General features: G+C 41.2%; 2 protein-coding genes across 2 annotated transcripts in view; one reads left to right on the forward strand and one right to left on the reverse strand.

Moving 5' to 3' along the window:
• FEZF2 (FEZ family zinc finger 2) overlaps window positions 1–1,737 on the forward strand; it is a gene marked incomplete at its 3' end in the record, with an annotated part of 4,086 nt that extends 2,349 nt beyond the window's left edge. Inside the window, 10 exon segments of the mRNA XM_082004842.1 lie at window positions 1–219; window positions 222–589; window positions 681–729; window positions 732–806; window positions 809–813; window positions 911–1,043; window positions 1,482–1,506; window positions 1,508–1,637; window positions 1,643–1,703; window positions 1,706–1,737. The exon segment at window positions 1–219 is cut by the window's left edge and continues 2,349 nt beyond it. Of these exon segments, the coding sequence (XP_081860968.1) occupies window positions 1–219; window positions 222–589; window positions 681–729; window positions 732–806; window positions 809–813; window positions 911–1,043; window positions 1,482–1,506; window positions 1,508–1,637; window positions 1,643–1,703; window positions 1,706–1,737 (1,097 nt within the window).
• A 48,895-nt stretch (window positions 1,738–50,632) lies between these two features.
• On the reverse strand, window positions 50,633–461,568 carry PTPRG (protein tyrosine phosphatase receptor type G; the record flags this gene model as incomplete). The annotated part of the gene is made up of 29 exons (XM_082004630.1): window positions 50,633–50,779; window positions 51,502–51,637; window positions 54,732–54,874; window positions 55,683–55,829; window positions 58,156–58,284; window positions 58,712–58,788; window positions 60,061–60,154; window positions 62,012–62,158; window positions 62,504–62,639; window positions 63,678–63,850; window positions 64,259–64,393; window positions 64,627–64,761; window positions 64,989–65,071; window positions 66,753–66,849; window positions 77,171–77,262; window positions 88,905–88,996; window positions 116,314–116,446; window positions 124,155–124,953; window positions 127,355–127,404; window positions 129,131–129,239; window positions 131,257–131,441; window positions 145,136–145,328; window positions 150,084–150,241; window positions 161,750–161,816; window positions 187,899–187,994; window positions 233,135–233,283; window positions 238,340–238,519; window positions 369,108–369,212; window positions 461,484–461,568. The coding sequence occupies 29 exons, from the start codon at window positions 461,566–461,568 to the stop codon at window positions 50,633–50,635; spliced, it is 4,272 nt and encodes a 1,423-aa protein (XP_081860756.1).
• Window positions 461,569–576,716: the final 115,148 nt, after the last annotated feature.

A 576,716-nucleotide genomic window follows, 5' to 3' on the forward strand; every position in this document is an offset into this window, starting at 1 on the left:
TGAGCCTGTGCTCGCCCCTGCCCTGCGTCATCCCCATCCCGCCGCTGGGCTACGAGGTGCCCTCCAAGACTCTCCTCAACTACTCGGAGCTGTGGAAGAGCAGCCTGCGGGGCAGCGCGGGCCTCTGCAAGGCCAACTGCGGCGTCTGCTGCAAGGCAGAGCTCGCCCTGGGCCAGTCCAGCGGCCGGCTCATCAAGCCGCAGGTCATCCACCAAGCGGGGCCGTGCCGGCCGCCCCCCGCTCCCTCTACTACTTCAACTACCTGGACGCCGCGTACCACCCGGCCGACATCCTGCACGGCCAGCTCTTCCCCTCCGGCCTGCTGGGGGCCCCGCCGCCGGGGGGGCTCTCGGCCCACCAGAAGCTCTTTCTGCTGGAGAACGCCAAGTTGGCGGGGCTGGCGGCCGAGAAGCTGCCGCCGCCGCCGCCCTTCGCCCACAAGGAGCGGCTGCCCGGACACCTGGACCAGGTGATGAAGGAGGCGGCGGCGGCCGAGCGCGGCGGCCCCCCCAAGGGCCACGCCAAGCTGGGGGGCGGCGGCGCGGCGGAGGGCAAGCCCAAAAACTTCACCTGCGAGGTCTGCGGCAAGGTAAGGGGGCGCCTGCAAGGGGGGGTAGGGGGGTGCGGGCCGGAGGCGGCCCCGCCGTGCCTGACCTCGCCTTCCCGGCACCTCCCCGCAGGTGTTCAACGCGCACTACAATCTCACCCGCCACATGCCGGTGCACACGGGGCCCGGCCGTTCGTGTGCAAGGTCTGCGGGAAGGGCTTCCGCCAGGCCAGCACCCTGTGCCGGCACAAAATCATCCACACCAGGTAGGTGGGGGGCAGGCGGGGTGCGGGGGCGGCTGCACCCCCCCCCCGCAGCCCCTCCTGACGGGCCTCTCGCCCCCCGCCTCCCTCCCCGGTGCAGGAGAAACCCCACAAGTGCAACCAGTGCGGGAAGGCGTTCAACAGGAGCTCCACGCTCAACACCCACATCCGCATCCACGCCGGCTACAAGCCCTTCGTCTGCGAGTTCTGCGGCAAGGGCTTCCACCAGAAAGGTGAGCCGGGCCGGGCCGGGGCCCCACGGGGCCCTCGCCCATCATTAGCGGGGATTAGAGGCGGCGAGCGCTGCCCGGCCGGGCGAAGAGAGAGGCGCGGGCAGAGCTGCCGCCGCTCCCAATTACTTTCCCTCTAAGCCGGGCCGCATCGCCGGGGACTGCTGACGGTTCTCCCTAAATGCTTTTTAAATGAGACGTGCCGGGCCTTGGTCCTAATCCAGAGCCCTCTATTTGCCGCGGTCACCGGGCTGACCCTGCCTCTCATTTGTGCCGTGCCAGTTGCGCGCTGCTCAGCGCTGACGCGGACCGAGTTTGACAAGTCGGACAGGGGTGCGGGGGAGACACTTCCTAATGTCCCCCCCAGTCCTGCCCTGCCTTACCTGTGCGGCCCGGGCACCCTCGGGTAACCCCTTCTTCCACCCTCTTCCTCTCTCGCAGGCAACTACAAGAACCACAAGCTGACCACAGTGGGAAAAGCAGTACAAGTGCACCATTTGCAACAAAGCCTTCCACCAGATCTATAACTTGACTTTCCACATGCACACCCACAACGACAAGAAGCCCTTTACGTGCGTCACTTGCGGGAAAGGATTTTGCAGAACTTTGATTTAAAGAAGCACGTCCGAAAGTTGCACGACAGCGTCTCCAGCGCTCCGCCCGCCACCGGGACCCCGGGCGCGGTGGGCAGAGCTAAGGGCCCGGTCCCACTCAGACTTGCTCCACCGGCCAGCACTATTGATCCAGACCAGCCTTCGCTTCTCTTGTCTCTTCCCCAGCGAGCTCAGCCGCCGGTAGCAAGCGATCCCGAGCCGCAGTTGTATATAAGAGGATCTTATTTAACGCCGCGTTGCGCCGCCGGAGCGGGCCGGGGGGGCCGGGCTGGCCGCCCCCCGCCCGGCGCCAGGACAACGCTCTTTATACGTGTCTGTAAATCTCCATTTTAAATGTACGCCCGAATAAGTGAGGAATATATATCTCTCTCTATCATGGGACAATAAACCGGCCCTTCGCAGGTGTCTCATTTCCCACCTCGGCCCCGGTCGTGGGGACCAGGCTGCACGGCGCTCCCCCCCGCCCCCGGTGTAAAGGGGAGCTCCGGGAGCCGGGCCCTGCCGCTCGGCCCTGCGCTCCAGAGCCCGCCGAGCGCCCCGCAGACATCGAAAGGAGGGGCGGGAGGGAACCGGGCGGCTTCAGAGGGCCACTGCCCCCCAGGAAAGGGGTAACGCCTGTGCAGGACCCCTGGGCTGCAGCGCGAAGGGCAGTTCGGAGTTTCCCAGCGCCGCTTACCCGGGGCCGGTTCATTACGGCATGTTTAAGCCGCTCCTGAATGACTATCTTTCCCTGCATGCAGATGAAATGATCTCACGCTTGCTTTTTCCGAGTAATGACCCAAATTAAGAGAGAAAACACAGACCCTTCAAACCGCATTACATTAATCTAATCACTCTCAGCAGGCCTCAGAAACTCTTTTTGATCAGAATATGGATAATCAAGCACTTGGATTACACTAAATATTCCCTTCGCATCTCCTCCCCTCCCTCACTTTTAATATGCGAGTGTCTATTCCGGCCACGTCGTTAGGAACAATATTATTCTAGCGGAGAAAGGGGACGGAGCCGGCCGTGTGCGTGATGCTCGGGCCGGGCATGTGATGAGGAGGGGAACGAGCGAGGCACCAGAAGGCCTAGGGACGGCGTGGCGGGGAGCTCACCCTTCCCCGCTTAACGGAGCAGTGAACTGGGAGAGGCGAGGACGGGCACGGCTCGCCGCCCGGCGCAGAAACGGGAGACGACCCTTGCTCCGGCTTCTGGCTGCATTTTCAGCAGCGATGCCCGGCGCTCCTCGGGGAGCGGCCCGAGGGGCTGAGGGGCCCGCTGCTCCCGCTGAGGGGACGGGGCAATTTCCGAGTTTCTCGGGTTTTGCATTTTTAAGTGCCAAAAGTAGCATTGCGATGCTTTGGGTCGGGTGAGGAGCGGGAAAGGATGTCCAGCGATCTCGGAAGCGGGAAAGATCGTGCGAGAATTTGTTAAAAGATTTTGGGAGAGTTTCAGGTTAAAAGGAAATTAAAAAAAAAAGAAAAATAAATGCAACAGCCGTCGCCGTAAGTCGCCATTCTGGAAACCCCCGGGGGGGACAAACCGCCCCCCAAGCGAAGGGGCTGCAGATCAGCCCCGTGCCGGCGGGCCGCGGCGGCAAACCGCCAGCTGAGACCGGCTTCCCCCGCCGCCGCCGAGACGGGACCCTCGTCCCCGTGAGGGCACTGCGCGGGGGGAGCCCACGGCAGGACACGGCTCGGGGACGCAAGCGGCGTGTCCGGCGCGGCGGCGGGGCCGGTCCCGCTAACGGGCCCAGGGGAAGCGACGGCTGCTCCGCGCCTTGGCCGTGAGGAGGGGTCGGGGCTGCCGCCGGGAGCGGGAGCCGGGCGGCGCAGGCAGGGCGCTAAGGAAGCGCGGTCTTTTTCGCGTTTTTATAAAAAGCAACGTTGTTTGCAGAGCCGCCTGTGAGAGGGGGAGCGGCATCCCCGACGCGCCTAAGGGCATCCTCGGGGCACCCCGCAGGGCCGCGCGGGAAGAGCTCACCCCTCCGAGGGAACGGCGGGCAGCCCCCGGCCCTGCTGCGACTCCGGCTCCCCCCGGCCGCGGAGGCTCCGGGACGGGGCCGCTCGCCGCCGGCCGGGCTCGGCCCCCCCGATCCCGGCACAGACAAGCCGCAGATCGCGGGGGAGGGGCGGCTCTGTCAGACACACACACGCCAGAGACTCCAATTATCTTCTCCCTCACAAGATGTTTCTGCTGTCCACGACTGCTCACACTTCGGCACTCTTGCCAGCAAGCCTCAATAATAACACCAAACCCGCACAAAACCCCCTCTCCCGGCGCCGCAGCCGCGCACACAACAGATTGAGCGGTGCCGGTGCCTCGGGGGGGTTAGAGGTGCCTCCGCGCAGGGAACGACGTGCCAGCGCCGCCGGGAGCCCCCCCGGGCCCAGCCGCCGCCTCTCCGGGCCCGGGCGGTGCCCGGTGCGTCCCGCCGGGCACCGGGAAGAGAAGGGCCCGGCGGCAGCTGCGTTGCCCTTTTCCCTGCACTCCGCTCTCCAAACGTCTGAGCAACCGGTTTGCTGCTAGAAACATGTTAATTGCCAACGGAGCTCATTAAGGCATGCACATGCAAAACACAGCGAGGGAGATTAAATGGACAAAAGCGCAATAATGAACTGTCAACAATCGGACCCATCTACACGACCAGGAGCACTCAAGAATGAGGCATTTAGAGGCAACAAAGGATTGTCTGGGACAGGAAGAAAGGACGACCTAGACTTTTGTTTAGTCAACACAATTGATTACAAATGAGAGATTAACAGGATAGCTTCAGAGTTTTTTTGAAGGAGGCAGAAGAGAAAAGTCCAATTAAGTGCACCGAATGTTAACTACATTGATTTCCACGGCCAGCCCTAGAGAAATTCTCATTAAACCATCCCTGGCGATCCCTTTTGGAAAGTAATTTGTCTCCCTGATGGAGCAGAGAAAGGGAGTCGTGTAAAGAGAAAGAAGCGCTAGTTCTTGGCACAATGAGCTTAGGAGACACACTGGAAAGAGCCAAAGGGGGAGTTAATGAGCATCTGACAAGCCGCTTGGACCCGGGCCTGGAGAGCAGCGATGAAAAGATGGAATTGGCCAACAACTATTCTTTATATCAAACATAAAAAGGCCAATCTGAAACAGGGCTGCTCAAAGCTGGTGAGGAAGAAAAGAAAGGCCCCCACTGGGGGGTGGAGTGGAGGGCTCAACTGCCCCATTGGGACGGGGTAGGGGGGGACGGGGAAGAAATAGCTAAAAAAATGCACTGGCACGTCCTTCTCCCGAGCAAGCGGAGCTGCTGGCCCTCGGCACCCGCCGGACGCGGCCGGGGGGCCCGGCAGCCCCGTGTAGCCACCCCCAGCCCGGAGGCGTTTGCACAGCCTGGCCTCGCCCCACACCTCTCCCCGGAAAGGGGACCCCACGCCAGCCGAGAGGATTTTAGGAAGTTATCCCGCAGAGGCAAAGCAGCGGCCAGCCCAAGTCGCAGCGGCCTGTCTCTTCCCAGGAGGTAGCACCACCTCGAAACCCGCCTCCCTCCTCCCGGGGCTGCGGTCTCCGGGACCGGGCACCCAACAGAGCAAGGCTGCGCGCCTCCTGCCCGCTCGTGTAGACACGGCTCTCTCGCAGGCTCTCAAATCAGATTAGAGCTCGTTAATAACAATTTTGGCTTAAGTCTGTATTGACTTAGGTTTAGAAATGGCTTAACGCTTTCGCTTAAGTCAACACTACGGCTAAACCGATACACGCCTTTCCCAACGCGCCGGGTCCCCGCCGTGTGCTCGCGGGACTTCTTCTCCCGCTTTAAACCGTTTTATGAAGCCATTTGCATGATTTTCCAGCGAGCCCGCCGAGCTTCGAGCGTGCCTGCCCGCCCCCCGCGTGTCGTCCACGGGGGTCTCCCCCCCACGGAGGGACCTGGCGGGCCCCGTCACCTCTGGTCGGAGCATCGCTATCGTTCATTTCACGGCCCAGCGCCCGACGGCGCGACCCGTACTCACTCCCCAACGCCCCCCGCCGCTCTCCTCAGGCCCCCTCTACCCCTTCAGATTTGGGCCCCGGCCACCCCCGGGAGAGCGCCAGCTCCGCGGAGGGAGCTTGGAAGGGGCCAGGACAGCTGCCCCAGAGCCGCGGGAAGGCGGCGCGGCGGGTCCCGGCGCGGGCAACGGCCCCCGGCCGACACCGACAGTGCCGGGCCGAGGGCCACCGGCTCTCCAGCCGCATCTGGCGGCGGCAGCGGCCGCCTGTGAAGGGTAGAATGGGGGGCAGGCGAGCGCTGGGGCGGGGCAGGGGCTGCCTGGCCACACGCTCCCCCCACATCCTTCCTCGCCCACGGCCAGCCTTGCCCCAAGCCTCTCGCCTTCCCCCCCACCACTCTTCCCACCCTCTCCTGAGCCCCCAGCCCCGCCACTCCCCGGAGCAACGCCGGCGTTGGAGCCCACGCCCTCCAGGACTCCGCACCGCCACGGGCACTTTGGTAAAAACGCATCAAGAGAAGAAAGAAAGAAAGAAAAAAAAAAAAATCTTACCATCGTCGCCTCTGACCATCTCCCCGACACTCCAGGCGACCCTTCCCCACCTACCTGACACTCCTCCTAGTCCTCTCTCACCACTAACGCTCCCTGGGCCAAAGGCGTAGGCTTGCCTTATTCGTATTTATCTAATTTATCTCTTGTAATTGCTTAATTGATTGAATCGCGGAAAGGTAAGCTCAACACGTGCCCTCAATTAAAAAAAAGGGAGGGGCAGATGCACTGGGATTTCTGTGCTCTCCGTTTTGGGGCAGGCTACCTTTCCCCATCAGGTGTTAGGGCTGGGTCGCGCGGCTCGGGGCACCAGGCAGTGCCCGCCCGCCTCTCGGCTGAGGGAGCACCAAGAGTCCGGCGGCGCGGGTGCTGAAAGTCACTGGTGCTCTTTAAAATCCGTAAAAATCTGCTTCAGAGTGACTCCGGGAAGAGCGTGTTTAGTCATGGAAAGGCCTTGTTGTTCCGAGAGGGGACGGGAACAAAATGCTATCAGACACAGAGCGCAGAAAAACGGTCTCCTCCCGGGGTCCTGAGTTTAATGAGCCCGAAACGACACAAAACTTGACTTTTCCTACAAGTATTTGTACTTTTGCCGTTTTCTGCGAACGCAGAAGACGCAGGCTGACAAGTGACTTTATAAGCGATCTGGTACGGCGGCAGAACTACTTCCAGCCATGGGGCAGGGAGTGCAGCTTCGCCTCCCCCGGCTCCTCGCCGAGGCTTTCAGAGTAACCCCGGGCCCTCTGTGCCACCCCAGCCCGCGGGCTAGAAGAATCGCAGCAGTGGTTATGGGGCGGCAGCTCCAGCCCCCTGCTCTGCCAACGGCGCCCGGGACCAAAACCCTGGCCCAAACCCGGCGGGGCCGGGCAGTTCAACCAGGCGGACGAGTGAAGCCAAATATTTCCCCAAATCAGCGCGGCAATGGGCACGATCGTCCTTCGGAGGGCGTTTAAGTGGCACAGAGAGCCCCTGCGACCTCCCCACTCCCGCTGACGGCCTGATGCTCCTTCCACCGTCGTCCTCGCTTGCTGCCAGTTGCCAAGATATTTCACATAAATAGAAGCTTTCTGATTTATAATCAGCCTCTTCCTTCTGATTCATTATGTTAATGAATTGAGATATTACCAACATTGGATTATCGCATCACTGAATGAATCCAGCAAATAAAGCTGATTATAGAGGAAAAAGCCAAGTGTACCCGGAAACTTAGTAGAAAGAAATGTCTGAGAAATGGCGTAAAGCGGCTGCAGTTGTTCAAGCTCACTCCAAACACCACTCCCAGATGACGGAGGGATGCGACAATTTCGTTCACATATACAAACCTTTCCCCTATGGATTTACGGATACGTTTTCCACCATATTACGAGCGTTTCCAAGGAATCAAACCCTGAGCGTCCCTGGGAATCCGGGCGCCCCGAAGGGCTGAGAGGACACACACGGGGCGCCTCTTGTTCACTGTCCCGCCGCACCGCTCCTGGCGATGCGCAGCCCCAGTGCCCCGAAACGCCCACCCCCCCTCGCCCCCCCCGCGCGCTTGTTCCACACGGGGAAACGGCAGAGAAAGGGACTTTTTCTTTTTTTTTTTTCCTTTCTCCTCCCCTCCCTGCCTTCTCCCTCTCGCACGGCCGCCGGGATGGGTCTTTCTCGGGCGGCCTCAGCGGAGGCGAGCGTGGCCGCGGAAGTGCGCAGGTTAGATCGCGCTTAACAAAGCTGCGGGCATGTGGTTCACTTAAGCAAATTATCGTCCGGAAGCTTTTATTGAGCAACAGTTAGAGCACCGTGAATGAAGCCATTGGGAGCACTTACAAACTAAACGGGTAAAGAAATGCAAGTCTGGAAAACAAAAACAAAATTACATTTCCCAACACCGCTGTGAGGCAGGTACTAATTTACAGCGGCTCCAAGCTGTGTAATTAGGCAAGGAGTCTGTAATTTACTTAAAGGACGGCAAAATTTTCCTTTTATTAATTTGCAATATATTTGTAAAATAATCTTACGGCAGCTGGCTCTGCTTGAATCTGTTTCAAACGTGTGATGTAAATACCGTCTCACACTGTTCTCTTTCTTGCCTATTAGGGCTTTCTGGTAGGTGATATGACATAGAGTAAGGAAGAAGAGCACCACACATTTATTTTTAAGATCAATCATCACCAGTGATAAAACTCAGGGGAAGAAGCGAGCATACTCCCTGTCTGTATGCATTAAAAACAAACGTATGTGAAGTAACTCAAATGAGAAAGATACAACTGGAATACTACACAGGCAACGGGGACAGTTTGGGGTATTTTCAAGAGCTGTTTCAGCTGTATTTAGAAACGAATTCCCAAATTAAATCATCCTATTTACGGCAAAGACAAAGAGCTTCACACAGCAGGAAGATGCACGAAGGAATTGTTTTTTGGTTTTTTTTTTTCCACCTGTTTCCTTTGCAAGGGTTTAAGTATCTCTATCCACACCTTGCTAGTAGTCACATATCTTAAGTAATTTAGGACACAGTTACCATGAAACAATAGGAAGAGTGCAAATCACCGATCTGTGATCCATTACATTTGGCTTTTTCAGCAGTAAACTTCTCAGATTCTAACCTTCACTCAGCAGATTAATATTTCAGATCAGTGTCAGAGGAAAATAAACACCAGACCTAAGCAAAGTATTTACCACTGGTGCACTCACTGTCCACACCCTTGGCTACAGCAGGCACCAATTCACATCCAACTCGTACACACATATTATAACACTAAAATCCAAGAGGCAGTGACTGCAGGATCAAAGCTTTATTTCAACTGTAACACATTATATCCATGGATTATAATCCTTGAGCAAACAGAATATTACAGCAATGAAGACCTTCGCATCACAAATGTGTTAAAACAGCTTGGATTCGGGGTGATATTTAAGGTCAAGTTGTATCTGAACACAACTATTAAACTATTATGAAAATTACCATTACGGAGTAAATAATGTTTTCTTTCAGATGTAACCTCTAAAAGTATATTTTATTTCAGATTTGGTTTTCCTATTTTTCTGTACCAACAAGCTCAAACTGAGCATCTACATCCCTGACCTGCTCTATAGGAATGAAAAAGACAGGAATGAAGAACTATAAGCTCAGCCTAAAATCTAGCTCCCAACTTCTATGAAAACATGACCCTGAATAAATACAATCAAGAAGACACCATAGTAAGTGTCAAATATCACGCATCTAAACCCCTCTTATTATTTCATATGAAGTCTCAAATGAAATTAATAGGCTTGAGAAAGATTCTGTGGAGTAAGAAATTCTTTATCCTGGGGTAAACTAACATGCCTTCTGCTACTGCCCCCACAGCCAGAATAACTGAGAAAGTACAAAGCTAGTGAATGTGATGGTAGAGGTGACAAGATGGGGTGAACAGGCTGTGCTCTTGGGCTGGTACTGTGGTACTCATCTGTGCATAAACCTAAAAAATGATGATTAATTATTTCTTCGTGTAAGATACTCAAAGATTAAGTTATAAACAGGCAAAACCTTTGGTTTTCCTCACTGCTCTTCTCTCACTTGCTTTCCTGCACCCACCAGAAAAGCACAGGAAGCAACAGGCTCTTAGGACCATTGCAGTTTATGTACACGTCTATTTTAGCACAAAAGGGCTATTGCAGCAAGTCAAGAATGCAGCATAGTGGCTTATGTTCTGAGGGAAAAAACACATTTACCCAAGACAGGTAGGAAATTACATAAGAGATATATATAATGTCATATATATATGATATATATATATAATTTTTATATATATATATATTAAAAAAAGCTTGGGATGAGATGGGGGATAATTACAGAGAATCAATATGTTTGAAGTAACAGCTTTGGCCTGGTGAAGAATACGCATGCAAAATCTCATTTAAAGCCGATATTAAACCCCATTGGTATCAATCAGTTTTGGGGGTTTAAAATAATTTTTTTTTAAGGCACACTTAAGTTTAACTACGATTTGCTTTCTCAAATTTGTATCTATAGAAAGGCAAGTGGCAAGCTAGCTCAGCCATCGTAAAAACTGTACACTCAAGAAATCTAACAGGAGATACCATATAATTCTGTTCCCAGGCACTGCTTGCCCCTAGGTCTGTGCCAAACCAGGAAACAGTTGCTCTTGTACTGTAATGGCCCTGCTGCGTGCCTCCCTGCCCTGCTGCTGTGCTGTTTCACAGTCATAAGCAATTGCATTTATTTATATCAGACCACAGGCCAACATCAAGGCTCTTGTCTCTGAGAGCTCCTTGTCTCTGTATATTCCTTTACACATCCCTGCTTTAAATGTCTCCCCTCTCCCCCCCCCCCCCTTTTCTGGACCTGTTCCTATATAATTTTCCATGCACTAGCTACACTATTGCTTCTAAACCTATGCTGCAGGAAAAAAAAAAAGTAATCTCCTTCTTCAAAAAGAAGATAATTTATTTTAATCTTAATCTCTTTGCCCAATAACAACAAAAATAATCAGAAACACAGTATCTGAGCAGTTGACTGTGGCACAGAAACTGCACTAACGCTGCTCGCAGGTGCCTTTCACCGCACACTCCCAAATCCTCACCCACCCAGCTGCCATGCCCTCCTAGTCCACACACTTGGCTTTCCTTCCAAGGGAAATCAAAAGGTGCAAGGAGACAGTGAGCATCCGCATTGTGTCCCAGTGTTTAGGCGGAGTCCGAAGAGATAAAGACCCAGATTATTCACATGTATAAAGTACTTAAGGGCCCAGATTTTCGTTTAAGTGATTTCCCTGCGGATGCAAAGACCAGGATGAATCCTAGTCTTTGTTAGCAACTAACTGCTCACCCATCCCTTCATTTTGGGCATCATGTGTAATAGCTTTTCCCTTCTTGTCTGCTCAACTGGTTCCAATTATTTGCTTTTGAAATTTAAGCTCTACAATTCTAAGATCCATACACATTCCCGCTGAATCAGATTGAGAACCACATCATGATCTTACACAAGAAAATATTACCAAGTTGTCTTTGTGACAGAACTGAGTAGGTATAAAACTGCAATGGTCTCTATGCCAGGTTTTTTTTAAGCTCTCTGCTTGTAAGATGAAAGTCTAATTTGATATTTTTGTAGTTATATAACAGTTCTAATATTTTGTGACATTTTGTATTGTGACACTATAGATGAAATTGTCATCGGACTGACACCCTTTACTGTTTATTCCTTAATTACAACTGTTAACAACACTGCGGAGAAGTGTGCTAATCTGCCATCACATATTATGAAAACAACGTTATTGTTACAAACACCAACACCCACTCAACAGGATATTTCTAAGATGGCAGTTTCTGTAAAAACTTATCAGTTTAATGGACACTTCAATAGAAAAAGTTTTAAATGAACTCCTAATATTCCCGTTGAAAACATACAATTTTATATCACAGCTGAAGTTTTGATTTTATTGTGTCAGTGATTCTTCATCTAATTTAAATTCAGACAAAACCGAGTGCCTAATTTCAAGGAGAACAGCATCTGCAGATGTTGGTCTTAAGAGATTACCCAGACTTCCTACAGTTTTCAGCTAGAAGGTAGTTCTCTAGTTCTGACTGGACCATAAACTCCCCACCAACAGCTAATCAGTGAATAACTGAACTATGTTCAATTAACTAAATGAACACAAGCTTTTAGTACACAGATCCAAAGCAGTTAGGACATTTCTGAGAAATGTTGCTAAAAAGTACCTCAGTTTCAAAGAAAGTCATTAAAACACCCCTACTATTAAAAAAAAAAATTATATCTCTATGTAGCATGGAGATGCATAGATCAGTTCATTGGCAGCCTAGCAAAATTTGTAATAATTACATTTTCATATCCTCAAGCACTGGCAGAGGTAAATTTTTTTTCTCCTACTTCCAGGTTGGGGGTGGAAGTATGTTGTTGCATATGAGATAAAATTGTAACAATATATTGACTCAAGTCTAGGTTCTAAAATTAAAAAAAAGATTTTTTTTCTAGGCTTCTTTTGCTTAGGAAAGATGAAATTTCTGCAGGCCAAGTCAGACACCTGGAAGGATCTTCCACTGAACTGATACTTTAAAAAGCACTTCACTAGAGCAGTGAAATTTTCATACCAAGTTAGCCCACTGATGGGGTGGGCTGCATTGATGCTGCATCTCTGTAGGAGGAAGCTAAGGAGCTGCTCAATGGCTGAAAATGAAAATATTATCTCCTCAACTTTTATATATGCTTGGTTATGGATAGCCACTGCCAGCTACCTTTCAGTTTGTCTTTCAAACTTCTCATGCTTAAACAGAAGTTCTCACTTGTAGATAATGTCTATGTAAAGAAATGAACATTAAGAGCGGCCTAGAAGTAGCAAAAAACCCTAGAGAATTGTTTAGTTTTTCTCGTCCTTACCCACCCATTAGACAGGAAATACTAAGTTTGCAGCAGGAGGTTGGGAAAAGCAGCAGTGGTTACTGGAGTGAGGTGTAGAAGCAATGAAAATGGCAATGACAAAAATCAGAGAAAGCAAGATATGGAAATTCAAGGTGTTACTTCTACAACTGCTCTCACGAAGGTTTTTACAGAGATTCCGGGGGCTAAACCAAGGCTACTCTGTCTGATGCAAGCAGCCTGCCTTTCCTGTTAACGGTAAATTCCTCCCTTCTCCCTCATCCACAAAGAGGCATACAGCACAGATGACTGCAGCAAAAAAAGATAATGCATGAATCTGTCTTTACTTATTGCACTTATATGTAGAAGCAGCGGATTAAAAATAACCTAAAACTCTTCTCATACCCAAAACACAATTGTCTTGGTGGGTTTCTATACAGCAGTGTTTCTCACTTTTGATCCTAAAAGCCCGTTTGAGGACTGCTTCTCTAATACAGAATAAAAATAAAGAATTGTACACAATGCAACAAGGGAAGCAAATTATCCAATATAGTTAATTTTAATTTAAATTATTTACATTACAATTTAATGGCATGATATTCTGTTGCCTGATCTGGATGATCTTGTCTGCTTAAGCCATCAATTACAAAACAAAATGAAACTAGAATGTTTATTTGTGTGAATGTTCTTCTGGGTAGCTTATGTTCTGTTTTGTAGTTTTCATTTTCTTAAAACCAATAGGAACTTCTGCTCTTCCTAAAAGAAACTGTTCCCACTTGGGAAGAGATTCTTTTATTGATGCCCAATAGAGAGTCTGAGAAAGATATAAGAAAAAATTAAACTTTATTTCAAAACTTGTGTCAGCCTCTTTAAGAACAATATAGATGTGTAATGCATTACTAAATCTTGCCTCATGGGTGAAGAAATTCAGAAAAGAACAACATACTTACACATGAAATTTCAAATCTCTCATATGATACAAAATACAAGCCTAGAAAGATTCATTTTGCAGCACCAACTGTGAAGTGACTGAATGTGCCCTCTTGTGGTAAGCAACAAATTAGTTTAGACCCTCACAGCACCTTTAATGTTTTCCATGATAATAAACTTTTCCAAAAGCAGCTTTTATATTTAAGTACGTATGTTAGTGGAATTTAATTTTGAAAAAAAAAAGAAAAAAAGAAAAAAGTGTTTAATTTTATAAATAAAAAGTGCTATGTAAATTGGTTATCCTAGAAAAGTTTGCAGAAATGTAGTTCAAAATACCTCAGTAAAACTTTAGACGTGATAAATCACTGACAAAGGAATTGGTTCCAGTATTTGTATCACAAATAAAAAAGAAATAAAAAGGAAAAGCTTTATACTTATCCTGTGTTCTAGGAATATCACTGTGTATTATCTAACCCTTTCTCTGTATTACCCTGTGCCTCTGAGTAATAAATTTAACTTCTTTTTTATCTGTGGAATGGACATACCATTCATCATTTTTATGTTGGTAGTCTAAGGATATCTTTGTTGTTTGTGGGATTTTGAAGAAAATTTTATGTGCTGTGCATAATTTTTTCCACAAAATAAAGCGACCAAAGAGCTGTATAAAGCCAACACTTTAATCCATCTACCAGTGTAAGTGTTTTTAGACATTGATGTCCATTCAGAAAAAAAGTAATTTTGTAGCAGAAAACATTTATGGTACATATGTATCGAGCCTTTCTTTTCTTTGCTTGTTTAAGTATATAATGTAGAAGAAGCGTACCACAAAACTGAACATCTCCCTGCAGAGTATTAGATTCCTGGCTAATCATTTTGATCCTTACATATAACTCAGATATAACTATGGTTCTTGCAGATTTACAAAAATATTTTCTTCAACAGATTTACTCAAAGAATCTTTTTTGACAAGCATATGTGCTGTCACACAAAACTACTCCGACTTAGCAAGCTGGGGATCCATTATAGCCATAACTTTCAAAGTATATTAATACAGACACATATATGGCTGAGTGAAATATGCTCAAAAGTGTTTTGGAACAAAGCACACACAAGAATTTTGTACCATGAAAGAAAGTTCTCTTTTCCCACTATTTATAGCACTCTTCTATAGAAGTATACAAAAGGCTGAAATAGGATCTTCTCCTTCAAATAGTAATTCTGTTCTCTCTAAAATTCAACCTCTGTTGCTGAGCGTAGACATCTCTGCAGCCATAAGCAATTGCTCTGCATTCTCCAATTTGTGCGGACTTTGGTCTACATGCTGCAGGCAGCTTAACACCTAGCATAGGACAGTGGGAGCAACAGTCCAAAACTGATCCAAACAACTCTAGAGGTGCTGTGAAAAACCTCTAGGAGTCTAAAACTACTTCTGAACACAATCAAAATAGGTTCATTAGTAGCTTGGCATCTTTCTTAGCATCATTCAAGATGTACAGGTATCTAGGAAAAAATGTACCCTTTTGCCTAAAATCTCTAAAAAAAATATTTTTTTTAAAATCACTGAATGGGTATAGTCAGTGTGCACCCTGTAACAGTGATAGGCGTAGACTATTTACAAAATGCAACGACAGACAAGAACTTTTAACAGTAACCAGAACAGGACGTGATGCCCCTCATTTAAGTAATAGCCTAAGCATTACAACACTTGTCCATCAGGTGTGAAACTAATGTACAATACACCTCTCTTCACAGGCTGACAGCCCTGAAATCTGTACCTTTCTCCTCCTTTGACAGTGCCCTAGCACACAAACTACTGCAGGACACTCCATGCTATTATGCCTGCGGAAACTAAGCCACCATACAACGAAGAACCCACAAACCACTTGTGCAAGAAACACAAGTGGGAATCTGACTCAGTGGCCTTGTGGTTAAGATGTTTAGTTTGCATCAGGAAAAGCTGTGCTCAAATTCCTGTTCCCAGGACTGTTTTTGTCCTCATCATTCATCCATGACTGCGTAACACTGAACTTGTTACCTTGTGTCAGGGTAATATTTAGTTCTCAGGGTAACTTGCAGTTTAAATTTTTTCTCTCTAAATAATATTTTAGGGACTACTGGTTGAGAGGTAAAATCCAAGTGTTCCTACTGCAGCAGTACTTTCATAAGCTCCCATAGAACCATAAAATAACTCTGAGAAGTGAAAATGTTCATGCTGATGAACTGTTGACCCTGAAATGTAAAGATGACAGTCCATGGCAAACTGAAAAACGGCATGACCATATAAAATAGAATAAATATCTCTGACATATTAAACACAGTAATCTCCTGATATTCACAATATTCACTTTTATATTTGGCTTAATTTTTAAATAGAAGTTCATATAGATATGAAAGCTGCTAAATATTTCCACCAGAATGCTCCAGAATCTAGGGACCTTGCCCCAGAATTTAGGTTCAGCTTGCTATACAGTACACAGGCCTTTGGCTATACCAGTCACTGGATTTTAAAATCAATTATTTTCACTTTAAGAACATGCTTCAGGGGGGAAAACACCAAAATATTTAGTAAACAGTAAATAAAAAGACAAGAGTTCTAGGACTTACTTCTAACTTAGCAGTATCAGGATGTGGAAGTAAATACACTCTTTCTTGCAGCTTTTTTTCTGCTGCTTCTATATCCTAAAACACAGGCAAAGTACATTTTAAAAACAAGCACTGAGAACATTAAAATGAAAATGCACACTCACGTAAAGACATTTAAATTAACTAAATAAACCCATTACAGTTAAAGAGCATTCAAACAATAACACCAAAGTTCAAATCTTTCTGTTTAGTCTTTCTGAAATCCAACTTGTACTCGTGAGACTAACACCCTACAGTTTCTAAATATGTTTGCTGTACTTTTTTGATACAAGAATAAATTTCATGACCACATAAGACTGTTGCTGTGAAACACCGTTATTCTCTCTGGACATTAGGGTAAATTACAGTTAAATTCTATTCTATAAAATTTAAGAAAACAGAGGGGAACAGAACGGTTTTCTCTGTGCTGCATGAAGACTGAAGTATGTACTCTAGCTACTGTAACTGTAAAGTAACTAGGCAAATCATGTGCAAGATCTTTACTCCTCAAGACAAAGATGACTTGCTAATATGCATGCATAACATGTGCACAAAAATGTAGAGCTGCAGCAAGCTGTTCACCAGACAAACTTGGATGACAATGCACCTCACATAGCTTTTTTTACAAAAAAATCAGTATTTGGGTTTCTGCTTGTCCAGTGGATGTGTGCTGGATTCACAAAGGCCTAAATACATTTTTAAAAAAAGAAACAACCAAAAAACCAACAGCAACAAACAAATCAAAACATCCCCCCAAACTAACCGCCCTCCCCCTTTAAAGTTCTGACCCGTTCTTGTGGGCTTAGTTCCATACCCAAACATTGAAGAGATTGAGTGGTGGGCAGATGAAGAGAGACAGAAAGGGACGTGGGAGTGGGGTGTGAAGAAGCCAAAGCTGAACAGAGTGGAGGGGGAAAGAAAGTATAGCAGATGGCAGAGTTGGGAGCAGAGAGCGGGTGTGAAGAGTACAACAGAAAAACTAAATGAGAGAGGAAATTCCCCAAAGGGACTTCCCAAATATTCACCACCACTGCCACTGAAAAGAAGAGTGAGATTCTGGAGGAGCATATCCACAGGAGAGACCAAACATGATTACTCGTATTGAATAATAGCCAATGTGAATACATCAATAAGTAAACAGTGCTCGATTCATTGAAAAATTACTCAAATTCAGTAGAGTATGATTAATAAAAGCAAAAAACAGCCTTACTGTTAGGTGAAGTTCAACTTGGTGACACTCCATTCAATTTACAGTGTTCATCTTATTCTATTTCACTAATTCCTTTTATAGCATGACTGTATTCTCTTGTACATAAGTACAAACCAAATCCAAGCAAAACTGTTCTCTCTTTCTTACAGCAAAGTGCATACCCTTGAGGGAAGCTAAAGGATGTCTGAGAAAAAGCAAACTAAGTCTCAGATTTATCCAAATCCTCGGAAGTAGCAAGTGGCTGCTCCTTTTCAGGTGAGAAAAGACTAATAGGGAATAAACATAAGGCGGGGATATGGGCAAAGATGGAAGCCATTTGAAGTCACAATGTCAAAATAACAGAGGACAACACAGACTTAACCAACCTAAGAAAGGAATTTTTCTGCTGCATGTACTTAGAACAGATACACCACAAACAGCACCAAATGAAGTTCCTATCAGTATGGCTCTGACTAAGTCTGGAGAAGTTATCACCCTGAGTTATCAAGTTATCACTGAAAAGAAGGATCAATCAGTAATATTAATTTCATATTCTTCCATAAGATTTTCCTCCTTTCCAATTCCTTCTTCCTAATTCCTGTAGGAATTTTCACAGGAAGGAAGAATATCAGTCAAGATCATGATTTCTTTATATTCTCAGCTAAGTCATTGGAATGTTTATGGTGATAGGAAATGAGTGTCTTTCAGGAAAGAAAGGAGACAGCAGTTGTGCATATATGTTTAGTAGAGAAGGTCACTTTGGCATAGCCTAGATACTGGATGTGTCTTTTCATTGCTCACTCTAGTTTGTATGTTGTGCAGTCTATTGTCATTCAGAATACTGATTTAATGACAGACAGTGAAAGAAATTTTTGCTGGAAGGTGTAGTATGCTTTAGAAAATAACTGGAACTACTGAAAGATTAGATGGCACTTCTTGTGTGTCTATACAACTGGTAAGCTTTGTAAGAAAAAGAAATCCCCATCATCAATATAAAATAAGTCAGCAGTGTAAACTTCTTTGGAAAAAACATCAAATCTAATGTCACAGTACTGAAAAAAGAGAGCATCTTACAATGCGTCCCCTAAAACCACAAGGACTGGAACAAAAACAATTCAAGACCCTTCCCCAGAGGTAAAATTGAATGCATGACACATGCATCACTTTTAGGGGACCAAATTCGGCTGTCACTTATATTGATATCAATTTGGCAGAATCCCACTTAAATAATTCCAGAATTACATGCCTGTGAAGGAAAGCAAATTTGGTCTCAATTACCTTCCCAATACTAGCTGCTATATAGCATAGTTTTTATTTTCTATTTCATGTTATAAGCTGTTGCACAGCAATACATATTTCTAAACACAAGAAATATTACTGACAAACAAATACTAGTCTAATTTCTGCTTTTATTATGACAACATTGTATAAATACCAAATGATACAGATTTCCCTAATCTGCAGTCTCCCTCTAAAGACATCAAGGAAAATGCTCTGATAATTATGTTAAAATGCTGAAGAAGTGCTTATAATGTTACAATTTAAATTAAAAAAATGTTTAGTTCCTGGCTTCCTACCGATTAGTAAATAAATTAATTTTGAAATGCTTTCCTGTGCATAAATATCAACTAGCACAGAGAAAGAAAAATGTCTTTTGCTATGATCACATACTGAAAAAAGCTGATTTTGCTTACATGCAGAAAAACAGAAATGCAAATAAAAAAATAACACTTCATCATGTCCATGTATTTTTGAGTAGGCCAAATCAACAACTCTCCACATGGTAACTGTGAAATGTACAGTGCCTGGTATCAGGAACAATATTCTGAAGCTGGCACATTAATCAGTCTTGTTTTCAAGCTTCTCATATATTTTTTTGCATAGATTTTTTTTTTTCCTGTTTTCTTCTGTTATCAGCAAGCATCTGCAGGAATGCATGCCTGTTAAAACTAGTATAAAATTAATAGGTTTAAACTGATTTATGCTCCTTGATCCTGCAACAGAATTTGTTTTGATACATATGTTTTTGCTTTTTTTCCGTACAAACACCAACATTTTTGACACTTGAAAGGAACAATTTTGAGGATGTGACAGAAGATGGCAAATATCTGTTTAACTGCAAAAATATTTACACTCTGTATATGTCTGAGCTATTGTTAACATTTCCAATACAACAAGCTTTCAGCATGCAGAAATACACCCTGCATTTATTATATTTGCCTGTATATGTTAACTGAGAATCCATTTATAAAATACAAGTAATTTATAAAAAACTATATTTATGAAATATAAATCTATTACAAAATGTGTATGGAAAATGGGAGTTATAATGGCTGAAATTACTAAATCAATGGAGCATGAACTATGGAAAAAATAAACAAACCATCCACTTCTCCTCAGCCTCCCACTGAAGCACCTACACCTATATCCACTACAGAGGGATTTGATTGCTCCAGCCCAGAATGCACCACTTTACCAGAGTCCAAGTTGAAAAATCTTCCTTGTCACAGAACAGTTAAGGCAGCATCCCTGATTAACTGCTCTCCCTTGTCTGCCACTCCCTAAATATAACTGCCATTTAAATACAAAGAGGGCCTGCAATAGTCTTATACCCACCCGAAATGTGAACACTTTAAATCTTAACCAGGCCCTGCATGAAGAAACAAAAAATTTATGTTGACACAAATTAATCTTGTCATTTCCTAAAGTAAAACTTATTGTTTCAATAAACACAATACATGAAATATGGACCCCTAATAAGTAAGTGTTTAAAGAAAATGCACGAGAGGTACGGTTTTCTGCTGTTTCCTGAACAACAGACAAACATTTTTTCAAATGCATGTTCATGTCAGTGGTCAAGTGCAATCTCTTCAAACTCAGCTGCCTGAGCTAGACGTTCCAGAAGAGGTTTTAGCATTCCAGTCCCTGCCATCAAACCTAGATCTTTTTAACTGCCCGTTCTCAAACGTCTGCTGAATTTACCTAGGAAACACAAATCTTACCTAAATATGAAAACAGGTATGTAGAACAGCTATTAACACTATCAACAGCATTACCACAAGGAAAAGCCAGAAACACCAAACACCGCTTTTACAGACTTGCAAGTAAGATTCTTGAAGTCACTTTACACCTCTTTAAAGAAAAACATAAAACTGAGAACTTCTGCCACAACCTCACACAACCACAGTAGGAAAACAGTTCCTACCCTGGAATAAAAGCATTATAGGTTAGTCAGACCTTATTTCCAAGCACATCCCCATATCTTGAATCAAAGTGTAAAGGTGGTGTGAGTCTTGACAGATTCTTAAGTTCTCTTATGCAGACATGTAATAGCATGTGTTGCGTCCCTACATGTACTTAAAAAAAAAAAAAAAAGTAGTAGCAGCTGCCACCACGAGGCTCATGTAAGAAGGGCATGGGAAATAGGTAGTGATGCCATGAGATAATAAAGACTTGTCAATTAATACCTTTGGTCAAGTTCCAGAAGAGGGAACTGTATATAGGAGAATTCAAATGATAACTATAGAACAAACATTTTTTTTTTTTAATTCTCTAAGCTACATAACCATGACATTTCAATGTGGTTCCTCGTAGTTGCAGAAACTTACATTTAAAAGTGCTGCATTCCTTTTATGAGCTGCATCAGCTGCTTGAGTTTGCCATGTCTTTTTAGTCTTTTTGTCTCCTAGATAAGTCTCCATCTGCTGTAGCAGCTCTGATCTCTGAGACAGTCTACAAAGGAAAACATTTTGCTAAGTGGGTAGAACATTTTGCTCAGGAGCTAGAAAATAACCTTTTTACCTTACCCAGTTTTCTCAAAACTATGTGGCTAATTAAGCCGGCTGTAGGGTGGGTGTGCTGGGGGAGGGAAAAGGTACAGGCAAACACCACCTGCTGTGCTTGTATGAAGCTATAATGTTGCAACCAGCAGTCCTCATATGCTAAGGTGCTTAGAAGCACTGAATCTCCCAGAACAGGAAAGGCAGGGTGGGTTGGGGTGACTTGAACAGTACTACTCTTGCTCATTGGCAAGTACTAGTTGCTAGAAGAAAAGCAGATTTTTCTGAATCATTACTGTATTTGCTTCACAATTTGAGTTTACAGGGCAACAATGAAGCAATTCTATAATTGAAGCATAGAGTGAAAGAATCCAATTACCTTCCCCGAATAGGAATTTAACGGTGACAGGAGGTTAACAATGGAGATCTTAAACCAGTACTACCACTGGAAGTCAAAAACCTCATCAACCTAAACACCCTTAACAGCAATCAAGGATGCTAATTCCAAGAGTTCATGACGGAAGAGTGCCACCTCCTGGAACACCAACCCCTTGTTGAAATACCACTGCTCTGTACAGAGCTCAGATTCGCTGTTCACAGCATGGTTGCGTGCAGTGAGGGAGGTCTCGCAAGACGACAACACAAACTGCTGTGAGGCAGGCCGCAGCAGTGAGACAATTACTTACATCTGTTCATGTCTCCTAGCAAGGTGAACCTCCTGAGCCAAATAGGATGACATTTTCAGTTGTTTGCCCTAGTTTTGTCACTCTGTAAAAGGAAAACCAAGTGAAATTAAAATATTCTAAAGACAAATGTGAACATACACTTTTCAGTATTAAACAATTCCATATTAAAAAGTTGCACGCATGACATTCATATCAGCTATCTACACAAAACCTCCCACAAGACATTGTTACATTCTGCTTTGAATACATGCACACTACTAACGTTTACAATACGTTTTAGGAACATCTTCCTGTATTCTAATAATTTATGAGAGAAACAAAGTTTGACTTTTGAGTTTCGGATTTAGCATTAAGTTTTCTCAAGTTTCAGATGCTTACAACTGCACACAGAAACTATAGCTATGTGCTTGCATAACTTGTGTATTATTGCTTACATTAGTGATTTCTGGCTTTTGTCATGTTACACTGAACACAAAGTTATATTTTTAAATAGCATTTATAACTACCTCTCACAGATACCGTGCCCTGTTCATTATAACTACTTCTCACAGACACTGTGCCCTGTTCGTAGGAATCTATGTTTAAGTACAGGCATAGTTAAACAAAGTAACTTGAGGTATTAAACCAGTTTAATTTTTGAGTGCTTGAAAATTTACATGAAAATTTCTTGAGCTCAGCTTTTCAGTACTGTAACACAGTACATGATGGAATACACTGGTTAAATTGTTTACACCTTACTGATTTTTTTGAGATACAAAGGAGATCAACTGCCCACTGCATGGAAATCAAGATTTTACAGCACTTTTCTGAAGGCTGAGAGCGTTTTACAGTCTAATTTTCATGTCGGAGGCTACTGCATTGTTGTCGCGTTAAGCAAAATTGAAGAAAATAAAAGAACCTGTCATGTCCACTATGTTGAAATACAGGAGAACGAAAAGTTCTCATCAGGATATGAGAACACTAGGAAAGGCCTCCTCTCTGTCAAAAGTGTCACACGTAATTTTGAAGCAGGTTATTTTTATGTGCGCTCTAACTTCAGCTGAGGCCATTTTCTAGGCACGCATGTTTCACCACACTGAAAAATGCTGAAAAATACCAGCCTAGCGCCGATGCTTCCCTTTCGTTTAGTAAGGAGCACATCCCCTCTGCACCCTTCCCCTCAGCCAGGGAACTTCATGCTGTTTGAGAGACCAGGCGAGACCTCTGCTCATCAGGCAACACCCTCACGGGCAACGGGAGAAACTAAAGCACGGGGAGCACAACGGCACGCACCTCTTTTCTTTCGGGGAGCCTAGCTTACAAGCTGTAGCAATAAACAAGCACCCAGCATGAGCATCCTCCGCCCGCGGCACCACGAGGCAATCACTTCACTCGCGGCTTCCCTGGGCGGCTGCCAAGGCGTGAGGCAAGCCGGGCTGGGCCGCTGCAGGCAGGCTCCCTCAGCAGCCCCACGCTCACCGCCTGCCTCGTCAGAAGCCCTTGGGAGGCGCCTCAGGCCGAGAGGCGGCGGGAGGCAGCGCGGACGGGCGCTGCCCCTCAGGCAGGCACCCCCTGAAAAGGCGGGAGAGCCTCGGCCACAAGCGGAGCGCGCGCGAAGGGGCACGCAGGAGCCTCCCTTAGCCCTACCATCGGGAAGGGGGGGGGGGGCCTACTAGCCCGTCGGAATGTACCATTTTTAAGGACTGAGAGAGAAGTCAGCAAATAACAATAAACAAATCCGTAAATTTAGTTTACCTTTAGCGTCGCCGGCTTCGAAAAAGAAAACAACCACTCTCCATTATCTCCGCGACGTCTTAACCCCCCCCCCCCTCCGCTGCCATGGTAGACGGCCGGAAAGGTGGAACCTAGCCGTAAGAGCTAATTGGGCCCATTGCGCCTTAGTAGGCGGGACCAGGCGAGGTCGGGATCCGCCTTCTTCACTGGGATTGGAGCAGCGAAGGACGCAGGGCCCAATCATTGCCGGCGGGCGGGCCGCGGCTGGAGGGCGGTCTCGTGCAGTGACCGTTACCGCTGAGGGGCCGCCCCGCCGTCGGCGGTGGCGGGTCGGGGGCAGGCGCGGGCCGGCGGGTGGCAGCGTTTCAGCTACTGTCCGCAGTGAAATCGATCGCTTGAACCACCTCCCTTCCATACGCACACGCACGCCAGATTTGGCAATAGTCTGTGCAAACTCTTTGGGCTGTGCAGCCCAAATAACGCCGAGGAAGCGTGAACCCTCTCGAATGACGTTGCGTTGTTACTGAGGGTTAGCATTGCCTGTTCTTGCTCCTTCCGGAGTCCGTTGGTCCCAAGGCCATCGTGCTCTCTAGTGAGGTGGACTTATATTCGAAGCCAGTGTTACTTGCCTGCACTGGGCACAGCATCACGTTTTTGGCATGGGAAGCGCGCAGTGTGTGAATGCCAAGCAGATTCCCCACATGCGTTTCCAAACCCTGTGGTGTGATCTTGCCCTGTGTACTTGAACAGGATTTCTTGCAGGCCTCAAAGCTGAAGAGTTAAGCTGAGGCTGACTCAAGTCCTTTATGTTAAAATTTTTATCAAAATGTTCTTCGAGAAAAGACACAATCCACTTCTTGTGAATATTTTTTTCTTTGCAGAAAACATGAACCAAACAATTCTAAGCCAAATACAACTGAAAGTTCATTTTTCTTCATTTTGTTCATTGTTGCCTGATAGATTTACACGCATTTGCAGGTATTTTCTAAAAGCTGCTCTGAAAGAGCTTGTAATTCCTGTTTTCTTTCTATACATTCTGTGATCATAGTGTTTTAAGATGCCTCACTGCAAGCTTTTCTCACTGCTGTTCAGAAGCTTTTTCTTGTGATTCTTCAGCTCTTTATCTTTTATATTTTTTCCATTCTCTGATTTTACATTTCTGCAACAAACTCACATTAATTCACTTTATGACATAATTAAATAGAAATTCTTTAAGGTACTTACCAGCTTACCCCTCCTTATTGCAGCAGTCAGGATAAATAGTACTTAAAATCTTATTTTTGGTTTTTTTTACCAATTGTGATTTCAAGACAAGACTTTGCAATAAATGATACAGAGAAATAGGAGTCTGTCCTCATTTCTAATGGTGTGAAAAGCTAATGGTTATGGTCTCACTACATTTAATGGCAAGCCTCAGTGTTTTGCATATTGTACTTTGAGCTACACCAGTTCTCTGTAATGGTGGTGATCTTTCTTGTAGCATTTAATGAATTTCAGAAAGAATAGAGACAAATTGAAGTTTGGTTTACATAAACCATTATATATGCCATTTGTGGAGAGAATGCAAAGAGCATTTTAGCTAAGCTACAGATACTATCAATTGTTCAGCGTTGTGGAAACAGAGACAGGATGGAAACCATAATTTCTTAATGACTAGTTTATGTGACAGTGGATGAAACGCTCTCTAAGTTCATAGCTAATGAGCTATAAACACTGCATTTAGTTTTTCAGTATTAGTGTTCTTTTTTCGTTAGAAGAGCAACCTAACCTAGATCAGTTCTGAACTTGTCAAGATTATAAGCTTTAAACTTCTGTTTAAAAAAAGAAAAGACTGCTAGTAACAGACAGAAATTGCCCGTAGCGATTGGTTTGAACGGGTGGCTCCTTGTATCTGCAGAGCACCCACAATGAAGTCAGTGAGTGTCGTTGCAGAAACAGGGCTTTATAGGTAGAAATCACTTGGATGGGGAAAGGCATTGTCTTGCATACCTTAATGCACTGGCACTTAATTGCAGTGTGCTCTATTGTTATATGTGTGGTCCCTGTCCCCCCAGTTTCTAGTTATACTATGCACCTTACAGAAAAAAAAAAATAGTTTTAGAAAAAGCTTTTTTCCCCCCAGATACTGTGTCTTCATTAGATAGTTCTATCTTTACGTGAATTTACTGTTGTGTCACTGTTATAAATATTTGAAAAGCTAGATACCTGCAGGTGAGACCCTGAGATGTGTATTTACTTCTCCACTGTGCTAATATGACTGAGTGTGCACTTTACACCAGAGTAGCCTCTCTGTTCCTTGGTCAGAGTCTGCAGTAGAAGTGTTTGTGTAGTGTTTGGAGTACACAATTAGATTGTGTACTCCACGAGCGGCTAAACAGGGATTAGAGACTTGCTGTTGGCACTGGAATGTGGGCATTGTGACCCTCGGTTTTTCCTAACCCTGCAATTTGGTTTTACTCTGAAAATTTGAAGTCTTTCTGCGCGAAATTGGTGAATTGTAACACTAGGTGGCACTTAAACACAGCTAACAAAGACTTGTATCTTGCAACACACAAAACCAGAACACATTCTGTTCTAACATGCAGTTAATTATATCCTCAAAATGATGTCTTGGATTGATATTACCAAACAAACATGTAAAAAATGTAATTACAGACAAGTGAAATAAATACTGTAGGCTTATAATTGCAAGATATGTTTTTTGCTTGTAATATGCTACACACCTGTGCATAGTTTATACAGCTAGTATTTTATTTTGTCATTTTTACTAACATTTAGAATGGCGCGATTTAGCTTTATGTGCTTTTATTTACTGGTACCAATTTTTGCCATATGTCAGTTTTTAAAAAGTGGAATGTTTTTATGTATTGGGATTTTAAAACGAGTATTTCAAAGGGAAGACACTAAGAAAGAAAGGAGTTTTTTTATACCAAACCACTTCAACAGTTTTTTTTTTCTGATTGCTTTGCTTTTCTCTTCTTTCTTTCCTCTGCCTTTTGGAGGTACACCTCTGTTGCTATAGTAGCTTAATATCCACTTGGAGGTCCCAAGTCTATCTGTTCATAAACATTTCTTAAATGTTACCATTGGTAAGATATACCAGGCCTACGGGACAGTCTGAGCACCGTGAAATCCCATCAAAGCAGCTTGTGGCCATCACCTTGGGTTCTGTCAGTTTTTCTTATCAACTGCAGAAGTGGTTGGCAGCACTTCAATCAACTGCACAAGCCTGCTGCAAAGCTGCTTTAAGTTACAACAAAAAAGGCAAAGGTGTGCAAGGAAATGTCCTCTCGGTGTAGGAGCAACCTAATAAAGCATCAAACCTAGAAAGTGCAAAAATGGACGTCTAGTTCCTCTTTCCCCTCACATTCCAATATTTAGGGAGTTGCTGTCAACCTGACTGTTGGCAGATGCCATACCATTCTCTGTTCAGGGTTACAAATAGTTGGCTTCTCTGTGGTACTAAGATTAGATCTGAGATGAAGCTCACAAAGGGTGGGACAACCCAACAACACATTCCTGCATTTGCATTTTGTTATTTGCCAACTGAAGACTTGTGTTCAGGTGAACCAGAACACAAACAACAGACCAGGATGAGCTGAGCACCCATCAGCCGGTGCAAAAATAGTTGTCCAAACTAGATACAGTTGGGTCAAGTTCAGAACAAGTGTTGGAAGACCTGTGGGAAAAGGAAAACTGACAGCTGTGAGTGTGAGGGCACAGAGGTGGTAGAACTCAAACTGGTTTGTGTGCCTGTGAAAGTGTGGTGTGAAACTGTGGGTCAGGCCAAACTCTGTCCAATGTCAAAGAAAAAAATAATGGTTGCGGTAGAAGGACAATAAGGAAGAGAATATTTTCTTTATGCTTCAAGTAGAGATAAAAACCTACTAAATAAGACAAGGTTAAGAAAATCAGTATTCAGTTACAAATTATTTGGTGGTGGTTTTGGTTGTTGGTTTTTTTTGCTTTTGAGAAAGATCTTTTTAGGTTCTGGAACAGTCTTTCCAGGTAGTAGTAGATAGAGCTGTGAAATATAAACTAGCGTAGACAATACTTGAGACAGTTTACCGATACACCCGTTCAGTATCATCAAGGGGATACATGCCCTGTTTGCCCTAACAGGTGCTTTTCATCAGTAGTTTCTATGGCATAGCTACTTCTTTTTGAACATTCAAGAAAATAGTTTGGCCCTCGAGGAATAGCATCAAGTCTTCTCTTAAAAAAAAAAAATCTACAGGCCTCAACTGACTTTTACAGAAGTACAGGTAGTAGAATGTTTTACAAGTAATTATAAAAACTATTTACAGTAATTACCTTGAATCTAATTGCTTCTCAGCATGTTAGGATAGTAAATTACAGCTTTATTTCAAACAACTCCTGTTGTCTGTTTTCCCTAAACTGAACACAGGAAACTCAATAAAAACAAACACTTGAAGAACCACCATTCTCAGTTCCTGTTTGAAGTATGTCTGTCCTGGTTTTGGCTGGGATAGAGTTAATTTTCTTCATAGTAGCTAGCATGGGACTACGTTTTGGATTTGTGCCGAAAACAGGCAGATAATACAGGGATGTTTCCGTTACTGCTGAGCAGTGCTGACACAGAGTCAAGGCCTTTGCTGCTCCTCACCCCACCCCACCCGCGAGGAGGCTGGGGGGCACAAGAAACTGGGGGGGACACAGCAGGGACAGCTGACCCCACTGACCAAAGGGATGTTCCATGCCGTGTGGCGTCATGCTCAGCGTATAAAGCTGGGGGAAGAAGGAGTAAGGGCGGGACGTTTGGAGTGATGGCGTCTGTCTTCCCAAGTCACCGTTACGTGTGATGGAGCCCGGCTTCCCCGGAGATGGCTGAACCCCTGCCTGCCGATGGGAGGTGGTGAATGGATTCCTTGTTTTGCTCTGCTTGTGTGCGCGGCTTTTGCTTTACCTGTTATACTGTCTTTATATCAACCCATGAGTTTTCTTACTTTTACCCTTCTGATTCTCTCCCCCACCCCGCCGGGGGAGTGAGCGAGCAGCTGCAAGCGAGCGGTTGTGTGGGGCTTAGTTGCCGGCTGGGGTTAAACTATGACAGTGTCGAATGCGGATGCTTAACTTTGATCTTGCAAGCAGCATTTCACTTACCCGTGTAGACTACAACTTTCCTCCCTTGTGCCCTGAGAACGTACTCCTCCTGAGAGCAACAAGAGGGTACATGTGAACAAGAGGGGCAGAAATACACCTTTTGACTTTTAAGTGAGAGTCACATCAGATGATTTATACATGAGAAGGCAGATTTTCCTGGGCTCCCTCCCTAGTCAATGCAGAGAGATAAGCACTCCTTGACAGGGATGCAGAGCATGAGGCTGAGCATTTGGAGTTGCTCTGAAGGACCAGAGGTATCTTTCTCTACGGGCTGTATAGGGAGCTTTGAGAAACCGGCTTCCTCAGCTTGGTGCCTATAATTATGTGTGTGATCAGTATCTGATCATCTGCTTCAAAACCAACAACAGCTTATGTGTGTCACACCCCGGAGGAGGTTCACTGGACTTCCTCCAGACTGACCTTGCCTGCTATGCCAACAGAAAGCCTGTCAGCTTTGGCCTGATTTGAGGTTCCTATTTGAAACCGTAGCAAGTTTACTGAGGATTAAGTCAGCGCCTGCTAATGTTCCTGTGAATCCAATCACCTGCAGGGGCTGCTGGTTATTTAAACAGCCTTCCGACTGCTTTCCCACACCGCTTTGAACGGACTGTACTACTTAACTTTGTGTCCGGTCTTGCTCTGGGGTGATGATAGGCACCATCTTCAGTTTTAGTCTGTTTGCACTGGGCGTACAAAGTCAGCCTGTAACTTTTATCTAGTGTAAGTAATGCTATTGCCATCTGGTCTTACATTAAAATTGTCTTATTCTGTAATGAAGATACATCTACAGAAGCAAAAAGTACTTTGAATTTTAATATATGCATTTATGTGACTGTCAAGATGCGTGATATTAATAGCTTGACTTTTACTGTAAGCAGAGGTAGAAGAAATAACACCACCTTCACTGTTCTGGCACAGTTTCCTTATGAGCTGAATTCTCAGCCCATAGTTTCTGTCTCTGGTTTTTGCCATACAAACCTGAGCAGGAGTGTTCTATTTTTTTATTTCAGTTTAGATTTTGAATGCTTTCATTATGAGTTTCTTCAATCCCTGAGAGAAATTAGAGAGGCAACAATGCTTCTCTTATTGCATAACACCAACATTTATTGACAATAAAACTGAACTTGCACAAGCAGCCAGTTTCTAATGAACCCTTTTGCTAGGTTGTTGTTATGAAGGTTGAGCTTTTCATTTTTTACAAAAAACCCACTCTTTTTAAAGAAAGGTCAGTCAATCTTTTTAGAAAGATTTAATAAATGGCTTTTCCCCCCTTACCAAATTTAGCCTTTTGTTGAATTGTTTCAGTTCCTATTAAAGCTTCACAAAAATGTACCTTCTATTATATTTCTTCTAATAGGTTTCTCAGCCTTATAACTATAATAAATTTGTCAGTCTAGCTTCACTGAACACTGGACTTGAAAATCCTACCACAACAGATTATAAATATAACCATTTCTAAACCCTTTCAAGAAGTTTTAGCCTTTCTTTCAACACATTTTATGCACTCAGCAATTCAGTGAAAATAACCTTTCAGAGTCATTCTTTAAACTCACTTTCTTGGTGATAGCACAGTCAAGCCATTTGATCAGTCAGTGAGAAAACCCGAGTTCTGTTCCCATCTCTGCCCGGGTGGATTCACAGTCTGAACCAACTCACTTAAAGCCAATGTTTTCTTAAGTGTTCATTCAGAGGAAATGACCAACTTGACCCATATAGGGCCTGATTTTCAAAGCAGCTGAGTGCTCAGAACTCCAATTTAAATAATTTTGATCAGTACCCTTAGCACTGCTAAAAAAAAAAAAAGTCTAATGGCATCTTGTTAGGTAACCAGAAATGGAGACCTTCAGAAGTAGCTTTTATAGCAGAATTTAAATGATATGCAAATTTTTTTTTTGCCTAATCTCTTTCCTCTATTTTGCTTCTATAAAATTTGGTTGTTGGTTTTGTTTTTTTCTTAGGAGAGAAGTTACTTTTTTTAGAAACAGAAAAGATACTGTTTTGATAAAGAGTTCTCTTCAGGACATATTTTAAAGTTTGAATGAATGAAAGTAAACAGAATGTAACAAAACCTTTAGAAAGTTAATAACCATACTAAAAGCAGAGAAGCAAGTAGCATGATCACATAAATCTAAGAAAAGCAAACAGAATCTAAGTATCTCAAGCCCTGTGTCATAAAAGTAATCAACTTTGCTTTATAACACTGTGTAAAGAATAAATAGCAGTGCATCATATTTGCTTTGTATGGCTGAATGGGAAGCAGAGAGAGGCAAGGGTTAAATAATATAAAAGCATAATTAATGAATTCTTTCAAGGGACACAAATAATCTGCACTAATCTCACATTACAGCACATACTCTATCCTTCAATTTAAACCCCCTTCTCAGGTTTACCCATAATCAGCAAATGGAGGAAAAGATAGACCACTTCACCCGTCTTTCCTTTTGAGAGAATTGTTCAGCTGGGCTCCTTGCAAGTCTGTTATGGGACATTCTACTTATTATTTGACCAGCTGTGATGGTTACGGTGTGTTTCTGGCCACCTGAGTTCAAGAAAAATGAAGAGGTATAGAAAAAGCTTTTAGGATGATCAAAACAGTGGAGCGAGCTTGCTTTGTGAGAAGAGATTAAAATGTTTGGCTTATTTATCAAAACAAAAGCAGGAAAAGTATCTAATTGTTTTCTACTAATACTTGAGTAGTGTTAACATCAGAGGAAAAAAATCTTTTAAAGCAAAACGATAGAGCTAGCAGAAGGACAAATGGATGTACTGAATAAACCTCCTCTTGATTCGAGAAGTTTGAGGAAAGTACTTAAGCATCAGACAAGTGAATTTCTAGGACAGCCTCCCAGAAAGAATAGAAGGGGAGGGAGAGCAAGAAAACAGATTCATTTTAACACAGACCTTCATCAGTTTGTACTGGGAGTCTGCAACCATGGCTTTCTGCATGACCTTCAGAGGGAAGTCTAACTTGCAGAGCCTTCCCAATGGCAAGCCTTTCACAGCAGCCACCTTCTGCTGAGCAGTGCTGGTGAAATTCCAGAATCACATCACCAGTGGCAATATTGTAATCAGCTGCTAGTCGTCTTTGAGAGGAAACTTGGAAATTAAAGCTCCAAGTCACCTGCTGCTCTATGCCTCTGGCTATGAATAGTATTGCAGAGGGAGAATCTGCACTAAACCATGTAATGCAGAACTTCTGCAGTCTGCTTGGATTTGCCTGCCAAGCCAGCCTGCTTGCAGTTGACACCAATGCTATGTAGGTTCAGGCGCTGAAAGGAGAATGTTTTTAACAAAATAGCTCTGTGTTGTGAAGATCTTTCTGTCTGTGTAGGCTTCTTAATGTAAAATTCTATTTGCTGTGATCTCACTATGAGCTCTATATTACAAAGTCCTACATGACATTATTTGTAGTTGGCTGTTTGTCTGAACCTATTTCATAGCCTAAGGCACAGAAAAGCAGGTGAATTTAAATTTTAGCTTTCAAGTTCATTTTCAAATGCTGTCAGTTTAAAATATTAAAATAGCAGCAAGTTCTAACAACATTCTCAGATTTTCTCGCCCTATTGACTGTCTTTGAGTTTACTGAGCAGGGTGCTATTTGTGATCAGAGTTATGGACAGCACTATACAGTCCAGACTTTAAAATAACTGGGTAAAAATGTCAGTGCTGCCATTGACATGAAAAGGGTCAACACTTGGTTTTCTCTCATTCATGTTTCAGCTTACCAATAATGTAGTAAAGGAGATTTTACCTGGGAAGATGAAGCAGCAAGTTCATTAAGAAATATGAGAAAAGGAATACATTCCAAGGAATGAGAAAATTACTCTCCTTGGGGAGCATCATTTATTTTCTTCATAAACGCATATCACAGAAGGGTATCAGTTGATGGTTAGCTCTTCAGTTTCTGAAAATGCACGATTGGCAAAAGCTGTAGAGTTACAGCAGTTTATATCAGTTTTTTTAAAGACCATGTTTTTCTAATTAAATGAGGCTTATGTGGTCATGCTCCGTGTTTGTATGTGTACGCAGCTGTTCACACATGCATGCACACATCTTTCATGTCTCTTTTTCCAGTGATTTTTGCAGTTGACCAGTTGCAGCCAAATTCAACACCAAGGTTACTAGTCTCAAAGACATTGCCATTCCAAATGTTTTGTGAAAATAAATGGCTATTCAGAGAAAAAGAAAGGCTATAAGGAGAGCTTACCATTTACTAGATGTCAGAGGGTCCATGTAGAATTTTTTCCTACCAACTCAAATCCATAGGAAACCAGGCTCCGTGGTTCTGTTATTCGTAGAACTGCTTATCTATTTACAATTTTTCTGTACTTCAAACAACTGAAATAAAACCAGTTTATGTAAGCAATCAAGCGATCTGTTGCTAAAATATGGACTGCTATATAAATCAAGCTGTTAGTGAGATGCCCTAAATTTCCTCCCTGGAAATGGCTCTCTGTAATTGGCTAATTTCTCAAAATAATTTGTGATACCTTTTTACACATTGTGCCAACTGGAATAATCAAACAGGGCTGATTAAAATTATGTTTCCCCAGTTCTATTTAAAAAATGTAGTTCATAACTTTTATATACTTTGAATTGGCTTAGACTGTTACAGACTCTGAGAGGGGACTGTTGTCTCTGTACTAGAGGACGCATAGCCAAGTGAAGAAAATGGTTATTAGTCTCTGTTCATGTATGAGAGACTGTGGGCGTTACTTGTAGGAAGCATTGTTGGGATTCATGGTCTAAATCCTGCACAGCATGCTGAACGTAGCAAGGTACATGACAAGAAGGTGCTGAAGGTACCTCCCAAAAATGTTGTCAACTTGTTCATGTAATCATAATTTTTTTTTTTTTAGTAAAGTGACCTGGTTAAAAATGCAATTTGAAATGTAATCCTAGCAGTAAAGGATCATTTTCAATGTAACCTGAGTATTATTTATCAAGTACTCTTGGACACTAGTGGAGTAATTTCTGGGGGACATCTCCCACTATAGATATAGCAGAGAATTAGGAGTAACATCTATTTAAAATCAGAGACCAGATGAAGAAAAGAAACTGTATAAGAATTTGTTCTGAAAAGGAACTGAGTATTTTTAATAAATAAAGAGCCAGATAATTTAACTTGGGACAGTAAAATTGGAATTATACAAGTCAGGAACTATTCAGTCACTGAGTCTTTATAGAGCTGCACTATGAGAGAGAACCAAAGTTGAACCAGTAGAGACAAATTGTAAAGGACTTCAGCTCTACTCCATTGCTTTTGGCTCTGCAGCTAACTGCTCTTTTCCATGTACCTTCAGTCTTAGCCAGTGGGGTGTTAGGATTGGAGAAGAGCATGCACACCAAACCAGATATGCACACCAGGACCTACCCGTGCTGACCAGAAGCTGCCGCTGGTGATCCGCTTTATCATTCCACACCATCTCACACTGGTGTCTGTGTGTGTGATAACATTTTGCTGTTGATCTTTGTCCTTTTTGGTGCTCTGCATAGCACCCAAACCAAGAAGAACCTTAAAGGCTAACAGCCACAGGTACAACGTACAGCAGGATGTACTTGGGACCACAACTTGAGCAGCTGCTGGCCAAGCAATCCCTAGTCCTCTGTGGGAGTCTGCAGAGCTGAGTGTGTGACCCCAGGCTGTGGGGCAGTGTCAGGAGCAGCTCTCACCATGCACTGGAATCAGCAGCTACTTCAGAATTTGCTCCTCTCAGCTAAGAGAGCATTAATTGCTAGTGTTTAGAATGGGGCAGAAAGGAAATAAGCATCTAAGGATGCACTTTCCACCTTGTTATGACCCTGGCTCTGTTCTTCCAAGCTGAGGTGCTTTTACTGAAGAACATAAGTGCTCCTGTCTCAGGCCGATAAGTAACCCTATATAAGGAATTATCTTCTAATGAACTGTGTGTTTGCAAAGCCCACACAAGTTCTGAGAAAAACGGAGGTATTCTCTTCCCCTGCAGTTTATCAAGAGTTTGTGATTGTTCTCATTGCATATGCTTGCAAGACTATGAGGAAATACAACCCTTGGAAGGCTGGGAATTTATGATAACAAATGCCTGCCTTCTCGTCATCTTCTTGGTGTAGTTTGTGTTTAGATTCCATTCACTTGCTTATAGAAAAGCAATTGGATTAGTTTTAGAAAATGACTTGCCATGATAGGGAGGGTGAGGAGGAAGAGAGCCAATGAAAGATCTCAACAGCCACAAGATTGAGATTTACAATAAATGTGGCTTGGGAAAAGTATTTGTTTACTTTGAGTAAAATTTTTAAAAGGCAGTTAGATTATTAGCTACTTTCTAGGCCAAAATACATGTCTGAAAACCAGATTAATCTCAGTGTGTCATGGTTTAGCTCCAGCCAGCAATTAAGCACCACGCAGCCGCTCGCTCACTCCCCCACGGTGGGACGGGGGAGAGAATCGGAAGAGTAAAAGTGAGGAAACTCATGGTTTGACATAAAGACAGTTTAATAAGTAAAGCAAAAGCCGCGCACGCAAGCAAAGCAAAACAAGGAATTTGTTCACTACTCCCCATGGGCAGGCAGGGGTTCAGCCATCTCCAGGGAAGCAGGGCTCCGTCACGCGTAATGGTTTCTTGGGAAGACAGACGCCATAACTCCGAACATCCCTCCACCCCTTCCTTCTTCTTTGTCCCAGCTTTATATACTGAGCATGACGTTATATGGTATAGAATATCTCTTTGGCCAGCCTGGGTCAGCTGTCCCAGCTGTGTCCCCTCCCAGCTTCCCGTGCACCCCCAGCCTGCTCGCTGCAGGCCAGCATGAGAAGCTAGACTGTCCTTGACTACTTAGCAACAACTCAAAACATCAGCACCTTATCAACATTTTCTCATCCCAAATCCAAAACATAGCCTCACGCTAGCTTCTGTGAAGAAAATTAACTCTACACTGGCTGAAACCAGGACACAGTGGAAACACTAAGTTAGAAATGGCATCGTTCTTTTTAAACTGTCAAAATGTTCTACAGAGCCCCATTTTAGTTATGAGCAAATAAGGCACACATCGTAGAAGTGATTTAGAAAGAACCATCCATTTACAGTCAGGGTGCAGGATTCCGATCTCTTTGCCATGACACCACTGATTTTCAGACAGATCTTCCCAATATAACACAGGCAGGAAAATCTGTATTACTGAGAGTGTAGGAGTATTCATACTGTACGCTGTTTCTAAGAAGGGACAATAGAGGATATCCAAGGAAAGTGATAAAGAGCAACAGACATTAATTCTTACCAGGCTCTGACAGTCTGTGGGCTTGGCATATCCTGAACCAGAGATCATATCCACATCTTCGTGTTTACTCCTCAGTTTAAACTCCTTTGTGTAAATGTCTGAGGATAAGGTAAAGAGCACCATACATAAATAAAGAGCGAACATGTCTCTTTATTATGCATCCACACACTGCTACTGATGATGCACATGGGTCCACAGCTAAGGTCCCAGGATACTACTACAACAGAATAATTACTATTCATCATAAATATCTTTGTCAGAAGGCTGAAATAGATATGCCTAAAAATGCTCAGGAAAATATGCAGTCATACTGAAAGCCAAGAGATTTAGTGATAAGGTGACAGTAAAATCTTGGCTCTGCTAAAGTCAAAATGAACTTTGCCAGTGGCTTCAGTAAAGCCCAGATTTTTGCCTTGAGAGTCTTCCCAGACCAGCTGCTCTTCCTGGATGTCCTGGGAGCATCTCCTGCCTGACAGGGCTCCAAGGAAAGGTGTGCTGTCTTGAATTCAGAAAAACAGATTTTAACAAGCATATGTGCACCATGAATGGCTATGCTACTCTTTTTGTGAACAAGCTACTCTTTCCAGCTTTGCTATTTAATTTTCACAAAGTCAGATACTGCATCTGAGCGCTCATGGTTGTCAGTGTTTGCATTCCACCTTGTAAGGGGGAACTGGCAAAAAACATTCAAGTACAGAGGATTTGTTAAAAAAAAAAAGTTGGCTTGCTATTTAGGTAGCAATGGAAGGTGACTGTTGTGAAAAATGAAAGACTTGAGCATAAACCACTTTTTTCCCCATGCTTTCCATCTTCTGTATACACAAGTCAGGAAAAGAATCACTTCCAATTTCTTTGGCCATTTTACAGCAACTGCTTCCGCTTGTAGGTTTAGTACTTTATGTTATGGCCATTTAGGTGAAAGGAATCTATTAAGAGCATGGCTGGGAAACACAGTTTAGTGTACTGGTGAAGCTGTATCTTCAGGCACTAGACAGACCCCCTGTGAAAGGAGGATTGAAGGTACCAGCTCAAAGATGGGGATGAGAGCAGAGATGGCCATCGCTGTGGCCTCACCACTGTGCTCAGATCCACAAACTGGTGCAGAGCTCTGCTGACTCAGAAGACTGTTAGCAAACTCTTGGTCTTGTTCCCAAATCTGTCTATACCGATACAACAGCAAGAGCTAAGCTTCTGCTACAAGCATCAGTTGCCATGTGGGGAAATGCAGTACATGGATTATTGATAACCACGTCCTAGGAAGAAGTGGAGCCCTCCAGCATATCAACTGTGTGTGATAAAATCTAAACGAGGAACGCATAATGAAGCTGGAATTAGCTGCACAGGGAAACGTCTTAGTGCTTGAGTACTGTCTGTTTGTGCTGTAATCTGTCGCAGTCCATACTACAACCTTATAATGAGGTTAGTTTATAAATTATTAATAGATAATATGAGCACCTACCAGATAAGAATAACATGGGTTACAAGCTCATCAGCAGATAATGCTGTATTGCAGTAATAATCAACCTGCTGGACTCTGTAATCACCTGTAACAATTGAGACCTATTTGTGAAAATATCTATTAATTCTTACTGTTATAAAAAGAAGTTTAATACAAAACATGGCAGCAATGGGCATAATAGTATGAGATCACTTTTTAATACTATTTTGTCTTTCAGCACTTTCTTATGCTTGACAAGATCCTTGTGCAAATAGGAGATGTGTCAGCTAGAACTCAGGTGTGAGGAGAGAGAGAAATTTCTTTTTCTTCTGCCGTTGCATTGTTAGGAAACTCAGGTTTTAAGCTGGGCAGAGGAAATAATGGTTTCATGAAAAAAACAGAGTTTGTTACAGCAGTGCATAGAACAGCTGTGCAGGTAAGTTGGGTTATGTAGAAATGACATCCTCTGGAATTCACCCCCCTGCAACAACTATCCCGTATCGATCAAATCATATCCCCTAACTGTAGGTGGAGAGCTGGGTATCTGCTCGGGGCAATGGCCTCCTGTGCCAGCCTGGTCACTAAGTACCTCATACCCACCCTGGATCTCAAGTTCCCTTGGAAATCTGAGAAAGACTTTGGGGTTTGTGTGCTTAACAAAAAAATATTAATTGCAGGAAGGCTAAAATTCCACTCTCCTGGCATCAAGCTCATTACCTTCTAAATTGCCTCAGGTCTGAGACTTAAAGTAATGTTTTTGGGAAAGCAGGATGTTAGCTAGAATAGTGGTAATGACCTGGTGTGAAACCAATCATCATCCATTTTATACAAATTGAAAATGAATTTTTAAAATCCAGCAAGAGTAAAAATAAAATACTTGGAACATTTTTATCTCGAGGTCTGTTGCCGTGCATCTCAGGAAGACTATGGATGACCCCAGTGATGTGGTGGTGCCGCCCTAGAGTGGCTACGGATTTAGTGCCAGTATTTTCCAACCCCAGCATGGAGGAGCTGACTACATAGCTTTACAGCTATATATATGTATTCTTATCTCCTCTGAGAAGCTGAGCTGCAAGGGTGCTACCTGCTCTGCACTATGGCTGGGACGAACAGCAGTGTGGATGCAGCCTACCTTTAGCGGAATAACTGTAGGTCTTTCTTCATACTGCTTTGCAAAAGCACCTTGTATCCTTCACCGGAAACTGAAGTCAACAAAGAAATGGATAGGAAGGATTTTAGTGAGTAAATTGGCTCATCTTCTGACATTATAGCAGTAGATCAAATTAAGCAGAAAAAAACCTGAACCCACAAAACCCAGACCAAACCCCTTCCCCCAAGCAATACTATTTTCAGTCTTTATACTGGGAATAACATGCAACAATAGGATTATGATGACTGCAAATGTACCATATTGAAATAAAATTAGTTTAAAAGGCAGGAACAATATCATCATCAGGTAGCTTTCTTGCAAGGTGGAAAATAGCTTTAATAACTTTATTGTTGGAAGGAGTCTAAAAAATATAAAGGCTCTTCTTCCCCCCAATACAACAGTGATTGTGTTAAAACCAAGACCTGTGGGTCTCGAGGGCTCTTTTGGTGTTCTGAGCCTATGAAAAACAAGGGCTATGGCATGCAGCTGAAAATCAGCAATGCAGAGCGTTGAAATCTCATTCAGAGATGGGTGTATTTCAGAGTGCAGAACCAAACAGGAATATTCATTATATGGAAAGTTAATGCATCATGCTGCCTAGAAAGGATGCTGAGAGGTGGCACAGGAAAATCAATAAAGATTGAAGTCTCTGAAAGTGCAGGCAGAATATGGAATAAGAGCTCCAAAGGTAAGGAATCCAGTTGCCAAAGTTCATATTACCTTCTTGGGACATGCTTTTTGGACTTACTAAGAAGGAAATAGCATAATGGGACTTTTCTCTCTGTTTTGGAAAAGGACCGCTGTATAGTCTGAGGCAGAAAAGAGGGTGAGAGATGAATCAGGCAGAAAATTTGGGTGGGGGTGGCTGCGTGCCCAGGAAGACATCAGCCCTGCTCAGGGCTGTTCATTACTGAGGCCGTGATTAAATGCCTGTTAATAATAAGTATCTGGTCAAAGCGCCTGAAGTGGTGGTTTTTATGCCAGTTGTGAGAGAACAGATTTTCCTCATCTGGTGTAAAGCCTGTGGGGATACAGGTTCCCCAAAACAATATTTTGAACACACTGGAAACCACCAGGAAGGCATTGGACTGGGTCAACATTTTGTGCCATGTGTCTGTGACGTTGTGATAATTTACAAAATTAGCTTTATCATATTGTGGAACATGGTCTTCCTCCCAGTTACATGCAGGAGCGTCAAAATGGATCATCTGAAAGAAATAAGGGCATAAAAAGTGGGAGCAGGGGGGACTACTAATATCCCTTATTTGTGAACTTCAGTGTGATTTGAACAACTTTATGCCATTTATATTAAATCACCGTGTCATTTTGGAGCTTATTCTTTTTCTTTTTGTCATACCTTTTACGTGACAAACTCCAGCTTAATGTATTTTTTTGGCAGTTACATACTCAATCTTCCTGATTCCTGTGGATACCAGCACAACAATGTATTTCAGAAACTATTAAAGCTGATGAATCAGAGACCAGTCATTGATCTTTGCTGGAGACTGGAGGGTGCTGAGCCCTGGCTGATCAGGTGCCTGTGACTCAAGCTGGGAATTAGGAGGAAACTTTTGGCAGATAGAGAAAACTGTGTTGCGACAGGGCTCTGCTTATCTGACCAGGTTAGGTTGAATCAGTTATTCTTCCTACACAGCCATAAAACGTTCTCCCAGTTCACTGGGTGAATGTTATGAAGATATAATGACATGAGAGCTGGCTATGGCACTCTGCTATTGTGGAGTTGTTATGATGCAAGAAAGGTACAGGACATTATTTTTTAACACATGTAAATTGTAAACACAAAGAATGAGATAAACAAATGTTGTAAAACTCTTCAAACTGATACCCTGCATGAAGCCAATTAGGCATGTTTGTGGTGCACCTCATTCTTTCCAAATACATTACACGGTAGACTACTATGAGCTGTGTAAACCTATGAGATGAATAAACCCCTGCCTATTGCAAATGGATTTGTGATGACAAAGAACATAGATTGAGAAGAATTTAAGTTTTTTGTTACGTAGTGGCATTATCAATGACTGGAGTCAGCTTCATAACGTAAGACGAGCCTACTGCTATAGATTTCAGGAGCTACATCATTACTAGAAGGTCAATAGCATTTCTGAAGTACGTACAGGATCTGTAACCTGATAGTAGACAAGCCACCTGCATTCTTTTTATTTCAGAAAAATAAAAGAAAATAGGGGAAAAAAAGAGCTAAGATTTACTTATGGCCAATTTCACAGGCTGCAATCAATTTACAGGTCACTAGGAGACTTTCAGGCAAAGGCATAACATATGTCTAACAGGCTCAAAGTAAGAGGCTATCTAGAAAATTGGATTTAAGTAATAAGGAAGCTTATTTAAAGCACTAAAATTCAGAAGGCAGAGACTTTCATAACCTAAGTTACTGAACTTTTAAGAGTTTTCATGATTCCCCCCACTAATGGTGTTTTTCAGCTTGAAGGTTAGTATTAAGCAAAACTAAAGACATTCTTTGCTAGTTGGAAAGTGTGATAACCTTTCTATACCTAGATAAATAAAGTGTTAAATAGCTTAACCCTTTTATTCTGTGTCATCTATTTTTATACAGCTTGCTATATTCCAGCTCCAATAGCCAACAGCTTGTTTTAGTCAGAGTCATAGCCATGGCATTTGAACACGCTGGACGTTCTGCAACCTGATGTTCTCTACCAATGCCAGTTCACAGTGTCATGAATGAAATGATATTTAATTTAAATGACATTAAATGATATTTTAAATTGAAACTACAGCTTAGAATCAGAATGTTCATCTGATGATCGGACTCAGAGTTTGTCCAACAGTTCTGACACTGAGCCAATATCATTAAAGATAATGACTGGAGCCTGTAAGAAAAAATTCCTGGAGGGCAAAGCTGTGTGGTGCTGATGGTCCCATCAGGCTGCATGTAATGAAGGCCTCAGTTTATTGTTTTTCTATGGTTTTCTATTCTTCTTGATTGTCTGCTGATGAAACCTGATAAGCACCTTGTTACAGAAAATTGCTCATTTATCTAGTACATGCAGGACAACCCAATACCATCCCTCTTGTGCACCACGTAGGAACCTCTTTGCAGATAGAAAACAGCCAGGCTTTCTTTAAGAGATCATAATTTTCCTCCCATGCATTGGCTGAGAGAACGCTAAAGATCTCATTTTATCCTGTAATCAAGCTCGTCAGCTCTCCCCTCGCTTTTCGTTCTTAGCAAGGAACTGAAGAGGACTGCAGTCTTCCCCTCTCGCAGAAAGAAGGGGCATGCAGCATCTTGGAGCTCTGGTGCTGGACTACAGAACTTGCTGTGTCATGTGCCAAATGGATATTATTTGAAATAGAGTTCTCCCTCCCTTAAGTCTCATTCTGCAAAATTCATGGTGATTGTCATTGTCACCAGTATTTCCTGCCTTACTAAAGGTCTGTGTTAAGGAAGCACCTCAACCAATGGATGAGAACATGCTAGCCACCATAAGGGGGCACGCTGATTTCTTATTCTAGCACACTATAAAGTCTTCATCTATGTCCCACACAAAGCCTACCTATTACCCACTGTGAAGTTGTGTAAATCGATAGAAAATCGGTTGGTCAGATGTTACTGCTCTTTCCACCCAAGTAGTTGCTGGAGCTGTCCCATGCTCTGTGACAGCACACGGAGATGTGGCAGGCAGCTGGGCAATGGATGGTGCAGGGAGGGACTGTGGGTCTGTGGGTCTAGATTATTTACAGTGTCTGGGTTTTATTTGGAGGTTCCCTCTGTTGCCTTAGCGTCTCATTCCTCCAGGCCTGGCTAGTGAAGGCTAGTGTGGCACCAGTGGGACCCATAGACCCTAAATGGTGCAGAAAAACATCTACATTACATAGGAGCCTGTGCGATCAGAGCCTTATCTTTCAGAGGGGGCATCATTTTATATCATAAAAAACCAGCAAAACAGCTGGTGGAGGGTTGTGCCACATTCCCTTCTATCAAGCCTTGGGCTTCCAGCCAATAATGCTATCCTTCCAAGACAAAACACGCATACCTTCTGGCTTGCTTCTGATGTTGACTCAGAAACTCTCAGCAGCTCCTTAGATATAGGAACAAAGTATTTATGATTAGATAGTGTGCAAGCACATCCTGTGATATGGGACATAGGACCATCAGGTTTTGAATTTGGGAGTGACAGAAATTGTGAGCCATACAGAAAGCATGGCTCACGGACACAGAGACAGTGAAATATGAAATATTGGAAACTGCTCCCATAAGAGACATGGAACCGAAATGCAGAATCTTTTCAAAATTCAAAAACATAACATAAAACACCAGCAAAGCAGGCATCAACTCCTAAACAAGGATTTCAAGACATAAGGAAGATACCAACTTTAGAAAAGAAAAGCGAGCCCAGCGACTGTCAGATTAATTGAACACAGTGTCAGGGAAGATTGCTTTGTGAAGTGTTGCTTCTTAAAGCATTACAAAGTCAGAAAGACATCAAAAGCATTGATTGGCAGCAAAGGGGAAACAGGAACCACAAGTGATCAATAAGGCAGCTGCCAGCGGGTGAGGGTGACACGTCAGTGCACGAAGCACTTCGTGGAGCTTGAAGTGGCTAAGTAATAGGACTGGGACCAAACCATTGATCAAAATTATTTTCATGTTGCAAAAGGTCTTGAAAGTACACCTTCTGGCATTTGAATCCATTTAATAAAAATGCTGCTATTATTTGTGCCTGCTTAGCACGACTGCTGGCAGCCTCTGGAAGCCTTAAAGGCTAAACTCATTAGCTATTTATTACAGAAGAAGCTGGGATCTCCTGATACCACCAATTAATTCAGGTGTATTGTTAGTAGTGGGGAGCGCTGGTAAATCATATCTTTGTTGCCAAAGTATTAATGAACTACTTGCTACAAGTTCCACTGGATATAGGTCTCAGTCAAGCCTCTTCCCCGGCACAAGCACGGAATCCAAGCACTTTCTCCAAGGCTTTGCCTTTTCTCCCTCCCGCCATTCCCGCCTGTGTTGCCCACCAAGACGGCTCGGGACGCCCAGGGACTCAAACGCTGCGCTGCCAGAACAGTGCCAAGGTTTGCAGCGTAGGGGCTGCTGCTGAGCTCGACTCAAGGCGAGGGCAAGTTGGAGAAGACCACCCTGTGTGCTGCAGCGAGCTCTGCGCCGTGTGCTGTACGTGCACGTGATGATCTGGCTGGCAGCAGGGCGTGGGCTCCACTTCAGAGCTGCTGCTATCTAATGAAAACGCAGTTTTTCATTTAAGGGGCTGCCTTGGCTTGTCCTGGTTTCTGTAGCTGCTACAGAGAAATCTTCGTTGCTTCACTGCCGTCGGCGACATTCCCACTGCCCAACCCCTACAGCCCGTGTGGCTCTTCAAGCTCTCTCTCTTGTCGTATCACAGCCTGTGAGGAGGACGGTGGGTTTCCCCGCCTGGTCCCAGGCCAGGCCTGTCAGGCCTGCGTCCGCCTTCCTCTTGCAGCACGCGGTGCTGGCTCCTGCTCAGCTCGCTGTCAGCTCCACCTTTCAGGCCCTCCCAGACAAGTGGCCTTTAGGCAGCTTTCTCATACCGCCGTTACCACGCGCTGTGCGCCCACCCAGCTGCGCGCGCAGGGGCTGCTGCCTTCTCCACGGAGACACGGCAGCCAAGCTGGGCAGAGGAGCCTTCCCTGGCTGCGGGCCTCGGCTGCGGGCCCCGGGCCTGAAAGCCGTGCAGAGGGCACTGGGCTCTTCTTGCCGCTGTCGCATCCTGCGCCGAGGAGCCGGCAGGCAGGGAAGCAGCTCCCTGCCCTCCCTGAGCAGCAAGGCAGGTGCAGCCGGCCCGTGGGCTACTTTTGGGCTGCTACTGGGATGCAACACGAGGCAGTGCCCTGGAGCAGGGGCTGGAGGAAGCACGCTACGGAGTCAGGGGCTTTGTGGGAGTCAGAAGGCCGGGACTGGTAGCACTGCGGTGTCACACTAACCCGTCCCCGAGCAGTGTCCCAGGCTCCCTCCTTCTCCCAGTCAACCAGAACGTCAACCTTACAGGTGGGAATGCAGCAATACAAAAGAGGGCAGACATAGAGTGTATGGACTCCAACCAGCAATTTTATGTCAACACGGAATTTTGGTTATTGATGTTGTTTGTCCACGAGCAGGGTGGTGACACGGGTATGGCGGGGTACGGCTCTGGAGGCTGCGCGCTGCCTGGTCTCCGAAGGCTCCGTCAGCCCAGGCAGCTGCGGTGCCCCCGCTGCAGGCAGGTGTGCTGGCAGCAGATCTGAACTAGAATGCGTCCACGAACCCAAGTGGTTTACCCATAAGAGCAACGAAAAAGTAGCACCTGCACTCAGCACAGAATCAGCACGGGAGGCGGTCCGCGGAGCTGTCGAGGTTTTGCTGCAAAACACTGAGCACCGACGGTGTAACGCGCGCCCATCTCAGTGACAGCTCTTGGCTCGGATGCGGTGGGGAGGTATGACTGCTAATGTGCTCCATGGGGAATATTTGCTGCTTTATCTCCAGGATTTGGAACATCTGTCCCTCCCTCCTGGTCTGCCTGAGATGAGGATGAATACTTTTGCTTTTTCTACCACGGCTCCGGGGTTAGCTGAGCAGTGAGTAGGCGCAGGTTGTCACCACAGGTGAGGGGACAGAGGCTTGGTGGAAGCCCCTGCTCCTCCAGGCAGACACCTGCTGACAAACCGGGGTTAGACCCAAGGACCCAACGGAGCTGGCAGCACACGCAGGCTCCGAGGTCCCGTTCTGCCTGGAGATGATCCCGCTTCCAAAAAGGGGTTTTGATGGGTCACGACAGTCTGGGGAGGACCAGTGGTGGAGAGGGACGGGGGTTACTGGCAGCTCTCTAACAGTCGGAGGCAATTAAGAAAGGAACGGTTATCTCCACTGTCAAGTGACTGAGAGCTCCCAGCCGAGTCCTGCTTGGAAATTTGAGATCTAATTAAAGCAGGCCTCAGAGCTCATCATTCTTCCCGCACGCCTGGGACAATGAAACACTGACTCGTGCATCTGTTCTGTGTGTGTATTTGATGCAAATAAGGAAGAAGTCTGTAAATACATCAAAAACCATACTTTATTTTATGTATAGCAATACAATTTACATATTAAATAACACTATAATAGAATGATTTGATATAGTTTTAACATAACAAAAAGAAGATTCTTCAAGTTACAAAAAAACCCCAAACAAAAACCAAAACAAAAAAATCTCCCTCAAAATACTCCCTCCCACCCTCTCCCCAAACCAAACACCACATTTTTTTTTTTTTCTGAATGGATCAATGAGACAAACGTATCCAGTGACTGGCTAAGTCTAATTCCTATTGCACACACTGACAATGGAATAAAAAAAAATAGTCCCAATTTCACAATCACTGCCCCAAAGAAATGACGTGTGGAAATCTTTTTTGGAGTGTGATGATGGTGTCTCACTACCTCGATACACAGAAGGTATGTATTCACATAGCCACCACAGAACTAGGAAGGAGGTGAAACTAGAAAAAAATTAGCTTTATATGAAAATATAAAATTCTATGATTATATACCATAGATACAAAGTTCCCAGAAGATGCTTATCCAAGCAACAAAATATTTACAGTTTTAATGACTTTGCTATTTTAAAAATGAAGGAAAAGAAAATAGGAGTACACATGAATGCGTCGGTCTTTAGAAACAATGGCTGCTTGCTAGTTTCAAATACTCTAACAAAACAAAAAAAGTCACTACCCCAAATGTTGGAGAGTTGTGACATTGTATAAAATTGACTATCTCCTCTTTTGGAGACATGTTTATTCTTAAAACTCAAGACATTTTTCTTGAAATTAATTATCATCTGTAGAAAATGCTTCCCTTTGCAAATAGTTAACAAAAACACTAAAAACAGTTCAACAGCTAAGACAAAGTAGAGGCCAAATCTCTTCATTACAGTTCCTTCTCTCTATTTTTGCATTCCTTCTCCTTTGATAAGTAAAGCCAATGTAGTTCACATTGTTAGAATGGCAACAAAGAGAAGAAGAGCAAAGGGCTAACAGTAAGAGTTGAATTACGTCTTTAAAAAAAAAAAAGAAAAAGAAGAAAAGCAATGCAGTGGATTAACAAATAGGCATTTTCCCTTCATATAAAAATTCACTGGCACCATTTGAACATAAACTTCAGAACACAAGATCTGATGTCAAAAGACATGAATTTGAGAAAGACTGCTAAATCTTTAAGACAACTACATTGTAATTTATTTTTCTGAAATTAAGTTGGTTTTGTTTTGCTGAGAATTAGTAGTATGTTATCTTTGGTAGAATCGATATCTACATTTTTTAGCTTTTAAATAAAATATATTGGCTAAAAAAAGATTAACAAGAAGGCAGTTGTGCTGTGTCATAAAGATTCTTCTCCTAATGTTCCCATGTATACTCTGGGTTCAAGCAATTCAAGCAGTCAGAAACTGGAAAAACAACTGAAATTTTGCAGATCCTGTAAATGATTCCACTAACCTAGAACAGACCCACAGTACGGAAACAGTCACAGACAAGAAGCAGTTTAAGGGTTTGGGATTTTTTTTTTTTTTTTTTTTTGCTGTTCCTAAACTCATATTTGGAAGCGGGCACTGTGAAATACTACGGACAAACGCTGTTTAAAATGCACGTTCTTTAGACCTTGGTCCTGCGGAAGAATCGGTGCTTAGCCAGCAGGCCTGAGCAGTCCTCCTGGCTCTCCCAGACCTGCCTACCGATGCCAAGTTCACGTACAGGAGTGTTTGTAGGATGGGACATTTGGGTGAGACTGTCACCCCTTTGAGATGTTACGATGACACTGCAGCTTCCCAAGCACTCCCTCTTGGAAAGCTTATCTGCTCTTACGGGCTCAACACACAGAGGTCTTTTATGTCTTTTCAGGTGGTCTGCCGGCGCAGCACACATGCAAGACATGAATACTATTTTTTTAAACGTAGACAGACACATGCTTCAGTCCTTTATTTCCTTATTTCTCAGGGCTGGTGCTGAGGACCACATTTTATAGCAACGGGATATATTCGGGTTCTCTTAATTTGCAGGCCTGCACGTTGTCTGGCAACTTCTGCTGCTTGAAGGACATCCCAACCGAACGCCAAGTGGTTACAGCGGGGGTGCTGGTGTGGCAAAAGCAAGGCTGCGATGCACAGAGCGGGACTTTGGCCAGAGAGACTCACAAGAGCATCTGAGCGGAGCTCTACGAGTGCAGATCTCTGACCACACACTCGCCCCTTCTGCCAGTCTCCCTCAGCCCCAGGGAAAGAGGTGCAAATCCATGTAAGAGAGCAGAACTGCAGCTGCTTACGGTAGGATAGATTTGTCTCTTCCGTGCCCTTAATCCTGTCCTTCACAAGAAATTCCCAGCTTCATCCACTTCAAGCCTAATGCATCACTACCATCTATTGGCTATCTGACTGTCAGCACAGCACTTAACACACACCTTGAGCCCTCCTAAGAAAAAATCCATGGAGAACTCCTAGAACATCAGTGTAAATTATTTCCCCATGGATTAAACCCCAAGCGAGTGTTTCAGGTGTGGGAAAATGCCAACGCAAATGCACGGATTTCCAAAGCATCGACCAAAGTTCAACTCCCACAGCCTTCTTTCATTGATTTTTAAAACTCGTTGAGAAGGTAAGGGATTAAACCAAGGACATTCAGGCAGTGTGTCACGAACCACAGTTATCTTCCATCATGCCAGTGAAATGAAAAGTAATCAGCTGAAAGCACTGAACAAATCCAACCCTCTTGATGCCTGCAGTAATCTTTGAGTCACTTGGCTCTTGTCAGGGTTTGAATTGTTAACTGCTCCCTTCACCTCCCCAGGACCTTAAATACTTCAGTTTGAACCATTCCAACTCCTCAGAGTCCCTTTGTGCTACCAGCCGGCATTGCCTGGGGCCAAGATTGCTGCTGGGGCGCAAGCGGGGCTCCCCACCTCTACTGCGGCTGCACCCTGGCCAGCAGACCACCCAGCAAAACCTTCCAGCCCTTGCAGGCAGAGGTACTTGAAAACGTACTTCATCCTTGTTCCTGGGCTGTAGCGACTGGAGAGCCAGTCTTAACTCCTACCAGACGTTAACTGACTCCCTCCTCAGTGCCGGGTTGTCCCAGTGCTACGGGGATGCAAACTACAAAGCATTCTTTTGAAACATTTTGCACGTTTTTTCTTTGGACTAGCTGGTGCTGGACATGGGATTTCCTTACTGAATCCATGGATATATGACACTGTTCAGCATTAGCAGTTATTTGGATCACTTGTATGGAGGGATTCAACAAACCGGGAAGTAAAACGTAAAAGGTTGCTGATGAATTCTTAAATACTTCGGTGCTGGAATTAATCAAGTGTATCCGTACTAGGAAATCCTTCCCTTATTAAAAATAAAAGGCCAGATGTTAGCACATACTGGTCTGCACAGCTCCTCTGCTCTCAGCGAGACTGTATCAGCTTGTTCCTCGTGAAGTTCTGAACCAAAACACCTACTCTCAATGTAATTTTCAGCAATTCGCTTTCAGCTTCCTTGCATGTGGAAATGCACAGACCCTTCCTCTTAGCTAAGCTTCCTCCCTGCCCTCCCCTCCAGCAAAAAGAGTGGGTTTTGCCTTGCCAAATGTCTACATTTCAGCAAGGCTGGACTGGCAGAAATTAATAGGTTTACATTTAAATGAAAAAAATATGCTGTAACATTTTGACAAGTCCTGAAAAATTACAATGCATGTTTTGTGCAGTTGAAATTTAAAGGTAAAGAAACTAATGCCATATACAAGGGATAGTGCCTTTAACTGTATAACAAATGCCAGGATGGTTGAAACGACATATTTCCTTTTCAAGGCAGATTCAACAACCCCTCCCTGCTCAGCCGAGCTATGAAGGACACGATTAGCATTAATTTTCAGAATTGAATATGCACCTACTTCTTTTGTTAGATAGGGATGGACCTTTTTAAATTGCGACCAAATACAAAGGAAAAGGGAGCCAGTGAGGATGTATACTTAAATGCTCCAAACAATAATTCAATTATTTATATAATCTGGGGGAAACCATTTTATTGGTGTGGGAGGGAAAACACCATAAGCTAGGTTTGTGCTAAAGAATTAGTCTGGCAAAAAAAAGAGGGAGAATGTAACTTTATAGGTAGTTTTTTTATTAGTTTGCTTCACCAGTAAATATGGATCAGTACTTTATGTTTTAGCACTAAAGTATGAAAATTACACACCTGTAAAAATGGCATCTAACAGTTATGAAATTAAGAAACGCCTGTCATCATGTAACATACCATTAGGTGTGAGGTCATAGTCAAGAAATAGTAAGGAAATTAATGTGTTTAAAATATTGAATAGCTTAGTAATGTAAAATATTGCTACCTTCAATATATCTGAAAAGAGATCTGATTTTGGGTTGTAGTAGATTTCTTACTGTATTGGCTCTGATGAGGATAAAACCAAAATACTTTCCCATCATAGGACTGGTTAAAAACTAAAATCAACGTTTTTCTGAATACATGGGGAAGCTTTGAAATTGTAAATTCAAAACCTATCACTGTGTCCCACATATGAATTGCATCTAATTTATAATTATATTGTATGTAATGGATATATTCCATGTGAAGCAAATCTTAGGCCTGTAAGTGTACAAAACGGCAATTTGAAACAATACAGAAATAATTGTTTCAGCTCCACAAGGCTATTACACCTTCACTGTGGCTAATCATCACCTGCCACGTTTTGTCAAGAAAGGATGAACACTGCTCATCCACTCCACTGGAATGCAGAATACCGCTACCAAAACTGTGACATGACCATTAAAATAATAAATATGGTATGAAGGGGTACAGTATCTGTCGTAGAAAGAATCCATCTGGCCTAGCATTCAAGATTTAAGATTCGAGGGTCACTGTAGTTAGCAAAACTTCACTGCATTTAAACAAAACAGAAAAAGCGTATGTTTGTTGTCATGGAATGTCACATCAGGGCTTGTCTTGTATTAGAATATTATAGGCAGTAACACTGATCATATAGTGCAAACTAGATAAAATTGCGTTTCACTGTGTGAAATAAACAGAGGTGCAAATGCTCAGTAGGATACCATTAAGACATAAAATGGCAAAAAATAAATATCAAAACTTTTATCAGTGTAAAAAAGTAATTGGGTTATTGTATAACCTAGAGTCTGGCAAAAAAGGCCTCAAAAAAGTTCACTCAGTCTTCAGAAGTTCTACAAATTAAGTGCCTTTTCAGTTTTCCAATTAGACAAGAGACTCCATGCTTTCTGCGGGATCAGATTCGTCACTGGCCATCACAGCACCATTTTTGTCCAGGGTCATGGGACCGTTTCCGTTTTCCTTAGTGCTGACCAAGCTTAGCATTGCCTTATAAAGAAACTGGTACTGCTCCTGGAAAAGAAAAGACAAGTTATTTCAGTCCTTTCTGTGTACATAAGCGAGTGGCACTTAAAGTTGGCATTTCCAGGGGAGGTCATGGATTTTCATTACTAGAGGCATACGTAGAGCAAAGAAAAAGACTTAGAGAGCATTTACCTACGTTAATCTAGTTTAACCTTGTCAACCCAAAATTCCAGTTTGGGTAGATAATATTATTCCTGATATATTATTAAACACTACAGGAGCGCAGGACAATACCTGAACCCACAGCTCAGCCCCAGGTTGTCCCCTCGTACCGGCAGAGCCACGCACACTGAGGCAAGGGTGCTGCCCTCGCCACACGCCGAGCGAAGAGCCCCTCTGTGGAAGCTTTATCTCCTGGCAGCTCCACCAGCCCTGCTGCACCCCTTCGGATCACAACGTGCCAGGTTTACATAGCAGAGCTGAACTTACAGGGCTGGCAGGGGGATGATGACAAGCTGAAAGGTCCTTCTCTGCTGGGGCTGCCTGTACAGCAGCCCCCCAACTGTATGAGAAATCAGCTTAACTGCAAATCAGAGACTTGCAGTGAGGGTTTGAGGTTTATAAAAAAAAAAAAAGCCCAAATGCAAATGCTGCTTGGTAGCAGATTCCGTAGGGCTTGACAACATATACAATGCATGTTTTAGTTCATGCTTTTGGTCTCAGATGAAAACCTTGTAAACTATCCGTTTATATTCCATTTAAAGACTTACAATGTCTGTAAATACTCCAGGCCGCATAAGGTTTATCATCTTTGCCACCTGGAAAACATCGACAGCATTTTCATTCTCCAGCTGCTGGGACAGAGTGGTAAGGGCACATAGCGTTCCCGCTGACACCGCTCCATACCTGAAAAACCACATCAAAATTTTAAGTTACTCAGAAAGATACCTGGGCACTGACACAGAGCCATGAAGATATTGATATAGTCGTATTTGATTACTGCAGTTCATCTTTGTATCTATTAAATGCTTGTTTTATACTGGCTAATTTTTAGTCATTTTAATTTATAGAAGAAATTTGATGGTACACCAGTCATCTCAGGATATCTGCAGTATTCAGTACAAAGAACTGTATCAGCAGGAGAACAGGAGCCATTTAAAAATACCCATGCTGGAGACCATAACACTGAAATCAGTTCTCACATGCCACATGTACTGAAAGCATCTGCATTATAGCTGAGCGTATTTTAAATTCATTAGTGGGAGCTCAAGCAAAACATAAACGATTAGAAAGAAATGAGACTTTGCCTCTTCCTCCACATCTGACAATTATAGAAAACTAACACGGATATGAGGTGCTCACAAGTAAATGGGGCACATCTCAAAGTCTTCCTTACGTCTGATTCATCGGCAAAAGGCAACATCCCCGGGTTGGGCACCCAAGAGACATTACGGATTCTGAAGAGTTGAGCTGTGCTGTCATTAGTAAGAACCTGAGCAACGGTTATTCATCAGGAGCATGGCTCAGTGTGTCCTTGAGATCCTGGTCAGGTAGAAATATTACTGCTGCTAAATCTGTGGGTATGCTTGAATGATGAATGCAGGTGTGGGGCATGGGATAGAAGATCCTAAGCAACAGGGGCTCATAACGGCTTCTGAGGAGCCTCAACTCTCCTCTGCTCTCCCAGTACTCAGGAGACTGAAATTCTGTCCCGGCTTTGCTTGGGTTTGCTCTGTGACTTTGAGAAAGTGTGTGTCTAAATGTCCCTACCTGTAAAAGGGGACATTGGTGCTGACTTGCTCTGTAAACCATTTGGAGAGCTGTACGTGAAAACTTATATAATTGGCAAGCATTGCAATGCCATCTGGTATCATAAGATTACCACTAGGATTTTCTACAACATTCCTGTGGAAATCAAGACATATGCTGACTTAATTTTATATGATTTTTGCAAACTCAGTTTGCCTAGGAATGGGAAGGAGAAGTCAGATCACAATAGATCTGCTATATTTGATGAAAAGTCTATAGAAGAAGCAGCAGAGCTTCTGCAGACCTACATAGATGGCTGTGACTGATCATCTACAGGGATAGTGGACAAAGTGGCCAACGTGTGTGCCTGACGGGGCACAATTAAATGCCTCTGAGGGTCTAATTTTTACTTGGGATGATAACCTCCAGCTCCCAACAATCTGAAGGCTTTTCTCGCAGAAAATTATGCAGCAAGTCTTTATCTAGTTGCCTACATATGGGCAGTTATATTTAAAAATCTCGACAACTGTCTCAAGTTGGAATTGCTGAACTTCTTTGAAATATTTTTATCAAGTTCATCCCACCATGTACTTCCTAAATACCACATGCATTTAGTATCTGCAAATTCATATATTTGGAATTAATCTGCAGTTGTAATTATTAGTGGATTATGTGATATAGTTGTTGCATGTAGTAAAGGGAAATTTTCATTTTCAGCTACATTTGCTTAGGCTCCACTGAAAAGCAGAATCCACATTATGTATTAGGCATAAAAATAAAATCATTGAATATGACAAATAAACCAAAAAAGCAATTTACAGAAAGAATGACTCAGCACTGTTAGAAATGCGATTTTGATTTTTTTTTTTTTTTTTGGTCTAGCACGAAATGCCCAAATCAATAATGGTTCTAATTTTGTAAAACATAATCTTAAATACTGCAAGAGTAGCAAAACCTCACTTCAGACTACCCAAAGCATGAATATTAAATCTAGCCTGGAATTAATCAGTGCTGGCAAATGGCAGCAGAGCTTACACTGTGTATTAGCAAGGTAGGAGCTGGTGGGAGAAAAACTACTTGCTGCAGCCCAAGGCACCATTTGCAGGAGTCAGCTGGGAAAAACCTGTTGCAAGCAGCAAGACACCGATGTGAAGTGAAAACTCCTTCAGTAATGGCAGATACCAGCATGCGATCGCACACCAGCACAAAGGCTGACCCGACCACTGAAATACCAGAGTATGGTAATGATGTTTTTTCACAAAAGGTGACGATTTCCAAGACTTTCCCACTAACTCTGTTTTGTAGCAATGATAAAAAGTCTAATGGACTTGAGTGCAGGGGGTTTGCAGGTACAGCAGTCGTTTATGCTGGCTTGGTGTTTGCTCTAAGGGCGGCTCACGCCATGTCAGAAATTGGGATCTTAAAGGTGGAATGACTCCGGGAAGCGCTCTGCCTGCCAGAAAACAGCCCCTCCAAAGAGATATAGTTAGACCCAGGCTCCAGCTTGGTATTTTGCAGCTCCATAATGTGGGCAAAGTAATAATATGCAGTGCAATATTTAGCACCCTTTATAATTGGGCATTCAAGCATAGCTAGGAAGACAATGCTCACCACTGCACTACAAAAGAGACAAGTGTTGGGGCACGCTGGCCCTGTTAGTGGGATCCCTCCCACTTGGCACCATATGGGCCCCTTGGAATGTTTTTTGGGAAGCAAAAGGAGGAAAAATAAATCTGCTCTCAGAAAACCTGGGCCCTTTGTCACAAGATACTTCTGCTGCTCATCCTGGGACACAGCTGAACCTAGCTTGTTCTGTCTTATGTGGCTCATTAAACCTGAGCTGTTAGACAGGAGCTCAGGGCTGTTTTGAAGCTGGTTTCCATCAGCCCATATCAGGCCACTTAGAGCCTTATCTGAACCAGGGCTCTGTTGGGTTCCAAAACAGGTTGTAGGATTTGTCTGGGATACTTCCAGGTGCAGAAGAACACAAAACGCTTACAAAGCAAACACAGCCTCACTGTCTGAGTCCACCTAAGATTATGACCGACATAAAAACTACACTAAGCAAAATGTATTTGGCCTCAGATGCCAACTGAAAATTCATCCATGTTTAATTATTCTGATCCTGTTCCCTAGACCACTAAACCCCCTCTGCTCCATGCGAGAATGGACATCAGTCCTAACAAGTGTTCAGTAGCTGAGTAACATCGTGTACAACCTGCACATACATGGGAGAAAAAAGACAACATACTCATCATGAACTATGGTGGGGCCATCCCTTGTTAAGGCCTCTTCCTTGATTACATTGATAAGTTCAAAGGTACTGCTTATGGGAGCATCTGGGTTGGGCCATTTAGGACACTGAAAGTGGCGGACTTCCAGAACGTAGTCATCCTGCAAAGAAAAACCAGCCTGGGCATTAGCTACTTTGGTTTCACATTTATCCACTCCAGGTAGAAAGAGGCAAGAGCCTCACTACAAAGTGAAGAGACACCTTCTCCTTCCAAACAGTTTATATAGAAAGAAGGTGACAGACACACAGCTCTAGCATCTCCGTAACAGTGAACACCCTAAAATAACGCAACTTTATGTTTAATTGTAAAAGATTTTGTATTTGAGTGCAGGGCTTATATCCATATAAGCCTTCTCTCAGAGCCCTTATAGCTCAAAAGTCAAACAAGAGAAGATCAGCCAAAGAATTCAAATTTAAAAGGAAAGGCTTGCCAACTAATGTTTTGCAGCAAAATCCAGCTGCAATCCTGATAGCAAACTAGGGGCAGGTTTATAGTTCAAAAGAAATATGCTTAAGTAAAACCCCTTAATTAAGACCCCCAAACAATTAAACTATAAATGCTGAATTTTATAAGCAGAAATAGGACAATAAACCTTGGTGTACTTTACAAAGAATAATTAAATCTACTTGTGTGATTTCAAAATGAAAAACCAGTGTCTTCACTTTCAAATAAGAGAAACAATTAATACTACAGTCTCACTAGCTGGAGGAATCTACATGGAAGTAGAAGATATGAGAGGGAGAAGGAGCCAACGAGAATACCTTTCCCCTCAGAGCAACATGCATGCACATGCATTTACAAGTAAATCTTTTTCAAAACTGTTTCTGAACTCTCCCTCTTCCATATTTAAATGACATCAATAACATTTTGGTGAAAAGCCAAGGCCCACATTTGAAGGTTTATTTTACCTGTGTAGCTTCAAGGATAAAGTCATGGATGATAATTTGCTCTTCGTTAGAGAGGCACAGTCTGTCTTTGCTGATAAGGGTCACAGTAAAGGCCTCACAGTTCATGGATTCCTCACGACTTGGCCAGTACACAAACTCATCTTCTGCCTGGAGGAATGAAACAACAGACTACTGCAGCCTTTCAGGTACCTTGTGTACGACTGAAAAATCCAGTGGATCAAAAAATTAGTTTGATAAATAGAGATGATCAGGAGCTGACCTTTAAAAATCATTGCTGTCTAAACCAAATTTACTATTGCAGTAAGTTGTAAGCCTGCCAAATCCTTCCTTTGTGTGTCCAAACAGGTAACGTCTGCTTTTTAGTTGGTTTCATAAGGAAATGGTTATCTTAGCTCACTCATACTTAACCTTTGTATTGTATCCCAGGCTTTATTACCTCTTCCCTACACAGTTTTGCATGAAAGTCAGATACCTGTTTAGAAAAAACTCACTGACCTTTAAAAATTAATTGCTTATTGTTTTTAGTTTGCGTTTATTGTGGCCTAATCCAAAACTCCGGGTCTGTGGATTGGGTCTGGCTGGAAGCCTGATGGATACTTACGTAGGGCTTGAATTTTTAGGACCGAGGGGAGGAAGGAGGAGGAAGGAAGAAACCCAAATAGTCTTAGCCTTGAAAAAACCACTGCCTTGACTTAATGCAATTTCTCCCACAAAGCTCCTCTACTGAAGGGACACTATAAAACCGCACTGAGAATATGAATGGTAGAAGCAGCTCAGTGCTGAAGCAGCCTAACTGACAGGGTGTAGGTAACATACTGTCAAAGCTATTCTTTAAAATATAACTGTGCATTCCTAATTCACTGCAGAGAAAGAAAATTAGGCTCTGCAACCACACTCAAAGCTTGCTTCTCCTCCTTGCTTCAGGGGTCTACTGTCCCTGGAGTATAAGCACAGAAGCTACCCCTCAGCATGCACAGGACTGCACGCCTGCATCTCTGAACAACTTGTGTTTTACTCATGCGAAAACAAGAGCTATGAATCCACTCACCCTGCTGTGGCCACGAGCTTGTCTCTAAACCCCGATTTATTTTTGTGGGCCTGGAGTCTTCATGCACATGATGTGCAAGATACTGTTGAGGTTTGGGCCTTAAATGTTTATTCTGAAAATGGGACTTAGGGTCCTAAGGACCTTTGAGCAATTTGAAAATTCTGCCCATAGCATGCAGAGACGCCAGCAAGCAGTGTAATATTGCTGAACGCCAGGGAAGTGACCTGTCCTGCCAAGTGACAGGTCCTCACGCACCAGTAGTGTGCATTATTGTCTCATCCTTTGGCATTACACATTCAGCGCCTTGACACAGTCTCAGTCCTGTGCCACCCCTCCTGGCCAGCCAACAACCCACACCGAACACTGAGCCAATGCACGGATGCCATTGCCCTGCCGGCCAGCCTCCACCCTGCGAACGGTGAAGGTGAAAGCAGGGACTGGGCATCCTTGCAAGGGATGTGGCGGAGTCCAGCGTTCCTCCTTTGCCTTTTAATCACTATTGTTCTGCAGAGCTATTTCATGTACTTGTAAAGACAAGATCAGCCTCTTCATTTCCACCTGACACACTTTCATTTCATTAGTGCTTTCTGATTTGATTGGATTTCTCTGAATGCTCTTCGCCTTGCGGTGCCTGCAATCCCTTTCATCGCGCTGCACACAGGAAGCGTATTGACTGCTGCCTCTTTAGTAGCCCCTCATGACTGCTATTTTCCTGCTGTAATGAAGGTGGTTTCTTTTCCACTTTCAGCTACAATCATCTACGCACCTCAGTGATGCGTGCATGAAAAAACGAACCGTTTAGTTCTTAATCCTTTTCAACACGCCCTCTCGAGACACGCTAGTAAATTTGGAAGTAGTGATTAGCACTTCACCTGTGTCTCCTTATCCTCCCTCTCTGTGCCTGTTTCATTATTTCCACTTAAATTAACATACATGTTTGCTTTTTACTTTCATCAAAAAACAGCATTTGTAGCTTTGCACAGACATAGTCTTGCATGGCCTGAGCCTTAAGACCCCGGGCAAGCAAGCAACTATCCGACTGTCCCTGCTTCATATTTCTGCTCCTCTCAAAGTCCTCACCCATGGCCTTGGCCACCCAGTAGTCTCAGTGCCTTGCACCCTGCCAGCCAGGCAGCCCTCAGGAGCTTTGCAGAGGTCGTCATCACCGGCGTGCTGCCTGTGAGCTCGGGCTGTCTTTCCCACGGGTGAGTGCAGAGGGGGAGAGCAAAAAAACCACACCCCACATCTCAGAACTTGACTTTTTCTAACAAGCTTATGGCAAAGTTTGAGAAGGTGGCTCAAAAATTGGCTTTGCTTTCAACCAGAAAATAGCCGTAGCACGCAACTAAGTGAGTGACCCTACGCTGGTGCCCCGCTGGGCCCAGTGAGTGTGATACCGCGCAGGAAGGGACGCGTTTAACTCACCAGGCTCTGGTTGTCCGGCAGCATGACGATGATCTGTGCATTGTGATCCCAGATCATTCGCCAGAAATCTTTAGTTGTATGTGGCAGCGGATGTTGGGTTATGATGAACTCGTTACTCCTGTAGTAGCCCTTTTGCAGAAAAACAAACCACACAGTTACTTGCTGCCTTCAATATTTTAAAGCATTAATTTCATCTTTGGGGACACATAATGACCCTATTTCATTTTATTCCACAATATTTTCACACAGACTATAATTTTATAACTCCATTTCCATTCTGCAGAGTCCCTGTTGTTTTCATTTACTCTAAATCCCAGTATTTATTTGACTGTATCTCATGGAAATACACATGCCATCTAAATGCACCTTGTATTTAATTTTTTTAGGCAACAATCTTTAATAAAACACAGTTAATAACTTTACATTATGGGGAAGGTGTTAAAATCTCATCTGTTAATACACAGCCATTACATAAAGAATTAAGACAATTATAGGCATCTGGTATTTAGCACCTTAGAATTGATTTTACTTTGTAATTAGGTGTTGGCTTCCTCACCATGATATAAGAGGCATTAATGTAATCTGTTCCCTTCATTCCAGGCAGAGGTGCCAAGCCCACTCTAGCACGCTCAGCTATAAGATTAAAAAAAAACAGAGAGGGGAAAAAAAAAGATCAAAGTCTGGTCATGGCACAATGCAGAAAGTAAGAATTTCTCAGACGTTAACAAACCAAACACTGTGCAGCTCCCATCTCCCGCAGGAGCAGGCCAGCACTTTAACTGCGTTAAAGCATTGCCTGCTAACACAGGATATAAAAGAGAATGTTGCACAATATTCCCACAAGGACAAAGTAATTTCAGGAATCAAATTTTACTATAGCAAAGATTTTCACAGCAGGCTGAATTACCAAATAACAGTATATGCAGTGATAACAGGGGATTTCAGGTAATTCTTGACTGTAGTGTTCCATTTGTCTCCAGCAGCACACAAACCCTGCTGATGTATTTTGTTTTCCCTACCACTCCATAGCGCTACCATCACTCACTCCTCCCAGCTGGAGGGTGAGAGAACCTCCAGAGACAAAACCCTTCCCTAACGGGTAACCACGCAGAAGCGTGTGTGTGTTCTTCGGCAGATCTACACTTCTCCGGGTTTGAGGGCTGGGTTCAACAACATCCTTAAACCACCTGACAGGTCCCCACCGCCAAACTGAAATCGCTGCAGCTATGTCACACAACGTGCAAAGTCATGTAGACTATTTCTGCCCCGTTCACATTGTTTTTAAGATATATCCTGATGACTTCCCTTTTTATTAACAAACTTCATGATGGACCGTATCTGTGCCAGTATTACTTTGTGCTGTATCATCTGTCCTGTATGTCCTGTACTCCAGGCAATATGACAGGAATGATGTTGTGCCCATGCTCGGTCTGGTGTAAATTCACACTGCTTGGCAACCATGCACAGGTTCCATATTAATGACTGTGAAACTGTGTCCTTGGGCACTAGATACCCTCAAACCTGGGGAAGGCTCACACGCAGAAACTGAGTGTAGTAGCTGAATTACAAACAACTTCTGCCTGTCACACTGGGAGATCTCACCTGAGCTGGGAGCAGTATCAAAGAAATTCTCTCAGTATTCCATAGATTTATGCCCTATCTAATTATTAAAATTCTTTAGCACTTCAAATTAACATTTCACTCGAACAGTATATCTGGCTGACACTGTAACTATTTTCTTTTGTTCGGTTTCATGAGGGTAATCCTGAAAGACAAGACAGCTTGGTCTGAACAAAAGATTACATTTCTCCTTCCTAGTGGCTATGCCTTTTCATGCATAACACCGGGAGAATTCAGTACAAAAAGTTATGCTAGGCAGTAATCAAACCGAAGATGCGATCTTACACGGCACGACTGATGAGTTCCTGTTCTTCTCTTTGTTGCAGTCTTTCTGAGCACTGAAGCATTCCACGTATTTTGCATTACACTGTGTAACCAGCTGAAAGAGAATAAAGTAGTAAGTCAGTCCCCATAGCGCTCTAAATGAAGAGAGGAGGCTTCTTTGCCAACTCCTGCGAAGATGCATCAGTAGAAGAATAAACTGTGTTGTTAAACTTGTTTAAAGTACTCAAGATGCCAATGGAAATAATCCTTTTCATACAACATGCTTAATGGATAAAAAGATCTCTGCAGCTCTCGGCTTCGAAACATCCTGAAAATGAAGTTCCATCAAAACGTATTTTCACAGAACGCTACGTTTAGTTATCTTTGAGAATATATTTCAAACACTTGCAGATACATTTAGTCAGAAGCAGATCTCAAGGAAGAAAAGCTAGCAAAATAAAACAACAAAAAAACTTTTATGTTTTCTTCCAAAATAAAAGCCAGATTATTCCTGCAGAATGTCTTTTCCTGCCAGGCCTTTGGGGAACCCACCACGCCCGCATCTGAGATCCGAGGCTGTGGGTTACATTCTCCGGTCTCCCAAGTTCATTCTGGGCTGCTTATGAGGCACAAAGAAAAGTCTCAGGGAGGCAGATTTGTGTTTGAATCCCACAGTGTATGAGAAAACTCTACCAGAGCAAAGAGGGTGAAGGTGGTGTTTTCATCTTCTGCTCTAGCAACTCATTACTCAGCATAATTTTACTCCAAGATGGTTGAATGTAAGCCACTATACCAGGGCATGAGCACAAGGTGTTTTCTCCCAGCTCTGTGGTAGCAGCAGAAACGAGAAAAATATTTAATAATTGCTGCTGGTCATGTCCCAGTTTCAAATGTGCTCTAAAGAAGATAGTACTCAACTCATCTAGTTGCCAACATCAACTCATCTAACTGCCATAAGCCCCGTTAGAAATTATGGGGTTTCTAAATACCTGCGCAACGTCGGCAGAAAAAGTAATTTCTGAAAACCGCACTTAAGTTTTTGAAATTTTGCCACGCATCATCAGAAAACATCTTTATACATATAATTTGTATACAGTAAAGTGCAACACTTTTTTTCAACAAAAAAGTTTTTTTTTCTCCTGCTGCATTTTGTGTGCATGTGCGTGCACTTGCGCTTGTTTCTTTAATTTAGTAATTAAGCATCTGGAATGTCTTGACTGATGGAGAAGTACTGAGATTTCTATAAGTGAGTTCAGAGAAGAGCCTGTTCATTTTTTGAATAGCTTGGCACCTGGTATAATTTAACAGTTTCAGTTCCTTAGGTAGTTATTAACTGAGTGAGTTTAGCTGTGAAAACAGATGTCACGTATAATCTTATTATGATACATAGTCTCGCAAAGTATTTTAAAATACATTCAAATAAAATGCAATCAGAAAATCTTAGGTTTCAAATAGAAGATCTGGGCAAAAAAAAAATTACTTTTGCCAGGATGAAAGCAACTATGACATAGCAGGGAAAAGCAGCAAGCATAGTTATTAATGAGAAAGGCATATTGTGTTTTCTGGTCTTAAATTATTTTTAATTATTTATCCAGCACTGAAATAGTAGGTGGTGCTAAGCACCCCATTTCATGTCTTTATACATATATGCATGAGAGTCACAGTTTGGAGGAAGACTTCCAGCCAAGCTAGCCACAGACTCAGGAACATCTAAGCCCCCTTGGGAACAGGGAGACCAGCAGCACACTCCAAACCAGTGTCCCTGTCCCTCTTCTCACCTCTGACTTCAAGAGTGTTAGCACTGATTTCCAGCAGTGTAGCTAAGCGTCGAGGACCGAACTTCTCAAGATGCTGTGCTGTGCCAATCAAGTGTTCTGGTTTGGCTCCTTATCCATGACAACTGACAGCGAAGACAGGCCGTACAAAAGAGTAGGGAAATTAAGTCCCTCTGGATGGCAGTGATAAGCCTTACCTTGAACTGCTTTTCTAGTCGTGTCTTCCCTCCTATGCCAGGTATGAGGATGCTGTTAACATAACTATGCAGCTGATTTGCAGCTACTTCAGTCTCCTTCCCAAGGATGGCTTCCAACAAGGCATCATGAATAAAAATGTACTGCTCCTAGAAAAACAACAGCATGTCACGTAGGTGCTTGGAATAAACTAAACAGCTGGCTTTAACTGAGGAGTAGAGCACACTTTCTAGAGGAAAGGGTGTGCAAAACAAACCACCCATGCAAATACTGCCAAATCCAGAATAAACATTTACAAGAGTAACACGTAGCACTGAGTAAGTCAAAAACAAAATCTGAAGTTTCTGGCCTAGAAAAAGAGAGACATTCCAGTGCAAAAAATGCCTGGTGATATATTAGGTTTTTACAGGGATGTAACTGAAAAATCCATTTTCTTTTTGATTACAACATAAAAATGAACATGTCTTTAAATTCAACCCCACTGCAATCTTTACCTCTGTCTGGACGAGGTAGTTGCGCTGTGTCCTGATATGTTTCAGGAAACCCAGGACATTAACTGTGCTTTTGTCTTTTATCTGTTGCAGCATACTGTCTATCACAATGTAGGTACCAGTCCTGCCAACACCAGCACTACAGAAGACGTAAGAGAAATCCATGTGATATAGCTGGACCAAAGTAGATGTTCACAACAGCAGAACAGAACTAAGCAAATATTCCTGTTCACAGACTTTCAATTCCCCGCTAGCCCCAACCATGAAAGTTTCTAAACAAAATATTTTGGGTTTCTGGGAATTCCACCAGGTATCTATTTCACGATCTGACACTTGGCTGTCTTGTCTCCACCGCTGTCGTTACTGCTGTTGGCTAGAAGCCATGCAGAGATCCACCCTATGCCAAACTGCTGCTATCCTGGACCAGAGGTTCCTCCAGGCTGTGGGACTGCCCTGGTTGGCGTCAGTCTGGAGGTGAGGCTTAAGCTTCACAGTGGAGCTGTAATCCTGCTCTTGGAAATGCAAGTGGTACCAGCACTATGGAAAGGTATGAGGGGGCTAATGCTGTGGAGGCAGGACTCCTTGAATGGGAAGAGGGTGGCCCTGGGCGCAACAGAGAGGGTGGAGAGGGGAACTCTTCAAGAGCTTCTCAATTTCTGCTCATGAAGAAGCTCTAACCCCCATCATCCTCTCCTCTTTGTTATGGTGCTGTACAGCCCCCTCACACGCAGTGATGAAGACCACACGCCTTAACTCATTTAAGGGAAATCCTCTGTTGACCACCTCTGCTGGCGAACGTGAGGGTGGTTCAGTGGCAGTCGCATGCCCAGATGTCTGTCTATTCACATGGTTGGTTGCCAGCAGAGATAATCCTGCTCACGCACTGAATGGGCAGGCTACAAACAAGGCTTCGAACAAGGAACTGCACAACCACATCAGTGCAATGCTCAGCAGCTCAGCATCATGACACAGGGTTTTGCTAATGCAACTGGGAAGCTTTTGCATTGGAGCTGTCTTAAGATGTAGGCAAAGCAAGCTCATGTCTACCTGCACTCCATGGGGCTGGCACGCTCCTTCTGTGTTAGTAACTCACGGCGTTTGTCTTAGCTGGCATGTAAGAGCACACGCTGTGCACTAGGTATGCTTGCCATGAAGTAGTTAATCACACCCATCATACCTGCAGTGCACCACCACTGGTCCCATGTCCGGGGTTCTGGCTGCGGAGGATCTCCTAACGAAGGTTAGCACAGGCAGAGCGTACTCCGGCACACCCATGTCAGGCCACTGAGTGTAGTGGTACTGAATAACTGTCCTCTCGTTCTGCCGCCCTTTGGGATTTCCTTTCTGGCCCTGTGTGCAGAGTGTGCGCAGAAAGAAGAGAAAAATTAGGGAAGAGAAGCATGGAAAGATACTCAATCCTACTGGCTTGCTCAGGTGCACTCTAAGTGCTGCACTCTAACAGAAGAAATCTTCTGCAGCTCTGCCTCCTGCTAGGTGGAGACAGCGTTCAAGGAAAAATACATGTGGGAACAGGTAATAACAGCAATAACTGTGACACCAAAGCAGCAGTGACTTGAGAAAAAGAAATACAGGCTAAACCTTTCACCAGGTTCCTTGTAATCCTGGCTTTGCTTGCTTATTTCCCATCCACCTGCTACTGCAGGTTGCCTGTGCAAATGCTGAATTTTGCTCCTGTGTGCCTTACATCCTACGCAAGCCGGAAGGCATCTGGATGAGAACACTGAGGGCTTTACTCACCTTCTTCATCTTTGTGTTCCTGACTGTGAAGCGGCGCACAGTGTAGCAGGCATGAACGTTTGTGCTCTTCAGTGTGACGATTATGTTGCCATACTCCTCGCTGTTCTCTGACGGCCAGTACTGATCGCATTTTCTCTGAACAAAGACATAGTTGGGTGGGTTGGCTGAGGGTTTGAGCTGCTTCTTTACATTTGTGTTTAGAGCATTTTAAAAAAGGAAAATCAAGGCTAGCTATGTACCCCTTTGTTATGTTAGTTATCAATTATACATCAATATATATCATCCCAAACCATTTAAAAACAAATTCTGCCCAAGTGATTCAGGGAGGTGGTAAGGAGCAACTACTAGCAAACTAGAAAATCTCTTACTCTTCCTTTTTCAACAAGGTTTGTGATCATGACAATGATTCCAGTATTTTGTTCCCAAATCATCCTCCAGAAATCTTCAAAGGTAGACTTTAAAGGTCCCTGGGTAGCAATGTAGGCTTTTGCTTTGTTGTAACCCTTCAAGGAAAACCATAATGCCAAGTGAGATGAAAGCAGTATCATGGAAGACATATTAATATTTTAAAGGTAACAAAGAAAGGTCTCTTTCTCATTCAGAATAGCGAGGAATTTGTAGCAAAATTGTCAGGTGAAGTTGGAAAACACAACCACTTCACAAGTGGCAATACTTCGTCCTTGTGGAAGGATTCAGAGTTAGAGAAGGAAAAACAATTCAAACAACTTACATCAACATAATTAGCATTAATGTAGTCACTGTGCTTAGAATCTTTTCCTGGTAAAGGCCTTAGCTTCACCCTGCTGTGATCATCTGCAGGATAAAAAACAGAGCAGAGAAGCATAAAGGAAACATAGTGCAGAAGTGCAGGTGAACATCCCATTTCCTAAGTATTGGAGTAGCCCTTATTAATACATGGAAGAAACTGGCTTTGGCTTGGAGTCAAGGGGGAGGTGGGAGTATCTGTTCTTGGTTATCTGCTTATGGCAGCCAGTCCTCAGGTTTCACATCCCTTAAAGTATGTGGTTCGTGCTGGGACAGCTTCTCTTTAAAGAACACTGAAGCCTCAGGAGCAAGATCTCTAGGATCATCCACATCACACAGTGTAGCGTGATTCAAAGAGGCAGGGCACCCCACGGGGCTGTGCAACCAGCAGAGACACCGGCTCCGCTCTCGCAGGCAGTAAAGCTGCCTTTGCTTGGCTCAGTGTCTGAGCTCATTATCCTCCACTCGGTGCTGGGCTCAGACCGCCCTACTGGCTCTGGGAGCTGAGTGAATGCCCTCCCTCCTTCACCACCCTCGTGACACCAAGAAGATAGGCTTTAGGTCACACTCTCTAGCTCCTCTTTTTGTTCCACCCAAATGCCTGACTTTGGCTTAAATCAGAAAAAGCCTGCAGTCCTCCTCCTGCTCCTAGGCAGCAGCACTGGGCTGGGTAGCGCTTCCAACACATGCCGAGGTGAGACACGCGGGCTAACTTTAGAGGAATCTGGTTTCAGTTGCCTTTCCTGAGCACCAATGGAGAGAGAGAGGTTCCTCCGGGGGCAATCTGGAGGACTGGAGTGCCTGCTCCAATTCTCCTCCAATGGTACTTCTCTCTCTGTGCCTAAAGGGACCAGACATCTATATCTAAAATCAAAGTTGGGACAACCGCAATGAATCCCCTTGCCCAAGGTCACACAGCAAGTCTTTTACAGGTCTGGGAATTGGTTCTCAGCTGGCACCTTGATTACTTCTGAGAATCTGTTAGAGACATGCATTTCCTTCCTATGCCATCAAAAACATTCAAGATTTATTGCAATGTTTATGAACATTGTGAACTTTTTATCAGCGGCTCTCCATCTTTGTTCCTAAACCACGATGACTGCTGCATCTGCCATTTGTTCCACATCAGAGAACGATATAGGAAAAGTTACTGGATTTCCATCTCAGACCTGCAATAATCTGCGTTCTAGAGCAGAGTCCAGATTTGCAGTTCTCAGAGGAATACAGGCAAAGCCTGCACTGTGCTACAAAGATCACTGTTTGTCCAAGTCGTACACACAGCTGAAGCAGTGTGAAATACAGCAGATATACTCTGTAAGATATAGCACCTTTGGGATTATAAGGGAATCTCAGGGATCATCAATAAAACTCTTTGCTCCACCATGTGCTTCCCTTAGGCCAGTTTTCAGACATTAGCAGGCAGAAGAGCTCTGATCATCCATTTATCCCAGTTATTCCTCCACAAAATTTCATACGAAACTGATATTTCTAGAACTACTTCATCAAACTGCAAAATATTTTAAAACAAAAGCTGGAGTGAAATCCTGGCCTCAGAGAAGTCAAAACGTCCACTGCCTTTAGTAGGGAAATGATCTCCCAGTCACACTTTCACGTGTTTATTAATTACTGTGCAATAATGTAACTGGAAGCGTCTTGAGTTTTCCAGTCACACACAGACACACCGTGAGAGGAGAGTACCTTTTCGGGTTGATTCATTGTGCTTACTTACAGGCTAGGATGTTGATGTATCTGTTCTTGTGCTTGTTGTCGGGGTGGTTGGAATGCTCTGCGGTGATGTTCATGTCAGCCGTACAGCGCTGCACTTCCTAGGCATAAGATTTATTTGAATGGAAAATGTGTCGGTCCAAAAAATTTAAGCTTTATCTCCTTTTGCAACAGCTTACAGAAACCACGTTTAAAATATCAGTATCTTAATTGCTGGGTTGAACACAAAGTCCTTCAGTATTGTCCTGGATGACATGGTCTGCTTAAACCGAGCCGTGTTAGCTGCTCCCTGGTGTGCAGTTACGCTCCTCTCCACAGACGTGGTGACAGATGCGCTTTGGGCACCCTAAGGACCGACTGTCCCCTCTGACCAGCATCTCCTGTGATGCCCCACTCTGTCCCCTCTTGGGAAGGGAAGACAGAGTCCCTCAAAGGCAAGAGTGGCCAGTAAGAAACAAAGCACAAAATACGCTTCAACAAAAGCCTTTGACCACTGGACAACTTATCTGCTTATAACCTCTCAAAACAGGGTTTCTGACATTTAAGTTTGGCACTGACCTTTTGTTAGTTCTCTACAGAAAAGATGCCTTTTATAGAATATAAATAAAATAGATCTCTGAAGATCACAGCAAGTGCTTTAAATACCACTGCTTGGACACTGATTAACAGCCCACAATGCAGTGAAAACGATAAAAGGCTGTATCCATGTATATGTACATTTAGAAAGCAGAAAGAGGCCAGGCTCGCCAACGTGATCACGAAGCTAGAGATGCAGATTTCTGTCTACTTGAGGCTGTAGGTTAGATACCTAATTCCCATTCACGTTTTTGGTACTTAATCTACCCCTTACTTACACTGTCCAACAATAGAACACAGAGGTATTGAAATGGGGCGATGGAGGGTCTTTTCTCCATTCCCCTTGGACAAACTGTCCTAGAGAGTTACACACTTCACAGACTGTCCTGCAAACTCAATCACTAAAACTGATGTGCAATACCACCTCTAAGACATATCTTTTTCGTATCTATTTAACCACAATCTTCCTGAAAAAGCTAAACAACTTCTTATCACTAGCATAAATATTCTTAGTTTAAAAACACATATTTGAAAAATTTGTCAATGTTTGGAGTTTACAAAGTTGTGGAAGAAACCGTATTTATTCAAATCTTTTGTGAGTCCCAGAAATTGCACCAAACAGAACCAGTTTCCCTCAAGAATATATGGGGAAGTGCCGAATTACTTTGTACTTCAGGCTTTAAAAATAACAGTATAGAACCTGCCTAAGAGCGAAAGTCATTAGGAGCTTACAGCTGCTACAAAGATCACGAGCTAAGTGACAGAGAAAAATTATCAAGAGAAATGCTATACACACAGCAGATGTAACAGAGTTCAGCATTATGCAGGCATTTCACAAAGGACTTGCATAGCAATTTTGATATCTTCCCCGGCATTTACATTTTAAAAGTGCAAAGTATACCAAAACCTTGAACATTGTATAGCTTTTATATCCACATGACAGTCCCAAATAACAATTGCTTCTCTCTCTCCCCTGCCTCCACAGGGAAAAACATACTGCATTCAAGGAGGTGAGCAGAGCAAAGACAAAGAGGAATCAAGCAAAACTCTCAGCTGGCCCTAATAGAATTTTCACAGTTGCATTTCTATCACAGAAATAAAAGAAACACATTAAAGTGTGCGCTTCCTCTAATTCTGCCTGTCAGCTCCAGTAAGCAAGGGACTTCTGATTACACAATGGGCAGCATCAGTTCAGCCTAAGTCATAACTGGAAAAACAGCATTACTTACATGTTAACTTGATTTAATGTAATTTCGTTTTACCTTCTTTTTGCATTTAGAAATCATATAACATCACTGCTGCACCATTGTAGGTCACTCCTAAAAAATACTCCCCTGCTTCTGAAAAGCCTCACATCAAACTCTGCATCCTTGATCACTACAAAATTCTTTTTAGAAGTTATTAGCATTGAAACATTTATGCCAAATGCTGTAGAATTTAATACAGATGAATCCAACAAGGATCTGTGGAGAATACTCTAAAAAGTTATAGAATTTAACAGGGAATTACCTCCCTGCTAAGGAATTTTCTCTGACAGTTTAAATACTACGTAGTAAATGCATCACTTTCTATTAAATTCTATAGGATTTATCCATAAGGGAATTGTTGGTGAGGTTAATAATTTTAATTAACCTTTTTATGTTGATGCTGACTGTTTTCTCAACTGTACATGTTCCCAGCTGGCCAATAGAAAGTTAATAGAAGAGGAAGATTAAGCTAAGACAGTGAAAAACACAGCAGTGGAAAAGAAGGTCTGACGCTGTGAGAGCTGATCATCTCAAAATGGCTTTTCTTAGCACATAGCATTCTAAATGATTTTTAATACTCTGGAAAGCTGCTCTAATGGATTCCTATGTCTGCACACTACAAAGCATCGCAAAAGGAGACTGTTCATGAAAAGCTCCCTGTTGCCAATGCACCTCAACTCTTTTTGTCTTTTCAGAAATCAATGTAGAACAATAAAAGGCCATTCTGACTGCACCCACTCCCCGTCCAGGACACAACCAACACTTTGGGATGCTGAGGCTGTCTGACGAGAAGAGGACCGAGGACGATGTTGGGCTGTGCCGCACGGACAGATCAGGCTGAGAGCAGAGGGTGGTTATCCACGCTCTCTTACCCTCCTAGGTTCATCTCTCCAGATTCTAAAAGCAAATTACTAAAGCACAGGCTCACCCCACCAGACAGTAAGGCATAAGTTAACATTCCTTTGTTATTCAAGTCAAAGTGGTTGTCTTTCATCAATGCACAAAATGCTGCAGGAAGACAAGACTAGTTGCAGCCTGTTATCTATGCCTCTGTTCAGAGTATTATTTACCCTTTGGCGGAAGAGGACAGCTTGATGGTAATAAAAATCACTCTGGAGAAAGTTCCTTAAAGTCACTCTCCTAATCATGCCATTTTGCCACATTTATGAATATTACGTATTTACTTTCCCAGCATTTTCTATCGCTTATGCAATGAACACTCTAAATCTTAATCTGGGATCTCTAAATCTTACGGGCTACCCAGTCTTTATTTGCATTTAAAACATCACCATGATTATATTATTATTATAACTTCAGGTTGCAGGCAGGCCACCAGGTCAGGTCTGATTCCAGGCTGCTCACTGCAGCCTAAACAAACTCCTCTCCAATTAGCACAAAACCGCTACTGGCACCTTGGAGTAGGACAGGTAGCATCCATATCACTACATCCATAATTCACCCACAAACTTTTCAGCTCTAGAGTCTTTTCCTTGGCCTTTCTTAATCCCGCTTAGTCTCTTCCACTGACTTTAACAGCGGCTGGCTAGCACACTGCTGCTCTTTATGTTTAACTTGCAGCACACATTACTGTCCAAAGATGAATGGATACAGGCTCTTATTCTGTCCTTTCAACTTATCATTGACAACCCAAGAAACCAAAGTACATGGTTTCAATTGACCGTTAGTTACTGTAAAAAGTGTTCTAGTCTATGCTATTATGGCTAATTTACCTTTTAATTATATTGTCCATGCTAATGCTAATTGGAATTTGATACACCCAGGTTTAACGACCCATTTTCATTGCCTTTCTGAAACAAGTTACAGATTAGTTTCTTCTAAACTTCAAAGAATTTCCATTTAAGTGTAAAATCAAACTGCTCCAGTGTCTTGCTGGCAATATAAGGTTCTGAGCAAGAATTTTTGCTACAGTGACTGAGCAGGAGCTCAGTCTCTTGATGTGGCCTTGTGCAGCGCTGCTGTTGTTTCCCATTACTTCAGCCCGATGTCCTAGCAGGGGCCGAACTGTGAAAGCCTATGAATAGCAATGAGGAGGAATCATGAACAAAGAAAGGATCCTAATCTGAAGGACTAAATTAGAGAAGATCCAGAGCTATGTTTTGATATTACCGTCATATTTTTTAGCATGAAAGCAGCTAGTTCATCCACCCTCAAAATAATTTTTTAATCTATTATTTTAATCTCAAATTAGAGAATTCTGTGGTGCTGCTCTTGCTGTTTGTTTTATCACAGCAAACATGAAGACGGCATACCAACAGAGACAGCAGATAGTATTTGAAGATATCCCACAAGAATAGCATAGATTTTTGCAATAATTTAGCACTAGTATAAACTCTCCGACGGCGCTCAAGGGAGTGGGGACAGCCTAGAAAGAAGGGGAAAATAAACAAACCAAAAGGACTCAACACAGGAATAACAGTGGAGGAATCACAAATAGATAGCTAAAAATTCCTGTAAATAAACGAGAGAGGAGAGGATGGTGGAGTACCCTGCCCTTCCTTACGCAGGGAGGTGTCAGAGTCTGACTGAAACCTTGGGCTGCCCATGCGGGGCTATGGCTCCTCCGAGCAGGGCTTCCAGGCAGAAATTTTGGGTATGGCTGCAGCACTATGGTTAGTAACAGGAAGCCCAGATATCTGAAATTGTTTTATTGCTTCTGTTCAACTTTATCTCTTAATTCACAATGCCAGTTTCTTACGGTAGGTCAAGCAGTGAGATGAGAATTAAGAACTCCAGGAAGACCCTCTTCTGCAGCAATCCTTCCTCCTCCAGCTTCACAGTCCTGCTTCCCTTTGGTTTCAGTACAGCAACGCGCAGGCTGAGAATACCTCTAATTATGGCAATTTTGGGCCAGGGCTATAAAACAGTTCCCAGTGCAGTAACGTCTGCTAGCAGCATGCTTTTGAAATGGCATCTTTCTCCTGCCAAATTCCTTGGTGTAGATGCAGTTATAAGCATGTGTCTGGTGTAAGCTGTGTCTAATCTGTAAGGGATGCCAGTATAACTACACAGTGTTTTTAGTGTCTCAAGAAATGTGCAAAGTGCAGCGTTATCTGTCTTCAATGCAGCCCTTCGCTAGAGAATAACATTCTGAGGTCACCGGTTAAAAAGAGCCACTGACCCCTGCCCCGAGCAGCAGCAACCATGAGAATAACGTTAGCAAATCCCTGCCACATCACTGAAGATATAGATTTATGTTATTTTCTTACATTTCAGGACATTTAGAAGAAGGTGCCACTGGAGTATAAAGATATTTTCAATTTATGTGATGAGGGAGCTAGACAGCCTGCCTCCAAGTTCAGCGAGCCTGTTCAGACTCCAAACTGGCAATGAATCATTACACTCACACGGCCACAGGCAGGAGAGGTCTGCGGAGATTGCCTTCACCCACTCTAAATCGCTCCCGCAGCAGCACTGACCAACCCACTCCAGAATTAGGGAGGAGGGAAAGAAAATTGTCTGATCTCAGAAACCCAAATGCTGCATTACACTATAAAAATTCATAGTTAGCTTTGGGGATGGAGGGTGATTTCTTGGCTCGGTGTTCCTTTCTTAGAGCAAAAGGACACGACTACTCAAAAAACTTACCGTGTTATTCCAGTAACCGGCCGGGGGGGAGGGAGTGAAAAGCCACCGTGGGAGGTGGCACTTCACACTCTTTTTGATACAAGAATTTGGAGGGCACATGCCCTATATAGTCAGGCTATCAGGGGAATAGAAAATGACAAATGTGACATCAGTTTTTAAAATGAGATCCAGAAGGGATTTCAGGCACTACAGCTCACTAAATCTGACTTCTCTGTGGGGCAAACTGCTAGACGCTGTAATAAACAGCAGAGCTAGTGAATGTCTCTAACACTCTGGAGAGGTCCCTGAAGAAGTCCATAGGCAAGAGCAGTCTGAAAGAGAATATCGTGTTTGGATTTCCAACGTGTTTGTGAAATGCCTCTCAGAAAACATTACTTTAGCGACTGATCTGTCTTGGAGCAAAAGGAAGACTCGCCTTGTGTACCAACAATTTAAAGGTGGGCCTCAGTGCCCAGGAATTGTCAGTGTTCAGATTTCACCAGTGGGACCTTACGGGCACCTAATCTATTCATAAACGGACTGCAGAAGAGACAAAGTATGTTTAGGATACAAAATTATTCAGGATAATTAGAACAAAAGCTGTTTGTGAAGGGAAGCAGAACAATCTCGCAATACTGAGTGACTGAGTGATAAAATGGCAAATGAAATTCAATGTTGATAAATGCAAAGTGATGTACTTGGGAAAAACAACCCTAACTATACATACATACTGACAGGTTCTCAATTTGCTATTGCCATTCAGTGATGAGACCTTGGGGTCACAGCTGATAGTTTTCTGGAGGTGTCAGCTGAGTGCTCAGCAGTTGTTAAAAAACAAATAGTATGTTAGGAAGGACGAAAGTAATAGAAAACCAAAGAGAAAACATCACTGTGCTCCTGCAGAACTCTGCAGTAAACCCACTCATTAAATACTGTGCACAGTTTTGGCCTTCTCATCTTGAAAAGGATATGGTACGGGAAGGAAAAAAGGTACAGAGGGAACAAGTCATCATGAGTCTTGAATGGCTTCCTCAAACAAACAAATTAAATAGTTTAGACTTCTTCAGATTTGAAAACAGATGATTAAGGGGGAATATGAGGGATGCAGACATAATCATGTGAGGCGTTTCAGTGAACAGGGATGTAATGCAAAAACTAGGAGGCACCAAGAGAAGTTATTAGGCATGAGTTAAAAGAAAAAGGAAGTCCATTCTTGTGAACAAATTGTAGAATTCATTGCCACAGGATGCTTTGGACAGCAGAAGTCTAAAAGGGTTCAAGAGGCAATCAGAAATTTGTAGAAGAAAGATTTATCAAAATCTATGAAACATAAGGATGCCAAGAAAATCTCTGGCTAGACAAGGAGTAGATACAATCTCTGGCTCGGGAAGCCTCTCGGACTCTGCTCAGTCTTGCCGCCAAGCCCTGCCCCAGTGCTGCCCTGTAAAAATGTGGTACCTCACCCTGTATGCCACAGCAAAAGGGTGCTGGAGCTGCCTGAGAGCAAACCAAAAAACCTCCTTGAACTTTTTTCAGTATTAGGTTGAACAAATTCCAAGTTGGAATACAAAGACTTGTATCAGAGACCAGCACTGCTGATGCAGGATCATGGACTTTATTTTAAAAAGCTATTTGTTCTTCAGTATTAAATTGGGCGTCATATTTCTAGTTTATATCAAAAATTGAAAATTTATAGGACTCAAAGAAAATCTTAACAATTCTGTATATACAAGAAAGCCCAGCTATCACCAGACAATAAAACTGGCTACTTGCAGTATGATTACCCAACGGGAATAAGGATTCATTTTGGATATATTTTCCAAGGAAGGATTTGCGAGTTCAGTCTTTTTTTCCTCTGCACATAAACCCTTCCTAAGCACATTCTCAAAATATTTAGCTGTAATTACAGCTCATTTTACGAGGAGGAGGGAGTATTCACACAATTTACTTTCAAAGGAATCTTCTTCATGTAAAAAACAACTCAATACAACCCTACAACAAACTGCCAAGAACACGAGAAGAGACTTACACCAAAAACTAGCAACAAATGAATGGAGACTGTTTACTTTCTACATCAGAGTATATTTGTGCCTAGCTTAGTCTTTCCTTTCACAGCCTCCACCATAAAACCTCCTGCCACAGAAATTTCTGAAGATATTTTTGATCCTTTTTTCTTTTAAAAAAATCCTATGTGCTGGCTATCTTTGGCAAGATTTATTTATTCTGTAGCATTGGTCATATTTTTTCACCATCTCCTTGCCATCCTCTTCTCTCTTCTTTTAGATGTAAAAAGCAGATCTTTTGTAAAAAGCCCATATGACTGCAGAATCTAATACCTCTTTTGAGGAGTTCCCCAGGCAGGGAGGGGTTGGAGGTCCATGACTGGCACATCCTGCCCAGTCCCTCAGCACGTGATCTAGATTGGGTATCAGCACACAATCCTATTCCTGCTAAAGCAGCAAGGCCTCATGACGAAAAGTTCATGTTGCTTTTATGTTGTTATGTGCAAGAACGGTAACAGTTGCCCGTGGCAGAAAATTAGAGAGGCAGACAGACAATATCGTGTCCCGGATGAAGTCTGCTGGCACAGTGGCAGTCTGCTAACCTGTTTGAAACAAATTTGAGTGTGCATTATGAATATGCACCTACGCTGCACTTAGCATACCGTGGCTGTGTACCCAAGGCTAGCAGCCCCGAAAGACCAGATTTTCTGTTTCAGTTGGAATCCTACTGTTTCCCCATAAAACATTAGCTAAGTCTTCACTGTAGCTGGCAAATACAATTCCAGCACACACACCATGGCTGGATCTGACGGGATGCAAGAAGTTACACCACTAGCTTTGGTAGTGGTGGTAGTTACACCACCACGTTTAAACATCACTAGAAGTTACACCACGTCCAACAGCTGCTGTATAAATGTAACCTCGGGCTCCTCTAGCCCTCAGCTGCTTTCAAAACTGGAACTCTGATCTCTGAGTCAGTTTAGACACTTGAGAAACATTTTACCTACAGGGTCTGTGAAAAAACCTGGGTTTCATTCTTCTGTCCCACCACTGTGAACCATAAGGTCAAAAGTCGGGACCACGAGGCCAGCAGGGCAGAACATAAGCAATGAAAAGGAGCCGGTTGGTTTATCCAAGATAGCAAGTGTCGTGTTCCCATTCCTTCTCTTTACTCTAGGAAGGAAGCTGAGATCTCAGCAATGGAGAAATACATCTGCAGTAGCTATACTGACTTCAAAGGAGATGCTCCAAATTTTAAGCCAGCATGGAGAACAGAATTTGGCACGTGCAGTGCAGTTGGAGGAGTTTAGCTTCCCTTCAGTGGGGACCCTGCAGCCCCCAGAACAGGACTAATTGGCCAAAGCCATCTCTCCGGCTGGCTGCCACGCATGGCACTCGCAGCAGGGAGCTCCAGGAGAAAGGGAAAATATAGGACTATTAGAGCAGTGTTTTTCTTTGCTAAAACACAGGCGGAAGGTGTCCAACATTTGTTAATAGCAGTGATTTTGTGACAGCTGAAGCAAAGCCTGCTTAAAGCCAGACCAAGTTTACAGATGTGTTGCTGATTATTTTGAATAATTAAATGGTGTAAAACCCAGCTGTGATGAATAGCACTGGGGTCGCAATTCATAAATAATTGAGAAGAGTGAGTCGCATTTGATCATCCTGATCAAATTCTACTCTCTGGAGAATAAATGTTTGTCCTGAATACCATCAACATTGTTAAATGCCTCAATATTCCTGCTCAGCCATCCAGCCAGCAGTCAATTGAACTAAATCACTTTAACACCTTACACATTTGCCTTCCTCATGAATACAAAATGTTTCTAACTTACACAATGGTTTTTGGGCATCAGACAAAGCAGCCACTCTTTAGAGACAGTAACCAAACAGCAACAATAAATGTTTTAAATGATCCCATTAAAAACAATTCCTGCATACACTCTTGTCTTCACTGCAGTAAGCAAAGACGATATTAGGCCACCTATTTTGGTTCACTGCCTTGTGTGTAAGCAGAGCTGCCTCTCCGATTCACATGCAGCACACAAACACACCTCCTTATGCTGGTGGGGATGCCAGTGGCACAGCTCCATGCAATTTCCTGGGGCTCCTCCTGCTTCTCAATACTTCCAAAAGTTCAGCAGTGACTGTGATTAGACTGAATGAAATAAATGACTAAAAGCTAGCTAGAGAATACTGACTTCAGATTATTAGGGCCTGTCTCTGTAGCCCATCCTCATACTGTGTGATGTTTACTATTGCTTGCACAATATGGGTTTGGTAACCAGAGGTGGAAAACTACTTCTGCTTCGTTGGAATTACCTACAATTTATAGCAGATTTATAGATCAGAATCTGTGCTAAACAGGTAACAAGATGCAAACTTTAAGATAGTCACATTAGGTAAATATTACCAACTAAACCCTGAAGCCTTTCTCCTTGGTTTTACTGGAACAAAATAACCGATGCCTTCAACAGCAATCTTTCCTGGCTGAACAGAGGATGAACAAGGACTCCAGGAACTGACCCATAGTTTGGGTTTTCATAAAAGACCAAATTCTCCTACCCTTACTCATAGTGAGCACTATTTTACTCCTTTTGCGCTACTCAAGGGGTATGTGACTTCTCAGCGTGACTAAGAGGAGCAAATTCTGGGGCAACAACAGTAAAATGAGCTGCAGATTATAAGAAAAGCCTGGAGTTAAAAACAACTGCTTGTATCTTCATGTCATTCCTGGGGGGCTGCAGGCAGGTTTTCCTATTTAATAAAAACCTAGGAGGGTCCCTCTTAAAAGGCACCAAAACTGTGGTGGTTAGAATCATCTGTGAATGTCCAGTTCCACATTGCTCATACCTGGTGGCAAACTGGTATTTCCCTATTTCTTCTGATACCTTTCAGCGTTGCATTTACCTGACATGACAACATCACACAGATGTTGCACAGTCCCTGAGTATTAATACACAATTAACTTTAGGAAAACAATATTTTATTGGTGGATTATTAAATCGTACCTCAAAGTCTTCCGAGAACCCATGCTGGTTATTAGAATACAGCTCACTGATGTGTTTAACGAACTGCTTGACTGGAATTGCTTCCATATCATCTGTAGAAAGAAAGAGATATTCAGAGTTGCTATTTGTCTCATACATAAAACTTCATCTACAAACTCAGGAGAGAAAGTTTTCACTCAATATCAGTTAGATTCGAGTTCCCAGGGGCACAGCTAGTTCAATATGCGATAAGAAGAAATCCTGATGAATCTGGCCAATTTTGAGGTAAACTCTTCATATTATATTTCTAATTCTAAGCACTGCAGTTACGAATACTGAGAGTCTATTCCCCATGACGATAATTTACAAAGTCCAACTGAAGTTCAAGGATCGTTTAGTTCGCAATTTGAAGACGGCTGTGGATGGGATGAAGAGGCCTCCTCTCCTTTCACATAGTATAAAAAGAACAGGAGAGACCCAAAATATGGAAGTACAGTTGACAATTGCCCCCAGTTCAGTTTTTTACCAGACTGCGCAGAGACACAGGCTTTTCTCCTGAAAGTTATTAACTTTTTCACACAACGATGTAGAATCTAAGTGGACTTATCCCGAAACTGTCTCTGAGCAAAAGAACAGGCAGCACAACACCCACACTAATTTGAGTTCTCTCTCATGCCAGCCACTATTCATAACATTGAATATGTATTCCACTGGACCATTTGTTCTTGCTCAGCACAGTGCAAATTCCACCCAATATACCAATAAATCACCCACAGACGTTTTCTTAAAAGAAAGAAGTCAAAGGCTTGAACTGAATTAAAGACAAACAAGGCTGTTTCGAGCACCTGGGACTCCGGATAGATTCTAATAAAGCTGGGGTGTAGGATGGCTGCCTTATTTCTCTCTCTTTCTCTCTCTCAAAAAAGGCCTAGATGTTGTTATAACCACCACCGCGGTTGGTAGAAACACTGTGCTTGCCAAGATTCATTAGTTAATATTTTCAGTCTGGCATTTAGAAAATGTAAATTGCTGTACAACTGTGATTACCTTCAGCAAGTGAAATAATCTATTGCCTGATGGCTACTATTGTCTGATTGCATGATTTTATGGCAATACTCTGGTCTTTATATATTCCATTTCATATTCTTCTGAAGATTTCATCCAGTTTATGTGTACTCCCAGTAATTCAGTGGTGTATTTTTGCTCCTATCTAGCAGCCATATGGTTTGGTGCTACAGCTGCATTATAATCTGGATTCTTTTCCTTTTAAACATCTACATTATGATAGAAAAAATCCAAATATTTCTACAGATACTTAGCAAAATTTAACGATAAATAAATAGATGTGACATTTACTGTATTCAGAGTGAAAGATCTTTGGCAGCTAAAACCCCTAAGCTGTCACATATGCTTTTCTTAGCAAAGGGTATGAAGATCTGTATGTGTAAATGAGGTTCTACTTTGGCAGGAATTTTACAGATCCCTGACAGTCTGATTTCTTTCCATCCGATGGCAGTTAATATTGACCATGTCATTACTTTCCTACTCTTATTTTATCAGCTAACACTCTAAGGTGGCTTTTTGCATCTATTGCCATTTTCAGATCCCAATCAGCTCTCTTCTATTTTATTTACAAGAGCCAATTGTTAAAGATACGTTTGCAATCTGATCACCTCCCAGTATAGTAATGCTACTTTAATTAACCACATGCTCACTTATTGAATAATACATAATTCAAAACATTTGACAAGTGTACGCTCATCTTAGCAAAAAGCTGCAGCATGCAGAAATGCTGGCACTTTACAATATTTAAGTGATAACATTTATTTTATGTAATATTGAGAACACCATCATCTCATAACAACATTTGTATTAATATTTTTGCAGCCAAGACACTTGAATGGAATGATCTGTAGGAACAGCAGTCAATCGGGAGAGCCTGTAAAACAATCTTTTCTCTCCTGAAAAGTAACACATACATCCTAGATTTCCCTGAAAATAACTTGTGTTGTGATAGCGATTTCACATACTCTCCCAAGAAAAGTTCCATAGTTATCATTTGTTTTTTTTTTCCTTGCTCAACTGAGACCAACCGAGATCAAGGATTCACTGCAGCAGACCAGTGTGTCCAATTTAATTTTGCAGAAGGCAGAATTTAATTTTAATTGTGATCTGTGAGCCAAAAAATACATTAGCGATAACGTGCTCTCTGGTCCATTGAATTCCCACCAATTTCAAGGATGGGTCTGCACCAGAGATCCATGGCAAAATATGGTTAGTTTTCTTTTTATCACCATCACTGCATGGTGGCAGTGTGTATCCACCTTCACAGCCGCTGCTAACTCACTCCGCCGTTGTTCACTACCCTTTATTGTTTCTCCTCCCTTTTTTCTCTTCTGCTTTTTCACTTCTGATTCCCTCCAACGCAGTTTCTTACCCTATTTGGTAACATGGGCAACAATTAAATGTTCAATAAATTAAACAGGAAATGCCGTCGACATGCGAGCTCACTGGGTGAGAGGGACCTTATGCTGCTGAAGCTGCCCAGAAACTCAGGAAAACCGCGTCGGAGCAAATGTAATTGTTTCGTATTAGGAAGATTAAAATCAGAACCACAAACGTTAGAAACTCAGAAAAACGCTTATGATTTCCAGCTTTCAAACCGCTGGGATAACGTGGTCCTACTGACCGTGCGAGATCGGGCAGAGGCCAGGCAGAGGCCACCGCTCGCGGGACACGGCGGCCCGCAGGGGACAGGCAGCCGGCCGCTGGGCAGGACGCGGCGCTCCCCGGCTGCACGCCCGTCGTGCCCCTTGCTGGGGGGGGACCTCAGGAAAGCAGCTGTACCCCAGACACAGTCTATTACACTACCCAATGAAACAGAAAAGTGTTACAGCAATTTGGGCCTGTATTTTTCTATTAATGACCTCCAACTCCAAATTCCCACCCAGGAACACAAATTACTTTAGGAGGTATATGCATGCTCAGCCATGAGCAGCTTGCTTGTCAGACCTCTGGTAAAATTTGTACTAATATATAGCAGCACTCTTGACTGATGCCTGCTCTGACGTTATCTGAAGATGGCTGTGACCTTCTAAGAAAACCAACAGATGTAGCTAGATGCACAGTGCTTTTCCTTGCACTATTGTCAGTCCAAAGGCTTTGGTTAAGCCTTCTTTCCACCTTAAGACAAATAGACTTCAATGACTGTAACTCTTTTAGTCGATTGAAGAGATTAATGGAATCCTATCATGGCTAATTAGGAGCTCTCATAGTCGTTCTGCACATATTCCCTTTTGCACCATATACTTTTTCCCATCCAGAAGCTAGAGTGACATTTCGTATTGTCAGTACGACCCTTACATTTCGCAAGACCTACACGTTATTCAAAGAGAAGAGGGAAATGTTTTAATAACGTACCTTCACCTCTAACACTGCAGATATAATTACAGTTCTGTCTAGCTTGGGTTTAGCCATCTGTTTCATCAGTGTCAATAAAGTGATTCTGTATTTACGTCACTACAAAATATGAGCTGAATCTGGCACCATACTAATAGTATAACCCTTTGTGTTATGCAGAGAAAGAAGTAGAAATCTTAGATGGACAGTGGCAAAGGTCTCCAGAACTTTAAAATACTTGTACATACATTTATTATTATAAATCATGTAACTTGTAATAATATTCTTTATAAAAAAACATTACTGAAGCTGACTGGTGGGTCTATGTTTAATTGCTATGCTGGATATTTAACACTTTGGTGGAGTTCCCGTCTTCACTTGCTGGTCCAAGACAAGTGCCTGAGAAGAGTGCTAAAACCACAAAACCAAAGGGGACCACAATGCAGCTCATTTCCTGCCACAAAGAGAGCACGCCAAGAAGAAAATCATGTTTGTTTAAAAAAATGATTGTAGAGAAAAACGTTCACTTGCACCTCATTTCTTTAAGAAAAGGCAGTTGACAATGCAGAATACTTAATACATTCCTTCAGAAGACAGCCATCTTCAAAAGAAGCCTGAAGTGTATAGAAACAATAAAGTTTGAACAGGGTTACATTTAAAGTCTGGATAATTAGTAACCCTACCAGGAAGGATTTTCCCATATCTCTCACTTAATAAGCTGCCTTTGTAATGTTAAAGCAATAGGGGCCAATTTCAAAAGAAAAATGGGATATCGTATCAGAGATGGCATATCCACATAATAAGATCTTGGATTCATTTTGATTCATTTATAGCCTGAGAGCTCACTGGATAGTTTAGTGGCATTGGATTGGAATAGATGGGTTTGGGTCAGGAATTAATCCAGAAGGTCAAAACCAAAGCGCTTCCTCGTATTACCTTTGCCTGATTTGGAGCTTTGTTGTTTCTGAAGACCAGACGTTTGACACACATGAAGAAGTCTTGGTAAGAAGGTTCTGCCACGTCTGTCTCTCCGTTTGTAAATGCTTTCTGTTTTTCAGCTATTACCTTCCCCAGTCTACTAAATCCAATAAACTCCATATATCTTCTGCCTTACTTTTAATGTGAAAGCTTATTCCATTTGTTTGTTAGTCACTGCACTTCAGCCTCTCATTTGCAAAGCCACCTGGATTCATGTGCCATAGCTGTCACGTGGCTTGGCCCATCTGCTCCAACAGCAGCCACTTACTGCACTGCTCAGCAGCCCCGTGCCACCCTTTGCATCTCAGAAGCACCTCCACCAATTCTCTGCGTGCTCTTCACAGCCGGCTTCAGCCAAAGGACGAGGCGACTCTCCCAATCCGCTCTCCCTGCCTGCGGGGCTGAGCAGTGAACTGAATCCGTCTGCTGATCTGGCTGATGAGTACAAGGTCGATAGCGGTAGACAGGTTGATCCCGCTCGTTACCATGAGAAATAGCGAAGTGACAGGGAAACTGCCCTTTCTGAAGGCAGCACAAACCTAACCTGGCTTATGACAATCATGAAGCCAGCGACAGTGTTAGTGACATTGACCCTGGAGAACCCACTCTCTAATAGAGTATCCTCACAGTTCTCATCTTCTGCAAAAAAGTTTTCCAAATTGGAAAGAAACGTCTACCAGGAGGCTCATAGTAGAACTGGATTTGACCTCTTAACTCACTGAAAAATAACATATCTGACAAATGGTGTCCCATATCCGCAGCAAACAAGGACCTTTCTGTTCCCAGCAGCACTCAACCCTGGGATGTGGATTCATCTTCCACCCTGTTATTCTCCACTGCTGGAGACAACATTGAATGCAATCCCAGGATTTCTTTTTTTTTTAATATTTATTTTACTGTTAACCACATTCAAGTGGGGTTCATGGATTTTTATTTTTTACAAAGAGGGATGGAAAAATTCTGCAAGCAGCTGGCATACCTAGTATCAATATTTAGGATGTATATTACTTTAACACTGAGTCTAACAGCCATTCCATAAGCTACAATACATACCAGAGTGAAGGTTGCAGAGCTATAGCAGGAGCTTGCCCTCCCATATAGCACTGTAACCAAGTAACAGTAACCATGTGGGGTGCAATTCCAACAGGTTCATTTCCACAACGAGCAATGGGGCACTCGCAGCCCGGATTTAAACAGGACCTATGCGGCCACACCACGCGACATGAAACTGCACACAACACACAGTACTAAATGGGGATGTAAAGCCCAAACGTGTCTGCATTCGGTCTGTCTCTAGAAGAGTGGCTGATCATAAAGAGCATTGCAAGGATTAATAGCATACCCTTGGGTAAAATTCTGCCCCAGTAGAGGTTATTGAAGAACTCCTATCAACTCCACTAAGGTCAGGTGCTCACCTATACATAGAAGCTTAGACAAAAATCTTTGAAGCTACAGATTGAGTGTATACTCCAAAGTGCACACGCTTACAGGGGTCAGAAACTTCACATGCAGCTCAAATTTTGGCACTGACTGAATTTGAAATGTTTCAGCAGGCAACTCCACAGCCAGATCCTGCCCTAACTCAGGCTAACACTGGACTCCACGAGTAATACCACATGTGAAAATGGGCAGTGCCCAACTTTCTTCAAACCATTTTAGATTTAATGCATTTGATTTATACACATTTATACAGTCAGAGCCTTTCATTCTGCAATATATTGGCTTTCCTTGCTTAACTATTTAAAACAAGAACGCAGCTGAAGCCATTTTGTTTTATTTGGAATAATTAATTTTTCTGACTGATCACATTGCTTGCTGTATAAAAAATGGCCAGAAATATAAGAACAGTTCTATTTGTATAACAGGGGTATCAATTAATTTATGATAAAACAAAGCCATTAAAAAACACTTAGTATTGAGAAGGTGTCTGCCTTCTGTGGAGATCACATCTGCATAAATACTAAAAAGGCAATACAGTAGGTTTCATTCTAGGAGACCAAACTACCTGCTAAACCCCTTTAAGGCTGGCAGCCTCCTGAAGTCACTGACCTTAGTAATTAGGACAGATTATAAATTAAAATAAATAATAAATTATTACGAGTTACTTACTGGAGACACTGTTCCTCATTAATGCTTACATTTTTGTAATCACGTGTTTATCAAGTACTGTTTTTAATATAAATGCCTTTCAAAGAGAAAAGGCATGGAAAACACTATGAATACATTTGAAAGTCCTGGATAGGTGGGCATGTTGAAAGAAAAACACTGAAGTCCTTCGAGCAAGATAATTGCGATCTATTTGTTATAATCAAGTCAAATGAACACAAGGGCAGGTTTCTGATAAAGGGGAGACACACGAAAAGGCAGAATATGAAAAATCACCTGTGTAATATTGTAGCTACATTCGTCTCTCTTGCTTCAAGATTTAATGTACTACAATGCTATTAGCCATGTGTCAGTCAGGAATATAAAGATGTTAATGATAAAATTTTATATGTGTCAAAATAAGAGCTCAGTTTAAATCTGCTTGTACAAATCTTAGATTAGGTTATCATTAATTATAAATGTAATAGCAATACTCTTCTTCCCTTTAAGCAAAAAACCAATTTCAGTCCAAGAGAATGAAATAATGTGAATTTTCTCTTAGCACAGACATTAAACATGATCTTATTTGGTATTGCCTCCTAAGGAACACAATTTTAATCTCACACATTTCCATCCTCAGGTCCCAGTCGTGCCATCAATTACATACATGCCTTACATTTAAGCACATGGAAGGTCAACTCCAGGGCTCTGCAGCCCAGTGTGACAGCTCTCAGAAAAGTATCTATCCACATTCGCATGGCCACCATGAAAACATGTTTTTGGGTGATTTAGCCAACTCCTGAAGCCTCTATTACAAGTACCATGACTAGACACCCTACCGTAAATTCTTCAGTGTGCTGCAGGAGCAACAGTTTGTAGGAGAGAAAAAGGAAGGTGGATGTTCCCCAAAATACCTTGATATTTTCTCGGCTCCAAAGGATGGCTGTGTTTGCAATATTGCATTCATGAATTTAATTGAAGCTGAAGATAGGTACAATTCACAATATGGTGCTGGAACATAAATCCGCGGGGAGCAGAAAGCAGAAATAGTCTTAAACAGCTGAAGAGCACTACCTCTGTGCTCAGTGAAGAGCTTCGTGCCCTTGAGAATGAAGACCTCAGCTGCAGTTACCACTTTGTATCTCGCTAGTCTCTAGCACAGAGGATCACTGTGCTCAGCACACCGTCAGTGTAGTGGCCACGGATGTGTCCTGGTGCTCTGCTCTTTAGCTCTTGGGAGGCAACTTGAGACAGCTACATCTTAGCATAAAACAGCAAGATACCAAGCCTCTGTTGGGAACCTGCAGTTTCCTTGTCAAATGAGATATCCCTTGGTACAGTCTCTTAATAGAAACAGTTTGTCACAGGGTGGATGCTACCAGAAGATATCAGAAGTGCAGGAACTGAGCTTGTAAAAAACACATCAAGTCTAACCACTGATGTTCATCAAGAAGGGTTGAAGGCAACCATGGTTATTGAAGGAGTAAGGAAGAAGGTTTCAAAACTCTGCAGGGATTTCACAGAAGCTAAGAGTTAATAAGATGGACTCTTGATGGGACTCCTTCCTGTAACCATGAGAAAACAGAGGGAAATGAAGGAGGGTCATGGCTGCACTGGGCTTCACACCCTTGCGTGACTGCATGAGGTCATCAAGACACCTTTTCACTGCAACATACTTGGCTACTCCACTATTTCCTGGGCTCATGCACCCACATTGAGTCATTCTTGAAGAAGGATGAGAGTGTTTCTCTGTCAGATTCTGCCACTGGTTATTTTAAATACGCTATTCATAAACTCCAGTACTAGTTAAAAAATTAATTTGCTGCCCTTTACACCTAAAGCTGCATGCACCTTGATCCAAGCACTGGGAAGTGCTCCTGAGCCTTGCAGTCTAGACACAGCTGAAATGACTGGCATCACATCTGAGACATTTTACTTATATTAAAAATGGTGAAAAACATCTGGAATAACATGCTAAATGAATCAGCTGCATTGGCCAGTCACTGTGTTCTTTATGAGCCATGTTTCCCTGGATTGTGGTCAAGACTATGCGAAGTTTTGAGTTTTGCCATAGGGTCAAGCATCAACTATCTCTGTGTTGATCTCACAACGAGTCCTGCTGACATGAGTGCCACAGCATCCGTTGTGCCCATGGGGTGGGCAAGAAACCAGTAAAGCCCCAGCAAGCTCCAGAACAATGCACGACACAAGAGCAGGAAAGCTCTGAAACAAAGGACAGGAGGAAGAGGAGGGTAGAAGTGGAATTTGTGCTAGTTCCACTATTTGATATCATCTAAGTTGCACGGATGTGCACTTCTGCACTGCTGTTGTGGAGCAGGTCTTGCAATGAGAAGAAAGGAAAACTGGTAAGGGATGCATTTTGTTTTGCAGTGCTGCAAAACATACAGGTCAGCAGCTACGATGCTGCTGTTATTCTTACTTACCCAACTCTATCGAACAGGATCCAAGTCCAGAAACGTTTTAACCAGATACTGACCCAGCTATGGAAAAAAACAACCAAACAGGAACAGGAGCTGGTTTGCCAAGAAAAAGATCTTGCCAAGACCGAATGTTGTAGTGAAGAGATCCAGGCAAAGATGATATGGACATGGCCCAAATTAACTGAATGTGGAGGCAAAGAGAGAAGATATGGAGAAATAATTTTGTTGGGCTGAATGGCAGGGGAGTTTCAGAAATCTGCTGTTGATTACAGATGCATTACTGTTAGGCGCAAGGCTTATGTGAGTTTAGATTTATACCTCAGTTGTAATATCCAGTGGGTGACTCAGTTAATGATATTTCCTTTGTCCTGTGTTTCTCTAGATCAAGCAGTGCAGATAATTATGAACAATGATAATGATTTGGGTCTCAAAGCAGATTTCCAGATAAGCACACGCCTATGGGTGATGTGGCTTCATGCACAATAATTAAGCATGTACACCATGGGAATGAAATAGAAAATGGGTAAAATCATCCCTTTACAAGAAGATTTTTTTTAGATTTCAGACTTGAAAAGTTGTACTGTGTGCCTATTGCAGGTAGCTGGCAGTATGATTTTACAGTTCATAGACCTGAGAAAACAAGGGGTTTGGCTAAATAGGAGCAGAACGTGGTGCAAAAATAAACACAAAAGCTAGCTCTGAGCATGCTGACGTGTCACGGAGCAGAGCAGTGGCATGCAGAGACACCAGCATCGCTTCTGAAACCTCTCAAGCTGCGTTAGGACATTGCTGCGCCTGGCTCCCAGACACCTGGGAGAGACACCCCACACCTGGGCCAGGACCAGCCAACCCAAACCTGCTCAGCTTCCTCCGACCGGCAGCTCACTGCGTGCTGTAGATGGGCCTTGGCAAATCTACCAAACGTCTTTAGACACACTGCTCTAAATTGCCATCAGTGTGGCTGCTTGCACATCATTGAGAGCAGAAGTTTGTCCATTGAATTGTAGGAGGTAGAGGCATGGTTCCATGGGGATCTACTCAAATTTCTTTTGTAAGGATAGGGTTTCCAGCCTAACAAGATTACTTCGAAAAACTTGCTTTTATGAAAATGCCACTTGTAGTTTGCTTTTAGGATCAACATGGCAAGTAAGACTTTTTCACACCCTCTGGCAGCTTCCAGAGGAAAAGTTCAGAGGCTTATCATTTCATTAGTTGCAATCAGTTCAAAGGAGAATTTTGTCATTTAATGTTTTTAAGGCATTTCAGTGGGCTGCCTATGTGGGAGCAGCAGCTGACATCAGAGAAGACTGCCATTTAGCCACAGGTATATGGGGGAAAACAGGCCTCTTCTACATCTTCAAACAAGGGAAATGTTCAGGAGAGCTTCAAGATCTTTCCCAGCAGTATCTCCCATCTTTGGAAAAAGCCAACATAGCTGGAAATTATCTCTACTAACTTTGAGCCTCATTACAGACTCCCTGTACTGGTAGTAGTAAATACACACAGAGAGAGGCACTTCAAGAGGGTGATTTGGCTTTTGGTGGCCTGAATAGCTTTACTGTCAGTGCCAAGATGTTCAAGTTCATCAGTTCATTATCTCTTAAGACCTCCTGGTGATGATTCAGCTTCAGATTAAAGCACCTCCATTTGGATGTCTGTATGCAGGTATCTAAATGTCCATTATATCCAGAAAAATCCTGTCGCTAGATCGGGAATTCGAGGGCTGGATTCACCTTTGCATCCAACCAGACTAGGAGATGACAGCATGTTTTCTTTTATTTTCAGTGGCACAGCATAAGACTGCAAGGCAAACTGCCTAATGCTTTCTGCAGCGATGTAATAGCTAACCTTTCGTATTAGTTCCCATGGGTACTTTGAAAGACCCTTTCTAGGACGGAGTTAAAGGTCTGCTGAATAAAATCAAGGAAAAAAATAACTGGATTCTTTCAGTTTTCTAGGATTCCTGTTTCTTCAGTGTCTCAGAGATGGCTTTGAATGTTTTTTGGTAAAATGAATCTAATTAGCTGCAGATTGAATCCTAGACCAACGACACAAATTGCAGAATACCACAAGGAAACTTAAACCACCTTGAAGCAACAAGTACAAGCATTTGACAGACTGAGGTCAATACAACATTTTGGGTATCTTAATTCTGCCTGTGAAACTTAGCAACATCAAACAAAGCAGCAGCTGCAAAGGCCACTGTAACACCAAGCTGCTCTCTGTCATCGTGGCTTAAAGGGAGCTGGATCCTGCACTTGAGAACTCCCAGGGGAAATGCCTCATGAAGACAGAATAGCACTAAACTCTGCTTCCAGCTTCACTCTCAGTATAGCTGAGAGGAGAAGTTGACCTTTGGTAACTCAATTAATACCAAATTAACAGATGGCTTTGGATTTTACTTGAGATTGCTTATCCTTGTGTCTTGCTTTTCTCCCCGAGACGCAGCAGACACCACCTCTGCACACGCTGAGAGTGGGCGGCAAGTCCCCCAGTCTCGAGACAGCAGTGGAGCTGCATACCCCTCGTCCATACCCGGCCCTGATGGAGCAGCTGGTTTCACCCTGGATGCAATGTCTTAGTGTTTTTAAGAAGCGTTGCTCATGTTTTTGACATTTTCCAAAGGTTATTCTGAAATTTCTATTAAAACCATGCAGGAGAGGTGCCTATGGAAAAATACAGCACTGACACTCAGAGCCCCATTGCAAAGCACGCTAAATTAAATGAAGCAGCACTGATACAACAAATTTCTACCAAAAAAACATGATTTATCACAAACATAACCTTCTCTTCTTTATGTAATTAAGACAGACTCCAAGTAGCACAAACACAGGAGATTATGCTCGTCTTACCTGGAATAGGTATAATGGGAATACTTTCATTGGGGACCACACGGGGGGAACTGCTGTCCTCCACATAGAAATGGGCAGTCTGAAAACACTTTCTGTTAAAGGAAAAAGAAAAAAAAAAAAGATTCAGGGTGTGAAAAACTGCCCTCTCAAAAAACAGCCAAAATATTTTGCACATTATGCTTCTCCACTTCTGCTCCATACTTTCAAGATGTTACTGTTTTAAAACATCGATGCGTGAAAACATATGTGCGTCTTCTACAATTACAATCCCAACTCCGTATTCTGGTGTGCTCTAATTCATTGACATCTGACATCCACCCATCATAAATGCCTCTGTATATTATTGCTAAGTACTACTGAACATGAAGTTATACTCACAAAAGTTAGCGGTTGCAAAACAGGTTTCAAATACAACATTCAGAAAGAGACTGCACACAAGAAACATATTCAGCATACAGTTCAAGCCAAAATCCACCTGAGAGACCAGCATTTCCAGGGAAAATACACTCACTATAGAAGTTTCTGCTGTGTAACAGCCGACAGACCGTAATACAGCATCTGTAACTGCTGCATGTCACGATGTTCTGCTATGAAAGTTATCCTTCAAACATTACGGTTTTTTGGTTGCTTTTTTAACACTAAAGCCATATAACCCTCATCCCATCCTCCTCCTGCGAACTTCTATTACAGAAGCTGCTACAGAAAATGGCAATAGATGCTTCACTTGGGCCCCAGGACTCATCTCTGAAAAGGCCTATAAAAACAGGAGAACTTAAATCCACCTGACTCTTTTTACCTGTATTTAACGCAAAGCAGAGAGCACAAGCTGGTCATCACAGAAAAGGTACTGAGCAGAATAACATCAAGGGATCCGAGGAGATTCTGCATGGTGATGTTAACCGAGGCAGGGTTTTCCAACACCGGCGTCACTGCTCATTGCTGACTTAATGAGCTGCTTGAGGCTGGAACTGAATATTTAATGAGTCTTGCTTGGTGCGAGCAGCTATTGTGGCAGGGTCCGCGCTCATCTGTCGGGGCGCTTAACAATAGCTTCCCACTGCAGAAGGATCCCCCTCATCGCAGCCCTTCATCAACTGCTCCTCAACACCTGGGCAAAGTTTGCGGGCGGCCTTGTGAGCTGTGCCTTTTGTCGAGTCGCCGCTTCCCTTGCTGAAGCATATTTGCACGTAGTGGCTTATAAGTTTCTGCCTGCAGTCTGGTTCTCTCTAATTCGGGCATTGTGCTCTCCACAGAGAGCCCCCTCTGCAGAGCCGGCTCTGCTGACTTTGTCAAAGTAATTTGCGCACCCTTTGTTTTCAACATCCATACGTGCCAGGAGCAAAAAAGTCACTGAAAATCAAACCACTCTCCTCGGCAAAACCAGAAATTAAACTAATCGTGGGCGCTTGCTTTCTATGCATTTTTACTTTCTATTGCACGGTCACAGTACTTTATAATGCAAACACACGCTATGGCAGCACGAGTCCAACTTAAGACAATACAGAAGCAGAAGGGAGCGGATTTCTCAGCGTGGAGTAACTGTCTTGGAGCAGCTTTCTATTTTCAGGCACGATGTCTTGCGTTGTGCCAAAGTTAGTTATTTAGCGAGTATGCTTTTGTTAAGAAACACCATAAGGTGAATTCACACACGGGGATGCAAGATGTGCAATAGTCTCACAGCATTTAAAAACATTGGTTGAACTCCTCCCACTCTACTTGCTCCCTGTTCTCATTTTTTTGGGCAGCCTTTATTTTGGACAATGCACACCCTGGGGGCACGCAGCAGAATCAATCAGTCACACATAAAGAAGAAACTATGAATATGAAAGAGGCAAGACGTTCCCGATTTTGATGTATTTGGGTCTCTTTCCCTTGAGTCAATACTACAAAAATCCTTGAACATCTTCTCCCGGTAATGAAGGCCTTAAAACGGTGTTTGATAAAAAGACAGACCTTTACGTAGGGATTTACAGGATTTTTTAAAGCTGATGATACTTAAGAAAAGCAATTATTTTTTGTAATTTGTTATTTCATACTCTGAGAGGCTCTGATAGGCTGGCATTATGGTTTTTTATGCAGCCATAAGACAGCTTTTTCTTAATAGCCTCAAAACATGCAATTGTCTTGGATAATCACATTGTGTGATACTGTATGGCCCATGATGGTGATAGCTGAATATCCAGTCCAGCAGATCTCTGCTGAGTACAATGTTGGAATAACAATGTATTAAATGACTATTTCACATAGTAAAGTTTTCTGCAATCATTAACAAGTCTGTATTTTATTCCTGGAAGACTTTTTGCAGCTGTTTTAAAAAGGCAGCCACCGTGGAATTTGACTAAAGGTTTTCTCAAGTCACAAACATCCTGCTAAAATACACTCTTGTCTTATGTATATACATACGTAATACAGCATGCTCATTACTTTACAGTGCTGGATGCTGGCGCGTCAGGTGAAGACATGCCTCTCAAATTCTTTTTTTTTGCTGTAAATTTTCCAAGTTTAGCTCCTGCGGCTGAGCTCACTGTGCACAGGCCATTGCATCCCTGTCCTGGTGACTCCCTCCATCTCAGGGGCGCCGGTGACAGCAGAAGGCAGCACTGATGAGACTATGAGACTACACGGGCTCAAAATTGAGAGCAGGATAAAGTGGATCGATCTTTAAAAGACCTTTTGTGATAGGTCTCACAAACTCTCGGGATGAATTTTCCAGCAAGTTCTCTTTACTGGGGCTGTTTCCTACTCTTGCACCTCTCCAGGTGGGAGCACGCGTCTCGGGGCGCCTGGCAGATGCCTCCAGGCCCCCAGTTTGGATCACGTCCATTTTTCAGCCCGGGTCTGACTGGATGAGGAAACGCCTTATGCAAACTTGCGTCTAGTTTGTAGTAATAAATACTGATAGTTGGGATCAAGGTTGCTGGACGCATTTCAGACCATTTAGCATCTGCCATCTCCCCCAGTTTCGGATGCCCCTTTCTATCCCCTGGCATTTCCCCTCCCCGTATACAAACCTTCAGTAGCAGCAGTTGCTAAGGCTACAAAGGCTGCAGTAGATCTGTGTGCGTATATGGGGAGGGCTAGATAACGGAAGAGAGCAGAAAATTGCTTGTTTTGAGTCACTGGAGAAGGAGCCATGGAGAGAGGTGGGAGTGGATGCAGGGCTAGGCAAGATGCACGTCTACAACTGTTTTCACATGAGCACTTCAGCCTGTAACTTCTAACCTCAGCGTGCGTACATTCACATGCAGGTGTCTGCACCTGCGTGCCCATTTGCTCAGGAAACCAACATTGTCAGCAGAAAAAAACCCGAGAGTTTTTTCTGACAGAAGCAGTCCTTGGTGAATGAGCAATCAGGACTTGTCAACGGCATAAACGATTATTAAAATCTCAAAACCTCAAACACTAATTTTAGAACGATTCTTGCATTTCTGCAGCACTGGTTGAGGAAAAGCAAATCACAGCCTTGATTTTACTTCCAGAAGACTTCAGAGAGAGCCCACATTGTTTCTGCAAAACACCAGAGAGTCTGTTGTCTCTGAAATATGCCTGTGTGCAGCGAAGCACACCGTTTTCTCTAGACCCGTATGGTTTTTTGCCTCCCTTTCCCCAGGGTACAATAACTGTGCGAGATTGTGGTGATCAGACACACAGTTGTCACATATGGACCAAAATGCAGAAAGTAAAACACTGCGAGATCAGCATCTCCCTGGAGAAGGAGCAGAGGCAGGGTCTGCAATGCAAAGCCCACGCGAGGGACAGCATCCCCCTGCCCAGAATCTTTTTGCAGATTTATACCGGCAGCGGGTTATTAAAGCAAACTGACAGGATGCAAAGTCCAGAGCAGCAGCACCTTATTATCAAGCAGCAAGCATAAAAACATGCCAAGAGATGGTCTTGATTAGCTGGGTTAAATGCTTGTTCCATCTCCGCTGAGCAAAATACCAGATTAGCTTCTGCAGAAGAAGAGATGCCTCATGAGATTTTGACACTCAAAGCAGGTTTCCTTGGTTATTAGTTAATAAACCTCAAGCAGCTTCTCCTTTATACTCATCTAAAAGCAAGAGGGAGAACCAGATCACATAATGGCTTGAAAGCATGGACGCATTTTATTTTTAAGCAGGAGATAGCACCTTAGCGTTCAGTTAATACTGGCTCCAATACAAACACACGCGCACGCTGCGGTCGACGGGAGGGCTGGGAATAGCTCCGAGGGCAGCGTTTGGCCTTTGCTCCCCTGTATCCGTCTGGCGCAGGCAGCATCCCCTGATCTGTGCCGACAGGCGAGGGACCCACGCTGCTCCGGACCAGCTGAGGCGGGGGCGGAGGGGGCAAGGGATTACTCTGGAGGGGCAAGCGGTTGCCTCTGCAGCGGCTGGCTGAATCCACTAGGACAGTGGCTGCACTGGAAAAATCAAAGGGGACTGCTTCACTTTCTGGGGACACCCAGGAGCCATGTCCTGCCTCACACGCTGAAGCGACTGGCACATTCGCTGCTCCATGGTCCACTAGGGATCTACTCCTTCTTCCAGGCGTTTCTGTTAGCTGAAGCAAGCATGTATTCCCTCTGCAAGGTTAACTAGATTTATATTACTTTATTTCTGTAATAGCATCTAGGAGCTCTAGGCTCCTGGTTTCTTGCAACTACTCTCTTCTTGGGTCATTACCTCCTAAAGCATGACCAATTCAGGGGCAGATGGCTTGAAAGGGTCCTGGAGGCCTATTCACCACTGTCAGCAGGCCAAACCTTGTCCTCTGGGTACCCTTCCTCCAGAAACAGCCTCCCACAGACAGGAGCTCTGCAGAATGTACATTTATTAATGAAGAGGCCAACAGTCCCTGCAGCCACCCTACTTTCACACACAGTCCTTAGCTAGTGGGCAGAACGGGCAAGGTCCAACAGGAGTCAAACCAGGATCTGTAACGGACCTCTAAACCAGGCTGCACAGGACATGGCTTAGTCTTTATCAAATGCAACCTGGATATAGGCTTTCATTCACCATGCCCCTCCATCACGGGCAAATAACTCCCAAACAAGGAGCCAAAGACAGGAAACGATCCCTTTCACTCCCTCTACACGTTCACGCTCACTTTCAATAGAAGAAAAGATGCTTCAGATTCTCATTGAACTGTTTTGCATGTTTTCCAGGAGACACAATTAAGATTGGTTCCTGCTGGCACCAAAAACCAGAATATGTATGCAGTCAAGTGTACTAGTAACACATGGCTCTGCACTTTAAACTAGCTTCACTATTCCTTGGCAAGCATTTGTCACTGTCAGAATTGGCAATGACTCCTCAGAAAAGAGCCGCAGACTACGGAACAACAGAAGCGCTGCAAATCACGACCATGTCACCAGCAGAGCAGTGGATGGGAGCCTGGACAACAGCTGTCTGCAGTCTGCACTGCTCTAGCTGGGGTCATCAGTCACTGATTTTTATGAGCACTAAAACTGACTCAAGCGTTAAGAAGAAAAAGAGAAGAGAAAACCACATGAAAAAAACCTGATCTTATGAATATGAATAAGTGACCAGCATGGAGCAGCGATATTACGTTCATTGTATCAGAAGGGCATCTGCATTTACTCTTTTTTGGCCAGAAAATGGCTTATATTGCCCCAATTTTCTACAATCATTTTCCTTCCCAGGTCTTAACGCTTAATGATCAGAATACAAAAGCCGAGTTATGAAAGAACTTATGCTGCACTGGAGCGGTAAGGCAGTGAAAGCTGACCGAACTTGAGCTATGGGAGGATATACAAAGCAGGAATGCATAAAAACCAAGAGAATACAGGAAAGCTGAAAAAGGAGGAAAATTTCCCTACAATAATGCTGATTCTCCTGCATATTCCTCCCGAAGACGATTCACCTTCTCCCCACAAAGCAATTTCTTCCTGTAATCTTCTTAAGCTGTGTTAAGCATCGCAGAGATATAACTGGAGAAGTCTGAAACCATGGATAGGTTTCAGAAGTTCACAGTGTGCCAAGTCCTTGGCATTGTTTCCTAGACAGAACGGTGAAAAGTAGACGGTCCCTTTCGGGGGACTTCCTCTGGGCAAGGAGAAACACTTCTCCACACTTCTGAGTTGTTGTGCACCCACACAGTCCCGCAAACGCTAAAAAAGCATCCAAATGCTAATCACCAGTCCAACCACACATACTTACAACCACACATTCGGCAGCATCATAGAGAAATAAAGACAGGAAAAAGGCTGGGAAAAGGCAGATGGAAAAACAAGAAGGTGGACAAAACTCTGAGACAGTATGTGTGATGAAGAGCACACCACTAGTAAAATTGTTCATCTGAAAAACTAATCTGCAAACAAGACAAGGGATTTTTGACACAGAAAGACAGCTAATTTAATATTTATGGCCTAAATTTGCCAGCTGACTACACAGCTCTCCACAAAATTAAAAATCCTCTTCTCCTGATCCTCTCAGATCCTATCCTGTACCAGAGACTAGACACCCATTTACATCACATACGGTATTGAACTCAGACATTGTACAAGAAATAATAATTTTTAGAAGGGTATTCAAATAATTAAAGTTACGAAATGACAACCCACACCAAGACGAGCCGCTTTCAAGTCCTCCCTCCTTCGTCAGCTGTGCGACCAGAAAATGCCCAGGTGGCCAATGCAGAAATGCACTTAGAAAGCTCTTTAACTGCAAATTGTAAGTGGATAAATCTTAGTTTAACTCAGCACAAATATTTTCCACGCTTCCTCGTCCCATCTTCCCGGTGTCCCTGGAGAACAGCGAAGGCGATGGTGAACCCTTATTTGTGATGACACTTGGCCCTGGAGCACTTGGTAGCTAATTACTCTCCTGGTGACCTCTGACAGGGCCAGCAGCACCAGACCTTCCCCTCCTGCTTTAATCAATACTCACAACAGCTGTGCTGGATACACTCAGCAATTTTACAGATGACTGACTGGGTTTACTCATCAGTATTTCCTATTGCAAGAGAACAAGCTCTCTGGTTATGTGCATTACACACAAAACTTTAATGTCTTCAGGCAAAAATGGGGTAGAGAAACCTATAGGTGGTATCCTAAAATGGTTTAAAAATTAGGCATGGTTTTAAAAACTGTAGGGAAGCCTAACATATTCATTTTCCTCTCCCTGAGTCAACTATTTATTTAATGCAACATTCATAACAAAGACTAGAAAATCACAGAGGAAAACGACGACATGCCTTAAAATAATACCTTAAGCAGTTCCTATAAAATGTGTACTTCCAATACCCTAAATATCATGTAATATTAAAAAGGAGCCTAAAACTTTTTCACAGAAAGAAGCTAAATTTAACCAAGTGAAGAGTTGTTCTGTAATCAGGAACTGCAGCAATCAATGAAGATTGCCTCTTACTAGAGAGGAGCTTTTAGTAGCACCTCTATGAACTCAAAATTGGGCATACTTGATATTATCATTTCAGGTCATGAATTCCCTTTGGGATGAATCTCAGGAAAGGAAAGAGTAAGAACAGGGTGGCATACTGGGAGGTTAAAATACAGGTTTTTTTTTTAAATGCAAAGTGTAATTAGTCTGGATTGAAACTGTGTTGTAAGAAAAACAATACAGAGATGATCCCACCTAAGAGAGGACAGCAAAACCTGGGTGTCTCTTTGGAACATTCACCTAAATGTCCCTAATTACTTCCACCTAATTACTTTCAAAATAGAAGAGTCCTGCTCTTCCCTTTGCAAAAATATTTTTTTCTTCCTCTGAATTGGACATCAGGACATCCAACTGACAGTTACTTTAGGTATCCCAAGCCATGGCCTGGGACCTAAACATAACACAAAAATGTGCTAAAAATTTAGGCACAGTTTTTTTCCTGTGTTTTGATGGCCCTGCCCATCTTCAGGCAGAAATGCCAGTCTGTGGCATTGAAAATACAATGGAATGTAACGAAAGACAATGAAATACTCAGTGGGAAGCTCTGTCTTTCTCATCAGACATGTCCACCTGCACCTGGACTAAAGCTGCATGGGAGAACTAGGAAGATTTCCCAACACTGCTGGACATATTTCATGTTCAGCTTATTTGCGGCCAGGATAAACTATTAAGTGTGATTATTTCCTTTCTCTTTTCATCACCGTGCATTTGGAGGGTGGGCTTTTTCAACTGGCCATTTCAAAAAGAAATAGCTACTTTATATTGTTTATGGTCTCTCTGTTAAGTCTGCTCACAATTAGAAATGGCACAAAAAGATACCTTCGGAAGCACAGCACAAAGGAAAAGAAAAGAGCAGCTGGCACCAAGAGCAGAGAAGCAAATTATTTAGTACCTGGCAGATAATGAGAACACTGAAAATACACGACTCAATGCTAGTGCTTTGACAGGGCGACGTACGTCACCTCATCACGTTAATACAGACAGACCGGGTGGCAGCCAGCTGGTCCTCCTTCCCCACCCATCTCCTTGAAAGCAAAGATTTGTAAGCTGCCAAATAATAAACCTGGACAGAAGTCTTGAGGATCATTAATCTCGCTATCAATCAACCCACGTGGAGATTCGCTCCTTGCTGTCGCCGATACTAATCCGGTAGTGAGTCGAGAGCTCTGGGGAAGCCTGGAGTACGCGTGTCTGAGGAATTGCTTTAACGAGTTTCTTGCATTCAGTGGTTGACAAATGTGACCAGGAAACACAAATATCAGAGACAATCAGCTACCACCCACTGAACCAAACCACCGAGAAATACCATGCCATGTATTCTGCTGAATACATCTCTAAGTGGCTCGGTACAAATACCCGAGTGGGGCCCCAGCGGCCAGGAGAGACGCGGGCATGTTACCGTGAGCTCTGCCCGCCCCGCTGCCCCTCAGCTGCTGGGCGAAGCACCCCGGGCGCAGCTCCGCGCCACCAGAGCCATGCCGCGGAGAAGCGAGTTGCATCCGCTGACGCGGTGTTCCGGTGAGGTCGGACAATCGATGCGGCGTGCACATACCCGCTGGGCTCCCTGTGCTGAACACACAGCCCACAACGATTACGGCGTCAGAATAAAAAGTCCCCGCATCGGTAGGATCGTTCCAGAGGCATTTGCATTAAACAGTGCAGTATTTTCTGTAAGGTTGTTTCTAAAAAATAAATAGCATCAACAGTAGCAATAATATCAAACGAATCCCGAGATATTTAATACTATAAGAGAAATCTAATTAATGCCAAAAAGGAGTAAGCAGTATTAAGCATACTTAGGCATAATAAAGCAGCGCAGAAAATAAAACAATATACGTTTCAAATTACCATCTCCACAGACCAAATAAGCCACGATGTAGAGGGGACTAGAAAGATAATCCCGAAAGTGCTTGAAATGAAGAAGAGTTCCCCTTTCAAAATATTTACTAAGAAAAGGGTATCTTTGAAGTTTCAGGCCTATAACCCATTCAACGCTCCTTCAATTTTAGTGTCAAGGAAACACACATTTATCACACAAAAAGGACTCAAAGTATGATGCATATCAGAAAAGTTACCATGAAGCCTACAGCAGGCCCCCAATTTATAAAAGAGACAAGAATTGAAAAATCATAAAGTAACAGACATAGAGAGACTTTGCCTTAAAGGAGTCAGTCAAAATTATTATGAAAACTAGAAACTGCTTTCATCCTCATGACAAATTCTTTTTCAGTAAGTACACACTCAGGCAAATAAACTATTGCTTTCCCGTTGTCTTAATCAGTGTGTAGAAACATCTAATAACAAAGCTAATCACAGGAGGAGAACATTTTGATTCAAGATAAAAGTTCACTGCAGATAAGTGAAACAGGAGAAATTCAGTCAACCTATGTTAATTAGTAGATCCCTTAACACCAGATACAGCTTAATATATTTTCTATTTATAGACTGTTCTCTTTATTTCCAAAGCTTGAATCTACCTTTTATTAAGCTCTTTATAACCTTTCAGTGTTGATAAATGTGGGACCAGGGAAAAAGAGCAAAAAGCCCACAAGAATTGCAGTTTGCATCTTAGCAAAAACATATGAAGGCTTCTTAATGTATGAGGAAATGCGCCTGGATCCACCAGGCACTTGCTCGGAAGCAGATGTGTAAATTAAACACAAGCTCTTGGCTCAGTATTTCCTTTTCTTTTACAGCTCATGAAGTGACATGGCTGCACAGGCAGACACACTGTCCTCGAGGAACGCAGGGGACGTCTGCTCCGAGGTGAACTGCGCAGCGCCGACACCTCCAGCGATTCAGAGTCATTTTCCTCCTACTGTTTATGCATTTCATTTCCATGTTCTGATGTGATCTTTGGCGGCGCTTTTGCTGCCATCAGTGCAGCAGTTAGACAGTAAGCCTGGGAGCAGAAAAGACAGCAGCAGTCACCATGGCCAACGAGACACGTTCGGGTGTGCAGGCAAAGGGAGATTCCAGCAGGGACCAAGGTCCTGCTGTTAGACCCACTCCAACTGTTCTCACCTCTGCTTGTAACTGGGAACTGTAGTAACAAGTTCCTGGTTTATTCCAGTATTATAATTCGAGGGGTTTTGTGAGCTAAAAATGTTTAAAATGTAGACTAAACAGCAGAGTATTTTGCCACTATTTCTGGTAGTTTTGTCCCAGACAGTTGGTTGCAGATCTGTGATTTCCTGTTGAGAACACACAAGTGTGAAGTACTTGTTGATCCGCTTATTCATTTGCCTCCTGGCTGATCGTAGCCATTTTGACAGAATGGATAAATAGACTTGTTCCTTGTTGTGGTGTGGTTTGAGCTTTTTTTCCCTCTTCATGTGTTTCTCCATCAGCCTGGAAGCACTGCCCCAACTTCCCAGATGCTGTGCTTTGGTCTTTATCACTCCTACACCCTCACTTCACATCCTGCACCCTCCGTTTAGAGGCTTGCCGAGCCAATTTCACACAATACCCAGGTTGTCTGAAACACCACAAACAAACTCTCGCTATAGCAGCTTCTGCAACTCCATCCGCCAGATGAAAATGATACATAATATTTAGAGAAACTATTTTGGAACAATCCAAACCCAATGAACACTTTACATCATTCTTTAGGTCATGAGATATATCTGTGACAATTGCACTTGGTTACTCCAGGCAGCATTTAACCATTTATCTATGACATATATCTCAGCAAATCATCTATTTTTCAAAGTCATGAACAAACACTGCAATTTGGAAAGGGAACAGCTCTTGATCATTCTCATTGAAGAAACGGCAAAGGTAACAGCTTCAAGTGATCAGGCAAAACCCTGTAACATCAGCACAAGATTTTCAATGCAAAGTAATTTCAGCAAGCCAACAAATGAGCCACTTTTCACCGACAGACGTGTAGCAGAACACACAGTGCATTTAACTGATGTGCCCTTTCATTGCAAAACATACTGTCTCCCTCCGGTTTGACCACAGCAATGGGATGCAGCATTGCCAGGAAAGAGCTAAAGAATGAAAACTTGGCACCACGTAGTAACTAAATGTTGATTCATGGAAATTATGAGACATTCAAGGGGACAGGTCCCAGGCTCCAAATTATGCTCCACTCTTGAATTGCCCCTGTGTGATTATAGCAAGTTTGCTTACAATTTGCTGCTCACTCTTCTAATTGGATTCCTGCAAAGGGCAGTTTGCTGTGCCACGAGCTTGTCACTTTATATCCTGCTTTAACTCCAAACCACTCAATTAATATTAATTTCCATTTATTATAAAAGCATTTGTTTCTACCCATATGATGCTATCAGCAGCCATCTCATTAATATTTATTTCCACAAAGCAGCCCACTGATGTTAAGACCTCAGATACAGCTAGTAACTTTAAAAGGGGAAAATATGTGAAGCCAAGAAGGTCAAAACAGAACATGAGCTGTAACAGAAAACATCCAACCCATATGAATTTAACACCTTCTTTGCAGAAAACTGAGTAAATACAATAAGGTTGGCAGAAAGCAATGACAATGTTGAAGTTAAACCAGTCATCATTAAAAAATGAGGAGCGAGGTTGCCAATGCATCTCTCTGGGGTGGGGAGTTGCTGTCTGGCACACCAAGGAAAAACTATGCTGGAAGGAGGCATGGAAGGGGAATGCTCATCCACTGCCTTATTCCCCTGTGAGCTGTCTACTTCCCAGGCTTGAAAAAGAAAAGAGAGAACTGTGGATAACCTTAAACCCCGGGCTAGGGTTGGTTTAAAGCCCCTTGTCTTCAGCATCCTTTTCTGTGGCCAACACACAGGGAATTATCACAGCCTGTCCCGGCTTGACAGTCTGGAAGCCATGGGGCCCCACGCTCGCCATCCAAGGAGTGAAGGAGGAGAGGGCTGTAGACCATTTAAATGTTTCAGAAAAGCTCGTATAAAGCTCAGTGATTCTCTTGCACGCTTTCAAGGAAGCATTGCTAAGGAAAGAGAGAACATCCAAGTGCAAGCTCAAATCCTACAGACAGCACTGCAACCCACCGAAATCTCAGAGGGGCAATAAACCACAGACTTCTCATTTCCCCACAGGCCTAGCTGCAGCTTGGATTATCACACGCTGGTGAAATGGGAGCATCTCTTGTATGTTCAGAAGTGCCCAGCTGCTTTTCCTGCAGAATGCTCCTGAGAGTGAGATTACACATTCAGACATGGTGAGATGAAGCAGCTGCTGAGAATACATATTAAATACTGTGATTTCTTCTCTTCTGCTCTCTTATTGCATGCGCCTCATATAAAACTATGCTGCAGGGACAACAGGTCTCTTTCTACTCGTCTCCACCTGGTCCTTTAAACTATACAACAGGGAACTTGTTCCGTGTAGCTCTGTGGATAACAAAATCAGTGACGCTGAACTCTGACCTTCTGCCACCACAAAGAGCTAAATTAATTCCCTGCAGCACATCAGTGCTGCTTTTGAAAAGGCCCAGACTCTGCAAAAAACAGATGGAAACTAAACTTATGGGCCTTTAAAGATGTCAAGCATTTCCTTGCAGTGATGGCATAAGAGTCTGTCTTCTTCCCATCAATTTTTTTATTAATCAGAGCACACATGGCAACTCCCTGTGTGGCACCACTCAGGACTCACCCCATCAACATAAAACCTTGCAAAATTATCACCTTGGGTTTACCACTGGGATAACGATGCTTTTATATCTAGAATTAAAAAGATGAATTGTCACAGGCTGGCAAATCAATACGCAGCAGCAGACACCTAACTCCAATACTATTTCGTTGCCCCTTTTCTTCCCCCAGATCGTTCCCACATTTGCTACAGGGTCTGGCTCAGAAAACCGGAGAAAGGTCTTCTGTTGCACCGTTGTCACCTTCGTGCTTTTGCTTTCAGGGCTACTGTTCTTGCAGATTTTGAAGTCCAAGTGCGTTCTGGACGGCAGCAAAGCCAGCCCTGCAGGCTCCTGCTTTGACAGCCAAACACACTCGAGAGCTGCAGAGCCCTTGTAGGTCCCCAAATTCTCATCTCCACCACCATGTTATGTGGAACAGGAGATTCTTGATCGCCCCTTTTCTTGAAGCTGTTTGTGTGAGGACCCGAGGCAAGTCACTCTTTCTCCCCCAAAGAGCTGAATCGGCATTTTTACCATCAAGAGGGTGGTGTGGCTGTGAAGTGCCCACTCATCTCTGAAGAGACATCGGGGACCTGGTGCCAGGTCCTTATTCACAGATGACAATCATTACTGTAAGCATAAGAAAAAGGGTTCTGCCCTCCCGACTGCAGCCAAGTGCTCTGCAGGAGTTGGCTTTACAGTGATAAATGTCACGTTTACAATGGGTTTTGCAACATGAAAGTCCATAATTTGCTTTCCAGGGACCTATGCTTGATTATCAGGAGAGTTAGAAGCATTCACTGAAGTCTAATGAATAGAATTAACACATCATTTAAACAGGGACTAATATGCATGCAAATTAGAAAAAGTTAAAAATAAGAGTTCAAGCCATAATTTCAGAAAATGGAGACTGCATCCTTATGAAATATGAATGTTTCAATTCACCTCAGATCTTTACATCTACGTTAGCTGCTTTGCATGGGAACAATAGGGTGTATTAAGCCCATTTTGATTTTCATATTTGAACCTGGACTTATAAACTGGATTATATTGAAACATGAATAATATATATGCTAATTAAAGACTCCGTTTAATGACATAAATAAAGACGAGGACCAACACAGGCTAATTTCCATTTGCAAATTTTCTAATCACTGTATTTTCCTTTGTAAAGCAGAAACTTTATTTCCACAGTCTCAGAAAAAATGAGGATAATTTCTTTGCTCAAATTATTAAAAAAAATCTTTTCAACTTTTTTATTCCTTAGGATAGATCTCCAGAGAGATACAACTGCTTTGCCTAGATAGATTCAGTACTAAATATCACCCAAGTCAAAGCACAGTGATTTGTGCATGCAAATGGTGTTACTTAATTATGAATTATTACTTGATTTTTCTCTCGTAAGGAATTATTGTTGCTAAATATAAGGTGTATACACCCCTCAATATCACAGAGCATGTTCATAGTAACTCTGGCAGATGTAAGCCAAGTAAACGTCCTTGATGTTTGATAAACTGTTAATCTCTCTCTCCCTTCCTCCTCCCACTCCCCAAAGCTACACAGAACAGTAGCACAGGACAAGTGTATAGTTGTTGGGAGACAAGGCATTAGCAGAAAACATGACTTCAATTCCTGTCATGCAAAGCCTACAGAAAAGCTTTCTGAAGAATAGAAAGATTGCAGGAAAAGCCCTTTCAGGTTAAAAGGCTTGTTTGCACATGTAACAGTGAGCAAAGTGGTGAAAAATAGTTCATCCAAATGAATATGAAGCCTGTAATGATATCAGGGCCAGGAGAATCTCTTTTTGCTGCTGTGTACATGTGGGTTATGTGGATAAAGAAGCCTCGATTCAGCCTTAACTCACAAAACCAGCATTTGCAGGCTCTGAAAAAGCAAACTGCAAGGCAAACCTATTTACTCTCTGATTGAAATAGCACCCTGAATTCTTCAAAAATAAGGAGGTGTATGAATGGGAGGAGACTAACCATTCTGGTACATTTATGACCGAGGCTTTTATTAAAAAAAAAAGTTCCAAAAAACGAGGTATGAGGACTTCATCTTCACAGCTTTCAGTTCACGCCCGTAATACCAGTTGCTGTTACCAATGAACACTGAAATTCAGGAAACCTGTAAGTCTCTGAAGAGTGAATAAACATCATTTTGAGTTATGATGTTGTTGGAGATCCTCTGTGCCCTCAGTACTGCACAACTGCTGCAACCTTCACCCGCACCACCGCTGAGCCGAGAAGAGGCTCTCCCCGGTCCCGGCTCAGCATCCTCCGCCCATGCAGTGCCCATCTCTCCACACTCCTCCTCTCAGCATTAGTGGAACCAGCTTGGGGACATAAATACCTTAAGAAAACCCAGAAAGCAGCTGGAAAGCTTGCAGGCCAGTTTACTTTGATCACTTCTCTAACAGCATAAAATCTTCTTCACTTACAAACCACTTGGCTCCTAATAAACTGTGAGGTGGGCAGATGTAATTTCCCGCAACGGGTTTAGGAGACGCGCCCGCTCCGCCTGCGTTGCAGAGGGCTATTCCTCGCTCCCATTCAAACCCCCCTTCTGCCAAACACCCATCAGCGGGGGAAACTCCATTTCCGACCTCCCCCCACTGCCAGCGAGGGGTTTGCTCCAGCTGAGGAAGACCTGGACCGCTGGCCTCATTCTCGTGCAAAAAGGAAAGATATCCCTTTATACACGACTCGGAGAAGTCCCCAACCGCAGGGATTCAGCATCGTAGCCCTGAGTCCAACGTGCGGCACGACAGAACATAGGTTCTGATCCGCAACGGCTTATAAACGTATTTGATGTGGGGGTGAATGAGATAAGCTCATGCTACTACAAAACATGAGGAATTTTACCAGCACTCACTGGAAACTTTCTGCTGATGGTTAAAAAATGGTTTTAGAGAGCGAATCACTGTGCAGAAATATATCCATTTAAGTGATAATTTGTTCAGAAGGAAAATAAACAAATTTGAGCCTTCAGGGAATAGAATATTTGTCATTATGGAGAAATGCTTTGACTTACCTTCCTTTTTTTTTTTTCAACATGAACAATATTTTAAAAATTCAAACTGGGCTTATTTCTGTTACTTTATGAATGTAATTTTTTAGGATATTTCAAAACATTATTGTTCTATTTTGGAAAAGACAGGATTTCCAAAACATGAAACAACCCACCCATCAAGAACCAGGCATACCACCTACGCCTGTTTCAAGCTTAAAAGTTAGAACTCAAAGGGATTTTAACCTGTAAGTCAGCAGAGTAAAATAGATGCTGTTCACAGCAATAGAGGCAATGCTTTCTTTTAAACAAACAAACTCAGTGTTCTACAATAAACTGAATGAATTCACAGACTTGCAACATTTGTAATAGCAGCACAACATGGGTTGTGCATTCCAAGGCGTTTTTTCCCCAAATTGCACAGGTTTTAGAAAAGTAAAATTAACCCCACCCCTGCTTGTTATTGTTTTACTAGTCTGCTGATTCCTAGTATTTATGCAAGCAGTTAAGATTGCTGAATTGATTTAATATGCTTACCCTATAGCTTTACACTCACACCACATCCTGCTGTGAAATAACTAGTGCTAATGTTAGTCCAAACGCTGCTGTGGGACTTAGGACAGCACAGGGCCCTTCAATAGCTGTATTTTACGGTTACAAGGAGAGAGAAAAAAAATATAATTTATCTGGTTGCTGTGGTTAATTCACAGTAGAGGTATACTGTTCCCTCCGGGTACATCTACTTGTATTATAGGATATTTCATTCACAGTTTGTCCAACACATTCCTCTAGCTCTGAACCTACCGATTTATGAGAGCGAATGTACTCCAGAGATACCTGTATGCTTTTTAACACATACTCTTACATATGAAGAGTATTACAGAAAAGGTATAAACTAGCAACAGATCAAACAACAACGGGTTAATAAATTGTTTGTTTGAGCTGAGAAGGGGAAGAGAAAAAGAATGCCTCCATCTTTTGAAGAAATAGCTTTTTTTTTCCCAGGTGATACAATTTCACAAAAAGCATTTGTGAAATTTGTTTCTCTTTTAAAATACCCATCATGGCTTTAAAAGCCAGAGTTCAAAAATTTTGAAGTTGTATAAAAGTTTCCTGTAGAATAGCTTACAAAAGACCTAACAGATGAGTAAGGAGAAGCCAGTGGTACCTGGCACCTACCACTGTGCTTATCAGAAAACCCACATTCCTCAGGGCATACTATTTCTCACCACCTGCAAACTAGTTCTTAATGGAGCCTAACTAGAACATGTGAATATTTAAAAAATATTCATTCTAAGTCATGCCTTGTAAGCTACTACCTTTAATGCAGTTACTGCACAGACAAAATCCTGCTCTTTTTTTCAAGACCTCACCATTACAGCAGCACTGGGGAAGGCATTTCCAGAAAAAAAAGTCTGCAATTAATCCATTTAATTAGTTCCACTGAAACAAAACAGAAAGATCAATTGCAGCCGTGCCACAGATCCCTCCTTGCCTGACCTCAGCTGCCCTTGCCTGCTCCCCTTTGCGCTCTCTGCAGAAGGTATTTCTGGAAATGGGGAAATGTCGTTACACCTCTAAACAAAGCAGTGAAGAGTGTGTCAACAGCAGTTTTCCAACTTGCTGCCAAGACTTTTGCATAAACTTAATCCTCTTTAGGGATGGCTTGTGTGGGCCTGTGGGCAAAGCATAGCCTAAATGTCTCAGCTCTTATGGGACACATCGTATAGCAAATTAAAGCTAAAAAAAGCGTACCATTTTTATTTGGGAGTTTTCAAGGTCACCAACGTGATATTTTGAATTCTGGTCTTCCACAACTAAAGCACATATTTTCCTGTTGTTTGACTTATGATTGCATGCTTGACATTATCTTTTAAAATAAAGGCGATCCATATCTGGGCTCCCACTGAGTTCAATGGTCACATCCATAAAAGTGCCCGCAGAAAAGACATTCACACAACTGACCCACATGGCACGAACGTCCCAGGAGCCGAGGAACACGCAGAGTTTCGGAGTTCTCATTTAAAGGTACTGTTAGAATAATCACCCTCCGGCAGGCACCAGGATTGCCGGTGCTGGGATGGGTGGCTTCACAGCTGTCAAATCTTAGTTCTTCGAGCAATTACCATTCCCCATCTCCCGTGCAAGAAAATACGTTCATGTAACAGCCTCTCCAGGGAGATTCAGTCACTCTGGGTGCTTGCTCACAGGGCCCTTGCCCTTGGCACCAGGGCTGGCCTTATGTTGGCACTCACTGCTGATAACAGGGCAGTACTGACACATGCAGCACGGACGGTGCTTTAGGTAACACACCACGCGGGCAACAAACTGCAGCTATACCAACCCCTTCTCCTCTCTTGTTTTTAAACTTCAAATCATTGTCGTACTCTTAACTCTTCCCTACTTTTAGGCTCCCCACTGCAGAAGAACAGATGGAACAAAACTCCAAACAGATTTTTTTCCACCAACCTGTGGGTCTCCTGGCACAGTTGTCCTCTGCAAGCTGCCTTTGCAGTTTCTTTCCTGCCCATTTGTATCTTCCTTTCACTCTCTCTGCAAAGCTAGAGCCCTCCCTCTCTCCTTCCCCCAATTCTCTTTTATCAACTTCACGTTACTCACTTTAAACGTGATGCATTTAAACTGTGTCTTCCAAATGCTTTTTCAGGCTTCTAGCCTGTGATTTACAGGACAATTTATCACACTACTCCATTCCTCCCCTTCTCTCATGCTTGCAAGTGTGCTTTAAAGCTGGCACCGCAGAGCTGGGGCGAACGGGCCTGGAAGCTCCCATGCAGGATCAATGACTCCTGAGGCGCCTCTGACGAACAGCGGCTTAACCTTGTTTTGGAACCCAGAAATGATGGAAATTCCGTCGACCGCTGCTTTATTGCCTTTCCTATCATGATGCTTTTTCTAATGTCAAACCTAAATTTCTCTCTTGCTGCAACTGAAGCACATGACGACTCATCCCCAGCACAATGGGTGCAGAAGATCATTTATTCCTTGCAGAGCCCTTTCAGGTACTAGAGCACTTGCTTCCCCCCTCGGCTAACAGCCTCCTGCCTGCCCATCTGGTCTAACCAACTTCCTCGTGGAAACGGTATATCGCCCAAGAACAACCATAGTCCTCTCTTATTTACATCTGGAGCTACACCAGCCTGCTATAAATCTGGATTTGCTTTTCATTTACAGGACAGCTGAGAGGAGAACATTGCTTCATGAAATTCAGATGAAGGCTGGACATGTGTGACACAAGAAGAAGCTGGCTTCAAATACCTGGCAAGAATTGACTTATTGCAATTGCATACTCTTGAGAATCCATTTAAGGTGATATAGGTTCTTCAGTCATGTGGACTCAAATTTACAAGGGCAAGGTCTGATTTACCTGATCCCAGTTATTCAGGAGTCACTCAACACCAATGGGACTGCTCAGGTTTAAACCTAAAGCAAAATCTAGACTGTGCTATGTCCTTGAAATGGGACATTCCTGGATCAAAATCTTCTCAGTGATTTTTGATGTTGCTCCTGATGCTGTATAGTTAAGGATTAAAAGTACTATTTTCTGGGCTTGGTATATATCCTGATAGTTCTGGAAATCACCACTGGTCTGCATTTAAGCTTGGCAAATCCCTCTCCAACTTCTTTCCTTTCTCAAGACAAAAATTGTTGGCTTGTAAAGCAACAGCTCACTGCTGGCCTCACCAGTGAGGAAACAGGAAACTTGCAGAATTCTGGTTTGCAAGAAGTAAAACTAGTGTTAATTAAAGAAGAGTAAAAGTAACACGCATATAATGAGAGAACATGCCCCTTTCCACAGTCTAGCTCTTAACAGATCATCCAGCACGTTTAAAAAGCAACTTTCCATCTGCAAATCTGTCTCTTTCTCTTTTTTGTCTAATGAGCATGAGTTAGTCTGTTCGAAAGCCCAAATGGGCATCTCGGGGCCAATTCAGCAGCAGGGGGTCCGTTACTATAACAACAGACAACTCCTGTGATTTCTCAAAGGCCCTGAAGTAGCCGCTCGGGAAATGGTTATTGAGCAAGAAGTTGCGAAGGAATGGCTGTGCGGGGTGCGGCCTCCCCTCCCTCAACCCTTCACGCACAGAGACAACCCCGGCACCCCGCCGCCTTTGCGAACAGCCCGGCCGGATCCTTTTCAGCTCCCTGCGAGAGGAGATGATAAAAGCCCACGAGCCGCCAACGAGAGGAACGGCAGCGGCACGCTCAGAGTTGGCGTTAGCGTCTCTCCTCGTGGGCTCTCCCTCGCCCCAGGCTGCATGCTGCTGGATGAAAGAGCAGAGATGCTGTCACAGGAGTTTTCATATTGATTTTCCTCGTAATGGAAGAATGACGAACGCTCAAAGAATGATACCAAGAGCTAGAACAAGCAACCAGCAGCTGCCCTAAGCTTCAGGCTTGAAAGCAAGGTGCCTGCCGTCGGCACAAAGGACACGCTCGGTTCGCCACACGGGATAAGAGGGACCTGATCACAGGCCTGCTCCCCTTTAATGAAAACGAGCAGCGCTTTGAGATACAGCACACAAAAGGGCCCTGTATTTCAGTACCTTTACCTCCAGCACTGGCAAAATCAAATACAACCTGAATCTTCTGCAATAAAAGCCTAAGTGCTCTTCCTGCATTGCCTGGGTTGAGGCAGGGAGATCAGAGGGCTCCGAATCAGCCTGGGCTGCATCCCACTTGCCAGGCGGTGATCTGCCCCGTCCCCATCCCTCTGAGGCTGTTTGTCATCATACAGACTAAACGTGGCCATTCCCAGAGGAAGACGAAGGCATGCCCTGTCCGGTATGAGCAGGGCACAGCTGGTCGCTAAAAAGGAGATGGAAGCTGCAAGAGGTTTCAGGCACGCCACTCACCCCCACGCTTCCCCTCGTCTCCCTGTGGCATTGCCCATCTCCTTGCTTAGGGAATCTCTTGTCCTTGTTGACTAATTCTCCTCACTGCCTGTGATGACACGGGTTGTGCTCTGGGGCACTGCCATCCCCAAGCTGGATGTGGTCCTCAGGCATCACTGGGGACAGCGTCAGCATGAGCATCCCCATCCCTCCTGCTCATTCCTGCCTCGTGCTGGTCCCTCAGTTGTGCTGGTACAACTCTGGTTACTACATGAACCAGACTGGGAGCTAATCTGGTTTAAATCAGGGCACAAAACCCCCTTTCTTCTTCTATTTTTTTTTTAATGTTGATTATTTCTCAATCCAGCTCCTCACATGGTTGTACAAATATTTGCACTGGTATCACAGAGGGCAGAACAAGGGCAGGAACGGAGGAGGCTGAAATAAATACTCATGCAACTGCACCCGAGGCAGTCTTAAAATCAACACACAGGCTCTCAGAAACTGCTACCACCTAGCATCCTTCATGAGTGAGAAAATGAGCAGAATCACGCATATTTTAGAGTAAGCTGAAAGCAGCTTTTATCATTGTAAGCGAGCAATTTTACAATGGTCTGTAAATTTGCAATGTTCCTTTTTCAGTCAGTACAGTAGATGAACAACACATTGTGTACTCATAAAATAAAACCTACAGATAGGTTCAAATAACAATTTCGGCACTTTTTACAACCTGCTACAGACAGAAGTTCTTCTAATTGTTCCCCAATGAAGTTTTAACATTGTCTTAGCTATGGAGTTGTGCAAGTTCCCCAGAATTTAACACCAAAAGGCAGTTTTCCAAGGCATGGTTATAAGACATGGTAACTACAACAGCTCTTGGTCTCACGTTGCAGCTTTCATTTCTATATTACAAACTGATTTACAAATACGGCTCACCAACCTTCTTCGGTGCTATTTTGCCAGTGACAGAACTCAGACGCTGAAATATTGAACACCTGAGCTTGCTCCCAGCGAGGTCTTTGCCACTGAGTTCAACAACAATACTGTCAAACCGTAAGTGACTTGCCCTCAGGTCACACAGAAAATCAATGAGCCAGTCAGAAAAAGAACCCGCATCTCCTGGTGCTCAATGTCATTTCTTCTGCACAGAAAGGCACTGCCAGAGAAGTATGAGGCTCTGCCACAGGACCCATCCCAAGGATTCTGTCCAATTCAACAGGATGCTTAAGAAAAACCTAAGAAAACTCTTACTGTCTACTAAATTCTATAGGGTTTTGCCCAAGGAAAATTAAAGGCATCTTTTTCCCATGTGTCTCATATACACACACGGCTATAAACAAGCAATGCAAGCGTGCTTGCTCTTTGAAAGGCAGCAGCTGTGTTGTTCCAAAAATCCCTCCTGAATGTAAACATATTAGCACTGTATAAACAGCTTGATTTAATAAGAAATGCAATACAATATTCCTGCTTTGTCTTTGGGATCACAATGTTGATGGCAGCAATAATTCAGAGGTGAATTATGGTATCTGCTGAAAAGAAAGAAAAAGAAAACTCTCCAGCTATAGTTGTGAATTAATTCCTTCCTCTTAGCTGAAAATGAGAAATGGCTATAATTTAGTTCCCATTTAAATGTTGCTGTTGGCTAAACTCTAAAATCTTAATTGCTTCTTAATATTCTCTTATTTTTCCCTTTGAAGCTACAGTCTATAGCATTGTAGTGTTTAGATTAAAAATCAGAATGGAAAACAAACGGTGGAATGTCACCAGTCACTCCTAAAATATTTTTTTTTCCTAAAATGACAGAAGTTAATGTGTATCAAAGTATTTTAATTGATTTCCCAACTCTAGTCACCCTCCTGCACCTCTGTGAAAAAGAAAGTGGCAGTGACCCTGGGTTTCCCTTAAAGTGTCAATACCCGGGACTTGTTCAATTTGCAACCCAACATAGTGGAGGTGCTAGAAAAGACACGTTTCAAGCCATATTATGGCTCAGCATGCTATAGGAACTTGCCTTGTTGCAAAAAAACTGAAGTCACACTCAGTCTCTAAATAGTTTGGAGGTCACTACCAAACACACTCTGCAATTCTCAGAGCTCGTGGAAGAGGCTGTGAGAATAACAGTGGCAAAGACTGCAGACAATTCAAGTCAAATTTTAAATTGGCCTTGAAGAACTGCAGAAGAATCTCATGATGCTGAGTCTGGGTATAAAGTCACAGATGCAAACCAAATGCCCAGAAATGCAAAAATAACGTGCTTGGGGAAACTGCACCTTACAATGCACATGTTTTAATGGGCTCTACATGAGCTAGTAGTGCTCCAGCGAAAGACCTTAAAACGCCAGTGAATAGTTCTTAGAAATACTCAGTGATCGTCCCTACAGCACACCATTTCAGGAACCAGTATGACAGGAATGAAAGCAGAAAAAGAAATACCATTGTGCCACTGCAGAAGTGAATGGTGAATCTACACGTTGAGTAAAACAAGGATCTGGTTTCTTCACCTCTTCTGTCTGCTAAGACTCAAATTCTTGACTTGATGCTGAAAGAAATCAGTTTCAAGCACTACAGGTCCTGGGAGCAACAGCCCCCTTCATCGTACCCATGACAGCTCAAGGATCAACCAGGCCAGCTTTTTCTCAACAGGAATCAAAGATGGACAGAAGCAAACTTAAATTACAGCCATCATTGTCCCCCCTGCCCAGGAAGCCCGACTGTCAACCAGCCCCAGTAAATTTTGTGGCTCCTGGTCATCCCGCGATGGTGCTCTCCTCATTGTTCTGGGATAAGAGGCGGTGCAATTTTTGCAGCTTCATTATGCTGACCTAGTTTATTTTCCACTCTACCAACTTAAAATCACATAGCCCTCTTTGCACGGCAGTGCCATTAAAAGTACTGAATTCAGGAAACTTTAGTAGAAAGGTAATTCAGAGCTGCTGCTTGCCTGCAAGTTCCCATCCCTTTTCGTTACTGAGATGGCCATCACGCTAAAAAGACGGAAGTGACCCTTTCTCTTCAACATCAATCATATTCCTTTGCCAGTTATCCAGGATCCACATGGAAAAGGAACTCAGAACAGCAAATTACCTCTGCAGATAAGGGAGTCTCATTCAGAAATGGCACAGATCATTTCCAAATATATTCAATTACAAGAACTCTCTAATGAACACAGCATGGAAGCTCAACAGATAAAGAAAGGAGAAGCTTCATCAAACAGTGACTGCTTCCTATTACTCTCCTTTTCAAATAAAGGGAACAGAAAATGAAGATTCCTTACAACAAGATATCATCACAAAACTTATTTTATTGCTGTATCATGGAATGAGTTACAAAGGATCCAGACAGAGATAAACGCTTTGCCAAACCTTCACAAGCAACCTCCCTAACTCCTTATTTTGGTCCCTGGATAATAGGGCATTGATGCAATGCAAACAAGCAGAAGGCTTCGCTCTGCTTCATTGTTCTACTTATGTCACCTCTGGTCTCAAATCATCTAATCCCACAAATGCTCAAAAACGCTGAAGTGAAAATATCATTTGTTTTACCCTCAAAATGTATTGCCAAAGGGTAACTATGTCTCTTCTGCATGTTCTAGTTCTCTGGGTTTTGTTTTGTAATGCTTTTTCTCACACCACAACAAAGAACTGCTGTGGAAGAAAAGACCCCTTGGTCCAGCACGCCTGTCCCCTTGAGGGTTATCCTTTCACAACAAGTGTTACTCTTCTGTGCACTTCAATACCATGTTTCCCACACTGAAAAATGTGTCTCAAACTCATTTTCATGCCATTTGCTTTGATGGTGTTATTTAGCAAATTATTCCATATGTTGCCCATTACATTTTAAGCTAAGTATTTCTTCCTGAAAATTCAGATCACTGTTCCTTTCAAACTTGTAAATTAGATTCTGCAGTGTTTTTTCCTTACTTTAAGACACTCACAGACATAAACATTTTCTTTTTCCTAAGGAAAGGTAATCACACTGAAAAGGGCATACAAAATGCTGTGTTGCCGCTTCAATGACGTGGTCTGCACAACGTGAAATGTTACTGTGGATGATTTGTGTTCTAGTTGCTTGTTGATTTATCCTAAAACACACATTTACTTCTTTTATACACTCTCTGTATTTGTTAAAAAATCTTGACAACTATGAAGGTAGACACAGGAGATTATTTTGAAGCTAGTACACATGTGCTCTGAAGTTTGTTTGTTGTTCCTCAATTTGTTGCTCTGTATTTATCAAAAAACTTTGCTACATGACATACTTCTCACATCTATATTCATTTTTCATCTCCATCTTTTTTTTAGTACCAGTTATACACACACAAAATTGATCCACTGCTGTCAAGGGTATTGATGACTGGTCATAATTTTACCAAAGCCACTGATGAATGTTAACTACTCATACATATTATGGAGAGCAGGTAAGAAACAATTACTGTCCATATGCAAAATAACAAACATTACTGGAAAAGTAATTTGGTTTCAGCTAAAGTCTTTGTTCATGTATCTTCCTTGATTTATATGTGTGTTTGTTATTACGAAGCAAATAAAATTTTTATGAGGTGGATGGTTAGGAATTTTGGAGATAAAAAGTATTCAACTTCAATTAACATATCTTAATTTTAGACTCGAGTGCTATTATGATCTATAATAGAAGTCAATATTTATAAAATATTAGTCTTTAACTATTGGTCACTAAGCCAGTACTTTCCAACCTTAATATCTTCTCAGGAATGGTATTGTTACTCTTTGAGCAAATTAAACATTAATTTTGCACTTATTTCTCTCGATCCATTAGTGAAATTGCGAGAAATGGAAATGTTTTCCAAACAGTGAGTGGTACCAACATTCTTCTTGATAATAGCTCTTAGCATTTTATTTCAAAACCTTTCTTCCTTAGAAGAGCATTTTGTATCAATGCAAGATAAATATTACTAACCCCTCATTACAGTGCTTCAGGATATATCATATGCTTCAAGGGCTTGTCTGGTTTGAATGCAACCAAGTTTAGTGCTTGAAATGAAGAAAATATATATTGAAGGACAGGACACTGCAATGGGATCTTCAGAACCTTTCCAATTTCAGCTTTTGTGTACATACCACTACAATTTTATTCATTGTCTTACTGCAATGAAATGAATTACTTGAAAATGTTAATAGAAATTATTTTCACAATACTATTATCATCTATTTATTAATATTCTTTCAAATGTTCCCAGCCTCAACAGTTTGGCCAATTAATTGTCAACGAAATGGGTGTACTGAAAAACAGCTTGGTAATTTTTTAATCAATTTTGCAAATATAATGACCAATGGTCTGCTATTTCTCACCAAAGCTACTTTTCTGTGTCCCATCTAATCAGATTTTGAAATAAACCCTAAATAGCTCCAATAGGCTAATCCCTGGTTAATTTTCATGATCAGACAAATGAGGGTTCTGGTTCTGGCACAAGAAGGTGCTGCAGGTTTTAATTTACTCTAAATCAAATGGAGATGGATTTGTTGATGCTAATCCTAGTCTTCACCACTGAATCAACGCCCATTGGTGTAAAGGGCAGGAACTCTTTGTAAGAGGCCATCTTTACTTTCAAGACCTTGCAGGCTGCACTTCTGAACACTTCACCAATGCTAAAGAACTCCTGCTCAGACCATTGCTATGTAACGTGAAACAAGCTTATCCCCTTTTCGTGAAGTACAGTCAAAGGAAGGAAAGAACTGATTAAGATCATGCAGGAGGTCTGTGGCAAAGCCACCCATGGAACCAAGCCCAGTCTCACTGGGCTTTTCTCCCACAACCACCTTTCCTGAAGGTCAAGAAAAAGGTATCTTTTTATAGCTATATTAGAGGGACTAATTGTGAAAATATTTGTTGGCATTACAACTGGTTTTACCGTTGCTAGAGCTCTACCAAGTTCATTTTCATGACACAAAAATCAATACTTAAGACAGCGGAACAGTTAACCAACAGAGCTGTTCTAGCATCCAGAGAGTCACCTAATGCATCTATACAGAATCACTAAGGTTGGAAAGGACCTTCAGGATCATCAAGTCCAACCATTCACCCAATGCCACCATGCCCCCTAAACCATGTCCCAAAGCACCACATCCACATGTTTTTTGAGTACTTCCAGAGATGATGACTCCACCACCTCCCTGGGCAGCCTGTGCCAATGTTTGACCACTCTTTTGGTGAAGAATTTTTTCCCAATATCCAATCTAAACCTCCCCTGTCACAACTTGAGGCCATTTTCTCTCGTCCTAATCGCTAGTTACTTGGGAGAAGAGACCAACATCCACGTCGCCACAACCCCTTTTCAGGTAGTTGTAGAGAGCGATGAGGTCTCCCCTCAGCCTCCTCTTCTCCAGACTGAACAACCCCAGTTCCCTCAGCTGCTCCTCATAACACTTGTGCTCCAGATCCCTCACCAGCTTTGTTGCCCTTCTTTGGACTATCTATCACCGTAACATCTAATAAAATAAAAAACACAGGACCACATTAAAAAACACCACCTGAAATGTGTTTTAAATCATAATTGGTTTCCAATCAAAAGGAAACAGGCTCACCTCCAGTAGACAAGGACAGCAATGAGCAGAATGAGGCATACGAAGGTCAGTGCTGAGACCACAATAAGCGGGATGATCCATTCCATTTTACCAGGAGAAGGTCTCGTGGCCATGCTGGAGCTGTTCTTGTCAGCTGTGTGTTAAACATAACAAAAACAATCACTAAGTGGAAAGAGAATTACTGTATGAAAAAATGTGTAAGCAAAACAAATATCTTGTCCATTTTACATGGTATGAGTAAACAGAGCAAAGATCTTCTAACTGCAGAGTGGGACTCCATTTGTCTTTAGTCTGAGACATGAGAGCACAAAAGTATGGTGTTTATTGCCACATATGGCTTGGATTTTACTGCTGCCTGTAATTACAGTCTCATAGACAATTTTAGGACTCTATCGTGCAAGCACCTATTATCAGGTGTGGAGTACCCCACTGAGTCATGTCACCACGGTCGCAAAGTAAACGCTTTGCTCAATCGTCAGTGTTTGCAGATAAATGCACTCTGTTTCTCAACACTACAGGAGAGCCCTGTTTGCAAAGCTCAGTGTATTACTTTGCTTCAGAAATAAATTTCTTGGTGACTATCTTAAAATAAAAAATCCTCAACATGTTGGGTGTCATGTCACATCATTTGCAGAATTGTCACAATCTGGTGAGTTCCTGCATATGAAAGCACTTTTTAGCATATGGATTGTCAAGATGGATGGATGAATGAATGGATAGGATGTGTTGTAACTGACAGAAGAAATCATTATGCCACAGCTTTTGAACAAAACTAAAGTTGGTCAATATTCTGAGATCTGGCCGAGTAACTCCATTTCACTTTTCGCATGACATCTCGTTAAAATTACCATATCATATATAAAATGAATATCTAGAGGCTCTGCAAGTACTGGAGCCAATGAGCATAGACACTCTATCAATGTATTTCAAAAGACATATAATTTGTGCAAATTCATGTAGACTTGACAATAAAATTGTTTTAGACAGAATGATAAAAGAAAAATACAGAAGCGGATTCTGTATCTTATTCATGTTTCCTAACAAACAGGCCCTAGTTGATCAATACCTGTCAACAGGACATAATGGGAAAGGATTAGTGAAAAGAGCTTCAGATTGCAACGAGGATTGAAACGTACGCACTTGACTTCTACTTTTTAGCCTACGTGAGTCTTTCCTTACCAACGAGCTTCCTTGCCCTCGTTCAGTATTGTATTATCATATCTTCTGAAACTGCTGCAAATCCTACCAGAAGAACATAATTGCCTTTTCACCATAGGCAGGCAAAAGAGAGATAATTGGAAGTCACCAGATGTCACATAATATGAAGTCATACTCTATTTTAATAGCATTTAGATTATACTCCTCCATAGGCAGGAGTAAAAATTCAACTAACATGGAAGTAAAGGTTAATTGTAAATGCTTTTGCCTGACTGCTGAAAACAGAGCGAGGCTGCAGGCTGCTGCAAGCCCAGCAAGAAATCTTTCTAGTTTTAAGAACTAGGCTGATGGAGGTAATGCCCTTTAGCATGCAGCCTAAATGAGGTGCTAATCAGAGGGATGTTTGGGGGACGTGAACGTGCACTGAGTATGGAACTGATCAAAAGAGAGATGAGTAGCCAGTCGTCTCCAGCAAGAAAGGCTACCGAGGTTACCAAGTGCCACTTTGCACAACAGGCAGACACCGTTGTACCTCCAGCACGTGGTGAGCTTTCGTCTTCACCGCGTACTAACAACATACAACATACCATTTTTAAGACAGGTCTTTGATATCCTTGACTAGCAACGAATAAGGAAAAGAATGACCCCAAAATTAGAGCAAAGGCTTATTCTCTGTATTTGCCAAACTTGCAAAAATCACAAGCCCCAAGGCATCGTTTTTTATCAGTGCATTTCAAATCATTTAACAGCATGAAAAAATTAAGCCTGTGAGGTAAGTGTTACTAATCAGAATGGTAAAAGGAACAAAGAAAAAAAACCCCATGCGATGTAATAAAACTTTGCAGGAAAGCCAAATAGTCCCGCCACCTCACATCCATTAGGGTGCTGCTTCATTTCTCTCCAAGGACAGTATTCTGTTTAGTTTCACCTCCACATGTTTCAACACGAAAACATATGTTTCTGTTTGCATGTGAAGAAAATTAAATTCCACTGTAAGCCCAGCATGGGCTGGAGTCCCAGTGCACACTATTAAATTCTGCAGTGCTCACGACGCTCCTCTTACTCAGTCTGCTGTGGAGAACACACTTATCTGACCCTGCCAACTCCCTGTACCACAGATGTGAGCATAAGAAAGTGTTCGCTGTGCTGAGTGCCAGAATAGCAAATGCCATTCCTGCATGCTGATGGCTGGCCCCCAAATTCCAGTTGGGAATGCCCAAGAAGTGATGTGCTTCAGCAAAAAAGAGACTGTCCCTGTGCTGGCTTTGAAGAAAAAGTCTTAGGTGTTTTCCACTGCTTAAATAAAGTGTTGAGAGAGCTTAAACAAACTGATGCCAATAAAAATTGTACTAGAATGACAGCTGAGGCCAGAAGTACGGCAGTGCAGCTGGAATGCTGGCACTTGTCTCTTGAGTGTCATGGCAGAAGACACCAAGAAAAGGCAGCACATTGGACAACTTGGAAAAAGAGTTGAAGAAAATACACACAAAAAACCAGACAGATCTGGCCCTTTATAACTTCCTGTTCCCTTCCATAACAAAATACTATAAAATAAAAAACAGCCAGCATTTCACTCTTTTCCAAAGCAAGAATGTTGAGCCTTGGTAGTGTTAACAGCATATCCTTGTAACGGTGCCCACCATACGCTGTATTTCAAGGGGAAAAAAAAAGCTTAAAAAATGGACCAGGAAACTCCATTTTTGCTAAGAAATGTAAACAGTTTCCAGTGGCATATGCCTTCGTTGAATTAATTCAGTTTGCCTTTTACTGGCTTGGAATTCATCCCAGTAGGAAGGAATAAAAATTATTACAGCATATCTGTTTCAGGAGGTCCCACATGATACAAGCCCCGGCACTGCTAAATCCACTCCTGCGTCTGGAAAAATCCGTAACTCCTGTGAATCCCCCATTCAGCAGTTCCACCCAGGCCCTGGACAGGTAAGGCACAGAAAGTATTAGAGGGCATCAGGAGCCAGGGAGGCTTTGGCAGTGCAACAAAGTGCCCAAAGGTCATGGCAAGAAAGAGGCATTCTACAATCTGTGCAATGTACCCTTTTCCCACCTATTCTTGGTTATTGGTTCCTGAGAATAGAAACCTATTTGCCTTAAGTAACACTGCTTGCTATACTAAGAAACCATAGCTCTAATATAGAACACATCTACCTTTACCATCCCTTGCCATTGCACAAACTGCCAGGACAAAGTTCTGTTTGTTGTGCCGTTACAAATACCGTTAACTATGACAACACGCGTGTTCTGCAGGCCAAAAGAAAACCCCTGCTGCTGAACTGCCTCAGACCATCCGGTCTTTTAAAAGAAAGCCACCTGCTCATCTTTCCTGTGAGTAAATGAAATTATGGACTTCTACAAAGGTATCAGTTAATTCTAGAAAACTGTATTTGCCCTATTATTAAGCGATGAAAAGGCAAACCCATGTTTTTAAAAAAAGTATTAGCTTTGATAGAAGTTCATGCCATTGTGCAGCTATTTTGTCCCTATTTCTTTAAAGGCATTCCTGCAGTAGTCATACTTAGAGGCTGTGTACAACTAAGCATGGCTTTCTGCTGTTTTGTGAACTGATGCTAATCATATTAAATCCTGATGTCAGATATTTGAAATTCATTGTTTGCAAATATCAAATAATTCAATCCTTTTATTTTCAAGCCATTTTGCTGTTTGCTCCTGTAAGCTGCCATGCAAAATGTCTCAAGTGCCACAAGAAAATACAGCTTAATAATCCTTGCCACGTATGGAGAAAGAAAGAATTACACAGATGTTTAATTATCTTAATGAGGTTATCCCCAAAAGGCTTTTGTAACCTCAGACCTGGCAAAGACTGTTCTAAAAACCAAAAATCAGTCTCTGCTAAAAGCATACACCAGGCTCGAAATGTAACCCTGCACATCATGGTGTCTCTAGAAAGCCCTCTCGTGGGAGGAACTCGGCAGAAGCGGGTGAGCGCTGAGGGGTGGGAGGACCTGGTTGAAGTTGGGATCAAGGGCCAAAGCCACGTCTCTGTTCTCAGTCCCAGCTCCTGACTCAGGCAAAAGCCCCAATGGGACATCTATTACTTTGCTTGCAACAGCCCATTCGTTATCTCCTCTCAATTACACAGGATCTGTTTAACTGTCCGGCACAACAAAATTTTGTAGGATAATATCTGCTCTAGCCTGATTAAACTGAATCATGCTTTTTTTCTTTTTTTTTTTTTTTTTGGTTGGGTAGAGCATCATTCTAATTGCTGTTTTTTCTAATTTTCAGGTTTCAGAGTCATGGACAATGGTGAGCAGCTGCATGTGTAACAGTTGCAGATCAAAGGTACAATTAGTCTAATGTGGGCACCAAAACAGAGAAAAGGATGATCAGGAAAATGAAAGAGGAGAATGCAAGCAAGCGTTCAGTGACAGAAGAAAATCATTAGCGTTGGCCAATACCACCAGACAAGAAGAGGCCAATGCCATTTGGAAAATAATGACATGGCCTCAGGAGAGGTGTGTGTGTATGTGTGTGTGAAATAAGCACTAAAAGAAAATGAGCCTTGCTGTACTAATTGGCCTCACACTTTCCCTGTAATTTCTCATGTGTTCCCTGTTCTCCTCTAATCATCCACACTCATGAGTACTTCCCCATTCAGTTATCTCCTTACAACTGCTAATTTGATGCTATATAATTAATTTTACAAGTGTACATTGTTATGAAACAATTTTCTACTCTTTAAAATGATTAAACTTTCTACTCACAAAAGCATTTTTGAAACCTTGACAGCTTTTTAAAAACTGCTTTCACGGAGAAAAGATGCATCCAAAGAAGTTTCTATCCTCTATGAGACACAGTAAGCTGCAGGGGTTCTTCCTGATCACTTTGGAAGTGGCCGTCACCTTCTTTTAACTGTCCTGATGCTCAGGAATGCTTTCAGACACTTCTGGCAATGTCCTCTTGGCTTTGCGGGTCATTGTCTTGATTTCAGGTTTACCTTGTTATGGAAAACCTTTAAGGCCCTTCCTCATAGGAGACAAAACACAAGACGCAAAGAAAAGAAGGACATGCCTGAAGAGACTTTGAAGGACAAGGTCCTCACACCTGGTACAAAGAGATTCAGACTGAAAGCTTCTGTCCCAAAGCCAATAACAAACATCTCAAAATGTTATCAGAGTTGAAAAACACTAGTCCATGCCAATGTCTGGATAGGGGGTCACCAGGTCTGTGGCCAACCTAACTTCTTCCACCTGCAGGTCAAGGACAGGGAATGAACCTCTGTCCCAAGGAAAATGGCACAAATGGGCCCTTCTTCATCTCCGAATAGCCATTCCCAGCCCATCTCCTGCTGAGTGTCATCTTCAGTACACGGAGGGGCCTGGGAGAGGCTTATCTGGGAAGCTGAAAATATGGTGCTGTTCCCTCTCCTCATCCTGGGTATGTCACCAGAGGTTTAACTAAGATTTAACTAAGGTTAATTTGCGTGAAACAGGCAACTCTTTCACTTATCTCTTCCCCCAGCTAACATGTGCTGGTTATTTCAGGTGCCATTTCCTGGAAGCCATGGAAGCCATTTTTGCAAGATACAGTGATCTTAGTAAGTTATCCGTACATAAGCATGGAAAAACTGATTTGCGGAGTCCTTTCAAGACTGATCATCATAGCGTGCAGTCTTCAAGCATGGTCACTTCAGGCCTCCAAGCCTGCAAGTGAGCAGAGCTCTTAAAAGAGGCTGTCTTTTAAGAGGCAAAGTTGTATTGAACCATTTTCAGTGATAGTTCTCTGCATGCTAAAAAAGAGACAGAAATCATTACAGACTAAGGGGACATAATTCACAATAACCAGTAAGTACTTCTTAGCAATATTAACAGTATTTCCCACCTCACTGATTTTCATCTTTTTAATCTTAACTTCACCACAGAATAAAAGCCAATCTAATAACAATCCCTTTGTCATGAGCTAAGAAACAAGACCAACTGCCCATCTTTCCTCAAATTTATTAGGCTGAGAATAAGCCATGAGGCCCTTTCTAGGTCTTGTATAAGGGACATTGTACTTAGGCCATCCAAGAAATTTGCACATGGGAAGCAGAAGGCAGGAAGAACCAAAGACAACTATTTCAGAGGCAGGTTTATCCAGGCGGATTGAATTGCTGGGGTTGGAACCTAAATGGTGCTGAATGCTTACTCCCAACATTGCAAAGCTTGGCTAGGACAAGTTCCCTCCTTCCTGATAAAAAGGTGATTAGGGCATGTGGCATGCTGAAAGATGCTTGACAAGCATCTCGGACCATATTCAGTGGGAGCACTGGACTTTGAAGAACATTTCCAGTTGAGGAGTAAGAAAAACAGCAGTGTATTTTAAAAAATCAGCACAACCTGGTGCAGGTTTCTTGGCTTCTGCATTGTTAATCTGTTCTCTTACAGAACAGTTATGATTCACAGCATTACAGTCAGGTCAGCATTTCTCTAACAAATGTTATTAAAGATTGGATTTAACTTTGTTTTTTAAAATGGTTCTGAGCTATAACTGAGTGCACAATGTCTGCATTTTTGTGTTTATAAATGTAGGGAAAAATAAATACGTAAGGTTTTTTCACAGTACTCAACTCTAAAGTAGCTTTGATGGAGAAACAGTATTACAAAACAGTCTATAGATTAGCAAAAAAAACAATAACAGTAAAAAAAAAAGTGCACTATTTTATAAATGCTGTGGTAATATACATAATCACTCAGATAAACTCATCACTGTATCTAAATCTCAGTCCTTACTCTACAAATAAATCCATACGCATGTACTCCATTTGCTCCTTGCCGTTTTAAGATCTGTTTTCCTCACCAGTGCCTGGAGCTCCCTAAGCAGAAACGTGCATATGCGCTGGACTTTCTGCACAGCGAGTTGGGAGCACCGCGAGATACCTGTTCGCACAGGCCTGTGCAGCAAATCCTGACCGCACAGGGCTTGGTGCACATGCAGATCACCTGGGCATGCTTCCAAAAGGTCGTATTTGCTGTGTACATACTGTGGAGTTGGTACATACATCCAGAGCTGGCATGTACAGGAGCATTGGTAATTCTCATCAGGACAAATACAGAAAACACATGAACTCTGTCTGGCTAAGGTTTTTTTTTTTCTCCCACAGGAAAAAAAGAAGGTAACCCTAGTGCAAAAGGCGCCTTGTCTTGGAAGATCAGAGCATGTAGGTTTATGTGGTGAGAAATAAATCAGTGATGATCTCGTATTTGGGAGAATATCTCAAAGCCCAATCAGGGAGAATCCTGCAGGTAAACTAAATTAGCTTACAGCATATATAGCAACCTTTCCATGAAACACCAGCTCGGCACAGCAACCGCTCTTCCAAATTAATTTCACAGCTATAGTTCACTGCATTTCCAGCTCTTTTTTTTTAAAAAAAAAAACCCCAAAATTCTTAACGCAGCATATTGTGGGTTAGTATTTTTCCAAATTTTCTCTTCTAGTAAGCTACAAGGACCATGAATCTGTCCCAATAAAATAAAAGGATGATCCTTCCCCCTCTACTCCCCCCAGTAACAATTTGTGGGTTGGGTCCTGTGATGACCTGCCCACAGGATGAAGCCAGGCACCACAAAAATGTTGTAGCTACTGGAAATCAATAAGGAATTTAGATTGTGTCATTTTCCAACAGTCTTATGCTGGCAAAAACAGTTCCCGCGGAGGTCACTCACCTGGGTTAATGGTGATGAATTTGTTATCTGAGGGGTATTCCTCTGGAAACCTGTCCTCCTTTGGAGGAGGTTTTCTTGTTGTCTCTGGTCTTCTTGGGATCTTTCCCAGGTAAAGTTCGTTGGTGAACGCTGGCGGCACTTGGGTGGAAGGGAGCGGCTGGGGCTGAGCATCTGCTTTGGCAAAGCTCTCCTCCTCGGGACCTCCAGCCGTGGGGGCAACGTTCTGGTTTGGCTCTTCACCCAATATGGTTTTATTTCCTTCCTCCTCGGCAGTCCGGTTGGGGGAAGCCATGGCTACGCTGGGCTCTGTGCTACTGCGTGCCTCCGTGGCCGCTGTCGCTCTGTTTTTCTCCTTCTTCTCTGCATCCTTTTCTTCGTCTTCCTCATGCTCCCGCTCCCCATCCTCGCTTTCACTCTTCTCATCCTTCTCCCCCTCCTCGGCTCCCTCGCCATCCTTCGTCAGCGCCGAGTCCCGCTCTGGCCCCGGGGAGGCGGCAGCGGCGGCCTCGGTGGCAGCCACCACCGGCCGTCCCGCCTGCTTGCTGGGGACGGCCGCCGTGGGGAGCCGGGTGGGCCACACGCTGCTAGGGAAGGAGGAGATGCCACCACCGCTGAAGCCCAGCCCTGCCAGCAAGGTGCTGGTCACCACTGAGGCCACGGTGGCCTGGCTGCCACTGGAGGAAGGCCCCATCCCTGTGGCCATGGACACGAAGGAGAAGGGGAGCCCCGAGGAGGTCCAGGTGGAGGAGCCGGAGCTGATGGGAGCCATGTCGGCTGAGGAGGCAGGAGATGCTGTGGGCTTGAGGAGGTCACCAGCAGCAGAGGGGAAGAAAACAGAGCAGAGAGCATCAGCAGGGGTCCCAACATGCTACCTGGGGTCATTTTTCTTTTGCTTTTCCCTCCTTTTCCACACACATGCCATTCTGGTTGCTATTCTCTTCAAACGAGAGACTTATACCAGCCCGATGCAGGGCCGAGCCAGGAATGGGACATGCCACAGAGCTACACGGCAAACCACGAAGGGAGGAAACCTCCCTGCCTTCACCACTTCCAGACAATCATTATCATCAAAAAACTCTTTATCCTTATCTTTACTTTACAGCAGGACCTTCTCCACCCACGTCACCAGTGACCTGTGAGTAACGTTTCCTCTCAGGGGTGAGGAGGATGTAAAGGAGTTTAAGGAGTTTAGCTGCATTACTCACAGTGCTTTAATCCTCAGAATACAGAAGTTTAAAAATACATCGTTACGTAAGGGCAGTCCCAAAATAAGGGCTGTGCTGCCAACATGAGCAGCCGTGGCTGGTGGGTCTGCTCTGACAGGGAACTCTGTCTCTTCCCACACACATTGTGAGAGCCTTGAATGGTACTATTGTTATTTCCTTAATTTACCCATCAGCATTACTCTCCTAAGAACTGGTGCTACAGTGAGGCATTGCTCTCGTTAGAAAAGACCTGCAGCACAGCCAAAGGACTTGGAGAGCATCAGGAGCCCTTCGGCAAGTCACCACGACCTCTACCAGTACCACCAGGCTGTGGCATCCATGTATAGACTCAGCTTTCCCCAACCACCTGGCTCTACCAGGCCACCACCAGTGACCCAGAGCCAGGGCTGGCACTGCCCGCTTCCCTCGGGGAGCTGAGAGGAAGCAGGGAATGAACCATGGACTCTGCATCCTTTGCACCCTGCCACTGTTATTCTAATGTCAATCCAGTGCCTGCACACTCGCACGTGGGTCTCTGTGCACACATATGTATGCTCTCCTGGAAATAAAAAACCTTGGTATATACTTAAGGAACTAGACGAGTCATTCCCCTTCCTGAATTACATGTGGAAAAAAGACACTGAAGTGAGTTGACTAAGGCCAAGGAGTTAATTCTGTGGAAGAGCTGGGGTCAGCAGTTCTGCCTGGACAACCTGACCATGCTCCCTCTCCAACTTACTGAAAAATGTCTCATGTTACTGAATTCATCAGCAAGCGGAGCATAAGCTGGAAAGGTATGCATCGGACAGTGACAAACAAGGGTTAAACAGATGCTACTGAACATTGAACAAAACTGTAAAATGTTTATTTTTGGAACTGAAATTTATAATTTAACAGTATTTCTGCATCTCTCTGCAATTCCCAGTTTCAGTCAGGCCGTTTAGTTGAAATGCTGCAGCAAACCAAGAAAGGCTGCTTTCTCACGTTATTTTTGACCAGCTGCAATCACAGAGAACCTGAGATCTCAGAAGAAAACCTGTGCTTTAGAGATTTCAAGTCAAAACTTTAAATAAGCATCTAAACTTTTGGATACTTATCAGTATGAATCCCTAAGGCACTGTGAGACTTGCTTTTTGCTGGCATGTACAGTCTCAAAGCTGGACTGAGTATTAAAATTTGACAGCAGATTTTATATGTCTAGAATACCTCTATACATCATTAAACAAACATTATTCATTCAAATTCAAGCTTTGTACATGTTATTTGCTTACTAGGGAGTATACAAAATTGGAACAGAATAAAACCAGAAGCAATGTACTTAGAGTAAATTCAATAGTATGAATTCAGTCCATAAATTTGACTGAACAATTCAGTATACCGAATGCCAAGAAATTTTGGTTATGGATAGTTTATGTTAAATAACCTAATAAGGTGCTTTCAAAACTGAAACAGCGTATTCCATTTTTACTGCAAATGTATCAACATTTCTGATTCTGGAATGCAAAAGTCAGCGTCAGTGACTCGCTACAGTCTCACCTGAATTAAAATTAAAGCAAAGAGCTTGTTAACGCTTTGTTCACACAATAGCAGGTATCCTTAAAGCACTGGAGGACAAAGATGCTGTGCGTGAAGCCTTATTCCTGTTGCATATACTTCTGGTCATACAGTTAATAAAAGAAATTAAATTTATTTCCACAGTCATCATTAAGATTACAAATCCCCTCTAAATGGGTTGAATACATATTTGGGAAGATTATTTTACCACTTGATTCTCCAGTGGTCAAAGTCTCTAGCAGCATGAAGCTAGAAAACCAAAACCCTTCTAATATTTTAGGTATGGTATAAAACCTTTCGTGGCGGGTTTGAGCAACCACCTCCCCAGGAAAGCCCGGTCCTGCCGCGGATTTACAACATCGTGCTGCCACCTCGTGGGAACGCCGCCCCAAATTACCGCTGCCCATCCGCGCTCCGCAGTGATTGATGGCCACGACTTACCACTCCTGTTTTCACAATTCTGGTCCCCTCGAAAATACGAGTAGTGTTAGCTGAGAAACAAAGAACAACAGCGTGTCAGCGGACTGGGAAGGGAGGCATTGGTAAAATTGCTGAACAGTTGCTAAGCGCTGCTGCTACAAAATACGTATGCGGGTCTCAGTTTGGAGTAAAAGCAACTCAGCTTGTTTGGTATTACTCGTCTCACTTTGTACTTGTGTCTAAAGACAGATTCCTTTGTCTTTAATTACCCAGGTCTGGCAATGCCGGTTCAAGTGCACTGTCAGAAAACACATGCACGCCTTCAAACCCAAGTTGGACGACATGTCCTGACTTCCACAGGAAGCATGAGCAGCTGATGATAGGTTTTTTCCTGCCCTTATGATAATAATATCATTATTTATTGCTATTTATCTCAACTACAACGATAATCTGAAGAATGTTTGCAAAGCTCAAGTAGATTCCTTTTCTAGGTTAGAACTTGGCTACAGCCAAAGATGAGAAGAAAAGCTCCTTTTTGGGGAGACATGGAAGGAAACGCAGCATCTACTCCCGTTGCAGATGCATGTATCACTTCCACTGCTTTGAACACTGGGCTAGAGTAACCAAAATGTATCCTGCAAAACTGTCAATAACGATTTACTCTTAACTGTAATTAAATAGGTATCACGGTCAATTTTCAAAGATCTTTTCATTCTATTATATGCATAAAGAGGCCATAATCAGTAATATACACGTTTCTGACTTTTGCCTGGCACTTAAAGTGAAGTCCAAAACACTATGCTGACATACTAAGAAACTGAGAGCTACATATGAGATGTTGCTTGGAGAGGTCCGATCCCTGCTCTCCCTGCAATGCTGCTAACGCTATGGCATGATGCCAGAACAGAACCAAATTTTGTCCACAGCTTAATACCCTTTAGATGCTACATGCTAACAGAACAGAAATAAAACCTCCACATTTTCAAAAAATCACACTGAAAAATGTCTCTATTACTTTATACCATATACAGCATCAGACCCAAGTGACTTAACTCTTTGCTGCATCTTAAGGATTTAAATTTTTAACTCTCTGCTTGTTTTGTTCTTCCATTACCTATTCCAAGGTTTACATATCTGTAAACAGGAGTGGGAGGGAGTGCTTTCAGCAGAGGAGAATTTTGCCCTACTTAATAAAAAAAGTAGTAATAAATTTCCAGGAAGGAGCAAAACTTCAGCACTTAAATAAACACCACAAAAGCATCAAGTTCTCCTACCAAATCTCAGCTTTACCAGATTTCTCCAATAAACTTCAAAGGAAACTCATGGCAAAGCACAGCTTAGCATCCAGTTCTTTTGCTTTCATTTAAATATGTATGTTTTGGAAATCACTGAGGTTGCGTGCATGGTAAAACCTGAATGTCTCCACATGTGGTTGTCAAGGTAGGACTGATCTCCTTTCCTCTTACATAAAACAGACACTGATCAGACTCACGTTCTGCTATAGCTGTGCCTCTGATGCATAAGTAGTCTCTGATGAATTTGTTTTAGAAAACGAGCACCAAGAAAGCTTCTGAAATCTCCTAAAACATGATGAACCCTGCTAGCAGACAGGTGTAGGCAAATCCCCATCACTAAAAACGGGACTCTGATAAAGTCACTGGCCACAATCTGAAATTAGCATTATCTACATGCATTCAAACATCTTCTGAAATCATTCCACTCCATATTGCACTCTGCAAAGAAAATGTTAAACACTCAAAGAGTCATAATGTAAAAATATGTATGTGGGTTTTTTACCTTGAAAGAGCATAGTCTGGCTAAAGTCACTACGCATTTCATTTCGGCAAACTGCTTGAACTCTGAACAGATAAAGGATGTCAGGTGAGACATGGCTAATGATGGCCTTCTGTTTAAAAAAAATAGATATTATTCAGTTTTTTACCCCCACAGTACTGTCCACGATCAGTTTGAAATATATAAAGCATTGCGCTAACACAGGACATTTCTGCCAACAATGACAAACTTATTTCTAAACAGAAATATTCACTGGTCCCCTGGAGGAGGGCAAGGCCAAGGCCAAAGGACTTCCCTGGGATAAAAGTGATGCACCCAGACTCTATTGACTCTGCCACAAGAAAGAAATGAACATGTCCCACATCTACTTTTATGACAGTCTTCATGCCTAGAAGTCTCTGCTCTCCTCAGAAAAACCTAAGCCCTGAATCATTTCACCTTAGGGAAATTCAAATGAGCTTTTTATAGGTAGAGATCCAAGTCCCAAACCTGGGATAAGCCCAGAAAAGTCACTGCGTTCAAACTGGCTATTCATTTTGCAACAACCCCCCGATGGCAATTTGATGCCAGTGGCCTGTATAACATGATGGCTTGGCACCCTGGACCAGGATGTCCCCGAGTACGTTTACACCTGAGACACCGTCTTGCTGCCACCTGCTACTCTTTTGTGTTGCCTTCATCCATGATCACATCAGTTCGTGTCCTGCAGCAGACAGCAGCAGAAGCTGTGTGGGTTACTCAAAATACCAGTGAACCCTTTAGCAAAACACTGTCTAGCTCTCTTTCAAGACAGGACAGCCCAGCTGTCTCTGCCAGAGCACTGAAAGCAAATTGCACTTTCCTCTGAAAAAGAGTTTCCTCCTTCTTTTGCCCCTAAAATAGACTAAGCTGTCATTGCTTTCTTAACCTCCAAGCTCTGCTGCACAGCACAGGGTCTCACCGCAATTTATTTCCAAGCTATCACTCCATCACATCCCCTGCACTTTTAATTATTTCTTTTACATAAAACAGGATGCTGTCACTGTGCCCACCTCATTTTTGCTGATTAAGGCCCTCCTCCTTATACCTGATTAAAAAAAATCTCCCTTAAGAGTGTGAAGTTATGACAAGAGAGAGGTTACAACACATCACAACCTTGGGTGCCTTTCAATAGATTCCTTTCTGATTTCATGAGGCGCATCATTCCCTAATGTGACCCAGATAACAATGTCTAGTGGGGAAATTGAAAATATAAATGGAAATGAAGTAAAAGAATCTTCATCTAAGGGAATAAGAGAAGTATTATTGTATAACTGATTGAATGGGCCCAGAGGACTGTGTATTTGAAAAAAAATATACAATAACAGTCATTAGGAGTAACACTGTTGCTGCTGCATTTTTCATGTGCATATACAATTACTGATTTCATTATTCTAGAAGCTTTCTTTGATTAACAATAAACGGAGGCCTTTCAAACCTGAATATGTCACTTTGATTTTATATGCAGAGAATGTTAAAGACCAGTACGATACTTGCTTCCACTTAGACAAGAATGACAAGTAGATCAAATCCTAAATGGAGGAGATAGATCAGTGTTTCCATCTGTGCTGGAACTGTCTTGCTCTCCTCTCTTTTCCTCCCACCACCAGACATAGGCAGTGCTTGTACAGGGCCACTGCAATAGCCTTGTAGCCCTGACCGTGCAACTCCTACTGCTGGCAGCACTCACTGATCAGAAACTGCTCCAAAGTCTGCAAGGGGCTATGCACAGTGAAAAGCCTGAGCCCAGGAACAGCTTTTGGGGGGTCGGGCTTTCAGTGTGAAAATCTGTGGGTTGAACACAAGCCAAAAGGTATTCAGAGCCTATTTCCCGAGCCAGCTGCTTCTCAGCAACAGTATATGAAAAAGTGTCTGCAAATTTAGTCCTTTATGCACTCACATAAACTATAAATTCACACTCCAGTGTTTTGGGTAGTCTGTTAGGCAATGTTCAACTAATGCTGAACGTTTTCACAGCAATTCATTGCGAGTCAAACGCTAGCCTGTCTGTAAGTTAACAACTGCTTTCTTCCTTTACTTCCTTCTGCTGAGAAAATAACAATATAAGGATAGCTTGAAACATATGTCTGGGGTTGATGCTGTGGTTTTACCAGGTCCTTGTCACTGTCCTTGGTGAAAGTCTTCTCCTTTTCATCTTCATTTTTAGTCCAGCTATATGAGATCATGTAGTTCATGATCGGAGGGTGGTAGATGGTTTCTGGTTGGTTCCAGGTTACGAGCAATGCTGTCCTGTTCACAGGCTGCACTTTCATGTTGACCGGGGGAGTGCTGCAAGCTAAAAAGCAGAAGGAAAAAATATAAAGCTCTCCTAAATAACCAAGAGAAAACAAACAGGAAAAACTGTGCCTCTAAAAGCCAGTTTTTTTCTTTAATGCCCTTGCCTACAGTAATAGCTTAGACTGCAATCCACTGAGACCAATGGGATTTAACACCACCTGCAGCTGCTTTCTGCTCTCCAAAGCAAAGGGAGCAAGAAAATCCATTCTCTGCAGGCAGGTTGCTTAGTTCTCGACTTCGTTTCAGTCCTGGCGTTTGCACGTACACTTAACTTGGTCACTTAAGAGCTCTGCACCAGAACATCACGAAGTCCGCCTAACCAGAGCCCCAGCTTCCCCAGCCCACAGCCTCCTCCTGTATGAAGGGGGTAAATACTCCAGTGTGCTCTGCAGGCCCCGGAAATAGTTGGAACCTCTGAAAATGTGACACTGTTGGGTCAGTAAGTATTTTCCTCTTAACCTAGTACGTTTTTGCGCATGTGCAGAAGTTACTTTATACTCCTCTTTCTATCTGTTTTCCTTCATAGATTCTCACCTGTTTGTCAGGAACGTATCACCAGCCCAGGGAAGAGTGGCACTTGATGGCTCTTGGCCATCTCCTTCTCAGAACAGGCAGGGGAACCCTCCAGCCATCCTCCGAAAGTCAGCCAGCCTCCGAAAGCTGTGCCTCCCTAACCCTGCCTGCAGCGGGGAGGCACAGGTTACTTCTCACTCAAGCTTAAATTGATGGGGACATCTCCAGCATAGGAATAGCTTAACCAGCGGGCAAAAACACGGCTTCTGCTTAACGCAGACACCAAAACCCAAACTTCACCAGGGAAGACCAAGCCCAGGCGCAAACCCAGCCCGTACGCTTCAGGAGGAGTGGGGTTTGCATAGCTCACTCGCCAGCCGTTGAAGAAAAACACTTTTCAAGCCATTGAAATGTAAAGGGCAGGAGAGTGATGACAAGCACTAGATGGCACTCATATGCCATCGAAAAAGTACATCCTGCACTTCCCAACTAAATAGAGTTTAGATTTTTTCCAAGCTTTAAAAGTCATGTTTAAAATACACAATTCAGGACAGATTCTCACATTCTCTTTCCCAATATAAACTTTGAACCAAGAACAATCACTAGCAATGATACCTAAACACACGTGCCGTGGCAAAGGAGCTGGTCTCTGCTGCCAGGGAAAGTCACCCCGTGTCACCCAGCTCATCACGCTGACACTGTTTGCAGAATTATTTTTCCCAATACAACTTTTCCATTTTTTTTCCCCAATTTTTGCACTCTGCAGGTATGTGACTACATGTATATTTGGCCATTATTTCACTTCTAAAGAGTCCTGGCAGTACCGAAGGGGAGAAATGTCAATTCCTATGTCTGGACTTGCAGGTTGGTCGTGTAACTCTGCTGTTACATTACTAAAATAGCTACAGTTCCTAAATAAAAATGATTAAATGCTGTAAACACAATATTACCAGTACAACAGAAAAATACCTGTCAAATGCATTTGTGCAGTTATAACTCACTTTGTAGCTAGCCTGAACAAAAGAATATATATCGCAGAACTATGCTTGGGCAGGAAAGATCTTTGGTGTTTGCGCCTGCCGTGGGTGGTGACAATCTTGCAGTTTTGCAGTAGATCCTTCTGCTCAACCCAGAAGGATGATCCAGGAAAGCAAACAAACCCTGCAGTACCTCAAATTGGTGACAAAACGAGTGTGAGTTTCTAATTACACTGAGTTGAACGGACCAAAGCGGCATTCTGCTGGCAATGCCACAAAGCCAAAGGCAACACCTTGGTCTGCTGCCTGCAGACCCCTTCCCTCCTGCTCCCTCCTGGTCTCTGCAGGGAGCCCGCAGAGGCAGGGTGCCACAGACCACGGCATGACGGTGGCCAGGACCCAGCCAAGAGGGCACAGCTGAAAGTAGTCACTGTCGTCACTATTTACAGAGCTTCAGGATCCTTGGTATGCCTCCCCACGCTCACCTCTTTCTGCTGAGATAGATCAATTCTCGCTGACATCACTCTTCATTGATAACTGCACCAATAAATCATAACTGCCCCCTTTGAAGCCCTTTGTCATCACAGAACTATGCTTCAAAACACCAGGCCAGCCATTATCGCTCCACCTAATCAAATGCTATCAGAGATAGGAGCCCAGGGTGAAGGACTACCCAGACCTAAAAGCCTTATCCAGTCCTCCTCCTCCAGGAGGACATGCAGAGATTTATATATCTAAAGTAATCATGCATCAAATTGTTTAGAAATAATTCAACCAGGTAACCTTCACAAGAGACAGAGATCTACCTTAATTGCAAAACCTCTCTGAACCGTGGCTAGCCAGCTGTTTTTCAGATAAGGACCCCAACGCACCCCGGGACAGGGGACTGTCACCTCCTCTATTCCATGCCCCTCGTTGCGGCCAGCTTTGAAGCCGTTCAGAATAGCTCATGCCAATCAGAGGAAAAGTGGGTATTTCCCAAGGGTAAATAGGAGATTCACAGGCTCAAAGTTAGGAGACCCTCCCTGACCCTGCACCCTGATCCAAGCAGGTCACGAGCACTTTCAAGCAGCTGAGTGACTCCAATGACTTCACTGAGACAGGTTTTGACGCAGACAAACCTCATTCACAGCCAGCTAAAAGGAGACTGAATTTACAATACTGCTATTTCACAGTAAATATTACAAAATTTTCATGACTTAGTATGACTTTCTTCCAATTACTCCAAGGCACATAGCAGTACCTCATGTAATTAAGGAATAACCAATCTTTTCTGTTCAGCCAGTTGTTTTTTTTTTTAAACAGCTTATGAATGGGCAAAAAAGAAATATTTTTTATAAAATGAAACATATGGTTTTATTAATTTAACCAAACCTGCTCAGGACACAATGGAATAAAAAAACATTTGATCCAATAATTCAATTTGATGATTTAATTAAAGTGATACATAATAACCTAGCAAATGTCTGAAAGGCAAGAAAAAAAGTGTAATGATTTGACCATCTATAAAACAACTGGCATTTTCCAGAGATCTAATTTTCCCTTCAATACTCTGTGTGCCTTGGATTTTTGGAAGAAGATTAAAAGAATCGCAGGCTCCTCGCTTTCCTTTTTTTTTTTTTAGATGCTGAAGAACCTTTACTGATTTTGCAAAATGTGCAGCTGAAGGACAAATAGAAATGCAGAAAGAAGGTTGGGACAGGGAGGGAGAAGTTTGCATCTTCCTCTGAATTGAATCAGGACACACTAGGGAGAAACACAAACTTTTATTCTTTTTTTTTTTTCTTTTCTTTTTAAAACCAGGCTAAATAAGCAAAAAAAGCCTGCGAATTCATGATTGCTTGAGGGGAAAAAAGGGAACGGAAACCAACAACCAGCATCATTTCACATTGATATAGCATCTCAGCTATTTTTAGAAAAAATATTACTAATGCTCTCTTTTAAATTCAGATCCTAAGGGACAATAAAAATACCGAGGGGGCTTTCAGGATGTCTTTCTGAGGTGCAGTGCAATACCAAGCAGATACCTGAACTGGCCCTGCGTAGGTCTAGCAGGATACCAAAGCCATTATGTCCTGGCTAGCAGCCCACCCGTGCCAGGACTCCTGGGGGCAGAAAAGCCTCCCCAGGGCCACAGGGCTACTGCTGGGAGGCACTTGGCAGGCAAGCGCGTTGGCGGTACCACGGGCATGCCTCGAGCAGGCGGCCGTGCCCCGAGCGTGCCACATCTCGGACCTCTCGGAGTGAAAAAACCCCTCTCGCCCTCCTGTCGGGGACGGTCTGAACTGGGAACCTGGCAAACAAGCCGGCTCCTGCCTTACGGAAAAGTCCTGCAGAAGAGGGAGGGTTGCGCGGGTGCATCTGGAGGAAGCCCTCTGACCTGACGCAGGGCAGCCCCAGCCAGCATTCCCAGCTGTTGGCCATGTGCGGGGCTGTCTGGGAGCCTGACACAGTCCCTTCTCTGCAGATCAGCCCGCCGGGGAACTCGGGGGCATCTTGGCTAGCCTCGTCTTCCAGGGCTCACTCAAGCCCGGAGAAAACCTGTTTGCCACTTGCAGACGAACGTGGCATGCTAATACAGTCCTAAGCGCTGGCCAGGCCAGCCATACAGCAGAGAATTATTTTCGTCATGTTAAAAACATTCCAATGGGCTGGAACAAACAAAATTAATTTAACAACTCTGCATTCATCTCTCCCATAATTTGATTTGTATGTTGTATTTGGCTACGTAACCTCCACGAGGCTTTCCTAACTGAAGCTTGATAAAGCTTAATCCAAAAGCTCCTGGCAGCTCCATTTCAGAGAGCTGAAAGACAAAAAGGGGGCTTATTGTTTTGTGAAAATTAACCACTAATATTAAGACACACCCATGAATGCAGAAAGGGCATGTAACAGAGTATTACAGCCTTTTTTTTTTTTTTTTAAAAAAAAAAGCAGCCTACATTTCTTTTTCAAAGACAGAAATGCAAAAACCAGCCAAACTTTCTGGGTTTCATCATGCTTTTTGCATCTGCTACCTGCAGTTATAAAAAGAGCTATTTAGGGAAAGTTTGAGAGAGTGCAAGAACTGTATATTCGGTTATGGCTTGTATACCTTCTCCCTGTAAAACAAGTGCCTCATATGATGAATCCAGTGGCACTGGGCTCAGAGGGATTTATAAAAATGTTCTAAGTTAGCTCTTCCATGCATAAAAATGTCACCACTTTAAAAAACAGTTATTTCTAGCTGTGCTATGCCCTCTTTTGGAAAATCCCACTCTCTCCCTCCTGCTGCGTGTCTCAGCAATGCAAAACTGCCATTCCTCTCCTTGGTACCGTGGGACACACGGCGTGTGATGAAACCCTGACAAATTTTCAGCGCAGAAAAGCAAGATGCCAGTGAAGTCCTGAATCCCTCACGGCGAGATGGGCGGGGATCTCCTGAGGCAATTCTTAAGTGGAGGGAGGACATCGGCATCAGGATGTGCCCCTAACACATTACTGGCTCAGGACTGCTCAGAGGTAGCTAAAAGACAAGGACAAGGGTCTTGTCTTGCTCTGGGCAGCAGCTTCTGGCCGTAAGGTGAGAGAGGCTTCACTTCTTTTTCTCCCTGCTCTGGATACGCATGGGACTGAGCGGCAGGGAACGGTGTTTCTCCCTTACAAAAGAAGAGCAAAATGGGTGGTAGATGGGGCATTTCTTCCCACACATTCAGAAGGGAAGAAACTGAAAGGTCAATATGGAGGCTTCATGCCTTTCTTCCCCATAAGGGCAAACAAGTTGGTGGCCAAGCTCTTGGGGAAGAAAGGGTGTTTCTTCCCTGGTGCCCCAGCACCGGGAAGGAGTTGGAGGGGCCAGTCCTTCAGCACAGACGGACCATTTGCTGCCATTGCTGTAACGCAGTCCAACTCAGCCACAAGTTTCTCAGCTGATTTCAGAGAAGCCTGAAAACTGTCATCGATGCCTGTGCTACGGGCACAATACTGCACCGAGTTCGCTCAGCCCTGCAGCCCCAGGAACCCGACTGCAGACACGGCAAAAGTGATGCCGCCAACAGGGAAGGGAAGAAAAATACTTTCAACTATATGTATCTATATACACATGCATATATTCCTTCTCATTATTAGACCCTCAAAACTTCAAATAAGGCCTGAAATGCAGAAATATGGATTATACTGCGATGAGAAAACTCACACTTGCTTTCAGTGCCATGCCAACAGCGTTACGGCGAGGGAAGTGACACAGTGCCAGACTCAGCTACCTTGCATCGGTGTGACTCAGTGGATATGCTTGGGAAGAGACTCCGATCCGTAACAAACAAGAGCATTCTTTGGGCTGTCAGATTCAATCTCAGAGTTCAGCAAGGGCTGTGCTCCCAAAGGATAACAAATAGACTACGAGGATCATACGCAGAGACAACACAGGCTTTAATACACAGAAAAGTGCTAAGAGGCATACTTGCAACATTTTTCCTCCTCCTTTCACTAAACGTTTGCAATTTTTTTTTGCTTTGCTTTAGCGTGCGTTGTTAACTTCTCAGAGTGCTTATAAATGACATTATTAATATATAAGGATAATTGCTTTAAAGAGAAGCATGCATTTTTCCTTTACCTTTGCCTGTACTTTGCCAGCAGGCATTTGCAGGCTCCGGAGCATGCCGTGCACACAAATATTTGTGTTGATCTACCTCTATCCACAGGCAGAATGTAGCTAGGAGACAGACTATTTATCTTCCCTGCTCTCTTACCTTTCACTATGATTCAAACAGACAGGGTTGTTTCTTAAGGTGTGAGGGACATAGACAGACCCCACACTTGTTTTATGAGCCCTGTGAAATGACCTCATGAGCAAACAGGCACGTGGGGCACTTCTGACCGAGGGGCGCTGGGCAAGCTGGGTTTTGCCCCTTTGCTGCCTGCCCACTTCCCAAGGTGAATGCACAACCAGCGTTTGGATTCATTCCTGTAAGGCTTGCTTTGTAGCATTTGAGTTTCCATGGCATCACAGCAACAGACCCTGTTTTACTAAAAGGCATGGACTGTGTGTTTTACCACATTGTGTTTGAGCCCAAATACTTCATATATTTCATAAATATCATTTCCACAGCTGTGGCCTCAGTCCTCAGCGGGTGCAGATCAGCCTTGCACCATCAGATGCCATGCTGGGCTGATGTCTGCCAAGGATCTGCCCCACAAGTTTTGCGTTTATATTGCACACGTGCATACGCAGAAGGTGATTTGTGTTTAAAACATACACCCCATCCTTATTTATACAGTGTGTCTGATGCAACACGCGTGATCACATTCAGCAGCACGTGCTGCATCAACATGGGGAAGAAGGGGGATTCCTGCCAGAAGGACGTGTATTTGCCGTGTTAGCCAAGCGGCCCTTTCCAATGTCCTGGCGAGGGCTGCTGGGACAGGGTAGCATAGGAAGAACAAGCCAACAGGGCAGGTAAAGCATCCCGATATGTGCCTGAGGGATGCTCAAAATCAAACTGGGAAAGCAGCTTCCCTTTCATAGCTTCTGGAGGCTTTTTTCCAACACCAGGGATGAGCTACAGGCACTCACGGTCCAAAGTACTGCCAGGATTGAAATTAAAATCAGTATTTCTGCGGTCCAAACGGCTGGACTGGCAAGTAGGCAGTGTAGAAAGGAATTCCCTGCAGGTGTAAATGGAATAAATCATCAAGCTCCCTTATAAGTACTCAGCTCTTCCAGCTTTAGTGGCAGCTGCGAACCTAAACCATACTTAAACTTTCACACTGAATTCCTCTTGTGCTTTTGGTTTGGGCCCTTTATAATCTCTAAAGAAGTGCAAAAAGTTACTTATTGCTTATTAATAAACGTACTGGTAGGCTGTCCACTACATCTCACTACAGACACAGACGCTGCTCATGCTACAACCACATGGAAGTTACTAGAGGTGAAAACAGAGTCTGCAGAAAGAACCACTGCAAGGGGAAGCGTCAGCCCTATGTCAGGTATATGTACCACACCATTTTGTGCCTGATTCACTCTCAAAATGGGTCAGGTTATTCCTGAAACACTTTGCCTTCCACCTGACGTATCTGAGACTCTCCGGAAGGCAGCAGCCTGTCCCTTCCCGCTTTTGCACGACGTGCTCCAAGACAACAGCATACACGAGGACCCAGCACTGCAGAGCAAGACACAGATGAGGTGGAAGGGATGAGATATGCAGAAGGACCACACTGATTTCTGCCTAAAATGTGATTACAGCAGGTACTCGAGGTGCACATCAAAAGAGACTCTTGCAGCAACAGGTGAGTACAGGTACTTGGGGCGTTGAGGCACAGAGGCAGCCGGGCTGGTCTATGGTGCAAGGAAGATGCCGGGCGAGCAATTAGCAGCACGGTGTTACCACCCCCCAGCGCAACCTTTTGCACTGAGCCAGTCTGCTGCGCCAGCAGAAATCCTAATAATGATACACAGATTCATCTGCACCAGCACAGCGGAGCAGGGCACTGACCTGACTAAAGTGCACAGTCCATGAAAGGGGATGGAATCCGGAAAGGATAATCTTTATAACAAAATGAAATAAAAAAAGAAATCCAAGGAAACCAGGAAAGAGTTGTTAATCTATTAAGAAATCAACCTGTAAAGCAGATTCTTCTGAAGGTGTAATGGTAAACATCGTAAATTAACTAAAAAAGGTTCTTGCTTATTTTCATTTTCCCTGGGATATTTAAAGAAAATAGTTATAATTTTGCTTTAGCAATCACACGTTAAGATTTCAGTAATGTATAATTTTAAATTTACATTTACCATATTGTTGTTTTGGATAGATTACACTTATTGCTACAGACTATTTTGTGGTTATTTAGGTTTGACTAAAATATATAAAAGACATTCTGCAAGAGTAGAACTTTTCTGCCTAACACCCTTTTGGCCTCCCAGAGAGAACCCGAGGGCATGAAGAGACTGCAAAGTTGTTTTGAGAGAGTTCTCATAAAACATGGGCATTTAGAAAGCAAAAACAAATTACTGGGAGTAATAACAGAGGCTATAAATGAGACAAATAACTTGTTCTCATTCAGAAACATTGCCGCCAATGCTCTAAACTATCTACCTCAAAATGATGATGTCACTGCACTGAATTTCCAGAAGAACTCAGACTTTGGATGCTGCTGCAGTGAAGAAGAATTCCAACCCAAGGATGCCACGCCGTGCAGAACAGGCAATACCTTCATAGGAGGCCTTAGTTTCATTTCTGATGTCAGGAGCCGTGAAATAGTGAATAGGAACTCAACTGCTTTGCTTGAGCAGTGCTGCAGTGCTGTACCTTGACTGCACGTTGACAGCTGGAGCCATCACGCCTCCAGCGCAAAGCTTCCAGGAGGGAAAATCCAAGTATCTTCTATCCACGTTTTGGTTGCAATAAGTTACGACAACTTCCAAACTGTGTTTTACCACTACTGCTTAACAGAGAACAGTAAGGAAAATGATCGCCTGTACACTACCAGAGAAATGTCCCAGCTGCTAATTTAGAGTCCAAAGCTAAGTAAGTTTTACTAGAGTGAATTTATGACTGTTTATTATTTAGCTTAGTCTAGGATCATAATTAAAGATGGTACTCTAAGGCGAATTCCCACTGATGGGAAACAGCATCATTTGAGACTCCAGCAAAGAGTAATCAGACACCTTTGGGGAAGTAATCAGGCATCTGTGAAAGAAAACTCTGATGTCAAGAGCCCCTCACATGGGATGCTTGTTTAAGTGTTGTGAGGCTTGCAGCACGTTTAATGAGACAGAAAGGTTAAAGGTTTTTTGGTTTTTTTTTTCCAACGTTAAAAAACATAAAGAGAAAAAATCAACATTTGATGGTCCTAATCAGCAGCAAAATAAAATGGGCAAATATTGTTGCACATGGGGTACATCCTGAAACAAGGAAATGAAACACCTTTTCCTCCTGAGCGTCCATGCCTACACCTTTACTGAAGCAGGTAATATTTTGTAAATACATCTCTGCTTGATGGGACAACATGTGAAAGTAGTAAAGAACATGCAGAGTCAGGTCCTTGAGCGGGATGGACTTTTATGTAAGAATTCTGTTTATTTGTCCCTGAAGAGCAATGTACACTATTAAACTGATAAATAATTAGCGATCCCTCTAGCATAGCTGCTTGAAAGCAGGCCATGAAAAGGCAGGAGCACAGCATGTGATGTGACAGAGCAACACGGTCCTGAGCCACAGAGGACAGGCCAGAGAGGAAAGGAGGCAATTTTAACAGAGATGGTAATGTGCAAAAAATCAAACACTGCCACTGATACTTAAAGTATCAGATGAATGTTTTACAAATACATTCCCGGTTTAATACGTCTGTACAGAGAACCTCTAACTTTGCAAAACTTTACACTGGTAAAACTGTAACACTGGTGAGGCCTCTTGTTAAATTTTACATGCCTGATGATCTGCGTGATTTAACAGCATGATCCACTGTGTATCTTGAATCTCTGGAAGTTTCATCTTCTTAAAAAATACTGTTGTATGATGGTTTATTATCAATCCACCAGTTGCTACAATTACATAGCTGAACGGTATTTATCCTGAATGGCGTATTTCAGAAATATTTAAAGATGACCTGTATGGTTTCTTGAAACAGCTCCAGGGTCAACTTAAGAATTAAGCTTAGCTCATGGGCTCTAATTCAGCAAAGGTCTTATGCATATGCTTTTATTCCAGGCATACAAGCAGTCCTCAAGAGAACTGTTTTAAATCAGCTTTTGCCAACAGGAGGAAGGAGTGAGATAATGGAACCAAAGAAAACTCTTCTTGCTAAATACTAACACAAAAGGAAAACCGGACTTTTCACTCCCAAGTGAAAAATTAGCCCTCTACACTATTTCAAATTAGGTAAAATATTTTCACCATCTTGTATTCTGATGATTGAAAACACCGCCCCTCCCTTCATTGCCTCTTTAAAATTGAAAAAGAGGAGGGAGAGGAGAGTAACTGCAAAACAAAAGGCTAGTAACATTCATACTAGGTAACAAACTGGATCCAAAGGCACTGATGGTTTTGGTTGATCTAAAATAGCCTTTCCCAGAAGACATTTTATTTACCAAATGCCACCACTTACAGAGCTTTGCTAAGGAAATACTCAGAGGACTGGCATAAAGTGAGAAATAGTTTTCCTCCAGTGTATCTGCAGGTTACGCTACTGGTCACGGTTCTGTGACCTAAGATAGCTTTGATAGCTGCGAGAAAAGACATTCCTGTTCATGCCAAACTGTTTAGGATAGCACGTTTGTCAACGGACAACTGCAGAGCTGCACCGCTTTGTGCTGATCTGAAATTCCCTATTCACTGAGGAATTCTGAAAATTATTCTGAACATTATGCAAATTGTCCTGGGCACATTTTCCTCCAAAATAAGAAAGGCTTACATAACGAACGCTACACTGTTTTCTAGATTAGCAATACTGCCCACAGACTTAATAGAGTGTGACAGAGGAAACAAATTGCAAAAATTCACACCGACAAACAAATCCAAACTTCCCCTCCAGAGCTGAAGACCATCACAAACCATATCACCTTGCAGCAACTAGAAGACACGTTTTCGTGACCTTGCCTTTTTCTACAACACACGAATCTAAGTATGGGAAGGGTAGACAGGAACCAACATGTGACAGCCACTGGTCACATCGCTTAATGCAACGTGGAAAGCACTGAGATGCAACCATGAGGTCTGCGGGAGAATCTGCATAAAATAAATTTGTTATGCTAAGCCTACACTCTTACATTTGTATGCTGGACTGTCTGGCTGAGAAGCACTCTGTGCACTTGGCTTCTCAGTGCTTTTGCATGAACAACATTATATAAAGAGGTACTGTATTTACTAGCTGAATAAACAATAGGTTTTGCTTTCACTCAAGTATTATGACTTCAACTCATTTTATTTATATGTCACTAGTTCAGAATGTGCAGTGGACCAGGCACATCATCACTGTTCACCTTTGTCAAAGAAGGGGCCAGAAACATCCACGTTGCTATATCTCTTGGAACAGCTATAACTTATCCCTGTAACCTTTGGAGGATACGCTACAATCCATTTTGTGTTAGCAACACTGCAGCAACCGATTTATTTTTAAGTTCATGAAAAAAAATGCACCTATTTTCAGTGTCCCCTGGTGTGCACACAACCCAAAAAGTGACAAGTTGACAGAGCTGGTACAAAAAGACTGGCTGCCCAGGCATTAGCCTCCTATAGCAAAAGCTCAAAGGAAAAAAAAATCACTGACTCTAGCATCATCCCTGCCATTAGATGGCACGCTGAATGTTGTCAGATCACAGGAAATAGGGGAATGCATGCCCCCCACCTGAGGGTCTCTCTTGAGCATGTCGTGAACTCAAATTCCCAGGCAGGCGTGAGTACAGAGCGTTACAGTACCTGGACATGATGGGAGGAGACACAGAGAGAACTTGCACAGGAAACCAGGCCCCAAGCATGTAAGGTGTCAAGCACCCAGGCACCAAGCTATCTAAATGTGGACTAACGTTTGTGCAGCTCCCTTGCTCCTGTAGACTGGCTCACGTGACGTTAACTAAGCCATGTGCGCTTGGTTGAATCTGGGCCTTAAGAGTTCTTAAAGATCAAAGTCAATGTGCATCTTTCCAGGTACTCAAAGCACTCCTTTGGAATCAACACTTCCAACTTCAAGACCAGCCCATTAATTACAGACCTTAGCGTTTGTAATGCTCTGTCAAAATTGTGGGTTTCAGCTATTTGCTATGGGGTGAAAATCACCTAAAACATTTTTATAATCTTAAAAATCATCCAGTGAGGCAAGGAATATGCAGGCATGTGGCCAAAGCAGTAAAATCTTCTTGAATATTATATCACATGTACCAGAGGTACCTTGGCTGCACTTAAAAGAAAAACTAGTCAGTTTTGTCACTTTTAACATAATGTAACCTATTAACTTTCATCACTGTTCTGGGTAAGTAATATGTACACAGGATATAACTGAAGAAATAAATATTGACACATGTTGCTGTTAAAACACCGATTGAAAACTGCAGGCCAGAGCATCAGAGTGTAGCAGGGTTTTTTCATTCCCAAAATTTCCTTCTCACTTCTGATGTAAATTCTCTGTCCCAAGGCTGCCTTTAATGTACATGAGGTTTGTGTATGTGTATATTATATATATATAAAAATAAGCACGCTCACAGAATAATGAGCCCTGAGAAATACACTCCTCCAGCACCCTCTTGGGAAGGTGAGGTTGCTGAATGCAGCTGTTTTCATGATTCACATCCTCTAAAAACTACACTCTCTGTGCCTGGCCAGGTGAAAATGCCAGGTACGAAAGGCAAGCTTGTAAATCTGCTTAGCTGTTTCCTTCTGGCAAACTGCTCCCTATTCTTTACCTCTACCCAGAACTGGTTAAGCACCAAGCACTTCTCGAGACTGAAGACTGGGAAGTACATGTCATTCCTCCTACCTATAAATAACACCATTCAATAAAATAAAGGCAAATAAAGGTAGTAAATGATATTTATTTCTAGTCTTATTTTATCCAGGACGCATTTCTCTCAGAATTTTTTATGTGCTCCCCTAGCCAGGGCTGTCTGTGCCAACAACCTCCCTCCCAGCCCCCTCTACCCAGCTCATTATCCAGTATCTGACAGCAGCAAGCACCAGCGGCTCTACAAAAAGGCACATGAAACACTTCAGCAAGACGTTAGAAAATCACCTGTAAGGAAGAGGTTTTTTTCCCCGTCACCGTTACCAACAGATTGATACAAACATTGAATTGAAAGGTCGATGGTTCTTCAAAATGTAAAAACTGTAAAAATGAAACCTGTAACCACATCTGGATACTCTATTCCCATTCAAACACCCAAAAAGTCAGTGGTAATGGGGCTGAAATTTTACCTCTGATCTTGTCCCTTCATGTTTGCCTTCTGTCAGGCATCTCTAAGGCCCTACAGCCAGTCGGCAGAAACAGGGATGTCACCAGCTTGAGATACATATTCTGGGGCTTTACTGCCACGGCACCTTGTGACAGCGAGTTTCACAGGTAATTGCAGGCACACGCAGGAATAGTTGATCTATTGACACGTACCAATAAGGAATGCCTGCACACACTGTATTATTTCTTTGGTAGCTCACAGCTATCCTCAGCAACATTTGATGACAAAGTAGACAAGAAAAATTTTCCTATTAGTCAAGCGCAAAATTCATTAAGTGTAATTTACCTTTGGAAGCTTCTGTGCCGAATGGATTTTCCAAGATGTCTGTCATATCTTGGCTCCAAGCATCCTTCACGGCAGACTTAGACACCTTCCTGTTGTTGAGGCTTTGCTGTGGTCGGAAGTTATTCCTCAGGTACTCCACAGACTTGACATGGTCTTGCTGTTCAGTGGTGAATATGGAGTAGAACGCCTCCAGCTGATCACAGCCATCATGGCAGGGGAGAGAAAGGATGTTAATTAGAAAAACAATGTGGGTGGCTGATAAGAAAGAAAAATGGCAGGAAGTAAAATGTTGATGCCAAGACTGATAAACTACATGGGAAGTCAGGCTGCCCACTGAAATCACTGCCAACCGTCTTATCTCAGCACAGTGCTTATCCTGCCCAACAAGGGAGAAGGCCTTCTGGCAACCCATGGATGTCTGTCATGGGCAAGGAAACATTTGCCCTTAGACCCCTTGTGTGGAAGGATTTTGTGTGTGACAGAGCCATGCCAAACCCTCCTCACTGCTGGCACCGTTTTCTTACACAGTATTGCGTCAAAACGTGCTTCCAGGTCACTCCACCCCAAGAGCCTTCTCCAGGACAGGGCAACTCTACCTTATCTCCAAATACCTTACGAAGTTTAGCTGCCAGGCTAAGCTTCACAGACAGCTCTTGCAGAACTTCCGCAGGAAGGTCACTGCAGTTGTCACAGCTTTACGGGGTGGACACCCAAACCCGTGAGCTGGCTTGCCCAGGCGCAGGTCTGTAGCAGCGTGGCGCAATCTCAGGACTACCAGCTCCGAGCGCCCTGACCTCCCTACCAACCACTGTTCCCTCTGATACCTAACTACAGAGTGAGAAAAAATAACACAGAAAAAATGTATTTAAGCACAGTTAGCATATACTCCTCTGGGAATAAGTTTCCTCTGTTGGATTCAGATCTGAGCTATTTTTAATAAAACGTATTAACTTGTAAGAAAGAACTGTAATTGGAAAGCTTTTCTGTTACTTTGTATCTCAGTATTTCTTAGAAAGAAATTTCTAGCAAACTAAGGTGAAAATATTTTCAGCTGAAGTTTTTCTCACAGCCATCAAGGTCAGTATAGCAAGTACTAATAGCTTATTATCATTTAGGCCAAGAACTAGAATTAGCTATGTTGCTGCTGGAAAGACTGAGCAAGACAGAGCAGAGAAGGATTCAGTCCTGATACTGTTTACATCAACATCAATTACATATATTGATAGTATGGACTTTGGGAGTACAGAATCTGGCCCAGGACTTTAAAAAGGGACTTGAATTACACTCACAGCTTAATGACAGGTCATTTTGAAAGCTACACCCTTTTCATTAATTGCATCTGCTCTAGAAGCTACGAAGGAGTGAGTGAGTGTCTTGAAACTTGCAACTGGGAAAAAGTTATCATTGTAGCCTCAGGTGATAGTACTGATAAAAACAATCAAAGGAAGGTGTAACAGAGCAGTTAAGCGTCCTCCATTGAACCAAGAGGCACTCACTAACACTATTTCATTTCCTTTCAGTAGTCTGAACCCCCTTTTGCTGTTGCTGCCCAGCTCACTCAGTCGGCTGGGTTTGACAATCCTAGCTATTAGCCTTAAATCCGTAAAACTTCTCTGACCCCCAGGGCAGCAGAGAGTCAATTTTTACACAATTAATTTCAAAAAGTCCCCTTGGAGTGGGTGGTGTGTTGAGCCGGCTAATGGAGATAGGCATAGGAATGTTTTCACTGGGAGCAGCGCATGGATAGCAGGAGGGAGAAAATGGACACACAAACTCTCATCCCGAGTTTGGCAGCTCTGCACTAAAACACAAAACCAAGGGAGCTGAGTCCTGCTACAGGCAATCACCTCAAAGATAAGAGCACAACTCAGGCTTGTACATTTTTAGCAGTAGCTTCCCCCTAATCACAGCTACTTTTACGGTACGAGCAGGGAAACTGAGGGGGGACAGCAGGTGATCAGCAGGGAGGGGTACCAGCCAGTGACCAGTTCCCATCGCAGGCAGGGAGCTCAGCTACTGCTTCTAGTTTTGCAGGTACTGATGGTGGGATTTGGTTTGTAATTTTTGTTGTATCGTAGATGAATGCCCTATTCCCCAGCTTTCAGCTGCAGTTCTCTGTCTGATTCCTCAGAGAAACATCTTGAAAAAATCTTGAAAACCGTTTCCTAATTATTAGCAGGAGCCCTTCAGAAGCATTGACAGATGGGTTAAACAAGGCATAAAGGGACTATTATTTTACATGTTTGTCTTAAGAAAAAAACCCAACAGGTGATCCTGATATGCCCTTCAAGACCAAAACTCTTGTGACTATTTATGTATCTTTCTACTTCATGCACTGCAAGCAGTTTTGATGAAGCCAGCTAACAGAGCTTAAGGTTACTTTATAAAAACTCAAAAACTTGGGTAGCAACTGCTCCCCTGAAGTCAAGCCTCTAGGCTTATAAATCCATGACATTAATTGGATTTTTAAACTTTCAGAGAGAACTTTTAAAATATTTTCTTCTGCCATGCTACCTTGGGGAGGTATAACTGCATTTTAACAACTGCCAATTCAAATTCAATTTTTAACCTTCCCCTTTTTATGTGTTGAAGTATATATATGTCATTTCAACTTCATTTTTTACTATAAAAATATTATCTACCGCAAATGAGAAATTAATTTATCTATAGCTGGAAAAAAAAAAAAAAAAAAAAGAGCTGCAGTCAAGGAGGTGCATTGATGTTCTTCAAGAACTACAAGAGCTCCCGTTCAGAAGAAGAAATGAAAGGCTGTTCTAAGGCTATTGTAGATACAGGGAAACCTGATCTAAAACCCCAAGTCATGTAATTACAAACCATTAAAGCCTGATGTGCACAGTTTTCTAAGGGTTGGATATACAAATGGCAATTAAAAATACTGAAACCGTTATAGGCACAATGAGATACTCTGAAGTATGCATTATGAGAGATAATGCCATGCTTTGGGTCATTGAATGCACTTAGCTTTACAATGTATCTGCAGGGTGACACGGCTTGTCCTGTTTTGTTGTCTAATTATCGGGAAAGATGACGATGATGGAGCACTGAGAATAAAATAGAGAAGCCTCCACAAATGGACCACTCCAGTACTGTCCTTTTTACAGCAAGGTATTTTGCACAAAAGCAAGGATTTAATTGGAACAGCAACAAAGCTTAAACAATATCACTTTCCTCCTCTGGGATTACAGACTGCATCACGGGGATTGTGATAAAGAAGGTTAAACTATAGCAATGGATTATGTTGCACTGTTTCTGTTAGAGGAACAAATAATAATCATAGCGATGGCAGGGTGGCAGGCTCTTAAAATACACCCATCTAGAGCTGCCAAGGGGAAGAATACTATTATTTATTCCACATGTGTTGTAGTATCAATGAAAGTCTGTCTACACACAGAATTCCCAGCCCTTCAAGCACACACGCATGCATAAAGCAGCACAACGCCAAATTTTAAAGGCTTGACTTGGCAGAGTTACTATTGTACAGCACAGGAAAGAAGCTATGCCAGGATAGAGTACCTTTATACCATTATAATGATGTCCATAATTGGTATTTACCAGTTTATTTGCATTTGTTAAAAAAGAAAAAGAAAAAATGAAGCCACGACCCACCTGATGTGTATACAGGGTGTAAAACTGAGCGTGGGCCAGGCCGCGCAGCCACCAAATAATAAACAATAAACTTATTGATGTAGTGAAAAGCTACAAGGGATTGCAAGTATCCTGCAGGCAAGGACAGAATTCAAAATGATCTCGACAATCAGAGAAATAGCCTGAAAAAAACAAAGGGTCTGATTCAACCGGGACCATGTGGCAAAGAGTCCCACGCTTGAGCCAGAACCGCGGGCTGCACGAGCGCGCGATGTGCTCAGCGCTGCTAGAGAACGCTCTGGGGAAAGCCTCTAGCAAAGGGGTTCCTGCTGACCAGGAGCTGAACACGGGCAATTATGTCACCCTGCTGTGAAAAAGGCAAAATAACACCAGCACGGGTGGCCGGACACATGAATCCTGCCATGTCCCTCAGCCTCGGGAGGGCTGCAGCTGAAGCGCTGCGACCGGTTTTGAACACGGCACTTCAAAAAATAGATGAAAGAGTCTACGGGAGAAGCAATGGGATCTAGAAAACATAAAAAAAAGCCTGGAGCAGGGGCATGGCGATCGCCTTCCACCCTTTTGAAATATTTGAGAACCAGCATCTGTCAGTCACGATCACCCAGTGAACTATTCACTCATGCTTTACAGAATTAGTGTATGTAAAAAGTTTGTTTTCAGTGGCTTATGCCTGTCTAAAGGACAGACTAACTCCAGCAGGATGGCTTTCTAAAGACAACAATCTTACAATGTCAAAATACACTTAACTGGTAAACATCTGACTCCATCTAGCCATTACTTTATCGGAGCATTCTTCTCCAGACAAATCCCAGACACTGTGTCTATTTGCATTAAAAGCTGCTATGTGCTAATTTTAAAGATTTGTGCACCAGCTCTCCGAGCACATAATGGCAGCTTTATGTGTTATAAAAACAGTTAAGCATGGAGAATTAATGGAAAGATGTCTTTTCTAATGTAATTAGTTCAAATTACTAAATCTGAGCAGAACTGAAATCACTCACTTTATTTTGAAAAGAAAGTTTCAATTAAAAAGAATAAAAGGAACTCCATGTAAATATTTACACCATAGCTTAATTTAATCTTAGCAAAAACAATACCAAATAAATCACTGAAAGGAAACTGGGTTTCATGTTGTACTGTCTTCTTAAGACTGATGGCTCATGTTCAGAAACAATATTACTGAAGAGAAAAAAAATCACTGACACTTCCTTTTTTGTCAACAGAAACATTTTTGTTCTCAAAATTAAAACGTAGCGTTTTGAAAGCACTGTCTTAAAGAGAGCAAATCAAGAGATGGACTTCACTAACAAAATAAACACACCTGATGGTAAGAAATGGGAACGGGCTTCCGAAAAACGATCCACTCCACGATCTCGCTACACGGAGGAGTAGTCAGAGAACCTGCGTAGCGGTAGTAACTCCCCAGGGATGTCGGCAGAAGGTCCCTCAGCACAAAGGGATCCAAAAAGGTCTCCTTCTCTGCGGAGAAGATTGACAAGCAGAATTACACTTTTTTTAGGTGTCTTTAAAACAGACATCACATTGATAGGCAGCCTAACAAGGTGTAATGGCAACAACATATTTTATCATATATATAATGAAAGATGAAAACACCCTATCAGGAAGGCTCTGTAAGAGTCGGTGTGTTGATTATTAAAAGAGCAGCCAAAATGCTAGTCAATCCTATACTGAACACGCACGCTCCTATTTTGAATGTGTGCAGGTGCAAAGTGCCCTTGTTATCCAACCGGTTTACGTTAGCATAGAAATAACACCGTACTCAGTGGTTTCGGCGCTCCGTAAATGGCTCTTCAGTTTGACGACAGTGAGGGTTCGCCAAGACCCAGCGGGGACACAGCCGGGCCCCAGAGGTCTGGCTTGCTGCTGCCCGAGCGAAGACCATCGCGTAGTGTACCCATCCCGTCCCCACCAGCGGGGGAAAGGGATGCAGGAGCGGGGTCAGTCCTTCTGCGGGTTGCCGAGACGGAGGCGGCAGAGCCACGCTGCTCAGCCAAACTTCTCTGGGAGGTGCCAGGGGATGAGCTGGGGAGCAGGCTGCAGGGCTGCCGGGCACCTCTGAAGCTCAGCGCGGTGCTCGAAGCAGCGTCCAGCCCGTGCTCGCTTGCGACTGCCGGCACCCGGCCACACAGGCATTGCCGGGGGTGCTGCTTGGGGCGGTCAGCACAGCACCAGAAATATGTTTCAGAGGTAAAACAGTTGCTTCTTCTCCCTAATCCAAGAAACTCCTTCCCAGGGTCCAACGGTTCTGTGGACAAACTCTTCCCTCTGAGAAGCTCTTTGGACAGCCTGGAATGCGAACCTAAGCACCGAAAGCATTTAGCTTCAGTAACAGTGACAAGCTGGTAATATGGAACATTGCGAAGAAAAATAAATAAATGAAAGGAGGGAACAGCTGCAGGCAAGACTATCTCCCTGCCATCCCGGAGCATTTATCCTCTGCAATTTATGTTGACTCACAGGCTGAAGCTCCTCTCAGCCTGTGCAAAGGTGTTCGCTGCCTCAGGGCATGCTGACATGCGAGGCTGTCCCATACATCTCTACTCCTCACTTCCTATATTCTTCGTGCCTCAAACAAGAGTCCACATTTGGGTAGCAGGAACTCTTCTCCCTCCGCCTCATCAGAGCTGCTAAGCAAGCCCACTCCCCCCCGCAGCAGAGCGGAGAAGCAGGTAGGCTGGTGATTGACACACATCTTCCAAAGTCAGAAGGAAAAGAAAAAGGATAAAGTCTGCAGAATTCACTTCCACAGCATCCCAGTTTTCTAGAAGTCTTGATCAAAACAAGAGTTGCCTATACCTCTGAGCAGCACTCTGATAATCAGGGGGTTTTCTTCCTTCACTGCTGCTGCAAGGTGCAAATACATGATGTGCTTCAGACGTCTTCTATTCTGCACAATATCAACAGGTGCGCAATGTTTTCATAGCCATTGGTGTTCCAAAAGATAAGTAATTCTATTAAAGTCAAAGTATATATTGTGACAGAATACTGCAATCTCTTCATTAACAATTTCTTTCCTTCTAATCCAAGCAGATATCAAGCATTTCTGCATCTCCAAAAAGGAAACAAACAAATTAATAAAAGACATTTTTTCCTCTTCATAGCATACCTCTGGGAAAAAAGTGTGCTTAGATAATAAATAATATATACGATTGGCCAAAGTTCAAAGAGATTTTAATCAAGAAATCATAATCACAGCAAAAGGTCGTATTTAATTTGGTCGGCTAATTTTTCTGGAGGAAAAATTGGTTAGAAAAACTGCAAACTCAGTGACAGGATTTGATTTCCTAATGCAGCACACATACATCTTCACAGTGAAGTGACATGGGTTTTCTGTTTAAGAAACTGTCTCTCTCTTTCTGGAAGCTGAGCACACAGTGGACTGCTATGAATCTGAAAGAGTATTTGAACATGCAAACATCCTCTCTGCATTAACAGCCGATGACTATATATGAAATAGATGGGAGGTAGAGGCACGTTTTGAAAAGAGCTTTCCTCTTGTATTTAAGAAAAAGTGTTTCAGTTAAAATGAACAATTTAACTACTTTTAACTTTTATAACCTTTTATTTAGAATGATGGAATCACTTAAGATGCTGGATAAACATTCTGTGAGAAACTGAGAATATGGAGTATCCCTTTATCAAAGGATGGCAGGAGAACGAAGCTCATTTTGCACTTTCAAGGATTTTTGTGCCATATGCTGACAATATTATATTTTAATAATTAATTGTTCATCAAAGGAAAAGATGAAGAACAGGGATGCTAAATTCAAAGTTATTCAAATTGCAGAAATGAATAATGCATGACTTTTATATTAAATACACACTGTATTAAGTAGTCTACATTTCATCCAACTCTGTCTTTCATTTTTAAACATTTTGAACTACAATATGAATAATCAACCAAGGGAAGCTTATTTAGACAGAGAAATACCTTATTTGAATGCAAACTGGAAGTATCCGACTATGATTAAATTTTGGTTATCAATTAGGGAGAGTTTTTTCCTAAGCATTTGGAAAGTCATAGTCAGCTGTGAAAAATAATATTTCTTGAGGAAAAAGTAGCTTTGCTAACACACAGTTTAAGTAGGGCAGGGTGTACTCGATCTAATTTTTCATGGCTACAAGCAATGCTCTAAGTTTTCATTAATGAATTCCAAAGATTAAAACAAAAAAAGTATAAATAATTGGATTAAAATGACTACTAAAATAGATGATAATCAATTGATTGTGCTTTAATAACCTAACACTTTTGAAAACAGATCATTCATTTATATCACTTCTATCTAGATGCATGGTGCAGAGTTTTAGAACCAGTCACAAACAGAAATTCACATGAAGCTTAGAGAAAAAGGGACTTAGAAATTCAGGAATCTACCTCCCATATTACTTCAAGAGCATATAGAAACAGTAAACGCCATGAAGGTATGCTCCTAAGAGCTTAAGACATTGTTTAAAACGGGATTTTGAAGTCATGCCACTTTTAAAATTTCAAACTTAAATCGGTTATTTCGTTGGTAAAACTGTAAGGAGAATGATTTGCAAGCTAAGCAACAGCATTCACTGAATATGGTAGAAATATTTTATACACATATACACTTACATGTATAGATGTAATTCCTACTAAATGGGAAAGAACAAGGTTGGAAATAATAACAAACCTTTCTTCACTGTCTTTTATGACCAGCTCCTATTTCCCATTTTCAGTGCTTGGGATGAGCACGAATCGTGCCCAGAAGGCTGGGAACAGACTGAGCAGGGTGAGGAGTTTCTAGGAGGGAGGAAGTGGAGAAGGCTGGGAGCTACATGATCTACAAGACCGTGTTTGCTGACAGGTACGAGGAAATAACTGGCAGACAGAAGCAACGAAAACACGTGTTCACCTGCAAACACCTGTGAACCACTGCAATCGATGCTGCAAAACCGATTCACGAGCCACCTACTCGTTCTTACGCATAAACCAGAGCCCCACACCAACGCGGTCTCTTCTGCTGCTCCTTGTCCAACAGCTCCCATCTCAGCACCTGAACGCAGGCGGGCACCCAAGCAGAAAAAGAAACAACCAGGAAATCGGAGTCCCAGAGATGGTGACCCTAACGACAGGCCCTCGAACCGGAGAGCATTCCTCCGGGACCGCAACAATAAACCTGCTGCTGCAGCCGTCGCTCCCAGGCAATGCACCTCAAACATGCGCAGAGGTGCCCCGCTGATGCAGTACAGCTAATTTTATCAACAGTTAACAAACAGCGGTTCTGTGTTTACAGCACCCAGGCTCGTGAAAAAGTGTTCAGTCTAATATTTCCAAAGGAAAAATTAGCAAGTACCACAGATTCATTGTTGACAATTAAGACAATGAATGTGACGTTTAAACTACTGAGCGTTCCACAGCAAAAAAAGAATTAACAGAGCCAGCTGGTAATATATTTGACTTTCTGATACAGCATTCATGTCTACCTCCTATAACAGCAACGTGAAAAGTAACGCCCCGTATATTCTTTGCTCGGGCTGATAAATCTCCCCACTATATTGCATGGGACCAAGGGCCGTCTTCAGCACAACCCAACCCAAAGGCAGAGCAATTGCAGGCATGCTTTAAAAAGCTGACCGACTCTTTATTTGTCAAGGCATCACCAGTAGGTGTGAACTAATACTGAATTGTGCACAATAGTTTTCCAAGAGGAAAAAGTCAGATCTTAAAACAGATATCAGTAGCGGATCTCCACGAAGCACTGCAGTTTTCACAAGATGATGCCAACAAATATTACATTGCAAGAGCTATCAGTTGAAAGTTTTGAGTTCAAGGACTGAGTTGTTAAAAATATATCCTGTAAACCACTGAATTAGACCTGAATTTTAACCAAATAGCTGTAGAGTAAGAGGCTTCTTGAGATATGCAGGTAAAACAGCACACAACTATCTGTGATCAAAACCCTTTTAAAATCTAACAGGAACTTGGATTGGAGATCAGAAGAAAATAACTACATGCCAAGTCTATTTATATCTCATAGGATGCTTTGGGACTTTCATCATGCTTTTCTGTAAGGAAACAGGAACTTGGCTGCATTGAAAACAGTATCTTAAAATGAGCTTATTTCCAAAATTAACGTATGTGCAATGCCTGATAGGTGGAAACGTTACCCAGCTACACTTTGAATAACTGAAATCTGCAATACCAGTATGAAGAGCTTTGAAAGTCTCCCAAATTTGTTAAACAATGTTACTGCCAATTTCATTTTCACAATGAGCCAAGTCATTCTAAAGCTTCTGCATTCAAACATTTAAAAAGCAAACACACAAAAATAATCAAAAGGACACCATGCTGCACACCCACTGAGCCAGAACTCCCCAGATAAAGCAGGCTGCACACCAGAGCCAAGGACCAGACTCATGGTGGTGATTTTAAAGATGAAATTACAAATATTATATGTTACTTTAACTGCTAAGATCAGCAGATGAGTACTTGCTGTGTAAATCCAGCATGAAGAGTAGTTTCTGACAGTCCTCTGTACTCAGGGTAATTCTTGTCATTTATTGTGTAATTATTTTTCTCGCTTTTATTTAGCTTTTTAAAAACCAGAGCCTCTGCTGAATAATGTAAGGAACCGTAAGGACACAGAAAGCACAGCATGGCGAGGAAGAAGGGAATGAGATAATACCACAGTCCTGCAGACTAATTTAATCGAAAACAACCAGTGAGTAGTACAAAAAACAGGAGGAAAGAAAAAAAGGCAAGTCTCCTATGCAAAAAAAGATTTGAATTTGAGTATTTCCATGCCAAGTATTGGTCTCAGGCTTAATTTTTATCACTCCAGTCTCTTAAAACAGCTTAGGAGGAAAAGGTTTATCTGGGGATGAGAGGTCTTAATTCTTTGAAGAAGTAAAAAATAATTCTGAATCTTTAATGCTTAAGCACTTCTGATGCAGAGCTTGGCAGAGTGGCTGTTGCCATTCTAGACTGGGATGAGGCTTCTCCAGGTTTCGCAAAGCTTAACCCGAGGCAGAGGTATGTGCGGACACAAGGCTGGAGGGACCTGGAAACTAGGAAATATTGAACGGGCAGCAGTGATAGGAGGAAAGAGAAGCTATGACAAGGCGTTCAGAGGAGAAGCGGATCTCTGGAACAAGCTGGACCCTGGCAGAGGTAGGGTGAAGTGAGGCAGAAGCGGCCAGAGGAGCGCGGGCTGTTCACGTCTGCTCCAGAGGAGCCAGAGCAAAACCACGTGTTCTCAGACTTCACCACCCCTGCCTTCTCACCAAACATCCTCAAAACCACCAGCAAAGCGCCCAGCTCCTTCCCCCTGCAGATGCTTTGTTTACGTTCAGCATCAACCTTAATTCTTAACTTTTAACAACTGCAATCTTTTTGTTAGTTACAATTAGTTTTTCTGTGCCATGTATTCATCCTATGTCAGCTCACTGGTCTTTACTCAGCCGTGACCAGCGCTGCTTTCTGCAGAGCAGACAGGTGAAGGACCAGAGATTTCCAACACTTCCATCATTTATTCTTTTAAACGATACAGACCCCTGCAGCTGTGCACAGAGCTGCCCTATATAAAGGTGTGAACTTATCACCTCTGCTCTCATCTTCATTTCCCACTTCCCTCCTCCTCCCCTTTGCTCCACAGCAATTGTGTCCTGGCCCCTTTCACATGGCTACTCTAACTGTGAACACAAGAACAGATCAGAAAACAAAAGAATATATCCAGATCATCCCCAAGGAAAAAGAAATGCTCTTCCAACATTTCCTTCTCAGTGTAACACATCGTGCTGCTCTCTCTTTGATGGCCTTCCTTGTTCCAAATTGGGCTGCTGCTTTCTTCAAAGTTTTACTTTAAAAGACAAGGTCCCACGGTATCACATCTCACCCTCACCCCTCTCCCCCGCCTTTCTTCTCTACAACCCCTGGATATTTGGTGCAGAAAGCAAACAGCTTGTCAGGTGGTGTTATGGTTAAAGTTAAAAACAAAAGACAAAACCTGTCATGCTGCTAATGGTGTTTTCTTGTTATTATGCCTGCTGGTGTGATAGATCCACAGGGTAACTAACACTGTCTGGATTGCTTCCTCTTTAGTGCTGATTTATTTTAACAGGTTATTCACTGCCTTTTTGCCTAGGACAACTGGAGAGACGTGCAACATATTTATTCTCTATCCTTTTTCATTATTAAAGCAATTCTGGTTCCACTGTACTTTGGTACGGTGTCCCCGGCAGCCCTTGAAACTTTGGTGCTCACCACCCATTTGCCTGAACACCTCTTGCCCATCTCGAGGGAGACCCAAGATCACACTCTGCTCCACGCTAAGCTTGTTAGGGCATTTTAATAATACAAAGGCAGAAGAAAAAAGCAAGATTTTTTCCAAAAATTCTTTTTTAAATAAACAAAGGCTCCTCTCTTCCCCTTACCCCACTCCACGTTTGCAAACAAGCAACAGATGCCATCGATTCACTTTGTACCTCAGCTTTTGATCTGGTTGCACTTTGATTTTCAGTGCTCACCCTTGACAAGGAAGGGAATAAGAGCCCCATTTTTATGACATTAATAGAGGCTTTTCTGCTGTGGTAATTTATTTGTGCTCTGCTAATAATTTTCTGCTGATCTGTGTAGATGCTTGGTGACAGACACAGAGAACGGGACAGAGTGATAAAACATGGTTTCCATCAGCCTGAAAGATTTTCCAGGGGCCTGGTGTAGCGTGGGCTGCGGCTGCCTCTGACAACCATTTGCCTGCATGGTAAAACAAGACTGCAGAGAGCACCCGTGCCCGGGCTGGGAGGGGGCAAATGCTGCGCAGCCTCCAGCACCAGGTGCTGCCCTCAGGACTGAGGTCGGGGAAGAAGACTCATTTTAATGCCTTTCAGGCAGCTGGTAAGAACAAGCAAAAGGCATCTCTAAGAGGTTCACGTACAAAACGGTACTAAAAAGGGCAAGTCAAAGACAGCAGAGGTGGGAAAAAGCAATGTTTCTGGGCAATAGCTCCACCCTGCTAGGTGCTCCTCTGAGATCTCGCTGAAGCGTGTGGCAGACAAAAGCTTTAGTAGCCATTTTAATGCAAATCAGCTGCATAAAACACAACCTGATATTTCACATTCCCCTATTCCCACAAGGGCACAATCCTTCTCTCTGAGGTCCCGGGAGCCTCCTCAGCCCTTGCACAAGAGCAGCTCCATCCTGCCCCATCACGAGGAAGGACGAGGAGCAGAGAGGGGCTCAGGACAGGGCACCCAGCCGACCACATCAGCAGCAAAACAGAGGCAGCACCATGACTGGGCCACGTGCGGTGCAAGTGCAGCCAGGCACTACTGACTTCATCACCTTACCTAACGATCCAACTTCAGCTACGGATCTGCATCATCCCACCAGCACCAGCATTGCTGGAGACCTTTCCCATCAGCTTTCGTGATGAGAAGAGCATTTGAAGAAGAGCTAAAAAAGACTCCCAGCCGTCAGAGCTGAAAGACACCAGCAAGTCGGCATCAGAAAATTCACATCACACCTGCCCGTACTCCATCCCTTCTGCAGAGAGGGCTGCACGCTCCCAGCTGTCAGTCCCTGGCGGGCTCCGCGGCAGACACACGCTCGTGGCAGGGAAAGCAGGAGTGAGAATAGCAGGCACCTCGCTGGCGGGAGGTGTGACAAATCCTTGGCAGAGCACAAAACCAAAAGCAATTTTAAAATCAGCAACAGGCATCTGACAGCTCTGAAAAGAGCCTTCCTGGCGTTCGTGTGCCTTTACAATGCTCTGCGAGGGTGGATGCGGGAGTTGGGGAGCGTTGACGTGATAGGAACGTACTGTTCGGCAGGAAGATGCGGGGCAAATCTGAAAGCATTATAATTGATCCAAACATTGTTAGGCTGTTTGGTACTTCACTGGTTTTTCTTCCAGCTAAGAAACTTTATATGGGTGCTCATGTAAAATTAAGCTTAATGTGGCATTAAGATTCTATAAAATTATGCCTGGAGATGAGGAAACAAAGTGAACTCTGAGTAGCAACTAAGCCTGTATTGATTTTTATGCGTGCATTCCTCTATCATTGTTACTAAGCTGGTGACACTGTGAAGGGCACAATTATTTATGTTCCATCAAATTAGTGAGTAATTCAAATCCCTGACGAAATCTCAAGCAAAAATTGCTTTCACTTCCACAGAAAGTCCTTCTGACACTTAAATTGTTCACTTACCCCTGGAAGGGCACTGTAACAATATGAGAACTTCACAGAAAAATCAAAAAGTTATGCAAGAAAAATGAAAAACCAGCTCACCACTCATCAGTACCGCCCCTACAAATGGTAGGGACCCTCTAACTGAGTGTCACTGGAGCTGTCATCATCACGGGGACAGGCCAGCGTGGGTGCTCTATATTGCGTGGGGCAGTGTGGAGTCCCCATACAGGGCCAGGCCTTCTAGTACCAGCACAAGGCAAATGAAGAAATGAGGATGAGTGTTTGTGTGGGTGTGTAATTTCCTCTTTGAAAACTGAATGACTGCAAGGACGGAGTGACCTTCCAGCCCAGCTCAGCAAGGATGATCTGCCGGTTGGAGGGAGACGGATACGGAAAACCAAGGAAATCTTACTGCAATAGGCGTATTGAGGTGAGGCACATGGGAGGAGCAAAGCTGAGGGGCTGGTGATCTCTCCAGCCAACAGAGGATATACGAACAGGGTCTAATTTAAAAGCAAGGTGGTTATCTCAACATTCATATGTATGCTTGATTTCTACATCATAGGCACGTGCCTCTGTATTGTGATGACCACCTAAAACCAACGTGGGCATGGAAATGTTATAAAATTCAATGAAACTTAAGGTTTCAGTTTTGCCTTTCTCCGGCTTCTTTTGTTGGATCCCTGCTTGATCCAACCACTCTATCCATAAACCACAAGAGTTTTCCACTGTGTTTCAGCCAGAAGTCTGTGTTGCCTTAGGGTCCCAGCTGAACACTGTCAAATCAAAGGCAGGAAGAACCTTTTCAGATAAATTCATAAAAATGTGCTCATGCAAGATGTAAGTAAATTGCATCAAGAAAAGAAATGAGGGTGTCTGGAATAAAAGCTCACATCTTTACTATCATGCTATATAATAACGTTAAAAGAGAGATACGATATGAGAATTCATCGCTGAAGCGCTCCATCAATATTTAAGTTAAAGAGAATAATTCCTTTGAACAACTACTTTGTAGGAGGAAATTCCCTTACTCTAGCCACCAAAAGAGCCTTAGAAAAGGCCTTTAATCAGGGCCTTTGAAACAGGAAGGAAAGGAAGATTTTCCTCTTTTTCTTCCTTAATGTTTTGAAAAGGAAACAAGCTATTGAAATATATCAAGCGATTTCCTTTACTTGAAACACTAGTGGCCTTCTGTGCATTGTGAGCAAAACAAAAATAAACGCCTTTTATCCACCCAGATTTTGCTGTGGGTCGGCAGCACCAAGACGGACTAATCATTATGTGGCCGGGGAATCACAACCTCGGGACCGTGTCACATCCTACCCAAACAATTATTTTGGGGAATGGAATAATACTCTTCGGAGACAGCGGTATGATTATCCACTAGTGGCTATTTCAGCTGCAGCAGCGAGGAGCAAGAGAGGGAGCAGAAACAACCTGATGAGATGGCTAAAACACTGTCATGCTTGCAGGGGGTAGAGAGTCTTGAAATAGAAGGCAGGTAGAAAACAAAGGTAAAAAGAGATCCTGGTCCAGGTAAACGGCAGCTTGACTTCCGTGTCAAATTACACAGCCACTGAAAAATCCTTGCGGCCCAACTCCTCCTGACTTTATTTTTGTTAGCCTGTTTTGTTACCCAGTGGGAGCTAGATAATAACATCTATTTTTGTGGAAAACAACACAGTTTTTCAGCTCAGTGTGTTGTTTTTATTTCACAGCAGAATACTGCTATTTATAAACAGGAAAACCTATGGAAAATTCTCTAAATGAAGGACTTTATAGTATGTTATCATTTAACCCCTATTTTTCACTTTCTTTGGATGTATTGGTGTTCCCAGTTGCAATGTTAAATGACTCTGAAAGTAGAGCAAATAATCCAAAATCCTATTTGTTTTAATCTAACACTGTCAACTAGTTTTAGGTTTGCAGTCACGAGGAAAGAAAATGTTTGTTAAGCTCTACAGCACTAGCTAATGTCTAAAGACAATCCTCAGAAAAGGTGCAAAGATGTTTTATCACAGCACTATAGATGGGATGGAGATTTATTACAGCACCTAGCACCATTCCAGCAGATGCCTTTTGAATTACAATGAGATTATTAAAACTTTACAAATCATTATATTAAAACCTGACAAGAGTACTTTGGGAACTTGAGCATCTTGATGTCATTGCTAATGATGCATTACCCGTGATAAAGTTTCAGGAAAATTCCTAAGTAAAAACTGGTTATAAAAGTATAAAATATATTAATATTTATTTCAGTACCTGCTATAAGTTCAAGGATAATAGGTTTATATGCATCAGAACAGCCGAATGATCGTATTTATGTCAGCATTAGAAAGATGTTCATCTGCTGCAAAGTTTAATTAATTTTCACAGATAGTTAATTTTCGGTTTCATTATCAGCTCCCTAAATTTGAAAGACAAATAATGTATAAACAAACAGAAACTTCAGAGAGGAGTATTTTTAGAGCAAACAGAAGATAAATAGCAAGAGTGAAGCATCAACGCTGCCTTCGAAGTACTAATATGAATGATATATTGTAGTAGGTTTTGATTGATAACTTATGCATTCTAGAGCACTGACTGAAAAGAAACAAATTGTTTACTGTTAACCCCAACCCATTTTCAGGTAACAAATGACTCTGATCTTTACCAATCAAATAATGGCTGTGATGCCCTTAAACATCAGTGAATGAGGAATGTGCAGGCTCACCGCGTCCTTCTAGGGGTGACCTGATCCCTTAAGGACAATATTCCTGCCCTTCTCCCCTTCCCGGCAAGAAGAAAGTTTAAGCAGCTACTTACCGTGATGTACGACGCCCTTCAACCCATGGATAATGGGATCCAGTGCTGGATTGTCCCTCTGACTGACCTACATGCAAAGGATACAGGATTGGTTACACCTATTCTGGCATCAGGCAGAACAGTCTCAGTTTAATCTTCTAAAGAGAAAAAGAAAAGATGTTATCTAACAAGCTGCTTATTCTCACATTTACAATGGCTCTTCACCAAATGCCAAAGATACATGGCGTAATAAAATAAAGGAAGGTTAAATCAAAGGAAAGCGTCCTCTGAATTCATTAAAACATTAGCCATATTACCACCCCAGCAAAGCCTAAAAACAGAGAGCTGATTTTTCTCCATCTAATTCTGCTTTCACAGAGGAAAACTGCGATAACTGAAGTCATCTCAGACCAGTCCATCCCTTACTGATATGGAAATAAATCTGGTGCTGCCACTGAAATCAGTAAAACCGGACCCCTTTCAGCCATAACGGAATCAGGCCTTGACATCTCTTTGCTATTCATATTATCATATTATTTAATTTAGTGCCATTTGTACAAGGGAGAGGGGAAAAAAGCTTTGTGAGAGGATCTGGAAGAAATTTCTGACTTTTGACAATGCAATTGACTGTACTGCCAGACCCAAAGCTGGTATCCTGCAGTATTTCTTCCATTACCCAGCAATCACCCGTGTCCTCTGCAACGGTGAGACCCAGCACCAGAGCGAGGAGGGGAAGGCAGCAAGAAGGATTAACCCTGTTGAGCTCCACAACTTCCAAATTAAACCCATCACTTCAGTCACTTGTAACACAGTCAAGGAATTTACAACCAATAATGCAATTTTTTTTTTTAACCTTTTACCTCTTTAGAGGTATTGAAGGAATAACTCACAATTTCTGTGAACATGCTCGATTATTTAAGATAGTTGCTAATGTACTTTTGGGAAATAAATACTGGCATGTATCTCAGTCATGTGGTATCGTTTTGGTTTGGTTTTGGTTTTTTTGTTCTTTTTTTGGTTTTGTGTTTTTGGGTTTTTTTTTGTTTTTTGTTGCCACCAGTCAGTGTCAGAAGCCTGAACAGCATTGATCAGCTTTGCATAGACTGTTCCCAATGGGCCAAACACATCAAATGCAAAAGAGCTCCTCTGTACTTTGCTGCTTGCCCATGATCTCAATGTCATGAAGAAAAACAGAATTTAATCACTTTATTACCATGTATTAACATATGAGGAAAGGAGTGGAGACAAAAGAAATCCCTGAGAGAGCACCTTGTGTCCAGCGGGGAACATGCGTGAAGCACAGAACCGGCTTGGAGCGCAGTCTTAAGAAGAGGACATCATTGACTGCAGCCATACAAAAAATGCATTATTGTATAAAAAATCACAAACTTTAATGGCCTGGGGGGAACACTGGAATCCATTGCCCAAGTTTCACAAGCACAAGCATGTCTCTTCTCATCCTTCCTCCCCCGACTAATTAGGAACCTTAGAAACCTCAAAATCTTCTTAGCCAAGTACATTGAAAAAAATGACAACAAACCACCTTTCTTTTTTCTGTTTATTTGGCCTTTGGAACTACTCTGCTGTGTTCAGGACACATTTTTGTGCTCTTGTCTAGAGACAAAATGGTTTGTTTTGGTGTTTTAAATGGAAATTGAAGATCCTTTTCTCATCACAGTACTCCAGAACTTGCAACGATCAGGTACGGCAAGACATGCAATAGAATTATGAAAGTAGCAATAGCAGCTTTGAAATATATACAGCTTAGATTTTACTGGCAATGATATTATTAGCCCTGAAGGCTGTAAACTCTTTGAAGCATGAACTTTTATATGCCCAAAGGGGTGTTCTGTACACTTTGGATTCTGTATAAATAATAATCACAGTACACTGAACCCCATGACCCACTTTGTAGGTTCTGTCTGGCTTCTGGCGAATCAACAGTAAACATTACAAAAGGCAGAACTGTTGCAAGACACATTCCTGTATCTTTTCAATTTATTCAGGCTTCTCCATGCCACGGCTACCACTAAAAAAAAAAAACAACCCCACCACATTAAAAAAAAGTACCAGCAATTTAGTACGAGACTGTAAGGAAAACTTCCACTGGACTTGAACAATGTTTATTGCTGCTTAACCGTAAGTTGTAAAGAGTTTTATTTTGTTTGCTTTGTTTTTATTTCTGGTGACAGCTGCAATCAGTTTGAAGAAAGCAATAGATGGAAAGAATCCTAAAGGTTAAAACTCTTCGTTTTGGGATTTTCTGTCCAAGTAGATCAATTCTTAACCTCAGCCTTGGCAGTGCCCCTTTAGTCTGCTGAGGTGGTATGCCTATATAGATCCAGCTACGCAATCTGTTTGATAGCGTATTCTGCAAACGTGCTGTGTTCTTCAATAGCATGAAATCAACGGTCACGTTATTTCTGGGGAAGCTAGAAAGCAAATGCTCCATGCATCTGTAATCATGTTTTATCTGAGGGTATGGGGAGTGGATCTCATGTTTCTTTAAAAATCACATGCAAGCAAGTACTATTTGTGGAGATGTCAGTTCAGACATCTAAGGGATATGGTCTTATTTTCCTTCCAGATGTTTTTCCTCTTTTTCCCTTATGCTCACACACTGCTCTCCCACACCTCACTACAGCAGTTTCAGGATCTTGGCAAGACCAGTAGAAAAGTGCCCAAAAGTCTTCTCATTTTGTGGAATGGTTCAGGCTTCAGGGCAAAACTTTTCTTACTTTCATCTTTTTTTCTTCAAGTTCTTAAAAAAACCAACAAACCACCACCTAGAATTTCTTCTCTGTCTTTCTGCACGTCTCTGTATCCTTTTTCTGCCTGTGTTCATAGAGAAAAAGAGGTTTCTGAAACCCAAAATGTCAAGTTCTATCCCCATTGCTGTACGTCTCTGTTTTAACTGGCCTGGAGCTACCATGCTGGTTGAGATCAGAGATTCACTCATACGAGAATCCTGTCTCTGACAACAGCTGATACTTAAAAGATAAGGAGGGCAAAAAAAGCAGAAGAAAAAAAAGGACAAAAATCCTAGAAGAAATGTCCTTCTGACCTCCTTTATGATTCCATGTCATGAAGCTTGAGCTTCTATCCTTCTACAAACTGTTTTTATCTTTCTCAGTTATATAATCTGTATTTCAGCAGTGTATTTCTCATTACTTTATGAATATATCCTGAAGGAAAACAGTACTGAATTCTTCAGATTGGCTTTACATGCCACATTTCTCATGATGCCTTGGCTGCAGAGTTAGAGAAAGACCATACATCTGTAACTGGGTCTCTTAGGCACTTAGGCTTCACCCAACACGTGCCTGCCAAAGCTGAGCAAAGCTTTTTTCTTCCTGTGAGAGAAGAGCAATGAGTTTCCCCCTTCCTCCGTCAAGAGGCTAACACAGAAGAAACATCACGAATGAAAATCTCTCAAGCACAAGAATTTCACGCACAAACACAAACCTGCTATGCACGAGTGCTCTGTACAGCAAGTATTAGTGGGACAGATGGAAAACCATCCTGAAATTGCCCTAAAATATCCACAGCACCACTACTACAAAATGTTGTTTCCAGAACAAGATGCGTTTGCTCAAGACTGACTAACGCTCTATAGGTCTGCAGTAAACAGGATAAACAATGCTTGCGTGCATCACTTATAATTGAAAAATGCCTATAATACCCTTCAGCAGAAATAAATAGGTAACTATCAAGCTAAGCGCAAGGGAAAAATAAACAGAGAGGTATCATTAAGCAGTTTCCTGTGCTAACAGAGCTCTCACCATAGGGTAAATATGGGATGAACATGACATGAAGAAGCAAAATCTCTTTGTTTATCATATCCTTTGGGTGCCTTCGGTACCTGGTGCACATGCCATTCTGAGTAGAACGAATGGCTTGACATAAATGCAATGAATAAAACAAGCATTTGCAATGCAGGAAAAGGTAATACGCAAGTGACCCATTCTGCAGTCATAAAACAGGGATGTTCTTCAAGTGAAGTCATGGTGGAAATCATTACCCTAGACAGGCTGCATTTACTTACAGCTCCGGTATCTAATGCAGGAGCTGAGAAATGATTCATTCCTCAGTGAACGGCAAGGTGGATCAGTCATGAACTCTATTGACAACAGCATTAACACCTTTCAGCAGCGCAACCTGTTGTCCCCTTGCTGAAAGTGCTGTTCCTACAGCCTTACCCTCAGAGTCACCAGGGTAGGAGGCAGGCCAGGGAGATAAGCACCTTCTCAGGATCATGTTATTAATACTCCAAAGAGGAAAGTTCTAGCGAAGGAGCAGAGCAGGAGTGTGACGAGAGGATAGACAGCACCACAGCCAGGCTGTTCTTGCTAGTATGGGCACCAAGCCACAGCATGTAAAGATAGACTTTACTGGGCAAGATACTACTCTACAGAAAGCCCCTGTGTTACAGCAGTACTAAGCTCAGCATGTCCTAATGAGCTAAAAACCCTCAATTGGTTCTCATTCTCTATCGTTCATTGTACATTAAATAGCTGAAGCTCTCTGTTCATCTGATTATTTTATATGACAAACTCAGAACCTCCTGAAGCCTCTGATTTTACAAAAATCAGCAGCATTGTAAAGTGTTAAAATTTATACGACATGCTATAGAACTTAAACCATATACCAAAGTCATGTAAGTAACCCATGAGCTGTCTTTTTGCTGGAAACAGAAAAAGAAGTCTTAGGCAAAAATTTTGAGCTTACGATGCTTACTTTAGGAACGGTAACAAATAAAACCAGAAAAACAGGGGAAGCCCCAAATACACACTGAGGCAGTTAGAGAGGTCACAGAGCAACACCAGACCTCACCTCTGAGACCCTTGCCCAAAGGGCCAGACTCCCCCCATTGCCCATCTCTCTGGGAAGCCTCTCCAAAAGCCAGGTTATCCTCCCACCAACCAACATGAGAAGGGCTGGGGGAAGCACCACGAGGCTCTCTTAACGATCACTGGTACCAGTCACCTTGTGAAAAATAGGTGAATATTAATAGCTTAAACAGCTCAGGAGTCGGGAATACACTTTCCTTTTAAAAATCTGTCTAAACGGAACTGTTGTATTGGAGAAAAGGGTGTAAAGAAAAAAGAACAGAAGAAAAAACACCTATTTGGAGTGATACAAAATACAAATTGCTCTCTCATTTCTACCTTAAAAAAAATCTGGCATTTAAACTTATTAAACTGTCATAAATTTGCAGCAACTGCTTTCAAGCTCATTAAATGGGCTCACAGACAGTATTGCAAAGCATCTCAAAACGAAGGAGAATGCCACAGTCGGCTATATTGAAAGGCAAAATGACATGCATTTTGTGCTAGTCAGAGGAAAATGAATGGCAACAATTTTGTGATACAGTACCTGAGCCTTTCCCCTCCGAATAGTGATATAATTTACTTTTCTCTCCCACTGCAACATTTGGCCCTTGACTTGGAAACTAAATCTTCAATCTATCAAGCCTTACCCATCTGCTAAGTAAAATGGCCAAGACAATCTGCATGCCTTGAATTCGATATAGCCAGCTGCTCCCAGAGTGCTGTGGCATTAACATCCAGAGACCATCCTCTTGTGCTGTAAAGGACGGTGTCTGCCAAGGATGACTGACTACATACTTAACCGTGGCAGCTGAAGCCAGTGACAATGGCTGACACAGAGAGATGCCAATGTGTCAAATTCTACTTTCAATTACAACGGTGAAAGTCAGGGGCAATATTCCCCCAACCATGTGCCTTCAGCTCCCATCCAGCTTGCGGTTAAGATTTACAGCTCACCAGCCAGATACTCAAGTCTCCAAACACACTGTACAAACAACTAAGAAGAAAAAGAAAACTATTATAAATTAACTAGGTTGCAGAGATTAAATTGTCCTGTAGGGTTTCAGGACAATCAACATGGTTAAACAATTTATTCTCTTATCAGCTCAGTTGTGTTGGACAGATGCCAGCCCTCAACCTCTTTGGGAAAGGACCTGATTTTCACCGTTTTAGGACAGAAATGAGAAGAATCCCATTAATGCGAACATTATGCCACACAATACATATTTTAACATCACAGCAACAGGATTTCAAAGAACCCACGATAATCACAGTCAAAAGAAACATACTTTTCTCAGCAAAGGAAAAGTACTTGGCATATTGCTTGTGAAACTCCTCAAATTTCTGTCTTCGGGGCCAAATTATTTCAGAGCTAGCTAACAGCTAGCAGGTCCTACTCCTAACCCTTCTGAATGATGATGCTTTAACCCTGCATTGGTCTGCAGCACTGAGAAAGGATACACATCCTGGCTTTGTGGTATGCACCCTTTTGGTCTGCACAAAGTCCATTGTCTCACCTCTCTCTTCTCTCCCTTTTGAAGTCCACATTGTAAAAGCTGGTTGTGAATAAATATCTCATTTCTTAAACATTTCTGAATAAAAGGAAGTGAAAGATTTCAGCCAGATCTGGAATGTGGATGAACAGATATGAACAGTTTACACATGCGTTGCTTTGAAATATAGTAGGAAACATTTATTTGGACCTTTTCAGAAGTGATGGGTGAGAAGGGATACTACAGCACACTGAGCTATCTGTGAAGGCAAGAAAATGCCTACAGAGCTCCCCGCACAATGATAAGCTAGATTTGGTGCTCGAAGTTTTTCACCTTCACAAGCACTAAATGATCCAAGAATGATATATTCCTGCTCCTCCACAGATGATATTTTCTTCCATCTCCCCCATACATGCTATAATTGCCCATCTCCCGTATGAGTCGATGCAAAAGGACAAATCTGCCCAAGAGCCTGCAGCCTGACAGAGGTGAGCTGGGAGATAGAAAGCATTTGCCATGTAATGAATGGACTGCCCAAAGTAAGTATCCTGCAGAATATATTTGTAAAGGGAAAACAAGAAATGGAAACAGCCCCCTTAATACTTCAAGTTGCTTCTCATGTGTAAAATCAAAGAGAATAACAGGTACGCAGGCAAGATGTGACACTGAACCTTATGCTGGCACATGCACTATTTCACACAGATGCTGTCATGACCTTTGATTTTTTAAAAATGTGCATTAGAGCTGAGTTCGCCTTTGCCTACGGCAACTGGTTTCAGGTTCAGTGATTGGAAGGCAAATTCTGTTGAGTTAAATCTGGGTTTTGGCCTTCAGGTGTTAATAATCTTGCTATGAATGAAAAGATACTGAAGTCACAGAGGTGCATAGGCTGGCGGAGGGGATGTTCCTGGATGTCTCATTCACTATGTTGTTTGAAAAGGGGGGGGGGAGGGAAGTTAATGAGTCTTCCAATGATTATTTTAAATAGAGTAATGGGTGTGCATTGATCCTTCTAGCTAATTCCACTTTGAATAATATATCATTCTGACTGAAAGCTTGCTAGTGATGTATTAACTTCATATTTCATCACAGCTTTGGAGGGTATCTACAGTGAGATATTAACTGGCAGTGCCAAAGAGGAAGCTGCAGTTTTCCCTTTTTTTCTCTTTTAAGTCCAAAATGGTTTTAAAAGCTATTGAACTGACTTTGGGGTCAGGTATTCTGGCTGCCCCTCCTCTTTGGTTGAGTGCAATGCAGCTGCTTGCAACCACAGCTCCTCTCAGCCTTACCTCACTCCTCTGCTTCGTGCCGGCTGCCTCTGGACCCGCGTTAGTTACAGACATCCTGGGACAAGGGTGGGACAAACTAGGTTATAGATCAGCAAATTCCACTTTTAATATGTCCAGTAGGGATGCTTGGAAATACAAGAAGCATAAATAGTCAATCTTACACCAAAGGCTGGCTGAAATATCAGTGTCATAAAAAGAGCAAAGGGGCAGCACAGGCTACCCCAGACGTACGTACAACAGAATTTGCACCAGCACGTTGCAAGGCAACATGCTAGTATAAGAGACTGTCTCAAAAAAAGTAGAGTTAAGTACTGCTTAATAACTCAGCTCAGAGTACGTTGTGTTTGTGCACACTGAGTTTCTTTGTTAGTGGACAGAAACATTGATCGTGCTTTGTACACGTGCTGGCAGCTGACTGATCAGCTCCCCAGGCTGAGGAAGACTTCGCAGCCTCCCCCCGCAGCATTACTTCCATTCGCTATCACAAGATTTGCAACCATCAGGATGGTAAGAAACAGCCAGCAATGTATTTTCCTTTCTTTTTGTAAGCCACTCATTTGCCCAAACTTTGACTCACTCCATTGATAAGGTATGCATTAATTTTCCTGAAGCATTCTTGCACTTTGAAAGCATGATGCAGCTAATTTACTGCAAGTGAATAGCACGTTCAATTAGCAAATTATTGAAAGATCTCAATAAGCATATATCTGAGGAAAAACAAGAGATATCTGCAGCCCAAAAGCACAATCTGATTAGCAGCAATAGAATATCTAAGATAGAAAGCTCTGTAAAAGACAAAAATGTAATTGCAACACAGAGGAGAGACAGCTTCAGTGGCAGATTCTCAAAGCTGGGAAAGCTTGATTGATAGACTGTACCATCTGCAGCTGCGCAAAAAAGGGCTAGAGTAGCTGCAAGTTTATTTAAAGCAATTTTGGTGCACTGAGCCTACTTGTTCTCCTTTGAGAAAATAATATGATTTCTTCATAGAGCATGTAGTCTACTTATTTAAGCAGCAGTGTGCAAGATCTCTCAATCCTACCAGTAGTTCAGCTGGAAAAATGACACACCAGGGGGTAACATTTTATCGGGATGGAGGCTATTTTATAAAAACTGCCGTCAGTTATAAACTGTTCTCACCATCTGAGTTTAAAAAAAAGAAAAAAAAAAAAGGGAGTTGGGTCTCTTTTAGAGTTTCCACAACCTGACCAATTTATGGGTGTTTGGGTAAAAATAACCATTTTGACCTAAGTAGGGAGGAAAATGAAATGGTATAAAGAAAAAAAATGTAATGAGCACTACAGCCAGATCATCCCACAGCACCCGCTCTTTGATATGCAGCTTCACACATTTGGAGAGGCTGAACTCAAAACTGTGAAACCAAGAATGGAAGTTAGCTTTCATTTTCTTCTGCTCCTGGCTTGAATTTGGTACAAATGTGTACAACTGAGAAAAAAATATCTTTAGCCTTTTTTTTTTTTTTTTTTAAATAAAACAATGAAATCTGGTGGCTAAACAGGAAAATAAAACATGCTGGGCAAAACGAAAAGGGTGGAAGGGAACAGCTCAGTTGGGCATCTGTAACCCCAGCATTCTGCAGTTTTGTAGTATAATTGCTCCAGCTAAGCTTGCCTAGGATGCAGCAGAGATTTCCAGCCTTATTCCTCTCTTCCCGCCAACACAAAGGATTTTGGTGAGAGAGGTCACAACAATCACCCCTTTAAAATGAAGAAAAGGAGTCGCCTCATCTTCCCGACATCCTTCATTCATTCTACATGAAAAGTCCTCATTTTTTTCCTCTCCCAGCTTTGCCCTCCCCAGCTTTGCCCTTGGCTCACTTCCCCACAACAGCAGCAGCTCCGTCCAGCCCGCCAGTACAAGATGACTCAAACCGGCACCTATGAGTCACAAACACAAAGGATGCAGAAATGTCAATTAAGTTACACAGCCGCTTCCCCAGCGACAACCACACCTCAGTTCACAATTAAATTAGAAATCCAGTGAAAACAAATTGTTGTAGGGCAGATTTTTTAAAATCTCCTGCTTTGAGTTTGCTTGCCATTCCTTTTACCTCATTTTAAGGAGGTTGGTGTGAACTGATCTACTGAAACTGCCGCAGGAGGTTTTGCTACAGCAAATTCCCTGTGTCTAATGTAGCAGCCATGGGCTGGGAGGGCTCTCAGGCCTCCACACACCTTTGCGGTACAAGAACCCAACGTGTTCATTAACACCTTTCTGGCACAAAAGGAGTAGTCTGTCAACTATGATACATTTTTGTATTTGTAATTCTCTTTCAAGCAAATTCTTCCATTTTTACTTAACTTTTGTAAATTTTCAGTGTCATTCAAGTTCTTGCAGATGCGTGCAGCTTTACAAAATTCTATGAACTTGCAGAGTTCAGTGCTTGTGGTACCTAAGGCAGAAAGCACCAGCTAATCCTCAAGAGCTTCCTCACTTCTGCCTCCGCTCTCATTGCCGAGTTGCCTCCTCCTTCCATCGCCCACCTGCCACATCCTCCTCACTCTCTCTTCCCACCCAGTGAGCTGTTTCTGTCTCCTCCAACGCTACAGCATCGTCTCTTCCCAAACCATTCCACGTACCCCCTTGCGCACCCTTGCATGACTCTGCCACCTCCTCCTCTCCACCCTCTGCACTAACTACTGAGGAAGTCCCTGCACCCCTCCGCGTCCTTCATGGAGACAGGGAAAAGAAATAGCCTCGGCTACTGAGGGTGGTGAGTGGGCTCGTCCAGGGGAAACTTGGGTGCCAGCAGACAGGGTGCCAAGGACACCAGCTGCAGGACTGCCGAGGGCTCCACAGCTGGTGGGCATGAAGTGCAGATGCACCAAGAGCCATATCCTTGAGCCAGGGTGGGTACCAGCAGCAGGGCAGTCACAGCAGTAGAGCTCCAAGAAGCAGGTTAGATGAGGCAGTCTTCATCCCAACCTCCTTCAAGCCACTGAGTTAAGAGTGGCAGGATGTGGCCTGCAATTCTCTTCTCAGCTGCTTCTAAGCTACTGAAGTTCCTGCAGCAAGAAAAGCACAGCTCAACCCCCCCATTTCACCTGGTGCAGTGCTACACACAAGTGAGGATCACATGTCAAGCTGTTTATTTTTCCCTTGGTTAGAATGACCCAACAATCCACTCAGTTCTTCACAAAAACATTTCAACAAGTATCATGGCTGGTGTTTAGAGGATATGGGGAAATTATTGTGCAGAAAAAAGCACTTAGAATACAAGTGCATTAAAAACCTGAGAAACATTCAGTTTGTGGCAGCAGTCTCTTCTTGAAATACAAAGAAATACAAAAACTAGCATGACACGTACGCTTGTTTCAAGATGTTCTACATTTCAGCAGCGGCAAAGTGAATGCTGTTCAATCAATGCGAGGAGGTGATAGTCTTAAAGCCACAGAACTCCTCAGGATGCTCTAGCCTTCATGCCTCCGCTCCACGGGCTTCTTACAGCTTTCCGGTGCTCCCGTGGAGCGTGGCCCATCTATGGCGGGGGCTTTCAAGCTCTGTCTCTGGTCAGGAAGCCCTCCTCCTACACAGGATGTAACTTCACAGTTGCCAGAATCTCAAAATCTCAGGGAAAGGTGCAAGAGAAGAAATAAAATGCAGCTGAATATAATTTAAAATGAAACTTAAAACACGGTTAGAACAAAAGGTGTTCTTTGAACAAGTCTAGTCCGACCCAGAGCAGTAAAGATGCTTCCGGCAGGTGGGTGAACGCTGGAATGCTCTCAGGAACTGTCTTCCATCTCCTCTCCTCTCCTCTCACACACTCTCTGAATCTGCTTGCCAGAGAACCTGCCCATTAATTTGAGGTGTTTACTTCCTTCTTTTTAAACTCTCCTGTTCACACTGTAGCACTTTAACTCCTGGGTGTCCACAGATCACATACACTGGTTATGAACCTAACACCAACACTGTGGCCAGTCAGCTGGACCACCCGGGCTGCTGGCACATGCTTTGCCATGACCCCAGTTTTGGTATCCATCTACAGAACAGTTTCTTATCACTCTTCTCAAAACCTGGCAGGCTGCATGGATCACCCTCACACGACCACCTGCGACCGACACCACCACCTGCGTTAGGCTTTCCCCCGCCAAATGCTTGAGCTGGTACGGGGCGAGCTAAAAGCCAGTGCTCTGTAAGGACGGTCCTCAGAGGATTTGCACAGAGGGACACATTCCCTGCCAGGTTGCCCAAAATGCCCGAGATTCAACACAGTTTGAATTCCAGCCTCGCTGTAACACGCGTACGAGGAGCACCGCACCGATGGCTGCTGTAAGGATGAGAGTTTCCAGAGCTAACGGCAGCTTAGCCGTTAACCGGGGCGTTAAAGCTCGACGCCGTAGCATCCCATGTTCTCTACAGGCTGGCCTGTAACCCCAGCACACCGACAGAACACGCCTGCATTTGTGGCTCTGTCTACACTCAGATTTAAGGGGAGCAGCAAACATTTTAATATATAATAAGGAAGGCATAAAAAAAAAATCTTCTATTTTTAGGGGTAAGACACTAGTTTATATGCCTCATGCAATGCAAGCAGTAATGGAGGAAGAAAGAGGGAATTTCTTAAAAGGTAAGCATAGGCTGGGCACTTAGGACACAAATGCAGCATTAAAAAAAATTGCTTCTGACCCAAGAACAGCTGACAGAGATAATTTCCATAGCTCAGCATGAATTTATATAGCCTTTCAGCAACTCTATTAGACAGGTGTGGTAGCAGCCAGCTGTACTGCATGCACAGACCAAGCTTCTCCAAAACCCGAGTGCCCATATGGCCCTGCAGCACACCGAGGTGGTGCCACCTGCCCGAGCATCACCCCCTCTCCCACCACCATCTGTCCACAGAGAGGTATCAGCAGCGACCTGAGGGGTAGTGCAGAGCGGGTCTAGATAATGAGCGAGTTCAGACTCAAAAATGATGGATGTTTCCATCCACAACACAGGGACCTCCAAACAGCTCTACCTAGACAGGTTCAAAAGCCAGCTTTACTTCTGGCCTTTAATTCTCTGCCCAAGGCATGAGAAGAGACAAGTCTAGCCATAAGGTGGGGTGGGTCACGTGCTATTAGAGAAGGTAAGCTTATTAGCTGAAATATAATAAATCTCTGTAGATATCTGGAATAGCAGAAGGCAACAGTTTGCTTAGCCATATCACTGGTAATGAGTTGGCAAGAGGAGAGCATTCCAAAATGTTAACCTAAAGTTTAATTTGATTGGTATGCACTTTGGGAGAGCACTTAACAAGACTGGTTCACCCAAGATGGGGAACTATCTGTCTGCTCATGTCTTCCATGAAATGCAGCAGGATATAAAAGCATGCGTTTTTAACAATTTAGAATACAAAATGAACAAGAAAAAAATATCTTTGAAAAGTGATTGATGTAGTCTAATCATGTTTCACACAAGAGCATTTCAAATTATGTTAGATGTTTTTATAGGAACTAGATGTGATAAAGAAGGTTTGCCAGGTGGCAAGCTAGGCAGGGGGGAGGAAGGAGTAAGAAAATAATTTTATATTGACTGCTTCTAATACACAGGCATGTGCATAATGCCATACAAATCACAGATAAAATACACAAAAAAATTACTCGCTTAGCTGTTAAGGTTATGGAGCTTTGCTTTCTAATCAACACTTACCCATATAGCTGTTTTTAAATATTGATCTGGGTAGCATGATCCTGAGGGAAAATAAATATCTAAATATCAAAAGGGGTGATTTAATTCAATCATCGTGATTCCTGCATAACATGATCCTATTTCTTCGAAAACCCAGAAAGCAGTAACTTACGTGAAGCTTACAGAGCAGCTAATATATTTACAGCCTTAAAATAATGAGACACACTATAAAATACGCTGAGATCCAAAGTTAATCTGTTTCAGCAATATTCTTGCAGCAAGTAAAGATGAATTTTACGCTGAAAAAATCCATTTTATCAAAAGCAAGACTGAGCTTTCTAATAACCCAGCTACTTTCTAATGTGGTACATCATTTTACTTTACTAGTAAGAACAGTTTGCCAAATCTGCAGTTAGGCTTCATTTGATACAGTACAGATGTTGCAAAACCAATACCTTCTTTCAGAAAGTCTCTTTACTCTTGATAATGACTACATTACAATGCATCTTTGATGTGCAGAAATGGTACAGTTACAATCAGCAGCTAAATACTTTTCTGATGGTATCAGCCAGGCAGCTTTGGCTTCTCAGTGCTCCCAGAGCTGTGGAACGGTTGAACACACCGTAAGCTCACAGGAAAAATCCTGCTCCATCTTGCAAGCCTCTGAAAACTCACTGTTCAGAGGTGCTGTGAACAGATTTAAGCAATCTTTACTTAACACATAATTGTTGGCATGGAGTAAGATGGTGATTGGTGTTCTTAATTCTCATCTATCACCAGTAAAGCTTAATGTGCATAAAAGCACATCCCAGCTTCTTTGCTGGTTTTGTTTGGGAAACTCTGATACAAGCACACCTGAACTTAAAACAAAGGGCGGGTTTGATATTACTCAAACCAGGACTATTTAGCTCATTTCAGACTCATCACCTCAGCTGGATTACTGTGCTTTTCAGTATATCTCAGATGTAGAAGATATGTCTGAAAGCTACTAAAATTATACTGTAAATTACACACCCTCATCTCCACCCTATGAACTTGAAGATTTCTGATTTAGATTCACGGGAGGTAAAACATCAGATACAAGGATTGCTCTGGGCAAGCCACCATCTCGGCTGCAGAATTGTTTTGGTGGGTGATATGCCATCAGCATTATCAGTTAAGCCATCAGCCATACGTACAAATGTCTACCTCTGTGGAAAGACATAAAAAAAGGGCCCAGACTAGACTCCGATTTATTTCCATTGCCTTTCTTTGACCCCTGGGAAGAAAACCACCGGCTCAGAAACCCTTGATAATCATCTCTCAGATGTCCTGCAGCACAGAAACTACAGATGACAAAAACCAGCAACAGCTTGACCTCCGGCAGTAACCTGTAGCACTGGATTTACAGTCACTTAGGACAAATTATAATTAAATTACTGAGGAATATTTTCCTGCATGGTCACTCAGCATCATGTATAATGTATAGGAATTATACAGGAAACCACACGTATCATTGGTAATAACTGGGCTGGTGCTTACATGGACACACCAGCCTGCCACCAATCCACGCTGTCCTCGAAAGGGGTGGCCAGGACCCTCTGCTCCCAACTGCTCCTGTTCCCCCCCTTGCACGCCTCCGTGCTTTCACATCACATATGATCTGGGAAAAACACTGCGTTTCAGCCGGACCTGTTCTGTGACTTCTCTAAGGATGGATGGGGTGGGCAGCGCAGAGGAAGGCAGAATTAGGATGACTATGCAACCACCTCACTGTACAAAACCTGACATGTTCCATTTATTTGTACAGCGCGAACCCTAAGTGATTCTTACATCTCACAGCAACCTATTAACAAAAAGAGACTTTGTGAATGGAGTATCTGGGTAAACACTTCAAACAAATACATAAATTATGCATAGTCGGTATACTTTTTCTACCTTAGGGATCAAACTGAAACGAGACTAAAGAATTATGTTTTATTTGTATTAAAAATGTATTAGTTGCTGTCCGAGAAGGTTTTCTAGAACATTTGGTATGCTACCCAGGAAATTCTTTCTGAAGCTTTCTTTGTTTATTATTGCCAATACTAGGAGAAACTTGGCACTGTAATATCTGAGAACTACAGTAATAATTCTTCAGGCAGAACAGCTTAAATTTAATAAGAATAGCTTTTTCATCTGAGCCAGAAGATCTAAAAGCAAAGGAAGCCCAAATTTTACCCATATATTTTATATATTCGGACTTTACAACCAATCTCTCTTTATGGTACAAAGTGAAACTAAGCAATCATTTACGAATAGATCCTGTGCTCACCTTCACTTAAAATGTTCCATAACACTAACCGGTAACCAGAGACAGATGAAGACTCTACAGTTTCATGGAAGATACAGAGGATGAAAACAAGTGTAATTTTTCCAAGGGGTAAATCCTGTGCAAAATCCTGCAGAACTGGACAACCTGTGGATTGAAGAGCTGGAGTTTCCGGATTGAAATGTTAGATTTGTCCATCTACGCCCCATGAATGTAAACCACATGTAATATACTTGATTAGTCCTCTGAGAGATAAATGGAGTACAAGCCCTGGATGGCTACAGAGGATGGATTTGCAGAAAAAGAAATAGAATTAAATTTAAAAGAGGTAGGCAGACAGGCATAAGAAATGTTCTTCCTGGCATCCAGGCTGGATGTTTAACAACAGGGAGAACAGGGAGTTACCAGAGGCAGCCACTGTGTTTGGGAGAGAGCAGAAAGGAAAGGAGATCAACTTACAGCTTTACACCTCCTTTGATTCTGTAACTAAGACCAATTCTAGCTAAACTCTCCGAAGACTTGTATAGCAAAAAATAGATGCTTTTATTTCCAGCTTCTCTTTCTCCCTCTTTTTCTTAAACAAAAAAGGTCAAGTCGAAACGCACCAGGTTTGGAACATGTGAGGAGGATGGGGATGAAGCAATCGTTGCTATCACGGACAGGAGAAAAGGTACTTGGCAGCAAAGAAAACAAGCCACGTTCAATGGCTTCTCAACGCTCAAAGACACAAAGAGAGACTCTACAAGGGGCTGTTGTCACTCCCCTAAAGCAGACAGCAGGCGAGTGACGGGACCCTGCGTGAAGGCTGGGGATCCCTCCACTCTGACCAGCTCTCGTGGCACCCAGCTCTCGGTCTGCTTCGTGATGTTTGCTAAAATGACAAAGTGATGCATCAACAAAGCACAACAGAGTAAAATGCAAAAAGTATTACTGCAGTTAGGGAACTAATTTGTTTTTTAGTCTAATGGTTATAATCAGCAGACTTCCTGAGTATCAATCTTCCCGAACCACAAACGGGCTGAGATTACAGACTGATGACTGTAATTTTTACATATTAGACATCTAAGTGTCACTTTCAGGAGTCTGGTAATGAAAACTCCACAAGATATTTTTCTATCCATTTAAAAATTTTTACGGCATGGCTACAAAAGTGATTATTTAGTTTTTTAAAACAGCGTATTTTTAAATCACAGAGAAGTAAATTACTGTGTTTAAGATGCTGACATTAGACACTATAAATAATCCTAAACTGACTCTACTTTTGAACATCAAGGGTGAGAGGAAGGAAAGGGAGGCAAAAAATACACAACTGCATGCTGATCAAGTTCTTAGGGCGAGTTATTCAAACAAAACCACTAAAATATAAGGGGACAATTATGAGAATTAAGGTTAACAAATTGATATGTAATTTAATAAGCAAGTTAATAATGGCATTCCACTTGGGATTAATCGTAAAACATTAATCAATTAAGAAGCATTGGTAGAGCAAAAATCTGCAAGTCAAAAATATTTACAATGCTGTAAACTGAAAAGATAGTGATCCTGGCATTCAAATGAACATTAAACAAGAAGAGCGCAGATTCCCCATGCAATGCACCCAACCAGCTCTCATTAATGGTTACGACAGACAGCTCAAGATATTGAGAAGAGACCCCATAAAATATACAGAGGGTATTTTTCAAATTGGTAGTGTTGCATAGCTTTGGAGTCCAAGTCCTCTTAATAGCAAGGAAGTTTATTGTTCCTTGCTGGCATCAATAATTGTGGTGTTTCCACTAAATAAATCAGAGCAACTGACCGTGATTTATCACAAAAAGCAAAAGTCCCTCGATAACCCATCGCCATTGTTAGCCACCCTCCTTGATACGGCATCCAAACCAGAGAAGTGACAGCACAAGTTATGAGTTACGATCTCAGACTTTGCAGTTAAGAAAGCATTTATAGTGCATTTGGGGGGAAAAAAAAGGCATCTAAATTTTACCTTCAGTCAGAGTTTTTTTCAGACACTTTGGAAGTTGTGTTTCTCTAGATATATCTGAGATTAAAAACAAAATAAACGTCAAAGACTCTCTGTGCATTCTAGTATTTTGCTCTGCACTGTATAAAGAACTGCATGACACTGCTTTCTGTACAGCCCATATTCTTTAAAACTCAACCTAACAAAAAGGCTTTAATTGAAGGTATTGCATTTTGGAGGTCGTTTGACATAAAATCTGGCTTCCGACTCTTCTGCCTTATTGGAAAATACCATGAATGAGTTCATAGAACTGAAGAGAAGAAGGAAAAGGAAGGTGATTGCTTGGGCACTGAAGAAGATAAGTGCACATAAGGTAGATTATCTTTCTACACTGCGCAGTCAGCCTGTGGATAGAAAAGTTTCAACACAGCAGGTTGCAGCCATCATGATCTAGAGACTGCAAATGCCTCTTGGCAGAACACAGGCAAGCAGAAGCAGAACGATGTGTTTGCTTCCAAGAACGATCTGTTTCAGCCGCCCTGTCAGTCCGTCTGCCTCCAAATCCAGCCCCGCTTTCGCTCACACGTTTGTACCTCATTCCTCCAAGCACACTTGCTCAGGATGGTCAGGCTGCTGTGTGAAGACCTCTGCTCTCAGCAGTCTTAGATTTAGCCACGTGGGCTCTTTCTCATGGATAAGCCGTGACAAATGTACAGCCATGAGAATGAGAAAGCCTGAACCCATGGTACCCTGCAAATCAAGAGAAACTCTGCTCGTGTTTGTATGGGATTCGAAGCGAGGGATTACCAGGAGCGCCGGCTCTAGCAAAGGTGTGTATCAGTGCTGTTGTCAACGGGCAGAAAGTTTGGACTACTGAAGATTATCTGATAAAACAACCCCACAGGTGAAAGGGCCAGTGTTTCTTCAGTGCAATTCATCTCACCAACAAAGTCCTCGTTTCTTGAGCCCAGCAGCATGTGAGTGATGAACATCACTGGGCTCGCAGCCCCGATGCCTTCCCGGCTCCCTGTGCTCCCCAAAGCGCTTCGGCTTTTGCTTGGTGAGGTCCCAGGCCTCGCCGCAGCAGCCTGCCGCTTCCTTACCTCCTCTCTGCCCTGCTTCGAGCAGCGATCTTCAAGGCATGCAGCTCTGCCCACGTCACAACAGCATCTTGCTCCACAGCTAAAAACCTTTGGAAACTTCTCTGCTAAACTCAAGACTTCATCAGAAGTTGTTTGCATAGTAGCCTCAACAGTCAGCCTACCCATTTATGTACTAAAATAAAGGATGAAGAATCTTATTACAAAAACCTTTATTTAAAAAAAAATCTCTGCTGTGAACAGCAATTTTACTACTAAACAACATCTGAAACACGACAAATCTGGACAAAGGCATGAAGAAAGTTGAAGCTTCATTGTTAAGCACTTGAAAAGCAATAATCACAAAATTGAAACTAGATATATGTGGGTTTTTTTAACTCACAGAGCTATTCCCCATCTGTTCTTTCTCTCTTCTTTTACATAAAATATTCAAAAATATTCATATTTCCTAAAGAAACTTTCAACAGAAGTTGAAATAAAAATCTGAATTTTGGGCATAGTTTAAAAAATTCTTTTTGTTTTCTTTAATGGAAAGGTAGAACATGCATTATTTAGGAACAGACACTTTCCACGGATTTTTGTCTTCTACCCAAACTCAACTTCCAGTCAAAAGGGTTTCAGCGCAATTTTTTGATCAGCATGCATACTCATCGTTAGGCACCCAAACTTGCATCTTTTGGCTAAAGAGATCACTTTTGGAGGCTGTTCAGTGCCATGCACATACTGAACTCAACCCAAATCTAACAGACTTTATTTAAGAAGATCTCATAATTTTATATTTAAATTCCTTATGACTCAAGATCCCTTTCATCTTTTGATAATTTTATCTCCATTTATTTACTGGAAAATCAAGAGAATCCTTATCTGCTCCAAAGATACTTCATATTACTACACGTCATTACATGTATTGTACAAGATGTTTCTCAGAAAAATGTACTCTCAGTACTGTATTTACCATATCTACCCACTCTGATTTGCTCGTCCTTTATGTGTTGGAGTAGCTACTTTGTACCTCTCTGTTATTTTTCATTTATTTAAAGGCCCCAGTACTGCTTTTATTAGTAACAACTAATAGATTTAAATCAGTGCAACAATTAAAAAATCCAAGAAACTGGATTTCAATGAGTAAGAACACATTTCAAATTATTGTTTGTCTTCTATTGCATAGTTACTAGTACTTATGCATACACTTTGATGAAATTATACTTTCCAAAGGCATTGAATAAGTAGCTTTTGCCTGCACACATTTTCATGTTGTGAAGATAATAAAAAAATACCTGTACTAATTACTAAATAATACTGCTAATCAATAATATGTTTTATTATTCATAAACTACTACTAATAAAACACCATGGGTTCTAATGTAACCATTAAAAGAATTAATACTGTAATTTAATTTTAAGGTCTTTACATGCATCTTAAGTCTATTAAAATAAATGAAAAGCCTCTCAATGACGCTGGATGATGCCCTGCATGTTAATGATGCTGCATGTTATTTGAACTATTGCAAACCACCTTTAAGATATTGCCTAAACACTGAAGCACTGATTATGCTTCATGTAGGTGGATATAATGTTCCAGGAAAAGCACACACCTCCCTCTCCATTCTCATTTTCAAAATCAAGCTAGTTTTGCTCAGACTTTCAAAAAGCAGTGTAGTAATGGAGAGGTGGAATTAGGGCATTGCCAGGAATCAAGAAGGGGATATTGGACCTGGTGTCCCACCACATACGGTTTTCTCAATAGCTACTGCATTTAACGCACTTCTTCACCGAATTTATTTGGTTATGATGGAAAACACATGAAACAGTTAATGAAAGGGAAGAAGGGTGAACAAAGGCTTTGAGGGAAGTTAACAGCTGAATTTTGTTATTTGAGAAATATACATTTTAAAAAAAAGTGTATTTGTGCCAAATATCCAATGGCTTTGACGGTGTTCCGCTGATGTATTCTGTGTTGAGCTCATTTAGGTCCCTGAAAAGCGAGTTATTGATTGCCCTCGTGAAGCACACCAAGAACTACTACCAAAAAAACTTACAAAAAGCAAGGCCACACTTACTATTTCTTTTAGTGAAGAACAAATCTCTGCATACATGAGTTAGTAGTAAATATAAAGACATTTACACACAAATAACACACAGATAGATCTCAAAGTTAAAAGTGCTATACAGCATTTTTTTCAACAACCTTAAAAAAGGTTAGTATTGGAAAAGAGAATTAAGAATGGCATCCCAGAAAGAGCTGTAGAACCCTTGATTTTTATCTCACACACTTTTGAAAATACTGTTAGTTGCATATATGCTGCCAAGTACCTAATTACCTTTAAAAATCTAGCCCTGCACTGATAAAGCTCTTCAGTGATCGAGGTATCAACATCACTCATCATTATGAAGATAATTTTAATGATGAAAGCATTGCTAAAAGTTATTTTAAAATTCATTTTTACTTTAACTTCTTTAGAGATGATTTGTTTGAGTACCTGAGATACAGTAACTAATCACTGATGGTTTTCTTTGCAAATAATAAAATAGATTTATATGCCCTCCCTGTAGGAACAAGAATTCCATCACCTCCTCCTGAATTTTTGAGCTATCGAATATTTGATGAGTGCTTAGGGAATCAGTATTGTGTCTTTTCACAGCAGTAATCAAGGAATGAAGTGTTCTCTGCTGTAATGAATCTACCACAGGCCCAAAAGATGAATATTTCAAATGCAAAAGCAATATGTTTGTTTTGAACACATTTAAGTTTGGCTTTAATAAAGCAAGTAGTGAAGTGTGCAATGTATTATATTGTTAGATGGTTAAAACAGAGTCGTGCAATATGTCTGAATGCATTTAATCCAAGTAACTACTCATTTTAAATGCAACTTGTAAATATGCATTACATGTATATATACAAATGGATGACTCGGGAACCAGTGAGAGACCTGGGCCTTCCCTTCCACTACTGGCTTGCTAAAAAATGGGCTTGGCCTGACAATTAACCGAGGCCCAGAGCCAAAATATCACGAAATACAAGTTGAACCTTATGTGGGCTGAAATTAAGCACATGCACCAGCTATTCAAGTTGGGATCATTTAAATCAAGACTTTAATCATAGAGTCATTACGGTTGGAAAAGACCTCTAAGATCATCAAGTCCAACCGTCAACCCAACCACCATGCCCACTAAACCATGTCCCGAAGTGTCATGTCTACCCTGCTGGACTGGGACCTGCTATGTGTTTCAGCAGATTGGTGGGTCTTGATGCGCAGCCACAGGCAACTTTTAAGAGGTCCACAAACCAGTGAGCCCCGGCAGACGGGTCCCATTACTGCAGTCTCACTGCAAATCCAGAATCCTTTACTGCACGCCATGAGGATACTGTTGGCAGGAGGTGGTGGATATGTGAAGTTAAACACCTTCCACTAGCACTAATTTCCACTATGAGAAACACCAAGTAACCCCAATACTGACAGGAATGGTCATATTGTTTTCTCCTGAAAAACTTGTCAGAAGCCAAAAAGAAATCATTGGCATTATCTCATTTGTCTCCAGAAGATTTGGATTTTTGCTAAAATAACAAGTGAGTTCTCTTTAACAACAACAACAAAAAAGCTTTTTGACTCACATCGCTGTTTAATACTCTAATCCCCTCTCCCTCTTAAGCATACTGATTTTTTTCCACAGAGACTCCCACTTTAAGAAAAAAGCCATTTTTTCCCCACTGATTCCTCCACACTCAGTGAAGGGCATTTATGGGCTTTATAACCGTTATACCTGACACCAGCAGGCTGGAGTTCCCTTCTCCTCTTTTGTTCAGCTTGTTCCAGCTGAATAGTTTTTAGAATAATTTGAACTAAAAAGGTGAGAGGTTCCTAAGTCACTGGCCACTGTGGCGTCAGTGAGGATGCGAGGGGATCTTGGAGGAAAAACCACAGCATGGAGCAAGGTTTTGTTTGTTGTTTGGCTTTTGCGCAGTGAGGCACCTCATTCTGCCCCAAATACACAGCTACAGAAGAAAAGCCTGCAGAATTTTCAGTAAAGCCAAATCATCTGTGTCTCTGTTATTTGCTGCACTCCCCTGTATGTACAACAGTCCCCAGCACAATGCTTGAAGTGATGCTATGGTCAGAAAAAGGACCAAGTATCATGGGACTGTTTTCCTCAACGTACCTGTTCATTTTACAACTTGTTCTCCAATGCAAAAATCAGCTTTCAGAGCCCAGTTAGAGATTTCAGGCCAGCTCATCTCATTTGCAAATTGAGAATACCTGCATAGAGTCCCCACAGGTGCTCTGTTCTGTGAGACCCTTTGCGTGTCTATCGACAATGAAACACAGAGATGAGCAATTTTAGCAGTTTCTATATGCAAGAATTGTTTCCTGATTTTAACCAGAATTTTTTTTTATTTGGCAGGTCAACTGACCTGCAGCATGCTAACAGAAACAGAATTTATCAACAGAGCTTACAATGAAAGCAATGAGAAAAGCATAAATTTAATTAGCAATTACAACAAAGTTCCAAGTGCTTCAATTATCCAAGTTCAGAACCCATGTACTTTACCTGGAAATTGCCCCTGAAACAGCGAATTCAATAAGGAAAATTCTTATATAGACCAAGTTAAATTATTTAAAAAGGAGGAAAGAGGGTTCTTAATTATTTAATGTTTCACCAATAATTATACAGTTCAGTATAATGTTCACTCACTGTAGAACCCGATTTTCAAAGGAACATTTGTGAACATCAGTCAAACAAAAACCACCTGCCAGACTATAAATTCAGTCAGTGCAGTACACATTCATTCCAACACAGCATTAACACATTAGCAAAAATCCAAGTCTTGACTTAATGGCAAACCTATCCAATAATTTCTGTGTTAAAATATTTACATAGAAAAGCATGCACAATTCAGTTTTCTAATGCATTTGTAAAAACCAGTATGACCTTTATTGCTACAATTTTTTAAAACTGTGTTCTAGATAAATGAATTAGAGATGGGACTATAGCTCTGGAAAATAGCAAACTATAAAATTAGTACTTGAATAGTCAAGCTGCCGATCAAAATGTGATCATGGACATCTTAGGGACATTTCATTCAAAAGTTATTAAAAATCAGTTTTAAAAGACAGGTTTTAAATTAGTTGTGTGAAGCTTATCCGCATGGTGCCCTGGAGAGCAAGGCTGAAGGAGCATCACATATTTCTGAATGAAATTGTCTGTAAAGGTTTTTCCAAGTCATGGTTCACCAGCTCCAGCACATGATAGACAGCTGAGGGAAGTCAAATGGCACTTTGGTAAAACACAGTATGGATCTGCAAAGAATTATCTCCATCAGTTAACAACCCTATGTACAAAAACTCAAGCTCTATGGGACAAACTCTGGAAAATCCTCACAATGGCCAAAATGGCAGTTGCCACTGTGAAGTCCTTAGAGTTTACTTACATGGGCCAGAATTCAGCACACGCCCTTCCAGAATGGGGACTTTGGGCTCTGATCTTCCCTGGCAGCTTTCTGTCTTGAAGCAGAGCTACCCAGAAGGAAGACCTGATACACTCAGGAGTTTAATGGCATGGCACAGATTTATCATTTCAACACAAAGGTAAGGGAAAAAATACCAAAAAAGAAAAGCATTTCCTTGCAGCAGCAAGTTGTCTCTGGGTCACCTTGCCAAAGAATTACCTTACCCCCACTCTCTGGAAGAGATTAGGCTGTTTATCAGTAATGGCTTTAGATTCCACAGCTCCTGGAGCAGAGGAGCCCAGCTGCACCATCATCCAGACTTTACAGCCTAACGTCCTGTGGCCTGCAGGGCTAGAAATGATGAAAAGTATAGATTTCTGCTTCCCTTTGGGGATTGCAACACTTGGTTGTGGTCTTAAAGAGCCTGAGGTCTGTTACAATCAAAGATGGCTTTTTTAACAGCATTACAGACTATTTTAGGTTATTTTTAGTGAGCTTAATGGTTCCCCCAGAATCGTGCAAAATGGGACTTGCAGTAAGTGCATGCAGCACCTGGCTTGGCAGGTGGGGAATACAAAACACAGTTCCACTACAATTTTAAGATCCTCTAAAAAGAGGGTTTGTGGAATAAGTGTCACATACAGACTAGGAAATGGTGTGACATGGGGCAGTGCCTCACATGGCTTATGTGAAGCACATCAGGGTAATTTTGTGATTAAATTCCACGCACATGATGCCACAACATGCATTGCACACCATGACACGCTCCTTCTGGCACAGCACATGCACATAATGTGCAGCTCTTCACTGTGGCATAAATCAAGCAAGAGTGCCCTTTGGTTGTTCTGTTTCTAAACTTCTGTTTTGTAAGGCCAAATTCAATTTGCCCAAATCCTTTCCCACAGCACATCAAGATTCAGAAGTGTGGGGAATCATCCTGCTATGCCACTGTAAATTATCACAGCTCCACCAACTTTATCTTAACATGAAATGCCACAGAAGTGCTCAGAATTCAAGAGTGATGAATTTAACATGCCTACTTCCACTAGCCTGATGTCAGCAGAGTTACAGCAATTTATGCAATACAAGGATCCATCCTTTTCTCCTTATCAAAGCATTTGATCAAAATCAGTGACATGGAAAAAGACAACCTTACTTAATTTGAGCAGGAGAGTCAGGCTTGTCACTCTAACATCATAAGAAAAAAGGAGGTATTTACATATGGGTACTCCAATATTCTTTTTTATCTGTCTTCACAGAGGTAAGAGTAAGATAATTTTCTTCCACAGTAAAAACTAGTGCAAAACCTCACAGAGGACCTGCATTTTCCCTTGCCCTTCCCTCCTGCCTTTCCTCTCTTTTGAAAAAGCAACACCTTGAGATATTTCAAAATCTTCATTAGCCACTTCTCTGCTTGTGACAGCCCAGTGGTATGGAGTTGCTCCAACTCCCACCATTCAATTCACCCTTGAGTCAGAAAGGAAAAACTCCGTTTCTGACGCAACATGACAAAAAGCCCACAATGCTGAACACCACTGCTACGTGGCTTGACCTGCCAGCCATCGCAAGCAGCAGTCTCTACCCCACACCGCAGCTCTTGAGTGTGTCAAACAAACAAATGAGCTAACTGAGCAGTCACACTCTTGAGGATGCATTTTAAAAAAGGGGATGCATAAATTCGGAAACCTCGTCTGTTCAAGAACTTGTTACTATGACAATTTAGAAGCTGCTGCTACAGATAAGATTGATGAAACTTATTGATTGATTTTCTCTCAAACTATGTTTGAATTTTAAGTTTTCTCTAAACAGAATCAGTTCATGTTGGTTTCTTAGTATTCTAGGGACCCAAGTAATGTGCTTCAGCAGTAAAGAAGTTCCATGATAAATGTGTTCTCCAATCTGCATCTGTAAAGTAGCTATAAAATCAGAACAATTCATGCAAAATTTTTCATTATGTTTCTAAATATACTTATTTACATTTTAAATCACACATAGACAATATGAAATATCTTTCACTTAGACAGGTGGGAACAAGAAAACAGATGCATCCATTAAGCTTGAAACAATACAATGAATTAAATAGTACTTGGTGAATGCTTTGCTTTATGGATATAGACCTTGTTTAAACTTACTTGAAAAAACACGGCCATGGCTCCTACTACCCTGTTTTCTAGAACTGCTGTTCCAAAACTGTCAAAGTCATCAGGATTGTAGAAGTAAATCTGCATCTGTAAAAATTAAAAACAACAACAAAATCACATTAGTGTTGATTCATACAACTTTGAAATGAGGTAATACATACATGCCGTATGTAAACCCAGTGTTATGAGCCTGAGATAAAGGAATTCTGCTGAACAATATTGTTTAACTAGCATCTTGATTAATAGCATGACTGCCCTACTGGGACAGTAACCAGGGAACAGAGTCAATGCAATGCATTTTAATAACAACTCAAGGATAAGCAGTATGGCCAGTCTGTTTAGATGGTAAACTTTGTGCTTCCTGCCAGGATCTCTTCATTTCTTTGCTCATTGCAGGCTCATCTCCTGCTCTGTTAAATGTGCTAAACATATTTATCTCAAAAAGCATAGAGAATTTTTGAAAAGGATTTCAACATTTAGAGTTATTCCTTTACTCCTAAAGCAATTTGTAAGATAAAAGTCTGTCTCTCTAACAATGCATTTTTATGAGCCTCTGATATTCAGGACTATCAGTTAGGGTCAGACTTCTCCCTGACTTCAGTTAAATTTCATGACTTTTATTTCCAAAGCATTAGTACTCGGTGAAAAGTACAAGTGAGACAAAAGCAGGTATTTTGATGTCATTTTAGGGCACATAATAAATATTAACAATTAGACAAACCCAAAATGAATGCAGGTGAGAACAATGATTACCTCAAAACAGCAAATGTCTGAGTTACACAAGTGTAGGAAGACTGAGAAATAGCTTCCTTCCTAGGCTCTGCTGTTGAACAGCCCCACTTCACCACACACACGTGCCATGAATGAGTGCAACTCATAGAGGCCCTTCGGTGCTACTGCTTTTAATTTCGTGTATGGTTCTTGTTCCATTTACTGCATTAGCTGAGCACCCACTTCTGCCAGCCATCCTCACACACTGCCGTTTCTCCAGCAGTTGTTCAACCTCTCCATTCCCAAAGAAGCTCCCAGCATTAGTCCATCTGTATCAGCCATGATTTTCTCCAAAGGATCTGGTTTACATCCAAAACATGCAACACTGCCTTCTCAACATTACACCATGCAGGGGTGTACATTTTCATAGAATAAATTCAGTATTGGTAACATTTGTTGTACCTGTGCTCTACACCTTACAAATTAAAAACATGTGCCTGATGGTAACAGCCAAGCACAAGACCTGGACTTTGCAACAGTTGCTCTTGGGGCCATTCAGGGATCCCCCCGATGGATTCCACAGCCCAAACCAGCACTGCCAGGTCTGTGGGGGCAACACTACTGCAAGACAGTTGGCCAATGCGTACGTTCACTCATGCACATTGAATCCAGCAAAAAAACCCTGTTCCTGGCTGCGAAACAGGAACGGACCCATCAGGATTCTCTGCCACGGGCCTCTTGCCTGATCCTGAGCATTCACTCCTGCTTCTCTGCTGCCCATCACCCATTACTTGACCTATTCTGGCTTTATCACAGCATTACTAGGTGATAAGAAATAGCCACACAGTACATAGTTAAATGGAGATGTAAGGTCTAACCAAGACTGCCCATGCCTCCTGACACACTGTCAGCCCGACCATCTCTCCCTCCTGCAAGTCTGCCTGCAGGCAAATGCTCTGCTAGCACCAACAACTTGTTTGGGGCTCTTTGGGTTTTTCCAAGATTGTGCAGCATTGACAAATCCTACTGTATTCACAAATACAAGTATTTTTCCCATATTCTGAAATTTTGTATGTTGCCAGATGAGATGATACCCTTTTATCTTGCTCAGATATGTTCCTACTCATATTTACTGATTCCCAGGCTTCTGACTGTATGTATTTGCTGTAATGTATAATACTGGCAAAGTACCTCTACATTTAATAAAACATCACCATATAGAGAAAAGGCCAAGATGAAGATCAGCCTCTTCAGAGGTAGAGGCACTTTTTCCAGCCAGGGGATAAAACAAGACCACACTCCAAATGGCTCACAAAAAATGAAAAAATTGTCTGGCACTCGCTCAGTGGCTTCATAAAATTTGAAAGCGATTTTCTTCCCCTATTTTGGCCTTCCTATTCCCAGTGTATTCACAGCACAGAGATGCTGGCAATATCTCACGAAGTTGGTAGTGCCTCCAGGTTCTGAGAATTTGTGCTTTGAACAAATGTAGACCAAGGTACAGCCAATCCATTGATGTAGAAATTAGAAACAGTTTATTTCAGGTAGAATTGCTTAAACTTCAATTTAGCCAGCACAGACAAAAGCTCACAAAACACTCACAAATTACATTTTACTTCCTTTTAAAATAAAGTCTAAAATTAGGTATACCTTGTATATAACACTTCACTATATAGTCCTCATAGGAGTTTATGAAGAAAAGTATCACTGAGCGAGTTCAGCATATGCCAAAATCATTTTGGATCAATTTTGCTCACGGCACTTTAAGGAAATTAATTTTTACAATACACTTTTGGATAGCAGTGCAAAGGGCTTTGGTAAAAAAGTGCTTAATTCAGATCCCTCGCCTCAGCAGTGCAATTTCACAGACTAATCAAGAACCACACTCTGCCTTGATTACCATACACACTAAAACATTTTCCCTCTGCTCCCCGGTGTTTTTCCAGAGAGCGTGGTTCCTCTCTCTGCATCCATCAAGTCAAGGGGAACTGTCTTGTATGAAAAATTATCATCATCTGTCACACAGTAGCTTCCTTATGTGTTCATAGAGCTAGAAAGAACATTTTAGAAGTAGAATCTCCCAGGAATTTCTATTATATAATTTACACACGCATACACTGCAAAAACAATGTTAAGAAGATGGTAGAGTTACATCCTCAAAGCTGCACGGTTCAGGCTGCTCATAAAACCACACCTGGACACCGCTGAGCATTAGTATTATGACAATTTTCTAATTATATGATCACATATTGTTCTCTTCCATAATACAGTCTTACCTGTTTTCCCCCAATTTACAGTAAAATGTAAATGTATCTAATGTATTTTTGGTTTTTTATACATAATATACATAATCTTGAATGCACTTATCAGTACATATTTAATTTAATATTTTATATAGATGGCATAATGCTCTTTATGTACAAATCAAGAATGAGACAGTTAACCATAAAATTAATTTCACCGCATACTTAAGTGGCCTAAACATGCCAGAAAATTTTCATTATTACCCCTTATTATATAATTAGTATATACAATATATGGTGCATTTTGCATATAAATGACTTCTACTGTCTCTGCCTGGTACATACAAAGCAGTAGTACAGAATGCAACAAAGGGGCATTTAAGCTAAAGAAAATTTGGATCTTATTATGATGTGTTATCTGTGAAATGCAGAATGGAGCATCATCCAAGCTTGCACACCCAACCTGAATCGTGGCACTGCCCGACTTCAGCGCCATCATTTTCTTGTACATTTTTGCATGTGATTTCACAATAGCTTCTATTTTCCTTTTTTTTTTTTTTTTAAAAATAGATTTGTAAAAGCTCTGACTCTGTTAGCAGTGGGAAAGCCTGAAATACCCTTTGTAGTTTCCATAGTGTGACACTGACTGTTTGCAGTCAGAATGCTCTGTTCCACACATCCCTGCTGACAGTGCTCCAAATAGCCTTCCGACAGCATAGGTCCCAGAGACCTGTTCTCTGTGGCACAATATACTAGATTTATAACTCTCTCACATCTAGCCCTGTTACAACTAACAAGGTTGGGAAAGGCTTACATGGACCTCCTTAATCTCAGATGTGCAACACAGCAATACGTTTGCACGTACCTTGTAAAGATCTATTCTAATACACACGTAGTGTCCGAGCAACTTGAAAGTTTCAGTATTTTGATAAGGCTAAACTGAAACAAACCGTCCCTAGTGACACAAAGGCACTTTTCTTGCAGGAAGATTCTGTCCGTCCTAAGATGCTACCAAAAACTACTGCAGCTACAGACCTTTGTCAAGGCAGGGAGAGGGCAAGAGTTTGCTTTTGATGGAAAAACTTTATGCTTTGACACTCTTCACACTCTAAAATAGTAGAATTGTTTCACTCAAACTTGAGAGAGATTTGCTGTACAGCACAGATTAAGTCTGAAAAAATCTCACTGAAGGGGAAAATCTTCAGAATGTTCCCAGTGCCTTAAAACAGAGGATTATAGAGAGAAAACCCTCACTCTGCCATAACCCAGGAGATAATCACCAGTCACCCTTTAAAATCATGTCATGTTTTCTAGTCCCTTCTGTCCAGAGGAGATTGATCAGATCCAGCGCCCAACCATTACAGCTTCCAAGCACTCCAGGCCTTTTTCCAGCTGACGATGCTTACACAAATGAATAAACCACATACATCCAACAGTAATTCCCCAGCCTAGAGTGTCTTTGCCTCCATGCTCCTACCAGCTACAAATCCCCTCTACCATGCCACAGGGCAATGGCCCTTCCTCCTCAGGGTCAACCTACTCTCTGCGGAAACACCTTTCTTCACCCACGTTCTTCCAAACTCTACAGAGAGCTGGTGTTCCCCAGAGCTGGCAAAATATCAGGCCCTGCTCCGTGCTTAAGAGATTTTGACACAAAACTGGGCTGCCACCACGCTGATCTTCTAAGGACAGGCTGTTCAAAATGTGCATGGATTTTACTGAGAAACACTGCCCACCAGAGATCAGTTCTGATTTTATTAAGTACAATTGCCTCTGAATGACTAAACCCGCTTCATGAAATGTCACTGGCTTGCAAAAATGGAGGAAAAACTGCTTCAAATTAAAGACTTCTCCCTGCAACCCATCCGCAAATAAAAGGCTCTGTCTCTCTGCTCAGATGCTCCTCCTCTGCTTGGCAAGACAGACATCCAGACAGAAATCACCATTCCTGTGCATGACATCTTTTTGCTCTTATTACCCCATTACAAAGACAGAAAGTTTACATCCAATGCAGACTACCAGGGCTAAACTCATTCAGCACTTCTGAGAGAAAAGCCACAACGTGCGTTTCATAGATCCCAGAAGATGTGAGTGAGTTCAAAGCAATTCTAAGAGACTGGAAACCAAGCAAGTACATTTTCCATAGACAGATGCCAAGTATTTTAAAAATAAATAATTGAGATTTTTAAATTGGGCTGCTATCACCCTGTGCAACCTCCTACAGCAGATTTCTCTTTAAATTAAAAAATTAACAAAGGCTCATTGTGCTGTCGCAGATGTAGAGTACAGAATATTCAATAGTATCAGGAATTCTGGTGGAAGGGAAAAGATCATCAGAATTAGCTTTCCGCTCGGACTACCATGCAATTTAAAGTTAAAAAAGAAAAAAGAAAAAAAAGGTTTTATAGACCAGCCAATTTTTTGATGAATCAGACAGCAAGACGCAGAGGCAACAGGTATGTGGTTTATTATGTACTGCTTTAGAGACTGAGAGTATTTTCAGGAGAGCAAAACACACAGGCATCACAGGTAGATTTCAAATCTTTGCAGAGTGGCGAAAGAAAAATTTTTAAATGTTTGCTTTAAATGATGGAGTTAATCACTGAATATACTAATTCTTAATTAGTACCTTTGCTGCTTATATTGTAAGAATAAATTATTCTCAGCCACTTCTACAGCTGGATTTAAAACCTCTCGCACAAAAACAAATTCTGTGCTAAGATTATGAATCATACATGATTTTTCTTAATTGAAAGCCTGTATGTAACTTACTTCTGCTTTAAATATGTGCATAGATTTCTAGCGAACTGGATGATGAGATCCATTTGGCTGGAATAAAAATTTTCTACAGACATACTGTAATCTTCACTGCAGCACTGAAAATTCAGAATAACTGTCCTGCAGTCTGTGTGTTTATTGGAGTGTGAGGTGTACACTGGGACAATAAAGTCTGATGTTTGACTTCTCATTATATTCTCTTTAAAAAATAACATGAAACTTAGCATTTATAACATATTCTAAATCTGCTTAGAAAAGGAGGGGGTGAAGAGCGAATCGTGATGTTTTCCAGTTCTCCTGCTAGAGCTTGATATAATAACATAGAATATACTGCATTCTTTTTAAAAGATAAAGTTGAACAGAAGCAGATAATGGCATGTTTTTCCTGCCTAGTCTATTATTCATCAGTGAATTTTTAACTATAGTTAGGCAGGTACAGAGATGTATTTTGAATGTCATAACTTAGTATTTTACAGTGCCTAAAAGTGTCCTGGGTAAACTGCAAAACAAGGAGTCAGACAGGGTCTTTGCCCGAATGTAATTGCAACTTGATAAATGAAGACAATGCTAGGCTGAAAAAAATGGAAGGAGTTGAAACAACAGGAAGAGCAAAGATCATACACGTGAAATAAAAGAATTTAACCCAATTTAGACATTCACATGCCTTAGAAGTATGATAAATTTCCCTTTAATCTTTTTTTTATAGTAAGCATTAATTATTGCTGTGTTGTCTACAAACAATGCAGTAGGTGTATCTATGTTATCAGTGGAGACTATGCGATTTCATAGTTGTTTTCACCCTGAAAGTTGGTAGTTGTTGCATATTCTGCCCCTAACCCTGCACAGCATTTAAGCCCGTGAGTGGTCCAGTAACAGCCCAGTAAGAACAGCGAGGCAACATGATGCTCGTAGGCTTGCCCTGGACTTCAACGCATTGCTGGATCATGGCTGTATCCCTCAGCATCCTGAGCGTTAAGTCCTGAACGTTGAGAGAGAAGTGCCAGAAACCTCCCTGATTTCTACTGCCAGAAATAAATACCCCTTAGGCCCACTCCAGTCCCAAACAAGAAAATCCATCTCATGTGTATACACCAAGTCATTACACAATGAAGGCATATTTGATGCTAAAAAGCTGTATGTTGCATTCATTTGTATTTCCATAATATGAAAATAACGGTTTCAGTGTTTATGCTTTCCATAACATGAAACTTTTTTGCAATTGCTTTGTACTCCGAGTAACAGCCATATGATTCACCATGAAATGAAGTCTGGAAAATCGTTTTGGATAAATGGAACTATAAATTCAATAGAATTTCCATGACAACATAGATTGCAACACTCTGCCACAAGTAAAATGTTATAAATCATTCAAAACCAACACAAAATCAGCAGTAAGTCTTCTCTTTCACAACACACAAGACCCCTGAATTATAGAGCTGTGGTTATTACCTCCCCATGCGGTGCCTCTCACTTCTGATCCTCTTCCTTGTTACAAGTGTTGTTTCATATCTGACCTCCTTCCAAACACAGGAAATTATAATACTAACACTTTAATGCTAAGGTGTAAACAAGAATCGAAGCATAATGAGTAGGAGACTTTTTTGAACTTTTCCTCCTTTTCTCATCTTCTAAAAATATTTATAGATCTTCATCCGGTGGCAATTATACCTGAGTATCCAGATATGCGAGAGCAGCTTCTTAGATTCACAAATTTAGGAGGCTCTTTTTCTGGAAATGTGGGTGGCAAGTGTACAACAGGGTGCTCAGCTCGTAAAAAGGATGTGAACCACATGTCCAAGGGATGGAAGAAATCCAAGGAGAGGAGGAGGTAAAAATAAAAAAAGGATAAAAGATTACACCACAGTATTGCTCATTCGTACCCCTCCATCAGAGGGTTCCTGACATGGTATTTCATGTAAAGTCCAAGGATCTGGAATGAGGAGATTCCAGGAGGACTTTCACTGCAATTTAAAAATCACTGTGGCTGTCACCTTCATGCCTGTGAGAAAAACCTTGAAAATGCAAAGCTCCTTCCCTCCTGAAAAGATTAAGAAGCCCATAAACAAATAGCTCAGTATTCTGATTTTTGGGTACAAGTAGCAGTATTTCTTACAAATCAGGTCTTTTGGTCCCTTGAGAAGAAACAGCAACCTACTAGTCCTTGGACTGCAAGGGCTCATCTTCCCAGACTACCTGAGAGTTTTTGCTATCTTGTGTGAATCACTGCCCATTTCTGGGCCTTGTTTCATCATGTGTAAACTATGGTTATTGCCCATCCCTCCTCTAACTGGATATTTTGTGAAGAAAAATATGAAAGACTGGGAATAAATGAGAAGAATAAGCAATTGAAAAACACGTGAAATAAACTACCATTCGGAGTGTTGTTGGAGGAAAAAAAACCTTTGGGGTTGCTGTTTGTTTGCTTGATATTGTAATAAGGAAGAGTCACAGAAGTACCTTATAGAGACAGTACCTTGCCTTTTAATACTGGTACCAACATCTAAACAGCTCATATCTGACACAGAGCTGATGCTGCGGGAGTTCCGTGCAGACGTTTACTGCAAGGCACTGCGCCCACATACCCCTGAGGGCATCGCCCAGGCTCCGGGAGGTCAGCTGGGGTCTTTCACTGGTCTTTAGCTCTGCTACCAGACTCTGGCCCTGCCAGAGACTTTTTGATTTAATTATTGAGGAGTTCTGAGTCTCACCTGCAGTGGCTTTGCCTAACTGTGGCGTATTCCAAACAAGACAGGAAGCGCATGTGTGCAGGAACACTCAATGCTGAGACTCCCATTTCAGCAAGATGCAAACTTTGCTTTCTAAAATTGTCCAAATGGAAAAATCAGAAGCAATATTTAGCTTCTGGCGGGGGTGAAAAAACGAAACAGGCAATTTAGGAAATGGCTAAGCATCAAACACCACGGCGACTGAAAACAAGCTGGATGGACTCACTGTATGAGCAGAATAGCTCTGAATTCAACCCAAAAGTGACTGTTTCAGATCTCCTCATCTGTTTCCCATGGTCTGCCTACAAGGAGAACTAAACTACTGAAGAGTTTAAAACTCCAATACCCAAACTGTCCATACTTCAGCTCATTTTTCAAGAATCCATTTACTTTCTTAAACATCAAGAAGTGCTGCCAGAGTGGAGAGAACTGCTGGGATTTTCTAGCAAAAACACTCCAGTGCTCTTCAGGGAAAAGAAAGGAGCTGCACTTGAAAAATAAACCCTACAAAAGCACACTTTTCCTAGCATGTGTGATTAATACAATTTCATATACCATTCACTTTAAAGATGCACTAGCGCAAGTATTCATTCCTCTGAGAGCTCACATCTTAGCGCAAATTATTCTTTTTGTACTGTGGAATTAAGAACGTCCTGTGTGGTATGTTTGGGGGTTTTTTTTGTGGGTTTTTTGTTTTAGGGTTGGGGGTTTTTTTGGCGTTTTGTTTTGTTTTTGTTTTTTAAACAGGAGAACGCAAGTTCTTCCCTGAGGTTTAATGATCTTCAAAATGCCTCAGAACAAATTTTGAGATATTTATAGTTTTGTTGCATCTCTGGATTCAAAGGCATGCAGCAGATGGGGCACGTTTTCAGCAGCATTTTGCTGGGCAAAAGGCCATTCCTATCTCTGAGGGGATGTGAAATCCTCCAGGCTGTACACTTGCAGAGTTATTTTTATTTATGAACTGTGAAGTATACGGGCAATTACAGCAGAACCAGCCCATGAGAAGAGCTTACTTTGTAACGGAGGGTAAAAGTAATACGGGCTTTTCCCATATTTTGCAGAATACGCATATATCTAACGCAGCATTGTAATCCCAAAGATAAAGCAGGTGCTCTGCATCAGAGGTCTCAGTAGCTGCCTGCAGATTACCGGAGGAAGGTGGGACAGCCCTGTGCTGCGGATACAGCACTAGTTCTGCCACAGACTTCCCCTTTGAAGACAAGAGGGATTTTTCCAATGCAGCTGGCTAATGTGGGTGTTTTACTTCAGGTTTCTCAAAAGGGCTTAATATGCAAGGAGCAGATACACTACATCCCTTCTAAAACTCAAGATCTCTTGAAAATACCTCAAATTGAAATGCCAGCACCACCACAGGGTGCCTACCCAAATTCCCCAGTCTCTTGGAAAACTTTGCATATAATGTCTCCGTATTCTATCTCTCATTTCCTTGCACGCTGCGTAGCTTGCTTTACCCTTATCCTCTGACTGTTTTACCTGAGTAGAAAGTGAAGTCTGCACACATCTAAAGTGCAGTGTTAAGGAATTTGTAAACTTCTTGTTTTTTGTGTAGAGACGACTTTGTGTACAGATGCGCACACAGAGTAGCTGAATACACCATCAAAATGGCACCAGCTTGTTAAGGACACGATTCTGTAGTAACACTAGCAAATCAAAAAGAATTGGACTTCAGCATGGCAAGAAGCAAAATACTTAAGTAAGCAGCAAAATTGACAGAAAGGTTAAAGTGCTAGAAATTGTGTAGCTTTTTAAAGTTAAAACCTTGTCTACTGTCACATCTGCCAACCCACTTGCAAACACATTCTGTAGTGGTCCTTCGCTAAATGTCAAAGTTATTCTTCCACGCCTATGAAACAGAAACACAAATCTAACTCTCACCCCCTCCCGCGCTCACACACTGGTACCCGCCTGCAGATGCCATGTCGAGATTCCCCTGGTGCATCTGACTCTGCTGCTCACTTGTGCCATCACCTTATATAATGTGAATAAAACAACCTCTCAGCTTTAACACTTCCAATTTTTTAAGGGCTCATTGATGTTGAAAGAAAAGCATGTTGAACTTCTTTGGACTCTTGATAAATACAACAGTGCTACCAGATTGGCGCTGGAGTCCAAATTTTGCAGGCTTTGGTTCAGCAGTTTTCAGTGTACACTCCTTGTGGGGTATGCACAGTTGCGTCCCTGCTCAGCCAGGCTCTGTGCCAGCTTCGTCCCTTCCTTCTACTCTGCATTTTAATAATACAAACGAGTCTCAAGCCAGAGAGTCACACTTCCACCCTGGCTCACACCTGTGTATTTCTGAAAGCACCTCTTCTGCCTCAGCATCTCTCACTTGAACAATTCACCTGGGTAATGGACACCATATAAGTTCTGGTTTTCAGTCTGACAGCTGTTGGCTCTTCTCCAGACTGTGGGTGTCTCTGGCTCTAGAAGCGCCCAAGCAAATTAATTCTTGCTCATGTCACCGTGTCTCCACCAGTCCCAGACGCTTGGGTTGTGCCTGCAACCATGACTGGAAACGGGAAATGCTGCAAAATGGTGCAGCCTCTCCCTATCACAGAACACACAGAGAGTGTGCCCCACGCTGCCTGGGGCTGCGGCGGGCGGGGAGGGAATCACCTGCGATGCAAAACCACATCGTGGTTGTACGTGTTACCGGTACGTTCACCTCTCCTGGCGTTCTGTCACAGCATGAAATGCCTCAATGGAACTTTTGAAATATGGGAGTTGCAAAAGTAAAGTCTTTATCATAAATCTGATAATTAACCTGCATAACTAATTTCCCTTCTGGCAGCAGGCATAGGTTGGAATAAATAGTCTACTCAATACCTACTGAGAGAAGACTCCTATATTTCATGTTTACTTTAAGCAAGTATAAAAACCTAGGGACAAAGGGCCTCAAAGAGTCAAATTCCTTGCAGTTTCGACAGAGTGCCCTGAATAATACATAAAGCAGCTACGCTCTTATCCCTAAAACCACAGGTGTGAACCAGATGTCATGCTTATCTTCTCTTGAGATTACAGCAAACAATTGCACACCTTCAGAATATAAAGTAAGCTTTGGATCAAGAAGCCTGAAATATATTAAAGGTGTCGCACTGAAGTTAAAAATTCAAATATTAACCTACAAACCACTGATTCATTTAAGAATCTGTTTATAGCCTATGTTCTATAAAAGTTATATTTCTTTTATTTAACCTTTTAATAACAAGATGTATTAGGAATCACAAATCTGAGACAAAACTACTTGCATAAACCTCAGTCTTGGTATGTAAGGTATTGCCAAACAGATCGTTCAAATATACTACCACCTATTTAAAATACACCATGGCTCAAGGAACGTAATTAAAGTTAAAGCCTTGATTTAAATTTTAAACTTTCCTATTATTGTAATATAGGTTTAGAAAAAGGTGAGCATATGCTGCACTCAAATATTGAAAGGAGATTAAACCCAGAATGGTACCTCAAAGAGAATTTTAAAATTAACTTACTACATTCTAACAAGCCACGGTGCAAATGGTGCTCTAACCATACATCCTTGATCATAGCTGACAACCTAAGAGTGCACAGACAGAGGATATTCCAAAATGTCTAGTTTCAAGAAGATAATGATTTCATCACTAAACTAGTGAACGTCACTAATATGCTGCTGTTTGTTACTGGGGACATTTCAGAAAAACAACAGGGTCCTCCTCACCAGATGCACAAAATAATAATGCCCCAGCATGTTTTAAAGGTCATACTCAAATCACAGTATTTTCTCTCTTAAGCTAGGTTCAGGCACCTCCTTTTGACTCCTGTGACAACACCTCAGGAGCAGTAGTGCTTGCTGCAGAGGGTGAGGGTCTGTTGTCTCTGATAGATGGTTCATGTCCTATTTCAGTTTTTTCTTAGCTTTCCTCTTCTACCCTGGCTAGCTTCATTCTTTAATCCAGGGCGCCCAGTTTCGTTCCGCAGCATTCCCCGTCACACACACACACTCCAAAGGCTGTCAGCATCTAATGCTAATGCTTCACTAAGAGAAGTCTTCCAGGTCAATTTATGACAGAAATATTGCAGGTTTGTAATTAAAGCCCTAGATAAGAAAGTCTTGTGTTTACTCAATAATCCCCATATTCACTTAATAAAAGCATGCATCTCACTCTTGTAGCTGTAGAGAAAAGGTGGTGAACACGACCTGAATCTAACAGCTGTAATGTCATCTGCTTGATCTTGAGGGATTTGAACTACCCTATTCATTTAACAGTGTTCACCAGTGACCCAGAGCCTCATCCTGCCCTCCAGCAGCAGAGCCTGTGACTCCAGGGGAAGAAGCATCCAACATCTTGGCTCACTCATGTTAATAAAATGGAGTATGAAGAGTCATCAGCTACAGTGTTAACATGACCCTGTCTGTAATGCTGAACAGTCAAACTCGGTTTGAGTTGAGAGCACAGACCCAGGCTGCTCAGCTCCATGGCAACACTAATGATTTAAACATCTTTATAACCTTTTATTAAAGATACGGGATAAAAGTAAAGAATAGTACAGCAAAAAACAAAATTTCAAATATAAACAATTAAGTCTTCAAGCTTCACCACATGCCTTATCGCTATCTCTGTCAGTGAATGGGTTTTTCCTACAAGGACAATGTTTCGATGGTATTAAACGTGGTGATAAATATTCTTCTTCAGAAAAACAGGTGAGATAGGCTAGAGCTAGTTCTGGAGTCCAGTCCTAATTTCTGCAGAAAAAAAGGTAGCAGCAAAAAGAAAAGCAGCGGACAGACAGATGATGCAGCTTCTGCGACTGATACTTGCACCTTCATTACCGTGGCAAACAGGCAATGAAAGCGGCTGTTATCAGCCACTCCAACTCCTGGCAACTCCTGCCGCGTGGCACTGGGCACAACTTTTCCTTGCCTCGCCGGCCATGGGGTCACAGCAGGGCTGTGAAAGGGAGTGTGCCTGGGCTCACTATGCCAGGCTCGTATTAAACAGAAGGAAGAAAGAGATAGGAAGGAAAAGAAGTGAGATGGGGGAAGAAAAGGACAAATAAAGAAGAGACAGCATCCATATGTTTCACGCCAAAGGTTGAAGATTTAGGTAAAGTCAGTGGCAGCTCTTGTAGCTTCCCACACTGCTGCTCTGAGCCAGTCAAAACACATTCACAACTGTCTTCCCAGAACACCCAGTCACGTGGTGGTTCGTGTGCTGGTATTACAGGGTCCTGAGATCCCAGGAGATCATGAAACTGCAAGTATTGTATTTTATCTCCTTCCCTTCCTCAATACATCATTGGGCCCTCACATTCTCAAGAGCTTCTCTTAAACAGACTGCCAGCCAAGGGCTAGGGCTGGCACGAGTGTATCCATTAATTACATCCACCAGTGATTTACAAAACACCAGTTTCGATCCGCTAATTTCCAGCTCAATTCCCTTCTCATTTAAGCACATACCTCGGAAGGTATCTTGATGTTTTTTTAAGATTATTTCAATACACTGATCTTGTCTAGTAAAGTAGTGTTGCCATGGATGTTGTCTGACACCCAAGGCTGCATTAATATAGCCCTGGAGAGCCCTCATAAAAATACTCTGTTCAGGCCACAGGTGCACCTAGCGCTCTATCCTGTCTCAAGTACCATGTACTAATGGAAATTAAAAATGAGACAATGCGTGTTTACATGAACAAACAGCAACTGTGCCCTTAGCTACACCCCTGCAGCTTCCAGCAAGCCTCAGAGGCCTTTCTGAGCTGGAAGCTGCAAAAGGATCACCCTTTGACTGCTTTGTCCAAAACTCTGTTAAATCCTCTTTCCAACCTGTATTTACTGCTGACTGCTAGAAGATCATCTCACAAGGTGTTCCACAATTCATGAACTTTGATGAAAAGTGTTCCTCTCTGTTGAATGTGCATTTTCTGTCTTTCTGGTCTCAGATCCTTAGTTAACTATTGTGAAGCACAACAAATAACATCTATTTAACTTCTTTGAAATTTCATGGACTTTTGTAATCATGTGCCCCAAGTCACCTTTTCCAAGCTGAGATGTCACATCAACTATTTAGATTCTTGTCTCATGGAAGGTGTTTTGTATCACTGAAAGTTCTCTCTGGTTTTGGGATGTACAAAGCATTTTTGAGGTTGGGCAATCAGACTGTCCAAGTCATACATACCATGGAGTAAAGATCTTTCCTGTTGATTGTATTCATTTCTAATAATTTTAATCTTCCTATTTGCCTTTTTGCTACTGCTGAGCACCAAGCTCATATGTTCAGAGCGCTCTTTGAAAGGACTCCGAAAATACTTCCTTGAGTGGCAGTAACTAATTTAATGTTCATTACTATATGTGCATACTCAGAGTTCTCTTTTTAACCTGGTTAAACTAGGAAATGAGATTTATATGATCCTGCTTTGTGTTTGTGTGTCTGCATATGACATGTCAGCCCCTTGTAGTAACTTTAGAGAGTATTGACCAATTTCATCAAGACCTGAATGCTCACTGGGTTTCTCAAAGACTTTACACCAATGCAAGTTCCCTTGCAATTAAGTGGCAAAGTTAGAGAGACATCCTACTAGTTTCACTGGTATGGATCAAATACTGAAGATTCTCCCTGTCCTCCTTCACAAAGCACTTCATCATCACGTCTAGCATGGGCAGCAGCCATTTCGGCAGCTGTTATGTGCCTTCCAAACTCCGCAGTGCTGCACGCAGGTAAGCTGGGAGTTGAGAGTTGTACTGCATTAATTTTGGCACCCAGGGATGTACCAGGACACACAATGTACCTATTTTTTTTTAACTCAGTGGGACTGACATCAGTAGGTACTGATTCCCGTGAGTCACTGAGAAAATACCAGCATTTGGATCTAAGCACACACAATATTAACAGAAATCTACCATTCTGTTAAATATTGTAGTATGGTAACTTTAATCATAAAGCCTCTCAGTATTTAAATACTTCAGGCACTGTAGACATTTATACAACTAGCAGTAGATGAATTTTCAAATAGATACTTCTGAGTAATTATCCTCTTGAGACAGCACCAATTGCTAAATAATGCCTCAGTTTAATAGCACATAGCTCTTAAGAAATGAACAATTCTGGGGACTATTAAATCTCTCAGAAACGTAACAAAGATGGTGATAAATACCTTGCACTCCATTTTAGTCTTCGTGTGGATGAGGAATAGGCTATTTTTTTCTCAACTGTTAGCTGAACTTCAAAGACAACTCCTTACAAAATTAGGGGGTAGCCCCTCCTACTTGGTCTAATAAGGCAAAATTTGTTCTTCCAGACATCAGCAAAGGTTCCTTATGAGCAAAATTAGTACTCAGACTCATAGTGAAATTTTTCTTAGCAAAACATATCATAACTGGATTGGATAGCTGAGTGGGAACTCCTGAAAATACCATAATCCTTAAAGATTAACTGGCAAGGAATAATTGGTCTGTCCTTCCAGAACATCCCTCTGTCGTTCCAGGGAAGAATTGCCGAGCAGAAAACTACAGGGAACAGAAAGAGTACTCAGTCCAGACTCACGCCAGTGAATCAAGGTATGACTGGGGAGAGAGTTTTCAGATGAAGCTGCTTTTACGTAATACATAAAGCTCTAGAATATCAGGAAAATGCAGACCTCTTGTTCGTATAAATTGCTGGCCTTTATTTATGCTCCCTGAAGATGTTTATCCTAAAACTCTCCCTGCTTGCGTATTACTCATTGCTAACAAAAGAGCCCTGGGAAAGAAATTTGCATTCTCTGGTCACCAGAGGCATGTGAATAGAGTGATTCAGCGTGTCGCTCCATAGAGAAGGTTGCCTTTTCACAGTCAAGAGCAAAAAGATGGCAGCAAAAGGCATAAAAACAGTTGTCTCCTCATCCTGACACCATTTTACCTCTCAGGGGCATTCTGAAACCTTTAGAGATGACAAGCTCTCCAAAGCAAACCATGTCAGATTGTGTTTACCTTCATGCTAGTTCACTCAGTGTCCTAGCTTCATTTCAAAAGCAGCCATCAATAATACACAGAAGAGGCCATCTCCTTATACAGAGAAAGCAGAAGTTAAAATTACGGCAATAAAGCCAATTTGTAGCAGCTGACTATCTGACCCCTAGTATCAAGTAATTTCATCATCATTTGACAGTGCATCATGAAATGCTCCTATACTTAATTCTGCTTTGAATGACGAATGAAATAAGATGAATGATTTGATAACTTGGGTGATCAAAAATTTCCATTGTACTTTCTTCCTCGTTAGAAAAAGTTACATTAAAAAAAAAAAGATTAATACGGAAGTGCCAGTTTTTAAGCAACGATTGAGAACGCTACATAAAAAAAGCTCAAAAAGTAAGGACAGTGAAGTATTTTCAGGTGTGCAATAAAACACAGCATTTTAACATATATATATATGTGTATGTCACTTCAGGTTCAGCATGCGAGAAATTTCCATTAGTATCTCACTGACAATTGAAGCTTGGCTGAATACTAAATAAAGCTGCGTGGATGTTCTGCCGAGTCCTGTTGCGGCAAGGAAGGAGGGTCTGAAAAACATAGGAAAAACAGTCTGTGTGTGAGGTTCAATCACAAACACCTCCTCTATGGCCACTACAGGAAGAGAAGAGCAGACTCCCACCACACCATGTAACCACATGTCCTGGTGGTGTGTGGCCAAATGTGGCCTTCACCTTGGCCTGTGATGGGTGTCCCTCAAAACAGCTACATTACCCCTAGCTTCAGTTTCTGTGGGTCAGTAAGTCATCAAGAGAAACAGGAGCAGCAAATGCCTGTGTCTTCCCATCCTGAAATGAACTGAGATTTAATAAATGCGAAGATAATTTTCAGATCCTTACATGGAAAAGTCTTTGAGAACTGTTATGCTGAGACCTGCCGGAATGAAGTGCCGGTGTATTTAGATATAAGTTTGTACAGATAAAGTCTCCTTCAAATGCTATCTTATAATTTCAATTATGGTTCAGGAAGAGAGGATATGAAGGAAGACTATGTCCTCAATGAATACAGTGACTTTATTATTCTCATGTCTGGACACACCCTGGGAGGTTTCAGACCTGGGATTTCTGTAGTTACAGGTCATTCCTCAGAAAGCCACACTCCCATCTGTAGATGTTCAAAAGCTGGTAACACTAACAGCCTCCAAACCAAAAAAATCATGCTAGCTAGACTATGTGATATCAAATTTAATCTACTAGATAAATGCAAGAGTGTTCACGGACACATATACTGAGTCCTGCCTCTATTACATTACCTTTTCAGAATGTAAAGCATTTGACCAGTGCAACCTGACAAGTGCCAGATGAATGCAGTAAGTTACAAGCAGAGTAACACAGCACAATCGATAGGTTTAGGTACATTGTCCTAACTGTATCACTTAGATATTCCTTTTTTTACCCACACACGGACAAATCCGGTTAAAATAGTGCTATGCTAGACAGTGATTAAATCTTAGAAGTTGGATGCTCAGAATACAACCAACGTCAGTGAGAGTGAGGGCCCACTGCATGAGGCTCAGCATGAAGTCACCCTTCTGCAAAGTGCTCGGACCTGGGGCAGCCTCCTCGCTTGGTGATTGTACAGGATCCAGCCTGACAGACATGGAGCCTGGTTCAGAAGACACTACAAGCGCAGAAGCCAGCAAACCACAGGACTTCTGTGCAAGATTTTCAGCTCCGATAAAAGAACCTTAAAAAAGAGGCAAGAATTAATTGAATTTTCTTTGGCCTAACTAGACACGCACACCTTTCTGGGGGAAGACGGTTAAAAGAAGACCTAATGCATAATGTAACAAACTATTGGAGCCGACTTAGGTGAGATTTCCTCCTCCTTTCTTCCACATCACAACCCAATTAGAGTCACATACAAATCTGAGTTTGTAATCACTATCATCTTGCTCTTTTCCATGTTAACAGCAGCAAGGCATAAATAAGGATAAACTTTCCTCCACAATAAGAATGTCAAACATTTTACTAAATCTGTGAGATAAAGAAATCTCACCCACTGTTAGATCCTCTTTATCACATGTGGAATTTTGTCGTATCTCACGAAGAAATAGTGGTTATATGCATATGGTTTTAAAAGATTCAGAGCTTCCACATAAACAAACACACACATACACCCACCAAGCTCAGGGAAACAATAGATTCTTTTTCAGCAGGATGCTGTGAAAAACAATGTTTATTTCCCCTTAAATGCATGAAATTACAATAACCGATTATCAGACCACTACGGTCTACTTATAAAACTCTGAGAAATTTTAGCTGTTTGCAAACTAGTCTTCAACGACTTCCAAAGGACTTTGTTAATGCCTGTCCCCAGAGAGGATGGAGATAATGCAGGAATCCTGCCCACCACAAGAACAAATCGATATTTTAACATTCTTACTGCAATATTGTTGATCCAGACCTTACAAAGAACCACCAGAAAAGTTAACTACAGCATATTCTATCATTTTAAACCCATCATAGACCAAGCCTTTGGTTATTTTTTCCTGTACTTTCCTAGCATATTTAACAGATTGGCATCCTTGTCACTCTAGGCTTTTAAAAAAGCATTGACAGGCAGTGATTTGTTTGACCAGACCATAACTCCTCAGATTCCAAAACTTGGCTTTTCTAGGTGTCGTGGTTTAGCCCCAGCCAGCAACTAAGCACCACGCAGCCGCTCGCTCACTACCCCACGGTGGGACGGGGGAGAGAATCGGAAGAGTAAAAGTGAGGAAACTCATGGTTTGACATAAAGCCAGTTTAATAAGTAAAGCAAAAGCTGCGCACGCAAGCAAAGCGAAACAAGGAATTTGTTCACTATTCCCCATGGGCAGGCAGGTGTTCAGCCATCTCCAGGGAAGCAGGGCTCCGTCACTCGTAATGGTTTCTTGGGAAGACAGACGCCATAACTCCGAACGTCCCTCCACCCCTTCCTTCTTCTTTGTCCCAGCTTTATATACTGAGCATGACGTTATATCGTATGGAATATCTCTTTGGCCAGCCTGGGTCAGCTGTCCCAGCTGTGTCCCCTCCCAGCTTCCCGTGCACCCCCAGCCTGCTCGCTGCAGGCCAGCATGAGAAGCTGGACCGTCCTTGACTACTCAGCAACAACTCAAAACATCAGCACCTTATCAACATTTTCTCATCCCAAATCCAAAACATAGCCTCACGCCAGCTTCTATGAAGAAAATCAACTCTACCCTGGCTGAAACCAGGACACTAGGAGTTACAGGTATTGGGGGCAAGAATTGGAATGAAGTTGTCAAGTGACAGTAACGGGCTCTCTTTCTCCCTTCCCCTCTTCCCCAAGACTGATGCTATTCATTTAGAGCGCACGTACGACCATCTAATCTAATCTGCTGAAACCTCAGTGAGACCTGGCAGTACCTCAACTGGAAAATAGTTCTAAAATTAATAATAAGAAGGCCTTTGAGTTTAATGTCTTGGCTATCACAGATACCTAATGGTGCACTTTGCACAAGTCACACTCGGACACAGGCAGCAGGAGAGGAACAAAGACAAGAATTACAGTGGATTCCTCTCTGCCATGCAAACACAGCCACTTTAAACGCATAGTTACAGACCAAGCAGCCAATTTTATTTCACAATACATTCTGTTTCTGTGAGGCTTGATCTCAGTCCTTGCTCACGTAAAAAAGTCTTAAGACAATTCAATGGGAGCAAAGGCTCCTTTTCTGCTCTATGTATACAGATAAAAATGAGTTGAGGCTTGTCCAGGGACTGCAAGACTGAGGTGACAGGGCACCACCTCTGAACCCCATTGTTTTCTACTAAGTGGGAAGAAAAGAATGAATATCTTAATTTGTTAAATTCCAATTAATTATAATTCAATTTGGCAAGCCCTAATACAGGAAAATGTCTTTACTTTCCCATCTTCTAAGTTTTTAATGTGAGACTATATGATTGATGGAAGCTTCCAAGCTTTTAAGTAGTGGATACGGTAACATTTTCCTTAGATAGATGATTTCCCCAATGTGAAAATGTTAGTTTTAATGAAATGAAATAGCCTTAATTGGTTGTGATGGGAAGTAAACCCTGAGATAAACATTGCATAAATAATTCACATCCTTCCATCTGGGGAACTTCTTCCTGAATTGCAAAGTGTCCTGAAATGCAATACACATTATTTTAGCAGCAACTAAAAAAATGCAGACTTCTTCCAACACATTGCATCTGGAGTGGAGAGCATCTGCTATTCTGGAGTTGAGTGCATATTTTAAGACATACTTTTAGAAAGTTTTTTTGATTCCGAACTAGAACATTTTCTCCTAACACACGGTCTTCCACAGAACTGGTCTTCACTGTAACTGGATCTAACTTTAACACCTTGATTTATCTGTGGAAATTCACATTTCTCATGCTGTCCCAACGGGAATATGTAAAACCTTTTCCTCTCTTGTCATTCACACTGTGCTGTGGCCAGTGCAGCATCTAAAAGGCATTTGGAGATACAGCTGTTAACATTTTTCATACTGGATCATGGTATATGACCCCTAACACTCTTGTATCTGCACTTACTGCTTATTCATTTTAAGAGTTAGTCTCCTGTTCAGAACAGCTTCAGGAACAACTTTTCTCCTAAGGACCTGCCCCTTGTTATAACAGAAAATATATCTGATTCCAAATTCTCTGCAGAATTTGTGGCAATTACTGCGCCCTGCACAAAAAACTGGGAGAGGGAGGAACATGGAAGCAGCAAAACCACAAAACTCATTTACAGTATTTCATTTGATACTATAAAATTCACCACGGAGAACATAAGCAACCATAGCTTCTATGTGGTGATCTTCTGGGTGTTCTGCAAATGAAACTTAACAGCACACCACAAATGATGTTGTTCTGATCACATCTCTTATATAGGACAGCTACTGACCTTCCCTGTGCGCCTGGGGGAAATTTAAGACATTTGTGCAAGCTGCTAAAAATGAAGTTTTTCTTTAAAGGTATTATTTAGGAAAGATCACAACTTCTGATGAACTAGTGTTGATTTAAAACATGAATGTGTGAAACAAAGCCCTCTGAAGGGAAAATATACTATCTATACATAATTTTTAAAAAGTGTGTATATATATTTAAATCAACAATAATATTCTTAAAAAGGGAAACTGCTAGAGACATACTTATTTTTTCTGCCTATTATGCAAAATAAATATGGAAGCATAATGAAAGAATATATTATGCTTCTTGTGTTCATTGTCACGATTTTTATAGGATCAAATCAAACAGACAATGGAAATGAGTTTTGCAGTTTCACTATGCCTTCTGGTTATCAACTGATAAGTTCCTAGCTGACGATCTTTTTTTTCTCTTTTAATACAGACTCCAAAATAAACAATTCTAACACACAGAGTGAAACTTTAAAAAATAGATTTTCTTCTCTCTCTGCAAAAGATTACAAATGATTGCACTTAGAGATCATGGTAGGATATAATGTTTGTAGAGGATTCATTCGGATCGTTTCCTTTTCATAAAGCAAAGTACAACATACCCTGGGACTGGACTCCAGCAGCAGAGCTTACTAAGTCTGCCCCTACCCACTCTGAAGTCTGATACGCTAAAAAGGTTTCTCCAGGCTTGGGTAGCTCTTAAATCTTGAATACAGAGAAGTGCTACTAGATGAATCACAAATCATTTAACAGGATTCTGCTTTGCTTCCAGCGAGTCACGAGCAATGCTTGCGGCTTTTTATGCCTATCAAAGAGCATCAGCAAGGTGCTGAGATTCTCCACCCATGGAAGGACTAAGGCAACAGGGATTTGACACGCCAGGATTTTTGGTCACTTGCTCCTACTGAAGCCCATGGAGAGAGGCACCTAAAATACCTGAATCTTTCACATGTCACTCCATGTAATTAGCAAAAGGCAGCCCGAATTAATTTGTTTTCCCTACTATTTTCATGCAACGTGGCAAAGGGGGAAAGACAGGAAGACGTGATTTTCAAACCACAACAGTGAGTTAGGGTGATTCAGAACAGGTACCAATCAGAAACAGCAAGTTCATGTTTTGAAACTGCCTCAATTCTGCTTGGCGACGTCTGTATTAAAACAGCTTGCTGAGAGCGGATGTGCGCAGAGTCCTTTTTAAGTTTCTTGACTCTCAAAATCTAAATCTTCAATACTCAGAGCTGCTCAGCAGCTTAAGAAAAAAGAAAAAAAAGAAAAGTAAGCCTTCCACACTCAAGAGTCATTTTCCAGAAAATCCCCAAACCACTGAAAAACAACTGCTTAGAACTTACATTTTAATGTTAAGGGCTATTCAGGAAATGCAAGAAATTTTTAAAAAATGTTTAACCATATAAACAGCGACTGAGAACACATTTCTTATTAAGCATTTTTATGGTTACAGCTACTCTGCTGCTGAAAAAGCAACTACTTATAAAAATAAAGCTAATATTTATGGGCACTATAGCTCAGGAAGGGACCTCTTTTATAAGACGTTTACTGCAGCAGCCATCACAGCTGAATCATGTTATTGCACAAAAATGAGTGGTTTTTTTAAACTCAGGCTAACATTTAACAACTTTAAGTAAATGATAACGTACGAAATTAACCTCCAACAGTACTAAAAACAGAATAGCAAGGACCCAATCTGTGAGATGCTGATCATCCTCCCACTGTGAAAGTGCCTGCAAAGGGGCCAGTAAGTAGGGAACATTGTGACGACCACAAAAGCAGATGATTTACAGAGATGTGCAGACGATCAACAAATTACCGTGCACAGGACACCTCTCCTTGAGTGGCTGCAACCCTGGCAAGTTCAAAACTCCCCTTCTTCATTACTCTCCCCCAGTATCAAGCACTAAATACAACACCTCTTGTTCTACAACTATCATGAAGTCTGCAGGAAAAAAAACCCACCATCCCTGTTCTCCATGAGTTATGTCCTGATGTTCTTCTCCTCACCTTGGTAACTGCTGGCAGCCTCATTTGTGAAAACTTCTGTTCTACAGCACTCATTGCAGAAAGACCTAATTACAGAAGTAGGAAGTTACCCTTCCAGACCTAGAGGGCATGACCTTTAAAATACAAGTTCAAGGTCATACTTTAATTCACCCAAAGTCCCCAAGATGATTATTTTACAATGTATGCACTAATCAAAGCCATGCTTTAGGATTTGGCAGACAAGCTGTTCTGTCTATCAGAGTAACTCACAGATGGTATGTATGTGACACAACATATTCATCATGTTATATTCTTAGTATATGCAATTTTCCCCCTTGCTAAATTTTCCGGTGTTCAGCAAGGGCTGTAAGAAACCACTGGTACCTTGGAAGAGATACTCTTCCACCCTTGTTGTCTTTAAATTAACTGAATAAAGAAAGAATCTAAAGGTTGAAAAAACTCATTCTCCTGTGTAATTGTAAAACATATTGAATTTGATTTTTTACCCTAGGTACTATTTTTTAACTTCTATTTTGTAAGCTCATGTTTATTTTCTGCTCTTCAGTTCACATACTGTACTTTCTTTTTACTTCATGTGTGCCACATTGTTTTAGCTTTTGCTCTTACTTCTGCTTATTTATGATCCTTTTTTTGACCAAAATCTCAGTAAGATTTGCTTTAGGGGCACTTTTTAATCTTTTTTTCCAGGTAGTTGCATGCATAAGTGAACCATTAAAATTGAATCAGTTCAGTGAATCAAACTGAATGACAACAAACTAAAATGAGCAGAAATATGCCTAAAGCAACAAGCAGATTACTTATTTTACTTATTTGTAATGTTGCTTTCTTTTTTTCCTCTCCTCTAGTTCTTCTGATGAAGTACAGAGCCACTTTTTTTTTTTTTTAAATACTGGGATGAGTTTTCAATCCTGAATGCCATATGGATTTTGTAAAGGAAAATGCACAGAGGGAAGATGCACCCACACAAGATTAGGTTTCGGAACTGCCCAGCAGCCTACATTAAAGCTCATCATCTGGAGAAGTTAACCAGCAAGCACCGGCAAGAGTTGAGGAAAATAAACTTCCCACTCCCCATTTCTCTTGCTCCCATTACTTTTGTCTGTCTTTTACTCCTGCCTTGCTTGTGTTTTAGAGCCTCAAGAACACAAGTCACGTGTACCGCTGATCTTTGTTTTGTACAGTGTGCCGGCTTCGATTAGTCCTTGTTAAATGAGGGTAAGAATTGAGAGAAAAATAACTGAAAATTAGGTTCCCTGCCTTGGAAAGAGCAAGCCAACAGCCAGCACACAAGCTACCACACTTTCTGTTACAGAGTGATAAATGCCACTGCCATGGTCAGAATTTTTCAGTGGTTTTCAGTGTTTTAGCTTTTATGCTGAAAGCCAAAACATTAATAAAGCAATTGAAGTAGTAGGCATATAAGTCCATGAATGTCAGTAGCAAGGTTTCACATATGTCAGTTTGCAGTAATAAAAGACTTCATATATAGTGCTAGGGTTGGATGTTACTATTTTTATTTTTTATATGAGGAACTAAGGACAGGAATGCAAGCAAATGGAGGAGAAAAATGAAGGCAATTCCAATTAATCATTTCCCCTAGTGACATTTTAATGCATTATTGTTACAATTATTCCAAAATGTCCTCAAAGGATCATCACGCCAGCTTTTTCAGACTTCATTTTTCATAGAGTGAAATTTTAACAAGCAACCTTTCAGGAAAGTGTTGATCTCTGAAGGGGCAATACCTGTTCATCCCTTTCCCTTTGTGGGAAACAGGGCTACTAGATGCACTGAAACATCAGGTGTGTTATGTTACAAGGGCCTCTCTTGATTTCCTTGTATTTTCACTAGCTTGAGGTTTTCTCTGCTTCAGTTTTTCTTACTCGCTGCCCAATGACTTTCTGCATTTTCAGAAACCGACTTAAAATATGGCAAGATAAAATGTATCAGCCAGGCTATAGGGGGATAGAGAGGTGGTGTGGGTTTTTTAAGCTATTAAGTTACTTTAATATTTTTTTCCAGTTTACAACATATGAGTAAAATAACCTCTTCTGTCTCAGCATAATTAGTTCCCCAGTCCTGGCATGCCTCAGAGCCTCGTGTTGTTTGGGGTGCTGTTTGCCAGGGAACACTTAATATTCTCATCTATCACATGAATCAATAAAATGCAACCCTGTTTTTCACAAGGTGGCAGTGTATTAGGAAGAGTCATATGGGCTGAGTTAATTTAAAAGTAATAGACTGAAATTGTCCACATTACTTTTATTGAACTGACAGAGCAGGTCCAGTGCTGCTAAGAAATTAATCCCATTTCACAGAATCACAGAGCAAAGCCATAAAAGTTACTGGTTTATCTTAAATTATAATAAAAAAATTAAACTCAAGCACTGATTTTTACTTCTGAATATAGAGTTTTTTTTAAAGACACTACTCAGGAAATCAACAGGAGAATTAGAGCTATGCCACACCAACCATATAGCCGTTGAGTTAAATTCATGTTCATCAGACAAAAAAAAAGTCTCCCTCCTGATTACCAAAAAAGTCAAAGCCTGAAAATTAACTCCAGGCACCTTCAACATGTGTAAAAGCAAGCAGTGGAGTTCCCATAAATTCCCTTAACCCTCAGTGGGAGGAGAGGGTCCCTTCAAAGCGCAAATGATCCCAAGGGCTCAGCAACCCTCAGGAAAGTGCAAGTCATCACTAAAAGAAGAGGAAATCCAGGATGAAGAGTCCTAAGTTAAGGACCTCAGTTCGGTCCACCTACCTGAGCTGGTCCTAAGAGGACAAAAAAACCCAGCAACAAAATCTCTCCCAGATCGATAGCAGGCAGGATGCTCGATGCTGTGCCATGTGGGGGGCCTTCTGCCTGCAATGATAACTCAGGCCCCAGCCCCGTTTTGGTTTGTTAACACTTTGGTATCTTTAATACGTTCTAATGTTTTGTCCTGAACAGATTCTTACAGTGCAGGAGCTGGAGGAGGCACGGTGCTGGAGAGGAGTGTGGTGAGCACTACAGGGCAGAAGACTTATCAGGATCTGTGTCAGCAAAGCAGATTTCACCTTCGATAATACCTGTTTTATCATTACTGGACCCTGGATAGGAGGCTACCAGGCAGGAAACCTTCACTGCACCATATGGTCATGCACTCATTAAAGCTGCCTCCCCACACCATGCCCTGAAAACTTGGACACTTGTTTTCCTAAATGTTTGGGATAAATTTCTTCAGACGTGAAATTAAAATCTTTGGCACCAAAAATATATTTGCATCCAAGGATACATGTTATTTCTCATATCCTGCTATTTAAATCATTTGACTTTGAGTGAGATATGGGAGAAGTTTAAGTTTCAGTACATTTTAGTCTCTATCATGTCAAATTTACAACCCTGGAGTAAATCACACTGCCAAGACAAATGTCTTCACTTAAATCAGATTTGTTGCTTCCTTCCATACTTTGGAACATTAATAAAATTGGGAGTTCTAGTTCATAATAATAGTTTCATCCTCACTGTGCCAGGAAAACCACAAGAAGTTCACAGGAACCTTAATTCACCCTCCACATACTCACTTCTCTAGGTTAAGCAATTATAGGCCCTGATTTTTATTAGCTATGTGAACGTGCATGCATCGGACTCAAATTCTTACAAGTGTATCAGCATGCATGCAGTTGGCCCGGATATACTAAGATTTGCTTTAAATGTCTCCTCTAAATGCTGTTCTTATCTTCAGACTTCCTGAAGATTGGAGGCATTAAAAACAACAAAACAGCTCTCTGGGAAAGGGCAAAAGCACCTGAAAGCAAGTAAAATGGCAGGAATGTTTACAGCTCACTGAAATTACTTGAAATTTCTCCCCTAAGTAAAAGAAATTTCTAACAATTGTTTTTCCCTGTCATCTTTCCAACACCTCTTACATCTGCGCTCTCAAGAGGTCCAAGTCCCTCTTCCATTTCTGGATCAGATGCACAATTACAGGAGCTGCTGCTGCTGAGGATTACAGAACCAGTCCCTCCAGCATATGCAAAGGAGATGATCATTTTATGTTTCCCCATTGCAGCACCACCCTCAGACTCCAGTCAGAGGCCAAAGCACGTTGCTTTAGTCTTTATGCCAGATTAAAAAGCAGACCCCCGCCGAGGCACACAGCAATGAGACAAGGGTGGCAACGAGGGTATAAACTGCACTCGTGCAACAGCAGTTCACGGAGCAGAAATGTCAGCGTGTAAAAAAAACATCACTTGAAGCCGGATTTTTGACCCACTGCTCACCTAATTATTATTCCTAAACCTAAAGACTAACGTAGATAAGGTGAGTGACACAAACCTGGATTTCTAGCAAGGGGTAAGGAACGTGAATGCATCTTTCTAACTGCCACCCATCGAAAGCCCCCTTGACACATGTGGCTCCGGCGTTACATATGGCTTGTCAAGAGCCCTCCGTAATGTGAGGCACATGTCAGTGGAATGTTGCTGGGAGCCCTGTGTGACTCAAAACGCTTACTGCAGCATTATTACAGCAATCTTTCAGCATGCCTTTACTCCCCAACCGCTCCCCATTTTAACAAAACAATCCTAAGCCTGTATTAACAACAGGGTTTAATGAAAACCATACATTTCATGACGAGTGGTTGGTCATGCATGGGAGATTTGTTTGGAATCAGGATCACTTCTCTCTAAGAATATGACAAGAGATTAAATCATTAAAAATGTATAGTCTGTAATTAGTTTATCATTGCCAGAATCGCAGGAATATTTTCCAGCGTAAAACTGATGCCACCAGCAAGAGATCATTTTGAAAGATCAATGTTGCTGAGATATCAGAAAACAAAGTAATTAGGAGACAGCATGCACGCTGTTCTCCTCTGTACTTTTTTTTTTTCCATACAGATACACACAGACATACACATAGAAAAACTGTATAACCCCCTCCTTATAAATCCTGCCAGTGATGGGGCAGATTCTGTGAGTCACAGAAACAATATCAGTGATTGTGTTAACTGACATGGTGATGTGAGATTATTCTGTAGCACCACCATCTTCTGAGCCTTGAGGATTTATACTAACTGCATATTTCTGGAGAAAGCAGCACAAAGTGCCACAAAGAGGATCTTGGTATTAGTTAATTATGGCACTGCAATATTTTCACCGGAGGCATTTTAGAAATAAACTGCAGTACAGTGATGCTGTTTGTATTGCAATAGTTAAGGTGGTTTCAGATCATAAATTATAAACCTCATTTTTCAGAGTTTATGACAGGGCTATAAAAAAGGAACCAGCCCTAGCCAGTTTTCTTTTATGACATAAAAAAAATTAGCTATTTGAAAGCTATACATTTATGCATGAGTTCAATGGTTTCAAATGATTTTTCCCCTCCCACACTCTCCTGTTTTCAGTATGTGCAAAGCCATGGTCACATTTGATGGCCATTCTCCTCTTCCTCCATACTGTGCCCCATCTCCTCAGATGCATTACCACTTAAAATCATATTCTGTTGTTTTTCAGGGGGAATTAGCAATCTTATGCAAGTCAGCATCCCTGGACAACTCTCTATAAGTATTTAGTGAGGAAATATTAAAGCTGTCATTTTCAATATGAGGTTCACGGACCCCTGGGGGCCTAATTTAAAGGGGTCTGGAGAAGATAATTAAGAAAAGTCAGTCTACTGTCAGTAGACTTAAACTCACTGAAAAAAGGGCCTACACTTCAGCAGGAAAATGTTTAGGAGACTCACAAATACAAAAAATGTTAAAACTTGCACTGAAATACTGGAAATTTTTTTTCCAAGGAGAATATGAATTTAAAGCAGCATAGAGGGTTGATGTCAGCTTCCAGTACAGAGAGTTTTATTCAAAAGCAGATGTCAGCCTTATAGGCTCAGAGCTTATATGCAGCAGTCATAGCAGCACATGCCAGCAGCCTTCAAATGCCAGCTCTGCCTCTGAAAGGACAGGTGAATTTGCACCATACCCACTCCTCCACTGCCAAACTCACCACTTCACCAAGCTGCCACAAAACGCTCCACCTCCTGCTTGTATATACGATCAAGCGGAGGTAAACATGTCAGCCTAACGCCCTTTTGAATTGAAACGGAGTTATTTTCTGGAACACAGTTTTTTTGGAGTCGCCTATCAGAAGAAGAAAATGTCCTCCACTTTTATTAAAAAGCAGACTGTCCTTGTCTCATCTCACCCATCCTTTGTCCCTTTGGACTGTGGTGGGACAGGCTGCCTGGGAGAGACTTTTCTCTTTTTAGATACTTCTTTGCACAGGTGAGCTAGGCTATGAACACGAATGCATATCAAAGGGGAACACAGTGCCAGAAGCTGAGATAAGGCTCTTGCTGGCCCAGCAGTTGTGTTGGTGCTTGTGGGTTTGACTTTCAGGAACTGAGGAAGCCACCAGGTATCGACCTGAAAGTATTCGGAGACAGGTGCCAAGTCACTTTGCAAATGGGGCACGGGTTCCTAAGTCACTTATACACTTTTTTCATGTTCTTCACACTGCTCATTAATATTGCCAAAGAGGTCTATGATATTCAGTTGGAAAGCTCTAAAAATGCAAAATGTTCTATGATAATCAAGCAAGTCTTTTAGCATACAGTTGGGTTTTATACATGCTTTTCATGCTCATAGTATTGAACAGCTCTAGGCAGCAATTAGTTTGTTAAAGATAAAACAGGAGGGAACAGTAAAAATATAATCATTTTCCCTGACCCAAAAGCTGATCACTAAAGAAAACCAGTTTAGCTTACAGCTTGGGAGCCCTCTTCTGCTGAACTGGGATCAAATGCAACAGTTTTCCTTCCTCACAATTACGCTTCCACAGCTAAGTAGTCTTTCAGTCATGGTCTAACCCTGGCTACCATTATACACCTACACCCAGGGGTGCCACCTCGAGCCTGGCCAGCCTTTCACCCCCACGCGCCCAATGCAGTATCCTAGCGTGGTGGTAAATCACTACCGAAACAGCATCAGCACAGGTAAAAGTTGTATCTCCATCTTGCAGAAGTAAATAGCGATGCTCAATTGCTTTACTTGCCTCTCTGTCAGCGGAGACCCTGAAGACCCTGAAGAGGAGGTGTTTCTATTTGGGCTGTGCATTTCCGCACTTGGCATATGCAGCAGTGCCAGTCTCGGCGGGTGCCCTCCTCTCCTGCCTGTGGGCCTCACACAGTCAGCAGAGCTCTGCAGGAAAAGCTGCTCGGCAGATATTGGGGGAATCAGCTTGTTTTCAGAAGCCAAATCTCTGGTCCCACTCCCTCAGCTGGTTACCTGAGATAATAATGCCCATGTTTATGAAGATATTTCTAACAGGAATAAGTGAATCCATTAGTCAACTTGTGGAATCATTTGCAGTTAAAAAATTTACACTCTGCAAGAAAATCCTCCTCCCTGTTGCGGCAAATGCGCGACTCCCATTAACCCCAATGAGAGTCACACATTCTTTGAGAAAAGGGTGAACCCCTGCGTGTTTGGCTGTAGCAATATACTACTGCTATACAGACATACGGACCTATAGAAACAGTAAATCATCACCCCAGGCTGACACTGAATGCGTCACCCAAGACCTTCTAGATGCACAAAGCATCCTTAATTTATATATAATGTATATGTGTGCGTATATAAATGAGAGAGAATGTAGAGCAAAATTACTTATCAGATATTAGTCACAACTTCTTGAAAGGGATATGATATTTCTGTTTGAACCGCACTTTAAGTACTTCAAATTGAGATACCGAAAACTCTTCAACATCATTAACCTGGATTGAAAATAATCAATAAATAATCATTTTGCGTGTAAGTATGAAAGGCAAATGTCTGATATATTAATTGTGAAACCCCTTTCTGTACTAATGGTTGCCATAACCTAAGGGATCGATTCCATTATGGATATTTACACAGTGACCTATTAGGAATACACGGAAGTATCATTTTTTACATTGATTATCCATCCTTAAAACAGATAGTAATGTATACTTAAATGCATGGATTGCAAAAATCATTTTTAACCTTTATTACGTACTCTTCGTTGAAAAGGAAATCGTTTGAGCATCATGGTATGAAGGACACAAGTTATGTCTTAAGAACAGGGGACAATCATGAATGCATGTAAGAAAAAAAAATAAACCCTCTTATTTGTAATAGTTGGGCAAGTGAGAGCTACCTAAAACACAAATGTTTCTAATCTGAACCCAAGCAAACCATAGAGGCATTGCTGGGGAACAAGAAAATAAGTACATTTTGTAAAAGTACAATTTGTACAATTTGTAAAAGTTTAATATGTATTGCCTTTCGGAAGTGCCTGAAGCAAAATTCCCCCTCTGAATAGCTCCAACATAAACCAGCATAAGCTCCAATAAGTATGCCCGACGCTGGAGGCAGTGCTTTTTGACAGACCTGTCCTGTCTCGGGTTTCCTCGGTGAATAGCAGGGCTGCTGGGGAGATAACTGCCAACCCAACCGCGAGCCGCGCAAACGGCCTAACGCTTACACAGAAACGCACCCGAGGGGAAGCCCCTCCGGTCACAGCCGGCTGCCGGCCCGGGCCGCGGCGCCTGCCTGCCTTCCCCGCCCTGCCGCCCCGCGGCTCGCGCTGCAGCACCCGCCGCCGGGGCAGCCAGGGAAAGCAAAAGCCTCCATTTTGTGCTCCAAGTGGAGGGAAAGTCCATGGGCTACAGGACCAGCTGGGAAAGAGCAGCTGGAAACCGGAGCAAGGCAGCCATGCAAGGCTCCTGGCGACTCGAAAGCTGACTGCAACGCTGACGCTCTCCATCTGGAGAGGGCAAGGGCGATGAAATACTATAGCCCCATCAAGGGGACATAAACATTACGGACCTGATCATGACGATCGCTGCTATCTGGGCATAACTGGAGAAAAGGGAGAGAATTTAACCCCGGGACAGCAGCTTCTACGTACAAGCGAGGTCTGCTCATCTTCACGTTAGTTTTACAACCAAAGAGGAGGAATTGCCTCTTTTATTTGGCAGTAATTCGGTGTAGAGCTCTCACCAGGAAAAGAGAAGGAAAAATAAACTAAAACTTCCTAGTACATTTAAAACAAGCTGTCACTAGGTTAACCGAGCCCCAAAGAAGGCACGTAGTATTCGCTCTTAGCAAATTCACTTACTGATTATCAAATCAATTTAGTCCTTCACCAAAGTGCCCATCATCCCTCAAGGCTGTCGCCACACCTGTCAACAACAACCAGGCGCTGACTCCTCTCTTAAGGACATAACATGTGTCAAATTGAAGGTCCTATTCAAATCACAGCTTCCTGCCAGTTCTGATCTCCTCTTCCATCTTTCACTCCATAATCTGCTTAAAACGAACAAAACCCTCCGGTTTTGAAAGTGCTGAACTTCCCGCCTGCCAGCAAGGCCGGCGGTGGCGCGGCAGGGGCGGCACCGGCCCCGCAGGCTGCCGCAGTAAAGCGCCCGTCAATGCCAAGAGACAGAGGTACACACAATTCCTCCCAGGAGCTCAGAGGGCAGCCAGTGATCTTTCCACTCTACAGCACAAAAAGGATTTTTTTGTTGTTGATGTTGTTAGATAAATAGGCCTTTTTCAACATGAGTTTCTCCCTTGCTAGAGACAGAACATATACATGGTGCAATCGTGGAAACAATACTGCCCTGCTGTACATCTCCTGTCCTTCACAACAGCACTTGTTAAAAATTAAATTTCCAGTCCCATTTAAATTATTTCAAAACGCATACATCTGGGGGAAACTGCTGAGTCTATACAGATGAAACACAGATCCAAATCTCTCTGTACTTACATACATGTTACTTATCTGCATGAGCATTATTTCAAGCATGCACACCTTATTTCTGTGTCCTGGGGTATGCATCACAACCCCACAAGTAATTTCCCACAATGTAAGGAGATAAGGACCAGCAAGGTATATTAACAGAAAGAAGCAGCATTAGGTCTAACCCAGTGACATTTTGGCATTATTAGCTGTACAAGAACCTGGGCAGAATCTCAATCTACAAAAGCAAAGTCTGAGCTGTGCCCAGCTCCCCCACCTCTTCTCGCCTTGAGGTCTGCAGAGCCGGCACCGTGCAAGCTTCACATTTGAAATACCTCTTGCACAGAATGCCCTGCCATTGTAAGCACTGCAGCCTCTCAAACCTGTTCTGAATGCGGCCCCATTTTAATCTTTTGAGCATCCTTTCTTTTTAAGGCATAAGCAGATTAAGCACACTGAGCACCCTTCTTCAGCAATCATGGTAGATGCATTAAAATACAGTAAATGAAGAAGGGCCGATAAGACTGTAATGAACACATTATCTCAAATCCCAGATTGCTATAACTTTACAGAAGTAAAGAAATGAACCTAAGAACAGACTTTAAATACTGTTTCAAGGATAAAGTATCGATGTATTGATCTTATGAGTGCTATTATCAGATGGCTATCTCTGGGTGTTAGGTGAATCCATTCACTGCTAGAAAGACATGCCAGGTTGTCAAGGCCTGAAAATTATCCTTGCTAATTATTTCTCTTCTACTGCCCTTTCCAGTTCCAGCTTTTGACTGCTGCCAAATTATTACTTGCAGTGTTAACAAAACCAGCTATGTTTTCCACTTCTATCTTACTTGATCATGATGGGAGAACATCTAAACTAACTCTGCTGCCAATGCAGCAAAAATATGTCAAAGATCACACATTGATGTTCTGCTGCCCCAAGTGTTAAACACACCAAAACAGTTTGCAAGGAAGCTTACTTTGAAATGTGAGCTTGCTTTTCTTCTACAGAAAATATTAGTTTCTTCTTACATGATCTCACCTTCAAACTCCTCAGAGTTGAGCCCCGCACTTGAGCGTTCATATGTTTCACATATATGTCATATTTCTTTTCTTTAAAATGAACCAACATGACAGCAGTTTGAGCTGCAAGCAACCAGAAATTCTGTTCTCAGTTTCTTGAAAGACCAACTTGCAAAATTGTAATCCTGAACCCTGAAAATACAGCAACTCTCCTCCAGGCTGTGTCCAGTAAGGGGACACGAGGCTCAGCATGCACATCCCCTCAACTACAAAGGGAATAGGAATGGGAACATTTTATCAGAGGCAACATAAGGAAGTTTTGACCAATTTAGGTCTTGGTCTTGCTACTACTAAACTGATAAATCACCATATGGTTCAGTGGGAGGGCTAACAGGCCTTTCATAAATGGTATGCCAGCAACAACAGCATGTAGCTTTCAGCATTACTTAGTAAACAGCATGTGGTTTAACATCAGTGACTGATATGATTGAAGGTATCTACTTCGGGTATTTCCTCAAGGCAAAGGCCCCTAAAATCTTTCCTAGTTAAAGAGGGAGCAAGGGGAATATTAGATGAGGCTGAGGAGAAAGACACGACTATGGATTTGAGGATGGGTGACTCCATTTATGTTCAGGAAATAATGGGTTTTACTTTTACTCTCTTGAAATTTCATCTTTTGAATGCAGCTCATTAAGTAAGCGCTCATATTCCTGCCTCCCAAACAGAATGAGACCTCTCAAGCAAAGAATTTCAAATGAATCTTTTTAAAAACCTTCCTGTTATCTCCAATCTCCTATTTTGAACTGGATGTAGCGACATTTCTTTTTCTTAAGGGATATTATGGTCCTGCCTGGTATGTGCCAGCACAAGATTAAATGTGTCACTCAACTCTCAGCAAGCTACCTTCTCCTCAAGAGCACTAGCCTGCCCTAAGAGGATCTAGACCTCAGAGAAAGGAGAATAGAATTTCGCCCTCAACCAGGGGTGATAAGAAACTAAAGAAAGAGGTTTTCCTCTTCTTTTTGGATTAATTTTGTAATTTTGGCTACTCATCCATGGGTAGTTTTGCATTTTAAACTGTTATATCTGCTGCTCTGAGAACCCTCGAGCACTGCATGCAGGTGAGTACTGAACTTGTTATCTTAGTTGTAGGCATTGCCACCCTGAAGGAATGGAAGTGCTCATTGTAGGAATAAAAATCACCTGAAATCAACTGAAATCACCCTTACAACAATCTAGTTAAGGTAAAGAGCAAACACAATGTTGCAGGCACGAACTTCAAAACACAGAATGTAGTTAAAAGCTCTATAAAGACAAAAATGACAAAACTCAAGAAATTTAATCCATCCCTGGCATGATCAAATCCCAAAGATCTCTTACCCTTCTGTAACTAAATCTTGTACTAGTGCACACATTTAATTCTCAAGTTGCGTTTACCACCCAGGGTAAGCAAGGTTGCTTCTCCACCCTTTATTTGGTGTCTGAGAGTCTGGTCAAAAGTTGAATTTGCCCCCAGTCCCAAAGAAGAATGATTCATCCTTAACTTATTCAGGAGACACTTTCAATCTTATTTTCCCGGACAATTAACAGCTCCCTCTGGAGACACTAGTGTTCTTTTGGCAGAGCAGGTGCCATTTTCTGCGCTTGACTAAACTATTAACAAACTGTTAGCCCACCACAGGGGGAAAAGCTCTTTCCCACCTGGTAACACTACTTCTAATTTTGGTGGGAAGCCAAAATTTATTATTTCTTACACATGTGTAGGTCAGGAGCTCTGTTTTATAAAAAACTCTCCTGAATAGTCAATGAACAAGGACACCCCAGCCCTCTTTGAGGGATACTGTAACAAAGGCTTTCCTGCCGAGGCAGTGAGCGCGCTGGAGGCAGCTGCAGGCAGGAAACAGAAGGGGCTGCAGATTTCCTGGAAATACGAGCTCGCTTCACTGTCCTCCTCTCTGAAGCCAGAGGATAAAGGAAAGCCTCCTCTGAGGACAGCCAGCCTAGATGGGATGGTGATAGAAAAGGACATCATTGGCCTTTCAAGGCATGCAACTGAAAAGCCCAACTAATTACAGAATACAGAATTTTGCTTATTAAGCTGGACAGAAAAATAGGGAGCAAGAGGACACATGTATTCAGGAATACAACTATTTTCCCCAAATTGTTTTTTCTTTACAGAAAGATGAGTGCTGTGTGTCTCAAAGCATGAGCAAACATATACCTTTTTTCCTCATTTTCAACCACTTGATTATTATTTCATTTCTACCAGACAGTAAACTCTTGCTGTGTTTTAGATCCGCTTTCAACTTGAGTTAACCTTCCCATCCTGTCTGGAAATACAATGCCTGTGAACTGGGGAAATAACAGGGACTACACTCATATTGCTGCCTGATCTCTTACATCACGTGAAGCTTTATCATAGAAAAAAACAGCAATTCATCCCTGCAAAGCCTGCGGTTATAGCAGCAGCACTGCTGTATCCCAGAGCAGGAATTCCACTGGGGCAGGCACTGCACAAACCCAGCAAAGAGACATTCTTTGTCCCAAAGAGCTTTTAAACTTAATATGAGAGACAGCAGAGGGATTCAGGTACAAGGGCAAGAACGCAAATACAGTACTATTGATCAGCACAGTCCGCACTGAATGCATTTCACAGCCTGCCTCTCCCTACAATTAAAAAACCTTTTGGTGACTCACATTATAAAATCGTTTTTAATAAAAACCTTTTTGGACACATGAATAATCAAATGGCAAGATGCATCTTCCTTTCTGGTTTACACAAGCTTTTGGTCATCATCCCTTAGAAAACAGTTCTTTAATGTGCAATAAAACCGGGGGGGGGGGGGGGGGGAGTAAAACCTGAATAAATGTACCGAGTTTTTTAGCTACAAAACACATGTCTGATGTAATTTATTCTCTTGGCATGAAATTATAGCAACTGTTTAGAATTCTTCAGGAAAAAAAAATGCAATCAGTAAAGCACTAGTATAATAGACAATTTAAATCATTTCCTGCTTGCTGGCTTAAATCATGATTAACATTGGTGAAATCTATTCCCACTGTTTGAGACTCAGTGAAACAACTTCCATGGGAAATACTGGCCGACAAGCTACCAACAAGCCCATTAGCCACATTAAGGTTTTGTTTTGATTTTTTGTGTGCCAAGGAAGTATTATCACTTCTTAACACATTTGTGCAATGTTTCTCTTTTTTTTTTGCCAAATGTTATCTATCTTTGTTATTTCCAGAGGGCCTATTGGAATAACGACGAAGGGTCATACATCTCCAGGGGCAAGACGTCCCAAAGTCCAAGGACTGTCAGACTCAGCCAAAGGAAAGAGGCAGTGCTGAGCACTTACCAAACTTGTGTTTTTAACCAACGTCCCAGAACCCTTGCGTGCAGCTGGCTTGGCACTGCATGGCATGCAAACGCACCCGACCTGCGCACTCAATGCACCCGTACACGTGCTCCATGCCTGCAGCCCAGTGACACTTGACTGCCCTGCAGCTCACCCCTCTGTAAGGCTCACGCACTTCATGACTGTGCATTTGACTTTGAAAAAATTGCCCTCCTGCATCTAAGTTCCCAAACTTAAAAGCTATGAGCAATTTTGGAAAATTTGGCTCCTCTGTTTAAGACTGAGGTGGCCATTTCCACCGAGAGCAACAAACTAGCCCTCTAACAGCTGCAGGAGCAAGTTTCTTTCCATAGCGTTGCCGAAGCCCCCATATCTAGCCATACTAAATGAAGTGGTGCTTCTGTCCAGGATGTATTTGCGCAGAGGGATGCCAAGGTTCAGCTGACTCCTCAACCTTGCCTCCAACCTGGGTTAGAAAGCCTCCACGCACGGCCTCCCTACCTGTGCTCACCTCTCACCATCACCACTGGGGAAAGAAGGCTGACATGGTCATACTGAGAAGAGCTCCTGCTAAATGTCCCTTCTACTCTATCGAAGTCCTAGCCTGTTCCGTACAGTTAGGGCCAAATGAAGTCACCTCCTCACAATGAAACACTTCACCTTGCAGAGGCCTGCCAGATACTCTACCATGGTAGCTACCTGACACGGTGAAGCAGCAGAAATAGATATCTCCTGCTGTCCCCTTCCTTCTCCTACCATAATCAAGTAACTATTCCAGAAGAACAGAATTTAGCAAGCTCCCATACATACTTTTTTTCCCTTTTCTTGCCACACTGAGTGTCCAGAGTGAATGCCAGTAAACCCAGTGGCCTAAGTACCCAGTAAGCTCAGCACACAAAGTTCACCTTTACAGCAAGGGAGAGACAGTCCCATTTTTCTAACTCAGACAATCCCACATTTCAAGTAACAATCCTATTCAGTCTGCTACCTTTCATTAAAGTACCTCTTATAACTCTGTCAAATTCTCCAACCTTTGTATTGATTTTTTTTCTCCTATTCAAAATAACTCTCCCTTACAACAAGAGCTGGCTGTCAGCCTCTTATCTCTTATTTTCACCCCATCTGATCCTCCTCCTCCTTGTCAGTCTTTCCAGATTCCAATTAATCATGTAGAAAATCAGGGATTTATGTTAAGAGGAATGTACAACTCAGCTCGTCATTAACATATTGTAATTGCAGTGCAGTGCTCCTGCCTCAGACCTTTTAAACAAGACAGTGAAAATCCTTTGGGGAAAGCAGGACATTCCCATCCAACATGAAAAATGCTCTATCTGGTTCGTGTTACTGGATAGTTATTTCAAAATAAAACTCTGGATGCCTTGTAACATTTGCAACTCACTCTGGAAATTACTGGGGCCTGGCAGGCAGCAGGAAGATGCCGCCATAAAATCAAACTGCTGTTACGTCCCTAAATTTTGTCTGGGTCTCTGCATGAACAGTCCCAGGATACGCTAACCCCTCCACTAAACATATTTTAATTTCAGACCATCCCCTCATGTTTCTTCTTAATTATCACGGGGCATTCACAGAAAAGATCAGCCAGATGGAGACTAAATATTTCACTACTACAAGATGAAGCATTCTGCACTAAAATGGAACCTTGATTGCAATAAAGTCATTAATTAAAGTCTCAACTGATTCTCCTGTCAGTGTATGGGAAGCACTAAAGACGACTGTGAGGAGACAGTGTATCAGCTATACTAAGGAAAATGAAACAGTAAACCAGACAGTTACAAGATGATGTTTAACTTGCACTGCACACAGTCTTTGCAGTGCACCATGATGGAAACTCAGCCATGTGCTCAATATATCCACTCGTTTTATGTTTTAAAATTATGATACACTGATTTCCTGATGCTGAGAAACCTGAACAAGTTTTAAAAGTGGTGAAGAGCAAAGAGAAGTAAAGTCTGAAGACTCCTGAAGTAAAATCTTGCTGTACTGGAGATAAGACTGAGCAGCTTTTTTTTGCTTTTTAGCATCTTGTATTTTTTAGAGTATTTTGTGGCTATCTGGACCCCTGAAGACTGTGGGGAAAAAGGGAGACAGCAGACTATAAGAAAACAGACTGAAAAAAACATGCTAATTGTCAGTTTGAAAAAAAAGAAAAAAATAATTAAATGTGAAAATCCCCAAGCCATCTCCTTGTCTGAATGATTAAGTCAGGTGTGCGGTAAGAGATGTAGATACAATAAGCAGTGCATGCCAAATTCCTCGGACACGCTCTACAGCACAGACAGCATGAATAAGGAGCCAAATCCTCACTCAGAGTTTCACCAGCACATCTCTCATCAAAGTCACTGGGAGCTCTAAGTAACCCCTTGTAAGTGTGGATTTGGTCCTTGGAGAGAATATTACAGTAAAATTACTTCAGACAGCCCAAGTCTCTCGCTGTGGTGTATTCCCAAAGGCCCCCCTAGGTCTCTCCATCATTTATTGACTTCTACTTTGCTACATCCTGCCAGATGGAGGCAAGGAAATTTGAAGAGCAACTAGTAAACGAAATACAAGGAAATAAAACCAACGCTGGCTCCCTGTTTCACAATTAGTCTTCACTTGTGCTTGAAGCCAACACCAGAGATCTTTGCAAAATTACAATTACCAGATATGCTGGATGCCAGAAATAATAAATGCAGCTGCAACACAGCAACACAGGGTGTAAGCTCTCTCCTGTATATCAAGAAAATATACTGTGATACGTTCATCTTTTAATATGTCAAAAAAGTGCACACAAATCTAAACAGACTCACAAACGCACCAAGAGTAAAACTAAATAACGGAAAAGGCTCCAGTTCTAACATTAAAAAGTAAATATTCCCTGCCATCCACAGGTGGACAAAAGGCTGGACATGCACTGTAGCTGACTCCAGGAGTGACAGAGAGGCTTAACATTCAGGATAAAACAAACAAACAAAATTATCTTGTCTCACTTTATTCCCTAAAGTTTTTTGTGCACTGAATACCACACGTTTCTTCTACATTAACGACATTGATTGTCTTCTGCTTGTGATAAATGATGAGAGGTAGGATAGCACACAGTGATAAACTTCGGCAAGGAGATCTGAGCATTCAAATTAGAGCAACTAGCTGTAGATCTAGACCACGCTGAAGTTAGCATGTATATTCAAAGAGAAAAGGAAGAAAATCAAAGTAGTAGTAAGAACAAAGACACCATTAGAACCTGGAAAGTCTTCTAAGAAACATGCTTAAAGAAGAACAAGAATTGTTAATGCAAATGATTGTTTCGTAATAATAATTCAGTAAAATGAATCTATCAACCCAGCGTAAAAGCTCATTAATCAACATGAAAGGGTGTCTTCGCTTTCTGCTGAGATGGTTTGTGGGATTTTGCTGGGGGTTTTTCTGGATTTTTTTTTTTTTTTTTTTTTAATAGAGAAGAACTTGAGATCTCCAAAAACATGCATGTTGGCACTTGTGGGTACGAAATCACAGTGCTATTTCAGAAGCCAATTTGATGTTCCTATTACCAATTTGGCCTAGACAGTGCAAGTTTGTTCATGTAAGATTAAAGGGATGAGGTCTCCATGGCATATTGCGGTATGGTCCTTGGAATAAGATTCTCATTTACTAAATAAATTACTGTATATTACTGTATAATGGTGTTCACATTATAACTGACAATTAGCACCATTAAAGAGAAAGCTCATAAACAGCCAAAGCTCACATCAAATTAACACAGTCATGATTAAAATCACTCTTCTGATTTCTGCTCTTCACAGAAATAATCAGCATTTTGCATAAAAATGAGTACGAAGCAGCTCAACAAAAAAAAAAAAAAAAAAAAAAAAAATCCACAGTTACGCTGGGACAGTGGTACCAAACTCCGCCACGGAGTTACGGAGTGCTCCACGAACTCCGTGGCAGCACTGCCACGTCAGCTGTTTGCTTGCCCAGGGAACGTTACGTGCCGGGTTTCCCTGCTAGCAGGGAGCCCCTGCGGCGTGCCCTGCCTGCCGCAAGCTCTGCGCGGGCAGGGCTGGTAACCTGTGCGGTGACACTGGAGATTAAAGCACTGCAATTACTCGTCTTGGCTCTAGTGAGGGGAACCTGGGTTCTCTCCAGGCCTGAGGGAAGCTCGTCTTCTTTATTTTAATTTTGTCACTTGGCCATTTAAAAGGTTTCTAGCGTTAGCATGTTCATTTATACTGCTCTGACTTCAGAAAGAAAAAGAAAAACCTGAGTAATTATACTAGAGAAGAACAATAACAAAATACAAAGGAGTCAGCAATTCATTAAAATTTAGAGAATGTGATGGTAAAAACTTTTCTTAACTTGGAAAAAAAGGAGAGAGGCTTTTTCTAAACTGGCACAGAGCCCATGTCCTCATTAGGATTCGCACTCCACTCACACAGCAATACGCTAATGGTATTGCTTTAATCTTCAGCATCACAGCACTAGCTCCTGGCCTTGCCCAAGATGATTGTGCTAGAAGTGCAAGGAGGGAAAAAGAAACTTCAATCCAATGCTGACCAGGCCCGGTATCATGAACAGGATATCATGAATCAGGAACCTGGCTGTGGATTAAAGTTTGAGGCACATGGACATCTCTGTTCATAAATGCTACTCCAGAGAGCCACGCTCGTAACAGCTTCAGAAGGCTCAAGTATCACCAAGGCAAATCTGATCAATAAATAAGAAATCAAGACCACATAATGAAAGAATACCATTACATATGCCATGGTTCGAAAAGGAATCACAATATGCTACATATGCATAAAAGTACTGCAAGATAATATGTCTTTGATCCAACATGCCTTTAAAGCAGGAAACAAAAGGATGTTCTCATATATCTTACCAACTAATTTAACATATAAATCACAAAAAAATATGATCCAGATGGGCTTCAATGAAGGAAACCAATTAACGCAGACAGCCTTACCATCTGACACATTAGCTGTAATAATAAAAACCAAACAACATGGTCAAACAATAATGCTCTGTATTATATCTGACATTTCTAATTGGTTTCTGCATCCTCTTTAAGAAAAAAGACTACCAGCAAGCACTTTGTTTCCCAGAGGAAAAAACATCTAAACTTCATGTGCACAGAGCATGGTCTATGGATAAAGCTGATCTATCTGCGTTCCCTTGGGACGTGCTTTGGAACTAATGGGTTTTGCATAGTCCACATCTGGTTGCACAATTAGACTCAGAAAATGTTTCCTTTCAGCTGCATCACCCCTGTAACTGCTGCAGATCTGGAATGCCAACACCTGCGCACTCCTTAGAAGCTTTACCTACATCCACAGGCTCAGAATAATCAGAGTGATTTGGGCTTTGCTTTCTGTAGGATAGGATTTTGTTTTTTCCTTTCTACAGCCTTCCTAGAAATGTCACTTCTCAAATGAAGTACAGTGTTTCTGGCACAGACCTCCCAGCATCAGGCAATTAGGGTTGCATCAGACAGTTGCAAGCTGAACTACAATTAGCATTACAAACTAAAAGCTCCACCATACATACATGTACAGTTACTGTTTGAGAAGTTTAATCCCAGCTATGAGGATTGGTTTTGCATGTAACGGCAAGAAGGATTCAGTCCCATCACCTTAGGCCTACTGGACCCTTCAAAATCCACCCATGAAAATCCTCTTTGGCACGATTGAAATTTGGAGTTCTTGGGCAGGAGGTAGATAGCATCACAATGGGGAAAGGCGTGGTTTGGAAACTGCTCTTCCTTTAAAAAATAGTAAAGGAAAGGCTGTGGGAATTCTGCTAATGCCATCATACCCAGGAAGGCCAGCGAACAGAGGTTCATGTCATTGCAAGGAATACAAATCACTTGGAAAATTAAATTTTCATTATTAGAACTAACACTGAACCTGATAGAGCAATTTATTTTGCACAGCATTCATAAACAAGTGACCTAAATTCAGAAAGGCAGTCTTCTTTCTTTTTTTTTAAGTAGAAAAAATTAGTATTCCAACCAATTGAAAAGAAAATGAAGACTATTTAAACCAAAGGAAAATTATTTCTTAGGAATTTGCTTTTTTCCAAAGTAAAATAGCTTCTATTCATCAAGCCAGCATCAAACAGCCTTGGCATCGTAAGAAAGGGTTTGTGAAGTGGAAATACTATTTCTGACACAAACAAGGCAGCCCAGGCTCCTTTACCATCTCCACTCCCTGAAATTTCAGAAGAGAAGTTGACTGGTTCTGTAGACTTCCTGAGTGCTCTTTCTGCCACCCAAAAATAGGGTTACAAATTTAGGTATTGCCAACTGAGACAGACAGGGCAGCATGACAACATTTGGGTCTTTGCTCTCTGTGTTCAGGGATGGCCCCTTGTAAGAAATCACAGCTACATCAAGCCAGAAAGTGTTGGAAAAGCTGGTTAAAAAGTAAGAAAATAAAAAAATCTCTGCCTCACTGAACACCCAACACACAGGTTCAGAACTGGGAGACAAAAAATGGCTTCTAATTCTCATGTGCTGGGGCAGTTGGAGCAGGGAGGTGAAAACTGGAGATTTTGGTCATGCACCACAGTCTATTACAACCTCCCTTTGTGCTTTGGAAGTCCCTTCCCACCTCCTGAAAATGTGACTTGGCTAAAGCCACGTGACAAATTATGTGACTTGTGACAAATTCTGGCAAGCTGGGGGCTGAATCAAGTTCTTGCAAGACCCAGCTCACAAGACAATCACTTCTGCCCACACGTGAGCTTTCTGGGCAAGTGCAGCTCCCCACAACCTGCTCAAGCCCACATGCCATGCTCTGAAAATGCTTCTGTGTGTACTGACAGGCAAAGGTAATCCCAGATAACATCTGTTTTATCTCACCACGAAAAAACCTTAAATATAGAGTGAAAAGTATCAACAAACTCTGTTGACACAGAAAACATTGCACTGCTCACAGTGACCCAGGACTATCGGTCACAAGCCAAGACCCAACCGCATCAGGCTGCGCAGCAGCCCACGGCGCCGGGACGCTCCCTGCCCTCCAAAGGCACATCCTTGCGGTCAGCTGCAGATGGTGGCCCAGCCCCGTGCTCTGAATACGGCCACGTTCTCAGAGAGCTGTGCCCGAGCTGATACCTTGCTCCTGCTGCGGCACAGCTCTCTGCCGATAGCTGGGTGGCTGTCAGACCCGGGCTGGCTCGGGTCCAGCTGGCTCCTGCGCAGGCAGAGCAAGCGCACAGCTGTTTGCACAGATCTATGTAGACGTCCTGTTAGTACGTCTACGGCAAGGGTCCGCAGCTGAACACAGGTAGAGAGACGGCCGTACACACGCAGGGAAGCAATACTGATGAAAGACAGTGGTCTCGGCATGACCGCTCCCAAACGGCTGCTGTTTGTTTGTAAGCGTCATGGGAAAGAAAAGATTGGGAGGACAATGAGGTCACTTTGCGGATATTTGCAAGGAGATCCTCCCACACATGAAAAGCTTATGGGAGAAACCAGAAGAGTAGCTGTTTGCAACTTAACCCATGGGACGTGAGAGCTGGCAAGGCTAGCAAGGCAGAGCTCAGAGCTGACATTGCAAAAGCACACAAGAGATGATAGATAGAGTGCTGCAAGGGCCAGAAGGGCCTTGGAAGTGATATGTGCACTGAAGGAAACATTGCCCTATTTCACAGTCGTCTCCAACTACAGCAATACATTCTGATTTTATTTTTTCCAAGAACATAAGCACATGTCTTTCCACTCACCTCAACGGGGAACCTCTTGCCATTGATGCTGTGCTCAGAGCCAGCTGATCCGTTGCTTTGACCCCAGTGAAACTCCACTTTCTCTGCCTTGAATCTGCCCGGTAACCCAGCACCACTGACAAAATAATCGTCCTTCAGCAGGATAGCAACTGCACACACAGAAGGAGGAGAAAGATGTTCTTAGCACAGTTTTTCTAAAGCATTTACAGTTTTTGGTCATTATATTAGAATACTTACATTAGAATGCAAGTCAGATGTTGGGTCATCATTTTCCTCTTTATAGGGATCGGTTTTAAAAAAAAAAGTCTATCAGTAACACTGGCTAATTATGGAAGCGATTACAAAGTTACATAGATTACAGAAAATCACAAAGTCCAAATTTCTCATGGACTTCTTGTCGTCCTCCCTGGACTTTGATGAAAGTTTAAATGGCAAACTCCATCAAAACCTGTTCAATGTCGTTCCAGGAGTAAAGGCTGACCACATGTCTTGGCCTTGCAAATCACTCAAGGTCTGTAGATCACAAGTTAGGAAAAGAACTGATCCTCTGTTTGCTGTATTTCCTCCCTTTTGTTGGGAGGGAAATAACCCCTGTGCCCCATCCCACCTCTGCTGCTGGACATGGGCAGGTACTTTCCTTAACCTCCCTACTCCTCCTGTCTGTGAAATGGGGAGAATGACAATAACATTTTTGAGACCCTCATGAGAAGTCCTCCATAAGAACTGGGTTTTATTACAGTGACTCTGACATTATTCTTATGTGATTCAATAAGGGTCAAAAGAATTTTCTTTGTATTTTCTTTTAGTTTCCAAAAGCTTTGAATTTTACGTAACAGTAAGAGCTGTAGGTCCAAATAGAGGGCAAAGTTGTATGGTGGAAGCCGGGACACATTACAGAGGAGGTCTAGGGTCCAACAAAGAACTGAATCCAACTTTCCAGAAACTCCTGTCTTCTGCTCTCACTACAAGATCACCTGCTTTTCTAGCATCTTCCACTTTTAATATGTACGGCTCCTAAAAATTACTCCTTAGAAAATCCTTTCTTCTCCTTCCTTACAAAACTGTTGCTTAATAACAGAACTAAAATTAGAATTTTTTCCTTGTAAAAGCCATTGCAGACCACTGCTTCGTGTGCCCAGAACCCTGTGATTAAAGTTATTGGTTTTTTGTTTTTGTGGTTTTTTTTGTTTGGTTGGTTGGTTTTTTGTGTTTTTTTTTTTTTTTTTTTTTTTTAAAATGGGACTAGCGTAACCCACAAGGATTTCTCTGTGTTCTCAAGCCAATTGTGTCATCACAATGGGAACATTAATATAAATCCAATTTTTATTATGTAAGAGGGAGGATTTTGTTCACTGCTGAAAAAAAACTAAAAAGGGCCAGTTGTGAAATAAAAGTTATTCCTCTGTTGGTGAATCAGTGGTAGGCTTCGCCGCAGGCGAGGCTTTCTGCCGCACTAGGGCTTCCCTCCCGTCAGTACAGACCGTTGCCTACAGCAACCTCATCTCAAATGCAATTGTGCAATTTAGAAACATCTCAACTTTAAATTGTTTATGTTAAAACCATCTAGATGTTAAATTGCATGAGATGTTCCGATATTTCTAGGCTGTCCGAGCAACATTATGGAGCTATTTTCTTCCATGATTTCTGGTTCTTTCAGCACTCTCTTTGTATCAAAGCGTTTGTGTAGGAAGATGGGTGGTGCAAGCCTGGCTGGAGGGTACTGCCTCTGTCAGCCAGGGTACTGCTGGTGGCCACTGTCTCCTCACAGCAAATATGGGAAAGATAAGTCACTCAAAGCACCATTGCTCTCCTCCTCCCTTAAAAAATCCTCAATGAGCTCAGGAGTATTTTAAATACTGAAAAATCTCACTCAACTGGTTATAAATTCCATAGATAAAACTGTAGAAGAGGAGGAATACAGGAAAGCAGATTCGTGTGCATCTGTTAAAAACCTCTGTGGGGATTCAGTTGCATCTAATAAATATTTGATAATTCCTAAATCATTTATGGCTCTGTCAGGGGTCATTTTACTTGTTTTAGATGAATAATTAAAAGGATAATTAGGAGGATGTACAATCTGAAATGTTCATCTAATTGTTCATTTTACAGTATTTCTTACACTGCTGAGCTGTACAAGGCATGTTCCCATCACCTTCCTATCTGAGCAGCATCCCCTTACTGACAGTGATTCAGGGACTTCCCTCCCCTCCACATGATTTCTAGTATTCAGGACTGGAATACCCAAACATAACCTTACTGGCCTTTGGGAGCCACCGCTTTTATCCAATGATTTCTGTAGAGTGCACAGCAAAGAACCAATCTTCAAAGTCCACTCATTTAAAATACTATATAATTGAGATTACAAAACCAAAGGAGGTGGTCCACAGCCACCAAGATCACAATTGTGTGATGTCATTTGCGTAATCAGGGTTGGAGCTGTGCGTCTGTCACCTTCCTGAGGTCAAAAATAAACCTGGACACAAAGCAGCCCTGATGGTCAGGACCAGCCAGAGTGATGCATAACACGTAGGAAAAGTACTTACCAAAAACACACCTCTGGCAGAAATTTTAGTAGCTTTCTCTAAATGGAAGGTGTTTCTAGAAGTTCTCAATGACATAAAAAAGGGTAAAGTGGCAATGTCTGGGTAATGCTGACGAGGGTAGTGCTCCCACGGGCGCTCTTCCCACAGGGCAGGTTGGGCTCGAAGAAGCTTTGTCAGCCTCAGGCCCGGTGATACCAGCTAACACTTAATTATACGGTAGCACAGGCGAAAACAACTAATGCAAATACAACTACAAAATGTGCTTATACTCTCCAAGCAATCTTTACCACTTGGGAACCAGCTACTACAGTGATGAAATCAACCCCACATCAGTGCCTTTGCCAGCGTAATCATGCACAAAAGCATTTCTAGTCAAGACAGGGGCTTAATGAATCCATTTTCATTTTCTGAATGAAATGCTGTTTTCTGTACATTGTCTGCCCTTTACCTGATGTGAGGGGGTGGGACAAGAAAGACCACAACAAAGCTAAAGGGCAATAACCTCTTTACCTTTTAACATTTCAGAGCATCAAAATAACTAATTGTTCTGTCCCCAAAAAAATTACTAGGTCCAATAGCAATAACAATAACCCAAGCAACACATTTCCTGTCAGCTAATGAGCATCAAGGTTAAGGGCCTTGGGCTTTCCCTCGGACCCCTGTCTCTTTTAACCAGTCATTAATTGCTGAGAAATGCCCTCTACATCCGTCACCATTGCTTAAACAGATATTTAGTTTACTGTCTCTGTCAGCCTGCAGTATGAAGGTCTCATGTGGCCATCTGCTCCAAAATTCTTCTGCCAAAACGCATCGCAATTTATGGCACAACCTGCCTCTAAGCTCTACCCACAAGCCAAAACTTCCTACTTGGTTTGTTGCTCTACCACTTGTCACCTTAAAAGTTAATCCCAGGCAAGTTTCTTCAAAAGGTCAGAAAACCAAGAAAAAGAATGGGACTTCATAAAATAAGGGAGGAGTTAAGACCTCAGCAGAAGAAATCAGGGATGACAGCAAGGCAAAAAGAGTCTTCACGTTACCAGTAAAAGGCCGTAAGTTACCAAGAAAAGTGACAGTTACTGTTGCTCTGCGAAGCAATAACTTGTCAGCAAAAATCCATAACCCAATGGGTGAGGAAATCAAATACAGCAGCAGTGCTAAAATCATCCAGCAGAGGAGACTGAAGATTCTTTGCCAAGTGCGTGGAGACTGGAAAATTTGCTGGCACGTTTCGGTTCAACATGGTTTCCTATTATATGTGCAGCAATATGTTCCTATTACACATACAGTATAGCATTAGCATCTTTCTTAGGAAAGCAGCACCGTTACTTTTTCATGGTTTTTCTAATTACATTTATTGCTGGTTACTACAAACACCCCTCTGTGACCAAAAGGGCAGGGTGAGTAACATGCATAGATTAATTAAGCACCAAATTTCCATAGCATGCAGCCTTGCCTGAACCTCATGTTGCTACAAAGGGCAATAAACTCAGGATTTCAAAGCAAACAGGGACATTTCTTAGGGAAGCTGGAAAAAACCCTCAGTAATGCATCAAAAGCCCACGCTACGCTTGGTGGTGGTTTACTTTAACTGGATTTGCTTTGCAGTGAAAGAAAACAGGATCACAGCCTGTCACTCCATCTCATCCGAGGGGCAATAACGCTCAACTCCTGCTAAGATCCTGAATTGCTGGAACCGGATCTGAAGTGCTCGCTGGACTCCAGGTCCACAGCTCAGACTCGAAGTCCCCTGGAAGTAATGGGTGTATCCAAGGTCACGCTGCACGCACAGCTGTGTTGCAAACTCCCAGAGCAGGTACATGCCCTGTGTTTTGTTAGCAGACCTCTGATGAGGGACATGTTACATAAAGCACTAGAGAGATGCATGTTGAATGTTAATAAAGATAAAAATATACTTCCAATAAATAAAATTGAATTAATTAGTGGTTTAATCCAATTCCCTAAAAATATTTGACCTTGTCAAATGAAGAGGGTGGCCTTATAATTTCTGCTTTTTACATTTTTAGAATTAAAGAGTAATCAAATGCATGCGGCTTTGCATATAAATCAACCTTGACCTTTCGGTGAACTGTTTTGGTAAAAATAAGCAGTACTCTGACTGTTCTTTTCTCTGAAAGCCAGAACAGACAGAGCAGAAGAGGATTCAGTTCAGTGAAGAACACAGTGCAATAATCATATCAGAAATATATTAATAAGCTCCTTCTACTCTGAGCAGTTACTGTTCTTTCTTCTCTAAAACCTTCCAATTTCTAAGACTTCCCCTTTCCTACGAAAGTCTGAGCCTTGCATCTCAGCATTCTTTTGGATTAGATGTTATAGCCTCCCAAAGCTGATAATTCAAGGTTACACCTTGAAATTCTTATACAGCCTTTTATTCTGAGAACAACTGACTAACAAGAGAATTATTTTATACTGAGAATCTAAAAAAACTCCCCACCCTTAAAATCAATCTGCAGAACTAGCTTTGCACAGAATGCAGAGGCAGAGATAGGTGACTGCTGCTGGAAAGTTATACTTTAAAAAAAAAAAAAAAAAGGCAGCAAAACCCAAACAAAAGAACAATGAAAAAGCAGGAGGGTGGAACATGTCTTGAATTTTTAATTGACTGCAGGCAGGCTATGGAGACAAACCACAAAGAACGTACCCGTTTTTCCTGTGTTTTTCATCCAAGTCTTGTTCGAAGATTCATTGTCAAAACCATCAAGCTGCAGTTCTTGATACTCATCTCCAACATGGGCCTGATGGTCTATGATGTCTATGGGAGACTGGTGAGACCCTCCACATTTCTCGCTGGAAGTAACCCAGTGCTCGGGACCATAGGTACCTGTTAAAAAATACCAACGCCAGTTAACATTCCTGTGGCTCAATAGTTCTGGAAAACTCTTAAATAAGAGGATGAAGCACTTAAGCTCGCCAGGTGACTCCACTGCAGTTACACTTCTGATATTTGAAAAGGGTTAAGAGTTGTAAACTTATGAGGATCTGAAATCCATTAGCTTTGCGTGGTACTCCAACTTTGCCTCTAGCAGTAATGAACAATGGCCTTTTTTTAAAATTACTATTCTATAAAACTATCTGCAATTCCCAAATTCCCCTTGTGTATATGTTATGACTTCGCATGGTGTTACAGGAACTTTCCTAAAGCTTCAGCCTTAATATATTAGTATATAGTTTACCTTTTCACATGAGACAAATAGCTATCCATTAACTCACGTTTGTGTAATACTCTGCTTAGATAATATGAATTTTATTAATGATCTCATTTCTTTCAGAGGTTTTGAAGTCAGAAAAGATAGAAAGAAAGAATTAAGCTAAATGTCTATTAGTAAATTTGAAGAAAGCAACAAAGGAAAAAAAATTACTCTAGATGGAAGAAGTAAAGAGGGCAATGATCTGTCAAGAAAATGTTGTAACTTTCTGCTGCTGCTCTTCTTACCTGAGTTTTCCGGTTTCCTTATAAGCACAGTCTGTTCTCACCTGATGTAAACTACCCTCTCAAAATAAGTCAAGTTAAATATTAGCAGTAAATGAGGAGCTCCAAGACGGGCAGTGTCTTGCATACGTGGCTGTACCTGGGCACATCAGAGCCATTCGTATCACATGACAGCTAACCAAAAGCAGACACAGAATCAAACCCTGTCACCTCTCCTCCCCTTCCAGACCCTTCTGCCCTCTTTTTTGATTTAAAAAAATTACAGGGAGGAGTTCAAGTTCTGGAAAGCAATATAAGCTCCCGTAATTCGTGAGCGCATCACTAGCCGCCATGCAAGGTCAGTAGGAGAAGAGCATGCTACCGCTGCAAAGAGGAATGACACCAGAGGCCTCTGTCCCCAGCACATCAGGTGCATGGCAGCGTCCTCGCCGGCTCAGCAGAACACTTTGAAGGATTCGTCAGCAGTTTAAGGTAATGGCTGTTACCACAGCTGACCACCCAACCCACAAAGCACAGCAGGAGTGCATCCCGCTCCTGTTCCTGAGCTTTCGCCAGCTCCAGATGACTTTTCGGTGTATTAATGAGTCCTCAACCCCCAAACTGTTTTAACTAAATTCCGTGACAGGATTGCACCGGCACTGCTGCTGGGAGGAGGAGAGCAGCAGTGTCCTGCGGTGTACCTGTGGAGCTGTGAGAGGTAGTATCGCAAACCACTGCTAAATCTGCCAGAGGTTGTCTGCCACAGCCCTAGCTCACCCTGCCCATTCTGCGAGGTTCTCCAGCACAGTCAGTCAGCAAAAATAATACATAAAAATAAAAGCTTTCGGGCAAAGACCTTACCATCCTCACCACGTACCAGCTCTAGATGCAGTATAACACCAGGGACCTTCAACAGCACATGCAGGAGAATCTCCAGTGAATTTCAAATTTTTCTTATGACCTCCCTCTCCAACTCTTAAATTGTATTAACAGGGACTAAGAGATTATCTTCCTATGAGTGCAAACAGTGGTTTAAGCCCCTGAAATAACAGCACAGAGTTCTTGTAAAGCACTTTTCGCTCACCCTTCTTGAAGTGCTTTACAGCAGGGATCGGCAACATTATTCTCATGTAAAGACAGGGAAATTGATGGCCTGAGAGGGGAAGCAATTTGCCCAAGCTCATCTACCAAAACCAAGTTACAACCCAGAGTTGAACTCTGCTCTCCTGAGACCCCTGATGTCATACCTGTGTCACACCTCCCAACTGCAGAGTCAGCATTGCCCGTTCAAGAGGCAGACAGCAGTAAATGACGCACCAATATGCATTTCTTACTCTTGCAGCTGAGAAGTGTATGTAAATTCAATTAGTGCCATCCAAACCCAGCAGCTGTGAAAGCCAGTTTCTTTGGCCCCTGGGTTTTAATCTGTCTAGTTGCAAAATGCATTCTTCCTGTCTTCCCACGGGCTAATGCAGGACACTTAATCAATAGTAAGATTTTGTGCTATACTCATGGCACACAAACACTGTATGGTAACTACAACAACAAGAAAGTGTTTTACTTTCAACTACAATTAGGCAAAATTGCAACATCCTTTAAAAATCATTTACATCATCTGCCCAGGTTAAAAATCAGTTTCGTTTATCTCATGGTTCAACTTGTATTGTCAGCAAAAGCCACTTCCAGTTAATTTCCCAATGTACCACAGCCAGGGAGAACAGAATTATTAAAAATCCTACCCGGGGAAAACCAAACGCATTCCATTCAAACACAGATAGCTTTCCTAATTCAGGATGCTCTTAGTAATTGGTTTGCAGTGAATTAATTGGCAATTCAGATTTACTTTTCATATAACCTCGCCTTTACTCCATAAAATTTGGGAATTTGCTTTAAAACGTTCAGTGCTACACATAATCATCAAACCTGCCAGCTCTCATTTTTTGGCTTTGGTATAAACATGGGGTGAGCTTTTCAAAAGCACTCTGTTCACAGAGGCTATCGCAGTGGTTTCAGCCGTGCATTCAAAAGGAGCTGTTGCACTCAAATTTTTCTTTTCTGAGTATTTGGGTGACCCTTCAGTCATTGGGGAGATTTTTTTTTTTTGAGTAGGCGGATTTATTTTAACAGGGACTGCAGAGTTCCTTCCATGCATCTTGACACAAAGACTTTTTTTTTTTTTTAAGTATAGCCAGCTCTCAACCAATTTGCAGTGAAAACTGCCTTGTCAAAATGAATAAAATAACACATAAGGATAAACAAACAAACAAACAAACAAAGCATCACGGTGAATTAAAACCTCAAGTGACTTAGGTACCTGGACTGACTCTCACTGAAATGTAGTTTTTCACAGACCGTTAAAGTCTTGTATAGCTTTGTATTATTTTAAAAAGTACTAATTAAGTCTGCTTTTTTAAAATTGATTTGTTTGGATTAATTTAATAGCAATACATCTCTTTCTATAAATACAGTAGCTTCACTTGGTTCTAAATGCATAATTTACCAAAAAAAGTCTAGCAGTAGCTGCTGTCTTCATGTGATAGTATTAGTTTTCATCCGTAAAATGTTTCCGTACTGGTGCTGAATTATTAAAGAAAAACCTAATGCAAAGAAACTCTCTCAGCAATTCAAAACCCCATCTTAGTGCTGGTGCTGTGACTTCAAGTCCTGACATCCCAAATTACAGTCATACGGCTAAGCTCTGATTTAGAGGTTCAAGACCTGCTAGTTAAAATCAGCACAGGATTTTATAAATGGCTAGGTGTTCCATCAATTTCTTTCAGAGTTTTTTTATACGCAAATTATTACATGCAATATGACCTACACCATTATGGCAGCAATTCTAGACAGAAATAGAGGCCATGACCTCAACATCTCCATTCCCCACCGTGCAGGAGTGGGGCCATCACAGCTTTAACAATTAGTGTGAAAGGCAAAGAGGGGTTGGGGGGTGAAAAGAAAATTTTTATTTTTGAGTTTGAGACCAAAGTAAATAAATTATATCCCCTACCCAGAAAAAATAAGCTCAAGAACCTATTAAATATAATCCAGAATAGCGCGGTGGTATTTGTTTATTCACTGGTAGCCATCAGAAGGTTTAAGCCTAACTGCCTGCTTTTTTCCATGGACATTCAAGTGCGGTTTTAATTGAAACTGATCTTCCACTACAGATTTCAAATTAATTCTTCTTCCAAGTGTCTCATGCTCTAGACATCCTTGCCTTGCAAAAAACCCTATATCATTAGAGGAGGAAATAGAACACTTTTTCTAAGCTTGCAGGTATTGATTACCTATTCCTTCCATCAAAGCACAATTGCCATTCTGCACTGTATAAATCTCTTCAGCGTTAGACACTTTATAAAGTACTGAGAATTATATCATTAATCATTTGCAGTTGCACCTGTCTTCCTTTATTGAATTCTTTGTTTTTTAGAACTTTAAATAAATGCTTTTAAATAAAAACATGACACTAAATAAAGAGTCTGTTTCACTTAAACCTAGTTAAAAAAAAAACAAACCTTCATTCTGTGTGTGACATTTACCCATCTGAAACAGAGTAACTTACCGCCATTTGTATTTCATTTTCCAACAGTAAGCATCTTGGCTTTAATCAAATAAAATTTGGAATGAATTTGAATTGGCCTTTTAAGGGCTGACAAATAATTTGGTTTCTAAACCCAAACAAGTTAAGAGCCCTTATCTGTGTTAATGTATCATAGACATTTCCATCGAGACGGTGGGACCACCTGCAAGCAAAGGCAAACATCAGACAGCCCCATCTGGAGCTGGAGCGTTTGATGCAAGGGCAGCACAGAAACCGGACAGACCCATAACAACATCTGGCGTTCCGGATGCGGAAATCGGCGTCCTGCCACCCGAAAACCATGCGCTGGGGTCCAACAGCCACACCGTGGGGAAGGAGGGCTGTGTTCGCCCCCCGGTCAGCAGAATGCCCGGCAGCCTGACAGAATGGAGACTGGAGAATGCCTGAGTGACGGGATGGGGCTGGGGGCTAAAGAAAGCCTTGAGAAAAGGGAATTTGGCCACAGTGAAGCCCTGAGCATTGCAGAGAGGAGGCCACCCTCTCCCAGCTGCCACGGGGTGTCCCCTCACCCAGCCCCACCATGCAGACCTACACGGCCACTTGCTCCGTGCCCCGGCTCGGGCTGGCGCAGGGGACGGAGCCGCTCTCCCCCGCAGCGCCCGCGCCACCGAAACCTGCCCGGCGGCCTCTGGCAGCTCGGGGAGCTGCAGAGCCCGGCCATCTCCCAGGGCTGGCAACCCCGCGAGCTCCTTCTGGATTGCAGCCAGGGCCCTGGGGACTTGACCCGATCTCCGCTGAAATCAGGGGCAGAAGGGCCGCTGGCTTCGGCGGCGTGAAAGCAGAGCTGGGGTCAGAAACCTCGGCGGCACCGCGGCTTCTTACACGTGACGTTTTCAACAACACGTAACGCCAGAGATGTTATCACCCATCCTCATCTGAAATTATTTGAGGCTTCCTAGATGGATTCTGCATTCTTTTCTCATGCAAAATCTTTCTATCAATGACTGCAGTGTCTTTAATAGTTTTTTAATACACAGCCTGCTCTTTAAATAGAATCCAAGATTACTTTTTTCTTCTTTTTACTGTGTAACCAAAACAATGAGCAGTCTTCATTAATGAAAAGCCATTAAAATAACGTATTCTGCCAAAATCTAATTAAAGCTTATATAAAATCTTGCACACTAAAAGAAAAATAATCAAATACATTTATTTTTCTTCCCCAATCTTTTGTTTAAAACATTTCCTTGATTTTAAATCATTTTCCAATTAATGGATCAGCTACTCTGACATAGACTGGTGTGTAACACATATGCCTTTACACAACATCCGGATATAGTTTAACAGACGAGCAATTTTTGAGTGATGTGATATTGATCATTCATTTACAAGCTGGGAAAAAAACATATCAACACTTGTTTTTTTTTAATTTCACTTGTTTTTAACGTTTTCACAGAAGTCTGGCTTTAAATCCCAGGCCTGCCATGCAAAGAACTAGTTTAGGGGTTTATATGTTGGAGGGTTTTTGTTATTTCTTCTTATTGTAGGTTTTTGGTTGTTTTTTTTTTTTTAAACAAAATCTCAGACAAATCTTTGTCTGAATTTGATGCCTCTTAACCTTTAATTTTTGAATGAAATTGGTAGTAGTGATTGCAAAGCAAATGAAACCCCTCACTTCTGCAATTAAAGCAAATTACCTTGGTCACTTCATGGAGACATCCTATCCCATCATCTTAATGTGAGAGATCATTCGTCCGTGATTATGTGCAAGGCAGATATTTAGAGCCATAAGAAAAAGGGCACTGCAGAAAGGTTTACACCCCTCACCCACCCTTTCTAGCCCTGCTTTGTCCTCACTGCCCCACATGCAGACGGCTCTTGCTGCTCACTTGCACAGTCGGTTCTGTAACGCCAACAGAAGCTGTGCTCGTATGAAGGCATGGCCCACACTAGAGGCAGCATTCCCATAGTTCATGTAAAGTAGCAAAGGCTCTTTTCTTGCTGGGTTGGAAGGATGTGAAACCAATTCATCCAAAACTGGGCAAAAGACCTGCTAACCAGTGGCTTGGTATCTTCTTGGATGGCAGTGGTATTTGGTCAAGTACGTTAATGATGCCAACCAAGCTGGTTGCCTCTACCACAGGCTGCCTTCCTGCTTAAAACACACGAAACAAGGCCAGAAAGGATTCAAGTGCTTAAAAGCCAGATCTCACTTGAAAGTCAATGGGGTCAGCCTCTGACACAGAATTTCCAAAAGACTCTCACTATTTCAGATATGTGACAGTATTGTGCCGTTCAGTGCAAGAGGGTATAAAAAGGGAAAATTCCAGGCTTCTCCTACGGCAAAATCCAACCAGTTATTAAGGATGGATGGGATGAAATAGCATTTCCTCTTCACACAAAAACTGCCTAACCTTTCCTTGCACAGCTCTGGATGGGTAGCTTAACTTAAAGGACCACAGCAGGTAAGAACTTCTGCAAGTTCTACAGGCTCTGGATTAAATAGGGATGCTTTACTTTGCACGGACTGGCAGCTATGACCTGCCCAACCATCTCAGCATTTAGCTGAGCAACACTAAAGATGTGAATCTCTGCCTCAGAGTCCCTATCATATTTGAATGCTCTATCACAAGCCAAATCTCAAGAAACACTGAAAAGAAATGTCACCACCAGTAAAGAAAGCTGGTTCCTTCTTTCACACTGAGAAAGAGCAAGGAAGTGGTGCCTTTGCTCAGCTACAAAGCAATGAACCTCAACAGCAGGCCGAATTTTCAAACAGGAAGACAATCATTTAAAACAATCAAGTATCAGTGAAATTCACTACAGAACCGAATGCATTTTAACATCCTTCAAAAATCTCAGTCTGGGGCTTCTCTCTGTTACCTGGGACAAAAAGATTGAAACCGTTACTTGATGCCATAAACTAGGACTTCACCCTCACTTTTTTCAATTTATTAGCAACTCAGTAAGTCTGGGAAGGCACCAAAGGAAGGTGCGTATGCCGTCTAAGTTGTGCCAGGAGGCAAGGCATGTACTGCCTCCCTTCACCCTCTCCTCTCACCTCCAGTGCCCTCCTACAAAGAAGAAATAAAGTGAACCCCGTAGGATGAAGCCTAAAGACTGCATTTAGATGTAAAGCAGAAAAGAATGATTTGAATGACATAACTCTTGTTGGGTGATCTACCATGAGGCTGCAGGGGTAAAGGTATAAAAATCCCTGAAACCCTTGATAAAAATCAGTAGCATCTTTCAGAGGCCTTCCCACTGCAGAGAAAGCAATCAAGTTGTTGAATCATTATATTAGGGGAAAAAGTTGCTGAAATTACACTGTTTTGCTCTAAAGTGATGGCATACCAAAATCAAAGAGATGGAAAAGGAGAGCCTGTAGTTGAGAGTTCACAGTGCTGTTTTGAACAAAGATTTCAGGATTTCCTACCCTGAGGGAAAAGGGCTTTTCATTTTATTATTCTCTGTCATCACTCTGTTTAACATGAGACACTCACGCTTGCAGAAAATTCCAATTACTGCTTGAAAAATGAGAATGAATACCAAGAGCAAGATCCTGAAGAGCTTGCTGAGACCCAAACAGGTCTAAGCATCATCCAGTCTGCAAGCTTAGTACAGAAAAGCGTGTGTAAGACATGTGAGAGTTGTGAACAGCCAAGGACAGTTTTTTGGAGAACGGAAAGAAGCCGAAAGAAAATTTCCTCAAGAACAATCTCTGATAAGGAATATCTTAACTGGCAGTTGTTGGAACAAACACAAATACAGGAAGACGGAACAAAAAGGGTTTGGATTTAGATAACCTTTGAGCAACTTCTAGAAGCAGCATCAGTAGCACCAACTCCTTTCTGCACCGATGCCACCACACCTACAGAAATGCCCAGCCACGGGGTTGTAAAAGCAAAGCTGATCTTCAAAACTGAATTCGCCAGTGATACTGTCTCACTGCCAAAATGTGGCAGATGCAAAGAGAGAGTCTTTAAACCACGTTCCCAACTATAAACTATCCTATAATGTCTGCAGCTTTTAAACCTGAAGACAGTGAGGTGCATGTTCTCCTTAAATTTTCATATCTGCAGATGCTACAATTATTGCTGGGTTCTTTAATTAAACCTTCTAACCTTCAATTATCTTCGACACATTTTTCTATGTGTATGTTTTCAAAACCTTTGCATTCCTTAGTATGTATGTGAACATCTGTATTACATAGTCACAAACACATTGGAGTTTTTTACATATATATCCCTCCATATGTATACCTACTTTCCACATCCTAATTTTGTTCCTCAAAAAAAGTATGAAGCTGCCATGAATCTTGTATGAAGCTCCCACTGTACCTATCAACCTGCCAGCGGCACAAACGTATGATAAATATCCAACATCAGGAAACACCAGGACCTTAAGACAAATGTTGCAGGAAGCTCACAATGGAGTAAGTGTAATTACTAAAACAAGCTTTTTCCATAAACATTTCAAGTTTTAGCAGTTGTGAGCTGAATAATTTACCACCACAGAAAACTGAAAATGGTACTAAGTTTAGCTGTGCTTGACAAAATAATTTGGGGGTTTTTAAGGGGTGTCTCACACAGTAAACTCTTGATAGACGCAACTAATGAGCTGTTGAGTTTTGTAACTCTAATATTTCAAAAATATTTATATTGAGCTCAGAGCACAAAAATATCAATGAAATTATTATGCAGAACTCACTGAATGGGAGGATAAATTGTGGTATAGAAGGTGCCTGCTGGTGGTAAGTGACTCAGACAATATACTTCTCCATCCTCTGTTTTTTATAATTTTCTGCATTTTTAATAAACGTATCTGACATCTCACACCATTCATTTCATAACTGTCTGAGGCCTTTTTAAAACTGCTCACCCCTGAGCTGCATATAATAAACGAGGTGATAACTTACAATATAAGGAGAAAACAGGAGATTAATTTATATGAAGACATTGTAAATTAACTTTCTTCTATTCCTATGCCAGTTGAATAAAGCTCCATGAGGGCTAGGGATAGACATAAAAATAGATTTTTTCCTAAATATAATTTTAAAAAATATAAATCCTAATGGAAATTACTGAATGAAGATGTATTATGAATCAATGCAGTAGCTCAGTGACAGCACTTTGTGTTGCTGGGAGGAAGACATATATTTCAGTAATGGGCGCTCTGGACAGGGCACGGGTGCCTCGGACGGGTCATGTCCGGGACAACTTTCTCTGCAGGAGGGTCTCTCTTTCTCACTATCCTTTTTTCCTTTACAGGGTAATAGCTGTAAAGGATAAAATAAAGGTAAAATAAATGAAGGACCTTGGCAGCAGAAATACTGCTATTGCTGTAGTGCCCAAATGCTGCAGAAGGAAGAGGGGGTCCATTCTCCCACGTACAGAGCAGCAAACAGCTCCTGCCTTGAAAAGCTTACAGCCAAACAATGTAAGATGGAGCTGCAAGCAATCCGACATCAAGCACCCCAAATTTGAAAACATGCAGCCCTCCTGGGTTAACATTCCCTATTTTCAAACAACCTTGCTTCATGCTCTCTTCTCCAGAGCCAAGCACAACAGAAAGGTGATCAGCCTTCCCATGGGACAGAAAGACAAGAAGCACCAATTCTTCCAAAGAGCAAAGATAAAAGAAAATTAGTCTGGCGTTTCATGGAATTAAACAGATGAAGAAGGAGCACAAGAACATATAACACTGATGTAAACTATGGTTCCATCTGGGCTACTCCAAAGAGAAAGCATAGCCTGAATAAAGCTCTGAGAAAATAAAACACAGGAAACAAGAGGAAGAAATTGGGCAGGAAACTTTCCCACCCAAGAGCTGTTAAACGCAGATGGAGGCCTGGGGGGCTTCAAGAAGACTTGGTTGAAAGAAGAGGAAGGAAGAGAATCTGAACTTGGCTTGGTGCTAATTACAGCATCCCGTGCCAACATGCAGAGCGGGCAGAAGCGAGGGGGCCGAGCAGACAGCTTGCCACTCTCTGCCTGCGACCTTACAGCTGGACTGTGGGTGACGGACCCCGCAGCACCCAGGGTCAGCATGAGCTGAAACTGGGCAGCATCCTGGGAGCGGCTGCTGAGCTGAAACTGTGGCAGAGAGACCTCAGGAGGAGTGAGGCGAGAGGAAAACCTGCCGGAACAGGCATGGTGGGCTAAGGAACCCCTCTATGGGGGCATTTTGTCTATAAACCGGAGATCTCGGCTAGTTTGAGGGCTTGACTGAGACGCTGCTGAAGTATAAAAGCTCCCGTGCTGCTGAACCTGCCCAGCAGCTCAGAGATGAATGCTGAATGACAGTGACAGTAATAAGCCATGACATTTAAGTCAGGAAATCTCAAATTCCCATCTTGCTTCTCTGTCTCCTTTCTACCACCAGGAGCTACACGCTCCATTTCACTCCCTTTCTTTATAAAGGGAGAGGTTCACCTGTCTCATCAGCGCATCTGTAAGGATTGCTCAAAACTTGGGAAGAGCTGCAGAGATAAAAAGTGCAGTAACTGTGCGTGACCCAGCTGTCCCACTTCGGACCTCGGTGCCAGGCTGCCTGCAAACGCATTTAGGAAAAACACAGTTCCAATTATTTCGCAAACCACCACAGGCTCGAATCCTACCACTTCTCACATGTACCCTTAATAGCCTTGATCTCACCAAAGAAACTGCTAACGAAAATGATGCCTCACTGTAACTTAATTACCTCCAATTTAGGTGGGTATGGGAACAGAAAGTACTTTTCCTTGATTCCCATCTGTTCCTCGTAACTAACCAAAGAAGCCTTCCCCAGAGGTCTGTCTCTGAAAGCCAGCATGAAAAAAAAAAAAAGGGAGGAAAGAAAGGAAGAAATTGTATATTTTTATTGAATTTTTTCAGGATGCAGGTTAATAAAACACCCACAGAGAGCACAGAGCAATATAGAAAGGGAATAAAGGGAAGGAGGGCTGATATCAATAAAGCCCATCCAGAGGCACTGGTGGAGTGAAAGTACTCACCATTTCAAAAGGAACCTGCTACAAAAATGATTTTCACTTGTTGCTTTGGCTCAGGTTTAAAATTTACAAAAACCAGAAGTGTCCTAAGCAGAAAGTGGCTTAAAAAATAGAATCAGGAAGACAAAATTACCTGTTGCTGAAACACATCACCTTCGTCTTGCCAATACCCCTTGTTGAACCTAATGAGACCAGAAGACGGCCATCACACTGGGACCTTGTTGTTTAATTATATCACAGACAACACTGCAGTCCCCGAAATCATTCACTAAACCTTGACAAGCACTGGCTTTGCTATGATATTTCCTTTTTAGGTGAAAATCAACTTTTGCCCAACTAAGTTCTTAATGGCATCCCTGTTACAACAGCCTTCTCAATCCAGCTATCCCTTTCACTAACATGCACCAGTAAAATAGAGAGTTTCTGGGAGACTGCCAGCTTTTACTTAACGACACATTGTGAACCCTGGCCTCAACTTCCATTAACATTCAGTCTATGTTTCTACCATTAATTTAAGAGTATCAGGAGTAGGAATAAATAGGAAGACAATAAGCAGCCATAGCATCCAGCCTGAGGTACTCTAGCAGACAGCACAGCTTCTGTAGCGGAAACAGGGAACACTTACAACTGTTTTTCTCATTTTCGTTCCATATCTGCCATTTCCAGTATGTCACACTAATGGCTTAAAACATTCAAAACCAGCTTTAGTTTTCCAATTAGGAAAGTCCAGAGTTTCAAAAAAACCCCAAAACCCAAACAAAACCACCAAACCCAAACCAAAAAAACAACCACCCCCAAGTTATGAAAAAGACCTGCTGTTCCTAAGGTGGACCTTAGTCACCCTTGTGCCTGTACAAGTTTTAGGTAGAAGCGTGTTAGCGTTGGAGAAGAGCGCCAGCAGCAGCCCTCCTCCTGCCTTGCTGTCCCCCGGCCCCGCGGGCTTCCCAGCCAGGACAGGCAGAGACTCTCCTGCCGGCACTGCCCTGCGGCAGGTAACCTGCACGCAAACGGCTGAGCAGCTGCTGTGGGGAAAAACCAGCTGCTGCAGAGAGCTGGCAGCAAAGCCACTGCTGTGATGGATGGAGTTGGGGCGAGCATTGCAGGAGATCTGCTCCCAACAGTACCACTGGTGCATAGTCAAACACTGAGTTAAAAAAAAAAAAAAAAAAAAGGCTGGGATAAATGTTCTTTTCTCCAGCAGTGCATGAACATTTTGTTTAGGGACTGTCACTTTAGGGACGGTCACCCTGGCGTGCAGCTTGCAGGCTTTGAGCCACAGCTTGTCACCGAGATGAATTTCACCCAGGGCAAGGTAAGAGCATCACCGGTCCCCTCACCTCCCTGCCTGCAGCTCACACAGCTGCCCACTCCCTCAATGGGAGTGCCTTCCCGGCCTGCCACCGAGGATGCTGAGGGCGAAGCAGGTGCATTTGCCCAGCACTCCCCACCCCTCTCGGCCCGATGCGAGGGAGGCAGCCGCCAGCTTTGAACACGCTTCCCTGTGCTGTTTAGTCACAGCAGCGTTTATGCAGCCCATGGTGACATATACCATAAAATGGAACCTGGAGTGTATCACTTAACTGTGAAATCTGTAAGATATTGGATTTATATGGTGTCTGCAGAGCACATTAGAAGATCATCATCATCATCATGTCTTTTCAAGACAGCCTTAATTATTCAGGCTGTTATTCTATCTCACCGGTGCTTTTGAAAAACTATTTCATATTAGCAAACCCTCACTAAAAACAATGTTTTGGTTGAGGGACTAATCTTCATATCAGTACACAGCCATACCTGGTCTTATCTACATTACCAATTCCCTGCTGATTGAGAGGATTCATTAACAACACAATCTCTGGTGACTGAAATGAAGTCTCATTCTTCGTATCACTGGTGCCTTGCTGTTTGCTTTTCCTTCACAGTATGCACACAAGTAATTAACTTACTATGCTCTGCTAGCTCCTGACACATTACTTGGCATAGAAAAATTCACCAGCAGGTAGTTAAGCATGCAAAATATTTTCAGTCAAGTGAACTTCATAACAAAGTGCTACTTGGGAGAAATGCAGCTCTTTCTGATACAACGCTAACACACACCATACTCCCCGTTCCAACAGGAGCTTCTCAAGTGGTAAGAAAAAACACAAAATTTTTATCACTTTTGCTCAATATGTAGGAATTTTCTTTAGGGGGAAAAAAAGTGGCAAGCAGTAAAGATGTTCACTGAAAGGATGAGCATGGAGATCAACCTGAGTGGCCCTTGTGAAAGTCTGATGTAACAAGGACAGACAAAAGATCCATATGGTATAAGAGAAAAAAGGAGAAAAAACCCAAAGCAAAGAGGAGGTTCACTTCAATGCAGCATTACTGAGACTAGTGGTGTCTGGAAGTACAGAACAACAGTGCATTTCAACTTTGATATCAAAGGAAAAAAGGTAATTTGCTATTTTACGCATACAGTGCTTTTAAGCCTAGAGTTCCATGACAGTGAAAACTCCCTAAATAAAAACATGCAATTTATTATTCAGCCCACCTAAAAGACTCCACCCAGGAACATGACTTGAAATACACAAGTCAGCTCAGTAATGTCAAGAGGTAAAACTGGAGTAAAGTTACTCCTGTACTTATCTATCTGTAGGGTGAAATGTTATGGTACGAATAGATGGTGAATTACTCTGTAGAGAAGCAGTGCAGGGATACTGGGCTGACCCCAGTACAGACTGGCAAGATGAAACACAACAGGTGAACTTTGCCTGAAGGGCCAGGACTGGCACTGACTTTGATAACACCAGGACTTCCCTTGGGAATACAAAGACACCAGAGCCTTTGTGGGGTGCTCCTCTGATCTGAGCACATTCTAAACTATGACTTCAATTACCTTAATAATTTGCTCGGTACCAGAGACCAGGAAGCATATGATCTTCACGCCACGCTGGTGTAGTCTGGCTAGTACCGTACAAAACAATGTCACTTGATCTACACTGTCCCGGTCCTCCCTTCAAAGCAAAAGTAGCTGTAACTCCAAAATGTACATATAAATAACTGAAAACAGCATGAATTTGACTAGGATAAAGACCCATTCACAATATTATTAATCCCAACTTTGACCTTTCGTGACAAATTCTTGCTCAGAAGTTCTATGACTGCATTGACCTAAAACAGTGGAAATCGTGATCTTTAAGTGTCCCTCTACATAAGGAAAAATCCTTCTGAAGTCCTGGAAAATGAAATGTTTCTTTTGCTCTGTTTTGTCCAGAAGGCATTTGTGCCTTTCCCCTTCATGTGCCACAAGGCATGTACCTTTGCCAAATTCAGACTGTTGTTTCGACTCATTCAGTCACTGAAGTTAGTTCCTCATGTTCCATCGCAGCAATTTCTGCTTGTGACAAAAGAAAGAGCTCTGTGGAGAACAGAATTCAGCGTGATTTGTGTATATTGTTTTCCTCTATTCTTGCACTGCTTTCAACTTGGCTCATTTCAATATAGCTCCCGTCATACCCATCGTTTTCAGTTCACCTGTTATGCAGAACCACACACTCCACCTCCAACAGAGCAGTCTTTGCCTTGGCGGCATAGTTTATACAGATTCTCTACTCCAGGCCTGAAATCCTTACTCATTTACAAACTAGATCTTCCTTAAACAATACTTCCATGTACTTGACAGGCATATTGATGCACAGAATAGAAACCAGGTTTTATTCTTTCTAGTTTTCATCAAAAATGAACTACCTTATTTAATAGCACCGGCATCCTTGATAGTTACTCAGGTCTGTAAACAGTTCACTGTATCAAGGAAAACCTTGCTATATCTCCAAAAGGCTATTGAAAGCTGCGTGTTCCAGGGCATGGGATCTCAGGTTTTGTTTGGTTTTCCACGCTTTGTCTGTAATAAGTAACAGATTTTCATGTCAGAAGAAACAGTTGGATAACACACACTGACATGATGTCCACTTCATGAAATTACCTCTCTACGGAGCCTTTAAAGCAGTTTTCACCTCTTTGAGAAAGTATTCAGCGTTGAAGAAATCAAGACTTGAGAAGCCACTGCTTGGCGTTTTGGTGTTTTTTAAAGATTGTTTCAGTGTTTTATTGTTCTCAAAGTCTGCAGCTTACTTCTAATGCCAGCTCGTCAGGTTTCCAGCACAGTCTTTATTTGCCTTCTAGTGGTAGACTGCAAAAGGTCTTCAGGAGACAGCATCTTCTCTTCACGGAGACGCATGCTTCTCAGGTCCAGCTTCTCAGGTCCATACACTTGCAGAGAGTCTTGATTACTAAATGCAGTTGGGGCTGGACAACTTCCCTTCTGGGGGAACGTCGTACACTGTGCAGACCTATTGTCCAGTGAAGAAGTCAGCCAGGCTGCAAATTCAGTAAAAACACTAAACTGACCTAAGCAGAGGCCTCCACTGCCTTAGTTAGAGGATGTTCCTTGGATCAAAGATGAGTAAAGGAATACAGGTCCTCCTAAATCACAGATATCCTCCAAAAGCCTAGATTTCTCCCTTTGGCTCAGATGGAATTTGTGAATGGACTTGCAGCAGCCAAAGGCAATGGAGGGGGGAAACAGATAAACAGATCCAGACTAAGAATCACCAAGAACCACTTAGAAATATTCACAAAAGTTCTTTTTTTCCTTTAGGTCAACCCGTAATAGTTTCACCTACAAAAAGCTGGATGCCAGTTAAGCTCGCTCTGGGGGCGAGATCACTTTCTACTACCCTAAGCAATGCTGTCTCACTGCACCGCTGCACTTGTCTGTATTCCTGCGTTATCTACTAACTTACACGGAGGCCCAGTTTTTTGAGGAGTAGGCTGACTTTCTGTTCTTGTTTTGTTCAGAGTAAAATATAAAACAGATTTCAATCCATGACTGGAATTTCCTGCCAGTACAAAGCTATAGGAATGAGTTTGAGTATTCTGAATATTGTAAGGTAATCGCACAAGCCGTGTTTGGGAACGTGGACCAAAATAAGTAATTAAACACAATCTTCCTGATTATAGAGCATGGCTTAGGTAATTTAATGCCTTTATTAAAGCCATAGTTGGTGGACTTGAGAAACTGCAGCCTTGGTTTCATGAGAATGAATTATGTCCTGCTTTTTAAACTAGAACGTTTCCAGGCTCTGTGGCTTCAGAGGAAAATTTGAAAACACAAAAGAAATGTCCAGGAGCCAGACAGCAAACAAGAACCTTAAAATTACTATCTTTTTGCAACCTCTCCTGATTTGTTTTGGTCAGCCTCATTACTTTTGAGCAACTGATCCTGGCACTACTCCAGTGCACCTGAGTTTATTGACAAATACCAGACAGAACCTGATGCCAGGGGAAATAACAGAAAAAACCCAAAACCATCAATACCAAAAGCTGGATGAGCAACCCACACAGGTGCCCAAACGCCAGCCACCCTTCAGTGCTCGGCTCAGAGTCACTTCCATCATCTTTATAAGCAAAAGGGCAAAAAAATCACAGACTGTTAGTTACTTCAGGATGCCTGTATTCTAGATGACACCTATACACTTCATACTATTTAGCAAGAAAAAGGTGGGGTTTTTTGGTAAAATTGGATTTATTTGGATCTTACCCAGGCCTTTTCTTAACGAATATTTTAAAAGCACATACAGCACTCCTGTTTCTTCTTTGGTTGTGATGTACCCTGTACCAGTGCCTGCTCTCAGAAACACAACTTGGTGCACACCTTTGGGTGGAGAAGGTTATTTTCTGAGGGACGGAAGCTCCTGCAAATAATAAGATTTTGTGAGAGTGGTTGCACCAGGGTTTTTTTGTGTCTCTCTCTAACGATCAGTGACTGATGCTAGCTGACTTCTGCCCATATAATACACCTTCTGGTCTTGCTGGTCTTGTCAGGTTTTCACAGCAGCAAAAAAGCAAGCAGGGCTTGCTTTTTTGAAGTAAAATTCTGAAGTAAATTCTGGATGTAACCACTTATAGCTCCACTAACACAGAGAAGCTAGTAAATCAGTAATAGAAGTTTATTAATTTAGTAGTTACTGAGACACATCTTACTGATCTTCTTTACTCACACTCAGCCTCTAGAGTTTACCTCACAGCTCCAGCTTATGCCTCGATTAAGTGATTCAGAGAAGCCTTGCATTTTATAGTATGCACATCATGTAGCATAATGCTCCTGGTACGATGACTTGCAAACTGAGCAGTGGATTTATGGCCCTAGAAGAGACTCCAGTTTTACTCACCCACGGCAGCCAGCACAAGCACTCAGGAGCAAAGCTCACAGTCTAGAGCTTTGCTGTGAGACGTACAGCGCGAACTCAGCCAACAACGGTCTCGTACCCAGCTTTAGTTCGCTTGCATTTGCGACACAATATCAGTTAGCTAGTGATTAGTTTCCGTTTTCAGCATTCGCATGTTTTTGTGAACGTTTCTTTTTATAGGCTCTGATTCAGCAAAGTACTTAAGCACATGCTTCACTTTAAATAGCTGAATAATCCAATGTCTTTTCAGCAAATGTTTAACTTTAATTGTGTGAATAGTTCCAGTTCAAGGGCTCCTCATATCTTGGACACCAAGCGCTCACTTATGTGCTCTATTCATTGCACAGATATAATATTATTCATGGGCTTCACATTACGCATTTACTTAAGTGCTTTGCTAAACAAGGTCCTAAAGCAAATACGCCACAGTCAGAGTTTATTTAATAACGCTTCTACAAATTCAGTTCTAAACTGTCAAGCATTTTAAAAAGGAGAACTAAATAACCATAGGATTTACTGCAATTACTTTCATATATGTAGCTTGATTTAGCACTAACTACAGTTGTGGCAACATGGTTCAATAAAGCACTAGGACTTTTTGCCCCCACCCATTTTAGGATTAAGGTTTGCTCCGTAAACTAGAAAATAAATAAATGAATAAAATATCCTGGGTTAAAACCACCTCTGCAGAGGCTTTTCCCCATAGCTGACAAGTCACACAGAGCCATGCTCTTGCACCGGGGCTGCAGCCAGTGCTACGTCAGGAAGAGGAAGGGGCCTCTTCGGAAAACTTGCCTCTCGATTTACAGTATCCCTGGTCCCACCAGGCATTTCAGTCTCCAAATAATAATATTTGATTACAAAAATATGACCAGAGTGTCCTGAAGGTCTCTTCATATGACTTTTGTTTTCAGTCAGAAGGAAATACTTGGGACAGACTTTCAAGTTCCTCCCCCATAACCACTGCTGCATTTTTACATGGAAGCTGATGAATTTTCCTCTTACTGGAAGAGTCCAGCAGCTGTGGCTTTAAGAAAAACACCAAATACTGTGAGACTTAACAATAAAACTACCAGACCTGGCACTGCTGCCTTACCCCTTTGGGCCATTTCCATTCCGAGCGGCTCCCTACTGAACCACACAATGCAGGGCCCCGTACTAGTTTGTTAGCTACTGCTTCAGACGTTTCAAAATACAGTGTTTTACATTATTAGAAGAAGGCATGCCAAAAAAAAAAAAAAAAAAAAAAAAAAAAAAAGGGGCTGCCAAAAGCACAACTTTCTGAAAAGCCAGCTCTCTAAATTTGTTAGATAAAAAGGCAAAGAATGAAATTCACACTTTACAGGCATCTGCTCTCAGAGCAGAACGCCTCGGCGCTAAGTCCCACTGTTTCAGATGAAAGCCCCTGCCGGGGCCTGCAGGTAAAGCAAGTTTATATTCTAAGCTGGCTGGAGAAGCCAAATTAAAATGAGTAAAAAATGTAAACAGAACCAGATGCACCTGAGAAAAGAAAGAAACTAAAATTGCCTTAAAAGATAAAAGGATTAAGCTCTTCTGACCAGTAGCTGTAAAACGTGTAATGAATTTAGACAATTCTTTTCCGAAGGAAGAAAGCTATTTAATGAGATAAGTGTTATTAAGATAGAGCAGAATAACTATAATGCAGAAAACTGCTCATTAGTTGGGGCTTAATTGCTCTTATAGTTGGTGAAGAAGCAGTAATTACTATACCAAAAAAGATCTATATTTAGAGATTATTTGTTTTTATGCACAGAACAAGAATACTACTTTGATATTAAACCAAAATTTAGCCAGTACATATCCAGTGTCATCCCACTGGAACTGAACACTGACAACTGTATAACTCTCTGTGAAAGGAAAAAAGGAGTATTGATTATAGCAAGGAATGTAATTGCAGTTTATTCTGAAACAGGACTTCGATACATTTATAGTTATTTATTCACTGTGGTCTCACTGTTTGCCTGTTTTGTTTATAAATATTTACCATGCACTATCTTCATAAAATAATTATTATTCTGTATGCACAGTAAAGAGAAGACATTAGAGATCTGGCTGTGTGTTTTTGCCATTCTCATCTGTATGGCAATATTTTAATTCCGTTTTAACACGCAAGTGCTTACAGCTGAATGCCCTGAGCTTGCTTTGCCAGGTTACGCATGCAAACATTTACAGAAAAGCGGTATCTCAGCTCATGCGGCTGCCCATCTGAGGATGGAGGATCCTCAGGGAGGATCACGCAGGGACCCCGCTGCAGTTCACCAGCTCCCGTAGGAGACCTGATGCTCTCGGGCATTTTGGTGGCATTACAGAGGACACCAGTGACTGCAGCGTCTTCATGCCCTACAAACACTCAGTAATTCTTTACAGGTGTACTTAAAGAGTCACTTAAAAAGTAGCTTCTTCATTGATACACAAATTAAATCTGCATGCAAGTGCTGAGTCAGAAAAGGGTTCACCCTGCAATGCTCCCACGAGCAGCTCCACCAAAGTTCACGATGAAGGAGTCCATCGTTCCCATGCCACCAGGGCTTTTATCCAGATTCACATGGCACATGTCTTCAAGTGATGAATAAGCTCGTGCTTTGGAGCAAGCAATGGTCTGCACTTAACAAGGAAGGCATAGGTCTGCCTTCCCTCGCAGACTTGCAAACATTTGGGTAAGCACTACAGGCTCAGTCTCTTTCAGCCCTGCAGCACTCTTCATCAGAAGTTGCAAGCTTCCTTCACAGATGTTACAAGGACATAAAGCTTAAAGAGCATGCCCCTATCCACTCCTGTCCCAAACAGCATCCAACTTCACTAATGCTAAAAAAGATAAAAGGAAAATTTCTTTGGCTCTATCATCAGTACCAGCTTGGATCAGCAGCACCAAGATGAAGTACAACCAAACTGGTGATATATGTATCACCTCATTCTCTCATAAACCATGATTATAAAACAAATACTGGCAAGACAGCCAAGGTTAGAAACAATAAAAGACCTTTAGGCCAGTTTTTATTTAATTTGATTGTATTTCAAGATAATGATACCCCTTTAGCTATGGGAAACATGCTCCATCTGTTCTCCAGAGCCTCTATGGGCTTGCAATTTCCTTCCATGTGCAATTCCAGATGTTTACCAGGACCCAGAAAGGCCCCTATGACCCAGGTTCCTTGTTCTCACTCCCTCAACAGCACAGGGGAAGCCTACAACAGTGATGAAGACTGCATAAAGCCCTAAGCACCACACCAAAGACTTAAATGAGACTTTAGCAGCACAGAGGGTCTTTTGCAAATCCTCGTTCAGTGGGAGCAGATGAGATTAGCAGCATTCCGGCGTTCTGAACCCAAGGGACTGGGGCAGGGTCTTCTAAATGCTGGAGCACCATGTCCGGATCTACAGCACTCTGTCTGTCTTGAGCAAGTATAACCAGAATAACCTCACAGGCATGGCCCAAGGTCTTGCCCTACATGGAAATACGTAAATATAGTTTTTGGAAGTCTGGAACTCATGTGAACAATATTTCTCTGAGCAGCTTTTGGTAACTGACACTGCAAGGGAATTGTTTTTTCTTTTTCTTTTTCTTTTTTTTTAAACCTTGCAGATATTTTTATCAATTGGAAACAATGTTCAAGAAAAATGAAATGCTGGAGATTTCCTCTGTGATGATATATGGAAACGCGTAAGTATTATACACTTTAAAGACCATTAAAATATTTTTAATGCAGATTTTGCAAACTCTCCAATAAAAAAAGAAATCAAAGCTCTGACGTGCAGACCTATGAATTTTAATTCCTGGAAGATCATTCTGTTATAATTACTAATCTCCTTCTATTGCTCAGGTAAACTTAAGGGAAAAATATTCCAACGGAATAGGTAACTGCAGGGTAATTTGCTATTCTGTTGTTACAAAGTAGGAAGTTTTCTAGTTATATTCAACATTCAAACTTGCATATAAATAAATTCCAGTCCAAACAGATTCTTTACACTGCTTTCAACTTCATATTGCTTGCATAAATCACACTTATTCCTTTAAATTTATAGTGATTTTTTAACAGAATCACCATTAATAGCACAGCAGATCAAATATTAGTCCAAATTTAAATAAAATCTGTTCATCATTATGGTCATTAGCTAATGGTTTTATCTTCCTTTGGGACCACAGTAAACATTAAAATTCAATTTATTTAACATTTACATCTCATAAAACAAAGAAGAGCATCATTTCCTTGCTACAGTAACAAACTCTTGGGGTCACAAAACTCATGAGAACCAGGTTTAAAAAAACCTACAACTTTTGAAGACTAATGAGGTACTGAAGAAAGGATGTAAATATACACAGGAGCTCTTATACAGGCTACGTGCCTAATCCTGCAGCTACTAATTTTCCTACCACTGCAATGCTGTAAGGCTTGGGGTTTTCAGCCTCTTTGATTTGTACACTGCAAAACGTCTCCCAAGGGGGTGCAGATCCCAGTAATTGTGGATTTAAGACCATTGATAATCAGTTTTCTTTTCTTAGATGCCATTCACAGACCTCGATAAAAAAAAACCATGGACCCTCACGGGTCCACAAATGCAAATCTGGGTCAGACGACAGCAGGTACACATCTGTGTATGTCCAGTATCGCAGAACATCCGTAACACAGACACCAGCACACACAACTGTCCTTATGGCAACCACAACTTTTAAACAGCTATGTGAAAACCTTTGTTTTCCCTTTGATATATTTGCATCGTTTAATCAAGCTCTGATAAATGCATTCTTTTCACCTAAATTGATTTTCTTTTCAAAGCTCCCTTTGCCAGCTGATTTGCTAAATGTTAGAGGACTGCACATCTCGCTGACTGGTGCCCCCCTGTGTATTCATTCCCTTTACAGGTTCCCCTGCAGGACTACCATGATTTCACTGATTATTTTTCAGTAGACACTTTGTCAGTCTACTTAAAAACATACTGACCTAATTGCTTTTAATTATTCCAGTGGAGTCTGCTTTTACAGTGGCTATTTGCTTCCACACAAAAGGAGAAATACTACTGTGAGCAGCTTTGAAAAATCCATATCCTGGACTTCTCTCTGAAGCCTAAATCAATCAGAAGTTTAATGCACATTATAAATGTCTATGTGCATGTGTATCTATTGTGCATGTATGCATGCATTATATAGGTCTATTTTGCATCTACATCCACCTATATATCACATAAGCCAAATGGGGCTTAGAAGATCACAAACCCATTTAATTCTCAGTTTCAGAGACAGAGTGTTTTCTTAATGGCTCCGTAAAGGATCCAAGCAAATTTGGTGTTTTCACTTTCTTTCCTAGCACATGTTTAGAAAATTGTTTAAATCTTAGATATCCATCTGGCCTGTTAGTATTCACATATATATTTTTTTGTATGCTACCTGTATTAACAATACTTCTTCAAAGACATGAAAAGTCGAGTCTAGCCGGTTACTCTAGATCTATCCTTTTAGCAGACAACCCATCTTCAACTGCCACAAAATCTGCAAAACATCTCCCATCAACATCAGGCTGGGTTAGACTGCTAACCTCAGACAACAGCTTTAAGAGAAACAGTTCACCAGCAAAGTGAAGAAGATGCGCAGTTCAACAGGAAATCCGTGAGACAGAACTGGGAAGAGATGAGATGATACATGGAACTCTGTCCCATACGCATCCTAGAGTTAGCAGCAGGGATAAGTCTCAGTATATTTGGAACTATCCATTAAGAACTTTTTTTTTTTTTTTTTTTTTTTTTGGGTTTTAAAACGTCAACCAAGAAAAAAAAGAAGCAGAATAGTGAAAATTACAGCTGATGGTAAAGGCACCACATAACTAGCTCTTCATTCTGCTGTCAAAGACCGTGCAGTACATGCAAGACCACAAGATCTAAAGAGGAAATACCTATTCTGATAACACTATGCTGCCCAGAAAAAAAGCAATATTCTGAAAGCAAGCCTAAGCTTCCTTCAAATTGTACGTTCAAATACCAAAGGAAAATTGGTATCATCCAATGAATAGAAATAAGCCCACTTTTGAGAATCTTTTGCAGATGGAGATGTTTGTGAAATGAGCAGCTCATTGTAAAATGAGTGTTATTCTTATAATTCAGTTGAATATTTTTGAGGAAAGAAAAAAAAAAAGAGGCAGAATGTAGCATTCCAATTAACAAACAAATCAAAACAAAACAACACACAAAAGATGTCTGTGAAACTGTCCCTCCTGGTATGGAATAAGACAAGGTTGAAACATCCTGCTCGCTAAGGTTTTACAAATCTTTTTTTTAAATGTTTTGCAAAACAGTTTGCGTGCAACAAAGCAAATTTTTATATTGACAATTACTAAAACATTTTCATAGCAGTTTAATTCTTAAACAGTACTGTTCTGGTACGAATCTTCTATTAAAGTTGCAAGTAAATGTTTCAGCACAAGACAGTATTGACAACTTGACTATTACATTAGTCAGCGAGACACTTCCAGTGGTTGGATTATTCCGGGCACATAACTCGACATCTTGGAAGAAATTTCCTGGAATTCAACCAGTGTCATTCCACATACCTATCATTCCGAAGAGGTGCCAAGTCCCATTGAAAGGTTTTTCGCTATTTGTACACATTGAGAGCTTGGATCTGGCCACCTGGACAGCTCTGTTAAATGACAGAAGATGAAGGTTCATACCTTCAAGTATCTACAGTGAAGGGATTTCTTGGAAAATCAACTTCTGAAAGCTTTGCCAAATACTGAAACTGAAGATTGAACATGGCCTGACCCCAACCTACTCACTCACTGCGCAATCCCACAAGACTTGGAACATCCTCAAAACCAGTTTTTTGACAGTCTTTCACATAAGGTCTTCATCTTCAATTCTAGTGTCTGACATGATGCAAGATCAACCGAATAGAAAAAAGTTCCCCTTTACCACCACTCAGGCTGCAGGAGGGTAATTTCCATTAAAGATGCAAAATGTGCTTTCTCATTATTGCATCTTTTGGGTCTCAAGCCTTTCATAACTGCTGTTATTGTACTATTGATCACTGCCCAGCACTGTAATATATAGTGATCCTTCAGGTTTGAAGAAAGGTATGTGCCAGTCAGGTTTATGAAGCCTATAAAACTTTTACTGTGCTTGTAGCATAACCAAAAAGAAAGAAAGAAAAAAAGCCATTCATAAATTTAATTATTCCTGGCTTTTGTTCTTGGAGACATCTCTCCAGGGCATAGTCTAGGATTATTGAATACCACTCAGCTTCCTGGATCAAGGTGATTTAAAGTTTTTTAAAAAGTTTTTTAAAACCTCAATGGCAATTAATAGAACAATTTCCTCCCATACATGGGCCTTTCCTAAACACGGTGCTGTTATTCCCTGACCTCGCTGCAAACAGGCAGATTCAAAGGTGGAAGAAATGCCAACAAATTCTGTGGGGCTTCTTCACCACGGCTGGCTCTCATCACCGTCCACTGCCTCCATTAAGCCACTGGCAGACAGTGACTGATGCCTTATTTCAGACATTTCTTGCAGCCCTCCTTCCAATAGGGGAACAGATGGTTCCCTTTAACTATAATATTTCCACCCTGCTACCAAAAACCACCTCTACCTGATCTGCAATTACAAACATGGGATTGCTGAATCCCTCTGTTCCACGCTGCATACCGTTCACCAAGAACTTCTTTCCTCCTTTTAAAATGTTACTTTATTCTCAGCAGAAGACAAGGGCAGAAGGATTTGCCATGGAGGCACACAAGTTAGTCTGTGGGGTTTGTTCACATATAGAGTTTATTTGTTAAAAAAGGCCAGTTTGAACTGGACTCCAGCAAATCCGATTCAAACTAGTCTACTCTGCAGAGTATTTTCAGCTAAAAAAATAAATTAAAATTTGAAAAGCTAACATGTTCACTTTGACCAGCCTTAAATTAAATGTTTGCATTGGGTTTGCATGGCAAGGTTTTGGTAGCGGGGGGCTACAGGGGTGGCTTCTGTGAGAAGCTGCTGGGAGCTTCCCCCATGTCCGACAGAGCCAGTGCCAGCCAGCTCCAAGACAGACCTGCCACTGGCCAAGGCTGAGCCCATCAGCAATGGTGGTAAAACCTCTGGGGTAACAGAGTTAAGAGGGAGGAAAAAAACCCAAACACTCTGCAGAAACAGCAGAAGAGAGAGAAGTGAGAACATGTGAGAGAAACAACCCTGCAGCCCCCCAGGTCAGAGCAGAAGGAGGGGCAGGAGGGCTCCAGGCGCCGGAGCAGAGGTTCCCCGGCAGCCCCTGGGGAAGCCCTCGGGGAGGCCGGCTGTGCCCCTGCAGCCATGGAGCTCCACGGGGGAGCAGATCTGCACCCGCACCCGGGGAGGGCCCCACGCTGGAGCAGGGGGATGCCCAAAGGAGGCCGTGACCCCATGGGCAGCCCACGCTGGGGCCGGCTCCTGGCAGGACCTGTGGACCCATAGAGAGAGGAGCCCCGGCTGGAGCAGGTTTGCTGGCAGGACTTGTGACCCCGCGGGGCCGAGGCTGGAGCAGCCTGTTCCTGAAGGATGGCACCTATGGGGGACCCAGGCTGGAGCAGCCTGTTCCTGAAGGACGGCACCCGTGGGGGACCCAGGCTGGAGCAGTTTGTGGAAGACTGTCTCCTGCGGAAGGGACCCCACATTTGAGCAGGGCAGAGAGTGAGGAGTCCTCCCCTGAGGAGGAAGGAGCGGCAGAGACAACATGTGATGAACTGATCGCAACCCCCATTCCCCGTCCCACTGCACTGCTGAGAGGGAAAGAGGGAGAGAATTCAGGAGTAAAGTTGAGCCCAGGAAGAAGACAGGGGTGGGGGGAAGGTATTTTAAGATTTATTTTTTATTTCTCATTATCCTACTCTGATTTGATTGGTAATAAATTAATTTTCCCCAAGTCGAGTCTGTTTTACATGTGACAGTAATTGCTGACTGACCTCTCCCTGTCCTTATCTCGACCCACGAGCCTTTCATTGTATTTTTCTCTCCCCTGTCCAGCTGAGGAAGGGCTTGATAGAGCTGCTCTGGCGGGCACCTGGCATCCAGCCAGGGTCAACCCATCACAATGTTTTATTTTGTGTTTTGAAGAAATACTTATTTTTGCAGTGGAGCTACATTTTGGAAAAGGATTAAGAATACCCTTTAAAGGAATACTTCGTTCAGCTGAAAACTTTTTGGTTTGTTTTACATTTCAGCATGAATAAACGGTATTCTTCTTTTAGGATCAATCCAATACATTTCCCAACCTCCTGTCCCTTATTTTTCTGCTTGGCTACTGTCTCAAGAAATGAACTACTGACACAGCTACCCAGCAAAGAGATAATCCCAGCGGTAAAATTTTAGTCTAAAGACACATCTAGATAAAAGATTAGGGATCTTCATTCAAAAAACAACCCAACATGCATTATGAGGAACTCACATGGCTTTGCTACATGGATTACAACGGATTCACTTTAAACAGCCTTAGTGTTTAAAATAAGAAAAAAAGTCATAGGGAAAATATCCATTACAGTCGGGGATTATGGAAGGAAAGTGGAGAAGCAGACCACACATTTGTTGCACTCTTGAGGACACAGCTGACATGGTCCTGTCCTCATAGGCTACACTCCTTCCCATCGACTGGAGCTCTGCCTTCTCCTTCCAGTTACATTGAGAGCCAGAACTTTTCCCTTCATCCCGATACATGGGTTCCAGCACGAAACATGTGCAGGTTTCTACCATGGCAACTCAATAGCAGATAAGGGTATCAAACAATAAACAGATTTACAGTGATGAACGATTGCAAAATTGCCACTAGCTGCAAAGTTCCCCGTATGTTGGTTTTCTGGTGAAACGTAAATCGTGGTTTCCAGTAAAAACACAAATATTAGAAGTTATTGTGGCTCACTCTTAGTCTTTCTGTTCCTCAGCAACATTACCAATAATTTAATCTCATTTTCTTAGAAATAATCACCACGCTATTTAAATGTTAAGTAGAGGAAAATACTAACACACTTTTGGGGAAATGAGATGAAGCTGATCCCACACCCAGTAAAGCCTCCTCTCCTTAAACAATTCTAAACTCTATTACACCCAAATCAGGATTTTTAATTCTCAGAAATATACTCAGAGTACATTGGCTCAATTAACTGTCTCAGTTAAACAACCCAGCAGAACTCATCTGACATATGGGTACTGTCAAAAAAGGTGGCTCCATTTCTCCTTCCTCCCGGACCCTGGACATTTGCTCCTGCAATGACAGAAACCCTGTATGTGTCCCCTGCCCTTCCAATTTCACAGAGGCATCTACATTCCCCAGTACCAGGGAAGATTTCTGACATTCTCTTGCATTGCGAATCTCGTCATGCGAAATCCTTTTACAACATCAGATTCTGATTCTCACATAAGCTGCTAAGGTATTTTCAGAGATTAATTGAAACTGAATAAGTTTCCTTGACATTTTAAGCCCAAGTACTTCACGTGGCAGTTTGCCATCACAGCCATCCCAGCAGAGCACAACTAAGCTTCCCACCAGTGGTCAGCCAAGCTCTCCAGCCTGGCTGAAGGCTCCTATTTAAGATTCCTCATACAGTGAGAGGCTGCAAGAGCAGCGTTGCTCTCAGGGCAGCCATAATGTTGCTGTCCTCCTCTCTGAAGGAAAAAGAACAAAAAGGTCTGGGATGCAGACTGCACAGCTGGTAAACAACTAGGAAGAGAGCCAGAAGACTGTGGCAGAAAGGGAACCTTTTATAGCTGGGAAGAAGCACCTGGAAATGTGACACTAGCATGCAGAAGATGATGGATAATTCCAGAACAGAGGTCTGATGGGGTGAGGTTTGTTTTGGCGGGGAAGAGGCACCACAAAGAATAGGGGAGGATGCTGAGGCTCAGGAGGAACGAAACTGTGACCCTAAGGGGATTCTTCTTTGCTCTTCAAGTTACACAGGGTGAAACACAACAGTGTTTCAGAAACACCCAGTCCTGCTTCTACCTCCCTGCTTTACCCCCAAACACATCTGCCCCAGACAAGGAGCCACGGAGGTGACGTTCAGTGTTTGTCATTGCTTTGGGAGCCACATTATCATCTGAGTTTTCCAATCTTCTCTTTCCAGCTTATTCTCCAGCAATGATCATCCAACTCATATTAGTGCTTATATTTTTCAGTCTTGCATAGGTGGTACAATAGTGTCAACTTTGGCTTTAAGGGTGGAAGATAAGGCCCTTTTTCACAACATAAATGCCATGAGGAATTCTCCCTGAGAAGCTTCTGAGATGAATTCTCTCTCTATGGTCCAAAGAAAAAAGGTTACCTGACAGCAATGCAAGTTGTGTTTGCACACGTTGGCAGGGAAAGGGAAAGAAATCCCCATCCAGAAACAAGCAATATCTATTTTTGGCCCACAATATTCCAAGTAATAAATGCTCATGTCAACAATACCAGTACATACTGGTATGAACAATTCCAGAGGCAGGTTCATAGCAGAAGAAAAGTACACAGTCCAATATATCAGGATAGCACTTCATATTTCAGAGGTCCAAAGGCTCACATGAAACATCCACACAAATTCACACCAGCAGTCCCTTTGAGAGTTTGGTTTTTTTCTCATTGCAGATAATTTCTGACTTACTTTCAAGGTCTTATGAGACCAAAAGGGCACACATACAGAGCATCATGTAGTATTAAGGCTCAGACCTTCAAAAAACCTCATAGCCTTAGTGCTGGAAAGCAGATACACCCCAAGCTTGTACATCTATGCATCTGTATGCTTGGAGGAGTTACTAAAACTGTATCACCTTCCAAAAAGTGCTCAAGATGTAATAGAGGAGGGAGAGATGGGGACAAGAATGCTGGGTTTTTGTTTCCGTGACTCCACCTTGTTCATCAGATATATTCAAGCCAGCACATCATTCTCTCCTGAGTGAAATCTGTTCCTACAATTTTGCCAAAACTTTTATATATGGCAGTGGCCAGCTGGCTGCTTGGAGAGCCATGTGTCAGTGGTCCTGGCGAATGCTTTATGTGTGATATGGATCTGCGCAAACTGCAAGCACTTGGTTTGCAAACATTCCTGTTTTATGCATTTAGAAAGCAGCTAGTGAAAAGAGAGACTTCTGAAGCAAACTCATGCAACATGGCAGACAGCTTATATATCAAGGCAATTCCTCAATATACAAATATATTACAGTAACTCGTCCCTTCTCCCTGGCATGTTCTGCCCCATGCACTGCAGTGAACGTGTTCTGTCTCTCCCAACAAAATACCGTCACCTCCTCCTCCACTGCCACCATTGTTTCTACAGAGGCAGGAATTCAACACTGACAAGGTTTCTCCAACAAGACAAGATGTCGGAAACCTCTGCAGCCTCTCTCCAGCCCTGCTGGATGGTTGGATCCCAGGTGGGGCAGTGCCAGCAGATGTGACCACAGGTGAATCTCCTCCTATACCCCAACTGACAGCACCCTGGCTCCCAGGCTGCTGCTAGAGATCTATCTAATGAAGACAACATCCACCCATGGAGGGGTCAAGCAAGACAGTCCACGAAATTGTGGGAATCAAAGGGGAAGCGGTAAAGAAGGCCAGAGGCATGCTTTGGGTCAATGTATTTTTGAGCTACGTACTTCTGATTGTACCATCCCAGAGTAGATGTGAGAAATGCATCAAGTGATATGGGGTTTACAGAAAAGAAAGCAGAAGCTGTCTATATTGCAAGAGGTCTGTGTCTACATTCCCCATGTATATAAAAAGTGTTCATTAAGTTTAAGGCAAGCCATCTCTTTAGGGATTTGTTAATGTATCATCCCATGTGGTCTGTAGGCCTGTGTACACGAATATATATGTCTTATTGACTAACGTCAGGGAAAATGGACTTCCCTAGATTAAGTTTATCACAATCTCTGCAATCAACCCAGTGAGCAAAAGACAAAGTGACAGATGAGCCTGCCACAGTCTCCCAAATGCCAGCAGATACCAGCTGACAAGCCACCAGGGGAAGGTAATTCCAAGCTAAGGCTGCTTGAGTGGACGGACACTCCTCCTGACATATAACAAACAGACCTCCTGTTGATCTTCTCCGTCCTGACAGCTCTTGGCCTCAGAAGCAGTCTCACCCGCCAGGCCCCAAACTACAAAGACCACCACAGATCAATATCAATACCATGACTTGTCCCTAGAGATGAAGGGGAAGCCAAGCTGTTCTCCACACCACTGCCAGGACAGGCTCTGTACAGCTGCAAACAGCTGCCTTCTGCAGTTCTGCCCAACCATCATGTCTGGGGCTAAGCATTTACAATTGGAGATGAATTTGGCACATATCTTGACTAGAAGCAGTCAGGAGGAGGAACGGAGTCAGGAGTGGAACAAAGCCTCTCCTTTTCCCCACAAGTATAATCAGTTAACTTTAACATTTCGAAGCAAGGTATTTCAACACTTCAGGTCAAAATTATATGTCAATTACAAAAGCGTAAGAAAGTCATAATGCAAAATTGAAGCTAGAAGTTTTAGTTTGTCCCAAACATTGCAGTCAAAATCAAAGTTTCCACAATCTGTGCACCAGAGTCGTGCTCATATGTTTTCCTCAGTTATTTGCAAAATCAGAATTCTAGTGACACTTCCAGGGACTCACAGTTGTTTCCAAATCGACCGTAAAAATCCAGTCAAATCTACAATGTAAGAACCTAACAGTAACTGTAAGGACATGGATAAGCAATTTATATAAACTTAACTGTCTAGAGAAGGAAACGAAACACTGTAATAGACATCACATCAAAATTAATCTTGATTTAAACAGGAAACCAATATGAGATAGCAAGTAGGATGAAATGCTAGTGTCCTCCAGGTTATCATTAAGTACTTGCTGCAAAGAATCTGTTCTTCCTCAAAATTAAGATCAAGGATTCCTTTTTATTTCATTACACTGCCTGAAAGCTTCTTAGTAGCACCAGCAGTTTGTAAAGATGAAAAAACGTGTTCAATCAGTAATTGCAATGGGTTTAGGGACTGCTAATAAATACACAAGGAAGTCTGGAACACTCACTCATTCAAAGCCACTAGTGCCACAAAAATCAATTCCCTACGCAGTTGTCAGCCATATGACCAAACGGATCTGTCCCAAATCCATTATTATACAGAAAATTATATGCTCTCTTGTATTATACAGAGGGTGGTGAGGCACTGGAACAGGCTGCCCTGAGAAGCTGTGAATGCCCCATCCCTGGAAGTGTTCAAGGCCAGGCTGGATGGGGCTTTGAGCAACCTGGTCTAGTGGAAGTTGCCCCCCCCCCACAGCAGGGGGGGTGGAACAAGATGATTTTTAAGGTCCCTTCCAACCCAAACCATTCTATGATTCTATGAAATGCTGTCCGTTGAAATTTAAAAAAAAAAATCCGACTACAAATGGATACTTGCAAGGCAAGAGTGTCTTGTGTCAACGTGGGACTTCAGTCTCAAATATAAACATTTCATTGTTTCTATATTACAGTGACACAAAATTTTGGCTGATACTACTACAAAAGTCAACCTGATAAACCCATTCAGCACTAAAACCAGGTGCAGTCTCAAGACGAGCTGGAATTCACGATGTTTATGAGTTGTACCTATCATGTGACATTTGCACCGAAGCCGAAAGTGGAAATACATGCAGAAAAACTAAAAGGAGGCTCTTGCAGATTAAAAATTATATTCAGCAACATAGAAGATGGGTCGTTAGAACTGCAAAAAGCACAAGAATGAGCTACATAATAAAATGGATCAACAGCAGCGACACAGGCGCTGGGTATTACAGCTGTCTCCTCAGCCTCCGCTACTACATCTGGTTATTGTTATGCGCCCTATGGAGGAGGAAGAAAAAAAGTCTACATCTGATACGACTGCTTTGCCTGTTTAAGATTCAAAAGCTCCACTGAAAGCTTTCACAAAGCTGAAGGGAGCATGATTTATACAAAGAGCTACAAGCCTGTTACAGTCCATTTTGAGCAGAATGGACATCAGTGCTACCTGTCTTTGGAGAATAGTGTTTCCTATTTTATTTACATTTGCTCTACATTATGCTTTTAGAGTAACTTACCAATCCAGCCATTCAATTCAAACTATTTTGCAAGCATTTCAAGTCACTCTTAGCGTCACCCCGTAGGCACTTGGCTTCTGTGTAATTATAATAATTTTCCTGCACAGATTTTCTTCATTCAAGTGGCTTTGCCAAGCAACAAGAAACAAAAGAATAACCATGTCTAAAAATAGATAGGGAAAAATGTAGGAATCCTACTACTATATTGAATAGGGTCATCAGGAAGAGAGCAGGGGATAAATGTGTCTGCCCATGTCCTTCATGTCTTTGTCGACAGCCCAAAAATAGCACTGTTCAATGTTTGATAGGCATGACTCTCTATTATAGATTAAACTTATTTAAAAAAAAAACCTTAAAATTCAGCATTTTCAACTCTCCTTGGGAGACCAGAAGTAATCTGGCTACTTGGTGCTTTTTATTATCCTTCTGTTGCAGAAGAAAATTTGACTGTTTCTTTTAAGAAAAAAAGAACCAAAACATGTCATTACAAGAAGTGCCTCACAAAATTAAGTGTTAAAATTTTGCCCTGTTCAGATATTGGAAAAAATTGTGCTCGCTTTCCTTCATTTCAGCAGATAAGGTGGCAGTGGACTTGAATTAACCTGTCCGTGGAGAGGTGCACGGCTCCAGACCTGCTGATCTCATACCTGACCAAGACACTGAAATACAAAGACAGGGAATTTAACAATGTAAGCCCAGAAAAAAGGGGACTCGCAAGCAAGCTGCAAGCCTTGAATCCCAATGATCTCCCAATGGAAATAAAAGATAATTCTTCTTTAATTCAACAAATGTTAGTTCCTAGCTGCCCCATGATAATTTCCAGTCCAATGTTTTTCTTAGAAGAGATACTATTTCCTTGCCAGCAGCTCCCCTCTCTTTACTACTTCCACATTTATTTGAGACTGACCTAGTCAAAACCTTGTAAACTATCAGCAGCACCCAAGTATCACAGAGCAGCAGCCCTGTCACTACATTTAGGGCTGCCTTAAATAAATTCTTAAAACTGAATATCCTCCCCCCGCTCCCCGTGTTGACATGGTCACTAAATCCCGCTGGGTAATCTCCAGAATCCATCTGTTCCTTTTCATTCTCATCCCAAGAAGCCTCCCATAGCCCCTGATTATTTCTCAACTTGTCTGAAGAAATATCCTGTCTTCTGGCTTCCCAGACACTTGCTTCACCCCCCTCTCCCCGGAGGTTTGCTGCAAAAGGCAGCTGCAAAGATTACCCACTCCAGTGTCATGCCCAGGCTCTCTTCAAATCCCTAGAAGGAGGAGACATTTTCTCTAAAGGGGAACATATTTTAACAGAGGATAACGAGTGTCCTTCAAAAATGGGTTTCTTCTCTGTTTCATCCTGGAAGCAAGATCCAGCTACAGATACCTTTTAAGCAAGCATCTCTTAAAGCACGGTTATGAGAAGTAGGAATCGGAGTCCCACACTGACCACATCTAGACTCCACCAACAAGATGATGGACCGTGCCTGGGCCATGCTGCAGTGACACACTGCGTTACACAACAGCACGCGTTAACGGGCTGAGATGTACTGAGAGCATTCACCAAAGGTCATCATCAAACAGCAGATGTAAGCATAAAAACGGTGACATTTTCCTAACGACCACAAAGCAGCTAAAATTACAGGAATGCGTATCTTCTCCTTTTTCAGGTCAATACAGCCAAGCATGTCTGTGAATATAATGTATCAAATGCAGCTGCACAAAACACTCAATGTTTCTCATTTAACCCGAGGGCTGTTAAAAGTGGTGGAGGAAAAACATACCTCTCTATTACTTGTGTTGATGCATAAAATCAAAACACAAGAACCAAAACCACAGAGGACTTGGGATTTAATTGGTCAGTTGTATTTTGTTATTGCTTTATTTGTAACTTGAAGCTCCCCCAGGGTTACAGCTATCATACTTTTTACAGATTCCCACCAGCCCTCTACATGCTCCTGCACTAATCGAAGGTACCAAAAATCTAAACAGCAAACAGTAGTTCACGGAAGGCTTTTGGTTTCCTTATAATTTCAACATTACTGCTGCTCAAGTTTAATTCCAAGATTTATGGGGATGCCAAAGGGTTAACTTTGCTTGAAATTTTCCTATTTATCGTCATTCGCTTCAAATAACGCAAGTACTGAAGGAATTTATGATGCCCAAACCTGACAGTCACTGACTGGCTAACAAATCTTTCCTTCTGTTTTCAAAATAGTTTTGTGTTAATCTCTCAGGTCACTATCAAAGACAGTTTAGCATCTAATTTATCACCTTTTGGGCAGAGATCCATGCTGAAAAATTCACATCCAAACTGTAATTTGGTTCAGTTAATGGTCTTTTCTCAGAGGAACTGGACAATTAAAAACATATGGAAATGGAATAAGCTACTCACTTTTCAACTAAATGTTTGCTGTATGTCTTGGGAAATAAATTTAGGATGAACAAGCTGTATTCAGTCAATGGATTAAAAAAGAGGATTGGACTACTGCTATAAATCAGTTGTCCTCCTTTCACAAGCTACATAGCAGTATTTTTTTTTTTTTTAACAGAACATCATGTCCAACAATGGAGAAAAACCTTCAAGAAATTGCAGGTTCAAATAGGATTAGTGCTGTTTTAAAAAAAAAAAAAAGAAAAAAGCTCTTTATGCACTATAAGCATTTGACATATTTAGGCACCGAGATACAGTAATCAGAAATGTCAGGTTAAACAAGAAAAGCATAAAGGCAAAAATAGTTTCAAATGTGTGCATCAATGTACACTGGCTTTCATTATAGTGGCAATCAATCACAGATTTTTGGTAGAACCGTGACATTCTATTATGTCTGGAAAATATCATGGTACAGTTGACACCTTTACAGAAACACAAAGCTTGGAAACATATATGGCATTTTAGCAGTGTTTCTTCCTCTTTTTTCTCCCTGAGAAGTGCCAATGCCTGTGTAACAATTCCCAAGTGACACAAGCCCTCGATACACATCCTGCTGAACTTTTCCCATGGGCTTTAGTGGGTGCTGGATGAGGACAGAAGAAGAATATCAATGCCACTGACATTTCTTCACCGGCTACTTACTTTCCTGCATTCAGTGCCCCCACTTGCTGTTTCTAGCCATTAAGAAAACTCATTTGTGAAAGTCTGCATGAATTCACTTATTCATTTTGTACCTCAGACTGAGGTACAAAATTTAATCCTGGTCTCCTTCCCAGCCTTAGAAACACCCCAAAGTGGTAAAGTCTTCCATTATATTCTACAGATGTTCTGGCTCACATACCCTCTTGCTTCTTTAATACGCCTGCTCTTAGTCATCGTGCCCTGTGCTTTGCCAGCTTCATTAGCAATTAAAGCTACTGAGCACAGCTCTCTCCACCAGCTGTAGGAGACAGACCCAAGGACCTCCTAAGTGAGGAGCATGTGCTGAAGGTGAAGGCTCTCCGATTACACCTTGTTGCAACTGCACATAGTCACCATTACAACAAAAAGAAACTGGAAAAATAAATAATGCTACCACGCTATTTTGCTTCTAACACTGTTTTGGACAAAACAAGGGACTGAACTAGTGACTTCCAGAATGAAAATGCTTATAGGTGTATATGCCGAGCTAAAGACCTAACACTACCTGAGTGCAGCTCTGTGAGGCCAGTGTTCTCCAGGAACATGGCAATGGGAACACACAAGCACATGGGTTGCACTGAATTTTTTCAATTCAAAACAGAAAATGTAGCTCTTAGCAACAACAGAGAGAGGATAAAAATAAGTAATTAAAACAAACAAACAAACAAAAACCGCACAGGAAGACACACAGGAAGCGAGTGGAAGGTACACCCTTGAAATGCCTTTTGATGTTAATATACTGCAATGAGTTTTAGCATAATCTGCTTCATGAAATACTGAAAGTAAATAAAAACTGGGAACACAAGCTTATCTCCCCCCACCGCTCAAGAACACCGAATGCCTTCAGTCTTCCTTACCACTGCATAGGTTTTTAATTTTAGCCAGTGTGAAAAGGCCCTCAAAATACCCTTTTCAATGAAGAATTGCTGATAAGATCCATTAAGTGGGATGAGAAACAAAACCCAGGCTGTTGGTTCAGTAAGTCCTCTGCTTACTGTATATTTCATAAAGACCAAAGGTTTGATGTTAATTTTCTGTGATGCGTTTTCCAATAATCCATGAGTATGAGCTTGAGCGCTGACAGAAAGAAGCGTTGTATTTCACAGCCACACAGGAGCAGACAGTTTTAGGATCATTTATTTAATTATGCAAATGCTACTCTTGTGACAACAAGAGACAGACTCAAGCTGAAACCATACATTGGATAATAAAGTTCATATCCGACTGAAGATTCATTACCTGCTGTGTCAACTCCAGCTACTACCACATTATTATAGCTTATGCTACTGTGTAGTTAAAGTTGAGATAACACTTCCGATCTAAACCTCTATTTTTAGGACAGTTGAAAGTGTTTGTTATATATGTTTTCTTTAATTGGCTATTCTAGGAGAGACTCTGAATGTACAAATTAAAAACAAAACCCAACCACTGCTCTGAAGATAATCACTGTTGAATAAACAAAGAGGCTTTTTAATCAACATAAACTTCACTTCTTTCCTGCATTTTACAGCAACGTATACCCAGAAGAGACGCAGTGTTTTTCCCCATTCTCACCAATAGGTGTATTAAAAGCAACCGCAAAATACCACCTCAGCAGAAGACTCATGCAGCCCCCAGTATACACACGATGTAACCAGCACCGCATCAGACAGACTCTGCTTGGCCGGCACACTGATGAGCAAGGAAGAAAGCAGAAGGTGCTAAGTTCGTCTTTAAGTCAGTGTTCATTCAGTCTGGAAATCCTTTCACCACCTTTCCCAGAGCTGTGCTGCAGGCAGTAGCGAGGAAAAGGCCATGCTACATAAACGCTACTCCTTGGTCCTCCCCGCTCCTCTCAAAGCATTATTGCGACTCAAACACAAAGAGATATTTACACCATAAAAATTCCACTTTTTTTCAGCTCCACAGCGTTCCTAGCACAGTAACAAAATACCAGCCATGGCAAAATACCAAGACAGCATGGGCAGCGGTACCTAAGGGTGAGACCCAACCATATGGCTGAGCCATTCTAACCAGCGACTGCTGATAAAAGGACTGAACCTTCCTCTCCTGTGTACTTACCACCCTCTCTATTGCTCTGGCTGCTGGGCTGATCCCACAGGGGCCTGAAACTTTTTTACCTAAAGTGAATTCTCCCTAAAGAGACTACAAGGGTGTCAGATGGGCGTAGCCATCAGAGCCCAGCGAGAGGCAGCAGCATGTGGCTGGGGCAGAGGACAGAACTGTGCTTTCCAGCGGTGGCACAAGCCTGAATTGGCTCAGGAGCACCGTAAAACTTACACTCTACAGTAATTATACTTTAAAATCTTCCTGCTGAACAAAAAAGCTTTTGCATGTAGTAAAACACTCCTTTGCAACTGATGGACCAACAGAGGCTAGAAGGCATGTTTCAGCTACACTTAGGTGTTGAAGCTAAAGCACTTCATCTCAGGTACCACATATACCAATGAGACTGAACAAGAAAACTAGTCTAACTTCTGCAGCAAAATTAGTTTGTCCATATTAAACAGCTCTCTCTATCGACACATCTTTAGCTGCTTAAATTACAAGATTCAGGGGTACTCTAACATGTAGACTTGGCTTCTTTTTAATTAGTATATTAAAATAATACTTTTCGACATGTATAAGTGTAATGCGATAGATACTTACACTTGGGTCGTGTCCCATCCCGTGTTCCTCCCCCCCCCCCAAAAAAAGGATTTTATTATCAAAGTGATTTTGGGAATATGCAGCTATTGCATGCCAAACACCATGCATGGAATACCTTCTTGGATAGGAAGATTAATGTGCTTACTGTTATTCTGTGGACAATTTCTCTAATGTCACTGAGGAATAAGGCAAATACTTAAATACAAAGCACCACGAAAGTCTATCCCAGTCTACATTTTTCAGGGCTGAGAAAATATTATATGCGTGTATGTTTAGATACACAGTCAGATTTAAGGTACATAAAGAAAAACCTTTCAACAAGATGAACAACATACAGAACACACATCTGATCTCCCTGCTTGAAAAATGCTCTCAGTGCACTCCCTTCCCTGTTTGTTACAAGCTCCTCATGTCTCTGCTCCCCCTGCTCTGCAGAGCAGTATTTAACCCAGAGCAATGGCTGCTCAGGATGCAAGTGCCTGACTTCATGAAATCCAAAGGTAAGCAGATCTAAATCTCACCAGAACAAATGGATTTGGTCCTTATCTTCTCCTGCTAAAGTATCCTGAGTGCCAAGAGACTTATCTAAGCATTAGGAATCAATATTAGTATTATAATATAATATTCACGTATTATTCTCTCATCAGTGTTTCAGCTTATATACAACACTTCAACACAGGCACTTGTTCACATACAGTTTTCTGTCTACCTTATTACAGTTTTCTACTGAATGCAAGCAAAAATATCTGAATGTGTTAGCTACGTCATCTGCCGAAGTTTGATGAAGAAAAGAGTTATTTTTAACCTGGGACAGTTCCCAAATCAGTTGATTGCATAGCTCAAACACTGGCACAAGAGGAATGCACATTGCTGGGTACAAGCTGAGGGAGGCCGCGTAAAAACCACTCGTAGCCAATTTGTCACCAATAAATACAACCAAGTCCATGTCCTAAAGCAGAGAGAAGCTAAAGGCCCAGCATAGATGCCCAATGGTACAGACACAACAACTAGTTGGGATTTCAAGTGCACCTCTGTAGCTCAGGCACCATTTCCAACTAGTCCATGGGATTTAAATGCCTAAATCGTTCACGTGATTTGTGAATTCCCCCACACACCTTACTGCCTCTCTTTCAAACCTGGCCTCTGTTGACTTTCAAGGTCTGAGCAAGAGGTCAACAGCACAACTCACAGCAGAACACATGGTGCTCTGAGCCTGGGATGGGAAACAGCCCTGCTTAGCCCAAGCCAGCAGAGCCACGCCAAATTTCACCAGCCATAGTGCTCACATCACAGCGGCAGCCATTTGAATTTGTCTGCCTCAACAAAAAGAAAAATGCTTAGAAAGTTTTAAGTATGAACAGACAAAAAGATGAAGCACCTCAGGTCTCTCTTGAGACTGTGGGTTGGTTTCCCACACAACTTCAGATGAAAATGCAGCTTGTGACCGAGGGCTGAGCAGGAGCTTCCCTCCATAAGGATCAGGCACCATTTCAGCACAGCACACGAGACTTGCAAGACTAGGAGGAAGCTACAGGAAGCGCAAGCGGTTGTACGGCACAGTCATCGCTTAAACACTATTTCATCCCAAGGTTCCAAAATGATAATAGACTTTATTCTAATTGGATTGTCTGCAATGAGCCAATTTAAGTGCTAAATGCTGCGAATTATTCAGCATGACATAGCAATGCAATGATCTGAGCCACTGCAGGGCAGGAGGCTTGTTGAAAGCTACAGTTCCTGAAGCATAATAAGGAGCTGCAAGTCTTACTTGGCATGTCTCCACCAACCAAATTCATATTGTTTCAACAGCTGCAGCATGCCCACTAAGCATTAACTAATGCTTTGACCTAGAACACAACCACTGCCAGCCAGCACACCTGATTAGAAGATGGTTTTTCTGAACACACCTTTAAAGTCTGTGTCACTCTTATTGCTGGCTTTCCAAGAGGCTAAGTTTCTACGACATCCTATGTACACTACACAGGGCTGTTAAAATATTTAACCAACTGAGTCTGTACCTTCACCATCAGGGTAAGAATGTCACATTTATTCGCAAAGATTTAAGGGATAGAAAGAGACAGACATTTAAAGCTTTAGATTTTATTCTGGTACAATTATGGCAGCATGAATTACAAATGCAAATGAAGGACTCCTGTGTTACTGCTTAGTCCTGCGCATAATGCACAGTCCAAAAGACAATTATTTTTAGTAATTATGTGTAAAATGGTTTTCAACATATACTTTCACTGTGAAATGTATTAAAATTCTGCTGTTCTGTTAGCAAGGAAGAGAAAGTAAACTACAGGGTTCTCTTCTGATTTAAAATTTCAAATTACAGCAACAATTCACAAAATGGAAAGAAAACAGTAAGTAATCCATGACTCATATTCCCAACTTTTAAAACAACACTATCATTCTCCTGCGCTACCACCACAGGAGGCCATCCAGAATTCCTCCGAGACTTGAGAGTTTTCTAGGACTTGAAGTTAGTTGCAGTTAGAGTTCAGACTCAAATAACAATGCCTACATTGTTGCACTTACAAGGTATGGAGTTCTACACCTAATTTCTGGTCACCGAACTCCGAACCTGAAACACTGGACCTCCAATCCCACAGAGCTGGAGAGAGAAGAGCCTCAGAATAGGAGAGAGAAGTCTTACATCTTGCCTCTCTGCTGAGTATGTATCTCCTTCAAAACCATTTAGCAGCACTCATCCTTAGTGGAAATCAACTCCTCAGCTCTGCAAGAACTCTTGGACACAAGTTATCTGTCCCCACTGATATAGAGATGACGGATTTTAATACCTTCTGTTCAATATCATGCCTGCTTGTCAGTGTGATGGTGTGTAGTTAATCACCAACATCTAATATGAATGCATCATCTCATTTACTGAACAGAAATATTTATTAAAAATTTCTGCCCTAACTTGACTTTGCTTCTTGGCTTCTGGATTTATTAGAATTAACTCCAGTAGAAAAGCAGTTTACTGTATTTTATTTTCCCACATATTTTCTAATCCACAGAGGCACAGGAACATTAATTCAGGAATTGGCTGCAATTATTTTTTGCTATTCAGCTAGGGGCAGTAAATGCAAACAGAATTGGCTGCAGTTCAATGTCATTGCATAAGATTTGCTCTATTGTTCCCTTAGATGCAGATGTTAGGGTATATAATGTTAAATCAAAATAGTGACAGTGTCATCCTATGTGCTTTCTAACGGGTTCCCAGTAGGTTTGGTTTTCTTGCTGGAAAATTAATCTCCTTTTACCTAAAAATAATCAGAGAATTACAGAATTAAGACCACTTCCTCCAGCACCAAAATTTGAAGCAGAAAGAATGCCTCAGCTGTTCATTTTTCATATAAAGCTCAGAGCGTACTGAGAAACGAAGACTGCAAGTTTCGTGCATTCACCTTAATCATGAAGGCAGTGACAATAATAAGATAAATAAGATATTTCACGTTGCTATTTAAACAATGATTCTTTCTCTTGCAAATGCAAGTTCCTTTCACACTGAAAGCACTGGAGAGGCTTCAGAAAGTTGTGTGTTAATCACGATTTCAGCACAATTCTCCAGGTTCTCAAACCAATCACCAAGAAATTCTCTCGCTCTTTGGAAACGCTGAGGGCAACAAAAAAAGAGTGGAGGCAGCCTCTCCTTTTCTGCTGTGTTTGTTCAAGACCATTGTTTCGTCTTTTAAAAGAAATGCAGATGACACACTGCTACTGCTGCATAGAGTATCTGCAGATTGATATTACTGCTTTTGATCACACAAATGCATCTTCTCCAAGGACCAAGCTGTGTAGGACAGCACAGGGATTGAACAGATACAGGTCTCGCTGCTGTAGATGTAGCCACAACTGAAAATACCAATTATCTTCCCAAACAAAGCTCCTCTGAAGCTGCAGTAACCCAAACAGGGACATTACCCCAACACCCCTGAGGGCAGCCAGCCATCTTTAACTCATTTCTGTTTGCTTGTTTTAAATGCTGGGGAAAAATTAAAGGAGGAAATGATGAGATTAAAAAAGGCTTTCACTGCTTGACCTTCCCCACAGAAATAAAGATACAAACAAACAAAATCCATCTTCTTCCCTCCGCTGGATGCTCCCAACAACTGTTATTATAGCTCCCAGTTGGGAGCTCACTCTTCACCACCTTCTGAAGACTGTCACAGCCACAGGTTCCTATCAGATTAGCAACAGTAGGAAAAGACTCTGACAAAATTTCGTACAGCACACGATACATACAACCCTTCACACGCTCGCTGAGCACTGCAAGGCAGCCGCGAACAGCCCAAGATACATCTCCAATGTCAAAAAGAAGCCCATGTAAAGATGAGCACACTCCAGAGATAATGAGCTCTCCAGGGAGGAATTGAACATTCTAGCTTGAAAGAGATCCACCAAGAATAAGTTTTTATTTACACTCATTTCAAATGTCCACAGTTTTACTGCAGGAAGCTGTAACCCTGACGCTCTCAGGTGTTGGCTTCTCACCCTTCCAAGCCTTTTACTACTGACCTTAAGTGGCTCTTCAATTGCAAGTACTGCTCTTGATAAATTAAAATATACATTTTAATGGATCAATCTAGCTTTTTAAAATTAAGATGAAAACCCATGCATTGCAATTGAAAATCATGGTCTGGCCGCTCAGTCTGATCTTCTTGGTAGTTATTTTCCAGTGCAGTAATGCAGAGAAAGCTAATGCTTTCAGTAAAATTTCATCACTGCTTTTTAGTTAAACTGAAAAAAAGGTCAAAGGTTGGGGTTTGAAAGCAGCTGCAGCCCGAGCAGAAGGGAAGGCACCAAGCCTCCCTGCCCTGCGTCAGGCTGAGCCACTTCCTCCGGAGGAGCTCTGCTCTCTGCACACAGGATCTGAGGGCAGTCGCAGCACACCGCCGTGAATTCAGCCGTAAGGACTAGACACCTCTAGCAGCTCTGAATTGTGCAGAAAGGGGCTACAACTCTTCAGTATCTTCTAGCTCTAGCTCAAGCATGGGGGAAGTTATTGCAGACCATGCATAGAACAGGAGGAAGAGGAGCATCCAACAGGAAATCAGAAAATTCAGTAATTATGAAGCTAGATAAAACTCACGCTAACAAGATTAACTTACTACACTATATGAATAAGCTACCTCTTAAGAGTGTGCTTATTATCAGACTATTAGAGGAGAGCCAATTTTTTGCACGCAACATGTTCCATTCCAACAATACCTTCAGCAGTTAATAGCACAGAGCTGCTGGTTAGAAGCTCCACTGTGCCCTTCCACGCAGTCCTCTTCCCTGTGTGCTGCAAGGGTTTTTTGTTTATTCATTTATTGAAGTCTCCAAAAGAAAGTGTGTTCACCAGGCATCAGCAAAAGCATCTAGCAAAGCATGAGCAGCGCTTCAAGTGAGCAGTTACACTGCAGTATGTGCCTGAATTGGCTATGGCAGAACCAAAGAGTTGCTATAGGGATCAGGGCATAAAAGGAAGAGCACACAGGCAGCAATGGGTCAGACAGCAGTCCACCCATCAGGCAGGGACACACAAAATGCTAACAAAAGATGAGTGAGGGTGTGAACTTAGAAAACATCAGCTGCCAGTGCTTATAATCTTCTCAGAGGCCAAGTGGAAAGCATACAGGTCCTCCTTCCCTGCTTCCTAAACACGCCTCATAGTTACTGTAAGGACTGTTAATGTATTATAAAAAAAAAAAAAAAATCATAGAGCAGATGACAGGGGTGTTTCCTCATGCATTCATGCCCTGAGCTCCCAAGAAGCCCTTTTGTTACATACTGGTGGGGACCAAATGTGCTAAGGATATCTTTTAGCAAAATGATTACGCAGATACTAAGAAAAATTTAACCAAGATAAACTGTATCGGTTACTCTACCTCTGTATACTGTAAAACCAATGCTAATGAACAGTGTTTACTGAATAATAAAGCAACTGAGAGCTTAGCTAAACATAATTCTAAGAAAAATCAGATCAATTTGGGACTCCCACATCTTTATGCATTTCGCTTAAGAATCTCCATTATGTTCTGCATTGCAGAAGTCATTCTGACTGTATGCTCTGCCAGCCTCTGTAATGATTCAGAACTTTACAGATCTATGATGATTTGTTAAATAGGAAAAAGAATGATTGCAAATGTTTATAGCTTCTAGTCTTGATTTAATGTCAAGGATATGAACAAAAGAATGAAAATTGTCTTTATTGTTTTATGCACCATTCTACGAGAAAATACAAACATCAAAGTGTCTTCAAATCACACTGGTTTTAGTATATTTAAGTCAATCATAATGACAAAAGTCTGTAATCTGAAATTAAAGGGCAATTGTTTTGTCCTTATATGAAATTCGTGATTACAGTTTAATAAGGAAAAACAATGCTAAAAGATGACAAAATCTGGAATGTGAATCTGTAATTAAATTTTAATTTAAAAATGGAAGCAAGAAAAAAGAAATCTATAAAGTATCAGTTTGCTTTACTGACAAATACAACTGAAAAAAATTAAACATTTGTTTTTTCAGTAGTGCAACAGCATCAACACAAATATAATCACTAGCTGGTAGGTAGTTAGAAGCAGTACAATTCTGTAGTAAACGTTTCTCCTCACTTAAGAGAAAAACACCCCCAAATTCCTCCCCTGAACACGTCGTTTTCCAGTGCTGGAGGAAACCTCTTGAAGAACATTACTACATAAATATTTAAGATTTAAATGCTGCTGGGTCAAAGGGTTTGTATTATTATCGTTACAGCTATGCTTGGTTTGCATTTTTACAGCATATGAGATCAAATTAGTTTGCACTTCTACTAAGTGCACAGTTCCTGGTGGCTCTTAGTGTGACTTACAGGTCAGGAAGAACCTGGAATTTGGCAAACATATGTCTTATTTCCAGAGGCTCCCTATCACCTATAAATCCGATTGAAAAGAGCGAAAGGGAGAATAGCTCAATATACTTTAAAATTAAGCTACTGATACCTGAGAAACTTGGAACTGTAAAGTTACTTGAAGCTACTGGATGAAAAATGAAACAGATTCAAAGCATCGGAACCTTTACAGAACAAGCACCTCTTTCTTACCAGAGCAAGGAAATTATCTGGCACATGTCCTGGTGAGCTTTCTTTGCACATTATCTTGTGGACAGAATGTTGCAGCATTCATAGAACCCTTGCCTACAAAAATTTTGGGCAGTTCCTGCTGAGCTCTCTAATGAATAACCACATAAATACAAAAATCCTAAATAATAATAATAATCATCATCATCATCCTAAATACATAAATAAAAAATTCTAAATTAAATCCTAAATAAATCCATCATACAACTATTCCATCCCTGCTTGCCCTCACCGAGATGAGCAATGATACAATGGTATGACCTCAAAAGGAGTTTAGTATTCAGGTCACACTGATATTGCTAACATTATTTTTATATCAGTATCATTCATTTTTAGGTAGATTAATTATAATAAATATGTGCTATATCAACAGACTTTTCATTATGGTCCATTTAACCTCATAAAACGTAATTGATTCCTATTTGCTCTATCTGATCGATGCTTAGGGCTCATTGCTGAACTGAGTTAGTAAAAAAGACAAGGCAGAAAAAGGACATCTCTCTATAGGATAAATAGCATGGTTGATATCCCACGTAGCTCTGACTGTCTGCATAAATATATGTCTATGCACTTACAGAGAACATGGAACTTAGTACCAATGCTTTATTAACTCAAAAATCACATCCAAGAAACCTATAATTTATAAATCTTTAGTATTTACTGGCTTGCATCTTCAAAGCACAACCACTAGAACTGGACTTCCCATGCTACATAAATAAAAGGAATATTAGTATGACATTTAGGTTAAAGAGCTCCCTTCTTTGGCTCACATTTTCCCCAGTGCTCAGGAAGACTGGTCTAAAAGGAGTTGTAACCTTTCAGTCTTCAGAATATGTCAGAAAATGCAAGAAGGGAAAAAGAGATCCTACTGCGCCATGCGCCTTGCTACAGACTCTGCTGTGATCCCAGTAACTGAAAAGCTCCACAGTTAATTTATAAATAAAAAAATAGCCACCACTGCCTTACATGGAGCTTCAATGCACGGACCTGCACTGAAAAGCAACGGGAAGGATCACGTGAATGAATGAACTGTGGGATGGGGTTCATGCAGACTGCATTACTGACGTCCTTCCTTCCACATTTGGGTTTTTCTGACAGATGTTTAGATTCTGGGAAATCAACTCAATGTCACAAGATGAGCAATGTAGGAGCTGGTGGATCTGAAAAACTACTCTCATTCAGGCAAGGCTGAAAGACATTATTTGCATTAACTGGGATCACAGTCTGACTTTGATCTGTCATAGAAAGACGTATGGAAACATGTATTAAATTTATGAGCTTTTCCTGAAAGGACACAACACTGGCACATCCCTTTGATTCCCCAATTACTCAAGACAAGGTATAGAATTCAGCACTTTTGTAACTATTAGTAAATAAAATAATTGTATATTAAGGCAGTCTGCTGGAAGTAGAACCTTCCAAAAATACATCACAGCTAAGAAACAAGACATCACTGAAGTTAACTGGATATTCATCTCACCTCTTCTAAAAAAGAAAGCAAAATTGAGATGAAAAACAAGTTTTAAAAAAACCCGAAAGATGTTAGTATAATGCTCTTAATAGTGGGTAAACATTTCATAGCCAAGTTCTTAACATCCATATTTAACTATGAAAGAAGCCTATTCAATATCTTTAGGAAGAAATAATATTTAGCAGAGCCTTTGCTACTATTTACTAGTTTTGCGTGGAGTTTTAGTGTGGCGGATGGGAACAAAATAAACAGATATATAAAAGGAAAATATCAGAATTGTATCTCCAGCTGTTGTTTTCCATAATTTCTCAATTATGGAAAGAGAGGAGGATTTATATTTCTCGTACAAACATTTGGAGTGGAGGTTTGCCCTTTGGGTCAGTTAAAATCCACTTGATTCAAATCTGAAATAATTTTTAACTTAAAACGTACATGAAGATATATTACTAAGAAAGACTTGCAGTTAAACAGGTATGTCAACAAAATCATTCTCAGTCAGTTTTACCATGTGAAAAAACAGTCTCCAGTACATGTAAGATATACTTAACATTTCTGAGAAACCATTATTTGAAAGCCCACCTGCCCTGCAGTTCTCTTAATGGGTTTATCAATTTTTAGAACACCCAAGGTATAGTAATATTTAATACTATGTACTAAATGTTAACCAACATTTCAAAGCAATAAAAAGATGCCAAGAGACAGTTTCAGATTTCAAGATGCCAAGCTTGTCCAGTCAGCTAATCATCTCACAGCACAAGATAAACAATGGGAAAACAGCTACGGCACCGGGACTTGGTGATTAACTTAACTCTTCCAGGTAAGCACGTCAGGAGGAAAGTCTAAAGGCACAATTAAGGGATGCTCAAGCAGGATTTCTGAAGAATCCTTGCTGTGAGATGATGCTAGACCCAAAAGCTTTTACCTTCCTCTCCACTATGGCAGAAGCAACCTCCTTTGACTGGGGACTCCAATGGCCCCTTAGGTCAAGATGAAAGATTTTTTTTTTTTTCCTGGGTGAATCTGACACGCCAGTCACCCAGGCAGCCTCAATGGAATAACATTTGGCAACTAAGGCACAAATAAGTAGACACAGCTGGCCAACAGCTCTTCAAGGCAGGAGCCTGGGCAAGGTCTAAAGACAGTCGGTCCACTCCGCCCATGACAACGCCTGGACACCCCCTCAGGAAACCTTCACTACATTCCGCAAGGGCTATGGGCAAGGAATTGGCAACAAACCCTGCTGGTGTGAAAAGCCTGGGCAGGATTCGCTCTCCTAAACTGGAAAGTCAGAGTTATTTTAGCAGGACATGAAGATCAGGTTGAGGTCTCTAGACATCAGAACAATACGAATTCAATGTTTGCTTTTATAGCATGTTGGCCCTTTATGAATGAGAAACAGTTATCCGCAGCACCCTTTTGTAGCGGCAGTCATAGCTGCTGTAGGGCATTAGGGCTCTAGGGCTGAGGGTGCTCATTTCAGTTTGTATGCTGAATTACTCTCACACGAGGGGCACAAGTACCCACATTCACGTACTACAGACTCAGCTGCATGAACTCTGCAGGAAGGTATTACACATCTGCTTGTACATTTTGCTCTTAACAACTGAAACATGGGGTTTACCATTTTACTTGAAAATCTGCAGCCTGAACAGAGCACTGCTTCATCAGCATAATGCCTCTACAGGTTGTGAAAGGCAGCCTCAAAGTCATAGGGGGTTAGAAATTGCAGGTGTTAGGCCAGTGAAAAACTTACTGCTCATCTGCTCTTGCCCTTCAAGAAAAGCATTTCCTGCCAGCTTCTCAAATCACACCCACAAATAATTCAATACTGTTATTACTGATATTACCCCCTCTCGTTTCTTAGGTAGATAAGCATGTAAGGCACCCCGTCCTCCAGCATCAAGAGAAAAGGAGAGAAAAGCCACTGATACTTTGGGCAACTCCTTCCGTTTCCCTCTCTCATCACTGTGGAGCCAGTTATCTTTCATTACTTCTCCCAGCAACGTCACCCAGCTAAAGAACTTGCATCCACCACAACAGCGTTCCCACCGCTCTGGGCCTGGTGCCGTTGGGAAGGGGCCCTGCCCAAGGCAGCCCCTTTGCAGCTGGGGAGGAGCAGCATGCCAGGGCTACGCCCGGGTCGCGCAGCACTGCGCACCCGCGCGGAGCTCAGTGCTTGCCTGACTTTTTGCAGGCTGTATTCAAAGTTTCCCACGTCCCATATCCAGTGGGTGTGGGAACTAGCGCCAGAGCGGCAGAACTCATCTTCCGGCATCATTTTCCATCTGCATGAGGTCAGAAAGTTGTATACCAGTATACGGGGTCATAAAACTGGATTTTATCTGAATCTGCAGGGATTCACATCTCTCTCTGCACAGTCTATTTGCCCTAATTGCTGCTCTGACTAAGAGATATTCTAGCATTTGTCAGTTTAAACAAAACTTTTAACATTGTTTGAATGTATCTAAATGCATTCAGGAATGAAATGAAGTCCCACTTCCCCCAAAAGTCTGTGTCTATTGCCCCTAAATAGTTCAGTTGAGGATTTATTTGAATTTATAGGCAGCAACTAAGTCATATATTGCTTTCTTAAATGCTTTATATAAGCAAAAATGCATAACTGAGACATCAGGAGTTCAGCATAATAGCAAACTAATGCTTCATAAAAAGCAGTAATTTATAAAGCATCTTTTTAAAAATAAGCTTTTAAAATAAAATACACTTCTTCCTTCAATAACTGAAGGTGATCAAAAGCAACCGAATGAAATTCCCCGAGCTACAGTATTTCTCACAACGCACTGTTTGGCTATACCCTCTACCTTACTGCATATCCCAACACCCATTATACACCTGCCATTAGAAAGAACTGAGAGTGCCACAGAGTCCAGAACTTAAATTGTAACGAATTTCTGTGTGTGATTTTCTGTCAACAAGACAACATGCTAATGCTCTACCAAAATGAAGTAAGCTCTTGAAACATGCTCTACTTTTTCTAGGCTTAGGGCTTTCATTGAGCAAATGCAAGGTCTTGCACTGTAGTTCAATTTACAAAATTAGCTACTGGTCGTTATTTATTTGCACCGTATCAAAATTGAGAAAATATGCATGATTTGCATCTGTGCGTCTGAAAACAAGAGAAAGCCAAAGAAAATACTTAAAATTTAATGTCTACAAAAAGGAACAAAATACACAACAAACTTTGATTTCCTTCCAAGTTCATCATAACTTGCAAATATAAAAGGCTTGGAGATGGTGTGGGAAGTTAAATGGGACATCTAATTTTACCAAACTTGCCAAGAACAGATGACTTTATGTAACATTTTCCAGTGCTGGTATTTCATGTGAATGAATACCTATGCTTTTCACATAATCACAGAATCACTAGGTTGGAAAGGACCTTCAAGATCATCAAGTCCAACCATTAATCCAGCGCCACCATGTCCCCTAAACCATGTCCTGAAGCGCCACATCCACACGTTTTTTGAACACTTCCAGAGATGGTGACTCCACCACCTCCCTGGGCAGCCTGTTCCAATGCTTGACCACCCTCTCGGTGAAGAAATTTTTCCTAATATCCAATCTAAACCTCCCCTGGCACAACTTGAGGCCATTTCCTCTTGTCCTATCGCTAGTTACTTGGGAGAAGAGGCCAACATCCTCGTCGCCACAACCCCCTTTCAGGTAGTTGTAGAGAGCGATAAGGTCTCCCCTCAGCCTCCTCTTCTCCAGGCTGAACAAGCCCAGTTCCCTCAGCCGCTCCTCATAAGACTTGTGCTCCAGACCCCTCACCAGCTTCGTTGCTCTTCTCTGGACACGCTCCTCAACACACGCACCTCAACATCCTTCTCGTAGTGAGGGCCCCCTCTTCCAGGGGGAAGAGAAGAAAAAAGAAAGAAAGAAAGAAAGAAAAAAAAAAAAGAGAGAGGAGTCCTTGGGCAACAGCTTTTATATTTTAAACACACACAGATGTAAGCGTGTTCCAATGAAGGCTGCTTCACCTCTACAACATCATGTCCCTAGGGTATTAAAAGCTCTTAATCAACAGTTGTTGATAATGATGTGTCACCTATGAAGATAAAAGTCTGAATGAAAAAACACCTGTTACATTCCTTTGTTAGGAAACTGGTAACAGAGTTTTTGAACACATAATATTTGACTTTTAATTACCCTTTTACACCTTCTATGCAGTTATTAACCAGCATTAACCCGTAAGGAAATTCAACATATTAAGAGCTATAAAATTTACTCCTATAATGTTTCCATGTGAACAAAACAGAGAAATTTTAACGTAAAATTAATGTTCGCTATTTTGTAACTTTTGACTCAAGTTATGACTCCTGCTTTTATGTTGGACAAAAGTAAATTGTGCTGCCTTAGGTGAAACAGTTAAAAACAATTGGACAAAAATGTTGTACTAAATTTTAATTGAAATCGTTTAAGTAGCAGCACATCCCACATATAATAGCACAGAGGAACTTTTTAGTTTTCCTTAATAATAAAGACACCTTTTAGAAACATATTCAGCAAGCAGGCAACTAAACAACTAGGTACACAAATTAAGAAGTGATGTACATTATAATCACAACCCATGTTATTCCCATTCTTTTTACTTAGCCTGAGTTCTCCATTCATAATTGTAGTGATAACAGATAACTACACAAAACACTTTTCTTCTCTTTCCAACACCTGCTTGCACCGAGCGATGTTTCACAAAGAGGTCAGGAAAATGCAATGCCTTGAAAAATAACTTTAAAAACTCAAATGTATATTTCAACAATATGATGTCTTATAGTAGCATGAGAAAAGATTTGCTATGCCATTTCCTTCACACACCCGCCAGCACAGAACCATTCCCTAGGGTGTCTCTTCTACCACTCTGTTCAACCCTATTCTCATGCGTCCCAAACAATGTGACTTTTACCAACGACTTATGACTTGGGCTTACTGTTACCTAACACATATGCTAGTCTCAGAAGATGGCATAGTACAACTTATTTTTCCATCACATCACCATATGCAATAGTGTTTTTGAAACAAACACATATATAGACACAAAACTACCCCTTTGGACCACAGAGACATACTAATGTTTAAATTTCAGGGATAAAAATATTCAAGGGGAAAAAAATTACAACAACAAATACTTCATACAAATAGAGCATTTTCCATGTTGAAGTGCCGGGCATTTGCAGTCACGTTAGTGCTGTAGTAATTACGCAGCAGTTACTCGGTTCTGTTGAGTGGGGAACACTCTCTCACTGAGAGCGCGCAAATCCAGGCTTTTCTGTAGCCCAAGCAGTGAGGGTGCCCCACAGCCAAATGCCACTGGATTGCCTCAGCCTCATTTCACAGCTAGCAAACTGGGGCCCAGCCTCACCTAAGCTGCCTAAGAGAACCATCTACCTCAGTCATCTAGACTTCTTCCCAACACAGCAGAGAGAAACAGGAACTTAGAAAGAGTATCTGTATCTATGTTACTTTAGGAGAAAAAGGTGTTTCCATCATTTTTTGCTAATATGGTAGCAATCAACCAAAACGCAGTCAGCTCCAATTACCATAGTTGGCTGTTTCAAACTCTGATGTGTCCAAGACCTTACACTGGTCAGATTTAACCTTCATCAGTCTGAAGCCCATGGATGCAGATGAACAATAGAAATAAAAATTGACATCACTAATAACGACATTAAACACCTTTTTTTAAAAAAGTGGTGATAATATTGTTACTAACCTCCTCTCCATGCCCAGAAATTCTATCTACTGATAGCTTCTTGCTGCTTGATGAAAAGCACAGTACACAGCAATTTCTAAAACTTCAAGCACCTAAGCCCCCAGTGATTTCACAAGAAAAAACAGCCAGCTTCCACCGTTACCACGTGCTAGCCAGGGAACGCACAAAGGAATCATCTGCAAAAGATGCTGAAAGACTTGCTACGCTGCAGGGAACACAGAGCCCACAACAACCCAAAGGATCTGTGCAGCAAGAAAAGCTGTAGAATTAAAAGTATGAAATATCTTTAATATATACATGCCCACTTTTATTAATAACACAAAAAATATGAAAGCCATTTTTGTTATCCTCCACTTTTCCAAAAACTCTCAACAGCAGAAATGAACATTTTAAAACGTTGGAGCATTAACTTGGTGTTAAATTTCCACCACCAACTACAGCAATAGACGAATGCCTGTAAAACTACAGATACTTTTCATCAAAGCTAAAATAAGAGGGAATATTACCGTGATATTATCAAAGGACATAATTTAAAAGAGCACTGCAGTTATATTTCCAAGCGGAAGGCCAGGAAACTACTTCTTTTGTATTAAAACTGAAAGCTAACATTCCTGTACAGTCACTTGCTATACAGAAGTGAGAGGGTACAAAAAACAAGGATCAAAATCTTCACATAAGTGAACTACTTCCAGTGAAAGAGATCAACATACTTGTCCACTAAATCTAGACAGGGGCAAGAGGGGTCATCTGCTGGACTTCCAGATACACAACAACAACAACAACATTACTGTGAAGAATTTGGGAATAACTAGGCAGAGCACAAAAAATTAAAGGAATTTGTAAATTTTTTTTTAATATATTTTAATATTATCTGGGATAATCAGTAAGAAGATAAAAAGGCTTTGTATTTAATACCATATTAGTTCTTACAGGACACATCTATATCCCAGCAGTCTGTGGCTGCTTTCCATGTTTCTCTAAGACTGCAACCTTAGGAATTCACAATCTCTTTGCCGGAAACAAAATGATTAAGAAGTGTCTGAAAAGAGCAGTGAAGAGGTCTCCAATTTCTCCTGCACCTTCTCCGTCAACCTCTCTGCAGACTCCAACTCCTGTATAAATCTCAACCCTTCGTAATCCCTTTCAGAGTTCAGTGGCTTATGGCCAACACAGTCCACGTTACTCAGTGAACATGACAACAGATACATTCTTCACCCTCACAATGCACTTAAACTTGGGCTCCCAGTAATTTGGCCAAAGGAAGGCTTGCATTCATCCAACTTCTCAAGCAACTCCTTGTCATTTTGGCACAAGCACTTTACAACTCAATTTACAAGAAAAGTAGCGGTTTAGTTCCAGCTGCAAAGCTCCAAGAGTAACATTAGTAAAATAGGAACCATATTTCACCTTTTAGGGGCAGGGTACGCATAGCACTTCATTAGTTTACCTAGCACCCAGGAACTGCGTGCATGTATTCATGTATTGATCGGTGCTTTGATCAAGCTTCCACATACTTAAGAGAGGCCAGTTCCTCCGTAGGTCAGTTCTACCACAGACCAAAACCAGGCACGTAAATAAACAAATAAAAGCCCAGAAAACGAAAAAAAAAACCAAAACCAAAACCAAAAAACCAACAACAAAAAAATCACACACAAAAAAACAAAAACAAACCCCCAAAAACCCCACACCAAACCCAAAAACCTCCAAGCAATCATTTATTTACACTTAATTAAGCATAAAATAACTCCCCTCCTCCTTTGGGAAGGATATAGATAAAATACGAATGGAAATAAAAGAGTGGCTGAGTAATCACTGCAGTTCAAACAGTATTTCACAAGCAAAACAAGTGTGGTAAGATTCAGTAGCCTGTGGCAGACGTACGTTTGAGCGAACAACAAGATTGCATTTTCATACTTTTGGCCATCTCTGTAGTCAGAGGCAAACCGCCAATTCCTGCTCTCTGCTGTCAACCCCCAGACCTAATGGAGATGAAAGGCAAAATATAGCTCAGTTCCAACTGCATTATTGATTCCGGCAGGGCCAGATTCGGGCTGACAGGGCTGAGGTCATAATTTAGCCATTAGCACTAGGAACAGCAGGATTCGTCTACCCAGAACTGCAGGACTATGGGCCATGCTCTCCCTTTTATGTCTAATCAATATTATATTTTGCAGTTGTCTCACTGGGATAATGGAAGAACAGCCACAGAACTGGTTTGAAGAACAGTTCTAGCAAAAGGCAAAGACAAGATTCTCCTTGTAGACTATCAGTAGTCGCAAAGCTCGTCCCACTTCTGTTTTTCTGCTAGAATCCCTTGGCCACATTAAACTTTGTCTTCTCACTACAAAAATCCCAAAAGAATGCACAATACATTTAAAAAAATATTTTGCTGGTAAGGACAGCTCTACCTACACCTTGGGGTTTTCACACGTCTGCAATGCTGCAGGCAGCTTCTCATACCTAAATATGAAAAACCTCAAACATAAAATACTATAACCCAAAATAAGCCCTATTGCAATATAATACAATGACTTTTGTGGCACAAGTACAATTTATCACATGAACCTGTAATTTTTTACTTGCCTGCAGGCCTTCCCAGCCAGGCCTACATTTTTCCCGCAAGGAGCTTTTTCCACAGCCGTTCCCATACTTGACATGTGGAGCAAAAGGCCTGCAAGCCCACCCTCATTGATTTCCTCCTGGAACTACGTTTACCTTTTCATGTTTTCCAACAACCTTCAGGTAGTCATTAAAAATACGTCTAAATGCATGTCTAGAAGCTACTACAAAAGTATTTCCTTCCTCACTTAAATGGGCCTTCCTGGCCAGGACGTCCACTGGAGGTGGGAAGCCCTGTGAGAAAATCACTTTTTGCATTCATACACTCTTTGCCCCTCAGCCTTGGACATCACTTCTTCTAAGGACTGCTAAGTGGACTACGTGTACTGAGCAGGACTGAGATAAGGAAACACAGTTTTACACTTCTGCAAACTGCAAGATGATACTTGGTTTTAAATACCCACTTAGGATGAAAGCCGTATCTTCTTCACAGCTCCTCAACTCACAGATTTCCAACTTTACAATTCTCACCTGTGATTTCTCTGAGGACCTTTCATTTCCCTCCCTAACCTTTTTAGAGCCAGTCTGCTTTCACTGGCTTAATCAGAGCCTGTAAGCTGGGAGAGCTGAAGATTTTAAGCATCCATGTGTCATTGGTTATTTTTATTTGGGTTTTCAATTAACAATACAGAATGACCAGCATTCTCTTGACTTTAAAATTGGCTGCTGTAGTTCATTGCTCTTAATTATCTGATTAAGAGAAAGAGACCTCTTAATGACAGCTTCTGAGATCCTTAAAAAATAATATATGGTAGGGTTTTATTAAATGTTGAAATATTTAGCTGAATTCAGTGACTCGGACAAATCTAGAGAATATAAAATCAGAGCAGTAATTTTATACATTAAACAGTTGCCTTAAGGCCCCATTTTATTTAAAAATAAATTTTATTGATTTTTCTGCACATTTTGGAATTAAATTAGTCAGCTCCATGCATGCTCATCTCTGTAAAGGTTCCTCATGTACTATGATATCAACTTAAATTAAATTATAATCCAGTCACATTAAACTGGTACAAATCCTGGTAGTGAAACCATGAGAGCAAATGAACTTAAACATGTTCCCACTTAACTTACTTTGCAACAGCATAAACTACTTTTACCTAAAATAATGTTCATTTGCAACCCAGTTTAAAAATAGGAAACAAAGGGTGGTGATAAGTGGACAGGTTTTTTCATGGAAGGAAGTTGACACCGAAGAGATTCCCGCTCAAGAGAGGTGCTCAAATCTTAATTTAACTGGGAAAAGGAGTTTAAAAATTATCTGTGGATAATTTAAAAATAATCAAGTCTGGTGATCAGCAGGTCTTGCCACCTGTCTTGCACCAAAAATTACTGCAAAGAGTTGTACAAGGAACTCACAACACTGTGCAATAAGATGAAATTCAATGACAATCAATGCAGAATCAACCCTAATTATATATACAATGATGGACTTGAAATTAGCTGTTAATATTCAGGGAAGACTTCAGAGTAATCACTTAGGCCAGCAAGTTCTCTATGAGTCACCTCCATGCTCCACAACAGTCTGAAGGCAAACAGAACCCAAGGAATTACTGTGAAAGAATTGGAGTGAAACACCATCGCAACCATCTTCCAAACCCACATCCTGAACGCTGGGAGCAGTTTTGCTCGCACCTCTCAAAACTGATGGAAAAGTATTATCAGGAAAGGCATGAAGGACAAGCACAGGTATGCCGTGGCTTCTGTTTTGAAAAGGAAAAAAAAAAAAAAAAGCCTGGGCCTTGAAAAGAGATGATTCAGGGTGGACAGAGAGCAATACACTAGCAGTCTTTAAAAATCAGAACTTGCCTGGAGTAGGACGAGCACAGAGCTACTGTTCACGTTTCGTGCCAGCACAAGAGCTCCAGAGCATCAGGTGGAATTACAAGGCCACGGGTTTACAACAAACAAGTGCTTCTTCCTTTTGCCTAATACACGCATTGCCACAGGACGCTGCAGAGGCCAAAAATACTAAATGGTGCAAAAAGTCAATTAGACAAATATTTGGGAGAAAAATCCAATCAAGGGCTATTAAAAACAATTATGCAGATACAAGCTCTGGCTGAAGAAGCCCCTCGGCCACAGCCCACCACCACCTGGCAGGACAGGCTGCAGACGCGTTGCCGACACCTTACGCTCTTTCCCTATCAGTAGCTCATCTTATTGAGTTACCAAAATTCACAAAATACTGGGCTCAAGAGACCTCTATAGACATTTTACTATTTTTCTAAAGATGAAGCTGACACACATTTAATTATGGTGCAAAGGGATTACACACTAAAAACACTGATATCCACAGCTCCATCACCTGCACATAAGCAGAAAATGTGAAGAGCCATTTTGAGGCAATGCATAATTCATGCAAGTTTTGCCATCTAAGCTCTTTAGGCTTTTCTTAAATAAACAAATAATTCATCCTCCACATTCGTCTGCAGTCTGAAGCTAGTACTAATTATGTTGATACTGTGGTAGAAGTTAGAGGCCCAGCTGAGCCCAGGGTGCCATTGTATCCTGTGCAAACAAAGGAAGAGACAGTTCTTGCCTCACAGAGCCAGCAAGTAATATTAAAAAATATAGTAGAAGGATCATAGGGAGAATAGAAATAAAGATGAGGCAGCTCTTCCTCATCCAAACCAGAGCATCAGGAGCAGAATTCAGTTTTTTTAAGTTGATGCTTGTACACTTCTCCCAGACTGTCTCAAAAAGCGACAAGACGGGATTTTTCCACATGGGCATACTAACTACCGTGGAAAAGCATTTGAGAATCTCATACAGATAATGTTCCACATCTGAAGAAATGTGATCTACAGAAACAGTTTTATTTATTTCACATACGCATAAACCATGACAGACCCCAACAGTAACCCTCCTGTATGTTCCAGGCAATTTAAATGGAAAATATGTCCATTAGTCTTGGGCTAGCGCTGCGAAATCTCATGAGATAGGAAACACAAGTCAGTACAAAGAATTACAAGATGTGTGTGTAAAGACATCTGGTATAGCTTTCTGAAATTTCAGACATCAGCACTGTCAGCAATGAACACAGTAAGTTTCTGTACTCAAGGGGCCTGACTCTTCACTGTTTTTTTATCATATAATTTCTACTGTCCTGAGACCATCAAAAAGAACATGTTAAAGGAACAGACACCACCTGCTCCATAAATCATAAAAGTTCAGGCTTCAGAAAGGAACAAAATATCCGAACTCGGAGAAAAATAATAGGGTCCGTAGGAACGTCAGTCATTTTGAGGGGCTTTTTTCCTTCACATCAGCTTCTATTTACATAGCTATCCTACACCCCAAGCAACAGGCAACACAGACAAGGTCCCAACGGTGTAAAGCAGCATGCTATTCTGCACAGAATAGTCCTCAAACTCTGCGAACACGCTAGTTGGCTTTTGATATTTTCCAAACATTTTTGGTACAGCCTTTGACATCAAGTTTCAAACAGTCTGTAAGTGACACGATGCAGCACTGTTAGTATTCCAGTCTCAAAAAAAAAAGAAATACAAGATCTGTCAAGATGATGCAGTCTAGCATTGCTTTAATTTAGGTGACAGTATGAATGAGTCACAGGTAATTGCCAGGTAATACGAGGAACACAATTACCCTCAGTCAGCAGTGTAGTCCCACTGCCAGCTATATGCATCAGAAATAGTTTTCTGCAGCGGGGAAACGACTCAAAGCAGCAAAACAGGTAATAAGAGTCGAGAATTCATACTAAACCAATGTTTAGTATGAGTGAAGATATTTGATGAAAGGATTTCATTATTACAAATAAATTACAATAACATTCACTGTAAGGGTTCCTATTCTCCAAATTAAAGAGAATAATTATTTTTCAACTATCACCAGCAAAAATGGATACACACCCCTCCTCAGAAAAATACTCTTTCACTGCTCAAGGCAGTACTAACTGCATACTTTTTTTGTCCCAGTTTGTTCTGAAAGATCTGCTAGATTGCAGATAGATTTCTGAGCAAGGTGTGAAGTCCAACTTCTAGCATCTGCTAGAAAGATGCCTCAGTATCTCTTTAAATATTAAGTTTCCTGCCTAAAATTAATACTGGAATATCAAGAAGAACCCTGTGAAGAATTTCACCTCCACTGAAAATTCTCTCATAGAAGAGTCCCTGCCTAAAGTTTCCTGCCTAAAATTAATACTGGAATATCAAGAAGAACCCTGTGAAGAATTTCACCTCCACTGAAAATTCTCTCATAGAAGAGTCCCAATTTTAACAACAGAGATCTCAGGAACTACTTCCCTAACTTAATGAGCCTTGGCAGCCATTCAAATTAAACACTATTGTGCAAGGAGCTAATTATGCTGAGATTAAACCCAGAGAATGATAGGGACATTTACTGTACTTCTGGCAATTATAAGAGCTCTCAGTATTGGAGAATACAGCTTGTATTTCATAATCTGAAAGATGTCCCTGCTAATCCAATAAAAAAATCGCATGTGCATGCACACACATATAAGATTAATTAACTTTTAAAAACATTTTTCAACTACTTGCAACAGATATACATTCACAAATTATTATTATTAATATTATTTGTTTTGTTCTATTTCTCCTGTATCTGAGTGTTCATCCTGTATCGCACACACTCGTCATAATCCTCCACCATTTCTCTGATAGACAATTGATGTTATCTCTTTTCTGATGAAAGCTTAAGTAATGATAGTAAAATATTTGCTCATTTAGTATTTTAATTATCTTTTCCAGTATCTTCCCTGATAATGCCCCTTTCTTTCCCAGAAAACCAAGTGGTCAGTTATCTTTTTCATTGCTACCCAAAGACAACGCATGCAAATATACGGAGCTTTCCTTTCTTGGCACACACAGGCAAAAGCACTTTTGAAATGTCATGACTAAAATCTGTCATAGGATGATTTCCCATGTCCTCTTCACTAATGCCTACTGAGAAGAGGTTCAATTACGCAACATAAAACCCTTTAAATCTCCATAAGAGCCAGGAGAAGCTGAAGGCAAATGAACAGCAATGATCAGGCTCTTCTTTAGCTAAAGGTGTTCAGCAGCCCACAGGAACGTACCCTTGCACACACAAAGGGAAGCTGGGCAGCAAAACTAATGGAACTTGAATTTCCAAAGGATTTTGCATCTTGTGGTTAGCTTCACAACATCTAATAGTGTGTGTAATCTGATTTAAGGTTCCCCCATCCTGGTGTCAAGGCAGTGGCAACAGCTGTTTCCCCCAGGGAATTCGCTGATGTCTAATGCAAGCACAGTCCCTGCAGCACCATTCCTTTCAGGGAGAAGCATGAACAGAGCTCTGTTTCTCTACTCTGGCTTCTGTTTTCATGAAACTTGTCAAACTGCAGTGTATTCAACGCTCCTAACCCCGCTTTTCCTGCCCCATCACATTCAGGAGCCTTGCCAGCAGATGCAAAGATTTTTGGGAGGACAGGTGGACAGAAGCATCAACTGGAGAAAATTAAGCCACCTGACCTGTGCTTCGGGTTGTGAAGTTGGTTGAAAGCAATTTTTCAAGTTTTCAGCCAAAACCAATCGCCTAGCAGAAGGAAGTCCCTATTACCTCAAGCCAGCAGATATCCCTTGAGGAAGACTCTCCAGAAGTTGTGAGGCAAAGCCCTCGTTCCCATGGGCAGCGTTCATACACAAATCCCGCAGTATTTCTTTTTCATGTTCTGTTTTCTATCAACATATTGTTTTGCTTAAAGATGGAAAAAGCAAATGTGAAAGGCCTGACCTCACTGGGGCTGAACGGGTATGAATCAGGGCACAAATGAGCTGCATCTGCAAGTAATTATTACTTAAGCAAGTCTCTAGAGGGTTGGAGGCAAAGCAAGGTTGCTATTATTAAATGTAGCTTACTGTAAAACAAGATAAATCAGAAAGAGTTACAGGTAATTATTAGTATGCTGTCATTGGTCAATCAACAAACTGCATTTAAGAAACTGTGATAAAGTGATTTTGTAATTAACTGCTCATCACCAACACTTTTAAAGAGAATACAGGGGGTGAGCTAACCACTTCAGTAAAAACAGAAGATAAACAAATTGCAAGTGTCAAGAAATAGGTAGTACAGCAATACACTGAATGAACGCATTTGCTAAGCTTGCACTTTGCTCTGTTCTTTATATAGTTTTGTTTCTACTGCAAAGCAGGCACATACAATGCACCCACTAAATCTCATGGCCTTTATGAGAAATACTCACCCTGAAGCATTCAGGAAGTGGTCTCTGCATTTTCCCTACGGTGGTATTTTACCCCAAAGGACAGTTCACATTTACTTTTGCTTTCATTCACATCACCTCCTGCTAACCCCATGGTTCCTGTATTTCTGATGACACAAGATGCTGGGAACAGAGCAGGGACAACCAAACCCAGGAAGCACAACCCTAAGGGTGATACGGTTCGCCATTCTATTGCAGGAGAATCAGTAATCACAGAAGCAGCATTAAGCCTACTACACTATGGGACATTTTAAACTTGTACCTTTTTAATTCTGGAAGAGCCACTTCCAAGTGGGTGCAGCATCACTGTCAATGCCCCTTCTGTTCTGCTGACAGCCTTCTCAGAACACACATTTCAGAGCCTTTGGCTGCTGTTACAATCATGATCTTATTAATACCACCTGGAAAACTTTGGCCACAAAGGGCCACAAAGCTGTCTCAGCTGAATATACAAGTTTCTCTCCCCCAAGGTTTTAAATGATTGCTTTTAAAATATAGATAAATGAAGAATGCATAACTTGAAGACAAATATCTTAAAAGGCTAGTTTGATAAAATCTTTGTTACATTTAAAAAAACCAAAGATTGCAGAACACCACCGCTCTGGAAAACTTTCCTCTCAATTATGTAGTCAAAAGATTTCAAAAAATGAATTAATTTGGTCAATTAAACATTTACACAACTCTTGCATGTCACCATTCACAACAGTTGTTTCTCCTGCCAGGATGCAATATCTGTATTTGAAAACTTCTACATAATTTCTGAATTTTTCCATCTAGCTCCAGCAAGCTAATATAATCTAACTACATAGTATTCTATGTCCCTGTGCACATACTTGCAGTGAAGTGCGAATGCTGCATGGGAATAGCTTAAAATATTTCTTTAATATTTTATCATAACTTTGGTTGGTGTTCGTTTGTGTCTCCTCTGATCCCAGGTGTTGGCAGATGGAATTTTTTCATTTTTAATTACCAGGAGATGGAATTTTCTAGTTTGTTCTCCTGTACAGCAGGAGTACTTTTATATAAATATATTTCAGTAATTTTTCTATTCCTCACCTCTTCCTTGGAGACTGACTGCTTACTTGCATGGTAGTTTTTAAATAGTAATGTTTTATTTTTTTCTCCTTGGATAGACAGTCAGGTTCTAACCTTCTTTTCTTGATATGACTATTATGTGTCATTTGATAATTACCTAGTAAGAGAAAAGTAATTCTTCTATATCAGTGTGTGGATTTTCAAATAATTTTATTTTTTTAAAAAGGCAAATATATTAGAAAAAATACCAAATTGAATAAAACACCTATATAACATCAAAGCCATACGCCAATAAAACTCATCTCTTCATCCATTCTTCAGCCGGCTGTAATTGAAGCACAGTTTCCCAGATTAATAGATACAGTATCACTATTTAATCCTCTCCTCAGTGACAGGGTATAATGATCTGATGAACATGCTACTTAATGGACTACCTGAAGGTATTCAAATACCATGCTGATGAACACAGGCTAGAAAACTATAAAAGATATACTAGAATAGAATGAGAATTAAGAAATAAATCAGCTTGTAAGGAACAAGATTTATTCAGGGATATATGGGGCTTTTCCTTTCCCATAAGCATTCCCATTTTTAAGTCCTTTATTAATATTTTTATTGTTCCCACAGCTTCATGTGCATGTATCGGAATCGTACAAGAAATAATCTAAATTATCTTGCAGAGCAAAGTTGATGTCTCCCACAAATTAATATTAGCTCAGTAACTTGGCAGATTGTGTGTATAAATCACCAAAGATACATGGTGCCTCCCCGTTTTAGTATAAATATAATTTACTGTGAATTTATTACTTCTATTACGATGCACCATCACCCTGTAGCAATTATTTATTTGTTTTTAATTTCAATAGGGCAGAAATTAATTTGCCAGCCATACAGGCTCCTTGAGCAATAGCTGACTGGTGGGCTCTAAGCGCTCCTGGAAAACATCCAGTTTTAACCTACCCCAGAGTGGCTGGGGCAGAAATCAGCTAAACCTAGCAGCAAGGGGAATTAACCAAGTTATTGCAAAGTCAGTCTGTAGATAAAAACTGTGTTTATGCAAAGGACAAATATTAGCAAGGTATTCTTGGCTCTGAAAGTACTGGATAGGTTTTTATGCCTACACAGACTACACAACAGGGTACACAATACTTCCAGTATCCCTAGAATTTATATGAATAGGAAGATACTGGCAACTGGTCCCTTGCAGCAACGCAGGTCTGTAGAGTTCACTACACAACCACTCGCAACCACCTACTTCAGAATGCCACCGCCAAAAAAAAAAAAAGCTTAAAAAAAAAGTTACACAGCTTACTGCATGGCACACAGTAAACATAGCCAGACCTATGCGGATCTTGCCACCTGTATGCTCAAGTCAAAATCAGTTTATCCAAAGGAAAAAAAAAAAAACAAACCAACTTTAAATAAATCCACAGATATAAGATTCAACTTCTTGGAATAACTGTGAAATGCTGCCGTAAGCCAAACCTCCAAAACATTACTGTTTTAGAGAGGGAAACACTGAATTACCAACATCCTTACATCTCAATCAAGTACCAAGTTAACTTTGTTTTTAATTACTGATGAGATTAAGACCATCAGGACTCATTTAATATATACACAGTGCAAAATCCCTTCAGGTTTTGACTGTTCCTATATAAAATTATAAAAGGACTTATAAAGTCTTTACACCCAGACACTAATCAAAAGCAGAAGAGAGTTTATGTAATAAAAATCTAATCATTACAAACATTTTGTAAACCACAGCTCATATAAAAACCCAATTTTTTTTTTTAACACATTCACAAATAGATCGTCGGTCTACAGACACACACACACGCTGTACCATGCAGAACTCCTACCCAATGACTGCCATGTGTCTCAGCTTCTGATTCAACCTCTAAGAGGAAAGACATCCATTGGTCTCAGTGGACACTATACCACTTCCCATGTGTCTTATCCTTACGTACTTCACTCATAAAATATCCACCACTTTCCCCCTGACAAACTCAGAGGATTTCACAGAGATAAGTGAGAATCCATTTTACCAATATAAAAACCAGGACAGGGAGCAGAGAAGAGACTGAAAGTCAAGGTCCCAGTGCAGTAAGAGACCTTATCCCTACTAGCAAATATGCCTTCACTGAAACACATCTTCATATAGGGCACTAAAACATCATCCTTGACGCACTTGACCCATGTTAAATGCTCCGCTCTTACTTTTCAAAAAAAAAAAAAAAACACATGAGCAAAAATATTCATTTAAACACATGGTCAAAATATTTTCAAATCACAGCTTCTAAAGTTGAAGGTTTAAAATGTTATATAGGTAATTTGTACTTTGTACTACAAGGAATGAACAGGAATAACCTATAATAAAGCATTCAATTTGTAAACTTTTACTCAGTTTAAAACAGGACTACACTTGCATGGTTATACCTACATGGTACTTTCTCATCATAATCTTCACTTTTCTATTCAAAGAACAAAAAAGCCCCACCAAACTAAAAAACCCTAACAAAACAAAAAAAGGAAATCCATCAAAAAAGTTAAAATCAACAAGGCTTTCAAACTACAGAGGTAATGAAAGGCTGCTATCTTCTTATTAACCTCATCTTTTCCTACCTAGTAGAATGCATGTGAAGAATCAGCATTTGAGCCAAGTTTATTAATAGAATAAAAACATGCTTTGCAATTTGTTTTTTATTTTAGTCACTAAAACACATAATTATACTAATTCACTTGCAAAAATGGAAACCATAGTGGTTTCCAAATCCTTTGCTTATTAAAATTAACATAATCACTTCACAGCTTTCCTTAGAGTAATTTTGTTATAAATAACTGTGTTTAATTTATTTCATAGATATATAGCCAATGATAAAGCACTTAAACATAGCCATGGGTATAAGGTTATAAAAAGTTACTGTCCATAAAGTATCTAGAATATGACTCAATCTGCATAGTCTTGTTATTTGCAAACAGACAGAGGGCAGAAATTAAGCTGTACAGCTGGCCTGGCATACAATTTATCAATGATTAACAGCAAGTGCATGATGTTGAATATGGGTGCGAATACACGCAATTACTTCATGTGTCCAGTGTCTGCATTACGAGGTGAAGCTGCAGCAATGGGGTCGTGTCCTAATGCAGAAACGTAAGATGCATTATCATGAACATGCTTAGAGATACGAGAATTGCTTTTTGTCAGCTTACATATATCTGGTAAGTTAAAATAATGACAACCCCAAGTTTTATTTCCACTAACAGATGCAGCCTGAGGGCAACAGTACAAGTTTTGTCTTATGTCTTACTATCCCGTTTACCAGTCTCTACGCTGATCTCCATCTGCTTGGCCCTTCCATTAAGCTTCTCTTTAGATTTTAATTTGTGCCTTTCAGTCAAGCTTCTCACCAGCTGGCAAACAGACAAAGAAAATCCCAGACGCTACTGTTGGTTCAGGACCTAAGCAGTCCCACCAGGCAGCCGGCTCACGTGTCTGGTTTAGATAACCCAGAGCTACTGGTTCATAAGGAGGCTTAATAGCTCAAGGGATTCACACACAAATGGTCCTAAACGGGAACTTGCTCCCCGAGACTTAAAAGGAGCTGGGAAGAGATATCCAGCTCTGTCCTGCATCGGATTAGCTTAGGTAACTTTGTAAAGTGTTTCCTAGTTCTTCCATATCAGGTCCAGGGTGCTGTTGGCACAGGGTCATCCATCAGCAAAAAATCCATCCAGAAAGCCGACACAGCTGCTGCTGGGGTGATGGCGTAAGAACCCGGGAACATGAGAAATGCTCCGACCAACGGTCTACAACCATGCAGCTTTTTTATTTGCGAGACTTCAGCTTCCAAGTGCCAGTTTTCATTCCCCCTCTCAAAGATTAAAAGGCCTGCAGTGTTTGCTCCCTGAAGAGCTGCGTTCATGGAAAGTTATTGCCTGCTCCTTTGGACAGGGGCTACAACATCACCCCATTTCACACAAGTCACTGAAAACATCAGAACAGCACAGCTAACATCAAGGCCAAAATTAAACCAGTGACAAGACGACAAGAAATACGTGATTTCCATACAAAGCAAAAAAAATGCCCACCATAGCCAACTATAGGATCACGTATCATTCTGAGAAGTTTGAAAACATCTTATCAATACATAACAGCTGACGTTAAGATAGCACATCTCATACAACTCATATACCCCATCTCATAAAAAAAGACGACTCCATCATAAACTACTTTTGATCAGAGAACAATAGCTTGACTAGAAACAGCTTCCAGGGCTGTTTGTCCATATAATTGGAGACTTAACTCAATTTTCAGTTGGCCGCATTTAATGACAAAACTTGAGTCCCTGTTCAGCTAGTTAATAACTCAGATTATCTTTGCAAAAATATTCTGAACAAAGGTTGCTAATATGTTAACACACTCTGCAATACTTTATTTAATTGGTAACCCCAATGGTTTTAGGTATGGCATGATACCATCCTTTGAAATCAGATGCAGAGACGCAGAGATAATTTGGATTGATTACAGCACTCAACAAAGCAGGAACAAAGACAGACAAATTATGGTCTACGAGAAAAAATGGGAGCTTTTTCTGACTAGACCATGAAGTCATACAGAAGTGAGAAAAATATATTCTGGATTGTGAAAGATCACATTTTTGTCTAAGAAGCATTTTCTGCTGTACAGCTGCGTGACTGAGGTACAGCAGTATCATTTTGTATCTGTAACAGGGATGCTATTTATTATATTTTATTGACTTGAATTTTATGTATTTTTACTTACACAGACTTATTTAAGCACAGTCAAGTCACTGCAGTGAGAAAAAAAATATATATGCTGCTCCAGGTGATCCTGCAGGGTGTAGAGCAGGTAACCCTTAGGCAGATCAGCCATACTCAATGGCCAAAGGAGGGTATGATATTCTGAACAATGCAAGAAAGAGTGGGCCAAGACAAACTCCAGCATATGTTCTTTAATTTCAGGAGCATTTTTACAATAACAATCTACCCTAGGAAGTCAACCAGAGGATTTGTTTCACTATGCTAGAATTTAACTACATGCACAGGCTCTTCAAATCTCTCAAGAGTGGGCTCAGCTCAGTTTGATCCACGTTTGGCTAGGTGAAGAGTGTTAACTTGTATGTCTTGAGCATCAGGCAAAGATAATTATTTCTTACAAACGCTGTTCTATCCAGATTCCCAAGTACCTTAACAAAAATGTTAAGCATTCCTGATCCCTTCTCAACTTCTTACACGAATAGTTTCAATTGTAAAGCAAGCAAACACCACAAATAAGCAAAGAATAAATCCATCTCTAGCTAGCTTCACCAGTGATACTTCAAGCAAACCGCTACAGAGCAACTCGGAGAGTGTCTCTGTCCATGGGAGTCCACCACTCCTTCCATACAGGTACAGTCTTCCTTCTGCCAAATTAAATTCTCAGGTAGTAACACTTCAGCTAAACTGTAAAAAGGAGGATACTCTGAATTATAAAAGATTTGCAGCATTTTAACTACAGCAGCATGATTAAGACAAGTAAACCTGCTGGCATTTTCTTAAATTTACTGGGCAGCTCTGTTGTGCTAGCCATGCTCCAGGAGTAACACATGCTCAAAGGATGGTGACAACAACCCAAAGACTAAGGTAGCAAGCTAGTTCAGAGGTTCCTCCAGAAAACCTAGGAGCATCAGAAGTTTGTGTTTTCAAGGACTGTTTCAGCAGAAACAAGGCAGAAACCTGAAGGCACATAATCAGCTTGAGGATTTCTTGTGTAAGTCTACCAGAAGGTATCATCCCTCCTTCTGGTAGACTTACCCCTTTGTCTGAACTGAGTCTTTTTCCCTTGGAGAATCAAACATTAGTAACCTATTTCTGACTTAAGGTATCAAAGATACTAGACACATTTCATCCACTGCGTAGAGCATGGCCTGAAATGACAGAGATTGGGAGAGCAAAAGTAACTTAGGTTTCTAATGCTGGAATCAGACCAATAAACTTACTCCAGATTTATAGCAGCATAACTACAAATGAAATTGGACTGTTATCTCTGGTTTTATAGCCATTGGAGTGGCATAGCAGGTATCGGGCCAGCTGCCACAGACCATATTTGTTAGGGAGGGCTTGTTTCCCTCATAAACCGTATGAACCAATTTCACTAGTCAGAAAATAATTATATGGGTTTGCATACTTCAAAAGCCTGTGGAAAAAATTATACATTGTCTGTCAATTTAGAATTTGAGTCTATTGTTTTACTTTATTTTGCTCAGAGTATAAAGCTATTACATGACTAAAATTAAATAAAACTGGTTCCTTGAGAGTTGTTTAAAATATTCTAATGTATTTGTCTTAGAGCTTCATTAATCCATTTCTAATTCATTCTGCAGGTTTACTCAACAGCTGTGCCTGATGTAAACTACAAATCTGGATAAAATTAAAGCTGTTATACCACAAAATCACTTTATTTTCAAAGACTTAACAAAAATCGCCTTCCTGCTACTTCGGATCACAATGGCTTATAGGTTATTCTACCTACAGGCAAGAAAAAGTAGCTTTGCTGTAACAGAAGAACAAGTAAGCACAAACACTAGAGTTTAAGAGTGAAATTAATTTAGGTATCAAGTACAGAAAGTATTCTGTCCTACCATCTACACCTTTTTTTAGGTGGAGATCAATTTTCATTTTTAAGCTTCCACGTGCAGTATTGGAACAAAGCTAGAACTACCATTTTCTTATTATTTGTAGTGTTGTAGCAGCTATCACAACCACAAGTTTTTCTTAAAAGAGGCTGAATTTCAAAGAACAGCAAACAGCAGCTGTAACTAAGTATTGTTTATGTCAAAGATGATTTACTGTAACCAACACCCATTCCTCTTTCTGTTTAAGTAAAAATATAATTAAGCAGCTTAGTTATATAACATCATCTAAATAAAATGAAATGCTGCCTTTCAAGCATTTTTGGCGATTCCCAGCACTGCAGTACCTACAACAGAAAAATCATTCTGTGCTCACCATTCTTAGGGTGTCTTGGGGTGCAAGTGTTCAAGTAATGAGTTAAGGTAGTTCATTATGAATTGTATCTCAGCACCCGTCGGGCTTTGCTATAGTATTACTGTACGGTAGAGCTCCTTTCCAATTTAGGAAATGTTACACTAATTGAGTATGCAGGCACACGCTCTCCCCATCTCTGATTAATTAGCACCACTCTAGCTCTTCACATCAATCTTGTGAAAACCACTGTGACTGATCTTGTCTCACTTGGAGCTGAAAATTACTTTGCCAATAGCATAACATAATACTTTGGTATAAACAACAACAAAGACGGGACTCTTTGGTGGCCCCAAGATCGTTCCTTTTATGTTGCACATCTCTCCAGCGCTTCGGAAGGCAAAGGACAGAACTTTACTAACAGCAGACAAATGCAAATCAGAAAAATTAAGACAGCATACTGGATGTCTTTTATTTTTACAATAGAGTCTCTGATCAACAGCGACGCATTTTTTGCAACCCCTGGTTTGACAAGATCACTTCAAAGGTCACTTTTGTCTCCCCACCCTTCCTTGTGATGAGGAAAAGGCCTGGTTAGGAAACCATTCAGGAGCTTCAGGCATTCCAGAGTAACTCCTGGAGGATTACTGCTAATGCTTGACACAGCCAGACTACATAACATGACCCAGAGCCACTCCGCTGTGTTTCCCTTTCTTAAACTTCGGAAAAAAACCTTTCTCTCCCTTGCCTTGTAGCCATTTTGAACAAACGCAAAGGAACAACATGAATTGCAAAATGTTTTTTCTCACATTGTCTTTTGCTGCTGACAAGTCACATCACTGAGCCAAGAAATGTCAGCAATACAGAGATGAAGGCTGATGATTTCAGGGCAGAAGTGAAGTTTTCAGGCAGAAACTCCCTACTGGACCAGGCTGCTTTCATCACGTGTATTGCAACTCCCAGGCTAGCCTAAGGCTGCGCAGCTCGGCTCAGCGCATTCCCAGCCTGCTTCCAGGCCCATTGTTTTACACATTCTGCCTTCTCACAGTCACCAGCCCAGATTTCACAGGCCATATTGTCTGCCTCTGAATTCACTTACTAGTTTTAACCCAGAATTTACTAAGCTCCTCAAGCTGTATGTTTCCAAACAAAACCACAAGAAAGGCTTTGCAGCTAATACCAGCCTTTCTCTAATCTCTTCAGAACTGCAGCCTTCCAGCTGAGCATCCTTCTATTACAGCCTTGTGCTCCAAGATACGAAATATAACAAGTCAAAGGAGGTGAGATCTACCCCAGTTCTTCCACCACCATATTTTAGCAACACTACCAGGAACTTCTGCATGGTTCCCTTCACAGGGAGATGTGAAGGTGCAGCACGCCAGCGGAAGCCACCGCAGTCCTTGCTGGTTCACGAGCACCGGGTTACTTCTGTGCCTCCAAGCCCTCTCCGCCCCCTCAGTCCCAGGGGGAAGCAGCTCACTGAGGAAAGGATGTGCACTCTGCCCGCAGCGCTGCAAAAGCAAACAGAGCTCCCTTCCAAAGAGGCATCAGGATCTCAGTGAGGTTGTCGCTGTGATCCTATTTTGTTTTGGCTGCCTCCCTTGCCCAGTACTCCAAGGAAAAGTCCTAAGTTCCTTTTATAGTTGCAGAAATTGAGAAACAGATTTGCCATTAAGTTGAAACTGAAAAGATTTTAAAACCAGCCATTACCAAAAGGTTTACAAAGGCTGAGATTTTGAAGGTGTCCTGAGGGAAGCAAAGAACCTCTCAGAAATTAATGGGAATTAAACGTCCAAAACCCACAGGCGATTCTGAAAATCCTCTCAAAGTATCTAATACTTCTATCTGCCAAAGATACTAACATTTAAAATGAAAGTGATTTTATCATTGGCTAAGAATCAGTTTTCAAGTGAAAGAATTGCAAAATATTAAACCAATTAGTCTGTTTGACAACTTGACATGATTCTTCCCAGATGATGAGAAGGCTGCAGCATGGCAGGAAATAGTAAGATCGTGACATAAAATGAGAAGGAACTTCTAAGAAGTCTCGGAAATCTGTAGGTCAGAGCTCAGACCTATGTGTGAAGAAATAAGCATTTCTTTGTATTTGGCAAGTATAATGTGGGTATTTACTACCTAGGAATAAGATTTATGATCCCCTTAACTACTTGTTAGCTTGCTTTGAAGTGCTTAGGTTTTATAAATGACATCATAACTAATAACTCTTTTTGTGCTTCTATCTTCTTTTTTTGTCACCTAAAACAAATGTCTCATATATGCAATATGGATATTTTGAAGTACTAAACTTTCTTAGACCCTTTTCTCATATAACTAGCTACAGCAAATTACTCACTTGAGGCAGGGATACTTGTTCAGCTTGTGTAAGACCAAGCCATGCCAATGTGAGTGGTACAGGAAATTTAAATTTAAGCTTCATTTTACATGGGGGGGGAAAAAAACCCACCACATTTGAAAGCTATATAAAAGGTCACATCAGTAAACAACAGGGACTCAGAGACACAACTGTTAAGTGTTCCCTATGCAATATAACACACAGAGTTTCTAAAATAAAAGGAAAAATGGTGACATTAAGAAACACATTTCCTCACTACTTCAAACATTATGGTTAAATTCAACCTCGCTTCCTTATTTGACCTATGAAATTAAGCTATGTGCCTCCCAACCCACACACGCACATTTTCATACAGTCAAGGTTGATACGAAAATGCCTCGTTTGCTGTTAAGAGCGACGTGCCTACAATTGGTTTCACGGGGACCCAAGGCAGGATCATCACCAGCCCAGCCTGCCAACGAGAAAATGCCAAAACAGCATTTTACCACAATTCCCCAGACCTCTGTTTTCGACTACTGTGACATTGTAAGAAAGAAGATTCAATTAAACAGATTCTTTAGGCTTACTCATCCAGCATTTTATGAACCATCTCACCTCTTATCAGGCTAAACCAGATATTTATTATAACAATAAGGAGATTTCATACTAATGTTTCACATTCACTGAAGCCCAGAGATATTAAACAAGATCATTTACCACTGTCTGCTGCCATTTAAAAAAACGGATTCAGAAAACGTGAGGTGTTCTAAGGTTAATTTGGATTAATGTCAATGGATTTTGCTAACTTCTCCCAATCCTTGACTCCTGTACTTCCTCAAGGCCACAGAGGCCTTTCCAGCTCATGTGGAACAGAGCCCAGATACGTGGAGATCGAAATGCCCCTACTACCTGCTGTAATGCTCTCGTCCAACCTGCTCAGTCCTTCCAAGCAGCTGCTAAATAGTACCTGAATTTTCAAGACATTCAGGTGGAATAAAGCCGAGGAGACTTCTGGATGTCTTTAGAAGCCCTCCTCATTACACGACTCTCCTCACTGCGCCGTATCACTCCTCCCAGTGCACCCGGCCGGCGTGGCTCGGTCCAGGCCCCATCCCACCTGCTCCCGACCGCCTTCACACAACAGCCTCCGCTCTGAGGGGTTTGCGTCGCAGCCATCGCTCTCCCCTTCCCTGCACTACAAGGGGCAAAAGGAGGTTAACACAGCCTTCAGCGCAGGCAATCGCTGTCATTGCCTCGTCCCTGCAAGAGGACAAGCAAACCTCTCAGTCAGGAGAGTTTCTGGGACCACAGCTCCTGAAAACAGACAGGCAGCTCTGCACAAGGATCTACCCCGAGGCTGGCCAGTCTACAGGCTACAGCTGTTGAACAAGCCACAGAAAAAGCATATGTCTCCCTGATGAACAAAGGGTTAAAAAAAAAAAACAAGAAAGTTTAGCCAGGAAGAAAAAAAAAAAAAAAAAAAAGGACACCCCATGCAGCACATGTGTTTCCTCCACACTGAGCTAGCAACCATCATCAGGCGTGAGCACAGAATACAGCCAGGCAGGACCAAGAAACACATAAAGACACATACAAATTAAAATAAAATCTCACTCCAAATAGGGGGGTAATAACTACACAAAATTAAATATGGAATTTCTTTGTCCTCCCTTCTTTAGAGAAAGGTAGACTAACAGTAAACAATGGGCCAGATAACGAGAAAGCCAGATGGCTAGATCATATGGAATTTGGGAAACAAGAAATAAGAGAAGTGTACAGAGAGAGAAAGGCAGTAGTATTTAAAAACCATTCTGCTGCCGAAGACAAATTTTAACATGTTAAAACCATATGCGTTTTCTTCCTAGAAGAGTACCAGTCACTAGGTTCCTGAATATAAATCATGCTATATATGCTTTAAGTACCAGCTTGGCATCTATTGTTATAAAATATCAAGTATCCATGCGATAAGGTGACACTATTTCCATGTAAACCAATCGCTACCTTTATATTTATTTTCCTTTTGCTAAATCTTCTAACGTCATCGTTACTTTCCTCCTATCAAACAAAAAAGTCAACGTATAAGCATCCATACTATCATTTGCCCCACTGTATCTTGGCTCTTAGCACTCCTGCTGGCACAGCAGTTATTTATGGGAAATAGCACATTCTATTTTCCTCCAGCTCCTCAGCCACAGCACTGCAAACAGGCTGTAGGAAGGATATTATTCATGAAACACGGTTTAAAAATAACCTGCACTTTACTACCAGAACACATAACCAGTTTACAATGGCAATTAAACTATGTATTTAGTAACAAATAAACAGAAGTGTTTTTCTAAGTTGACACTTGTAATTCAGTATGAGTTTCTTCCATGGGACGTACTCTGGGTCAGGCTGCTTGTACAGGAGCACAAGACCAAGACCATCACCATTTTATAGCTCCCCACACGCACTGGATTAATGACAGCAGAGAGGGAACGGCATGGCGCTCTCCCTGCTCGCTCCGCGCCCCACGGCGCCATGCGACCCAGCTGCTGCAGGTGCAGCCCGGAGCGCTGCTGACCTCAGCGGAGAGGAGCCGCGGGAGGGGGGGGCCCTTCAGGAGGAAAGGTCACTTTGCAGAGAGGTCTCTGGCTTGAAAGCTGATTTCATAAACAGCAAGTGTAGCTGAGGAGGAGATTGTGGGAGGAAGCTGGGGCAATACACAGGATTTCTGTTTCGCGGGAGATCTGCTGCACAGCAGGGTGCAGGAAAGAACGCATTTGGCTGCCCAGTGAATAAATTGCTTTGGTGTCTCCCGAGGTGCTTAAACCACGGAATTGTCCTCAGTCAGCAATGCAAATGACACTAGTATGCGAGCACTGTCCCGCTGTGGCGATTGCAAAAGAAATTCATGTTCAAAGCCCTCTTCCTGAGCTAGTGAGCAGTGAAACGAGTCTCACTTTTGCAGGGAATGGAAAGAGGAAAGCAGGCACTTAAGTCACTTATCTGGCTAAGAGGGTAATTCCATAGTACAGAAAACATAACATAGGTGTGGTGGCATGGCATTAATACTATCAATATACTGTGGCCTATATGCCTCCATTAGCATTGGGTTTCCGTGGGCTAGATGCTCCACAAACATGCAAGAGGAAAACCCTGGTACAGCAACGAACTCTGCAGAAGCAAGTGGAAGTGTGAGGTAACCTGTAAGGTGTTACCCCTTTATTCTGTGGTGGTGTCTTTTAGAAGGCCAGAAATGGATGGTGACTTCAGAAAGCATCCAAAAACCAAAGTAAAACCAGCTTTTCTGTTTCAAAGTCTTTCCCTTCCCCATTTAGAAGTAGTTTATTCTTCCCCCTTCTGCAGAAATGCCATAGTATAAATCTATGCAGCAAGACACATGTTGGGCCATCCGGGAAGGAGTGCAGCCAGCACAGCAGCTCAACCACCACATACTCCAACCCCATATTTTTCATTCTTAACTTAACCATCAAATACTTTCCAATACCAGAGAGCATTTACTGCCAGAAAGCTGTTTTCTGCTTTGCACTCATCGTTCAAATAAACAAGAGAAGGAGGAAAGAAAAGGAAAAAGAGGCTAGCATAGGGTTCTGGAACTTCAGAAACTGGCAAAAACCTGATATGCTGTTTTTTAAAACATGCTTATCTAAACATTCTATAACACATTTTAGTGTTTTGGGGGAGTTGTTTTCTTTTATTTTTTAAACTAACAGAAAGCAGGGACTCTCGTTGATGAGTCTTCCATTAAGTATGATGAACCAAGGACAAACTGGAGGCAAAGTTCAAAACATTATGTTCCACTTCCCCCAGAACTGGTTCTTAGTGAGAATTTTCTGGCTGTCTTGGGCCCATTGGATATAGCCAATGGTCTTTTTTTAATAAAGCAGTATAATTTCTCTTAGCTCTGCAATCCTGAAGATTTTTAAAAATAGCACTTTTATCCTGAAATCGTTTACTGCATGTCCTGCAATCTTGACTTCACGCTTCATCATCAAGGGCATCCACTTTGACTAAAAGCACAAGTCCAAACTTGGCAGATACTAGGAATTTGGTTTGTGTCCTAAATCATATTATGCTACTGTATGCTGGCTAAGAAATGTATGTATGCTAGCATACATAATATGGCTAAGAAAAATTATGTATGCTAGTATACATAATATGTATGATACTGGCTAAGAAAAAAGGTGTGTCAAAATTATTTGTCATCCTATTGAGCGAAGGTGGAAGTTTCAGTCTTGGTCCCTGTCTAGTCACCCACAGTCCTCAACGCCCAGAACAGCAAGAAGAAATACGAGGTCCTCTGCCCATGCAATACCACTTAGATGTCCACGTGTGTCAGTGTGCATTACGTGTACTTAGTACTTACTACTCCTCAGATACAAACTAAAGTTTTTAGAAATCAGGATATAAATGCCTATCTTTCTCAGACCACACTGCATGATTCCCAGTGCAAAAAAGCTTTGATGTTTTGTAAAGTTGTGGTTATATTTAGTTTGTTAAGTTGTGGTTATGTTTAGTTTGCATTCCTGAATAATTTTTATGACCTACACTCACCAACAGATATAAAATTAAAGTATTCAGGAGAAAGTTCAAAATGTTTTTGTGCAACACAACTGCAAATATTTGTTCCTTTAATTCCACCACTTCTTTCCTTAAGGGCCCATACTATGATCTCTAACTGAAGATCTGACCTTCTGTGTAACCTGTGCTTTAAAACCCATTACTGACTGAACACTATGTCTACTCCCAGACCCATTTCTTAGGAATGTTATTTTTACATAAGCAGTTGCTTGTCTTAGCTGTTCTTTGTAACAAAAAAAGTTGCAAGTTCAAATACCGTATGTTCAACAACAAACTTCAGGTTGGACGATGAACTAAACTCATTCATATAAAAAGGGGTAAAAGGGTAAAACAACTTATAAATTACTATCATAGTCTCAAATCATTAATTGTGGCTAGTAATTTAAAACAGGAACATTATCTATTTTCATCTTGAAGAAATTTAGGAGAAGCCATGGTTTCCTGTTACAGGGTGTTGTCCAAAACTGCTCAACAGAAGTCTGCAAAAATAATCTTTCTAGTTCTGTTTGAAAAGAAATGCTTGGAGCTTTTCCCATTAAAAAAGGAAATGGGCTTGTCTGATGTGCAAAACCTTCATATTCTTCAAAGGATACAAACAACCAAACAATTTAAACCTTTGGAGGGAGTCAAGGGAAGAGTGGGCAAGTGCTTATAACATGGGACAACTGGATTTTTTATCTTGATGCCGTAAGTACACTTAAATAGTCTGACTAATACTTGTTTAACTCAGCTTCACTAAAGTAATCAGTTTAATATACAGCACAGTTAGATGACAAAGCAGCAGGAATGTTCCGGTTTAAATACAACAATGAAATGAAACTTTCCCAAATAACTCCTAATCTTTAAAGATAAAACTGCTATCTAGGTTTACATTAGCTGAATACAAAATGGTTTCCTGAGATATTCTAGACAATAACTATGTGTTATAAAGGAGCTGCTAGACAAGAGCCATTTTTTATTTTAAATTACCCCAGCCAGTCACCTCTCTGCATTCTGAGGTTTCTCTTGTTGCTGTTCATTCTCTTGTTTTAAATGCTGTAGGTGGTTTTCATCATTCTGATGCTGCTCTTCAGAAACACAGGATGCTGCAGCCAGGAATGTAAGATGACCCCAAGGCTGAAAAGTGGCCACCACCCATATGGTCCTAGAGAAATCTGCTGCTCAAGCACAAAAGAATTGGTTCATGTACATAGGTGTCTGAGACACAAGGGATGAAATGGTTCTGCCTTTCACAGAAGCATGCATACCTGAGGGCTATATGGTGCAAGAGAAGACTCACTTCAGATTTCTCATGAACTGTTCTCCCCAGTTCACACTTCCCTCTTCATTAAGAAAAAAATGGACACATTTTCTGCCAGCGACTCTTTCACCCAAAGGAAACCCCAACATGTTCATACCACTACATAGGAGAGATCGGGTCTTCTGCAATAAAAAAAAAAACCAAAAAAAACCCCAGGAAAATCTCAGCAGAAGGAGACTACCTCTGTAGGGTGTAAAATGACTAAAAGAAAAGCTAATGAGTGCCCAGGAAGAGGGCCAGCCGGAGCTGAGAAGTATAATCTGGAACTTGGAATCAGGGGTTCTTTTGCTGCCAAACATATGTCACGAGCTGTTCCAATGACTGTCTGTCTGTTCTGCTATAGAAGCCAGCTAAAAAAGGCAGTCAGGTCCCTGCAAACATTCTTCCAGTTTTGACCTAGAGACTGCAAAGGAAAGGGATTACTCCATTTGCATGAAGATTGTGCTTGAAGCAGTTATGAAAAACTGAGGCAATGAAATTCTAATCTGCTGATGTATTTATAGCTGAAACATGGCTTGCAAATAAGAATTCCAAAACATTTAAAAGGAGTCTTGCAAACAAAGACAATTTCATGCATTTCATAAAGACACAGCAGCATAAAAATGAATCGTAATCCCAGTGACAAAGACAACCAATTAGTTCATCTTCTTCATTCCCTAATATGACAAAATTTTTCTCTAGAGTATATTTAAAAGCATGTTCTAGATCTTAACAAAATTAGTTAGCCCTTTGACTATGTGTGACATAGCAAGAATAAGTTGTTTTCTTGCACAAAAATGTTCGAAAATTGGGGGAGGCAGGGGGAAGAGTAAAGATCTTGCTTGCCGTGGATCTCTTTTTTGCTATGAAATCCCAAAATGCACAATTCTGGGATACTGCAGCTGCCAGAAAGTCTGTTCAGGTTACAGAGCCAGACCATTTCACAGGGTTATGAGAACCATGACAGACGACACTGAAACAGCAAAGGACTTTACTCCAGTGAATGGAGAGTCTAAAATTTTCAGAAAGCAATTATATTGGAAATTCTTTGTTTTAATCAACTGGTCAGACTTCTGCACCTGACTTCAACCCACTACCCTTAGTACATATTTTACACACTAAACAACTCTTCAAACAACCTATTAAAAAAACCCTCTGCATCATGTAGCAGCCCTTTCTGACCTCCTGGTCCACAGAAGTTACAAGTCCACCTCTACAACCCAGGTTTTCTATTCTGCTTTCTGAGAATAAGACAAAGATCTAACACTACGTGTATTTAATCAGTTCACCTGTAAGCATCTTTCTCATCTTTGTATGGTTTCAACCTCCCCTGCACTGCTATGCAAGAAAACATTAACAAACAGATCAGACAAGGTCTCTGTTCACTAGTGCAATGCACTGCAGATGTCCCCGCCTTGCTCTCCAAATACATGAGGCTCATTAGCCTTTGCGCAGCTTCTCTGGGGTGCCCCTGACCTTTCAGCAGGACCCATGAGATTAATGAAACACAGTTTGTACTCCATAGCTCCTTCCTTCAGCAAAAGCGGTAAAGGAAAGGGCCTAATCCTGCCTGAATTTGAGCCAAGAGGAATGCAACCACTTCACTGAAAGTGAAAAAACCACAATGCCAGGTATCTTCTCCTCAGTGCATTTTTGACAGTGCTCTCATACATCTTTATTGGGTTTCCACCATGCACAGAAATTATTTGGTGTAGTTTGAAAATCCTGTAAACAAAGTAGTTCTAACATTTTGGCTTTTATTGTGACAAAGCAAAGCCAGAAGACAGGCAGCTAAAAGAAGTTAAAGGTATTTACAAAAGAAGTATGTCTGGGATATTTCTGTTGTCAGCTTTCATTTAAATCCCTAGACACTGTTAAATAGCAGGCATTCCAGTATGTGAAAAATACATACAGGATATGAATGTTTTTCCTAAGCGTGTAAAGGGTTCACACTCTCTTTCTTAAGAAGAACATTCTTGCTGTCTTTGATGTTGTAAGTCTTATTATGTAAAACAGACCGTTGTGTAAAATAAATGATGGTGCATGATCCTGCAAGAAGCTTAGTACCCACAAGTCGTTTTAAAGCCAAGAGGAGTAAAGGGCACTCAGCATCAAGGAAATTTCTACTGTGAACTGGTGCTAGTCAGTTATTGAACGAAATAACCTTCCAAGAGAATAAAAATTAAGGTAAACACAACCTGCCCAAATCACAAGGTCGGCATGCCTGAGAAGAAGCTTGCATTCAAGAAAAATTGCACAGATCTTTCAATTGCTCAGGAGATGCCCAAGCTACCAGGAAAACTGCTCCTCTTCAAAACTGATCCAGTGAGGAACCAGCACACCATTATCTTTGCACTGTAATCCTTAGAGACCAAATAAGAAGACATGAACATGTGCAGTATATTAAGTCACTGCCAAAAGCAGCTCACAAGGTGAGCATTATTCAGCTCCATCAATAGGTGGTTGATGACTAAAATGAAAGATCTTGAATTCCAGATCCATGGATGCCAGTGGCAAAGCTTCCACTGGTGTATGGAGGACCAGGGGCCATAAGAAAAGCCTGTAAAGAAAGTGCTATATTGCCTGTGAAAAGTGGTGGATTGATTTCAGTCTCCACTGATGCTGAGCTTGGAATACAAGCTGTTATGTGGCAGTCTTGCCTCCAACACGCTCATGCTCTCCCCCAGTCACTTCCAGTGGCAGAAGAATAGTGAATCCTTTATGTTCTGCCAAACATTTCTTCTCTATAGAGTCTATAAAAAAAGGCACCATTAAAGCAAGTTACTCTATTGGGAAGTGGAGTAGAGCCATCAATTCATTTTTATTGTCCCCACAGAGTCAGCACCAACAACGGCTGTCCCCGTTCTGCTGCAGGTGAGCTACTGGTCCAACATGGGAAGACTACTTGAACAACCTACCAAATCATCCATCTTTTTCTCTTTCCTGTAACAGGACCCCAGACACTTGCTGAAAGAATAAATATTGTGAATCTTTACCTTTCAATCTGGGCCACAGCAGGAGACCATGCCCCTGCCACAAACAGCGAGCTTGTATTTATCCTGCTCCATGGAAACGACGTATGCCAAGCAGATACTTATTTTTAGCTGGTCACTTGGCATAAAAATGATCACACCATGTTTATTTGCATTTTTAGCTTAATTACCTCCAGCCTCCTGTTATACTTGAGAGAGTTCTAATAAGATGTTAGGAGAGAAGCAGTTCCCTACATACATTGCTTCAGGTTAGCTCAATGCCCCATTAGCCCCTCTAATGGCTTCTCATCTGCAAGGCTGTGTGTGGGTGTCCTGAAGCCAATCTAAAGAAAAGCATAGAGGCTGGGGGAATATAACTCGTCTTCTTGGACCTTACCTATTCAGTCATGCATGTTTGAGCTAGCAACAACATTGTTGATCAGAGTTAAAAAAGTTACCCCAATTAAGATTATAATAGAAACCACCTACACAGAAAGATAAAAGAGTTTCAAAAAACTGTAGTTGCTTTCAAGGGAAAACACAGAAAACCAAAACATAATACATCACTTATCTTAGGAGAATACTTTTTTCCCATGGTGTTTTTACTAGGTGGTGGAAACTACCATATTTTGTTATTTGAATTCTTACATGGCAGCTTCATCGCATTGCTCTTGGATACAAGAAAGGTACTGGTGTTTTCATTGCTTTTGGTAAGGGAATCCTTTCTGGTTCTACTATGGTGACAGATCCCATTCTATGGTGCTTATGACCAAGACTAAGCTGCTTATAACTGGTATTTCCCACAGAGAACCACAGCAGGAATTCACTTTGTTCCTCATCTATTTTGATAGCTCTGTGAAACAACTTCTCTCTACCACCTTCTCACCTTTCACTGTACAAACCAAGTGGGAATAGCAGAAAACATGACATGTTTAACGTCCACTGTCTTACTGTTCAGCAATGAATAACTGGACTTGTGAGCTCCACTCTGGAAGGAGCAAAGAGGAGGTTCTTTGCTCTGCAGCAGGCAGGGGCTGAGAACACCCTTGCCATCAATCACCGCAACGCGAAAAAAGAGCTGTGCTCTGACTGTTGTCCTTCTGCAAGGTTTAAGATGTCAGTGCACCGTCCCTCAGCTGGGTGTAGGAAGAAATGGCAAGATGGGAGCCCAGGCCTCAGTACCCTCGTTCATTACGTGGCTTGTTAATACAAATACACTAATGCTGCCAGTCAAAGCCCATGTGCCACGGAGGTGCCAAGGGCCAGTCCTGCTGCCTCCTACCAGCTCTGGGACAGCACTGATCGCCACCAAGAGAGGAGAAGGGACAACCATGCTTTCAGCTCCATCTCCACATTTAGAGAAAATATCTGTGCAATAGCCCGCAAGCCTGACAAGCAAGAGCTGTGGTTTCCACACTCCGCAAACCCAGCTGTGAGAAAGGAGATGGAGGTACGCAGCAGTGGCATGTTAGCAGGGAACAATTTTCTGGAGACAAGATCCAGTGGTACATATATTCTCTGTATTCTGATGAGGATGACACCACCACCCTGCTTCCCAAATTACAATATAAGTGTCAGTTCATTCCCTTATTTACAAGCTCCCTTGATTTCAAACGATTTTTAAGATAACTATGATCAAGAATGTGAAAGTACATTTCTGAACGTAATTAGATGCTTGCCCCTCTTTAAGGGCATACGTCTTTCCAGAGAATTCAGCTCTTTTACTGAGACATTACAAAGAATCAAAGCAAGCAGGGACATGGCAGCCCCACTTTCTTTCATTCATTCCAAACAAAACCACTTCCAGAGTTACATATTTAAGCATCACTTGTAGGACAATCCAGTTCATCCACATAAAACACTTATTAACTGCTGTTAAGTCAACAGATTTATAGATTACCAGTTCATTATTTATTCCAGTAGGAGAAAAATAACAATCAAGATGCATTTAACAATCAAGATACATTTATTCAAAGCATAATTGCACACATAGGGTGTGACCTTCACAATAAGAGGCACCTTTAACTCCAAGTGGTTTGGGTGTGAGCAGGGAACAGAATAAATAAAACCAAAACATCCCAATAAACCAAACCACCAGCAGTATGAGACCCCCCTAGCAAGTAAGTGTTTTCCCTGTTACAATCACTTATGGGGAAAGAAATAAAGCATTCCTAGACATCAATTCATAATGTCATTTAACTTTTTTACAGTGTTTTTTAATGCACAAACATACAAAATGTTGAAAATAGAGACTAGTCACATTACCCAATGCATTTACTGAAAAACAAGGTGAAAACTAATTCCAAGTAACAGTTACTCAAAAGAAGAGAGAAACATTGAAAGATACACTTAGAATACCAAACACTTAAGTTTCTCTTTCTTGAACCAGTTCTGCTGGATATTTTTGCAGTAGTAGCAGCAATACAATTTAACTGTAAATGTGGCAAAAAAAAAAAAAATTGGTGGGTTTTTTTTGACAAATAAAGGAAAAAGGGCTCTGTAGTAGATGTTAACACAAATTGAGGTGAAGACAGTATAATACTATAGTTTTCTGCAATATGTAGCACAGAGAGGCTTTAAGTATAATAAAAAAATCACCAGTTTAAACTGATGAATATAAAGCAGCAAACGTGTTGAAGTTGGCAGAAATACACACAGATGAAGTAAGAGCCAAAATCTGTCTGTTTAGTTCCTGGGAGCTGGTCAGATATTTATGCTAATATAGAACAACCTTGGGTATCTGAATGTCACAGAGACACAGGATGTGTGTGGAGAGTTGAGGTTTTGGGTAACCGAGGTAATTTTCAGAGTAATTAGCTAATGTCAGGGGACAGGACCGTGTTCCAAATAACAGGGAAGGTTAGATAATCGAATGCTGCTGTCTTACCACTTATCTTACTGAATACTGTAAAGGTTTTTATTGAAAAGCTTTTACTGAAAAGGAGTTCAAGATCAAATGAGCACAGAGACCATTAATTTCACATGCAAAAAGCACTGCTACAAGGTATTTTGTGCCAAACCACATACTGCTTGTCTGCCAGACAACAGAAAAGTGGTTTGTACCTTGAAAAGTGAATTTCTTTCTCTGAAGAATTTACCATGCACCTCATCGCTTCAGCAGCAGGAGCTACAGCAGCACCCACCCAGATCCCCAAGTCCCGGAGCAAGGTCCGAGGATAACAGCCTACAAGCTTTCCTTTGCATCTCCAAAACCAAGATTCCCTGTGTCACCTCAACTTCCAGTGCTGAATTTGCTTGTCTCAGCCTCATACTGTCCTTCAGAAATACACTGCAGAACCTGAAAATTGGCTGGCCCGAGGCTGTAAATGTTATTTAGAATAACAAAAGCTTTCCAGGAACAAGCTGGGTGATACAGTTTTGCCAACAGGCAGGTAGCAAAAAGTTTCCTTAAAATCTGCTCTAACGCTGCACAAATTCACCCTGGACCATGCATGCTGCTGCAACTGCAGAGATCAAAATCCTCTCGGTAATATTTCCAACCCAACGGTCTGTGTTGCAAGAAGCGTGAGTGCCTCCTGGGTCATGTTCTTACAGTGGAGTGGACATACCCATCTATGTCTTCACACGCAAAATGTTTTCTGTAGTTTTCAGTTCACTCGGATGACGCAAGGCAAATGCTGCTTTATTGCAGTCTCAGATCTCTCTCTACCTCTGTTTAGCTAGTTCTGTTCAGTATTTCCCAAACATTTGTAATAATAGCAGCATAACGGCACCAACACCACTGTGCCTATTTTATAAGGCAATAATCCACTTCCCTCCTTGAGATAAACTACTAGGGGGAACAAGAGCTGGGTTATTGGCTTGTAAAACAGTATGATGATAGTATTGTTGTCTAAATTAATGTCATTTAATGCTTTATACCACAGTTCCAGAGGTCCCACCTTAAGCATTAATAATGCATTTTGCTCTTTAACATGCCATATGGGAAAGGACCGACTTCTGACATCCAGGGATTGCATCAGTAAAACATAACTAATTGGTGCAATCTGCAAGAACAAAATAGGAGACCTTGATTGTTCCTAAGAACAGTTCAGTTATTTCACTCTCCCACCCCACCCTAACCTCTCCCCTGCCCTCCCAAATACAATCTTTTTGGTCTTCTACATTATTCATTTCTGAACAGTATAAGGAGCTAAAAATGGCATTTCTTCATATACCTTTTCTGTGCTAAAAAGTAGATGCATTACCTCTTCTGAGCTACCGCGTTCTCATTCATATATTCTACCCATTTATCAATGTAAGAAATTGAAGCTTTACAAAGGAATCGCCAAAAAAAAGACAACAAAACAGGCCCTGCATTGCTAAGACACAGTAAACAAGCCCTTGGCTGATAAATTTGCTTATGACAATATTGGCAGTAATTTGATTCAAATTCCAGCAAAGTCAATTTTGAATTATAGCAGCCAGGGACAGAAAATAGCTGCTTTTCTTAGCTGTTAACCCCATAAAAGCTTCTTTTTTGAACCATAAGTCCAAGATATTTCCCTGGTGGTGTAGCTTAAACCAGTGATCAGTATAAGTGAAGCATGATAAATAGCTACTGCACTACACCCCCATCAGCTGAAGCCTGCACAGGTCTAGCTGTGGAAACAGAAAGGTCATTCATTACTCAGTGTGAACAAACAGACGGCACATTTGTGATAAATAATAGCTATTACAGAGCTACAAAACACACTGAGGCTTTCTGCTCCGTAGCTGTGCATGACTTCCCCTGTATTACTCTTTAAATAGAATTATTTAAAATTGGCTTCCTTGATAAGGACCCCCATACCGCTATGGATTAAACTCATAAACCTAAGTATGAAAATATGTATGTGTGTGTATATATGTATCTACGCACATACATATTTTTAAAACCAATTGTTTGGTTATGGTAAGCAGGGCACAAAGTCATTTGTCTCATCTATTACAAAAATAAACAGGATACAAGTGGCATATTTGCCTCTATTTTCACTTCCCTCATCAGTCATGATGTGGATCTTGAGATTGTAACAGAAACAGTAATTAGTAAGCCAACCTACGGTCAGGAAACTCCTGAGATGTCAGTTCTCAGTGGTTGCTTTAAAAACCATCTCAAGCAAGCAAACAACCTCCACACAAGGTTTTCTTTCCCTGCCACCACAACCAGAAGGGTAGGTTATGCCAGTACAGTTTTGACTTGCTGGTCAATCTTTTAAGTAAAACATCATTTCTTAAAGAGTACGAAAGGCTTTAATTTCAGCTCAAACCTGGTAAGCATGGCAGGTGCAGAGAGCCTGCAGTTCTGACCCTGAGAACGGGCAGATCGTCTTAACCCTCACAATACGAGCAAAAGCCACAGTCTAAGAAGTCTCATCACACTGAGAAACAGTGTACTTCCCCAAGTGTTCCTAGTAAAATAAAGGGATTATGTGAGACTTGTGTGTGAAGTAAATCACTGCCACAGAAAGTTAATATACTAAAACATATTTTCTGCTTATCTACCTTTGTCCAGCATGAAGTAAGCAGAAGTGTCTGCAGTGCATGCTGCCTGATCTCCCTCGCTGGGGCACAAAGAAACTCCCCTTTAATTATATCAATTTAATTTACAACTCTACTAGCTGTACTGGCTCCCTGAACACCCTGCCTTGCTGGGCGTCTGCCATCTGTGCCCCGGTTTGAGCCTTTTGTGGCAATGCAGGGCTACAGTGTAGATGGACAGCTAACTTTTTTCAAACCATATTAAAAAGTTGTAAAGATTTTTAGAAGTGCTTAGGGTCAAATTGTTTTCTCTCACCAACATACCTAGTCGCACATGTTCAATCTCACAATACCACTTGTACTTAAAGCAGCATTACATGTAATCTTGCAATCTCCGCTGGCTTCCACCCCTGCACTTCCGTTTGTTTTCGGTCGAGGACAATTTGCCCTGCTCATGAGGAGCACCCCCAGGCACACGCGTGCAAGGGAAATTAACTGGTCACGGCATGAATGCAAGGACATGAACGCTTGAGTGCATGAATCTGATCACAGGAAAAGCATCCACGCAGCTAGGTGCTCTAATATTCAGCAGGAAATTAACTCTCCTGCACTTCCATCCCAGGTCTCTGCTGAATATGCAAAAGTAGCAATTAACTTTTACAGAGGTGGGGAGGGAGGAGAAAAAGGGGTAAAAATTTTGAACTTTACCAAACTTATACCATTAATCACAATCTGCAAATTCGGATGAAGAGACCAGAGAAGCAAATGATTCCCTGTAAATTTCAATTTTTCATTTACATAGCAAACAGAAAACACAGGTCGTAACTCACAGCAACTGGAGTGCAAACTATCAAATTAGCCCAATAGAGTATGTCATTGTGCAGCTTCAGAAACAAACAACAGCCAGCAACGAAGCCTGCTGAAAGTCAGAGATATTCAACTGAGCATACTACACAGTGTGCTAGGATGAGTGTGGTGATTACTGGGAGTAATGACATGAATAGCAAAATGATACAGAGCATTTATTTCAACCATGGAAATCAAGGAAGCCTGCAGCAATTTAAATTTTAGGCTTTACAGCTAAAGGCAAAGCAAGCTCTATAAAAAAAAAAATCCCACCACAAAGAAAACTAGAGCTGCTTACTTTCTGTTAAGTATATATTTTTCTAGTTCTCTGTGGAAATGGTACAAAACCTTGAAAAACAATGTTCAATTACAAAACTTTCCGACAGCTACATATAACATTTTCTATCTTTATGCAGCATATATATGTTAGATACACTGTATGCATGTAGCATCTCTGCACATGTGTGTGTATACGCACAGATGTACACAACTGGCTTATTCTCATAACTTCTTTTTTTTAAGCGAAGAATATGTTTTTGATGTGTAACTTATGGAAAAGCCTTGCAAAAATCTTTTCTGCTAGGTTCCGTTCTGCACCTCTCTTGCAAACGGTGGTGTAACAAACAGGAGGTTCAAAGGAACAGGAACATTTGCCCAAAATATGGAGACTTCCAGCTCCATACTCAGCCACTAAAGCTTGGAATTGCTGCCAACAAAGAAGCTATCACAATATCCAATTTTAAAGCACCAGAACTTCAGGAGTCTGAGTGTCCATTTCCAGTATGATTTCTCCTGCAAAAAGCAACGGCTGCATTGGCAACAGCATCTGCTGCAGCTACCCAGGCTGGGCAACAGCTCGGATGCTCACCACCTACAATGCCTACAGCAGGGCCAAAAGGCAAAAACCACCCAGTTATCACCCCTCTTACCTGACACCTCAGCCGCAATATGTTTATTTGCTGGTCATTAAGAAGCATGTGGCACTTACTGTGGAGCATCCAGTCAGATAAACTGAAAGTCAGAAGGAAAAGGCTGGATCCAGCTACAGCAGAAGCTGTTGCCGATGCAGCCATCCCTATTTGAGGGTCAAATCATACCAGCAAAAGACCAGAAGCCAAAAGTGGCTCCACTGATTTGACATTTCAATAGGAGGGGTCACTGTGACAACCTCATTAGCTTCTACCCAAAAGCAATCCACCCCCATTTTTCAACAGGCACTGAAAAACATATAATCGGTACATTGAAAATTCTCCCATTGAAACTCTGATTCCTTCAATGAACTAAATTTCAGGAAGTTTTGTTTTTCCAGGCAACAAGATCCAACTGTCTCTGCATGCACTGGTAAGTAAAGCCAAAACATGGCACTTTAGGACAAATGTATTACTGCAGTAAGAGCACAAATTATGTTTTGTTCTAGAAACGTCTCCCCTTCCTGCCCCATTTTCATAAACCAAGCCGTAAAAATATCAGGGGAAAAGCAACAAGCGCAGGGGCCGAATTATTTTTCATGTGGCCAGTTAGCCAGGAAGTATTTTACCTGTTGGAGATTTGAGGACTTAAAAAAAAAAAAAAAAAAGCCCCTTCAAATCTCTTTGACATCTGAAAGCTACAGGGAAGTTAAAAAAAAACCAAAACCAGAAGTCTTCCAAGGTTTGGAAAATACTCTTTCACATAATTTAAAAATAACAAATCTCTGGACCACTAGCTCTAACGGCACTCGTACAATGTATAATACCTTTCAGGATCTCTCACCTCAACTATCTGCTTTCTCATAAATGCCTGACTTATATTTCTTGTCTGGTTGGTCCATGGAAAGATTCCTTGGAGGCTACAAAGTATCCTCCTTTCACTTGCTTAAAAAATTACTTGCAGAAGTAATGACATGCCATTCTGAGAGGTTTGCTTTTGGTTTTTTTAAACTCTTAGAGGTACAGTTTTAGGGTCAGAGCTGCAGCCCTGATACACGTTTTGCAACCACATTGATTGCAATAAGCCTCAGGCAGTAAAATGCAGGGAGCAGGCTGGCAGCGCGTGGACCTTAGGGCAGGGCTCTCATTTACATTAAGACCATTTTAAATCATCACCAAAGGGCAAAGAGCAGCTTCTATGTGGGGGTAAATTACATGTGTACAAAGGATCAAAACAATGCCCACACTACGCCTACCAAGTGACACACAGCTTACTCAGAATTTGAATTTGCTTTAATCTGTACCTTGCCTAAAATTCTTTGTAACAGGCCTCTTTTTTTCAAAGGAAGCGTAGACATACTTCTGCACAAACCCTTATTTAATGACTGTTTTCACTTGGTTTTCAAATCTTTGCTAAAAGATGGGAGCTGAAACATCCATGCAAAGCTTCTGATGGTTCTCTGGAGCAAAACAATACTGTTCTAGAAAACTTCAGTTCAATTGCCTTTCAGGATATTTCTGGGCAACACAGCCAGAGGCACATTTATAGACTCCAAAATACTAATTTCATACCCAATTTCTACATACTCCAAGTCTTGCAAAGTTTCCAGGCTTTTACTCTTGTTTTACAAATCTGTATTTTCAATAGCTTGAACATCTCAGACATGCTCTGCTTTAAAATAAACTGTTAAACATGATCCTAATGAAATTAATTTATTCAGTTGGGTCAGTTTTTAGTCCGTGACATAAGCAAAGCTGAGAGGACTGATTCCTCTGGCTCCCAATTTGGAGAAATCTCTCTAAGTATGTGCTTTGACTGTAAGGGTATGAGTAACCCCCTCAGTTCAATGGGATTTATGATCACCACAAATACTTGTTTATCCACACAGCTGAGGATGAGTCAATTTACCTACTTCAAAAGTCAGGGTCAGAATGCCCAGCTAAGGTGCAGGTAATACGCTGGAATTAGGTTCCGGGTTATTAGTCTGATCTTAATGACGCAGTTACATCAACACAAGCATATAGTGGAAAAGTTAAGAGACAACACAAAAAAATCCTGGGCCATGCAAAAACAGAAAATAATTTTCTCCAACAAAAGTACATGCCATGAAATTTAAGTGGGTTAGGTTTGCCTATTCCCAAATCCTTTCATTCAACAATCAAAAATCTGGAAGAAAGAAGCTTTTTTGTTTGCCATTAGTGGGGGTGGTTTGTTTTAGGAGTAAAATAAATTACACTGTGAAGAACAGTGCCTGACCAGGAGCTGGCATACCACCAGCTTTTAATGGTAGTCTGAATGGCTCACACACTTTCCTTTCAGTTCAAGTCTCTTGATACTCCTTGTGGAGTTTGTTCACAGATTTCTTTGGAGGGGAGGGGGAAAAAAAAAAAAAAAAAAGGTGCCTGAGGATTTAAAAAGTTTGCTATCTGAGTCATCTCTACGTGATTTGGGTTGAGCAAGTCTTTCATTTCCAGTCCTTTTTAGAAATAAAAACTCCCTAACAGAATGTGGTTACATCTGGAGTGGAATTTGCTGTTTGATCAACGAGAGATGTAGAATAGGGAGGTCTGACAATGGCAAATTGACTTGCTGCTTGGGGTAACTCAAAGTTCAAATTAGCACTGAAAGAATTTGAAGTAAGGTGCAGAAGTATGGTCTACTGGTTAAAGCACAGGCCTGGGAGACAGGCCTGCAACGCTCAATTCCCAGCCTTGCCAATGACTCACTAAACACGATTCCACAAAGTGCTTGCAAACGCTCAGGAGGTGGATAAAATTATTGCACTCTCTAAAGAACCTCACCGGCTGCAAGCCTGGATGGCTTGCATTTGATTTAACTTCTCTGTACCTCGGCCGGTGGTGTATGCAGTAATTCATTTAATCTATAATACGATTTGAGATCCCTGAACAAATATGCAATTCTCATAAATATTAATACTTTATTATTAAGTAAGTGCTTCTTGCTTGTAACTGACCTAGTAAGTTCTGAAATATCTGTTGCTGACATCAGTGGGGAAATTTTTAAATTTATATGAAAACCTGTTAGCAAGTTCAAAAGGTATGAAAAATCTGCCGCTTCACTCTTTTTACAGAAAATTTTACTACACTGATGCAAAACCCAGAAACATCCATTTCCCATGCTGCACTTTTTCTCAAACACCCTCAAACCTAATTCTAAAAACCCAAGATGCAGAAACATCTCTGGCCCTCCAGACCACCAACAAATCTGATGAACAGCCAAATCTGTCCGGACTCCTTGCTCTATCCAACACACCATGACGTCCCAGGAATAAAACAGCAGCTGAAATCCACTGACAGAGTCTTTCATTCCCCTCACTTCACGCAGATTTCCAGAACAGCACAACACATTTGAGCAGCAGCTGGAGAGTTGCTGGACACATAACTGCACTTCATAAAATAGCATCTGACCTCCTGCACTCCTACCACTAGAATACTCATAATTAGCTGCAGCCTGGGAACGGCTGGAGATTCCTAAAATAGTCAGTTAATGAAGACTGACATGCACCAAACTGTAGCAGCAAGGAGAGCGGTGAATATGGCAGCTAGCTTGGGATTAATGCATTGCACATGTCCAGGACTGCTGTCCAAGCTCCAACGCTTTTCCTGAGCTATATGACCTCCATAAAACTAAAACACACAAACAAAAACAAAAAAAAACACCTCACAATAAAGTTTATTTCCTAAGTTACTTTTGTGACCTTAACAGTTCATGTATAATGAAATAACTTATAGCATCCATGTGTTTACATAACAGTCGCTCTCAAAAGCATATTTATTGCCAGAGGTAACCAAGAACCTTTATCTCAGTGTGTATCTCACAACAAGAGGCAGCAGATTTAGACATTAGCAGTGTAATCCATAAGCATAAAGGCAAAAGCAAGTAAAAAAATGAAAATAATAAAATATAAAATCAGGGGCCACACTGACATGTACTGCTCAAAACTCCACACAGAGATTATTGCAATTCAAGACATAACAGTACATAAAAAGAAATATATAATTTCAAAGTACTGCAACTGCAAAGTGTGTTAGTAACTGACACAGCAGATGAGAGAAAAAGGTCTCTGCTATTAATCAGAATTCATATTTAAGAAACAGTGGTTGTTAAGTAACTCCTCTGAATCCTAATCACAACCAGGAAGGTACCAATTATTCTGACTCTCTGTTACTATTCATTAATATCACATTGAAATCTTATTTGCTTTTACAAGCTGGGTGGTGGTGGTGGTGGGTGTAGGAAATCAACTTTGAGGAGGTTGCTTCTCTTTTTTTAAACTGCATCTGTACCTGAACCAGCAGAACCTACAGAGATCAGGTAATCGGGACACAAACAAGAACCCACATTTGACTAATTGGAAGGTCGGGTAAACAAAGCGCCATTACCATAATAGCAAGATACGTACTTCCTAACAGCCTTGCCATTATTTTTCTTCATCTCTCACCCTTACAGCAAATAAAATCTCTACTGAAATGAAAGAAATTGTATAACACCAGTCCCTACATACTACTTAACGAAAGGCTTTCCCCCTCCAAGATTGACCTAATGCTTAATTAAAGCTACAAAGAGCATCAGAGAAAGATCTAAAGCTCCAAGCCAGTGATGACTAGAAACTGTTAGATCTGATTTTCAGTATAATGATATTCTCTTATTGGCACAAGAAAAACAAACAAACAAACATGAGCTGTAATAATGGTCAAGGTGTGTTAACATACTTTAGGAAAGGCTTTTTGTGCTTGATTTTAAGCCTTTGCCATTTTGGAAGGTAGCCAAAGTATAATTCTGCCTCCCTTGGTTGACAAAGCCTGCTATCCCTTTAATTAAATCTGTGACTGTATACTTTTTTGGTAAGAATAAGGAATTAAAAATTAATTTTCTAGAGGAAGAACCCCTTCTCCTCACAGACAAACTATATATATATTTTTTTTTAAATATATATAGCACGATTAGCTGAGATTGTGTGTATGGCATTTCCAGAATAAAACTAATCAGTGTTACCATGCACTCCATCACACTGCTCTATTTGCATTTTTTCCTGGAAGGCTTCCAAAGGAAGAGGAAAATCTACTTAGGAAGAGGCAAAATGCCCTGAACATACCGTGAGGGGGATAACCAGCAGAAAACCACATAACCGGAGCCTGCTAGACCTAAACTCTCCTTCCACACTACAAATTATGCCTCTCTTGACTATTTTTACGAGAACATCACTGGACATAGGCAGATGATCTTGACCTGCAGAGCACATGCAACGACAGCAGGTCCACCCAGGCCCCTCACAGCTATGGAGGAAGATGTAGAGCAGACTGCCAGCTCACCCTGGCTCTCGGCTCACAGAACACTGACCCTCTCCCTCCTGTGGACACATCCATGGAGGAGTCCACCACGAGTACTGCATAGCTGAGCTCCCTAATGAAATGTAGTCCGAGGTCCACCATTTGCCCAAACGCATGACGGACAGCAGTCATGGCCGTGAACTGAGCACCTCAGAAGAGATGAGGAGTTTAGTAACTCCTCTTCAAGTTTGTGACAGTCAAATGAAACTAACAGAAGGTATTTCGTACCACATTTTGGAAATGCAGTTGGCATATACATGCCAACTTCTGGGATCTTGTAGTTATGGGAGGATCTTACGAACTTCCAGCCAGAAAATCGAGTCAGGGAGATAAAAGTCAATCCTTTGAAGTTTCACAGAAAAGCTGAAGAAATACCACCCAAAAAGAATTAGAGAAAAACTCAAAAGAAAAATCAAAGGATTATTTTTTAGTTCCTCTCAATAGTGTGATTTTTAATACCAGCCTCCTGATAAGAGTGTGCTTTTCAAGGATTAGGACTGAGAGAATTGCCAGAATCTGAATACTTTCAGCCTCAATGGAGAGATGGGCAAGATACCAGAAAGAGGAGGGGAAGTCTTCAGGCATCTTTCACCTTTATTATGGCATTATCAGGTGTGCAAAGATCCCTCTACTTCCACGATTACCTAAGAGAATAAACAAGCTAAGGACAGGGCAGGAGAAGCCTGTGCTACCGAAATTGTCTCAGAAGAGGAGAACATAAGAAACCTAGTCCTAAAGCAGCAGTGAAGGTCACTAAGAAAGCAGAGTGATGGCTCATACCTGTGCCTCTGCTACTACTGGTCCTTTAGAAGATGAAGCATTAATTGCACCGGACTACATCGCGACCTCAAAGTGAGCATCTTTGGAAGCCAGAATTGCAGGGTTTAGGGAAAAATACTTATATGCAGGCCCATCGCAGAGGGGAATAGGACAAAACCTGGTGCTTCAGCCATGTCCTGGCAGAGAACATTTGCTCCTACAAACAGTGACAAGCAGTCGCAAAGCGACAAATATGCTCATGAGGATCAAATGTCAGATTCAAAGGATGTGAAACAAACCTGACATCAGCTTTAAGTATGAAGTTCCCTAAGGCATGTTCTGGGGGATCTTTTGAGCATTATTTGCTGAATTTTGAACCAAAGTACTGCTCTGGGAAGCTTTAGAGGGTGCATTGAATGCAACTTGTACAGGCAAAACTGTTCTCACTGAACAGCAAGTGCATTTCTGCATAATGTAGATGGCAGGATTCAAAATCAAGCTCATAGAAAGTCAAGCTTTGTGATTTAAACATTAAGTGCCATTCCTCTTTGTTAAACGCAGCAGAATAAAGTAACATTTATTTACCTATCCCTGTAATAAGCTTTGCTATTGCAGCTCATCAATGTATGATCTGGGAGCTTTTCCACAGAACAAAACTGCTGCACACAAGCGGACAGGAGACTTTGAAAGCATTTCTCCCTTTTTCAAGTTTCAGCACTATCTAAAGTAGAATCTTTTTGGCTAGAGAAGAAGGAAAGGTCTGATGCAATTGCTTTCTTGGTAATGGCAGAAATATTTGAACAGAGAACTTTGCAGAAGATATTGAGCGTGGCTAGACTTCAGGTTTCTCCAACCTCCTTACATTTATAAATATCAGGTTACATATTCAGCTGCTATAACCAAGACACATCTGATAACTGCACAGAACTAAACACATCAAGGTCTAGACTAGTTAAATAAAATTACAGTTTATCGGAGAAACTTAATACTTGGCAGCTGAACAGAGAAAGCAACCTCACATCCCTTTTTTGAGGTGGATGGGAAAGGGTATAGGTCAGAGGAAGGAGGACCACACACTGTCTATAACAAACCATGGTTCAAAAAATACAGAAAGTACAAGAATTGTCTTCTTCCTAGACTTAGGATCCTGATGAACTTTAGAAGAATTTGTTCATCAACTACATTTACCCTCATAACTCAGAGTGATATAATCCTTTATTCGTTCTCAGATATTACTTTTTTTTTCTGTAACTGATTGTCAAATTCTTTTATTTCTAGATATTATGCTAAATTACTATTTTAATTCCTTGAGAAATCGGAGACACTTCTATTTTGATCTTCAATGTACAGCAAAGACAGTGTTTGTCCTACTTTATGTGTGATACAAACACACATGAATGAAGACGCTAAAAACAGGTAACCGAAATTAAAAACTAGTCCACACAAAGGGGGCGAAGAACCTCAGTTCTGCTCTCTTAACTCATACTTACTAATATCCACTGACTCACCCCCACTCATCAAGATTCTGTGCTAAGCCTAGCTGTGCTTATCCCACCAAACTCCACAGCAACACAACCCTTTGCCACCGAATCCTAAATAGGGTTTATTTTCATCCTAGCAAGGCTGATTACCTGACTCCCTACAAGCACTTTGTAAGGAAAGAGGTTACCAGAATGGCGCTGAAGATCTGACCACCACCCATGTGAGGTACACAGAGTTAAGAGATCCCACCAGCTTGCACAGGTACCTGAAATCCAGACTGAGACAGCAGAGTCCTTTGGCATTCAGAACAGTCTCAAAGCAGCAGGAAACCATATTCACATAATTCTCAAGGCAAATCTTGTGTCGGATGTTGCCTAAAATCTAATAATCTGGACTTGTACATCTTGCTTCCTTGAGGAACCAGCCACCACATTTTCCAAATGATCTCACAATCCAATTCGTATCCATATTCAATCCAATATACATAATGTAATTAAATTCCCAGTCTAGTCTCTGGGGTGACTCAGATCATCTACTGAAGCCTGTGATGATTTACAAACTACAAAACATACTGAATGTGGAAAGGCTACTAACAGACCAGTTCTGGCAAATGTTTTTTTTCCTGAAGATAAGGCGTCTGAGACCGCAGTTTCTAACCCTTCTCTGTGCTGGCAGCTGTCATCCTTGAGCACTGCCTCCAAAAGATGCAGACTTCTGTCTAGATAGATAATACATCAATCTAATAAGGAACAATGACAAATACTAACTTGTGTAATTACCAAATTAATATGCTCATTTGTGAAGTGTAACCACATCCTATCATCATGACCAAGCTCTTTCTGGCAAGTTCAAAATACAGCAGAGGCTCCACTGGTCAGAAGGACATACAGGAGACAGACAATTAGCCCCAACACTCAGACTCTCCTATTGCCGCTGAAGTTGATGTCAGGACAATAAAGGAAACAGGTTCAGATTTCATGTATGTCATCTTTCAAACACATATGCACGTGCATAATACAGTCAACACGAGTCACACCAGCAAAGTTTTACAAACACTTGAGCAGTTCCAGGATCAAGCTCCTAGTTAGCAACCCGATGAGATTTTTATGTACCAGTTGTCAACATTTCCCCCTCCATTCCACTTCTCTTTTGTAAGCTGCAATAGTTAAAGAAGAAAAGTATCTCTTTCACTCAACAGCCCATCACTACAATGACCTGTTACAAGCAATGAGATTCTCCAAACAGCTAAAACTGCCCTTTTTCAAGGGGTTGGCAGGTTTGATTTTTGAAATCAAACAATTAGGTTTCTACCAGAAGTTCTCTGCATGCAGGAAGGCAGCCAGCGGGCCATTTAATTATTTATCTGCCAGAGGTCTTTTAAGGTGACTCTTAGAATATCTGAGTGTCTCCATTTGAGCAAGTATTGATTAAGACAAAGTCATTAACAAGTCAATGTGTAACTGCAGCAAGAGCCTTGGCAGGCCTTTAATGCATATTCAGGCACTAAAAGAGCTCTAACAAATATTTAAAATACGTAAACAAACCTATTTCTCTTTAAGTATATGACTTTTTATAGATAATAATTTTTTTATTCATTTTTTTGTGCCTAAAAATTGTGACATAAAACTCAGTAAAGCCAGGCCCCTACAAGAACACTAACTGCCAAGTATTATATATTATACCATTAATCACCCTGAATGTTCTGAAATTTTCCTATGTGTATATGACTAGGTAATGATATTTTTTTCTGGAATTTATTGAGAGCAGTCTCCTTTCTATTCCTTTAAAGGTATTGATGAATTACATCAAGGGTTTCTTCAAAGCTAGGTCTGAGATACAAGCTAGGATATTGTTTTTCAGATTGAAAGACATGGTTTCTCTGAAGCTGAAAAATTTCTTTAATGTGTGGCACCACTTAAAACCAAAGCTAAGAGTTGAACCAAGGGGGAAAAAAAAAGTTCCAAAACAGGAAAAACACCAGGCTTACATCCATGAGTGTATTTAAACACCTAATTCTTATTTACACATTAGTTACTGAAATACACAAAGGATTTAGGTTTTAGGGACCAGCTGGGAAAGGGCTACCCACAGCCTCCAACAAACAACACTTTATTTAAACATTCAAGAAAACGCTGCATTGAGTTTTATACAACTTTGAACCAGAGTGAGCTGCTTTTTATAAATCCTAACTCATGAAAAAATCTGCATTTCTTAAACTATCAAGCGGTGTAACCATGCTCCTTCACTGGTGACGAGGTAACCTTGACTACTGGTCATGAAAAACCAAGAGAAAATGCAGGATTTCTAAAAAATGTCGTGGAAACTTGACAACAGGCCAGTTTGAGATAGAAGAGGAGGTCATGTAAACGAGATGCAACTTTTCTGCCCAGATTTCCCTCTGTGTGTGAAAAGTATATCAAGAGGTGCTCAAAGATGCCAAGTATTTGGGGAAAATAATGGCCCTGCTTGCAAAGAACTTATTGCAAAGTTCTTGCAAGAACTTTGGAGGATACTGCAAGGGGGAAAAACTCAGAGTTTACTGAGACAAAACAAGTATTTAATATGATGTTGTCTCTATCTTTCACATCCCTCAAACTTAGCTTTCTTGCTGCTTTCATGCCAAGTTCACCTCATCTGGCATATGACCTCCAGCAGAAGCAGCAGAAGAAACTCCCCTCCAGTCTGTGCCAGCAGCTGTAGATGGACTCGATTCTGTGTTGTGACCCATAAGTCACTGCAGCTCAGGCCAGAAAGAGGCGCCTGTTCGTAACATAACTCTCTTCTGCTGTTCATTTTGTGTTGCAATTTCCTGGTAATCAGTGCTCTTCCCTTCTTTGTTTTAAGCCTTTCCTATCTGAAATGGGGACAGGTAGTGGGTGTGCTACACATAGGAACCGCACGGGGTATCCACCCATTAGTGAAGAGGCAACATCAAGAACAAATCATAATTACTGTCATATTTTGAAAGATCCTCCCTTTCCGCGCTAACAACGTCCCTTGCAGACAATGGACATTTAATAAAGAAGATGCATCTCTCGAATTCATTGAAAATTGCCAGAGTCTTAACTGCCCAATGCAGATGCTCCAGGATAGGGCGCACGATACTGCTTTTTACCACCTATCTCCTGATGATTTTGCTCATGTTGTCAGTCAACCAATTTACCAGCACATGCTGCAGCCATCTATTTTAGGAAGATGTATTGCTGTCTCTTGACACACAGAGGCAGCATATATAAAGGTTACAGAAGGAGACTGAAAGTCACCACTGCTGGGCTCCACCGGTAGCTTTCTTGCTGCCTCCTTAGTGGCAGCTCCATCGGGAATTTAAACCATCAGTTTTAACTTGTGGTCGGTGGAACACCAATTGCAGAAGGAATATTTGCTGGTTGATGTTCACCAAGTACTGCTGGCTCTCCTTGTTCCACACATGTATGTGTGATTTATTGCCAAGGCAAAGGCAAAAAGGCATCGGATATATTCCTAATTACATTCCACATAAACAGCTACTATTTTTGTTCGAAAGAGTGTCAAGGAGTGGCAAATGGCTAACTCCTCGAAGATAAGACTTGTGAACGAATATATTCAGTCATTGGGGAAAAGATCACTATTCTTCCTTTAAAATATTCCAAGCTTCAATTTATTCATACAGAAAAAAGGGGTACATTTCTGACACGCCTAATGGGAACCTATCGTTCTTAATTGAATTCTGTTTGCTCTATCCTGTGAAAACCACAGGGTTCGCAGAAAGAAAACAAGTGTTTTGTGACCATAAATGCCTTCCAAAAGCTGAACTGGGAAATAAAGCAAAGATTCGAGTAGGATTCTGCTGAGCTGATGTTACACAAGGGCTCATCTGCGCTGATGTGTATCAGCGGTGCTCTATTGATCACATTGATTTTACCCAGCTAAAGGTTTGACCCACAGTCTCTGAGGAAGAGCTAAAGCTAAACAACCTCTAACTAACTAAAACCAAACCTATCAAAAAAATAACTATCTTCAAGAAAATGAGAGGGATCAAAAACAATGACCACGCAATAACAGCAGCACAGGAGTAAACAATACACAAGCCTAACCCATACAGACAGACCCAAACCAGAAAACGCTCTAAGTGGGAAGCAAATACAATATGCTGAGAAAACATCAGAAAACTCTGAGCAACTGGTGCAGGGGGAAGGTGAAAAGAAGCAAATGGCTAACACTGATCCTGAACCAACACAATTTCATCTAAACTGAAATACAACATACATCATCATTATGTTTCTCATTCAAACCAGGAAATCAAGACTAAGGACCACAGTCTTCAAAATCCCTTTTGATACATATTTTAAATCCCCAAATTACCTTCCATCTATCATACTTTCTGCCAGTCTGAGTATCAGGCCTCACAGTTTACAGACACGTTCATATCCTTTTAGGGCTGTAGCTTCAGTAGCATCGCTGTCTGTGCCTACCGCTGCGCCAAACACAGCTTATGCCTCCAGGGGCTCACCCAGCCCATGCCAACACTCAGGACTTGTCCAAGCCGGGTTCAAGACTCCCAGTGCTCACTTTCAACAACAGTTTTTAGCTTAACTATTACTTCACTAGTCTTAACTGCGGCCTGAGGAGCTGCTGAATATGAAGCAATATGGAGAGTTTTTTCCTTTATACATACACAGGCCACAGCTTATATACACCATACAGCATAGATACGATAGGAATGCAGCTTGCATGTACATGATTGTCCTTGCTCCTGCTAACACATAAATGCTACAATCCATGCCGTTATCTTGGAAAAAAAACTCAAACCAAAACCACACCACAAAAAAAACCCCAAAACGCACAAAAAACCACCCCCCTCCATAGCTCCCCAAACCACTATCTGTACTATATTCACATTTACTTTCTCTATAATAAAATAGAATTCCTTAAAACACATTGTACACAAAAACATTTGCTCTTAAGACAGTGCCATGTATCTTTGTTCTGAGCTGAATAATTGACTGTACCCAAGTTCTGTCGCATCTCTTCACAGAAAAAGGCCTATCAGTAAAATCAGCCCGTATCCTATGCTCCGCCAGCATGAAATGACATTGCCAGACACATTTGCTGACCATACAACTGTATCTTCAAAAATACCAAGATGAAATAGATGATCAAAGCAGCCTAATGTTCAAACATAAGTTACTCCCTGCTGTTTCTTGTCATTTGGCCTTGGTCAAATTTTCCTGTGACTGGGTTGCAGCACACCACTCTTTAATGGGCTGTACAGACAGAGGAAATGTCCTGGTGGGTCAGAGCGATGCCCAGCCAGCCTACTGTTATCTCTCCAGCATTAGTAACTCAAGGAGCTATTCAGGAAGCACATAAAAGTGTGTTGTATCAGGAACGTTAAAAGATGCATCTCTGACAACTCCCATTAGCTCTTGTTCACAGGTCTGTCCTTTTAGTTAGTACTATACCTTTCTTGAGGTGCAAATACAAGAACTGCACAGAGCACTCAAGACACAGGCACACCGAGGTTTTATGTAGCAGCAATACAAAGTAAACATAGAGATAAGTGTTTCAGAGACCTCCTAGGCTGGCCATACTTCACTGTTAGGAGATTATAATTACGTATATAGCATTACTATGCTACAATAATGTCTATCAACTCATGGCTCTACTGCCAGCTGATGAAGATTACTGGCATAAAGAACAGTAACCACTTTAAACCCATTGTATCAATCGTCTTCAACTTAAGGGGTCTCCGAGAACAGTCTTTAACAGTCCCACAGGACAGCGATGCTGTATATTCTGCCCATGAGCCAGATATTGAGGCATTACTATTAAGGATCATAGGAGCTCTAAAGGCACTGTTCCGGTCCATGGTCTCGGTGATCTGGCATTAGAGAGTTCCCCGACAGGCCTTAATATGAGCCTTTAATGAGCAAGTCACAGGTTGTTGTGTCATATCCTACTTGGGGACACTTTAGTTCACGGATCACTTAAGTGAAAGGCAGTAAAGGCAACTCTTCAGAACTTCTATCAACCACTCATCCATGCATGAATGCCAGCTCCTTTAACCCTTACAGAAAAATTTAAAATCCTCCCTGTTCTTGCTATCCTTTTTCTACTGGTAGAAAGGAACCTATATTACAAATGAAGCACTCCTTCCCCCCATCCTCCTTTAGCCACCACTAAGTGACAAGAATGTGAAAATACCATTAATAACCAGTTTGCTCACTGTAATTAACACCTTCGTAGTCTTCTTACCAGGGAGAAATTGGCACACTTAAATATGGCTCAGGAAGGTGGTATTTACTTAAGGAAAAAGAAAACATTAAAGCTTTATGTGAAAGCAAATTATCTGTTATCTCTCATGGCTCTCACATACATTTGCAGCAGTGACTTTTCAGTCTGCGTTAAAAAAAAAAACAAAACAACAACAAAACACAAAAAAAACTTTTTAAAAAAAGCCATTATGAACTTAGAGTATTATCTACCACTTTGCAACACTCTCCCTATTGAAATTGCCATCAAGAAATCCACAAGATTGGTTTTGGGGCTTTGGTTTTTGTTTTGTTTTGTTTTGTTTCGCTATGTTGATGACAGAGACAAAAAGCATCAACCACACTGGGTGTTTTAAATGTCTCAGACACTATGCCAGTGTGCAGGAGTCCACAGCTGCCCCACCAGATACAGACAGCCCATTTACAGAGGTGGTACACTCAGCTTCTGCTACAGGGATGAGAATAGTTTCTGGGATGCGAAGATTGCGATGATGGCTGGGACACGATCTTCCACTACTCAGACAATAGGTCTCCACCACAGTGGGGATCCTCACTGGACCACCAGGGAAGCACTGGGAGAGCACCACCAAGCTGGTCACCCCAAAGGCCTGGCTCCTGACTGCACATCAGTTTTCTCCCTGTGCTGCAATTACAGATTAGTTTTGTTTACGGACAAAGCGAGAATGGAGAAGTCCAAGAGAGGACACTATTGATCTCCATCCAACATGGCCACATCAGACAGATCCCACTAGAACCTGGACCTTGAACTCTCATTCCTCACAGTAAGCGGGACAAGGAATTTCCTTATTCTAAGGGTTTCTTCGTTTCAGTGAACCTTTCCCTGTTGGGCTGGAATTAGCATCTGCTGTTGTCACAGGGCATATATCTGCCACCTATTGAGACGAGCTTTCCTCTACACCATGGGTATGATGAACCTCAATTATTTATACAAATTGCCTAAGCCCAGGATGGACATCTGTTAACCATTTAAGACCAAACAGGAAGATGACAACCCCTTATGTCTGAGCCTCCAGCAAGGCAACCAAAACATCAAGCCATCCAAAATCATGTACACAGCTTTCCCATGGCTTGGAGCAAAAGTGTGTATGTCATGGACAGGCTAGGCTGGCAAACCAGGGAGCCTGGGGCAAAGCTTCTTGTTTCTTCCTTCTCTACTGGTCACCAGAATCTGAAAAGGATATTTTAACAAATCTGTTATTCTTGGTTTTATTTGAATTCTGTCTTTGCTGTATAAGAAAATAGCTTTTTAAAAGAGAGAGGTCTGTTTATACAAATCCAGAAGATAAATCCCCAGGGATTATTATAATTTCAAATGTTGTTTTTGAAGTAGCTGACTATCCTTTTCGAAAAGAAAACACCATCTTCCTCTAGTTGTACACAAAATATAGGACATGCAAATAATTTTTCAACATATTCATACAAATAATGCAATTCCATAACAGTCTCAGTAATGGCATGAGAGCATAAAAACTCCCCCCGTTACTGCTGCACAATTACAAGTGACAGGCATTTGATCATTACTGCAACCACCTGTCAAATATCACAATGAGCTTTCCCCCATTTCATGAGTTAAAAGGGCTTATAAACTACAAAACTGTGCAAAATATAACGTGCATTTAAAAAAAAAAAATCAATATCTATTTAGATATCCTCCTAAGGAAGCTTACTTTTGATTAATTTTCTTGACTCTTGAGAAATCTGGTAACAGGAACAGAGGAAGAACACTTGTATTTATAAATGGGTTTGCCTAACGAGTTTGAAGATTTTCTTTTTTTGCAGCTCTCATTTTGCATATAAGTGCTTCTCCTCCTTTGCAGAAGATCCTCTGCCATATGTTCCTGTAAAAGGTGCTCTTTTGAAAGCCGGAAAAAATAAATAATCTCCTATTCAGGCAGTGGATTAGCTCTTACAGAGTACCCTTTTTTGTCAAGACAGCAGAGAGGTGTCATGCTTTTAGCCTAGCAATGACCGCATTAATGTGTGTCACGGTTTAGCCCCAGCTGGCAACTAAGCCCCATGCAGCCACTCGCTCACTCACCCATGGTGGGACAGTGGAGAGAATCGGAAGTGTCGAAGTGAAGAAATTCATTGTTCGAGATAAAGACAGTTTAATAAGTAAAGCAAAAGCCGCACACGCAAGCAGAACAAAACAAGGAATCCATTCCCCACTCCCCATGGGCAGGCAGGGGTTCAGCCATCTCCAGGACAGCAGGGCTCCATCACACGTAGTAGTTTCTTGGGAAGACAGACGCCGTAACTCTGAACATACGTCGATGCCCTCCTCCTTCTCCATCCCAGCTTTACATACTGAGCATGAAGCCATATGGTATGGAACATCCCTTTGGCCAGCCTGGGTCAGCTGTCCTGGCTGTGTCCCCTCCCAGCTTCCCGTGCACCCCCAGCCTGCTCGCTGGCCAGCATGAGAAGCTGGACTCTCCTTGACTACTTAGCAACAACTCAAAACATCAGCACATTATCAACATTTTCTCATCCCAAATCCAAAACACAACCTCACACTACCTTCTACGAAGAAAATTAACTCTATCTTGGCTGAAACCAGGGCAATGTGGTTTGCAATATATCTGTGGGAATGGTATGTAGAGACATGGGATTTTAAAGGAGCCTGAAAACCTCTCAACTGCACTGACAAATTCCCAAAGATTTAAAAAACAACAAAACCCAAAACAAAACACCAACACAAAAAACCTCAACATAAGTTCAACTTTTGCCCTAAATATTTAGAAGTATACCAAGAAGGAGATACCAAATTCTAATCCCACCACATCCAACTCAGCTAACCAATACAGCTCCTCGCTCAAGAGGTTTCAACTTTACAGTTCAAGCCTTTGCTTGTGATAAAGAGTAAAGCACTAAGTGCTCTTTCTGGAGCAGGATAGTATAAATGCATATAGAAGGTTCATCTAGCCAGCTACAGGTTGAGTGTTCATTGTTAATTCAGGTGCTAAGTCTACTCGGTAAGCAATTCACTGGAGTTTGTGCTAATGTTGGTATATTTTTCCCCAAGTAAATGTTTGCAAATATAATTGCAGTCCCTCCTCATTCTTTATCACCAGATAAAGACCAGATTCTAAACTGACCCTATCCAATAGTCTCATCTTGTACCTCTTTAGGGCAAGGCATGCTCCTTTCTTAAAACCAAGGTGGCAGATCATCTTCATTTAACTGAGGGATAACAATTCACAGGACTTATCACATCTTTTCTTTTCGGATGACAAAGGGAAATCAAGATTTTGAACACTGTAACTTTAAAATTTCCCTAGCCAGGCAACATAGCTCAGAGAAGACAGGGAGACATAGCAGCCAATGAACCACTGCTCACAAAATCGTTGCCAACATAAACCAGACCTCTGGCTTGTAAAACATCCATGCATGAATTTTTGCTTCTCAGACCTGGAATAGATTGAATGCTGACCTGTGTTAGGCTAGTATGTGGTATCTCATGCATCGTGTTTGATTCAGTCCATTCATGTTGGACAGGCAGCAATAACTTTCAGTCCTCAGCACACATTTTTGATTTGAGAACTAAGCCCACTAAAACCCAATCAGGTATTTTCCCCCTTCCTAGTTCAGTGCTCTTTTAAAAAAAAAAAAAAAAAAAAAAAAAGAGAGGAATTAATCTGGTGCACAGAACCAGCTGAAGGATGATCCAGGCAATTCTACTGTGGCAAGCATTGACAGTGGTTAATGCTTAAACAATATAGTTTGCTTTAGTCAGAAGAGAATAATGGTTCAAGGCCTATGAATTCTTTAGGGGCCTCACTCCTGAGTTTTCCTAAACACTGTCTATATAATACCCTGCCTCTTTGTCCCTTAGATATTTGTCAGCGCACAAATGCATTTCTACCCTATATAATTATGGCAGACAGGGACAACATATTGATATACAGCACTACTTTAGACTAAGGTATGAATATTACATTAGCTGAGTTATCACTATAGGGTTCTGACCTTCAACTATCCAATTTTAAATTCATTCATTTTCAAACTATTAAACTCTTCTCTATCACATCACAGAAATCGACACTATGGTGGTAAATTTTCCTGACAAAGTTTAAGTCAAAACACAGTATGATATATTAGTAAGATTGGTAAAAGTGCATTTGTGCTATCAAAAATCTGGAAGGACTCTGTAGCCTGTGGTCACAGTTTGACCCCGAGTAGTCAAGCAGAGAAGTGTCAGATGTGTGATTGGATCCTGTTCTTCCTACCCCACACCTCAGAAAACTCAGCTGTTCTGCCAAAGAGATAAATCTGGGCACCATTACCATTCCTTACTCCTCCCTGAAAAGTGTCTAATGTGCAGATATGCTCTGTTCTCAGGAGAGTCTCCCAAGCAAAAGAACAAACTAGATTAAGAAGAGGGCAAAGGGAAAAGGTTAAACAGAACTTTTTCCCAACACATTACCAGCAAACAGAGGGAGGATCAGGGAGCTGAGAAAAGCCTTCTTCCTCCGTTTGCTGCCCTCAAATCTCCTAGCAAGTTCCCAACCTGGTAACGTGTCTCAACATACTCACTTTTCCCCTAGGATAAATCAAAAGGCAGAGAAGTTATTTCTTACAGAAACTGATACACTCTTCTGGCATGTAGCTAGAAGTGGATATTTTATCTTCCTGAACCACAATGCATGAATTTAAAATGAAAAAGCCAAGCCAATGTAAGATCTCCCTCAGAACACCACCGACTGCTTGCAACCAAGCAGCAGGGAAGCATTCAACTCTGTTGTCAGCAACATAAGAGTTAAGGAAAGGAGGAGCAGCAGCACCGCTTAATACAGGGGAAAGTGCCAATATAGCACTTAAATACAGCTACACAGCCCCTTGGCTTCTCCAGCCCTCCTACCTGTGCAGGCCACTGAAGCCAATTGTTTAATAACAGCAGGCTGCACGGCAGTATGCAGACATCCCTAAAAGGCTATGCAGGAAATCCGCACGAACATTTAGATGCCAATTAGAGAGGTGTTTTGCCAGGTTTTTAAGCAGGCAGCACCTACATCCATCAAAAGTTTAAACAGTGAAAGTCTAGTAAAACAAAATAATTGCATGCAAAATGGAAGGGATCGGATAGGAAGGTGTGGCATAAAACACTCCGACAGGCATTGGAACAGCACTGACAGAATCACACAAAATTTTTCCTTCTGTTTCACTTCCAGAAACAAAAGGACTCAAAGATTAAAGTTACAGGGAACAAGTCACAACTGGTTTCAGCAGCCTTCTACTAAGGGCCATAGATCTGATGACCACTTCCCTCCACTCAACAAACAGTGCCTGAAAAGACAGAAATATATCCACATGAGAACAGAAACCATTATTTTATCAAATCGATTACTGCTGAAACCTTTGAGCTCTAAACAAGCCTTCTCAGAAGTCCTATTGGCATCTAGGTTAACAATTATCTTTTTACAAGTTCTGAAGACATACTGAAAGTAAGAGCACCCCCGGGTTACCAGAGCACTAATTGATTCAAGAAAGATAGGCAATGGGATTCTGGGATGTTACTATTAAAAACAAATCAGTCAATCAGTCTAACTTTGTTCTGAATAACAGCAGAAGAGAAGAGATTTTCAGGACTGCCTGGTAAGGAAGGTACCACATACAACAGCAATGGGAAACCTTATGAAATCCTAGACAGCCCAGCGAAAAAGGGAACAAAAACAATGGAAATGTCAGCCTATTTTAATTACAAAAATAGAGAACATGAACTCAAGAGGGATTTCCCTTTAAGAATTCAGGCTCTAGGCATGACAGAGCTCTAGTTGTCAGGTTTAGGTGGGTGGCCATTTTAATCAGTCTGTTTGTCATGTATTTTTCATGTCTAATTAGAAATACGAATTCTTCCTAACTTCTTTCTGAAAAGCTCTTTTAATTGAGACACTGTTTCCTCTGCAATGTCTTCTCTCAAGAGTCAAAAGTCAATGCCCTAGAATTACAGGAATCTAGGCTAAAAAATAAAATCTTCTACTTAATGCCTTCCCATAAGCTCAGGAGCTTCGTCTCAACTGAGAAAAGAGCAGCGATTCTTGAATTTCAGTGTATGGCAACATAAATTTCTTGCTCAGCTGAAGATTTATCAGCTCTTAAAACTACAAAACTGTTTTCCTCAAACTGCTCCTTTTTCAGCATCTTCCTCAGACAACACAGCTTCTTCCAATTTTTATAACCTTTTTCTAAGGGGTCTTAATTTATGCCAAGAAAAACACTGTCTGTTAAATGGCATCATTAGACTCACATGATTTCTTGTGGTGCATGGGAAGTTTTTGGTCTCCTGCATACTAAATGAACCTTACAGTATGAAAGAAATTGGTATAAACAGCTGCTCTGATAACTGAGGAAAAACAGCCCTCAGTGAAGAAGTCATCCTTCACTTGGGGAAAGTAAATGTGCAAGTAAGAAGTACATGAATAAAATTAGCAAATCAGGCACTGATTTCTTCACCAACGTGCGTGTGGTCTGAAGGTGGATATCCCAGCAGAGGTTTTCACAAGCAGAGCTCTACCTTTTCTCACAGATTAATGTAAGATAAAGCTCTTCACCTGCTTTATTTCATTGCCCACAAATATGCTGTAGATAAAGAAAAAGGCAGCAGAATGAGGAAACACAAATTCAGATTCTTTTGGTTTCTGTATTCAGACGTAGAATGTGTTGACAGCAAGCCCAAAACTTCCATCCAGCCACAGTCACAGAAAATGGGACAACAGCCAGGTATCAGACATCTAGCAAACAGCCCTGTGATGACGTCCATTTGCAGTCTGATGACATAGGTTTGTAAAGATTTGCAAGACGTTTTCAAGGTTTAAATAAAAATAACTGGGGAATCATTTTCATGTGTCACTACACTATACATTCAGTGCCAGTGAGCAAACTGGGAAGGGAAAGAAGTGAAAAGTGGGAGCACAAAGAAAGGAATAATATGAAGTTAAATAATTTCTTTCTTAGGAGACTAGAGGTGACAGGCAAAGAAGAAAAAGTAGCATTCTCTTTCTACCTCTTCTGAGCACAGGGGCACACAAGAAATTAGGGGGGATAGACCTAAACTTATCTGCAATATTCAGCTGCCAAGGAAGGATGTTTCTCAAACATCTAAACCTTTTTTTTTTTTTTTTTGGTGCTTTGGATCTGATCCAAAAGCCTGACACAGCCACTAGAAATGGTTATTGGATTAAATTCTTAGACAGCACAGAAAATAGCAGGCTAAAGAATCTTAGCAGACTTTCCAAGAGTATTCATCCATCTCTGGCTTGGGAAAAGCTAGTGAAGTGTCAGACTGAAGGAGAAGTTTGCCAGGAAAATCTGGGCTTGAACCACAAAAGCAGCAGGCTATAGCAGTATTGCCCTGACAGGTATCAAACAGGTGCCATAACAAAACAAAAAAAAAAAGAGACCCAAAAAACAAAAACCAACCCAAACAAACAAAACCAAAAACCTACTAGTAAACAAAACAATAAAACAAAATTACTTAGTGCCCTGTAAGTAAGTTTCCCCATCATGCATAACAAAGCAACAACTCAGAGGAACTTCTGAAAGGCATAAATGTCAATTCAGCAGCCCGCTCAGGCTGGCCTTTACAAAAGAGTTTTTCATTTTCACAACTATTTTCTGCAGGAATAGAGAGCTCCTTTTGAAAAACTCTTCCTGGAGACTGCTGGAGAAGCACAAGTCCTGGGGAAAAAGAATAAGATGGTCTAATAACCCTAGTAGTCATGACTTCCCAGATCAGCCTGGTTACTTGCAAACCCTGCCAGTGATTTGGGCAGGGGAAAAGCCAGCCTCTCCCTTCTTGTCCACCTCTTCAGCTATCCCAGTCTCCGCATCTGCTACGCAGCTCGGCATGGCCGAGCAGAGTTACACCCCAGGAAGAATTTTTGCTCCAGTGAGTCACATTTCTCCACAACCGCTCACAAAGGGTGAGACGCCGACAGCTTTCAAAATTCCCATGGCAACAGCGGCTTCTCTGCAAACTCTGACTCCGCCGGCAGCCTCAGCGCTGCACAACGCAGCAGCACACAGGGGCGACTCGAAGCCTGTAGCCAGGTAGCATTACTTTTATTTATAAAAAATTCACCAACACAAACCACTGACCATGGCTGGAGATGTAACCTTGAACTAAGGTGCCTAATCGTTGCTCCAGTATGGATCCTTCTGCGTTCCTGTCTTTGCAATAATAGGCTTATCTGAAATGTTGGAAATTGGGTTTTTAAGGTCAGTGGGAGACCTTTAAAAGCTCTCCAAATAGAACCCAGGTCGTGAATATTTGTGGTCATTGACGTTACAGCAATTTTTGTAAGTACAGGGATATTAATCCCAGGAGCCTGACAATTTCAATTTTAGTAATGACATTCTGTCCACCTAAAACTTTTGGTGAAGTTTAATATTCTTCACTTCACCTACTGATCTGTTTTGTGCTGTTCTTTAGTGTTGTTAAACGGTTGTTTCATTTCACTGGGGAGTTGGCTGACCAAATTTCAGCTGTGCATGGAGTGAACCCTATATTGGAGCATCATTACTCTTGGAAGAACCCAGGTAGTTGGAAAATATTATAATATGATTTTTTTTAAAGTAGCTATATTTTGTTAGAGCAGCCAATTATTTCTCTCTCTGGAAGGAATACAATAAAAAAATTAATTACACCATGCCATGTTTAATTGAATTTTAAAATGGAAAAGGTCCACTGTAAAAACACCTACTAATGGTAACAACATTACTTGGGTCGAATCAATAATTTTTAAACAAGCTTGAAGAGGATTACAACAGTATTCTTATTTATTTCATGCACAGTTGGATGGTAGTGCCCTGACACTGTATCTGCAGTGTAATTCATATGAATAGTTTTAAAGAATTATTGATATGAATTAAATTCCATGATTGCTTAAGTCACTGCAAAATTTGAGCTCAGGAATTTATTCCATATAAGTAGGACTTGAAGCAAAATCCGTAGATATTTTTCCAAATTTAAAAGTTTCTTTTCTGTAGCAAGAAACACCTCCCCTGAGACACGTGTTTGGCTGGAAAAAAAAGGTGTCCTCAGCATAGTTAACAGCATCAGCATGGGCATCTAATCTCTGTATCATGCTAAATATTTTCCTCTTTGAAGTGATAAAAATCCAACTGTCAAGCATTGCTTGATCTGACGTAACGCCTGGGGAAAGCTAATCAAAAGGAAGTCTTATAGGTTCCCCCTACTTAAATCCACCCACCCGAAGAAGCACAAGTTAGAATTTTTATGAGGTAAAAGACACGCTGCTGTCACAGCCCAGTGTTAATTGGCACAGAGGTTTGAAAATACCTTAGCTTTACTGAACTGCTGTGATTTTAAGACTTCTGAGCTTAATTTTCTTGCTTCTTTATAATCCTGTCTTAACTATCGCCAAGTTTGAAGTGAGAAAGGAGCTTAGACAGATATATATCAGTGTTCATTCATGCCAGACTGTTGCATTTTCATCTCAAACAGGGCTGGAAAAAAATTCAGATTGAGGGCAGGAGTAGCAGGGGGAACACAGGGAATGCTAATCCCCTGTTCAATTCTTGTGGGAGCGACCAGTGATGATTAGTCATTGCGCACCAAGTCAATGGGCTCTTTCATTTTCTCCTCTGACTTTTCCGGGGGGCGGCAGGGGGAGGAGAATCTCAGCCCTTTCCCCTCCCTCTCTGTGTTTGTACAACAGGTACGGTGACATAGAGAGCATGCACGGGAGGCCTTTGCAGGATCATCTCCAGGACGGTTACTTCCCAACTGCGATGTGAAGTAGGAACATCCACAATACAGCAGTGAAATAAGCCAAATACAGTAAAAGAAAATGTAGCTCTGGTTTACTTCCATCCCCCAGTTTTGTTCCAGTGGTCCTTCCTCTCATGCCTTTAGCCTTATAGCATTTCATTTACCTGTGTTAAACACTCCTTTGCTGCCTCAGCTCCCAGCCATGCAGGGACTTCAAAAGTCTGGATGTCCTCTATTTTCATCAGGTGAAAATATTATCACCAAGATTGCAGAACACAAATCACTACATATCTCCATCTCCTATTGAAAAAACAGAACCCAAGATGCAAAAGCAGGAGTACATGCTACAGCCGGGTGTGTGCTTCTATCTGATATTAACTGCCTTCAGAAGAGGTGATGAAACCCGTTGCACTACGATACGAACAGGAGGAAATGTCACTGCTTGAGGACTGACAGATGTTTTGTAGATTACCTGGAAAATTGTCAGTGATGGATAAAGAACCATATTTCACATGTAGCACTCGGTTTCAAAAGCTACCTTGTTTTTTCCTTTTATATTTGCAGCAACATATAGACATTTCACATTATCCAATTCCCTCTGCAATTATAAATGAGCTAATGCCACTTCACCTGATCCTCACACCTATGACTAATCAATGCAAGATTCAAGCCATCTCTAGGACTATGAATAGAATTTGTAATTTTCATAAAATTACTTCCTGTGGGATTTCTTTTTTTTTTTTTTTTTTAAAGTATCTGAGGAAAGGACTTTAGGGGTCACACTTCATACCATTTTCATGTAGCTTTCAGGTTTTTTCAATTTGTTTTTATGCACTGAAAGGGATAGATTTTCTTCCTCCTTATTTTCATAGAGGTGCCTTTACCAACAAAAATATAAGATCCCATTTCTGCTGGGCCTTGCTTATCAAATTAGAGCCAAGTGTACCAAAATGGCTGTTGGACAAACACTTTTAACAAGGTACCCAAACACTGTCCTTTTCATAATATTACACTCCAGTAATATCTTTCTCCCAGTATTTTCTCAAAATCTTATTTAAGCCATAAAGCCTTGCAAAGATTGGCCACATTTTACAACACACAGTACACAAACTTTAATCTTATTTTGCCTGTTTCTTTGTAAGTACTCATGCAGCTTCCAGTGTCTAGTAAATATTATGTCTTGTCACAGATAACCAGCCATTCAACTAATTGGAGATTTCTATTAAGATTTCTCCTAAATTCTCCCTCCCAGTAGCATTTATTCACCCACATTCATCTCCCAGAAAATGAAGTCCTACACTTTCTCTGTATTATCAATTTCTGTAGGAGATACTGGTATCATTTTGGATTAAACAAGCACAAAAGCTTTAAGTCTACAGAATTTATTCCTGCTGTAAGGTCTTGAAAGGACCTTCGTATGCCATTGAAGACAAAACTCTCTATTTTAGTGTTGTGGAATACATATTCCTCTTTTCCATCAGTTGGCTTTGCCTCAATATCCATATTCAGTAAAAAAAAAAAAAAATCAACAGGGATCACTGAATATTAGGAGAGAAACTGACTATCAAAGGAGGAACTTCATTTAAATTAATTTATAATGCATTTCCTACATAAAAACTTAAATATTTAGTTCTTTATCAGAGCGTTAAACACAGAAAACCTCATTTCACATTCATACAGGTTTGTTTGTGAGTCACCTATACAATAAGAAACAAGATAAGGTGAGCACAAAACTAAACAAACATGTTTTCACTGGCTGTCTATCCGGTGACTTCCATCCGCTGTGGCAATGTTACATTATACCTGTGTCAATTCTATCAACACTAATTAATCTAACAGTAACCTTCTGAATCCTCCTGTCAGTATTTTAAAGGTAACCGTTATCTCATAAATCAAAATCCTTGTCTGATTGTCCTGGAGGTCTGTATGTAATAAAATTCCACTTACAGAAGTTGCCTGCGGGAGATGCTTCTTCCTTTATCTGTCCTTTTTGCAAGTGAAGATGGACCCAGTTTCTGACAGTTCAATCTGTGTGCCGTTTAAGTCTACAGTCTAACGATCTCATATGAGCCATGTGGAGTTTCAACTCAGGGTTTTGGGGTTTTGCCCGCTTCCAAGTAGTGGAGGGAGTGAAATACTCTTGGAGCACATCTTGACACAGTCCCACAGCCCAGCCTACCATAAAACAATCTCTATCAGAATCCACTGGCAGACGGCACAGGTTTAAATCACACCAGGAAGCACTCAGGACAGGTGGCTGCAAAAAATACAGGCTTCCTGGGAGTCAAAAACTGACTTTTTGGAACTGATTTTGTTTAAGTAGTAAGCTTTCCCTGTCAGCCTCCAGGAACGTAGTTCACTTGAGAAACACCTCTCAGAGGCACTGGCTGGCAGGACACGGTCAGATTGCTGCCAGTACTTTGGTTTAAAACCGTATAGGAATGGCATTTATAGTTTCATTGGTTAAAAATAATTTGCCCTTCATTTAGGGAGACAATGTCTTTGCATCAAGGTAATAGGATCTAGTGTCTAAAAAGTCAGCAATATAGCCTTTTGTGAAAGCGAGTCTTGGGGAGAAAAGGCACAATTATTCAAAAAAGTGTTTGCAGGAGAGACTGAACAGTGTAGCTGTCTGGAGATCTCTGCCTTGTTATGGATATTCAAGGAATAAAAAGGCGTGGGTGCAAGGAAATTGAGGATTGACAAGAACAGATAACAAGACCCAAGTCTTTCACCTCTAGCTGAAGTCTGACCTAAGCTGAAAAGCAGCAGAAAGCAGAACTGCCAGGTGTTGGGAAACGGAGGTCACCTCAGCTGATTCTGCTAAGCACCCTCATCTCGAAAGACATCAGTACAGCCCAGGAGGCCCATGTGAGCTCCGACCTCTCTCTCCACCAGATATGGAACCTCTCATTAGCACAGGGGCTTTCTGACAGGGCTATGCAGGTGACACTTGGACTGCGCACGTTGCACAGAGAAAGGATTCCCATACCCGTTTTTTCTTCTTTCAATCATGGCAGACACACATCTTTCCACAAGTGCCTGAATGGGTGCTCCCTGCTTCACACCATCACTGCTCTCCCAGCACGGGCAAGTTCAGCCAGCAGCACGTTACCGTATTGTTTATTCATGCAAACACTCCTCTGCAAGGGGTCACAGAAGTCATGATCCTACAGAAATAATATGAGACTGCATCTGTATATGGCCTTTGGCATGAGGGGGTGTATTTGCTTTCCCCAGACAAGCCAGAGGATGTTGATAAGGGTACAAGGCTTTTCCAGGAATAATAGAAAGATTGGGGGTTTTTATTTTTTAAAGGCCTGAACTATGCAAAATCTGAAGAGTGTTTTAACAAACAGAGGGTTTCCGAGCCAATCAGAACCCCAAAAATGCTTTTAGATAAATGTATTAAAATTGCAATTTTGTAATTTTGCAAAAGATGGACAGATTATTCCAACCTGCACTTCTACAAGGGAGCTACAAAGTATTTTGGAGCTTAAAAACAAAACAAAGCAAAACAAAAAAACCCAACAAAAACACAAAGCTATCGCAACATCTTACGAGAAAGCTAAGAGTTGTGAACGCAAGAGTAGTGCTGCCCTGCCTGCAGAACCACCCCAATTCTTCCAACCTCCACAGACTCAACAGCAACAGGCAGGTACCACGCTCCTGCCTGCTCCGCAGGATCAGTAAGTACGGCACTGCGAGAAGAGCAGTCCCTGCTCCAGCGAGCGGGAGCCTCGCTGATTAGAAATACACCTGCTACGCTGCGTGGATCAGGTGAGTGCGCTACCACATACAGAAGCAGCCTGCGTCTTGAAAGGGATGAGGCACATCTACAAACCCTGATTTCAATTCCAGTCCCGGCTTTCTCAGTCTTCTGGACGGCTCAAGACAGATAATGGCTTTCCCTTCTCCCTTATGATGATGGGGGGAATAATCTCTGGCCTTACACAAGTGCTGAAAGTAAGGGTATCTTAGACATTCCCTCAGTGAAGCCAAAGTTAAACAAAACAAATGCCCGAGAAACGCTGAGCTCAGTGTGATTTTTATGGCCCAGACTCTACCTGAAGATTTGATGGGAAGAAACAAGTATTTTCCTTGTGAAGAAGCACACTGGAAACAGAAGTAATGGATGCACTAAAGATCTTTAAAAAAGCATTATTGCTTTGTGCTGGGCTAATCAGGCTCATACAATTTGGTACAAAATTAATCATCTAAGACTGTAGTAATAAGTCTCACTTGGAGGCTGCAATCTCTGCTTGGCATAGGCCCAGGCATGCACACTATGTCGATTGCTGAAAAACCATGGGGAAGAAGCAGAAATAGTCATCATCCCTACCCAAGTGCCTCAGGCATTCTCTCCATCACACCAAACAAGGAGACACAACATCTCCTGTCACAACTTTGCTGGATTTAGTGCAGGTACAAGACATTTTTCTGTGCTCTTTCAGTCATGCAGCAACTAAGAGTTTCATTACAGTATCAAATTTCTATCACAATTGGCTTTATTTGCTCTTAGTTCTTGTTCCCAAAAGGCACACTAGATACTGAAATAGATAAGACTGGTCTAAACTAAAACATTAACTCTTACTGACTGAATAATTTTCTCATTGACAGTGAAACAAATGCAAACTACATAAAGTTAAACAGTAATGACTTTTCTGTAAAACTTCTAGTAAATGAATATTGGTGCTGTTAATTGCTATTAATTCTAGCTTAGTTATAATTTGTGGTATAGGCAATTGTAGTACTTTTCCCAAAAAATGCATCAAACTCAGACATGCTCTGTTTCCTATTAATGTCATCTCTCATAGAGCTGAGGGCACACTCAGACTGGAGGCATCTGTTACACTGAACAGGGCACTGCATGCTTCTCCGGTTCAGACAGCCAATGCACAGGGGTAGGCTGTTGAGGGAAAAAAAAAAAAATCCCACATTTCAGTCTCACTGTACCTCTTATCCCCTTTCAGCTCCACTAAGGATGCCAGAACACCCCTGCCTTTGCATGTCGGGAATGTCAGGAGGACAAGACTGCTCTCAGTTACCACATTGGTAACAAAATATTTGGAAGCAGAGGAGATATGAGTATTCCTGCCTTCTTCCTTTCTTCTTCTCATCATGAGCACGACCAGACATAGGCTAGTCCCAGCTCTACACAGTAATTTAAAATCAATATAATCACAGTGAACTTTGTCACCTCTGCTTCAGCTGAGTAGGTTTTTCATTCAGGTTCCTTGCCATTTTTCTCCCTGAAAAGAAGTTCTTCGGTTTCCAGTCTGCCTTGAAATGAAATAAAGCCATCCTTGGCTTCAACATAGCACATAAGCAGTCTCTCAAGAAATGCAAGACACAGACCACACTTCCATCATCTGCACATCCCTACGTTCAAACACAATGAATTCCATTAAACATTTAGGACTGAAATATTTATATCCACCCAATTAAATTGAGCATCACTTACCCTCCACGGAATTCTTACCCTCCCTCAGCAAGTAAGAGAGGACCAAAGTGCATTTCCTATACTTACTAATAATGCAGTAACACCTAAGGCTATCAAGAAATCCTTCCCACTAGATCTTGGAAGCAAACATATAAATCTAGTATAAAAGAACATATAAAGATTCTGTTACCAGCCAACACAAAAAAAAGACCATCTCTGCCCCAACAAGCTTACAGTCTAAGCTCCAAGAAACAGTAAAACACAATACTAGGTGGGGGAAAAAAAAGACAAGAACAACAATATAGGAGATCTTTTCCACAGATGTACCTTCAATTCTGGAACACAGGCAACTGGCAAGTCTAACAGGCTACTGAGTGATGCCCCAGGAAAAGAACAGTTACTAGTACCAGAAGATCCTATTGCTGTAGGTGGTCTGTCCAGAGCTCCACAAGAGCCCATCACTGTAGGCTCTGGTGGGAGGATTCAGAGCTAGTGTTTTGTACAGAAGAAATCACTACCTAGACTTGTTAATCGTGTTATCATGCGCACTAATTCATACATCTCTCCTACAGCAAAACCTTTTTATTACAGAATTTCAAAAACCAATACTTGAATTTTAAACTTTAATACGAACTTACATTTAAAACATTAAATTATCCAGCGAAGCGGACGTGAATGTGAAAAAAGGCCATTTCCTCCATCATTTCATTAAATTTGAAAGTACTTATTTATTTTAATAAGTCGAGATGTCCATATGCCAGGAAATTAACATCAAAGAATGTTAAATATGCCCAGTATCACTTAAAAGCCTATAGAGTATTATGCATTTTCAAAAATAGCATAACTCAGCAAAACTACTTTCCCAGCAGTTACTTTTTATTACCGTTTCCAATAGTACTTTGGAGAAAAGAGCTGAAAGTGTTTACCGTACTCTGCACTCCAGTCCATACTGAAATCATAAGATGCAACATTGACTCACGTGTCCAAGCACCACACCACAACCACCTTCCCTAATTGAAGGTCTTCTGTTAATGCCTAACAGATGGCTGCCTACCGTGCACTCTTCCAAGGGCTCCTCTGTAGACCTCCTCCATTGGCACATATGATCAAGACCATGGATGGCCTCAAACAGAAAGGTTGCAGGGACTTGGAATGTTTCCTCTGAACAGTTATACTTCACTTAGTGCAACAGGACAGAATTGTCGCTAATATTTCGATTGCTTGAACCACCTAGACATTCTCCAGTCTTAAAAACCCATCTTCTAAAATTGCAGGGACTTCCTTGAAGAAATGGGACTTAACCAGCACGTACTCTGAAAAGCTACTCATGAGAGCTTGCAATTTTGAGTAAGGGCCCATAATGGATCGACCTAATTTCCTAAGGAAACAGGCTTATGCATTTGAGCATTCTATTGCATCTGGTCTATCAATTCACCAATTCCCCACCACCACCACTTTTGAATCTGCTGGCTAACTGACCATATCTGGGAGAAGCAGGTGAACTTACAGATAACAGCATAGCCACTAGTTTTGTGAAGCGCAAGCTTCAACATGGGGAACAGTGTCAGGGAGCACTATGGGAGGCCACAAAAGAAGAGCAAAGCTTTTTAGACATTGGAGACTTTTCACAGGGATAGGAAGCACTTAGCTGCTCATAGAGCTACACAGTTCTGGTTTGATTTTTTTTAATAGCAGAGAAAGGGAAGGCTCTTAGTTCCTTCTCCAGCTCATAGTCCGCACCTCATTGTACCCTGCTTCAGCCGTTCACACATCTGACATCAGATGCCTTGTACAAATTTAAGATAAAGGTAACTTTGCTGTATTTGCACTGAGAGGAATTAAGTCCTGCAGACATCTGGGGAGCCCTTGTGCAATATAAACAGTAACTGAAGTACATACACCGAACTCCTCTTTACAAAAGTCGCATCCCAATTCTCCCTGCAAACTTCATATGGCAAATCTTCACATAGCAAATTCCCTTCCTCAGAAATCAGCACATGATAATACTGCATCATCCAAAGAAGTGTCTCAATTTCAAGTCTCCAGCAACAGAAGTATAAATTAAAAGCATGATCTGAACTGCCACAGAAGCTTCCAAGTTGGAATCTATCTGAAAAGTTCACGTCACCCCTGGTTAGCAGACTAGCATCTGGCATGTAAAATGGCTTGTCATACCCCAAGGGGCCAGAAGGCTTAAGCAGCAGCCTGAGCCTAGCGGCCCGAGACATACCACCACACCTCGGGAGTAAAAGACAGCATGTAAAACTGAACGAGAAGTGATCTAAACTCTCCATGACTTCACTCCATCGTTACCTCAGGCTAAATCTTAACTTCTGTACTTGAGAAATATATTCACACAAACACAAAGCAAATCACGTAACATTCAATTCTTCACTCTGAGTGCGTCCAATTACCAGTTTGTTTGTACAGGAGCTCGGCACATGGGATTGACCCCAGTGCTCAAGGACCAGATGATGTGAAATACAGCACAAGAGTCCTGTGAGGTCCTGACCCAGCATGATGCAAAAGCATGTGATCAACATTAAGGGACCTTTGTCACCTCAGCTCTAGTTGTGAGTGTATTATCAGTGAGCTGGGAAGCAGGAGACATTTGTTTTACTCTTCCACATATGAAAAGCAACAGAAACTGCAGCCCACATGTCAATACTGATCACCATCAGGCATTCAACTGCAGGGATGTTTCCTCTTTTGTTCATCTCCGAGGAAAGTTTTACATTAAGACAGTTGAGAAAGTCTCGGAAGTGAGTCAGAAATAAAGAACCCCACGTGAAACAGCTCCTCCTGAGACTTCTGGCAGCTGGACAACTTAGCTGTTGGCCTGAATGCTCTAATTACAGCAAGGTAAAAAAAGCAGTACAGGCCAGCTTCAGAGACCTCAGTTCAGCCCTCTGCTCAGCTACAGTTGGGTAATCTGAGACACGGCACCCAGCCTTTCTGCACCCTCCTGGTCTTTACAACTGTGATCACAACATGACCTTACTTTATAGCCGGTATGCACCTGCAAACACGCCTGCAAGGCTGTAATCCTACAGCTGTGTAGAGCAAACATGCATGAAGTAAGACTGCATTCAAAGCAAAATGTTGAGGATGAAGGGTTTACTTCAGCCATGGGTAGAACAGACTCGCTTACGTGAAACTCAGCAGTACTGTTCAGAAGACAAACAGGCAAGATTTTCTTTGAGATGGAGAAAGACAGAAGGCCTTTCTCCATCATGACAGCAGACTCCTTTGATGGAAGAGTTGTTTCCTGGTTAAGTCAGTCTACTTAAGAATTTTTAAAGCAATTATATTTCTCAAAGGTATCTCACCCTCCTGAGGGTTCAACCTCAAGGACTCTTGAGTCAGCAATACCCACCAGTCCTTACTATGTCAGCTCAAGTTGCAATCTTCATCCTACAACAGGGACACAGGGCTCCTAATTCTTGATGAATGAAATCAGTCACCTCAATAACTGTCCTGAAAACATTATCAACCCAGAGCGCAACCCACCTCACAACTGGGCAGTGTTAAGACATGGAAGTGAGTGGGAACATCTACTTAGGAAACATTGATTCAGGGTTCAATTGAATTAAACCCTCTTGCTTTCCCAGCTCTACAAATACAGAAGCTTGATACTCAGTTTCTCAAGTATGGCTTATCATTACTTTTATAGCACAGAGCAACATACCTCTTCAATAAATCATTCCATTGCCAATAGTCTCCCTCAGATCTCAGATAGGAAGGCTACAGAGATGACCCTCAGGAGTTCAGAGGAGAGTTAAAAACATTTCCAGAAAATCATTCAAGTGCTGTTTAAAGATGTAATTTATATGCACAGCTCTGCACTCCATTGCAGGATTTCATATTTATTTAATTTGATGGTTAAAAGTGTGCCCATCCAACTCTTGGGGCACATGCAGTCTGTAATAAAAAACTTTGTAATTTAGAGCCAACTGTTCAGCGTATTGAATAGGAAAAGAGTATCTTCTTTCTCAAGCCCAATATTGTCCCAACCCCACTGTAAAAAACTGAGAGCACCAAACAGACAAAGAGCTTCAACAAAGCAGCCAGCACAGGGAGAAGATCAGTTTGCTGCTGAAGGAAGAATTAAGCTCCATAGCTGGATCACCTCCAGGAAGACCTCCTGTTAGCTGCAGAGCTTCACAACACCTGTGCTGCTGACATGGTCTCCCCCAAAAAAAGGCAGTCTCCAAGGCAACAAAGATCTCTTCAATTAGCCTTTGATAAGATTGGACGTGTGGCTTAAGAAACAGTGCACAGCACTGGGACTTGGGCTGAATTTCCAATCCTGCTGTACACCACATGGGGTATATCAAAGAAGTTACTTAAACTACGCCGACTTTCAGTTCCCACCATGTAAACACATCTACCTCAGAGATATTACAAGAATTAGAACTCCCTCAACTGCTAAGCACTCATACTGCAGTACCAAAGGACACTTCAGAACATACATAGATGTCCTGGTTTCAGCTGTGATAGTTAATTTTCTTCCTAATAGCTGGCATAGTGCTGTGTTTTGGATTTAGTATGACAATAATGTCGGTAACACAGTGCTGTTTTTAGTTATTGCCAACTAGTTCCCAGTGTGGAGGTGCACAAGAAGCTGGGAGGGGGCACAGCCAGGACAGCTCACCCAGACTGGCCAAAGGGATATTCCCTACCATACAATGTCATGCTCAGTATACAAAATTGGAGTTGGCTAGGAGGTGGGAATCGCTGCTCAGGGTTGGGCTATTGATCACCGGGTGATGAGCAATTGTTGCTTTGTGCATCATTTGTTTCTGCATATTCCATTACTATTATTATTACTATTATTTCCTCTTTCTTTGCTGTCCTATTGAACTGGTTTCATCTCAACCCACGAGGGTTTGGGTTTTTTTTTCCAATTCTCTCCTCCCATCCCACCCTGAATGAGTGACTACGTGGTGCTCAGTTACTGGCTGGGGCCAAACCACACCAATAGACGAGACTTCTTAATTCTACCTTTCTCTAATAGGCCTGTGACATTCAACATAGAAGAAATGCACGGCACCTCTACCCACCTACGGCAGACACTGCCCCACTGGCAGCTGACGAGGCGCTGGGTGGGAATGCGCACCGCAGCCCTGCTTCTGCTCACTCTTCCCTTTGCAAGGGAACCCAGCAGGGCAGATGTACTCCTCTGGCAGGCAGGGACTGCTTTTTCAAGGATCATAATGATTAAAAACTGCAAGTCTTCAGTACCACATTCTGCAAGTTGGAGATACTTCCTGGGAAAGGGGAGAGATGGGGCAACTCCTGGGGCAGAGATATGGAAAAGAAGATTATCTTCTCAACAGTGACTGGAATGACACAAAGCAGCCATCTGACATTGAACAAATAATAGAAATAATTCTCCATCTACTGCATCAACTGCAATACTGGCCTTGCTTAGCCCTTTCATACAAAGACTCCACTTATATCCTGCAACTAGAATTCTCATTCATTCCTTGATTATTTCATGCTTGGACTATTGCAATAATGTTTGTGCCAAGCTACTTTTTTTTTTTTATCCACACACTACAAGGCTATTCAGAGATTCCATGCTTGCTTTGTTTCTCACTGCAGTATCCTTGCTGTTCACATTTTTTCCCCATTGTAATTCTCCTATATGCATTCAGTTACATGAGATTGGAAATTCAATGTATTTCTGCAATCATTCAAGAACCTCAAGGCAACAGCAGACTCCAACCTTCTGTGTATTCTCCAGTCCATTTGCTGAGCTTGTATCACAGCTGCTACCAAAATACTCCATCTTTCCTTTGTATGTTAAAAATAGAGGCATTTCACATGTTTTTGTCTAAAGAGCTTGAAATATTTTATACTGTTTCCTGTTTCAATGCCTAGAAATCAGCTAAATAGACAACTTTTTGCTGCACTTCAGCACGCTTTCAGTTTTATGAAACAGTACACTAGTTGTTGTCATTCCAGAGGTTTTCTACAGATGTCCCAGTGTTCACATTGAAAGAAAATGCCACAAAAAGCAGAGTACATGTTCAAATCAGTGAAGGATCCCCCCTCCCCAGCAAAAGCAGCTCTTTGTGATTCCTCATTTCAGTATAGATCGCCAGAGCTCTGATTACAGCAGTGCAAAGTAAAAATACTTTGATGTAGTATTGGAACAACTGTATCTGAAGCTCTGAAGATTTCATCTAGCATCTGTTGTAGTTATTTTGTACTTTTGTGCTGTGGTAGGGAAAAACTTCATGAAAGAATGAAAGTTGAAAGAACGTCTGGTTCTTTGCACCTCTTAAATTTAAGCTTCTCAAAGCTGTTCATCTGCCAATTGCCTATCTACTCAAAACGGTAAAGAAAAAATTCAGAGCATTCAAAAAAATCAGAGATTTGCTTTAATGTATTTAAGTAATGAAAAACAATCAGCTTCCAGAAAGAACCTTGCCAAAAAAACAAAAAACACAATTTCACCATAACCCTGTCCAACATTGAAAAATTCAGTCAACCATTTCATTATAGGCTGGATACCAGGATTGACTATGACAGTACTTGGAATAAACTCTAAGCGCAGCACAGAAGAAAAGGTGGCAAGAAGAGAGAGAAAACAGTATCAATGGTATTCAATAAGGAAATCGTGTCTATGTCTAAGTAGAAACTAAATTGCTATCTGAGGTTTTCTCAGCAGATTATTTAGAAACTTGCCAATAGACAAACAAAGTAAATGACAAGACTCTCAATCAGCGCTGTGTTCCCCAGCAATATGGCTTAGTAAAAATGATACAGACTACTTGGACTGTTTCTGGCAAGGCTGGCTCTCCTTAGAGGACTGCTATGTTAAATACTCAACACAAACATGTGATTGTGAATTGCTTATTCACACTAGCTTACAGTTAGGAAGTTATCCCCTGTTCTCAGAGGCAGGAACTTGAAAACTTATTTCTTCATTCTCATAACAAAACACAAAAGATAGTATTTTGTATTTGTTACTTCACAATGCAGAATAGCTAAAGAAAGATTAAAAGCATTCTCCTTGACATCCTTCTAGCAAGTGCACATTTTGATACAGATTCTGCAGACAAGTATGTGTCTAGTGCACATTTGTACAGTGCATAGCTCATGGACATGAAGACTCATGACCCAGTACCGTCAAAATACAAACAATCAAAATATACAGATGGTATTTTCTGTTTATTTGAGAAAACACACAGCAGTATACCGCTTGCTTTAGCTGTGCACATAAAAAAAAAAAAACCCAGGGTTCATGCTCAGACAGCAACAGCGAACTCTCAAGCTATGGTTTTCCATGTTTGTCTTATGAAAGCGTGTAGCACTGATTTCTGGAACAACTGTTACTCTAATAAGATTGCACACGGAAATGAATGCACCACAGCTGGTTTCAGCAGGGTTCAGTGAAAACTACTGTTCATCTCTGATGAATGGAGATAAAATATTCAAAGCTCAGTTTACTGATCAGATCAGATATTAATGGGAATATTCTTCCCAGCTCTCTCAGCTTAGTTCCTCTTTAGAAAGTCAGCTTAAAAGAGTGAGGAAGGGAGACAGCCAGAACCTGCTCATTTTGACCATCGTGCATTTAATGGAGATGAGTACTCTTACAGGGGAATGATAGCCATGCACGTGGTACACCAGAGTTTTGGTCAATATCAAGATTTATTATTCTGAAGGACAGAAAGAATGAAATACTGACCACGGCAAATAGGCCATTAGTTACCTCTCAGTTCAATAAGTCTTGATGCTTTCCTTACTATGTGCTGATTATTTCCTGTCCAATTCACATTAGCAGCTTATTTAATGAGAACAATCTAAGCAAAGAGAGAGAAATTCACACATTTACAAAGGACATCACCAAGTTACATTTCATCACAGTTAGCACCATTTGCTATTCTTTCAGGAAATAACCTTTACTGATCTTTCCTGTTTTAGTGCCAGCAATTGCTTTTGAGAAGAACACTCAATTCTTATATTGACCACTGGTTATATTTTAAATAGCAGCATCTTAAAGGACAGCAATAACTGCTTAAGTGTTGTAGGAGAAAGCATTCACACACTAGCATGACAGCGTGGCCACAGTTCCTATTCTTAATGAACACTTTTCCCCACCCACAGGGTCATTCCTACTCTTCTGAAGCCTATTTTTCTTCTATTAACTTCTACTAATGTTCATGGTAGTTGCACAGAACCTTGGAGAGAAAGGATCCAACACTTTGGTCAGAAAAAACATAATAAGGACACGTATAAAGAACAGAAGCATCATAAGTAGTGCTAATAATTTCACACTGAAAATGAAAGATCAAAAGTACAAAGAGGAAAGATGCCTTGAATACATTGTAAGATTAAAGAGAAAAAACAACTGGACATAGGGTTCTCTTTACAAAGCCGTAGTTAAATAAACAAGTAAAAAGAACATGTATACATCCTTGGCCAGCATCTACTTTTCTGCTTTTTTCTTCTCTGACAAGCCCAAATAGTTTTGATTACTTAAAAGAGACTACTCCTTGAATGAGTCAGCTTGCAACGCAGAGGCTGATCAGCAGAACAGCCACCAAGAGAGCAGGGTCTACCAGCCCTGCCAGCGCCAGCACCACAGCTCAAATGGGAAACTCCGGTGACAAAGGCACCCATGGCCAACAACTTCCTGCCCCAGGACAGCGCAGCCTCCTGTTGCATACCCATTGATCCCACATGTTCATACTGGGAATAATTAGACATCACATTTTATATCTGAAGACTCCAAGGGGAGTTTCCCAATTTAAATAACAGAGTAAGGAGCAGTATTTCCCCACAGCCATTTCTGGTTTTCCACAATCTCATGAAATGAATGTCACATTAGTTTTTACATCATAGTTTTTCAGAAAAGCAGTTATGAACAGGCATAGGCCCTTTAGAGCTACTATTACTTAAGATACAAGCATCTGCGTCAGCATCTCATACCATAATCTCCTCCTAAAGTCCTGACCCTCCCACTACCCATTTTTTTGGGGCTACTGCAAGGCAAAATAGGGTCTGCCCATATCACCACCAAAGTGTTCTCAGCACTGACAGATGCAACACTTGACACTGAGAGGCATCTCTAAATGTCTGGAGTATTACGCTTTGTGAAGTAGAATACATGACACAAGGGAGGGCTCGTCAGAAAGCTCTGGATCTGGTAGACATTCCAATTGCATATTTCTATAGGATTTCTTTTCAAGTTTTGTTTTGTTTAAAAACAGCTTATATATTTACAAAAATATTTCCACACGGATGACAAGGCACCTGAGCTATCTGTCACTATTACATGTATTAGAAACATACTCAGTTCTGTGGCAATTATAAGGACATGCTAAAAATAATTTCAAACTTGTCCAATCAGTGGTTAGTCTAACAAAAAAAGATTACTGTGAAAAGACTGCACTGAAGGAAAAGACCACATTCAGGATCCACACCTACTTCTTGCTTTGACTACACGTCTATTCCACATTCCTGTTACACTGTAAGTAATGTGGCCAGTTGTAATTTAGGAAGTCTTTGGCAAACTATAAGACACGATCATGGAATAAAAACTTTGCCAAAACATACGCGAATACACACGCACAGAGAAATCCCCCTAGAAATGTAGTTTGAGCTTCCTGAAAAATCCTAAAAAGATTATCTCTGAGATCTCAGTCTCTGTTCAGTCTTGCAGTTCCTATTTAAAGATAAGTTAGTCTTCTGTTTTCAGCGTTTGCTCACTTCTGAATTTGGTTTAAAGAGCTGCTCGCGTAGACTTAACAAAGTTTCTTCTGAAAGGCTGATTGTATTTCCTTCTGTCTTGTTGACAGAACCCATTTAAAATGGGCCTTCTTCATTTAATTATCTAGTCTTCATTTTTGTGAGTTTTATTTCTGAACAGGAATAAATGTTATAGTCAGAATTGTGTCTGTAGACAACTGGCTTATTTTATAAGGCTTAAAAAGCTTTTCCTTTACAGTCGGGCAGTGAAGTGAGAGCTCTGTGGTACAGGCTCCGAGGCATCGCACGGGGCACGTGCCGTATGAGCATAGGGCACTGAAGTTCACAGGGTCCTGTCACAGGGACATTTAGGTATGTAGGTGCCTTATAGAAATGCTGGCAACCCAAGGATTGTCTGACCCCTGATCAATAATTGAAGCTTATCCTCTCTAAACCCTTGTGCCAGAGAGGAGCAATATTACCAGGCAGTACATGGTAATGCTAGAGATCACTCATAAAACCAGGAAAATTCTTATGTCCAGAGTTTAAACAGCTCAGGCCTCTGCTGCTATAAATCAGTACAGCTCAGTTGAAATCAATATAAAGCCATAGTTCAGCCTAATGTAGGCCCAGCAGAGACATGGGCATGCTGTCAATATTGGGGTTTAACAGATGGTTGTCCACTGACGGCCGGCAGAAGCTGTCCTGGTCTTATTTACTCCAGTTAGCAAATTCCCTTAGGAGAAACTTCAGATTCACCAACGCACAGTCTAGCATAACTTTCTTCCCTGCCCGTAATTGCTGGGGCTGGGCCAGCAGATGTTGTACAACTAACTAGAGGGGAGCTGGTCTAAACATAGGGATAGGGAAGGGAAGCAGCCTACCAGATAATGTCTGTAGAAGAGCTTGGAAACCACTGACACAGGCTAATTGCTTACTGCAGAGTAAAGTTTCCACTCTCTGTAGGCTCATTTTATGTGAACTTCCTAGTCATGTCCAAATCCCTACCCACAGGACAAACGTTAGTACATAAGCTGCTTAGCCAAGCCCTGCTCAGGGTTTCTGGGAAATTTTCTGGGGAATGGAAAGGCAAGGAGAAAGAAAGAGATAACATGATCATCCTCCTCACTGTGCTCGGCTAGAAGCAAACATCTGTCTGGCATCTGGGCTCTGCCACTCACCATTTATTCTCAACTTCAACCTAAACACAGAAGTTTGGCATTTTCATTACCTCTGCCACCCTCAGGGAGCAAATATGGACAAAAGACATCAGGTAAGAGAGGCTGAACTGTCTGAAAATCCCACATGGAGCCAGAAGGAACCAAGTGAGGGGAAGAAGAGAGAGACGCTCCTACGTATAAAAAGCCATGACAAAGCAGCAGCTTGCAGAAACATCCAGCTTCTAACAGAGCAGGAGCTCCTCTCCCCACCTAATTGCTCATCTTAATTTCCCTTTCTCAGGGACATGCTGGCAATACTGAGTCTCCTGCAGGACATACCATCAACCATGGAAAATTCCTTTAGAAATAACCATGTCTTTCTCAAGCCTTTCCTTGCCTTTGCCCTTCCCCTCTCAGACAGAACCCCAATCATCGCCTGTACCTCAGCACTCACACCCGTGGCTCTGCCCCTCCTGCTCCCAGGCACTGTGTGGGGCTTGCCAGGGCAGAGCGGCTGCTCCTTGCGGGCAGGGCCCACGACAGGGCTCAGGCGGACACCAGATCTCCATCCGCTTCCAGGATGAGCTTGCTCAGGTGCGCTACACGCACCGCCCACACAGCCGGGACACGCAGTACGCGGGCTGTGGGCTCACACCTCGGTTTCATGTCACAAAACCTTTGGCGAAGACCCGCGCTCTGCAGCTGGAATACCTGGTCCCAAACCACGTTCCCCTGGAACGGAATTTCAAGTCACTGTTCAAACAGTAGCCCGACAAAGCATCCTGAGAAAATGGTATTATATCCCCTTCTGATTTCTTGACAAGTGCTGGTAAATATATAATTTCCTCCTTTTGCATCTCCTAATTTACTCCTTTTATGAGCCAGGGTGACAAAAAGGTTCTAATTAGATAGCGCTAATCAGGTAGAATGGCACATAATTGACAGCTGAGAAGTCACTCTCTCTTCTCTGAAAAACAGATTGGCTATTTTCCTCATAAAAGCAGGAGATTCATCAATAGAAAAAAGGATGCAAAATCCCAAAAGGTAAGATATAATTACACATAAGGACTATACATTTTATTTTGGCATAAATCTAAAAGGATTTGTGGGTGGCAAAAGCTTTTTTGGAGGGGTGAACAAGTGATATTACTCATGAAGGAAAAACACCACCATCATGAAAATAGAATTAGGAAAACTGTCACATGCATAAACTGGTGTGTGGTGGCTTTGTGGGTTTTTGTTGCTTTGTTTGTTTGGGGTTTTTAGGGTCTGTTGTTGTTGTTAGGGGGTGTCCTCTAAGCCCTGACACCCCCCCCCGCCAAACCTGGTTAAAAACTGGTTAATGTAGAAGTCCAGTAACTCAGAGTTTTGACACGTATGGCAACAGAATAATTCCACTAGTGTTCTACTTTTTTTAAGCATTTTCATTTAACTACCTGCAATGAATATTCCAAATAATTTTTTTCAGTAACAGGAACAAAACAAACATGCCAAGTGGCACTTAACTTGTAGTATTTTACACAAGACAACGGATAGGAATAGGTCATTCATTCCAACATACTAATCTTTCTTTTATTTGTTTATTTCTACTCTTTATGAATTTGGAGGCTTAAAATCTAAAAAAGTTATTTTAAGCTGCAATATGGAAGTATATCTTGCGGCAATATTTGTCCATCTGATAATAATCTCCAATTTTACAAAAAGTGGTCATTTGTCCTACGTTACTAAAATGTTTAGATTTATTTTACTTGTGTGACCTCATTTGCAAATGAGACAGGTCTTATTTTGAGATCTAATAGCAAAAATTTGTGAGATCTGGTATTTTGTGTATTAATGGAAAAAACCTCTAAGCTTACCTATAATCATTCATTTCCAATGAAATTTATGGTCTGTATAGATGAAAGGAATTAGCAGTCCAAAATTGCCTGTTTATCTGGTATCGGTATTCAGACTGTTTAGAAAGTAGGGAAGTAGTATTCTTCCTTCAGCTAAAATTAGGCCTGCACAACATTCCTTTTGGATGAGCACCAAATGTTTGAAATGCATCTCAGATCTTCGAAAAAAGCACACATAAGTTCATTATGATGCTTGAAATTTTCATAAAAATCTTTCTAGTTATTAGGCATTTTTCCATTGAGTCAACACAGCTGTTGACACGATTTCCAGTTTGGTTGGGTTTTTTTGCTTTGGTTTGTTTGGGTTTTTTTGTTTGTATTGTATGTTTTCTGTTTGTGGGGTTTGTTTGTTTGTTTGGGGTGGTTTTGTTTTGTTTTTTTTTTTTACATTTCAAATACAGACCTGGAATTTTCTAGACCTGAACCAACTGTCAAACCATATGTCAAAGACAACATTCTGAAGTATATTGATTTGTGGCGTTTCAAAATTGTGCAGACACATCCAGTTTTCCATAACAGCACTGGGACAAACAATAAAATACCCTTCCAATATCCCACCTTCTCAGCATCAGACATCCTGGTGTGATGCTGCACTGACAGGTCTCATTGTCATTATACTCTACTGCAAAAATACTTAAAAACAAAGAAATATGTGTAAAATTTCTAGTGTTGGGTTTGTTTTTTGTTTTGTTTTTTTTTTTAATGTGGATGTATATCTGGACACTTACAGTCTTCCTAGAAGGCTCAGGGTAAGCAAATATTAAGCTTGGGAACCTACTGATTGGACACGGAGACTAAAGAAAAGTTTGTGGGAACATGCCTTTTTGAGGATATGTTAAGAAACTAAAAGAAGTCTGAGAGAAGGAGCAGAGTAATAAGGGAAATCCTGCAGGTAAATAGCAGGAATGCAAGAAAGGAGAGAATGTGTGTAGAAGAGAGTTTGCAAGGAAGTCAGCAGAACAAAATACGTTGTAAAACTAATTTAAACTATTTCTGAGCGTAGTAGCAACAAAAAAACAAACAAAAAAAAGGCTAAAAAGCAAACAATTTTATTTTGGAGATATTTCAATGTTTCAGTCCTTTGAAGTCAACTTACCCGAGTATGCCCAGTAAGGATCCCCTGAAGCCTTTCGCCTCCGTATCTGCACAGAACTACCATGTCTGTTTTCATGCAGAGAGCCAACATAACCTTCAGTCAGAGCTGGGAAGAGAAGAAGGAGGAATGGTTAGGAAAGTGGTATTGACTCCCTGGAGTCTACACCGTGAAGCTTAAATCTTTGCTGGGCGAAGACTACAAACACGACATTCCTTAAAAAGAAATTCACAAGTGTGTTCCTCACCAGGGAAAACCCACCATCCAAAGATGATTCACAGAGGTCAGGACTCACTGATGCCATTATTCTGATCTGGCACATACCCGCCTAACTCCAGTAATTTTCATAAGGAAATTCTGATATACACAAGCAAACAAGTATGAGCCATGACATATGACCGAACTTTCTCCAACTAGACAGATAGCTTACTTAGCTGGTGACTACCAAACTAATAATCGTAATTCAACACAAAAATTGTCACGATCCTTATGCAAGCGTGTGGAATATGCCAGTGCAGTGTTAACCAGGTTGTCATAACTATACCTATTTTACACCACACCTGAACATCCCACATAGAACAGTTTCACTCGGGACCGAATGAATCTGCCCCACGTACAGCTTGCAGCCCTGAGCCCACAGCGCACTGGGTAACAGTCGCAGCACGAGCAAGGCTCGAGTAACATCGCCTTGTAGGATTCACTCAAGCAAGGCAGACGTAGCACTGCCTTCCAGCCAGAGGAAAGTCGCATGTGTCAGACAAAATACCCAGCGTGCAACACCGATGCCTTACGACACGGAAGGGAGGCCAGTAACAAAGAAATCTTTGTAAAACTTCACAAGCTACAAGGCATTAAATTCGTCAACCAAAACAGGAAAGAACGCATCCTACATTGCATTCCGGAATTCTTCTTTTATACCTCAAACAATATTTTTTTTTTCTTGTAAAGGAATGCAGAGCTTCCATGAGGACGTGGGTTGTTTGAGGTTTTTATGTGCAAATTTTGCTTAATGTTTCTATGCTCCTGATTGCACCAAACTGGAGGTGTATGAAGGCACAAATGTCAGCAAAAACTCTGTAACAAATTCAACTACCTTTCTCAGAGCATCACAACCAAAAACTTTTGTGCTATAATATACACACATAAACAAAAAAACCTCCTTAGATCCACATACATGAAATGCAAATAACAAGTATACACCAACTGGCACTATGGAAATTTAAGTCCGACTGATCCCAAACCACTTATTTGATCAGTAAGAAACTAGATGAATAATTAAAATTAAGTTTAGAGAACCATGTAAAGCACTGCTACCCATATGCACTCATCAAGCACTTCTTCTATCACATCAAGCATTCCCTTCTATTCCCAGGCCAATTAACAACTGGGCTGAAACGAAGCTTGTAACAGGACTTTACTGAGCATCAAGCACCAGTAACTCAGAATTTGGCTTGCTTGCTCTTTAGAAAAGCTTCTGGGTGACACCCCATGTACCACAGTAGCAGAGAGCGTGCTATGCCTGAGGGCTATCCATGTATGCTAAGCAGCTCTATAGACAACCTTCACTCTGCAACATGGATCATGGATTTCTGCAGATTTTGGAATCCTGAAGTGGCAGGAAAAGTCATGGAATCTCAGGAAAGGCATTACAAATTTTCTCTTGTGTGAGCAAAGGTACTAATTGTGCAATTTATTATGAGCCTCTGATTTGAATGAGTTTTCCAGATTTCTTGGCAACTTTCTAAATGCTAATTCAGTCCAGGCTGCAAACTAGAAACACTGAAACACATCATGCTACCAGGATTTGAAGGCAACACTACATCACATACCTTATTTTCCTCTTCTGATTTACCTCAATATGTCTGTCTGGGTGGGAGGCAACAGACACTGATTTCAACAGGAAAGAGAAGGTAAGGGATGTTAAGATCCAAACCCTCTTGGCAAAAAAACTGAGCAAAGATCAGAGACCATGAAAACCCCAAGGAACAGAGCACGGAAATAACCTAGGTGGATGGCTGGAAAGGCTGGGGCGGGGGGGGGGGGGGGGGAAGGCCCAATTATTTACTTAAAAATCACATGTGCTGAGAAATACTCCTAAAGTCTGTCCTTATTACAAAATGAAAGACAGAAGACAACAGCAGCCTTCTTCCGAGTATCCTCTATATAAAAGAGGCAAATACTTGTGGCATTTTTGTTGCCCAGAAAAATTGATTCCTGCAGGCAGAAGGAAGATTTCATCCTGCCTCCTCCAAGGCTACTCCTGCAAGTATCTGCTCAGTGAGCCCTTCTGTGTGCCTTACCATCAGAAGCAAGAAACTATGACTAAATAATCTATATTTGTTAAAGGTAAAAAGGCTCTGAGCCAGTGCGAAACATCTGAAGTTGTAAACCCCTTTGTACTCCTAGCTTGAACCGTCAAAAAGCCACATGGCAACCACAGTTATGGCTATGAATCATACCATTTATTTTCAGTATCCTCTATGCAGAAAATTAAATTATGCAAATCCAAGCCTTTATGAGTGCCTAACTTTAATGTGAAATTGAACATTTGCTTCAGTCAGCATCCTATTTATGCAATTGAAAACCTGACATTCTTGTGAAAATATGCATTTTTAGTTTTCTGCATAGAAACTTAATAGATTTGTACATTTATCTATACTTAGAAATGGTGAAGAGCCATGCTGTACATGAATTTACTTCCATCAAAAAGGATGTTACAAACCAAGAAGAGAGCTCAAGTATTTGTCAAGAGAACTGTGGGAAGGAACTTGCTGGTTATACCACTAAATATCCTCTGTAGGACTGAAAAAGAAACTAATTGGGACACCCTGTTCTAAATAAAATCCTGCATCACTGATAGGCAGCCCAACACTAATGTCAAGAGTCCCCTTATAAACATGCAATAACTCAGCAGTCATTAGCAATTTAGAGAAGATTTATGTCTACTGGATAGCTGCAGAAACTCAGGGAAAAGGATGATAGGTCAAGATATCTGGCCATGCTGCGAACTGGAAAGGTAACTGTCTGTCTCAAAAATCCCGACACCACCTTCTTCCCTAGGCCAGCTCAGGTCCCCAGCCTCTTCACAGTACGGCCATGCATTTCTGCATGGGGCCACATAAACACCTCAAGAAAACACTGTGAGAACAAATAGCTATTGTTGGCAATATCGTACACTGGTAAAGTCATCAGGAAACCACAGACTCAATCTCATGGAGCTTTTGTTCTGTTGTATCAACTGGGGTCAATGGATCTCTCATACTGAAGGTAGAGAACAGAGCATACAGTGGCTTTTTAGATAAAAGTTTGGAACAGCCAAAGCATTGAAGTCAAATTACTGCAAAAAAGAAAGTGCTTAATATATCAAAACCATCTTATGTTTCAGGCAGAATCATTACTTTTTCCAGATTGGGGGGGGGGGCCACTAGGGATGTACCTTCCAACCAAAACAACTTGACACCACCAATGAAAATTTAACAGTCATCTCAGTGTTGCTGAATCTGCTTCTTTCACTGAAAATATATACAGCTAAAATATTTTGTTCAGCTCCAGCCATTAGAGTACATTTATTCATTTTTGTGAAATGCTCCAATTCCATGGTTTCAGAAGCTATACATGCAAATAAGTGACTCAAACTCAACTTACATCTTCCAGTGTTTCTAACATCCAAACAAGTTTTGGAGAAAATATTTAAGAAAGATAAGTTGTATTAGCACCAATCACTACGGGTTTCCACAAGTCTTTTCAGCAGGGAGATGGTTAACAGCTCAAGAACAGAGAGCAGCCAAGTGGCTTCCTGCTCCACTCCTGCAGAACTGGACGCTGGAGAAGAGCCAGCAATTAAATGGACTGGTCCAGCACGGAGCAATCACGGGGAGGCTCCTCTCTTCTGGGAACCCTGGAAAAGTTGGGGAAGTGGAAATCGGGACAATAGGAGGGACAGGAACATGCTCCAGGAAGGCGCAAAATGGAGCAGCCTAAATGGAGGCGTGGGGCAGAATATAGGCACACACACAGAGCAGGAGGCAGAGAAGGGACTGCAGAAGCCCGGGCAACTGCAAGGTTTCATGTGATACATCATGCCAGTGCTGATGGCAGAGGAGTAACGAATATCGTAATATATGGTCTGAGACTTGCAGATAAGCGATTAAAAGAGAAAGGGACCAATCTTACACTCAGATACACAAGCGTGAAATTAAATCCTGAGCAACTCCTCTGGCTGCCAGTGCAGTATTGGTGGCTATGAAGCGTAACACCTGCAGTCAGTGGAGTTGTGCTGTGACTATCAGAACTACTTCTGCAAAGAATAGAGGATCCTTCAAAGCTAACATGGAGAAATCTCTTACACACAATTTCATATAATTTTAATCGGTACTGAACGCTACATGATTTTAGATGATGTGCTAAATGAATCAACCCATGCCGCATATCTGCAGACAGCAAAAGCAATGCAATGCTGGGATATGCCTTAGCATTCTGATCAGCTTTCCATTCACTCTGTCTCAATGTATTAACTTTCCAATAAAAATTATTTGATAAGTGCCCTCAAAGGTATGATAAGGTAATTCCTGCCTGAATAGCTTACTGATATTCATAGTTCACATGAAAACTTGAAATTTTATTCCCAATCTACCTTAAATAGAAAGCTATTATACTGTTCAGAGAGATTATACCCTTGGCATTAGTGTTTAAAAGGTATCAAGCTATCAGCTATGCAAGAAAAATCCTTTAAGGTCGATACTTTATGTCTGAATAGTGAAATCATTAGTTATGATGGTAGATTAATTAGGTTGTGTGCCAAACGCCGATTCTTTTAAGCCTTCTTTGAAGGCGAGGGTTGCACACAAACCTGTTTTCAGCTGTTCCGATTACAACGGTACAAAGTCAGGGGTACACACATTGCCCAGCTCATAACAATTCTGTGACTTGCCACAGACTATACTTAGCAGTTGAATCAGTTTTAGTCCTAGTCCCTGATGTGAACATACTTAACTGATGTAGTTCAACCTGGTGCTACAGCTGGAAAACAAGCCAGCCTTCAGAGACAAGAGATTTGACTACTGGAATCTGGAGTAGTGTCACACTACGAAAACACTTAAAGCAGGGAGGTTAAAAATAAAATCTTGTTAGTGCATAGCAAAAAAGCACTAAGTCATAAGGAATGCTAGCAATTAGTTCTGTATCAAATCAATGCCTGTAGAAGGGAAACTTTTCAAAACCAAGAAAACCACTATTTTCTTGAAGACTGCACAATACTGCATTTTAAAAGGGGTAGGGGCACCGAAACATTTTCTGAAGGGCTTTTGTGTCAGCTCTAATGGAGTTTAAGAGATTAGTGAGCCAAGACACTTAGCCATCTGCAAGCCTAAAGCTTCAAGCAAGTCTCACCAAAAAAAGAAGCAGCATCTATATCCAGGTGCATTTACTGTATTTTTAATTGGACTGTGCTAAAGAGAAGCAGGTAAACTGAAGACACTGCAATGCTACGCACTGTAACACATACCATTCTGAAAAGACTTTAGGCTTCTGGGCAATTTCTTAGAATAAATGTTGTCAAATGGGCCAGAAGAGAAAAAACTGAGAGGAAATAAATTTGTCATATTAAACAATTAAAATATTTTTGTACAATTAAGATAAATAATGGTTAAATTCATCTCCCTAGGCTCTTTCACAGACAACTTCCTAAACAAAACTAGGCTATTTGCCTTGAATATTTTACTGCCCTTTGACAGCAAATAAAACTATAAGTATTTCAGGCACAGCTAATCCATTTTGATAGTGCATTATTTTTAAACAGACTCTTCAGCCATGGATTCACATATTTTGCAGATTATTTTATACGTTGCCAAAGGAGGATGAAAGTTAAAACAACATATGGTGATCAGACAGCATCCACAAATTATATTCTGAATGAGACTTCTTCCTTTGATTTATGCTGCAGAGATTTCTTCTGATTATCAGATAAAAGACAAAATCTATTCTCCTTTGAATGCACACGCAATTTTCACGGCTCCACATTAATGAAATATGGGAGTTACAAGTCACAAGTTTCTCGTGACTAAGTGAAACAACAGACATCCGGATGCTACATCTGCCAAGAGATGGATATCCTTTTCCCAGATGATAGTCACCCAGGCAGCCCCTTAATTCCTGTATAAGTATAATCCACAGGTCTATTCCAAAAAATGACATGACTTTTCACACTATTCATTCTCTGTTGTCCACGTGTCTGATAGATGATGTGGTAACAGCGCAAATCCGAAGAACAAGAACATAAATGCAGAGCACAGCAGGCCTTTACAGAAACTAACCAGCAGACTGCAATTTGAAGATGAAAAATAGTCCAAGAAACACGCTTTCAAACTGTGGGGATTAAATTAACTAGTGGAGTTAACAGCTCTTATCCCAAACATGAATACACCAGTCACCAGGTGCATGAACCACTGGTAACCTGTGGAGTTCAAAGCCAGCAAGTTAAGTGTAATGCAGTTTTGTACTACTCCAATGTATCAACACAATGCAAGTCCCAAAGCATTAGAGCTGATGTACACAAGCAACAGAACACAGATTTTTCACTGCAGTCCTTTCCTTGCATTACAAGAGATGGAATTTAAGGGTGACAGGAAAGTCTCCTACTTCAGAGCAAGCCTTATGCCAAACCAGAACAAGGACACACAAGCATACCGCAATGCCCTGTGCTATCAGCGTCTCTCCAGCAGCGCAGATGCCTTCCCAAGGAAAAGCAAACCAGTCTCCTCAGTCACAAGGTCCCACGGATCCCTCCTCTGCTGGCCTGCCTTTACATGCCAGATGAGCAAAGCTCATTAGCAAGACAGTAAGATAACTTCAAGTTGCATTAATGATGGCCCATTAAGGGGACTTGGAAAAAGAAGCTTGTGAGGCCAGGAAGAGACAGATGCTGCCAGATGATTAGAAAGGGCTTGGTTTTGCCCTTTCATGGCTTATATTCTGCTGGCATCAGCTGTGCAAGACGTGGCATAGCTGGTGAATTTTGACCACTGATGTCAAATGGCATCGCCTGCAGCACTTCTGCTAGGAATAAGGAAAGTAGATAACCAACAGTGCCGACAACTTCCACTTCAAGATAAAACACACAAATTAAACCAACTGCAACATCACCCCTTCCAGGAGGAAGGTGCTCTGCACCAAAGCTTCTGCCAGAGAACTTGGGAAATACCCTTAGACTAAGGGTTCTCAGACTGCAGTACTTGAGCTCAAATCTACATGTGTGTGAGCAATGTCATGGGGAAAAAAAAAAAACACCAAAACCTAGTCTTATCTTTTCTGCTGAGAAAATGCAGAAATCCTGAGTAGAAAAAAAACAGCTCAGACAACTGCGCTCCTCCTCCAGGATGGAGGGGCTGCCATTGGCGTTACACTGCAAACAACATGCGACGGTGATAGCTGCAGAAACGAAGTCTGAGTACCCCAGCTTCAGAAACACTCATCCCCCATCACTGAGAACTGCAAACACATCAAAATCAGCTGGTTTGGACCCAAACCCAGAGTAAAACTTTTATCCCACTGAGCTGTTCCCTGACACTTCCCTGCATGCAGAAATACACTCCATTTACCTTTAAAACAAAGTTTTCAAACAGATTGGTATTCTAGGCATCTAAGTTGAGATACCTTAAAGAAGACTAATGCACATTACATCCTAAAAATCAGATTCCTTTTAGACACTTCTGATTTGGGTAGTCAGACAGAAAAATAATTGGGAGCACCTGAAAACTCAGTAACCTTGAAAACTCTTGGTCTGTGCATCTTTCACAGTCCCTCAGACTTCTGTTAACCATCATTATCTGCATTTCTTAAAAGAAGGATTCTCATCCTTGTTCATCACCTCTCCATGCTGTACTTCAGATGGGTCATGTCACCTCTGAATTTTATTCATAACAATGTGTGATGCAAACACAGAAATAAAACTTCAGAGCAGAGGACCATAAGTAAGGCTGACCTCCACAGAAAGCTGACTGAATCACAGCAGACATTAGTGAGAAAACAGATAAACTCAATTCTCCGGTATCTAGGGTAGCCAAGTCAGAGTGAACCAAGGCAATGAAAACCCAGCTCTCAGGGCAAAACGACTGCTCGCACATCCAGCTCCGATGTCTTTGCACTATTTCCCCGAGGGCAAGCTTGAAATCAAGCTTGGAACAAGCTGGAATCCAGAGGCAGCACAATGCATTTGCACAGAAGGGACTTGAATCCACCAGCACAGGCACTCTGAGAAGGGGCCATCTTGGTCTCTTCCTTCATGGCATGGTTTACCCAGGAAATATATAAATCATGCATGTATAGCAGAGACTTGCTTGTATAATGTATTAGCAATGGCAAAAGAGGGCTTTATTTCACTTCTTGCCTTACTGCAAGTACCTAAACCTTCAGGGTTTTATGACAGAAAACACCGTGGCTGGAACCACCTTTCTCACTCATTCTCACATCGTCAGGTGCTGCAGCATGGCCAATGTTAGAAGAGCAGCCTCTGAATAGCAAATAACTGCGACCTTAATGGAGTATTTTGTACTTCAATTTGTAATTCAATTGTGTTTAACTCAGAATCATACCATTTTCAATTCACTAAACCCAGTAACACTCACAAAAACATGCAAACTTATGCAAAATGACCGGGTTTACCTCTCTGCTCCGGAAGTAATTTGCTTGTATCCGCTGCCAGCATTTGTCATAGTACAGCCTTACTACGTTTTCAAAACAGATTCCCTTAAGTCACATAGCAAGAGGTACCTCAGTTAAAAAAAATATTTACTAGACTCATGCAAATAACCATAGCAACGACCTGCTCTGTGCATGACTTCTGTCCACCTGGGCCGCCATCTTGCCAGACACATTCATGCTTCCCCATAGGTAGCCGACAATTTCATTTACTCATGTCATCATGATGGGGACAGACTTTTTAGCAGGGCCTGTTACGATAGGACATGGGGTAATGGTTTTAAACTAAAAGAGGAGTAGATTTAGACTAGGTAGAAGGAAGAAATTTTTCACAACGAGGGTGGTGAAACCCTGGCCCAGGTTGCCCAGAGAGGTGGGAGATGCCCCATCCCTGGAAACATTCCAGGTCAGGTTGGACGGGGCTCTGAGCAACCTGCTCTAATTGAAGATGTCCCTCCTCACTGCAGGGGGGTTGGACTAGATGGCCTTCAAAGGTCCCCTCCAACCCAAAGATTCTATAATCATCCCACTAAAGCCACCTTTGTGCTGTATCCGTAAAGACGAGCATATATCTACAAACCAAGGCTTTGTCTGCTAAACTTATGCAGAGCCCCGAGAGGGAGGCTCTGTTTTTGTGTAGGAGCACACCAGATCTCTCCTGGGAGGAACGCAGCATTGACACCGCGTGGAGTCCACGCTCCAAGGCACCCCTCCAAACTCCCCTGCCTCTAACACCGAAGCAGCAGCAAGGCCAGCACTCATCCAGCAGCAGATGCAAGGCACAGTGCCGATTCCATCCACACAGAGAACGGCGAGGCACTTCATGAAGCTGCTCCCATGGCATGGCATGAGATCAAACTTGCCCCATTATGAAGTCTTCAGAGACAGGGGCTCTGTCAGCTAATAAAAATCCTTCATTCTTTATACAAAATGATTTTTTTAACCCGTGTCCTTTGGCCCATTTAACAATTTATTGACTGTGGGAAATAAAGTGAGGCCACATCAATCTCTTCCTGGTTATTTGGTTCAGGCTCTCAAATTAACGTAGAAGGTGGAAAGCTCAATAAAGAACTATTTAAGAAAAGAAAGAAGAAATGCTCTAGTCCCACTGTGAGATAGCTTCCTCTCGGTTTGCAGTCAGGTCTGCACAATCTCCTGGAGGAAAGACGGAAGGGCATAAACCAGCATGCTCCCCCAGATTAAGCAGAAAAAACTTGAGATTTGTATTGCTCTGCATTGAAACACATCAGTAGCAGTCAGGTAGCCAGATTTAGTGCCTCCAGCTCTAACTGTGATGGCAATTCCAGCCAGATCCACAAAAATTATTTTAGGATCAAACTTAAAGACTGAGTAGAACCAAGCAAACAAGAATCGATTTTTATTTGTGTAAAAATGTATTTAATTTGGCTTATGATCTACAAAACAGGGTTTTTTCATCTTTTTCTATGCTGACAGCCTGCATTACATAGATATTTTGTAGCTAAGGGTTTCATCTACATTTATTTCCCAAAATATAAATCTAAAGTGGAAACTAAGATTAATAGAGATTTTTTGTGCTGACTGAACAACTTGTTAGTCAGGGATATATGCCCCAAAAACGTGACCTACCATTTTGAGAACTTTCTCCTTTCCTTCCAACTACGTTGCATTGTTCAAGGGGAAAAGACTATAAATACTACAGAGCTGATCCGCAAAATGAATCAAACTTCAATCTTTGCTTTGCCGTTCACTGTTAGTTTTTCATCCAGGCAAGAATTTTTCTGGAAGTTTCCCAGCAGGAGGGTCTGATGCTGTTTAGGGTCCAAAACTAATACTTGGTTCCTTGGTCATTTGTCTCCAGAGACTGCAATAAAGATCTTGACTCAAAACCTCATACTACTAAGAGCAAGAGCACTAAGGCCTTTGGCAGCAAGAATAAAAAAGCAGTAATAGAGCTCAGATGAAGTAAATAGATAAAAACTGCCAGCAACAGCGCACACTTTGTAATCATACAGCGACGGTATACAGCACAATGTGAAAAGGCACGGGGTCACTGTTCTTTCTATACGACATATTTAACCATCTGGAGGACAAAGCTAACGCCATACTCAGTAAATGTAAGTGATGCTAAACCAAGAGGAGGAGAAGCAAGCAAGAATGCCTCAAAAACACTCAGCTGTCTGGCAAGCTCAGCGAAATGGGCTGATGTAAGTGAGACATTCCACTGAAGATAGATAGATGTAAGGCAATGCAGTTGGGGAGAAATAATAATCAGTGCAGGAATGAAGTGAGAGACTGCTGTTTAGAAAGCAGTAATGCAGAAAGACTTGAGCATTAGGGCGGATAATGAATGAGATGAAAGTTCATGCTGCAATACCACTGCAGAAAAAGGCAATTGCTATCCTGGGGCACATGCACAGAGATACTGGAAGCAATAACTCAGTTTTAGACAGTCTTTGGCAAGACTGTCACTGCAGTGCCACATGCTGTTTGAGGCCCATTACTCAAAAAAAAAAAAAAAAAAAAAAAAAAAAAAAAAAAAAAAAAAAGAAAGAAAGAATTCATTTTTAACCAAAAATCTATGACCTGGGGCAGGGGAGGGAGGGAGAACGGGGGAGGGACATACGACACGTGGAATGAGTCAAAGCAACTTTAACACCAACCTTGTGCCCTACTCTGTGCTGGCCTGGCCAGCCCAGCCACAGGCTGCTCAGCCCTGCCTGGCCTTGCCTTGGTGTGCTCATGCTCTCAAGTCTCCAACGCTCCACTCCACTCTCTACCTTCTTGTTTCATTCATCAATTTTCATAACAAGCTTCATAAAGAGTTGGATTTTAGAGCACTCAGAAGTGTTGATCTTCAGACAAGAAGTGCTCTCACAGCACAAGAGTGAAAGAGGAGGAGATGAAGAGCTCCATAAGGAACAAAGGGATGCTTTCACCTTGTGGCGGGCACGGTGGGAGCTCAAATGCACACCATCTTTTAGGCAAGAAGCAGGTTTGAGAGGAGACGCTCAGTGCACACAAGTGCTGGGAACAACACATGCTTTGCTTGAGTACCACTGCAGATAAGCTCTGTCTGAGAATAGAGACCATAACGTAAGTGATCTTCAGCAGAGAAGCATACACCTTCCCGACCAATTTGAACAGGTCCCACAACAAGAGATAAGCCAGCTCTGGCAAGGGTAGAAGAAAGCCGGTGAGCTGCGCACTCCATGCCCAAGCTTTCACTTCCTCCAGAGCAGCTCTTCTCGGGAAGGCTTGGGCACAAAGCTCGCTCCCCTCCTACTCCAGTCTCAACCACTCTGCAACATTCCCCAGTTTCCAGTGTTACTAATCCTACAGTTATTACAAGCACTTAAATTAATAAAAAACACAACAAAAGCACTGTGCCCTGGAAGACAGATCTAGGGTACAAGCCTGCGGCCTGACAAATGTAATTTTTTCTTAAGGGTCATAAGAATCCTCCCAAAGACTTCAGCCCACCTGCAGAAAGCAAGGTTGTTGACTGCTGCAGGTTTCTCACTTCCCAAGCAGACTAGCTTGGCTACTTAATCACAATACAGCTCTGTACTTAGTCCTCACTTGACTCAAAGCCCCTGAATGGTCCTCAATACCCACGGAAAGTTTAATTACTCAAGAAAATAACTCCCCCTAGGCGAGTTAATACCAAAGCACATGCGTGTGTTCCACAGTTGCTATTTCCGCATTTTATGCTGCTTCTTTTATGCTTTCACTGTGAACTGTAACAATATTCCATCTCCTGTATAGCCTGTGTCAGTCTTAAAAAACAGATTCATCCTTTTATGCAGTGCTTAAAAGATTTCTCCATAGCAATATCCTGTGTTCTAGTTTGCCCATAAAGAGGAGATATTAATATCACAACAGATAGTCTATCTTACTCTAAACAATTTAAAAAATACATTATAATACGGAAATGACTTTTTAAATAACAAATGCGTTAAACATTGACAGCACATCCGTGCTTGTTCTGTGACAGCATTCATCCTATATCCATGACAGGGATCTGCAAAGCTGCATCTTACAACTAGAAAGAACTTCTATCAATACTGCACAGACTGTCAAAAATGAGTTTTCCTCAAAAAAAGTTGTTCACCATTAAATATGCTTTTATTGTTATTCTTTTTTATATTCTCTATATACACCACAGTCTTTGCTAGAGAAATCAAAAATAAGACTATTCATAAGAAAACCTCATGTTGTTGTCTGTCTTCTTTTAACCCCCAATTTGTATTTTGTAAACAAGAAGCTCAAAGCAATCAGTTCCAGTCAGGCTTTTCAGCTTTGGATTTAAATCCTTTCATGACTTCTTCAAAAAACATGCATCAAAATTTCAGGGAAGGGGAGGAAGAAGGCTCTCGATGTTGTAGTTCTCTCTGATGAACAAACTGATATATTACAAAGAGGCATCTATACACTCAAGCTACTTGCCAACTGACAACTCAATCCAATTTGAACTATTAAAAAGTTAACAACAACCAGTAAAATATCATCTACTGTATGTGATCAGATTTAAAGCTGCAGGGAAATAAAGACTGATGTAGAGCGTATTTGGCAACTGGTATTATCCATGTTAAGACAGTGTATACAAAGACCATCTTTGCCCACATGGAGTATATCCCTCTCATTACTGCACTGCTCTGAAAGGAGCTAAGAGATATAAACATGAGATACAAAGTTAGTTTAAGCAGATGTGCTGAAACACCAAGAAACTGCAAGAAGCTTAGCTTCCGGCAGAGCTGGCTCTAGCCATTATCCTATTAAGATAGATACTAGGACTTGCCAGTATTTGGGAAGTCCAAAACAGAACCGCCCAACACCCACAAAAATCCCAGCAAACAATGCTCATTTTCAGGCCCCAAAACCACAGCATGCACTGAAAAGGGGCACAGAGGCTAAGGCTTCAAAACTGAACAGCAGCAACGGGCCAGAGTCAGCCTCAGCTGGAACCAGGACGTGCGGGACAAGGCTGAGCCACAGGGAATGTTGCAGACTGAGGCAATAGAGAAGAAGGTCCCAGGCTCAAAGAGGCAGGCTTGAGAACCAGTCTTCCCAGCAGCTTTCTAAATAGACACAAGACCAGCAAAGATCATTTGAACTGCTCAGGGACAAAACCCTGGCTTGGTATGTAGCTGGGTGGATGGAGGAGGACGACTAGAGATGCCATGCAGAAAGAACCCGAAATGCTCAGAAACAGCACAGCTACGCGGAGAAAGGTCTGGCTTTAAGAACTCATTCAGGTGGCTGGACTGACAGAAGAGCAGGACAAAAGCAGTGCTCACAGCAGCCAAAAAAATAAAATGTTTTGGGACAGGAACACAACAGCCTCTTCTCACCCCAGGCAGTGGAGAGGAAGGGCAGGCAACACGAAGCCGAGATTGCAGAGCACTGCCATAGCTGGAGACAGGGCAAGGAGGAGAAAGCCCAAAACACAGGGAAAATTAAATAACAGAAAGCTGAGGAAAAGCCAGTGAGACAGGGGACATTATCTGGTCTGTATTCCTCAGAAATGCTAGCGGCTTGCCTCTACCCCAATGAAAGGGGAATGGTGGAGGTTTACCCTGTCCTGAGCCCAACATAGCTGCCCGTCACATAGACTGGTATTTCAGTTAGCGCCAGGGACAGCCAAAGTTATTGCCGAGTACCCTTCATGAATTTCCAATGGCCCTGATTACTTTCTTTTCAGTAACCCACTCATGTAAGTCTAAATACTATAATAACAAAAAAAGACACAGAGCAGGAGGCTTTTGCAATTTTTAGCCACTCCACTGCAGCAGAGCAGCGTTAACTGCAAATGAACCAAGTCCCGATTAATCTGGAAACACTTCATTTGAAAATTTTATTGTAAGTGTAAATTTATTAGAGCCCATTAAGCAACACGTAATCAATAACTATTCATTATTTTCTGTATGGGTAAAGAAAGGAAGAAGGAAAAAGGCTCTTCTCAGGTCACAGTACGGAATATGTCAAGTCAGGAGGAAAGAAATCCTTGAAAAAGCCGCACGTTCTTAATTGCCACTGAGGTCTAATGCAGATGAGATATTCAGCACACTCTGCATTTATGCCCTGTAGAATTAGATAAGTGAGATGGTGTTACATGTACACTACACCATTCACAGACAAGGGCCTTGGGTTGGTGTAAGTTTATTTGTACTATATAAAAGTCAAGTGACAGTCAAACTGAGACTTTTTAAGACAATTTTGTTCCCACTCCACACTTACAAACACCACGGATAATGCAGGGAGAAAAAGAGGACAGAAAAATAAGATTTTTTTTTTAATTTACGTTTGAATAATTTTTAAATTAAAGAGCTTCTTAAAAAAAATTAAAATATATAGTGGTGCCAGAATATGCTAGTAAAAGCTTGGCACTATCAGAAATTAGACTTCTTTAAAATATATCTACCTTAATTTGCTTTTTAAAAAAATGACTACGCTCTAGTAAAAATCTGCAATTTCCAGCCAGCTGCATTAATATTTCAACTTGGTAAATTATTCTTTTAAAAAAGTTTCTAATAAAGTAGCACTTGCTGCATGTCTTTTAATAAGATTACATTTCTATTTATGATGTTATAATACATTGTATTAAAAACAAAAGAAAGATCACCATGGGAGGAATAGACATGTCTTCCTTCATTTTAAATTTAATTTAAAGTGGAGGAGAAGGATTTTTCTTTTAAATTAATATTTCCCTTACAGTGTTATGAATTCCACCTTCAGCTATTGAATGAGAAGCAGGAAACTTCACCATTTTTATGCAAACTCAAAGAAAACGCCAAACTAAACTTCATTAAGCCTCATCGATACCAGAAAGCCAAAACTTGCATCTTTGCATAGTCCAAGGGCAAAGGTCCTAAGCCAAGACGCACGTTCCTCCTGCTGAGGTAGAGCCTATTGCTCTGTATCATCACAGCCACGCTTATGCCAGGTGAAGCGCAGAGCAAGGGAAGAGAAGTCATCCTGAAATGACTCGAGCCACTCAAAGGAGAAGCAAAACACCTGCAGTGCCTGTCCATCCGGCTCCTCTTTCCACCTGGAAGGCAGGCAAGTCTTGCCTGCAGTGCCAACAGAGGTAAGCCTCCCAGATCTGTTAGATATCTACATTTTCTGACTCTGGTGGGTGACAGCAATGGGAGCACACTGGAGCTTACAGACTGGAAGCTAGTAGCAGAAGGACACGGAGTTTGTTTTACTCTTCGGCAAGCAAAGCAGAACCCAAAGCAGTCCCATGCAGCACTCCAAGTCCCGGCCCACACCTCTGCTGAACGATTAAGCACCGCCGTATTCCACACAGCTCACACTGCTCAAAGTGGAACGTCGCATTCCCTTGCTCCCACCAAGTCATGGAGGTTTTCTATCACAGCTAGATAAAACTGCTCTCACATAGTCCTGTACAATGTTAGATATCATAGCATTTTGCAAAGGTGGTCAGCATTGGAAAAACAGAGGTGCAGAAAAGAGAAATCATTACTCAGCACCATCTGATGGCTATCAGCCAAATCAGGATTAAAATGCAGGATCAGACCTGAACGCCAGTGGAATATTCCATCCAGGCAGTTGCACCAATTTGTGCTTCAAAAGTTAAACACAGGGTGATGACAAAAGTTCAAAGAGTGCACTAGTTCAAAAAGTGTATCCAGGTATTCAACCACAGAAAAAAATGATAGAAGATGTGTATGAAACAAAGGGGGTTTGGGTGGCAGAGAGGTAACCTTATGCTGCATGTGCTTGTGTAACACTTGCCTACAAGCACGAGAAACATTTCTATCTGTATTTGCCATATTATAAAAGATTATGCCTTTTTTATTCTATAATGTCCCACTATAGTTTTCGTGAATCTTCTAGCCCAGACTCAAAATAAAATGCATGCCTGTTAGCCATTTAAACTCAAAAGAACACACTAAAATAATCAACTATAGTCTGAAATGGGACTAAGGGGCAGAATGAGGGTCTCTGAGTAAAAACCAAACCAGCCCTGAAAACCCGTTCATAACAACTGAGAATTCCCAGAATAAAATGAGCAAGTGTGCTCAGAAATTATTCAGTCACAGCAATATATTCTTGATAAAAAGTCAATGCCCATGATATACATCATATCATGTAAATGACCTTTAAAGAGCCACAGTCTTGGACAGAAGGCCACAACCATGCTTAAGGAGGGGTGGGGAGGGAAGCACAAGCTAAAAAAGGATGTTTTTCAGATAGATCTTTACTGGTCCTTGACGGTCAACAAATTTATAACAGATGTGCCTCATTCTGAGTGTGGAGAAATGAGTGCTGGTAACTGTTATTGTCAGGACAAATCAATTGGAGCCATATGTCTGCAGCAGCTGACAGCATCATGAAAATCTCAAGCAACACACAGACATTAGGATGGTGCTGAAAATAAGAGCTTTCCCATCGTGTAAAGGGCCTTTGGGAGATGCCTTTCTCTTTGAGAGAGATTTGTGAGAATTAGCTTATATATTTTGATTCTTTCAAAAGCTCAGTTGTATGCTGAGACTTTGCCCTCTCTTACCAATTCCCCAGACAGTAGGTTATAATTAACAAGAGAAAAAATGCCACAAATTAATCATAGGACACATCTCATCAGGATTATTTTATCTATATCAAATAGAAACCTGCCATGACAGAGAATGGAGAAGTTTCCAAACCTTCTCTACTACCCCATGCTCCCCAACTGAACGTCAGCCATTATTCCCAGTGACAGAACCCAAGAGGAATGCACAACTCACAGCACAATCGTAAGTGATAATAAAAAGGACCAAAATGCTAAGATGCCCTCCTAATAAACTGAAGAATGCTTTTAGAGCATAATGCTTAAAATGCTTTTAGAGCATTTTCTAGATTTTTCAGAATACAAACTGGTTAGTGGTTATCAAATAGCTGTACTGTAAAAAAGGAAAAGACATAGAAGAACAGATCCATGGCCCGTTTTTTTGGCAGGTATGCTAGACCAAAGTAGTGTAACGTGCATTACAAGAAAAGGAAGTAACTAACATTGTCAAGTCAGCAGGGTCTCATGTAGGTTAAAATGTAATGCAAGATCAGTGCCATAATTATCCACCCCAAGCAATTTTTTAGTTTATTGACTATGCTGCAGTTCCTGAATTTATGTCTTAGGGCTTAAATTGCAAGATATTATTGCAATGTGGCAGATACTATAATCCAGATATTGGTAGCTATGCAGGAATGCTTGGTATTTCTCTGAACAGCCAAGTTTCTCCAAAACCCCTGCCTTTCTTTCACCCATATGAATGAGCAAATCTGCAAGAATGCAAGCATGTGTTATTTCTCTGTAAAACATACACAGAAAGCAAAAAGACCATGATTTTCAAGGAAGAACTAATTTTCAAAAGAATTGTAGATAGCTCACAGGCATCCAGCGCTCCTGATTTATACCATGGTGAGTAGCAGCATGCAAGTTACAAGTTCTACAGGTTCTCAGTTTCCCTATGGCCCTTCCCCATCCCCTCTCTACACCAGAACTCTTCAAGGTTTTTCCCATTTAGGTCACAGTTTCAGACTCTGCCCACGTCCACCCGGCTGATAGCCTTTACCATGAGATGGCCACACTACAACATTTGGTAACGAGCAGTGTTGATTAGGATTTGTTGGGCCTCTCAAGGGGAAGCCAAGCACACCTTCCGCCCCTTTGTGCCATCAGGACCTTCCCCATTGCCTTTGCTAAGCAGAGGGTCAGGCAGCACGAGCAGAAAGCCTCTCCTCTTCGCTATTTCAGAATAATCAAGTAACAGATTTCAACAGAAAAGCAAAAGGAAAGTGCATTGCATATCCTATCCTGCAAGGACCTAATTTGGATCCTTCCTAAAACTTCAAATGGAGAGTGAGAAAACAGGCTGACCAGCCTCTTGATCTGAAATTAGTCTGAAACTAAGTGCAAGCCAGAGACACGGAAACAATGAAGCTTAGAGGACTTCAACTACTTCAGAAACTACTGCTAATCTTTGTTTTCCCTCGTGGAGAAGGAGTACCTTGTTTTCCTCATAAGTAACAGCACAGGTAAGGGTGAGCAGGAGATTGCTTGCTCCACCTCAAACCCTGTAAACCTAACAAGTACCCAAGAACCCACAGGAGACAAAGGCACCCAAGTGAAAATGCCGTAACATTCAGTGGGTCATCTTGAAAGCAACTATAAAGATTTTTAGAACTAAAATCAGCAGTTTGTTCTTGGCTGTTCTTTGCAAGTAAAAAGACCGTCTTCACAGGTCCCCATGGAAAGCTTGCTGGAGCTGTAGGATGGGGCTTGGTTCGAATGCTAAACAGATTCGCAGCCTTCCAGATCTCTATCAGGGCAACTGCAACAAAATGTACTGCAGTTTTTCACCCTATCATTAAGAAGTGATGGGGTCAGAATACCAACCGTCACATGCTGTAAAGCAGTCCTGAAACTTGAGGCTTCTACAACACACATCTGCTTCAAATGTCAGCCTGATAACATGGGAGTAACAGGGCAGAATTCTCTGGTCTGTGCTTTGCAGGAGGTCAGACTGTAATTTAAATAATCCCTCTAGCCTTAATTATTTTGTACTCAGGCAGGCATGTGGGAATATATCATGTCTCAATCTTGCCAAGGAAAAAAAAAGAGGGAGGAATAATCAGAACAGACTCAAGACATTTTGTGAAGAATGAATCCACACAAATAAACATTTGGCACAGGGAAGAGACCACATTCACATTAAGAAACTCAACCATACATCTGCTGCAACCAAGTTTTCCTTCTCTTGGAGGTGGAAGTTTCCATCACTTTTACTGGAGCTTGGGCTATTGACAAAGTTATTTTTCCTCTGTGTTCTTTTGTTGACATATGGTTTCAATGCTTTACTGCTGTATTAATCCTATTTTGCCTTTCAGATAATAAGGATATTGTTGTTACTAAGTACTATGCTAATTGTTTTTGCCTAGTATTAAAAATATGCTGCACTGCCTTATTCTAATTAACTTGAGATTATTATTGAAATAATGGTTTTATTATTTTACCACCGGCATTTTACTGCCTTGGAGTCTTAGTTGTACTCAAGCTATTACGACTTTGTTGCAATTGACTAACTACAATTATTCCATTATCCAGCTTCTAACATTTAATTGGGTGAGTGCAGAAAATACTCTCCCATTACAAGATCTTTGCTTTCTGATTTATGAGAATTAACCTTCAATATACAAAATCTAGATTCAGTTCCTTTTTCCCCTCTTCTCAGGAAAAATCCCATGAGGGTCACCATAAGCTTCGTTTAGTTTAATTAGGAGGGGAAAAGTTTTAAATATATTACAAGATTTATACTGATGCCCTCCAGCACACATTCTTCATTTCACACTTTATGTAAAGACTTCAGTAGCCAATACACTTGCCTCCTCCCCATATGAGAACACACCACAGGGCAGGACTGTTGAATGTCATTAACATGAACTGGTTTTTATATTGATTTTTGTTGCTCTGTTTCTCCTCTGTTTGATGCGTTGCAGAGTTCAGATTTAAGTTTTAAATGAAATACTTGGAAACCGTAATAGCTTACCAGGCTGCATTTTTCTCCAAGTTGTAGCTACAGCACTCCATTGGGTTTCACAGTGCTGTGTAGGTACCAGCAGCAAAGTTTGGCTCAGCAGCAATTTAAAAGTGCTTCCTGTTGTTTTTACTGATCATGAGTATAGTTATTCTGAGAGGCTCCAAACAAGACCATTCAACTTGGTGTGCTCTTACTCCCGGGGGAAAACCTGTTAAGTTACCAGCTGCCTTTTAAATACAGGAGTAAGTGACTGGCATGCCGTGAGACCTCAATCACTGACTGCTGGCTGAAGCAGTGGTGCAACAAGCAACGTGCACAGAAGGTGCCCAGAGAACAGCACAAATTGGCAAAGGAGATCAGAATATCAAAACATTTGTGCACCGGCCAGTGTGAGGCCATTTCGCATCCTCTGATGTGTGAACAGCTAGTTTAGAATCTGGGCACAACGTGTGCTTCTGCGTACAGTCTGGTGCAATGCGGGGGGGGGGGGGGGGGGGGGGAATGTTAACAAAATAATCAGTAAGCAAACAAATAAACCAGCCAGAAAGACTGGAGGCTAAAGAGTGCTACACTTCGAACTCCTACACCCTCATTTCCTGCTTTTATTGGCATTAAGTTCAGTCATTAACATTTTATCAATATATTATGTGTATATAATGTTACTGAGATTAATGGACATAGGCAGTGCCATTTTAAAGGCAGAGCTCTGTAATAAGTTATACGCTTACTCTTCCAACAAGCTGCACAGTGGCAGGGATGCATGGATTTTTAAACACCTCAAAGTTTAATGTTAGAATTAAAAGTGTGACTACACTGCAGAAGTAACTTTAAAAGAACGCACAGCTTAACCCAAATTTGTATGCTGCTCCTGACAACTGAAGTTTTGAAACCCAAGTAGTTCAGACTTCAGCATATGCTCTAAGTCAATATGTATTGAACTCCAAGCCTCTGCTGCAGCTGATTAAGGACAAAGAAAGGACACGATACAATGCTACAGGAATCAAGACTGGGGTTTTTTTTTTGTGTTCCCAAAGAAAGAGCATTGCTCATCTTTATTAAGTCTTAAACTTTCTGTTATCTGGCTACCTAATACCAGGTATGTTTACTGCCCTCATTCCTGGTTTTAAGCTTGAAGAGCATAGCCTCAATTGTCATTCTGCTCATCTACTCTCGTTAGAGGCTGCTCTCATTTAGTACATGTTCAATTATACAAGTTTTATTAGAAGCCCAGGCAAAAAACAACTGCCTGCCTTCTCCTCCTCCCCACTCTCCATCCTGCTGGTGTAGGTACACTCCTATGAAATATTTTTAAATTTATTATTAGGATAACTTACAATACCTAGGGGTTTTGTAATACTTGCAGCTTAATATGTTGACATTGAAGCAGTTAACTATTAAAAGCCCCACAGTAGCACTTAGGATTTACATTACAGAAATGAGACATAAACTCATATCTCCTGGTTAGCTTCCAACCACCACTACAAAGGAAGGGAACACCTCTAGTCACGGTGATTCAGCATAAAAGGAATCTCATGTCACACTGTAACAGGCATCAGCATGATGTATTAGCTTTTTCTCAAAAGTCTTACAGACTTTTCTCCTTTGACCGCACTACACATTCATGGAGAAATTTTAATTCAAAACCCTAGGGGAGGAGACTTACCATGCTACCAGAAGTACTTACTTTATACATGCTTTTATGGCTGCCTTAACAGCAGGGACATCCTCCTCATTCCCACAATACTTGGTGACAGAAATGCTGAACAGACTCCGAAGCCTCACGGACAGCTGTTAAATCAAAGCTTCCTAAATAACAGACTACAAATATATAGCCCATTTTATCCAGAACTGCCTGCAAACCCCACCTGTGCTCCTCCTCGTAACCCATCCTGGCCTACAGGTTCAGGATGAAGAAAAGTGCTGATCCCATTTTCTTACAATACTTGACAGTTATGCAACTCCGCACAACCATTTCCAAAACTATCTCATCACTGTCCAACTTGACTCTGACTCTGCCAACTAGCTTATTCATACTTTTCATCCACTGCTATGTCCCATTATATTAGCAGGGAAGGAGAGGAAAGAACTAGCTTTCAAGTTAAAATTGTTGCTTGGAAGATAAATTAGGATACTTTTCCCCCTCTTCAACACCCTAGCCCCATTCTGATTCACAAGCTGCATTCCCTAAAATGAATCATGTTGAACAAAGGTTCCCAGGCTGACTCAGATAACTTGGAAGAGGTAGTCTTCCCCCTCAATGTTTTTAAAGGCTGAGTTTTAAAATAGCAGTTCTGTTTTTTTAACTTATGATTATCTTAAAGGTTCAAGAACAGTTTAATCAGTGAACTGCCTGTACCAAGTAAATCACCTAAATCCCATCATCAGCACTCTCACTGTCCTGAGAAGTTTTCCTCTGGAAAGCCTTGTGAAAATCAGATTGAGTTTTCAAAAGCTTCTGGGAAGCATTTCCTACATTTTAAGAAATTACCTCAAAACACTATCCAGTATAACACTGATTTGAGAATATCTACACAGGACTCTGAAGCAGCCAGTACTTAATCAGCACTCAGTAATTTTACCGTCACAGTAACTCCCTGATAATGGATGGGTACTTATTCTCCCCTCCCTCGTTTTCCTCAAAGAATGAGGCTCCACTGCCTCTCGCCACTTAGCAGTGCATCTGACACCCAAGTGGTGCAAGGTCACTAGCATCTGAAACCACAGCACAAATAGCTAGATTATTTCTTCCGTCTTGTCCATTATAAATCCTAGATTTCTTACTATGAAAGAACAGGGGATAAGCAGAAGCAATCAGTCAATGACAGCGCAAATGTATCTCCCCTGTAATCATAATGACATAGTATCTAAATCTGCTCATCACAGCATAGGTGCATTAAAAATTTGCACAGATGTGTCTTTCACACCACCACTAGCAAGATACTCCCCCTGTATTTGCTACATTATGAGATGATACCAATCTGCATTTATATTTTGATTACATCTGACTGAATTCTATAATGTTCAGCAACTTGCAGTGGATGAAATCTGCCACCATCAAAATAAGTGGGAGCTTTGCCATTGACTTCAACAAGGATGTGATTTTGTCTTAAGTGTTCTGATAAGCAGAGCTCTGAAGAAATAGAGGACCATAACTTTTCTAAACTGCACAATTTTGAATCAGGATAACCCCGCTGAAACCTACAGATTTATACCAATAAGAGTAGAATTCCCCAAACCATTGTTAGACTTCAGTTAAAGTTTATTGCATTACAGCTGAATGATATTTCACTGCTGTGCCTTCTTATTATGTAAAAGGTCAGGGATTCCAAGTGCAGCTGGGGGCTCCTTTCATACCTCCAGCCCCTCTGCCTTTGCATCTACCAACCCTTGCAGTCTTCTTTTCAAATCTTGGAAGATTTTGCATTCAGTGCCAGTTGAGTAAACAGGGGAAGGCAACAGAGTTTTGCATTAACTAAATCTTGAGTCCCTGAGGCTACCAGTATATTACAGCCAGGGGTAACACTGCTGTCCTAGTACATGCTTGCAAAATTCCAGGTTAACTGTAGCTCATTTCCAGAACATGTTCAAAGTACACTACCCTGATATAGCAGCAGCCATTTACCACCATGTAGGTCCAACATGGCTTTGACTAGCTGCACAGATCCTTTGGGAACCTGAGGCCAAGATCTGACAGACTAGGAGCACTCTTGGAACGTTTCTGTTTAGCTAAGAATAAAAAAAGATAAAGATGGATATGCCGTATTTCATGTATCTTACAATTCAGTACAGGAGAAGGTTAACAGACTCTTTCAGGAGCACGTTCTTCAGTGATATGCTGGGAGCTCACCTGATATCAGTTTACCTGTCCACAAGATGGGATCACATAGTATCTGTTACCAGCTTCCAAGTGTAGCAACCTTTTCAAATTCCCCTCTGCCATGCCCCACATAAATATGTATTTTTTATATATATATATACACATACACACACATATATATGTATCTTCCTTTACTGTACTTTTCATCAGTGCCTTTGGCAAAGGACAAAGACTTGAATGGTTTTAAGTTCTGCTTTGTTTTGCGGGATTTTTAACCTCAGAAGAGTTTTTCCCTACTCAGGCAGACCCTCCAGAAGGGAGGAACTGCCCCAGGCAGTTAGATCCATTCAAGCTTGATGCCTTGCAATTGCTGGTCTTACGACTGAATCCACTTGTCAAGGGGGAGAGCCGAAACTGTCTGCTCCTCTCTGACAGCCCAACACATCATCCCTGAAATCCAATATATACACCAGTTTCTGAGACCTGAATCAATAATTGCCATCAACAATTCACCACCATGTTGTGCTGAGCAGATCACCTTAATACCCAAGCCTTCTGTCCCCGTGAGACTACTGCTGGCTAGTTCTGAAGTCAGACAGGGTCCGCCATAGCTCTAATTCCTCCTATGCTGAATGCCCCATACTGCACCCACCACCCTGCTGCCCTCCTTCCCAGGTCTCCCTGACACTCCTTCCACTGCTTCTCAATCTCAGCCTAAATAATTCTGCATCATTTCCTGCCCTCCTTTTCAGCTCACCCATAAAAATTGAATGCACTGTCATAAGGAGCACAAGGATCCCCACTATTAGCCTTTTCCCAGACCTAAATCTAATTTTCCATTGCTTGGCCAGGTTTCAGTCCTGAGCTGTGAGGTAATAACACTGTGAAGCTTCAAATCTCCTGGAATATTTAACAAGGTGGGAGTTAGTTATTGGGGAAGAGCTTAAAAGGCGATTAGAGAGGCAAAAACTGGACATCTGCCAGCACAGCGGTGCCTAGGTAAAGGTGAAACAACTTTTCGACATCGTTTGGCAACATCATAGGGAAAATTTTTTTCATTAATAAAAACAAAGTCAGAGACTCTTTATCTGGGCATCTTTCAGCAATGTTGATGCTGAAGTCACAGAAAGTAGGCAGCACACTTCCCTCTAAGTCACAGTGCCGATCCCATTCCTATGAGACTTCACACGGAGGCAGCCTAGGCAGAAGGGCTACACTGCACCAGACCGAAAGGTCAGCATCTTCCCAGGAAGCTGCACTGTCTTCATTTGTGTTGGAACAGCTCCTGGAATAGCTACTAGGACTGCTGTCACCTCCATGTGGATTCTTATTCCAGAATAAAACCACTTAAATGGAATACTGGTACAATAGCAGCAACATAAATAAACCAGTCCAATTGTATTGTTTCATTTCCTTGAGAGGCCTTTAAAATGATAAAAGTCCTCTTGTCCCCCAGACAACAAGAAGCTGGTGTTATTTTTTAATACATTATGTACAAATAATATTTCTGTTTGGACACAGACATGTAGAGAATCCTACTCGAAAAAGCTTCACCAGCTCAAACTCAATACACAGAACAGCTGTATTGTATTAAGTATGGAATATAAATATGTTTTTCTAGTTATGAAAATACCATGTCAAACAGACTGCTCTGGCAGGTAACAAACACATGGAAACCAAGGTACCTAATAGGCTTTTCCCAGGTGTCCCAGCCCTATCTGGAGAATAAGCTTGTTTATGAGGATGAAAACCTCACAGAGTATCTCAACTAAGTTGGCGAGAAAATTAGGACAGCGGAAAAAAAACACTGGGATTTTTTTCCCCTAAACAAATGGCTTCATCTTTCAAACAAGCACAGGAGATGCCAGGGGGGCTGGAGACAATCATCACTGATGCGAATGATGGGATATGTCAAGGAGAGAGAAATGTCATGTGGGAAATGTAATTAACCGCTACAGAAGGGGGGCTGACACCTCCCCACCTACATGCCAAGTAGCAAAGCCCAAAATTTATTAGTACAGCTCTTATTCACTCATTTGTTGTTTGATATTCTTGTACCAGACATATTTATAAACATATCAGCCTTTGGAGCACCACAGTATTCAAATTACTTCCAGTCCAGGTACAGTCACTGTTCATTTTACCTTAAGACTTAACCTCATGGGAAAGGGACACAAGTAGATCAGTTGTTCCAGATTTGTTTGGGTTACTCTACAACAAGTTTCTTTCCTCATCAGGGTAGCTAAAAAGGCAAAATGTGTCCATGGCCATGAAATTTAAGGGATTCTTCCTGTGCAGTAGCTTTTTGGACTTAGCTGATGTTACCCACTCATTAACACTGTCAGATCATATAAGCATCTTTTAACAGCAATAACAGAGTGACAGCTGCATTTTCTGTATTAAAAACCCCTGGCAATATTTTCTGATGTAGACTCAACAGGTCTGTAGACAGAAGTGGACCTGTCATCCTTTCTATCTGCTCAAAACTATCTAATGTTCATGGGACTTAGTTGAGCATGACATACTTGTGTTTCCATCCAGGGTGAAATCAGAGCGGGGGGGAGGAGGGAAGAAGGGAAAAATACAGATACTGACCTTTCAGAGTTAAACTGAGGAGGTATGGGGAGAAGTTTTCCCCAAGATGCTTAGGAGATATCCTGGAATCAAGGCACATACATAAAGCAGATGTGTGCTGACATGACCTTAGAAGACGCTAAGGTGAGGACCCAGTGCCAGTCCATTGCAACTCTGCATCTGATAGCTGTTATAAGCTCTGTAATCCCTCGCCCTAAACCTGTTTCCAGGCAGACCCACAGAAACTTCACAGATTTAGTAAAATCATCATCTCCAGCATCACAAGAGGATTAGTTGCCATGATCCTCTCTCTGCCTCCCTTTCCTGACATACTGAAAGAAAATAAAGTTTGAACGACCTCCTGAATTCTTCAGCAGGTAAGCAAGCCCTCAAGTCACCATAACATTGGTGCACTAAAATAGCTACTGAATTCCTCAGAGCATCAGCTTCGTTAACCCACTACGTCCCCAATACTGTTAAGATTTCAGTGCAGAAGATGCAATACATCTTCCCTGCACCCTATTTCTTTTGGCAGGAATAAACGCCACTCGGGAAGGTATCTCTAAGGAATAATCCTTATTATCATCTCAGACACACGCAGGAAAAGGTCCCTTTTTACTAGGCACTGTACTACATACAGAAGGGGACATGCTCCACCTTCCACAAGTTTACGGTCTAAATAGTTATAAAGCAAGAGGCTTGTTCAGAGTTGGTGAAAACCCAGGAGCTGGCCCAGATTCTTCAATTTCCATTAAAGCAATTGAGACGTATTTTCACCCTTGCAACTCCTCCTTCCTCAAGAGCACCCCATGCTCCATCAGCACAAGAACAGAACACTTCTCTCACTGCGACTAGGTCAGATTCACCTGTCAGTCACTTCCTGGCCATCCCTACAAAAAGTAAAAGCCAAGCGAAAGGAGCATGGCCGCATCCCGGACGCCGCAGAGCTGATGCTCCACCACAGAGCAGCTCGAGCCCCTGGATGCTGGGGGGGTCCCAGTGCAGAACTGCCTCTGCCGTGGCACTCGATGGGAAGTACAAGGAAGGGGAAATCATGCATAGCCGCTTTCAAATGTCATGCAGCTAGGCTCCAGCAGCACAAAGAAGAGAGAAATACAGACAAAAGTTGTTCTAAAAAGGTGCCTATAATTTTCACCTCTGAAGAAAATCCTGTGCAGAAATTATGTAAAATCCTCTTCAAATGCTTCAGTGCTCGTATAAATGGGGTAAAGGTGCACTGCTTAGCAACATCAACACACTGCTATTTAATCACATTTCCTTTTTTTAAATAGAGACCTTTGACTATTGTTTCCATAGTCTTTCTCCTCCTTCCCTTAATACTTCTCTGTCAATGTTAGCCGATTCCTTCAAGTTTACTTATTTGAGGTCATATTCATTTTTAAATAATGCAGAGGGAAGATGACTATAAATAACGTCCTTGTAAATACATTTGCCAAGAAACCGATTACATGCATCCCTGAAACATGCATCCAGCCATAGAAACTAGCTCTAGAAAATGACACAAGAAGCTTAAAAAGACATATCCACTCTAGCTTTGGTTTTGTTTTTTTTTATTAAATTGTATAAACTAAATTGCTGTGTTTAAGTTCTGCACAGTTAGGTTACTATGCTGTCTTTTGGGCAACTTGTTATTCAGTGGACATTAACGTGAGAAATTGCCTATCGAAATGCTGCATGTTCTGACAAGACCACAAGCAAATATATAGTCCCCAAAGATTCAGGGGCCTTTGCATGCAAACCTATTAATTGCTAGAGGAAGGCAACCATATGGCAAGACAGTAGCACGCTCTATGAGTGCACAGTGGGAAATATGTAGCTTACTGGGAACTTTTTATAAAGGACAAGGGGAAAGAAGACAAAAGCTGCTAAATCTATAGATTATTCATTAGAAATTCAGTTATAGACTAGTGCATTTCTAATTACTGAGGTTCATTAAAGAACAGGGCTTTTTCTTGATAAACTAGAAAACTTTCATCCTTATCATTACAGGAATAATTGAAATCTTGTTTCCATTAAAGTTTAGACGGCTTTAAATATCTTTCCTCAAGACTATAACAGCATGTAATTTAATGCTTACATAGGTGACAGAATACAAATTACATGTTTGCTACTTGACAGACAACATACCTGCATGCCACATACAGCCTCTGTGGCACACCTGAAGTCGACAAAGCTGTTCTACTTGAGCCATTTGTTCCGGGTACGGGAGCCTTTCGCCTGTAGCAAGGCATGGTTTTTCTGGCACAAGCGAAAGTTCAGGCATCCTCCAAGCCCTTCCATTCTACTCATTTCTCTCCCTGCTCAAAGAACCCACTTGGGCTGGTACGGCTGTGTGTGGGTTCAAGCGGGGAACCACACTTAAGCCAAAAAAAGCCTTCAGCAAAATAACAGTTTTCTTAAATGGTTACGTCTAGTTTAGCTCACTTCATTAACTCCGGTCACTATGTGGGCCTATAAACATCACACAGTGCCTGAAGTGGTGCCAGCACAACCAGTGCCACCATGCAGAGGCAGCAAGCCATGCCCTGAGCAGGCAGGTAATCGACTCCTGCGTTTCCTCTTGGCGTGCTTTCTTGGAGCTGACCCGAGTTCCCTCCTGCACCTTCGTAGCACCAATCCCAGCCACAACAAGTTCCCAAGACAAGAGCTGGCCCTCACCGAAACTGCAGAGACACAAGCAAACACTTCTCAGCACACCAGCATGTAGGTACAGACTCACCGTGACATCCTTGGATGCACGCAACAGTGGGAGCGGACAGACAGATTTTATAAAGTCTTTCGACACAACTGTTTGTATTGGGATTAGACAAAAGTATGGATATAGACAAAACATGTGCCCCCTCATCTCAGTTTGCCCAACATTCACAGCATCACTCCTTGAGCTCCCAAGGGAGCAGGCTTAGCGAGCGCTCGTCTAGGAGGCATACGACACACCAGGCATGCCAATAGGTGGCTGTGATTCACAGAAGGGCAGAGTTACAGGGCTCTGACGTCAACTGTCATTCACAGCAAACAGTCGAAAGGCACCAAGCTTACCATAAACCTAACCTGCCTGTTGGTAAGGCTGTCAAACAGACCCCATGGCCTCTCAGATGATCTAGCCCAAATCTTCCCAGACTTACCATTTGGCTTTTCCCTGTATCTGACACTTGATTGAATTTAAGCTTCTTGCACCAGGAATACAGAGAACAGATTTCTCTCTTGAAGCCTATTATCGCACCTCCTGGCAACCTTCTTCAGGGTAAGCAGCCTCAAGTCAAGTCAGCTCAGTCATCCCACCTTCGCCCTTGAAGCTCGGTGCCCCAAACCAGCCACAATAACTTAACACAGGTCTCAGGAACAGCGCGAAACGGAAGGACGACGCCAGGTCACCTGCATGCAGGCAGCGCAGCCAGCCAACGTGACTGCTGCGTTTCTCACAACAAGGAGTTTTGATTTCTGTGAAAAGTGTTCTCACAGCAACGGCATTGCTGACTCATGTTCAGCTTGTGACATACCACAGCTCCAGATCTCTTTTTGCAAGCTTTCTGCACAAATCCAAGTGATTGTTCCTACACTTGTCTTCAATGAATCACATCCAAATTTTTTTAAGATTATTTGTGTGGTGTATTTATAGCCCGTCCCGGCTTCACATCATCCGCAACCTTAATAAGTACAGAATAAGGGAGCCTTCTGCATCATCCAAATCATTATGAAAACAAAAATACTGAACTGAACTGCTGCCAGGACAGACCTTTTCCAAGCCATGCTCAGTACATTATCCATTACATTTCTGAAAATAAACCACCGATAAGTAAACTCTCATCACCATTATCTAGCCAGGTTTGCATCCAACACCCATCAGTAGTTCCACAGCAAGATGCTGAAGTCAAGATGTGTAACAGCTGCTTCTCCTTTACCCACAAAGGATATTATCCTACTGTAGAAAAATTTACATTGTCTTGACATACATGTGTACTAGCAAGCCATGATGACTGTAGTACAGACAGGAGGTGGTCACAAAGTTACACCAAAACTTTAGATGAAAGACAAATGGCCAAAGTAAGGCAGCTCACAGAAGTCTCCCACAAGGAGCCTGGGCACGCAGACACCTCAGCTCACCCCGATGCCTCAGTGTACGGAGGTGTCGCCTGATCAACCCTTTAATTTCTGTCCTTCATGCAGCCAACAGAGAAGGGCAGTATCAGCAGGCTTACTATCACTGCTCTGGAGTACCTGTTGGGGATCCCTTTTCAAGGAAAGGGATGAATTCATTGTACAAGTCTACACATGAGGCTCATCCATCCAGTCGCCCTACCTGCAGCATCACCACCGACTCCAAGGGGCAGTGCAAGCAGAAAAGCTTGACATGAGCCTCCATCACACATCTGCCATTCTGCTTGTCGTTTCTTTCTCTATGTAGCTTGCAAACTTAAAAATAAAGCAACAAACCCCACCACCACAAACACAACGTTTAAAGACGAAAAGTAGTGCGGTCAAGTTACTTATAAGGGTCTATACAATATATTCTTTCCCATTTTCATAGGGAAACTGGAGCTCACAGGGTGGTTTCACAGAGCACTGAAGCAAGGTCCTGGCAAGTCTTTCCATACTTCAGCATAATACTGTAACACGCAGATTCACATCCTGTGTTCAAGTCTAGACACACAAATATTCACTACAGGAAGCCTAAATGTCCAAGCGTATGCAGGATCAGAGCTGAATTTCTGGAAACTGAGATAGCTTGCTACATCCTAATAGAGAGTATATCTCACAGTCCTAGGAACTGTTCACCTGGTTGATATTCACTCATTCATTTCATACCAATAATGAATATTTATAAACCATTTAAGAAATGAAAACAAAATAGGAAACCTTAGAGACACCAGGTGAGACAGAAACTGTATGTGACATTTTAAGGCTGGTAGCAAGCTCTGGCTTTCTGACAGTGCTAGTGCCTCAGAACTGCTTATCTCAAAGGCAAACATCTCCTTTATCCTTGAAAGGAAAAGAGTTTCCAATACCACTGCTTTACCTAGACGCCTTCTCTCATGTCATATTTTGGCCTAAACCATGCCTTTAGCACCAATCGAAAATGGGGAAAGAGCAAGATTAGTCAATTGATCCAGTTTCCAGGAGAGGAAGAAAAATGGCAAAAAATGAAGTGGTCAAAAATTGATTCAGGCCACATCTGCATCACTTAGTGATTCCTCCCACTTCAGAATCTTTTTCCTTCTGCACCCAACAAGACGTTTGCACAGGCGTGTGGCTCCAGATGCTGCCTTCAGAGCCCCTCCTTGGAACACAGGAGGGTGGCTTTACTCCAGAGCCCACAAACCCATTCCCTGACGGTTGTTACCACATCGTCAGTATCTGAGCCCTATGGCAGAAGGGAAACACCTATGAATCTGTTCAGCATATTACCCTTATTTTAGGAGCCCCTTTCAAGTCGTTACTTGCATGGAAATCACTGTGCTCCCTTCTCATCAGTGAGACTCTGTGCTGTTCTGATGGTTTTCCCCCTTTGTTCTCTTTTTATTTCAGTGAGTTAAGCTTATCTTTTGCTTTTGTTTTCCTACAGTAGTAAAACTCTATTATGATGCTTGGCAGACAATTTAAGCTACTGTGACAATCATCTTTGAAAAGGGAATCTGCTTTCATAAACCTTTTCTACATGACTAAATATTCACTTCTGAGCTAGAAGGAGGCAAAGATTCCACTCTCCTCACTATCTAGCTCATGATTTTAAAGCTACTTAAAAATAAAAAGAGGAGTAGCAGCTATTTGCGGAGGAATGTTGTGGTTTGTTTTGATTTTTTTAAGATGTGCACGATATCCCCCTTGACAACACTTCACCTCAGAGGTTTCTTTTTGATTTCTTCCCCCTCCTTTTTCTTTTCAGGAAAGGGGTAAAGCAATACAAGAAGATACAAATCTGCAGGGTCTGCTCCACGCTTACCCCCAGTGTACACTACAGCCCAGACCCTTCACAAACACAGCTTAACACAGTCACAAGAGAGTTTTTTCTCTTTGTGTGTTTTCATACAGAAATAATGCATTATTTTTTAATTTCCCCTTCAGGTTTTGAGCCTTGACTGGGTGACATTTTTTAAGCTTTTCTCTAAAGCTCTGAGGACCAAAGGATCTATTTCTACTAAAAGGTAAACAACTCACACAGAAAAACAAAAAACCCAGACAGGCTTCTCCTATAATCCCATGTCTCCAGGAACTGGGGCTTTCAGGGAAGCAGTACTGTAAGTTGCTGATTAAATATCACAGGAATTGGCACAACCAATACAAAGGAGTCAAACCACAGGAGGTCATTAAACTCTGGAGCAGCTTCCCACACGTCCCTCTGTCCTGGTCGTCTACAATGAATTGTTCTGCACTAATACACGAGAAGAGTTGCTGTGTAGCAGCATAAACATGACAGCAAGGACCTCCCAGGAGAACATGCAACAATTCTGGCACCAAGGGTGGCCCAAACTTGTCTCCATGACTTAGAAAGAAGCAGAAGCAACATGTGGTAAATAAAACCGAACAGAGAACCAGCAGAAAATTAGTTGGACGTAGGGGGTTGCAAGGAGGATGGAAACGTGTCGAATCCCTCCTGGTAGCTTATACCAGCAAAGATGGAAAGCTTCACTTGGTGCCGCACACAACTGGCTGCTTGCTCACCAGGCAGTTTCTCAAGCTGCTAGAGAGACAGTCGTGGGACTACTGATCAGAGGGACAACAGGAGAGAAACAAAACCAACAGGAACGGCTTTCACTAAGCGAGAAACCTAAGGCAGCAAATAGGGGTGTACCAGAGCGGTGAGAGAGGAGGGGAAGGTTTTTTTAAATTTGAGAGTCCCACACAGTCTAATTTAAGTCACATATGAATTTAAAATTAAAAAAAAAAAAAAAAAAAACCTCCACACAAAAAGCAACCAACCACCAGGCTAACCATACATTAAAATGAACAAACAAAAAAACCCCCACCTTTAAAAATTAACACTTCATTACACAACTGCCAAGAATTCCTTGTTAAGGTGGGAAAAAAACAAAGCCATCTCTATTGAAATATTAAATTGGCAACAAAAAAAACACAGAAGGATCACCTGTTTTCTCTCCTAGTAGTATTTTGCTAATACTTTGCACGTGTTTTTGTTCTATCGGTTTTTTCACTACTAGTTATTTCATAAGTGAGTAACACACATAACTTAAAAATCAAAGCTCGTAGGCCCTGCCCATGACCAGAAACCCAGAAGGCTTGGTTTTACATGGCAGCAGAGACACTCAGGTGCCCCCCCCCAGGAGCTATTACTCTACTTTAAAGAAAAAGGTAGGAGGTGAGGATGCCAGAGGGGAGCAGGAACAGAGGATCACAGCATGCAGTTTATAAGTGATCAGTTTAGGTCAAAGTGGGGGAGAAGGTCAGGACTTGAAGGATGTGCTGAAAATGCTTGGCAATATTGGCTGGAGGTTAGAGATTCAACAGCTGGTGAGTTAGAAGGGGCAGAGTCATCGGTCACTAAAAAAAAAAAAAAAAAAAACAAAAAAACAAAACAAAAAACAACAAAACAAAAATCCAGGCTCAACAGACTTTGCAACAAACCTATCAGAGGCGACTGCCTCTGCAAAAACCCCCGCTCCATCACTACGGTGTAGGTTAAATTCCACTCTGACTCAATTTACAGAGCTTGTTCTATGAAATTTCAGGCGACTTCTCTAGACGATGCACGCTGATTACTCAAAACCTCAGTACCTTTAAGTTTCTACATGTTTATTCAGCCATTCTGTCTCCCTGGAGTGAATATTATCCTGTCTTAAAGGTTTGATGTGAAATCAAACAGCATGTTGTTTGGCTAGGCTTTGGTCTTCCTTTTAAGACTGCTGTTTCTCAAAAAGCCGTTTCAAAACACAAATATATCAGGGCATCTAAATATAACTGACCCTACTTGGACATAAGTTCTCCTCACATCTGTCATCTCTCCCTCAGATCTTTCTAAATTGCACCTACTGGGTAATAAACTATGCTCTCCCACTGTTCGAAGGCGCTGCTGCTTCCCTCCCCTCGTTCGGCAAGAGCATCAGCCATGAGCTAGAGAATGACTATCTGCTGAGTGGATGCTACGTAATCGCTCCAGCGAACGCTTGGCTTAGTCAAACTCAAAACGATGTTTAAATTGACTTCAAAAAGCCCCCTCAGTGTCATGGTTTTCTGGGCTAATTCCAACCAGCGGCACAGAGGACTAGCGACCAGCGGCACAAACCCACTAGAGCTCCTGGCTCAGGGAGAAGTTCGCAACTAGAAGAACCCTGCTCTCCGAGCCGGCTGCGCCGCAGGACGCGCGAAGCCTTCGGTCTGAAGTGCCGAGTTTATGCACCAGGCAAGATCCTGAGCAAAGCTGAATCCTCACCTTCCAGATGTACTAAGCTTCTCGGCAACTAGCTTGCCTGTTAGTTTAAGCAGGCTAACCTCCAAAGCATCAAAGCAACGCACAAAAACATGTGCTTTCTCCTGTCTGACTCTCAAAATAGTAAGGCTCAAATTAAAAAAAGCAATGAAGCAAACATGGGAGCATCAGAACTCACTGCTAGCTCTAGGAAGCTGTTCCTGACTATCAAATGTTAACATATAACTGGGACAAAACTGAACTGCAGTGTGAAATACCCCATTCTTCCTCCGTATCACTAGACCTTTTATAGCCCAATTCCCACACTGAATGGATGTGAGCCAACAGCTTCAAGGCTTTTACCAGACATGTGAAAGTTAAGCTTTCTTATTTGCAGAGCCATTTTATCAAGTGATTTGTGAAATTACATCACATACTGCTGAATATTAATATAATACCTCAAAACTGTTTCTGTAGTACTCTCGTCTATTGTACAAGAGTGCTAAAGGCATTCAAAAATAGTCTCAGTGAACTGTTCTTAACACTCGCTAGTACTCTGTGCCAAACAAGTTTTCCTACAACCATTGACATAAAAATTCTTCAGACTTAGTTAATCTAATTTTTAAACAGGAACAGTTTTTCATTAGTTTTTATTCAAATGAAGAAGCTCTGCCACCCAAATCTAAGTTGCTCCACCTTTACAGATGCTCAGAAGTTCTTGACTAAGCTCCTTTAGTGAACTCACTAAGGTCAAGCAACTACAAGGGATCCAGAAAAAGAGCTGAGAACAGAAATCCAATGCTTCCCGCTTCCACTGGGAGCCCCGCTGATTATCCCCTGAAGAGCTACCATGGTTTAATAACACACAATTGACTACTTACTGGCTAGTCTTGGTTCTTAACGGGTAAGCTAAAGTGGTAAGACATGATGCGTGTTCTGGGTTACTTTTCTGGAAGATGGTCAGAGGAAAAAATAAAGGACAAAGTCCCCACTCCTTTATCACGGCAGCTGCTTCGGCTCTGTAAAAGTGTGTTGTTGAAATTCTGGGTTTGGCTGAAGGCAAGGTTTCACTTAGGATTGGGGAATAGTTAGCTTTAAAAGAAAATGCTTTGTTAAGCTTCAAAAGACAATGTTTCAAAACTTGCAAGCTCTGACATCTCTTTCAGTTTAACCAAATGCACTGAATTAGAGACTTTTTTGGGGAAAGGTTTTTGTTGTGTCCATCGTTTCCCACCCCCACCTTGTCAAAACAATTCAGAATTACTGTTAGTTTCAGGCATGATAAATAGACGGTCTTCAGAGAAAAAGTTTTCTTCAGGTCTTTTTGATCTAACAGAAGATATACGCATTGTATCAGCACCTTCTTTCGGTGATTGATGAGTCCGAGCCACTGATTTCAATTCAAGGGTATGCAGGAAGAATAATATGAGTACTGGTATGTTTTATTGTTTCCTGCAGCACTGCTAGCAAGATGATTGCCAGACTTGCTCATTCATGGAGGTATGTGCTTATTTGCTGAGAAACATCTACATTCATCGCCATTAACAGGAACAATTAGACAGTAAGATAACAGGTTTCAATCCTGAAAGTCCAAGACTGGAACAAAAAATATAAGACGACTCTACCCTATTGTCCAACAAAGAATAATTATGATTGGCAAAGACAAGCAATTTTCTTATATAACCAATATATTTCCCAAGACAAAAATCCCTGTGGCCTATTGCAGTGTGCTCTGCCATGCACCCTCTTTCATCACGTATCTCAGGGCTTTACAAAAGAACAAAGTAAAACAAAACCCCACACAAACAAGAACTTTGCTCTGTTACTTCTTCCTCAAAAGTTTTTTTGTCCACTTTAAGTTAATGGTTCAGTAGTAGCCAGAAGTGGTTGCTTGGCAAGAGACTGACAGCTAAGCACACCTACATACCGGTACATAAAGCCATAACCGTAATTAATTATTCCTTTTGCATCAGCTTAGAATATAAAACAACAGAAAAAGATTAGCCACTCCTTTTTGATCTAGTTTCTTTTATTTCCCTCTTACTACTTATGCTTCAGAAAGAAAGGGGTTATAGCAAAGAAATTAATGGCTACAATGGCATTTGACTGTACAGGTTCTTCCAGCATATCAGAGATGCCAAGCCATGAATTAAGCAATATAATTTAAATTATCATATCTGGTGCATTCTGATTTTCATGTTCTTAAAAATAATGCCAAATTGAAATCTTACGGGTTTTTGCATTAGCACTTCCCTGCTTTTCCAGGCTTCTGTAGAAGTAAGGAAGGCCTTAGAAGTACAGACGACTCTTGTAACATAAGCTGATGAGGTTCACAATGGTCCTTTTCAGTACTAAAGTCACTCTTCCTCCTCTCTCCAGGAATTTGAGAGACAAAAACGCAGTTTTAAGGAACAAAAATTGTGAATGAACTTAACTCAAATCTAAATAATCAATTATAACATTCACCTGGAGACTAGCACGTTTAAATCTCCTTTCTGGCAGATCTGGATCTCCTACTCGCTGAGTGCCTTTATACTATTTATTTATACTATACTAGAATATTCTAAGAGCAGACTGTCACATCAAAACTACTCTGCCTAATTAGTACTTGCAAAAGCATGTGCTGGAGCTCTAGCATCATCCTATTTCCCTACCACCAGTAAACTCTAGTAAGCATCCGCATACGGAGTTATTCTTGTTTGCTCACTTGTTCTCAATTAATATATAGCAAACATTTGTATAAAATATTTAAATATTCATTGGATCAGAGAAAGGCTCAATTGCCTGGTACTTGGGAGAATTTGCCAGGGGCAGAAAAAAGAGAAAAAGAAAGAACTCAAGTTCCAGGTTCTGCTAAAGTGAGTATTTAAATTAAGCAGAGTAGAACAGCTTCAGTGGAAAGTAAAAGACCTAACCTGGAAGAGCAGAAGACACACTGGGTAGGCTTGAAATACTTCATATCCCTGGAACACTACTGCAGCAATCTACGTTTTCAATGGATGTGCAAACTTATGCCACCTTCATCCAGACAAGTTGATGACTTCATCCCAGTAAGTAAATTAAAAAACCAAAACAGACAGATATCAAAATACAAAACATCTCTTGTCCCTCTGACAAAAAGACCTGGAAATCATATGTAACTCAGATGGAAATTGTGCCAAATCATCACAGCCGATGAAATCTGCTGATGGTAAAGTGCTATTCTGTCCAGCCTTTCCACAACCTGATGAGAGACCATAGGCACAACGGGGTGCTGCAATGCTGCAATGACAATGCAGAAGGAATAAGAGATGAGCAAAAGGGTGAGTTTCAGTGCCCAAACTGACCTGCAGTGCCCTCCTGAATAAGAAGAGACACCCTTCAAAGCTCCTGATTTTGACAACAGGTATGAAAAGAAAGCAAGGACAAAGAGAATAAGATAGATGACTAGTCAACTAGTCAAATATTTTGAAAAACAGGGCTACATTATTTGACTTACCAAATACTATGTGGGAGGAGGGCAACTTCCTTCGGGGTCAAGGAAGTGAAGAACTATACTTCACTCTTCAAAGTAAGGCCAAGGTGTATTTTGAATTCGCTTTTCATTTCTATTAAAGCTTGTGATCACAGCTGTTCACTGCCCCATGAACTTGCAAGCAGCTGTGAGGCTTCTGCATGAGGAAGAAGTACTTGTGGGTACTAGGACCTTCATTAATGTAGAGGTCCTTTATTATTTTCTCCATCACCAGAGCCATGTTCAGAAGACACTCCATATCCCCACAGCACTCCAGCTGCTGGAATGTACATCTCCTGTATTCCAGTCACTGGCAGCAGCTGCACTTACTGCTCTGGTTACTCAGAGTCTCTCAAACTTACACAGTAGAAAACTTTCTTCTAAGAGAGGTCACTGGCACTGCAGACATGAGGGTGGATTTTCCCTTGCTATGACACAGCAAGCCCCCGATCCAGGTACATACTTAGAGGAAAAACAAGGATATGCAAGATCTGGCAGGAAGCAAATTCAGTCTCCAAATTCTTGTTATTCTGTCAGGAGAATGCATCCATTAATGTTGCACTGAACAGTCATTGGTGCCCCAAGGAAGACTTTGAAAAAACATCTATTTACAGACAAGCCTGTTAATGTGTCATCTACAATATGCCTCTCTTACTCCTGGGAAATTTGCATGAAAACAGGATTGTTATTGCTCTGACATTCTTGTGTTCCTAGTGCTTATTCTCACTGGAAGCATGCTAACCTACCCTGCCATCGCTGCATGCCCAGGCTCCCACCAAAAAAAATTAAAGGGAGTTTTAAATGCAATCCCACTGCAGTTTCAGCTCATGTTCCCGAAATCCCAGTTTTAGTAGCAGGGAAGCTCACATGCCAAAGGAAACAGATGCTATAAAAGCCAATAACAAAAAAATAAACATAAATAAATAACATTTTGTCACCATTGGTGAAGGTTTATGATTATGTGAGCAGTCAATAGGAGCAAATACATTTCCAACAAGAAAAAAAAGCACCAACCCTTCCAATGAAATTGAATGGAAAAGGTAGATGAAATGCCAGCTCAGGCAAGAGGGTAAGGGACTGTCATTTAAAGCTACCATTTCCCACCTACATGATTTCTTTAATACTGTGTGCTGCCACACCTAACTGAAGTCCTCTTCATGGGGGGGAAGGAAGGAAAGCACTAAAAGGATTTAAGGGCAGTTAAGTTAGAGGACAGTGACAATTTACTTAAGACTGATGGGTCAGCACTAATGGGAAGCTTCCATGCTTCTTCCATTGCATTCCTATCTCATTTTCACGTTAATTTTTCTGCATCTTCAAAGCATACTTTCACAACAAGAAGAATCACAGAAGGGTTTATTGTTTAAGACTATTTGAAACAGACTGATCCGCAACGTCAGTGCAGCTGCCTCATATGCAGCATCGTGTTCTAAAAATCCTTATGACATTTCTCTTTAGACATGAATCAGCAGACTAACAGATGTCTCATTCACACCATGTTTGAGTTTCAGTTTTAGTAATGAAATTAATTTAGGGCCAAATTGCATCTTGAGTCGCACACAGAACTCTTGTTGACTTGCATGTCAGCCAAATACATGCATGGGAGAATGGAAATCTGACCTTAATTTTAATTCGATCTTTGTAACAGATTGCTAATTTAGAGACACAGATTGTGATGCCCCTTCTTTGCGTTACATACTACGTTACATCACAAATAATCCCACTGAACACAGCATGATTTCTGGAGTACCATATATTTCTAGGAGGGTCAAGATCCCAAAACCTGCCTGTTACTAGCACAGACTGCCTCTGAATCTGAAAGAGGTACCAGTATGTAGCCTTCGGAGCTCTTTTTCTCTTTGTGCAAACAAGTGTGCAGCCCTGGGAAGACCTGCTGTGTTGTTGTTGGGTTTTGTCATGCAACACTCGGTACAGGCAGCAGTTCTCAGAAAGAGAGATGATGAAGCAGCAGGGAAGTCCGCTCTTCCCCACTGGTTGTTTACATAGTCTTTTGCAGGCAGATACAAGATTGCCTGGACCAGACTCTGTGCGGCCACATTGGCCAAACTGGACTTACACACTTTGGCCAATAACCCCCTGCGTTAACTGCATGATCACAGCTACCTGTTACAGCCCAGAGTGCAGCCACGTGTGTTTGAAGCTGAGTATGAGCTCACATCTGCCTGCAAGCACACGCTCAGTCCCCGCCTGAAGTCATTGCGAGAAACAGAGCTGCTCCATGACAAGTCATGGTACTTTCTTTGCTTTTTTTTAATCTCCCAGTTCTCTTAAGGGGATGACTGAACCATGCCCTGAGCAGAACTGCTAGTGTGTAATTAAGTATGAAAAAATAAAAGCCCCTTAAAATGGTAATGTGTTACCACCTCAAATACCTTCCATAACTTGGTAGTGAAGAAACTTCTGTGCAAGTGACACTATATTAAAAAAAAAATAAATACCAGAACATACACCAACAACAACCCAAACCAACCCCCAAAAAAATCCAACAAGCCACTCTTGGCAGAATATTCAACGGTTCCCACAAGAATGACCTCAGGTCCCCGATCACTTTACGTTCCATAGTGCTGCAAGAACACATCCACATTTCTACATCCCATACTGTCTCTAGTAGTGACAGATGTTTATTTGGAATAAAGAGAAGTGTTTTCACTGTTTGTTTTTTATTTTAATGGAACTTTTGACTTTGCAATTAACACTAAGGACAATTTTGTACAAAAAGCTGGTCATGTTCCAGGAAAGTGAAAACAAGATTCCTTAACAAGAGGGATGCAACAAGAGCTGAGGACAATTTCTTACTTGAAAAATAAGCACGTGGAGGGCAGTAGGTTGTAACTACTGACAGGGCTAAGGATAGTAAGTAGTTAAAGTACAAGGTCAGTGGACTCCATGCATTCAGCATCTTAAGTCTCTAACTTTCTCAGGAATATCAGTGGGTTTTTTTGCTTAAGCCTGGCAACCAGATGTTACTTCCATACTTTCACAGTAGGTCTACTCTTCCTGTGTTTGCTTCCCATCTAGCCAGTGGCCAATGTTTACTCAGAGAAGAGATGTCCATCCCATGGTTCTGGCAAACTATACAAAAACCTGTACCAAAAAGTCTAATACTGATATTAGCAACATTCAGAGAGTGATTCTTGATTCACTTACTCAATAGCTTAGGCTAATTCACTAGCATTTCTCTGGATAACTTCAGTTATTCTCTCCACCTGCAGTGCTCACTGAGCCACATTACTGCTCCTTTTCTGTAATATTCAGAGGTTGAATTCAACTATGACATTATGATAGCCAAAAGACAATGGCACCTTGAATTTGTGGTTGGGTTACCCATTTCTGCTGTGATTACATAGCTGAAGATGCAGAACATACTGTGTGGCACTCGCCTTCCAGTTACTTTGTGATAGGCTATTTCCTTAAGTAAATGGGTTTTACCTTTCTTTTTTAAAAAGGTTTTCTACCCTTCCAGGTCTCTGGGACCTGATGAGATGCATCCCAGAGTCCCGAGGGAACTGGCCGATGTAGTTGCCAAGCCACTCCCCATGATATTTGAAGAGTCAGGTGAAGACCCTGGAGACTAAAAAAGGGAAACATTGTACCCATTTTTAAAAAAGGTAACAAGGAGGACCCTGGGAACTACTGAACCAGGCAGTTCCCTCACCTCTGTGCCTGGGAAGATCATGGAACAGATCCTCCTACAAGCTATGCTAAAGCACATGGGGGACAGGGAGGTGATTCGAGGCAGCCAGCATGGCTTTACCAAAGGCAAGTCCTGCCTGACCAACCTAGTGGCCTTCTGTGATGGACTGACCACATCGATGGGCAAAGGCAGAGCTACCCATGTCATCTGTCTGGACTGCTGTAAGGCCTTTGACACGGTCCCTCACAACATCCTTCTCTCAAAATGAGAGAAGCTGAGTGGTGCGGTTGACACACCTGAGGGATGGGATGCCATCGAAAGGGACCTGGACAAGCTCGCGGAATGGACCTGTGTGAATCTCACGAGGTTTGACAAGGCCAAGTGCAGGGTCCTGCACCTGAGTCAAGGCAATCCCTGGTATCAGCACAGGCTGGGAGACGAAGGGTTCAGGAGCAGACATGCTGAGAAGGACTTGGAGGTACTGGTGGATAAAAACCTGGACATGAGCTGGCAATGTGCGCTTGCAGCCCAGAAGGCCAACCGTATCCTGGGCTGCATCCAAAGCAGCGTGGCCAGCAGGTCGAGGGAGGTGATTCTGCCCCTCCGCTCCGCCCTGGTGAGACCCCACCTGGAGTCCTGCATCCAGCTCTGGAGCCCTCAGGACAGGAAAGACATGGACCTGTTGGAGCGGGTCTAGAGGAGGGCCACAGAAATGATCTGAGGGATGGAACAGCTCTGCTGTGAGGACACGCTGAGAGAGTTGGGGTGGTTCAGCCTGGAGAAGAGAAGGCTCCAGGGAAACATTCTTGCAGCCTTCCAGTACTTAAAGGGGGCTGATAACAAGATGGGGACAGACTTTTTAGCAGGGCCTGTAGTGATAGCACAATGGGTAACAGTTTTAAACTAAAAGAGGAGTAGATTCAGACGAGGTAGAAGGAAGAAATTTTTTACAATGAGGGTGGCAAAACCCTGGCCCAGGTTGCCCAGAGAGGTGGTAGATGCCCCATCCCTGGAAACATTCCAGGTCAGGCTAGACGGGGCTCTGAGCAACCTGATGTGGTTGAAGATGTTACTGCTCACTGCAGGGACCCTTAAAGGTCCCTTCCAACCCAAAGATTCTATAATTCTATTCTATACCATTTTAGAAAAATATCCTTGATGGTACATCACAAGATAGGAATCTATGCATTGGTAGCATATAAGCTGCACTACTACACTGTGCAATTTAAGACTACCAAGCCAGAGGAAGAAAAATTTACAAGAAATCCTGAGAACAAAAAGTCTAAGCAGTCTGGCACAAAAACTGCTACAGACTCTCACATTTGCCTCATCTTCCTAGTGTTTTTGTTGCACCCCTTCTTCCACAAACTGCCTTTCATATAGTATAACCTTCACTTTGGTTTCATGTCCTATTTCCCATTACATTTTGAATTGTTGCATTTATATTTAAAATCAGTCTCAAATACTTCCAACATATATTAATTGCCGCTTAATAATTTAAGAGGGAGTCGGAGTATAAGTATCTGGGAGCCTCTACCAGATACTCCAGAACTCTTTGACAAAAGGTCAAGACTTTGGATGGTCTAACCAGATACTGTCTCAACCTCTTCTTTTCTTGGCCTATGTTAGTTCAGAAGTCAGTCAAAATTTGTCTTTGCTTTTGTACTTTTAAGTAATATTAAATAGCTTTCACATAATTTTGAACAAAAGGAGTTGAGAGTGTTATTTTCTCAGCTACACCTGAGCGGACTCAAAGACATAACAACCAGTTTGGGGTTGTTAGCTGATACTGTGTATCTCTAATATGTCACAGAAATGCAAAGTAGAAAGGGTCTTTTTGGAAAAAAACACATAGTTGCACATATATGCCTATACCTGCCGAGATTAAGTAGAATCCTTTGAGGGTTCACACTGAAGCCTGAGCTCTGCCCAGATCAGTGAAAAAAATCTTCTCTTGAGGAACTCCAAGAGAAGCAAAGAATATATTTCAGAGTTCAGCCAAGTTTAGGGACACTACAAGCAAAATAAATAAATAAATTAGGGGAAATATTAGTAAGCGATCTAGCTGAAACATAGCTTCTCACATGAGCTGCACCAAACCTTCATCCCCGTCCATCCTGCGTAACATCCTGAGCACGCTGTTGGGGATTTAGTATAGTTCAGGCTAAAAGCTCTTAGTTGGGTGTGGGGGGCAACTGTAATTACAGAGAAAACAGCTCTAAGTCCTAAGCATAAACCTGCCTAAGGCACAAATAGCTCGCTACAACACGACTACACAGACGTGCAACATCAACGTTTTTGCCACCTTACGTAACGATCAATGAATTACTTCTCTCATGTATTTTTAAACATGTGCTGCACACAACTACAACTGCCTCAGCCCAGTAACTGCTGTTCATTACTGCTGATTTCTAGCACAGAAGTTTGATCTTTATCATCAGCATGAGAGCACAGTTTACTGGAAGATGATTTCGCCTCAAAATACACACACAGTACTGCTTCGGAGGGGCTCACGGGGGAAGAGACAAGTGGTTGTGATAGCAGTAAGCTGGTAAGTCCCCAGTGGAAGGAGCCGGGTGTTGTGCTACAGGACGTACGCAAAAATCACAAGCACAGCTTTATGGCCCTAGTGAGAGCTAACAGAGAGGTTGGTCTAGTAATAAATCTTTGAGACATCGCTTTGCTTCTTGACATTGTTCTGTATGCATAAAAACCAAGAGTTTATAAAAAGACCTTGGGATTGTTAGCCACACTGCTTCCCCAAGCCAACAGCAGGAAGATGTCCCCATTTCACAACGTAGCCGTAACGCATGATCAAGCTTCAAAAGCCAGAATAGACATTGCTGCGTTATAAACTCTAAGCTATAACACACCAGATTTGTCTGTGAAGTTCCATGTGCATCCTGTATACTGCTTTAAAATGTGCCCAGTAGAAGTTAAATTTTCATTTACGGTTTAATTTTGTCAACAAATCATGATTTACTATACCTATCTGTCAAACACTACACTACTCCCTTTCAAATATTCCAGGAACTAAATACAAGTTTCTAATCAACTTTGTCATATGAATAAGAGTTGTTCTAAAACTTCTGTCTTCAAAGTACTGAGATTTAAAGTAATAAATATTCCTTCAGAAGTAGGCCAGTTTGAATTTAATATGCACGAAATAAATATTCCCCTCAATTAGATGTGTGCAAGTAAAAAGCGTTATGTTATGGCTTATAGCAATTTCACATAAAGAGCTTGTGTGATGGAGTGAATCCAGCTACGAAACGATTGCGGTAGTATAACATTTTTAGCACAGGATAGCACTCATCTCAAAAATAATTCTGGGAATTTTTGCAATTTTGAGATCACACTGTTTTCAGCAAGACTACCATGCTTAATAGATTTCACAAATTACTCCTAAAAAATTAATAAGGCAAATTAAGGGTCCTTGTAATGAATCATGTAACTTCTCATTTGCCAGAATTACGCCCTTTTTCTCTTTGTGCAGGAATCATCATCTAAGTTGTACCATTAGCCACAAGGCTGACTGAAGAGGGGGAAAAAAAAAAAATCACCCATTACTGTGATAAAAATTCTACATTATCACTACTTTGATATTCCAAACAAAATTTCTACTCATCAGTTTGACTGAAATCTAGGCCTGTCTTCAAGACTAATGAGGAGTACTGTTGTTACTTACTATTGCAGAACGGCCGTACCACTGAATTTGATTAAAGTGTGCAAGTTCAAAGAATACTTATGAAAGAATCTTAAAAAAAAGTATAATCCACAACTGAATCTAAGACTTCTCACGTATCAATCACCATGAAACTCCTTTCTGTATTACATCTTAGAGCTAACTGCTGACTACAGTATGACAGATACCATTTGGACTAATTTCGCTTATAACAAACATTACCAACTATTTTTTTCGCTGGAGTGTTGCAGCTCTGTAGATAAGAAAGCACTTGTTCAAGGAGTTACACAGTCCCTACACATAATACCCAAAGGTCAGCAAACTGCAGTTACTTCGGGCAACTGAAGGTATCGACACACAGCGTGGCTACAGGCTGTGCTACAAGCCACTGAATTAAGCAATGGTTCCACTAAGTCTTGTCAGCAGATTCATAGGCATTGCCAAAAATGAGACCTTAGTCGGAAAAAGCGTCTACATCAGGAGAAAAGCAGTGGCACAATCCTCCAAAGATCAACAATGGTCCTTTCCAGAACAGGGAATTATTCAGAAGAACAGTGACTGCTTCAAGCCATAAAAGTTAATATTCAGCCTGCTGACTTCAGCAAGGATGCATTCATTTTTACATGAAAAGAAATCAGGCCGTCCTCAGCCAACACCGCCTCGGACAGACGGTTGCTGCAGGGAGCAACTGGGCAGCTATTCCTGGCCAGTACCTTAACTGCTGCGGGACATGCAAAACATCTGGACAGACGTGACTGATCAAAAGGACAGGAGAAAACATACTGTACCTCTTTGTTTTCCTTTATTTTTCTCCAAGATCTCTTATGCTAGCCCACATCACCTTCTCCCTGGAAGAGCTACTACCAGTTGTGCATGTTAAAAACACAGCACTGAGACAATGCAGCCTTCAACTGGTTATTCGCAAATGTGCATTGCTGACTGTCAAAGGATCCCTTCATTTTTTTCTTGGTTCTGCTTTCAAAGCAATCACATGAGGACTGAAAAATAATTACTGCTCTATATACTGGACTTTGGCATCAAGCGAGTACTAATACTGTGCATTTCCCCTGAAACAATTTAGAGAACCACGGTTCTGTAAACTAGTGGAGGGGGGAGCCAACAAAAAACTAACCACGTCTACAAGGTTAATTGTAATAAATTGAGGAATAACATCATTTAGTACTTTCAGTCCCTTATTACAACCAGGACCAGGTTTGTATGTTACCCAGGGACTGCAGACCCCTGCATTTCTCTCTTGAATGCAAACAGGTGCTGTGATCTTGGACAGTGGGGACCGCTATCAAAGTCACCCCAAGTTCACAGAGGTATAGCTGTCGGTAAACATGCCTAAAGCACAGAGTTACCAGTAAAGCCCCTTACTTCTAAAATATTGAACTTATTCCTCCTGCAGTATCTTCCCAAACTCACAGTTAATGCTATTTCTTCAAACATCAAGAAACTTTCTGACACAGCATCTAGTGCCGGGTTTGAACGTGTCGGTGGAACAGCTGAAGTGAAAATGACAAGTGGCTTTGGCATTACTTTGGACCAGGGCTTCTGGGTAGAGGCAGAAGATGAATTTCTGGCAATGCTTTTCAGTCCCTTCACAGCCCTTTGTTCTGGGGGATCGTTGCCTGTTATTAGCCTAATTCAAGAAATTCAGCTTTGTCTCATTTACTCTTAAATGATTTAAAATTCATCTTATAAATGGAGTATAGTCTGCTGTGATTCAGAGCTGCAAGCCTACGCCTATGACAGTAAGAAAGATATGACACGAAGTTCAATCTTAGGCCTGCTCATAGCTTCACTTTTCATAAATTATTTACCATCTGTTCACAGTACTGTCTATTTAGACGAAGATGATTCAGCCATCCATGCCAGGAGTTACAAGTGAAGAAGTTGTACCAAGAAGTCAGACTGATTTCCCCTTCAAGTATTACTGCTTTGTGGGTGCTGCCAGCAAATACAGATGCGAGGCATTTTCCAAACACTTTTCTGAGCCTTGATTCAGGGAACAGTCATCAATTTGTACATCTGTCAGCTTGGTTCACTGAGCAGCACGGTACACATAGGTCTTCACCAGGGACTTACAAAGCAGACAGGGTAGGGACCTGTGCAGATGAATGCAGGGAGGTCACGATTTAACATACAGGGAGGCACAGAGAAGGTGGCACAAAGATGGATCATGAAGCATCTGACAAGCATGTAGCAGAGCAGAAGTGACAAGAGACCTTGGAAAGCCTGGCAAGCAAAGCTAAATGGAGAGGGTCACAGTTATGTATGGCTTTCAAGAGTGACAAAAAGTATCCATCAGATACAATAACTGGATGAGAAGTTTACAGGCGATTTCTAAGACAGGAATTTCATGGACAAGAAGGTTAGTGAAAGTGTTTCGGCTGGACCAACAGGAGTAATGAGTATGACTGAGAAGACGGATTTACTTAATATATATTAATCAGAACAGGTTAGCAGAGAAGTGCCTGAACAAGAAAATACCCTGGAGAGATGGAGGAAATTCAGAATAACCTGCCTGGTGCGGTCCTGAGCCAAAGGAGATATTGAGGCTCCTGTAACACTCTATTTGCTCTGAGAAGACATTTGTAAGGCATTTTAGAGAGACAAGCCAATACGCAAGATTGAAAAGCAGAAGCTTAGCAGACGACAGAGAGACACTTTACAAATCATCTGCACAGAGGTATGATAGCCTCAGCTATGAATTGAAGAAATTACCTGAAGATCAAGGTGAAGAACAAAGAGGCCAAGCACAAAGCCATAAGGAACCACCTCTTCCCTCCCAAAAATCACTGGGGAAAGTAGCAACTGAAAATAGCAGCAGCTCATAGAAGAGGGAAAGTGTCAAGGACCAAACGTTTGGCCATTCGAAACAAGCTTATTGTGATTTTTATTGCAACATATTTAACCAGCAGAATTAGATGCCTAGTACTACCAACAGCAACAGAACATACAACTACAGCTGTCCCCTCTGCCCTCAAAAAAACTCCCACACCAAACACAGCATAAACAGCTGACCTCTAAAGACTCAAAACACCCTTCCTCCTGGAGGCACTACGCAGCTTTATAATGCGGTGTCTCTCTTCCCTTCGCCTGGTTATACTACATTATTACTAATCCCACTATTACTAATCCCATGTAGAGAGCACAACAGCAGCAGCTCCGAGGCTGGTAAAAGGAGATAACACATATCCCCTCAAACACAGCACAATTTTCTCAGGGATTTGAGCTTATTTATTAGGCATCCTTATGCTGCTTGGGAGATGGCTACATCTGCTGTGTATTGCAGATCTGACCTCTGTGCTTAAGTGTGTCTATCGGTTGGTGCAAGTTTTTACATTTAAATAATCATGGTTTAGAAGCGTTCTTCCATCTACCAGTTATTGAGCAGCCAACAGAGAACAATTCTAAACAAGAGCACATGAGCCTGTCCACACAGGATGGCAGTTGTCACCACCACTCCAGGTTTTTGACAGGCAAAGAATCATACTAGTGCAAGGAATCATTCCAATTCCAGATATGGAAAATAGCCTCTCACAGGTCTTGTACATTCCTACTGCCAAACACATACCCCCCTTCTCTCTCTCAAAATACCAACACAAAAGCGTATTGAAGCCTACATGCACATAGAATCGACAAGTTGCAAAGTTGCAATTGCATAGAAAAATAGGACACGATTAAGTGCTGGGTATTCTAAATTCCTCGGGGACACTGAAAAAAAAAAAAACGAGATACATGTAAGAACAAGGAATTCTAACTTGGCAGAGAGCAAGAAGCTCTGTACCAGCAAAAAGTTAAGCTCACAGCCCCATTTTAACAATCCTGACAGAAATAAAGCACAAAGAATATTCTTTCCCTGTAATAAAAAACAAACAAAGTTGAAAGAGACAGTGAAAGTACAGATACTGGAGAAAGTTCTTAGAGCAACCGGCCACGGGCAATAAACAAGCGCCTGTGTAAATAGAAGAGGCCAGTAAAAACATGTATGTATTGACAGTACTTCCTGAACAGGGAAAAATAAAGCTGGAGTACTAACCAAAACTATGCTTTAAGCCCGTTACCACCCAAATCCAATGAGCTGAGCAGCAGAAAAGAAAGCTGGCTTGATCTGACATGCTGTTCTCATATATGAAATGCTGATATCAGTACCAAAGTTAATAAAAATGAGCTATGGATGATGAGATCTAATTTTGCTTGTGGTACCCAAGCTGTGCCAGGTTCATTCTAATATACAGATGAAGATATTTCCTGTCTCCATCAGCACACAATCCAGAAACTGCACGTCTAATGTGGACAGAAAACACATGAAACTATGTAGTTTCTCATTCATACGCCATCCGCGATGCTCCAAGATAACTCACCAGGGCTCTACAGGCTGCTTCAGAAGGACCTGGGTATGCCATAGGTCCTGTGTCAGACATGCTGCCCCCGAGGCGTTGTCTCAAATATCCCTACAGCCTTTCAAAAGGTACTATACACGTATCTATGCTGATGTGGCAGAACTGTGCCCAGACTACCGATTAAACAGTGTGCACGACTAGCTTTCCAGAGCAGATTAACATACATCTGAGAGCAGCCACTCTCCTTTTTCCTTCCAGCCAAAAGAAGTTGAGACCCAAATTCCCCCTCTAGTAACAGCACCTAAGAAAGCCCAGGTGATGAGAAGGTTTCAGAGGTTATACCACAGCTGAGACTGCACCCTCCACACCTCTCTGGATGCTGAATCCAGTGTAAATTACAGCATCACTCTTCAGCAAGTTTCTCAGCTGAACTGGCTCGATCAGTGATCGGCAAGGATGTGTGTCGGGAGAGTGGGGTATTTCCCGCTTTCAGTGTATGGAGCTGTTTCTGGGTAGGCACTTTATTTTGCTTGGTTTTCTTTTTGTTGAGCTAGAATCATCTTTAGAAGATGAGAAATACACCATAAGGGCAGGCAGCAATATTTACCGTTGCATTAGAGCAATGCCTCGGAGCACACCCGCAAGCCCAGGGCCCTGCTGTGCAAGGTGCAGGAGGAACAGCAACGGACAGCACTTCCCTTCCAGGAATTCACTGGTTCCTGGCCAAGGTCATAACGCACAAGGCAGACAGGACAAGCTGGAGACTAAACATGCAGAAGGAGTAAGAGATATTGGGAGGAGGAGGAAACATAAGGTGAACGGCATTTAACACAAGAATAAAGTAAATACCAGGAAGAAAAACTCACTACTATGAGTGCTCCAATCTATTTCTGATCTTATTCAAAGGATGACAAATATTCTCAAGGGAAATCACAGTTCCTGACACCACACCCACACATCGTTATGCTAAAACCTTAGCATTTGCTGTCTGCTCAGAGTCATTCCAGTTTTAAATAAACACAACCTGGAAAACTCAAAACACGAGCTGGAAGATTTGTGCTCCCGCAGCCCCAGCCAGTTCTCACGTTTTATAGTTACGTCACCCCAATGTCTTTCTCCATTGCTGTACAAGACACAAATACCGCTCTCAATGGACAGACTACAAGAACATTAAACAGAGTACCTAAACTGTAAACAGATATCACTCTTGCATTTTGTAGTACTGTTTTAAACTGTAATATTGACAACTACAATCAGGCTTTTTGTGGCTAGGGAACCATCTAATGTCAGTGGCACCCTTCAGTAGCAAGCCAGACAGGTTTCAAAAGCTCAGCCCATGATCCTCCAGGCTTTACTTTGTTTGCAATAACCAGGCAGCAACCACTTGTACTACAACCTGACCCAGCAGCCCACCCTATTTCACAGATCACAGGACACCAGAACTTTCAGTATCAGGTCTCACACAAAGACCTGCCAAAGCACAGCACTTCTAAAAGTGTCCAGTGACTGAAGGCAAGACCAAAGTCTGTCCACAACATCTAAATTTCCATGTATCAAATCCCCTTTTCCACACAAAAAAATCAAGCCCTTCCACCCCTAACCAGTGCCTCCCTTAAGCAGTCAATCGAAGTGTTGTGCCCACTTCACATGGGGATGGGAGAGGAACAAGAACGAAGGTAGGCGAGAAAGTACTCATGGGAAGCATTCCTTGCCCTACCAAGAAGGACACCCACTGCTTCCCAGTACGTCACCAATGAGTCCTACAACAGAAAAGGGCTTCCTCAGTTCATCTCCACCAGCCACTTCACTAAACAGAGCAGTCTAGTCTACAGAACCAAGTTAGACAGTATTTGCTATAGTATTTCACCTAAATGCATGCATTTCCAGCAAAAAGTATGTAAAAGGACAGCCTAGGGAGAAGTCCAAATTGACATACTGCAAGCCATTGCTCAAAACAAAAAAAATTTGAAGTTGTTAACATAATCAGAGAGATGTATAGCACTGATTTCAGCGTTGTTCCATATGCACAGATGAAGCAGACTGTAACTGCTTGTCTCCAGTTCCATCTATTCCCTACCCTCTGAAAGACAGAAGTAAACTTCCAGTCTAAAGAAACAAAAATACTCTTCCATTCTCAAGAGGATGGAGAGGAGTTAATGCAGCACAACAGTACGAATTAACTTGGATTTTACACTCTAACTTGCATGTAAATGTCTCTTGTGTTAGCATACAGTCTCTGAATACTTCATCATGAAATAAATACTTCATCATGTAAAGGAAAAGGAAAAAAACCACATCATTCTTGTTTGGGTTTTTTGTTCAGTTTTGGGTTGAGGGGTTTTTTTGTTTTGGTTTGGTTTTTGGGGTTTTTTTTTGTTTGGTTTTTTTTTTTTAGTCTTAAGGAAAAGTATTAGTGTCCAAAAACAAAGGTTAATTTCCAAGGAAGGAAAAATGTTTTTTAAAGGTAAAACTATACTGAAGATTCTAAATTCATATTAATATAGCTATTTACTAATCTAAATGCCTCTACTATGTCTTTCCCCCAAAAATCATGCTGAGCTAGTCTGTTGAGGTCCAACAGCACAATTACAGTAACAGTAATTACAGCAGTAATTACACTTTGCATGGACAGAACTTCCTTGCATTCTGTCTATTGCTAGGGCAGAGTTCCTTCTCAGATGGGTCAGTTTTGCTCCACTGAGTCACAAAATAAAGCTTCCTATTTTACTTAACATTAAAAATAAGAGTAAAACCTGCAGAAGAAAAAAAAAAAATCAAAACTAGATTCGGGAGTCTCTCCTACTCTTGCACATGTCTTTTTGAAGCAAGTAACTATAATCAAACAGTATTCCTTTAAAAAAGTTCAAAAATCTAGGTATGCTTTTTTTCATTCACACAGGCAGAGTCCAAGATAAACATACGATATCTGCTCTAAAAACAAGATAATGGCAGGGAATTTTTTGTTTTTGTTTTTCCCCTACATTCTTACATCCCATGTACACACTGCTGCATGTGCTATCAGTAACTTGGGGAGCAGAAAGCGATTTCTAGCTCCACACGGAACAACTACTTGTATAGCTAAATGGGAAAGTCAGATTTTTCAAACACACTCCACCTCACTTGAAAAAAAAAAATCATTTTTACTCTGGGAAAGCTACCCAAAGTTGTATTCTGATTCCCCGCTGGGCTAATATATTCCATGCAGAAGCCCATACTACCAAAGTTGGTGTTCTAGCTACACTAGAGCTACAGCATAAATGCCTGCATATACTGCAACCCAGCTTCCAAGTGCAGCATAACCACAGGCTCTTTAAGGAGCAGCAGGATTCCCAGCACATTTGCAGAACAGTCCCTGAATATTTCAGAAAGCATCTGTATTAACATGGCAATGCATTTGTATTTTTGGAACTAAAACACTTTTTGATTCCATCTTAAGTTTCAACCCAAGAACTGGAAGAAAATTATATATTCTCTTAGAAGTGAGAAACGTGTTGCTGCTGGCGCTCATCCGGAATCTCTGCTCGATGCTGGCTTAAGCCAACGCCAACCGAAATTCCAGATGGGCTGCGGAGTGTTTTTGGTTTTTAAAAAACATGGCAGCCAATGCACCCATCTGGCTGCATATAGAAGTGATACAGGAAGAGAGACCAAGCTCCACCCCTGTAATGGAAGTTGATAAATCAGGCACTAAAATTGTGCACAGCAGGGAAGAAGTATAAGTGTATATACAGAGAGAAGAGCAAGCACAATTTATCCGCATCATTAGAGTAAGTGTTACCATTGAGTGACTGCCACCATGTTCCTCACACACACACACAGAGAAACTTTAGACTGCCGAATCACCGTTCTTATGTGAGTGAGTTTTTAAAACATTTTTACTGGTATTTTAATATAGCTTACAGAAAAGGTTAGAAGCTTACATGTGCAAAGTTCCTACACAAACACAAAAAACAAAGCAGACAGCACAAGTTCCTGAATTTACTCCAAGGGAAACCAGAAGTCAAATTATCTTTGCAGCTTGCAGTATTTTCAACAGTGTTAATATAAGATTTTTTTTTTTTTTTCAGACAGCTTATATTTACTTGCAGCAATAAGCAATCCCAAAAAAAGCACAACAGCAGAAAGCCCAGCAGGTCTAGCCAAGAGTATATTAACGCAACGGCACAACAAATGAAACCGAAGATCTCAAACTGTTTAGTTTTGTATCCACAGCAGTAATTCTCAGGCGTGGCCAGCTACTTCACATGTGGCCACCACAAAATAGCATTGAGCATATTTTGTCATTAATACAGCTCTTTGTACCCTTTATTGCCACGTATTGGAACATTCTTTTTAGGTTCCCTGAAGGTAAGGAAGGTGAGGTCTCAAGGAGACAGCAGATCAACATCCACTCACAGCATATTTAACAAGGTCACCAGTGGAGTAACGATGCTCGCTAATAAGGTCTCTTCCTGAAGATGACCCTGTCCTGACTAAACACAGATTGATTTATTTATTTATTTTAAGTTTCACCAGGAACTGCAGAGCAACAGCAAAAAAACACCAAAAACTCCATGCCAGTAGATGTCACTGGTCTTTGACCTTCAGTTTTGACAATACTGAGGGAGATGAAGTTAAGCCTGTCATTCACTTTAACAGGAAAACGTCTAGTTTCAGTTGCAAATTACCAGACTCGTTATTTTTCTAAGAACTGTGTTAAAAAAACACTACGGTTTTGTTATTTTTATTTGTTTAAAATAAAGAGGCACAAGTCTAATTCTCTTCTCACTTAATGCCGATTTACTTATTTCAACTTCAGTAGGTACCTTCTAATTTACAGTGGCATAAGCAAGAGGCAAGCAAGAATGACAAAGCTCTCTGGAGGAACACTGATTAAGCGTACTCTTGGAGAGGTCTCTGTGGGTCCGAGTTCACCATCAAGGCCTATGACCACCCAAGTGTCACATTCCTTCAGCTGCTGTGCAGCACGACTGCCGAGTGACAGGTTAAATTACATCGAGTTTGCTGCTGCTTCTTCTTTCCTTGAAGAGTTCATTGCAACATTGATAGGAGGGAAAAAAGTCATAGCAACCAAGACACAGAAGGAAAAAGCCCAGGCATGTTGAAAGCAATGGGAGTTCTGCCATCCAGTTTGCTAGAGCCAGGATTTCATGCATTGTCTCATTCTATTAATACTGAAGAAATAACGAGTACAGATCTACCCAAAAGGACAGCTCATTCGAACTTAGATCACCAGCATCTACTGAACCCCCAGCCAGATGTTCCCAGAAGCACATGTCCTTTGCATCCTAAAGAACAGAACCATTTTATGCAGCAGCCACTGAAGAATTAACATAGAAAGGTTCTGCCCGTAGTTTTACCAAAAATCATATGGTTTTGCCTCACTAAAACAGCAGCTTGCTTTGAGGCTGCATGTGCAGCAACACAGGGGAATTCGTGTCTATCAGTACAGACTATCCGCTTTTCTTCACAGGTTTTTAACAAAGCACCAATAAATAAATAAAATTTTGGATTCATTGAAGGCAATAACAAAAGCTCCTTTTATATATTATATTTACCATCATTTACACACTTTATGACTAAGAGTAATATATTACTTTCCTAGAACCGTTACAATTAGAAGCTAGACAAATACTTGAGTGATAAGTAAAAGTAACAGCATGATCAATCCTAGGGGCAATCCTGCATTATAATTCAGGGTCTTTCATTTGCTACCGCATGTCTACTGAAACAGAACATCGATTACCAGGTCTGACCCTGCTCCAGCTGTACCTGCCTCATCCTAGACTTCAGCAAGGCACCAGGGGACTATGGCCTATCGTATTTGTCCAACACAGAGCTTTTTCTTCCCTTTCCCCCCCCCCCCATCTTTTAAATAGTATTGCTTATTAACTAAGATTCAAGATTACTAAATGTAGACTGTTGCTGTATAAACAGAGACAATGAAGTGTTGAGTCTAATGTCATTCTGACAACTGAGAAGATCCTGCTTAGTTCTGACTGTCAGACCCAGAACTGTACCAGCAGCAGTATTTAAGTCACAATAGCAGCTGTCTCAGAGATCCTCCCGACAAAGAGATGACATTGGAACCCACTGTACTCAGCCAGTTAATTTTTTCTATGTTAATAATATTTTAATATACTTTATCTTCAGCTAGGTCAGGGCACTAACAATCTCCTATAGGTAGATATTATTTCCAGGAATTTCAGCAGATCTTTGTAAAACACACTTCAGTATCAATATTTATCCAAGATGAAAATTGAATCAATCTGGCATCTGTGTGCCTTCTCCACTTTGAGGTCACAAACGGATATACAGAGATGTGGGAATTTTTTTTTTTTTTAAATTGATTTTAAAGTTTCAGTAAGCCTTAGCTGCTCCTCCGTAAAGCCACCAGACAATGAACAGCAGTTCAAAGGTGAACTCGTAACTTTAAATGAAGCCAGTCCAGAAATAATGGACTTCTGCCCCAAATCATTCTTTTCACTGTGAGGATATAATACTGTACATAAATATAACATAACTAAGGGTTTCTGCTCCACAGAGATCACCCAAGAAGTCTTTGTTGGCACTAGAAACTCACTGCAGCGGCTGCAAACAGCTTAGCTGGTTCTACATAAAACAATAAAAAAAAAAAAAAGAGTGAAGAAGTACAATAATTATACTTGTCGCCCTGCTCACCTCCCCGACACGCATGGCAGGAGGCGGTCAGGGACCTCATGAAGGAAGAAATACTTCGCTCACTCTCTTCTGTGATCGCTTCGTATCACTCGGAACAACACAGTCGCACGGGCGAGACTGGTAGGATCTTGTATCCCATGAAAAAAGAAGTGCAATTATCACCGAAAACAAATCTTAAAGTCTAAGAACTAAAAAAAAAGCACAAAATAGTCAAGGCAAATAAACCTACGTAGGCTTAGATGTTATGAATGCACAGGGCAGAGTCTGACTCAATTTTGAGAATTTGAATTTGGACGTTCTGAGCTTTCCTTGGAAAAAGAGCCCAGTTTTCACTTGATCTGACTGTATAAGCTTTTATACACACATGCGTAAGTGCATGAAGTCTTGTTTTTATTTTAATTATATTAATAATGTTTATTTCTAGGGCTCAGACACAGGAACCACTGATTTCATTTTCATTACACAGCACTGCCACTAAAACCTAAAGCTAAATATTATATAAAGGAAGAAAAAAAATCTTTTCTTTTTTTTTATAACACAATATCCTACAGACTTTAGACTTACTTATATACATGGAAGATGATCAAATTTATTAGCAGTTGGTGGACTACTCGGGCTTTCATGAAACACCTATGAAATACGGTGCAAAGAAGTGGTAAGTCAGCTCCTCAAACACCCATTTCTTAACTGTTGATTGTCTAGCGGCAGCCTGAAATGTTGTCAGCAGCAAGCTGATGAACAGCTGGGCTCTTGGGCTGTTCTTAGTTATGCTTCCTCAGTACATCTCCAGTAGCTAAATCCTGGTTTAACACCCAGAGGGTGTTAAACGCTCCATACCAGCACTATCACTGCCCTTGTCCCAGTGCTGGCACGACACTGGTATTGTTTGAGTGGGGAATGAATAATCCACGTGTGATGGGATTTTGCTCACTTCCCAGGTAGCCCTCTTTGTTATGGAAATAAAGCAACTGTTTGACTTCACTACAGTGCTTTTATGATGAATAACAACACTAAAGATATTAAGTAATTAGCAGCCAACAGAAATTGTTCTAAACACCGTGGACGGCGTATTTTACCCCTCTCGTGCAGAAGCCTAACGCTGGTAAAGCAGTTTCTCAGCGAGCTCAGCTGCTGGAGGCACATCCCTCTGCTGCTGGCAGAAGAGCTGCCACTCAGCCACTGAATAACAAGCCTCGGTGAAAAACAAGGGCTTTGTGCTCAAGGTGCTCCACAACAGCACTCTCCATTCCGGTGCGCTGATCGAGACTCCTCCGCCTGGCCTTTCACTGCAAGACAATCCCAACGCGATTCCCAAAAGGCATCTGTGGAAAATATACAGCCTCCCTTGGGGGAAGCTGAGCAAGGTCCTTACACAAGGGCAGCGAGCACAGAACTGACAAACTGCACAACGAGAGAAACGGAGTGAACAGCGTGAGCTCGATTTAACAAAGCTTTTACAAATCGAAGGCTGACGAGCCGGAGGCAAAAAAGGCACAGATTATATGACTGGGTCAACGCTAGCCTGATAGCGGGCAATTTCGCTGGAAAAAGAAAAAGAAGTAAGGAGAACTCTTTTGGAGTTAAGATTTAGTAACATCTAGTTCCTGCTCTTAAGAAGAGCAAAATCCATCTAAAATGTGTAAGCACATAAAATTTGTCCACCAGACATACAGAAGAGACTTAACACACATCAAGTTCTTCATGTGATTTATCTGCAGCTGAGGCTACTGAAGTAATGTATCAAACCATCCATTCACAATTATCAGGATGCTCCCCTATGAAGGGAACTTACTGACATATTAAATACAGTTACAAGCCAGATAAGAACCATCAGTTTTGCAGTACAGCTTTTGCTCACAGAAAAGAGTTTATTCATGCACACACACACACACACACAAAAATCTGAACAATTAGAGCTACCGACATCACTTATAAATTCTGTTATTCATCATCCCAAATGCTACATTTGGGAGCTGGGGGAAGAACGAGCCTACAACCAGTCAGATTTAATCATAACATCTGCTAAGAACTCCCAACCTTAGATTTCATTCCAACAAGAAGTAACCTTTAATAAGAACACACAAAAAAAGCTACACTCTGTTCAACAAAACCCACTTGAAATATTTAATGTCAAGGCACTGATAAATTTAAGAGAAAAGGTTGGGATGTTCAGTATCTGCATAAGTCGGTTGGAGCAATTTGCAGATCTACAGTGTCTGGCCAGAGCTGGGCAATGTAGCATTAAAGATAAAGAGGCTCAATCCAACCTGCTGCTTAAAACCAAGCAAGCTTCGATTTCTATTAGGTCCTTCCGATTTTAAAGATTCCATGCCCATCTAAGACCTGTCAGTACACTAACAGGCTAACTCACCGGGAAGACGCTACAAGCTGGGAGGATGTCACGGTGGGGACAGTTATCCTCAGCCTACATAAAGCCTGGGAAACCCGCCAATAGTCCAGCCCGGACACAGGTTGGGTACTATCAGGTAAATCAAGGAAGGGGCAGAAAGAAAATGAGCGCAACACAAGCACAGAACAACGGTGACCCAGGTGGCTACGGCCTCCGGCTCCACTGACGCTTATCACAGGTCTCCCTCCCCTCCCCTAACTAGAGGGGGACAAAAAAGTCTGCACATTGGATTGTCCATGGAGAAAAGGGGAGGAAATGGGTTTAAAATTACAGAGGAATTAAAGAAGAGATGGGTTTCCCCCCCCCATCTAAAAAACACAGAAACCTGAAAGTATACAGTTGAAAAGTTTCAAACTTGAAAAGTTTCAAGCTTGAACTCCACAATTTTCCTCGCTCCCCACTGGAAAGGAACCTTCTTTTAACTGAAGCCTTTAGCAACAAATCACCTCCATAAACTAGTTGAATTTCCACTAGAAATCTATCAGGATACACTGCAAATATGGGTAACAGATTAACAAGCAAATCCAATACAGTAACTTAGATGACAACACAGTCTCATCTTCAGTTAGTTCAAACCAGATGAGGTCTCGTGCAGTCATCATTAGGTTCAAGGCCAAACACCTTCAACCTATAAGGTCTATGTAACGTAATACCACCAGCATTTGGAGGCCAACAGAGAACACCTAATGAAGCTAATCCAGATTAATCTCCGAAAGATTTCACAGCGGTTTTCCCCCCACCACGATCACCACATTACATTTCCAGTTTATTTTTTGTTCAACAATATGCTTCACAGACTAAAATATTACACTTAACATTTGACATTAATGTGTTCTAACAAAATTGATGCATTAAAAGGATTACATATTTACAGATTACTGAGCAGGTTCTTCATGGATGTCTGCTGAAAAAATCCTGAAAATATTCTGGCTTTCGGCTCTCCTGGTTACACCCAGCATTCATGTTGATAGGTTGGTGTAATCGGTTTGCATGCCACAGAATGATCTGAAGCAAGCAATTGGGCTGCTTTTGCTAGAGCCAAGCAGAGTTATAGAACCTGAGTAAATTAAAAAGGAGGTTAAACATCAGCTAATTCTGCTCACAACACATGGCTGTTTATTCTGGTGCTTTATCAATTTAGTAATCCAGCAAAACTATATATGTGACTTATCTTGCATGTGCAAGCAAGAGATTATTTAGAAGGGAAAGGAATTTAAATTGTCTGTAATAATAAACCTTGAACATTCAGAAAGAAGAGAGAAAGGAAGAAAGAATAAAGTTACCAGGTAAATTGGGGTTGCATGTTTGCTTGGTTTATTTTTAAGCAGTAGGAATTCACATGTTCTGAAGCCAATTTACTTCTGCAGATTTAAGTACTGAAAATGCAATGAGAGCAAAGTCGTGCAGTAGAAGGGTCTGCATGTATGGCTCAAGCTGCTGGCTGAAGGGTCTCAGAGGTAAGGATGGGACTGCAATTCTGAACTAGGTTAATATATATAACAACTCTCCTGAAGGCTTTCTGCATTTTCTATACTTGCTATCTCAAGCTTTTATATTAATTTGGACTTCTACTTGCTGGGGGTGGGGGACGACACATGAATTCTGAAATAAGTCTTTAATCACATCAGGATACAAGCACGTGTTCCACCAAGAACTAAGTGTTTCTTTCAAACCTGGTACAGGGTGGGGGGTGGGAGGAGTATTGTTTTCTGTTAGTAACTCATCTGAGAAAGAATTACGAAATAGTTAAACTCATACACACCCTTCCTGCCTCTCTGGGAAAGGAAGAGTGCATTTATTTATATATTCCATTCAAAAAGCTATATTTGAAAGCTATTTTAAGGCTGCAGATTGAAACATTCAAGTGGCGACATTACAGCAATTTGGACAAAAGGGACTTTTCAGCCTGCTGTACTTACATGACACTGTAAGTCTTTAGACAAATTACCAAATGATATATTTTCAAAAGATTCATGCCACAATCAGTGCACAAGTGGAATGGGAGCTCTGAAGAACACACCAACACACCCTAAACTACCTACAAGTTTTTTATCTGTGGAAACAACATATTTTAGCAGAGCACTCCAATGCTGTTTCAAGTTGCACTGCATTTTAGAAAGCTCATTCTTGACAGACCTCACGTTTCTGCTTCTTTTCAATTAGTTTTATGACTTTATCAGTTGAATTTTGACATACTTACATATTGCTTGAAAAGAAGACATTTCTAAAGGCGCTATCAGGAGGCACGAAGGAGGAACTTAAATCCTCAGTGTTTGATGAAATGCCATCGATGGGAAATGAACGTCTTTGTACAACCTGATGCAGCGAGTCACTCTCCTCAAACACTATTTCTTTCAATGGCACATGGAGTGATCTTGTCAGATCCAATGGTCCTGAGTAACCAAGTGCTTTTCTTTTGGTTCTAAAACACGCAACAAGTTCTGATTTGACAACTTACAAGGCCTTAGCACTACCTTCCATTGACAAAACCACCCCAAATTCTTCTTTCCTTCCCTCATTCATTCCATCACTCGCTTTTACTGCACCCTTCAATTTTCAGCATACTGCATCAAGCAAATCGAAAGTGTTTGGAACTCAAACTGCTGATCACCTGCTTGCACTACTCATCAGCAGCTTTCACAACCTACTACAGCTGAATGAGACACAACCACAGAAATTTAACAGCACGCTACATTCAGACTTTTGGAAGCAGACACCCTCCCACGCCTTGCCAGTAGTTAATTCCCCCACTCGAACAGCTGCGCAACGCACCAGATAGAAACAGATCCATCTGAAAAAGGATGCATTTCTAGAGGTTTTGGTGTTTCCTCCCAAAACCTGATCACCGCTCCGGCAGGGCAAATACCTGTGCCGACACAGCATGGGAGCCTCCACACAGAGCGAACCACCAGCGCCAGTCAGAGCGGCAAAGCCTCCAGCAAGGACCGCGCAGAACTGCGGGCTGACAGACACTGAAGACAGACCATCCCATCACCCCTCTCCTTCAATACACAAACCAACAACTTTGCAGTAATAACTACTGGAGTCTGTGCTGATCAGATACAGTCTCATCAACTTCAAGACTCCTGGACAGTCAACATTTACGGGGTTTTCTTTGGTTGGTTTTAATTGTTTTCTCGTTTCCAAGTAGTCCTAAGATGGCAGAAGCAGGGGATTTAATGGACACATTATTTTCTTCTCATAGACTGCAGCTACCTGTGACTGGTTCAAGAACAGAAAGCTTTCAAGTGTGCAGTGTTCACTCACTACCTCCAGAATGACAAGTTAAAAATAACCCCTGCAAAAGAAACTGGGGGTAGGAAAGGGAGGACAGACACCCTTGGCTTGAATACTTTCCCACAAAGTAGAAAAGTTTTTCCTATTATTTCCTCTTCTCTCCAAAGCAGCTTTTTTTTTTTAAAAGAACCCACTAAGAAGTTTACATATTCATGAAAAAAGGATGCAAAGAAGTTTGCATTTCTTAAAGCATACATTGTCTTTTTCTATAGTCTTAAAAAGCAACCAATGTATCTTTACTCAAATTCTCAGCAACGTTATTCTGCACTAAGCACAGATTTGTCAAATTGGTACCCAAAAGAAGATACAACATACTAGGAGGGGCCATTTAGAATGAAGCTATTTACAGAGCCTGCACTGCAGTAGTTACGTTGTACCTGGGCTATCACGTATTTGAAGGTAAACAGTTTACCAATGAGGAACAGAAGACATGCATTTGCATCCCTGAACTCATTACCTTACCAAAACCTGGGAAGGAATGCTTGTCAGATATAGGTGACAAAACATGAAAATCACAACAAAATTCAGCCATAAAAAAAAAAAAAAACCGAAAAAAAATCACTTCATTTATCTCATCACTCCCTCCTCCAACAATAACAAAAAAAAATGTTGTTTTACATATATACAGTATGTAGGGCACCAACATGTAATATCAATATAAAACTAAGCAGTGACCTGCCAACAACAGGCAGACAGTGATTTCACATACCATTAAATAATTAAAGCTAAGTGCCCAAAGGATTCTTGTAACCACACGGTTTGAAAGGTTTCAGGAAGCAGAACTCAATATTTCACTGCATATTCAAAAAAGAGCTCATGTGTGTTTTACAAGGTCTCTGCACTCCTGTGAACCTTGTCCATTATAAATACAGGCTTTAGATATATTCTCACTTCGAGATAACTTACGCAGTTGACTATTTGCAGGGCAAACGAATGCAATCAAACACTAAAGCTTCAAGGAGATTAGAGAGCTGCCAAGGTCTGAACTATATCAACAGCTTGAAGTCAGCTCATTCAATAAAGCTTTGACAGTATTACACTGGCAAAACAAACAAACCGATGGTATTCGCATCGGACACAGCTTCCTGTTGCACCAGCTCTTTCCACTCATGTAAGGGGAAAAAAGCATCTGCTAATTGCCATTTCTAGAGAAAGTGATCCTACTATCACAGGAACACTGCAACGCAGTGCTGTTGGGCCAGCACCCAAACTCAATTACAACCCAGGGGGGATACACAGACTAAGTGTTTTTGCTTTAATTCCAAACGGAATTTGCCCAGTTTTAGCTATTGCTCCCCTTCTAAACCCCCCTCTTTTTCAAGTTAAGCTGTCAGGCAGAACTAAATCAAAGTCTATCATATCACAGTGTTTCAGTTAAACTTGAAGCTCCATTGCAGAAAGCCTGACTGGTTCCCATCAACGGTGATGGTCAGCACAAATTACATTACTGTCTTTTATTCACACTATTCGCTGCTTCCCACATCCGCTTTTCCTTATTTTGCCTGGAACGGATCTCAGGCCAACGCGCTGTCTCTGGCTCACCCATATTTTAGCCACCTGAAAATAATGATGGTTCTCTAATTCCCTCATGCTTCTCAGTGGCCTAAAATGTACTAGAAGTCTTTCATATTTTAGTGGTGTAAACTGCTATCTAGAAATATTTATCCTTAATAGTGATTGTTTAACATTCTCTTTACTTACTGGAGAAAAGTTATTATATTATTCCTGCAATATGGGAACACAGCAGCTGGTTCCCCTCTTAATACAGAAGAGACATTCATTTAGTATTATAGAAACAAGTGAATATCAGCAAATTTACCATCCTCGTTCATAACATTTCATATTTGGTTTGTCTCATTCCATTCAAAATATTTCTTCTCATTGAACATAAATCAGCTGACCAGTAATTCTTCATTGACACCTACCTTCCTTTTTCAGCTGCTTTTACTGCTACTGCCTTGTCTATGTTTTTCCCCTGTTAAGTGTTTCCCTTTTGTATTATTTATAGTTTCTAGTGCTTCTGACCAGGACACTTATTTTAAAAACATACATTATTGTTTCTCTGAAAAGAAGGTTTGGTTTTGAAGAGTGTTTAACAAAACATTTTAAATGGTTTCTAACTATTTCTGTTTACATTTATTTTCTTCACAATCAGTAAATTCTTCATGGCTCTTTCTATACTTGAACAACCGTTTTAAAGCTTTTGCATATTACTATATGCATGTGCGTATACAAACACGCACTCAACATCTCTAACTTGGGTTAACATTTTATTTGCACATAAACTTACTGGCTTCAAGCTCATGAGACTTGAGAGTCATATACAGAACTGGAGGCACTCTTACCTAATTTCTTTTGAAAGGTCTTCTAGATCTCCAGCAGACTTGCAAATGGCTGGAAAATCTGTACTCTACCTCCTACAGATTCCACAGATCCTGTCTCCCTAGTTTTTATGCTCAAGGACTAAAAAAAAAAACCACAACCAACCACTAGACCTTGGAGTACCTCAGCTGTTCTTGAACACCATACAGCACACAAGGATCAATATACAGCATTCAATGTTTAGAAACGCAGCATCTTCACTCAAAACTAAATCGCCCAAGTTCAGTTCTGATTCAGTATCTCTTGACTTATTATTTCTATATGCAGGAATCTGCTTACTAGAGTGCTGCAGATTCATTAATGACAAACAAGCTTTTTATTTTCAGAACGATTAGAAGAAAACTGCAGGCAGCAACAGCAAAGTTGGGAGCTGGTGAAGCTTTGGCCCCACAGAACATAAAAGCAATACACTGAACAGCCATATTCTCCACAACCTGTAACAAGTCATTTTACTTACTGTGTAGAGAACACTTTCATACTTGGGAGAAGGCAGAATCTCCATTTCTATAGCTCATTAGTAAGCAATTTCCATAGTTCATTAGTAAGCAAAAGGAATGTAAACCGACACCTTGAAAAATTGTTCTGTGCTTAGTAATAAACTTCTATTCCTTTCCAGGGTTAAGGCAAATATGCATAGCACATACGCTTCAGATTTGCATTTCATGAATTTAACACTAGTGTGGCAGAAAATAAATAGAATAACCTTATTTGTCCATGAAAGATGATATACTAAGTTCTAGCCTTCTCTAGAAAACCAATCACTTCTCTATCAGATTTTGGACATTTTAAGCACTTGGGAACTCACAAAATTGTGATTCTTTCCTCTGGAAACTATAGAGCCTAGCAAAACACACAACCTGCTTAGTACATCATACTACTTATAAAAAACCCCTTTCATTCATGGCGCTCTGAGCAATCACCAGGACAACAAGATTAAACCTTTGAGTGTTCCTGTGAAGGACAGAAGTGCTGGAAACAGATCTTAAGGTAGTAACAGTGCCCGACATGACTATTAGACCATCTCCTATGGTCCACACATCCGTAAGAAATTAAAACCAAAACAAAATAAAGAAACTGTTATAAAAGTCATCCATGTTTACTTCTTAAAAACTTCCTTTCTCCATGTAACTACTTTAGTGTGTGTGGGTCCACGGAAACCCACCGTGCACTGAAGTGGTATTTCGGCAGAGAACACCAAGAACATCCCCCCATACTCTCCACACAGTGCCAGATGCTTCGTACAGTTCATACCTGAACATCAAAACCAAACGATCTGCCAGTTTCTCAAGGAGTGAAAATCGGCACCACTCCACTGACTTCAGCGGAAACACCCTTATTTTGGCTGACGGTAAATTTGATCAAGGCTCTTTATTCTAACAGCTGCTTATTTTAGGCCTATCACCATGTTCATCTAGCAGTTGTGAAGCCAGTTCCCCTCCACTGTAAAAGACCATATATCGACACATTTCTCCCCTTCTGCCACTGAAAAGCACCCAAACCAGCACTGGTGACAACGCCCAAGTGATCCCGTCACTTTGAGGAAGTGATTCATGGCATACTGTGGTCTTAAAACTGCTCATCTATACCAGCTGAACCAGACAGTTTTTCTTCTACCACTTCCTAGCAGTATTAATTATTATTTTAACATTTTAATAATAATTTCTCACCTCCCCTTCACTTAGAAATAATATTTCTGCTTTTAATGCTCCTCTGAATCCTTCATCTTGTCTTCAAGAACATTATCTCTTCCATTAAAATGATGTGTGTGTATAGACACACAAATAGTCATTCAATCATTCATTATAGTTTTAAGCTTAGTGTTCTAGAGATACTCTGGAAAGGCTCTTTCCATAGCTGAAATTTTCAGGTAAAGCAGTTTCTTGACAGCACGATACAACATGATCCGTTTGATGAAGAGGCCAAAAAGCTGAAGTCATTTACTTCCATAACACTGGTTAACATTGGAAGTCTCACTGAGATCAATTTTAATCTGCCGTTTATTACTACTTCAAGAACTCTACATGCCTTCAAGAGAATCTACAGTAAACCCTTGCCCTTTTTATCTCCTTCATACCTGAGATCACAAAACTAATATAAGTCACAAGCTTTAAGAAGATATTGCTTTCCTGTTGACTCAGATTGCTTCCAAGCAGCTTTGCACACAAAGGTATCGTTGCATTACATCACACAGACCTTTTACATTTTCAGTAAGAGGCAGCAATAATGCATACAAAATAGCTGGAGAACAGGTTTCATTTCAGCAAGACATTTTGGCGATCCTCTTCTTCAGAGGAAAACCTATGCCTTCCCATTAATGGATTGCTACCGTAAATGTTTCATGAGCATGTTTTATGCAGGTGCTAAGTAAGGAAAAGACAAAAAATACTTGCTACTTCCAGTAAAACAACTGAACGCTGAGCCATTGAATAAAAGCGTTGAGAACGAATGTCTGCACAGACATAGATACACTATAAAAAATAGTTTCACTGATCAGCCAGAACATTACTGGGTTACACTTGACAATTCCATCTTATTAATGCAGTATCACCAAAACACTTCATAACGGAGCGGTAGCAGCACGAACCTCTACTGAACTGCAGGAGAGAGAAGACGGAAGAGAACCCACGTCAGAACACAACAGAGACTTCACAAGACTTCTAAGCAAGCAAGTTTGTTTGCTCATCAATTTTCTTCCTTTTGCAGGACGTTAAAGGGTATTTGAGGTGTACCTGCAGCAAATTACTAGAGCAACAAACATTTATTTTGCCAAAATAGAAGAGAAACGCCAAGCAGTACAATCACGTACACGCCTTCAGAAATAATTTCCTTATAGTTTCTGTAAAAAAAAAATTAAAAGAAAAATAATCGACTTTAGTGAGAAACTTCTCCCTTTCATCCTTTTGGCTCCAATTCAATAACACACAAAGAATTCAAGAGTTAATTTCATGTTTAGGTAAGTTCCAGAGTTAAAGCCAAGAGGCGAAAACAGGCTGTTGAGCCAACACAGAAGGAACACAGCATTAAACCAAAAGGTGCTGAAGGTTCCAACCTAACCCAGCCAGCTGGGCACGCACAGAGCATGAAACTTCGTATCATCAAGTGCGAGTCTCTCCCCCGTTAGCTAAGCGCTCCTGCTCCAGGAGTCAACGAGGCCATGCTTCCACCCACCCTTCCTTGGCCGTGCCCTGGGCACGGTGTCACGTCGGCTACCTGCAGGCTTGCGTCGCCTGTGAGCTCTCATGGCTGCGTCGGTACCTGCAGCCACGCGGCTCCAGACGAGACGCCCGCCAGCCCTGTGGCAGCTAAGCTTTCCGCCTGCTGGCACCCGGCCGTCCCCAACGCTCCCCGCACTGCAGCGCGACAGCAAAATGGTTTTTTAGGGGTCCGCCTCCCCCCAAGATTACGTTCGTTAGAAGTGCAAATCACATCACAATCCAGGTAGTTCTAGAGCATTGCTTCACAAACGTGAATTACTACATAATAAGGAGGAATTGGCTTGTTCAGCAGCCAGCTTTAAGGAGACAGAAGATGAATCTCTCACAGAAAATATACTCCATTAGAACCCATGCAAGACATTTAAAAGGTACAACAGTATTTTTAAAACTAAATTTGCCACTGGTAACTTAACTTTAACATTTGAAAATTCGGGGGGGGGGGGGGGGGGAGGTGGTGTTTAGCAGTTTCATAGCCAAAACAAACTTCTTTGATTCTTCCAGCACTTATCCTTTAAGTACTCTTTTAGGCACAGACCCAGCACAGGTTTCCTGGATCCAAAGGTGACTATTAAAGAGTGACGGGCACATCTTGGTATTTGCAGCTTTTTCTTTATCACTGCGCAAAACGGACCGAAACAATGGACCGGGAGAGGAAACCGCCATCCCTCCCAAAGGAAGGAGACGGAGCAAAGCACCGTCCCCTAATGCTGTTTACCCTGTTGCGGCACTGAAAGCTCTGAAGGGGTCTGCGGAGTGCCGAGCACGGGGCAGACAGGGAAACAGTCTCTGCCCCAAGCAGTTCACGCAAACGGGATGTCAGACTAACCCAGCCCACGTTAGTCTCGCTTGGTTATAAAACAAACCGGCAGTTTCCAAATGCCGATATTTAAACAAACGAAACCCCACCCACAGCCCTCTGAGCCTTTCTGCCTTCAGCTTATCAGGATAGCAAAGCCAATTAAAATAAACAGACTTATGATGCTCACAGCCTTTCTGCACCAGCACCATTCATGGAATGCTTTGGGGGACAAAAAAAATAATAATAATACAAAAGCAGCCAGGCCTGTGGCCAGCGTAGCTGAGGTTACGTCGCAGGAAACACTGATGCTGCTCACAATAGGCGGTTTCGTCCCGGCCGCCTGCTCTCCCCCAGCCAGGCCCCACCGGCTGCGTCACCGTCGCATTAAGCCAAGCTCTTTTTCAGAAAGCTCAGGCTTTAATCAGCAGCAAGAGGAAAACGGGGGCAACAGCAGCCGCAGGTAAATCAGCACTGTTCTTCCCCCCGACATGCTCCCTTTTTGTCTTCTGCAGCTTGAGAGCAGATTCCTTTACACGGGCGTGTGGTTCAACCTTCGCATCTGAACCACTGGCTCTGTTGATTTTAAATGGAAAAATTTATAATAAGGAATATATTTATAAAACCAGAAGCACTTTTCCTATACTCCATAATTACTTCTATTCATACTTTTAAATTATATGGCGTTTAACAAGGACTATACTCCAGTTAAAATGGTATGACGTTCACTGGTCCAAAAAAAGAAGGAAAAAAATAGAAACAAGAAAGAAACAAAGCCAAAAATCCATCCGCACCATTAAATTATCATTTTCCTGTCACCACCAGTTTGCTCTGACCATATGAACGCCGGCATGTCATTCTCCCCTCACTTTCACAGGAGGGAAGACAGAGCTCCACTGAAATCAGACCAACATGAAAGTTGCCACGAGGCACACAAAACCGCACCCAGGATACAGAGAAAATCCTGCAGTTCCCTGGCAGCCCAAACCACAAATTCAGACTACGGGCTGGCGGGGGGGAGCGGCTGTCACAGGTACAGCGCCAGCTTACAGGAACACAAGTAACTAACACGGCACCTCAGTGTAATGCACATTAGTTTTATCACGTTCAGACTGGAAACTCTTCAGGGCAAAGTCTCCGTTTATCTACACATTGTCCAAAGGGTCTCATACATTTGTTGTGCTGCATGAAGCATTGACCAGGTTGATACTACGAGTCCACGCATTTTTAAGAATTCATGTCAAGGTACATTTTCTTTTCATTATTTCTTAAATCTCACAAAGAAGCACTATCCCAACCATTTTTTCACCCTCTTAGGAAAAATAAATCACAGCATCCCTTCCTTCACCTAATGAAGTCTGTGGGAACAGGCTCAGGCTCAGACTTTGCATACTTATTATTTGCCATTAGCTATTAACTCCCACTCAGAGTGAACCTATGCTACTTTCATAGTCACCTGCATAAATATGTTTTGTCAAACCACAAAATTGCTGAAAAAAAAAATTAATGAATGACCATTACAAATCCATTTGGGCTACATCATTATCATTTCAGACTACAACCAAATCCCATTTTCCCTTTGCAAATTCAATTCCCATCAATAGCCCCATACATCAGTGGCTGCTCGTGTTTGTGGCCTCATTTTTTACATTAAAAAAATTGAAAGATTACTGCCAGTGTATAATAGGCAAACTGCATTTTCAATTCCCAACACATGTGCTTCAGGGGAAAAAAGAAACACAAGGTAAGGGGAAGAAATGCAAATGAATGCACTGCTATCAGCTGTATATTACCCTAGTGACGTTATCATAGTTCTTATCTCTGGTTGCATACTTCAGAGGAAAAAACAACCCACTATGTTGTCATTCAAGTAAATTCTCTTATTTTACTGAACATTAGTTTACTCCTTAGGTTTCTATTTTATTTACCTTGGGGCAACAAAACCAAGCAGAGATGTGTCTTTCTGCATATATAGTTTATCTACTTTGGAAAAATCTTCTCCCATGACCAACATGGGTAACAAGCTAGATTTCAGCTGAAGTGCTGCTTTCCACATGACAAGACAAAAATCCAAAACAAAACAGAAAAAAAAAAAACCCCACCACACATCGATTGAAAAGGATACACAACTCCTCAGTATGCCAAGCCTTCTTTTCCACCCATTCTGCAGAGCATCAAAGAGCAATAAAGTCTGCAGGAATCCAAACTCCAGACTTCTCAAAAAAAAAAAAAAAAGTAGTGCATCTTTATTACAGCTATGAGTACCCAGCACACATGCATTAAATTTCAGCATCTGTGCTGCATGGATAATTTGGGCACATTAGCTGGTGGCTTCTGGTGCTGCAATGCAACAGAGCAGCTCTTCAGGGAATTAGAGCAGGCAGGTAGCTCTTGCCAATCACTTCAAGGGTCCATTCTCACACCAACAGACAGAAGGTTCAGAGGCAACTCCAATTAGTGCTAATTGTAGTTCTCTCCAAGTCCCTCTGCAGCCAGAGATGACAGAGACTTCATACATGGTTCTTAACGTAAGTGGCAATACTAATTCTGTTCACTTCAAAATCCTTTCTGGATGCAAAACTTATTTACCAAGCTTAGAGCTTAACAAGCTTTCAAATGGCAGAAGCACCCTCTATTTCTAAGAATTCTACACAAATACTTTTCTTTACCTCAGGTATCATTGCTATCTGACTAGGAAATGGTAGTTTTGTAGGTTTTAATGCTGCACTTCCCTAAACACAAGGTTGAAAACTTAAGAAACCTTGATAAAGTGCATACTGAGAAGTTCAGCACCACCCCACAGCTCCTCACTCTCAAACCCCATACACAGCCCCCATCGGGGCCCATACTCTGGTGCTGTACGCAGGGCCAAAGCACCTTCTCCAACAGCGGCAGCGTCCAACGCTTCTCAGAACAGGCTGTAGCAAAATAGCAGGGCTGCTTCTGCACAGAGTGGGAGTTTCTTTCCCTTCAGTATCACCATCCTCTTCCCTGGTGGACTTCTGCTGGACGCACTGCTCGCTGGAGCTGTAGGAACTCTCCCAGACGTACGAGGGGTTTTGGTGACAGGAGCTGCACACGCCCTGGTCTCTCCTTCCCTCCTCTGCGGGCATGGAGCTGCTCAGCTGTACGAAGAGCTGCCCACAGCTTCCTGAACGGCCACGTCGGTTAACCACCCAGCACAACCGATCAACAAAATCTAGCAAAGTTAAATTCAGGTCAATACTGTATTGTCATATTCATCAATGGAGAACTTTAAAGGCAACAGTCATTTGGCAGAAAAAAATGCCTGATTTTTCTCCAGTAAAGTATCTCCACCATCTGTGAAACCCACAGTAGAAGACATATATGGTTTAAAAAGGGCATTTTGGGAAGGGAGTTTTTACACTGCAATTTCACAATGATCCCAAACAGCAAAGCGTGTACCAAAGATGCTCAAAAGTCCTTCCATTGAAACAAACCCTGACACAACTCAGACTAAAACGGTGTTTGCTACCAACATTTCACACTTTAATCATTGTATGTTTAAATATACACATCTACAAAACACACGTCAGTGTCCATAGACTCCAAACTTTAAACAAAAAAACAAAAATGAAAAATGTTAAGTTTTAACAATTAATTAAACCACTCTCATTACCTCAATTTCCATCCGCAATTATAATCATTTCCCATTTAAAATATCTACCACATTTTATTCTTAATTAAAAATGACATCCTTGCAACGAAGTGCAATATGAATTAACAATTCAAATGTTATCTATGCAAATTTGTTAGTCCTTTGATTTCCCCCCCCCTTCATGCAAAATCATGTGTAGGTTTATTTTTATTAAGCTTGTATAACTTCACTCAACACCTTCTATCCTGAACTCTATACATAATATTTCAATCTAAGGATGTAGAAATAAGTTGTAAATGGTGCAATTTCTTTTCAAGTCTCATAACATCCATCTAAGAATCGATACATATGTGAAGAGGTATCTTTCCTAAAATTTTTTTTTTTTAAATTCTGAGCAACTCTACGATGTAAAAGACCCTTTACAGTTCCAACGGTTTTAACAACAGCCATTTCTTCAGGCCCTGCTGGAAAGCCCATGGAGAAATTACTGCAACACAATAAAACCCCATCTTTAAGTTAGCTTTGTCTATACCTAGAGTTCCAGTGACTTGACTCCTCAACATGACTCTGTCCTCAACCCTCCCACGGGCATCTCTTATCCAATTTGGTTTTACCTCCCTCTGCAGTGTTTTGAGCTTTCATCCCAGATTTACAGTATCGCCTTGCCTCATCAGCCAAGAGCAGCTTCATCTCAGATTCTGTAAGTGAATAAACTCAACACACAGTATTAATGCCTTAGAATGTAAGTGGTTTGCCCACATTTTCTGTTGATTTCAAAGGAGTTCAACAATAAAGTAGCATTAAAATGGTAATTTTTCCAAGTCTGTCTAGATGCTTCAGCACCCATTTTGTACTGAGAAAACTGAAGAGTTTAAAACCCATTGAATAAGAGAGCATCATTAGAACGATATATTCATAATTACGTACACATCCTACCAACACCGATCACTGCCTTGCCCAAAGCTACTCTTCCATCCCATCCCAGCAGGAAACGCGCTTTCAGCAAAGGACGAGCTGAAGCAGTGCCGTACGCGTACAAGCTAAGGGATTTTCTCAGTGGGGATCAGCCAGCTCCTGACAAGAGGATGCCTGTAACTGCCGTGTTCTGGCTTCCCTGCCAAGAGAGGGCATCCTGCAGCTGGGAAAAAATAAGGCATCATACAGTAAGTTTTCTTTATGACAGCAAAACGAGGTTATTCACAACAGCAATTAGCTGTGTATACTGAGTGAGGAAGCAAGCAAAGGTGGCCAGCTGCTTCACAGATAAGATCCATACAGAGATTATCATCACAGGCCAGAAGGTGAATTTCTCAAAGTCTGGAGGGCAGTGCAATGGCTTTAAACTGAGTATATACTTATGAGGCAATTAGATGTGTCAATATGAGGCACAAGAAAAATGCAATAGATTGGAGCAAGATCTGCAGTTTACCAAATTACAAGGACATATCTTGAAGTCACATTACACAAACACAATTACAAAAATTACACTGTAACCTTCAAAGGAAGAGGTCTTCATTGTATTCCCAAAACCTCATTGTGTTTTATTAATAAATTCTGGCAAGACAAAGTTTGAAGTCATACATTTATTTCACTGGCTAGTTTAAAAACCCCTTTATTCAATGATCTTTTTCTGTCATAATCTCCTTATCTAATTTAAACAGAGTGCATTCTCTTGCTATGAGTGCAATTTTCATTTAAGTTGCTGTAACTTGTGCACAAAGGACTATGTCAATTCAACTCACCAGCTAATACGTTCTTCTGTGCTATACCAGCGCAAAAAGTAGACTATTTATACATCCCAGAACAAGGGTTGTTTTTTTCACTTTTTCTTTCAAAAAGGCCAGATGGCACCAAGCCCCACATAGCACACCTGGGAGAAGTCACAGGAAGCTTTTACACAAATACTAACTCTTTTTTTCTTTCTTTCCCAAACTGTAAAGACTGATCGAGATTAAGGCAACCAGAAAGGACTAAGATGTCTGAAGGCAGTTCCCTGGCATTGTCTTCTCCTTATCTCTCTCACTCTTTTAGATGCAAGCACATATGAAGGCGCTCTCTCCCCTTCCAATTATATCATTACTCTTATCCACATAAAAAAGCCCTCTATCCAACATAGTAATTGGAGAAGCTTTAAATAGATAATTTAACCTTGGGAGGATGTTCATTTTCACTAAGCATATCTCTCCAATCTATGAAACAGACAAATCCTTTCACCTGAGCATGCCATTCTTTAATTGTGACAGCACTGGGTGATAATTCATTTCAAATAGTTGATCAACCCAGGGGGAGTATGACTGCCCAAATATTTAACAGACTATGATGCCTTTTTAAATAAAAACTCAGGCTTGCGAAGATAGTTGTTGCGTGATCAGCAGCATACCAATACCATCACCCACAGAAAATTATTTCACACATTATTTCAGAAACTATTGGGTAATTAGTGGAGGTATCATTTTTGATCTGTCTCAGCCACTGCGCATCAGTTTACTAGCTACTAGCCTCCCTCAGAAGAGGGCTATCTGATTAAAGAGAAATTGAAAGACTGCTGCTATTTGTGCCTTTTGAAAAACACCACCAGCTCAGAATCAGTGATGACTTCACGATTATGAAGCTCAAGAGCAAACCAGATTTACCCTGAAGCCAGCCTTACAGAAGCTCAAAGGTGAAGGTTTAGCTGTAATGTCCTCTAGGTCAGAGGAACTCAGATAATTCTGAGAAAAGGCATCCTTTTTCTGAAGTGTAGGGTAGTCTGATAGCCAGGTGCATCCAAAAGGAACTCAAGCCATTAAAGGAAAAAACAATTTCTCTGGGGAATATACACCAATGAGTGCTTTTCCCTCCTAGACTGTGGGTCAGCAGGGTGCTGGCGAATGATATACCTCGTGGTCAAGGTACTCATACTCAGCACTGCCACACACTAGGACCCTTAAGGATGTCTGCTAGGCTAATAAACAGTGCCCACACAGACACCAGAGAGGCCTCACAAGCATCCTGGACCCACTCAAACAGATCAATCTTTTGCTGTGCAATATACACTTCTCATCTTCATTCCCACGGAGAGAAACCAGCTAGGCTGATACCTGCACCTCTAACTCCCAGGCCACGAAGGCTGTCTGGCAGCCTAACTTCACTGATGGCACAGCAACGCACCAAGATCCTCAACTTCCCACCAGAAAGGTGCTCCTCTCACCCAGGATGCAAAGAGCTCCACAACACCCTGACTGCTCTCTCACTCTTTGTCTCCACTGGGATGAAAACAGGAGGAAGTCTTGCTATTTGTTATCTAAATTCAGCTGAACCCCAACTGCAGCACAGGAGTTCACCTGCTCCTTTGCCACAATACTGGGAGAAGCCATCCCGGCTTCAGCAAGCTGGTTCAGACAGCCTTGATGGCATATGCCTGGACACGCAACTGCTCGCCCTTCTGCGGCAAGTCTTGAAAGCACCATCAATGACTTTGCCAGCGCCCTGTCTAGGAGGGAGAAAGCACAGCCCCTTCCTCAGAGCTTCTCATCCAAACATACACCTTCAGTCATCCAAGCTCGCACATTAACCACACCAGAGCCCTCAAGCCACGCTCGCACAGCTGGGAGAATGCAACGAGGAATTTCACATTTCTCTGACCAAAACAATCCTTATCACTGAATGCAAGGAAACAACTGGATGCCTTCCTTAGCGTCTCCTTCCGCTGCAATGTTTTAAGCATCACACAAGATATAGGAACATAAGGAGCCAGGACAGGCTGTGTGTATGGGTATATTGTGATGAATATGGCCCAAACGGTTCAAGTATAGTTAAATTTAAATGCTTCTCAATCAGGAGCGACTTTGGTCTAAGGAGAACACGGGAGTTTAGTTCGGCAGTCACGGGTGCGATGTGTTCACACTGGCCTTCGTTGCAAGGAAGGCAAGGTATCAGATTCAGCTTTTCTGTAGCTGTCGGATCCAACTCCAGTAACAAAAGCTAGAGCAATTCAACCTGGTTCAACATCCTGGAAGCAATGAAAATGCAGACTGTCATCTGAGAAGTGCTGGTTACACACAAGCCAACTTTAGAAGGTATTTTTAGCATGTTTGTCCAGCTTCGTCATTTCAAAAATAGCTACGGCCCATTCCATTGGTGCCCTTCTCAGGGATACTGGAACATCAGGAGACATCAAGGTCTTTAGGGGCGATACACCCCATAGCTCATGAAGGCCTACATTTCTTCCAAGTAAGGTTCAAACCAGGACACTAGAAACTACCAAGTTTAAGGTTCTACGAGACACAGTTGCCCCAGAATCAGCTGTGAGGGTTTTTTTCCCCAAAAGTAACATCAGATCCCCTCAATTATTTTATGCCTTGAGCAAATCACCTATGATGGGGTATATTATACCATGCAATTTCCTTATAATTGTCACTTGCAGAGTTCTCATGTTGTACAGTGAGAATTCTGGGCTTCACAAACACTCCTGGCATGGAATAGAAAGCAGCTGAACTGGGGGAAAAATGGCAAAGAAAAAAATAGCTGAAGTTTATGTTAAAATACATGCTAAAATTAAACTGATTTTTAGAACACCAATATGTATTTTACACACTCTGTTGCCACAGTTTCTATTTCTTTTTCAGTCTTTTTCTTGAAACACTAAATATATAGTTGGTAAAATGGAAAAGGGAGCAATCCTACTGCAAACATGATTGTACAAATAGTTTGCTTCTTTACTGGTTTTACTCATTGAAAAAAAATGTGTCTATAGGCATTGAAAACAAGCAATCTCCACACATTTCCCCTCCATGACACAAACTGCCCAAACTGATGAAGCAACATGTAAACAATAAAATGTCAATGCCACTGTAGCTTTTCAGGGAAGAAACTGCAATGAAGTATCATTGTCCTCTATCAACCCATCCTGTAGCAGATACTTTTTTCTTGTCAACATTGCAATAAATCACTCGCTAATCAGATTTCATCACACTCAGAGTGGAAGTCTCCACTGAACTGAGCAGCGAGGGTTTTTTTCCCAGACCAAAACCAACAATCCTGTCCAACTAATTACCAATTACTATGTAATATAGCCTTTCTCCATACCAGTTCAACTCTCGGGCAAAATTAACAGGTGCCACCAGTTTTTACACGCACACATACATCTCTGGCATCAAAAGTTTACAAAAAAAAAAAAGCATTAACTAAACACACTTCAGCCAAAGGAGTCATAAGGCCACCTGACTTCAGCATCACCTACCAAAGAATTTTCCTACCCTATAAAGTAGCCTTATCTGTTCTTTGGACAAGACTATTCTTCATTTTGCAGTTTTTTCTATAAGCATAGATTCAGACACATTATGAATCCCCAACGTGAAGTCAGTTCTGCTCTACTACTACAACATCTGCTGAATATTCGTTCTAATCCACCTACTAACTGCTTTACTAATGGAAGAAACCTATTCAGGTATGTAATTCTTAAGTTTAATTATTATTATGTCAGATTTTAAAAGCAGTAGTATTCATACATAAATATATGTATAGCAACACATAGCAACCTGAATGCAAAACAGGACCTGAGAAGTGCTCAACAGACCATACAGAGCAGAGGACTGATGCTAGAGCATCAGAGCATCCTCCGGGGTAGTAAGGATGAGCTACAAAATACCCGAATCAGGTCCCAATGTCTGGAAGACCACTCCACCTGCTCAGCAGCAAGGGAAAGCATGACACAGCTAGTCCCAGCTTATGCATTCAGGCACTGGTGACTCCTGCTCGAAGCCCACATAAGGCCTGGACAGCAAACACCACACAAGCCTAAGGGCCCAGCTACACCGGAGAGGAATGGGGCACAGAAAGGAGTCCCCAGTCCAAGTGGGAGCGTTCGTGCAGGTGAGAGGCAAACACCTACAGCAAGGACAACACAGTGCTCAGGAAGGCAGCGCTGGAGCCCTTGCTGGATTTTGGTTTTGCAGGAAGGACGGCTCAGGACCCCACACGGCGAAGACTACCAGAATAACCATAACAACCGTCACCACAAAGGCCAGTGACCATCAGAACAATTAATCAGTGGAAGACCGTCAAGACGAAGGAGCAAAGGAATGGCAAAGCAGCTTTCTAAAGGTATTGAAAGTTATGAATAATAGACATTTCAGCCTAAGCTCTTTGAGAGAGACCGCAAATATTAAAGACACTCTAACACTGTATTATCCTTAGAGTCCAGCTAAAGGATGCCTGGAGCTTTTTTTCTCATATACATATATATACACACACAACCACAGCAACAGCTCCTTCACAACCATCTCGGCACTGCTGAAGTGTCATCCTGGAAGGTGGGGCAGCAGTGACATAAAAAAACACAAACAGGTAAGCTGGCCTCTCATACAGCACACGTGAGGACAGCAAGGGCTTAAGCGGCAAAACAAATGGAGTTTTATCCACTTTACTTTCAACCATGAGAGCTAGCAGAAGGGTCCAATTTTTGTTGATGCTGCTTGTATTGACCACAGCAGAAGTCACTGAAAGGCACCAAGGGAAGCACTGAACAATTCATCAGCTTTCCAGGGCAGGCAGGACAGTGCTACTGGCTTTGATCCTTTATTTCGCTCAGTATTTTATGGCCCAGACAGTCAGTGAGCACAGGAATGGTGTTCACCAAAACGACGTATTTTATCGCCAGCTCATCAAGAAAGAATACTCTCAGTTAAGACGCACATGCTTCAACACTACTTCCAAGGAGTACAACCAGATGTAGCGGACTCCAGGATGGCCTCTATTTCACCAATAGAAGCAAAAAGGCACATCAAACCGCATGCCCTGTCTCTCATAGTCAGCATATGTAGTTTAGAAACACAGTTTTGCAAAGAGAGCGAGCACTGCTTTATTACAGTGGGTGCTTATGGTCTCAGTTCTACAGAAAGCACAACTGTCAGGTAAATTAGAAACTGAAGATCAGAACAGAATTATTTAGCAAGTGAATTTGTTACTAATAGAGTGCAAATGAGACAAGCTAGAGCTGTTACCCGTTGACAGCATGCATCTTACAAGCCGCTCCTGGCTCTGCAGACACAGTCTGCGCCCAAAATGCCTGATGATGTCTCCCAAATACAGAAGCAAATAGGGGAAATGCAATCTCAAACTACAGAAATGAAGAGCTGTTGATCAAGACAGCAATCAAAACTGTAAAGCATGAAGGTGTAATCCAGAATACCGCAAAACTATAAGTTTTATAAGATCCAATGAAAAAAAAAGTTAATTTTCTTTCTAAGTTGGTTTTCACCTTGAAAGCTAATTGTTGAAAGAGAAAAGGTCACACTGCTTAATAACATGAAATGGAGAAAGCAGTGCATGCAGATAGTGTTTGACATGAGACATTAATTACCTTTTTGACAGAGAATCTGTGCTGTAACGTATTACTCTTTGCGTTGAACTATGGCTTGGGACTCGCTCACGACAGGTGTCACTAGCATGTGGAAAACTTTTACCTTACATTCCTGGATCACTGTGTACCAGGTCTGCTCATATATTTTTAAACACAGCTGGCTTCTTGGCACATAAATATAAATTCCTGTGTGGTTTTAAGTGGTTAGTTAAAAAGAAATGGCTTTCTGTTTTGATATCAAATTCAATAAATTTACACACAACTGTTAAGTTGCCTTCAAGGATGAAGGTAATGTGCTCTTCATCAGTGTCACCTAGTTACTAGTTATGTTTTGTTCCTACAAAACACTGCTTTAGCAGTTTACTTCAGGGAACAGACTCTTGCTTTGATTACCGGGGTAGCCAGATCTGCCTTTTTCACCCTTGCTTTGCCCCCTTCCTTGATTCATTAACATATCTGAGTCAAAGCAAGTAGAAGAAAAAGAAGAGGTGAAAGAAAACTGAACCCAAGAGATTAAAGTAACAGGTAGCTCATAATACTCAGGAACTTCAAAGGAAAGTTAAACAGGAAATGAGATTTAGACCATCCAAAAGGTTCTGTATTCACAATTAAGAATTCCATGAATTCTTAAACATTTCTGAAATTATGAGAAGCACTGGGCAAGATCAGAGCAACCCAAAGAACCACCTGATAAAAATATTGGCATTCACTTTTCCAGGGACTCAAGTTTCATCTTGCACAATTTAAAACAAGATACGGAAGAATATAAATGCTCATATAGACACTGGCCCAACATTGCTAGATGCTGAACTTCACCCGGAACAGGTAGAGCAAACACCTTACCAAAAGCTTCCACACAAGAGCCAGGTTCTCCACCACATCAGCTGGTCTACCCTTTCTGGAAATGCTGATTCTTAAGACACAAACTATTTCTTCCAACTGGATACCTACACCAGTGACAGGAAGCCTTGCCCGTGAAAACTGAACCTCCATAAACTTCATCAACATAGAAGGCAACCGTTACCTGGTCATGTGTCCTTCTCTGTCCATGCGGGCAGCCTGTACAGCAAACTAAAGAGGAGGATTCCCTGCACCCTGCAACCAGCTCGCCAGAGCAGCATCACGTCCTATTTTGGATGCTTCATCAGAGCATTACCTTCAGATATTTACTCTAATATTAATGTTATGGTTCACCATTGCCTTATCTAGGAAGTATCAACATTGCTTCAGCCTGAATTCCATGTTGAATTTGACCCAGGTTAATTGTTATTGCTGGCAATCCGCTGGCTGCGTGGTAAAAGCCAGCTGACAACATGACAACAGCTTCTTACATGAATTGGTGTGATGCAGAAATATCCAAGCCAAGGATTGAGTGCACAGAGACTCAGACTCTGCTTTTTTCCACTGGAAGTCATCCCTGCAGAACATAGCCCAAATGTGCCAGGGGAGGTCTGTGCTACCCTGCCAGGGCAGGACTCCTGGGTCAACAGCATTCACCACAGCCCCCAAGCATATGCTTCCTCTCAAGATGCTTTTAAACTACTTCTAACTGCCAGTATTCTTTACTGCATTTATTTCTCAGTGATGATTTGAAATAAATGTTTATTTTTAAATAATATTTGACATTTTGTTAGGTACTCTGGAAAATAAACCCATTCCTACATATGCAAAAATTAGGAATTAATGAGGTCTGGCAATTATCTTCATGGAAAGAACCAAATGACTTAGTTGAACATACAGAGGTTTATTTAAAAAAAAAAAGCCTGCTCTAGTAGTTAAAACACAAACGAAATTGCTTCTTATTGATTTTAATTTAGGTTGAAACACTAGCTGTCTCTCCAACAAAGCCAGAAATGGAAACAACTATAAATGAGTACAAGATGTGATAAGATAGACAGATTCTTAAGCAATCTAGTATAGAGATGACCTCCAGTTTAGACAGTAGTTAAAATATGATATCATATGTATGGATCAATAAGTAAGTTTGCATTTGTCTCAGCTCCAAAAGCTGGAAAGCTACGTGTCTTTTTTTTTTTTTAGTTACTCTAAAATGTTGTCCAATTAAGCTCTACTGTCGGGTTGGTTTTTTTTTTTTCCTTACAGAACCTCTAGATTCTAATTTACAAATAAAATCAAGAGAAGCAATTAAATGTTAAGTACTATCAGCATGTTTCCCCAAGTGATGCACATGTGCAACAGAATAGAAGTAGTCCAATCTTGATACAGAAGGCCAGGTTACAAATTGAAATACATTTGTATTACCATTACTTGCAGGCTTCACGCTCTAGCAAGTAATAACGCTGGGCATCACGCTCCCCCTCCGTGCACAGCGGAGGCTCTTTGACCACGAGCCGCTCGGGCTGCGGCGGCGGCAGCTACGCTTTACTCCTCCAGTCTCCAGGGCAAGCACGGACAGAGCTGGGGCAACCAGGGGCTCCGGGTGCTCAGCAAGGGTGCGTGCAGCACAGAACAGCGCTGGAAGGGACCTTTGGCGAGGGCCATCCAGTCCATCACTTTAGAGGCTAGTTAAGAGTGTCCTGGCGGGGTGCCTGGTCACACCTCTCTGCTCTCCGGGCAGCACGCGCTGCCAGCGCCGGCCCGCGCACACTGCGCTCTGTCCTGAAGCGCACGAGAAGTATCAGTATCCATCAAGCACAATTAAGTTTGTGACCCCTTTGGCATGCCAGAATTTGATCCAGTGTTAGCTGATAGGTATGGATCAGGTCTTCTCAGTGTTTTTTGGTGAAGATTGGCCTCCCTCTCTACTTCGGTCATAAGGATCTCTCTCCCCTACCTTCACAGACACCAGCCTCCTCCCAGACAGGGTGTTATCAGCTGGAGGAGAAGGGATTGTTTTTCCTCCTTTCATGCATGGTGCAAGTTTGCCCAAAACAAACACAATCAAGGTGGAAATCTAAAATCATCCAAGGGAGGCCACTCTAACGAAAACAGGGCCACAGTAAGACAGCAGATCTTCTAAACTCTTGCAACTAGCTCAACACCCAGTCCCCCCACCTGCATCCAGCAGCAGAAGAAAACAAGGACACTACAAGAAACACCTTCGACCAAAACCAGCAACATGAGCAACAGTCACAGGGTGAGGGAACAGATGGGGAAAAAACCCACGTTCTTAAGAAATCTATCGCCTCCTTGGGGCTACACACAAATCGCAATCCCCACTCCAAGTTACTGATGAAGCTCAACTGCTAGCCACATCAGCGGTATCACACAAGGGTGACAACTCTGGCCAGAAGGTCACAGTCATGTTCTGGAGCTGTGTGAAGCTTTCGGCTTACAACGCTTAACAGCAGTCAAGCCCCAAGGTACTCAATTTGGGTAACTCCACAACAGGCACCTGGACTGTTACGGGGTGCACTGGCTGCTGCTCCCTTAAACTACTGGGCTACAAAAGGATACAAACAAAACCAGAACAAATGATGCACCTAAGACAGTAAGATGGCAGAGGACTTAAGTCAAAGAGGCCTGCCTTTCTTTTTATTACTAAAACTGACATTATAGCAGTATTCAAGCCACATTAAAAAAAAAAGGAGATACAGTCAGAGAGTTTATTTCGATAAAGTTAAAAACGCTAAGAATTAGTGATCCAGGCCACATCCACTGAACAGCAGACTACTTGGCTCAGCACTGACTCAAATAACGATCTAGAAGTCATACTAGGCAAACAGTCAACATGAGCTTTCTTGCTGTAGCAGAAAAATAGGCCACTGAAAAACCTTGGGCAAACAACAGGCAATAGAGTCACACGTATATGATACGAATAAGACCAGTGTTCAATTCTGGTGTGAACCTCTCTAAAAATAAGTTTAAAAAAATTGGAGAAAAGGACAAAAAGAAAAAGATTGCTACAAAAATTATTCAAGGACTGGATAAATTCTGATAGCAAAAGGCTTGTGGAGTTCAGGCCACCGAGTTATTCAGGACATTGTGACATGGTTCTACTGTAATGTCTAAGTACATTCCTAGTATCAGAGGGCTCTTTAAACTAGTAGAGATAAGTGAAATAGATAGAAGACTTTTGTTAAAGTGGTTGTATATTTGCCATTGCAGCTTCACAGCTACAGTAAATAATTCAACCACCTTTTTGGTGGTTTACTTTGGTAACTACTTTATTCAAGGAAAAGACGTTGGGTATCGCTTCAAAATGGGCATCAAACAAATAACTGATTTTAAAAAAAGGTGACAACTGTTGACAGAAAGCCTCACAAATTCCTTTCCAACAGCCACAGCTTTGGTCAAAAAACTAGGCACAATCCCACAGAATTATTTCAAGGACGACAGACATGACAAGTGTCCCTCCAGGAAGCCAGAGTTTTAATGGAAGGACTCGACACCTCTGCTTCACAGCAAGCAGAATCATACAAAGAGGTGGTTTTGCATTTCACCATACAGTAAAAGAAAAACTCTCCAAGAATCATAAAGACAGCATCAAAACCGTGCACCTTTGACACAAAGCCAGCCTATGGAAATATCGAAGAGAACGTGCACAGTCGTTCTTCAGAATAATGTCACGATGAGGGTTACGGTGCAGAACCTGATGAAAGGTGCCACAGGAAAAGTAGCATCAGTCGTGCTGTGACAACTTGCAGCAGCTGAGGACCTGCCATTATGCCAAGATAAAACATTATAAACTTGCACATTTTGCACGCCAGGTTTGCAAAGATAACAATGAATTAATTCACAGTAAACAAAAGAGAAGCACTTCACAATGCATCAACAATGTAGTAAGAAACAATTTTAAGAGTCACAGTTTCTGAAACTGCTGTCACTGAGCAAATACTTTTGACACTTACTTAAGTAGCTAAAACCGCACAAAGGTGTTGCTTTGGAACACAAACAGCAATACAGAAGCCATACGATCTGATGCAAAACCCTTGGGCAAAGAAGAAAGGAAAAATAAACAACTAATTTTAGAAGCTGAACGCTCCATTAGCAATTCTCACCAATTAAAAATATGATGCAACTGCTGTCAACAGGCAAATTTCAGTTGTATTTTAAGCATGGATTTAAATACAAAATACACAAGCTACTACACTATAAGAATAATAAGTAAATTAGTCACAAGTAGCATGGAGGCCAACAAGGAGAAACATTTGGCCGGCTCCCTCTGCCTACCTGCTAAATGGATGCAACATTTAAGAGACAGTCATGCTGCACAAACCCTTGTTTCTAATTTTGACCGCAATAAATCTATACCATAATCTCCAGAAGTCTGGAAGTACCTTAGGAATCAAAATAGCAATGAAAGTCTATCAAAAATTTAATCCTTAAACTCACTTGTAATAGCAACATAGATCTGCACTTAATTATTTGAAAACTATTAGGTATCTCTATTGTCTCAACTTGGAGTTTCCATGGATTGGGGCCTATGGGGCAGGGACAGGGGACAGAGGGACAACACAGCCTCATGCTGAGGTTTATATAAACATAACTCCATTTAATAAAAAAAACCAAAAAAACCACACTAAACTTGCTCTAAAAAACTCCTAGCAAAGACTTACTTATTTTGAGATGTGTATCACTAACTTCACTACCTCCTAAGATACAAAAGGCGTTCTTCTAAAAGCCAGAAGGGGAAGAAAAGGAAAAAAGGAAAGGGAGATTTAACAGGAGAGCATTTCTAAGCACACCAAACCGGCCCAAAGGCAGGTACTGGTGCTCGGTGGTGCAGGGGTTACTTCACGGACATCCTTATTTTAAAGAAATGGGATGAAGCCCAAAGAAAGTAGCTTGCTTACTGTTTAGCATCAGCAAAGGTCAGGACAGAACTGTTTCTGTTTACCTCTGCAGTAGAAAAATGGCTTATCCAGTACATGGACACAAGTGATTTTACCGTCATATCCTGCTTATGCAGTGTGCACCACTCGTTACAGTGAGGTCCTCTTCTACTCTGGGACAACTAACACTGCTTTTCAACTGCTCTGACAAACTGGCCAAGTAATTCCAGGTCTAAGACTTCACACTGCTACAACAATAATCCAAATTGTAGGTGCTTTTATAGGAGTAAGGAAAGGGCAAGACACTGCTTTGATTAAAGCAAGTATTACAGCATTTTACATGTCTCTTACAAGCCTCCTGCAAGGACAGAAGATGGAAAGAAAGTGGGAAAGTGTGGGAAAACTGAACAACTGTCCGTTTTGCCTGCGAGGAGTTATCAGATAGCTTTCCTTTACTGTCAGCAGAATAAACTGACTCCCAACAGAAGAACTTTAACAGCACTCTGTCAGGGAGACAGGCACATTTTATTTCAAAAGAGAACAAAACAGCTGCCACAAGACCAAATAACATCCCACATTTTGCTCTTAAACACCAATGCAGCTCTTCAGGGCTCAAGGTCTCATTCATTACATAGCTGCAAGCAGAGAAAAGCATTTTTCAAAGCAGCTCTCCTAAGCTAAGCATCCAAGTCTCAAACCACCTAGATTTTCTTTAGAAGGGCCTCCATGGTTTGAATGCAAAGTCCCTCAAAGCAGGCATTGGCACAGGATAAACATATTCAGGCATCACTGCAGCATTTATGCATAGAAAAACTGCAACACCCACGTCAGTTGAGATTTTGTGTGCCAGTACCGCTGGTAGGTGCACGATGCGGTCAACTTCTAGAAAATGTTTTGTCATTATTCAAATGACTTAATAATGAAGAATGCAAATACTTCAACTCCCAAGTAAACTTAGAGATGTATAATAAAACCACATTAAAAAAACAAGGCCATGTAGTAACCGATTTTACTTTAACCATAGTTCACTTGAAGAGCAATTCAAATTGCAGTACGGTGAGCCCATTCAGTGTAATGAAAACATATCATATGGTGACTGCACGAACTTCTTAGTTTCCTTACTGCCCTGTGTCCTCCCTCCTTCTCAGGAGGGGCGTTTATTCCCCACCACTGTTTCCTTCAGCTTGCCATTAATACCGCTAGCAATCAGAGCAAAGGAAAAAATGAAACAAGAACAGCACTACCCATGGAGTATCGCAGTACCTTCACTGCCATGCTTGCAATCATTCATCTGTTCACTTTCTGGGCGGGAAGAGCTTCTGCTTAGTCTACAGATATGTGACAGCTCCAGATGTACACCAGGAATCCACTGTGTCCTGGCAGCTTTGCCTCAACAAGACGACGGGACATCGAAAGGCATGCATTTGAAGACATGACCAATGTAGCCCTGAGTCATCCAGGAGTATACCTGTCCTCACCGACGTGGGGCAAGATCACCTGAGAGCTGTACCACATGTTAGCAGCACTAAAAGAAAGAAGCCAGTATGACTTGCCCCAGGGCAAGTAATGTGGATGGATATCTGTAGCCTGCAACATGGATGACATGATCATCAGCACTACCACAATATACTGAGTAATTAACATTAACAGCAACCAAGGATCCTTTTTCTGGGATTTTTTTTTTTCCTCTCTGAAGGTTTATTGACACAAAAATGTAAAAACTAGTTGCTTCCATCAAAAGTTATTCTCTAGTTGGGCATCTCCATTTGGCCGCACCCCAGGTTCCTCTGCTTAGTATGAAAGCGTGCATTAATTTACATCTTCCTTCTCTGCTTTGCTTCCAACCCCTGCATGTCTCTACAAAGCTGATACAGGCCAATTCTTCCTGGAAGTAACTCTGGCAATCGATGAAGCCGCATTCCTGTCAACCTGGTGCAAGATGTAGGTCCACAGTTTTCACTTGGAAGAAACATTGACAGGAGTTTACCTCATGAAGAAGGAAAAAATTGGTAAAGATATTTAGGCACCTAAAGCAGCGAGCAGTCCCCAGAAGGGTTATATCAAACCGTCAATTAACCCATCTGCATCCTCAGATGACTCCATACCTTTTAAGAACATTTGCTTCTACTGATGATATTCCACTTCCTAATATACTTAAAAATTGTTGCCTAGAATTAAACTTTAAGTTTCACGGCATGTAAATATAAATAATTACAATTTCATCAACACACAGAAGCCACTGATCTTTAAAAACAGAAGCATAGTAACTTAGGCAAACAGAAATTAGTCTCATTTTTTCATAATTTCTCAGATTAAAGTTATATATTAGCTAAAGTACAGCATTATTACTATACCCTTAGGCTTCAGAGCACATCATGCCACATGTCCATTTGGCTGCTGAAAAGCAGCAAGCAAATGATTAGCATTTTTTCCAGGGAGAGCTGAGATTAATAGTTTGAAGCCATTTCTTTAATTTGACAATGAAACTTGAACACTGAAATTAGAGTCAACGTTAATAACATTTTATTTCAGAAAACTCCAAGTATGTTAGTCCTTGAGCACTGATCCTGAGATGGATAGTCCTCACTGTTATCTGTCTTCTCTGTAATTGGAAACAAACCCCAACTATTAAACTTGCGCAGCTTGAAAACAGCACAGCTTTAACCGAGTGCACGTACATAACTTCAGACAACACCTGTCCCTGCAAAGACCCAGAAACTGGGAGTGAAACCATCACCCCACTGAAATCAATAGGTGTTTTACAGTGGTTTTTATGGTACCGAGCAGAACCTATTTGCTCAGCAGAGGTTCCCAGCGCAGATGCAGGAGGGACAGGCGAACGACATGACATCTCTGTGCTAGACTCAAGAAGTTCCTCACTACTCTGATCAAGACGTCCATTTTCTGAACAGGATCAAAACCCTTTCACGCCCGTTTCCTAGACAAAAAGGAAAGGAGATAGGGAATGAGAGCGCAGTAATAGAAATCCTAACTCGAACACACAAGCAAAAACCGTCCTTATTCTTCCAAGCAGAGCAACGTCCACAGCCTGAATACAGGCTTTTAGACATCACAAACACCCCAGTATGACTGAGGGAATTCTAGTTACTCTCAAACTGTGTTCCTGGCTTTTTTGGATATACCAAAATCCTTTCCTTCTGTGAATCCTCTTCCTCCCTCCCCAACTTAGGAAGCCTCTTACTCTAGTCTGCTAGTGCAGACAGCTCCTGCGACTACTTGAAGACTTTCAAAAGATGCGTCCTGGCTCCGTTAACCACGAATCAGCTCCCGTAAAGCTGCTAACGGAGAGCAAAGATATCCCTTGAGTTTTCCCCAAGCAGCGCACCAGCAAGCTCAGCTCTTGCAGCCCAGGAAGGCTCACTTGACTTTCTTTATCTGCAAAGACTCCATTAGCAACATCCCGTAACATAAAGCATATTTTTAAAAGGCACTGAAAGTAAGGGATAATTAAAATGTAAGAAATGTCATCTTCATAAAAGCCACAGGACTAAATAAAGTCTTGGAGGGCCCTCTCCTGTACGTTCCATATTTTTCTACGTGCACAACGCACCTTCCTCTGTAAAATCTTTAATAGACAAAGCCAGTCTTCACTGTACCTTTACAAATATCTGAAGCAGCATTTGATTAATTCAAAGGGAAAAGCTCCTAGTATATTTTTTCCTCCAAACAGAAGACAGTTACATGCAAAATTAAGCCTCCACTCAGAGCTCTGAAGACTCAAAATCCAAACCCCATTTACAGGCAGTTACTAGGTCAGCAACCATTTGATTTGTTACCAAAGAGCTAATCTAGATTTTTAAAAATTACTTTCATTTATGCATCTAGCCTAAGAAAATGCTAACAATTGTCACTCCTTAGATGACAGGACCATCGCAGCAACAGATAAGAACTGCACAAATGTGTACTTTTTCCGTTACAAAAAAAATATTTATCCTCTTTTGGCAAAGCACTGAGAAACTACATACTCAGGATATCACAGTAATGTTAATATTTATGTCTTACTGATTTTTTGGTACTGTGATTTTAGATTAATGAGCAAACAGACCCCATGGAAACAACCTCTCTTACCTTGTCTTAGTTTGATTTATTAAGCAATGCAATTACCAGTGACAAGCCCACAGAGAAATGCACTAAACGTTAACACTTCAGAAAGAGCAAAACCTTACCCACATATTTTTTGTGCAAGAATAACTCCTTCCTCTTATTGCAACCAAAGGAACAGCAACAAAAATATCTACTTAAACAGTGAAAACCTATTACAATCCTCCTAACAAAGGAATACTGCAAAGACTTATTTTCTACATGGTTCATTTATTGTTGCTGAACAAAGAAAAAATTGCCTTTATGTTTCTTCACAGAGTAAAGCGATTTGCCGGGGAGAAAATAAGTAGTGACCTCTCTTTCATTTAAAGAGAGCTAGATATGAAGCAGAGGGAAAAAAGACGCTTGTAAATTAACACATAAAATAACAAATACCTTAATTCACTAATCCTCTCTAGAAAACGCTATGAAAAGGCACTGAAACGTTTGTGGTAGATACTAAGCAGTTAATATCTGGCCAGGATTCCCCGCCAACACAAATTCCGATGATTTGCCATTGGATGTTGTCAGCACCAATGTCCTGTCATAGTCCACCGAGACCCTCCCTGCAGCTTTCCTGCCTCGGGCATCTCTGGTGTACCGGATCAGAGTCCGGAGCGTCCCCGTTTATCACGGTGTTTCACTTGCCACGCGCACACACGCCAGATATTGCTGCTTTTCAGAAGGTGGCATAAAAGAGTAAGCAAGTCACTGAGGTCTAACACGGTAGCTCTGTACAAAAAATAAACGCATAAAAGCCCTTCTGGAAAGTAGTTTGCTTTCCAAGCAAATCTTTAGCCATGAACCGCCCTGAAACATTCCTGAACGTTACACGGCCGCTTTAGGGCTTCGGGCCTTGACGAGTTTACCTACACACGGCAAACGTCCGCAGATCTACTACTCTCTGCTTGCATTCGTCTTTATATTCAAACCATAATGCAAGTATTACCTGGTTCAAACACCACTGATCTAAATCAGCAAGTCGTACAATACTGTCGTGTTAAAACGACATCATAGCTTGTTTTCCTGAGGCGTTCCTGGAGCCTGCCTTCTAGATGTAATTACTATACAATATATATCAGAACCAGAGAGAAAGGCTTCACTCTGAAGGCTGAAATTGAGAAGAAATCAATACAAAGAAGATAAATGTTTCTTCAAGAGCTGCAGAGGTATTAACCCTCTCCCCAACTTATTTTCTTTTTGCTTCAAATCATTTTACGGCGTGACAAGCTGCTGGAAGGGCTGGGGTACGATGGGCCTATCTGTTTGTCTCCATGTTTGGGGTTAGTAAAAAAAGTGTATTTTAGGAAAAAAGGAAAAAAAAAAAAAAAAAAAGAGGCAGAAGTTCCCGTGAAGCTTCCAGAATTTGCTCCCGCCTTTTCACACCTGCACACCTGGGCGCAGCCGATGACCCGGGTTGCGTCAGGAGCCCACGGAAGGGACTGGAGGAGTCGCGGGGCAAAGACCCCACAGGGTGAGTGAGGGGGCTCGCCCTGCCCGAGGCCCCTCACATCACACCTACCCCACGTCGGTCACACCCCACCGCGGACACCCCCCCCATCGCTCCATCACCGCCAGGAGGAGGGAAGCCCAGGAAAAAGTAACTAAATAAACCACTTTGGGGCGTGCGGGGGGGGGCGCCGCTCCCTGGAAGCTCCTTCCAGCCTCAGTTCGGGAGAGGGGGGCACGCCCCAAAAATCCCGCTGTGCTTCAGCGCTGGCGGGGGGGCGGTGGGCTGAGCGCCGGCGGGGGGGCGGGCGCGCGGCCCCGCGAGGGCGCCGGCGGCGCCACAGCGCCCCTGGCGGACGGCCGGGGGCACTGCGGAGGCGGCGGGAGCCGGAGCCCCGCGCGGGCGCCGCGAGTTCTCGCGGGCCGGGAAGGGGACGCGGGGGACACGGGTCCTACCGCGGGGCGCGCGCCGACCCGGCCCCGTTATAGGTGGCCCCTGCGTTTCGGTGGGGGGCGAAGAGCGATGCACAGGCACAAGCCGTGGGGCGCGAAGGGGGGTGGAAAGCACGGGGGACGCTGGGCGCCCCCCGCCCGCGTAAACCCCCTGCCAAGGGTGTGGGGTGGCGGCTGCACAGAGCCGGCCCCGGGCGCGGAGCGGGCGCTCAGCCCCCCGCGCCCCCCCTGCCCTGCCAAGGTCAGCGCGCCAGCACGGCGAGACACCCACCATGGACACGAGTGGGGTGGAGAGAGCAGAGACCAGCGCGCAACTAAGTTTTAGGCGGGGGATGGGGGGGTTGCGGCAGCGGACGAGCGCGCGGAGCCACGCTGCCTTCCCGGGGCAGGCGGCAGCCCCGCAGCACAAAGAGCCTCGGGCAGCCCCACACAGGGGGGCAGCGCGCGGGGACCCGCTCCGCCCGCCCCACGCCGTCGGGGGCTGCGATGCGTCGGAGAGAGGGAACAGGGCGCCGGGAGCGCAGAGCCGAGCCCACGCACGGCCCCGCTCGCGGGCAGCGCTGCCCGCAGCCGGGAGGGTGCTGCGGAGCTGGGGGAAACCAGGCGTGGGGCCACCCGTGCAAAGGGGCCTCCGCGGTCCCCGGCGCACCCTCCGCACTCGCGGGGTGCCTCGGACACGTGTGGCGGAGGCACCGGGAACCCTCCCGCAACCGCCGCGGTCACTCACCGGGGAAGCACACCACGTCATGGAGCACGGAGCTGGTGATTTTCAAGAAAAAGATCCACCAACACGGTTGCAGTAGCCTCCGCATGTCCAAAGCCGCACATCGAAAGGGGAGAGGGGCTAAAATAACTGACGGGGGGGAGGGGGGCGGGGGGGTAGAAAAAGGAAAGAGAAAAAAAGCCACAAACTTGTTGAAAATAAGTTTCTGCCCGCACCCCGCTCCCTGCGGGGGAAGGCGCGGGGCTCCCGCTCGCCTCCTCAACCGCGGGGCAGGGGGAGGACAGCGACGGCGCCCGGCGGGGCGCGGGCAGCCCGCGCGCGGCGCGAGGCGGCGCGGCTCAGGCGGGCAGCGGCGGCGGGGCGCGCGGCATGCCGCGGACGGGGCGCTCAGAGCCGCCTCCGCGCGCGGGCGGGCGGGCGGCGGTCGGCCGGGGCCGCGGCGCGCTCCATCCTGCCGTACAGGAAGTGGCGGGCGAGCCCGGATCCTGCCGGAGACTTTAAAGCGGGGCGAGGGAGCGGGAGCGGGCGCGCGGCGCGGCGGCGAGGCGAAGCGGCGGCGCGCCGGGCGCCCCGGCGGCGCGCCCCCGTCGCCCTTAAAGCGGCCGCGGCGGCGGCGGGGCGGGGGCGCGCGCGCGCTGCGGAGCGGGGTCCGCTCGTGTGTACGCACCCGCAACCGCTGCCCCGCGCTCCACCGCGCCCCGCGCACTCTCCGCGGAGCCGCGGCGGCCGCCCCTTTGCCTGCGGAGTGCGGGGGTGCTGGCAGCGGCGGGTTTGGGGGGAGCGTGGAAGCGAGCCGGCATGATTTGCCGTTTGCAGTTGCGGATTTGGCGCTCTTACCCACGCGGGACCCGGGCGAAGTGACTTGTGTCGTTATGCCGCCCTCGGTGCCTGCTGCAGGGGCCGGGGCTCGGTGCTGGGCGTCCGTGCCCCCCCCCCCCCCAGTTGCATGCATCACTTTGCGTTGCCAGAGGTGCCCGTCCCCCCGAAATCACACAGTTCCCCCCCGGCCTGCTTTTATTTGTGTGTGCGTGTGTGCTCGTGTGTCTAACGCTGGGCTGGGTGTTGCCAGAAAGTCTCACCAAAATCATACAGTTTGTGTTCTCCCCCAGTGTGGTGTATCATTCTGGGTATTGCCAGAGGTCCCCCACAAAATCGTACAGCTCTTTTTTCCCCCTAATACTGTACTGGGTATTGCCAGAGACCCCCTCGACCTCCTCCACAATCACATAGGTTTCTTTCTCCCCCAGTCATACGTGTAATTCTGGGTATTGCCAGACGACCCCCGCAAAATTGTTGGGGTTTCCCCCCCCCAGTATTGTGTATTATACTATGTATTTCCAGAAAGCCCCCTCAAAATGAGAGCGTTGTCTGATTTTTTTACAGAGTCAGGTGAAGGCTGTCCCGAGGCACACTGCATCCAAATCTTGATCCACAGCTCCCCCCCGCCCCCAGCAGCAGTTTCTGAGTGACTGATAACTTTGCACAGGAAACAGAAACAGAAAATGGTGTGAATTTGGGATGAAGGGATGGTTGCTTGTACTTGGCATTTCCTGGCGCTGCTGTGGTCTGCTGAAGCTGAAAAATCATTCAGAAGTAGTTTTGTCTGTTTCTTTGGTAATTATTTCCATTACGGGGATTCTGTTTCAGAAGGGAAAGGGTTTGGCAGGGGTTTATCAGCGCATGCTGTGCTCAGCTCTGGCTCTGCCGTTTGCTGTGACCATCTCCTCTTTGGTTACCTGCAAACCTTCCACATCTGCGGTGTTCCCAGGGGAGAGGAGATGGGCAGCGGGAGGAGGAACAGAGTAGGAAAATTCAGAAGTCGTCATATTGATTCAGTGGAATGGCAGCGATTTTCTCTTCCCCTGCCTCCACTTGGGGATCACTACAGCAGAGCCCTCGGGGCTCGGGTGCTTACCACGGCTGCGCTCTGGCTTTTCTGGAGGAGGCTGTGGCTTTGTGTCCATCCAGGCCTACCCCACGCAGCACAGGGTGCCAAATCAGTGGATTACGCTGCAGCCAAAGGGCCCCTAATTAGGAGGCATTGCGTTTTCACAGGCTTTCCTTTGACTTTCTCTCCACATTCCAGGTTGCGCCTGCCAAAAATTACAGTTAGAAGTTAAAAGTGCAGTCCTTACTAGGCAAAACTGTTTATCCCAATAGGGATTTTACCAGGGTAAGGATTTAAGGACCTGATTAGATGTTCTCTGCCCTTGAGGGCACCACCCTCAAGGTGCTTGCGTAAGTATTTATCTGAAACAAAGCAAAAAATTTATAGGCCCTGAAGAAAGGTCTTATCCAACTTACTGTTCATTAAATCATTTCCCAAAACAGGTGGGGTTTGGAGGTTGGTTTCAACTCTCATAAAAACAAAGATAAAATTTTAAGAGCTGAATTTCCTTGAATTTTTTGTCCCTATGAAAACCGAAAAACAAACCCCCACCTGCCTTGACCTTTTGGATTCTGCAATGACATCTGTGCTCAGTTACTTACCAGGCTGCTCCAGAAAAACCTGCAAAATATTCCCCTTTCAGCAATTAATTCCTAACTTCACTGATCTAATGCAGCAGACAGGTAGGCAGGGTCTCCTCCAGCACTGAGAGATGCCTCTTCAAATGGTGGCTCCCTGGCATCGTACGAGGCAATCTTAAAGTGAGTTTCAATAGTTCTCATTACATGAGAAAAGTTATTAAACGCTATTGCAATCTCACAAAAGAAGAATAAAAGTAATGGATTTTTTTCAAAGAGCAGTTCGCTGGTTCAAAATGCTTTGCGAAAGCTGTTAATTACACCATTTTATATTTAAAATATATTTTTACATTAGTTTAGGGTTTCCTCTCCTGGAAAATGACAAATCTGAAACTGTCTCCCACCCATATCTTGGAATTGGAGGAATTCTACATTCTCTATCCTCAGAGCAAACATGCAAGTGAGATATAAAATACATACGCAGAATACTATCTCCCGAGGAGCACAGATGTCTTCAGACCCCTATAAGCTGCTAAGGAAGAATTTAGAACAGCGGTGCTGCCGTGAAACACCAGAGGCGTTCAGGCTGGATATTCACAGTAGTCACCTCAGGTCTGAACTTCTAAAAACGAATCTGTAAAACCCCGAAGTCGGCACGGACAGCTTGGTTCAGCATGCTGTGGTACAACGTGTACAATGACCCACTTTTCCTGGAGTGGCAAATCAATGATTGCATCGTCACACATCAGTTTAGGAGCCGTAGCGGCGGAAGTAGCCTTGTTTCACATTAGCAATTGGGGTGGGCAGAGAAATGGAAAGATGTATGATGGAGATCCAGAGAACAAAATTAAACACGGTTAAATGAGAATCCATTTCCTGCAGTATCTCTTTGCCTGCGGCACACTGTCTATCAACAATACACAGGTACAAATTGGCCTATCTTTAACTATCCAAACAGAGAAAACTGCATTAGCGGCGTGCTGCTCTGCCGGCCCGGTGCCATGTGACTGGAGAGCGCGCACATTAGATAGGACAGCTGGTTCTTTCCCAATGACTGAAGTACTGTAGTGTGATTAAAATAACTGCTACTGTATGAAGAGATTGTAAAGGGACACGCTAATACAGTGCGGTTAAACCAGATTGATGGATGTTCTGCAAATCTTGCAATATTTACCATTAAACATGGTGTGTGCTCTCAAGGTGAAAGGAATAGGATCAGCATCTCTGTTTTGCATGGAACCATGAATGAAAGATAACTTTTATCTTTTTTTTTCCTCCTGTTTGAACAGGTAATATTTTTATGCTGCCTTTGTCAACATATGGGCATCACTCCCGGGAAAGAAATGAAAGTCTGTTAATTTATTTGATCAGACATGAGAAATAATAGAAAACTGAAACGAAGACTCGCATTTTTCATATGTTTGAATTAGTGGAAAGCTGAAGAAAGCAGAAAAATATTGCAAGGAGTTCAAAGATGAGAGGGTTTATTGAATTAGAAAAATATTAATAGCATTAATCATTTCCAAAACAGGCTTCTTAACATCTATAGTGACTATATAAAGGATTGGGGAAATAAAAATAAAAGAAAAAAAATGGATATAGAAAGTTGCACTTTTTCATCTTTAGAAAGAAGGGGATGAGTTTTCACTGGTTTACATTCAGCCACCCTCACTGGAATGGTTAACCTATGGGGAAAATACCAGGTGAGGATCTAGCCCTGAAAAAATAAATCAACGTGAAGTACCTGAGAAGAAGCTACAGTTCAGATTATAAGTGATGTGAGGTATAAACTTCCAGGTTAATTCAGCACCCCTAGTTCCTGTCTAGCTTTGTATAGAAAAGCAAAAAAAGGATGTTGAACTTAGAGTTTCATAAATTATATTATTGCAGAGTTACTTTCTCGTAGCCTCAGGACAGATGCATTCTCAGAGTATGTTGTGAGGCGTCTTAACAAGGCATCTGAGAAACAGAGGTGGAGGGCAATCAAAGTAGCTATGAGAAGAAAAAGAAAAGAGGGCTTTATTTCAGTACAATCATAGCAATGAGTTGTGTTGTTTGATTTATGAAGACATAAAAACAGATTAACCCAGATAGGCAGGTGAAGTAAAATGTGTGAAAAATGTTGATGGGTGATGCAAGCTCTAGGTAAAGACATACGCTGTAGGTCGGAGATTACTGCAAGTGTTGTCAGACTGCACATCTGTAGCACTGCCAGCACTGTATGAATGAGAGTATCTGAGTGCTGACTTGAGTGATACGCCGAGATGGCCTGGCTGGGCAGTGTCCCACAGGGTTTTGCACAAGCTTCTTTTGGAAGACCAATATGTTTATTTTCTTGTGGTCTATAAAAGGAACCTCCACCTTCGGGTACTCTTGGGCTAAATCATTCAGAACAGATACTTGGTCACATGCTGAAATACCTACTTAAAAGCTTCATCTTAATCTTGAAGTCATACATCTCTTTTGTCTCCTGAAATGGCCTCAAAATGACTGTGTTCTGTAAAAGCGTGTGTTAGTAACCAGCACAGTGGAGGGTCAGACTGATCAGCAATGAGTTTCTGTCTTTCAAAAGCAGCTGTAGTTCAGAGTCCTGTGGCATGACCTTGCTAGGGCTCTAAGTGTGTGTTTAATTCACAAATCCTCTCTTGTTAAAAGAAAAGAAGAAAAAAATCTATTATCAGTGTAGCAGTGAGCAGAGCAAGCATGTTAATGACTGGAGCTGAGGGATGAGCATGGAAGACCCAGCTTTCTATCCTGCTTGCCTGTTACCATGTAAGTAGCTCACCAGGAATATATTGTCTTTGCAGAATTTAAAGTGGAAACGAATGAGACAACAGACTTACGAACTTTCATTGTTGGTGAAAAAATTGTGTATAGGTTTCAATAATAATTGAGTTCAATGAAAGTCTTGGGAACGTCAGTTGCAGAAAAGCAAAAATCGCAAAAATCCTTTTGACTGGGAAGGCTCTATCCAGCCTTGGTGTTTTTAACACTATCGTGCAGCTTGCCAGTGAGAGAACTGCAGCTGTCAGGGTTTTTCTACACAGTAAAGTTGACTGAAGGACAGGCAGGGTTTGCAGGCAGCATGAACTCAGGCTGAATATGAGCTGCTGTAAGGAACAGCATGGGTGCAGTGTACTGGACCCAGACATATTATAGACACAGTTAATATGAGCAATCTTGTTGTCTCTAATAACCTCAACTTCCCAACCCCTTGTCTTCCAGAGGACTCCAGAAAGCCAGTATCACAATGGGATATCTACTTTTTTAAAGGCCTCGTGCATTACAACCAAAACATCAGACTCCATCTTTTCCCCTATAAGTAAATCAGCGAGGATGAATAAATTTACTGAAAGTGGTATTTCTGCTGTTCCTTTCCCCCTCTGCCATTTCACTGCTGCTTTCTGTCAAAGGAGTCAGTGCAACATGCTCCTGCCTTCCTGCGTGGATGTCAAAAAGATGTGTCAGAGCCCACTTGTGAAGGGTAAAGTCACAGGTGTGCAGTGGTCCTAAGGGGGAGAGGCAATAATGGCTCTGTAACAAGACATGACCTTCTAATATAAACCCATTGCAAATGGTGTCCAAAGCCAGGCCTCTGAAATTGCTCCACAATGATGACCAATCCAGCCGGCTGCAAAAAACACTTTCCTAGCCAACCCCAGGAGAGGACTTTGAGGGGGAAAAAAATTCTGTTCTATAAATGGTAGAACCAGCCTCCAAATCTGTTTAAGGAAAGAAGAGAAAGTTAAGCAGGAACATCTGCCAAACCCATATTCTTTCGGAGACACACTCTTTTTGAGTGCAGTTACAAGATGATGTGCAAATTTGTACGTTCTGGCTACCTTTTTTAGTTGGTAATATCTTAAAACGGCTTGTACAGATGTGAATAATTACATTCCAGAAATGAATGCAGCCCCTGGTGGGTGTGGGAGGGGAAGGCCTTGACAGAACAAGGAAAGAAATAACATTTGTGTGTTACAGGGACAAGTAACTCTTACTTTATTTTGGGCCTCGTGTATTCCAATAGAGAAATGCAGGTTGCAGATTGCAGCATAGTTCTGTCTTTGCCATTCCCCTCCGGTTTCACAGATCTGTGTTTTGCGTTGGGGTGGGGTTTTTTTGGTTTTTCTTTTTTGGTTGTTTGTTTTTCTTATAACATTATCAGTTACTCAAATATGGGCTTGTGTGAAGCACTCTGGATTTGAGTGTGGACAGGCAGTACATTAGCTAATATGATTCCATTAAAAAGGGATTCCATCACCAGTACCCCAATTAAATGAAGAAGCGTCAATATTAATAAATCTTCCAAAGGAAGGGATAAAATCAGATACCCACAGTGACCCCACAGACATGAGTGGCAGTCAGATCAATACATACCCATAAGCACTGATGGAAATAGCTTAACGACAGCAGCATATCTAGGCCACTGAGATTTGGCAGTACAGCACACCCACAAAGTAGCCTTTGTTTTCTCTAGTTTTGCTTTTCACTCCCTTACTCTCCAGCCAAAGATCAGTGTCATGAGCACGAGCTACCTGTCTGCAAACAGTTTCTTGCTGGGGTTCATCCTGTCTCCTCTTGATGCCTGGTCTAAAAAGGGTTTCTTGGCAGTGTGAAGATGCCATCTAAAAAGTTGAATAAGCAGTAACCCAAACCCCTGCCAGCTTACATCCCTAATGCAATTGAAATGATTTTCATTCATCTTTTCAATTGTCATCAAATATAGATCCACTGTAGCTGGGCACAACTCCACTGACGTAAATGACTGGGCATTCACTTTCTTGGAACTATACCTACTTGGATCCAAGTCAAAGTTTTGCCAGTGCAAGGAAGGATGTGACCAAATACCACAAAAATGCAGTTGCTACTTTCTACAGTGTTTTTCTACTTTGGAATTGTTGCAAGACTGTGCCCTTATCTTTTCTACCCAGATTTTATGTTCATGATGCATATCTTTGTGCCATCAGGGTCTGGTGGTTACAATGCACTGTGCTCACAGCTACAGTATAGGAGGGTTTAAAACATTTTAGAATTTCAGCATCTGTTTTATGTTGATTTCAAGAGGAGAAGGGAAGAAGAGGATGCCAAGTTCCAGAGAACAATAAACACTTGAGGCCAAATTCTCCCTTCGTCTATGCTGGTGTAAATCTAACATTTCTTGATCCAGCTGACAGGTAGATTTGAGCCAGTATAATATAGGGCAGAGACAAGCCCTTTGATTTGGAAGAACACAGTTGCTTCCTGTGTCCCATGCCCAGGAAAATATATTTGAGATACACAACAGATAGTAGAAGAAATTTTAATTAGCAATTTTTTTAAGTGAAAGCATTCCGTTGTAGACTGAAAACGAGGCTTTCAGAACTTAGCCAAAAAGGGGAATGTTTGTCATAAATGACCTAAAGCAGATTACAATTAAAATGTGTTTAGAACCTTGAACTCTTCCGTTAATCAACATAAACTCAGAATTCCAGGTTTTAAAATAACTAATGATGTCCAAATAGATTTTAGCGTCTATTAAAGGTATCATCTCAAGACACATCGTTGGGGAAAAAGGAAGCTGAGAATAAAGTCGTAAGACTAATTCATGGTAAAGAAATATGAGACCTTGTAATTCTTTCCAAAGCATCACAGTTAGTAAAATATTACACTTTTTTTTCTCTACATCAGAAACACAACAGAACAACATTATTCTCTAGCGGTCAACATTCATTGCAAACCGATGGCCACTTCTGAAGGTGGGAGTCTTCGCTGGGCCACATTTAATCACGTTAACTGCGGACACGTCCGCCGGCCCGGCCCGGCGGCCCCGCGGGCGCAGCCCCGCGGGCCGAGCCCCGCGGTCGGAGCCCCGCGGTCGGACGCCGCGGGCCGAGCGCCGCGGTCGGAGCCCCGCGGTCGGACGCCGCGGGCCGAGCGCCGCGGTCGGACGCCGCGGGCCGAGCGCCGCGGGCGGCGGCGGCCGAGCAGTCGCGCCACACGGGGGAGTCTCTCCGCGCGCACGGAAAGGCTCCCGTTTCATAAATCACTCGCTTTGAAACCCGATTTTTCTGTACTGCAGCTTTGTCAGTTTGGCTGAGAGATAGCATGAGATCTGCAACACTTGGCAGGGCAAAAAACAAAGCCTAAACTATGATGTTTCTATAAACGAATTGCTTATAAGTAAGGTGAATGGGGTTTTGTTGGTGGGGAAAGCTGTGTCAAGCGCGATTCTCATTATTGAACACTGTTTGAGCCACCAACTTGCCTGGTATTTCCATACAGGACACTAAGAAAAGTTTGAGAAATCTCAGCTGTCAGTTAATAAAATACTACGGATTTTATTTAATCGTTTAGGAAAGCAGAGGATGTGACAAGTTCATTGCAATGGCATGGCAACAAGTTATCTCAGCACAGCGAAAACGGAAAAACAATGCCAGAGCAGGACTCAGCCATTTCAGTATCACATTTTTAATTGTGGTGTATAGAATAGCCTTCTGCCATACAGTTACAGGGGTAATGGGCACTATGTGGGCAGTCTCTGGATTACACGTGTCCTGGGACTTAATGAGCCTGGTGTCTTGACAAAACACACCTTTCATGAAGTACAGACCAGGAGCAGTGGACGTACAGGCCAGGGGCAGTGGACATACAGCCTGAAAATCATGTAGCATATCTTGAGGGGTGAACCATCCTCGTTCCCCAAGCCCATCTCAACTCACAGGATACAGCAGTTATGAGGCTCCCGAGCAATGCACAAATGGAAGTGCTGACAAAGATCTCTCAAGGTTGTCTAGCACTGCATCAGACCATCCTAACGAGCTTTCCTTGGATTTTTATACATCATTCTTACAATCTTACCATGCCGCACAGGAGACTTACTTACTTTGCTAGTTCATTGTTACCTGCTACTAATACAGACCACTGCTAGCACAATATACTATTATCCAGCAAAACAACATGTACAGACAAACCCTGTTTAAGTGAGCATTGGCCACTGATCTGAGAAAGCCAGGGTCACTGCTGAACAATACCAAAAGAGGTCTCACTAGCTTCTTCTTCCTCCTCCATTGAATGGCTGTTAATAGACAAGCTGTTATAGAGAAAAAGAACTAAATAGTTTACAAGCTTACATTTGAAGGCCTGTGAATTGCATTAGCTGAGCCAGCTGAGTGAGAGCCAAGGCAATCTCCCCACGATTGTACAAAATGTGGCATTGAGGCATGTGGAGGCAAAGGAAGAATGACAGTGACCAGGTTTACAATATGCAAAGCTGGAATAATTACTGCTTTCTGTGGCATAGAATTTGTAGCTGAACTACAATATGGAATAAGGATCTCCTTTAAATGCACAAGTGTGCGTGTATGTTCAGATTTTAAAACTTTATCTCTTCTATGCAAATATTAATTTACAGCTTTAACAGAAACTATTTGAAGTTGACTTTGATCCTTCCCCTTTGGACCTTTCCCCCTCTTACCCCTCTTTCTCTATTGCACAGGCCACTCTCAGTACGAGCAATGACCCCGGTTCTTCTTTATTACTTGCCGTTTTCTTTGGGCCTAGCAGTTATGAATAGGAATGTGAACCACTTCCAATTCAATTACCTGGACAATTATTTGGGATCAGTGGAACCAGAATGTGCAGCTGAAAAGTTTTTTGAACACTCCGATTACCAGCCAAGAGACTGACCAAGAGACTGAGTTCTTTTTAAAATTTCTTTCTGTTCTTTAACTTTATCAGAGACATAAAAGTTTTGAAAAGCAGCAGAACAAGAGAAATTAATAATAGAGATACAGCAAAATTTGAAAGTGAAGAATGGAGCCCTCAGATCATTCATTTAAAGACATTCAGTGGCAGAAAAGAATGAAGGAAAGATGAAGGAAAGGACAGTTAAAAAACAGCCACCACTGTTCAGTGACAATTCAAAATCTCTAACTTTGAGAAAAGCTCAGAAACTTTTAAGGGGTCAGATTTTCACACAAAATAATTGTTTTGGATCAAATATAATTTTTTAAAGTTTCAGGTTAAAGATTTCAACCTGCTTACAAGTTTCCATCTTTATATTGTCCTCCCAATTTTATGCAGTCCTTGGTCAGAAACAAGCTGTGTGACGTAGCCCATTGTTGCAATGACAGCAGTCTGAAATACTGCAGTAAGAGCTGGGGTAGCTGCTTTAACGCAGCCCTTAAAATAACCCGAGGAGATCAGGCGATTGCTGATAGTCCGCAAAGTATAGCGCTGGCTTTAGCTGTAAACTCCACCAAGAGGTAGCTATCTTTGATAGAGCATTTATAGTCCAGTTAAACCAGACAGAAATCAGCCCAACAGGAAACACATTTTTGGCTTTTTAAAAACAGATTTCTTGGTACATTCTCATATAAATCGTTCACAAACTGGACTAACCTGGGTCAGTGATCCAGGTAACAGCATTTCTAGTCAGACTTGAGCTTTGCCCTTTGAACTTTTTCTCAAAATCTGAGTATCTTTACCACAGAGAAACCTTTCAGTCATGCTAACTTAGGGTACCAGCCATCTATTGCTTACATCTGAAAGGAGAGCATTAGTCTATACTCAGAAATCCAACATCCCCCTAGGTGGGGCGAGAATTTCTGCCGCTATTGTAAGGCCAGTGGCAAAACTCATGTTGACTTCAGGAGGGACAGAAGATCCTCTCCTTGTCTTCCACTCCTACAGTAACAGTGTAGGTGAATCAGCTTCTGGAATTATGTTCACCTGAGGTCAGACCCAAGTAGATATTATATATTTTCACATCCTTCATTATGAAACTTTTTCAAGTACTTGCTGAGCAAAATTCCCTTTACAGGCTCCAGACAAACCATCATGTCAAGGGCAGTTTGTTCCAGTGAAAGGCTCACCATTTATCTAATCAAACCTGGGAATTGTCCCCTTTTGTTTTGGTGGGTTGGTTTTCCTGAGCCATTCAGTTTATCTTCCTGTTAGATCCTTTCATTCAAGTTAGTAGTTTACTCAGGTTGGCTGATCTTTATTTCTGCTTTTAATATTCTCTATTGATTTTATTGTAGCGCACTTACATGCTGTTCAACAGTCCCCTATTACTGTAAATAAAATGAGATAAATAACTTGGCTTGCTTTCTGCATTTAAAATGTTTGGCAGCAGCCATCTCCACCCTTAACTGAGCATTTGACAGTGTTACTGCCAGTTATCTGCAAGGGCAGCTCCTGAGACCTGCATGCCCCTCACATGTCACTAGTATCCATGCTAGTTAGATAAAGCCAGCTTGGAGTCTGCTGATATTACTGGCTGGCTTTATCTAGCAAGCAGAGGTACCAGTAGCATCCGTGCATCTGTTGGATGTGCAGATGGAGGCAGCTGCCCTCTTAGACACTGGCAGTAATAGCAGTGCATCTATGACCAAGCAAGATATTGCTTATCTGCAGTACATGTGAAAGTCACTGAGGCTCCCATTTTCAGATCAGGTAGGTGTTATTCCTATCTATCACTTACAGACTTTGGCTTAACTGGTCACTTAAATAACAATGATAAAATACAAAACACAGCTTCATCTTTCTTCCCCCTTGTGAATGCTCTTTGCGTGCATTCCTCTGCCCTGGCCTGTTTCACTGTCCTCAGGGAAACAACCAGCATAGTCAAAAAGGCTAGAAGGTGCACTCCCCTTGGCTAGCAAGAGCCTGTAGAGCATCCACGCTCCCTTCAGACTCCTCGGTGTTGGTGCTGTTATCTGTACAGTTGGAGGTCAAGGCAACTGCTGAAGGGCTGGGGCAGCTTCTCAAGCGGAGCCCGCAGCCTGTGCTGGGCTTTGCACCGCTGCAGTTTGCCAAGGCAGTGCTTACGGTACGTGGCTGTGTGGGCTGCAGTGCAGACCCACCCCGAGACTCCTGCCTTGAAATGGGCCTGCCCTGTGAGCAGACACGTTACCGAGCTTATTCTAGCTAGTCTGAGCATTGATAGCATGGCAGCTGACTTCGAGTGCTTGAGTGAATGCCAGGATCTGCTGGAGGCTCTACAGTCTGCTTAAGCCAGCATGGGGCCGTCTTCCCTGTTATTCGCCCCGACCGAGACAGATTGGTCTGGGTGCTGCCTCCAGGAGTTCCCAAGACTGACCGCACCAGGTCTGAGTGGCTCAGTATTGATGTCCTCTACCTCTGCCAAGGTTAGAGATTTCAGCTTTACCACAGGTGATGCTTACTCGTCTTAAAGCCCTTTCTTCCACACATAGGTTTTTTTCCTGTTGTGTCTGCAAGCTAGCACTGAAGATCAAACTTGGGCGGAGGTTCAGATCAACGCTGCCAATAGACAGCTTTATTTGATCTCCAGAAATATACACCCTCTTGCAGATGTGTCTTCCTGCCGTGCTTCGCATGGCTGCAGCCAAGATAGCCTATAAAACAGACCTTCACATGGGGTATGTTCACATCCAGGCATGCTAAAACGGTGCCAACATTTTCTCCAATGTCCCAAATTTTAAAGAGTTCAGTGTGGAGTTACTGTGTTTGACTCAATTTTACTTAAATACGTACCTGAAAGCTAAAAAGACTGTGTTCTTTTAAATCTGTTCTTGTAGAAATAAATCTATTTCAGTTAGGTAATACAAACTGTTTTGAAAAGAGCTGTGGAATATCCTTGTAAATATATTATAATAACAAGTAATTAAAATAGTCAAAATAATGAGTAAAAATCACATAACTTTAAAAAAGCACCTAAAGAGTAATCAAGCAGGGTAAAACCAAATAAGATTAATTTAAGTTTGAGACTCACGTATATGGTGTATTGTATTTTTTGGAATGAACAGAAATGCATGCTGTGAAAGGGTGTTCATTAAAGAGTAATCTTTGTACACAACAGTAGTGCTGTGCAAATAAATGTTGTGAGGCAAAATAAATAAGTTTTGAGAAATGAATGACTTTAGCAGTAGTTTGCCAATTAATTAGAACAAAGAGGGAAGTCTAGCAGACAACACAGAGAGATAAATAAGGAAGAGTTCAAGTTGCCATAACAGCTTTTGCTATTCTCTCACTCTACTTTGCTAATTCTTCCTCTCACAAGCTTTGTAGGATTTTCTTTGGAGGGGGAAGGGAGCCAAGAGGATGCAGTAGCAATTTTGCTCACTCTTGAAATGCTATCGCAGGGTCTTACCTCAAAAAAGGTTAATTGTAACTTGATCCTTACCACAATTTGTTCTAACAGGGTGTTGGAGTGTGAATTATAATGGAGAAAGAATTAGAGAAGATTTAGCTCAGTTGCATATATTGCAGGCAGCAAGACCTGTTCCCCTACAGCAGTTAAGGAATTAACCAGTGCAATTTCATAATTATTAGTTATCATCTCTCAGAACCTGTGGAGGATAGGTCAAGTCCCAGAAAACTGGAGGAGGGCAAATATAGTACCTGCTTTCAAGAAAATGGAAAAAGGACCTCTCAGGAAACCATGGATTTCTCACCCTAACTTTAAACAAGCTATAACTGGAAAGTATAAATTAGAGATTATAACATTTGCAAATGACACCGTTTTGGAAGGGATTGGAAATACTATAGCACCACAGTTAGAACTAGTGCTGTTGGTAAACCAGGGAAATGATCCCAGTTCCACAAGGTCACATTCACTCAGGTGAAACAAAAAGAAGGAGAAGCCAAACCTCCACATACCAAAAAGGCAGCAGAAGCCTGGAAGATCTGAAGGTGATAACATCCTCAGTAAATGAGAAGTGAGATGTACTTGTAAGAAAGCACATCTTGTACAATGTACTAACAGTAGCACTGCTTGTAACATGGCAAACATCACTACTCTGCTGTGCTCAGAACTATTGAAGGTTTACCATTTTACACTGAATCAGGCTTCAGTACCATAGGTTTAAATAAAAGGTTCAGTCCCACTGGACAGGAACAGCAATAAATAGGAACTTATAGACACATAAGCTATGAGAAGTTTGGAGAAACCGAGTTTGTTTCATTTACACAATTGAGGCGAGTATGATAACAGATTTCCAGTGTGTAAGAAGCTACTAAAAAAAGATAGTAATCCATTACTCACTGAGATTAGGGCAGGAAAAAATGCTTTAATTTCCAACAAAGGAGATTTAGGCTAACTTTCTGACTATAAACTGAGGTAAGCACTGAAACAGGCTGCTAGAGTGTCTGTAGAATGTCCATTACTTGGGGTTTTAAAGAACAGATTAGAGAAAACAGCTGTCAAACTTGTTGGGTATACTTGACCCACATACCTCAGTAGAAGTGGACTTACACCAAACATCCTTTAAGTTTCTTGCCAGCCCTACCTTCCTCAGCTCCTGAAATGCTGTAGTTGCATAGTTTTGTAGTTGCATATACACCCTAATTTTAATTAAAAACAAATAACCACAAAAACAAAAAAAAAACAAACCCAAAAGAAACTTGAAAGTGTAGATCCTAGCATTTCAAAGATCAGAGGTAAGTAAAACAAGTCACTAGTTTTTTGCTGACTCTGATGATTCCAGATTCAGCTGTGCTTTAACAGAGCTATAGGACTTAGACAAAGAAGGAAGAGAGATGTGGAAGGTGGGGAGGGCAGAACTGGGGAATAAGCAACACTTATTCTGCTACCCACCCTCTAAAAGCCTTCCCTGTATCTTTATCTCCTGGAAAAGCTGGGAAGCTCTTCTGGTTTTTTTTTTCCCTTGGTCTCTGCTTTTGCAGTGAGTCCAGGGGGAGTCCAGGAAGGGATCTGATGAGATGAATGAGCAAGAACTTGGCTGGAGCTGAGAGGAGCACACCAAGGGGCTCTCTCTGAACATTGTGACCAGCATTTCCATGAGCTTCTCCTACACCACACAGTCTATGGTTCGAGACACAGGATACCCAAAAAAGAGCTCAGAGGGTATGTAAAAGTAGCAACTGAGGAAAGCAAGAGAGTGTCTTATGCAGATTCCTCCCCTGCACCGAGACAACCCATTCCCCACACAGTGGTGTCCTAACACGGTGCTATTTGCAGGGACAAAAGTGGCAGATTCAGCAAACATTGGGGGGTAGTTTAATATTGCTTCAACTATCCTCAGGCACTATTTTTTTCTGTATGTTCAATTATGCTGTGGATTTATTGATAAATAAATCAAGACTGCTTTCCATTTGCACACTGAGGGAAGCCACAGTTGAGTTGCAGAATTTCAGGAAAACATTCATTTAAGCATGTGAAATTCTTTTTGGTCATTGAATCCTCTTGCAGATAAACTACTCTTACCATATTTATGGAGTACCAGCTTTTCAACACTTAGTTTATAATCCATAGTCCTCTGCCCTTTTGCAAATAACTTCTGTTTTGCCCTGAAAGGCAATCTCAGCTCACACAGCCTATGTGTTTGTGCCTGCCTGCATTATTTATATGTCCACTAAAGACATTCCTCTTTTCCATGTACTTATAATGGTGCCTGTCATGCAATATTAGGACAGCTACTTGTTGTTGCTGATCAGAGTTTGTCCACTGCACCCACCTTTACGGTACAAGCTTTCGGCTCACGGTTTTGAACTGTTGGCCCTCCGGCAGAGTCTCGGTAGCATTACCTCAGCTTCATGCAACAGCGGCAGATGTTCGTTTCACCAGTGAATTATCAGCAGTATCTGGTGATGTGTGGAGTTTGAGCTCAGCTTTTCTGAATGATGCTTTTCCATTTTGAAAATGCATGGTGTTGATGTTTACTTCTAAGCCATCATAGTTTTGTAAGTCCCACCCAGCAAGACATCAAAGATAGAGCCTACACCATATTTTTTTCACTCAATTACATCAAGAGAGATGTAGGTTCTCTTTAGACAAGCTGTAAGCATTGATTCCTACATATTAACTCTCTGTTTAAAAATACATGTATTCCACAGCTGAGGGGTGAAGAGAACAATACTGTCCTCCTTTTCCTCCCTAATGTGTATTGACCTTAACTAAGAAAGATCCTTCCCGATGCTATCCATGCTGAGGCTCAGAGAAGCACACCGTGACATCAGGCCAGCAATCGCTACTCATTTCGTCTCCACTGTCAGCCCTGTGACAACAGCTTAGTGCTGTTGGCTAAGTTGCACATGAGAACCACAAGCTGTCTTAGTGGTTAGACTGGCAGGAGGCGATACTCCAAGTCCTCCTAGAACCTCTTATTTTGTCCTGCCCTGCAGAGAGATTGTAAGCAGATTTAGATTCCTAGCACAGCACCTTCCGCTGAGCTACTTACACTTAAAGTAATGCCCAATCCCTATAGTAGGATACACCTGGGAAAAAGAGTTACAAGGGAAAGGCTCTTGAGTTTTCAATATAAATAGTTTAGCAAGCTATACAATCCCAGCGGAGGTGTTTGCTCCCCAGTTCAGTCTGTTGATACTTTTGCCTGAACTAACCAACTCTGCTTTTCACTGTTATTTGTAATTACAGTCTATAAATATTTTATATTACTTTAAAACCAGATTTTTATATATTTAAATTAAGTGAGGCTGGTGAATTAGATAGCTATGAATCTGAAACTGAGCTTTTAAACCCTCTGTGCTGCTTTTTTCATCTTTTAACTGTAGCTCAAACTCTCCCACTTTCTGTAGGATAAACCAATGAGAGAGAATGTTACTTTTAACATATGATTGGTTTGATTCAGTTAGCAATGTTCTGTGTTTTCTTGCAATTATTTCAGCTAACTGAAACTGGGCTTACTGGGTCCCCTCTGAATATCCAGGCTGCCAAGTGTGAACGTGGATGTGTGGGCAGCACAGAGGATCTGCCTGAGCCTTGTAAAATTTCAGTTACAACTGGGATTCATCTGTAAAATGGGAACCTGTTGTGATACATCCTGTAGTCATGCTATGTGCTGTGCCCCATGCAGCAATACACCCTCTGTATTTCCTAAACTCTGCTTCAGCAAAAAAAATATATCCCTTTGCATACTTTGCATCCCAGTGACCACATCAGGGCCTACAAAGGATGTTTCCAAAATATTATATATCATAGATGTATCATGGCAATTGTCAGTGTGTCCCAGAAATATGCCCAGTCCTATAGTGACTAGGAATAATGCCACAGACTTCATGCTCAAACTTGTTTGTATTTGGCATCTGAGATACATGTAAAGGAAACTTCAAGAATTGAATGTTATTACTTATTAGCGTGATGTTTCATTTTACTACAGGCTTGGGTAGTGTCCATGGAAGATTTTGGATGGATTGAAATGATCCTGCAGGCTGTTCATCAGGGAATAACCAAAGCAAGAGTTGAAATCTCTGAGAATTTTAGGAAGTGTAATTACTACAGAAGACAACTTAGAGGCCCTGGGTGTAAAAGGTGAGGGAAACTATTATGCTTATCACAGTTGGTTTTTAGGATGTTTTTCTTTTCTTAAGAAGCTCAAACAAGCTTTTATCTTTAATAACTAACTACTAGTCTGAATTTCAAACCAGATACTGTCAGTCTTATTCAACTATTTGTCTACCAGCTTGTGCAGTGAGTGGATATTTTAGGAGAGGAAGAGAAGAAAACAATCATGGAGGAAGGTACATTCCTGTAAGCTCCATTACTATTTATGGAGCTACTCACCTCTTATGCCTTTTAATCATGAAGTGCAAGGTAATAGTTAAGAAATATTTCTGGTGGGAAACTCAAAGATACTGAATAGTAAAGCGCAACTGATATCTTTCAACTCTTTTAGTAGAGCTTAAGCAGGTGGGAGGCCAGTGTCTTGTCTCACACACTTGGAACTCCTAGAAAAAGAGGAAGTTTGGGGCAAACACATATTTAGGATCTTTTCCTTAAATCCAGACCTTGTACTAGATTATTACCTTGTGTATTATCCATAGGCTGAAGCAAACTATGGTTTCTCCTCGCATCCCACTTAAACCCTAGAAATAGGATTTATTTCACACACACTGACTAGATGGGAGCAGGGAACAGTATGACTGATCTTCACTGTGACAAAAGCCACCTGATTCTTCTGGAGAGAGGACAGGGAAGAGGAACCAGCCTCCCTCTTAGCTGAGCTCTTCATCTGTTTCTGCTCTACTAAAGATTACCTAAGGCCATTTTCCCCCCATTTTGACTCTGTGCAAGTCATGCTTCACATTCAAAGGGAATTTGTCCCAGGACTGTAATCATGGCATAAGTAAGCATATGCAGGGCCTTCCTGAATCTGCATTCATTGAAAAATCCCACACCCAGCACATCTAAGAGGAACCATTCAACCAGCTGACTAAGTGCATAACGCACTTAGTGTTTTCAAACACTAGCCTTATCTCCTCAAGAGTCGACAGCAAAATGTATGGCCATGTTGAAGTTTCTGGCAGTTCTAGAAATAGTGCCTACTGAGCAAATAAGGTCAGAGTGGGTGGGTGAAAATAGATTGTTCTCAAAATTTGGCACATAAAACTTTAAAAGTGCTTTATGAACAGAAATCATTCTCTCAGGTCTTGATCCTGCAAAAACTCATGTGGGTAGACTTCTCAAGCTCATAAATTTAAAGATCTGTTTATGTTTTTGCAGGGTGAGGTTTTAGGCTAAATAAAAGAAGGTGAAACATTAGCCATAAGAGGTTCCACCTTCAAAGTAAGATATCTGTGCCTTTCTGTTTATTAGTTTTCCTGTGAGCAAAATACTTGACTAAGTAATTTTTTTCATTTGCCCACCCTTTCAAAACTTAAGAAGCAGTTCCTCTAAGGCACTTGTTTTGATTTTTCCACTTAGGTATTCTAGGAACTTGCTTAAATCATTTGACGTTTGTGTTAATAACATAAAAATCTTAGTGATCTGAAATCTTTATATAATTAAGCAAAATAATACAGCTCCCTACATGGAACTAAAGTAGTTCAGGGAAATTCTCAGTGGAAATAAGGATGACTCATTCCTCAAGCAACACCAACAATTAAGTATATATAAGCTATCAGTTCCCAATTGGATAAAACAGGGACATTTATATAATAAAGGGCTTTCTTAATCTGCATGGAAAGATGATGAGGTATTTGTACCAGCTGAGACTGTATTCAGGAATATGTTTACCAGTACTCAAGTTTATTCTCAAGAGCAGCATCCAGTGAATAAAACCATATTGGTGGTAATTTTAAGCCTCCCATATTTGTAAAATCATTATGCTGTCAGTCCTTTCTGATGCCAAAGTCTGCATGCTGTGCATTTAAGATTTTAGGATGAAGGACTGAAAAAAACAGTCTACATTTAGGTATTTAGAACCAAATAAGAGTTGTGATTTGGGCAAAATCCAAAGAAAGAAAACCTTCTAAAGAAAAAGCAGCCTTAGGCGCTATAAAAGCATTATCTTCCTGGTAGAGATATATAATTTCGAAACTATATACCATTCAGCTTCTTCCGTTGGCGTCAGCATGCCCATTTCATTTGTCATGGCTTGAATCTGAGGTCTAATCACAACCATGTCATCGCATGCCGTGTGCTGGGTGATGGACCGTGTAAGCAGCCACACAAACCCTTGGATGCATTTACATCACCTCTGCCATTTGGGTTTTGCCTGTCTTGCTGACAGAGAGATCCCTGTGAGGAGGAACTCAACAATTCCTAACTTAAAACGCCACCAGGGGCCTGTTGCAAATTAATCCTGTATTGGCACCTGTCTCTGCTCCGGACCAAAGCTAATCGGCCGGTCCCCAGCTGAAGGCTATGTGGGGCTTTAGTATTCACGGAGAGGCGTCAGTGATACCGGCTAGCAGCACTGCTTGGTGCTGCAGAGCCCTGTTTTTCCCCCAGGACAATTTGGAATCCCACATTATTTCTCCCTTGTGGTATTACACCCAGTTTCCCACTGAAACCTCATATTCTTCTCAGCAGGTGGGGACCAAGGCTGAGAGGAGAGGCAGCCAGGGTCACAGAGGAGGCTGAGAGGGCTGGAGCAGTCCTTTGGTTCCCACCTACCAGAGCTCCCCTCTGCGCAGTGGGGCAGCAGCATTGCCCCACTGCACTGTGAGGCTTCCAGATACCACAGGGATGAGACGGCGTGATGACCAGAGCCAGGCACCTTTTTGTAACCTCTCCACTGCAAATGCTTACATCTAAGAACTGCTCAGCTGGTAACAACAGCAGCTTACTGACCCTCTGGTTTTACGAACACCAGCACATCACCTGTTCTTTCATCCTTTGGCTTTTTAGAGGCAGCTTGTCAGGAAGCACAGTGCCTATTAAACATGCAGCTCGACAGATATGGCTCTCTTGATAGCTAACTTCATTACACGTGTGTCTCTGCTTGCCCAATGCACCCAGTTACACTGCTTCTTTCCTAAAGAGTGAGATGGTTTTTTAAACTGACGCAAGATTTGATCCAGTGTATTTATAGCTCATATTGGACGAACCCTAATTTGCAGGAAGTCTTTACAAGTGGAAAACCTTGCTAAAACACATATTATTCAATGGATTTCTCACTGTGCTTGGATCAATGAAGCTTATACTGTGGTTTAGGCCTAATGTTAGGACAATTCAGCAATTGAATCCCCTTACGTTAGGCTACTGGCAATGTTGCAGGACACATTTTGCACCTACTGATTAACTCTGTTCAGTTTGTGCATAAAATGAAACAGAAATCAATGAAAACACTTAGAAAAATAAAATATAAAGAAAGAGATGGACATATCAAAAAGCAAAAAGAAGAATCAGCCCTGTAGATTCTGTAGTGAGATGTCAGATTTCTCTGAATTAGTATCTTTTTCTTGGTATCCTGGAATGATTCTTAGGTCATCACACTGAAAATTTAATTTTTAAACATTTAGTACTTTAACTCTTAAAATAGCAGCAGCTCTGGACATATGGTGGCTTTACGTAGGACCACTGGAAAAACTCCACTGGAAAGCCATTGGCCAGCAGACAGGACTGTGATGCTTGATAAAATGGTCAAGCAATGTTTTACACTGGTTTCCTGGGACCATGCAATTGTGGGGATGGGTACAGGGATGGAGGTCTCCAATTCCTACAGCTTTCATACACAGTAGTAGGCAGTGAGAGGAAAGAGGCAATCCTAGTGCTTCCGCTATGGGAAAAAAACTTGAATCACATCTCACGCCTTATTAGATATTGGGAACTACACAGAGGCAATCTGAGTGTAATTCACAGAAAACCAGGCAATGTTGGTTCAGGCTGCTCAGGGAAATACTTGTTATGAATACGGACCTGAGAATTCAAGTCTCCCTGTTTAAGTATTTTGGAAGTGATTTTCACTGTTGGATTCATTTCCAAATGGGAAAAAATGTAGGTGTAGTAGCCTAGATTTTGATCTTGCAAAGCATCCCCAAGGTCTGATGGATGCTAGGGATACATCTTAGCATGTGTATTTAATGCTTTTGAAAGGTGCTTAGCTGGCAGTCTCAAAGGGTGATTCCTGGGTATATTCTGCCTTCAGATATGTGCAAGCTACTCCCCTTGGTATCAGTGAGAACAGCCTTTGCTTATGAGAGATGTAGGCATCTTACATTTTACTTCTGTCTCTCCTCGGTTACTTTGACATACTGGCAACCCTGAACCTTCCCCTTTGTAATTATAATTTTTAATTCTTGCATAATGCTTACATGATTGATCAAAGTGTGCCTACTGGAAGTCAGTGCTGGAACTGCAGCTGTATGAACACCTCATCATTTCACTCTTTTTCTTTGGACTAGCCTCAGCATCCCTCAATGATTTCTATAATTTCCCCCCAAATGCCTCTACTGAGTACATTATTCTCTATTTGTCTATGTTCTTACACCTTGATCTGATGCAGAATTATCTCATATTGGATTTGTGTTCTTGTGTTTTTGTACTTGCATCTTTTCCACTACTTTCCAAATGTGTCCGACTTGCTAAGCTCCTGCTTGGAGACTATTGCTTCCCCTCTTGAAGATCTGCATTTGCTTTTCTGTCTTTGATGTTTGGCTATCTGTTTTTGCCCACAGCTCTAGTTTTCCAGTTCCCTCTGTTTTATTCTGGTATCCAGTGGTGCCCACAGTGCCATCAAATTGAGCTTGGGGAAAAAAAAAGGTAGGTACCTAGAGTGGCAGATATCATTGGTGTCAAAATTGCCAGGGCTTGTCTGTGGGACATCATTCCGTTTTGCTTACCCCCGAGCCTTGCTGACAGCTCCTTCTGATGCCGCAGGAGAGGACAGGGCGGCAGGAAGTGGGACGAGGGAGCAGCACCGTCCTCCGCACTCCTCCCATGAGAGCAGAAGGTGCTACCTTACTATCCACAACTCTCTCTCTGTTCCTCAGTCCCAGCTATTTTCTTCAGGAAAGCAAAAATCTAATTTGCCTGCACTTCTGAGAAACCAGGAGCTTTTTTCTGATGCCATCAGACTGAAGCATTGTCTGCTCTACACTATTCTTAATATTCCACCCCAGCCCCCTTCCATTCCCATTGCTGGGTTTTTCATGATTTGAATCATCTGCTCTCTGACAGTAATCAGATTAAAATATTAGGTTTCTGCTTTTGAGATTTCCTTTCCTGACGCTCACAGAAAAGAACTGCAAGATGAGGTGGTTCCTCAAAAATTGCTATCGTAAAGTTCTATATTTACCCAAACGAAGTTGAAATTCACATTGTCTGTACTCTAAGCATCACTTCCACAGATTATTTTACTATTACCCTTAAAAGACAATGCCAACAAGCTCTTCTTATGCTGTACCAATTTTCTAATTTCTTTTCTATTTTAATTTAAGCTAAAAGCTAACTATAGCCCTCCCACTGCTCAATCTATTGCTTCTCTGCCAGGAAATAATCTTCTGTAAGTAAGTGTTGTATTTGTAACCTAGCAGCACAAAAATCAGAAAGGAAATTTTGGTTTTCAGAGTTATGCCCAATGATTAATAACTGTAGTTTGTAGTGCCAGGTACTTTTTCCTGGGATGTTACTGTGTGCACACAAGTAAATCCTGTTTTTCTGACTAGTGGAAAAAATCAGATCACCCCAAGTGGAAATCATACTAAATCTGCAAAGATGCTAATGTGCTAAGAAGCTGGTCAGGCCTTAGATGAGATGAAAAAGGCCTCTATTTCCTAAGAAATAAAGATGCAAGTGAAGAAGATGAATAAAATCCTGTGGATAAAATGGAAAGTAAAGATCTTTCTCTTGTTTCCAATAAAGTGCTGCTAGAGGGTCTCCCAAGAGATTTCTGTTAGTCCATATATTTTAGATTCCTGAAGTTCAGTTGTTTCAGCACAAAAATAGTGAAATAACATAAATTGATGTCACAGCATATCCTTTTGCCTTGGCATCCACTGTCTGAAGTCTATAATTTTGACCAAGGTACTACATCTCTTTATCTGTAGTTTAGTTTAGGTTCTCTTCTCATCACAGGGCTAACAGATTCATCCAGACTCGCAAGCACAAGTGAGCTGGACAGGTGAGGGCTGGCAGCCACCCCTGGCAGGGACCCACGACGCCGGTACAGCACATATAGTTCATTATAGCTTTCCTAGCATTTGATTTTGAATATCGTAAAAGCCCATACTTGGATAACAGATAACATCATATACTTAGTGTAATATTGTACAAACTCTGATTAATGATTACTTCTTTATCAGTAAATGTAGTTACATATACACAAAACTGTTTATACATTAAACAGTGCTGACATGAACATGATTATGTACGTGTATGAGTCTTTCCTTCAGTGCATAATGAGTAATTTTTATTGTGTTTAACTGCAACAGCCACATTTTTATTAATTGGTTATAAATTCCCTTAGTACAGGACTTCTCAATTATTATTAATTGTTCTTATCCTTGAAGAAACAAGCCCATTAGGCTCCAGAGTGCTGTCTCGTTACCACTGTACATCTGCGCATAGATTGAGGCTGGGGAACGACTCAGCAGCACTCGGATGGCAGGTGCAGTCAGCCCCGGCTTCTCCTCCGTGGTAATATTTATAACCAAAAAAGCCAACAATCAAAAGGTAAAAGGGTAGCAGAAGGTTTCTTCCAGGGTCGCATCCAAACCCCAAACCACATCAGTGGTGAGGTCTTCCTCTTCTCTTTCCCAGGCAGCTGTTTTACAGATCTTGATTGATGCGTGAACATTTTATGCCGATGAGTTGTGCTAAGTGGTAGCCGGGCTGCAGCCCTTCTTCCTGCCCTACTGGGGAGTGCCCTGGTGCAAAAGGCAGAGGGTATTTGCCTCTCCTTGCAGACATATGAGTCGTTGGGTGCAGACTGGGGAATACCATTGCTCAGGCATCCTAACGCTTGTGAAGCCCACAGGTTTCTGACTGCCCTGCAGTTTGCCTATTTATTCCCAGCACGGGTACATACAAACTGCCCTCACCCATGCTGTGGCATGGGGGTGCAGCAGATTTGATCCCATTTCTCTGTGAGATAGGTAGTAAGCGCTGAAGTGATGTTAAAGTTGTGGCCTTTTCGCCCTGTCCAGCCGGTTTTCTGCCACTGAGCATGGAGGCTATGATCAGCTGCTGTCCTGCTGCATGCCATGCACACTTTTATTTGTAATGGTCCCCACCATGTTGATCCACCAGCCGTTGACATAGGTTGACATCAGTTCCTTCTCACTTCTCATAGCTGTACTCTGGGTTTAGAAAAATCTTAGCTTTTAACCTTGAAGACGATAATTTTCAGAAAGTAAGTGTTTCATAAGCAAGAAACACTCCTGAATTTTTTGAATTAAGTTCAAGTGATTTCATATAATACTCACCTTTCAATTATCACTTTCAACTTTGCCTTTTATTCTTTTGAGTTGCTCCTTGTCATGTTCCAGTTCAGAAAACATTAAAAGAAGTAACATTTTCCTAATGTTACAAGATATCAGGAGAGTTGTCTGCCTGAGTAATGGAAGTGTTTAATTTGGAGAGGGGTTAGCTATCAGCTGACTAATACAAAGGAAAGGAATTATGTCTAGAGGCAAGGTCCCTGGACTGGGACTCAGGGAGTGTCTTCCCAGCTCCAATGTGTGAATTTCCTTCTACTCTGTTTTCTCTTTTAAGCTTTCTATATCTCACCTACTTAGGCTTTAAGTTTTTTAGAGTAAGGAAGGGCAGTGTCATGCACCAGTGCAGTACCTGAAACTATGGGGCCCTGAATGTTAATTGGAATGTCTGGGTACTATTATAATTGCAAAAAAAAGAATTAGTAATAATGACTGGTAGGAACTAGTCTCCTGGACTTTGCTTCTAGCCCTAGTCAGTGGGTTAGTGTAGGAAACAGGCAAGCCACACAGCCTCTCTGATCCAGACCCACTGCTAATGGCACTCTGTTCACCATCTTAGCCTTTTACCACTGTCTGAAGTTGATCCTTTATATGTTTATGCACCAGTAAAGTATATGCTGAAATTCTCATCTACCTCCTAGGGTGTTATTAGGTTTAATACATTAATATTTATAAGTAATTTTATATGCTTGGATGAAAGTAGCTATAGATATACAGTAATGCTCTGCATTAATGGCAAGGCTTAACATTAATAAAGCACTATGGAGAGGGAAAGGGGGCCTTGTATACAAGATACAGCCTCTCTGGGGGCAGCACGAGCCAAAGGGGCATCCCAGTCCAGGCATCTTATGCCAGGTGAAGCATGTATTACTGGAGTTGAATGAGACAGGAACATGCCAGCGAGCAAGGCTGACCATGGTGGGGAACCTGCTTGCCACTCAGAGCTAGAATTACTGCACATAACTGTCCTTCCAAACCGCCATCATACAGCTACCACGCTTCTGCAGCAAGAAGAAGTCTAAAGAGATTTAATTGCTTCAGTTTTAGAATTGGGTAATTACAGCCAGTCAAAGTGTTTTGGCACTGAAGTAATAATTAACCGTGTAGTGCACTGGTTCTCCTGACAGCCCTACAGTTCTCTATTAATATGCATTTGCCACAAAATCTATGTCACTGACCTTATGTCTTAATGACCATTTGGGTACAGGAAAAGATGCATGCCAGAACCCCAGAGGTTAAAAATATCTAACTGCACAGCAAAAAAATACCATTTGGTCTGGGAACTAATTCCAGTTCACTTTGAAAAAGAAAAATCTTCATTACATAAAATGATTTTTAAATGCCAAGATCATCTATTTAGAAAACTCATTAAAAAGATTTTGTATTTCTGAGTTCCTAGTCTATTCACTTTATAAAAACTTCAGGTGAAAACCATACATAAATATGTGATACCAATTTATTTAAATTTCAGATTTCAAAAATTCTCCTTGAGAGTACTACGTAACTAAAAGTCCCTGTGAAGAAATTCCTACTGTAAACCAAGTCCAGTTCCCTGAGGACTGAGAGATGCAGCAATAACATTGGGTAGATGTGGAGCTATGATGATTTTGAGTAACATGTGCTTTCAGAGAACAAAAAGAAAGAGAGAAACAGAAGAAGGCAGAGTCAATGAAGGTGCCCAGCTGTTTGCGACAAATCCTGCATACACAAGTTATTTATAAAATGCTTTGTGGTTATGCTGTGGTGGACCCACAGTTCAGTTCAATTAGATTAAACACCTGGGATCATCAAAGCCTTTGTGAGGCAAGTAACAAGCATGTGTTGCCTGTACGCCTACAGGAATTGTTTGGAGAGCACAGAAGGATCAAGTTGGGGACTTTTCTGCCAGTGGGATCCATCCACTCAAGAGTGTCATCTGTGTTTTATATGAGAGACTGCTCTGAAGAAGGTGACATACTAGAAAAGTCAGAATTTGAGCCAATCTTAGGGGTTCACGTCATTCAAAGTATTATATTTTCATTTATTTTGTTTCAATTCACATGGGTCTGTCTGGATAGGAAGAAATCCTCCACAAAAAAGTTTTACAGAAGTTATTAGGTCTCCTGCAATACTTTTTTGTTTTACTTTTGTGTCTCTAGAAGCAATAAAAAAAGGCAATTGCTCTTATTTCAGCAAGTAATCCAAAACCACACTGGAACCCTCAGCCAGGGAAAGACTAGGTCCTGCATCCAGGGGAACTGACACTTTTGCTAGAGGGTAACCTGAGGTTGCTGACAACGGTAGTGGGCTGTTCTCCTTTAGCAGATCTGCCAATTAAAGATGGCACCCACACCCTGTTATTGCCATTGACAGAGATATAACATTAAAAAACGTTTATTTTGTACATGTAGTCGTTCAGAGACTCAAAGTATTCCGAACCCTGGCAATGAAATAAAAGCTACAGAGTTAAAACATTATTGGAATGGCTATGTAATGTAAATATATTTACAGGGAATTTGCACAACTTACATCCCAGTGTTGCACATTGCACTCCTGCTTGCAAAAAATATTCATTTGGAAAAGAAGAACAGGAAATATCACTATATTCAGTGCATTGTTCTACTGAGGAAAAATAACCTATTTAATTAAAGTGAATTGACTAATTTGAAGATGTCTGGAAGCTACTTCTGGACAATATTAATGTGAAGGATAAAATGTATAGTTTATAGGAAACATGGCAAATGATATCTTCTCTGATGATTGGCTAGAAGTATTTGATATGAAACATCTGTCTCTTAATGAAATTGTTCCCCAAAATAATGATTACAAGGTGCTTCAGGAAATATTTAACTCTAATTTAGTTTTATTACTAGTGTTGTAGGTTAATGAAAAGCGTTCCCTATGCAGCTGCACATTGCCTGCTGTGGTTTTTCTTAATATACAGCTCATGGCATAAGCCATAAGAATATTATAAAAATACGTGCTACCGGGTCATAAGCTGGTGGGACAGTGTTACCATAGAACAATCTGGCTACCTGCTCCAGCACTCCTCTCTGGTGTCTGTGACATTAGCAGCAGAAAACAAGTACAATTATTTGTGAAGCTTTATCTGTGTTCTTCATTTAAGAAAGCAAAAAAAAAAACAACAGTGAAACATCCCAGTTAAGGTGCTGAAGCACTGGAGAGCCGTCTACCACCATAACGCTTTCCTAATGGAGATTTTTTTGCTTGAAATACTGCGTACTGCATTATGTCTCTGCACTTTTCAAAGAACACCACCAAAAGTACCTGTAATGCCATTGATATGGTAATCAAATGTAAATGTCATAGTAGGTTACCTGAGATTATGTATTTTACAACACAATTACATTCCCATTAAATTAATATAGGAATCTTGCATTAGCAAGTCATACTTCGTAGCAAACACCTGCTAAATGGTTGTCTGCTACAGTGCAGAAAAATGCAAATTTTGACTCATGGTGAAATGCTCTACTTTGTTTTAATAGACAAACAATAAAATTTCTAGCTCATCTAATAATTCTCAGTGGTTTGTGGGTTTATCTTTTCCTTATCTAAATTTCTGGGTTTACAATCTGGGTACCTAATACACGGACTTGTATTTCAATATTTTATTAAAAAAAAAATCCAAACAAACCTAGTCACTGGGAAAATGTATGTTTTCTTGGAATCGTTTCATATCCAAAGGGGAAACGTTCGAATGATTTATGTTTCTAATACTATGCCCTCTTTATCTTCAGCACACACCTCTAAGTTCCAAACTTAACTGGTTTCCTGACTTAGGATTTTGTGTTGAAAATTGAAAAGTGGAATAACTTATTGTCCTGTTTACAGTCTTGAGTCCACCTCTTGGCATGCTACAAGGTTCCCTACAGCATGGAGCCACGGGCATTTGGCAGTGAACATACCAACTGCACTGGGTTACTCAACACAGAGGGCTGGAATCCCTTTTTACTTTTTTCTTGCTGCAGCAATGGAAATCTCTACTTTCAGCTTCCTGACTTGCCAGGAGAGATGGAGAAAATCCTGTATCCTGATAAGAACTCTGGAAGGAATTAGCATTCTACAGATTTCCACCCAGAAGCTGTATCCTTTTTCCAGAACTCTCCAGGACAAATTGGTTGTTTGTTTAAACTCATTATGTCTCACTGGGCTCTTTGATACACTGGGAGACATTCTCACTGTCTAACCTTATGTTCTTTCAGAAGACATGCTGGATGTTTTCAACTTTCTCCGGTAACTGAAAAGAGACTGCTGAAAGTCATGGAGGACACTGCAAATAAAAACAATGTGATGGAAAGTTGGGGCCATTTCCTTGGCTGTGGTAGCTCAGAATAACTTTCACGAAGTCAATATTGCTACATTTAATTACTCAGAGGAAAAAACCTTAGTCCATATTTTCATGAGCAATCCAAGCAACAGAATCTTTGTTGCCTACAACATAGCCTTCATGGTGGCATACAACAGAATTAACTATGGCCCTGAAAACAGCACAGATCGATCACTGAAGTAAAAAGCCCTGTTACTTACAAAGACAGACTTGCATTAAGTATGCACAAATCATAGGCTGAGTCAGAGGAGCTTTTCCTATAGCTGTTGTCAAAGGCATTGAAACGAAGTATTTGTGTAGATTCAGTTCTCATCACAGATATTAATGCATCAAAGTTCTTTTTGGATTCCTTTCTACACCTCAGTCCCTAATCTCATGATTTGGCCTCAAACTTAGAAAACAACATTGGTCATGTAGCATTTGGAGCTGGCTGTAGTAGAACATAAGCTGTAGTAGAACATTCATTTCCGCTTGATTGATTGATGGTGCTCACTTAAATCTTCTGTACCACAATGGATTGCATGTCCGTAAAAAAGGCCAAACCAAAAATGGTATTTGGATGAAGTACAAAGCTTTAGACCCTGACCTAAGCACATTCCTAAGACTCAATGACTTCATCATCCAGCCGTTGCTAAATTAAAGATGAAGAGTGTAGGAAGCTGTGCGTGGCACATGCAAATGTGTTTTATATAGAATATGCTAACTTTGGCTATTTTTTGGTATTGTTTGCACACCCAAGGAAAGTAAGATGAATTTATACAGATTCCCTGTGGGCGTAGGAATTGCACGCTCATCTAATAAAAGAAACTATATACAGTAAAATTCAATTTTCTTGGAATTTAACCAAATTCATCTCTGTGAAGTAGACAGCATTTTCATATATATATATAAAAAAAGTTTTTTTCTTCCAAGTACACAAAATAATCAATTCTTGTCACAAGTCCATCTTAAGAGATCCATTACATGAGTTAAATGGTAGCAAAATGAATAAATTTAATGAAAAACTCTGTGGCGATGTCCTTGTATGACAAAGACCAAATATATGTAAAGCCAAACTGAATATGTTTATGAAACAGGGAAAAGTTATAACGTCTGCTCTGGAGTTGAAAAGCATTGGAAAAAATCTCCTGTATGCTAAGAAAGAAGTGAAACAGAAAGAAAATTTGAAAGCTGCCTCATACAGTAACACGATCGGTGATCTACATTTTAAGAGCATCATCAGAAAGAACCAAGTCAAAACAAGGATTATCAATACAAAAGAGTCATCAGCAAGGATAGAATTTTATGGGCCACCTTCCATGCTTAGACAAAGAGAAAAAACCATGTAAACAGGAGGCTGAGAGAAGATTATGACATTAAATGGAATAATTATGTTTTTATTTCCACATGTAATCAAATGGAGAAACAATCAAGTCAAACTAAAGACATCCTTGCTTCTTTTTCCCTTTGACTGTTGCTCTGATGAGGAAATTACAAATTTACAAGTGATGAAAAACAGTAATTCAGAAGTTATCCCTCCATTCAGTGTCCGAACTGCTAAACTGTATTTATTTATGTAGGTACTGTGAATATCTGGAGTAAGGACAGTGAGCAGGGTCTGGATTTGTGAACAGACACAAAGGGCCTCCACTCAAAAAAATGAGAACACATAAAGCATGATGCAAAAAAAAGCAACATTCAGTGATGACAATAGTGTTGTAGTTACCGTGGCAGTGAACATTGCAGCACTCACCTTTCTTCACATTCTGCTTTTAACCCAATCTTAGTTTCAAGTGTCATTGCCCATAAAACCCTGATCAAATGTTTCAAGGTGACACCAGAATGCTTTGGATATCTTTTCCACCTCTTTTTTGATGTATATGTGTTAAATCATTCTTAACTCTTGCTAACAAAAAGCTTGTATTTTTTCTATTTCTGTATGAAAGCCTAGCTGTTTTTTATACAAGTACATACACTACTACTCATTGTATTTGGCCTAGACCTTCCATTTTTATTTAATACTTTATTTATATATAACAATTTACTATATCAAGATATTATAAGTTAATAGAAGAAGCATTTACATTATAATGAGGATGCAGCTATTTCAACCTGATTGACCTTGTTACAGCTCGTCTTTCAATTTCTTAATTAAAAAGATGCTATTTTGTTTCTATAAAGCACCTAAAGAAGATGAAATTCTGAGCCAAAAATAAACTAAACCTCTTCTGGAATTTATTTATAAAGAAATCTCTTACCATATTCCAGTGTGAAAGGTCATTGATTTACTGCCTCTGACTAATAATAATTACTTTGGAAAACAGAATGTTTCTTACCCTCATTAATATTTTCCATTACTATAGGGATAGAGGTCTGTGACTTGGACAAAACAAGAAAGGTCATAAACGTAAAGCATCATTCTTTTTCTTTTTTAAGAATCTGCTGAACTCCTCAGAGAGGCAAGGTATTTAAGAATGTTCTTAAATGTCCCCTGTCAGTAAAGCACATCAGCACGTTCTTCTGTTTGCTTGGAGACTTAGGTATCTTTTTATGGTGCCTGGCTGAACTGAGGAATATTTCTAAATTCAGAGATAGAGCACAATTTGTACTGTAGGAAGACAGGGGAATATAAACACAAATTCCAACTTCCTCATAAAAAAGAATCAGCATTATTTGTCGACTCCATTTTGCAGGAATGAAAATAGACCATTTATACATATTTGCAAAATGCTTCTTTGATACTGTGCTTTGCAGTGAGGATTGCTCATTGCTGTTTCCTTTGCAGAGTCTGATAACTATGAAGAGTCCACATTCACCTGGTGGATTGTCCTCCAGTCACTCCATATTGGCACAGGTTGCCCAGAGAGGTGGTGGATGCCCCATCCCTGGAAACATTCCAGGTCAGGTTGGACGGGGCTCTGAGCAACCTGATCTAGTTGAAGATGTCCCTGATCATTGCAGGGCGGTTGGACTAGATGGCCTTTAAAGGTCCCCTCCAACCCAAACTATTCTATGATTCTACGATTCATATGAGAAACTCCATGTATAAAGAAGACTGTAAGTTTTGAAAAGGAGTTGCCAGGCTTCCTGTCAAAGTGGTGACAAGATCAGCATTTCAAGGACCAAGGATACGCTGCAACTGGTTTATCTAATCCAGCCAAGCCCACCAGTGCTCAGCGGGTGATGCTAAAAAGGTGTTACAGATGTTGTGACCACTGTAATTGTTAAGGTTCTATTACTTTCTACATAATTTCATAAGCAATTTACAAAAAGTCACGCAAGGCATTGCACTTGCAGTTTGAAAATAAACTCAGGACTGTAAGTGTTTATATGTGTTAATGATAACATCACCAATGCAAACTAAGGTAGGCAAATATAATGTTACCTGGCATATGATATTACAGATCCGAGCAAAAGCACTTAGAAATCAATCGCAGTAAGTCTGTCCACTGACATCAGTCAGCTTGCTAAATACCGAAACAAATGTGGATCATACTGGAAGGTATTTTTGGCTGTTTTCTCCTGGAAAACTGCATTGTGGCACTCTTAATTTTCCCCCGAGTCAATTAAAAATGAATGCAGGAGGAAGGGCTTTTTGTTAAGCATCTTCTTGATCTTAGATAATTATAGATTTAATTACTAATTTCATTAGTTGACACTGCTCTGAATGGCAGTAGTTAAGAAAATATCAATCACCATTTAAAATCCAGCTTCAAGTATTTCTCTGCAAATAATTAACAGACAAGATGGATGACAGAAGATGGAGAAGAAGACCGTGCGGCAGGAAGTGCCAGGGTTCTGTAGAGCCTGTTGTTAGCAACAAGAGTTTCCATTGCACAGCCCATTCCATAGGCTTTAAGCAACAGTGACTTTCTGCAGAACACAAACCGAGGAGGTGACTGCTGCGGTGGTGCTGCACGTAGCAAAGACGAGAGCTTTCGAACATCACGCGTTTATTTCCAGCAAGGGACACCCTGTCAGCCACTGTCACTGAATGACACTGAATGACGTCTAATTCATCCTTGCCACTAGATGACAGCACAGCAACACACATCTATAAAGTAACCAGTATTTTGCTATGGGTTAACAATTCCTGGAGAAACAGGTTTCAGGAGTTTTAGGACTAGCCCCATGGCAAGAAGAGATGACGTGAAATTTCTGTGTCTTTGGACTTTCTAAAGCCTTTGGACTTCATCATCCAACATCAACGTTGAGAAGGAACTTGCATGACTTTTGTGCTGCTGAGCAGGACAAAAAGCCTCACATTCAACTGAATGCTCTGTATCTGGATGGTTTCCTTATGTCTGCATGGGTAAAGAGGAAAGTATGAGAATGTGATGGCTAGCAACTCAATGCCAAAACACAAGCATGGCTACCAAATCCAAATGCCTAAGGAAGGCATTTGGTACAAGAAGAAATGATGTGCGCACTTTTGAGATCAGATGACTTATGATGATTTAATTTAACAAGTCTTTTCTCAAAGCTGATCTGGTGACTCCAGTGATACACTAGACTTGTAGTCTACACACTGAAAGACTAGAGAGCTCTGGTACTGGCTTTTGACTGGAAAACACCAATAAGTCTGCCATTATTTCATGCACACTTCTTTACACAGCAATTCTGGTAAAAAACTTTTGTCAGTTGTTCTGAAGAGAAATAAAAATGATTAAGGAAAAAAAATCCATGGGATCAATTTCATGAATGTCAGTTCTGGAGTGTTTAGCCAAACAAAAGGTTGTCTGTATGCTCTTTTTCCATACTCCAAGTTAAACTACTCTTCCAAAGTAAGTGGCTGTAGTTTGCAACAAGGGAAAAGAGAGAGGTACCACACAAACAGGTCCCTTCTCCAAACTGCTATAATCCAGTTCACTCACTGCATACTCAGTGCAGGGTGGTGGTCTACAGGATCTATTGAGGTCCTTTCTAATCCCATTTTTCTTTTTTAAGTCATTGTAGTCCTTGAGTTTGAATTAATACAATATTTAGCTATGTTAATCCTTCACTCCCAAAAGAGGAAAATCTAGGACTAAGACAATATTCCCACATCACAAGACAGGGCTCTAAACCAGACTGTAATGAGAAGGGTCTCTCATGCTGGAATAATCTAGAATTAACTGCTCCTTCAAGTGAAGTCTTGGATTGGTTTCCCACACTTGTGCAAGCACCCTACCTCCAAGATATTCTGGGGTCACTCCCACTCTCTTTCCTCCCCTCCACCTTTTCCCAGAAACTTCTGAACCTTCTGAAAAAAAGACATTTTTTCACCTGTCAAAAGATACGGTACATTCTTGTGAAAACTTATGCTTTTGACAAATCACTGTTTTTCCAAGAAACACTGTTTTGTTTCCAAATCTTTTCTAATCAACAGCTGGAGACAAGGTTTATGGTTTCCTGTGTATCAAAAAAAAAAAACAAAAAAAACCCTATGGATTTAATTTGAAGGTAAGAGTTTAAAACCTGAATAAAAATATATTTGTACTCCTTATCTGTCTTTTCTTAAAGGCGTACATATCTAATACTCAATGAAAACAGTATTTTCTCCTGCTTACCTCCACTTCCAGTAAATGTCCCTGATAAATAGCGCTACTGTGTATGTGTATGTAGTCACCACATAAAGGTTGTGACACAACAGGATTGTAATATATTAGCATTTTGTGACCAGTTCTTAAACATGTTTACAATTTTTCTCATAATTCTGCTTTCTTTCAAAGGGCAAGGAGAAATCATAGCCCACTGAGAAAAGGAGGATAGAATAGCTGTGTGTGGGCAGAGAATAAGTATATTCCAGGATTTTGTGGCTTTTTCTTTCATCTGTTTCTTCTATTTGATAATACAGCTGGTAGATACCATACAGGGAGTACTTTATCATTGGCAAAAAATGTGTAGGAGAAAAAATCCCCAAGCATGCCATTAATTGCTTATAAATATATGCTCTCAATCCTAGCAATCAGCCTTCAGGATTTCTAACCTCTAAGTTTTGTTCAATTCCTTAATTTGAATAAAATTATCAACTTGTATCTTTTCTAGCATGATTAAACACATTGCTTGCAGGCAGATTATGATTGAATAGCAAAGATTTGCATTTTTTGAAATCCACAGTCTGTGTTTCTCTCTCTGTAGGTATGTCAACATGTATACATGCACCTGTATAAACTTAAACACATGTACATACACACATGCATGTGTGTGTGCATGTCTGCATGTAAATGGAGGGGGCTGGGGAGCAGGAAAAGAGCGAGGGAAAGAAAAACCAAAGCTAAGTTAGGTGGAGTCATCTAGATGTTAAGGCTAGATCTTTCAAGCTTCTGCACCCAGTTGCATCCACTGTGACATTCAGAAGAATTCAGTATGGGATTTCTCAGGAAAGTTTAACAGTCGAGATGCTAAGCCTTCTCACTCTTCCTTAGTTTAAGGAGCTCAGTTGGAGGTCATTATTTCTTACCTAGAAGACCTGTGTTTTAAAAGCAAGTAGGAAGAAAAAAGAAACTCTCTTAGCTTGCTGAAAGCTTTTTCTTGAGACACTCATGCCTCGCATACAAATGGTTGCACCTGCAAACACTATAGGCACATTTGTGCAGGCCTGTTGAAAAGCTGGCTATAAAAGTAATTCTCCCCAAAGCCATGGCTATAAAAAAAATTTCCTTACCAAAATGTTACGTGCTTTTAAATCTGTTTTTATTTTCCTTACTTATTATTTACTGTCATTCCCCTTCCTGCCTACAGAGTACCAAGTAACCAATACAGCTGTGCTTCCAGAAAGACATAAACATTCTCTCACGTTATGATCTGACACTGTAATGTGTTCTGATATCGCAATAATAAATGAGAAAATTAAGTGCCTATAATACAACATATCAGCATATGATAGGAAAAAACACACGAGTGATGGCAGAAAGGGAAGTATCTCATGTCTGCTAAATGGTAATTGGGGCTGAGGTGAGCACTTTTGCTGATCACATGCCTGCCTGTGGCAACTGAGTCTGAACTTTTTTCCATCATTTGGATGGTTTAACACAGATACAACAACACTGTGAAATTATGGCCAACTGACATTGGTAAAAGAGAGAGGAAAATTAAGCCTCCTCTGACTACATATCATCCAGTTCACCTTTTCCTCACAGTCTCTAGCTTTCCTCTGCCCCTGGCCGGTTTAGTAGAAGGCTCCTTTTCCTTCTAGGGCAGGTCGCTTAGTATGAGGTTGATGGTCATCTTGCAGTTACAGTTGTCAATCAGCCTTAAGAGCTACATTGTCAGTCATGGTCCCATAAGGACAAAATGCAGATAAATTCCATGTTATCATTTTCACTTGCAGTTATTCTATCATGAGAATCAGGAATTTATCATGTCAATAAGATTATGGTAAGAAGAATGTTATCACGGCATGACAAATTCTAATGTCATGGGACCCATATTGTTAGACAGTACAACTCTTCATTCACGGATTTGCATTACATCACTGCTGAGAGACTCTGCTGTACTCCTCAGTAGAGAAACTTGCAATATAAATTGGAAGGACAGACAAGATAGGAAAAAACGGAGTCATCATTCTAGACAGATAGAACTTCTGTGTCTCCACAAGATTAAATGATCTGCCCAAGACTGCACAAATAGTCTGTGGCAGTGGCAATTTTCTATATTTCATACAGTCTTTTGTAAACCTCTGTGCTACACAGTCAGGTTTTCAAGTTGCCTTTTGACCCACCTTTCATATCGTAATCTTACGCTTCGAAATAAGGTCATAACTATGATGGCAAATGTAATTTAAAATGGTATACACAGCCATTGTAATTCCTTTGGCCTAATTCTTCATAGGACAAGTTCCTCTTTGTAGGAAAACAATTTTAAATGTTCTCTAAAATGAGACTAGTTCTCAGATTTTCGTTAGTATCAGTAATGTTCGATCTTTAAACAAGAAAGAGGTGAATTTCCACAGCTTGCTTTTATACACACTCTATGCTACATTTCCCCCCTTCCAGAACTACTGCAGCTTTAACTGAAGAATGAACATTTTTAAAGTGAATTTGTCAGCTGAGATGCATGCCTTTATGTAAGCATGGTTAATTTTAAGTTCAAACTGACATCTATGGTCAGAATTTTTCTTCCTCCTTTATGGGACAACTGGACACCTATCGCACACTTGGTTTCAAGCCTTCAGTCTGAAAGCAACAGTATGATTCTCAGGCAGCCCATGTCACATATACTAATAAGTTATATGAAATTAAATTTTCTGCACTATGTATGTGAAATGCCATGGCTAATGGCTGATGCTTCATTTAATCTCAGCAAGTAGAACAGGTTTACCTTGCTTAATGATTACGTCTCTTTCGGGTCAACAATAAAGCTAGCTTGCAACAGAAAAGTTCAACTATGAGCAAGCTTGATGGCATTTACAATACTTCCTAAACCTGAGAAATATTGAGCAGCTTCATTTTCTGGTTGAGCTCCCTCACAGTTTTGTCCATCTGGGCTGCAGCACAGTGGTGGTACACCAGTTTGCCCCCTGAGCATCTCACTCATGCATTCTCCCTGGCTTTGCAACCTATTGGTGCAGATGTGTCACTTTTGTGATTCTGTCACCACTCAACAGGAGTCAATGATCCTTTGCAGTAAATAAAATTTGCCTCATTTTTAATGGGACTTTTACAAAGATAAAAAGAGAGGTAAAGTTAAGAACTAAGAGTAGTTTTAAAATAGTATTTGGAAGTAACAAAGCAAAAAGATATCAGTATAAGTCATGTATGCTGTAACACTGCTGATTTCAGGAAAATTGTGCCAAATAAATTTGACCCATTCACTTTTCTCTTTATGTGGGGGGTAAAGGACACTCAGAAAGAGACAGTCAGAAAGGAGTAAGACAACCACAGATCGTTCAGATGAAAGGAGCTTATTTGTACAGCTGATCTACAGCTGATTAGGAAGCAGGAAGGGCCATAGTTGGACAAGAAAAATCCAGAATTATTTGGGTACTTGCATGGATTGCACTTCAAATGTTGGGGAATGGCATCCATAAGGTGCTAAAATTCTTTAATAATTCTTTAATTATAATAATTCTTATTATATAGTAAAATTATATATTATATTATATAATTAACGATAACAATAACAAATAATAATAATTCTTTTTAAAATAAGCCAAATGTGTATTTGGGTATGGTGGAAAATCAGTTGAAAGGACTAAAAAAAGGTGGTTACACATATGGGGCAATGCTATACCAATGACAGATGGTATTTGTTCTATGTCTTCGCAACTGTGTTTACATTCTTTAGAAGCCTGTCTGGGTGGAGCCTTGTGGAGAGGGTGTGCAAACTCCTTCCTCACAGAAGCTGTTGGGTATGTTGAGACAGAGACAATTCCAGGCTTCATGGGACAGGCAAAAGATACACAGAATGAAGATGATGGTTTGAAACTCATATAAAGACACTGCAAGGGTGGCAAGGGTGCAGTAAGGCAAATCTCATAAAAGATGAACAGACCCTCCCAGGGACAAGAGGAGACTAGAATTACTCAGTGACTTAGGAAGTCATTGAGTTGGCTGGAAGCAAACAACTGCCTGCAAGGACAGAGGGAACATAGCTGTGTACAAAACATTGCAAAGCAGTTCTGTCCTCCTCAGCCCTTTTAAGTATTATTTAATTAAAAAGTTTCATTCCTAGCTTTTCTTCAAGTAAACGTTGGCTTTTCTGAATTTAAAACCATTCTGTCTGCTCTGGGATGAAGGCACATCAAACACAGTGCTGTGGTTGACTCGCTGTCCTGTCAACAGTCAAAATATAAAAAGTGTTAAAACAACCTAACTTAATGCAAAAACCTATTAAGCATTTTCTAACTTCTTGGGAAAACAGAAAGCACTGGAATTCCTCTAGTGATAATGAATTCCTTAAATTATTATTTTGGTGTTCAAACCTTTTTTCAAAAACAATACATTATATTTAGAAAAATATCTTCAGTAAGTACTGTGCTTCAGGAAGACTCACACTCTCCTAACAGAAGTTTATTTTCGCCAAATGTTTTTAGGAAACAAAATCCCTTTGGCTCAATTGAATTTTCTCTTAACACATAGTTCCATCCCCAGGTAAGTCTTTGGAGCAGATCACTAAAATACTGTTTATTCTTGTCAGTTCTTCAGATAACTGCTTCAGGTGCTTTTTGGCAACTGTAAAATAAAACCCCTATATGGTGAAAAGATTTGGGTTTTTTTTCAGGACATTGCCAGAACAGGATCATTCAGCTGTCAGTTTCTGTTAGGTAAGCAGCACATCTTGGACCTTAGAGCAGAAGTCTCTCATTGCTACTACTGCATATAGCATAATGCAAGCAATTTATACTTCCCACTTATGTTAATAGTGATTTATTAAAAATTCATCAGAACAACTGAAACTGGCAGAATCCCTCAGAATCACTAAATAATTAATAACTTCCACAAAGGTGACCTAGGCTCAGCATGAAATACCTATTTTTTGGCTTACTGCTGGAGTTTCTTGTTCCCTACCAGAGTAACTAGTCCCCCTGTGCCAGTGCCAGGGAAGAACTAGGTGTCTTTCAAAGCTATGTTGTTGAATATGATGCTGCCTAATGTAACTGATAGTAAATGCCAAGGAGAGAAAAAGTTATTTCCTAATCTCCACTCTCTTCTGGCATTTTCCCCGCTCAGAACTTTACAGATGTGAACAGTTGGCTCTCTACTCTAGATTCCTTTTCACAAAATGATGGCAACATTTGCCGTTTGATGGCAACATCATGCCACAAAAGGTGGCAACACCACCTTTTCTCTAGGTGATCAATGGTTAGAGTGTGAAGGATATGAAAAATTCAGACTCAAATCTCATTTTAGCTTCAGCAGATTTTAAGACACATCTTCACCCTTCCAGAAAAATCTGTTTTCCAGCAGCCTGGTTGATTTTGAGAGTTGCTCTCAGTTTTGACTGTTATCATTTCCATTTGACATGACCTATCTGAAATAATATACTTGATTCAAAAATCTAAATGGTCATTGGAGAAAGAACCTAGGACTCCTCACTTCTGAAGCAAAGGGACAGACTTTTGTTGCACTCACTATTTTTATCTTGCTCTCTACACAAATATGTTGAATTTTCAATTAATATTCCGTTTTTCCGTGCAATGTGCTACAAGTTCAAGAGATGAGTATTCTCTCTTAGAAGAATAAATAATTGGGTTTTGAGGACAACATGATGGAATTTGCAGGGTCAAGTCCTCCTCATGAAAAGAGAAAACTCAATATGGATCTGTCACATCTTCAGTCTGTGCATTCAAACATTTCAGCAAATTTGAGGCAGACTCTGAACAGTTCAGCACTGGCAAAAGACATTTCTGATCATAATCAGTTAATGGTTGGCTGCTCATGATCATGATCAGTTACTGGTGGATAAGTTCTACATGAAATTTGTTCACATGGGAAATGATTGCACGAAAGAATCTATTGGGGTGAGTGATATAGAGACAAAAAGAGGCCAACAGTGACCTTTTAACATTCAAACTAGGAGACTGCCCTATTAGAACCTGTTTACTTATGCACAGGAATAATCTATTTTCTTAGCAGATGAAAAGAACTCTCGCTTGTTCCTCAAATAAACCTGCTTTTTATAAGCCTCTGCGACATTTCTATCCACTGGCCTTGCTCCTATATAGGAATCACAATGAAAAAGATGATGTAGAACTATAGAACTTATATCCTAACAGTGTGCTGCTCCTATAATGGGAATTACTTGGAGTGACTTTAATGCTCCTTAAGAGCTCCCTTCATCAGTAGAGTGACAAATGGAGCTACATGGCACAAGGGAGACCAAACAATAATCTGGATCCCCAAAAGAGAGGCAGAGCTGTAGAAATGAGTAAATTGCTCTCCTGAGTAAGCTTTTTCCCCCTTCAGTCCTTCTCTTAAACTGTGATCTTTAGCTATGTGCTTCTCGGAGGTGTCTGGTTCTCTCTAGCTGAGTACAAAGGTAACTTTAATACTTTTGTGTCACCTTGAATTCTATTCTATTACAGTGTCCTTGAAATCTCCCAGAGAAAACAAGCCGAACTCCTCATAATTGCTTTGTGTCAAAGACTCTCATAAGCTGGAACCACCCTGATGTCCTGCACTGCACCCTTCCAGGACTGATAGCATCCCATACATGATAAGGTAATCAAAGCTGACTGCAGTACTGCAGATGGAACTAGATTTTATCCACTACATCTTTTCATTAGTATTATCTGTCTCTGCATTTTCCTCTATCGATGCATTTCAGCAAGTGTGGTTTTTTTTCTAGTTCAATGGGATGATGACTTCAACTAGTTATTGACAATAGCCCTTATATATTCTTTTCCTGGACAGTACTCTGCACAACTTTTCCATTTAATAAGTACTTCCTACTTCCTTACACAAGCCCAAATTACCTGTATTGTTGGAGACCCTGAATGTCAGTTGCTCCTAATTCAAATACAGTTTATATCCCTTGGTAAAAGCCACTGAATGCCCCTGTGGTTACCCAGCTATGTCGCCTTCCATTATATGCCCACTGACTCATAAGAATTGCACATCCTGATACCCCTGGCTGATGAGCAAGGAGACAAAGAGGAAATCATCTTCCTTTGTCAGACAATGTCTAGGTCTCAGTGTTATTATTACTGAGCCTGCACTCTTTCTCCCTTGCTGAGAGAGGCAATTTTTTCTTTAAAGAAACTAACGTCTAAGCAGATGAGATAAAGGATGGAGAAAGGAAGAATGTATTACCCATTTTATAGATAAGTAACAAAGGTACAGGGAAAGTAAGATGATACACTCCTGTGGTCACACAGGAGGTCTCTGGCACAGGCATGTTCCAAACAAAGCCTTCACTCTTTGGTGAGGAGTCTATGAACCCTGAGTTGCAAGGATGTTAAAGTTCTTTTGTTAAATCATGTTTTCTCTTTTAAGCAACTTACAGCAGGGCTTTTTATGGTAATCTTCCATGATGTTCTAACTAATCATCTTCAGACATATAATTGCAGATTCAGTACCTGTATTTTCATGGAGCTGGCATTTGGCTTGGGTTTTTTTTGGTTTTGTGTATGATGAAATCCTACCTGAATTCCTCCATGTGCTTTGTTTTGTTTTTATTAAACTTCGCTGTTCCCCTTTTGCTGGCCAATCTTTGGTTACATTACTACTGTCTTTACTATGTGTGCAGCAGGTACCCGTGCCAAGAAACTGGCTTGCGCACACAGTAAGCAGTGTTAATGGCTTCTGCTGCGGACTGACCGTCTCTGTACTAAACCTGGGATAAAGGAGAGTGTGAAGCTGGCTGAGTTACAACTAGAGCTCGTATCCTGTGGAAGGAACAAAATTGTGTCAGACTGCATTGTGTCTACACAGTGTAACACTGCCTTTTAATCCATATTAGGGTTTGTCTGCCCAGTGAATTAATTGGTTATGTCCAGAATGGGGTTAGGCAAGAAATTAGTATGTATATAGTGGGGACAACTGGGAGGCTTTGGCTTAAAGACAAACAGTGAATCAACACTGCAGTGTAGCTAACACTAATTGAATCGTTCCACTCAGCACAAAGATTACTTATGGTTGATTCTAGCACGGCCTTTTCCCTGAGATCCTCACGGATGTCTTGTCAGCAAAAAGGATTAGTAGAAGACAAGCATGGAAATCTGTCTGATGGCACCATTCTTCTCGTATTCCCTTCTCAATTTGTCCCAACTTTAGAGCATGGCCTAGAAACTACCATTAGCAGGGCAAGCAAATTCCCAAACACCTGAAATAATTTGCACTGTTAGACAACATCTAAGTCTCCAGGAGTTTCCCTGTTCCAGAGGCCACGGCTACCAGGATGGGTCAGGAGCACAGGTGGATGGTAACATGGACCTGAGTCAGAATACAGTTTTATTTGGGAATGGTGAGAATCAAGGATAAGCGGCAACTTGTAATATGAAAGACACAAAAATACTTAGAACTGTGTTCTTCTCAGGGAGCAGTTTTTGTCTTGGAGACATAGTTACAAATGGGACTAAATCTGCATGTGTGCTTATGATCCCAAGAGTGGGTCAGGGCCTTTCTGTACCATGGAAGCACAGAACAGAAAAGCAGCCACAAAGAGCCTACATAAGAGACAGAAATTTCTTTTCTGTTCCAGGATTAAGTGTATTCATCACATCATCATAGCTAGAATTTTTTGGGCTTGGTTTCCTTTGGTTGGTTGCTTTGCATTAATATTAAAGGATGATTGGGGGGGGGAAGAAAGAATGTGTCTTGAGAAACAGAAATGCAAAGGAAAAAAACCTTTTGTTTGCAAGTGCATCAGACCTTATAAAACTATATAATCCATGGATCATTGGCACAATCAACTGTAATGGCTCCAAAAGAGCCATTGTGTTAATGTAGCTGATGAGCATGAGTGCTGCCTCTGCATACTAAAAATATTCATGAAAATTTTAACAACTTGCAGATAGTGGATAAGTGCAGCATGTAGTTGTTTTTAAAAATGAGAACACAGTACTGTAAGTTTCATCAAAATGCAGAAGAAAAACTGAAATATATCCACCAGCAAAATGTAACTTTAGTAACATCTGATATTTTTTCTCAGATACAGTAACTGATTTTTGACAAAGGAAATGAAGTAGGAGTCATTTATCTGGACTTCATAAAGGTTTTTGATACAATACCATTTGGGAAATTACTAGTTAAGCAAGAGAAGCTGGGGAATAGTGCAAGAAATCTAAAGTAGGCAAGGAAATATCTAAAGAAGAGATAACAATTTAAAGGGAAAGCGTTGCAATGAAAAGAGCATGCTAATGGTGTTCTTCAAAGACTGATTTAATATTTTCATTAATGATCATGACACAGAAAGGAAAAATGTCGTAATGAAATTTCCTGAAAACAGAAAATTGGGAGATATCATCAATACAGAAGAGGACTGGAATGTCATGTGGGACAACTTAGATGATTTGATGATCTCAGAAATACAAATAGAATGGCATTTAATAGTGCAAAGTTTGACTGCAAAGTCACAGGTATGGGAAACAGTATTGCATTTAGACAGTGATGTAAGACTTGATCTTGAATGTGGTAGAGAATCACTGGATGAAAGGACGGGATTACTAACATGATTAGAGAAAATGTAAAGAATTTGACTTGCTTAGCCAGCAAAACAAAGGCTGAGAAAGATTCTGATTAAAGTCTGCAAATATTGCCGAGAGAGAAACACCAGACATAGAGGGTAGCTATTTAAATTAAAAGTATTGCCAATAATGGATAGTTTCACATTGGCGATGCATGCATTTTCGTTGGAAATTAGAATGATGATTCTGGTCATTGAAGGAGTGACATACTGGAACAACTTCCAACAGGAATAAGTGTCAAACATGTAGTGGTTTCTAATATAGAGTGTAAACAGATTGCGAATGGGATGAACAGGAGATAGCAGTGGCAAGCCCGCAAGACTGGAATCACCTTTGCATGCCAGAATGTTATCCTACACAGTAATATATTTTGAATAGTAATCTTACTAACCTCGGAGCGAAAAGTGCCATCTTGGCACGTGATTATGCAATTCAAACAGACAGTTACTAACTCAGAATTGTGTCATATCTTGCATTGCTTTCCATGAGAATTGGTATTGATTTCCATTAGTCCCGTTTACGCTGGGACTGAACTTGTGAATTCAGGAACTTCTGTACTTTAAATCAAATGTGTATTTTTAAGTAATTTTACTTTTAGCCCTCTTGATTGTTTCCTTTTATAATCTCTGTTTAACTTTTCAGTTGCTTGAAACTCATTAGCTTTTACTTTTATCCAGCAATGATTAAGAATGAATGACATTAACCAAAAAGAGACATGGACAGAGACACAGAATTTACAGCCTCAAAAAAGTATTCTGATGTTGCTGTGCATTAGATGCACTATTAGTTATATATTTACTGTGGTATTTTGCGTGGTAAGGAAGAGTAGGAACTTGCTTAAAATTCTCAATTTTTTACCTTTTTCTGCTTCTTAAGATTCATCCCTCTTCAATCCTTTGGTGCCTAACCTTTTTTCCATGAAGTCTCAAAGATGTCTGTCACATCCTTTTCAGCCAATTCCTTAAGATCCTTTGGCTGAATATGATTTGGACCTTCTGAATCATAAATATTTAAATTATCTAAATATTCTTTTACCTGCTTTTTATTAATTCTGCTGCTAGACATTCCCAAAGCCTCATTAATATTTATCTCACTGAGCTCCATGCTTTCCTCTTTTTTTATATTGAATACTGGGAAAAAACGTAGCTATTAAGCAATTCTTTTCCTCTCTGGCCAGTATCAGTTGACCTTTCTTTTGATTTAGGATGATCTTTGTTTTCTTTTATCCACAGTGTATTTATCTTCGTCATCTCTTCTCCCAGGTTACACCCTTAACTTGAATGCTATTTTGCCCTCTCCCTTTCTTATTATTTCTATTGTTCTGTATTACACATGTAGCTGCTTGTATTTTTAGCTCTCGTCTATTATGTGTTCTTTTCCTCCTTTCATTTTGTGGACTGTGTTGCCATATTTATAACTAGGGGATGTTTCTATGTAGAACTTGTATATTAAAATGTGACTGCCTAATAAAAATATTAAAGTATGTACTTAACATATTTTTCATATGTACAGCTTTTAAGAATAATGTCTGTTCAGTTTTGCTAATTTAAAATAACAAAATTTGAAATAGTAATTTAAGGATGGTTGTTAGATGCAGGTGTTTGAATATGAACACTGTGTGATTTAATGCTGGCATCATTGTAGCCTATGCGAATTTTGCCATTGGCTTCAGCTGGGTTAGGATATTATTCTGATTCTGCACTTATGCATAGATTTAACTTTAAGCCTAAAACAAGACCCATGGACTTAGTAGAAGTTGCAATGCAGTAACAGCATCCCTCTGCCTACGGTTTGCTGAATGGGGGCAATAGCCCATTCAAACAGGTAAGAAATGTCTTCACACAAAGAATGAATTTATGTAAAATTAAGATGTTCCTATTTTAGAGTTAATGAACAACCTGAATGACTCCTTCATATGCACCTGCTCAAAAAACAATATAAAAATACTTATGGACAACGAATTATTTTAAAATAGCTGATATACCCACATTCTCATTTGTATGATTGCTCTTTTGTAGTGTTCCATCCACAAGGCTCTTCAAAGAACGAAGCAATTTAAACAATATTTGATTAATTATGATTAAATAACAAAAAAATCCTTAAATGGTGACATTAAGGAACCCTGATTCCAAAACAGAGGTTCTTAAGTTTTTATTGTTGTCGTTCCTTGATGCAGATTGCTATTTTGGGGAATTTTGGGGTAATGCCTAACAAAAAAACACTAAAAAATACTACTGCTATGCTATGACTACTATTACAGTATAGGTGTGTATGTATATAAGTTTTTTTTAAATGATAATTACTCCAGAAAAACAAAATTTGCATTGAGTAGATAGTTGGAGTGTCATCTAAATGTAGGGTCCAGAGAGGTTTGCTAACTGTAAGGCATTCTACAGAAGGTTGTGCAATTGATGCTGACATGTATTTGCATGGAAGCTACGGTGGGACTGTGTCACATTATCTGTCTGCAGACTTGTCAGTTAAGGCTGGTCCAAGAATATATCATCTTTTTCTCATCTGGCTTTAATTTATTGGTTGGGAGTAGGTCTTTGAACTGCATCCTGAGTTTTTAAGGAAGTTGTTTTCTTATGTTGTGTAATTAGAAGTCTCTCTATAGATATGACAAAAAAAGGACTTACTCTTTCAAGTTCTTTGTGATGTTTCTTACTGCCAACTCAATAGATACTGAAATTTTGCATTTCTTAAAAATTAAGGTTAACATGGAAAAAACAGACGTTATACTAACTGCACTCAATCCAAAGTTTGTTGTAAATATGATCGGTCCAGCTGTAGCTTTTTTATTGTAAAAGCTATCTTAACTATTTCATTCAGATGAATAATGATAAATAAAACACCTGCAGACACTACCTGAAAGGACTATATGTACACTACATTTCAAAGATTCAGTCTACTTTTACAGGTTATTAATACGGATTGTGATTACTGTACTTTTGTAATTCAGTTTCCATCTGGTTTTACCTTATGTTCTAGAAAATGCATGTTTCGATAGAGATCTTGAGTATCTGTCTTATTGGCTAAGCTGCTGGAAGCTGTAATGCCAAAAGAATGAATGTGAAAACTGACATGCTATGAAGGCTGATAAATAGAGATGCAATAGCATGAAAATTATGGGTATGGATAAAAGATTTATCCTCAAAACCATGATTTTTTATATAGTTTATATCATCATAGTATACAATTTTCCACTGTCACTTACTCCTTGCTTGTAAGATTCTTCACAGAAAAGTAACTGGTACTTTCAAGTCAGGAATACCAGCAATTGTTCAATGGCTAAAACAGGCAGTTGCATGAGAAATGGCCATAACAATGAGCTGGAGATGCTCATCCGGGATCATTTTGTTTATATTGATCTCTTGCCAGTGTTTCCATAGACTAAAATATCTTAGCCAGTTTGTAGCATGGAAATAAATATAAATGTCTAAGGATGTACGGTCTGTATCCTCTCCCAAATGTTGGTGTGCCAGCAGGAGACTTTCCAATTTGCTTGTTTTCTTTTTTAAGTACATAAAAGCCCTTTTCTACCAAGAATAATTAAAGTAATAAACAGACAGATTATTGGGGCCCAACTAAATATAAAATTAAGACTCCTAAATATTTACTAAAGGTTTGTTGCAAAGTTCCAGTGATATTTAAGTAAATCAACAAATATGGCTGCCACCATTAACAAATAAACACATATGAAAAATCAACTGAATCACCACTACTTCTCCCCTGTTGTGCAACTCTAACCCCACCAGTGTCTCTAGCGCGGCAATGCATTACTGTGACCTGCTAGGTGTAACACTCAAGTAAACACAATGAGGACTCAGAGTCCGCTTCTTTCTACCAGACATTTATACGGCAGTCACTAAACATCATCAACCATGTGAATGTGTCAGCTAAAGGTCACATATTACACCTGCTATTGTATCGTAAAAGGCTTGCTTCACAGTTTGCTTTCACTGGTTTTACGCTAGAGCAACTCTACTGCGTGACTCGTAATCTGTGCCAGGTAGAGCGAGTTTTAATTTCAAGCCTACCAGCTGCCAGAGGTTCTCTCTTTCTATAAGAGGAGGGAGTGGAAACAGAAGGATGCCTGTAATTACCGGGTGTTACTCTGTCCCTATCACAGGTTAGAGCACAGTGTTTAAAACCTCTGATCCAACACTGTGCTCTGCTTCTGGACCGTCATTTCTTCACCGCATGTCCCTCCACATCTCTGGAACGTGGGACAGCTCATTGTTATGCAAAGAGGGGAGAACCTGATACAGGTGAATTCTTACAAGTCATCTCTTTCAGACCCATATTGTATCTTACTGAATACTAAACACAAGGCAGATACAAATTATGTTCTGCAGCAAAAATGTACCACGGACCATATCTGTTGTATGTTTGTTTGTAAGTGAAATATTTCACCATGATAACAGTTCTCTGTTATTTAATACTATTCATGTTTGATTACAGAAACAGAATATTGACTTCAAAGTTAAAACCCCATTGCATTTGAGTTGTTATGTCCAGCTCATTACAAGACATACTGCATGCAACATGCTTCCTGTTGTGCAAGATTATGAAAATCTTCTTTCTGCATGAAATCCTTCGGGCTTTTCTAAGTCACGGGTGACCATATTGGATATTTCAGAGAAAGGTGATTTTCTAAAGTGAGTTGCGATATATACTTTAAAAGGCTTCTATATATTCTAAGTGCAAAACAAATCTAGAAAAAACTAAACCTGAATTTAACCTGAAAATTTAGGTTAAATTTATTACTCAAAGTTTAGTGATATCTTTTTCACTGGCATGTGTTTCTGAAGATGAAGTACAAATATCTGAACTTACTCTAAATCTTAAAATTTTTCATCAGATACTGCTTGATTTGGTAAAGCTTCAACTGCACTGCTTAAGTTGATGTCAGCGTGCAGGGCTCAGTTATCATTTTTCTATATATTTTCTACATTATCTCATATTTTCTACAACCTTTGAATATTCACACCAATTAATCTGACAATGATAGCTGCTCTTAGTTTAGTAACAAACAATTAACAGCACTTTACAGGCTTATGCTGCTGTTTTGGTAAACATGTCTGTGATAAGCATATTATTGGGAAAGAGACAGTGGTGAAACATAACTGGTATTTGTTTATTCAAAACTTCTTGAGGTGGATAACTTTCCGATAACTAGGTTTTTTGTTTTCTGTAATAGCAATTTTTTCAATTTATTTAAATCTGGGCCCTAATGAATGCCATTATTTCCTGAGCATGACACTCAGTCAAAGGCTGTACTAAAACCAAATAAAAACAATTTTGGTTGGTTCCAACCAATTAGTATTATATATAAAACAACCATCTCAGCTGCTGCCTAGGGATTCACAGTGTAAAAGAAAAAATCCAGAATAGCTAGTATTTTCTAACCTATCATTCTAATCTTGCTTTTGTGTACTTACATGTGGGGAGGTGATACACAGATAGCAGGTATATACGAAAGTAAAGAATGCTGTCATAAAAATCAGCAGTGATCATTCCAACTTCATTTTAAAACAGCCTAATTTTAAATTAGATATTTATGTATCTTAGTATTCTTCAGGTATAATCCTTTATAGCATTCAAGTGGAATGTCTGCAGTTTTTGTAACAGGGAAAATACCTGCACAGGGATAGGCCTTATATTTTACTCTAAGTATATTAAAATTCAGATGACATCTTATGCAAAAGAGAATGAAACCAAGAGCCATTTATGAAACATCACATAAAAATTTTAGAGCAGCCAGAGCTAGACCCTGCTCCCCGTGGAGACAGATCATAGTAAAGGGTAGAAGTGAGAAAGTAGATACTAGGAAAAAACGTGGACTTTCTTTTCAGCACAGTAAGTTGGTTATGATTTCTCCTCAGTGCCCAAGGATAGGGCTGCACTCATTTGAAGACTGTAGCTTCAAGATGGAATAGTCCTTTACTGACTTTCTACATATCCTATTATCTATATCCTATTCCCATGCTACCCAGTGTACTGTGTTATGGTGTTACCAGATCAAACTGCATGCTGCTGCTTTTTCAAGCACAGAGTAGCTACCTGTGCATTTTAGAGACTGAATGAGGAATGAGTGAGGACTAGAGAATCCTTCCCCTTACAGGAATCATAAAATGTATTGGCTAGGACAAGCTTTCTTGCCGACTCACTGCCTGAGTGGAATGCCAATCTAGGTTAAAATCCTGCCTATAGCTTTTAGCCATTCTCCTCTACCAAAATAAAAGAAACATATTTTTCCACCACTTATTTAGGCAATCATAGTACATTGCATTTAAATGTTCCCATGTGGCCTAATGTTTCTGAGACTGGAATTTATCTGAACGTTTTTGTTGCCATCCTGTTGGCAATCAGTCTAGGCTTGCTGTCTTGCCAAATAAGCAATTTTAATAGTACTATCTGTTTCTTGAGTAGCACCATTTTTCTCTGTAATTTTCTACTTGCTTCTCATGTTAATTTTGCTTTGCTTACAAGCTTCTTTTGATAGCTATGCACATTTGCTTTATACTCTAATCTTTTTTCACAAAAGGTATGAAAGCAAAACAACAATTTAAAGACCTGTGAATTTCTCTACTGAATCATTATGTTCTAGAAGACAAGTGGATCCAGTTGGGAGGCTTATAAAGGATTGAATCTCGACCTCAAATATCTTGGTCTTCTTCTTGAATTTAGCAATATAGCTTTTGATTCATTTATGCAGCTTGTATTTTATAAGGTTAGTCTCGGTTGGTTCAGCTCACTTCTGGACAATGGAAGAGGGAGCACACAGAAGACACTGCCACGGAGTACTGATTAGGAAAAAGCAGAGAGGCAGTCTATGGCAGTCTATGGTTACTGTAAATCACCAGTATAACCATGTACCTTACAGATTCCCCCTCTCTCCAACGAGCAGTAAAGGCAACTTCTGCTGATACCCCAGTTTGAAATCCTCTCCTTTCCCCAAAGGAGTGGCATAGGTGAGAGTAATGTGACAAGGCTGTGCTGAAACCGTGACATTGAGTGCTGCAGATTCTTGTCAGTCTTTGCACAGGGCCATGTTGCTTCTACTACTGTCTTCCTGTTTGCAGAGTACATTCCCAGATTAATGCCAGGTGTAAGAACCATAGGCTAACAGAAAAAACTGTTAATCAGGGAACAGCTATTCAAAACTCCATGGGTTTCTCATTGAAAGAAATGCAAGACAGGGTCTTACATGCTTTATTAAAACTCTTAAGTATAAACAAGATGACCTATTACCAAAACTATTAGTAATACTAAACTATTACTAACATCATTAAAACTAACTGAAACCTCAGCAAACAAATCAAATGCATATTGATATCAAAGCAACCAGTCAAGAAATTACTGTTGGGCTGTAGTTCAATTATCCTGTTTATTAATGCTTAAAGTAATAATTTTTATACATTCTGAACAGGAGTTGAAAAAACTGACTGGTTATAGATGCCAGGTAAGTTATGAGGTAAATCATATCTGTGATTTATACAGGTGAAGAAATGGTACCAAACCCAAGTTTCCTAATGTCTGAATCATAGTTCTGGCACCAGGTGTAAAGCTTCCTCTTGTAGAATTCAGCTTATACTAAGTTTGTACCCATACTGTGTATGTGCACTGTGGTACTTGAATTGTGGAGGCTTCTCTTCCCTCACAGCAGTGATACTGTGATACAGATTACAGGGACAGCTTGTCTGATAGGAAGGGGAGGACTACTGCTCCCAGTTTGACATTGCCTGATCTGGTATAGATAGCATGATGTGTGACCAGGGAGAGACTGTGCTACTCGGTGGACTCCCTTGTCCCCACCAGCAGCACAGATGCAACTGTCCTTGCAACTGTTCTGAACAATCTTGAGAAACAGTAGTTTGATGATTCCCATTTACCAAAAGTTACAGTAATAATATCAGTTCCTTAAGTCTTTAAAGGTCAGAACATGCTGTAATAAAAATGACTATGAGGCAGTATTTTAGTACTGTTTCAAACTCCTTACTGTTTTTTCTAGGATCTTTCCTTTGTTGACTGCATAGGTGCATATACAGTTTACAATACCTACAGTCACTTCCAAACCTCCTCCGTCCCTTGCAAAAAGAAAAGAAACCAAAGGAAATCCCAAAAAATTGGAATATCCCTTACCTAATAGAATTGGAGCATAAAGAGGAAAACATGAAACATTTAAGCTATTAAGGGTGTGCAAACTCTTCAGCTTTTTCAGTTTTCTGTGGTCTGGTCAAGTAAGATTGGAACTGCATTTAAGTAGCTACTGGCACAGCTGTTTTCACCACTGAACGTTTTTCACAAGCATCGAGAATTGTCAAAGAATGAGTTATATCTTTGTTGACACTTTATCATACTGTTCTCAAGGTAAGCTTCCTTCAGGTAATTTACGGATTCAAAGGACAAGTTCTAAGTTGGGCCAGCAGAACTTGATTGGAAAAAAAAAAAAAAAGAAGATTTAAATCAATTTTATGTAATTTAGAAAAAAGGTCCTTAGGTGACATTGTGTCACTGACGAATGGAAATTTTATTAAAATTACTCACTGAAAGTGAACCCATAGCTACATGTAGTTCTTCAACATTAGTCCATCAGCCAATTTACAATACATTTGAGCAAACCTATGGTTGGTTTTGATACTTCCAGTGAGATGCTAACAAGAGAAATTTAGAGCATTTTTCTATGTAAAACAGAGCTCTAAATAAACTTACGGAATCTTTAGGAGGAAAATATAATTTGAAGCTTATCAAGATGAAACCACTTCATGTAAGAGATTTTAAATTTTATCTAAGTCCTGTAAATCCATATGAGCCATATGACTCACACAGAGCTTGTGTGTGAAGACTAGAGCTAGCCTGGAAAAGAACAAAGATTGTAACAATGCTTACCTATGCTGCTTTAAGTGCTGTAAGTATCCTGCAACTTTTCTGCCTTTGTTTCTTCCTTCCTAGTAAAGCACAATACTTTATAAGCAATACACTTGGTAAACTTTGAAAACATTTTCTAAATTCTTTTGACATTCCATGTCATGATATGTGCCAAAACAAAAGTAATTTTCCCTCGATTTTGCAACAAGTTCTCCGCTTTGATGCATGCCCTTGATAGCATCACAATATGAATATTCTTTGCATTAATATTCCCATCCATTGTTTAACAACTTTTGAAGCTAGCATATGTGCTGCCCAACCTTTACTTCTATATTTAATTATTGTAATATGTGTTTTAGTTGCTGTGGTTCCTCACAAAATTGCCTAGCAGATTGTGAAGGTTAAATGAGTTTTCTGTAGTACATGAGAGCTTCCTTGTTTTCTTTTTTTGTGATAAAGATACAGTTCTTTTTTTATTAAAATGATCTTGCTTAAGGTTGTTGTGGATCCTTTACTTAAACACCATATACCATCTTTTTTCAAGCATTGCAGAAAGAATTAAAATAAAACCTTAAAGAAACAGAAAATCTTTACTGTTGTTTTCAAAAAGAGGTAATGAACTGTCATCATAAGAGTAAGGTAAATACTGAAATCTTTATGTACAAACCTGTTTATCTTTCTGCCTTTTACACTGATATTCTATGTATCATCCTCTTAACAGCCTCTGAGGTTATTCATCACATGGTATCTTTGGAATAGGCGCCCTGTCCACTCAGGCAAGAAGCATTCTGAGAAACCATCATGCCCACAGTATATATACTTCATATGCCTGTGATTTAGCTCACTCAGTGTGTCCCTTCCCAATAGCTCATGATTGCAACATAGGCCGAATTACATCTTTAGTAAGGTCATTTAATAATAGAAACAGTTTATAGGCTTTCCCTTAAGCTAGTGCATCAGTAGTAGCCTTTTTTTTTTTTCATTTTTATATCGTTCTTTCAATTATGAACCAGTTAGCCTTCTGAGACGTGCTTTCTTCTCAAAATTGAAGGCTGATATGTGTCAGCTCTTCTTTCCACATACCATATATTTTTACAGTATCAAATTCATCCAGTCCAGATATCTTGAGGAAGGAGTACATGACATAATTTGTCATGTACTAAACTAAAACTAAACAAATCTTTTATGGCTGTAGCACAGAGTTCTAAATAGGTAGCTCTCATATTTTATAGAATAGGTCAGGTTTTTTTCCTGCTTGGTTACCTGCTTTACATGTAAGTTGCATAATAAATTTATAGAGGGGGTAAAGAGAAGAGGCATAAAGCTTATGCAACCAGTTTCTTCCTTCATTTATGTCCATGGGGGCAATTTTAACCACATCATCAACCTGTGTTTACAGGCTAGAGACATTGTGCAGTGACAAAACCTGCGGTTAGAAAGGTCCTAAATGTTCTCAAGGCGGTACAAAATGAATTTTTAAGGAGAAAATTCTGTCTTCCTGAATGGCATACAAGCTGCTTTACTCGGTGCAGAAGTTGGGGAGAGTGCAAATTTGCATGAAGTTCAGTATCTTTATAGATTTATTGGCTACATGTTCAGCATATTAACTAAACATAGTATATTTCAGGTTTTTTATGTGAAGAAACATGTTCCCCAGGTTTTATACTTCTTGTTTCCTGCAACTCTCAAATTTGACCTGGCTAAGAAATTTAGGTGAGAATTTGAAATAATTAAGCATAGAAGGGAAGATGAAGAAAGCTGAAGAAAACTTGAGTCTGGATATAGCCCTGATAAAAATTACACTTCGTGTCCCTCATGTAAACCGAGTATCTTCAGTTACCAGATATATTTGTGTAAAAAGTACATTAAGGAACTTAATTGCTCCTTAGTTTCAAACCACAAAATTGGCATATTTGACAGAAGTTCCCTAGTATCAGGAGACAAAGATTGGTCTTTGCTCATTCAAAGTACATTGTTAACCATCTAAAGAATTACCTAATTTATTTAGTCTGTACTGATTAACTCCATTCTTGATGGAAACAGCTGCTATTGCATGTGATGACAAATGAGGCTCCCTGCTATGCTGCAAAGTTTTCTGACTAAATTGGCTGGTTTCCGACTAGCCTCAATGGCCACAGAGAGCAAGAAAAAAAATAGATGAAAGAAAGACCCCTAATGAGTTAGAAAAATATTAACAGTTCCCAATTTTTTTTCCTTCATCTTTAACATTTAGCTGAGGGATTGTAATATAGGGCTTACTTTGTGGGCAGGGTTTTTTTTTTCTGTTCCTAAAATTTGAATTCAAGTTATCAAGCTGTGTTGATTTGAAAATTGGTGCTTATATTTCATTTATTGTATTGTATGCTATGACATATGTCTATGACCCTACCAGTTTCTTTTTCAAGATATGAGTGTTGTTTCAATTATCCTTTTGAAATTTTATTTGTGGCATGCTGTAATTATACCTTGCACATAAATTTTGTAAAGTTTCCCATTGAACTGAGAAACTATGCGTTGTGTTCACAAAAACCAGTTTGTTGTGTTTGCTGTATTAAGCATGCTGTGAAAGCTTGTCCCTTGTGCTCAAAATGTAAATTGGACATAGCTAATTGCATCTACTGCTGGTGATCATGTTCAGTGAGTGCAGATTTCTGGAGGGAAATGTGCCTACGCTTCTCCTCATGCTTAGATATAACTGTGAGTCCTCCTTCAGATATGCTTTATTACTGGCTGGGTTAGACTTCATTGCCAGTGTTTCTTATGAGAAACAAAAACAGTTTGTACTCTACTTGTTGATGTAAACATGGAAATATTTTTCTGTGTTGGATGTAGAATACTTCTCATTACTTTCTGTGCAAGACCCACTTCCTGAAATCTTAAGTGATGAAACTCTGTCCTTAAAGCAAAAGTAACTTTCTACTCTTATGCTGTTTGTAGACTCTTTCAGTCAAGAGAGAGGTACAACATATAACATAAAGAGAGGCTGCAGTTCTGCGGTCAGCAGTTGCAGCTGCTGCGGTAAAAGGATGTGGTGCTCTTATTGAAAATACAGAATCATTTGTGGATGCCTTGTGGGTACAGTCATGGGAAATGCACAGGGTGTAAATCAGCAGACACCTGGTGATGACAAGCTACCAGAGAGGAATTAATGACTGGCTTCACAGAAGGGGCTGGTTTGGTTAGATGCAGTATCATTGTTACTTTGCCAAAAACATGAATACTGTTCCTGGTTTTGAGGAAAAGAGAAATGACTAATAGTAAATTAGAAGAAACAGCCAATTGGTCTTACAGAAGTGGTTGTTGAGTTGACCAGTGAATAATTCATTGTGGCTTGAAGAAAATACCAAACCTGCATCACAGTAATACAGAAGTAGCCATGAAAGTGAAACTGTATTAATGCCTAAAACCCAGTCTCCTTAAACTAGTGGTAACCCAGCACAGTATATTCTTTGGTTTCCATCTAAATAAAACCAACTAGCTTTGAGGATTGAATACTAGAGATATTAGTGATAGATATACAGATATATGTATTAGAGATATATACAGAGATATACCAAGATAGCTTTAAGATTGAATACTAAAAAAAGAAAACAATAAAAACTTCTTACAAAAGTCCTATGATGTTTTGTTGCTTTTTCTGATGGCTATACACTAAGGTCTCTTCTCACAGATGTTTGAGGATTGTGAATAATGTCATTTCACATAGCAAGAAGAAATAGATGCACACATTATATCTCAGAACCCAGCAGAAACATAAGAACCATATATAAACCCATAAGAAGAATCACCATAAACCCATAAGAAGAATCACCTTGTTATATGAAGGATGATAAAACTGAAAGATTTTGACTTACTAATACCATTATTACTTCTTCAGAACTACTGTGTTCCTACTTCCCGGGTACACAACAGATACTGAGGCAAAAGGCCGAAAAGTTTGTTTGAAAATACATGCTATGTAACAACACAGTTCTAGGACTTGTAATTTAAGATAAAAGTCGTTTCATAGTGGAAAACACAGAATTCACTGAAAAATGAACTACAATTCCCATGCATCACAGAGCCAGGTAGACTCTCATGTATCACTTGCAAGCAAAACAGGTTTTATAAGGACCCGACTTACTGAAACTGTGAGATTGGCAAAGACAAGATATTAAGGGCTCCTGCTAAAGATTAGAGAGAGAAAAAATCTTGTTTCTTCGTAAGTGTAAAGCAGGTCAGTATAAATGAACAAAGTGAACTGTCCCATCGAACAAATAAGCAGTAACGAGCTAAAAGAATGTTTTCCTGGGATCTCTACCCAGCTTTTCTTCAAGAGGAGATTTCATGCTCAGTTGAATGTTAGAAGCAGATTATCTAGAAACACATTTCACTTCTGCTTACGTATTGCACTTGTTTTTCTCTGTTAATAACAGAACATTAAATCTATTTTTTTTTGGTAAGCAAAGGCTTCTGCTGTAGCAGTAACCCACTTCTTCATGTGCTGTTTACATATTTTAGCACTGGCAAGTATTTATGTAACACATAATCTCTGGTTACAGACAGAGGTTGCAATGTTAGAAATGGAGAATTACGACTAGGGCTATTCAAAGAGATCAGGATTTGCAGTTTGTTTTCAACACTGTTGAATAATATTCAGGGTTTTTTTCTTCTGTTAGTTTTAAAACTTTTGGACATATTTAAGCAGATTTTCTGATGTGCTGCTTTACTGAAGTCTCAACTCTTTTCAGCATATACTTCAGTATAGTGTTTGTTTTCACAGTATCACAAGCATGTGCCTGCAACAACAAAATGGTCTTAAATTTGCATCTTTGTCTGTTTGCAGACCTCAAAAAAGGGAATGTTTTTGAATACTATTTTAAAATACTGAGTAGAAATAAGGGGCAACACATATAAAAGGATAAATGATCATAATTTCATGAGGGTGTGATGAGCACATCACCTCATGCAGTACCCCTTGATTTGAATGGAGTTCCATCTGAAAATGGCAGTGAAACTGTCTACACAGAAGCCAAGTCTGATGGTCTTTGCTTTTTCTAGTGATATAGTCTCCTTAACAATTAATGGTAGTAAAACATGTCATAAAGGGAAAAATAAGATCTTTACAGGGTGAGATGACCAGAAGTCAAATAACTTAAAGGCAGCAAGGCGATGCAGATTAGGCTGTTGAAATGGAGCGACAGACTTCACTGTCTTCATGTTCCTTAATGACAAATAGAGTCAATTTGGGGAAATAAGAGTCACTTCTATTTGCCTGCTGTACAATTATGTATTAACTTAGTTCAATGAGATCAATATGACATGAGGAAAACTAACAAATCAGTGCAAGGTAATAAAATCAATGCACATCTATGTCATTAAAAACACTGGGACTTCATGAAAGTACAAAACAATCTTTAGAGAGTCAAAATTTACTACACAGAAATTAGCATTTTCAATTACTTGGTAATTTGGGGGAAAGGTCTGCCTGCCATGCAGGGTGTAACTGCAGAAGATAAGCATTAAGAAATACAAAATTGACCCTTTGGTGGCAAAATACTTATACTAGGTCTGGGAATTGTACACACTGTATTTGCTTTTGTAAACAAAATAAGTACTTATTATGTTTCTTGGGATCAAGTGGATATAGGAAGAGCAGCCAGCACTGGATAATCAATTGCATAATCCTAGAAGACAGGTGTATACACCATAAAAGGGACATATATAGGGTAGTTTTGCAGACAGCTGACACAAGGGAGCTGTCACTGTGCACTGTCACAAAGGGCTGCCAAAATATGTTACAGCAGGGGGAATTAATGCTGTCACTTCAGCATGGAGCGATTTTTGGGATTAGGCAGGGGACTTTGCTGTATGGAAGTGCAGATACTGAGGCATTACCCATGGCAGTGGCATCAAAAGACAATCTTGGCTCTCTGTTGGCATTAAGTAATAATGACACGATATCACATTCATGGATTGGTGACAACAAAGTCTTCAATGTAAGTATATGGGATAAGCTATGTTGGGGCAGTGTTCATTAAGACAGCAATAAGAAGAGTTCCTTGCATTAATTCTCAGTGGTACTGGCTCTAACAAATATATCAAATCTGTCTTCCATTTGTTATACTTACTTCCTTTAGAATATAAAATAAAGTTTAATGTTTAGGCTTGAGCCCAGCATATCTGATTGTCTGAAGCATTCAAATAACAGCAATGTTCAGCAACTTCATTCCTCTACAGTGGATATGCATAAAAGTAGCTATTTACGAGAGCTTTCTTAAACAGTAGACTGAAAATGAAGTCTCTACAAACCAAAGGCCCACTAGAAGCCTGGCTTTCTACCGTAAGACCATGTCTTCACTAAAAAAGCTCAGTCCAGCTGAACCAAAGCAAGCTGCTAACAATGCTTTTTCCCTTTACAAAAGGGTTAGAGGGAGAAATACTTAACGTCAGAAGCTCACCATAGTGGTGGATGTCCTGCTCTGGGAGGTGCCCACCGCTGCAGAGGGCCTTGGATGACTCCAATACTGAGCTGAGGAGCACCAACATGCACGTCTGTGCCAGGGAATTCCACAGGGACATTACCACTGCCTGCTCCAAGGCAGGGAGGGATAAAGTCTCACTATCACTACGGAGAAACTAAAAATTAAAGCCATGTGAGAGGAAAGGAAAATTGATGGTAGTGTCACAACCCTTGTTTCCAGAGTGGGTCAATACCTGGGCAACAGTATAAGCATGGGACATACACCATGACACTGCTTTACCTGCTTGTCACAGCGTGACCTACTCGTAACGTTGAGACAAGGGGGACATCCACACAACTTCTGAGACCTTCCCCGACCAACTCGCTTCAGGCACAGCTGAACCCGGGCACAGCTTTTACCACCCACAGCAGAGCCCCAGGTGTGCTCCTCAACTCACCAGCTGTAACTTGCCCCTCGAGGGCTGTAACCTGAGGCCAGCTGAGGGGCGGCCACCGCAGCTAAGCGGCCGCCCTCCTCACGCCGGGGGACCGGGCCTGCTACCCCGCTAGCGGCCGGGCGAAAGGAGAAGCGGCAGCACCACCCCGCCACGCGCCCGCAGCCACCCGCCTTCGCTACGCCCGCGCGCGCAGCGAGCACCCGCAACCGGACCGCCCCGGCGGCCATTACTTGAAAGAGGCGAGCCCTGGGCGCTGCCCGCCCCTTGGCTGCTACAGGCCGCTGTCGGCGCGCTGCGGCACGCCCCTTCTCGCCGGCGCCACGCATGCGTGTTAGGAGAGGGAGTGTAAGTTTCCATTTTGTGTTCCTTTTCCCCTCCCTTTGCGTCCTGCCCCGCTGAACTTTCCAGCGGGGAGGGGAGCGCTGTGCCCACCCGCCCACCGTTCCCCGAGGCGGCTGCTGCCGGCGCCGCTGTCCGTTTCCTCAGCGCCCGCTGCCATCGGACGGCCGCGCCCGCTGCCCTGCGCCGGGGCTGAGGCCGACTCGCTGGTCCTTCCTTCCCCCTTTTCCTCCCGGATGGATACTGAAAAACCGCTACGGCAGTATTTCGCGCTGGTTTAAGCGTTTCATTTGCCGGGAGCGCTTGGCCATCTCCCCACTTGGGGCTCGCGCGGGGCGGGCAGCGCGCCGCGTGCTTGTGGCGGCATTTTCCCGTCTGGTCCGTACCCGCTCTCGGTCACGAGCTGGGGGGGGGCAGGGAGGGACCCGCTTTCTGGGGAGAAATGCAGTGGGTTAAAGCAAATTCATCTTCACGCCCCAGCAAAACCAAAGCAGTTATTGCAACAACCTGCCAGCGTTAGCAGGGCAGGCACTCTCGCCAGTCGCTTGGATTTAGGTTCATGTATAAGGTAGTAACGCTGGAAGTCATTTTGGGCGCTTTACACACTTTTTCCAAGTGATGGACCTGGTGCTCTTATACTAGTTCATAAAGGCTTTTAGCTGCACCTGGGTAGGCTGGGTGACAACCCGATACACATAGTAAATGAAGTTGTGTTTTTCTACGGGTAGCATGTGTCCAGGGAACAGATTAATTTTGCAGATTCTTAATAAGAAATGCGTAAAATCAAGATAGAGAACTAAAAAAAGGTAACCTTGTTCTTGGTTCTAGGTTAGAACTGAAAAACTGTGAGCTCAGGGCTGTTCAGGTGAAAGTTGCTCCTGAGATAAAAAGCAGTTGAGTCTTAAAATTATTGTTGTGGGGTTTAATATAATTAAAAATCTTAAATGACAATATTCTTGAAAAGAGGAAAACACAAAGTTCAGTTAAAAGAATAATTGCACACAAGATGTCATCTGTAAGCAGTTTTCTGAATTTTCCAGTGTTGGATGTTGGTGATTCAAATAAGACATTCCAGAGCATGTGCTAAGATCTTGGCTACTTAATTTTAAATTGAATCACTGAAATGTCTTAACAGGAAAATGGCATTAAATGCTTTCCCTTTTTCCTCGGGGCAAGATGTCTCTCATCTCCAGTAAATGGTAGGCCCCCTGATTTCATAACCTGCTTTCATATTTCCCCTCAAATGCGTTTTAGATATTGTGAATAGTTTTAAATCTTTGAATGACAGCAGAGTACTATTCCTATCTGTAAAAGTTAAATTCATTGTGCTGAAAAGAAATGCTGCACACACACACTGCTTTTTTCCTGTGAGTGTTAGGCATAGAGTACTGGTAAAAGCTGAATTTAGTTCACTTGTCAATTCTGCCACTTACTATGAAACCTTTAGTTGCGTTTCTTTCAGCTTGTTTATTTTTTTCCCTTGTAAGATATTTGGGCAGAAATGTTGCTAGTTTCAGTCAATGTGAGCTGTTTTGTTTCCAAGTACAGCACTTCTGATGCAAGTTCTATATAAATCTCTTCAAAACATGTGTCCTGGTTTCAGCCAGGATAGAGCTGGTTTTCTTTGCAGAAGCTAGTGTGAGACTATGTTTTGGATTTGGGATGAGGAACCCCTTCAAGAGGATCAGAGGTGAGATCAGCTCTTCTATTCTTTCTGGGAAGCTGCCCACTGGAAAGTGGAGCGACGATTTTTCTCGAGGAACCTGAACCCCTGTTTGTAATTGTTTTTCCTTGCAGCGCGCGTACTCGTGCCTCTAGGGTCGAGGTAGGTTTTCCATCCCACCTCCTCATGTCCTCTCCGTAGTCATGCTATTGAAACCACAGGGTGGCTCATGGTGTGTATCCTCTATATCTTCTCTCTTGAACAGAAGAGCACTTACTCCTAATGGCTGAGACACTGGTCCGTATGGGTGGAGGGTAGGGCATATCCTCTTTGAATAGCCGGAACTCCCGGGACAGTTTCTCTACAGCAGAGACGCAGGCCCGTAGGGAGGAAGAGAGACTTTCTTCGTATTGCCGGAGTTGGCCAGCCAATTCATCCACCGTTGGTCTCTCTCCGTCTTTCCAGGCCATTACTGCTAATGAGTTGGCATATGATGATGGTGCACTCCGTACAAACTTCCGCCACATAGGTTGCGTGCAATTGACTTCATCTGGATCTTTGGATGATTGTCCATTGTCCAAGTCACCATAAATCACTTCCAGCACCGCTAGCTCCCTCAGGTACTGGATACCTTTCTCCATGGTGGTCCACTTGCCTGGGTGACATAGAACATCTTCCTTGAAGGGATACCTTTCCTTCACACCCGACAGGAGTCGTCTCCAGAGGCTGAGGACTCGTGCACCTTTTCCAATTGCTTTGTCAATGCCCCCTTCCCTAGAAAGGGATCCCAGCTGCTTGGCTTCCCTACCCTCTAATTCCAGGCTACTGGCCCCATTATCCCAGCATCGGAGCAGCCAGGTGACAATGTGCTCACCTGGACGACGGCTGAAATCCTTTCTCATATCTCGCAATTCACTCAGGGATAGAGATCGGGTAGTTACCATCTCTTTTATGAGTTCTTCCTCTTCCTCCTCTTCAAGCGATGACCTGCTCTCTTCCCTCTTCAGTCCTTGTGATGGCCCTGCTTCAGAGCACTCTGCCTCCTCACTCTCTTCCTCTGGCTCCTTCTTAGCAGAATCTTCCTCCTCCCTTACTAAATGAGCTGACTTCCGCTTCCAAGATTTCTTCTTTTGTACAGGGGCAACTGATTCCGGGATGGGCTGGTTCTCTGGTTCAGCTGCAACAGTCTGAGTAGCTACAGTGCCCGCCGTGGGGGTTGGAGCAGTCACAGTGCCTGCCACAGGGGTTGGAGTAGTCACAGTGCCTGCCACAGGGGTTGGAGTAGTCACAGTGCCTGCCACGTTGCCATCAGACCCAGAGAGCCTCTCTCCCCTTTGCATAGTGTTAAATAGAGCTCGGTAGGCATGGGCCGGGCCCCAGCACATTGCAATGATTTGTGCCTCCTTGGAGCTGCCAGGCTGACAGCATACTTCTTCCAAATATTCTGCTAGTTTATCAGGATTCTGCACTTGTTCGGGAGTGAAGCTCCAAAACACCGGAGGTGCCCACCGCCGCAGGCATTTGCCCATGCTGTTCCACACGCCCTGCCATTCATAACTATCCAGCCTTGGGGCAGATCTCCGGGTGTTATTCTTAAATTGCTTGCGAACCTTAGACAAAACCGAAACAATGTTCCCTAGAAGTAGCAATAGAGGTTTTTTAACTACCCAAGGGTGTTCAAAATACTGAAAAATTATTGTGATGAAGGAGGAAATGTTATGATAGAGGGTAGCAAAGGTACCATTCTGCATTTCCTCCATAAAAAACCTTTCAGAGGCAGAAGTATAGTTGCTAATCGTCTCCACAAGACAGTAGCCAAAATACAGTAACGGCTTTAGTACAGAGCTCAGATGATACCACATTAAGCTCAAGGTCAGTGCTCTAAAAACAAAATTCACAGGCGAGACATTACTAATCTTTGCAGAGTACAGCAGCCCGCAGAAACCAACACTGATCCTTAACATGTACAGCAAAGACGAGAGCATGATGCAAATCAAATAAACTGATATTGTGACCTGCAACCGTTATTATCTCAAGCCTCGTGCCCCACGTTGGGCGCCAAAAAGGACTGTCATGGTTTAGCCCCAGCCGGCAACTAAGCACCACACAGCCGCTCGCTCACTCTCCCTCCCACAGTGGGACGGGGGAGAGAATTAGGAAAAACCTCATGGGTTGAGATAAACACGGTTTAATAGGACAGAAAGAAAGAAGGGAACAACGATGATAATACCAACAAAGGAATGTACAAGAACAAGTGATGCCCAATACAGAAATTGCTCACCACCCAGTGATCGACAGCCTGTCCCCAAGCAGCGATTTCTGCCCTCCGGCCAACTCCAGTTTATGTACTGGGCATGACGTCGTATGGTAGGGAATATCTCTTTGGCCAGTCTGGGTCAGCTGTCCCGGCTGTGTTCCCTCCCAGCTCCTCGTGCACCCCCAGCCTGCTCGCTGCAGGCCAGCACAAGAAGCTGGACTGTCCTTGACTGCTCAGCAACAACCCAAAACATCAGCACCTTATCAACAGTTCCTCATCCCAAATCCAAAACACAGTCTCACACTAGCTTCTGTGAAGAAAACCAGCTCTATCCTGGCTGAAACCAGGACAACATGCTGTTTATTTAACTGGTATTATAGTCTTAAGATAGAAGAATTAAGGTAGCAATATGTGAAAACTGTGGAGCCTACCTGTTTTCATTAATTTATTTATTAAACAGGATTTTTTAGTTGAGTCCATTTTTCAGGTGTTTGTGTTCAACTTTTTATAATTTTGGTTTACCTTTGCTATGGTTTATGTCTCAGTGGCAGGGTGCAATGAGAAGAGTGTGTTAAAATAAGGCTGTAGTAATAGTCACAAATTCTAGTTTGAAAGCCTTTGAGTTGTAAGTTTGCAGCGCACTTTCCATTGACTTTACTAGTGACCAAGTTAGTATTTTTACATGTTGGAAAAATCGGAGGATATAGAGATGATATTGGAAACAATTGTTTGGGTCAACTCATGTAACAATGTTGAGCACAGGATTATCCACTTGTCTTGCATGTTACAACTATGTACATACTTTACAGGACTTGCCTTTTAGTTACAATGTGTAATCCTCTCATTCATTTTGTCATCTGTCACACGAACCCTTTTGTGAATTTGCAGTAAATAGAATTACTCAGTTTTAGACATGTCATTCTTTTTTCTCCAGTGTCTGCAACTTCATTTATGTCAATTATGTTTGTTTGTATAATTTTATGTATTTGTAATTTTGTCTACTTCTGCGAAAGTTAAATATTGCCACTTCTCAACCTTGTCAACTGATTTGTGTATAGAATGCCATTAGTGTGTATATAAACAGCTTTAGACAAACTGGTAATGTTTACTACAGACCAGTAAAGTCTGTAGTAAACATTACTGTTTAATGGTCTGTTAAGCCTGCAAGAAAACTTCTTGACTTCTGTAGCTCAAATCCTAATACTAGAACAATTCTGAAATGCAAGTTGGCTATTTCCAAATAATTTGGTACTATGTAGGCAATGTTGTGTTTTGTGCATTAATCATAGAATGGTTTGGGTTGGAAGAGACCTTCAAAGGCCATCTAGTCCAACTGCCCTGCAATGAGCAGGAACATCTTCAACTAGATCAGGTTGCTCAGAGCCCCGTCCAACCTGACCTGGAATGTTTCCAGGGATGAGGCACCTTCGACCTCTCTGGGCAACCTGTGCCAGGGGTTTGCCACCCTCATTGTGAAGAATTTCTTCCTTCTACTTAGTCTGAATCTATTCCTCTTTTAGTTTAAAACCATTACCCCTTGTCTTGTTACAAAAGGCCTTGCTAAAAAGTCTGTCCCCATCTTTCTTATCAGCCCCCTTTAAGTACTGGAAGGCTGCAATGAGGTCTCCCCGGAGCCTTCTCTTCTCCAGGCTGAACAACCCCAACTCTCTCAGCCTGTCCTCATAGGAGAGATGTTCCACCTCTCTGATAATTTTTGTGGCCCTCTTCTGGACCTGCTTTAACAGGTCCATGTCTTTCCTGTCCTGAGGGCTCCAGAGCTGGATGCAGGACTCCAGGTGGGCTCTTACCAGAGTGGAGTAAGATTAATTAAGATGAATTGTTTTGAGGTGGAACTTTGGTTGACCAGTATCATCCATATTTTCTCCTTTTTTTAAATGATAACGTAAATGTCTTGTTTGTCTTACTATAGATTCTTTGCACTTACATTTAAATTATTCTTATGGGGCTACATGTTTTTCTTGCTTTGTTATTTCCATAAGCTCTAGGGGAAGATGGATGCTTTAAAGAAGGTTTAGTAAATTATGTTCATTCTTCTTGTCTTTCTCGACTACACAAGTAATTTATCAAATAAAACTGTCAGATAGTTTGGCACAATGTGTTCTTTGTGCATCCTTGTAGCTTATACCTCAGGTTTTCGGAGTGCAACGTTAAAATGTGTATGTAATGAGTTTTTAAAAGAAAAAAAAAAAAAGGCCTAGCCAAATCTGAGTTTAGTTTATTTGGTGATCAAATGCCTACTGGCTTCCTTTTGGTGGCTGAGTCTACGTGATGGAAATATGATTGTCCCTAAAGCTGTAGGGTAATTCTCAAAATCCATCATAAATACTCAATGTCATAATTTGAAGCCTTTCACTTCTGAGTGTTTCTAAGTTTTTTGCAGTGAAGTAGTTACCTCTTCATATAATAGCATGCACACAAAGTAAGGATAAAATTGGGTTGTTTGAGAAGCAGGTGCATAAAGTTCAGCATCTATAAAGCTTTACTATTAAAAATGAAGCTTGCATTAGTTGAACTTGATTCCCATGCTTTTTGGTTGTATCTGTAAGCTGGAAGTAGTCCTGTTTATGACTAACCCATCACTTTCTATGTTGAGTGAGTATGCAATTAAAATGTGCTTGTTCTCTCAAAAGCCGATAAGGGACTCAGCTGCTGAAAGAGCTTCTGCAGAAGTCCTTAATTAAGACTAATTCCCCTCCCCCCTTAAATTTCAAGACAGTAGATGAGTTAATTGTATTCCTACAAGGAACAGATTGGAGAGTTGTTGTTAAAAACACTCCTCTGCATGTTCTTAGGTTGTGAGGAGGAATGCCGTGCTATAAAAGGACCCGAAACGGAGGCTCAGCGGAATGTCATCCCTTGGGGAGGTGTATCAGTGCAGGACGGCTGAGGTTACCTTTGGAGAGCAGCAGGTGTATAGATAGGTTCGTGCAGGTGGTTCTGGTAACAGGGTGGAAGAAAAGGCTGATTTTGATCATGTTGGACTTCGTTATTTTGAAAAATAGCACCCCACTCTCGAAATTTGAAATCATTAATATAAGAAATCCTATAGCTAGACAGCACCATGTATTGAAGGTCTATTTTCTATTTTACTTGTTTCCCTTGTCTTCAGGTGAGATACAGGAGATAAACATTGCAAACTCCATTAATATTTCCATGGATATTCAGTTTTACTTACTTTGATCTTTTGCTATTATTGTGATATTCCACCAGAAGTGGATATCGTTGTGCTGAATTTCAAGGATTGGGACAGTAATCAGATGATTCGTTAGCTACATCTTAATAGAATTATTATCTATACTCAGCCAGAGAATTTGCTTTGATCAGCAAATGGAATGTTATGGAATCATCCTTGATTCTTAGTGTAGTTAAACTTTAGCTTGAGGTGGTGTTGAAGAGGAGCTTGATCAGCATAGCAATTATTCAGATACAAGAAAACTAGCATTCTGGAAGCACATCTAGCAGTAATCAGACTACTATAATTGTGGACAGTATGTTAGTGACATTTCTAAAGAAATGCTTTGTTGACCAGACTACTTTTTACTGCAGTAATTAGAAATTTCTTTTTCGTCCCTTCTTATTTCTTATATATAGAGTGGTGTCCTGGACCAAATGGAGTTCAAAAAAAGCTAATTTTCATAATGAATAGACAAGACAGCTAACACTATTTTTTAACTTAATTTTCCGTTGTTGACACTTTATCCTTGTTAAAGTCAGCTGCTGATATTGGACCTTTCCACTCCTACTTGCTTTTCCAGATCTTACAGGATTACTTCAGCTTGCTTCTGCCAGTTCTTTCGTTTAAGTTATCAGGTTTAAGCTTCCTTGGAGCAAAAGACAGGCAAGATAGTGTTCTGATGTGCATTTCAAGTCAAATCTTCTCCTTGCAAATATTTGTAATGAAGACTAAGGTGTACAGAATGTATATTTTAAAATACTTAAGGTAAAGGTAAATTAGAGAGTGGACTCCTGTAAAAAAAGGGAAGAAGAGCTTGGGGGTAGAAGTAGCTGTATAGTGGTGTACACCTATTGGCCCTGGTGCCAGTCGTCTGACAGGAATCCTTAGATTACAGTTTTTATTCTTGCTTTATACATACACAGCACAGAAATAGTGATTGTGTTGTAAAGATTCAGAATACTGATTTGCCTTCATGTAAGTGAAAGATTTTGAACAGTAATGCGTTTGTAGTATTGTCTTCTCCAGAAGAGCCGCAGGCCCCTTGGGTCTTAGAAAAACTGCACAGAAAAACACAGTCCTGTCACATTAAAAAAAAAAAAAAAAAAGGACAAAAGTAAATGTGTAGGAATCACTTAAAATAATTATTAACATGCAACTCTGTAGCAGAATCAAGCATTGGGATTTGCTGAAAATCAAATAGATTGTCACGGCCAGAAGCCCCTTGGTAATTTTGGCTTTCAGTTTCTGCTTAGGAGGAGCTTGGAACGGTCAGGCATATTTTAATGGTCAACAGTGAATAGATAGGCAAAATGTAGATTTCTGGCAGATAATCATCACTTTGCTAGGCATTAATGAATTCAGGATAGGTCATTGATAGCTGATATCTGGTTTTCTTATGTTAAAAAACAGGTACGCTGTATACTGTATTTCCTTTGAGGATAAAGGGTTATATTCCTTTGTGCCATGAGAAGCAAGAGTGTCCTTGGATGGTAGAGAGGTTTGGGTAATTCCAAATCTGATTCTTCAAAAACAAACCCTCAATCTCAAACATTTAAAATTACAGTGGAATTTTTCAGAATGATATAGTGCTTCTAAAGGCCTACTCTTTTTGGAAGTGGTGTGGTTATTCATCTGGTTATTCAAGTAGCAAACTTGAAGAATGATAAATAGGCCTTGGTAGAAGAGCTGTTTTTAACCTTGTGGGCAACACTAAAGAAAATGTTCTAATTGTGAGATGTAAGTAAACCTTTTGATTTTAATCAGAATGTGTGCTTTTCCTCTCATCAATTCTCACTGCAATACCGAATATTCCCAGTATAGCTCATCAAATTTGCAATGTAATGCAACCAACTCAGCAACTACATTTATCAGCTTCACATTTCTAGATACTCCAAAGAACAGATTTTCTGTATTGGCACTGCAGTGCTGCCTGTTGCTTTATCAAAGTAATGCTATGGCTTAGTGAATGCATAGTCAACAACACTTATATTAATTCTTCTGAACATAAATGTGTTTTAGCATTAGAATTTGCACAGATTTAGCATGGTCTTAAGTTGCTAGAAATCTAATGTGTCTGGTAGGTATCAGCCTCAGAAGGTATTCTGTTGTTTAGAAGTCATTACACACTGACTTGTTGGAATAGTTTACATATGTCATTTAATTTGTTTTCCAAATTGTTTCTGAAATGCTAAAGAATAAGGCTTTAAATTGGCATGGTGCTGACTTTTGGCACTAAGTATGCATATTATTTGTCCCGTTCAATGGTATTATGCAAATACTGTTTTGCTGGATTTGTGTACAAGTCTTAACTGAGAACTAAGAAGTAATGAAGGCATGTTAGATAAGTGCTAGGTAATATACAAGGGTAAAATTTGCATTTAGCATGTATTAAGACTGGGAATTGTTGTTCTGTTAATAAAAACAGTATAATGATTCCCTGAACTGATAGAAAGTGCAGTATTTCATAGTATTCTTGGATTTGGAAATAGCTTTTGAATGGCATTCATGTGTTATTGTTTTTCTAAATGGTCACTAAAATGAAGTGGTGCTGGATTTTATGTCATTTTCTGTTGTCAGTGTTTTGTTCTTTTTGGTGCTGTACCTGATTCTTACCACTTTCTTGATACTCCACTTCAAAAAACAAAACAAAAAACCAAAACAAAATAACCAAACAACCCCCCCACCTCAAAACAACAAAAAACACCAAAACAGCCCAACATTAGTTTTATATATTTTACCCATGATCTTTGGCATCTCAATGAATCAAAACCAGTGGCTTCATTACATGCTTATTTAATATACAACAGCAGAGCAACCAAGCTGACAGTCTTTAGATCCCTATGTGAAAGGACTTTGAAATTACACTTGCAGATAAATGTATGTCTCTTTTTTTTATTTCTTGTGCTGGGACATCTCCTAATGATTTCAGGCTTTCAGTTTCTTTTTAGTGCATGTTGTGTTATTAAATATTTAACAGTTATATCGTTGTGATGAATACTATTTCAGAATAGCAGAATTTTATTCATTGAAGAGAAGTTTTCAGGTCAAGTTTGGCTTTAAAACATTCAATTTTAAAAGGAGATGGGGGAAGGACAGAAGGGAGCTTGCCTAAATCTAAGGTTTATAAATCTGTTCAGTCATGTTCTTGATTAGGCAGATGTTTTGTGGAGGAAAATGTGTAGTCTTGTTTAAAATATTATTAGATTCACATATTTGTGGGAAAAAAATACACACGAGCATATCTCGAATTAAGAGCTAATAGTCTACACAATATTTCAATAGAAAATTTTATGACCCTGGACTTCAGCCTCCATTGCTGTGCAAGTATTCACAGAAGTTGTATTTAAACTATGCTGAAACTGCAGTGATGTTGTTGTTTTGTGAAATATTAATTGTCAAACTATTGTGCCTGTTTGCGTGTTGCTGTGTGTAGATCATGAACTAATTTTTTGGTTCAGTTATTACAGACTTGTGTAAGAGTAGCCATTTGTCTATTAGAGACTCTGACTATTATTATGTATAGGTATTATTAAATATTTGTTATTTATGTAATAAATAATTATACATTTAAGTATCATAAATTGTCTTACTAGGTACTGAATTTGAAGAGGAAAGGTATTCTTGGCAGTTGGCGGGTAGCAGTTAAACTGTTGTGTGTGAGATGGTAAGTAGTTACTGCTCTAACTTTGTAACAAAAATCGGGATTAGTCTTTGCAGTTCGTAGGTAAGAGGGTACTGGCTGCAGGGCTTAAAAGAGGGAAGATTTGGTGGTAGTTGGATGTTCATGCAGAACAGTGCAAAGAATCTTACTGTGTTTTTTATTTTGATCTCAAGGTACAATTTGAGGTACTGTAACGTTAGACCAAGTAATGCATTTTAGCATAGCTATTTTTATGGGAGTAATCAAACAAATGAGAAGGGCTTTCTTAAAAATACTTGTTTTCCTAAGGGATTTGTGGGCCTAAAGATATAGACAGGTGCTTTAAAATTTGAAAAGAAAATATCAAAGTAGAAGGAGGTTTTATTCTATGTTCAGCAGCTGCTTTTTTCCTGTATTTTCCTAGTGAAATGTTAGTTTTTGAGATACACTTAGCATGTATGTTAGCATTCTTTGTACATTAAGAATATGAATACAAAGGCAGCATTACAAAAGATAAAATCACTCTGCACTATTCCTTTAATGTTTTCTGTTTATTATAAGACCCACATCTTGACTAGTTTTCAGTTCTATGTGTTGAGACTGTGTTATGCAACTACCAATAATATTTTCCAGTGTGGTAAGAAACCACCTATTGTACAGCTGTTAATTCACAAATATTTTTCTACTATACTACCTTATGAAAACATATGATGGAAACTGAGATACTTTGGGGCTATCGGTGATCGGATGATACTGCATCCTTTTCCACTAAGGCTCAGAGATGGAAATCACATTTTAATCATTTGAATGATAAGAATATGTTTTTGAGACTGCTGTTGCCAGACAAGATGTGTTGCTGCTATGGTACTAACGTCTTCAAGGAGAGAGCCATACAGGCAATTGAAGTGACTGTCAGTTCCAGAGCTGTGGATGGAGTCCATGCGGAAACCACTGCAGAAATATTCAAAGTCAGGGGTGGGAAAGATAGTTTCATCGTGGGTGTGAACTACACCTGTACTTGTAAGACTGCTTGTTATGTAGATGCAAGCAATATTGAGCTAGTGCTTGAGTGTGCATACAGGAGTCTGTACAGAGATAGCTGTGTAATCATTTAATTGAAAAGTGATTAAAAAAACCCCCAATTTCTAAACTGCCTGCTAACTAACAGCATAAGCACTACTGCCTTTTTTAGGACAGAGTCTTATGAGATTCAACCACTATGAAAAGTAGGACTTATTAACAGAAGCTTTCATTCCTTGATTTTATTATATTTTAATTGCATAACATAATACCTTTTAATAGCATAAGCAAAGAATTCCAGATCAAGCAACTCTGTCTCAGCTGCTAGTTTTCTTTCCCATGTGTAATGCACTTGTTAACGTAGTACAGCTGTTTCTTGGATTGTGTGGTGAGTCAGACCAGTGGAGACATCTGAGCAAATTGACTATACAGAAAAATGGTTGTGTTCAACCTTGACAAACCTGAAAAATTAATTGTTCCAATTCATTGTACAGCCTACAGACAGTTGCTCATACGAGCTTATGCAAGATCTGGAGAGACAAGTGGGAGTTGCTTTAGGTGGAAGAATTGCTAGCCTTACCACACAGAAAGTTGTGCTTGGAAACATGGGATAATTGAGAGTGCCTCATCATCTGAACCAGATTTATACTGCAGTAGTATAGACAAAGTGCTGCTTTATTTCTGCATTGTTCCAACAATGTTCTAAACAGCCCTGTGCAAATGCTTCTGTTAATTTAAACCAAAGTGAGCTAGATAATCATTCATCTATTATTGGATTTCTCTGTTGAATGGTGGCTGCTGCTTCTCAGCTCTTAATGACAGTGGGATGCTTATGGTCAATTTTAGAGATAAGCTGAATGCTGTCATTTTTTTGCAGATACTATTTACAGACTTCCAGCCATACAGGCACTGCATCAAAATTGGGTTTATTCCATATTAGCATCAAACTGGGATGTGGCCATGTTGTAATGGACTTGCAGCTGAGTTGCGTTACTGTGTACAGAAGTATTGGCATAAAAATATACATTAAAATTATGTATTGGCATAAAAACATTGTACAGAAATTCAGTGTAAAAATATATTTTATTAGTGTGTATTATGGACAGGTCATACAAATTCTGCATTGTAAATTTAACTAGTCAAATAGAGCATGTATAGATTGTTTGCCTACACTGTGAGTGGATCAACAGAATTTTTCCTGGATGTGCTTTCCAAATAATTTTCCCTATAAACCTTTAGCAATCAGCGTAGTATAAGTATTGAATAAATGTTTTTAAAAAACTCACAATAAACACAGCCTTAAACACTATTGCTTGAAATACTTGTGTATTTGGTGTTCCTAGGAGAAACTTCTTATTTTAAACTTTGCCTGACAGTTTAGGAGAACTTATTATGAAGTTAAATTAGAGTGAGTGCATACAGTGAAGTATTTCCCACCCCTCCCCGGTGAAGATGGGTTTTACTGTTTAACAGATGTTGCTGTTAGTAGTGTTTCGTATTGAAAACAGTGGAACATGTTATTGTCCATCTTGATTTTTAAGGATGTTAGAAAAAAGAATCTTGAAAGCTGTAGTTGAAAAAAGAGAAGAGCAATTTTAAACAATAATCAGATCAAGGCTGGGGTTTTTTCACTCTATTTTTTTTTTCCTAAATTTGTTTTTAAAAAAAAAAAAAGTCTTGAAGAAAAAAGGGCAGATTTTGACTGAATGAGCTTCTCCTGAATTGCAACAGAGCATTGCATCTCTCTACTTTTTTTTTTAATAGAAACAATCTTTTCCTTTAATGATGTGAATGATAGAACTAATTTTTTTTTTTTCTACTAGACTCTGATGAGCATTCCACAGATTGGAGCTTTCCTAAGTGGAAACTGTAGTAATTAGTAGTACATGTAGGCTTTCTTCTCTTACCCTAAACAAAACAAAACTGGACTTTACCTTACAGCAGAGGTAACATGAACTTCCATTTCATGTTAATAAATTGTAATGCAATAATACTGTTGTAAATAAGTATTGAAGTAACTTATAACTTCTTCAGCTCATTTCAAATTACTTTCAGTGTCTGGAAATTGGGTCTTACTCAAGTTTCAATTTCTCTAATGCTCATTTCCAAGTGCTAGGTCCTATATGACTCTGTTTGCAAGGTCAGAATGCTTTACATTGCCAGACTGGGTAAGTGTCTGTACACAGTGATCAGCTCCCTTTTCAACCTTCCTGATCAGCTGAACAACTTAAACTCCTTATTAGGAATAGTTGAAGATATCAGCTGCAGAAAAAAACCCAAGCTCTAGGATAAAATCCACTGTGAGCAAAGGAGAGAGGAAAAGACCAAAATAGTCTGGCAGAAGAGGTATGTGTTTGTTGTCATAGTCAAAAAGGGCTGTCTGGCCTACAAATTCAGATAGTGAATCAGTGACACAGAAATGGTGGATTGCTGTTCTGGAAAACTGTCTTATTCATCCCTGATCCCACCTTAACATGTGTTAGCTCTCATCAATGCTTGTGTTCAAATTATTATAAACTCTGTTCTGTTGCTCATTGTCTCAGAGGCTATGTCAAATGTTATGACATTTGTTCTTAATGATCTGAGTGTGGATAAGGTGACCAAATTCTATCTTTAGAAACACATTTGACTCACCTTGCTGCTCAGATACTACAAGGGTAGTGGTGGTTTTACAAGGAAAGAGCCAGTGTACAAAATTCATTTGAGCCGTGCATAGTTACCAGTTCATGTAGTTAACAGTATTTACTTTGTGCTTTCTTTCTGGCTGTTCTAATATCTAAGTAGTTTGTAAAACTGAATGTTTCCCTGTAAACGCTAATAAGTTAAACTTTAAAACCAACTAGGCTAGAAGTAATTTGAACTAGTGCTGTTAGATTGAAGTTAGATTTGACAAAGCTATATTGTCCTACTGCATCCCTCAAATAGACTTTAGTCTTGGGTAAATACTAAATTAATGAGGATCTCTGTTCTACTCACTGTTCTTTTCTCAAAAGTACCGAAGCCAAACTTCAGCATTTTAAAAGTGTCTTTGTTTAGTTAGTGGTATTTTACCTTCATGCTATGTTTTCCAGCTTGGGCAGAACCCCGTTGTCACTGTCCATGTGGAAGGTCTAATCTGATGGAGGTTACGTGTTCTGAATCTAAACGGGACTTTCAGCTCTCCATGTTAATTCTCCTCATTTCATCAGGCATAAGTGATACAACTATACCTGCAGTAAGCTGTTTTGGAGCTTGCATAAAGTATAAGGTTTCCTTCTTTGTTTTTCCAAGTGTTACAAGCAATAGTCAGCTTTGGCTGATAAGTGGTTTATAACTCTTGTTGTAACATCTGTCCATCCAGAAAAGAAGGTCTTGTTAGCTAGTTTCAACTAGGGCTAGTTCGTGTATAGTTCTGAGAAGATCTGTCCTTTGTAACTAGAGATTTTTACTAGTCAGCAATGTTTATCAGATTATGCTGCAAATCTTGATTTTTTTTTTTAAATTTTTTTTTTTTTTTTACTCATTGTCTCTGAAAATCAGTCTCTGAAAAATAAGATAATCAACATAACTGAGAAGCTTTAAGTAGCCTACTGTATGCTAGGTGATCATGGAGGCAACTGCTGGCCATTCCTACAAAAACTATTTTTTTAAATATTTGTGTAACACGCATTTTTTTCTTTGAGGTGTCAGCTCTTCAACCTAACTGAGAGAAACGTGCATAACTGGCAGAAAGGGCATTTCTCTTCCGAGCTGAATTCTGCCGCTTTAGCTGGACACTGAGGGAGTTGAATTTCAGAGGACTCCTGCCTGAACCTGAGACTCTTAGGGCTGTTGGTCATTTAAAAAAATACTTAAAGATGCTTTTATTTTGCTAAAATGTTGTCTTTTTTTTTTTTTCTTAAATACTTTTGTCATCTTTGTGTTGCTACATGGAAACTTAGACAGACTAGCATTGTGCAAATCTGATCAAAATTATCTGTGCTGTTTCAAAGGTCAGATGCACTCAGTGAATTTGCTTTCAAATTATTTTGTTTATTCTGTGTACCTATGCATCTTGAGCTCTGTAAAGGTCAGGAGAAGAGATTCATTTTGGAATTCAAAGACATTGGGTTTTTACTGCTGGTAGCCCTTGTTAGTTTCATTTGAACTAATGAAAATTGTTTTCCTCTTTTTTTTTGTGTCAGTTTTATTTCTCTAGCGAAGCTTATTTGTAACTGAGGCCCATTTGAAAATAAAACAGTAATGCATTTTATTTTTTCATATTTTATGTGATCTTAAAAATTAAGTACTGTTTGTACAAATTAAACAGTAGTCTTATTTGATTTTTGGTTTCTTGGCTTGTTTAATTCATGTGGCAGACTAATATTTTCCTAGCTAGAATGACTTATTTAGAGGATACACAGCGTTTAAGGGTCTCTTGCCACAAATGGTTTAATAAAATAGGGGTGCTATTGCAATCTCTTAGAATTTTTAACAGTCCTGCTTATTAATGTTCAGATTGAATAATATAACCACAAAAGGACTCCCATGTATTTCAGTGAAGCATAACTAATTGCAGTTTTCAGTCACAGAACCAACGACATTTTTTAAGGAAGTAGGCTTCTATTAAATACAAAAGAAACTACACCTGTAAGGTGCCTAAATTTTGCCTCAAAAAAGGTTGTTATGTAAGTTCCCTTATATTGTAGTTCTGTCTGTAGAATGGTAGAAATATTTTTGTTGATTTTTTTAATAACTCATGACAACAAAGAGATTTTCAAAACAATAATAATGCTGATTTTTCACTTAAACATGAGTACCTTTTGCAAAGTTTACATGCACTTGGAAAGTCTTGAGCTGTTTAACTAAATCAGATTTTTCTGTCAAAAGTATTCTGACATTGTTTCTTTTCTGACTTTAGGAGATCAAATTTGAATGAGGCAGGACATGCTTACTGAATGAACATAATAGCAAAACTTTACAAAACTCTATGTTTTAGTGCACAATTTATGGAAAGGATGGACATATTTTGCAGTTTTATGAAAGGTTAGAAAATTGTTCTGAGTCTTTTTTTTTTTTTACGGGTAAAAGAATATATATATCATCTAGGAAGTTGCAGCTCTTTTAGTAGTAAGTAATAGATGTCATCTTAAGCAGAGCACTAACCTTCTTGGCCAAAGATTACTGTAGTAAGTATTTAATCTGCAGTTGCTTCAGTTTGTGTGGACATAACCAAGCTTGGATAGTAGTAGCAGCTGTTTGGTCACACAGGTTTGTTTGTAGTTGAAAGAATTGCTTTAGTAAATTGGGTATTTGGCCAGGCTGGTGGACTCTAATTTCATGTGGCAGACAGTTGACTGCTGGGTACACGTGCTTTTAAAGACACAGAAGGATGGTGAGGCCTAGACTAGTAGTGCTTTTGCTTGTGGGAGTTTTGCCAAAATGCTCCTACTACTTTGAGGCTCTTTATTTTTCTTGCCTGCTTCTAACTAACTAGTATAATTTGTAAGCTTCCCTCCACTGATTCATTATTGCTAGTAGCAGGCACTGTCTTTTCTCTTTACCTAAGTGTCTTCAACGTGAGAGATTTCTGTGTCAGCTTTTCCTCAATTTTGCTGTTTGAATCCTAGTCCATTAAATAGCTCTGGTGTTTTATACCTGTTTTGAGGTATCCTTCCCAGTGCTGCAACTGAAGCAGTAGCTGTTAGGCCTTGACAGTATGGTTTAGCAAAACTAAAAAAAAAAAAAAAAAGGGGGGGGAATTTTAGGATATTTGAAGTACAGCTTAGACTGTAAGTGTTTTATAATGTAAAACATGCAAAACTATTGTATGTATTGTACATAGTTACATGTTTGTTGAGTTCCACTTCGCTTTGGAGTATGTAGACTGTGTCTTCTAGAAGTTTGAAAAAAAAGCTGGAGAATACAAAGAATAAAGTATTGTCAGTGTTGATGAAAAACATAAACCAGAAAAAAATCTGATAACATTGTTTAAATAGCTTCTCATAAACGTGTAAGAATCTCATTAGTCAAACATCAGAGACTAATGAATATTAATGAATGAGATCAAAGACGTCTAGAAATCAAAGCAAGTAAACAACAATTATTTTTAAGAATCATATAAGTTTTTAACTGCACAAAAATACAAATCTTCTTAACTGAATAGTTCCATTGAGAAGGTTTTTTTTTTTTGAAAATTTTTCCTGAAAATTTTTACGTTGAACTAGGTAGGCACTTATGTAATGTAAACAAAACAGAAAATTATATATGTAAAGACTTGAAATATATAAAATGTTTTGAATATGGTGTGTTTGAAATACCTATAAATTCAGCTGTGGAACCTGATAGGCTGGGAATTTGATCTTGGCCAGAGTCCATGATTTGAGCTTGATTCAGACTGCCTAACACACGCTGGTGAAATATTAAGGAGGAAATTACTTTTGGATGTCGGACCTCTGCCGTGTCCTTCTACATTTCTGGTGCTTTTGGACAAAAGTTACCTGTGCTGAAACATACGCATAGTGTAATTCTGTTAAAGAAAATAGTTTTGTATGTAATTTAATATCTGATGATCCAGTGTCAGAGTAAGATCAGAACTATCTTCATCTCAATATTTGCTTTTCCAAGCATGATCTGTATACCACAGTTATTTAAACTTTGAACTGTGCATGCTAGTAGTATTGCATGGGGTATTTCATCATCACAATATAATGGAAGTGAATCTTTCAAGATCTAGGGAAATAATTGGAATAGATTATTAAATATTAATTTTTAATTCTCTTTAAATGTCTACTATAATTCAATTAGTAAGTCTTCTGTTCCGCTAAAATTAAAAAAAAAAAAATTTCTGTATGAGATGAATAGGTCTAAGCACGAGTTAAGGAATCTTTTATTTTTATTGCTGCAATTTAAAAAAAATATATATCTGTATAATCTTTCTTCTTTAAAATTCTGTGAGGATTTTAATCCATTTAACCCACAAAGGTCATAATGGAAATACTATTCCAAAGGCACAGATTCTGTGGTGCAACACAGGAAGCTGTTCTGGTCGTGAAGTACCCAGTTCCTATCGGCAATAGCAACATTATTTGACAGTTTGTAATTCCTACAAACTTTAATGGCAATGTTGCGCTCGCAAGAGGATTCTTCAAATACTGTCAAAGTAACAGTTTCATTTTGAACCTAGATATACAGCTAATGGTATCTAACAGCTTTTAGTGTCACTGAATCAAATTCCTCAAGTTGAAAGAACGGTTGACATTCTTCTTTTAAGTGACCGTATATTTGACCCAGTTCTGCAGTCATGGTGTCATCACAATTGTATCTTGCTGCTGTAGAATCCTGGAGGCTGACAAGCGGAACAAGTTGCTTTAGCTCACATAGTTCATCTGTCACACTGAGCAGCTTGCAGATTTTTATTATCTGAATGAAATGTGGAGTACTTCTTCCCACTCTACCTATCAGCAGAGTCAGCAACCTGCTCACACCCCCGGTAACAGAGTGAAATGCAATGGTAGACAAACAGAGAATAAAAAAAAATTTCCAGAGATGCAAGTGTAAGCCACATTTAATAATTAAAAGGTTTGTGGTTGAAAAAAATAAAAGAATAATGTCCAGGAACTAGATGAAGGGCTATGGATTGCATGGAAACTTAATTTCCAAGGAAGGCTAGTGGTTACCTTAGCTGAAAAGAAAGATGAAAAGCTTTTTGTTATATATTTAAAATCCAATGCTAAGAACAGTTTTATAGTTCAGTAAAGTCATCTCTGTTTTCATTGTGAGCACTTCCTTAGCATTTAAAATGTTCAAACTTCCGTGGAGAATTTATTATATTTCCCCAAAATAGTGCAGCTGGAATTGTGTACAGTAGGCCAAATCTTGCATAGTCTTAATACAGAGCTCTTTGAAGCTCTGTGATGAGAGCATTTTTAGGGCACTAAGTTTGTGCAGGTTGCTCTTAGAAGTTCATACGTGCCTGGCTTGAGTGCTTTACAATGACAGATTTTCACTTGTTTTGAGAAAGCAAAAGCACCGAAGATAATGCTTAGTAAATGTTGATTAGAGGTTTTTCCCATGTCAAACACAGAAGGAAGTTTTTCTAACCTGTTGTGATATGTCTGGTTTTTAAAATGCTTTTACTACAGTAAAATTTCAAAGTACAGTTACTGTCTAATTGTCTTATCCAACTTAGAATAATCAGCAGTAACACTCCATTTTGGGCTATTGAATTAGCCGTTATAGGAACCACAGAAAGCACATAACACTTCAATTTGTGTTTGGTGGCATTTGTTTATTAAGGTTTGATAGAAATTCCATTTAACCAAATATTTTGATTTACAATAGTACAACATTTAACTCTTATCTGAGTAAAATTTGGAAAATAATTGTTCCATTGATTTTTGCTTTTACTTTTTGTAGCTACTTAATATATTTCTAGAAATGTTCGTTGGTCTCAAATGAAAAGATTTTTAGTCTTTTCTTTGAAGTACTGACTGATATTTTTGACTGTCCTTTTTTTTCCTGTATGAACACTAAAGGTAAATTATATATAAACTTTAAGTATTGTATTTGTATATTTTAGAACTACTGTACAGCTCTCAAATATAAAAATAATAGTAGTAACAATTGATAAAGTTAAATCTTTGGGGAAAATGATTATGGGTGGAATTTTAAAAATGCATTGATTTGAGGTGTAATAGTTAAGACTTGAAATACTTAAGGCATTTTTTTAATCCTTACAGGTCTTACGGTAATGAGGTCATTCACACATAGTCACAATTTTTTTTTTTTTTTTCAATAATAAAACTTTCTGCTTTGGTCTAACCTTCTCCTGAATTAAGACATCATTCTTCCTAATGCATACAAAAATATGTAGTTCCTCAGTACTCCTAACTTTGGTAACTGCAACAGGAATGTGCACACTAAGGTAGTAAGCTAACGAGATTGTGACTTCTTAAAGAAAAAGTGTATCTTTTTTGGGTTTTACATTTTTTTTAAATACTGCTGTGAATTACCTATTCTAATTCACATCAACTTTCATCCCATTAGATGTGCGCTTGACTGATATTTAGAAATAATTTAACTGCAAAACTGAATACAAGTGTAACTTTAATATGGAAAAGTAATCTTGCTATATTGGCATGGATTTTTTTTTTCTTTTGCTGTTTAAAAACTTAATTTTGTTTGAATTGGCTGTCTCTGCAAACTAGCTAAATGAAGTACTGTGGCTACTGGATATAACATTTACAGATGCAGGACGTAATTTGTATTTAGTTATAGTACTTGTGGAATTGTCGTGTGACCTTTTATTTAAAAGATGATGCTGATTGTATGTTTTATCAATTGCTTCAATAAACATATAGCACCTTAACCATGTTTGCATTGTGCACGTCTTAAAATGTCTGTATGTGGATAAAACTTAGGCTTTCTCTATCACGGCAGTAACAGGCTACTTTGGGTTTACATGAATATTTAGAAACTAGACAAATGTTAGGACAGATGATCATTTGAGGATGATGGTGAGGCATCAGTGGAGAACATGCTGTTAAAAGTAGACAGATCAAGTATTTGCATGTGGCAGTCCACAAGCAAAATGATCCATATGTGGCCCATGTCAGAAATACCTTCTGGTATTTAAGAATAAGATAGATTACACTGGGGGAGAAGCCTGTTAATAATGTTTTCTTCAAAGTGATGCTGTACAAAATTATTCAAAAGGAATACACCAGCTAATACTTTCATCATGGAAATGATGAGCTGAACCACCATGAACTAATCAAAAATAGGACTATGGAATGTGAGTCATATGTTTGAATTCAGAAGATATTTCTGTCTTGTGGCTTTACAGCTTCAGTGGACTCGAAAGGGTCATTCTGTGGTGATAGATGGATATGTGGTGAATTGCACGAGATCTGAAACACTGAGGATTGCATTTATTATATCTAAGGGGAATGTCAAAGTGTGTGTCTGCCTATAATCCTGTCGGTGGTGAAATGATTACATAACAATCAATACGAACAAGGGCTGATGACAATTCAGCTGGTGAGTTCTGCGGATGGCTTAGAGAGCTATGGAAAAAAAGGGAAGAAAAATACCATGTTTGTACCCAAGACCTGTGTGGAAAAAGTTTCAAATAAGTCTTATGAAGATGAAATGGGACATCATGTTCTATGTTTGAAAAATTAGATACAGACGTTCAGCTGAATTCTGTTCACCTGGTCATTATAGATGGCACCTGCACTCAATAGCGTAGCTGAGAGCATAACAAAGAACCGGAATGACTTCTGGTGATCTTGAAGACTGAGAGTGTAATGAACTTCCCAGAGTGCAGTTTGTTGGTAAAATCATTAGTTGTTAGCCTCCTTAAAAAACAACACCCCCTCCCCAACCCCAAAAACCAAAACCAAAAAAACCTGTAAGAATTATGATGATTCATTCAGAAAGCCATCTGGTTTGCTCAAAAGAAAGAAAACCTATGACTACTGACCAGAATGAATCAATGGTGATGTCACAGATGTAAAAAGAATATCCAAAACAAGCTCTGAAGTAAAATGTAAGTGAACAGGAACATTTTTAAAAGCCAGTAGAAGGCTGCTTCTTCTGTGATGAACTCTGCAAGATATAAAGGCTACAATGTATTTTGTATGGTGTGTGCCCTTGCCCAGCTTCTGTGGATGAGAGAGGGTTTTATGAGAAGGTAACCCAAAAGCATTCCGAAAATGAATTTATGCATGCACACTGACAGTCTCTCTAAAAATTTTCACCACAGCTGAAATACATGTTCCCATTTCCTAAATCCTGAGTTTCTAGCTAATACATGTACACCTTTGTCCCTTGTCTTGGCCCATTTTTGTTGGAGTGAGTATCCTGTTCTTTCTGAAGCCATATCTCACTAGTCTAAATAGTTTGAAGAATCATTATTATTTAGGTGCAATTGTGAAATTAAAAGACAGAAGAGGGTAGAAATGTGTTTTCTCGGTGGAGCAGTAATGAGGTGAAGACAAAAGGTAACTCTCACTCACTTGATTCTTTTCTTCCAGGCTACCTGAAGGAAGGACTCGTAAGAATTTGTGTTTGGACAAATTTGTGTTTCTTACTGTGCTAGAATAAGATTAAAATTGTACATAGTGTTACTAGAGTGATCTATAGATTCACAGTAGTGAAGATCAGAAGAGACCATTGATGTGTTCAGTTTGATCTGTGTCAGGAATGTAAATTTCACTCATTTCCCTTGATGGAGGCAAAAAACTTTTATTAGGTTGAAGTGTATCTGCTGAGAAGCTTGTCTTCATTTGAAGAAATGGAGTGGGATAAGCGTCCACTTCCTTGGGTAATTAGTTCTACTTGTTTGTTAATCATCTTCCAGATTAAAGTTTGGTTTGCACAAATTGATCTTTTGGCTGTGTTGTCAGTTGTTGAACTGTCTGCAGGCAGTTCCTCTGGAACTTCAGAGGAAATCAGTATTGGCCAAAATCGCTTTAGCCTTGGCTCCCCTCTCTATGTACATGACTGCTGGATGATTTGAGTGTTAACAACTAAAGTATGGTGTCATTAAATCAGTAGCGAGAAATAACATCTTAGTATAGACTTTTTTTCATACACTAGTAGCAAATTAAGTAAACATGATTATTAATATATAGGGCAAACATGACCTGCCTATTGGTAAAAAGATAATTACTTTTATATATGTATTTATTATCCCTTTGTAACCTTGAGGTACAGATGGAAGATACTCTGAAGGTAAGTGTATTTATTACATTGTGTTGACAAACATTGCCTTATGCCCTTTCTTGTTATAGTCACACATCTAAATGAATAGATTAAGGATAAAGCTGACAGGACAGCTTCTTTAGCCGCCTGGCTTCCCTACCATACAAAAATGCTGAGTCATAGAGGGAAAATGTAAAGAAAGTTGATGTGCTGAGGGTTGCCAAATTTTAGAGAATGACTGCTGACTTCTGCTGTGTTCACAGTGGTTAAATTATTCTGGTTATCTTTGAAGTTATGTCTGCAAAGATTAATGCTAGTGTATTTAAAAATAAATGCATTGGTACTGCTTCTGATCCTCATCTGAATAATGCCAGGTGTGGAAAAAAACAGTGGGTTTTTTATGTTTTTTCTGGATTTGCATGAAGCATGCTTATGTAGTAGTCTGCATGAAGCATTTTTACAGAAAGCAGGAAATTAAGATGTATAATACTGCATCGCTGTGGATTTTTCACTGTGTATCAAGTGGATAAATGCCTAAAATTTAGGTAGCAGAGCATAATAGTTGTCTGAGTATGAAGTATTACAGTAACTTTAGTCTTTCCTTTGAAGATAATTCAGCATTCTGTGCTTATGCATAAATATGTAACTTATTTGTTCTTTTATTAATAGTTAAAGTAGAAGTAGGGGGTTTTTTTGCTAAGAAGAGATTGGATAATACGTCAGGCACCCTGACAGAGACCCATTTTCATCAATAAGCTTTTTTTGGTCAGATTCAAATATCCCGTAATCTCATACTTGTTTTCAACAACAACTTCTTTTCATTTTGAGATTTTCTGTTGTCAGTTTCAGAAAAGTTGAACTGCGATAATTAAAGCAGCTTGCAACATGAAAAGAAGATTTACAAATTCAAGATAGTCACATTATGCAGAGAAATTTAAATTGATGTGAATTTGTGGTGTCATAAATTGTAAATCACTATGATCAACTGTTTCAACACTTGTTAAACAACAGATTTGTATAATATAGAAGAAACTAATGTATGCTATGCTGTGGTATGAGTTTAATTCCCCCCCTCCCCCAACCATGTTTGTATTTTATGACATGGTAAATTCATTTTTAATATTTATGTGCACAGTTAAACTGTTTATAGTTAGATAAAGAAAAAGAGATTGGAACAAATATTTTCAGTGAATAGAAGTATTTTCAAAGGAAAACTTTTAAGAGAGGCAAAAAAGTGTACTTATATATGTGGCAGCAGCAATTTATAGGTTTACAGCTGTTTGTACCTGCTTGATCTTCTGTTTAACTGTAGTTATCATGGTACCTGTGATGTTGGATGCCATAGGTGACCTGTGAACCAAATATCCTTACTATATTTATCTTTAATTTAGATAGTTTTGGCTTCTGTTTCTTACACACACCCCTACGCCCACCGCACCCCCCTTCCCAGTTCTTTCTTCTGCTCTTTATTTGGGTACACAGTGGAAATGTATGTTAGATTCCTTTCAGTGTCTGCATCCTTCAGGTGGCACATCTGCATAGCTGCTGTCAGATGCTGTTACCTGCATTAATTGTCAGACTTACTTTTCCTTGGAGAGATACTGGCAAGAGGAAAAATCTCCTCCTCTGAGGAGGTGATTAATTCTGCCCTAGTATGGGCAGATTCCTTAGATGTTATTGTCCATGCAGATAGGAGCTCTTCACACCTTCATTGTTAACTGGTGAATATGAGCTAGCTCCATCCCGAAGCTGCTGTATCCCCCCTTTAGCACTGAGCTGAGCTCAAGCTACTGATTTGCCTCTTAACATAAACTACTGATGTGGATTTGATGTCAAATTAAGAGTATCATGCAGCTTTTCTTTGGATTGAAAAGGCAGCATAAATATGCCTTTAGTATGTTAGTAGGATGTCAAGCAAACAGAATGGGTGAGCAGAAAACGGTGGTGAAGAATCTCAATTGTAGAACCTTCTACTTTGTGGTAATGGAATTGTATGTGTTGATCTCTGTCTCAATGAGAGCCCAATTGCTTTGCTTTTGAGCCCTGAGCGGGCCTGTTGAACTGAATAGATTTGTCTTTGTGAGAACATGTGGCTTAAATTCCTGATTCTCTGAGCATGCTTGTGTTTGAACTGTGATTAGTCCAGCTCCAGATACAGAAGAGAGGAGCTCTGAATACAAGTGTGTTTCCTTCTGCAATTCTGTGCTCAGTTTGGTAGTGGGAGAGTTGTTACAACCTACAACAGTTCTCCTTCCTGTTGGAGGCCAGTGGTCATTTTCTGTATCAGAAGTGTATGATTGTGTGTGTGAAGCAGTAGTCTCAAGTAACAGATTAGACATGCTGCAAAATCAGAAGTATTTTTGGACAGCCAGAATTACGAAAAAACCTATATATCTGACCCAAGAAAGGAATTAATCATGTAGGCAGAATGTAAAGAGTAAACTTGACAGCACGTAGCCTTCAACCAGTAATCATTGTGAATTCTGGAAGAGACCTGGCATCTAGCCAGGCCTAGAAATTTCAAGAACATAATCTGTTGTATAAATGTCTATGGCATGGAAATTGCTGAAGATATAACCACAGATAGCTGATCAGTCCCACCTTTTAAACCTAAAAATAACACATTGAAGTATGAATAGACTACTGAAATACCAGCAAAGTAAGAATGTAATGGTGCATAACAGGTGCCATTGTACTGCTATGCAAACTAGTTGACTATTTCTTCAACATGTTGAAGGATTAATGTATATCTGCTCTTCTCAGATCATTCAAAAAAGAAGGAAAAATTCTTCAAGGGAAACTGTGACAAGTCTATTAGTGAAAATGAATGATGTGAGTGAGTTTTTGTTTTGGGGACTATTAACCCAACTCCAGTAGGAAGGGAAAAAAGTCTGCCTTTTGGCTTGGAATATGAAAATAAATAGTTGTAGCCTAGCTAGAAAGGACTGAGGGAGTTAAAGGGGAGGAAGAAAAATAGTACAACAACATGGTGTCGTGTGTTTGAGGTACTGGGCATCCGGAAACAAATAGTTCTAAATACTGACTTATCAGTGTTCTCACAGGGAAAAGCACAAGCAACAACATTAGTTAAGGCTCCAGGATGCCAAATTGTATTCGAATATAGGATGTTGACGTACCTAGAATGTATGAAAAGTGGGACTTGCTATCATGTCACTGAGAATGAATTCTGTGTACTGCCAGTTTTAAAATGGTCTCCGATTTTCCAATAGTTAAAGGAAATAACCAGCGAAGGCCATAACAGGATGGAGGAAGAGTGATTAAACTAGAAAAAAGAATAATAAAATCTTCATCACTGGCACATCGCTACCTGGAAATAATGGTGATGCTTATTAGGTGGAAAGATGGAAGTGCTCAGGAAAAGCAGTCCATTTGCAAAGCAGCAGACTGTGTATTCATGTTGTTTCACTTCTTGCACTGAATTGTATCTAAATTGGATCAAGTATCTTTGCCATTGAGAGGCAGTAAAAATTTCCCCACTAATTGTTTTTAATGCAAGTCTTTTAATTTATTTGTGGACTTGAGTGTTGGAAACACTAATAATTGCTCAAATTCCACAGATTAATGGGAGCAATCCTACCTTGAAACAAAACAGTAGTGTCCAGTTCCTAGAGGAAGAAGTGTGCGCTCTGAATATATTTGTATTTCAGCAGATTAATATAGAAATAGCTTACTTGGTGAAAGCAGCGAAGACCTGTTTTCCAAACTACCTCCTTAATATATCTGAGACTTCTAAAGACAATTTTCTGTAGTAGTTGTTTGCTTGTGAGATGATTGATTTTAATATTTTTCTGGGACAGTTTTTTATGGAAGACATCACTGTGTTATAGATATACTTTGAAAATATAATTGCATTGAACAGCATACATTTAATTATTTTTTAAAATAAATTATCTGAATTTGGAAGTAGCTGACTTTGGAAAACTGACTCTGTCCTGTAGAAAACAGCATGGTAGAATTGGAATGTATGGTTAATATGTCCTTTTTAAAGAGTGAATATTTATAGTAATAGAATACAAATTATATTATTGACGCACCAGAAGAACTGAAAGGCGATTGCTTGAATTAAGGTGACACTGTGTGCGAGTGTGATCGAATTTAGCTTCCCTCGTACCAAACACAAATGGTAAGCCCTTAGAATCTCCAAATAAATACTTGTGCTTTAAGATCAGTCCAGACCTCATGGATTGCTTTTGCTTTCCCTCAAAAAAGCAGATGCAAGCATGCCAAATTGCTTTGCTCCAGCTTAACCCTAGCACTGTTTGAATTCATAAATGCTACAAAAGGAAAGCTTATAAACGCATACAACAGTGAAGTGGAAAAATGTCATGCCTACCTAATCTATTTCCTCGGAAGGGGAGAAAATCTTTTTATTCTTTTACTGAGACTTGGGGAGTAGAATGTGAGGACTGGATGTTATGCTTATAATCAAGCGTTGTCTTTCATATTTTCAGTGGATATAAAGCCAGCATTTTCTGTTGTCTTTTTGATATATTGTCTCTGAAATGAGACTGTAAAGGAAGTTTTTTTAGTGTATTGAATTAGAATAGTATGCCGTATTTGTATTTAAATTATTTTTCTTTTTTTGTTCTTGTTTATATAATAGCTATTAAACACATGTTTTTTGAAGCTCTTGGTTTGAGGATAAAGTGTTCAAATGGTAGCACACCATTTAGTAGATGTAATAAAGCAATGCTGCATAAGGGCTTCATACAGTAACTAGTCTACAGCGGTGTTAGAAATGGCATCCATGGAAGCTTTGCTATGAATTGATAACAAATGCATAGTTTTAAATAACTTAAGAAGAAAACACTCCTAAAATAGAGTGCTTCAGGAGAATGTAGATTTTCACACTGTGAACAGGGTCCTTTGAAAACTGGGGGGAGGAAAAAAGGGGGAGGGGAGAGTTCATGCCATGTTTCTTTCATCAAGTTTTTGTCATAGCTTTGTGGCTCAAAACCAACTATATTTGCAACAGCCACTTTGTCAGAGCTCCACAGTACAGTAATTTAAATCATTACATCATTTTAAGAACGCTTGTCCATTTGTAGTGCATGGGGTTTTTTGACATCAGTAAGATAATTTGTTAGGAAAGGAAGTAAAAGTGAAGTAGTAGTGGGTGAAGTTCAATGCATGTATTGATACTGCATCTTTTTGTATGAATAAGTTGAATAATTGAATGGAGTATTTTTTTCCCATTATTACTTTCTGCAATGGTTTTCTTGCGTCATGTTGTCTTAAATACTTCATATCCAGCCAGGATGATGTTGCAGCCACACGGTAACTTTTAATTCCTTGTTCACAGATGAGGACTGGTGAGTTCTGAGTTGCCTCCTCGGTTTTAGTTGTTGCAGAAAAATATTATTGATGCATTAGTCAAGATGCGCCATGGTTTTCTCAAGGAAAATAGTAATGTTAAATAATGTTATGTATGCTCTTCTTCCTGAAGAGGAGAAGGATTTTTACCAAGAATGGAATATAGCTGTATGTAGTGTTTTCACAAATATTTCCTTTATATTTTGGATAAATGCTAGGCATTTTAAATACATAGTGTGAAGCAAAAAAAAAAAAAAAAAAGTTTCCACAAGAGCTGATGGGTTTTGCCCCCTTATATGGAAGAGTTCTGTCTTATTTCTGAATATTGGTATAGAAATAGTGCTTGGAAGGATTTTCCTGTTTCTCAAATAATCATCTTTGCCAGTGGATTTACTGTATGACCTTAGCCGGCATTATCCTTCAAACTTCTGAAGATTAATGCTTTCTATGCCTTGATATTTTGGTTTACACCTTTCAGGCTGTATACCACATTGATTTCGAACTTTAAAGGTTTTCAACATACTAGCTACCAAATTTATGTTAGAGTTTAGGTATGAATGGAGAATGAGATAACAGTGGCAATCTGTTTTCCAGGCGACTGCATCATATGGTCTTAAAATTCTGTATATCATGATAGAACTAAAATACAATGGCTCCATACAACATGAAATGTGAATTTATACCAAGATTCAGGTTGCATAACACTTATTTCTGACCTAGGAGGCTCAGATGATATTAAAAATGCAGCTGTCTCAGGATTAGTGTTCCATTGTTACACCAATATTTTCTTGGCTAAGATGGAAGTATTTATTGAAATCACTTATGAATGTTTTTTTCTAAGTGAAACAAAGCAGTTAACCTTCATAAGCTGTAATTGTGGGAAACGTTAAATTTTTCACTTTCTTGAAGGTTTAGTGGTGTTGTAAAGTGCTACCTGTAATCAGGTCAATTAATCTACAAACAGAATTTAAGTAATAATATGTTCCTCAAGTTTTAAGTGAGGGAAACTAATATCTGGGGTCTTATCGATGAGTCTTACTTTATTTCGTCATAAATGTAAAACAAAATGACTTAGTTGTAATGTTTAAATTCTGTATCTAATGGGTGTTGAATCCTTCTCTTTTAGAAGGTGCTGCTTAAACTTTAATGCCTGTTATTGTAGTTCCAAGCCTGAAATAGGGCAGGTAATTCTTAAGTTAAAATATTTTTCCAAATGTTATAAATTCTTCAAAAACAAAACCAAAAGCATTTTAGCAGACAGCCTGTCAGCCCAGTGAGATATTGGCAGTTTTTTGTAGGATGCAGATGGCAGAGGAAAATCTAGTATTTCACTGCTAGTGTGCATTTTTCATTACCTTTCTGATGACAATCTGGTTATTGGGTTGCTAGTTTTCTTACAAAACATAGTGTGTGACTACCTAATTAGATTGCTTTAAAGCCCATTGGTAATGCCAATATGTCTCATAATCCTTTTGCCCTGGATTGCTTTTGTTAATGGTTAGCTTCTCAGTCTTGGGAAGAAAAGCTGGACTAAACATGAAAAATACGTTATACTTGATGTTCTTGGTAACAGTATAATGTGCAACAGAATTCTGTCTATACCATATCTCTTGATGCCATAGCTTCTGTGCAGAAATGGCAAAAAGATGTTCCGATTACAGTTAAAGGGATTCCACTTCATCATAGTTGGTTAAGAGATTAAACTTTAATAATTCAATTAATGCTTTTGGGCTAACTTTTTTAACACTAGAAGATCAGTAACAAAAAAACTTCGTGTGAATAAGTATGTGTTACTGACGCTGCAAAACAGTATGCTCTTTATACTAGCATGTTGAATATTTTGTGAAGGAATAGTTTGTATTTAAAAAGGTAACTGAAGAAATCATAGAGTAGTCGGGGTTTTTTTATATGCCTTGAAACTGCCAACTAATGAAATCTACATTGTCAAGGCTTCATCCAATGGAAACTGCTGTACACTCTTTACTATTGAAGATGTAACTATCACACTTGTGCGTGATAGCAGCAAGATTGAAAGATTTTATTAGGAAATCACTTATGTAAAGGTACTCAAACTCAGTTGCAGATAATTGAAGTCACCAGTAAGAACTATCAAAGAGCTTTGAATACCTAGCGGGAAAACTTGACACATTCAAGTGCTCCCATGTTTAATGTACTCTCAGGGTAAAGACAAAGCTAATGTTTGAAACCAGCTACCTTGTGAGCAGAAGCAGACTCAAAGCTGGCCTCAGAAGCCCCTAGGCATGGCAGGGCCATTGTTTGTCATTAAGTATGAGAAAATAAACTTTTATTTTTGGAGGGTGTTACTTTCTTCAACTATGCTTTAAGAGAATACATTAAAAATATTAATAAAAAAAACCAAAATAAACACCACTCCCACCCCTCCCTTGGCTATTTAACCTTTGGCATGTATTTATTGTTTTATTTAAAATATTTGTGAAGGAAAAGCCACTGAAATAAATCATCACCCTGGAAAGAGAATTTTGTTAGGAATAGAAACAGAGATAGTACTTGTCACTGCAGATGTTAGGCACCCTTTAAACTAACTCAATTAGGAAGACTGTCAAAAGGTTAATGCAAATCTGTTTTCAAAACAGACATTCTTTATCAAGCACTTGTGAAATTGCAGTTTTGAACTCTTAGTAGAAATTAAATAAAGATTCTAATTTTGTCTTTCATACTGTATACTGTCAACATAAAAAGATGTCTTAATTCAATGAGAGTTCCAATTTATATCTAGAAGTTGTAATTTTCATTACTGCTACACAACGTAGGCATTATTCCTACTTATCCATAGTAGAAGTGTATAATGCCATTTTTCTATGATGATAAAGTTTAATATCTAAATAATCATGCTACTGCAAATTCAGTATCGTATGTTACAGTATTTCAGACTTAAGAATAGCAATTTATAACAATTTAAATCAAAGTTGCAGTATTTTGTTATCACTAAAGAGTTCAGTGACTACTCAGTAATTCTACACTAGTCCAACTCTCTAATAAGAAACTTTCCATTAAACAATTTTCAAGAACTTCTGATTATAGTCTTTAAAGCAACGCCACACTTTTGTATCTCAAACTGTTTTCCGCCTTCTTCATTTTTCACATGTAAAGAGTTTCTTGAAATCTCTGTTAATCTCAGTTGAAAGAGATGAGCAAAGAAGGTAGAAACGAAACCGTTTGTTCTAGCTGTTCTCCTGGACGATTGTATCCGGTAGCTGTCCCTCCCTGCCCTGAGGACTTGCCTTAGGTAAACTGAGCTGAGTGGTTTCAGTGAGGCTGAGTGTTCAGCACTGTCTTTGTTATAAAGAAACTCAAACTTGGGTTCAGCTCTATAAGGCAAGGATGGCTTCTTGCCATGTTCTTGTGCTTATTTTTATAGTCATAAAAAAAAGAGATGTTGAGTAAAATAGTGGTATTCTGAACTGATTAATATGTTTTATGATATTTAAGTCAGTATTTTTGAAACATTTATTTCAGTATTTTCCTCTAAGTAATGCTGTAGTAATGCAAATCTCTGCTACAGATGATATTTAAATAGTTTTACAAACTTGATTTCTTCCAGGAAAATCTTTGCTGTCTTCTAAGTATGGAAGAAATTGAAAGGTCCTAAAAAGGACATGCCCCTTTCTTATGTATTTAAAGTCTAATTACAACCATAAAGGTTTAGTCGTGAATACACTACTCTAAATTGATTGGATAGCATTACAATACTTTTTTTTGCCTCTCCTAACTTAGAAACAGTTAATGCTTTAATTTTCCTCTACCTGGCAAAAGCTAATTTAATTAAGCAAACAAGATTACACTTTGGAAGTGTACGGAAGTTCAGTCCTATTTAATGTGAGTATTGCTCCCTGGGTATATCTCAGCTTCCTCTCAAAGGACTGATAGATGCTTAAGTGGAAGAGATTCTGCTTGTAGTGGGAGGCACTGACATCAATTCAGTGGACCAGGTTGTTGGTTCTGTCTGATGTTGTCCCTTCTAATGTTACAGAACAAATCATTTTGCAGAAGGTAAGAAGCATGCCCTGTCTGCCTTGATTGAAAGCTGTTTCTTCTGATCTGTCATGTCATGATACCATGTTTGAACAGTTTTCTTGCATAATCTTATGTTCAAGCCAAACTTTCAAAGCAGTTTTTCATTGCGGAGGGATCTTATATGCAGTGATTGACTGTGGATGCGTATCAAAGGGCATATTCACTATAACATCAAAGGGTCTATCTATTGATATGGAAACGTGTTAGATTAAGTTATGGATGTGCAGGTATCATGCGTTGGCAAGAGTGTTCTGGCATAAAACCCTTTGTTTAGTCACCAGATGACAAAACTAACAAACTTGATTTGTCCCATATAAGTGAACTAACGAAACAGGTTTATTAATGGAAATCTTGCTGAAGGGTGTCACTCATTTGGTTCTTTAGAAGTTCTGTCTTTCCTTTATCCAAACCTGTGAAGATTAACATTATATTTTATGGGTTTTCTAATTGTGTCTTGTTCAGAAGAGGTTATGTTGTTTATATTTTAAAATAATGAATTCTTAGCCCCAGCCTTTTTAGGAGGGAGAGGTTTCCTGTAAACACTCCACAACATGCTCACAGTTATATTGAAAGAGAAAATGATTTGCTATAGTGGCTTCTTCTATTTAAATAAATACTTCATGGTTTTGTTAGTGTTCAGAAAATTTGACAACACCATTGTCCTGTGAATCTATTTATTGTACTTTTTCAGTATGTTTAAATAACCTGCATTGTAAATGATACAAGGACAAATCTTTTGTTAGAGGTGATATCTTACATTGCAGTGCTGAGCCTTATGGAAAAAGCTCTGGCCATTTTTCGTCATTATCAGCTGTCTAATTGACTGTTTCTCTCTTCCCACAAATACACATTGTACCTTGAAGTAATATTAAAAAAGGGAGGGAAGGAAAAAGATGCTTTTGACACTATCGGTCTAGGAAAAAAAAGTGTTGGGAGAGGAAGTCTGCTCTCCAGCTGAGAACATCTGGGAAAGATGTACTAGCAATTTTAAAGAGAACTTTTGGAAGACATGTATGTGTAGGTAGCCCTCTTTGCTTGTCAGGTGCCAGTGTGAGTAAAAACTGGAAAAAGGATAATGATCTACGGAGACTCTCTCTACTGGCGCATTCATACTGCAGAATACCATGTTATGAACGTAAGTTCTCAGAGCAAGCTACCATGTGGGTATGAGGTGTTTGCTTTTATTAGAACTGTATTCTCATAAAAGCTTTTCCTGGGTTTTGTAGAATAAGTAGGATGTACTTCGGATGTGAAAATGGGATGTTGATTTGCTTGGGAATGTGACAATTCAGAGCACCCTTGAAGGGTTTTTTCATGATACTGGTTTTTAGTGTTTTGGTAGGCACAAACAGGTAGAAGGAGCAGAGGCAGATGAAGTTGTCATCTTCAGCATTGGGATGAACTAAATTTATTAATATATTACTGTACATCAAAAACTTTTTTGCGAATGTTTTCAGAAGATATTTTGACGAGTTCAGGGGGGAGTTGATGGTATCATTAAATAACTTGGCAACTTCTGTAACCAGCTCTTTGGTATTGTAGCTTAAGGGAAAGTCAGTAAACTTTGATTCCCAGCATTAATGTAATTATTTTGCTTTTTTTTTCTTTTTTTGTTTTCTGGCTCCTTCTGCAGAAGGCTGCAGTAATATAATATCAGATGGCCAAAAGCAATCCAGCAAGTCAGTCTCCCATAGGATGACGTACAAATGTAGGAAGACTGGGGGTGGAATAAATCATTTCCTCTGATGTTGTTAGAGGCGAAATTATTATAGAGAAGCAAATGTAATTTGTGAATATTCTGGGAGGAAGAGAAGTATGAAGCTCCTTTGATTACCAAACGTACTCTTTTTAAAGTGTTTTTATCTTCCTCTGACTTACAGTATTTTCCTTAAACAGTATACAAAGTTCTCATTGCCACTTGTTTTGGTAGTTGTAATAGACTACTTTGTCAGCTGCTACTCTTATATTTTGATTGATTTGGGATAATAAGACATTAATCTTCATCTTCCCCGACCTTGACCTAGTGGGAAATTACTTCGAATGTTTTAGTAAGAAAACTTACATTGTCTTTCTGATTATTTAATTATTCTGATACTAATGCATTCAATTTCATGCTCCTGTGAGAGAACACAGAAGGCAGGTGAGATGGGTGAATATAAATGCCCTGTTGAATAGTACAGGCCAAAGAACTTGCAAATTGAACTTAAAACACGAAAGCTTGATCAACTTCCTGTGAAAATATTCTTTTCTCTGAACAAAAGAAAATTAAAAGATAAGGTACTGAATCTTTAATTTTAAACTTTTCCATAGGTAAATGAAATGCATATTGATGTGTCAGTTGCTTAGGGAAAAAAAAAAAAAAAAGATGGAGATCTATGTATACACAGTATATTTTAAATGTATTTTGTTTTGGAAAGCAAAGGTTGTAAAATAGAGTATCTTAGAAGGCCATAACCTTTTGTCAGCCTTGTTTGCAGATTTCAAAGAGTAAGAATCCTGAAAACAGTAGCCTTTGTATTTTGATACATTCTTTTTTCCTTTAATTTTTGCTATTTCTTCACTGGGACATAAAAATACAGACAAATTGTTTTAAATACCTAAATTTTATCCTTCGAACTTTATCTGCAGAATTCTAACAGTGATAAAAAACCCCCAAATGAACAGGGGGGGGAAAAAACCCCAAACTGCAAAACGAAGAGTTTGTGTGCTGCCTCTAAAGAAAAGAGAATAGGTGAGTTGTTTAGCATACATGAAGAGAGATTCTTGCCAGGTCCAAGCAGAAAATGCTGGAAGATAGTATTCTACACCTTACTTTCAGGTATTGTGGCGGTCCCTCTTGGAGTGTGCAGCTGTCCTGGTTTTAGCCAGGGTAGAGTTAATTTTCTTCATAGAAGCTAGTGTGAGGCTGTGTTTTGGATTTGGGATGAGAAAATGTTGATAAGGTGCTGATGTTTTGGGTTGTTGCTAAATAGTCAAGGACTGTCCAGCTTCTCGTGCTGGCCTGCAGCGAGCAGGCTGGGGGTGCACGGGAAGCTGGGAGGGGACACAGCTGGGACAGCTGACCCAGGCTGGCCAAAGAGATATTCCAGACCATATAACGTCATGCTCAGTATATAAAGCTGGGACAAAGAAGAAGGAAGGGGTGGAGGAACGTTCGGAGTTATGGCGTCTGTCTTCCCACGAAACCATTATGCGTGACAGAGCCCTGCTTCCCTGGAGATGGCTGAACACCTGCCTGTCCATGGGGAGTAGTGAATGAATTCCTTGTTTTGCTTTGGTTGCGTGCATGGCTTTTGCTTTACTTATTAAACTGTCTTTATCTCAAACCATGAGTTTCCTCACTTTTACTCTTCCGATTCTCTCCCCCGTCCCACCGTGGGGGAGTGAGCGAGCGGCTGCGTGGTGCTTAGTTGCTGGCTGGGGCTAAACCACAACAGTCCTTTTTGGCGCCCAACGTGGGGCTCGAAGGGTTTGAGATAATGACAAGTTTGATTGGAATGTGCTAGATGATAAAATTTATAGCTGTTATTGCTGTTTAGCCATTAATTGCCAGGCCCCTGTGCTTGCCATGGGTTTGCCTTCCTTACGTATATTACAGTCTAGTGCTCGTTAGTGGCTGCTTTTTGCTTTCACTGCTGCTGCCGTGCTGCTGTACTGCTGATCGTCTGACCCTGCTGTGCCTGGGAAGATTCTGATAACAGCAATGGCCTTGGGCCTGGGCTGGCAGATGGCCGGGGTATTGCTGGTTTTTTTCTGTGCTGCTGTACTGAATAGGCTGGAACTCCACTGTGAACTCGAGTCGAAGGGACTGTGACCTGTGGGTGAGTCCATATGGGAGCAGGACACCCCGAAGCGTCTGTGCCTGTGCATAAGCCCATGCCAGAAGCAGGTATACCTCGAAGCATCTGTGGCCATGGTTATGTCTGTGCCGCAGCAGGTATACCTCTGATGGGACTGTGGCACACGGATAAGTCCACGCTGGAGAAGGTACATCTCGAAGTGTCTGTGGCTGTGGATAAGTCTATGTTGCAGCAGGTACACCTCGAAGCATTATTGGTTGTGCATGAGGTCATGCTTGGAGCACCTCAAAGTGTGAGGCCATGGAGAAGCCCTCAACAGTGCAGGTATATTCCTGGAGGGACTGGAACTATGGGTAAGGCCACGTTGGAGCAGATTTATCTCTGGAGGTAGTGTGGCCTGTGGAGACGGCCATTTTGGAGCAGGTGCACCTCGAAGCAACTGCAACTGTGGATAAGTCTATGCCGCAGCAGATATACCCCTGGAGAGACTGTGGCTCATGGAAGGGACTGCAGTCTGTGGATAAGTCCAAGCTGGAGCAGGGGCAAGGGGAGGAGTTCATTGCAATGTTAAACCCTATGGTCCAGTACAAAGGGCCCAGGGGTGGAGATTGTAATGGAAGTACCTTTAAACTGTTGTAACCCATGATTTGAGTTGCATGTTATAGGAACTACTATAGCAGGAACCACCTGAACAAATGGAGGACAAGCCTTACAAGAAGCAGTGCCAGTGCAGCAGTGACCTGACCTGAGCTGGCTTTAGTGCCCAATAACTCCATGCAACACCCCACCTCGCCTGTCCTGAGTGACCACCATAAGGGATGGAGCCCAAAGTCATGGACTAAATGAACTCAGCAGACTTTTCATGGACATTTTGGAGGGAAGTCTATGGACTAAGGGGATGATAATCTGTGTATTATATTAAAGGATGGGAAGGGGAGTGGTGGTTGATGAGGTTATATGGGATAGTGTGGTACCTGAGCATGACGTAAATGGTATGGAATAAGGGGTGGATAATGTCCTGGTTTTAGCCAGGGTAGAGTTAATTTTCTTCATAGAAGCTAGTGTGAGGCTGTGTTTTGGATTTGGGATGAGAAAATGTTGATAAGGTGCTGATGTTTTGGGTTGTTGCTAAATAGTCAAGGACTGTCCAGCTTCTCGTGCTGGCCTGCAGCGAGCAGGCTGGGGGTGCACGGGAAGCTGGGAGGGGACACAGCTGGGACAGCTGACCCAGGCTGGCCAAAGAGATATTCCAGACCATATAACGTCATGCTCAGTATATAAAGCTGGGACAAAGAAGAAGGAAGGGGTGGAGGAACGTTCGGAGTTATGGCGTCTGTCTTCCCACGAAACCATTATGCGTGACAGAGCCCTGCTTCCCTGGAGATGGCTGAACACCTGCCTGTCCATGGGGAGTAGTGAATGAATTCCTTGTTTTGCTTTGGTTGCGTGCATGGCTTTTGCTTTACTTATTAAACTGTCTTTATCTCAAACCATGAGTTTCCTCACTTTTACTCTTCCGATTCTCTCCCCCGTCCCACCGTGGGGGAGTGAGCGAGCGGCTGCGTGGTGCTTAGTTGCTGGCTGGGGCTAAACCACAACAGCAGCCTGTCCCAGGATGGTGCTTTCTTTAAGTAGCTGGTACGGGGGTGGTGCTGGAGGAGGTTCCGTGTAGTGCAGTAGAAGTGACTCTTACAGAACCAGCCAAAATTACCTGTCTGCTGTAAACAGTCTTTGGCAAGCCCTGCTGCTGCTGTTCCTTCACCTGGGAGGTATAACATCTGTGGGAAGCTTTTCCTTTCACCGGTCAGGCAGGCTTTGACCCAGACGTCTTCACTCTGTTCCCCAGCCCTACTTCTGCCACCACAAGCTGTAAATTGTAAAGGTGCAGCAGAGGCTCTATTCCAGAAGCATTTTGTCTGAAGTGAGGTGTGGAGTCTCTAGAACATCCTGTTGGGACTGTGGTTATTTTCACAGCTTCCTACCAAAGATTGCAACTTACAATCATCATCTGCACAGTTATTTAAGGCTGACCAAATACATTCTGTTCAGTGTCATGTACAGCAGTAAAGGTGTGATTTAGCAGCTGTGGTCACATAGATCTGCTTTCAGTCACTTGAGCAGCCATCATGGAAGGTTAACTTCAGCATTAGTCTTACTGCAAGTCTGCCCTGAAGAATCAAGCGCTAATAACTATAACTAGGCAAATACAATTCCATGTAATTCTCTAACTTTCATAATCTGTGATTTGATATGCAGTGTTTTGGAGTTAAATCCTGAAGTTGGTTAAAGTTGTCAGTTATTGTTAGGGAGGAATAATGTTCCAAATGGTTAAATTTAAGTGTAAATTTTTCAGATATACCCAGCTGACTGAAGTGCCTAAATTCCAGTTTTGTGACAGGCTTGACTTTCAGTAAGACTAACACTTTTTTTACCTCATGAATTCAATGAACAATAAGAGTTTTGAATTTACTGCTTGGTTGTTACTCTGGTCATTCCCCAGGTAAGCATTGGTAGAGCACACTAGCATAAGATGCTTTTGTTTGCACTACCTCACACTTAACTACACGCTAAGAGACTTCCAGATAATTGCTCAATAGTATCCTGAGTATTCTTACCTTTGTTTATCAGAGTAACTTCCCCATGAAGACAATCTCAGAGGCTCATCAGTACATAGGAACCAATTTCACAAAGCCATTGCGGGTTTGGATGATGCAGCTAAGCATGTCTTATAAATCCCACTATTTGCATTATTAGACATTTGAGAGTTTGGTGACCTGCAGTAATTAGATTGTGTGATCTTTCAAAAGAAGGATAAGGCTTGTAGATCACTTGTGCTTTGGGCAACGTTATTTTGTGATGTTTATCTTGTACAACTGGTATTTTTTGGCATTTAATAGGGAAAATCTTTTACTACATGTAAAACTGAACCTGAATGTGGTAGTCTAAATGTTCTTTCCTCGTGGTTTCTTCTTCTTTTTTTTTTTCTTATTTCCCTTTTGTAGAAACTGGTAATCAGAATAGCAGACTTCCATCTGGGAAGAGGTTTTTTGTATAGCTGTAAGTAGTACTACACTTTGAAATGCTGACAGGCCTTGCATAAACCATGATCTGTATTTTCTTGCCTTCTGGGAAGAAGGCAAGATCATGATCCTTTATTATTGAGGCAGATTCTTGTGTCGTGTTACTAAAGCTTGAAAAATCTATCACATTGTTCTTAAATTTCATGTTGAAGGGTTTGATAGTGCCAAGCTGGTCCCATGGTCCTCTGCTGCAGAGGATTCAGTGCACTGACTCACAAGTGTATTGAGCCAACATGACAAGAAAACACGTAACTTCTCATAACTGAAGAAAACATGAAAGTTAAAACAACAGAGGCTAAGTGGAGGCAAAAGTAAAGAAATATAATGTACCTCACTTGTTGGTTTTACTTATTATATAGTTATTATCCAGCTGAAGTTCTGCAGGTAAGAAAACTGTTTCTCTTGATGTCTCTTCTTTTTTTTTTATGGTGGTTGTGGTTTGTTTTCGTTGTGTCACCTTCTTAGAATGTTTTGTTTGCTTGTTATTTCCTGAAGACATAACTTTACCTTTCCCAAGTATGTATTTGACACTTTGAAGTGATCGTTGGAGTATATGCTTTGGAAATATATTTTATTGGAGTATTAATAATGCAGTTGAGTCATTGAAAATTGTGGGAGCCATGGGCACATGACACTTGCCAGGTATAGTTTTCTGTTAGTAGAGAGTAATAAGATCTTTTTTTTTTTTAAGTGGTCTTGTGGTCTTGAGTAGAGAACTGTCAATGTTTACTTTGGTGAAAAAAAGGTATTGCAAGTGGAATAAGCTATAAAGATAGTATGTAAGTAATACTCTGAATAAAAGTAATCATTAACAGTGCTTATTAGCAGATGACAGAGCTGCGTGCGAAACAGATTGCATACTGTCCTGTACACTGTACTTCTGAAAAAAGCGGATGTCAGTTGATATATAGGTAATTAATAGGTTTAATGACTTTTTGCATGCTTTCTTGAAAATCTGCATGGGAAGTCTGGAGCTATAGTTAATGGTAGCATCACAGAGGATTACTTTGTGTAGTGACTTGCATTTTATTCCTAGGTGTGTATATACAGATCATTAAACTCCTATTCATGGTGCAAATATTTGTGCAAGTTCAAAATCCTGAATGACCAAGCAAATTTTATAGATTGAAGTAACCTTCCACAGGCAGTTGGCTGCATGACTAATACAATTATGTACGCGTAAAATTGCTCTTACTGTAGAAGCCAAAATGCAGAATAATAGCATGTCAAACTGTCATTTGCAAGTGAGATTGTAGATTTCATAGTCCAAATTAGGTTGTGTTCTTTTTTCTTTTTGTCAGGTCACATTCTAATAACCATATTGTGCATTAAACCCTGTGATTATCTGAACACTTGACAGATGGTAGGCTGTTAATTTATATGTAAGAGACAGTGATTGCCTGTGCAGTAACGGTATTGAACAAAATACGAAATGTCAAAATCTACTTTTTTGTTACGTTTTTACTTGACTTATTTCAGCAAGGTAATTCTAGCAGAGTAATTTTTTTCATAGCTAAACATATGCTTCATTTACTAGTGTTAACATGTTTTGGAGTTTTAAACCTTACTTTTTATATTGAGAAATGTTTATGTGTTGGTCTAGAGTACAAGAAAATTGCAGAGTACAGTGAAAATGAAAAAAACTATTACATTTGTTAGTCTAAAGTTTTAAATACATATATTACTCAGTTTTTGAGGAAAATGAGATTAGTTTTAGGATCACTTGAGAATTAGTATTAAACTGATCAATTGGTTTTATGATAACACAACTGTCCTAACTTTATACCAGAGTTCTGTTAAATTGTTATCCAAATGAGTAGTTAGTTGATCCTAATATCTTCTTTAATTATGATCTTAACTGACTTGTAAGATGTCGCAGAAGACAATCAGTTTTAGTCCAAAGGATTTTGCCTTTTGATGTATTTGACAGATAGTTGGGGTTCTAATGTATAGCTGAGGGAAAAAAAGTAGCAAGTGGCACAGTTCAGTGCCACAGAACTTAGCTGTATGAACTACATGAATCTCATGGAGGTGGCTCCCAACCCAATGTCTGTTCATCTTCATGAAAGCTCTTTGAGAAACATTTTGGTCAGCAATTGTTTGAAGAAGGTAGAGATCTGATAAATGGAATTAGGAAGGGTATTCCAAGCATACTGAGCAGAACGGGAGAGGTCATAGAGATAAGAACATTGCTGTGTTGTCCAGAGCAGTTAACACCAAGAGAAGTAACTTTCATTGCCTAGTATTTCTTGAAAGTGCTAGCTTACTAGTTACTTTAATGATTTTCCACATAAGTTGTCTGCACTTAGTTCAGGTCACTGGGACTATGCGTTCTTTCAAATCCTTGTAAGGTATAGAGTGGCTTTTCAGTAATTAATGGCTAATTGGAAACATTTGCTTAACCCTTGGAAATCAGACTTTTTCACAAATAGTGTGACTACTAATTGTTATTAGTTAATAAACTAATAACTAGTTAACAGAAATCTGACCCAGTGATCAAAGATTTATTCTTCATTTTGCAGTTCAATTAGTTTCTTAATTTTTCAAAGAAGTTCCCTTAATTTCTTTTTCTTCAAAAGCAGTACAAAAATATCTTTTCTCCAGTTTGACATGCTTCTGAACTCTTAAAGAATGGCAGTTCTTCAGAGGAATTAGTTTTACGCAACTGTTGGAATTGTTTTGACTGGGTGTTCAGTTGCTTTATAATTGGGATAGGAATATGTAGTCCAGTGAAGTAGAGGAGGACGCAAGCAGATTTGATTGGCTATGTTGTGTAAAAGTAAGACTGAGACTTGCAAATAGGGACTAATTTGGACTACAGTGCAAGAACTTGTGATAAATCCGCTTTGGAAGGGTTTAACTGTGTAAGCGATAGCTTTTACTCTAAAAATGAAGTTGTATGCTCAGTTACTAGGATTCTGTTGTAGTTGTAAGTTCTAAGAATATAAATTGTATTTTCTTTATTGAATCGGGCCTTTTACTCCTGCTTTAATCCCCTATTGGCATTTCAAATAAAACTTGTGCAAATGCTTAAACACAAAAAGTTCCAGATGTTGAAGTCTCCAACCAACCATTATTCAGTGGAGGTGTAGTGGCTGAACATTGGAAGTGGTATCTAGAAAAAATGCGTTCAGAATGTTTGGAGAACTGAGTTAATATAAAAGCATGCTGAAACCACCGCTTGGAAACATAAGCACTAGAACTACTATGAAGCTAACAAGCAAGAGCATTCAAAGTACTGACAAGCAACTAAATATCAGGCTTTTTTTTTTTTTGCTTTACTTCAGAATTTATATATACTCTGTCCTCTGTTGCCACTCATACCTCTTTTTAAACGACTGTATGAGTTGCTTTGAAGCCAGCACACTGACCTGCAAAGAAAAGGCAAATCTATTTACTTTATCTTATGATTATGAAATCAGTGATTTTTATCTAAAATTTTCTGAAAACAATCTCATTCTGCCAAGAAAAATTGCCTTAATACTAGTATGGAACTAGAGATCGTCATGCTGCCCTTTCTTGAGAGCAGGAGAAGCTGATTGTAACTTTTATTAAAAAGTTGTCTCTGAACAAGTGTTCAGTATTAAGGTTTAGAAAAGTGCCTGAAAAAATACTAGACAAGATTTGTTTAGAGAAACATCAAATTCTAATATTGATAATACTTTAAATACATGAAGAGATGATTCCTGAAATAACTTCCTGAAGCCGGAATACAAATACCCAAAGAAACTAGCGACATTATAGTTTCTTTTAACAATGCTATTTTGAGAGAATTCTTTCTACCTTTACTTCTTGTCAAATAATACCTTATTCCCTTCAGATTACTGAGCTGTCTCTGCTTGTATACAAGTTCACAGGATTTGCTTATTTGTTCCTGATCTGTTATCTGCTGAACCTTCAACTGAATTTTAACGTATTTGAGCTGAAAAACTTTCTAGGAGACAAAGTCCCCAAAATGCTTGGCTGATGAACAAACAGTTGAAGTTTTATAGTTCTCTAATACTGAGTAAAAGAAATCAAGGAAAAGAACAGGCAGTCAAGTATTTAATTTGCTTGAAACACTTTCCAACAGAAGAGAGTTGAAGTAGAAATTCCCAACAGTCTTAATGATGTATTTCTGCAGTTCGGTCATCTTTGGCTGACGGATTATTATTATACATTTGTAATCGATCACTGCTGTATTGAGGTATTCAGTAAGTCTTGACTTATGGAGGAATAAGTTCCTTATTAATGTTCTTTAGTCACTAACAAAATTAGTTTTCTGTAAACTGTGTTTCAGTAGGCTGAGGAGTGGTCAAGCCTTAAAGAATGGTAATTGCTTCATTTGTGTATCTAAGTGCCACAGCATTGTATTGTCATTTTCAGCAGGGGGGAGGCAAGTCTTAAAGGGTGTGAGTCAGTACTTTCAGGAATGGAAACAGCAAAGATCATTTTTATTGAGTATACCAGTTACATGAATTTTTTGTTGGCTTGCAAGCTTGGGGAAAAAATTTGTCATCAGCGTAGCTAATATGCATTGTGTAAATGCTTACTATAAAAATATTAGCTCTGAAGCATAATTTTCTTTAGGAAGAGGAACATGTATAAGAATTTCATAAAATAGGTTGCACTTCTCTTACACGATTGATGCTTTTATCTAAATGTGCTAACATCTTAGACATTATGAAGGATATATTCAGTCATGGATGCTTGTGACATTTTGAAGGGGATGCAGAACAGTGTACTATATGATGATCTGTATGTTATGTTATAATGATATTTCATGTAACCTTTTCCAAATGCACGGGAAAGCATTGTTTTTCTGTTTTGATAATGCTCCAAGTATGTACTGCCAAAGAGAGAAATAGAAATTTAAGTAACAGCATTGTTGCAGCCATTCAGTGTTTCTGCAGTTTTGCCTGCTGTTTCCTATATCAGTCCCATTAAAGTGTATTTAAAATAGAAAATATAATTGCTAAGGTGAGCTTTCACAGTGCTAAATAGCAGACCAAAACCTACTGGGCCTGTCTATCATGTCAAGATGCTGCTTAGTATTTATTTTTAGAAAATATACTCCTTAACTTTGGAGTAAAGTAGTAACTGCTTCTTTGGTAATTTATTTATTAATTTTCTATTGTTGTTGTGGTGATTGGCTTTGAAGGTGTTGGCACATGGTCAAACAATTTGTATATCTGCCATTTCTGGATAAAAATCAGTGAGCTGTTAGAAGAATTTGCTAATGGATTTGTGGCCTCAGTTACTTGCTTTCAGGCCTTCTGTCATAGTAAGTGAAGCGCAAGCACAAAAATGGTTGCTAGAAGACATCACAAAAATGTTTGAATGTGTTCCCTGAATTAGGAAGTTTGCATACTATAGCTGATGAAAACATGTTCAAGAAAACTTTGAAAAGCATTAGGAAGAAGAGTGCACACTATAGGGTAAGGGATAACTATGAGACGCATTAGCTAAAGCCTTAAAGATGTGGTGTTAACAATGTTTATTTTAACAATTGTTGACAATGGAAATATTCCTATTTGTACTAGAAGTGTTGCATCTGGTTTGGAATTTTTTGGTACCTATTTTCTGGAAGATAAGGAGAAATAAAATAAATTCAGGAGCTTTATTTAAAGCATACCACAGTAGTTGTAACATGGTATTATAAGGTTGCTTTTAAATTGCTTAATAGATTTGTCTATATACAAGTGACAAAGTCTTGCCATGAGCAATGATATTTCTGTTTGCTGTTAAAACTTTTGATAGACGGAATTGTTACTGGAAGATTAATACTTTTAACAGAGGCCAAAATATGAGGTTCCCATGGAGTCTCCTTTTGAAAAGAAAATTTTTTTTCATTTAAATGAATCATTCTAGATGCACTCTTCTTTTTACGTAACCTTCCATTTAGTCTTCCATTAAATTAGCTTTGGTAAGGATGTCAAATGAAGTATTAAAATTGCACTTGAATTATCCATGTGCAATATTTGTATTAGCAACTGTTTGGAGGGTGGGGGAATATTAGGCATACCTAGTGAATTACAGACACTTTTCCAGACCTTGAATGGGTTAGCGATTGTTAAGGCTCAGTGAAACACTGAAGTTGTTGAAATATAACCTTTTATGCAACAGCAGCAGCTTGTAGTTACACAATAAAGGAAATAAAAACATCATTGTTCCTACTTGGAATATAAAAAGAAACAAACCAAAATGAACATAAGTGCAGGCATTAATGACTTTAGAAACAGAAGAGCATATTTTAATTAGAGAGTAAGCAGTGTAAAAGGAATGATGTACAGGTGTTTGCAGGGGGAGGTTCTTGAACTACTTTTCAATTTTGTATTTTGCAGAATTTGTTGTGAAATAAAGCCTGTTTTCCTTTGAGGTAGCTGAGTGCTGCCAAGAATTTCCCAACCATGATAGCTGGAAAAAAGAATGCTGGTCCTCTTAATGCCTGCTGAATCTTCTCAAAATTGCCATTCTTCCTGAACAACTTTGGTAACCTCTTGTGATGACTGCCAGCTACTGCATCCATTCAGGTTTCATCTCTAACCTCATAGTTCTTGGAATGAACTACTTCCTATTACACTCTTGGAGGCAGATAAGAAGCAGGGGGCTACCTAATATATAAAAATAAGGTACAGTGAAATGTTTTTAATATTTGCACTGAAGATACACTGGAAATAAGTTTTACAGCTTAAATAGCTGTAAAGTTAGGACTAGATTCTGAATTGAGAAGAATTCTGGTGCAGTGGCAGACTCTGAGGAACTCTTTGAAGTGAATTGCAATGTAAGTAGTTGCAGCTGATGAGTATCTGATGAGTTCTATAAATGCAGAGTAGTAATTCTGTGTGTAGCTGAAGAAAAAGACATGTAATACATAGCCTTTTTTTTATTTTGCTTGTGATTTTTATATGTTGCTGAATATATTTTTCAGTGCACCTAAAGGCTCTCAAGTGCTACTTACAAATTGACATTTTACTTAGTGAGGTGTGTTTTCAAATAGGAATTATGTTCCAAAGTACTGTTTGAAATACTAAGCTTGTTTGTATTTCTGTAGTATATCCATCTAAGGATCTCACAGCATTTCATAAGCATTAATGAATTAAGCCTTACTGCAAGGTAGGTATTATCCCAATTTCACAGATTGCAGGGAGGTTAATTAACTTGCCCAGAGTCACTCAGTGATCTGTGATGAAATTGGTTTCTATTTAAAGATGTCTGGATTTGCAGTCTTATGCTTTAACCATTAGACTGTGCTTCCAAAATAATTTTTGTCACTTCAAGTAATGTTTTGCTTATTATCAAGTTATAGTAAGCTTTGTCTATGTACAAAATAGAGCTGAAGTGACCAAATCAGTTTTAACTTTATCTAGGTACTTTGCAAATTTTGAGTATTGACAACTGAATGGAGTTGCATTTGAGCTGGGTTTAATCTAAACCAAACTTAAATAGAAAACGGTCTTAATGCAAATTGAGTGTCTATGTGCAAGTTTGTGTTAGTTTCTGTCAAAGTATAAATTAAAACTAGTGTTCCTGTTTGGTCTGAGTTTTTAATAGAAATGTTCTGATTTAATTTAATCTAGTTTAACACAAATAACACATAAATTGAAAAGTGAGGGGAAGAGACATTTGTCAAATACTTCTAGAAGTCATTTGGTCATATGTCCTGTTGGTTCCAATTATTTAAGTTATATAACCACCACTTCTAATTAAAAAAAAAAACAACCCCATAAAAAATTGTTTCTTGTTAAATGTTTTCACTCTCATTAATGGAAGATACAACTTCAGCTGAAGAAACTTATTAGTAAAATTTTATTTCTGGGAGAATCCATCACTGTGGTTTTGCTGGCTTGATAGGAAAGAAAGTAATTTAGGAGAGAGGGCTATATTTTCTTTGATTTATAGCCCTGTTTCCCCTGTTTTTATACCCAGGTATGCAGATCTAGTATTAAAAGTGATGATGCTTGGGTCTTAAGAAACCTGCAACTTTTTCAGATTTCTGCTGTTGGTTCTTTATGTATCCTTTCACAGGTTGTTTAAACTGGTTTTAATATAGTTTCTGGATTTGGCATAATACTTGTAAAATGCTTTGAAAGTTTGAAATCTGTTACGAACATCAAAGTATTATTTTTATTATAAAAGTGTTAGAAGCTTTTCAAAATAGAGTAGCCTTTATTTCAAACTTCTGATTCAATCTAATAAATCCCAGTTAAATGCAGTTTTGTTTAATGAACGAAGCTGGAATCATCACTCATTCTCTTAATTAGCAGCACTTAACTTTATGCACCAAATTGCCTGATTTAAAAAATGTTACTTCTTTCCTGTTAAAAAAAATAAGAAGTATATTTTGAGGCATAAAGTTTTTTTGAAATACCATATAAATTTTTTGCCGTGATTGCTGATTACCAGTAATGCAACACCGATGTCGAGCATATAATTGTGGCACAACATGGTCTTTTCTTCAAGCATTGCTACTTCTAAGGTAATGCAGTAAGTGCGTGAGTGCTGAAGTTTTAAATAGAAAAATCACTTGGTGTGGCGTCCTCATCTAATTTAAAATGTTTTTTAGATCTTCAAATCCAGTAAATTTTTAACATCCAGGTTAATAAGTTCAGAAGATTTGCCATTTTCAGAAATATGATGATGAATGAACCTTTCAGTACTTCCTCCTCCCTGTCTGTCTGTATTTTTGTCCAAGCAATGAGAAAGCTTCTAAGATTGTTCTGGAAGTAGTGGTCTACTTAGTGCTTACTCTAACAACTTAAAATCTGTCTCTTCACTTTTATCTAATTTGCATAACGGCACTGTGGCCTGGAATTGAAATATAACGTAAATTATACAACATGCTAACCAGGAAAAACAGTTTGATTTAATAAATGTTCCTCTAACACATTAGTAATTCATTGCATATAATTACTTGGAGACTCAGAATAGGCACAGCTGTAATAAGGCTGGTGTTAAAGTTGAGATCTTTCCATAATGTATTTCATAGGTTACTTCAGGTTTTCTTCAGTTCCCTTCTCTTTGTATTGTGCAGAAAATAACTTCAATCAGAAGTGGATTGACTAGCAAATGTTTAGTCTTGCTGCCACTCAGGCTTCGGAGGGAGTAGACTGGATTGTTCAGTCAGCACAAATGTAAAATTAATAGCAGGTAAAAGCTTCCTGTATTTCAGACTATTCTTTTTTGCGCACAATGTGATGGCTGCTTGAGGGATAGAACCACAATGAGAAGTGGCTGTACGTATATACAAACTAACTTCCTAGTCAAACAATTCAGAAATTTCAAGAACATGTTGCAAACAAAACCAGGGTGCCAGCCAAAGGTGTACTCCAAGATTTGTCCAATTATATTTGTACTGTACTAAATAGAAAAAAGAAGTTATACGTTTTACCAGAGTATTTAATCTTGTAGTATTGGTCTTGGTCATATACTGCATTCTTGAAAACGTAAATCTGGGCCACTTTTGGTATGTATGGCTACTTTGGCAAAGGAACTTAATGATTTCAATTGAAGTTGCAAAGTTGCATACAGCTAATGCTCTTCACTGTTGGAAAAACAATGTCCTGTAAGGTAGAAAATTGTTCTCAGATTATTTCTTTATCCTACTGGCATGCTGAGGACAATAGTAGCTGGGAGTAGTACCCAGCTTTTCTGAAGAATGGAAGTTCAGTCTCTTCAGTTGATTTATTTCTCAATAGAAATAAATTCAATGTAGTATTCTCAGAAAAATTAGATGCAACTGTCCAGGGAATATATCTCAAGGTAACACGATGCTTCTATGGTTAGGAAAATTAGTTGTGTATTATTTAATAGTAGGGGTAGGATTGATATAGTCAATTTGTTCTCTTAATACTGTCCTCAAATCTTTTGAATATTGAGGTGTTATTGTCTACGCCACAAAAATATTACTTCATCCTAGGCCATTTTGAAGCTGTTGAATATGTACTTGAGGTATGTGTACATATGTTTGTATGTCTCTTCAAGGTTGGAAATGAAGATTTTAAAGTTTTGGTTGATGGTGTTTTTTGGTGATCCTGTTTTTGTTTGATGGGTAGGATTATCTTGGTGTTCTTCCCTACGTGTTTCAGAGCAGACTCAAGTATGCATCACAGGCCTCAGGTGGCTTAAGTGTGAGTGGGTACCTATTTGTCAAGCTGGAAAACCATGATGGCTAAGGGGCAATCACAACAACATAATTTCTTTGCAGTGAGTTGGCCACAGGTTCTGGCATACGTGTGCTAGCCAAAGAATGCTGAAGCACTACACAACTTTTCATGTAGCATCTCAATAGCTTTTGTAGAATTTGTCATTTATATAACTATTACTTATCTTGATACCATCATGTAAAAAATAACTGAGGCTTTCACTGATTTTTTTGTTTTGTTTTGTTTTGTTTGTTTGTAGGTAGACCTAGGTAAGTTATTTCACTGTGTCTTTGTGTTTGGTTATATACCATCATTCCCAGCTTCCTGTGATTTATGGACTGACAGTTTGAGGTCAGGGGGAGGGAGTTTCCTTCTTCCCCCGTGTTTGCTACAGCCCTCAGGGGTTTTCAGAGGTACTTGAGCCTTTCCATATTTTTTTCTTCATGTTAACGTCTTTCCAATGATAAATAAGACTTACTAAGAGTGGTAATGTAGTTCATCTGAGCAGTTGGGCTTGGGAAAACCAATACCTGGTGCCAAGGGAGCGTGCATCAACAGAGACCATGGATTAATGCTGACTCTGGAGGTTTTTATATTTTCTGAAGTTAATTTAGTTTTTAACACATGCCTGTAGAGTGTCAATAGCATAAGAATTCTTTCCTTCAAAATTCTTGCATATAATAAAGGGATTTGTTTTATTAATACTCAAATTTGTTGTGGTTCTGTCTAGTGAATCAGAAAAGATTTTGTGACAGGAATTATAAAAATTTACTAAAAAGAGGACTTGACAATGGAACATTTGGGAGGAAAACTGTTTATAAACGGAACTAGGGAAAGTAGCCTAGTTATAAAAACCCTATAACTTAAGGGGCAGAATGAGAAGTTTCTGAAAGTATGACTGCTCAAATGGCTGTTGAAGACAATAGTTTATGAGCAGCAAAAATGTTTACAAGATTTTTTGCTGACTTGCTTGGAGCATAATGTATTATAGAAATCTATAATATAGGACATGTTACTACCTGACTTAAACGTGGAAAAAAAATTAGTTGTAGCAAAAAGTCTGTGGGTTTTGTCCCCCTTTTTTTCCCCCCATGGTCCTTCCTTTCTCCTCTGTTGTATATTCCATCAAGTACTTTAGTGAAGTGCTCTGAGATCTGAAGGCAAAAAGCAGTGTGGATTTAGAACTAAATAATAAAAATCAGGGCTGAGAAACATCTGACTCCTCTTTATGTTTATAGTTGGAATATAATAATCAAGTGTATCAGTAATAGAAAACTTGAAAGTAAAAATGAACAAAAAAGGTGCTATTCCTGTGGTTTGGCAGCACATCTAACTTAACGTAGGAGTTATTTTGTGTTAAGAATGTGTTTCATGCCTAAAAGTGATGTTAAACACAAATGAAAACCCCTTCTAACTATTATAACAACTATGTGCTTCAAATTAATGTTGGCTTATACCAGCTGTTACTGCCTCTACATAACAGCCTTCACAGTGGAATGCCTCACCTGTATTGAGTTGAGTGTATGCATAAATCTTTGCAAGACTGGAGCTGTAGCATTTTATTAAATGCAAACTGGTAAACTTTTATAGTTCTACACTTAATGTTTTTGTAAACCAATCTATAATTTCATTATGGCGGGGGAAATTGTCTGAGTTTTATGATAAGCTGTCTAAACAATGACATTTTCTAAGTCTTCTGAAGAGAGAAGATAAAATAAATTGGGCTTTTGCTAGTGCTGAAGTAAATCTTTTTTACTTTTTTTTTTTAACAGAGCAGGGTGTGTCCCTGCACACCCTGTAATTTGAGAATGTTTGCTTAATGAGAATCTTGTGTCCGTGCCTTTCTCTCCCTGTACTTCTGGCTCAAAGGAGAAAGGCATCAACCTAGGGGAAAAAAAAGTGTCCTTTCATCAAGACTAACATTTTTCTCCTCTTTCTAGGCACATAACTTAGCCCAGTGAGTTGACTAATTGTCCTTGGCTCCCTTCATATTCAGAAGTGGGGAAAGCTGATGGAGAGTGTGACTTAAAGCATCTTCAGAGGAGCTAGCTGGTCTCTGCTACCTTCACATGGCACATAAGAGTACAAGGATCTCGTTAGGTCAAGCAGAGACAAAATTAGAAAGACAAAAGCCCAGCTAGAGCTCAGTCTGGCCACGGTTGTAAAGGATAGCAAAAAATGCTTTTACAAATATATTAACAACGAGAAGAGAGCCAAGGAGAATCTCCATCCTTTGCTGGATATGGCGGGGAACATTGTCATCAGGGATGAGAACAAGGCTGAGGTACTTAATGCCACCTTTGCCTCCGTCTTTAATAGCCAGACCAGGTATCTGCAGGGTATTCAGCCCCCTGAGCTGGAAGATGGGGATGGAGAGCACAATAAATGCCTCATAATCCAGCAGAAAACAATTAAAAACCTGTAAAGCCACCTGGACACCCACAAGCCTATGGGACCTGATGGGATCCACCCAAGAGTACTGAGAGAGCTGGCGGAGGAGTTTGCCAAGCCACTTTCCATCATTTATCAGCAGTCCTGGTTAGCAGGGGAGGTCCCAGATGACTGGAGGCTTGACAATGTGATGTCCATCTACAAGAAAGTCCAGAAGGTCTGGGGAACTACAGGCCTGTCGGCCTGACCTCTGTGCTGGGGAAGATCATGGAAGCGGATCATCTTGAGGGTGCTCACAGGGTATGTGAAGGACAATCAAGGAATCAGGCCCAGCCAGCAGGTGTTCATGAAAGGCAGGTCCTGCTTGACCAACCTGATTTCCTTCTATGACCAGGTGACCCGCCTAGTGGATGAGGGAAAGGCTGTGGATGTTGTCTACTTGGACTTCAGTAAAGCCTTTGACAGCGTCTCCCACAGCATTCTCCTGGAGAAACTGTCAGCTCGTGGCTTAGACAGGTGTACTCTTTGCTGGGTGAGGAACTGGCTGGATGGCCGAGCCCAGAGAGTTGTGGTGAATGGCGTTAAATCCGGCTGGCGGCCGGTCACAAGCAGTGTTCCCCAGGGCTCGGTTCTGGGGCCGGTCTTGTTCAATATCTATCGATGATCTGGATGAGGGAATCGAATGCTCCCTCAGTAAGTTCGCAGACGACACCAAGCTGGGCGGGAGTGTTGATCTGCTGGAGGGCAGGAGGGCTCTGCAGAGGGATCTGGACAGGCTGGATCGATGGGCTGAGGTCAACTGTATGAAGTTTAACAAGGCCAAGTGCCGGGTCCTGCACTTCGGTCACAACAACCCCATGCAACGCTACAGGCTTGGGGAGGAGTGGCTGGAGAGCTGCCCAGCAGAAAAGGACCTGGGGGTGCTGGTTGACAGCCAGCTGAATATGAGCCGGCAGTGTGCCCAGGTGGCCAAGAAGGCCAACAGCATCCTGGCCTGTATCAGGAATAGTGTGGCCAGCAGGAGTAGGGGAGAGATCGTGCCCCTGTACTCGGCACTGGTGAGGCCACACCTCGAATCCTGTGTTCAGTTTTGGGCCCCTCACTACAAGAAAGATGTTGAGGTGCTCGAGCATGTCCAAAGAAGGGCAACAAAGCTGGTGAGGGGTCTGGAGCACAAGTCTTATGAGGGGCGGCTGAGGGAACTGGGGTTGTTCAGTGTGGAGAAGAGGAGGTTGAGGGGAGACCTTATCGCTCTCTACAATTACCTGAAAGGGGGTTGTGGTGAGGTGGGTGCTGGTCTCTTCTCCCAAGTAACTAGCGATAGGACGAGAGGAAATGGCCTCAATTTGTGCAAGGGGAGGTTTAGATTGGATATTAGGAAACATTTCTTTACTGAGAGAGTGGTCAAGCATTGGCACAGGCTGCCCAGGGAGGTGGTGGAGTCACCATCACTGGAAGTGTTCAAAAAACGTGTGGGTGTGGCACTTCGGGACATGGTTTAGTGGGCACGGTGGTGTTGGGTTGATAGTTGGACTTGATGATCTTGAAAGTTTTTTCCAACCTTAATGATTCTGTGATAAGAGGCTCTAAAAGGTAGCTATGCATGATTCAAGCTACATACACTGCTGACATACTTTAATGTCTCAAATTTGATTTTTCTTAGAAAGCAAGGGACATGAGATTTTTAAGACTAGGCTCAAACTCTTAGAGGTTTTTATAAAAAGTCAATACTTGATTTTTAAAATAGCTTCAGGGTTTTTTTTTCTTAGTTACAGAAACTGTTTATAAACTGTGATATTTGAGTTCACTTGTGCCCAGATTTGCAGCATGTCTCAACTTAATGTATGTATTCACATAATAGACATGGTATGAAATTTGCATACCTGAGAAGGTCAGAAACTTGGACTTGAGTTCTGGCAGTTCAGAGAGGATTTGCTCTTCTGGTATTTAGTTATGCATATAAGGAGGTAAAGTTCATAGTGATGTTCAGTGTGGTGGAATATAAAAAAGGTAGAAAAAGTACCTCCCCAGTGATGCTTGGACTTGTTCTGAATGTGGTGGGTTGGGTGGTTTTTTTTGTGGTGTTGTTTTTGTTGTTGTTTGTTTTTGTTGTGTGGTTTGTTTTGGGTTTTTGCTTTTCTTAGGAATGATCCAGCTTTTTTCTTTAGCATGACTTTATTTTTGGAAGTCATAGCAGGGACAAATTGGAGGCATGTGAATTGAAGTAATTTCAGTTATGCATCTGAATAGGTATGTTAAGATACATAGTAGTGTATAGTTCAACTTCTTGCATGGCGTGTTGATGAATTGGAGTCTTCTGAGGGACTGACTAAATTAGCAGCAGGGTTTGTGGATACTTAAGATAGCAAGATGTCACTGCTGGTGGGTTTCTTCTTGTGTTTGTGTTTTTTG

The sequence above is a fragment of the Phaethon aethereus genome (assembly GCF_964289735.1).
Source record: "Phaethon aethereus genome assembly, chromosome: 11".
NCBI classification, from domain to species: domain Eukaryota; kingdom Metazoa; phylum Chordata; class Aves; order Phaethontiformes; family Phaethontidae; genus Phaethon; species Phaethon aethereus.